The sequence below is a fragment of the Phyllobates terribilis genome, unplaced genomic scaffold (genome assembly GCF_046119375.1).
Source record: "Phyllobates terribilis strain yellow unplaced genomic scaffold, ASM4611937v1 Scaffold_11__3_contigs__length_659146591, whole genome shotgun sequence".
Lineage (NCBI taxonomy): Eukaryota > Metazoa > Chordata > Amphibia > Anura > Dendrobatidae > Phyllobates > Phyllobates terribilis.
In genome coordinates this window covers 506058284-506634999 of record NW_027362771.1, presented here as the reverse complement: position 1 = coordinate 506634999, position 576716 = coordinate 506058284, and the positions used below count along the sequence as shown (strand labels likewise).

General features: G+C 44.4%; 1 protein-coding gene across 2 annotated transcripts; it reads right to left on the bottom strand.

Moving 5' to 3' along the window:
• Window positions 1–241437: 241437 nt before the first annotated feature.
• Window positions 241438–561132, bottom strand: LOC141166669 (substance-P receptor). Of its 2 annotated transcripts, XM_073653583.1 has the most exons (6): window positions 560351–561132; window positions 391980–392177; window positions 278847–278997; window positions 276085–276275; window positions 271452–271504; window positions 241438–242138 (listed from the first exon to the last, which is right to left on the bottom strand). In XM_073653583.1, exons 1-6 carry the CDS (start codon window positions 560734–560736, stop codon window positions 242002–242004), a joined length of 1116 nt encoding a protein of 371 aa, XP_073509684.1. In that variant the 5' UTR covers window positions 560737–561132; the 3' UTR covers window positions 241438–242001. The 2 variants fall into 2 exon arrangements, with proteins under 2 accessions (XP_073509684.1, XP_073509683.1); XM_073653582.1 differs by lacking the exon at window positions 241438–242138 and having other exon boundaries at window positions 264365–271504; window positions 560351–561128.
• Window positions 561133–576716: the final 15584 nt, after the last annotated feature.

Genomic DNA, 576716 nt, shown 5'->3' with positions numbered 1-576716 from the left:
TGGGCTGTAGTACCTGAAAACAGCCACAAGATGCCACTGTTCTGGGTGCAGATGTCAGGTTGAGTCTGCCAGCAAAGTTGTAGACAGTGATGGGTTAAAGTTCTGTGATGACAGCTCACTGAGGGTGGGCATATTAGGAAAGTCTCTGTTTAGTTTCCAGAATCAGGAAGTGATTCTTCAGTACGAGTTGAGACCTCAAGTTGTTCAGACAGCCTGATTATAGTGGCTGCTAGGGTAGACGGGAGCTCCGTACCCTCAGACAGTGGGATCCCAGTGTGCAAGTCTCCCCACACAAGAGCACGAGTCCTGTCAGCCCGCCGGAGAAACTCATCAAAGCGTAGTGAGGACACGGGGCACTTCTAGTCTGCAGGAAGCAGAGGAAGCTAAATAGGACTCCAGGCTAAGACGTGGGGGAGAGGTATCGGATCCGGGTCACTGTCAATACAGAGGAGTCTCTTGGGCCAGGGATTATAGCCACAGAGATGCTCCGCTTAAAGAGGGAACCAGGGCTGAAGCAGTTAACAGCGCCTGTGAGAGAGATGATTGCCTGTCGGGCCTTATCCATTATATCTGACTGTAAATATTGTATATACTCCTCTTCCCCAAGTAAAGTCCAAGTTCTGGTTAAGAACCTCGTGTCCTCTGAAATTATTGCTGCCCTGGTCCCAGAAGAAAATTGCCTGGAGACAGCCGCGATCGGATGGCTTGAAGTAAGTGAAGAGCACTACATACACAACCACACTTCAGAGGGAGGACACGTATTGTCTGTAGGGTGCCATAGCGAGAGGGGGCTACAGCTCGCCCACGACTACCTTGCTGGGGCACCATACATTTGGCGTAGTCGGCAGGATGCGAGCTCCTCGCATGAAGAAAGCGGGGAAGAGCCGACGCAGAACACTGAGGAGAAAGTGTTGGAAGGCATGCGGCCCAAGATGGCGGCCCGAAGCATGGATTCCAAGATGGTGACGACGGCGGTAAAGCCTGGGAGAAGAACCGCCTATCATGGGAGTGGACGGCGCTGGAGAGCGCGAAAAGATGTCCAGCCCCTACGAATTCCGGCCCGAAGAGGGAGGGGCCCAGCGGTGAAGATGCGCGGCGCAGAGTGAAGCCCGGCCCCGTGAGTATCAGCGTGCACAGAGAGGGGGCACGGCTGAAGGCGGAGCGGCCGAGAGTGACGAGTGACGCGGCGGTCGCGTCAGAAGGCCGGCCTAGGAAGAGGCGGAGTTGGATGCGCAGGAAGCGCGTCACCAATAAGCGTCCGGCGCCATTTTCTGTCCGGTACGTGAGGAGAAGGAGGCGCTGCGGTGAACGCTCCGGAAGAATGGCAGACGGCGGCTCGGACGACCTGCTCGGAGTGCGGAGTGAGGAAGAAGTGTTGGAGCTGAGTACCCCAGGGGCTGCAGGCGAGAGTCGCTCACTTGCAGATGTCGCCCGTGAGTTTCTTCCCCCAGTGGCTGTGCAGTGGACTACTAGGCCCAAACCGGAGCTGGGCCTGCTCATCCATGAGCTCCGTGTGTGGACTTGGAGCCGGATGCCGGGAATCCCGTCCCCCTCGGCCGAGGGTGGAGAACATCCCAGTGGGGCTGGAGCAACAGCTGCGACGGAGACTGACGGAGGTGAGCAGCCTATACCCCAGCGGCCGGTTTCGCCTGCCGCGGCAGCTTCCACGGCGACAGGGGGTGGCGCGGAGGCAAGGCCTCCGAGGAAGAAGGCCCCGCAGGAGAACTTTTGGTCGCTGGCCTTGGAGGCCCTGCACTCCTCAGCAGGGCGGTGCACCAAGCCCGGCAGTCCACAGTGGGCTACCCGCGACCCCCCGATGACTCCGCGCGAGCAGCGACGGTGGACCGACACCTTCCTCAGAGGCTGGCTGGAAGGGTCCAACGCGGCGCGGAGAGAGTCAGTGGAGGCGTCCCAGACTCGGGGGCGAGTCCTCGAGTTCCACATTCGTGAGGGGTACGGGTTCCTGGAGGAGGAGTGGACCGGGGACGAGGTATTTGTCACCCGTGAGGTCATCAAGCGTGACTACCTGCCTGACCGTCTCCACAACCTACGCGTGGGGGACATTGTCCTCTTCGTAAAGTGTGAATGTACAAGGGGGTGGTACGCAGCTGCGGTCACCCGCCCATATCATAGAATCATAGAATCATAGAATCATAGAATGGTAGAGTTGGAAGGGACCTCCTGGGTCATCTGGTCCAACCCCCTGCTCAAAGCAGGATTCACTAAATCATCTCAGACAGATGTCTGTCCAGCCTCTGTTTGAAGACGTCCATTGAAGGGGAACTCACCACCTCTCGTGGCAGCCTGTTCCACTCATTAATCACCCTAACTGTCAAAAAGTTTTTTCTAATATCTAATCTGTGTCTCCTCCCATTTAGTTTCATCCCATTGCTTCTAGTCTTTCCTTGTGAAAATGAGAATAAAGATGATCCTTCTACAATGTGACAGCCCTTGACATATTTGTAGACAGCTATTAAGTCTCCTCTCAGTCTTCTTTTTTGCAAGCTAAACATTCCCAAATCCTGCAACCGTTCCTCATAGGACATGGTTTGCAGACCAGTCACCATTCTGGTCGCTCTTCTCTGAACTTGCTCCAGTTTGTCGATGTCTTTTTTAAAATGTGGTGCCCAAAACTGTACACAGTATTCCAGATGAGGTCTGACCAAAGAGGAGTAAAGACCGATAATGACTTCACGTGATCTAGACTGTATGCTTCTGTTAATACATCCCAGAATTGTATTTGCCTTTTTTGCTGCTGCATCACACTGTTGACTCATGTTCAGTCTATGATCTATTAGTATACCTAAGTCTTTTTCACATGTACTGTTGCTTAGCTCTATTCCTCCCATTCTGTATATGCTTTTTTCATTTTTATTGCCCAGATGTAGTACGTTGCATTTTAAATGGGAAGACGTCCTAGAGAAGGACCGACAGTTCTTCGAGAGGAGGGCCAAAAGAGAGGCTAAGCAGCGCTGGGCTAGGGAAGCCCCTAAAGGCTTTCTGTCCCCACCTAAGGCCAGTACTCCACCGACAGAGGAGCCTAGGAGACGGCAGTGGGAAGATATTGTGAGCGACGAGGAGGAGGATGTCACAAGCGGCAAGGAAGCCGATTTCCTTAGTGAGGTGCCGGAGAAGGAGTCGGCACCACAACACCCAGGAGGGGCTGAGGCAGTTGAGCAGGGGGCTGCCAGAGAGACTCAGGCTGGTGTTAGCCAGGAGGTCCATCATTTTTCTGTCACCAGCTACGGCCCTACCCAGGTCGGCTGTGGCAGTGCTACGTCCTCGGACGAGGACCCCGGGCCTAGCAGATACCCCGATCAGCCGTGGAAGAGGAGGAAGCTACCTTCATCTGCAGCATGGGCCGCCTTCATGAAGGAACGGGGGGAGGCCCGGAAGAAGTAAGCTAACTAGCTAAGGGTCCGTTGACTTTTCATCTCTTCCTTTATCAGGACCCACCAGCGGTGGTTCAGTTTCTGGGACTTGTACCCAATGGGGGCGGAGTGCCCCATGTTGAATTAAAATGGAGGACTGTTCCCCTACCTCCCAGGCCAGGAAGGCCTTAAGCAGCACCCAAAAGTTGCGTGCCCGGGAGAGCTGCTCTTTTTGTTTTTACTTTTGTTTTCTTTTTGTTGCGCTTGTTGCGCCTTTTTCTGCTGGAATTTAAAATGCTGAGGCACACCTTGAGGATGGATATCCTCCAAATCAAAAAGACTTGCGGCCTAGCGGGAAGAACCGGTGACCCCCGCTAGGGCCAAGAAGAAAGAGACTCACAGGGTGTTACCTGTGACTGTGTGCCTCAGAATGTAGCCCCAGGAGGGGATTGGGGGCTATTGAGGTGTTGACCTGACTTAAAACTGTGGACACTTTGTTTCCAGGGTCCTTACCAAGAAGGACCGGTGCCTCTGAGAAAGTTGATAATGGACTGTCCTGAATTGCTGTTCCAGGGCCCTTAACCGAGAAGGGCCGGTCTTCCATCCAAGAAGATGACCTCAGGACCAGTTGTTTACTAAAAATGTTTTAGTAAAATTTAGTTATGCAACATAATTTTATAGCTGTTGATTGATGTTTATTGCTTAGTGTGGTCAGGGACGACCAACATTAAAGTGTCGGGGAATGTAATAGTGGGGAAGGGCGTAGCCTTCCCTTGGTACTGGGATAGTTAAAGGAAGTGTCCATGAGGTCAGACCTCCCTCTCTGTGGTAGACCAAGCTAAGGGGGTTAGCTTTAGTGGTCCAGTTAGTAGAGTAGAGGGGGAACTTAGTGCCCTTATCAAGCCTAGAGAGATATAAAGCTTGTTCCTGGTATAATTCCTTCTGGGCTGTAGTACCTGAAAACAGTCACAAGATGCCACTGTTCTGGGTGCAGATGTCAGGTTGAGTCTGCCAGCAAAGTTGTAGACAGTGATGGGTTAAAGTTCTGTGATGACAGCTCACTGAGGGTGGGCATATTAGGAAAGTCTCTGTTTAGTTTCCAGAATCAGGAAGTGATTCTTCAGTACGAGTTGAGACCTCAAGTTGTTCAGACAGCCTGATTATAGTGGCTGCTAGGGTAGACGGGAGCTCCGTACCCTCAGACAGTGGGATCCCAGTGTGCAAGTCTCCCCACACAAGAGCACGAGTCCTGTCAGCCCGCCGGAGAAACTCATCAAAGCGTAGTGAGGACACGGGGCACTTCTAGTCTGCAGGAAGCAGAGGAAGCTAAATAGGACTCCAGGCTAAGACGTGGGGGAGAGGTATCGGATCCGGGTCACTGTCAATACAGAGGAGTCTCTTGGGCCAGGGATTATAGCCACAGAGATGATCTGCTTAAAGAGGGAACCAGGGCTGAAGCAGTTAACAGCGCCTGTGAGAGAGATGATTGCCTGTCGGGCCTTATCCATTATATCTGACTGTAAATATTGTATATACTCCTCTTCCCCAAGTAAAGTCCAAGTTCTGGTTAAGAACCTCGTGTCCTCTGAAATTATTGCTGCCCTGGTCCCAGAAGAAAATTGCCTGGAGACAGCCGTGATCGGATGGCTTGAAGTAAGTGAAGAGCACTACATACACAGCCACACTTCAGAGGGAGGACACGTATTGTCTGTAGGGTGCCATAGCGAGAGGGGGCTACAGCTCGCCCACGACTACTTCGCTGGGGCACCTTACATAGCCACCTTTCTTTGTGATGACACTCAACAGCCTTCCATCCATAGATTCTGTCAGTTGCTTGATCTGTTTTCGATCAACATTGTGTGCAGCAGCCACCACAGCCTCCCAGACACTGTTCCCAGAGGTGTACTGTTTTCCCTCCCTGTAGATCTCACATTTTATGATGGACCACAGGTTCTCTATGGGGTTCAGATCAGGTGAACAAGGGGGCCATGTCATTATTTTTTCTTCTTTTAGACCTTTACTGGCCAGCCACGCTGTGGAGTAGTTGGATGCATGTGATGGAGCATTGTCCTGCATGAAAATCATGTTTTTTTTGAACGATACCGACTTCTTCCTGTACCACTACTTGAAGAAGTTGTCTTCCAGAAACTGGAAGTAGGTCTGGTAGTTGAACTTCACTCCATCCTCAACCCGAAAAGGTCCCACAAGTTCATCTTTGATGATACCAGCCCATACCAGTACCCCACCTCCACCTTGCTGGCGTCTGAGTCGGAGTGGAGCTCTCTGCCCTTTACAGATCCAGCCTCTGGCCCATCCATCTGGCCCATCAAGGGTCACGCTCATTTCATCAGTCCATAAAACCTTTGAGAAATCAGTCTTAAGATATTTCTTGGCCCATTTTTGACGTTTTATCTTATGTTTCTTGAACAAAGGTGGTCGTTTTTCAGCCTTCCTTACCTTGGCCATGTCCCCGAGTATCGCACACCTTGTGCTTTTTGATACTCCAGTAACGTTGCAGCTCTGAAATATGGCAAAACTGGTGGCGAATGGCATCTTGGCAGCTTCACGCTTGATTTTCCTCAATTCATGGGCAGTTATTTTGCGCCTTTTTTGGCCAACACACTTCTTGCGACCCTGTTGGCTATTTGCCATGAAACACTTGATTGTTCGGTGATCATGCTTCAAAAGTTTGGAAATTTCAAGACTGCTGCATCCCTCTGCAAGACATCTCACAATTTTGGACTTTTCAGAGCCCTTCAAATCTCTCTTCTGACCCATTTTGCCAAAGGAAAGGAAGTTGCCTAATAATTAAGCACACCTTATATAGGGTGTTGATGTCATTAAACAACACCCCTCCTCATTACAGAGATGCACATCACCAGATTTACTTAATTGGTAGTTGGTTCTCAAGCCTATGCAGCTTGGAGTAGGACAACATGTATAAAAAGCATCATGTGATCAAAATATGCATTTGCCTAATAATTCTGCACACAGTGTACACGCTTTAACCTGTTCAGTATCAGGCCTCATCCCCATGACTATTAGCTCACGTGCACACGTTCAGTATTTGGTCAGTATTTTACCTTACTATTTGTAAGCCAAAACCTGGAGTGGAAGAAATACTGAGGTAAAATACTGACCAAATACTGAACGTGTGAATGTGGCCTTACAGTACGAGCACGCAATGGGGCAGATTTATCAAGTGTCTATAAGGAAAACTGTCGGTTACCCATAGCAACCAATCTCAGACCAGCTTTCATTTCATAACCTGCTGTGGTAAAATGAAAGCTGTGCTGTGATTGGTTGCTATGGGTAACAGACAGTTTTGCTTTTAGACCCCATAGTTTGTTAAAAAAAAAGACAAAAATGTCACATATTTGGTATCACCACGTTCATAACTACCCATACTATACAGCTATACTATAAAACTGTACTAAATTTCATCCCATACGGTTGCCGTAAAAAAAAATAAATGAAAAATTATCCATAATTGACATTTTTTAAAAAGTGATCAAAAAGTCATATGTATTCCAAAATGGTAACAATAAAAACTACAGCTCATTACGCAAAGAAACAGGCCCTAAAGCAGGTCTATAAAAAGAAAAATGAAAAAGTTAGGGCTCTTACACTATGACGACCAAAAAAAGTGATTTTTCTGATGGAAAAAGTGGTAAAATATAAAGTTATAAATTCCAAATCAATCTAATCGTGTTGACCCATAGAATAACATTATCATGTCAATTATACTGCACCGTGAAATCCGTACAAAATATCATTTAAATACAATTCCAGATTAAATTTTTTTTATTTTCATGAATACTAAAATAAACAGCGATCAAAAAGTAGATGTACTAATATGTGATGCCGGTAAAATCTATAGCTTGTCCCACAAAAAACAATACAGCCCTATCTAAAGAAAAATAAAAAAAGTTCTGGGTGTCAGAATATCGTGACCAAAAAAGAAAATTATTTATTTTTTTAAGTAATTTCATGAGCAAATGTTCCAAAAAAACAAAAAAACAAAACATATCGAACAGCAGAAAAGAAGATAAAATGTCAATTATCCCGCACAGCAAATGGCGTTTAAAAAATGAAATAAACGAAAATATAATTGCTGCTTTTTCTGTTCTTTCTGCTTCTGAGTTAATAAAAAGTGAACAAAAAGTCACATGTACCACAAAATGGCACCAATGAAGACAACTGCTTGTCCTGCAAAAATAAACCGTCAAACAGCTCCATGATGGAGAATTGTGACACTTTTTACTCTCAGAATATGGTGACGCTAAAACAAATTATTTTTTTTCAAAGAGTGTGTTTACTGTACAAAAGTAATATAAAATAAAACTATAGAAATTTGATGCCACCATATAAATACTGACCGATAGAATAAAGTTTTATTTATGCAGCACATCAAATAGCGTAACATTTAAAACGCAAAAAAAATGGCAGAACTGGTGTTTTATATTTCTTCCCATAAAGAGTTAATAAAATAAAATAAAATCATGGCCTCTGGAACGTGACAATAGAAAGTGAAATAAACATGGTGGTATGGCTTTTATTGATCAAAAGCAGTGTTTAATAAGTTTCCTATGTTATTTATATGCACTATTACATTTTACTTACAGCAGGGTATATGTTCATTTCGTTTCTATCTTAGGTTTTGTCTGTTTAACCCCTTCCCTACCTTGGGTTTTTCCATTTTTGCTTTTTCGTTTTTTCCTCCCCTTCTTCCCAGAGCCATAACTTTTTTATTTTTTTCGTCAATATGGCCATGTGAGGGCTTACTTTTTGCGGGATGAGTTGTACTTTTGAACGACACCATTGATTTTACTGGAAAACGGGAAAAAAATTCCAAGTGCCCTGAATTTGCAAAAAAAAAGCGATTCCAAAATGTTATTATTTTTTTTTACCATGTTCACTAAATGCTAAAACTGACCTGCCTTTATGATTCCGCAGGTCATTACGAGTATGTAGACAATAAACATGTATGGGTTCTTTTTTTATTAGGTGGTGAAAAAAATCCAGTTTATAAAAAAAAAATATGTTTCTATCTTGGGTTCTAAACATTTTATTTGTGCAGCACAGCAAATAGTGAAAATTTAAAAACGCAAAAAAGAAAAATACAAACAGTGTTAATAAAATAAAATGATGGCCTCTGGAACATGAAAAAAAACTGGCTATGATGCCAAGGAGTTAAACCAAAAAGCTCTATTTTGATCACAATCGTCAACAAAAATATTGTTCCAATATCCCTCTGGATTATCCTTGTGATCTATAGCAAATTGCAGATGAGCAGCAATGTTCTTTTTATAGTGAAGTGGCTTTATACTCGTAATCCTGCTATGCAAAACCTTGTCCTCCTGATGGTGGACTCATATACATAAATGTTAACTAATGTGAGATAGGCCTTAAGTTGCTTACAGGTTACCTTGGGTTCCTTTGTGACCTCTTGGACTCTTATAATAGAGTAATCTTTGTTGGTTGAATAGGATAATAGTGGTCTTAAATTTTCTCCATTTGTATACAATCTGTCTGACTGGATTGGTGGAGTTCAAACCCTTTCGAGATGGTAACTTTTTGCTCATGACATTTGATCATTAGGTGTCTTAATATCCACTATGTGAATGGAGAGATATTGTGCATGCATGACCACTACTTCCATGGACAGTGAATGAAGTAGTGGTCAAACATGTGCACTACCATTCCATTCACACAGTGGAATTTAAGACCCCCACTCTTGTCAAACCACTAGAAATCAAACATAATTTTTCTTGTGAAGAGGTGATAAATGTTTATGGGCAACCCCTTTAATAACAGGCATGGAGGACAGTGGAAGTACTGGAAGACCAAACACACATCAGCAAGAAAAAGACTGCAACTAGGCAGATATTCTGGGTTCACTTATTTTGGGGCACAGCAAACAGGAGGTCTTATTGTACTTCCCATTTTTTTCCCTTATGCCCATGAAAGAGTCCTCCTTATTTGGGCAGGTAACAGGAATTGACTTCCTCAAGGACCTCTTTAAATGGGGAATACCCTATGGCCACCTCAAGTCCATGGACAAATGCAGAGAAAGTTTGTTGTTTCTCTAGAATCCCACTTGGAGCTGCAGGGCCTTTATTTCCAGAGCATTTATGGGTTGAGATATCTAGACCGGCATAAGTCTCCTCTAGGAACTGCAGGAAGTCTGGTTGCTCCTTCTCTTTTTTTCTGATTAATTTCTGAGTTCCTTTCTGGTGCTGGAATTCTGTCTGGCTCTTGTAGGTTTCTGATGCCTTTCAGGTGTCCCATGGGCTACTGTTGTTGATTTCTCTTCTTCCACTCCTCTGTGCGAGCTGCATCCTTTGGACTTTTGGGAGGAGACAGTCCTTAATATCCCAATAGAAGTTCCTATTGAACAGTGTGGCTATCCTTATATGGACTGTTACACTGGAGGCAGAAATATGGATGAGGGGAGATGCCAGAAGGCACAAGCACTCCTTATTTAAAGAGAAGCTAGCCAGCTAACATTTGCTGTTGTGGAATGAAGTGTTCCTGTTCTTCTGTAACCAAGCAAAATGAGAGAGAGAGTTCTCAGCATGCTAAAATCCAGCCAGCTATGATGGCAGCTCGGTAGTCTGGTGAGGCATAAGGGGTTCTCCACAAAGTTCTTTTTTTACCCTGTTTTTGTCAATATAGTTTATTGTTGTTTATACAGTTCTGCTCATCGTTATTGGCACCCATGAAGTATCAGTACATAATGTGGAACATCTCCTGAAAAAAAATTAATCAAGTGAATCAGTTTTTTGTATAGAGACTCGTGTTAAATACAAAATAGCAAATGTTAAACAATAATTTAAAACAAAAAACAATGAGAGGGAAAATTAGAAAAACCTAAAGCTTGCTGTGACACTGGTATTGGCCCCCTTTACATTAATTTAGTATGGAAACACATTTTGACTAACCTGTGGTAAATCACAAAAGAGATTCACTTGTGATTAATTGTCGGTGCCCATGTGACATGAATTAGCCAATGAATGATGACTTCAGTGTTTTAAAAAGCCACATGATAGGCGCTGTTTCTTTTTCACAATGGTGAAGACAAAGGAGCTATCTGAGGACATCAGAACTGCTATTATTAGCAAACACAAGCCTTCCAAAGGGTATAAGGCTATCTCCAAAGACCTTGATATCCCAGTTTCAGCAGTGTGCAATGTTATTAAGAAGTTTGCCAAGCATGAAACTGTCAAGAACCTCCCTGGACGTGGGAGAAAGAGGAAATTGACAAGAGATGTCTTCGAAGGTTGGTGCAAATAGTGGAAAAAACACCACGTCAAACATCCAAAGACCTGAAGACCTAGCTGGAACAGTCTGGGGTCATGGTTTCAACAAGTACTATACGCCACACACTAAACCAAGCAGAGCTTTATGGACGATGGCCAAGGAAGAAACTATTACTGAAGTACAGACATAAAAAGGAATGACTGATCTTTGCCAAAGAGTACCTTGACAACCACAATCCTTCTGGGAAAATGTTCTGTGGACAGATGAAACAAAAATAGAACTTTTAGGCAATGCAAAGCAACAGTTTGTTTCCAGATAGCGCAATGAAGCTTATAAGGAAAAGAACACCTTACCAACAATTAAGCATGGTGGAGGATCCATAATGTTGTGGGGTTGCTTTTCTGCGTCTGGTACTGGAGGCCTTAACCGTATCACAGGAATCATGAAATCAGAGAATTATCAAGAGATTTTAGAGCAAAATGTCCTACCCAGTGTAAGAAAGCTTGGTTTCAGTCGAAGTTCATGGGTCCTACAGAGAGACAATGACGCAAAGCACGCATCCAAAAGTACACAGGAATGGTTGAAAAAGAAAGAATGGACTGTTCTAAAATGGGCAGCAATGACTCCTGACCTCAATCCTATTGAAAATCTTTGGGGTGAGCTGAAATCTGCCATTGGGAAAAAGAACCCTGCAAACATTCAAGAGCTGAGTAGTGCAAGAAGCTTATAGATGTCTAGAAGAAAAGTTGGAGGCTGTCAGCAATGCTAAAGGGCGTGCAACCAAGTATTAATTAGGGGTGCCTTTATTGCTGTACATGCTGTTTATTCTGTTTCTTCTTTGAAATTGCAACATGGAAGTTGAAAAACAAGGTTTTGTTGTTGTATTACTTTTTTTCTACTAATTAAAAAATCCTAAGGATATAACTTTGGTACATTTCCATTTATGTCTGAAGATATGAAGATATTGTACAGTCTATGAAAAGAATGAAGGGGTGCCAATAATGGTGAGCAGCACAGTAAGTTCATTAGGATACCTTTAGGAAAGCCACTCACGAATCTAAAAATAGGGAATATGTAGTATATGGAAAGAAGCTGCTTAACTCCTACACTAAACCATGTCAACTGTGTGTCGATAAGATCATAACGGAATAATCTCCCTTACTTAAGAATTTAAAGAAGATTCTCAAGGCTGAAATTCATGATTCTATGCAGGAACTGAAGAGGGCTCTTAAGACTCTCCTGGCACTCTGATTTACCTGTTTGATTCTTTGTGGAAAAGTGGTTCAGAAACTGATGAGGATGGTAAAGTAGTATCGGTGTCTGATTCATACTCAGGGGAGGTGCGTTTGGTGGGACCTTTATTCTAGGATAAAGATATTGATCCATTACTAATGGATAATGTTAATGGAAGAGAAAATGGAAAAGAAAAAAGAACCTAGGTTGGCCCAGGACCACATGTTTGAGAGCCTTCAGCTCTAAAATCTAGAGTTAAGGCTCTAATTAGAAGGGGGTGGATAAAGCCAAATATGAAGTTCTATATTCCTCGTTTTGCCAAGCATTAATATCCATTGATGCATCTGAGGTGGCATGTTTGGGAAAGTGCCCTAAAATTGATGCTACAACAGCTAAAATCTCCAAAAGATCAGCTCTTTCATTTGAGGTTATGGATTCCTTAAGACAACCAAGGCTGTATTTGGCATTCATGCTTCTCTAAGCACTTTAAATGGTCATGCCCTCTTCAAGTAAGTCAGACTTGTGGTATGTGCACTTGACACCTTTTTAAGGCACTAAACAAAGACTGCAATGTAAAAATGACTTGCTGTTCATATGTTCAGTCTTTTGATCTTCTTTTTACTTCTTCAGGTTTCCAAAGATGCAAAGCAGTTAAAAGAAGCGACTGATCCATTTTTTTGGCGGCCTCTCCTTAGAAGCCGTTCAGTAGTTTATTCGATTCAATTTAACGAAAAAGGGGTATTCTAAAGATGTTGAAAAAAAAAAAAGACGCTTCAGGACAAAAAAAGCTGGCATATCCTGATACGTCTTCCGCCTAAAATGCTTGCCGGGTTTGCAGAAATTGTGTGCACATACTCTAAAAGTGTGTATTCGATAGCCTAATATGTACAGGACATTAACTACTAATGTTAGCCAAACCCGCTGATATCATTTATAATGTTTATGGGTGCCTCTGACGGGAGATAAGGATTCGGCATGTCCCATTTCAGTCTGCAGATTCTTTTGTTCTCTAAGATATAAGCCGCAGCCAAAGATGTATAGTAGTAGCTCTCTCATAAAGAATACAGGAGCTCTTGGCAAAGTGAGCACTCCTGTATATGGCAGAGTTGGGCAAGATAGCTGCCAACCGAAAGATCGGACAGCTATTTAAAAGTGTATGGGCGATTTATTCAAACACTTGTTCACTCAACATATATGGCCTCGCTCTGATGTCTGTATTTTCATTCTTTGTGTTGTCTATGTATAGAACAGATAACACACTTAACATATAATGATTCTAGTATCAAGTTTAATAAATTAAAGAATACTACATCAATATAGGATTAGAACCAACATCAGTACATCAATACATCACCAAAATCACTAGTAGTACACAAATACAGCCCTAGAACCACCATCAGTACATGAATACTTCACCAGAACCACCGTCTGTACATGAATACATCACCAGAACCATAAAAAGCATAGTGTCACGGTGTAGGGGGAATGCTGGTGAGGAAAAAAGGCAGATACGGGCAGGGTGAGAAGAGAAAACTAGTCTGTCCCTAGACTGGGAACCCTGAATAGCCCTGACCCCGAAGGTATCTCTGATGGTGAGAAGGTTCGGGTCTCCACCCTAAGCCCTAACTCCTCCACAAGCCCTGTGCTTATCCCCCTCACCTCCCTCCACTGAAAAGGTACAGCACCTTCAAAGGAAAGGACTTCAGCGGCACAAACAAACAGGTCAGCACAGCACGGCTTCCAGGCATAGAGTGAAACTCTATCAGCAGCACTACCTGGTGGAAGGAGAGGCTACTTAAAGGCTAGGGGGAGGAGACTCACACATTAACTCACATCCACCAGAACACAATAGAACTGGCATTAACTCATGCAGTACTAGGGGAAATAACACAGTTAAAGTTACAGCAGCATCTAGAATAGACAGCGCGTGACACATAGTGGAGAGCCAAAAGCTTCAGATTTTTATTGTGACTGAACCCCCTACAATTTATGGGATGGAAAGTTAACTGGGAGAAATCGTGTTTCTCCCCAAGCTCTCATTGTACTTTTCTGAGTTTCTTCTTGGACTCAGACATGTTTCCTTCCAATTCCCAAACAAGAAGGTCTGATTCAGAAAATTCTGTCCCTTGTTATGTCCAGCAGTGTTTCTTTAAGGGTAGCAATGTAAGTTTTAGGACTAATGACCTCCTGTATCCCAGCAGTAAAATGTGCTCAGGTCAGAAGCAGAATACTTCAGGACTTCTTTCTCTAGAAGTCACTCTCTTTCCCTCCTCTTAGGCCAGAGATTCTCTATGATGGTGGGTTGATCCAAGGAATCTGTCAACGAGTGTCCCTTTAGTGAATTAATATAGTTAATACTAAGATTATCATTATAGACACAAGCGCTATATGTTGGAGAGACATGATTCAGGACATGTGGGATCATTCCCTGGTGATGGAATCTCAGAATGCCAAGGAGTAGAGATTAGGAAGTCAACAAGGGTACCGGGTGCTGCCGAGTAAGGTTTCTGATATTTGGTAAAAAAATTTCGGCTACGGACAGGAGCATTTGTCGGGTGATCACACAAAAGGTGTGCGAGGAGTTGTTTAAATGCCCATTTTGGTGGTAAATAAATTAGAAAAAGTTCTGCATTTATAAAAAACATAAAAGACAATTAGAAAAATATTTCTACAAAAGACAGTAAAGTCTTTTTTGTAGCAATGATCAAGAAATACAATGAACTCAATTCTTAATCTAATAGACTCTCAATTAATCCTAATTCTGATATTTATTATTAATTTATTAATGTATTTTTTAACTTTTTATTTTTAATTTGCATTTTTATATTCTAGCTTTATTTTTCTATTAAATAATTTTCTGAATCAATTAATGTTGATAGTCAACATTGAAGCTATTTCTCTATTTGACATTTATGTTTTTCTTAAATGTAAAAGCTTTTTTCCATGTTTTTACCAACAGATTGGGGATTTAAACAACTACCCGAGTGTCTTTTGTGTAATCACCTGACGAAGGCTCCCGTCAGGAGTCGAAAATCGGTTTGTGATCTATTAAACCGTGGATGCGAATAAAGGTAACAATTTTTTACCAAATATTGTTATCCGAATCCTTACTGAGCAGCGCACCGTAGCCTTGCTGAACTCCTAATTGTTGTTAACCTGCTCAAGTCCGGAGCGCGTTTTCTGGTGCTGTCTCCTAAATATAAGGAACAACTATCTATTACACCACCTGAGCACCACCGTTACCATATTCCTTCAAGGAGTCGAGATTGTTATGCTGTTCCTGTTCTAATTCCTCCCGTCCTTGGAAGGAAGAAATATGATAAGCCTATCATACAATGCCACAGCAGTAGCATGCATAAGCAGGCAAGATCCTCTTTCCTGATGTCCATTTCATCTCTTATTAAAGAGAATCTATGAGCAGGTTTTTGCTATGTAATCCGACAGCACCATGAGGTAAGGACAAAGACCCCGATTCCAGCAATGTGTCACTTACTGGGTGCAGCAGTTATAACAGAGTCACAATTTTCTCTCCTGCAGATCTAGCTGAGCTCAGTTGTTGATCTCTGTATAACTGAACCCACACCACTGCTTTCTGTGTACATTCTATAGTGACAGGATCAGTGGTGAGGTAATGGATGGACTACCCTGCATGGTTCCAAGTTGTCCTGTAATGATAATCTCCTGCTAATAGAACACTGATTGTATTGAAATAACAAAACACAGCCAAATAAGTGACACATCACTGGAAGCAGGGACTCTGCTCCAACATCTTGTTGCTCTCAGATTATATAACCAAAACCTGGTGACGGATTCCCTTTAAGCTCTCAGACTCTGAGTCAGGAGGAGTGGTCTCTCAATCAGGAGGTCTTCATGAACATATTGCAGTTATGAGGCAGGTCAGAGATTGACATATTCGCCACAAGAGTGAATAAAAAAAGCCTGAGATTTTTCTGCTGTTTTCCCAAACATCGGCACATGGAGTTGGATGCCCTTTCTCAGGTTTGCAAGGGATTCATGGGTTATGCTTTTTCTTCCCTTTGTCAGCCTTCAAGGGTGATTCAAAAGCCAAGAGAAGATCGGGCCCAAGTAATCCTAATAGCACACTTTTGGCAAAGAAGAGTTGGGATCACTTGACTCAAGAAACTGTCACGGGTGTGTCAGATGTGAAAGAGAGTCACCCTGCAGTTGGTTGCAGGAGATCCCTTTGTTTGACATTACAGACACCTTCTTAGATCTGGCTCACTCTAGGCCCCAGGGCTACCTCCCTCCTGCTGATTGTCATCTAGGCCTGGGTGTTTAAATACTTCCTGTTTGCTATAGGGTGGTGCCAGTGATATTCACATGACCCCTTGTGAAGGCTTGGAGCTGTTGCAGTCTGCTTACTTCCTCCTGTAGCTGAGGGGATGTGTTGCAATCTCTTTGAAGTCGGCTCAAGCTAAGTTGCTTTCCCCTGTTTTGTCCCCCTTGCTGTCTTTAGTTGTTTAGTGGGGACTGACTGGTTCTAATCCCCCATCCCCTTCCCTAGCCAGGGCCTAGCTCTAGGGAAATACAGGGTTTTAGGTTCCCATGCGGCAATTGGTTAGGAACCAATATAGGGATGGTAGGGGAGACAGGGTGATATCAGATCAGCCTAGGAGGTCTCCACTCCCCCTTTCCCTAGTGTCTGGGCTCCCTTCCCCTCATCCCTTTGTGTTGCACTCAGTCTTTCCTACACCTTGCGTGACAGAAACTCTCTCTATCATATCTGTGAGTTTTCCAGTAAGGAAAGACCTTCTATCTATCTTCTATCAGGGCTGAGGGTCTTTCATCCAGAAAACGAAATGCTCCACATTACAGCTTGTAACTTGAAGGGAAACTGTTAAAAAATAGGGGTTTATCTGCCCAGGTTATTTCTTACCTTCTAGCAAGCAGGACAAAGGTTACCTAGGATCTACATGAGAATTTGGAATGCCTTTTTTAAGTTTTTTTCTCAGCCTGTAAACATTCTTATGCTGATGCAGGTGCTGATTTTCCGACTTTTCTTGATTTTTCTTCAGGAAGGTCTTAATAGACAGACATGAATGCCGCTACGAATTGAGGTAGCTAGCGGGCTTTCCCCCTTTTAAAGATGTCCTGGAGGAAGTCAGTTCCTGTTTTCTCTCTGGATAAGGAGCCCTTCCTCACTGGTGCTGTCTGTGCTCATGTAAAAGCTTACAACTTAGTGTAATCTAAGTGTTTTATAGTCAGTAGGTTTAGTATAATCAGTGATACTGGTCCATCCCACATATGGGAGTGTTCCAGGTATGAGCGGTAACTGGAAATATAGCCAATGTAAAGGCAGATTCACTGGTAGCATATTTTTGTGCCAAGTATTTTACCATGCAATGCAAAAGGTGTAATCTGCACAGCAATTCCAAGGAAAATCCACATCCATTTCTGCACCATAATCTGCATGTAACATGTTGGCTGAGGCTAAATTCACGATGCTAAAATACTATATTTATGAATCGAACCATTGACGTCAAACTACCATGCTGAAAAAGGTACAGGAGTCTTAATATGGATAACAAACACCCACAGGGGGCATGACTTGTGCCCATTGATGCTGGCTGCTAAGGTGGCACCAAGGCAACAGTATACCTTGGCTAGGGTATGTAGATACAGGACAAGTCAGCAAACGTAAAACTTTGCCCTGGGTGTAAAACCGAGTTACTCCACTGTCCAAATGGCAGGTTATAATAAATGGGACAGCTGCTCTTTCGGGATATGAGTATGTGATCACCTAATATGACATTAATACTGAATCACAGATTGCGGAGTGCTGGGGACACATTGTATGATGGGAGACCTAGAATTCTATGCTATAATCACCTTGGGCTTTTCATGGAAGGTTTTTCCGAAAGAAGTCTAATAAGCGGCGAATATCCATTAATCTTCCATTTCTCGCTGACAATACGAATGTTAATAACACTTTGACTAATTGCGTATATTTAAGTACCCTGCATTCTGTATTTCAATTTATGTATTAAATATACAAAGGATTGGAAAGTAACTGGTATTAGTTCAGTCGACTGTGCAGATTGCCCCTGACTAGGAAGCATCATCGCATATCCCGAGTAATTACAGAGCTTGTGTAATTGGATTAATGGAAAAGAATTACCTTAATTATCATGCAATCAAACTCACATTCAGAACTCTCAGACTCTAAAGGCTGAAAGATGCGAGACGAGATGTAAAGAATTTAATGAAACCGCTTATATGATATTAACTAATTATTTGCTGGTGGGAACAGGTAAGCTAAGGCTCCGATTTATTAAGACTGGCATATTGTATGCCAGTCTTAATGAGGGGTGTGCAGGAATAAGACGTGCCGAATTCATTAAAAGGCGCACGCCACTTAAATGAATTTGGCACATCTTATTGGTAGTGTGCACCTCACCAGAAATGTTACTTCAGTTAAGGAGTACAGTAAAATTTTTGGCATAAGACACTCAACCAGTTTCTATAAATTTGACAAGTTTGGTTAGCCGTGCCCCGTCCCACCCGACTCCTCCCCAGCTCAACCCATTTTGACTGAGCTGCTTTAAACTGGGATGAAAGTCGCACATTTTTGTGCAACTCCGCATTGAGCAAAAATTTTGCAACTATTTAAAGATTTTTACACCAATTTTCTGGCATAAACACTGTGATGTATTGGCCTCAAGTTCACTGATTCAGGATTTTCTGCAGATTTGTGGTGCAGATTCCGCAATGAAAATATGGAACCATTTATAGTACAATACGAGTAAATGGAGTCTTTAAAGCCTCATTCAAATATTTTGGGAAAAAAAGATCTCGTGGTGTGGATTTCATATTTACTGTGTGCTCATTCTTGTGCAGATTTTCATTGCAGATTTCACCTAATTCAATGCTTTGTAGTGGATTAGGGTGAAATCTGCAGCCAAATCCACAATGAAATCTGTCACGGTTTTGTTGTGGATTTTGTGATCAAATCCTCAGTGGATATATTTCACAATGTGTGAACAAGGTCTTGTCCTATTTTATAGGATTAAATTGGTCCCAATTTTATATTGACTGCTACCATCTTCTCAGGGGTGTAGAATAGGGGTGAAAATGTTGCAGTCTCATGAAGGGCCTGGTGCCAGAGGGGGTACCAAAGGCCTCTTATTCGCCTGAGAAGACATTGGATAAGTGGGAGATCCCATTAAAGATTTTGCAGTCCGGCTCACAAGCTTCTCGTTAGGTCCTGTAACCACATTTGTCAACTCACCCTGAAAGTCAGGGGCTCACAGAAAAATTAGCAACTTTCAGGAGAGTATAGAAGACTTCAAAAGCTGCGTCACCTGATTTTTTTTGTGCACGGCACTGGGGTACAGCATGATCAGCCTCAGCTTGGTCTTCAAATGTACATTCAGATGGCAGAAATGATGCAAATAAGGAGGAATGACCTGCAAAAAGCATATTCATGGGATGGGACAAGCGTGAGAACAGGCATGACTTGCAAGAGGGGTGCAAGTATGATTGAAATATTTTAAGTAGCCAGATTTGTACATGCTCCCAATTTTCACAGAGGAGAATTTCTAAAAGTTGGCAAGTACGCCTGTAATCATTGATGTTGACTGGAACAATGTTTCACTAGGGAGCATGTGCGCTTCCCTACATCATGAAAACACCACTCCAGTGTTTTTTTTTCAGCACTGGAGTGGCGCTTTAAATGTAAGCCCCCTGCCCCGTTCTTATACTCACCTTCCGGCGGCTTGACCGTTTACCGGTGCCGCTTTGGTCCCGCGGCGCCATCTTGTGCTCATAACTTCTGACTGGCCGGAAGTCAAAAGTTACATCACAAGTGCTCAATGCAAGTCTATTAGAGCCAGAACGAGGCTCTTATAAAGATGTATTGAAGAGTGACCTCCGATGCGCTCCATGAAACACTGGAGCTGTAAGAAGGTCACTTTTCGCCGGAGACCGACGGGAGCGATGCTGGAAAATGATGAAGGCGGCAGCAAGTGAGTATGAGACGGGGAAGGAGCACTACATTTAAAGTACCACTCCAGTGGTACTGCAACAAAAAATGCTGGAAGTAAATTTTTAATAAAATCTTTTAGTTTATGTTTGTGCATGAAAAATTGCTCTCAAAACCTACACAGCATTCCCAAATATTCTTCTACTTCTTGAAAAGGCAATAATTCATAACAGGGGAATTAGACAGTGACAGTAATGTTGGTAATGTTATATATGTGTTGCGCCCCTGCGGGTTCAGTCGCCACAGAGGTACTGCATCTCACCCAGAGGTGTGGTATCTCACTCTCAGGTAAGGATAGAGTGCTGCCCGGGACCCTAACACCTGCATCCAACACTACACTACTCCAGACCAGCAGGAGGGGCAAGATGCGTCGCTTCCCTGCTGAGCCCTGTCTTTGGCTGGAGTGGGGGGAACCAAAGTAGGGGGAACCATGTAGTGGGTGTGGGTGGAGGAAGTAGAACAGGGGAGCACTTGTTAGCAACAGTATAAAGAGGGAAGCCATCTTGAGAGTTCAGTTCAGTCAGAGGAGGACAGTGAGAGGAGCAGGAGCTCTGCAGGAGCTCTGCTCAGGAGGAGGGCCTAGAGAGAGGCCCAGGACAGACTGAGAAGGAGAGGAGGAAGGAACGGGAGCAGAGAGAAGGCTCCAGGAACGAAGAAGGGATCCCAGGGGTACTGGCAGTGCTGGAGGCCACCTGTACGCCCGAATCTGCCAGGCGGTGGAGGGATCGAGCCGCAGAGGGGACCGGCCCCTAACTAGTGAGAATTACAAAGTTCAACTGGAAACTGGAAGTTTCTGTACTTTCAGGGTGCAGTTCCCACATCCGCACTCAAGTCACCAAAAAGGTAACCACATAGGATCCAGGGAACTCCAGGTTGCCCAGAAAGATCCGTGGATACTGGCTTGGGACATTGTTTGGTGAGGCGCAGGGCAAGAATGGTGAGGGCCAGCGCAGAAAGACGGCTGAGAAGGGTATATAGAACGGGGTCCTGTCAGGCACTCTTGAAACACCTGGGAGTTTGCTGAACCCCTACCTGGTGAACGCAGCACGATGTGGGAGGTCGTAATCCGGAAAGTGCAACCTGAGGAACTTAACAGCTGTGAGTAAACCCTGAAGACTGTGACGCACCCCCAGAGCCGTGGGGTACTCGGCAGCCGGGCCTATGGATGCTGGCGGGGGATATCACGGTGGCTGGCCCGGTCCGTGGCCCAGAGCGGTCAACAAAGAAAGGGGGAATTGGGTTTTTGGAATAGTTCGTGACGCCACCTGTGGTGCCTGGTAAGGATTACCAGCGCTGCGACAGTCCTCTGAGGCAGATGTTAGGGCAGCTTATCATGGAACGGCTCCCCACAGGTGGAGCAGGCCTCAGGGCAGCGTGGGGGAATGGATGGTGGAACAGGTGAGAGACGGCCAGGACGGTTCAGGGAGAAATGACGGACACTCACACGGGGGTTCGCTTCGGTACCTTTACTGATGTATGGTCCAGGGTACTCGGTACGAAGGGTGCACTTCTGGACTCTCCCCAGTGAGCGGGTATGGGGCCTCCTGATCCTTTGCTTTCACTTGCTAAGCTTCTGACCTGCCTGGAGCTAGGCCTGGCTTGATTACTGTCTCTCTCTCTCTTGCACCTGCTGACCTGGTGGTATGGCCTTCTATTGGAGATCACTCTCCCTGGACGCTGGGGCCTCCGTGACTCCTAACCCTGGTACTGTAGTCAGCGTTGGTCGACCTGGGACTTGTAGTCCTCCAGGTATCCGGTGGTCCCTACTGGGTATAAAGGGACCCTGTAGGCGCCGACCCGGTGTCCGGTGTATAGTTCGGGGTGAGCCTGATACGCTCCTCTACCCCTTCATTACCTCCTCTCGCCTTCCGCCACACTCGGGGCCCTCAGAGCTCAACTCGTGCTGTAGGCCTTGGCTCGCCTAAGCACAGCAGCCAGCGTGCTGCGTCTTCGCTGATCTCAGCGTCAGCACGCTCTCAGACTCTCTCTTTGTCTGAACACTCACTCTACTGCCTGGCTCCACCCTCCATATATATATGTCCCTAACGGGCTCCCTCTGCTGGTATGAGGTGGAAGGGTGGAGTTGTTTGTATGTAGTGAGGGCCTCTTGTGGAGAAGTCCATCCATGCACCCTGGGTCCTGTGGTACCTGTTGTAGCAGGGTGCCACAACTGCACCCCGCTGTCTCTGTGAAATTATTGCTGCGCCATCACCCCCTGCACTACACTGCACCACGAGTGCTACTTCCATAACAGCAACATCTACACTGCCCTGGAGCTAAGCTCTTCCTGTGGAGAGCTGAACCAACTCTGCTGCATTTACACCAGCTCCAGAGGACCGGCTCCGCAGCGGCGGCTCCATATAGCCGCATACCACAGGTGGCATCACGAACTGTATATAAGAACTTTAATTCCCCTGTAAATATCCCCTTTTTACTGACCGCCCTCTGGGTCACGGACCGGGTCACCGTCACTGTGACATCTCCCCTAGCAATGACCGGCCCGGCACCGAGTACCCCACGGCCCAGGGGGCGCGTCATATGCTATGCTATAAAAAAGGTATTTGCTTTTGGCAGGCAAGTCCTGCTAAAAGCATAGTCATGGGATGGGACAAGCATGAGAATAGAAAGCTTGAAAGAGGGGTGCGCTTGAAATATTCGGAGGCCAGCTTTGTACACACTCCCCATTCTCCCAGTGTAGAATTCCTAAATGTTGGTAAGTATGCCTGTAACCAGTGAAGTCGATGGCAAACCTGTTATTCCAGGGGCTGTGTGCGCCTATGCACATCATCAAGTAGCTTATTGATAAAATCTTTTAGCTTTTTTTGTACATGAAGAATTGCTCTTGAAACCTGCACAACATTCCTTAATATTCCTCTGCTCATATAAAAAGTAATAATTCATAAAAGGGGAATTAGACAGTGACAGTAATGTTGGTAATGTTATGTATGCTATGTTGTAAAAAAAGGTATTTGCTTATGTCCAGATGTCTTCTATTATTGCACATTTGCTGCACTGAATGCTGTCTGGCCTTTAAGCTAAATGTAATAGACAAAGCTACCTAAGTAATCACATAACTCGCAAGGTATACGTGATGCCATTTATACATATTCATAGCTAAACCATAAGAATTGCTGAAAAATTGTGATGTGTGATTGCAGCCTTGGAGTGAAAACGTTACCCATCGTTACCTTCACTCACGTCAAAAAGTGAAAAGCCACCTAATCCTAAAGGGATCTTCTGCCCACATGACAGTTTTTACAAAGAGTCAGTCATGGCATAAAATAACAGCGGGAGTAAGAGCTGCTGGACCGTTCTTGGATGAGAGGTTGCCTTTTTGTCTATTACGGATAATTTAAATATGGCTATGTCTTTTGGTAACTTGCTGCAATACTTAATGATAATTTTAAACATTACCAAGAGGTAGTTACAGCATTGTTAATAGTTTTAGAGGTAAATCCTGAAGACAGATTCCCTTAAAACTTTTATTCCAGGTCTTGGGATTGTTCAATGTGACAGTGTGGACCTCAGACACAGAAAAGATTATTCAGGCTTGTACTAGAGTAAAAGTTGTCCAGAGAAACCCACAATACCCCCGATCCTTATTAATAACAGTTGTAACATCCAGGCTCAGACTGGCCCATAGGAGAGCAGGCGAATTCCGTGGTGGGTCCCCCCAAGACCCTATATAGACTGTAGGTGACACTTTATTCACCATGTACATACAAAACTAGCATCTCAGCATTCATTTACCAAACTACCCAATTTGTAATTATATAGAAGCATAGGTGAACTTGGAAATGAGTGTAATGTAATATTTGCATATAGCTGAATAGTGGACCCCCAGAGTAAATGTTACTGGAGGGCCCCTGGTATCCAAGTCCGACACTGGTTACTAGTGCTGAGTGAGTATATTCTGTTAACCCTTTCGGTGAGCATGCTCGGGTGCTCGCCGAGTATCTTCAGCGTGCTTGGGTGTTATGTTTGAGTTGCGCTGTGTCCATGATCTGCGACTGTTTTACAGTTTTAAAACATGTGAGGAATGCCTAAGAAACAGGCATTCCTCACATGTATTAAAGCTGTCAAACAGTCGCAAATCATGGACACAGCTTGACTCAAACATAACACCCGAGCACGCTGAAGATACTCGGGAAACACCCGAGCATGCTCGCAAATCTTGCGTAACGAGCATGCTCGCTCATCACTACTGGTTACACATTGATATCATACTTTAGTTTGGAGAGCGATGCATTAAATCCAATAACGTTCACTCTCATTACTTTTCATCCGTGTCGTTATCTGAAGACTCTCCATAATGATATCCTATAATCAATATAATCATTGGCATGCTAATTATGAAGAGAGAAGCGCGGGATGAGAGGTGATCTCTGCCAGCGTCTGTCCTGTGAATCAGATGCTGATTGTAAGTATAGATCATTGACATTGGACTGAAAGCAGCTGACGATTCTCCACGTTGATAAACACCTGCATCGCTAAATACTATTATGTTTATTTCCAAACGAATGAGAAGGTCCCGTCTACCCGTCCACCCCCTCCATCAATCCCCACAGGGGTGGACAATGCATATTCAGTCTGTACTGCGTGTTTTCTGAGATTTTGAGAAGTTGGCATCAGTAGGTGCTCAGAGTAGAACAATGTGTTCCAGCTTTCTATGCAAGTAAGTGATTTACATGGCAGGGATGTGCAGAGAAATCATAGGGCCCTACAGCAAAGCTCAGAATTGAACACAATTGTGTGATGATTCATTTCATATCATATCACTTAGGGGAGCTTAGTTTTTCAAATGGTGAATTATATAATTGTTTTTGAAGTGGTGGCTGGGGTACCAGGTATAGAAATATTATAGCATGTACAGGTATTGGGTTAATTAGTTGTTGGAATTTGGTAGGTGTATTGGAGTGGAACCCTTTTATAAGACAACATGTAGGATGGAGTTGTCCTTTACATAAAATAGGATGTGGTGGCACTTGATGGTAGAGTGATTTCCCATTCATAGATGGCAGAAGGATGCAGGTGTACACTGTTTTCCACTGAATTTCACTCACAAGAAGCAACACTCATTATAGTTTCAGCAGTCTCACATGAGACTGTAACCTGGTGTAAGTGGACTCTAATCACCCTCTTACCAAATAGGTTGCCATAAAGTTGGGTGGGATTGACCCTTCTTTGTAATTTTAGGTAATTTTATATACTTCTCTTGTCCCACAGTAAGAAAATGGAAGTTGTGCACACGTTCCCCCTTGTTGATATGTGCTGTGATGTAATGCATTATAATGTTTTACATTGTTATTTGATAGATTTGTTTTCTGCCCAGCAACAGGTAGTGAGTAGGTATGGATATAGTTGGGACTAGCCCAGTGAGAGAGGGGCTATGTAGCAAGATCAGAGAGGACTTCCTGGTATTGAGTCGGGCAGGGCCTAGTTTGCAGGTAGAGCAGACCTTTAATCTGAGTACTCAGCAGAGCAGCATGAGCTGGGTGTTCCCAAAGTGAGTGGAGACTGAGGCAGTGGATAGTGTGATCCTGAGCAGAGAAAAGAGAAATGACAGAAAGACAGATGTGATGCACCGAAGACAGGTCCTAGGACAGGACTCCTAGCAGTACAGCCCAGAGTTTATAACTCAGAGAGGTAACGGGTCAGAATGGAACAGGGAACATGAGATGAAGAGAGTGCCCAGGGTGGGAGTTCCAAGTTGTCAGAAGCAGAGAAGGAAAGTACCGGCCATAGTGGCAAACTATAAACTGAATAATATTATACAGACTGTAGTATTGTGCTGGGTAGTGGTGAAGAGAGAGGAACTTAAGGAAGAAACAAGTAAGCTTGGAAGAAGTAGTCTCCCTCACTGAACTGCTCAACATCTGGTCCTGGCCAGCTGAAGTCACTGACATCATGCGGCCTGCAAGGGAGTAGCACCCCCATAGAAGGAGCTTGCACACCCAGCCAGAACCCCCATCTTCATGTAGCATGTTGGGGCATGTAAGACGGGTACCTCGTCCACGGCTACTGCCCCGTGCCACGTTACAACACCCTGTTGGTGTTATTCTTTTTTTGGACGTATTGGCTATGTATTATATATGTTGCTTTATACTTTTATTGCACTAACAAGATGTGTGTGGTGTATACAGATATACAGGGAAGTCTTGGGTGAGTGAGCTGAGAGTCAGAGCTCCAGTTTATCAGGCCATGTGATATTAGTGGTGCAGTGTGCATTGTGTAGCTGAGCAGAACATTTGCTCAGTGCACTTGTTTGCTGCATTGTATGTGCTGGGTGTCTGCGGAGAGTCCTCGGTTATGCCAACAGTGCAGCAGCCATGCCAGTTAGAGATTAGGTTTGTTGATGGCAGATGTGAGTCTATGCAGAGAGGGAATCTTGGTGATGTGGCTCTTTGACTGTCCCTACGGAGTAGACCGGCTTCCCCTAAGTGAAAGAAGATGTTCCCAGGGGGCGGTAGGAGCTCGGGGAATGAGGTACATGCCTCCTGAAGTTACTATAATAGCCAAAGACTGGGTGAGCAAAGTTCTAGAGAGACTAAGGGACCAGTGTTAGCCACCTGAAGTAACAGAGAGCCATAGCCAGGTGGGAAAGATTGCAGCCCATCACTTTTTGGCAGCTGTGGCCGAGGTGCGCATTCGCGCCCCTTCACACTACAGGAAAATGGGATGATTGTCGAATCGTCAACAGCGCTGTAACCAATATCTGAGCTCAGCTGCTCTGTCCGAGGTGATGGCATAAGCCGCTCAGAGCCGCTGAGCTACTGATTGGCTGCAACGTCAGCGCTGTAGACAATAACAGAAATCCTGTGAGACTCAATATTGAACCCAGGGAGGCTAAGTAAAGCCCAGTTTCCCGAAACCCAAAAACTTCTTCAAATCACCTTTGAATGTAGAGTTTCATTAAAATTAGTTTTTTTTTAAGTAATGTTTTCTTCAGTGACAGAACGTGATCTGGGGTCTCAGCTAGATGAATGGGCTCTGGTATTCTTCCAAGCCTTTTGCACCAATGACTTTTAGCTTAGTGATATTTGCATCATGAATTTCTAAAAACTAAAAGCTGATGATTCTCCCTCAGCTTCCTTCCCGCAAATTCCTGTTCTGAAGCAGTTCACTGAATGTCCACTAGATGTCCCCATAGCTCAATGAAAGCCTGAACTCTCCTCCACCTGCGCACAGAATCATTGTGTCTGCACATTGCAGATGGACGTATGGGTGACTTGCTGATGAATTACTGGAGGGGATTGTTTCCCTCTATTCACACTCTATCAATGATAGGGTTAGATGTTCCTTGGTCCTACATCCTCCCTGTCGCCCTGTACCAGCTCAATATTTGCCTCCTCACCCCATCCCTCGTCAACAGTGCCCGAGAATAAATGATAAGTTCCACTGTCAGGAGATGGGGTCAGCGCCTGCAGAGGACAGGCCGATGTTTTCAGCGATCAACCTCAACTTTTCTTATTAGTTGTAAATCTTTTGCCTCTGCGATACGACATGTTTCCGAATTATATCAATATCCTTAAAATGTCTGAAACCACTAACTGTACAATCAAGATTCTGACTGCAGACGGGAACTTTACACCTGTACTAAGTACATGTCACACAATGCAGCCATAATACCGCCATACAGTGTGGCAACCACACAATGCAGCCATAATACCGCCATACAGTGCGACAACCACACAATGCAGCCATAATACCGCCTTACAGTGTGACAACCACACAGTGCAGCCATAATACCGCCTTACAGTGCGACAACCACACAATGCAGCCATAATACCACATTACAGTGCGACAACCACACAATGCAGCCATAATACCGCATTACAGTGCGACAACCACACAATGCAGCCATAATACCGCATTACAGTGCGACAACCACACAATGCAGCCATAATCCCGCCATACAGTGCGACTACCACACAATGCAGCCATAATACCGCATTACAGTGCGACAACCACGCAATGCAGCCATAATACCGCCATACAGTGTGGCAACCACACAATGCAGCCATAATCCCGCCATACAGTGCGACAACCACACAATGCAGCCATAATACCGCCTTACAGTGCGACTACCACACAATGCAGCCATAATACCACCTTACAGTGTGGCAACCACACAATGCAGCCATAATACCACCTTACAGTGCGACAACCACGCAATGCAGCCATAATACCGCCATACAGTGTGGCAACCACACAATGCAGCCATAATACCACCTTACAGTGCGACAACCACGCAATGCAGCCATAATACCGCCATACAGTGTGGCAACCACACAATGCAGCCATAATCCCGCCATACAGTGCGACAACCACGCAATGCAGCCATAATACCGCCATACAGTGTGGCAACCACACAATGCCGCCATAATACCGCCTTACAGTGCGACAACCACGCAATGCAGCCATAATACCGCCATACAGTGTGGCAACCACACAATGCAGCCATAATACCGCCATACAGTGCGACAACCACACAATGCAGCCATAATACCGCCTTACAGTGTGACAACCACACAATGCAGCCATAATACCGCCTTACAGTGCGACAACCACACAATGCAGCCATAATACCACATTACAGTGCGACAACCACACAATGCAGCCATAATACCGCATTACAGTGCGACAACCACACAATGCAGCCATAATACCGCATTACAGTGCGACAACCACACAATGCAGCCATAATACCACATTACAGTGCGACAACCACACAATGCAGCCATAATACCGCATTACAGTGCGACAACCACACAATGCAGCCATAATACCGCATTACAGTGCGACAACCACACAATGCAGCCATAATCCCGCCATACAGTGTGGCAACCACACAATGCAGCCATAATCCGGCCATACAGTGCGACTACCACACAATGCAGCCATAATACCGCATTACAGTGCGACAACCACGCAATGCAGCCATAATACCGCCATACAGTGTGGCAACCACACAATGCAGCCATAATGCCGCCATACAGTGCGACAACCACACAATGCAGCCATAATACCGCCTTACAGTGCGACAACCACACAATGCAGCCATAATACCACCTTACAGTGCGACAACCACGCAATGCAGCCATAATACCGCCATACAGTGTGGCAACCACACAATGCAGCCATAATCCCGCCATACAGTGCGACAACCACGCAATGCAGCCATAATACCGCCATACAGTGTGGCAACCACACAATGCCGCCATAATACCGCCTTACAGTGCGACAACCACGCAATGCAGCCATAATACCGCCATACAGTGTGACAACCACACAATGCAGCCATAATACCGCCATACAGTGCGACAACCACACAATGCAGCCATAATACCGCCTTACAGTGTGACAACCACACAATGCAGTCATAATACCGCCTTACAGTGCGACAACCACACAATGCAGCCATAATACCACATTACAGTGCGACAACCACACAATGCAGCCATAATACCGCATTACAGTGCAACAACCACACAATGCAGCCATAATACCACTTTACAATGCGGCAACCACACAATGCAGTCATAATACTGCCTTACAATGTGGCAACTACACAATGCAGCCATAATACCGCCTTACAGTTCAATAATCACACAATGCAGCCATAATACTGCCATACAGTGTGGCAACCACACAATGCCGCCATAATACCGCCTTACAATGCGGCAACCGCACAATGCAGCCATAATACCGCCTTACAATGTGGCAACTACACAATGCAGCCATAATACCGCCTTACAGTTCAATAATCATACAATGCAGCCATAATACTGCCATACAGTGTGGCAACCACACAATGCCGCCATAATACCGCCATACAATGCGGCAACCGCACAATGCATATAGTTAACAACTGCACTCATAGATGATTTGCAAAGTGGAAAAAGTTTATTGTGCCATATACATTTTTCACCACACCGTAGATACAACAATAAGATGGAGTTTAAAGGGCCGTGACCTTTCGACCTATTATAGGTCTTTCTCAAACATCTCTATAAAGGCTCTTATAGGGGTATTGTAGAAATGGGATGAAGGGCAGGTACTTCCTTCAGGTGGTGTGGGATCATCAGTAGGAAAGTGCTTTCTTTGCAATGTAAGTATAATAGGTCGAAACGTCACAGCTTATCGCTTTAAACTCCATCTTATTGTTGTACCTACGGTGTGGTGAAATATGTATATAGCACAATGCTTTGCATTGAATTAATTGTCTGTATATGTCCCCGCTTAATTGTAAAGTGCTGCGGAATATGTTGGCCCTATATAAATAAAATTATTATTAATGCAGCCACATTACCGCCATACAGTGCAGCGACCATACAATGCTGCCATAAAACCACCTTACAGTGCAGCAACCATACAATGCTGCCCTAAAACCGCCTTAGGCTTTGTTCACACATCATGCTTTTTTTCAGCGTTTTTTGCTGCAGATTTTTATGCGAATTTTCAGCAGCCTTTTGCAGTACCAGCAAAGTCTGAGATTCCAGAATTCTTAGTTCACACATCTTATTTTTTTTTTGTTCAGGATTTTGTGCTTTGCATGTTTTTTTGGAAAATCGAGCATGTCACTTCTTTCAGTGTTTTTTCACCCAGTGGAAGTAACCAAAAACACAGTAACTTTTTTTCAGGGTTTTTTGTGCATTAACCAGAATGAGATTTTTTTTTCATTGAACTTTATGTACAGTACAGACCAAAAGTTTGGACACACCTTCTCATTTAAAGATTTGTCTGTATTTTCATGACTATGAAAATAGTACATTCACACTGAAGGCATCAAAACTATGAATGAACACATGTGGAATTACATACTTAACAAAAAAGTGTGAAACAACTGAAAATATGGCTTATATTCTAGATTCTTCAAAGTAGCCACCTTTTGCTTTGATGACTGCTTTGCACACTCTTGGCATTCTCTTGATGAGCTTCAAGAGGTAGTCACCGGAAATGGTCTTCCAACAATCTTGAAGGAGTTCCCAGAGATGCTTAGCACTTGTTGGCCCTTTTGCCTTCACTCTGCGGTCCAGCTCACCCAAACCATCTCGATTGGGTTCAGGTCTGGTGACTGTGGAGGCCAGGTCATCTGGCATAGCACCCGATCACTCTCCTACTTGGTCAACTAGCCCTTACACAGCCTGGAGGTGTGTTTGGGGTCATTGTCCTGTTGAAAAATAAATGATGGTCCAACTAAACGCAAACCGGATGCAATAGCATGCCGCTGCAAGATGCTGTGGTAGCCATGCTGGTTCAGTATGCCTTCAATTTTGAATAAATCCCCAACAGTGTCACCAGCAAAGCACCCCCACACCATCACACCTCCTCCTCCATGCTTCACGGTGGGAACCAGGCATGTAGAGTCCATCCGTTCACCTTTTCTGCATCGCACAAAGACACGGTGGTTGGAACCAAAGATCTCAAATTTGGACTCATCAGACCAAAGCACAGATTTCCACTGGTCTAATGTCCATTTCTTGTGTTCTTTAGCCAAAACAAGTCTCTTCTGCTTGTTGCCTGTCCTTATCAGTGGTTTCCTAGCAGCTATTTTACCATGAAGGCCTGCTGCACAAAGTCTCCTCTTAACAGTTGTTGAAGAGATGTGTCTGCTGCTAGAACTCTGTGTGGCATTGACCTGGTATCTAATCTGAGCTGCTGTTAACCTTCGATTTCTGAGGCTGGTGACTCGGATAAACTTATCCTCAGAAGCACAGGTGACTCTTGGTCTTCCTTTCCTGGGGCGGTCCTCATGTGAGCCAGTTTCTTTGTAGCACTTGATGGTTTTTGCAACTGCACTTGGGGACACTTTCAAAGTTTTTCCAATTTTTCACACTGACTGACCTTCATTTCTTAAAGTAATGATGGTCACTCGTTTTTCTTTACTTAGCTGCTTTTTTTCTTGACATAGTACAAATTCTAACAGTCTATTCAGTAGGACTATCAGCTGTGTATCCACCAGACTACTGCACAACACAACTGATGGTCCCAACCCCATTTATAAGGCAAGAAATCAAACTTATTAAACCTGACAGGGCACACCTGTGAAGTGAAAACCATTTCCGGTGACTACCTCTTGAAGCTCGTCAAGAGAATGTCAAGAGTGTGCAAAGCAGTCATCAAAGCAAAAGGTGGCTACTTTGAAGAACCTAGAATATAAGACATATTTTCAGTTGTTTCACACTTTTTTTTTAAGTATATAATTCCACATGTGTTAATTCATAGTTTTGATGCCTTCAGTGTGAATGTACAATTTTCATAGTCATGAAAATACAGAAAAATCTTTAAATGAGAAGGTGTGTCCAAACTTTTGGTCTGTACTGTACATGCATAACAGAGACAAAAGGACAGTGAAAAAAACGCTGCAAAAACGCACCTACAAAAAAAGTAAAAAAGCAAGAAAACTGCAACAAAAAACCCCCTGGCAAGAGATCCGGTTTTGCTGCAGAAAATGAACACAAAAAAACCCATGATGTGTGAACATAGCCTTACAGTGCGGCTAACACCATACACAGCTTTATAAATACCTGCGTAGTGCCTCAGTAGAATCATAGAATCATAGAATCATAGAATGGTAGAGTTGGAAGGGACCTCCTGGGTCATCTGGTCCAACCCCCTGCTCAAAGCAGGATTCACTAGATCATCTCAGACAGATGTCTGTCCAGCCTCTGTTTGAAGACGTCCATTGAAGGGGAACTCACCACCTCTCGTGGCAGCCTGTTCCACTCATTAATCACCCTAACTGTCAAAAAGTTTTTTCTAATATCTAATCTGTGTCTCCTCCCATTTAGTTTCATCCCATTGCTTCTAGTCTTTCCTTGTGCAAATGAGAATAAAGATGATCCTTCTACAATGTGACAGCCCTTGACATATTTGTAGACAGCTATTAAGTCTCCTCTCAGTCTTCTTTTTTGCAAGCTAAACATTCCCAAATCCTGCAACCGTTCCTCATAGGACATGGTTTGCAGACCAGTCACCATTCTGGTCGCTCTTCTCTGAACTTGCTCCAGTTTGTCTATGTCTTTTTTAAAATGTGGTGCCCAAAACTGTACACAGTATTCCAGATGAGGTCTGACCAAAGAGGAGTAAAGACCGATAATGACTTCACGTGATCTAGACTGTATGCTTCTGTTAATACATCCCAGAATTGTATTTGCCTTTTTTGCTGCTGCATCACACTGTTGACTCATGTTCAGTCTATGATCTATTAGTATACCTAAGTCTTTTTCACATGTACTGTTGCTTAGCTCTATTCCTCCCATTCTGTATATGCTTTTTTCATTTTTATTGCCCAGATGTAGTACTTTGCATTTTTCCCTGTTAAAAACCATTCTGTTGGTTGCTGCCCACTGCTCCAGTTTATTTAGGTCTTTTTGAATCCTCTCTCTCTCTTCTCTAGTATTAGCTATCCCTCCTAGCTTTGTGTCATCAGCAAATTTAATCAGTTTACCCTCAATTCCTTCATCTAAATCATTGATAAAGATGTTGAACAATACAGGTCCCAGGACGGAGCCCTGTGGTACCCCACTTGAGACATTCATCCCACTTGAGACATTGCATCTAGCCTCAGACGGCGGACTGAGGTGTCTCCTAGGGACGGCAGCCTATCTTCATCCAACACTTTTTCATCCAAAGTTTAAAGTAAGTGAACGGGTCTGACATCGGAAATCCTAGCTGTTGGGATTCCCCTCTGTTTCACTATGCTGGAAGTCGTCAAGTGACCGCACATATTTGCACACTCACGGTCACGGACTGACCACTCTCTCCCGCTTCTCTCAGTGACGTATTACATGCAGTTAGGAATCCATATGGTAAACCAGCTCGTTAATCTTAAACTTGGACCAGAATTAATTAATTCAATATCTTCCCCATCCTTGAATGTTGCGTGTTTCTCCCCCACCATCACCCTCATTGTAGGATATATATTTCTATATAAAGGGAATCTGTCAGAAGGTCTTTGCTATGTAATTTGATGACAGCATGAGGTAGGGGTTAAAACACTGAATTCAGGGATGTGTCACTTATCAGGCTGTGTGCTGTTGTTTACTTATAGTGAAGGATTTATCACCTTATCATTGCTCAGACTAGCTGGCAGGAGCTTACTAGTCCGACTCTGCCCTGTCATACATAGCCTGGTGGGTGCTGATTGTATCACAACTGCTGCACCCAGGACACTAAGTGATACATCATTGGATTCAGGGTCTCTTTTCCTACATTATGCTGCTTTCAGATGGGGTAGCAAAAACCTGGAGACAGCTTCCCTTTAATAAAGAAAGATCTCAAAGAGAGTGGTCCAGGGATAAAAAAAATGAGCACACCACTGCAGACCCTCTTGAAATTACAATACACTGCTGAAGAGCTGCTTGTAATGCCCATATGCTGGAGAAGAACCTCCTGTAATTCTCAAACACTGCTGCAGAACCTCTTATATTTCCCATTCGCTGTTGCAGAACCTCCTATATTTTCCATATTCTGCTGCAGTATTTCTTATATTTCCCATATTCTGCTGCAGAACATCTTATATCACTTATATGCAGCTGCAGAACCTCTTATATTTCCCATATGTTGCTGCAGAACCTCTTATATTTTCTATACTCTGCTGCAGAACATCTTATACTTGCTGCAGCACAACTTCTATTTTCTATATACAGCAGCAGTACCTCTTATATTGCCCATGCACTGTTCTAGAAGCTCTTATGATTTCCAGTCACTGCTGCAGAACTTCTTGCAATTGCAATACACTCGTGAAATGCTTCTTGTAATTCCCAATGGCTTTTCAAAGCAAGTACACCAGCCTCATCAGGTTTAATTGATCTACCTAATAATGTATGCAGTTTGTGTTGTGAGATCTGGTGATCGATTCACCCTAGTAAAAGCTTTATTTAGATCATCTAATTATAAAGTCTCCTTCTAGATCATTTAAAGGATTCATCTGACCAATTTGATAAACATCTACAACTTAAAAGGGGTTTCAATGATTAATTATTTTTTGTTCCCTGGCTTGCATACAAATGAAGGCATAGTCACCCGCCACAGGTCCAATGCTACCGCTCTGCTGCTGTCTCTTGTCTTTGTCTAGACCGAGGAAGTGGTGATGTCCTGTCTGCGGCAAGTGGCTGATGTTGCCAATCACAGGGCTCAGTTGTCTTGTTCCGACTACATCGGCATCTTTGCTGAGCCCAGTGATTGGCTGCAGCATACTGTGTTGTAGTTGTGACGTGTCAACATGGAGTGGCAGCTCTGAAGCTGCAGTAGATGAGTGAAGCTCATTTTGTTATTTTTACAGTGGACATGCCAAGGGAGTAAAATAATTAAAGGGGTTGTCCACTACTTGAACAACTCCTTCTCAATCCATATGCTTGCCCTCAGTAAAATAATAACACTCATACTCACCACTGGTGCCGGCGGCATTCCAGCGGTAACGGCACTGGCTCTCCTGGGGATTGCGTGACATTGGCCGCAGGGATTGCGTGACACAACAATGTCACGTGCACCTCGGGAGAGCCAATGCCATATAGGTGTTATTATTTTACTGAGGGCAAACATACAGATTGAGAAGGGGTTGTCTGAGTTGTGAACAACCCCTTTAATCCTGGAAAACCTATTTAACGTAGGCTTCAAAAGCAATAATAAATAATATAGCAATAACAATAATCATTCTTGTATAGTGCCAATATATTTTACAAATCAGAAGGTATATACACAAACTAATCAGACTTACTAAGTAATAAAGTAATCGACAATTCAAACAAGAGGAGTGAGGACATTGTCCTCAAGAACTTACTATCTATGAGTAAATATGGATGACAAGATATATATGCTTGTTTAGTACAATGTTCCAGCCATCGATTATCCATTAACCAGTCACCCAGCCATTATATCTATGTAAGATGAGAAATTTAGGCACAAGAAATGTCTTTCAAGAAGATGTGAGATTCTAAGAGCAGGGGTCATCTGGAGGAATTGTTTGATATGAGTGTGCGATGTAGGTAGTGAAGGAAATATCTAAATCAAACATAACCCTGAGACTGTGGACATGCTGACCAGGAGTTATGGTAGTGCCACAAGCTGAAATGAGAAAATTCAGCTTGAGTAAGCAACTAAAGTCTGAATTTTCTGCATTATTTATGTGTAGAAAGCCTAAATAGAGAATTAATCTCAAAAGAAACCTATAAATAGGAAACTGTTTTACCTATAAAGAAATGGTGACCCTTTAAGTTGCAAAGTACATGTAGTGGCACATTACCACCTTACTGCTTTTGGCAATAGTAGTAAAATATTAAAAGAAATACATTGAATCATTGGAACGTAACCGTGCATTTCATCTGCCACTGCTGTAGGATTGTGATGCATCTGCGTACGTCCTGTCACAACCCTGACAACATGTGTCATACTGGATGAGTTATCTACAAGAAATGCAATCTTTTATTTTTTAATGTATACGTTACATCTGTTTGTATCCATTTTTTTTTCAATTTTTAAATGGATCCTTTTTGCTAAAGGACACAGAGGGAGTGTCAGGAGATCGTGTGACTCACACTCTGGGAAAAAAATATAAACAAAAAAATATATTTGTAACACCCCTCACAGGGCCGCCATCAGGGCATTACTGCCCTTACTGCTGTATGGGGCCCGGTGAGAAGAAGCAAAGAGCAGCGGCCCGGGCTGATTTGGGCCCCCCCTCTTGTGCTGCTGCTAACCGGGCCCCAGGGTATCATGTTCACGTGCCGGGCCCCGGCGGCGTACATCTCCTTGCGCAGGGACCCTAGGAGTGCTCACAGCCTTCAAGACTGAATGACTGTGCAGCAGCACCAAGGGAGTTCCTCCTCATCCTTCAGTGACGCGCTGGTGAAGGCGCTTATGCGATGACTCATCGCGTACGCTCCTGCATAGAGCGCCAGGATACCAGTACAGCTGCAGGGATTGTATGAGAGGTAAGTATGAAAACTTTATTTTTTTTAATAGAATTAATTAAATGTTCTTGGGGAAGAGCACATGATGCATTGGGAGTGGGTGGGAACACATGGAGAATTGGGAGTGCGGGGATGAGCACATGGAGAATTGGGAGTGGAGGGTGGGAAGAGCACATGGAGAATTGGGAGCAGAGGGTAGGAAGAGCACATGGAGAATTGGGAGTGGAGGGTGGGAAGAGCACATGGAGAACTGGGAGTGGAGGGTGGGAAGAGCACATAGAGAATTGAGAGTGGAGGGTAGGAAGAGCACAAGGGGGATTGGGAGTGGAGGGTGGGAAGAGCACATGGAGAATTGGGAGTGGAGGGTGGGAAAAGAACATGGAGAATTGGGAGTGGAGGGTGGGAAGAGCACATGGAGAATTGGGAGTGGAGGGTGGGAAGAGCACATGGAGAATTGGGAGTGGAGGGTGGGGAGAGCACATGGAGAATTGGGAGTGGGGGTTGGGGAGAGCAAATGGTGAATTGGGAGATGCAGTGGGGAGAGAAAATGGTGAATTGGGAGATGGGGTGGGGAGAGCAAATGGTGAATTGGAAGATGGGGTGGGGAGAGCAAATGGTGAATTTTGAGATAGGGTGGGGAGAGCAAATGGTGAATTGGGAGGTGGGGATGGGGACAGCAAATGGTGAATTGGGAGTGGGGGTGGGAAGAGAAAATGGTGAATTGGGAGTGGGGGATGGGGAGAGCAAATGGTGAACTGGGAGTGGGGAATGGGGAGTGCAAATGGTGAATTGGGAGTAGAGGGTGGGGAGAGCAAATGGTGAATTGGGAGTGGGGGGTGGGGAGAGCACATGATGAATTAGGAGTGGGGGGTGGGCAGAACAAATGGTGAATTGGGACTGGGGTGTGGGGAGAGCAAATGATGAATTGCGAGTGGGGGGGTGGGGAGAGCAAATGATGAATTGGGAGTGGAGGGTGGGGAGAGCAAATGATGAATTGGGAGTGGAGGGTGGGGAGAGCAAATGATGAATTGGGAGTGGGGGAAAGTGATTATGAATAGAGGGTGGCGGTGGGGAGAGCACGGACATGACATAATGAATTAAGGGCAGAGGGTGCATGTAAATATAATGAATCAGGGGAGCAGGAGGTACAAAGTAGCGAGCATTAATGGTGCAGTAGTGTGACTGGTAATGAATTGTGGGAAAGAGTACAGATTCTAATTAATTTATATATTTATTAGGTGAGAAAGTGGCTATTTACAGTTTAGTGGGGGGGCGCAAGGGTGGATTACAATTTATATTTGGAATGGTGGGTTGCATAATAAATAATTATATATTAATGGTGGGTTCACGTCAGTATTCAGCTGTGTAGTGTAGAAGTTGGGGAATGTGCTCTAGGTAACTGTGTGTTATTTTATGCAGAGATGAGTCCTGCCCGGAAGAAGTGATGGCGGTCTGTGCTGGATGAAGGAGAAAAGCGAAGATGAAGGACTTCACCTAGAGACATCACTGGTGAGTCAGTGTGTTATCTGTACACTGACACTATACATTATGTACAGAGCTCCTGTGTATAATGTCACTGGTGATCACTGTATTACCTGTACACTATATACAGAGCTCCTGTGTATAATGTCACTGGTGATCACTGTATTACCTGTACACTGACACTATATACAGAGCTCCTGTGTATAATGTCACTGGAGATGACTGTATTACCTGTACACTTACACTATACACTGTATACCATGTACAGAGCTCCCGTGTATAATGGCACTTATGGTAATATTAGTATTGCGATTTTTTTATTAATGATCAGTATTGTAGTATTCAATCACTATGTTCTTTGGCATCTTTGGTGACCGATGCCAAAGACTCCTATGAGGAGATCAATTGGCTGGATGAACTCCAACGTTCTGCGGCTGCTGTAGCTGGACCTTCTGCTTGACAGGCAACAAATGCTAACGATGATAAGTCTTGACACTTCCACCTCCTTTCTCTGGCTTCACTCTGCAGACCGGGATACCAGGCAGCTTGTAAACCACTACATAGGGTTCTGAACACCATTGATCAGCAAGCTTGTGTTTTCCATGAAGGCCCAACCGATGGATGAGTACTCTCTGATAGACCAGAGGCCTGATCAGTCAGTCTGTAGGCCTCTTTCAATTCTTCCTTCAGCTGTGACACATACTTCAGTTCTTCCCAGATGAAAGATCAGTGGACACTCCAAAACTAACATCTACTGGTAGTCTGGCATACCTTCCAAACATGAGGAAGTAGGGGGGCATACCCAGTTGTCTCATTTTTGGTACAGTTGTAGGCATTAACTAATTGACATATGTGTCGGCTCCACCGCCCTTTCTGTTTCGAATCCAAGGTGCCTAATATGTTAAGGAGGTTACGGTTAAACCTCTCAGGTTGGGGATCTCCCTGAGGATGAAACAGTGTGGTTCTGGATTTCTTTATCCCCCAAATCTCACATAATTACTTAATTAGTCGACTCTCGAAGTCTCTTTCTTGATCAGAATGGATACGTGCCGGCAGCTCATAATGCCCAAAGAATTTCTCCCACAATGTTTTGGCCTCGGTAGTTACCCATCGAACAGTGGTCTAAGTTTGAGCATACCTTGTGAAATGATCAGTGACCACTAGAACATTGCTGATATTTCCCTCATCAGGCTCAATTGAAAGGAAGTCGATGCAAACTAAGGTCAAGGGGTTGCAGTAACTCTCAATGTCAGCTTACATTCTTGGCCAGTAAAACCGATCTGCTATGAGACTAGTAGTCTTCTCAACACCCAGATGCCCATGGTCGTCATGCAGCGCCTTCATAGCCACCTTCCAAAATAGAATGGGAAGCACCAGTTGCCTACGAACTTCCCAGTTCTGACACTTGACCTCTCGGTACAGCAATCCATTCTTCACCACAAGGGAGTCTAACTGTCGGGTCACCAAGACAGATTCCTTGGCCCTCAATGCATTCCTCTCAGGCTTTTGGTCCCTTTTCACCCACCATCGAACAACCCCCACCAAAGGATCTTCCTGTTGGGCCTTTTCAACCTGAGTCTGGGTCAGCTGAGGCATGGAGCTGGCATCCACCTTAGTCAATTGACAGCACAAAGGTGAAGTAGCTTGCTTTGGAACTCTTAAGAAGGTAGTGCAACCCCTGGATCGAACAGTCTTCCCTCGGTGTTGATGGCACATAGCTTTCACCTCTGGTGCCGGGACTTCAATCCAAGCTTCTTCTTCCTCCTATCCAACATCTGCCTGGGCAGGCGGGACAAAGCATCTGCATCAATGTTGGTAGCACCAGGCCAGTACTTCAGGCTAAAATTATATATTACTAGTGCAGTGAGCCATCGATGACCAGTAGCATCAAGGTTTGCTGTGTTCCTAACATAGGTCAGCGGATTGTTGTCAGTGTGAACTTCGAAAGGCACTCCATAGAGGTAGTCATTTAGCTTGTCCACCATGGCCCACTTCAATGCTAGGAACTGAAGTTTGTCTGCTGGGTAATTGCGCTCACTCAGATTCAATCCTCGGCTGATGTAGTAGACTGGTCGCAGGACTCCATCATGCTCCTGGTACAAGACTGCTCCAAGCCTCTTAAAAGAAGCATCCACATGAAGTACATATGGTTTGTTGGTCAACACTAGTGCCTGTGTCAAGTAGGATTTGAGTTTCCCAAAGACCTCATCACATGCTGGTGTCCATCTTGTTCCAAAGGGCTCATTTACCTTGAAGTAGGCCATGGTTGCGGGCTTCTTGGAGCGAGTTACCCCTTATGGAGGAGGGATACCCTTGGGTAAGAGCAGTTAAAGGCTTCGCTATTGTGGAATACTGTGGCACAAATATTCGGTAGTACCCACAGAATCCTAGAAAGGCCCTGGCACGCTTCATCATTCCACTTATCACGGACTGCTTCTCCTCCTCCTTCAAGTCACACCCTTCAAAGCAGGGGTCGAAATGTTCAGGTCGTAGTTCCCTCCTGTCCTCTTCCTCTTTCTTTTCATAAGCAGCCATACATACAGGATGAATAGTGAGAGTCTGCGAATATCTACCGTCTCCAACTTCTCTACACTACTGAGCCAGAGTGCTGAAAAGGTTCGCATTTATCACCACTATAACAGGTACTGTTCCCCGTTCTTCGTCCTCTTCTGGACGGACTAAGGCTTTGATGGGTAACTCTGTCTTCACTCCAGCAATAGTCTCTGGAAACCATAGCATACCAGATACATATCCTTTTTAGGGGTAACTGCTTTCTCAGTCCCCAAACAACGAGTCCAGATGGAGGTTGAAGGGGCACGTCCGACAAGTATTTTTTATACCACTTCTCAAAAATGATGAACACTTGAGATCCACTATCCAGCAACAGTGGATAGACCCCTTCTGGCTGCAATTTGGCAAACTGGGTGACTAACTTCCCCATGGCTGCCACGACCAAATCTACAATAGCGTCAGTTTCTTCAGGCTTGTCCTGAGAGTGGTTGGGAGGTAAACTTCCACTAGACCTTCTAGGCTGTGTGGTTGAATCTGGATGTGATGCCTCTGCTGCAGGCTTCTCAGGCCAGGTGATCTTACACCACTACCCGTGTTTTAAAGGCACAGAAATGACTGATTGAAAGTACTCCTGATCTAGGGCCCTTTCCGTAGTAATCAGGGCCACTGACAATTGCCCCCCTATTATTACATTGGTCAACCACTCGGGGGTTAACAATTTCCTCGAGTTGGTTCACGCTCTGTAGCACTTCTTCATCTGATGCATCATGGCGTTCACCACATACTGCAAAACTGTGTTCTGCTGCTATGCTCATCTCCCCACACCACATGGACACTTGTGCTTCAGTTAACGTTTCCATAATGGTGGTACCTGTTTTGATCGATCTCAGCGGTGCCTCCACTGTAACTCCCCTTTAAGCGGTGGGCAAGGTGTCCAGAAGTTCTCACCTCAAAATGGCACAGTGCCTCCACCCAATAATGGCTGCAGCAATGCCAGTAACAGAGTCCAATGCTGGGGCCCAGTTTCTGTTGTTGTTGACACGCTTTGCAGAAGCCTTTGATGCATGTAATGCAATATGAATAAAATCCCCTCAGCAACAGTTCTCTTATTAACACCACAACAGTGGAACCACAAGTCCCATAGTAGCTACTCTCTCCTTGATGTAGCAGGGCTGAGGTTGTAAGGGTGGTGAGGATGGCATCTCACTCCTCTGATATTTCTGTTGGTTGAATGTATTTTACATGCATGTTACTGCTATGTATTTAATGGTTATTTCTCTATAGGCTGCAGTGTTGACCGGAGGCCACAAGATGTCACTCTCTTTCTTTTCACTCTGGTATAGATTGTAGGTGAAATCTGCCCAGATACAGACATCAGATACACAGACAGTTTGAGGGTTAATTAGAAGTACAGCCCATAGTAGGAGGGAGCTTTGTGGCTTCTGGGAGAAGGGATCCATTTTAGTCAGTCTAGAAAAAGTAAGAGAAAGAGGAAAGACAGATTGTTCCTGGTGTGGAACTACAAGGCTCATGAGGACAAGGATCTAGTTACAGAGGCAGCAGGACGACACAGGCAAGTGGGGAAACCTGCAGGAGAAAAGCTTAGAAGTCCAGGAAACGTACTGTCCAGCGAGAAAGGGACCTTGGGACAAGGCATCGCCCTGCTGTGGGTACTGAAACAGGGAGCACGTCTCTACGAGCGGCCCCTGGTACTGATATTTAGCAAGGACACGGGATCAGGGCATAGCGACGGTGAGTGAGAGGCTGGTGCCATTTGCCCTGCAGCTTCTGGAGAGAGAGGAGCTGGGGAAAACAGTAGTCGTGATGGCACACAGTGACCGCGAGGCAAGAGCACAGTCTGCATGGCGAATGAGCATTGTTGGTGATGATGAAGAGGTAGAGGTCATGAACGGTGAGAGCCAATATGAGGACCCGTATGCAGTGGACGAGTACTGGCGTGGGTTTGGAGTCTTTTGCCTGCCTTGGGGCCCTGATTACCATGATCAAGAAGTTCCGCAGATGCCACCATCACCAATTATTGTGGTTCAGCCTGAAGGGAGACAGTCAATGTACATCGCTCGGGAGACCAGAGAGTATGTCGTGCCTCCAGAGTACCAAGAAGAAGCGGAGCCCGCTACAGAAGGTATGCAAGCCTCAGCTCCATCCCGTCCAGTAAGGCCGGACGCAAGCCAGCAACTATTGCATTGCGCTCAGTTGTCAACCCAAAGGAGCTGTGGTGAATTCCTCAGAAGCACTGAGCAGTGGTATGCCGAGGGGATGAAGATGATTGAAGAGCTCCGGGAAGGATTTTAGGCTTTGACTTCACTACGGGAACCTGATGCAGATGTACAGGTAGTTCCAGTGATGACTTCGTCTGGAAGTGGCTTGACTTTTCCTGAGAGAAGCCTGAAAGAAGATAGAGAAATTCCACGAGACACCTGAGCAGTGACCAAGGTGAACTCTGGGCAGTTGCAGTTACTCGATTTGTTCAGCATGCTATTTTGAGGGGTCGAGTTCCGAAGAACCCCTATTTAAATGCTGAAGACCAGTCGAGTGTCAGGAAACTAAGTTAAAGGCGCCTCGCCTTTGTTATCCTTGGAAGGACTGTTTATACCTTCATGGCCAGAAGGCCTGTGTGTGTTTTTTTCCCTAAAAGGAATCAGAGGGGCTGTTCGAGATACCCTCGAGGCCGGTTGGGCCTGTAGTAGTCGCGGACGGCTCACGTTGTTTGTTTTGCCCCCTTGCTGGATTGGAGGACATTGCAGCTGCGAGAGGGTAGCCCACCGTTTGCTGAGGACTGTGTCCAATCCCATAAAAGGACGTTGCCCCCCCAAGGGACTGTGTGTTTGCCACGTAGGAAGTTCTGTATGGTGAAAGGACTGAGACCCTGGTCCTAAGGACTGTTGTTGGGGGGAGGTCTGATGGACGACCTGATGCTCCAGCCAGGTCAGGAACTTTGAGGACTGTGCCCTTGGACAGGAAGGGCTGCTACTGTGTTGGCCCATGGGTCTCTGTATGGACATGGACACTTTGTTCCGGTGTCCTTACCAAGAAGCACCGAAGGTGCTGGTAAAGTTATGGACTGTGTCGGTTGTTCCGGGGCCCTTAACTGAGAAGGGCTGGATGTCCAGTGAGAAGACGTCTGAGGAAGACTTCAGTCTGAATGTGTTAAAATGTTTGATTTTGTATTAACCCTTGCTTTTAGGTCCTGTATGGTCGAGGACGACCATAATTAAAGTATGGGGGGATGTAGCACCGGTCACAGGCAAGAATGACCTCAGAAGGTATTTACAAAAACACTTGTTTCCACAGATTAAATCAATGGGGGCATTGTTAATAATAGTGGACAACCTCTTCAACGTCTGCTGCTGTGAATGTCTGTGTAATTCTAGCAGCTCCAGTCTCTGTACTCATAAGTCTCACTGCAGGTGTTACATATGGAAGAATGGATACAAATGCATTATGTATACATTCGTGTTCCATAGACTGCAATGTTATAAAAAAAACAATATTTTTTCTTCCCTTGTTTTGAGGAAAAAAGCAAAGCATTTCGTCCATCCAGTTAAAGGAAACATGATCGCTGACACATACTGCCCAATCAACAGGCGATATGTATCAGGCACAGGCTGCATGACTTCAGCCATATATATTTAGCTTTGAAACGCATGAGAAAATAATTGGACAGGCAGGTCCCTGGCAGCTTCTCCCTGCTCCCCTTGAGTGACAGGTCACTCGAGGGGAGTGGGCAAAGAAAGTCAAACATACATGGTTGATATCATACAGCCAGCGTCTAATACTTTTTTGCCTGATCCATGAGCAGCATGTATCAGCTGTCATGTTCCCTTTATGAAAGGATGAAAAAGCTCAAAATGGATATGTGCACAAACATGTCAAACAGATATCCATTTGACATACGTTTTTCCCATGATATTGTATGAAAATACACACATATCCATATTTTTACTGTATAAATGGAAATGTCAAATACAACCAAAAATGTGGTGTGAAAGCGGCCTTCAATTTGCTTCACACCACGTTCTTGTGGTGTACTTAAAGGGGTTGTCCAGCCCAAATCAATAAGTCTACAGTCACTCTGTTTGACTGCAGACTTATGAATCTACCCAGCGCACGCACGGGACTGGAGGGTGTGTATGCGTTATACATACTCCCTCCTAGAGCCTGTCTAGTGGACGAGGCTTTACTCCATACACTTGTATAGAGCGAGGCCGCGCCCACTGGACGGGCACTGTCATGATTTTGGTCTTCTTGATGATCAGGTAAAGTTCAATCTTCTCACTTTCTTCTTTCAACTTCAAGATCAGCTTCTTCAGGTTCTTCTTGCTCTCTGCCAGCAGGGCTGTATAATCTGCATATTTTAGATTGCTGATGGTCCTTTGCCTTTTTTTCACCCTAAGACTCGAGTCGTCTAAGTTCTTCATAATTACTTCTGCATAAAGGTTAAAAAGAAAAGGAGTGAGGCTTCGACTGGCTCGCTGGTGGAAACCGGTGAGTCTCTGATTCCTAGTGGGCCCCTGGGCCAGGGCAGAGCATCCACAGTCGCTTTATGTGTTTGACCCAGGAGGAAGGCACCACCACTAGTTTCAACTGGTTGTATTTCCTCGAATGCACATGCAGTTGAAAGATATTACAGAGCAGAGAACCACTGGCTCTCTGTCCCACAATACCAGACCTTCACACACCGCCAGCCTATCAGAGGCCAGCCGCAGTAGATGACATTGTATATGTCACTGCACTGCGCCACATGTCGCATGTGTATGATGGAACAAGAAAGAGCCACTCGTCGTGAGAGCAGGTAAACGTGAGTTGGATTGGGTTTATTTTTTTTTTCATTTCCATAAGTGCCAGAGAGGTGGATATTATACAATATGGGGGCTAGAGACGGGGACAGTTATATTACATGAGAGCCAGCTAGGGGGACATTATACAGTATATTGTCAAGAGAGTGGGACATTATATTACATGGGGGCCAGACACGGGGTCATTATACTATATGGGAGCCAGAGAGAGGAACATTATATTAAATGGGGACAAGAGAGGGGGACATTATACAGTATAGGGGCCAGAGAAAGTGAAATTATACTAACTGGGTGCTGAAGAGGATCATTATACTGTAGGGGGACCACAGAGAAGAATATTATACTATATAAGAGCCAAAGAGGGAAACAGTATACTGTTTGGAGACCACAGAAAGGTATATTACTATTATATTGGGGGCCAGAATGGGAGACATTATATACTATTTGAGAGTATCTTATTAATGTATGGGGCCACAATGGGGGTATTGTTAATTTGGCCCCATACATTAATAATTAATAATGACTCACGTGTGGCCTCATACATTAAGAATTCCCCATTGTGGCTTAATACATTAACAACGCCCTCGTTTTGGCCCCATACATTAAAAATGCCATCATTTTTGCCATTCATTACCAATGCCCACCTTGTGGCCTCATAGATTATTAATTTATGGCGTCACAATTTTTCGACATTTCAACTGTATCAAACAATAAAAATGAATGCTATTACTCTATCGGTGACACTAGACAGGGAGTCATTACTGTTGTATTTGAGAATAACGACAGACATTACTACCGTATTGGGGCACAAAGAGAAATTTTACTATTGTACGTAGCCCACAAAAGGGGACATATGCATTAATACTGTATTGAGGCCACCATGTGTATATTTGGGGGGCTTTTCTACTGTGAGAGGGTCATAAAGGGCAGCATTACAATAAAATATTTTTTTATGAGGACACTGTTAGATATGCAGGGCATTAGGGTGGCTATATGGCACTTTCTTCATCTAGCGCAGTGTAGAATTGGAGGAAAAAGTGGGTAAAGTGCTCTAGAAGTAATCAACTATAGATGCCCGTGTGTTTCATTCTGCAGAGACAAGTCATGAATGGAAGAAGTCATAGAGGTCTGTGCCAGTTGAAGAAAAAAAGCAAAGAAGAATCGCTTAAATTGTAGACATCATTGGATTTACCTGTATACTTATACTATTCCCTATATACTACTTACAGAGCTCCTGTGTAAAATGTCACCCATGATCACTGTATTACTTGTACAATTAAACTATTTACAGAGCTCCAGTATATAATGTCGCAGGTGATCACTGTGTTAACTGAACATTTGTGCTATAAATGACATAGTATCTGCAAAGCTCCTGTATATGATGTCACTGGGGATCATTGTATTATCAGTACACTTACACTATATACTATCTACAGAGCTCCTGAATATAATGGAACTGGTGATGATATTAGTGTTAGTACTGTGGTTTATGTGGTGTTATTTGGTCACTATGTGGTGGTAATATGTCATCTGGTCATGTTGTGGTGGAATTTATCTATTGTAAGTGGCATTATTTGGTTACAATGTTGTGGTAATATGTGGTCTGGTCATAGTGTAGCCATATTTGTCCCTTGTATGTGGTGATACTCGTGGACGACTACTCTAGAGAGCATTCTTCAACCCAACTAATTATTGCCACTAATCATGTCATCATGCCCCTGTGGGCACGAGTAGCATGATTTGCAAGAGCGCATACCAATGGTCAGATTCCCTTGTTCAATAAATTATCACCTATCCTGTAGATAGGTGATAACTAGTGTTGAGCATTCCGATACTGAAATATCGGGTATCGGCCGATATTCGCGGTATCGGAATTCCGATACTTAATTCCGATACTTTTGCAATATCGTATACCGGAATCGGAAGTTCCCATAATGCAATGAGCCATTTTCATTTTATTCAGCCAATGAGGATCCTAAGAAGTGTGGGCACATCCTGTTAGGCATGTAGGCATCTTAACTAATGGCATGGCTGTGATTGGCTGCTGAAATGATGTCATGATGCACTTTAAAAGCCGCCGCCGCCATTTTGAGCTCACTCTGCTGTGAATTCAGTTAGGGATAGGACGCTGTTGTTCTGAGGGACAGTTTTAGCTACCTATTTGGTCTATTCTGCTTTACCCAAGCTACTTTATAAATCGCTGTGCCTTGCAGTGCTAGTGCACAGTTCTCTGCTGTTTACCGCTTTCTGCAAGGTCTCTGTGTGTGAGTGCAGCTCACCCTGTAGTGTGTGCTTCAACCACGTCTGGTTGTAGTGCACTCAGTGTGTGTCACTGCCTCATACATTGTCCTTTTTTGCCAATTCACAATTTTCCTGATATTTCCTATTAGTGTGGTGGTTCCATCCGTATTCAGCTAAATTGGTTCCAAACACACTATATAGGAGTAGATAGAGAAATTTTTTTGGTCTTGCAGCGCTAGTGCACAGTGCTCTGCGTCTGTACTGTTCACCGCTGTCTGCAAGGTCTGGTGTGTGAGTGCAGCTCACCCTGTAGTGTGTGCTTCAACCACGTCTGGTTGTAGTGCACTCAGTGTGTGTCACTGCCTCATACATTGTCCTTTTTTGCCAATTCATAATTTTTCCTGATTTCTCCTATTAGTGTGGTGGTTCCATCCGTATTCAGCTAAATTGGTTCCAAACACACTATATAGGAGTAGTTAGAGGAGCCTTTCTGCAGCATTGGGCCCTGCAGCCCCAGCCAGATTAGTATTAGCCTATTTTTTGCAGCCTCATCTATTGCATTGTAGGTTACCTTCCTACATTGTAATAGCTACAAAAAGTTTGTGATACTATCGTTATTACATCTTTAGGCACATCCAGTGTCTTTTTGTGACAAAAAAAAACTAAATAAAGTTCACCAAACACTCCACTTTACAGTTGTGTAGGCCACATTAGCTCATATTAAAGTCTAGTCCACACTTTATAAAATTAGTGTTTCTTATACCTGTTAGCAGCTGTTCAGGAATAAGCACACTAAGCCCTTAGTACTTTTCTGCCTATCTTTATCAGTCTACCAAGATGAAGAAGGCAGGGAGTAAGGCATGTGGTCGTGGGCGTGGGCGTGGAGTTTCTGCAGGGAGAGGACGTGAGGATTCTGTGCCTGCAGGGAGAGGACGTGGGGATTCTGTGCCTGCTGCGGGCACCAGTGACTCAGCATCCCCCAGTTTTACCAGGGAACAGTCCTTTATGCGCAGCTTTGTAGGAGCTAGCCGTACCCCACTGCTGCGCGAGGACCAAATTGAAGCCGTTGTCGGATGGATGGCAGCTAACGCATCGACTTCAATTAGTTCCAGATCCTCTCAGGTCCTGAGCACTGAAGAGCACCCATCTGTCTCTTCACCACCTGCCAAATTGCCCAGGCAGTCAGAGAGCCCTGGACAGGAGCCATCTCTACTTCTGTTCTCTGAATCTCTTGGCTTGGAAAGAGGGGGCCAGCCAAGCAGAATTCGAGAATTTGAAGAAGAGGTAGTATGCAGTGATGCGCAACCGTTTTGTCTCTCTGAATCTGAAGAGGCGGGTGGGCCAGTGCCTATGGTCAGCAGCACACCTCAGTACGCATCTGATGATGAGACTCAGGTGCCACTTTCTGGTGCGTACTGTGCTGTCGAGACTACCCAGGAGAAGCAGTTGTTTGAAGAGGGTGGTGTAGATGATGAGGTCCTTGACCCATCATGGCGTGAGGGACAGGAAGGTGGTGGGAGCAGCTCTGAGGAAGAGATTCCCCGAACGGCCCAAAAAGGAGGGAGAGGGAGGGGGCAGACTTGGTTGCCTGTAGCCTCCACTTCGGCACCCATTAGGAGCATGGCTCTTCCAAAATCCAAAGCGGGCGCTTCCAAGACTTGCAGTGCCTGGTCCTTTTTTGACACAGTTGCAGATGACATTTGCTTTGTTAAATGCAAGCTGTGTAATCAGAAGGTGAAAAGAGGGAAAAGTGTCAGCAACCTCAATACCACAAATATGTGGAAACATGTGCGGACCAAGCACGTGGTGGAGTTACAAAAACACACTGAAGACCTAGGCCAACCTACAGCGCCACCTACCACCTCTTCAGCTCGTGTTGTAGCCTCTTCCTCCAGCTCACACACAGCTGGTTCGGCTTCCTCACAGGATCGCCATGGAAGAATCTCTGACACTGTTGTACAGAGACACAGTGTAATTCCACCCACAGCACCACTTTCCCAGTCATCCTCACACTCCCAGGTCAGTCTACAGCCATCGTTAGCACAGGTGACGCGCCCCTGGGCCTGTGTCGCGCTGCGTTGCGCACGCGGGAGCTTACCCGGAGCCGGATCTCTTGAGGGTTGTAGTCTCGTGGCGGTGACCCGGTCCGTGCCCAGGGAGTCAAACTGAGCGGCGATGTAAAAGCGGTAGATGTAGGACGACTACGCCACCCGTTGAATGCAGCTATGGAGCTGCCGCTGCAGGACAGTCCGCTGAGGCCGGTGGATGGATGGTGCAGCATAGATGGTATAACCCCCAACGGGAGGGGTATGGCCTCAGGGCAGCAGATGTGGATGATGGGGGTAGCAGGAACCACTCAGAGACGGTGCGGTGTAATTCAGGGTCTTTACTGGTAACAACGATAGACCCTCCCGGAGTACTTGCTAGTGAACGGGGCCTGGTCAGTCCTTGAGCAGATGGGATCTCCCCTGGCCAGGCGGAGTTGTAGGCCTCCCAAACTGACTGTACTCTTCTGGCTACCTTGCTAGAAGCGGATATAAGTAGCCCACGTCCCTGAGTGTACCGTGTGGTGCTCACCCGTATGGCCGGTGACTCGGGGCCTTCTAATGGCTTCCGCTCCACGATGGCGGTGCTGGTCCCACGCGTGTGACCGTGCCTTCGGGTTTCTGGGCCTGAGGACCTGAAATCCCCTGCCGGTCGGCTTCTGCTGCTGGGTAAGAGTTAGTCCCCACAGCCTCGGACGCCGGGTCCGGTAAGAAAGCTTCTCAGTCAGGGCGAGCTCTGCAGCTGCCAGCCCCTGACTCGTAGTAGTATTGCTTCTGCTGTTTCTTGTCTCTACTCTCCTTGACTGACTAACCCTGCCTCAGCCCAGGGTTTATACAGGGGAAGTCCTTCCCCTCCCAAGACTGGGCAGGAGGTGTGGCATGCACAGGATCCCTGACCAAAGGACCTCCCACCTGCTCTCAGACATAACATTACATTACTGTGGAAAACCAGACCCCTGGGGTGCCACATTCCCCCCTAGTGAAATTTAGTACTCCGGGACTAAACATATTTTAGAAAAAAAACATAACAAGATATAACAACAATAATAGTACAATAAGAAGAAACACATAAAGGTGGTCACGGCATGTCCGTAACCGGGTGTAGTCTTTGAAGAAAGCAAGGTGTCCATTTCACCAAAACAGGGAGACGTAACCAGGTAGGGGTCTGTCCTACCCCGAGTCCTTAACAGTCTCTAGTCCATCCTGGGTTACGCTCCAACTATGTACAAGGATTCCCGGTAAATCCACCAAGGATTCCTAAAAATAACTGGAAACACAAAATTATACACAAGCAACAATACACAGATAAACATAAATAAAACAATTTATACACTTCAAATCCTCCAGCGTGCGGGTAACTGGCCTCTAGTGGCCCTAGTGGACCTACGGAGCTGACTGTCTGGCCCTGAACTACAGGGTGTAGGAGCTGTCAAGGGTAAACTGGGCAGCTGTCTACCGGCTCTTTGTCTCACTAGGGGTACGGCAGGCTCACTATAAGCAGAGGGTTGATCCTCCTGTTCTGCTTGTGTGGAGTCTTCTGCCTCCTGGACCGGCTGTTCTTCCAGCTCTACCTGTTGCTCCGTAGGTGCTTGGGATGCTGGTTGGAGGAAGGTGAGTACGGGTACCACAACTGCACCATTGACTTGAGTCCAAGACTGAGGGAAGTCCCCGAGCACAGTACTAACCATATCTTCCCTTTCCTCTACGGGTCGATGGTCTTCTTGTTCCTCTTCAGGGTTCCTCAGTTGTTCGGGACACTTCTTCAGGTGGTCCCGGGATACAATGGCTGTGGTTTCCCCTCCGTCTTTACTGATGGTACAAACCTTCGGGTTCTCGTGGCTTGAGGGCAGTACGGTGTACGGGTCCTTCTCCCACTGGTCATCCAACTTGTGGAGACGTCTCTTCCTCTTCAAGACCTGCTCTCCGGGTACCAGGGGAACAGCGGGAGCATACTGGTTGTAAGTTTTCTCTTGTCTTTCCCTAGCCTGACAGAGACTTCGCTCCACGCTCTCCTGTACTTTCCGGTACTGCTGCTGCCTCTCTGTGTCCCAGTCTGTTTCTGGTGAAGTGTCCTCGGGTGTCAGGACTCCCATTTCCAGGTCAACAGGTAACTTACCAGGTCTTGCCCTCATTAGGTAAGCCGGGGTACAGTTGGTGGAACCTACCGGGATGTGGTTGTATAGGTCCACCAGATCGGGCAACTTCTCAGGCCACAGACTGCGTTCTTCCAGGGGCAACGTTTTTAGAAGATCCATTACCACCTGGTTCATTTTCTCACAAAGTCCATTAGTTTGCGGATGGTAGGGTGTCGTCCTTATCTTCCGGCAGCCATACAGATTGCAGAATTCCTGGAAGACCTCCGCTTCAAAGGCAGGTCCCTGGTCCGTCAGCACTTGGTCCGGGTACCCGTGTGGACGGCAAAAGTGCTGCTGGAAGGCTCTAGCTGCTGTTTGAGCCGTTAAGTCCTTGACGGGGACGACAACCAGAAACCGGGAGTAATGATCCACGATGGTTAACGCGTAGATGTAGCCACTTCTGCTTGGGGTCAGTTTTACATGATCCAAGGCTACCAGTTCCAACGGTTGCCGGGTGACGATGGACTGCAGGGGAGTCTTCTGGCTGGCACGGTCCTTCCTTCTCAGGTTGCACGGGCCACAGTCTCTGCACCACTTCTCGATGGTTCCCCTCATGCCTACCCAGTGGAACCGCTCGCGCAGCAGGAACTCCAGCTTCTTCCACCCGAAGTGTCCAGCTCCGTCGTGGTATGCCTCCATCACCATGGCTGCGTCTCTTCGTGGCACCACTACTTGCCAGAGTAATTCATGCGTCCGGGAGTTAACCATTCTGCGGCACAACTTCCCTTTGTAAAGGAACAGTCGACTCTTCTCTGCCCATAGTTGTTTGGCTTCTTCCGGAGCGTCTGGTTCAAGGCGAGCCTCCGGCCGAGTCAGCATCTCCTTCACCAGTCGGACGGCAGGGTCGCTGTCTTGCGTTTCCGCCCAGTTGTAGTGGGGTAAGGGGTTCAACGTAGCAGCCTGCTTACTCCTTACCCGGTGGGAATACTGGATAGTCCCATGACGGTGGAATGCAGGGAGTTCAACTTCTTCCAGTCCCTCCGGATCTTCTCCTCCGTCCGGCAGGTTGGGCATCCTGGACAGGGCGTCCGCGTTGGTATTGGAGCGTCCTGCCCGGTATTTGATTGTGAACTCGTAGTTGGACAGACGGGCCATCCACCTCTGCTCCAGGGCACCGAGTCTTGCCATGTCCAGGTGTGTCAATGGGTTGTTATCCGTGTACACGGTGAACCGGGAAGAAGCGAGGTAATGCTTAAAGCGCTCGGTGACTGCCCATACTACGGCCAGGAACTCTAACTTAAATGAGCTGTAATTCTCGGGGTTCCTTTCGGTGGGTCGCAGTTTTCGGCTGGCGTAGGCAATTACTCGTTCCTTCCCCTGCTGGATCTGGGACAGTACGGCTCCTAGCCCGATGTTACTGGCGTCGGTGTAGAGGATAAAGGGCTGGCTATAATCCGGGTACGCCAGGATTTCGTCCCCCGTGAGGGCCATCTTCAGCTGGCGGAAGGACTCTTCTTCCAGCTCCTCCCATTTGAAGGGCGGCTTCTGGTTCTTGGCCTTCCGGGACTGGCCTATCAGGAGGTCCTGCATAGGTGCTGCCTTTTTGGTGAAACCGGGAATAAACCTTCGGTAGTAGCCTACCAACCCGAGGAACTGCCGCACTTCTTTTACGCTGGAGGGGCTTGGCCATTCCTTAATTGCGGTGATCTTATCAGGGTCGGGAGCCACTCCGTCAGCGCTCACCACGTGTCCCAGGTACTGCACCTTTGGTTTCAGGAGGTGACACTTGGAGGGTTTCACCTTTAGGCCGTAACTTGCCAGAGCTTCGAACACTTCCGCCAGGTGTTTCAGGTGGTCCTCATACGTCTTGGAATATACGATGACATCGTCCAGGTACAACAGGACCGTCTCGAAGTTTCTGTGGCCCAGACAACACTCCATTAGTCGTTGGAAGGTTCCCGGTGCGTTGCAGAGTCCGAACGGCATGCAGGTGAACTCGCTAAGTCCCATCGGGGTGGTGAATGCGGTCTTCTCCCGGTCCGCCTCTGCTACAGGAACCTGCCAGTACCCGCTAGTGAGATCCAAGGTAGAGAAGAAGTTAGCAGATCTTAAAGCAGCCAATGACTCCTCTATCCTTGGTAAGGGGTACGCATCCTTGTGTGTGATACGATTGATTTTCCGGTAATCTACACACATCCTCATGGTGTTGTCTTTCTTTCGGACTAAGACTAGTGGAGCTGCCCAGGGGCTACAGCTATCCCTGATCACCCCAGCCTCCTTCATGTCTCTAAGCATCCCCTTGGCGTGTTGGTAGTGGGCAGGGGGTACGGGTCGATACCTCTCTTTTATAGGAGGATGGTCTCCCGTGGGGATGTGGTGTTCTACCCCCTTGACTCGCCCGAAGTCTAACGGGTGTTTACTGAACACTCTCTCGTACTCCTGAACCACCCGATAGACTCCTTGTTTCTGGTGTGCGGGAGTGGAGTCAGTACCCAGATGTAGTTGCTGACACCAGTCCTCCATGTTTTTCTTAGAGCCGTTACCTTCCTCCGGGTGAGATGGAGGCAAGGGTTCCACAGATTGTATAGAATTTTGGTTAATGGTATATAATTTGGCTAGCGTGGCATACCGGGGCAGGTACACTTCCCTCTCCCCGATATTTATTATGCGAACGGGCACCCTCCCATGGCGTACATCAACCACCCCCCGTGCTGTCAAAATGGTGGGCCTACTGTCCGAGTAAACTGGTTCTACCATTGCCTGGTAATCTCTACCTCTCAGACCAATAGCTGCCTGGCACCAAATCATCATTTCACTTTTTGGGGGCATGGCAATAGGAAAAGGGTCACACATTCTTACGCTACCAATCTCACCGCCGGAGAGTTCCCCCTGTTGCCGTCGCATCAGTGCCCGGATCTCTTTCTGGAGCACCCGCTGCTCGCCGGAGCTGGCGTTCTTGGCAACCTGCTGTAAAAGGAAAATCACCTCTGCAAGACAATTTTCAATTACATTAGTTCCTAGAGTTATTTTTGGGTGACTCTCATGTTTGTCAATATCTACAATGATCAGTCCCTGTGCTGCCAGTTCGACTCTACCGATTTTGATGGTCACCTCTTTAAATCCGATCTGTGGCACGGGCTGGCCATTGCTGGCGATGATACTCAAGTCGTCGTCAGGGTAGCGGGTAATATCCGAGTCATTCCAGTACTGCTTAAAGAGCACGTACGGGATGGTGGTGACCTGTGACCCGGTGTCCAGTAGGGCACTCATGGGAATGCCATCCAGTACCACAGGCAAGACTGGACGTCCTCCCACATATCTGTCGCGCCAGTTCGATGGGCCTGGTGATCTTTTTCCTGGGGGTTGGCCCTCTACCCCAGGTTGTGCCCGTTTAAAGAACAGTACCTTGCCATATGTCCAGGTTGATTGCAGCGGCGGCAGATGGGTCGTCCGTCCTCGCTGTATCGGTCACTGGGTCTTCCTCTGGCCGGTGGGGTCCTCCTTGGTCGACGCCACGGGATGTCCTCCGGTCCGGATGCCAGCTGGATCTTCCCTGGGGTGGAAGCCTGTAAAGACTGCACAGTTCGGGTTAGCGCAGCAACGCTCTTAGCTAGCTCTTGGACCTGATGGTGTAGGTCTGGAGCCGGGTCATTGTCCAAAGCCTGCGCATCAGCTCCCACAGGCCCTGCCGACAAGGGCGCCGCCTCCTGGTGGTAAGTGATAGCAGGGCGCTTGTGGGTGCCGGTTCTCGGAGCACCCGGATGGCTCTGTCCTTGAACTGTGCAAAGCCCAGATGGGGATCCTGTAAGGCCATTGCCCGCAACTGGGTTCGGTGGGTATTACAATACAGTCCCTCTATAAACTGTTCGGTCAACAGCCTGTCCTCGTTTCCCACTCCATCAGGGTCGGTCTGCTTAATGGCCCTCAGGGCCTCTTGTAGGTTTAGTGCATAGTCCCTTATACTCTCATGCGCTCGCTGCTTGCACCCGTAGAATCTAAGCTTAATCTCGGCTGAGGTGCGGGTATCAAAGGTGTCCTTCAGCCGGGTTAGTATCCCTGCGACAGTCTTCCTCCCAGGTGGCCAGGATTTTACTTCCCTTTTGGCTGCCCCGGTTAGTTGGGCCACCAGGATGCTCACTTTTTGCTCTTCTGTGAGGGGGGTACACCTGGAAGAGGCTATCCAGCTTTTCTCTAAAGTCATGCAGGGTATGTGACTCCCCTGAGTACTGGGGTAGCCAAGCTGCTCCCGGGATATAGGGCATGGTGAAGGGCATAACTGCAGCAGCGGTAGCGCTGGCGGGGGTTGAGGCAGTGAAGCTCTCCTCCGTATCCGACATCTTCCTCCCCCCTAGTGGACCGTGGCCTACCTTGCGATGATCCTGTTCCGTAGGCCGCGGCTCCGCAGTGGATCGTCAGGGTTGAGGACCTTCCGTCGCGCTCCTGTGACGTCGGCGTCTGCTGGGCTCCTTCCAGGACCTTACGCAACGTCCGGACGTGAGGCGGGGCTTCAGTTCTCGCGCGCTTTCGGAGTCCACGCCCCTCTTCTTCCCGCGCGGCGTCCTCAAGATGGCGTCCAATGGCGGGAAAACTCCACGGATGGCGGGAAGAAGGCAGAAGATGGCGCCGGATGGCGGGAAACTTCACCGATGGCGGGAAGAAGGCTGAAGATGGCGCCGGATGGCGGGAATCTTCACCACAGGTAAGTTTGAAAAGTCTCTTTTTCAGGCACGCAGTACCCGGTGGTTGCGGGCACGAAATCCTGCCGGCTACGCCAAAGTTGACGCGCCCCTGGGCCTGTGTCGCGCTGCGTTGCGCACGCGGGAGCTTACCCGGAGCCGGATCTCTTGAGGGTTGTAGTCTCGTGGCGGTGACCCGGTCCGTGCCCAGGGAGTCAAACTGAGCGGCGATGTAAAAGCGGTAGATGTAGGACGACTACGCCACCCGTTGAATGCAGCTATGGAGCTGCCGCTGCAGGACAGTCCGCTGAGGCCGGTGGATGGATGGTGCAGCATAGATGGTATAACCCCCAACGGGAGGGGTATGGCCTCAGGGCAGCAGATGTGGATGATGGGGGTAGCAGGAACCACTCAGAGACGGTGCGGTGTAATTCAGGGTCTTTACTGGTAACAACGATAGACCCTCCCGGAGTACTTGCTAGTGAACGGGGCCTGGTCAGTCCTTGAGCAGATGGGATCTCCCCTGGCCAGGCGGAGTTGTAGGCCTCCCAAACTGACTGTACTCTTCTGGCTACCTTGCTAGAAGCGGATATAAGTAGCCCACGTCCCTGAGTGTACCGTGTGGTGCTCACCCGTATGGCCGGTGACTCGGGGCCTTCTAATGGCTTCCGCTCCACGATGGCGGTGCTGGTCCCACGCGTGTGACCGTGCCTTCGGGTTTCTGGGCCTGAGGACCTGAAATCCCCTGCCGGTCGGCTTCTGCTGCTGGGTAAGAGTTAGTCCCCACAGCCTCGGACGCCGGGTCCGGTAAGAAAGCTTCTCAGTCAGGGCGAGCTCTGCAGCTGCCAGCCCCTGACTCGTAGTAGTATTGCTTCTGCTGTTTCTTGTCTCTACTCTCCTTGACTGACTAACCCTGCCTCAGCCCAGGGTTTATACAGGGGAAGTCCTTCCCCTCCCAAGACTGGGCAGGAGGTGTGGCATGCACAGGATCCCTGACCAAAGGACCTCCCACCTGCTCTCAGACATAACATTACATTACTGTGGAAAACCAGACCCCTGGGGTGCCACACAGGCATGGGAGAAAAGGCGCCCATACTCGGCAAACCACCCCCGAGCACAGGCTCTGAATGCTGGCATTGCTAAACTACTGGCCCTTGAAATGCTATCATTCAGGCTGGTGGAGACTGACACATTCTGTAACTTTATGGCATTGGCAGTCCCACAATACAACGTGCCCAGCCGCTTTTATTTCAGCAGGCAAGCCGTCCCTGCCCTGCAACATCATGTGGAGGGAAAAATTAAACATGCGCTACAAAACGCCGTCAGTAGCAAGGTCCACCTGACCACCGATGCATGGACCAGTAAGCATGGACAGGGACGATACCTTTCCCTCACTGCCCATTGGGTAAATGTTGTGGAGCCGGGTACAAATCTTGAGAGTGGCGCTGTGCGTGTTCTGCCAACTCCAAGGATTGCAGGAATCCAGTCTGTACACATTGACTCCTCCTCATACTCCAGTTCCTCTGAATCAGCGCTGCAGGAGCCGTCACGGTCTACCTCCACATCGACCCGTGAACGGTTACCTGTTATGGTGACCAATATGAGCACAGCCGTGGCCAAACGTCAACAGGCCGTATTAAAATTAATTTCTTTGGGGAATCGAAGCCACACAGCGCAGGAGCTCTGGAATGCCATCAAGCAGCAGAGCGACGTGTGGTTTGTGCCAGTGAATCTCCAGCCAGGCATGGTAGTGTGTGACAATGGCCGAAATCTGGTGGCAGCTCTGGGCCTAGGCAACCTCACTCACATCCCATGTCTGGCACATGTGCTCAACTTGGTCGTGCAGAGTTTTTTGAGGGACTATCCGGATCTTGATGCACTGCTTCACAAGGTCCGCATAGAGTGCGCTCACTTGCGGCGTTCCAGCAATGCAAGATCACGCATTGCAGCTCTGCAGCGCCGATTACGTCTTCCGGAACATCGCATCATATGTGACCTACCCACCAGGTGGAATTCAACGTTACATATGTTGGAGAGGTTGTGTGAGCAGCAGGCAGCAGTAATGGAGTACCAGCTGCAGCAGGCGGAAACAAGTCGCAGTGCGCGCCGTTCACACTTCACCACCACTGAGTGGGCCTCTATGAAGGACATTTGCCACGTTTTGCGTGCCTTCGATTATTCCACGCGGATGGCGAGTGCAGATGATGCACTAGTCAGCATGACTATCCCCCTTATCTGCCTGCTTGAAAAAACACTGCAAGCACTAAGGGACGAGGTTTTGGAAGAGGTGGAGGATGAGGAGTCACAAATGCCATCTGCTTCTCTACAGTCTGCGCAACGTGGTTCCTCACAAAGGCCTAGGCAGGGGACACTTTGTGAGGAGGATGAGGAGGAGTCAATGGATGAGGAAGACATCTGTCCAGAGGAGGGAGGTACACAATGCTCTAGTAGTCAGTATCTAGAGCGAGGGTGGGGTGATGCAGAGCAGGCAGAGATCACGCCTCAAGCAGGGGACAGCGTTTCTTGGCCAGTTGGCAGTCTGCAGCACATGGTTGATTTCATGCTGCAGTGCCTGAGAAACGACCGCCGCATCGCCCACATTCTCAACACGGCTGATTATTGGGTGTCCACCCTCCTAGATCCTCGCTACCGGGACAACTTACAAAGCCTCATAACACCGTTGAACCGGGAGCGTAAAATGCGGGAGTACCAAGACGCACTGGTGCATTCCATCATGTTCTCCATTCCAACCGAGAGCAGTGCTGCTAGTGCTTTACAAAGCAGCTCAGTGCGTCGAGGCAGTGGAGGAAGCTCTGCACAAAGAGGGAGCAGAAGCAGCGCCTCAGCACAAGGCAAAACCAGTATGGCCGAAATGTGGCAAAGTTTTGTGTCCCCGCCGCCACAAATGTCTACACCATCACAGACGGCTCCAGTCAGCAGGAGGCAACGTTTCCGTCAGATGGTGACAGACTACATGTCTTGCCCTCTTAGTGTACTCCCAGACGGCTCTTCTCCCTTCAAGTTTTGGGTCTGTAAGCTGGATACATGGCCAGAGCTTAGTCAGTATGCATTGGAGGTGCTAGCTTGCCCTGCTGCTAGTGTATTATCGGAACGCGTCTTTAGTGCCGCAGGTGGTGTACTAACAGACCGTCGCATGCGACTATCCTCCGATAACGTTGACCGGCTTACTTTTCTCAAAATGAACAAGGCCTGGATCTCTCATGAATTTGCCAGTCCTCTTCCAGAATAAATAATTGGTTGGCAACAGTATCCAGGTCTCCTGTTCTGTTCATGTTTCTACCACCTGAACTGTAATCCCTGAGCTCCAACACCGCCAGTTGGCGCTCGGAAGTGCCGTCTGCACAGTCAACACTTGCTGCCGTGTTATTGGGGTTCAGTAAGGTCAGCTGTTCCCCTGCTGTGCAGACGGCAATTTCTCCTGCTCTGTCCACATTCTCACTACTACAGATTTTAAAGTTGCTCCAATTACACCTCTGGCTCCTCTGTTTTCAGTATTATCCCTGAGCTCCAACACCGCCAGTTGGCGCTCGGAAGTGCCGTCTGCACAGTCAACACTTGCTGCCATGTTATTGGGGTTCAGTAACGTCAGCTGTTCCCCTGCTGTGCGGACGGCAATTTCTCCTGCTCTGTCCACATTCTCACTACTACAGATTTTAAAGTTGCTCCAATTACACCTCTGGCTCCTCTGTTTTCAGTATTATCCCTGAGCTCCAACACCGCCAGTTGGCGCTCGGAAGTGCCGTCTGCACAGTCAACACTTGCTGCCGTGTTATTGGGGTTCAGTAACGTCAGCTGTACCCCTGCTGTGCGGACGGCAATTTCTCCTGCTCTGTCCACATTCTCACTACTACAGATTTTAAAGTTGCTCCAATTACACCTCTGGCTCCTCTGTTTTCAGTATTATCCCTGAGCTCCAACACCGCCAGTTGGCGCTCGGAAGTGCCGTCTGCACAGTCAACACTTGCTGCCGTGTTATTGGGGTTCAGTAACGTCAGCTGTTCCCCTGCTGTGCGGACGGCAATTTCTCCTGCTCTGTCCACATTCTCACTACTACAGATTTTAAAGTTGCTCCAATTACACCTCTGGCTCCTCTGTTTTCAGTATTATCCCTGAGCTCCAACACCGCCAGTTGGCGCTCGGAAGTGCCGTCTGCACAGTCAACACTTGCTGCCGTGTTATTGGGGTTCAGTAACGTCAGCTGTTCCCCTGCTGTGCGGACGGCAATTTCTCCTGCTCTGTCCACATTCTCACTACTACAGATTTTAAAGTTGCTCCAATTACACCTCTGGCTCCTCTGTTTTCAGTATTATCCCTGAGCTCCAACACCGCCAGTTGGCGCTCGGAAGTGCCGTCTGCACAGTCAACACTTGCTGCCGTGTTATTGGGGTTCAGTAACGTCAGCTGTTCCCCTGCTGTGCGGACGGCAATTTCTCCTGCTCTGTCCACATTCTCACTACTACAGATTTTAAAGTTGCTCCAATTACACCTCTGGCTCCTCTGTTTTCAGTATTATCCCTGAGCTCCAACACCGCCAGTTGGCGCTCGGAAGTGCCGTCTGCACAGTCAACACTTGCTGCCATGTTATTGGGGTTCAGTAACGTCAGCTGTTCCCCTGCTGTGCGGACGGCAATTTCTCCTGCTCTGTCCACATTCTCACTACTACAGATTTTAAAGTTGCTCCAATTACACCTCTGGCTCCTCTGTTTTCAGTATTATCCCTGAGCTCCAACACCGCCAGTTGGCGCTCGGAAGTGCCGTCTGCACAGTCAACACTTGCTGCCGTGTTATTGGGGTTCAGTAACGTCAGCTGTACCCCTGCTGTGCGGACGGCAATTTCTCCTGCTCTGTCCACATTCTCACTACTAAAGATTTTAAAGTTGCTCCAATTACACCTCTGGCTCCTCTGTTTTCAGTATTATCCCTGAGCTCCAACACCGCCAGTTGGCGCTCGGAAGTGCCGTCTGCACAGTCAACACTTGCTGCCGTGTTATTGGGGTTCAGTAACGTCAGCTGTTCCCCTGCTGTGCGGACGGCAATTTCTCCTGCTCTGTCCACATTCTCACTACTACAGATTTTAAAGTTGCTCCAATTACACCTCTGGCTCCTCTGTTTTCAGTATTATCCCTGAGCTCCAACACCGCCAGTTGGCGCTCGGAAGTGCCGTCTGCACAGTCAACACTTGCTGCCGTGTTATTGGGGTTCAGTAACGTCAGCTGTTCCCCTGCTGTGCGGACGGCAATTTCTCCTGCTCTGTCCACATTCTCACTACTACAGATTTTAAAGTTGCTCCAATTACACCTCTGGCTCCTCTGTTTTCAGTATTATCCCTGAGCTCCAACACCGCCAGTTGGCGCTCGGAAGTGCCGTCTGCACAGTCAACACTTGCTGCCGTGTTATTGGGGTTCAGTAACGTCAGCTGTTCCCCTGCTGTGCGGACGGCAATTTCTCCTGCTCTGTCCACATTCTCACTACTACAGATTTTAAAGTTGCTCCAATTACACCTCTGGCTCCTCTGTTTTCAGTATTATCCCTGAGCTCCAACACCGCCAGTTGGCGCTCGGAAGTGCCGTCTGCACAGTCAACACTTGCTGCCGTGTTATTGGGGTTCAGTAACGTCAGCTGTTCCCCTGCTGTGCGGACGGCAATTTCTCCTGCTCTGTCCACATTCTCACTACTACAGATTTTAAAGTTGCTCCAATTACACCTCTGGCTCCTCTGTTTTCAGTATTATCCCTGAGCTCCAACACCGCCAGTTGGCGCTCGGAAGTGCCGTCTGCACAGTCAACACTTGCTGTCGTGTTATTGGGGTTCAGTAACGTCAGCTGTTCCCCTGCTGTGCTCACGGCAATTTCTCCTGCTCTGTCCACATTCTCACTACTACAGATTTTAAAGTTGCTCCAATTACACCTCTGGCTCCTCTGTTTTCAGTATTATCCCTGAGCTCCAACACCGCCAGTTGGCGCTCGGAAGTGCCGTCTGCACAGTCAACACTTGCTGCCATGTTATTGGGGTTCAGTAACGTCAGCTGTTCCCCTGCTGTGCGGACGGCAATTTCTCCTGCTCTGTCCACATTCTCACTACTACAGATTTTAAAGTTGCTCCAATTACACCTCTGGCTCCTTTGTTTTCAGTATTATCCCTGAGCTCCAACACCGCCAGTTGGCGCTCGGAAGTGCCGTCTGCACAGTCAACACTTGCTGCCGTGTTATTGGGGTTCAGTAACGTCAGCTGTACCCCTGCTGTGCGGACGGCAATTTCTCCTGCTCTGTCCACATTCTCACTACTAAAGATTTTAAAGTTGCTCCAATTACACCTCTGGCTCCTCTGTTTTCAGTATTATCCCTGAGCTCCAACACCGCCAGTTGGCGCTCGGAAGTGCCGTCTGCACAGTCAACACTTGCTGCCGTGTTATTGGGGTTCAGTAACATCAGCTGTTCCCCTGCTGTCTGCTGTGCGGACGGCAATTTCTCCTGCTCTGTCCACATTCTCACTACTACAGATTTTAAAGTTGCTCCAATTACACCTCTGGCTCCTCTGTTTTCAGTATTATCCCTGAGCTCCAACACCGCCAGTTGGCGCTCGGAAGTGCCGTCTGCACAGTCAACACTTGCTGTCGTGTTATTGGGGTTCAGTAACGTCAGCTGTTCCTCTGCTGTGCGGACGGCAATTTCTCCTGCTCTGTCCACATTCTCACTACTACAGATTTTAAAGTTGCTCCAATTACACCTCTGGCTCCTCTGTTTTCAGTATTATCCCTGAGCTCCAACACCGCCAGTTGGCGCTCGGAAGTGCCGTCTGCACAGTCAACACTTGCTGCCATGTTATTGGGGTTCAGTAACGTCAGCTGTTCCCCTGCTGTGCGGACGGCAATTTCTCCTGCTCTGTCCACATTCTCACTACTACAGATTTTAAAGTTGCTCCAATTACACCTCTGGCTCCTCTGTTTTCAGTATTATCCCTGAGCTCCAACACCGCCAGTTGGCGCTCGGAAGTGCCGTCTGCACAGTCAACACTTGCTGCCGTGTTATTGGGGTTCAGTAACGTCAGCTGTACCCCTGCTGTGCGGACGGCAATTTCTCCTGCTCTGTCCACATTCTCACTACTAAAGATTTTAAAGTTGCTCCAATTACACCTCTGGCTCCTCTGTTTTCAGTATTATCCCTGAGCTCCAACACCGCCAGTTGGCGCTCGGAAGTGCCGTCTGCACAGTCAACACTTGCTGCCGTGTTATTGGGGTTCAGTAACGTCAGCTGTTCCCCTGCTGTGCGGACGGTAATTTCTCCTGCTCTGTCCACATTCTCACTACTACAGATTTTAAAGTTGCTCCAATTACACCTCTGGCTCCTCTGTTTTCAGTATTATCCCTGAGCTCCAACACCGCCAGTTGGCGCTCGGAAGTGCCGTCTGCACAGTCAACACTTGCTGCCGTGTTATTGGGGTTCAGTAACATCAGCTGTTCCCCTGCTGTCTGCTGTGCGGACGGCAATTTCTCCTGCTCTGTCCACATTCTCACTACTACAGATTTTAAAGTTGCTCCAATTACACCTCTGGCTCCTCTGTTTTCAGTATTATCCCTGAGCTCCAACACCGCCAGTTGGCGCTCGGAAGTGCCGTCTGCACAGTCAACACTTGCTGCCGTGTTATTGGGGTTCAGTAACGTCAGCTGTTCCCATGCTGTGCGGACGGCAATTTCTCCTGCTCTGTCCACATTCTCACTACTACAGATTTTAAAGTTGCTCCAATTACACCTCTGACTCCTCTGTTTTCAGTATTATCCCTGAGCTCCAACAGCGCCAGTTGGCGCTCGGAAGTGCCGTCTGCACAGTCAACACTTGCTGCCGTGTTATTGGGGTTCAGTAACGTCAGCTGTTCCCCTGCTGTGCGGACGGCAATTTCTCCTGCTCTGTCCACATTCTCACTACTACAGATTTTAAAGTTGCTCCAATTACACCTCTGGCTCCTCTGTTTTCAGTATTATCCCTGAGCTCCAACACCGCCAGTTGGCGCTCGGAAGTGCCGTCTGCACAGTCAACACTTGCTGCCGTGTTATTGGGGTTCAGTAACGTCAGCTGTTCCCCTGCTGTGCGGACGGCAATTTCTCCTGCTCTGTCCACATTCTCACTACTACAGATTTTAAAGTTGCTCCAATTACACCTCTGGCTCCTCTGTTTTCAGTATTATCCCTGAGCTCCAACACCGCCAGTTGGCGCTCGGAAGTGCCGTCTGCACAGTCAACACTTGCTGCCGTGTTATTGGGGTTCAGTAACGTCAGCTGTTCCCCTGCTGTGCGGACGGCAATTTCTCCTGCTCTGTCCACATTCTCACTACTACAGATTTTAAAGTTGCTCCAATTACACCTCTGGCTCCTCTGTTTTCAGTATTATCCCTGAGCTCCAACACCGCCAGTTGGCACTCGGAAGTGCCGTCTGCACAGTCACCACTTGCTGCCGTGTTATTGGGGTTCAGTAACGTCAGCTGTTCCCCTGCTGTGCGGACGGCAATTTCTCCTGCTCTGTCCACATTCTCACTACTACAGATTTTAAAGTTGCTCCAATTACACCTCTGGCTCCTCTGTTTTCAGTATTATCCCTGAGCTCCAACACTGCCAGTTGGCGCTCGGAAGTGCCATCTGCACAGTCAACACTTGCTACCGTGTTATTGGGGTTCAGTAACGTCAGCTGTTCCCCTGCTGTGCGGACGGCAATTTCTCCTGCTCTGTTCACATTCTCACTACTACAGATTTTAAAGTTGCTCCAATTACACCTCTGGCTCCTCTGTTTTCAGTATTATCCCTGAGCTCCAACACCGCCAGTTGGCGCTCGGAAGTGCCGTCTGCACAGTCAACACTTGCTGCCGTGTTATTGGGGTTCAGTAACGTCAGCTGTTCCCCTGCTGTGCGGACGGCAATTTCTCCTGCTCTGTCCATATTCTCACTACTACAGATTTTAAAGTTGCTCCAATTACACCTCTGGCTCCTCTGTTTTCAGTATTATCCCTGAGCTCCAACACCGCCAGTTGGCGCTCGGAAGTGCCGTCTGCACAGTCAACACTTGCTGCCGTGTTATTGGGGTTCAGTAACGTCAGCTGTTCCCCTGCTGTGCGGACGGCAATTTCTCCTGCTCTGTCCACATTCTCACTACTACAGATTTTAAAGTTGCTCCAATTACACCTCTAGCTCCTCTGTTTTCAGTATTATCCCTGAGCTCCAACACAGCCAGTTGGCGCTCGGAAGTGCCGTCTGCACAGTCAACACTTGCTGCCGTGTTATTGGGGTTCAGTAACGTCAGCTGTTCCCCTGCTGTGCGGACGGCAATTTCTCCTGCTCTGTCCACATTCTCACTACTACAGATTTTAAAGTTGCTCCAATTACACCTCTGGCTCCTCTGTTTTCAGTATTATCCCTGAGCTCCAACACCGCCAGTTGGCGCTCGGAAGTGCCGTCTGCACAGTCAACACTTGCTGCCGTGTTATTGGGGTTCAGTAACGTCAGCTGTTCCCCTGCTGTGCGGACGGCAATTTCTCCTGCTCTGTCCACATTCTCACTACTACAGATTTTAAAGTTGCTCCAATTACACCTCTGGCTCCTCTGTTTTCAGTATTATCCCTGAGCTCCAACACCGCCAGTTGGCGCTCGGAAGTGCCGTCTGCACAGTCAACACTTGCTGCCGTGTTATTGGGGTTCAGTAAAGTCAGCTATTCCCCAGCTGTGTGTCCGGCAAATTCTCCTGCTTTGTCCACATCCACTGTACTACGGATTTAAAACCTCCTCCAAATACACCTCTGGCTCCTCCGTTTTTAGTATTTACCCTGGGCTCCAATACCGCTAGTTGCTGCTCAGAAGTGCCGTCTGCACAGTCAACGCTTGCTCCAGAGTTATTGGGGTTCAGTAACGTCAGCTGATCCCCAGCTGTGTGTCCGGCAAATTCTCCTGCTTTGTCCACATCCACTGTACTACGGATTTAAAACCTCCTCCAAATACACCTCTGGCTCCTCCGTTTTTAGTATTTACCCTGGGCTCCAATACCGCTAGTTGCTGCTCAGAAGTGCCGTCTGCACAGTCAACGCTTGCTCCAGTGTTATTGGGGTTCAGTAACGTCAGCTGATCCCCAGCTGGGTGTCCGGCAAATTCTCCTGCTTTGTCCACATCCACTGTACTACGGATTTAAAACCTCCTCCAAATACAACTCTGGCTCCTCCGTTTTTAGTATTTACCCTGGGCTCCAATACCGCTAGTTGCTGCTCAGAAGTGCCGTTTGCACAGTCAACGCTTGCTCCAGTGTTATTGGGGTTCAGTAACGTCAGCTGATCCCCAGCTGTGTGTCCAGCAAATTCTCCTGCTTTGTCCACATCCACTGTACTACGGATTTAAAACCTCCTCCAAATACATCTCTGGCTCCTCCGTTTTTAGTATTTACCCTGGGCTCCAATACCGCTAGTTGCCGCTCAGAAGTGCCGTCTGCACAGTCAACGCTTGCTCCAGTGTCATTGGGGTTCAGTAACGTCAGCTGATCCCCAGCTGTGTGTGCGGCAAATTCTCCTGCTTTGTCCACATCCACTGTACTACGGATTTAAAACTTGCTCCAATTACACCTCTGGCTCCACTCTGTTTTTAGTATTTACCCTGGGTTCCAGCACCGCCAGCTGGTTCTCGGTAGTTCCATTTGCTCTTGTACCTTCTACTACCCATCCGGGTTCCAGTACCGTCAGCTGGTTCTCGGCAGTGACTTTGGCACGGGTACTCCCTCCTGCCCAGCCTGGTTCCAGCACGCCAGCTGTTTCCGGGTAGTGTCAACGTCACTTTGCCTCCAATGCGTTGTCCTGTCGTGTTGCGGTCGGGTTAGCCGACTCTATGGTGCCTGCAGTTTAGGTGACTCCTATGTGGGCTGCGGGATCTGGCAATGAAGGCTGGTTCCATAGTGCCAATAGGACAAGCACCCCCTGTAGGACTGTGGGTTTTGGTAACTGCGGCCGGCTCGCGGCCTTGAACTTTTTTTTACATGGGTACCTTCTGCTACCCATCCGGGTTCCAGTACCGTCAGCTGGTTCTCGGCAGTGCCTTTGGATTAGGTGCCTCCTTCTCGGTATCCAAGTTCCACCAACGTCTGCTGGTCCTTGGTAGTGCTTTCTGGCACAGGTACCTCCTGCTTAGTAACCGAGTTCCAGTACCTTCAGCTGGTCTTCGGCAGTTCCATTGGCTCTTGTACCTTCTGCTACCCATCCGGGTTCCAGTACCGTCAGCTGGTCCTCGGCAGTGACTTTGGCACGGGTACTCCCTCCTGCCCAGCCTGGTTCCAGCACGCCAGCTGTTTCCGGGTAGTGTCAACGTCACTTTGCCTCCAATGCGTTGTCCTGTCGTGTTGCGGTCGGGTTAGCCGACTCTATGGTGCCTGCAGTTTAGGTGACTCCTATGTGGGCTGCGGGATCTGGCAATGAAGGCTGGTTCCATAGTGCCAATAGGACAAGCACCCCCTGTAGGACTGTGGGTTTTGGTAACTGCGGCCGGCTCGCGGCCTTGAACTTTTTTTTACATGGGTACCTTCTGCTACCCATCCGGGTTCCAGTGCCGTCAGCTGGTTCTCGGCAGTGCCTTTGGATTAGGTGCCTCCTTCTCGGTATCCAAGTTCCACCAACGTCTGCTGGTCCTTGGTAGTGCTTTCTGGCACAGGTACCTCCTGCTTAGTAACCGAGTTCCAGTACCGTCAGCTGGTCTTTGGCAGTTCCATTGGCTCTTGTACCTTCTGCTACCCATCCGGGTTCCAGTACCGTCAGCTGGTCCTCGGTAGTTCCTCAGCTTTCTTGTACCTTCTGCTACATTTCCAAGTTCAAGCTTTTTGAAATGGTTCTTGGTAATCACTCTAGATCTCCCTGACGAGGACCCTGAAGACGAGGACCCTGAAGACCAACCCTAAGAAGACGAGGACCCCGAAGACGACGACCCTGAAGACGAGGACCCTGAAGACCACCCCGAAGAAGACGAGGACTCTGAAGACCACCCCGAAGAAGACGAGGACCCTGAAGACCACCCCGAAGAAGACGAGGACCCCGAAGACGAGGACCCAGAAGACCAACCCGAAGAAGACGAGGACCCCGAAGACGAGGACCCCCGAAGACGACGACCCTGAAGACCACCCCGAAGAAGACCAAGAAGATGACCCTGAAGAAGTTGACCAAGAGGACAAAGAAGAGAAGACAAGCACCAAGATACAGAAGAACAAGAGACAGAAAACCAAGAAGCAGAAATACAAGAAGCTGCAGAACAAAAAGCGGAAGAACATTAAGTATAAGACTAAAAATCAGAGCAAAAGATAATATCTAAATTATAAGCAGAAGATGACTAAGCAGTGTATGGGGGTGAGTCCGTTCCTCCTCGTGGTGCCCCTGGAAAAGGCCTGCTGCTGCAGGCCAAACTGAACGCGGACAAATCCTGTTGTAAATCTTTTGTGACGGGCAGAACGAAAGGTGTAATGTCCAACCTTTTATAGATAACAACTACAGGAATGCCTGCCACAAATAAGAATATGATGAAGAAGAAGAAGATGAAGAAGATGAAGAAGTAGAATATGAAGAATGTAAAAAAAAAGAATAATACGAAGAAGGTGAAGAAGAAGAAGATGAAGAAGGTGAAGAAGAAGTGGATGAAAAAGATGCTGAAGATGATGAAGGAGAAAGTGTGGGAGAAGTAAAAAAGAAGGTGAAAAGCATGGAAGTAGTGAAACATAAATATCTGACAAAATATAAAAATACTTAACATAGTCAATATTTCCGTAACTCAGAACGTCTTAAAAAAATATATTAATTCCTGCTATTCCATTTGATTGGGCTAAACTTCTATGCCTTTAATGTCTCCCCCACCTCCCCCAATACATTCTACATTATTCTTAGTTGTTTTCCTTCATGTAGAATTAACCTACAAGGAAAGAAAGGGTATATTTTCATTCCGATATTTCTGTCCCATTGACTTGCATTGGTTTCCGGTATCGGAATCGGCGATATCCGATACTTTTTCGGTATCGGTCCGATCCAATCCGATCCGATATTTCCCGATATCGGAAGGTATCGCTCAACACTAGTGATACCTTATTTTCGCTGAATAACCCTTTTAATGTAAACCACCGTAATGCTGCATCAGTGCATCAAGCATTCAAGAAGATGTTCTTGCCTGGCTTCTCTTTGAAAGTCAACCTGTAGTTGCCTCACTTTATTCAAACTGTCCTTAGCCTTGACAATTCTCTTTTTACTAGCGTGCTAGCAGAGGGTTGTTGCGTTTAGCCAATTTCCACAATGTATTGGCTTCTTGTATGCAGTTTCAGTGATGGTTTCTTTGATTTCTGCCCACAATTCATCTTGGTCTCCTCCTGCCTGTCTGAACAGGTTGAACCTGTTACATCGATTTAAAACTGTGCAGAGATGTTACTGACATCAAACTTCCGCTACATGGCTGCATGCTTTATCTTGCATAGTCCGACCCTGACTTTGGCTACAAAGAGTTGGTGATCAGATCAACAGTACGTGCCTGGCAGGCTAGTAGATGCTGTCCATTTGGGGATGTCCAGGTGTAGATGTACCACTTCAGCTGGGTGAAAGTGCTTGTGATTATAAGCTAGCTCTCCCCTAGGCAATATCTGCTGACCACTCCTGCATCGTCTCCTTTTTCATATTTGGCATTAAAATCACCCATAATGTAGATGATGTCCTCACTTGGGGACCTGTTATGTGTGCATGGAAGTCCTCAATGTTCTGCTCTGACACGTCTGCTGTTGGTGCATAGACATGGTTGATGGTCACATTCAGAGGTTTTCCACAGATGCGGAAGGAAATGACCCTAATATTGATGTACTTGGCACTCTGTGCGTACCTTGTGTGGCACCCCGAGGGCTCGGTTGCTACAGAGGTATTGCATCTCACCTAGAGGTGTGATATCTCACTTCCAGGTAAGGATGGAGTGTGGATCAGTACCCCGACAGCTGCATGCACTACACCACATTTCCGGGGGGCAGGACGACTGATAAACCCCTAAGTTGGGCACGACAGTCCCTGTCCCTGGCTGGAGGTGGGGGAGGGAACACCTAGGAAGGGGGAACCCTGTAGTGCAGGGGCAGAGAAGAAGCAGTTCCTGGATGCACAGAGAGAGAGATATAAAAGGTGGGGGCCATCTTAGAAGGGACCCCAGGGGTGTGGACCGGCTGGTAGCCACCATACGCCCGTATCTACCTGCGTAGAGGGGTCAGGCCAAGGGGGGAGACCGGTCCCCGAAACTAGTGGAGGCGGGAAACTATCCTCAGCTAGAAACCAGAGGCTGTGACATTTTATGTGGTGCAGCCCCTCGCTACACCCGCTAGGAAGACACCACATAGGGTCAGGGAAACGGCGCCAAGTTTACCAAGAGGAGGCCCGAGGCAGCCGGACAGAAGCGTGGTCACTGGTGGGGTACGACAGGCCAGAGGAAGGACACATAAAGGGGGTCCTGTGAAACACTCTAGAGATACCTGGGAGTCGGCCGAGCCCCTCACCTGGTGAGCACAGTGCGACGTGGGCAGCCGTTACCTGCAGAAGTGGTCTGGATAATAAGAACTGTAAGTAAAGACCCTGGACTGCATCACTGACTCTGTGTCGTCACTGCTACTCCTGCACCATCACCCCTATCCTCCGCATACACTGCCCTGAGGCTACACTCCTCCCGTGGGGAGTTGTACTACACTCTGCTGCACCCACAACACCAGCCTCAGCGGTCTGCAGCGGCGGTTCATCCTGACCGCAATCCACGGGTGGCGTAGTCGGACATTTAAAATACAACAAACAGACTGCCATTCGGTTTCACCACCCTGAGCCACGGACCGGGTCACCGCCACGCGGAGACTACAACCCCCAGCATCCCACAAAAGGCCCGGTTCCGGGTTCCCCACACGGCCCAGGGGGCGCGTCACTTGCAATCCTTTTTTTTGGCCACAATGGTAAATCCCTTCCTCCATTTTGTTTCACTGCCTGATTAAAAATTGGTGTAGGCGTCTGAGCTGAAATTCCCAGATCCAGATCCAATGCAGTTCACTGATTACCATCAGGTCCACACTCATTCTTTCAATTTCCTTCTTGACAATGTCTGGCCTTCCAATGTTCATGACTCTCACTTTCCACATTCCGATGGTATATTAGTCTTTGCAGATGAGGTAACCCATTTCATAACAAACTACATCAACAATTGAGTACCTGTATTGGTTTCCGCCTTATGAATCATTGTTGTCCTTATTAATTCAGATCTGCCTTTGCTTTTCTCCAGTCAATTGAATGATGCTTTGCAGCTTGGGGGAAACCCACTATCAAGCACCATATTTGAATCATATTGATTCTGATTACATAGAGTTTCATGGTGAGTAGGTCACCAGGTCATTCCCCAACCCATATCACTTAGCCACACAACCGAAACAGTTGCTATATCATGTTGCCATTGTTAAAGCACAATGACCCAGTTATAGGAAGGGAGGGAAGTTTATCCCCTTCGCAACCCTGGGATTTTCCGCTTTTGCATTTTCGTTTTTTGCTCCCCTTGTTCCCAGAGCCATAGCGTTTTTATTTTTAGCCAATATGGCCGTGTCAGGGCTTATTTTTTGCGGGATGAGTTGTGCATTTGAACAATACTGGTTTTACCATATCGTGTACGTGAAAACAGGAAAAAAATTCCAAGTGCGGTGAAATTCCAAGAAAAGTGCAATACCACAGATGTTTTTTTAAATTTTTTTTTACCACATTCACTGAATGCTAAAACTGACCTGCCATTATTATTCTCCAGGTCATTATGAGTTCGTAGACACCAAACATGTATAGGTTATTTTTTATTTAAGTAGCGAAAAAAAATTCCAAAGTTTGCTAAAAAAAAAAAAAAAAAAAAGGTGCCATTTTCCAAGACCCGTAGCATCTCCATTTTTCGGGATCTGGGGCCGGGTGAGGGCTTATTTTTTGCTAGCCGAGCTGAAGTTTTTAGTGATATCATTTTGGGGTAGATCCGATGTTTTGATCGCCCGTTATTGCATTTTATTGCAATGTTTCAGCGACCAAAAAACGTAATTCTGGCTTCTAGAATTTTTTTTCTCGTTACGCCGTTTACCGATTGGATTAATTTTCTTTTATATTGATCGGGCGATTCTGAGCGCGGCGATACCAAATATGTGTATGTGGGTTTATTTATTATTATTTTACTTTGAATGGGGCGAAAGGGGGGTGATTTAAACTTTTATGTTTTTTTAATTTTTTTCATGTTTTTAAAAACATTTTTTTTCACTTTTTGCATGCTTCTATAGTCTCCATAGGAGACTAGAAGCAGCAACTGTCTGATCGCCTCTGCTACATAGAGATGATGAACAGATCACCTCTATGTAGCAGAAATGCTCCTGTGCTATGAGCGCCGACCACTAGGTGGTGCTCATAGCGAGCAGTACATGACAATCAGTGGAGTCTGCTGCAGACCCAGGGTTGTCATGCCCACCCATCAGTGACCCGCGATCACGTGACGGGGTCACTGATGGGCGGGGTAAGTGACGCGCTTCCGGCGTGGCAATGTTAAATGCCGCTGTCAGAGATTGACAGTGGCATTTAACATGTTAACAGCCTGGGGTGGATCACAATTCCACCCTCGGCTGTTGCGGGCACATGTCAGCTGTAATAATCAGCAGACATGTGCCCGGTTCAGTGTGGGCTCAGCACTGGAGCCCGCGCTGAACAGGGAGTGACAGCCTGGTGCGTACTAATACGCCACAGGCTGTAAAGTGGTAAAATTTACAAAGAATGTATTGGGAAAAATGTATGTCAAATGGCTATGTGTTTGACATACTGTATGTTTATTTACAGATCTGTTTTCATAATTTTTTTACAGGATGCAAAAAATGCAGTCTACTGCACTTTTACATCCTTAAACGGTTGAAAATGTATCCGTTTTTAATAACATTGCAGCCTATGGTAGAAAGATGCAAATGTATTGTTACACATTTGTATCCATTCTTTAAATATTTTTTTATGTTTTTTTTTGCCAGAAAACAAGTCACATGATTTGCTGATGCTGCCCTTATGTCATTTTTTTTAAAGAATCTGTATTTTTTTGTAAAAAACAAGCAAAATAAAAAAAAGATCCAAATGGATACAACACATATATTTAAAAAATGGATATACTTGATTTAAAATGCCTTTGCATCAGTTTTACTGTAAGGGTTAATCGCAGTTTATTTCATTGTTGGAGACTGGTTATGTAATATATGATCTGTCCAGTAGAGGGCAGCTCTGAGAGGCCGGAGTTAGAGCACGGGGGGTTTGACAGTTGGTTGGTGGTTGAAGTGAAGCTGTGGATCCTTGGAGAATAGTCTGGATAGAGTAGTGCGAAGCTGGATCTGTTTTTGATGAACCTTGGACGCGTTGTTCGGCTTGACATGAGCCGACTTGGTGAGGACAACCAAGGACACAGCATCTTGGGCTAGGCCATATGAGGCCCTATCTGTAAGGCATTAGGGAAGCTCTGCATTGGAGAGATCGGCATTCCCTAAGAGCTTCATGACAGCATTTCTGATTATACAGGACTCAGCCCAGCAAGGATTCTTCTACTTCAGTCTCAGGACGTAGTGGTACCATTTTACATCAGAATATATATGTGCATATGTAAATAGCCTTATAGAGGTCCAGTAAGTTAGGAGAAAAGGCCTTTTCTGTAAGAGACACTTTGAAAACTCTAATTTTATTGATTTATGCATAGGAAGGGTTAATTGCGTTGTATTTTCCTCCCATATAACTGTTAATTCTGTTTAAGTGTATCTGCGTATACTCTGTAGCTTTCAAAAGTTACAAAAATGTGATGTGAGAGAGCTCACTGATTAGCAGCTCCCTGCCCATATACAGTGTACACAGGAAGCCGTCAATTAGTGATGTGGGTGAGGCTACTCAGAGCTGCTAGATCTGCAGCAGAGAAAAAGTAATTTTATCAAAACTACACCAAGCTAACCAGTAAGTGTGGATCTGTAGAATCAGGGTCTCTGTCCCTACATCATGCTGTTCTCTGATTACATACAGTAGCCAAACTTGGCGACAGGTCCCCTTTACATGGTTGAATGCCTTGAAGAGATAAGAAAAATTTTAGATAGATAAAATAACAGTAAGAACACACAAAAAAACTAAAAGACTAAAACAGAAGATAAGACATTGCATACATGAAAGGTCATATGAAACAAACCTGAAGGAAAGGAATTTTCTGGTGGTAACCAACAATGATCATTGACAACTGCATGTATCCGGTGAAAAATTACATTGACCTGTGACTTAGCGCAAATGCTATGACTATGATGGTGACTATGAGATTGGTGATGCTAGGTAGTTTCCCTTCCTGTTCAGGGATTTGTGACTTTTTTTTCCCGAAAATATAAACTTCACTTAAAGTGCACATTACGTCAGGAGAACTTGCAGCCGAATCTCTGTGTCTACATCTAGTTCCTTCCTCCTCCCTCCATAGAATCTTGTGGGCAGCATCTGTCATCTCCTATCTCAGGAATGGGAAAATCTCTCTTCACTGTGTACAGACTTTACATGTGATATGAGAGTGAAAAATCAGTCCAGGAGGAGAGACATTTCTTGGATAATATAGATTACAAAGTTTCTTTCTTATCTTTACTTGTACTAATGATTTATGAAAAAAAATGATAATGACAGTTAAGTTATGTGATGTAGAATTAAGACCCCAGTGTTGAGGAATCTTTGGTTTGGATACTGCTTGTCTTTGATTTACAATTTTGGTCTTTATGTGCCTTGCTGTTATGTGCCTTGCTGTTTCTTTGTGTTGCAATGCCTTTAGGGTGTGAAAGTTTTTATTTTGATGTGTTGTTAAGTTTGAAATGTACAGAAACATACATGCTACAAGTGTATTGTTCCGTGTTCCTCCTCTGAGACTTGTGCGTTCTTTGTCTTTGAACTCCATTTTTAGCCCCATTGTGTAGTGTTCTTATAATCTCAAGTGGGTGGTAGAAGATAAAAACATTAAATAATATAATATTAACTAATGTGAGTAGGTTTTTGGAAAAATTTATGTCCGTTTTTATGTAATTAAATAAAGGTTTGTTTAACAAAAAAAACAAAACAAAAAACAAGCAGAATTGTATCAAAGACAACTTATCGAAGAAGCACATAAGACAGGTAGTGTAATGACAAAGTAGTTAAGGGATTGTGTAACTCCATAGTCCACTGAGTGTAGGTTATGAAGGTATCATCATATAATAATAATGAAGGCTTTATGTAGGATCTTTAAAGAGGTTGTCCATTACTTTATCTTTATCATTGATGACCTACTCGCCGATCAGCTGTTTTCGGTGTCGATGGCGGCAGCCACCTGCAGGAATTGTTCAATTGCGGAGTTGCTCCATGTTCTGATAGTGGCCGTGGCGGGGTACTGCACATCCACCTCCTATACAAATCAATCATCAAGAACAGCTGATCGGCGGAGGTGTTGGGTGACGGACCCCAACCGATCAGCCATTGATGATCTATCCTAAGGATAGTTCATCAATGATAAAGACCTCTTTAAAGGTAAGAGCAAAGAACATAAACTTTGTTATGTTACAGTAAAAAACCTTAGTGTAGAGGGTTCAATTAAAGGCAAAAGAAAAATTCCACAGATGCAAAGAGAGTAAAGCCACAGGCAATGGGGAATAGGGAGGCTCTAGAAATAGCCAAAAAAAGCTATTTCTAAAGTATAGAGATGGTTCTCAGTTGTAAAATTTGGGATACTGAGTCTGAGGAGAGAGACAGCTACAGTCCAAATGTGTTAATGGTATCAGAAAGATGTCCAATAAAAAGGTATGGAGGATTTTAGTGGCAAAAATCGGCTGTGTCAGGTCTTGGTGGTTACAGACAAGACATTAGCTTAGGGGTGATCTCAAGCACTTTTTGGCAGTTGAAAAGACAAGTCTGCTTTAGAAGATTGAGACCATAGCAATAAAAAGCCAACAGCCATGTTTTGGGTTAGGTTTCGAAGTTCATTGAGCGGGTAAGGCCAATCATTAAGATTCTTCTGAGGAAGAGTGGATCTAGAATGGTAACTTTCTTTTTTTAAAAAAAGCTTCTTTTACAAACTTTTACATTTCCTAATTGAATATTTAAAAAAGGCACTCTAAATCAGACAATGGCATTATGGGGTTAGGCCATGACAGGAGATATGGGGCATCTCTCTACTACTTAAGACTATTAATCTTCTTCTTTCAACAGCACACGCCGGGAATATCCTTGCATTTGGTTCAGGAGATACTGGGAACTTTCTTTGTGCACACTTTTGGAAACCACATAGATAAGAGAAATCTAAAAAAGTTCAGTTGATATGATCTTAACATTACTGGTAGTGATGAGCGAGTATGTTTTGTTAACCCTTTCGCCGAGTATGCTCGGGCGAGCACCGAGTAGTTACAGCTGTACAGCCTGTACCGAGCAGATGGGTTTTCACTTAGCTCCTTTCTGCTGAACTTAATCCATAGCAATCAACGTGAATCAGCGATACTGCCTGCCATATTACTGTCTGAGGAACATTTTAAAAGAGATCTACACTAAATACAAGTCTATCATTCCAGTTCTATGCACTCTTGTGTCGGAAGTCATGGCCTAAAAGTAGAGGTCTGCTCAGAAGCGACACACATCAGCCTAAAGCCACACCTCTACAATGTATCTCTTATCCCGGCCGATTCATCAGGTAGTTAGGTGGGCTCTCTGATGGTGGCATCAGACATCTGACCCTATTGTAGTAACAGTCCTCAGCCACCAATACCCTCAGCATGTGTCAGTCATCCCTGGTGTGTGCCTCCGTCTTCAGCTTGTGACTTGTCTACATGACAGATGGCATCTTACTGGTGCTCTCTACAATCTTCTGGACCCCTGAGGTGAGCGTAGCAAACACCGTCGCAATTGATTGCTAACTAAGGCTATGTGCGCACATTCAGGAATTGCTTGCAGAAATTACTGCAACGTTTCTGCACCTCTTGGCAGCACGTTTTCATGCGTTTTTGATGCGTTTTTTGTGCATTTTTGCCTGCGAATTTGCCATGTGTTTTTTCCAATGCATGATATAGGCAAAAACGCACAAAGAATGCTCATGCTGTGCTTTTTTTCCGCACAAGAAATCATGTCAGGAAAATTCCTGATCATGTGCACAGAACTTGTAAAATGTCATAGGAAGTCATGGGATAAGGTATGCAATGCATTTTTGGTGCAATTCTGAAAAACACACAAAAAGCGCACCAAAAACGCACTGTGTGCACATAGCCTAAGGAGGGACTCACTTGCTTCATACAAAACCAGTAAAGATGACCTAGTGGTGAGTAAGTGGCGCTGCTCACATTTCTTGAAGCTCAGACCATGGCAGAGCATAATGCTGTCATCATTACTGTGCACATCACATTACAGGAGATATGGTCTCAGCTATCTTCAGAAACCGCTGTGAGGGCCAGTAAATAATCTGCAATTTTGTGGTTTAGAGAGGACCTTTCACCAAATTTTTCACATTGAACTGGAACACAATGCAATTGTGACTGCAGAGAATTTTTTTTATTTTTTTTTATTTCGCCTCACCATTGCAGAGATATTAGCAATCAAATGTTTAGCACCTATTGAGGTTGACTTTAGTTAAATCCAAGTGGGTGTTATTAGATATTTTTCACCGTGGGCATGTACTTCTGCCTCCTTTATAACACTGACCAATCATAAGCAGGCAACAACAAAGAAGTACAGAAGGACATGTACGGTAATTATGTCAGCTTGTTCAAATGACCTGAGTCCACATATATATTGCACAATACAAAAGTTCTGGATATACTAATTGGAGTTAATAGCTCCATACATCTGTGCTGTGTAATATATCATCAGTGCTTATTTAGTCTGCACACTCCGGCTCGCAGGACTTGTGGTCTCAGGTCATGTGACCCTGACGACATCATCACAGGTCCTTCTGCACTTCTATGTTGCTATCTCCTTATGATTGGTCAGGGTCACAAAGGAAGTAGAAGTACACGCCCCCAGTGAGATATATCTAATAACACACACTTGAACTTAACCAGTTAACTCTTTAGATTCAAAATATTCCTAATATCGCCTCAACAGAGAGGCAATATATTTCTTATTTCGCCCAGCAGCCACAATTACATGGTGTGTCCAGTTCAACATGAAAAATTTGTTGAAAGGTCCTCTTTAGACCTCATTCCAATGATATCTGTCATTTCATCATTTCTCTTATTAGAATCTTACTACATAAAGAGCTTAATGTTGAGGCGAGTCCGAGAAAAGCATCAGCTGCAATTACTTCAGTAGGCCAGAGGGGCAGCATACAGAGAGATTTCCACACCATCTGCCCTGGGCAATTCACTTTTTGAATTGGCGAACATCTCTGTAATCTTCTAAATTTTATTTTTGTTTTCCGTAATGCCATTTAGCGTATATATTCGAGTATAAGCCGACTTTTTCAGCACATTTTTTTAGGCTGAAAAACCCCCCTCGGCTTATACACAGGTATATACTTTATATAGTATATACACTGCTCAAAAAATAAAGGGAACACTTAAGCAACAGAATATAACTCCAAGTAAATCAAACTTCTGTGAAATCAAACTGTCCACTTAGGAAGCAACACTGATTGACAATCAATTTCACATGCTGTTGAGCAAATGGAATAGACAATAGATGGAAATTATTGGCAATTATCAAGACACACTCAATAAAGGAGTGGTTCTGCAGGTGGGGACCACAGACCACATCTCAGTACCAATGCTTTCCAGCTGATGTTTTGGTCACTTTTGAATGTTGGTTGTGCTTTCACACTCGTGGTAGCATGAGACGGACTCTACAACCCACAGAAGTTGCTCAGGTAGTGCAGCTCATCCAGGATGGCATATCAATGCGAGCTGTGGCAAGAAGGTTTGCTGTATTTGTCAGCGTAGTGTCCAGAGGCAGGAGGCGCTACCAGGAGACAGGCCAGTACACCAGGAGATGAGAAGGGGGCCGTAGGAGGGCAACAACCCAGTAGCAGGACCGCTACCTCCACCTTTGTGCAAGGAGGAACAGGAGGAGAACAGCCAGAGCTGCAAAATGACCTCCAGCAGGCCACAAATGTGCATGTGTCTGCACAAATAGTTAGAAACCGACTCCATGAGGATGGTATGAGGGCCCGACGTCCACAGATGGGGGTTGTGCTCACAGCCCAACACCGTGCAGGACACTTGGCATTTGCCACAGAACACCAGGATTGGCAAAGTCGCCACTGGCGCCCTGTGCTTTTCACAGATGAAAGCAGGTTCACACTGAGCACATGTGACAGACGTGGCAGAGCCTGGAGATGCCGTGGAGAGAGATCTGCTGCCTGCAACATCCTTCAGCATGACCGGTTTGGCAGTGGGTCACTAATGGTGTGGGGTGGCATTTCTTTGGAGGGCCGCACAGTCCTCCATGTGCTTGCAAGAGGTAGCCTGACTGCCATTAGGTACCGAGATGAGATCCTCAGACCCCTTGTGAGACCATATGCTGGTGCGGTTTACCCTGGGTGTTATGATCTGCAACAAGAACTAAGGAAAGATAGGGGAAAGCTGTCCCTACAGTAAGACTAAGCTGAATCCCTACGATGTAGCGGGCTGCCTGTTCCTAGTGAACAGACCCACCTTAGTCCTCGGCTAGTCTGAACGAAGACCTATAGAATTAAGGGAGGGGTCCCTAAAAGGACTAATGACTGGGACAAAAATAGGACACCTCCTAAACAGAGAAGTTGTTGCAGAACACAAAAAGACAAACTGACAAAAGGTACTAGAGGTCCCAGAGGACCAAGCGAACTGACAGAGAAAGGCACCGAAGCACCAGGCTAGCAAAACAGTCAAACAACACTGAAGTCCAGCACAGCCTGAAGGGCGGAGCTGGAATATAAAGGCAGATACAAAACACAAGATAGAAAAAACTAACAGGAGGGTTCTAACAATTGCATCCGGTTTGCGTTTAGTTGGACCATCATTTATTTTTGAACAGGACAATGACCCCAAACACACCTCCAGGCTGTGTAAGGGCTATTTGACCAAGAGGGAGAGTGATGGGGTGCTGCGCCAGATGACCTGGCCTCCACAATCACCAGACCTGAACCCAATCGAGATGGTTTGGGGTGAGCTGGACCGCAGAATGAAGGCAAAAGGGCCAACAAGTGCTAAGCATCTCTGGGAACTCCTTCAAGATTGTTGGAAGACCATTTCCGGTGACTACCTCTTGAAGCTCATCAAGAGAATGCCAAGAGTGTGCAAAGCAGTCATCAAAGCAAAAGGTGGCTACTTTGAAGAACCTAGAATATAAGACATATTTTCAGTTGTTTCACACTTTTTTGTTAAGTATATAATTCCACATGTGTTAATTCATAGTTTTGATGCCTTCAGTGTGAATTAGTGTTGAGCCACCCCCGTAGTGTTCGAGTTCGGTTCGGTTCGTCGAACACCCGTGTGTTCGCCGAACTGTTCGTCGAACTGTTCGTCGAACACCTTCGAACACCGTTAAAACCAATGGCAGGCAAACAAAAACACATAGAAACACATAGAAAACACCTTCAAAGGTGTCCAAAAGCTGACAAACTGCTCAGAAGACACAACTAACACATGGAAAAGTGACAAGTACATATAGTCATGCGAAAAGAAAAGAGGTGGAGGAGTAAAAGGAGGGGGAGACACAGATATAGGCATGTCATGCCCTTCTAAAATCCAAAAAGTGAGAAGCCGAGACGGCCAGTCCGCTCCTGCCCGTGCCACCTCCGTGTCGCCGGGTTTGTGCCAGAGCCGCGGTGAACCCTGACGGCCAGCCCCCCTCTCCCAATACTGGTGCCTGTCCGCTGGTGGGTCGAGAGAGCCCCCCTGTGGTGGAGGCAGCTCTAAGCTTTTTAATTTAAATTGTCCCTCTAATTTGAATGAATACACTTTAAATCCATTTACAAGGATCTATTGGAGGGCAAGTCTCATGCCAGCAGCCGCGTAATTCCAGCTCCAGTAGCGTCCACTAAAGCTGCTGCAGTTAAAAAGCTTTTATAAGGATCGAGCTCGGCTGTCCACCGCAAGGCATCCTAGTGCCAGTCCCAGCCCCTATGCCTTGGGGTGCCTCCTGATGCTCTTCACTAAGTATCCCGTGGTCCCGAAGCATTTCCTTTGAAAAAATTAAGTGTCCAAACTACAGGTGGTGTAGCTTGCTTAACAGCCGGGATAATCCGCTGACTAGCAGACACTGCTACTAGGCACAAAGTATTTCCTGGGCTAGATGCAGTTAAAAATTTGTAAGTAGATACTCTCGTTGGATGCTGAGAAAGCATTCCATAGAGTCTCCTGGCACGCCATATATGATTCTCTTAAAAAGCTTGGGGTAGGGGTCTAGGGGACCCTTTTATAGCCAAAATCACGGCCCTGTATCACAATACGTCACCTAGGCTGAAGATAAATGGAACTGTAGCACCGAGGGCTCGGTTGCTACAGACGTATTGCACCTCACCCAGAGGTGTGATATCTCACTCTCAGATAAGGATGGAGTGTGGATCAGGACCCGACACCTGCATGCATTACACCACATTGCCGTGGGGGCAGGGCGACCAATATGCCCCTGAGATGGGCACGACAGTCCCTGTCCCTGGCTGGAGTGGGGGGAGGGAACACTGAGGAAGGGGAACCCTGCAGTGCAAGAGCAGGGAGGAAGCAGTTCCTGGGTGCATTGAGAAGGGAGTATAAAAGGTGGGCACCATCTTAGTTCAGTGCAGAGAAGTCTGAGCAGAAGTGGCAGGGAGCAGGGGCTCTGCATGAGCTCTGCTCCGGAGGCGGGCCTAGTAACAGAGGCCCAGGCCTGCAAGAGGGAGAAGGAAGGAAGAGGAGCGGAGAAGGCTCCAGGAACGAGGAATGAAGGGATCCCAGGGGTGCGGACGGGCGAGTCGCCACCGCACGCCCGAATCCACCTGCGTGGAGGGGTCAGGCCAAAGGGGGAGACCGGTCCCCGAACTAGTGGAGGCAGGAAACGACCCTCAGCTAGAAACCGGAGGCTCTGACATTTTATGTGGCGCAGCCCCTTGCTCCACCCGCTAGGAAGGCACCACATAGGGTCAGGGAAACTGGCGCCAAGTTTACCAAGAGGAGGCCCGAGGCAGCCGGACAGAAGTGTTGGTAAGAAAGGCCAGACAAAGGACACACAAAGGGGGTCATGTGAAGCGCTCCAAAGTTATCTGGGAGTTGTCTGAGCCCCTCACCTGGTGAGCACAGTACGACGTGGGCAGCCGTTACCTGCAGACGTGGTCTGGATAATAAGAACTGTGAGTAAAGGCCCTGAACTGCATCACTGACTCCGTGTCGTTACTGCTGCTGCCCTGCACCATCACCCCCATCCTCCGCATACACTGCCCTGAGGCTATACTCCTCCCGTGGGGAGTTATGCTACGCTCTGCTGCACCCACAACACCAGCCTTAGCGGTCTGCCCTGTAGCGGCGGTTCACTCTGACCGCAATCCACGGGTGGCGTAGTCGGACATTTAAACATCAAAACCACATAAATAGTTCCGCCACTGGTTTGACCGCCCTGAGCCACGGAACCGGATCGCCGCCACGAAGACTACAACCACCAGCATCCACCAAAAAGGGTCCGGCTCCGGGTGTCCCAAGGCCCAGGGGGTGCGTCAGAACATTTTCATCACCTTTCACAATCACCAATGGGACAAGGCAGGGATGTCCTCTGTCCCCTCTCTTATACATCCTAGTGACGGAGCACCTGCTCTCATCAATTCGCCATAACCCCAATATTAGGTGGATTGAGGTGGGAGGCCCCGAGTACAAGTGCTCTCTATTTGCTGATGATGTCCTAGTATATATCACTCAATCACATATATCCATCCCTGCTGTTATGGCTGAAATAGATCACTTTGTTACATGGTAAAATTTTAAAATCAATGCAGCGAAGTCTGAGGCCCTCGATGTCTCCCTCCCTAAATCCATATAGGATTCCATCCAGTCCAACTTTCCCTTTGCCTGGCCCTCACAGGGTATCAAATACTTAGGAATTCCTATTCATAGAGACCTCTCCCATCTATGTTATCTTAATTTTGGGCCCTTTATTGAACAATTCCATACAGACCACGGTTGGCAAGTTGGAACTGTGAGATTCACTACGTGCACCACTGGTATTTTGTGGAAAAGCACATGTAAGATTCTGCAACAGTCTCTGCTGATACTCCTGCATGCGTGCATCCCTTTCTATGGCAGAAATAATTTCTGCAAATTTACTTTTGTACCGGGGATCTAACAGTGTGGCAACCCAGTAGTCAGGATTATTTCTAATTCTCACAATTCGAGGGTCATGTTGCAGGTAGTGCAGCAAGAAGGCACTCATGTGTGTTGCGCATCCAGGAGCACCAAGTCCCTGTTGTGTTGGTGGCGAGGTAACAATCATGCTTCCTTCCTCTGTCCTCTCCCCCCAACCTCGCACAACAGAAATGTGATCAAGGTCTCCCTCATCTGATGAGTCTTCCATCAGTTCGTCCTCCACTTCTTCCTGGGCTCCTGCACCTTCCTCACTAGTTTGGCTGCTACCATGCGCCCTGGTAAAATCATCTCCCCCACCCTCACATGCCTGCCGCCCTGGTGCTGCCGACCGTCTGGACCTTGCAGATGTTAGCCCTTCCGCATACAACTCCTCCTCCTCTACTTCCTCCACCTCCTCTTGTGCCACCACCTGACTCCGAATTCTGTTTAACATGTGCTCCAGCATGTAAATCACCGGAATAGTCATGCTGATAATGGCATCGTCAGCACTAAACATCTTCGTCGCCATTTCAAAACTGTGCAGAAGGGTGCATAGGTCCCTGATCTGAGACCACTCCTCCAGCGTGATTTGCCCCACCTCTGAATCTCGTTGGCCCAGGCTATACGTCAGAACGTATTGCACCAGGGCTTGTCGGTGCTGCCACAGTCGCTGCAACATGTGCAGAGTTGAATTCCACCGGGTAGGCACATCGCATTTTAGCCGGTGAAGTGGCAGGCCCAACGACTTCTGTAGAGATGTAAGTCGCTGAGCTGCGGGATGCGAACGGCGGAAGTGAGCACACAGCGACCGTGCCCTCTGCAGAAGGCCATCTAGTCTGGGATAGTGGGCTAAAAATTGCTGGACAACCAGGTTCAACACGTGAGCCATACAAGGCACGTGTGTGACATTGCCCCGGCGAAGGGCCGCACCCAGGTTTGCAGCATTGTCGCACACGGCCTTCCCTGGTTTCAGGTCCAGTGGAGACAACCATTCATGAAATTGGTTCTCCAGAGCTGACCACAACTCCTCAGCTGTGTGACTCACATTTCCCAGACATTTCAATGTAAAAACCGCCTGATGACGTTGAGCCCTACTGCCAGCATAGTAAGGAGGTGTGCAGGATCCCTTCTGCGCAGTTAGAAAGCTTGTGGCATGACCAGACAGGCTTTGGGTGCAGGTGGAAGACCGAGAGGAGGTTGAGGAGGCAGAAGCAGTGGAGGAAAAATGACATAAAGAGGATTGACGCACAACTCGTGGGGACGGGAAGACTTGGACAGCAGCCCCTTGTCCTGCTGTCACCATAGTTACCCAGTGCCCAGTCAGCGACATGTAACGCCCCTGTCCATGCCTACTCGTCCAAGTGTCTGTGGTGAAATGCACCCTGTCACACACAGAGTTTCTCAAAGAAGCGGTGATGTTGTGTGCGACATGCTGGTGGAGCGCAGGCACACCTTTCTTTGAGAAGTAGTGCCGACTGGGCATCTGGTACTGGGGCACTGCGACGGACATAAGGTCTCGAAAATCCTCTGTGTCCACCAGGCGGAAAGGCAGCATTTCTGTAGCCAAGAGCTTGCAGATGGTGAAATTCAACCTCTTAGCTTTCTCATGGCTAGGAGGAAATGGTCTTTTACTTGTCCACATCTGAGGGACCGAGGGCTGGCTATTGTGCTTAGACGGGGTTGATAAGGGTGTCCCCGGCAAACTGCCGGTCTGTGAGGAAGATGCAGGCGGACATGTTAGGTTGCCTTGATCCAAAGGTGGTGCTATCGATGTCGGACAGCGCTCAAGACCAGCTGGTGTTACCACCTCCAAAGAAAATGATGACCTGCCAATCACGCTGGCTGTTGCGGGTAAAGAGGTGGCAGGTCTGCGCCCCAAAACAGGTGTGACTGCTGTCCCCCCAGTCACAGAGGATGAAGAGGCCGCGGATGCACAAGATATGGCAGACGGTGGTTGACCCGGCCGGCTAGACCGCATTGTAGCACACTGAGCTTCCCACTGCAACTTATGCTTCATGTCCATGTGCCGGTTCATGCATGAAGTACTCAAACTATGTATTTTTTGGCCTCTACTTAGCTTTTGCTGACAAATGTTACAGATAACACGAGTTGGGTCATCTTTATCGATCTGAAAAAATGCCCAGGCTATGCAAGGCTTAGCACCCATGCGACCTGAAGAGCCACCACGACTTGTGGTGAGAGGCAGAGTTGTGTTTGAGGATGCAGTTGTTGACGTGCTTCCAGTACTACGTCTCTGTCCAGGAAGGCGCAACCTGACCTCGTCGTCACTAGCATCTTCCTCCACCTCCTTTGCTGACCTCATCTCTTGGCTGACTGTGGGTTGACAGTAAGTGGGATCTCCGACCTCATCATCATCACCCTGTGCGTTATCACACCCGTCGTCCTCAGAGCCAACCTGTTCCTGCCCTGACAAAAAACTAAAGTTGTCGCTCCAATCAGGTATTTGAGTCTTATCATCGTCTTCCTCATTGTCTCCACCAACAGGAGTTACAGTTTGGGAATGAGGGTCTACATTATGGTCAGAACCTTCTGCGTCTGGTCCTGGATCCGACTCATAAAGATTCTGGGCATCAGTGCAGATCATTTCCTCGTCTGGATTCACAGAAGCGCTGGAGTCGACCTCTGATTCCCAGGCTATAGTATGAGTAAACAGCTCTGCAGACTCAACCATCTGTTCTACCTCATACTCAGACGGGCAGCTGGAGATTTGGGAGCTGTGAGGAAGCAAGTGCGATTTGGGTGACACCTTTGAGGACTGGAGTATTTGTGATGTTGAAGTTGATGTGGAGGAGAGCCCACTTAAAGGAGCACTTGATATCCGTTGAAGCACCTGCTGTTTTTGTGCCTCATCTGGAATTTGTAGCGATTGGCGTGGCCGTAAGAAAGGGATCTTATCACATTGTCCGCTAAAAGAAGTAGACATTTTAGTTTGGCTGGAAGATGGTCTTTCTTCTGCACCTACCCCACGGACACAACCTTTTTTCCCCTTCCCAACACGCCTATTCCCCTTTCCACCAGCAGCAGGCCTTTTTCCACTCATTTTGGTGGTTAACTAATTCACAACTCTGGAGTTGTTTGCACAAAAAAACAATGGATGGTAACCGAGCAGAGCTGAGTGGCCAAACTGTGGTATTAGGCCAAAACTATTGGCTGGGTTAGATGCAGAAAAAAATTATTTTTAATTTGCAACCTGATGGAGGTCAGTATAGATGGACTAATAGACCAAGTCCCACACACCGCTAGAAGCCCAAATATTTTTTCAGAGCTAGATGCAGAAATTTTTTTTATTCAATTTGCAACCTGATGGAGGTCAGTATAGATGGACTAATAGACCAAGTCCCACACACTGCTAGAAGCCCAAATATTTTTTCAGAGCTAGATGCAGAAAAAAATTATTTTTAATTTGCAACCTGATGGAGGTCAGTATAGATGGACTAATAGACCAAGTCCCACACACCGCTAGAAGCCCAAATATTTTTTCAGAGCTAGATGCAGAAAAAAATTATTTTTAATTTGCAACCTGATGGAGGTCAGTATAGATGGACTAATAGACCAAGTCCCACACACCGCTAGAAGCCCAAATATTTTTTCAGAGCTAGATGCAGAAAAAAATTATATTCAATTTGCAACCTGCTGGAGGTCAGTATAGAAGGACTAATAGAACAAGTCCCACACACTGCTAGAAGCCCAAATATTTTTTCAGAGCTAAATGAAGAAAAAAATTATTTTTAATTTGCAACCTGATGGAGGTCAGTATAGATGGACTAATAGACCAAGTCCCACACACTGCTAGAAGCCCAAATATTTTTTCAGAGCTAGATGCAGAAAAAAATTATTTTTAATTTGCAACCTGATGGAGGTCAGTATAGATGGACTAATAGAATGATGCTATGCCCAAAAGATTTTACTTCACTAGGTGCAGTAAAAAAATTGGTATTCTATACACAGGTGGTATATCTTGCAACACAGATAGGCTACTCCACTGACTAACACACTCTGCAATAGGCCAAAAAGGATTAGCTTTGCTAGATTCAGCCAAATGCTGTGAAAAAAACTTGCACAGCACTGGCACAGACCTGCCTGGCAAAAACTGATAGGAACTGATGTAACCTAGTCCTGAAAAGGACTCCAATTACAATTAGTCTTTACTCCCACAATCTATCTATTTAAGAGCACAGACCTCCCTGATAAAAGTCGTAGGAAATGCTGTAACCTAGTCCTTAAAAGGACTGCAATCACAACTATTCCCTACTCCCAAGCTATCTGTATATTTGTGCGAAAATTGGCTTGAAATTAACAAGGTATAGCGCACACAGCAACAGCGGTGCCGTCTAACACGCAGCTGCAGCAGTGAGAAAATGGTGGCGACGGGGAAAATGGCTTGGTCTTATAGGGCAAGGACATGTGACATACACTGCCAATCACACATGCCCTTGCTTGTGTGAAAAAAAGCACTTCGCTCCGTGTGTGCGCTGCTGATAGGCTGACAGATTGCACCTCCCCACTGCAAATGCGGGAAAGAGAAAAAAAAATGGAGATCTTCATTGTTCCTGCAGAGATCCATCCCCTGCCCCTCCCCCCGCCCCGCTGTACACTCAAACTGCGTATTAACATTAATTTTCATCATTACTGAGAAAAAATCCAGTTATGATTTTGGTGCACGAACAGTTATCGAACATAACCTCGAACAGCCGAATTTTTCTCAAATTGTTCGTGTTCGCCGACCGGCTCGAACACCGCCCAAAACAGCTCGAATTTGAGATTGGCGAACAGTTCGAGTAGAACAACGCTCATCTCTAGTGTGAATGTACAATTTTCAAAGTCATGAAAATGCAGAAAAATCTTTAAATGAGAAGGTGTGTCCAAACTTATGGTCTGTACTGTATATATGTACATACACACAGCGGGTGAAACAAATATTGAACACGTCGACAAATTTTTTAAGTAAATACATTTCTAAAGATGCTATTGGCTTGAAATTCTCATCAGATGTCGGTAACAACCCATCCAATGCTCACAGGCAAAGAAATCAAACCATAGATGTCCATAAATTAAGTTATTTGTAATATTGAGAAATGACACAGGGAAAAACTATTGAACACGCTGACTGAAATTTGTTTAATACTTTGTGCAAAAGCCTTTGTTGGTGATGACAGCATCAATACGCCTCCTGTGTGGAGAAATTAGTTGCATGCATTGCTCAGGTGTGATTTTGGCCCATTCTTCCACACAAACCTTCTTCAAATCCTGAAGCTTCCGTGGGTACCTTCTATGAATTCAGAACTTTAGTTCCTTCCATAAATTTTCTATTGGATTCAGGTCAGGTGATTGGCTGGGCCATTATAGCAGCTTTCTTTTCTTTCTCTGAAACTAATTGAGAGTTTCCTTGGCTGTGTGTTTGGGATCATTGTCTTGCTGAAATGTCCACCCTTGTTTCATCTTCATCATCCTGGTAGATGGCAGCAGATTTTTATCAAGAATGTTTCAGTACATTTGGCCATTCATCCTTCCTTCAATTATATGAAGCTTGCCAGTGCAGTATGCTGAACAACAGCCCCACACCATGATGTTCCCACCTCCAAACTTCACTGTTGATATGGTGTTTTGGGGGTGATATGCAGAGATTTTTGACCTCCAAACATGGTGAATATTATGGCATCCAAAGAATTTAATTTTAGTCTCATCTGACCATATACTGACTATATTCTCCCAGTATTTGACTTATCTAAATGTTGTTGAGCAAACTTTAAATGTGCTTGAACATGCTTTTTGTTCAGCAATGGAGTCTTCCGTGGTGAGTGTGCATACTGGACATGGAGGTTTGAGTGTATTATTTATTGTTTTCTTTGAAACAGTTGTACCTGCTGATTCCAGGACTTTTTGTGGCTCTCCACAGGTGGTCCTTGGCTCTTGGACTACACTTCTGATAACATTGGTGTAGCGCTGGCATACCTGCACGCTACTCTCCTCCCCCAGCAGAGACGCCGACTTACTCACTGCCGCGGTTCCTGTCCCTCATTCTCTCCTCCTTCCTCGTTGGCAGCTGCACAGGGTATGTGCACGGTGCGCAGATCCCTGGGCACTGTGCTTAGAGCATGCGCATGCTCCCTCCTTCTTAAAGGGGCCGTGAGCTGTCGTTCTAACGTGTCCCCAGCCAATGGCAATGTGCAATGTCATTAGTCTGTTTCCAAGCACGCGTGCTAGTTCTCAGATCCCCAGTGCTCATATCTCAGTATACCTGTCCTGTATTTCCATGTCTGCCATGCCTGTCTTTGTTACAGTTATAACTTACAGCTCACCTACCTGCCTGTATATCAACCATGCCCGCCTGCCTGTATACCAGCTGTGCTTGCCAGCACTTGCCTGCCTGTATACCAGCCATGCCTGCCAGTACTTGCCTGTCTGTATACCAGCAGTGCCTGCCAGCACCTGCCAGCCAGTGTATCAGTCGTGCCCGCCAGCACATGCCTGCCTGTATGTCAGCTGTGCCAGTCACTATAACTGCCTTGTCTGCCTGTTCTTGCCAAGTCAACCCATTCCTGGCTGTTCCAGCCTCCTGCTCCTTGGGGGTCAGTGGCCGTGCATCCGAGGTCAGTCCTGGTGTAGCACCTGGTTCCACCCTCCTCGACTCTCCTCAGATTGCGGTTTTGTCAGCTGCTGTGCATCCGAGGTCAGACTTGGTGTGGCACCTAGTCACACCCCTCCAGGCTCTCCTTGGGTCACGGCACAGTGGTTTCACCACCCAGTCCATAACAATTGGTATACAGTGATTTTGGCAACAATGTCTGAACTGTTTTATATTAAGTTTTTGGCGCTAAATAAGAATATGACTTTTGTTTTGCCAGATTGGCTGTAGTTTCTGAGATGTTTAATAGTTAATTAATTAATTACAGTATAATTCTGACTTCAGAAAGTCACTTTGATAGTATTGTAAGCCTACAAATTGAAATGCAAAATAATTATATGGGATATTTCATTACCTAAGACACTTAAAGAATCAAAAGGCAGACCAAAAGACCAAAAGCTATTGCATTTGTTATCACACACAAGTAACATTGGGGGAATGCATTATTTTCATGGATTAATTATCTCACTAGAACCAATTGAGCAAAAGTAATGGGATTTTTGAATTCACCACCTAAAAATACCCTAAATCCATTTAAAAAACCCTGGCACCTGATACAATTTTTTTTTTTGTAGACCTGTGTAATTTTTTTCACTCCTGTCTGAATTCTTGTAGGGAGCACCTTGGTAATGGCCGGTTTATGGTGAAATGGTGTTATTTTCACTTCCGGATTATGACCCCAACAATGCTCACTGGAATCTTCAGTAGTTTAGAAATTCTTCTGTAACCAATGCCATCAGTATGTTTTGCAACAATAAGGTTGTGACGGTCTTGAGACAGCTCACTGGTTTTACCCATCATGAGATGTTTCTTGTTTGGCACATTGGTTATGAGACACCTTCTTATAGGCCATTAATTGAACCAGCTGATATTATTTTTCATTTAGTGTCAGGATTGCTTTCCAATTACTGATAGATTCAATTGCATGGTTTCCTGGCAGTCAAACCCCACTTCTAAATTGTGGATAGATCTGGAGCAAGCTTTCTTGGAAAATAATTGTCAGGACTCGAACCTGGCAACTCCGGTGCACCAAGCAGAAACTCTTCCCCTTGAGCTATTCAGCTCTATGGACAGCTCCCTGCTAGTTCATATAGCAGTTCCTGTTGTTTTTGATCTGCTCCACCCTGTCTTTTAATTATTGTCTCATCCTGTGATTCCTTGATTGATCACCCATTCCATTCCATTAATTCCATTACTATTAACCTATCCCACTATATAGATTTATTTTTACAACCATGTGTGTTAGGATTATCCTCATATATTCGAGACTCACAACATTTAATTAAACCACTTAACTCTTCCATCGGAATATTTTTTCTTCACTCTAGATGTAAGTCCACTCTATTCCAACATCAAATATGAATTGGTCATTGCCTGTCAATCAGATGGAATTTTTATTATGTATCATTGCATTTGTATTGCAACATACAATATACCTGTTCTCCTTTGAAGGTTTGTCCTATCGGCAGTTGAGGGGCTGTGCTATGGGTACTCGTTTCGCCCCACGTTACGCTAACTTCTTCATGGTGAATTTCGAATCACTATATAGAGCTCAGTCCCCCCTGCTATTCGGTGACATCTTATTCTATGAAAGATTTATGATGATTTATTCTTCATGTGGACAGGAACACCCGAAGAGGCGGGATTATTCATAGATAAATTGAATTGCAATAAATGGGGTTTGGAGTTTTCCTTTTCATTTTCCATAACCCAGATTGAATTTCTAGATTTAGTAATTTCCAAAGGTGAAGAGGGTAATATCATCACCATTACTCATTTTTAAAACATTGACGTTAACGGCTATTTAGAGTTCTCCAGTGGTCATTGTCCCAAGTGGATTAAAAATAACCCCTAAAGACAATATTGGCACATCTAAGAGATATAGATTTTAAAAAAGAAGCTCATGTTTTACAAAAAAGGTTTAAGAAGAACAAATATACAAAAGGGATTTTGAATTATGCATATAAACTTATAAAAAAGTTCAATCACACAGATTGCCTACATGGGGTTAAGGACTAAGGACGACAAAATAAAAAAGAAGGGACCTGAATTAGATATGAAAATTAAATATATCTTCATCACCCATTTCAATCAATCTCATAAAAGTATGAAGGGTATTTTAACAAAATACTGACCAATAATTAAAAATGATCAGATTCTATCAGAAATCTTAGCGGAGAAACCCAACATTATTTTCCACAGGAGCATGGATTTAAAGAATTATGTTGTACCTACTAGGATTAAGTTGATTAAACCACCAAATATAACATCTATTAAGTCGCCAATGTTAATTCCCTCGGTGGATCCTTCCGTTGTGGGGGAGCCAAATGTCTTTGCTGCAACATCATAAAACAGAGATGCAACGAGTTTGAGTCTGGGGTTACGGGGGACAGTTTTCTCATAACCCAATTCTTGAATTGTAACTCAAGTTATTCGATCTATATGCTGCAATGTAATTGCAATCTGCAATACGTAGGTAAGACTATATGATCAGTACGTAATGGGATGAATAGACACAGGTATAACATTCACAATGGAGTCACTAATCATAGCTTATCAACACATTAATCTAAAATTAATATTAGTAGAGCAAATACCAGACAATATTCCCAACCACTATCAAAAACTCATCTATAGAGAATCTTTTGGATATTGAAATATAAGAAAGGGTTAAATTAATGGCTCCCACCAGTGTTTGGCCCGTAGTAACCCCGAAAGGGCATCTAAGTTTTTGTAATATAATGCATCGTTGCAGGTGGAAAATGTTTTTGATTTTATAATACATTACCTACATATTTAAAATATTTTTTTTTGTGATTACTCAATGTAAAATTAATTCATTACGTCATCAACAAGTTGTATAAAGGTTATAACCAATATCCTGTCATTATACACCCGATAAAGGGGCCAGACCCATTCCGAAACGCATGGTTTTAATAAAAGTTTTTATTCTCACCCTTTGGATCCTCCTTCTCCTCCTCCTCCTGGTAGAGCTTGACCAGCCCGTGATTTTTGTTCCACATTGCTTTAACAGAAATAGCTGGAACAGATGAGGATAATATAGTCTATAAAGCACTAATAGGTAAAACGAACATTAAAATAGCCGTCTCTGGATTCTGTAACTTTTTAATATCAAAATTTGAAACACCTAATTATATAAAGAAGTGGGAGGAAGAATTGATGAACCCCTTCAAAAATAAAAAAGAAGTCACTTATTCTTAAAAACGCTCACTCAATTTCTGTTTCGACTAGACTCCAAGAACTTAGTTATAAAGTGGCAACTTGATAGTAGAAAGCACCATGAAATAAAGAAATAGGCATCGTTTTACATATGTGGTATAACTGTGATAAAATCCAGCCCTGCTGGAATACAATTCAAACTATTATAAGCGATTATTCTGGAAAATGATACAACTTACTCTTGTTCTACTAAACCTAAACCTGGCACTCAAGGGGAGCAGATGGGCAAAAGCCATTGGGGATCTTCCTCTGCCACTAGTCTCCCGTGCCTCTTGGTCCCCGGTGGCTTCTAAAATATGTTTTTGTCTGAAATGCTGCAGCATCTCAGAGTCAATCATACCTGGCTGAGATCATACGGTCAGTGTCTGATACATGTTGCCCGTGGATCGGACACCATGAATCAGCTGTCCAGTTCCTTTAATGTGCCAGCAGACCCGAATAGGTTTTCCTAGGCAAAGCTGCTTTTTGAAAAAGCTGGATTGGCAGCATGTATAAGCTGTCAAGTTCTCCTTAAGTTTAGCCAAAGCTTGAATAGCTAGACATTGTGAACATGAAGCCCAGCCATTGATTCCTGATGGTTGGAAGAAATAAGTACCTTGATAAAATATGAAAAAATCAACTTAAATACCAAAATATGGAAGAACTGGCACATCTATCAAGAATCTGGCAAGATGGACTCTATGTTGCTCACTTGCAAGAACAAATTGCATTTTGGACAGGTGTCAGTAGACACAAATCTTCTTGTTACTGTAACCTGTTTCTGAAAAATCAAAATAAAGAATTTAAAATAAAAAATTGTATAATGATAATTTTTATGCTGATGGAACCAGTGTATAATAATCCTTCTCAGAGGCCACTTAAGTCACCAGCCTGTGGCAATTATTAAAAGGTTGATGAAGCGTCATCTTTTCTAATATGTAATAAAACAGCTGTGATACGACCATACGGAGAGCCGTGATACACAGCGCTCAGCACAGCCCGCAGCCCCAGCGTAACGATCTGAAGACTGCGCCTATAGAGTGAAATGACAAAAGTCTTAGAAGAAACGGAACAGGAATTTGTCTCTTTGCCGTTCTTTACTGCCTAGTAATGTTCTAGATCTTGCAGATTTGGAGTCAAGAGGGAACATGGGACACATCTAAAGTGTTTGCAGCTCAGATAAATGACACAACATATTTTTGGCTTTATTGAGTTTTAAATGAAAATCTTGGTGACGTCAAATGTGTGAAGGAGAATTACAATCCGCAAGGCCAAACTCTTTTACAATTATACCTTGCAGCACATGGAGATTATTTGGCACAGAATGTAGCTCTGAATTATAATACTGTCACAGTGAAGCCGTAAAGTCTTACTGTATTTCTCATCTTATTTTCCTGTCTAGATACATTGAAACTGTTTTTTATTTGCAACCAATAAGAAGTTTTTTATTGCTTTTTTTCCTGTTGAAAGTGGATATAAATAAGAGTGCCATATACCAGTCGACCAAGCAATCTGTAGAAGTTTACTATTAGTGATGAGCAAGCGTGTATTGTTAACCCTTTAAATGAGCACGCTCGGGTGCTCGCCGATTATTTTCAGCATGGTAGTGTCGCCGTGGCGGCATGTATCACGTCTGTTAGACATAGTCTCCGCAACAGAAAATTCCAAAATAGAATGTATAGGGTGTGGTAACTCTGCTTTGTTCAATGAACACATGCAGGTTTACCTGCGTGATCGGACACAGCGCTTTGAACGCAGCGAAAATACGCTGCGTCCAAAAATCTGCTGGTTCCTGATCATGGGCACATACCGTTACTCTCGGCAGAAATAGTGAACATTACCAGCTGTAACTCCACAGTATTGGTAACATGGCAGACAATATTAAAGGGAATCTGTCAGTAGGATCAACCCTCCTAAGCCGTCTATACGGGCACACTGCTCATAGGAAGCTGAATAAAATGACACCTTAATATCTGCAATCTGATGTCTTACTCCAGAGTTACCTAAGTTTTCTTAATATTTAAATGAGTTGTTAAGATCTATGGGATGGACATACATCTCACTGAGAATCTGCCCCAGGAGATTATTATAAATAAAATGAAATGGTGTTTTACCAGTGTGAGACATGTATTGACTGACAGCCCGCTTTCCTGATCAATATTTCTCACTAATTTAAAATAAGCCTTGCAGTCAGATACTGAGGGAAATCTATTTACATCCCATAGATCTTAACAGCTCATTTAAATATTAGGAAAACTTAGGTAACTCTGGAATAAGACATCAGATCGCAGATATTAAGATGTCATTTTATTCAGCTTCCTATGACCTTCATGCCCTTATAGATGACTTAGGAGGGTTGATCCTACTCACAGATTCCCTTTAACAACTCCATCTTAGTGAAGTAGGGGTCTCCAGCAAAAAATGGCAGGATCTAGAAGGACTCAGAACTGTGATATTTCTATGGCTTGTGAATAATAATTATTTTCCTACTATACTTGATGAAAAAATCTATGTGCCCACCAGGCACAACAAGGCATACCTTTTTAAGCCTGTTTGTAAAAAATGCTGGATCCTACTGACACTCTAAATTTGTAGTCCTCAGCCTATGAGCAATAAGTCTAATAACGTTAGTAACCCATCAAAAAGTATGCGTCGCCTTGTGGTGGCTGGTGGGCATGCATGAATAAATCAATTTGTGCGCTAAGTTCTTCATATTTCTAAGTACTGTTTGACAGTAATGCAGTTTTAAATTCATATAATCAATGTTTGCATTTATCTTGGTGCATGCAGTAAGCGGCTGGCAATATACCATCTAGCTGCTGCTGCATCAGGTGATGCTGTGAGTTCCTGCTAGGAGGGGTGGCAGAATTACTTCTTTTAATTTCAGTGTACTGATATGTTTACATGGCTGAGACACTACAACAAGTGAATTATTCACAAATTAATGGAAATGAGATGAAAGTATTTTTATAAATGTCATGTACATGGGGAGGTTTTTGCGCTTGCAACCTCTTTAACAGCTACTTCGACTATGATGAGACTCATTACACTAGAGTGCACAGGGCTCACTTTCTCTTGGCATTGTTAAGTCAGGTGTTAATTAATCCAGTAATTAATGCAAATTTGTGAATTAGCCGAACTAAAAGACTCTTTCTAATTTTAGAAACAAAAACAATCCTTCATTTTATGAGGCTCTTAAATACTTTTTGATAAGCCGCGTTTCATTGCTGGAGCCACTGTCTCATGTTGAGGTGATTAGGTAAATTTCTCCGTGTTTGATTAAAATTAATAATTAAATTCAATCAATGTAATTACATGTCACAGTAAATAACGGAATACATAGCTGGTTGTATGTTTACATGCTAGAAAATGCAAGAAGTGCAAAGTAACAAAGATGAATAATCAAAAATAATGTCTAGGGTTTTATTCCTGATTTCAAAATAGAGATTTTTGAACTTGGTGAAATAAAATCATAATAGAGTGTATAACCCATTTGCAGCAGCTTCTGCTTGTGCCTTACTGTCTCCAGCAATATGTGTAAAAATAATCCAACCCAATTCAAAAGTATAATGGTTCTTTTTGGCTCATCTGGTGAGGTGGATCCTCCAAACCCAAGGTCCGGGTGGACGCAACCTAGGAGTGATAGTCAAAATCATATAAAAGATATATATTTTATTGGTACAAATCAAGACATGTAAAAACAATTTAAAAAGGAGAATATCAGATACCCCTTGGAGGAAGAAGCCTGCGAAACGCGCATAGGGGTTCTCTCTTGGCCACCCTCAGGTTGTATACTTACCTAATATGCATTTGTCATCTTTCACCACTGGAATCCACCACTGATGAGTCACTTCTTGAAAATATGCTTAAGGATTTCCTTAAGATCTTTGATCTTATATTATATAATGGAACATTGTTTTACACCAGGCATAACTGTTTAGCACATATTGAGCACTGAATCCAATACTATTTATATGTATATGTAGGATTTATTTCCATCTATGGATTTTATAGCTTGCTGCATTTGATTGGTCTATTATTTATAGTGGGGTGTCTTTTTGGTTGGAGCCTGTATCTGATATTCTCCTTTTTAAATTGTTTTTACAATTCTTGATTTGTACCAATAAAATATATATCTTTTATATGATTTTGGCTATCACTGTTATAGGTTATTTTCATTGATGGGAGAGCCCATAATTCTTGGTCTTAATAGGTTTATCAAGGTCCGGGTGGGCACACGGGCCACCGGTATGGTGGGCACGCGGGATGTATAATACAAGCACTAGAGGCCGCAGGCAGACAGGAGACTGGGAAGCAGGTAGCAGGGGTAATGGAAGCCGCAGGCAGACAGTACACAGAGGCACAAAAAGTCTTAATACCAAGACTGCTGTGTGTCTTGGTGAGCCTTATATAGGCCCAGGCAGATGATCATATAGGAGCACGCAGGGCTACCTGCAAAACCCGACGTGGAGCACAGCAGAATTCAGCAGACCTGGTTGAGGGGAGCAAAGCCTGGATCCAGGACTGGTGTGTAACAGGATTGCAATAACACACTGGACCACCCAAAATTTTTTCGACAGCAAGAACATTTTTTGGACATTCTTATGCAGTGCAGAGCACAACCATAAATTTAGCCCAGGGTTATATGAAATAACTTCATGAGTGTTTTGCCCAGTAACTGGTGGTCTGCGATGTTTGGCGCCAGGAGTAAATTATTGACATGAATGCACTCCAAAAACGATCAACAAGCACAGTTCTTCTACTGAAACAAGTTGCAAAGGAAGAATATTATAACTTACAGTAAATCTTCACACGTTAATAGTTTAATATTTAAAACAGCACTATAATAAGTTGAATTAACAAGTCTAAGATGATAAATAGGTAAAATAGCTAGGGCGTCATTGGTGGTAAGGGCACAGTTTATTGATCTTTTTTATATTTAATTTTTAACGGTTTTCATTTTTTTTTTTATAAATCAATAGTACATGATGTTAGGAAAATTAGGATCATGATTTTCAATTCCAGACTTCTGATCCTTTAACTCTCAGCAAGATAAGCTGCCTCAGAGTGAGAGCCCCTGTGTATCGGGAAGTCAGGAGAGATAGCTGTTGGCTGAACGAATGGACAAACCATTGTTCACCTGACCAGAGGTGTATCTAGGTTTTCTGGCATCCGGGGCAAAAATTCAGTTTGGCGCCCCCTCCTCCTTCCCAAGCACATATGCGAGTTGCACACTTAGTCACATGCCGACAAGCTGCTCTGCCTAATTCTCTCTATGTTCAGTGAAAAATTGAGAGAAGCAGGAAGAAAATCTTGCTGTCACGTGACCGTAAGTATGAAAATCGCATATGAGTGAAGTGGCCATGTGATGACTGCTTGAACCTGCAAGCAGAGCTGAATCCTGACAGTGAGGATATTACATGGTGTTATGGTTGGCTACAAGGCTTCATTTTATAATTAAAGGGCTTGTCCAGGTTTGAGATTAAAGTCTGCAGTCACTCTATGTCTTCTGGCTACTGAATTCTCACAGCACATGCAGTGTACACTTTTAGGATTCTCCCTTGCCGGTGGCAAGAGTGGACAGTCATGTGAGCACAAGTGTGCGATTTGTATACTTCTGGCCACATTCCGACTAGACATGTCTGATCTCGCTCAATTCATTGTCATTGAGTGAGGCCACGCATGTCTAGTCAGCATGTGACCGCATATGTGCAAATCGCCGGTATGAGAAAATCCTGACAGCGTGCAGTGCGCACTGTGAGAATTCAGAAGTCTGCAGTCACATAGTATAATTGCTTGAGAATTAGAATTTGCTTGCAAAGTATAAACTTGAGAATTACTCAGTATCACAAAAAACATTGACATCCAGGTACCTGATAGATGACGCTGTCTCTGGAGTCGTTCTCTTTCTTTTCTTCTTCATCTTGTCCAGGCACCAGGATGACTTTTCTCATCCACACCTCATCTCTTCAGACTTCTATCTTTTCCGGTCTTCTGCAGCACATCCCCACACGATGCCCTTAAAGATAGCAGAGTCATTATAATGCTCCTGAATAAAAATATCTGCCCTACACTGAGCCCCTGAATATATAATTATATATATAATATATCACCATATTCCCTGCACAAAATATGGCCCCCACACTGTCCCTCTTATGGTACATGCCCTCCACACTTTCCTCTCCTTACTATACTAGGCTTCCTCTTCACACTGTCCTCTCACACTGTGTCCCCTCTATAGGACCCAGTCTCTATACTGTGACCCCTCATCACACTCCACCTCCTTGAGTTACTGTCCCCTCCTGGCTGCGAATTTACACTGTCCCAGCTGACTATCAGTCCGGGGGGCGACAGAGTTCAGCTGCCAGGGAGACACCTCGGACCTCCACATTTAGCGGCCCGACTGCGCCCCCCTGCTAGCTGCGCCCAAGGTCACATGCCCCGCCTGCTCCCCCTAGATACACCTCTGCACCTGACAGCTATCTATTGTCTGGGATACGTTTGTCATAAAATGATATTTTGAACTAGCTTAATCGTGGAAAACTGCAAAAGGAAAAAGTAACTTCCATGACTGACACTATTCTTGCGCTCCTCAGTGTCAGGCTGTGACGGCATAAAGATGAGCCGAGGTCATGTCCAATGAACTCAGCTCACCTCATGCACGTCACTGACAGCGTGGGAAAATTCTCACGCTGAAGCGCTGAGTGCAGGAGAATTTTCCCATGCTGTCAGTGACGTGCATGAGGTGAGCCGAGTTCATTGGACATGAACTCGGCTCATCTGGATGCCGTCACAGCGAGACACTGAGGAGCGCAAGCATGCCTGCGCTTCTCAGTGTCTGCGAGATGACAGGCTGGATGGCAGCTTTCTGCTGCAGTCCAGCCTGTCATCTCGATGTAGCAGAGCTGAAGCTGTCCTGGGGACCATGGAAAGGTAAGGATGATGTTGCTTTATTATTTTACTTTTATTGCAGGAGATCGTTGGCTTCAGCTGGAATGGGCGTGATGGTAAGTATGGTTTAATTTAGAACAATAAAGAATTGTGTCTTTATTTCAATTAAAGGACTTTATTCTCGGTGTTTGTGTTTTTTTTTTAACTTTGACTATGGGGTTAGTAATGGGGGTGTCTTATAGACGCCTCTCCATTACTAACCTGGGCTTGATGTCAGCTGGCATTATAAGCTGACATCAACCCCAGCCCTATTACCCCACTGCCACCGCTACAGGGCAGTGGGAAGAGCGAGGCTAAATGCCAGAATTGGCGCATCCTATGGATGCGCCATTTCTGGGGCGGCTGACGGCTGGTGTTTCTAGCCTGGGAGGGGGCCAATATTCATGGCACCCTTCCTGGGCTATTAATATCAGCCCCCAGCTGTCTGCCTAGCCTTTGCTAGCTATTAAAATAGGGGGTCATTTTTTGGGGGGGTCCCCCATTTTAATAGCTAGTAAAGGCTAGGTATTCAGCTGGGGGCTGATATTGGTAGCCTGGGAAGCTCCGTGGGTATTACCCCCTTCCCAGGCTTCAAACATCTGCCCCAGCAGTCTGCTTAAGCTCCGCTAGAGCCTAAAATTATGGGGAACCCCACGCCAATTTTTTTTAAAATAAATCCTTTATTTTAACACTAAATGACAAGTACAGTAATCAACACTGTCACTGTACTTCCTATATATGTGACTGACATGTTTCTATCTATCTAATCTATGTGTGATTCTCTATTCCTTCTATTCTAAATTGTCGGGTACCGCTGCTGAAATGCCGGCCGGCTTTTTTAAAGAGACGGTGCATGAAAACACTATTATTTTTTTTAATAAATCCTTTACACTAAATGACAAGTACAGTAAGCAACACTGTCACTGTACTTCATATATATGTGACTGACATGTTTCTATCTATCTAATCTATGTGTGATTCTCTATTCTTTCGGTTCTAAATTGTCAGGTACCGGTGAATGCTGCTGCTGAATTGCCGGCTTTTCATGTTTCACTGTGAGCACTGTTCCCATCGATTTGGGCAATCACTGTAATGCCACAACCACCATGGCTGTGGCATTACAGTGAGTGGCAGACAATCCCAACATGATTGGTGCTCTAAATAGCGCCAGACATGCAGGACACGCTTTTGGTGCACGAACAGTTATCGAACATAACCTCGAACAGCCGAATTTTTTGCAAATCGTTCGGGTTCGTCGAACAACTCGAACACCGCCCAAAACAGCTCGAATTTGAGATGGCGAACAGTTCTAGTCGAACACCGCTCATCTCTACAGACAATATGTGTCCTCCCTCTGCAGTGTGGCTGTGTATGTGGTGCTCTTCACTTACTTCAAGCCATCCGATCGCGGCTGTCTCCAGGCATTTCTCTTCTGGGACCAGGGCAGCAATAAATTCAGAGGACACGAGGTTCTTAACCAGAACTTGAACTTTACTTAGGGAAGAGGAATATGTACAGTATTTACAGGCAGATATAATGGATAAGGCCCGACAGGCTATCATCTCTCTCACAGGCGCTGGCCACATCTTCAGCCCTGGTTCCCTCTTTAAGTGAAGCATCTCTGTGACTCTAATCTCTGGCCCAAGAGACTCTTCTGAAACACTGACAGTGACCTGGATCCGATCTCTCCCCCACATCTTAGCCTGGAGTCCTTTTTATCTTCCTCTGCTTCCTGCAGACTAGAAGTGCCCCGGGTCCTCACTACCTTTGATGAGTTTCTCCGGCTAGCTCACAGGACTCGTGCTCTTGTGTGGGGAGACTTGCACACTGGTGATCCCACTGTCTGAGGGTATGGAGCTCCCGTCTACCCTAGCAGCCACTATAGACAGGCTGCCCGAACGATTCACTGTACTATCTCTTACTGACTGACTCCTCCTGCTTTCTGGAAACTTAAGCAGGAATTTTCCCAAAGTGCCCACCCTCGGTGAGCTGTCATCACACAGCATTAACTCATCACTGCCTGTAACCCTGCTAGCAGACTCAACCTGACATCTGCACCCAGGACAGTGGCATCTTGTGGCTGTTTACAGGTACTGCAGCCCACAATGAATTATGCCAGGAACAAGCTCTATATCACTCAAGGCTTGATCTGGGCACTAAGTTCCCCTTTTACTCTACTGACTGGACCACTAAAGCTAACCCCTTAGCTTGGTCTACCAACAGTTCAGAGAGGTCTGACTTCAGGAACACTTCCTTTAACTATCTCAGTACCAAGGGAAGGCTATGCCCTTCCCCACTATTACATTCCCCGACACTTTAATGTTGGTCGTCCCCGACCACACTAAACAATAAACACAAATCAGCAGCTATGACATTATATCACATTACTAAATTTTACTAAAACATTTTAGCAAACGACTGGTCCTGAGGTCATCTTCTTGGATGGAAGACCGGCCCTTCTCGGTTAAGGGCCCCGGAACAGCAATTAAGGACAGTGCATTATCAACTTTTCTGAGGTACCGGTCCTTCTTGGTAAGGACCCTGGAAACGCAGTGTCCATGTCCATATTTTTAAGGCAGGCCAACACCTCAATAGCCCCCAATCTCCTTCGAGGGCTGCATTCTGAGGCACACAGTCACAGGTAACACCCTGTGAGTCTCTTTCTTCTTGGCCCTAGCGGGGGTCACCGGTTCTTCCCGCTAGGCCGCAAGTCTCTTAGATTTGGAGGATATCCATCCTCAAGGTGTGCCTCAGCATTGTAAATTCCAGAAGAAAAAGGCGCAACAAAAAAGAAAAATAAAAGTAAACACAAAAAGAGCAGCTCTTTTGGCACACAACTTTTGGTGCTGCTTAAGGCCTTCCTGGCCTGGAAGGTAGGGGAACAGTCTTCCATTTTCCTTTCCAACTTAAATCAACACGGGGCACTCCGCCCCATTGGGAAACAGTCCCAAAATCAGGACCGCAGCTGGTGGGTCCTAGTAAACGAAAAAGTGAGAGGTCAACGGACCTTTTAGCCAGCTCACTTCTTCCGGGCCTTCTTCCTTTCCTTCATTAAGGCGCCCATTCTGCAGAGGAAGGTGGCTTCTTCCACCTCCAAGGCTGGTCAGGATATCGGCTACGCCCGGGGTCCTCATCCGAGGATGTAGTGCTGCCACAGCCGACTTGAGTAGGGCTGTAGCTAGTCACTGTGAAGCTGTGGACTTCCTGACTGACAGCAGCCTGAGCCCTCCCGACGGCTCCTTGCTTAACCGCCTAAGCCCCTTCTGGGTGTTTGTTTGCTGAATCGACATCAGGCGCCTCACTGGGAGAGTCGGCCCTGCTGCAACTCGGGAGATCTTTCTCTTCCTTACCGATGACATCTCCCCGCTGCTGGTTTCTAGATTCTTCCTCCTGCGGGACGCTGGCCTTGGGAGGGGGAAGGAATCCTCCAGGGGCTTCCCTAGCCCGACGCTGCCGAGCCTCCCTCTCAGCTCTTCACTGGAAGACCTGCCTGTCCTTCTCCAGGACGTCCTCCCACTTATATGGACGGGTGACCGCAGCCGCTTACCACCCCCTTGCACATTCACATTTTACAAAATAGACTATTTCCCCCTCATGCAGGTTGTGGAGGCAGTCGGGCCGGTACTCGCTTGACGGCTTCTCGGCTGACAAACACTTCATGCCCGGTCCATTCTTCCTCTAGAAACCCGTACCCCTCGCGGATACGGAACTCCATGACCCGCCCCCGGGTCTGGTAGTCCTCCACTGACTCCCTCCACGCCGCGTTGGACCCCTCCAGCCAGCCTCTCAGGAAGGTGTGGGTCCACCGCCGCTGCTCTCGCGAGGTCATCGGGGGGTCGCGGGTAGCCCATTTCGGACTCCCGGGCCCGGCGTACCGCTCTGCAGAGGGGGAATGCAGGGCCTCCAAGGCCAACGACCAAAAATTCTCCCGCGGGGCCTTTCTTTTAGGGGGCTTCCCTTCCACACCATCCCCTGAGGGCCTGGGGGCCTCTGTTGCCGCCGAGGCTGCTGTGGCCGATCCCGCAGGCGTGACCGGCCGCTGGGGCATGGACCGCTCACCTTCTTTAAGCTCCGCTGCTACTATTGCTCCGGCCCCACCGGGTTGTTCTCCTCCCTCAGCCGAGGGGGACGACTTCTCCGGCATCCGGCTCCAGCACCACACGCGAAGCTCGTGGACTAGCAGGCCCAGCTCCGGATCCGGCCTAGTGGCCCACTGGACAGCCACTGGGGGTAAGGGCAATGGTTCGCGGGCAGCGCCCGCCGGCGAACGTCTTCCAGCCGCGGCCCCTGGGGTGGTAATCTGCAGGGGCTCCTCCTCTCCACTTGTCTCACGCACGTTGTCAGGCTCTGGGGCTGCCATCCTCTCAGGACGTCCACTGCCGTACCTCCTTCTCCTTGCGTGCCGGGCAGAAAATGGCGCCGGTCGCTTACCGGTGACGCGCGTCCTGCGCGTCCAGCTCCGCCTCTTCCTAGGCCGGCCTTCTGACGCGACCGCCGCGTCACTCATCACTCTCGGCCCCTCCGCCTTCGGCCGCGCCCCCTTTCTGTGCGCGCTGATACTCACAAGGCCGGGCTTCACTTTACGCCCCGCCCTCTTCCTCACTGGACGTCCCATCCTGGGACGCATCTTCACTGCTGGGCCCATCCTTCTTCGGGCCGGAACTCGTAGGGGCGGGACATCTTTTCGCGCTCTCCGGCGCCGTCCACTCCCACGATAGGCGGTTCTTCTCCCAGACCTTACCGCCATTGTCACCATCTTGGAATCCATGGTTCGGGCCACCATCTTGGGCCGCATGCCTTCCAACACTTTCTCCTCAGTGTTCTGCGTCGGCTCTTCCCCGCTTTCTTCATGCGAGGAGCTCGCATCCTGCCGACTACGCCAAATGTAAGGTGCCCCAGCGAGGTAGTCGTGGGCGAGCTGTAGTCCCCACTCGCTATGGCACCCTACAGACAATACGTGTCCTCCCTCTGCAGTGTGGCTGTGTATGTGGTGCTCTTCACTTACTTCACTTACTTCAAGCCATCCGATCGCGGCTGTCTCCAGGCATTTCTCTTCTGGGACCAGGGCAGCAATAAATTCAGAGGACACAAGGTTCTTAACCAGAACTTGAACTTTACTTGGGGAAGAGGAATATATACAGTATTTACAAGCAGATATAATGGATAAGGCCCTGTGACTCTAATCTCTGGCCCAAGAGACTCTTCTGAAACACTGACAGTGACCTGGATCCGATCTCTCCCCCACATCTTAGCCTGGAGTCCTATTTATCTTTCTCTGCTTCCTGCAGACTAGAAGTGCCCCGGGTCCTCACTACCTTTGATGAGTTTCTCCGGCTAGCTCACAGGACTAGTGCTCTTGTGTGGGGAGACTTGCACACTGGTGATCCCACTGTCTGAGGGTATGGAGCTCCCGTCTACCCTAGCAGCCACTATAGACAGGCTGCCCGAACGATTCACTGTACTATCTCTTACTGAGTGACTCCTCCTGCTTTCTGGAAACTTAAGCAGGAATTTTCCCAAAGTGCCCACCCTCGGTGAGCTGTCATCACACAGCATTAACTCATCACTGCCTGTAACCCTGCTAGCAGACTCAACCTGACATCTGCACCCAGGACAGTGGCATCTTGTGGCTGTTTAAAGGTACTGCAGCCCACAATGAATTATGCCAGGAACAAGCTCTATATCACTCAAGGCTTGATCTGGGCACTAAGTTCCCCCTTTTCTCTACTGACTGGACCACTAAAGCTAACCCCTTAGCTTGGTCTACCAACAGTTCAGAGAGGTCTGACTTCAGGAACACTTCCTTTAACTATCTCAGTACCAAGGGAAGGCTATGCCCTTCCCCACTATTACAGTCCATCATCTTTGATGTAGCTGCAGATGTCTCCAGAGACGCTGTGCCATGAGTAGTACAGCGCTTTAAACTATGACTCGTTAAAGGGTTGATTGTGACTTGTAGGATTACTGCTTCCAATAGGTGGCGCTATAGAGTTCAAGTCCTCTTTTTCTCTGGAGAGGCAATTTGCAAACTATGGCCATTAAGATAAAAAAAACCTGAGTAAAAATACAAGGTGCTAGGGCTTCCAAAGAAGATAGGGTTAATCTATAAATATATACAGGGTCTAAAATAATGCCCTTTAGATGGAAACATCCTTCTTCTTCAGATTAAAGGACCATTATTTAAAAAAAAGATTTTCTTTTAAATTTGCTATTTTAATCTGAAGAAGAGGGATGATTCCATCAAAATGTGTTATTTCAGACCCTGTAGTTATTTATAGATTAGCCCTATCTTCTTTGGAAGGACTAGTGCCTGGTATTTTTCAGCTTTTTACCTACACTCCCATAGAACACCCAAAGTCATGACATCTTGCTGTGTAATTCACGATTTTCCTAAACATTTACATCATATATTAACATTGATCCTAGCATATGAGAACAAAATTCTGAACAGTGACAGACAGTATAGAATATCAGAAAACAGAACCCTAGATCATGATCTACGTATAACTAAATCAAGACTTTTGCTGACCTCCGTTTTTCAGTGTATGGTGTGTAGTGTGTTTGTGTTACAGGGTCTAATACAGGGATTGTCTTATTTTTTTTCCACAAATAACAATCCACATTTATTCTTGAACAAAAAAATCAATACTCATTCAAAAATAATCATGTCATCACACACACTGCACATAGAAGCCCAAAAGAAGGGAATCCTTATCAAATACCAAAATTATGGGTAATATAGTATTAATAAGTATGGCTGAGATGGGGAGACTCAGGCTGCGTTCACACATTGCGTATTTTTGCGCGCTTTTTTGCGCGCGCTTTTTCAAAATACGCAATGTGCCTTGCGTCTGCCAGCAAAGTGAATGGGAAATTCACTTTGCCGTTCAGACACTGTGTGATTTTACGCAGCGCGAAAGCGCAGCTGCGTAAAGAATTGACATGTCAATTCTTTACGCAGCTACGTCCTGCGCTTTCTCCCTATTGTGCCCATTATAAGCGATGGAATTACGCAGCGGTGTTCACACACTGCGTAATTCCAGCGCTTTTTTATGGAGGCGCAGGAGAAACTATGGATACTCACCTATCCGATGGATGGGAGAGGCGTCCGCTCCGGTCCCGCTGCTTCCAGCATCTGCCGGAGAACCGATCAGCTGACTGTTAGCTTACCGGCTTGTAAATCAGCTGACCGGCCAGCTGATTTACAAGCCGGGTCAGATGACAGTCAGCTGATCGCTTCACGGCAGATGCTGGAAGCCGCAGGACCGGACCGGACGCCTCTCCCATCCATCGGATAGGTGAGTATCCATAGGTTTTTTCTTTTAACTTAAGCAGTGTATGTACTGCAGCCAGAAGCTGTCTGTACATACACTGCTAGGGGGACACTCACACACACGACACATAGACACAGACAGGACACACAGACACATACATTACATTACATTACACATACAGACACATACATTACATTACATACAGGTGTCCATGCTCCTCACACTTCATTTCTCCTGCACCTCCGTAAAAAAACGCAGGAAAAAACGCAGTGTGTGAATGGAGGTGCTTTTTTTACTTGCGTAAAAAAACGCAGGTAAAAAAAGCAGGGAAATACACACGCGTAAAAAAACGCAGGAAAATACGCAATGTGTGAACGCAGCCTCAGACAAGAAAAAAGGTTTAGTAAATTTCTAAACCGTTTTTATTATACACCAATTACAGATATTATATAAACAGAGCAATGATAATAGGTAAAAGGGAGAAGTACCCACTAAAAACAGGGAAGATAGAGGAAATCCCTGTAAATAAAGAAAATAAAAAATAGTAGGGAGCTCCTGTAAAATGGAGGGCCCTCTATAATACTAGGCTAGAAAGGGCTAAACAAGTGTCACAGTCTGCTAAGCTAATATTTGACTATTAGCAAAAAAGCAGGAAAGAATAGAGGGTAATGGTGACTGCTAGACAAACATGCTTATAAGTTAAATGTGCCAAGAAATAATAATACATATACATGTATACACACACATTGCACATATACATGTACAGTATATACACACACTGCACATATACATGTATACACACTGCACATACACATGTATACACACACAATCACTGCACATACACATGTAGGAATTCATGCTCTCAGGTAGGCATTAGGTAACATTCACACAGGCAATGTGATTTGGTCCAAACGTGCAGTTTTATTGCTTTCATAAAACTTCAACGGATTCAAACATATGTTAGTCCGGGCTCCGCAGAATAGAATACAGTCATTTTTCCCAGAACAAACTTTACGCACAGAAGTATAGTCCTACCAGTCTCGCCTTCAGCCTGAGCTCCAGCAGCTTCCAGCGCCAAATAGAAGTGTTAAAATCCAGGTACAGTTCACAGTGAACAGGCTGCAGCTTTCTCAAATTACTCTGCAGCTCGAACACACAGACTACTCGGCATTCCTAACTGACCCATGCATCCTCCATTCATAGAGAGACTCTGTCTTGTCTCTCTCCCATCTACAGCTTACATTTTGGATGGTCACTCACCAGTTTCAACACACTCCACTCTGCTCAACATCTCTAGCATATTGAGAGCTTCCAAGTGAACACATGACCTGTTTTTTAGTCAAAGCTCGTAAGGTGCATCTAATCAAGACCTGCAGTGCTAGAAAGCCTACCTGGCTTTGCTACAATACAAACACGCAAACACACTGCACATCCACATGTATATACACACATACACTGCACATACAGTACATAACAGCCTAGTTCCCGTAATGTCAGCAAAGGTCCTTAAGCAGTCTTGACCTCAGAATAGAAATGATGGGGGCCCCTAAGAGAATGAGGGCCCTGAGAAGTTGCCAAGTTTGCTCCCCTCCTCCCCCTAATGCCGACCCTGCATACCAGCCTGTCTCCTCTTCCTTTCCTCTAGACTCCGATAGTTAAAGGACCTTTGGTGACATTATGGTCACATGACTGTTACATCACCAAAGGTCCTTAAGCAGTCTTAACCTCAGAATAGAAACGCTGGGGAGCCCTAAGAAAGTAGGACCCTGGGCAATTGCCCAAGTTGCTCCCCAATGTCGGCCCTGACTGTAAGTAGGGCTTATTTTTGGAGTAGGGCTTATATTCCAAGCATACTCCAACAATCCTGTAAAATCATGTTATAGCTTAATTTTGGGGAAGGTCTTATTTTTGGGGAAACTTGGAACATTCACCTTCCGCCACCTTCTCTTTTCTGCTTCTCTTCTCAGTGACGTCACTGCTATTTAGACTGGATCACTCTATGCTCTGTGCATGAGCTCGAAGACTCTTTTACATTTCATCCTATGGAGCCTCATTCTGACTCTCCATAGACTAACATTGTAAAAGCCACTCCTGGGTCACGCAGTGCGCAGTTTGACCCAGATATTCTGCAGAGTGGTGACGTCACTGAGAAGAGGAGCAGAACAGAGCTGGATCCCAGATAAAACGTAGGTAGGTGAGTATATTAATACACTCACATTACATTACATGCACATACACACAGATTTAATGAAGATAAATATTTATTGGAGGGTTTCTTTAGTAGTCCCCCTACATAAATAGAAAAGAACAAGGTAAGACTTGTGTTATGTAGTTTGCTTGACAGATTTTTTCAGATCACCTGCTAGAGAGAATGTAATCAAAGTGAGCCATTGAGCCCAGATATTGCTTGCAGCAGTCAAGTACCCCGTAGTTGTGGCATCACTGATGCAGCCTGTCAACAGAGACCAGGAGCAGCTGTGGAGAGATGGTGCTGGAGCAGGGGTTGGTGAATAGGAATGATTTTATTATTTTTATCTACAGTAAGCCAATGCAATGAAAAAATGTATACAATGAATAGACTATCCAAGCTGGCCATGCATATGAGATATTTATCTGGACACCATTCACAGATCCAACTATATTTGGTGAAATTTGCTGAGAATCTTATTTCTGTAGTGAGTCTAGTGACCATACTCTTGAAATTAAGCAAAGATATTGGTAAAATAAGCTGGAACTACAAATGATCTGCTGACATACAGGGTCCAGCTCATTAAGACTGGCGTTTCATAGTTCATTAAAGATGGAGTGCAGAAAGAAAATGTGTCTAATTCATTAAAAGATGTAAGTTATACCAGTAAATTAGGTTATCTTTTGAAGAATTTGTCGGATGGGCGTTGACACCCCCGTCTCGTTCATTCTGCGCCACTTCGGTAGATCTGGCCAAGACTGGCATGAAAATGCTAAAAGTCGCAACATTTTTGCAACTTTTCATAGTGTTTTACTACAGAAATCTGGCAAAAACATTTTGACACTTTGATGAATCGGGGTCATAATGTCTCAAATCGTTGTCAATAATCTTTAACCTAAAGGTCCCCATACACGTTACATCAAAGTCAACAAAATTCACAGGTATTAGTGGGGGCCTCTAACATGAACACCCTGGGAAAAAGTTAGACAATACTAGACTCTGAAGAGAGGTAGATCTGTAATATGGCTTGTCAACATCATTATTAGGCTCTTTTTATTCCAGATCACTCAGGTTAGAGGATACAATGCTCCCGACTTTTCTCTTACAGATAATATTAGGGTGGTCAGGCAGTCTGAATTTGAATGTGTATATTTTAGTTCTCTGGGAGATAAGCTGCTGCCAGAGATATATAGCAGCATCTTTTTTTTTACTTTCCCAATTGAGTGGCGTAACCTTTGGTGGCAGTTTATCTCCCATGAGAACAAAAGTATCAGGAGTGTTAAAATCCAAGTGTCTTATCCTTCTCTCCACTGACATCAGTTTTTGGGGAAGAGTTGGAAGGCCCTCATACACATAAAATTGTTGGTCAAACTTAACGAAATTGGCAGGTTCCACCAAAATGATTTTAATGTTTATGATCAGCTTTAGATTTTTTACAGTCTCAAGGGGAGTGTCAATTTCTGATGACTTGCTAATAATTCCATCACTTGTGCAATAATAATAATATGCGGTAATAAGCTGAGCTAACACTAGCAACACTTCGCTCATACTTGTGACAGTCTTCTGGCAATAACCTCAGCAGCACTTTCTTTACATAGTGTAAGGTAGCGCTATTCATCACGCTGAGGGGCACTCGCTTCACTGGATCAATTAAAGCACACATGCAACGTTTTCTGGTAATATGTAGTCCAGCAGTTTATTACACATCATAAACCGCACATAACATAGTCCATCTCAGTGGCTCGCAGGAATGTTACACATGTATCCTAGAGCCTTTTCAGTGGCAGCTATGCCCGCTTGGCTTCAAATACAGACTTCAGCAAGGTACAGCATCAATATTCACTTAAAGCGCCGATTTACCTTTGCCAGGTCTCAGCTGCTTCTATCAGCTCGGTTCTGCCACAGCTGTGGCTTTAAGGCTCCCCAGACGTAGTCTCCAAGCCACGTGCCTTCCAAGGCTACTGGTATCCCAGACACAGGGATCCAGCCTCTGCCTTCCAGGTTAGTGGAGTCCCAGACACAGGGACCAGGCCTCTTGCCTTCCAAGGCTACTGGTATCCCAGACACAGGGATCCAGCCTCTGCCTTCCAGGCTAGTGGAGTCCCAGACACAAGGACCAGGCTTCTTGCCTCACCAGGCCTCTCTCCAGGCCTCACCAGGCCTCTCTCCAACTGTTTCAAAACCACCAGGATTTATATATCCTTCTGTGCACACAGGACCTGTGATGATGTCACAGTCATGTGATCAGTCACCTGAGGGGGGATAAATGGTCAGCCAGAACACACCCCCTGGACATTCTAGCAATGCAGCAAGCCGCTGCATTACAATAGACATACTCTTTTGTTTTCCTTCACAGTGAATCACAGCACACATCTACAGTGCATGTCACTAGAGATGAGCGGATCCAAACTTTAGTGTTCGGGGTTCATACTGGACACTGTCCGGAGCTGAACTCCGAACACGGACTTCTCTCGGAAGACCGTTTTAATATTTGGTGTTCTGGAAAAAGTTCGGGAAGAGAGAGAGAGAGTTTTCCAGCTCCGAACTTTGGGTCCCCATACATTTCATTGGGGTTTGGGTTCATGTTCAGGTTTGGTTAAAGTTTTGGCACCTGGACCAAACTTTGGACATAATGTTCGGTCGGGTACCAGAACCCGAACTTCCACTTGTCCGCTCATCCGTCTTTCCTGCAATAGCTCTTGTCTGGTAAGTTGCACACTCTTGCTGCCCACTCAGTTACTGTGTTACAGTTCCTCACACACAGCCCTTTGTTTCTGGCTATCGGTGATGCAGTAATTCTCTTCACACATAGGCTTCAGGAATCAGATGCTTCTTGAGTGACAATTCTCAGTTAGGAATACGTCTCACAGCTCATGCTGTGTGTAATCTTCACTTTTATGGTGTCTAAACTTTGCCTTGTCAGATATACTCTTCACTCACAGGAAGAGTGGTGGCAATTGTCACATTTTCCCTGTAATGGCGGTTTTCAAGGAGGTTAGCAAGGAGGTCTAATCTGTTCCTCCTTAGACATACATAGTACCAATGTAGCGCAGGATGGAGCTTCTGTCATTCTCCTCTTTGACCTTTTCTAGATTCTTGGGGTGGCACACTGATTGGTAAGTATTATTCACTAGCCAGATCTCAGTTTCTTGTTTTGCTTTTGCATTGTCTAAAAATCCCTTCTGAGCTTAAACAAAACACTACACTTCGTAAAAATTTCTAGAGGGCAGGGTGCCACCATGACAGTTCTACAGGTAGCAATAGTTATTCAAACAGCAATTGTCTGTAATATTTGTAATGTCTTGGTGAACCAATTTTTAACCCTCCTGTATTGTCTCTGCCACATGTTTCTGGAAACAAACCTGACAAAATCATCAATGGATGATACTCCATAAACATCAATGTTGGTCCCAGTTGAGCTGCACCACTTGTTTTATCATTACACCAGTTCTGGTTTGGTTATTGCTATACTACATTTTTTCTGTAGCTGATAATTCAGGGAAAATGTAGTATAACATGCAGGAACAGAATGTCCTAAAACCATGAAAATTAAAGCAGTTTCTAGCAAGTGTCACTCCATTCTGGCTCATATTCCGAATGTTTCCCCCCTTTCTGATGTCTAAATTGCCTGAGTATGTTATTGCCTGAACATTGTAACAGACTATTACCAGTGTGAAGCCAATATGAGATGTGTGTCCATCCAACCGGGTGATATAGTTGTTTATACATGTATTCATACCAGTATAACACTGCACTTTCTGTAAATAGATTTTGCTTCTTTACAATGATGATATTATCTGGCCACAAGATGTCGCTGTTGCCTAAGTATTGTTGAAAGACTGTGTAATGCATATGAAGTGTCATAGAAGGGGTTACTGTCTGACTCATGAGACACAGGAAGAGGAAGTGTGACCATCTTGTGTCCAGAGATATCCTAAACAGTGAAAGGACCTGCTGGGAAAGGATCCAGCAGCATCTGCGACTGAGAGCATCCCAAAGACAGCAGAGAAGCGGCAGATTGGAGCTGAACTTGCTCTTAACCAGAACCTGTCCAGATTTAAGGAGATTCCTGTCAGAAACGCTGTTAAAAGACAATAAAGGCCAGGACCCACAGTGAGCGGTGAAGAACGTCGCTGAGGACTCAAGCCACAACCATCATTGGTTCTGCTCATCGGTTGGAGGGACCTCGTAGTGAGTAACTGTGGACACATCACATAACATTTTGGCGGCAAAATATCTAAGGCTGAAATATAGCCTGTAGTTAGATAGTTAGGCAAATTGACTGATGTAAAATACATTTATTGCTATCTTCAGCATCCAGGACTTGCGGATCTACTGCCACATTTTCTGTTTGTTTAATAGCTAAAAACCCAAATCCACTCTCAGGTGCCGACACGACACAAAACGGACTCCGGACCAAAAATTTAACTTCATTCTGTTACAGGAGAAAGTTTCTGCGGAGCATTATATTATTGGACAGTTAATTAACTGCGATAGACTTCACTCACGGCTAAACCACCATCACAGTAATTTTTGGGGTATTTTCTATGCATTTGAGGACCGACTATTCCTCCCAGTTCACTGAAGACATTACGGGAAGGGAAAGGGAGATTTGGTTGGTGAAAATATAGAAAAATGTTGTTAAGTTTGTAAACTCAGTGCTGTACCACAGGATACTGTATGTTGCACTCATACAATTAACCTAATTCTCAGGGTGTAAGCCGGTTATAACGGGCCTGTTTAGACAGGCACACCAATAGGCAAATTTATAGAGAAGAGAGTAAATACAGATCTCTGTAGTGCCTCGCTGTATAGCACAGAGGTTCCAGCCAATTGGCAAATGTAAAGTGGAATGTTATTAATGTTTTCTATTGTCTGATTAAAATAGTTTTCTTGAGAACGAACTGTGTAAGAGTCGGTTTCCTTCGTCCGTAACTCCGCCGTGTCCTGAAGAGCACCACTGGTACACGACTTACACCAAATTGCCATTTTTTAACCTCTGCCATCCCAATCATTCATTAACTGAAGACAACTGTCACTCCCTTAGTCAACAAATCTCTTACATATGCAGAATTTTCCTAGGAAGTCTTCCTTGAGTTCATTACTTGTTTAATCATGAGCTCTTCCATCAGCTACTGTTGAAAATGAAGGAATCCATCATTACCTGCTGAACAGAGCACTGAGCAGCCCTCTTCACTATGGGCTGACTATTCCTTTTACTATTTCCTTTTACCCTAAATAATTATTTGGGAACACATCAGGCAGAGTTATAGCATTAATTTAGTTGCAATTATCCGTGGAGACTGGGAACGATTTCTGATTAAGCGTTTTGCTTTCCTGTTTTTTCATTTTTGTTAGTTGAAAATTAGATTAAGTAATATAATAGAAGAGAGAATAGAGTTTTATTAAGCTCTCCACCACACGATGATGCTTCCTGTAAATGTGATACACAATAGAAAAGTAAACTCTAGTTTGCAAGATAGATTTGTTCTCCCATGCATTTCATTAGGTTTCTGTAGCACAAGAGACAAATATTTTGAGTACATTTATAACCCCAGAAAATCATGTGGTCTAAATTGGCATGGTCTAGATGTGACCTACTTTTTTATAGGTTTCATCTACCCGGAATTGTAGATTGATATAGTGGGTACGGAAAGTATTCAGACCCCTTTACATTTTTCACTCTTTGTTTCATTGCAGCCATTTGGTAAATTCTAAAAAGTTATTTTTTTTATCATTAAAGTACACTCTGCACCCCATCTTGACTGAAAAAAACAGAAATGTAGAATTTTTTGCAAATGTATTAAAAATGAAAAACTGTAATATCACATGGTCATAAGTATTCAGACCCTTGGCTCAGTATTGAGTAGAAGCAGCCTTTTGAACTAGTACAGCCATGAGTCTTCTTGGGAATGATGCAACAAGTTTTTCACACCTGGATTAGGGGATCCTCTGCCATTCTTCCTTGCAGATCCTCTCCAGTTCCGTCAGGTTGGATGGTGAACGTTGGTGGACAGCCATTTTCAGGTCTCTCCAGAGATGCTCAATTGGGTTTAAGTCAGGGCTCTGGCCGGGCCAGTCAAGAATGGTCACAGAGTTGTTCTGAAGCCACTCCTTTGTTATTTTAGCTGTGTGCTTAGGGTCATTGTCTTGTTGGAAGGTGAACCTTCGGCCAAGTTTGAGGTCCAGAGCACTCTGGAAGAGGTTTTCATCCAGGATATCTCTGTACTTGGCCGCATTCATGTTTCCTTCAATTGCAGCCAGTCGTCCTGTCCCTGCAGCTGAAAAACACCCCCATAGCATAATGCTACCACCACCATGTTTCACTGTTGGGATTGTATTGGGCAGGTGATGGGCAGTGCCTGGTTTTCTCCACACATACCGCTTAGAATTATCACCAAAAAGTTCTATCTTCATCTCATCAGACCAGAGAATCTTATTTCTCATAGTCTGGGAGTCCTTCATGTGTTTTTGAGCAAACTCTATGCGGGCTTTCATATGTCTTGCACTAAGGAGAGACTTCTGTCTGGCCACTCTGCCATAAAGGCCCGATTGGTGGAGGGCTGCAGTAATAGTTGACTTTGTGGAACTTTCTCCCATCTCCCTACTGCATCTCTGGAGCTCAGCCACAGTGATCTTGGGGTTCTTCTTTACCTCTCTCACCAAGACTCTTCTCCCATGATTGCACAGTTTGGCTGGACGGCCAGGTCTAGAAAGACTTCTGGTGGTCCCAAACTTCTTCCATTTAAGGATTATGGAGGCCACTGTGCTCTTAGGAACCTTGAGTACTGTAGAAATTCTTTTATACCCTTGACCAGATCTGTGCCTTGCCACAATTCTGTCTCTGAGCTCCTTGGACAGTCCCTTTGAGCTCATGATTCTCATTTGGTCTGACATGCACTGTGAGCTGTGAGGCCTTATATAGACAGGTGTGTGCCTTTCCAAATCAAGTCCTATCAGTTTAATTAAACACAGCTGGACTCCAATGAAGGAGTAGAATCATTTCAAGGAGGATCACAAGGAAATGGACTGCATGTGACTTAAATATGAGTGTCTGAGCAAAGGGTCTGAATACTTATGACCATGTGATATTCTATTTTTTTTTAATAAATTTGCAAAAATTTCAACATTTCTGTTTTTTCATTCAAGATGGGGTGCAGAGTGTACTTTAATGAGAAAAAAAATGAACTTTTTAGAATTTACCAAATGGCTGCAATGAAACAAAGAGTGAAAAATTTAAAGGGGTCTGAATACTTTCCGTGCCCACTGTAGCATAAATTACAAAGGCTGTCTGGTCCCCACAGACAGAACTAGTTCAGGAAAACATGCAAGATAAATAGTTTAGGAATACACACAACTGCTGTGGGTCCTTTGGGGTCAGTGGGCCCACTCAAGTCCACAAACATTATAATTTTTAGCTTAGAGACTACCAAGCTCAGTACATCAACATTGAGGTGCAACCAACAAGAACTGTGCCTACATTCTGCTGTCTAACCATTTAGCGTGTGTCCTCATTGAGAGTCTGTGACCTCCATGCTTGTCTGCCTTGTTTGGAGCATAGTTGTCACTATCCCATACTAGAATTAAGATCTGTTTTTAAAGTTAGAGGACCACACACAACTTTAACAATACATACAGACTTTCCCATTTTCTCATGTCTCTTTAAATACGATTTCATAAGGTGCTACAATCCGGTACTACCTTTTAAAGGCCTTATAACTCATTTTCCTCCCTCCCAGTAGATGTTCGTTGTTCTCCATTATGGAAAATTTCAGCAGAACCCTACGTCATACAGCTCATACTGTAGGTAGTGTTTCTAGGAGAACCTGGATCCAATCTTCGCGTCTTTGTTTGCACGCTTTATCGTAAATGATATAAACACACTGCCAACTACCATTTCAAACAAAGTAATCAACCACCGTTTTGATCACCTTCCAAAAGCTAACCAAGGCACTTAAGTCACACTCCACATTCTACAAGAAGGAGAAATGGAATGTGAATTATTAATTATCATTTATAGCTGATGATGTAGGGGTTCTGGTCTAACGCAGCAATAAATTGCTTCCTATTCATATTGGTTCATTTTGTCTTTAATGCACTTAACCACGTAGATTGAGGAGCAGGAGTCAGCGGAATATTTCTAAGCTGAGGGTTGCTTTAGTCAAACCAGAGATGCATTATATACTATATATATACAGTATATACACGCACCACTTCCATTAACGGGATGAAGTAGAAACAGTAAAATCCTATTTTGGCTTTGTCTGAATATATATTTTCACGTGAATTAACCCATTGGGACAGTGGGGCTATTAAAACTGTGCATTTTAAACCAATGTGATAGACACCAGCAACCCACTTAGCCATAATTGTCATTTCATCTGAAGGCTCTAATGAGGTTGCCTACTGCTATTTAATCTTATTGATTTGCTAAGGAGGAAGACCTAGGAAATTGACAGAAAAACAGGGAACTGAAAGGAGACTTGTACTATTAACTCTTTGTTGAAAGAAAAAAATAAGATGGTTGCATGTTGTGACAGAATTTGCTTTCTGTTATGCTCTAAATACATAGGAATATATTATTGTACAGCATGGAAAGATTCAAATAAAATATACATTTTAATGATAAACTAAAGAATAAATTGCAAGAAACCCTGGACATAATACCAAATGAATTCTAGGTCCACATAGAGGCTTTTTCTGGCCCTCAAAAATAATCAAGGGGACCTTAAATACAAGTTACAAAGGTACAGACTCTCCCAGTCCAAACTGCAACCAAGTTTTGCTTATAATGAGGTCACCTCAATAATATGTACCAAGAGCAAGTAGGACAAACAATAATTATAAAGTGATACAATGCATAAATAAGTACAAAAAGGTGTCGATCTCACCCATTTGAGCCTTGGTGGGTTGCCACGTCCAGCAGAATCTTCTGGATAGTTAGGAGCAGTTATTAGAATCTATCTGCCCTGTCGTGCCCTCTGCAGGTGCTCCTGCCCTTACAAGGGCAGTACCCAAGTATGGCCTTCAAGATATGTACCCCATAAAAAAAATCTCTCCCGACGCGTTTCTTTTCTCAATTTTGAGATGTCATCAGGGGAGTGTACTTGCTAGTGGAAATTCCAAACATGAGAATCATGAGGTCCACATTGCTCTCTATTCCATAGACAAAAAAGGTGCCTCAGTGCTTCAAAGTCCTTAGTGTCAATAGAAAAGCAAAAAACTAATCCCACAAGGGTGGGTATTCATTGGACGGGAACATAGTGCTGTCCTCTCCTTACAAAAGATGGGGAGAACATAGGGACTATAACATCAGAGAGCATATCCATTGCCGCAGGGGGTGGATGACAAGTAGGAATGATACATCTCTGGCTTCTTTTATCTCCTCGTCAAGGATAAGCCAAGTCTTTGTCCATTGGTTTCCACAAATTCCTCATTGATTAACAGGTGTTTCAACTGACTGATAATAGCACGTGTAAAGAACCTGCGTGTTTCATGGTCCGAATAGGAATTGCAATGCCCTGACTGACTGTCTCCAGAACTTATAGCCTCATAGACAGATATAAAGCTGTAAATTTAGGTCAGCAGACCCGCGGTCAAATTCGGGCATTGTGGTCCATATCCAGAAATGATATACGCTTGTGTGAGCCTGGCCTTATATACAGTCACATATTCTTATTAGTTTCAAAGAAATAGTAATTTTCAATAGTTAATATTTGGTTATGCAGAAACATCTGATGCCTTCCCAAAAGTGTTGGCCTGTGATTTCATACCAGTAATATATTCTGGTTTTAGTATGACTTTTGTATCTCAGCATATTTAAATAGCTGAAGGCGTTGCAAAAAATGTAGGATTTAATTTATATCAAGACCAATAATTAAGTCTTAATTATTTGCAAACTCAATGCGGAGCGCAAGTCCCACTGAGCCCAAATTAGACTCCAGAATTCAGGAGGGAAAGGAGCAGGGAGCTTGGGGCCAGAACGGGACATCCAGCCTTATAAATAAAGAACGAGGTACAAGGAGAATTCATTAGTGTGAGCAATGCCGCCGCACGCAGTGAACATACGCTTTTCATTAATAACTGCTAATTAACGGTGTCTATTAAATCATTAATGCAGTTTAAAAAAGACAGGAGCAAACATTGACTTTTCATCCACAAACTAGGAATTTAACTATTTCATTATGCAATTTTTTTGGTATTGGTCTTGTAGTAAAAAGTAGCATTGAAATTCAAGGGACGCTGTTGTGGCACCCTGCTACTACAGGTACCACAGGACCCAAAAGGGTGCATGGATGGACTTCTCCACAAGAGGCCCTCACTACAAACAGACACCTCCACCCTTACACCTCAGACCACCAGAGGGAGCCCTGTTAGGGATATATATATGGAGGGTGGAGTTAGGCAGAGAGTCTTTTTAGTCAGAGAGCAGTCTGAGAGCAGCACGTGAGCTGCTGTGTGTGTTGAGGGCCCCCGAGTGTGGCCGAGGCAAGAGGAGAGGAGAGAGGAGTTGAGGGGGCAGAGGAGCATCACAGGCTCACCCCAAGACACAATCTGGACACCGGGTCCACGCCTACAGGGTTCTCTACACCCAGTAGGGACAACCGGCATACCAGGAGGCTTCCAGACCCCTGGTCATCCTGAAGCTACCATCAGTAACAGGATTAGGAACCATGAAGGCCCCGGCGTCCAGGGATAGTGGTTGCCAAGGGAAAGTCCTACTACCAAGCGGTCAGATGAGAGAGCAACACAACATAGAAGCTAGGCCAAGTTCCAGGCGGGCCAGAAGCTTAGAGAGGGGAAGAAACAGATCAGGAGGCCTTATACCCGCTCACTGGGGAGAGTCCTGAAGTGCACCTTTCCTAGCAAGTACCCTGGACCATACCTGCCGTTACACCAGTAAAGGTACTGAAGTGAATCCCCTGTGTGCGCGTCCGTCATTCCCCCTGACCCGATCGGGCCATCTCTCACCTGCATCCCATCTATCAACTCTGCCCCGGGGGCCCGCTCCACCTGTGGGGAGCAGAAACATCCCAGCTGCCATCCCATCACCCCTGGAGGTCTGCAGCAGCGCTGGTAACTATTACCAGAAACCACAGGTGGCGTCACGAGACAAGCTGTTAACAAAAACACTAAAACCCCTTTTAAACAGTGACCCAGAGGAAGGGCCCAGGAGCCAACTGCCGCGACATCCCAAGGAGGTAAAGTCCTGGGTACCGAGTTTCCCCCATATATCCCCCCTGGGCGAGTCACACTCTTCCTGGCGTCACGAACAGGATTTCGTGACTGTTGCCACCGGGTACTGTATGCCGTATTTGAACTGTGTTTGAACTGTGGTGAACATCGCTGCCATTACCGCGTCGCTGCGCGAGAAGAAGAGGGGCGTAACCGTGGGAATCAGAGAGGCGTGACCGTTGGTAGCGCGCGAAGCTCAAGCCCCGCCTCGTGCTCTAACGCAGCACCAAGAAGCGTCAGGTCCTGGAAGGAGACCGTCGTCTGCGGAGCTGCGGCCTACCTGAAAAAGAAAGAGAAGGTAGGCTACAGTTTACTAGGGGGGCGCAACCATGGCCGATGACCAGCAAGATGCCGGAGCACCAGTTAACGCTCTCGATGTTCAACTCGCGCCCGGCGCTTCTCAGGCCGGAGTGGCAGCCCCACCAGCAGGGGTCGTGACTCCATAGATACTCATGGCCCTGCCGTATATCCCCGGAGCGAAATGGCTTCCCCAGTATGATGGCAAACCAGACACCCTGTCTGGATTCAAAAGGAAAATATGCGGTGTATTAGACATGTACTCAATGACTGGTAAACAGAGAGCCGCTGTTTTGCTGGGACAATTGACTGGTGCCGCAGAGCGGGAAGTTGAAACCTGGCCAGCCGCAGACCAGAAATCAGTATCCATTATATTTAAGAGACTGCAAACTGTCTTTGAAAACCGCACTGAGACAGATCTTCGGATGAGGTTCTACCACTGTACCCAGAAACCTGAGGACAGTATTCGGGACTATGCCTGGCATTTACAAGAGGCACTATGGACCCTGAAACAGGTTAGTCCGGCCAGCATACATGATGAGAACAAAATGCTGACAGAACAATTCATCCGGGGGTTGAGGTCCCAGGAGGAGAGCAGAACTGTACGGTGGTGGGCCTTAGATCATCCAAATCCCCACTTTGACACCCTGAAGGACATGGCTATTAAGGGCCTTCAGCCTCTGGAAACATCAGATACTGCTATCCAGCGTTACCAGGGTGGGGCCACCCCAATGGCCACAACGCTCACTGCCCCTTCATTAGCGGCTGAGACAAAAGTGCAAACAGCGCCCCCTAGCGAGCTGGACAGCCTGCGCTCTGACGTGCGTCAGCTAAGTTAAACCCTGACCACTGTCCTGAGCGCCCTGCAGCTACAGGCAGAGCCTGAGCCGGATGGAAGGATCCTACTCGCCGACAGTCCGGAGGCTGTCCCCTGGATGAGGAGAAGAAGGAGGACAATGCCACCCCGGGGGAGGACCAACGACCAACGTCGCCCTCCAGGAGAACTCATCTGCTACTGTTGCCACAAGACAGGCCACACCGCGTGGATCTGTCCTTTAAACGGGCAAACCCTGGGGCCAAGGGCCGACACCCAGGAGTAGATCAACCAGGCCCATCAAGCTGGTACGACCGGTTTGTAGGAGGAAGGCCTTTCCTGTCCATCGTGCTGTACGGCATAGCAGCACCTGCACTACTGGTCACCGGCTCACAGGTAACCATCATACCTGATGTCCTCTACAAAAGGTACTGGTCCATAGATGAACTCCACCCGCCAGCCCCAAATCTCTCTGTGTATGCCTCCAATGGTCTTCCTCTTAACCTGGTAGGGGTTAAAGACGTGACAGTGAAGGTGGGGAGAGTGGAACTAAAGGACCAAGGACTAATTGTCATAGAGTCTAACCCTGGTGATACAAACCCATATATGATACTTGGCACAAATGTTGTTGGTAACTGTTTGGGAGAAGTGTTGTTTTTACTCCAACAGATTGCTGACACTGCCAAACCGGGGCAGAGGAAGGTGCTCCAGAGAGAGATTCAAGCCCTCCTGTACCAGCAACAGGTAAAGCTAACAGGTGGTGAGATTGGTAATGTACGGGTGACAGACCCGATACCCATTGTGATTCCCCCAATGAGTGAAATGCTGATTTGGTGTAGGGCAGCAATAGGTGTCAAGGGACGGAACTACCAGGCAATAGTAGAGCCCATCAACTCAGAGCACAGACCTACACTCCTAACTGCTAGAGGGGCAGTTGATGTATGCAATGGAAGGGTACCCGTACGCCTCCTAAATTGTGGGGAGGAGGAAGTTAAATTGCCACGGTACGCCACTGTTGCCAGACTGTATACTGTGAATAATGATGCCATACACACAGTGGAGTCCTTGACCCCACCAGATACAGTGGAGGACAATGACTCCGAAGCTCAGCTGGAGGAATGGTGTCAACAGCTCCATGTTGGGACTGACGCCACTCTTGTCCATCAAAAACACGGTGTCTACAGAGTGGTTCAGGAATATAAGTAGGTGTTTAGTAAACACCCACTTGATTTTGGAAGGGTTAAAGGGGTACAACAACACATACCCACCGGTAACCGGGCTATCACCGAAAGATTCAAACATTACCTAGCCTCAACTAAATTTACAGCCTTTACCGACAATAACCCCTTGACACACCTGGAGACAGCCAGGTTGGGATCCATGGAACAGCGTTGGGTGGCCAGATTTGTAGAATTACCAGTTCACAATCAAGTACCGGGCAGGTCACAAGAACACCAATGCTGATGCCCTGTCAAGAATGCCCCACCAATCGGACACCAAGGATGAAGTGGATGACCTCGAAGAAATCGAATTACCTGCTTTCCACAGAAATGGAATGGTTCATGAGCAACACGCCTCCAGAAGACGTCATGGTAAGACGCTAAATCCTTTACCTCATCACAGTTGGAAGGAGACCCAGGACAGTGACCCGGTGGTCAGCCTCATGAAAGGACTGATAAGGTATCACCTGGAGAAGGATGCTCCTCCACAAGCCAAGCACCTGTGGAATGAGAGAAGCCGGCTGTTCATCTACAGAGAAAAGCTGTACAGAAGGTATGTCAACCCCAGAACCCATGAAATGGTGTAGCAGATTGTTGTACCCAGGACGGATATCCAGATGGTGTTAGAGGCCTACCACAACCAAGCAGGTCACTTTGGCTGGAAGAAGCTGGAAACCCTGCTCAAGGACCGATTCTATTGGGTTGGAATGCGGAGTTCCATAGAAAGGTGGTGCCGGAATTGTGGGCCCTGTAGCCTCAGAAGGAAAGACTACGGCAGCCAGAAAGTACCTTTGCAGTCCATCAAGACAACCCAACCCCTGGAGATTGTCGCTCTGGATCACGTCAAACTGTCGCCCAGCATATCAGGCTATACCTATGCCCTGACCATGGTGGATCACTATTCCCGGTTCCTGGGGGTATCCCCCGTCAAGGATCTGACAGCAGAGACTGCAACAAGGACATTTCAATCCTACTTCTGCAGACCCCATAGATATCCGGACAAGGTGCTAACAGATCAAGGCCCTGCTTTTGAAGCTGAGCTATTCAAGGAATTCTGTCACCTGTATGGATGCAAGAAGATCCAGACTACGCCATATCATCCGCAAACCAATGGTATGTGCGAGAAAACGAATAACATCATTATAGACCTGCTAAAAACCCTACCTGGAAGAGAGGAACCAGTGGCCAGAAAAACTACCCGACCTAGTGGACCTGTATAACCACATACCTGTGAGTTCTACTAATTGTACACCAGCATACCTCATGAGAGCAAGACCTGGAAAATTGCCCATGGACCTGGAGCTCGGAGTGGTAGAACCTGCTCCAGATACATCCACTGAAGATTGGGACACAAGTCGGCAAGAGCAGTACAGGAAAGTACAGGCCTGTGTCGAAGACAGTCTAAACAAGGTGAGGGAAAGACAAGAAGATCAATATAACAAGAACGCACCAGCAGAACCCTTGGCACCTGGAGAGATAGTGCTAAAGCGGAAAAGTAGAGGTCACAAGCTCGATGACCAGTGGGAAAGAGAACCCTACACAGTGTTAAATTCCAAATTCGACAACACCAAAACTTGCCTGATCAGCAAGGATGGAGGTAAGACAACCGAAACAGTCTCAAGAGACCACTTGAAATTGTGCCCAGGTCTACTGAAGACACAGGAGAAAGAAACACCTCTTGTAATACCGGAGAAACCCAAGGAAGACATAGTTCATACAGTTCTAGGACACTTCCCTGCGGACTGGCCTCAACTCGACGGAGCAGTTATCATACCAGTGATACACTTCTGTCAACCACCAGAAGAGCCTCCACCACAAGAAGAACCTGTGAGCGCCCTAGCAGAACCTGCTCAGGAACAGGAAGAGTCCCCAGTAAACAGTGTACTTGCCAGTCCCATAGAGAGATTGAGGCAGTTTTATAATCTACCCGCACGTAGACCTGATAGGTTAACAGAGAGTGCATGCACAGACACCAGTATCACCCCAGTGCTGCGAAGGTCAACACGCAGCACACAAGGCCAAATCCCTGCCAGGTATAGGGAATAAATACAAAATGCCTATATTGTAAATAGTTACCCAGTTGGGCATTGCCTACTGTTATTTATTGTGTGAACTGAAAATAATGTGTTCATTTAGTTACCCGTAAGGGTATAAAGACTTGTAGGTTACGGACAGTGAATAACCGAAAAACTTTCCATTGTAAATAGTTGCACTTATCAAAGTGCCCCCTTATTTGTTCCATAAAGAGACCACTGAACAAAAACCCGTTTGGCGTGGCCGAAGACGTGGTCAAAGACCTGGATCACTTATGCCCTGTAGCCACGCCCAGGGCCTACGTTGACTGTTTTCAGGCGGGTCCCTCATGCTACTCTTGTTACACCTTCATCCGTGAAATGGACACCTGGTGACGGGACTTACTGTAACATTGTTATTGTTATTACTATTGTTACTTTTTGTTACCTGTTTAAAATGCTTCAGTCCAGGAGTACTGAATTGTACTAAGGGGGAATGTGGCACCCTGCTACTACAGGTACCACAGGACCCAAAAGGGTGCATGGATGGACTTCTCCACAAGAGTCCCTCATTACAGACACCTGCACCCTTCCACCTCAGACCACCAGAGGGAGCCCTGTTAGGGATATATATATATGGAGGGTGGAGTTAGGCAGAGAGTCTTTTTAGTCAGAGAGCAGTCTGAGAGCAGCACGTGAGCTGCTGTGTGTGTTGAGGGCCCCGAGTGTGGCCGAGGCAAGAGGAGAGGAGAGAGGAGTTGAGGGGGCAGAGGAGCATCACAGGCTCACCCCAAGACACAATCCGGACACCGGGTCCGCGCCTACAGGGTTCTCTACACCCAGTAGGGACAACCGGCATACCAGGAGGCTTCCAGACCCCTGGTCATCCTGAAGCTACCATCAGTAACAGGACTAGGAACCACGAAGGCCCCGGCATCCAGGGATAGTGGTTGCCAAGGAAAAGTCCTACTACCAAGCGGTCAGGTGAGAGAGCAACACAACATAGAAGCTAGGCCAAGTTCCAAGCGGGCCAGAAGCTTAGAGAGGGGAAGAAACGGATCAGGAGGCCTTATACCTGCTCACTGGAGAGAGTCCTGAAGTGCACCTTTCCTAGCAAGTACCCTGGACCATACCTGCCGTTACACCAGTAAAGGTACTGAAGCGAATCCCCTGTGTGCGTGTCCGTCATTCCCCCTGACCCGATCGGGCAATCTCTCACCTGCATCCCATCTATCAACTCTGCCCCGGGGCCCCGCTCTGCCTGTGGGGAGCAGAAACATCCCAGCTGCCATCCCATCACCCCCGGAGGTCTGCAGCAGCGCTGGTAACTATTACCAGAAACCACAGGTGGCGTTACGAGACAAACTGTTAACAAAAACACTAAAACCCCTTTTAAAGAGTGACCCAGAGGACGGGCCTGGGAACCGACTGCCGCGACATCCCAAGGAGGTAAAGTCCTGGGTACCGAGTTTCCCCCATATATCCCCCCTGGGCGAGTCACTGTCAGCAAGTTAGGGCTCCAAACCACCTTCAATTAGGTATTCAGGATTGTGACCTTTACATTAACAAGGTAAAAAACTTTGCAGTGCTACAATGGGAAAAAGTCCCAGGGGTGGAGCCAAGTACCTGAACAGTCAAGCTGGTCCCCCTAATGACTCGATTGTCTCACAGACTGGGTATGTCTTCACAAGTTGCCCGCCGCAGCAACTTGTGCATGAGCAGTGAAGGGGGTTGTACTGGCCTCCAAAAGTGTGCATCCTCCAAATGATGCTGAAGGTGGCTTGTGATAGCATATCCAGCCTGTGCGAGATCAACCAAGACTGTGGCTCTACCTTTGTGCCTTCTTCTTGCCATTTCAATACAGCAAGACCAAGTTTTTTCTTCTATGTCAAATCTGTCAGAAGTTAAAAGAAACCCATAACTGTGCACTTGTATTTATCCTGGATTACAGATTGGAGGACGTTTAGGAGCTTAAATCCTGCTGACTGGTTCCCCTAATTTTGCTTCTGCTTTGTTATAAGTAATACTAATAAGATAAAGGAGTTGTTCCGCTCTGAGGTTGTGGATGGCATGACACAAGTGACTGCAGCGATTATGAACACTGTAGTCGTGTCGATACCAATGCAGCACTGGACCCGGCTGGAGAGAGTAATAGCTCTGTTTGTTATTTTAAACTTCTGCAACCCTATGGTGCAATAACATTTTAAAAGGGACAACCCCGTTAATAACTAATAAGCCTCTTCTAAAAGTTATATAGAGCTAACAGAGGTGGCATGAAAAACTGCAAGCTCCGACTTGGCTCTTGAGCCCAATGAATGTTTGGACACCATGGCATTCATTTACTGTTGGCAGTTGGGAGATTCTTCATTGGCCATAGGTGTTTTAGGGGATGCATCCACTTTAAAGCACCTTTGGGGTTAGTATATTTTTTTCTTTTTGCAGTAGGGTTTCAGTAAAGATTTTGGACAATTAAGCCTCTATGTATCACAGAGGATAGCAGACTGCAGAGATAACAGTAATTTTGTTAGCGATCTGACGGCTGGGTCTGTAACTCTTATCTCTATTCTCCTGAACCATCTTTGAAGCAGATTTATGACCAAATCAAAGTTCAATTCTCATCCGGTCATAAATTATGTTAGAATATTATTCAGTAGAAGATAGTTAACTGATACAGACCCCCGCGCACACCCAAAATCCCACCCACCTCTCGACACCGATGTCATTGATAGTAAAAATCTTCACTGTCATTTACTATCACTGAATATGGTGCCGAGAGGTGGGTGCTACTGATTGACTGCAGAGGTCACGTGACTAGTAGTGTTGAGCGATACCTTCCGATATCAGGAAATATCGTATCGGATTGGATCGGGCCGATACCCAAAAAGTATCGGATATCGCCGATTCCGATACCGGAAACCAATGCAAGTCAATGGGACACAAATATCGGAATGAAAATAAACCCTTTCTTTCCTTGTAGGTTAATTCTACATGAAGTAAAACAACTAAGAATAATGTAGAATGACATGAAAAGCCGGCAATTCAGCAGCGGCATTCACCGGTACCCGACAATTTACAACAGAAAGAATAGAGCATCACACATAGATTAGATAGATAGAAACATGTCAGTCACACATATATATGAAGTACTGTGACAGTGTTGCTTACTGTACTTGTCATTTAGTGTAAAGGATTTATTAAAAAAAATATTAGTGTTTTCGTGCACCGTCTCTTTAAAAAAGCCGGCCGGCAATTCAGCAGCGGTACCCGACAATTTATAACAGACAGAATAGAGCTTCACACATAGATTAGATAGATAGAAACATGTCAGCCACATATATAAGAAGTACAGTGACAGTGTTGCTTACTGTACTTGTCATTTAGTGTAAAGGATTTATTTAAAAAAATAATAGTGTTTTCATGCACCGTCTCTTTAAGAAAGCCGGCCGGCAATTCAGCATCTGTACCCGACAATTTATAACAGACAGAATAGAGCTTCACACATAGATTAGATATATAGAAACATGTCAGTCACATATATATGAAGTACAGTGATAGTGTTGATTACTGTACTTGTCATTTAGTGTTAAAATAAAGGATTTATTTAAAAAAAAATTGGCGTGGGGTTCCCCTTAATTTTAGGCTCTAGCGGAGGTTAAGCAGACAGCTGGGGCAAATGTTTGAAGCCTGGGAAGGGGGTAATACCCACGGAGCTTCCCAGGCTACTAATATCAGCCCCCAGCTGAATACCTAGCCTTTACTAGCTATTAAAATGGGGGAACCCCCCAAAAAAAATAACGTGGGGTCCCCCCTAATTTAATAGCTAGCACAGGCTAGGCAGACAGCTGGGGGCTGATATTAATAGCCCAGGAAGGGTGCCATGAATATTGGCCCCCTCCCAGGCTAGAAACACCAGCCGTCAGCCGCCCCAGAAATGGCGCATCCATAGGATGCGCCAATTCTGGCACTTAGCCTCGCTCTTCCACGCTGCCCTGGTGCGGTGGCAGGGGGTAATAGGGTTGGGGTTGATGTCAGCTTATAATGCCAGCTGACATCAAGCCCAGGTTAGTAATGGAGAGGCGTCTATAAGACACCCCCATTACTAACCCCATAGTCAAAGTTAAAGAAAAACACAAACACCCAGAATAAAGTCCTTTAATTGAAATAAAGACACAATCCTTTATTGTTCTAAATTAAACCATACTTACCATCACGCCCATTCCAGCTGAAGCCAACGATCTCCTGCAATAAAAGTAAAATAATAAAGCAACCTCATCCTTACCTTTCCATGGTTCCCACGACAGCTTCAGCTCTGCTACATCGAGATGACAGGCTGGACCGCAGCAGAACGCTGCCATCCAGCCTGTCATCCCGCAGACACTGAGAAGCGCAGGCATGCTTGCGCTCCTCAGTGTCTCTCTGTGACGTCATCCAGATGAGCCGAGTTCATGTCCAATGAACTCAGCTCACCTCATGCACGTCACTGACAGCGTGGGAAAATTCTCACGCTGAAGTGCTGAGTGCAGGAGAATTTTCCCACGCTGTCAGTGACGTACAGGAGGTGAGCTGAGTTCATTGGACATGACCTCCGCTCATCTGGATGCCGTCACAGCCAGACACTGAGGAGTGGAAGTATGCCTGCGCTTCTCAGTGTCTGCGGGATGACAGGATGGATGGCAGCGTTCTGCTGCGGTCCAGCCTGTCATCTCGATGTAGCAGAGCTGAAGCTGTCGTGGGAGCCATGGAAAGGTAAGGATGATGTTGCTTTATTATTTTACTTTTATTGCAGGAGATCGTTGGCTTCAGCTGGAATGGGCGTGACTGTAAGTATGGTTTAATTTAGAACAATAAAGAATTGTGTCTTTATTTCAATTAAAGGACTTTTTTCTGGGTGTTTGTGTTTTTTTTAAATACTTTACTAGAAATTCATGGTGGTCATGTCTAATATTGGCGTGACCCCATGAATTTCGGGCTTAGGGCCAGCTGATAATGCCAAGCTGGCCTTAACCCCTTTATTACCCAGTGAGCCACCGCACCAGGGCCCTGGATGAGTTGGGTACAGCGCCAGAAGATGGCGCTTCTATGAACGCGCCATTTTCCGGGGCGGCTGCGGACTGCAATTTGCAGCGGGTGGGGCCCAGAAAGCTTGGGCCTCCCTGCGCTGCGGATTCCAGCCCCCAGCTGCCTTGTTGTACCTGGCTGGACACAAAAATAGGGCGAAGCCCCACGTATTTTTTTTTTTAATTATTTCATGAAATTCATGGAATAATTAAGAAAAAAAGGGCTTCCCTATATTGTTGTGTCCGGCTAGGTACAAATAGGCAGCTGGTGGTTGGGGGCAGCCCGTTCCTGCCTGCTGTACCTGACTGGACACAAATATAGGGCGAAGCCCCACATAATTTTTTTTTAATTATTTCATGAATTTCCTGAAATAATTAAAAAAAAATTGACATGGGGCTTTGCACTATATTTGGGTCCAGCCAGGTACAGCAGGCAGGAACGGGCTGCCCCCAACCACCAGCTGCCTATTTGTACCTGGTTGGACACAACAATATAGGGAAGCCCTTTTTTTCTTAATTATTCCATGAATTTCATGAAATAATTAAAAAAAAAAAAACGTGGAGCTTCTCCCTATTTTTGTGTCCAGCCAGGTACAACTAGGCAGCTGGGGGATGGAATCTGCAGCGCAGGGAGGCCCAAGCTTTCTGCCCCCCGCTGAAAATTGCAGTCCGCAGCCGCCCCGGAAAATGGCGCGTTCATAGAAGCTGGATGCTGTACCTGGCTGGCATACAAAAATATGGCGAAGCCCACGTCAAAAGTTTTGGGAAAAATTAATTAAAAAATAAATAATAATTTAGGGACTGCATCTTTATTAACTCCTCAAATGTCATTTAGTGTTAAAATAATGGATTTATTTAAAAAAAAAATGGCATGGGATCCCCCATAATTTTAGTCTCTAGCGGAGGTTAAGCAGACGGCTGGGGCAGATGTTTGAAGCCTGGGAAGGGGGTAAAACCCACGGAGCTTCCCAGGCTACTAATATCAGCCCCCAGCTGAATACCTAGCCTTTACTAGCTATTAAAATGGGGGACCCCCCCCAAAAAAATGACGTGGGGTCCCCCCTATTTTAATAGCTAGCAAAGGCTAGGCAGACAGCTGGGGGCTGATATTAATAGCCCAGGAAGGGTGCCATGAATATTGGCCCCCTCCCAGGCTAGAAACACCAGTCGTCAGCCGCCCCAGAAATGGCGCATCCATAGGATGCGCCAACTCTGGCACTTAGCCTCGCTCTTCCACGCTGCCCTGGTGCGGTGGCAGGGGGTAATAGTGGTGGGGTTCATGTCAGCGCCAGCTGCCATGAAGCCCAGGTTAGTAATGATGGGCGTCTATAAGACACCCCCATTACTAACCTACAAAGTGTTAAAAAGAAAAAACACACACTACACCCAGAAAAAAATAATTTATTTGAAATAAAACACACAATTTTATTTAATTCTTAGTTTACTAAAAATAATAGTTACCTGTCCACGTTCCTGCGCTGATCTCCCATGCACAGCTGTCACATCTGGAGATGGTGACAGCTGTGCATGGCTGCTGTAAGCTCACGCTGCCGGGAACACGTCCGCTCCCGGCAGCGGGAGCCACTGACTGAGGTCACCGGAGTGCATTCAGTCAGCGCAGCTCCGGAGACCTCCTTTACGGCACTGCTGTACCGTGGGAATTTCTCACTATACAGCAGGGCCATAAAGCAGCTAACCGGAGCAGCGCTGCCTGAACTCCGGTGAACCCGCTTATGCTATCATTCTAGCGGCGGCAGCGGTTCAGAGCGGTCACATTCTATGTGGCTGCTCTGAACTGGAGATCTTCGTGGGACACTCGTGGACTACTACGGAGGGGTAAGGATAAGGTTGTGGTTTATTATTTTATATTTTATTACAGGAGATCGATGGCTTCGGGGAATTAGGTGTCTTGGTGAGTATAGGTGTAGTTTTTTATTTTTTACTTTATTTTAGGTGGCGATCGGCGGGGACAGGTAATGTATGAACTAATTTCTTTTAGGTAACCACTGGCCACCAATGACATGTATTTAACATTTATTGGGGACACAGTAGGGTAATTTAAATAGCAGGATCAGTCTGATGGGAACTACTGCTCCCATCGAGCTGATCCTGCTGGCAGGAGTGGACGGGGGACAGACATAGGCCGATGGGAGTAGTAGTGTCACATCGGCCTATGTCTGCCTGCACGCACACACACCGCACACACCCGCACACATCGCACAGACACCCCGCACACACACCCCGCACACACACCCCGCACACATCGCACAGACACCGCGCACACCCGCACAAACATCGCGCACACACCCCGCACACACACCCCGCACACACACTAATCATGACGGGTCTGGGAGGTGAGGCTGACCTGTGCGGCCGTGGGAAAGTTCATGTGAGTTCATGCAGTCAAGCATGAACTCACATGAACCCTCTGAGGGCAACGCGGCGACTTCAAATGAACAGCTGATCGGCATCACCTGATACCTCAGCTGTTCATTTGAAATAACCGGCGGGAAAGCGCAGCACAGAACGGGAAAGCCGGCGGTGAAGTCTTTTCACTGCCGGCTTCCCCGCCCGGGTCCTTCACTCCCCGCTCCTTGGAGCTGCGCTCCCCGCCCGGTCCTAACTTACGATCGGGATGGGAGGTGGCGAGGGGAGCGGAGGATCGGGGTGGGAGGCTGCGGGGAAGCAGTATGGGGCTGTGTGATTGTTTAAAAGCCGGCGGCTTTATACCGCCCGCCGGCTTTTAAACAATCAGGAGAATTCTCCCCCGCTGGGATGGCATTCTGATGACAGGCTGGATCGCGCTGCCATCCAACTTGTCATCCTTCACAGACACTACAGAGCGCAGGCATTATGGGAACTTCCGATTCCGGTATCCGATATTGTAAAAGTATCGGAATTAAGTATCGGAATTCCGATACCGCGAATATCGGCCGATACCCGATATTACAGTATCGGAATGCTCAACACTAGTGACTAGTGAATTCTCCTGATTGTTTAAAAGCCGGCGGGTGGTATAAAGCCGCCGGCTTTTAAACAATCACACAGCCCCATACTGCTTCCCCGCAGCCTCCCACCCCGATCCTCCGCTCCCCTCGCCACCTCCCATCCCGATCGTAAGTTAGGACCGGGCGGGGAGCGCAGCTCCAAGGAGCGGGGAGTGAAGGACCCGGGCGGGGAAGCCGGCAGTGAAAAGACTTCACCGCCGGCTTTCCCGTTCTGTGCTGCGCTTTCCCGCCCGTTATTTCAAATGAACAGCTGAGGTATCAGGTGATGCCGATCAGCTGTTCATTTGAAGTCGCCGCGTTGCCCTCAGAGGGTTCATGTGAGTTCATGCTTGACTGCATGAACTCACATGAACTTTCCCACGGCCGCACAGGTCAGCCTCACTTCCCAGACCCGTCATGATTAGTGTGTGTGCGGTGTGTGTGTGCGGGGTGTGTGCGCGATGTTTGTGCGGGTGTGCGCGGTGTCTGTGCGATGTGTGCGGGGTGTGTGTGCGGGGTGTCTGTGCGATGTGTGCGGGTGTGTGCGGTGTGTGTGCGTGCAGGCAGACATAGGCCGATGTGACACTACTACTCCCATCGGCCTATGTCTGTCCCCCGTCCACTCCTGCCAGCAGGATCAGCTCGATGGGAGCAGTAGTTCCCATCAGACTGATCCTGCTATTTAAATTGCCCTACTGTGTCCCCAATAAATGTTAAATACATGTCATTGGTGGCCAGTGGTTACCTAAAAGAAATTAGTTCATACATTACCTGTCCCCGCCGATCGCCACCTAAAATAAAGTAAAAAATAAAAAACTACACCTATACTCACCAAGACACCTAATTCCCCGAAGCCATCGATCTCCTGTAATAAAATATAAAATAATAAACCACAACCTTATCCTTACCCCTCCGTAGTAGTCCACGAGTGTCCCACGAAGATCTCCAGTTCAGAGCAGCCACATAGAATGTGACCGCTCTGAACCGCTGCCGCCGCTAGAATGACAGCATAAGCGGGTTCACCGGAGTTCAGGCAGCGCTGCTCCGGTTAGCTGCTTTACGGCCCTGCTGTATAGTGAGAAATTCCCACGGTACAGCAGTGCCGTAAAGGAGGTCTCCGGAGCTGCGCTGACTGAATGCACTCCGGTGACCTCAGTCAGTGGCTCCCGCTGCCGGGAGCGGACGTGTTCCCGGCAGCGTGAGCTTACAGCAGCCATGCACAGCTGTCACCATCTCCAGATGTGACAGCTGTGCATGGGAGATCAGCGCAGGAACGTGGACAGGTAACTATTATTTTTAGTAAACTAAGAATTAAATAAAATTGTGTGTTTTATTTCAAATAAATTATTTTTTTCTGGGTGTAGTGTGTGTTTTTTCTTTTTAACACTTTGTAGGTTAGTAATGGGGGTGTCTTATAGACGCCCATCATTACTAACCTGGGCTTCATGGCAGCTGGCGCTGACATGAACCCCACCACTATTACCCCCTGCCACCGCACCAGGGCAGCGTGGAAGAGCGAGGCTAAGTGCCAGAGTTGGCGCATCCTATGGATGCGCCATTTCTGGGGCGGCTGACGACTGGTGTTTCTAGCCTGGGAGGGGGCCAATATTCATGGCACCCTTCCTGGGCTATTAATATCAGCCCCCAGCTGTCTGCCTAGCCTTTGCTAGCTATTAAAATAGGGGGGACCCCACGTCATTTTTTTTGGGGGGGTCCCCCATTTTAATAGCTAGTAAAGGCTAGGTATTCAGCTGGGGGCTGATATTAGTAGCCTGGGAAGCTCCGTGGGTTTTACCCCCTTCCCAGGCTTCAAACATCTGCCCCAGCCGTCTGCTTAACCTCCGCTAGAGACTAAAATTATGGGGGATCCCATGCCATTTTTTTTTTAAATAAATCCATTATTTTAACACTAAATGACATTTGAGGAGTTAATAAAGATGCAGTCCCTAAATTATTATTTATTTTTTAATTAATTTTTCCCAAAACTTTTGACGTGGGCTTCGCCATATTTTTGTATGCCAGCCAGGTACAGCATCCAGCTTCTATGAACGCGCCATTTTCCGGGGCGGCTGCGGACTGCAATTTTCAGCGGGGGGCAGAAAGCTTGGGCCTCCCTGCGCTGCAGATTCCATCCCCCAGCTGCCTAGTTGTACCTGGCTGGACACAAAAATAGGGAGAAGCTCCACGTTTTTTTTTTTTAAATTATTTCATGAAATTCATGGAATAATTAAGAAAAAAAGGGCTTCCCTATATTGTTGTGTCCAACCAGGTACAAATAGGCAGCTGGTGGTTGGGGGCAGCCCGTTCCTGCCTGCTGTACCTGGCTGGACCCAAATATAGTGCAAAGCCCCACGTCAATTTTTTTTTAATTATTTCAGGAAATTCATGAAATAATTAAAAAAAAATTATGTGGGGCTTCGCCCTATATTTGTGTCCAGTCAGGTACAGCAGGCAGGAACGGGCTGCCCCCAACCACCAGCTGCCTATTTGTACCTAGCCGGACACAACAATATAGGGAAGCCCTTTTTTTCTTAATTATTCCATGAATTTCATGAAATAATTAAAAAAAAAAATACGTGGGGCTTCGCCCTATTTTTGTGTCCAGCCAGGTACAACAAGGCAGCTGGGGGCTGGAATCCGCAGCGCAGGGAGGCCCAAGCTTTCTGGGCCCAACCCGCTGCAAATTGCAGTCCGCAGCCGCCCCGGAAAATGGCGCGTTCATAGAAGCGCCATCTTCTGGCGCTGTACCCAACTCATCCAGGGCCCTGGTGCGGTGGCTCACTGGGTAATAAAGGGGTTAAGGCCAGCTTGGCATTATCAGCTGGCCCTAAGCCCGAAATTCATGGGGTCACGCCAATATTAGACATGACCACCATGAATTTCTAGTAAAGTATTTAAAAAAAACACAAACACCCAGAAAAAAGTCCTTTAATTGAAATAAACACACAATTCTTTATTGTTCTAAATTAAACCATACTTACAGTCACGCCCATTCCAGCTGAAGCCAACGATCTCCTGCAATAAAAGTAAAATAATAAAGCAACCTCATCCTTACCTTTCCATGGTTCCCAGGACAGCTTCAGCTCTGCTACATCGAGATGACAGGCTGGACCGCAGCAGAACGCTGCCATCCAGCCTGTCATCCCGCAGACACTGAGAAGCGCAGGCATGCTTGCGCTCCTCAATGTCTTGCTGTGACGGCATCCAGATGAGCGGAGGTCATGTCCAATGAACTCAGCTCACCTCATGCACGTCACTGACAGCGTGGGAAAATTCTCCTGCACTCAGCGCTTCAGCGTGAGAATTTTCCCACGCTGTCAGTGACGTGCATGAGGTGCGCCGAGTTCATTGGACATGACCTCACCTCATGCACGTCACTGACAGCGTGGGAAAATTCTCACGCTGAAGCGCTGAGTGCAGGAGAATTCTCCCACGCTGTCAGTGACGTACATGAGGTGAGCCGAGTTCATTGTCGGCTCATCTGGATGCCGTCACAGCCAGACACTGAGGAGTGGAAGTATGCCTGCGCTTCTCAGTGTCTGCGGGATGACAGGCTGGATGGCAGCGTTCTGCTGCGGTCCAGCCTGTCATCTCGATGTAGCAGAGCTGGAGCCGTCGTGGGAGCCATGGAAAGGTAAGGATGAGGTTGGTTTATTATTTTACTTTTATTGCAGGAGATCGTTGGCTTCAGCTGGAATGGGCGTGATGGTAAGTATGGTTTAATTTAGAACAATAAAGAATTGTGTGTTTATTTCAATTAAAGGACTTTTTTCTGGGTGTTTGTGTTTTTTTTAAATACTTTACTAGAAATTCATGGTGGTCATGTCTAATATTGGCGTGACCCCATGAATTTCGGGCTTAGGGCCAGCTGATAATGCCAAGCTGGCCTTAACCCCTTTATTACCCAGTGAGCCACCGCACCAGGGCCCTGGATGAGTTGGGTACAGCGCCAGAAGATGGCGCTTCTATGAACGCGCCATTTTCCGGGGCGGCTGCGGACTGCAATTTGCAGCGGGTGGGGCCCAGAAAGCTTGGGCCTCCCTGCGCTGCAGATTCCAGCCCCCAGCTGCCTAGTTGTACCTGGCTGGACACAAAAATAGGGCGAAGCTCCACGTTTTTTTTTTTAAATTCATGAAATTCATGGGATAATTAAGAAAAAAAGGGCTTCCCTATATTGTTGTGTCCGGCTAGGTACAAATAGGCAGCTGGTGGTTGGGGGCAGCCCGTTCCTGCCTGCTGTACCTGACTGGACACAAATATAGGGCGAAGCCCCACATCAATTTTTTTTAATTATTTCATGAATTTCCTGAAATGATTTAAAAAAAATTGACGTGGGGCTTCACACTATATTTGTGTCCAGCCAGGTACAGCAGGCAGGAACGGGCTGCCCCCAACCACCAGCTGCCTATTTGTACCTGGTTGGACACAACAATATAGGGAAGCCCTTTTTTTCTTAATTATTTCATGAATTTCATGAAATAATTAAAAAAAAAAAATACTTGAAGCTTCTCCCTATTTTTGTGTCCAGCCAGGTACAACTAGGCAGCTGGGGGATGGAATCTGCAGCGCAGGGAGGCCCAAGCTTTCTGCCCCCCCCCCCCCCCGCTGAAAATTGCAGTCCGCAGCCACCCCGGAAAATGGCGCATTCATAGACGCTGGATGCTGTACCTGGCTGGCATACAAAAATATGGCGAAGCCCACGTCAAAAGTTTTGGGAAAAATTAATTAAAAAATAAATAATAATTTAGGGACTGCATCTTTATTAACTCCTCAAATGTCATTTAGTGTTAAAATAAAGGATTTATTTTAAAAAAAATTGACGTGGGGCTTCGCCCTATATTTGTGTCCAGTCAGGTACAGCAGGCAGGAACAGGCTGCCCCCAACCACCAGCTGCCTATTTGTACCTGGCAGGACACAACAATATAGGGAAGCCCTTTTTTAAAAAAATTATTTCATGAAATAATTAAAAAAAAATTGACGTGGGGCTTCGCACTATATTTGTGTCCAGCCAGGTACAGCAGGCAGGAACGGGCTGCCCCCAACCACCAGCTGCCTATTTGTACCTGGTTGGACACAACAATATAGGGAAGCCCTTTTTTTCTTAATTATTCCATGAATTTCATGAAATAATTTAAAAAAAAAATGCGTGGGGCTTCGCCCTATTTTTGTGCCCAGCCAGATACAACTAGGCAGCTGGGGGCTGGAATCCGCAGCGCAGGGAGGCCCAAGCTTTCTGGGCCACCCCCGCTGCAAATTGCAGTCCGCAGCCGCCCCAGAAAATGGCGCGTTCATAGAAGCGCCATCTTCTGGCGCTGTACCCAACTCATCCAGGGCCCTGGTGCGGTGGCTCACTGGGTAATAAAGGGGTTAAGGCCAGCTTGGCATTATCAGCTGGCCCTAAGCCCGAAATTCATGGGGTCACGCCAATATTAGACATGACCACCATGAATTTCTAGTAAAGTATTTAAAAAAACACAACACCCAGAAAAAAGTCCTTTAATTGAAATAAACACACAATTCTTTATTGTTCTAAATTAAACCATACTTACCATCACGCCCATTCCAGCTGAAGCCAACGATCTCCTGCAATAAAAGTAAAATAATAAAGCAACATCATCCTTACCTTTCCATGGCTCCCACGACAGCTTCAGCTCTGCTACATCGAGATGACAGGCTGGACCGCAGCAGAACGCTGCCATCCATCCTGTCATCCCGCAGACACTGAGAAGCGCAGGCATACTTCCACTCCTCAGTGTCTGGCTGTGACGGCATCCAGATGAGCCGAGGTCATGTCCAATGAACTCAGCTCACCTCATGTACGTCACTGACAGCGTGGGAAAATTCTCCTGCACTCAGCACTTCAGCGTGAGAATTTTCCCACGCTGTCAGTGACGTGCATGAGGTGAGCTGAGTTCATTGGACATGAACTCGGCTCATCTGGATGACGTCACAGAGAGACACTGAGGAGCGCAAGCATGCCTGCGCTTCTCAGTGTCTGCGGGATGACAGGCTGGATGGCAGCGTTCTGCTGCGGTCCAGCCTGTCATCTCGATGTAGCAGAGCTGAAGCTGTCGTGGGAACCATGGAAAGGTAAGGATGAGGTTGCTTTATTATTTTACTTTTATTGCAGGAGATCGTTGGCTTCAGCTGGAATGGGCGTGATGGTAAGTATGGTTTAATTTAGAACAATAAAGGATTGTGTCTTTATTTCAATTAAAGGACTTTATTCTGGGTGTTTGTGTTTTTCTTTAACTTTGACTATGGGGTTAGTAATGGGGGTGTCTTATAGACGCCTCTCCATTACTAACCTGGGCTTGATGTCAGCTGGCATTATAAGCTGACATCAACCCCAACCCTATTACCCCCTGCCACCGCACCAGGGCAGCGTGGAAGAGCGAGGCTAAGTGCCAGAATTGGCGCATCCTATGGATGCGCCATTTCTGGGGCGGCTGACGGCTGGTGTTTCTAGCCTGGGAGGGGGCCAATATTCATGGCACCCTTCCTGGGCTATTAATATCAGCCCCCAGCTGTCTGCCTAGCCTGTGCTAGCTATTATATTAGGGAGGACCCCACGTTATTTTTTTTGGGGGGTTCCCCCATTTTAATAGCTAGTAAAGGCTAGGTATTCAGCTGGGGGCTGATATTAGTAGCCTGGGAAGCTCCGTGGGTATTACCCCCTTCCCAGGCTTCAAACATTTGCCCCAGCTGTCTGCTTAACCTCCGCTAGAGCCTAAAATTAAGGGGAACCCCACGCCAATTTTTTTTTAAATAAATCCTTTATTTTAACACTAAATGACAAGTACAGTAATCAACACTATCACTGTACTTCATATATATGTGACTGACATGTTTCTATATATCTAATCTATGTGTGAAGCTCTATTCTGTCTGTTATAAATTGTCGGGTACAGATGCTGAATTGCCGGCCGGCTTTCTTAAAGAGACGGTGCATGAAAACACTATTATTTTTTTAAATAAATCCTTTACACTAAATGACAAGTACAGTAAGCAACACTGTCACTGTACTTCGTATATATGTGGCTGACATGTTTCTATCTATCTAATCTATGTGTGAAGCTCTATTCTGTCTGTTATAAATTGTCGGGTACCGCTGCTGAATTACCGGCCGGCTTTTTTAAAGAGACGGTGCACGAAAACACTAATATTTTTTTTAATAAATCCTTTACACTAAATGACAAGTACAGTAAGCAGCACTGTCACTGTACTTCATATATATGTGACTGACATGTTTCTATCTATCTAATCTATGTGTGATGCTCTATTCTTTCTGTTGTAAATTGTCGGGTACCGATGAATGCCGCTGCTGAATTGCCGGCTTTTCATGTCATTCTACATTGTTCTTAGTTGTTTTACTTCATGTAGAATTAACCTACAAGGAAAGAAAGGGTTTATTTTCATTCCGATATTTGTGTCCCATTGACTTGCATTGGTTTCCGGTATCGGAATCGGCGATATCCGATACTTTTTGGGTATCGGCCCGATCCAATCCGATACGATATTTCCTGATATCGGAAGGTATCGCTCAACACTACACGTGACACAACAATGTCACATAACCAATTGGGAGAAGCAGCGCCATCATTGCTTTAAAGCTAGTCTGCAGTCCATCACAGCTGATTAGAAGAAGCCTGGAGACTCGTGGGGAACAAAAGCTGCTGTGTGGTGGAAGGGTACTGGTCTATTAGGTGACTATATGTGAGTTTATACCCCCATGAGCCTAACTTATTCTAAAAAATGAATCAGGCGACCCCTTTAATAATTGTTGGAGGGCCCTCTGAAAAAAAAAGAAGGAATTGTCCAAGGAGGACAACACCTTCAGTTTGTTGTTGTAACTATAAAAAATCCAATAAAATATGTAGTAGTATAGTGTAATTCAACCTACCCTGGGCCATCTAACATCCAACTCTTTATACCTTGCTTCTGGAAGTTGCAAAGTACAATTGTGAAAATTGGAAGAGTATGTTCCTACTCCATAAAATCCACTTTTTTTTAGAAATGACCTTGACAATAACATCTCATTTGCATGACATTTATACAATAAAATTCTTCAGGTTGTACCATTTAGATTGTTTCAAAGGAAGTTACAGTGGATGACATACAGCTAGCAGAGATATTGTACCTGTGTGAAGATAGAAGATGGGTGTGTTAGTCCAATTGGCAAGTGAAATAACTGCCCACACTTGGCACCGATGACTTGCACCCCACACCATGTGCACCCCTTAAGCAGCTTCTAAATTTATATGGTTGGTCACCATGGTATGGTATGCATTTGGCCATTTTTGCTAGTAACAGAATATGAGGTCAGATGATCTTGTCCTGCTGAATGAGTTCATTGCATTCAGCAGATGCTATCATAAATTATTTTTAATCAAAAGAACATTTCCTTTTGTGGCCACTGTGAATATGTTATTGGTTTTCCTGCAACTCATTAGGAACAATGAAGAATTTCTCTTTTGAGCACCAGGCAACCCAAAGTAGTTTCAACATTTATAAAGAGGGATTATAACCAGACCTTAATCTATTTTACCTCTTTATTTCCAAAATTTCCCATATGTCAGGTTTCTTGCCCATTTTCTCTTACATCAGGATCAGTTGTGGAGTCATTTTTCACCTGTAAATGCTGATTCCTTCATTTGATTGACAGTTATTAGGCTTCTGGGATCTGCAGTGTATTTTTTTTGCAGCACAGAGCATTTTACAGACTAAGTGCCCATAGTCCTCACAGAAATGTACATTATAACTTTGCTAGAAAAGTTTAGGTATTCTTCAAGAGCATAAATTTACATTTGTATAGATTCTCTTAAGTGCTGGATTAATAAATCATGAAGCCAGGTACATGGGACAAACATAATGTATGTAAGTTCCTTTACCATAATTTGTAATGAAATGTAACATTCTGATTTTACAGGCTGAATAATAGGCATAAATTAATAACAGTCCCTAAATATCAACACGTACAGTAGCAAATAACATAATTCTGGAATAATCTAATCACCGCTGTCATCTGATTACTTGCAGAATAAATAGCCGAGATGGAGGCAGAGAGAAGTGACTGCAGCGCTGGCATACAGCTTCCATCACTGATGCCACGCTTCTTCTGTTGCTGCCGCCTAACAGCTTCTGTTTACGTTTCCTCTTTCTCTGAAACAAGATGTCATCAGGGGCGGTTGTAGAAGCAAGGTGAGTGGCAGCACTGCCACCCCTGATGATGATTCATTACAAGTTGGTGACAGTAGCTGTGGGACGGTGCTGCTGTCACTCTCACTGTTTCTATCACCACCCACCGATGACGTATCTTTCAAATAAAACATCACAGTAAGTAAAGTATGAAAAAACAGATATACTGTGTGTAACTGGCTCTTGGGGAATCATGCTGTGTATGGGGTGCATCATACTTTGTTGGGATCTGGGGGAGCATTATATTGTGTGTGCGCGTGGAGGCAGTTGAAAAATCATACAATGTGTGTCGGGGCTGTGGAGACATTATACTGTGTGTGGTGGGCTGTGGGGGAATTGTACTGTATGGGGGCATCATACTGTGTGTGGGCTGTGTGGGCATCATATTATATGTGGGTGTGACATAAAACTGTGTGTGGGGGGATGTGGATGCATACTGTGCATTGGTTTGGGACAGTGGGGGCATCCTATTGTGTGTGGAGAACTATGGGGACATCATACAGTATGTGTGAGTCACTATATGGACATCATCCTATGTGTGGGAGGGCTGTGGGGACATCATACTGTGTATTGGTGGGAGACTGTGGGGCATCATATTGTGTAGGGAGGTGTGGGACATAATGTGCATAGGGGGTTGTGGAGACATCATATTGTGTGTATGGGTCTATGGGGGCATCATATTGTGTGCTAATGTGGCATCATAATGTATGTGGAGGGTTTGTGTGGGCATCATATTGTATAAGGGTGAGGGGCTGTGAGGGCATCATACTGTGTGGGTGGTGGGCTGTAGGGGCATCATATTGTGTGTTGGTGGGGGACTGTGGGGCATCATATTGTGTGGGAAGTTGTGGGAAATACTGTGTATAGGGGGTTTGTGGGGGCATCATATTGTATGTAGGTGGAGATCTATAAGGGCATCATACTGTGTCGGTGTTGGGTTGTGAGGGTATCATGCTGTGGGTGGTAAGAGCAGTGGGTACATATTGCGTTTGTGAGGGAGCTGTGGGTACATCATACTATGTGTGGTGGGCTATGTGGGCATCATACTGTGTGGAGGGCTGTGAGAAAATACTGTGTGTGTGGCGGTGTAGGGGCATAATACTGTGTGTGTGACTTCCTATTGTCTGTGGGGGCTGTGGACGCATAATACTGTATGTGGGTTGGGGACATCATACTGCATGTGGGAAAAGCTCTGGGTAGCTATTGCCTTTATGGGGGAGATGTGGCTGCATTTTACTATGTGTGGGAAAGGTGTGGGGTATCATACTGTGTGGGGTCACTCAGGAAATGTCATATTGTGTGTGGGGGAAGTGGTGGGGTATCATACTATTCTGCTCAATATTAAAAAGGTTGTCCCTTTGGGGACATTTTTTTTTACTTTAATGCATATACAGTATTTGGTGCTAAAACTCAATCTTGCAGTTGAGTTTGCATCATCTTAAATCTGCAGAGAGGAAGTCAGAAAAGGCATTTAAAAGAGTTATAAACTCGCCATCAGACTGTCATGTCGAGCTGATGGGTGGATTATTAGTTAAATAATACTGCAGCCAGCAATAGACAGTACAACACAGAGGCTATAGAAGGAAATAGTGCAAAACTTTAATGAAACCCAATTGCAAAAATGATTTTTAGCCCCAATTACATGCAGTTAGTTAAAAAATTGTCCTCAAAAGTGGACAACCCCTTTAAAGGAAACCTGTAACTTGATTCATGATGCCCAAACTGTTAGTTTATGTCTACTGAACTTGTTTGAATTTTACGTATGTTTTATACAGTATGTATATAAACTCTCATCACGTGTACAGTGTAGCACCCTGAGGATTCGGCTGCTACAGGAGTATTGCACCTCAACCCAGAGGTGTGATATTCCACTCCCGGGTAAGGATGGAGTGTGGAACTGAGCTCAGAAAGCTGCATGCACTACATACATCCCATTTCCGAGGAACAGACCGACGGTACTCCCACTTAGAAATGTGCAGGTACGACCGAGTCTGTTCCTGGCTGGAGTGGGAGGGGGGTGGAACATCCCATGTAGTGTAGGGGCAGATAGGGGGAGCAGTCTGGGTAGTGATAGGAGCTCATTGGGTGCTGGTCACCTGAGCTCACACATAGAGGGATATATAAGGTGGGCACCAACTAGAATCAGGGTCAGTTGTAGAGAACAAGTCAGTTGGAGAGGAGCCTGTCTGATGCAGAGAACAAATCAGCAGAGAGAAGGAAACAGCAGCCCTGGAGAGAGAGAGAGTGGAGCAGAGAAAGACCCAGAGGGGGAAGACTGAAGGGACCCAAGAACCCAAATTAGAGCACCGGGTGAGGAGTCAGCAAAAGGGTACCGGAACCCAAACTGGTGGGGGCAGAAAACACACCCCAGCCAGAGACCGGAGACCGTGGGCAGCGTCTGCCACGGTCACCCATCACATCCACCCCGAAGGCACACCACATGAAGGGTCAGGGAACCCAGGGCCAAGGGTGTCCCAACAGAAGGCCCGAGGGAGCTGGACCTAGGTGGATCACTGGTGGGGACGGCTGAAGAAAGGACAGAGGGAGAGCTCAGGGCCACGCTCCGGACTTGTTTGGGGGTTGGCTGGATCCAGGACCTGGTGGACGCAGCACGGCTCGGGTGGTCACTAGCAGCTGGAGTGACCAGTACAACATCTGCAGTAAGTAAACACCCTTAACTGCACTACCCGACTCTGTCTTCATTGCCGTCTGCACTGCACCACCACAACCCCCATCCTCTGCACCTGTCCCCCCTGAGGCTATACCCCTCCCGTTGGGGGTTATCTCATCAAGCTGCGCACCCACCATCAGCCTCAGCGGACCCTGCTGCAGCGGCGGCCACAGTGACCGCAACACAACGGGTGGCGTAGTCGACACAAAAGAACTTTAGTAACATCTGTAGAACTGCCACATCACACTGAGCTTGACGCCCTGGGCACGGGACCGGGTCACAGCCGCTCGGAGACTACAACCCCCCATCTGATCCGGTGCCGGGTATTCCCCTCAAAAAGGAATATGTCCCAGGGGGCGCGTCATACAGCACCTTAGAAATCATTATTATTATTATTTTGCAACACTATTCATCATCTTCATCATCATCATCATCATTATTATTATACTCTTTGTTATCTTGTATGTATTTTCTTATATTTTTTGCTTATTTTTCTTAAATATGCTTTTGTTTATCAACCAAAACTGCTTTATACCATTGTTTCCAATTTACAGATTAGTACATGAAAGAACAGATACTGTAGCTGGAAGATCCCCAGTAACTCTGTCATTAAAAGTACAATATTTTTTAATGAGATTGATGCAATCATTTTCCTTCCCTTTTTCTTCTTTGCTCTATGACATGACTGTAAAACACATGAAGGATGCATGTAGAGATTTTCACAATCTACAGATTTTTAATTTGTTTAACCCTACAACCCAGCAGTATAAGACAATGTGGCACTAATTGTTGGAGAAGGTTTGGAGAACAGAGGATTTCTCGCTGGATGGTAACATACATCTCACTTGAGATCCCACATTCCTCTGTCATGGTAAGATTCACCCATAGAAGTTTATTAAGCAAACACTGAGGACGCAGAATGCCTTGTATACAGTTCAGTGAACCAGCAGAGACAAACTGGTTGATTGATGCAGTAGGTTACATTTATTGCTACATGTTCTAATACATAACTTGGGAATTTCAGTTTTATCAATTTTATGATTTCCCTTTTCAAACTTTATTGCAGACATGCACAATTCACCAGGTTAGTACAAACCTCTGTTATCTTTGGAGGTTCCAGATCTCCAAACTGTCCTGAAACCAGTGTGACAATCCTGGATTTTGGAAAATCTCCCGCTGCATTGGTGATATATCATGGTTTCAAGTGTATCTTCCTCCTTAGGACATAGATACAGTTGAATTCAATGGTGGAGTAGGGAGCTGTCAGCTCCCTGCTCCACCATCCAGTTTGTGCATATTCTCTGCGCTGTCTGAGGCTCAGCTAAGGAGACATGTTGTCATCATTAGAAGGTGCCCGCATAACCTCATACAACATACAACATAGAGCAGTCTGCTCTGTTTGTGCCACTTATGGGGTGGCACTGTGAAGGAATCATCCTATCCGAAAGGGCATGAAGTGGGTATTGTAGTGGGAGGGAAGCCAAAGGAACTTCATTTAGGGGTCTATTTCTTTGTGGTACCACAAAAAGGACCAGGCATTCAAAGAGATGTGGCTTATTGAATGAAAAATGGGCAATGTGTATGTCGCATTGCTTGCGCCTCTTTGTGACTTTGGGAGATATGGTATTTAGGCTGCCATTAACCACTTCAATACTATGACAATGCTAACTAGTTGATCATAGGGGATTTGATTCTCAGTCTCTCTGCAAAGTTATTATCCATGACTAGTGATGAGCGAGCATACTCGCAAGTACTCGGTACTCGCCCGAGCATCTCAGTACTCAAGATGCTTGGAGCTCAGAGAGTACTTGCGAGATGCTCAGGCGGACGCTCGGGTCCCCCCCCTGCATGTTTGGCGCTCTTTAGAGCGCCAATCAACATGCAGGGATTGCCTGCCACTCACTGTAATGCCGCAGGCATGGTGGTTGTGGCATTACAGTGATTGGCTGGCCACACAGCGTCATCAGGTCTATATCAGACCTGGCGCCGCCATGCTCGTCACGGTCACTCCGGAATCAGACAGTGTAGGGAGAGGTGCTGCTGAGCTAGGGAGAGATTTGCTTGTTTCTAGATAGTGTAGGTATACCAAACTATATTAGAGACACATATCCATCTCAACAACAGTCCTTCTGAGGACTAATCCATCTGCAGAGATATCAGGCAGGCAGAGTATATAGGCAGGCAGGCAGGGTATATAGCAGACTGCAGTGCATATAGCACAAGAGGCTCCATTCCAATTCGGCGTTCTGCTGCTGTTAGATATTTCTATACATAGGACCAGGTCTCAGGGGCCAGGGATAATTTTTTTGGGATCTTAATCCTCGTTGTTTGCTTAAAAAGCAATCCAGAGAACACCGTTTTTTTGCACCATTTGCTTGTTGGCACTGCAGAATACAACCAGGTGCTTTCCATATTACAGCGCTAAAAATCCAGCTATTTAAAACTCTGTTTTCTCTGTCACACGATTCACATATACGTTTTCAGAAAATACTGCCATTTTTGGCCTCCATTCAAATTTTTTTCACTGTGTCAGCGAAGTTTTTGACATCGGTTTGCTGTTCAAAATAGTTACCTACAGGCCAGGTATTTAAAACTGTGGTTTGTCCATCACACGGATCACATATAAGTTCGCTCCAAATTCAGTCATTTGTAGTGAGCGTGGAAGATATTGTCCTCCATTTAAAATGGGCAATGCACGTGGCAAGGGACGGGGAACTGGACGTGATGGTGCATGCAGAGGCCGAGGCCAAGGCAGTGGGCAAGCTGAAATTGTGCCACAACAAACACCCACATCTTCTCGCCTGACCTTCCTGTCCCAATTCCTAGGGGACCGCAGCACACCACTATTGAACCCAGAGCAGTGTTAAAAGGTTGTTGGTTGCATAGCGGATAATGATTCCAGTCACTTAGCCACCACCACCACCACCACCCTGTCTTCCACACGGTCAAATCTCAGTAGCTGTGAGTCTGGACCACATATTCCTCACCCTGATCCTCCTTCCTCCCACCATGCCGAGTGCCCAGAGACAACTGATCCCACACTTGGACACTCTAAAGAGCTGTTCACTTTTCCATTTATAGATTCGAGCCTCTCGCCCGGTCCACTTGAAGCGAGGCAAGAGGAGATCGCATGTAGCGATGCCCAAATATTTGAGCAGCCACGGTCACACGAAGGCGATGGTGGGAAAGTGTCACAAGAGGTGAACAATGATGAGACACAATTGTCAGAAAGTCGGGAGGAGGACCAGAGTGCGGAAGTGGAAGACGAGGTGGTGGATGATATAGTAACTGACCCAACCTGGCAGGAGGACATGCAGAGCGAGGACAGCAGCACAAAGGGGGAGGGAGGCAAAGCACCCCAATAGGCAGTAAGAAGCAGTGTGGTGGCCGCAGACAGAAGGCAGGCATCCGTTCCCCCTAACACCAACACAAAAGAAGTTGCCAGTACAACTGTTAGGTCTTCTCGAGTCTTGTTTTTTTTTTAAAGACTCTGCCGATAACCCCAAAAAGGCCATTTGCACCACTTGCCAGGCCAGCATCAGCAGGGGTGGCAAAACTAGCAGCCTGACCACCACCAGCATGATCAGGCACAAGGCAGCAAAGCACCCGACTTTGTGGGCCGAACCCCAGGGTCCAGGAACAATGTCTGCCGGTGGCACCATTGCTTCTTCTGCTGTTGTGCATGCAAGCCAATCCCCTGTCCATGGTGCAAGCAAAGATGCCTCCTGCCCTGCACCTGTCATTGCACAGTCTCAAGTAGCAGCATCAGGAAGCATGTCCTTGTCCCAGCGGAGCGTTCAGTTGTCCATACCCCAGTCCTTGGAACGCAAGTGCGAAGACGCAGCCAAAGCCCCACAGGCCACATTACTAAATTCTCACATTTCACGACTGCTAGCGCTCGAAATGTTGCCTTTTAGGCTCGTGGAGACGAAAGTATTCCGCAACCTGATGGCGGCGGCCGTCCCTAGGTACTCGGTTCCCAGCCGCTACTATTTCTCCCGGTGTGCCGTCCCCGCATTACACAAGCACGTGTCTCAAACCATTATCCGTGCCTTAACAATGCAGTTACTGGGAAAGTCTACCTAACCACAGACACGTGGACAAGTGCTTGTGGGCAGGGATGGTACATCTCGCTGACGGCACACTGAGTTAACATAGTGGAAGCCGGGACCCAATCGGACCTTGGGACGGAACACGTCCTCCCAACGCCAAGGATCGCAGGCCCTAGGTCAATCAGGGTTGCCCCCATGGTTTACAGCTCCTGCACCTCATCATTCTCAGCCTCCTTCTCCTCTTCAGCCTCCATCTCCGAAATGACCACATCAGTCACAAGCTGGAAGCACTGCAGCACTGCCTCGGCCAAGTGGCAACAGGCTGTGCTGAAGCTAATATGCTTAGGTGACAAACCACACAATGCTGAAGAGTTGTGGACCGCTCTGATAGAGTAGGCAGATCTGTGGCTCAACCCGCTGAACCTACAGCCAGGCATGGTCGTGTGTGACAACAATGGCCGGAACCTGGTGGCGGCTCTGAGGCAAGGCGAGCTCACACACATACCATGCCTGGCCCATGTGCTTAATCTCGTGGTTCAGCGGTTTCTCAAATCCTACCCGGACCAGCCGGATCTGCTTGTTAAAGTACGCTGCCTGTGTGCCCATTTTAGAAAGTCACCTACAGTTTCCGCTGCCCTTGCCGTGTTTCAGCAGCATTTGCAGCTTCCGGCTCACAGACTGGTGTGTGATGTCCCCACGCGTTGGAACTCTACACTGCAGATATTGGGAAGGATTTGTGAGCAGAAGAGGGCAGTTGTGGAGTACCAGCATCAACAAGGCCGTCGGTATTCAGTTCAGACTCCACACATAAGACCTCAGGAGTGGACATGGATGTCAGACATATGTACCATCCTCCAAAACTTTGAGGACTCCACCAAGATGGTGAGCGGCGATGACGCCATAATTAGCGTCACCATCCCGCTTCTCTGTCTTCTGAAACGCTTTCTGCTCACAGTCAAAGAGGATGCATTGCAGGCGGAGCACGATGAGATGGAGCAAGGAATTATACAGGGTGATTACACACAGCCCAGCCTCATCTCATCCCAACGTGGATTGGGGGACAATGAGGAAGTGGAGGAGGAGGAAGAACAGGAGCTAGTTTCATGTGCTATAGATGGTACTACCTGCACAGCTGTCATACCGTTTGTTCAGCGTGGATGCCCAGAGGACAGAGAGGAGGAGGAGGAGAGCATGGTCAGTCATCCTCTTGTTGAGGACATGGAAGTCTTGCCTGTTAGTAGTCTGGCACTCAGGGCTGAGTTTATGTTATGCTGTCTTTCCCATGACCCTCGCATACTCAAAATTTTGGGTGACAGTCATTACTGGTTGGTGACACTTCTAGACCCACGCTACAAGGATAACTTTATATCTCTTATTCCTGAGGCGGACAGGTCTACAAAAATGGAGCTGTACCAGAAGGCCCCTTTTGCGGAACTATTAAAAAAATTCCCATCTGAAAATGCTGGCGGCAGAGGTTACACTTCGTTGGACAACCAAGAAGTGCAGGCGAGAGAGACACAACTTCAATCCAGCAGAGGCAGGGGAACACTGTCAAAGTTCTGGGAGAATTTTCTCAGCCCTTCCCATCGAACAAGCCCTGAGGCGCAGGGTACTCTCAAAGTGCAAAGTCTCAGAGTGCAAAGTTTGGGAAGATGCTGAGGTAGTACCTTGCCGATCGTACCAACATCCTCCGCGATTCCTCTGTGCCTTATAATTATTGGGTATCCAAGCTGGATACGTGGAATGAACTATGCCTTGGAGGTCCTGGCCTGCCCTGCCGCCAGCGTTTTATAACAGCGGGTTTTTAGTGCCGCTGGTGGAATTATAACTAATAAGCGGATTCGCCTGTCAACTAAAAATGCTGACAGGCTGACTCTTATAAAAATGAACAAGGGCTGGATTGGGCCAGACTTCTCAACACCACCGAATGATAGCAGCGTAACATAAACTCATATCCAGTGTCCTTTCTTGGGAGGTATATTGCACCTTTTCACACCCATACATGGGTATACGCTTCCTGATTTTGGCTATTTGCTCTTTTCCTCCTCCTTCTCCTCATCCTCCACCAACATTTCACCAGGGTGACCGTGGTCCGTGATGCAACACCCACATAATTTTTTTAAAGGGTGTTTATGATGCCCGTAAATTTTTTTTTTTATACATTATGTTCATGTATACCCCCCAGGGGAAAATGTTTGTCAGCCCATACACTTAGTGCATGGGCATTACAAGTATAGGGGGCCCACTCTTGTCTAATAGAAACATTTTTTTATGAGGCCCTCCTCCACGTCTATTCCAAAGGGCATTGGAGTGCCTCCAAATTTTTGGCAGCCCTTGCATTCACTGCACAGGCAAACACAATGGGAGACCCACTTTCTAATAATGGGAACATTGTTTTCAGGAGGCCCTCTGACCTCCACGTCTCTTCCAAGGGGCATTGGAGTGCCTCCAAATTTTTGGCAACCTTTGTATTCAATGCATAGGCAAGCATAATGGGAGACCCACTTCCTAATAATGGGAACATTGTTTTCAGGAGGCCCTCTGACATCCACGTCTTTTCCAAGGGGCATTGGAGTGCCTCCAAATTTTTGGAAAACCTTGCATTCACTGCATAGGCAAACACAATGGGAGACCCACTTCCTAATAATGGGAACATTGTTTTCAGGAGGCCCTCTGACCTCCACGTCTCTTCCAAGGGGCATTGGAGTGCCTCCAAATTTTGGCAACCCTTGCATTCACTGCATAGGCAAACACAGTTGGAGACCCACTTCCTAATAATGGGAACATTGTTTTCAGGAGGCCCTCTGACCTCCACGTCTCTTCCAAGGGGCATTGGAGTGCCTCCAAATTTTTGGCAACCCTTGCATTCACTGCATAGGGAAACATAATGGGAACATTGTTTTCAGGAGGCCCTCTGACCTCCACGTCTCTTCCAAGGGGCATTGGAGTGCCTCCAAATTTTTGGCAACCCTTGCATTCACTGCATAGGCAAACACAATGGGAGACCTACTTCCTAATAATGGGAACATTGTTTCCAGGAGGCCCTCCTCTAAGTCTCTTCAAAGGGGTATTGGGGTGCATCCAAATTTTCTAAGTGGTATTTGGGTGCGTCCAAATTTTGGGCAGCCCTGCCACTCATGGCATATGCAATAATAGTATAGGAGACCCACTCTTTAGTAATGGGAACAATAAAACATAGCTGGCTGATAGCGCTCTTAGAATAGTGAGTGCCGACTGCTGGTCCTTTAAGAATAGTAAAGGCCGCCTGATGGCCCTATAAAAATAGGCTTTGTGACTTTCAGAGTCCCTCCTTCATAAATGAAACATGATTGTGTCTGATGATGTATCACACACAACATGGCCAGATAAGGTTGTAAAATGTTAAAATGACATTTCCTGGTGAATGCATTTGTCACGGTTGAAAGAAATGCAAAAATGAAAAAAACGCATCAAAAACGCTAATTGTGAACATAGCCCAAGGTGTGGAGGAGCATTTTTGTTTTTGGTTATTTATTTTGCTTTATATACAAGTTATTACCCTGGAGAGGGTGTTCCTTAACATATTTCCCAGGAAAATCCATTTTGGTTTGGTTTTGGTATGTTTTATTGTGAGTCCGTAAAAGTGGCGTAATACCTCTGACAACGTTGTTGACAGAAGTGACCTGGCAGTCAGAAATGCTTCCAGGGGTCTTCCCCATGCTGTCCCCTTGTCATTTGAGCACTGTTCCCATCGATTTGGGCAATTTTTAGGCCCTCTGCAGACCACCGGGGGGAGCCGCCTGAAAAATGCTCAAGTTTCCCATAGACTTACATTGGGCTCGTTGCTCGGATAGAGCACCCGAGCATTACAATGTGCTCGACCTGAGCATCGAGCACCTGAGCATTTTAGTGCTCGCTCATCACTATCCATAACCATTAGAACACAAAAAATCTTTAATTTAATTCATATTCTTAAAATGGTAAATTAAATTTATCCGAGTAAATCTTGATTATTATTATTATATTATCTCAAATTACAAATATTATTAGTGATTTATCCACAATTCAATGAACTTAAAGTAATCCCAAACTTGTGACTCACGGTAAAAAGTCTAAGATATTGCAGGATGAATTGTTATGACTAAAGCTCATCGTAGTTGATTTCAGCTTATTAAGAACCCTAAATATATACAGTACATAGAAGTATAGTGGGTGGAGGAAGGGGGGAAGAGGGCGATTGTTCCAGGTTCCAAAGTTTTTGGGTTGCAAAAACTTCATCATCCGTCCTCATGCCACTTTCACTGTCAAATGATTGCCATTTTCAATCCCTGCTTCTTATTGAAGCAGCGCAGTGATTGCACATCCAGTGCTGCTTATGCAGAGCGCAGCAGACAATGAGTTTGTCATCAGCTACTGCGCCCTGCTTTGGTAGAGACTGAATTGGCAAAGCTCAGTATAATAAAGTGAGCTGCCTATACAGAGCACAGAAGCCAAAGACAAACTCATCTTAACTGCTGCGTTCATGGTGAGCAACCAAGATGACGGAAGATGAGCAGCTAAAGAATTAACATAGCGTTGAACCATGTACACTGTAGATGATTCCATAATCTCTTCATTCATTATTAAGAGCTGCTTTTATATTTTTGCATTTTTTTCTATCCTTAACTAGGATTAAGGCTAAGGATTGAGTCAGTGTTAGGTTTAGCAGTTGAGTTAGGCTTAGCAATAGATTTAGGATTAGATTTAGAGCTAGGTTTAAGGTTAGGAATATGTCTTAAAGCAAAAACAAAACTTATAATAGAAAACAAAAAGCAAAAAAAAAACCCAATCAATACCTTGATTTGAACATTTTTTAGCAAAAAGTAGAAGTAGAAAAAAATTTGTAGGTCAAAATGCAAAGTATAATAATAATAGCATCAGTATTTTCTTCAAATTACAATACATATACAGTGGTGGCCAAAAGTATTGGCACCCCTGCAATTCTGTCAGATAATACTCAGTTTCTTCCTGAAAATGATTGCAATCACAAATTCTTTGGTATTATTATCTTCATTTAATTTTTCTTCAATGAAAAAACACAAAAAGAATTGTCCTAAAGCCAAATTGGATATAATTCCTCACCAAACATAGAAAAGGGGGTGGACAAAAGTATTGGCACTGTTTGAAAAATCATGTGATGATTCTCTAATTCGTGTAATTAACAGCACCTGTAACTTACCTGTGGCACCTAACAGGTGTTGGCAATAACTAAATCACACTTGCAGCCAGTTAACATGGATTAAAGTTGACTCAACCTCTGTCCTGTGTCCTTGTGTGTACCACATTGAGCATGGAGAAAAGAAAGAAGACCAAAGAACTGTCTGAGTACTTGAGAAACCAAATTGTGAGGAAGCATGAGCAATCTCAAGGCTACAAGTCCATCTCCAAAGACCTGAATGTTCCTGTGTCTTCCGTGAGCAGTGTCATCAAGAAGTTTAAAGCCCATGGCACTGTGGCTAAACTCCCTAGATGTGGACGGAAAAGAAAAATTGACGAGAGATTTCAACGCAAGATTGTGCGCATGGTGGATAAAGAACCTCGACTAACATCCAAACAAGTTCAAGCTGCCCTGCAGTCCGAGGGTACAACAGTGTCAACCCGTACTATCCGTCGACGTCTGAATGAAAAGGGACTGTATGGTAGGATACCCAGGAAGACCCCACTTCTTACCCCGAGACATAAAAAAGCCAGGCTGGAGTTTGCCAAAACTTACCTGAGAAAGCCTAAAACGTTTTGTAAGAATGTTCTCTGGTCAGATGAGACAAAAGTAGAGCTTTTTGGGAAAAAGCATCAACATAGAGTGTACAGGAAAAAAAAAGAGGCATTGAAAGAAAAGAACACGGTCCCTACAGTCAAACATGGCGGAGGTTCCCTGATGTTTTGGGGTTGCTTTGCTGCCTCTGGCACTGGACTGCTTGACCGTGTGCATGGCATTATGAAGTCTGAAGACTACCAACAAATTTTGCAGCATAACGTAGGGCCCAGTGTGAGAAAGCTGGGTCTCCCTCAGAGGTCATGGGTCTTCCAGCAGGACAATGACCCAAAACACACTTCCAAAAGCACTATAAAATGGTTTGAGAGAAAGCACTGGAGACTTCTAAGGTAGCCAGCAATGAGTCCAGACCTGAATCCCATAGAACACCTGTGGAGAGATCTCAAAATGGCAGTTTGGAAAAGGCACCCTTCAAATATCAGGGACCTGGAGCAGTTTGCCAAAGAAGAATGGTCTACAATTCCAGCAGAGCATTGTAGGAAACTTATTGATGGTTACCGGAAGCGGTTGTTCGCAGTTATTTTGGCTAAAGGTTGTGCAACCAAGTATGAGGCTGAGGGTGCCAATACTTTTGTCTGGCCCATTTTTGGAGTTTTGTGTGAAATGATCAATGATTTGATTTTTGCTTCATTCTCTTTTATGTTTTTTCCTTGCAAGCAAATTAAATGAAGATAATAATACCAAAGAATTTGTGATTGCAATAATTTTCAGGAAGAAACTGAGTATTATCTGACAGAATTGCAGGGGTGCCAATACTTTTGGCCACCACTGTACAGTACAGACCAAAAATTTGGACACACCTTCTCATTTAAAGATTTTTCTGTATTTTCATGACTATGAAAATTGTACATTCACACTGAAGGCATCAAAACTATGAATTAACACATGTGAAATTATATACTTAACAAAAAAGTGTGAAACAACTGAAATATGTCTTATATTCTAGGTTCTTCAAAGTAGCCACCTTTTGCTTTGATGACTGCTTTGTATACTCTTGGCATTCTCTTGATGAGCTTCAAGAGGTAGTCACCGGAAATGGTCTTCCAACAATCTTGAAGGAGTTCCCAGAGATGCTTAGCACTTGTTGGCCCTTTTGCCTTCACTCTGCGGTCCAGCTCACCCCAAACCATCTCGATTGGGTTCAGGTCTGGTGACTGTGGAGGCCAGGTCATCTGGCGTAGCACCCCATCACTCTCCTTCTTGGTCAAATAGCCCTTACACAATCTGGAGATGTGTTTGGGGTCATTGTCCTGTTGAAAAATAAATGATGGTCCAACTAAACGCTAACTGGATGGAATAGCATGTCGCTGCAAGATGCTGTGGTAGCCATGCTGGTTCAGTATGCCTTCAATTTGGAATAAATCCCCAACAGTGTCACCAGCAAAGCACACCCACACCATCACACCTCCTCCTCCATGCTTCACGGTGGGAACCAGGCATGTAGAGTCCATCCGTTCACCTTTTCCTCGTAGCACAAAGACACGGTGGTTGGAACCAAAGATCTCAAATTTGGACTCATCAGACCAAAGCACAGATTTCCACTGGTCTAATGTCCATTCCTTGTGTTCTTTAGCCCAAATAAGTCTCTTCTGCTTGTTGCCTGTCCTTAGCAGTGGTTTCCTAGCAGCTATTTTACCATGAAGGCCTGCTGCACAAAGTCTCCTCTTAACAGTAGCTGAAGAGATGTGTCTGCTGCTAGAACTCTGTGTGGCATTGACCTGGTCTCTAATCTGAGCTGCTGGTAAGTTGCGATTTTTGAGACTGGTGACTCGGATAAACTTATCCTCAGAAGCAGAGGTGACTCTTGGTCTTCCTTTCCTGGGGCGGTCCTCATGTGAGCCAGTTTCTTTGTAGCACTTGATGGTTTTTGCAACTGCACTTGGGGACACTTTCAAAGTTTGCTCTATTTTTTGGACTGACTGACCTTAATTTCTTAAAGTAATGATGGACACTCATTTTTCTTTACTTAGCTGCTTTTTTCTTGCCATAATACAAATTCTAACAGTCTATTCAGTAGGACTATCAGCTGTGTATCCACCTGACTTCTGCACAACACAACTGATGGTCCCAACCCCATTTATAAGGCAAGAAATCCCATCTCACATCAAGAACTTCATCAGATAAATTAACTTTACTGCAGAGACATGTATGAAGATTCCAGAAGAAGATTATTCTCAGGCTGAATTCTTGTATTATGCACATAGTAACAGCAGTAGCTGCAGCAGGAAAAAAGACGATTCTGAACAAGAGATGTACAGGGATGAACCTAGAAAGATGGCTGACAAACACTAACTGGGGAAGAAGGGAAGGATTACTGACATCGGAGCTGCTAACAGGCAAACTGATTCCATGGCAGTGTAACAGCAACAAACTGTACTGCAAATGATGGTCAGAGGGGGGGATTGCAATTGATGAAGTGAGGGGGACAGGGGACTGCAAATGATGAAGTGAGGTTGGGGGATCGGGAACAGCAATTGAATTGAATGTGGGGGTGGGGAGAGCAAATGAATTGCAGGTGGGGGTGGGGAGAGCAAATGAATTGCAGGTGGGGGTAGGGAGAGCAAATGATGACCCAGCCTCTCCTCTCTCTCATTCCCTTCACTGGCTCCCCATTGCCCAGAGAATTCAGTTCAAAACCCTAACCATGGCATACAAAGCCATCCACAACCTGTCTCCCCCATACATCTGTGACCTAGTCTCCCGGTACTTACCTGCACGCAACCTCCGATCCTCACAAGATCTCCTTCTCTACTCCCCTCTTATCTCCTCCTCCCACAATCGTATACAAGATTTCTCCCGTGCTTCCCCCCTACTCTGGAACTCTCTACCCCAACATATCAGACTCTCGCCGACCGTGGAAACCTTCAAAAGGAACCTGAAGACCTACCTCTTCTGACAAGCCTACAACCTGCAGTAAACACCACTGCATGACCAGCTCTACCCTCACCTACTGTATCTTCACCCATCCCTTCTAGAATGTGAGCCCTCGCGGGCAGGGTCCTCGCTCCTCCTGTACCAGTCGCTGACTCGTCTTGTTAAGATTATGTAAATGCTTTTGTTATGTATATCCTTATCACATGTAAAGCGCCATGGAATAAATGGCGCTATAATAATAAATAATAATAATAATAATGACTTGGGAGGACTGGGGGAGTGCAAATAATGATGAATTTTGAGGGTGGGGGATGAAATGATGATATATTGAGACTGGGGGATGGAGGATAGTAAATGTTGATGAATTGAGGGTGGGTGAGAGCAAATGATGATTAATAGAGGGTGGGGGTGGGAGAGAGGACATGACATGAAATATAATTGGGGCAGAGGGAGGGCATGTAAATCTAATGAATCGGGGGAGCGGGAGGTACAGAATGAGGGGCGTTGAGGATGCAGTGACTGGTAATGAATTGGGGTAAAGAGTACAGGTGCTAATTAATTTATAATTTTATCAGGTGGGGAAAGTGGCTATTTATAGTTAGTGGAGTCACATTGGTGGATTACAATTTATATTTGGAATGGTGGGTTGCATAACAACTAATTATATATTAATGGTAAGTGCACGTCTGAATTCAGCTGCGTAGTATGGAAGTTGGGGAATGTGCTCTGGAAGCAGTGCTCTAAATAACTGTGTGTTATTTTATGCAGCGATGAGTCCTGGTTGGAAAAAAGTGCTGGCGGTCTGCACTGGATGAAAAGCGAAGATGAATATCTTCAAATTAGAGACGTCACCAGTGAGTCAATGTGTTACCTGTACACTGACACTGTACACTATATACTATGTACAGAGCTCCTGTGTATAATCTCACTGGTGATCCCTGTATTACCTGTACACTGACACTATACAGAAAGCTCCCATGTATAATGTCACTGGTGATCACTGTATAACCTGTATTCTGGCACTATATACAGAGCTCCTGTGTATAATGTCACTGGTGATCTCTTTATTACCTGTACACTATACTCTATATACAGAGCTCCTGTGTATAATATCAGTGGTGTTCACTGCATTACCTGTACACTGACACTATATAAAAAGCACTTGTGTATGTCACCAGTGATCACTGTATTACCTGTACACTATATACTATATACAGAGCTCCTGTGTATAATGTCACTGGGGATCAATGTATTACCTGTACACACTGACACTATATACAGAGCTCCTGTGTATAATGGCACGTATTGTGTTTTTTTTTATTAATGATCAGTATTGTAATATTCGGTCACTATGTGGTTGTAATATGTGGTTTGGTCATGGTGTGGCGGTATTTGTCCCTTGTATATGGTATTATTCGGTCACTATGTGGTGGTAATATGTGGTCCTGCCATGGTGTGACGGTATTTGTCTCTTGTCTGTGAGATTATTGGTAATTTTCAAATAAATGTGTGTGACACATTCCCTTAAAGAAGAAAAAAATATATACAGTTGTGCTCAAAAGTTTACATGCCCCGGCAGAATTTTTCCTTTCTTGTAAGATGAATGCAGCGCGTTATCAGTAAATACTGGAGGCAAATTTGCACTCATCAGCCCGGAAGCTGCGCATGGGACGTACTTGGACGTTCCAACATGACAATGATCCAAAACACAAGGCCAAGTCGACCTGTCATTGGCTACAGCAGAACAAAGTGAAGGTTCTGGAGTGGCCATCTCAGTCTCCTGTCCTCAATATCATTGAGCCACTCTGGGGAGATCTTAAGTGTGCAGTTCATGCTAGACAGCCCAGGAATTTACAGGAACTGGAGGCTTTTTGCCAAGAAGAATGGACAGCTTTACCATCTGAGAAATTAAAGAACATCATCCACAACTACCACAGGTCCCACTTTGGTTTGCTCCTGCCGTGTTCCCTGTCCCCCTTCTCTAGCGCCCCTTGGTGGCCTTTTTGGTGAGTGCATCCTGTATTATGGTCTTTATCTATTCTGCCCCCATTTGGGGGAAATATGGGACACATACCCACCATTATTTAATGCTTGACATCCTCCTATAGATGCCTCTCCTATCTTGCCACTTTGTGCACATGTTGCCTTGGGTCGCTCCTTCCCCCCTTCCCTTATTTTCTCTTATACCATTCTACCACATTGGCTAGCTGCGGTTAGCTGCTATGTGCCCCTGTGGTTCTGTACTGTCTCCCTCTTGTATTTATTCATTATATTGATAATATTGTGTATTTATACTTCTATTAATAAAGTCTCTTTTTATATGCTGTACACTCAGTTTTTCTTTGTGTTTTTACCACAAAAGACTTCAAGCTGTCATTGATGTTAGAGAGGGTAATACACGGTATTAAGAACTGGGGTATGTGAAGTTTTGATCAGGGTCATTTGGATGTTTTTGGTTGTCATTAAGATTTATAAAGAGAAAACACAGTAGTTTGACAATAAATAGTTTCACCCAACCAATAAGTGAGTGGAGAAAAAGTTTTTTTGTAATTATTCATATTCTCTGAAACAAGGCCAAGAAAGAAAAATTTTGCCCGGGATATGTAAACTTTTGAGCACAACTGTATTGGGTATTTTAAGAAATGTTTAACCCCTTAAGCCCCGGAGCATTTTCCGTTTTTGCATTTTCGTTTTTGCTCCCCTTGTTCCCAGAGCCATAGCGTTTTTATTTTTTGGTCAATATGGCCATGTGAGGGCTTATTTTTTGCGGTACGAGTTGTACTTTTCAACGCCATTACTAGTTTTACCATATCCTGTACGGGAAAACGGGAAAAAAATTCCAAGTGCGGTAAAATTGCAAAAAAAGTGCAATACCACAGTTGTTTTTTATTTATTTTTTTTACCACGTTCACTGAATGCTAAAACTGACCTGCCCTTCTTATTCTACAGGTCATTATGAGTTCATAGACACCAAACATGTATAGGTTCTTTTATATTTAAGTGGTGAAAAAAAATTCCAAAATTTGGTAAAAAAAAAAAAAAAAAAATAGCGCCATTTTCTAAGACCCGTAGCGTCTCCATTTTTCGTGATCTGGGGCTGGTTGATGGCTTGGTTTTTGCGCACCGGGCTGACGTTTTTATTGATAACATTTGGGGTAGATCTGATGTTTTGATCGCCCGTTATTGCATTTTATTGCAATTTTGCGGCGACCAAAAAACGTAATTCTGGCGTTTAGAATTTTTTTCTCGTTACGCCGTTTACCGATCGGATTAATTCTTTTTTTATATTGATAGATTGGGCGATTCTGAACGCGGCGATACCAAATATGTGTATGTAGGTTTTTTTTTATATATTTTATTTTGAATGGGGCGAAAGGGGGGTGATTTAAACTTTTAGATTTTTTTATTTTTTTTTATATTTTTAAAAACTTTTTTTTTTTACTTTTTGCATGCTTCAATAGTCTCCATAGGAGACTAGAAGCAGCAACTGTCCGATCGCCTCTGCTACATACAGGGGACGAGCAGGTCCCCTGCATGCAGCAGAAATGGTCCTGTGCTATGAGCGCCGACCACTAGGTGGCGCTCATAGCGACAAGATCATGACAACCACAGGCGTCTGCTGCTGGGTTGTCATGCCCACCCATCGGTGACCCGCAATCACGTGACGGGGTCGCTGGTGGGCGGGGCTTATGACGCGCTACCCGGAAGCGCGCGTTAAATGCCGCTGTCGGAGATTGACAGCGGCATTCAACATGTTAACAGCCGCGGGTGGATCGCGATTCCACCCGGGGCTGTTGCGGGCACATGTCAGCTGTAATAATCAGCTGACATGTGCTCGGTTCAGTGAGGGCTCAGCGCCGGAGCCCTCACTGAACGGGCAGTACGCAAATATGCGTACTAATACGGCACCGGTAGTTAAGGGGTTAATAGGTTAGAGTAGAGTAGGGCCCGGCCAGAAGAGTCTACCTTGTCGTGGTGGCGGCTTAAAAAATCTTTTGGCCAAAACAAAAGCTGCTGGCTATGTATGTGACATGGTGTTCGATGGGAACTGTTAATGTGTGATTGGTGAGGATGTGGTGCAGAAGTGGAGTTTTTCCAAGAGATGGGACTATGGAAGGTTCAAGAGGTGGAGGTGGACATGGGGTGGAGGCAGAGTTGGGGTGGAGCCTGGGCAGAGTCTCAAGGGGGCCCGAAAATTTTGCCAGTGTGGGGCCCTGAAATTCCTGGTGGTAGCCCTGACTGTATGATTCCTAAGTTGTGGGACATGACATCTTGACTGTCCCCTCCAAAAGTAAAAATGCAACTTTGTGCCACCACCCACAAAAAAATAAAGTTTATATTCATCTAATCAGCAAATTTGATCCCTCAAGTCACCTCTCCTGCAAACAAAAAGGACCAGCACAAGAGGCACAATTCAGTGACTTCATTGTACCACATGCACTGGGACGCTGATGTCTTTTAAGTCAAAGGCCTACAGCAGCCTGCGGCCCATGGACAGAGCAGTGGGACATAGGATCCAACTGTTGATCCAATATCAAATACAGGTCAAAGAGTCTCTCGCCCATAGATCATGTGCACTGCCCCAGATCTTCAGCACTGGCAATGCCATAGTTACTTTTTTATGTTTTTTTATAGTAGGTTTTGCTCCTTTCATTATTTTGTGCCCAAAACAGCCACATGTCTATTCCACCATGCTACTGTGAGTAGGTGGGCGAGCTGTCATGCCCCTCCCACAAAGACATCATTGAGTTAATGTTGAAATATGTCTTATTACGTGCTAAGTTATTATAAAAAGTATTTATCCCTATGACCTTAGTCTGGGTTAGGTTCCTGCAATGTTAACTGCAAGGCCAGCCCTTGATGGGAGGCGAATTCATAGGGGTCTAGTGGGGAGTTTTTAGGGATATAAGCAGGAAGTGGGAGTTAGTGTTGGAGAGGAGGTGAAAGGGCGAACACAGGTGGACCAGTGGTGAAATGTACAAGCTCAGCATGAAGAGGGACTAGTTACAGAGGCGGCAGTACTGCTCAGGCAAGTGAGAACCCCCCTGCAAGTAAAATGCTTACAAGTCTGGAAATCATACTATCCAGCAGAAAGGGGACCCTAAGGTAAAAAGTAGCACCCTGCTGTAGGTACTGATATGAGGAGCAACGACTGTTTGAGCGGCCCCTAGGGCTAAACTAAACAAAGAAACAGGGTAGGAGGGTCATAGCAACACATCTGGACCCGTATGACCCTACACAAAAGAAAATGCAGGCATTCCAAGTGTCTTCCTATTCCTTTGCTGTATCTGTTGTAGGGAACAAAATGCTAACTGTAACTCTGGGGAAGGAGCCGGTGTATTATATGGAAGGCAATGGAGAATGCATAACCTGTTACTCCCTGTTCACCAGTTTACCATTGCATAAAAAGGGCATTGTTTGTAAAATCTGGCTTAGCTTCCTGATTGAAAGGGTTAATGGGAATGGCGCTGCACCAAGTGTATCAGAATGGACGGTGGAAGTATCAGAATCTGAAGTAATGTTGCACATGCACACTCACAACACTCAACTTTCTGCAACTGACCCTGGTGTGGAAAAGGCGACCCACTCACACAACTACCGTCTTGGGCCCAGTTACACTACACCACTGGCTGAATAGTTTACATTCACTGCCATAATTGCTCCATCAGCCATTACTAACTATGTATCTAATTAGCGAGGAGAATCCACACACTGTGGAGAGAACGTGCTTCTATCAGAGAATAGTTTTAAATCCAAGAGATCAGAATGTAACCTCTAATAAATAATTTTACTAACATGAGGTTTTATGAATAATGTAGAAAACTCCTTTAATCTGCAATGTTCTCAAACATCAGATTTATAAAAAATATAAAAAGAAAACTATTAATAAAGTGGTCAGTTCTGACTTTGTTTGCCACTAAAATCTGCAAAATAAAGGTTCATAACTGCTGAGCAAAAGGATCATATTTTCCTCCAGTGCACGGAGGACAAAGCTAAAATACCTGTTATTACAGACATCTTTGCTTTCTATGGAACACTCTGCTTGTGCTCTCAGGGGCACCGGGAACACCAATTGTAATATGCATCATCTTCTGAGTACATTCTGTGAGAACATATGTCACACCTGCTCTAAGGATAAATTATATAATAGGAAATAAAGTGATTTATACATTAGATATCTGAGAGGGAATCACAACTGATTCACAAATAGCATGGCTTTCTGTGACCCCACCAGGGAAGAGGGGTTTATTGGGACCAAAGACTTTATCATATACCAAAGACCTTCCCTGTCCTTGTATTCTACTGTGATTGTACAACAGATATGCACGATTAAAGGGAACTTTTCACTAGTTTTATGTCATATAAACCCTGGGGTTCCTACAGCCCCTTTATATCATTATAGGTTCCCCTGCATACCTTCATAAAAGTGTTTTATAAATATGTCCTGCACTGTACATAAATTTTGTTGACCGATGGGCGAATCCAGATTGGGATCAGCGCCGCCCTGGTCTCTTCATCCGACACTTCTTCCATCTGGATGGAAGTGGATGACGTCTTCTACATCATCCAGACAGTGCTCAAAGTCTCGCACCTGCGCAGCGGAATCAGAGATCAGCGCAGTCGCACCTCACTCTGCCCTACTGAACAGCCAGGGAGCTGGGGACGTACAAGTGAAGCCAGTGTCTGCGCCTTACATGACTTCACTCTGCCGATCCCTGATTGCACTGCGCCGGAGGGAGATTTTGAACACTGTGTGGATGATGTAGAGACGTCATTAACTTCCATCCATATAGAAGAGGCAGCGTTTGAAAGAACCGGGGTGGCAATGATTGCTATCTGGATTTGCCCATCGGACCAGACCGCATGATTTACATGCTGTGGGGGACAAGTAAAAAAACACTTTTTCATGCAGGGGCACCTCTGAGGGTATAAAGGGGCCGAAGGAATCCCATTTACAGGTTTTTAAAGGTATGGGTTGGTTTATTAGCCAAAAAACTAGTGACAGGTTCCCTTCAACCCCTTCACCCCTGTCCGATTTTCCATTTTGGTATTTTTCTCCCCTTCTTCTAAGAACCATGACTTTTTTACTTTTCCGTTAATATAGCCGTATGAGGGCTCGTTCTTTGCCAGATGAATGACTTTTGAATGACCCTATTCATTTTACCAAAAAATGTACACGTTCATACTATGGTAAAACTGACCTGGCAATATGATTCTCCAGGTCAATATGAGTATGCAGATATCAAACATGTATAGTTCTTTCTTTATTTAAGTGGTGAAAAAATTTTGCTTTTTGTTGCCATTTTCCAAGACCCATATCGTTTTCATATTTCGGGATATATAGCTGGGTGATGGCTTATTTTTGCACCCTGAGCTGATGTTTTTACTGATAGCATTTTGGGGTAGACACAATGTTTTAATCACCTTTTATTGCAATATTGTGGTGGCCAAACAAAGTAAATCTGGAGTTTTGATTTTTTTTCTCGTTACGCCGCTTCAAATTTATTTATTTTATATTTTGATACATCGAACTATTATGAGCGCTGCGATACCAAATATGTGTATTTTTTTCAATTGTTTTATTTTCAATGGTGCAAAAAGGGGGTGATTTGAACTTTTTTGTATTTTTTCCATATTTTTTAAAACTTTTCTTTAAAACTTTTTATTGTATTTAATAGTTGCCTTAGGGGACTTGAAGCGACAATCGCCCGATTGCTTGTGCTATACAAAACAGTGCATCAGAACTGCTATGTATAGCAAAAATCACAATCTCCTGTGAATGCCAACCATGAGCCGACGTTCACAGGAGGATCGTAATGATAGGCACGGGGTCTTCAGCAGTCCCTCTGGCTGTCATGGCAACCCATCAGCACACCACGATCACATCACGGGCACGTTTATGGGTATGTGGAATGATCCACTCCTTGCCAGTGCACTCTAAATCCCGATGTCAGAGATATGTGGTGGGATTTAACAGATTAAGAGTCACCCACGGCTGTTAAAGGCACATGATGGCTGATTAAATCAGCCATAATGTGCAGGGAAAGATTTGGGCTCAGCATGCGAGCCGGCATCAAAGGCAGGGATACAAAATATGATGTAAATATACGTTATATAATTGTGCTCAAAAGTTTACATACCCCGGCAGAATTTTTGCTTTCTTGGCCTTGTTTCAGAGAATATGAATGATAACAAATAAACTTTTTCTCCACTCATTGTTATTGGTTGGGTGAAGCCATTTTTTGTCAAACTACTGTGTTTTCTCTTTTTAAATCTTAATGACAACCAAAAACATCCAAATGACCCTGATCAAAAGTTCACATACCTTGGTGATTTTGGCCTGATAACATGCACAGAATTTGACACAAATGGGTTTGAATGGCTACTAAAGGTAACATCCTCACCTGTGACCTGCTTGCTTGTATTCAGTGTGTGTGCATAAAAGCTGAGTGAGTTTCTGGGATCCAGACAGACTCTTGCATTTTTCATCCAGCCACTGACGTTTCTGGATTGTGAGTCATGGGGAAAGCAAAAGAATTGTCAACGGATCTACGGGAAAAGGTAGTTGAACTGTATAACACAGGAAAATAATACAAAAAAATATCCAAGGAATTGATAATGCCAGTCAGCAGCATTCAAACTGTGATTAACAAATGGAAAATCAGGGGCTATGTAAAAACAAACCATGGTCAGGTAGACCAACAAAAATTTCGGCCACAACTGCCAGGAAAATTGTTTGGGATGCAAAGAAAAATCCACAAATAACATCAGCAGAAATTCAGGACTCTCTGAAAACTAGCGGTGTGGCTGTTTCAAGATGCACAATAAGGAGGCACTTGAAGAAAAATGGGCTGCATGGTCGATTTGCCAGAAGAAAGCCATTACTGCGCAAATGCCACAAAGTATCTCACCTACAATACGCCAAACAGCACAGAGACAAGCCTGAAAACTTCTGGAACAAGGTAATTTGGAGTGATGAGACCAAAATTGAACTTTTTGGCCACAACCATAAACGTTACATTTGGAGAGAGGTCAACAAGGCCTATGATGAAAGGAACACCATTCCTACAATACAGCACGGAGCTGGATCGCTGATGTTTTGGGGATGTGGGAGCTACAAAGGCACAGGAAACTTGGTAAAAGTTGAAGGAAAGATGAATGCAGTACGTTATCAGCAAGTACTGCAGGCATATTTGCATTCATCAGCCCGGAAGCTGCGCATGGGACATACTTGGACGTTCCAACATGACAACGATCCAAAACACAAGGCCAAGTCGATCTGTCATTGGCTACAGCAGAACAAAGTGAAGGTTCTAGAGTGGCCATCTCAGTCTCCTGACCTCAATATCATTGAGCCACTCTGGGGAGATCTCAAGCGCACAGTTCATACTAGACAGTTCAGGAATTTACAGGAACTGGAGGCTTTTTGCCAAGAAGAATGGGCAGCTTTACCATCTGAGAAATAAAAGAACCTCATCCACAACTACCACAAAAGACTTCAAGCTTTCATTGATGTTAGAGGGGGCAATACATGGTATTAAGACCTGGGGTATGTGAAGTTTTGATCAGGGTCATTTGGATGTTTTTGGTTGTCATTAAGATTTAAAAAGAGAAAACACAGTAGTTTGACAATAAATGGCTTCACCCAACCAATAACCATGAGTGGAGAAAAAGTTTTTTGTTATCATTCACATTCTCTGAAACAAGGCCAAGAAAGGAAAAATTCTGCTGGGGTATGTAAACTTTTGAGCACAACTGTATGTAGTGAAGGGGTTAAAGATATGTATGGGTCTAAAATATGATCTGTGCATCCAAAAGAGTTTCCAGACTTCTCCTGCAAATGTCTTCCTTACTCCACTGACCCAATAATGACCATATTATTATGAGCCTGAATGTTTAAGGCATGATATGATAAACCTGCTTGATTTGTATTCATTGTAGGTTTCGATTCTCTCTTTGTCTGCAGGTTTCATGCTGATCATGTTTTACCCTGATTAGTGATGGCACAGTAATTTCTTAGAAATGCAAATATTGAGTTTCCTGCTTATTTGTAAACTAGAGCTTTTTAATCAAGCATAATAACCGAATATTGATTCCCCCCCTAAAACAAAAATAACAAAAAACCCAAAATGCCCTTATTCATCATAGTCTTTGCTACTTTTGTCTGGAATTAAATAGGTTCTAATGGTGACCTTTTTGTTTGTACCTTATTTGTGCCTTTTCTGAGTTAATCTATTTTTTTTCTTTTTTGACAATGTAGGTATGGTTTTTCTTATTCAGATGTTTAAGCCTAATTCATCATTTGCGAGTTTTTGAAATGTCGCAAAAGTTTTGCGTAATTGTACTCCAGTACCCTACTGGAATACAAAATTGATCTAATTTTATTTTTGCACTGTTGAAGGCTAACTTCCAACATTTTAAAGGATCTGTTCTAAAAAAGAAAAAAATTCATTAGGGCATTAGCAGTTGGTTTTACACTTATCACTTATAGCTTATGATCTTGGGTGTTGTGCGTGCTGTTTCCACCTAGACTTAGTCACTACACTCTTCAAATCCCGTTTCCACATTTTATGTAATACGGTGATACTTTTTCTAATCATCTAACAATTGTCCACCTCCAATTATAATCCTTTTTTTAAGTCACTTTAATTCACAGGATTGCGCTTATGCACACTGTTCCTACATAGACACACCGCTTTCATTATCTTACATACAGTTGAAACCAGAAGTTACATACACTATATAAAAAGACACATATGCATGTTTTTCTCAATATCTGACATGAAATCAGAATAAACATTTTCCATTTTTGGTCAATTAGGATTACCATAATTTTTAATATTTGCAAAATGCCAGAATAATGATAGAGAGAGAATGGTTTTGTTATGGATCCGGGTGGTGGAACCTCTGTGCTGCAGTGCAAGGAGGGACCAGAAGGGCGTAACTAGGTATCAACTCGGACTAACCAAGGTCGTACGGCGGCTCAATCGACTCCGTGACCAGGGAAGGACCGAGCAGAGGGACCAGGTGCTACTCTGGGCCAGACCTTGTTTGAGAGCAGGTGACTCCCACGGGTCAGAAGGCAGGGACTGACCGGTAAAGCAGATGAGCACGGCAGGCAGGCTGACGGGTGATCCGGGTAGACGGACTGACAGACACGGCAGGTAACAAGCAGGAGCCTCCAGGTGGGCTGGCTGGTAGGCAAGGCAGGTAACAGGCAGGTGCTTCCAGGTAAGCAGGCGGGCAGGGCCCATAGACAGACTGGCGGACTGGACTGTAGACAGACTGTCGGGCTGGAGAGTAGACAAGCTGGCGGACAGGACTGGTAGTCAGGCTGGCGGACAGGACTGGTAGTCAGGCTGGCAGACAGGACTGATAGTCAGGCTGGTGGACTGGACTGTTAGTCGGCTGGCGGACTGGACTGGTAGTCAGGCTGGCGGACTGGACTGGTAGTCAGGATGGCGGACTGGACTGGTAGTCAGGCTGGCGCACTGGACAGTTAGTCGGCTGGCGGACTGGACTGGTAGTCAGGCTGGCGGACTGGACTGGTAGTCAGGATGGCGGACTGGACTGGTAGTCAAGCTGGCGGACTGGATTGGTAGTCAGGCTAGCAGCGGGACCTGAGGGCTGAAGCAGAGTTTAGGACACAAAGCTACAACCTTGCACGGGCACCTCCATTTTGGAGGAGGCGCCTTTTACATGAGAGGTCCTCCGGCCATCGGCTGGGGACTCCTTAGGACGGCGTGCGCGGCCTTTCTAAGAGGGGGGGAGCGCACGCGCGCGCCCTAAGCACAGTGCCCGGGAAGCTGCGCACGCTGGCAGCAGCAGCAGGAGCGCCGGGGGACGCCGGGTGGGGAGCGTGGCGGTAAGAGGGATGGCGTCTCTGCCTGTCAGGGGCAGAGACGCCGATACTACAGTACCCCTCCCTTTACGCCCCCTCTTTTTTTTGACTGGAAAGAAATTTTTTAAGGAGAAGCGGGGCATGGATGTTCTCCCTGGGATCCCAAGTTCTCTCCTCTGGACCAAACCCCTTCCAATCCACCAGAAAAAAGTTTTTTCCTCTTACCCCTTTGGTGGCCAGAATGTTCTCTACCTCATAGACGTCCTCAGCGGAGACCGGAGCTGAGGAGGTACCTGGATTGTCGGAAAAAGAATTAAGCATAACTGGTTTGAGGAGAGATACATGGAAGGAGTTGGGAATCCATAAGGTGGTCGGGAGTTTTAACTTGTAGGCTACTGGGTTAATTTGCTTGAGGACTTCAAATGGACCGTGGACCCAACTTATTTTGAGGAGAACATGTTTGGAGGAGAGCCAAACTTTGTCCCCCGGATGGAATTGAGGCGGATCCAGACGTCTCTTATCAGCATGTTTCTTCATTCGCTCGTAGGACTGAAGAAGTGCGAACCTAGTGTCTTCCCAAATGGTGGAAAATTCGCTGACCAGAGACTCCGCGGCAGGATTGTCCACTGAAGCGGAGATGGGAAATGGAATCGGGGATGTTGACGGTAGACCACAAAGAACGGGGACTTGGAAGAAGATTCGCTCTCATGGTTGTTATAGGAGAACTCGGCCCATGGTAGGAGCTCCACCCAATCGGTATGGTGAGTGTTGGCGAAGTGCCAGAGGAAGCTGGTAAGGATCTGGTTGATACATTTCACTTGACCATTGGATTGCAGATGGTAAGCAGAGGAGAAATCCAGGGTGACATCCAGCAGTTTACACGTAGCTCTCCAGAAACGCGAAGTAAACTGGACCCCTCGATCAGACACAATGTGGAGGGGTAGGCCATGGAGACGAAAGATGTGATGGATGAAATACTTGGCCAGCACAGATGCAGACAGGAGACCAGGCAGAGGGATGAAGTGGGCCATTTTAGAAAAGCGGTCAGCGACCACCCAAATGACCGTACAACTGGCAGAAACAGGGAGATCAGTAATAAAGTGCATAGCTATGTATTGCCACGGGGCAGCAGGTACGGGAAGAGGCAGGAGGCGGCCGGCTGGAAGATGTCTGGGACCCTTATTGCGGGCACAGAACGAACAGGCCGTGACGAAGTCTACCGCATCCTTGCGCAGGGTAGGCCACCAGTAATGCCGGGTAATGAGCAGGAAGGTCTTTTTCTGGCCAGCATGGCCGGCTAGTTTAGATGAATGACCCCAGTGAAGAACCTTCTTACGATCCGGAACCGCTACAAACGTCTTACCGGGTGGGAGACGAGACAGGTCTAAGGGGGCCACATTCATCACTTTGGAGGGATCGATGATATGCATAGGCTCCTCCTCTTGATCAGAAGACAGGAAGGATCGGGACAAGGCGTCGGCTTTAACGTTCTTGTCCGCCGGGTGGTAATGTAGGGTAAAGTTGAAGCAGGCGAAGAACAAAGACCACCGGGTCTGACGCGGACTGAGTCTTTGGGCATTCTGTAGGTATGCCAGGTTTTTGTGGTCAGTATAGATGACCACCGGGTGCAGAGCCCCTTCAAGTAGGTAACGCCACTCCTCCAGCGCCAATTTGATGGCTAGCAGTTCTCGGTCTCCTATGGAGTAGTTGCGCTCAGACGAGGAGAAGAGTTTGGACGAGAAGCCACAGGTTACCATTCTCCCGGACGGAGATTTCTGGGTGAGCACCGCTCCGGCTCCGGAAGAGGAAGCATCAACCTCCAGAAAGAACTGTTTGTTGCTATCTGGACGGTGCAACACTGGGGCAGAAGAGAAGGCTTGTTTTAAGGAGAGGAAGGCCTTCTCCACTTCGGACGGCCATTCCTTAGGATTTACTCCCTTTCAGGTGAGTGCAGAGATGGGAGCAGTCCGGGAAGAGAAATGTGGGATGAAGAGACGGTAATAGTTGGCGAAGCACAGGAATCGCTGAATCGCCTTCAACCTCTCCAGACGGGGCCACTTTAAGATGGCAGAGACCTTCTCGGGGTCCATCTGTAGACCAGTCTTAGAGATAATATAGCCCAGGAACGGAAGAGAGGTCTGCTCGAAGAGGCATTTCTCAAATTTTGCATATAGGTGATTCTGCCTGAGCCTAAGCAGGACCTGACGAACATCCCTCCGGTGTGTGGGAAGATCCGGAGAGAAGACCAAGATGTCGTCCAGGTACACCAACACACAAGAATATAAGAGGTCACGGAAAATGTCGTTAACTAATTCTTGGAAGATGGCTGGAGCATTACAGAGACCGAAGGGCATCACACGGTTTTCATAGTGGCCGTCCCGGGTACTGAATGCCGTCTTCCACTCATCTCCTTGGCGGATCCGGACCAAGTTATACGCCCCACTAAGATCGAGCTTGGAGAAGATCTTCGCGCCTTTAAGGCGGTCGAACAGCTCAGAGATGAGCGGCAGGGGGTATTTGTTTTTGATAGTAATCTGGTTGAGTCCTCTATAATCGATACATGGGCGTAGTGAACCTTCTTTCTTCTTTACAAAGAAGAATCCGGCTCCAGCCGGGAGGTAGATTTCCAGATGAATCCCCTAGCCAGATTTTCTTTGATGTACTCCGACATGGCCGGGGTCTCGGGCAATGACAACGGGTAAATACGCCCACGGGGTGGAGTGGCACCGGGTACCAGGTCGATAGGGCAATCATATGGCCTATGAGGTGGCAGTGTCTCTGCTTCCTTTTTGTCGAAGATATCTGCATAGGACCAATAAGGTGCCGGTAGACCAGGTAAATTAGCCGAAGTAGACGGAGGTCGAACCGGGCGAACCGGGACCAGGCAGGTCTCGTGGCAATCCTGCCCCCAACGGAGCACCTCACCGGATTGCCAATTCAGAATGGGTTCATGTCTCTGTAGCCAGGGTAGACCAAGCAAAAGAGAGTGAGAGAGTCCGGAAAGCACATGGAAGGAGATCCTCTCTGAGTGCAGCATTCCCACATGCAGGATTACGGGCTCTGTGACGAGCAAGATGGTGACTGGAAGGAGTCTTCCATCCACGGAAGCGACTGCCAATGGTTCAGTCAGAGGTTTGGTAGGAATCTGATACTTCTCTACAAGAGACTGGGAAATGAGATTCCCAGCGGCTCCAGAATCCAGATGTGCAGTTTCAAAGAAGCGGTTCTCTCCACAGGAAATAGAGACGGATAAAGTCAAGAATGGAGAGGATTTACTCTTGCCTAGGACGACCTCTCCGAGTGGTCCTAGACACTGGATTTTCCAGGCTTCACCGGACAGGAACGGATCAGGTGCTCCTTACTACCACAGTAGAAACAGCTCCCATCGGCTTGGCGTGTCTCTTGGCGAGATTTGACCATCTTGGTCTGGTCAATCTGCATGGGTTCGGGCGAGCGTGCCCGGGGAGTTGCTGGTTGGGAGGCAGGTTTCTGTAAAACAGGAGCAAGACGAGGAAATCTTCTCTCTACTTAGCACGTTCTAGGAAACGGATGTCAATCCGGGAAGCTAGTGACACCAGGTCATCCAGGGTGATAAGAATGTCCCGGCCGGCTAACTCGTCCTTAATCCGACCGGAAAGACCCTCCCAGAAGGTGGACACCAGGGCCTCGTTGCCCCAAGCATGCTCAGAAGCGAGGGTAGGGAACTGTATGGCTTACTGGCCCACGGTGAGACTCCCTTGGCGGAGATGGAGCAATGAGGAGGCTGTGGAAATCCTTCGTCCGGGCTCATCGAAGACCCTCCGGAAAGTTTTAAGGAAGGCCGGAAGATCGGACACCAGGGGAACCCCTCTCTCCCATAGAGGGTTTAGCCATGCCAATGCTTCCCCGGTGAGGTGAGACATGATGAATGCCACCTTGGCCCAGTCAGAGGGAAATTGATGTGCCAGGAGTTCAAAGTGCAGCGTGCACTGGTTCAGAAAACCCCGACATAAGACGGGGTCACCTCCAAAACGAGGAGGTGCAGAAAGCCGGGGTCCTAAGCTGGGTGCCGTGGTATTGGTAGGCCGTGGTGCCACCGGAGCTTGTGTCACCCGGCACAGGTGGGACAGATAGCGTGTCCAGGCGAGAGTTGACAGACCGCAGGTAGGTCCGGATGGTTTCCTGTTGGGATCGCTGACGAGAAACCTCCTGGTATAGGTCAGCAAGCGAAGGAGCCTGGGGGCCACCGGGTTCCATGGCCCATGCAAACTGTTACGGATCCGGGGTGGTGGAACCTCTGTGCTGCGGTGCAAGGAGGGACCAGAGGGGCGTAACTAGGTATCAACTCGGACTGACCAAAGTCGTACGGCGGCTCAATCGACTCTGTGACCAGGAAAGGACTGAGCAGAGGGACCAGGTGCTACTGTAGGCCAGACCTTGTATGAGAGCAGGTGACTCCCATGGGTCAGAAGGCATGGACTGACCGGTACAGCAGATGAGCACGGCAGGCAGGCTGACGGGTGATCCGGGTAGATGGACTGGCAGACACGGCAGGTAACAAGCAGGAGCCTCCAGGTAGGCTGGCTGCAAGGCACGGCAGGTAACAAGCAGGAGCCTCCAGGTAGGCTGGCTGGTAGGCACGGCAGGTAACAGGCAGGTGCTTCCAGGTAAGCAGGCAGGCAGGGCCCATAGACAGACTGGCGGACTGGTCTGTAGACAGACTGTCGGGCTGGAGAGTAGACAAGCTGGCGGACAGGACTGGTAGTCAGGCTGGCAGACAGGACTGGTAGTCAGGCTGGCGGACTGGACTGGTAGTCAGGCTGGCGGACAGGACTGGTAGTCAAGCTGCCGGACTGGACTGGTAGTCAAGCTGGCGGACTGAACTGATAGTCAAGCTGGTAGACTGGGCTGGTTGTCAGGCTAGCAGCGGGACCTGAGGGCTGAAGCAGAGTTTAGGACACAAAGCTACAACCTTACACGGGCACCCCCATTTTGGAGGAGGTGCTTTTTATATGAGAGGTCCTCCGGCCATTGGCCAGGGACTCCTTAGGACAGCGCGCGCGGCCCCTTTAAGAGAGGGGAGCGCGCGCTCTAAGCACAGTGCCCGGGAAGCTGCGAGCGCCGACAGCAGCAGCAGCAGCAGGAGCACCGCGGGACGCCGGGCGGGGAGCGTGGCGGTAAGAGGGACGGCGTCTATGCCTGTCAGGGGGCAGAGACGCCGATACTACAGTTTTAAGGCATTTTTATTACTTACTGCAAAGTAAAAAGTTTACATACATTTCATTAGTATTTGGTACCATTGCCCTTAAACTGAATGATTTGGGTCAAACGTTTGGGATATCCTTCCACAAGCTTCTCACAATACTTGGTTGGAATTTGGGCCCATTCCTCCTGACAAAACTGGTGTAACTGAACCAAGTTTGTAGGTCGCCTTGCTTGCACCTGCCTTTTCAGCTTTGCCCATAAATTTTCAATAGGATTGAGATCAGGGCTTTGTGATGGCCACTCCAAAACATTGACTTTGTGATCCTTAAGCCACGTTACCATTTTGGCAGTATGCTTCAGGTCATTGTTCATTTGGAAGACCCATTTCTGCTCAAGCTTTAACTTCCTGGCTGATGTCTTGAGATGTTGCTTCAGTATTGCCACATAATCTTTTCTCATGATACCATCTATTTTGTGAAATGTTCCAATCCCTCCTGCAGCAAAACAACCCCACAACATGATGCTGCCACCCCCATGTTTCACAATTGGGATGGTGTTTTTAGGCTTCCAAGCATCTCCCTTTTCCCTCCAAATGTAACGATGGTAATTGTGCCCAAAAAGTTAAATTTAAGTTTCATCAGACCACATGACATGGCTCCAAACATTAAGTTCTTTGTTCCTGTGTGCATTTGCAAACATTAATCTGGCTTTTTTTATGTTTCTTTTGAAGTAATGGCTTCTTCCTGGCAGAGTGACCTTTCAGCTCATGTTGATACAGTACTCGTTTCACTGTGGATATTGACACAATCTTACCAGCTTCTGCCATCATCTTCACAAAGTCTTTTGTCCTTGGGTTGATATGCACATGTCGGACCAAAGCACCTTCGTCTCTGGGACACAGAACCTATCTCCTTCCTGAGCGGTATGATGGCTGGACATTCCCATCTTGTTTGTACTTGCATATAATTGTTTGTACAGATGAAATTCAGGTATCTTGAAATTGTACCCAATATGAGCCAGACTTGTGGAAGTCCACAATTCTCTTCCTGATATCTTGGCTGATTTCTTTAGGCTTTCCCATAATGCTACACAAAGAAGCAGTGTTTTTCAGGTTTGCATTAACATGCATCCACAGGTGTGTCTGTAATTAACTCAGATGTTGCCAAAAAAACAGAAGCTTCCAAACACATGACATCATTATATGGACAGTCCAGAATTGTTTAAAGGCATAGTAATCTTAGTGTATGTAAACTTTTGACTTTGCAATGAGTAATAAAAATGCCTTCAAATATTCTCTCTCTCATTATTCTTGCTTTTGGCAAATATTAAAAATTATGGTAATCCTAATTGACCTAAAACGGGAAAGGTTTATTCTGATTTCATGTCAGATATTGAGAAAAACATGCAAATGTGTCTTTATATATAGTGTATGCAAACTTCTGGTTTCAACAGTAGTTAATTCTCAGTCCCAAATTTTGCTCACACCCCTTTCCATTTATAAAAATAGTTTTCTTTCCCTTTTTTAATCCTCCTTTAGCACACCCATTTTATAACCTCAATATCCTAATCCTTTACCACCACTTGTTTTTTCTCTTGCTTTATTGAATACAACCAATGAACAATGAAAACTGTCTGGACACACTTCCAGGCATTTATGCTACTTGGCTCCAATTTTTTAATTATTTAAACCCCAGCATCTCTCTCTGTGTCCTCATTGTGTTTTTTTCCTGATGAAGGAGTTTGTTCAACTCTGAAATGCGTAGATTAATAAAACCGCTCTTTGTTCAACACCATCATCACCATTGGATCAGCAGATTTATCTGTATATCCCTCTCTTCTATTGCAATTTGAAGTATTTGGCCCAGAAAACGATAACAAAGACAGCAAAACACAAACAAAAGTTGCTTAAAAAAAGCAAAGGATGAATTGGGGCCATAAAATGTTGTATGTTATTGATTGACTACTCTATTGGTGACTCTAGTTATTGGCATTTATTGAAAGAAAAATGAATCTCAGACAAAATGCTTAATTGACGATGTGTTTTGCTTCATTGAACTATGAAAGGCTGAGCGGATTACATACAGTTATATGAAAAAGTTTGGGCACCCCTATTAATCTTAAGCTTAATGTTTTATAAAAATTGGTGTTTTTGCAACAGCTATTTCAGTTTGATATATGTAATAACTGTTGGACACAGTAATGTTTCTGCCTTGAAATGAGGTTTATTGTACTAACAGAAAATGTGCAATCTGCATTCAAACAAAATTTGACAGGTGCATAAGTATGGGCACCCTTATCATTTTCTTGTTTTAAATACTCCTACCTACTTTTTACTGACTTACTAAAGCACTTTTTTGGGTTTTGTAACCTCATTGAGCTTTGAACTTCATAGCCAGGTGTATGCAATCATGAGAAAAGCTACTTAAAGTGGCCACTTGCAAGTTGTTCTCCTGTTTGAATCTCCTCTGAAGAGTGGCATCATGGGCTCCTCAAAACAACTGTGAAATGATCTGAAAACAAAGATTATTCAACATAGTTGTTCAGGGGAAGGATACAAAAAGCTGTCTCAGAGATTTAACCTGTCAGTTTCCACTGTGAGGAACATAGTAAGGAAATGGAAGAACACAGGGACAGTTCTTGGTAAGGCCAGAAGTGGCAGGCCAAGAAAAACATCAGAAAGGCAGAGAAGAAGAATGGTGAGATCAGTCAAGGACAATCCTCAGACCACCTCCAGAGAGCTGCAGCATCAACTTGCTGCAGATGGTGTCACTGTGCATCGGTCAACTATACAACGCACTTTGCACAAGGAGATGCTGTATGGGAGAGTGATGCAAAAGAAGCCGTTTCTGCAAGCACGCCACAAACAGAGTCGGCTGAGGTATGCAAAAGCACATTTGGAGAAGCCAATTTCTTTTTGGAAGAAGGTCCTGTGGACTGATGAAACCAAGATTGAGTTGTTTGGTCATACAAAAAGGCGTTATGCATGGCGGCAAAAAAACACAGTATTCCAAGAAAAACACTTGCTACCCACAGTAAAATTTGGTGGAGGTTTCATCATGCTTTGGGGCTGTGTGGCCAATGCCGGCACCGGGAATCTTGTTAAAGTTGAGGGACGCATGGATTCCACTCAGTATCAGCAGATTCTTGACAATAATGTTCAAGATCAGTGATAAAGTTGAAGTTACGCAGGGGATGGATCTTTCAGCAAGACAATGATCCAAAACATCGCTCCAAATCAACTCAGGCATTCATGCAGAGGAACAATTACAATGTTCTGGAATGGCCATCCCAGTCCCCAGACCTGAATATCATTGAACATCTGTGGGATCATTTGAAGAGGGCTGTCCATGCTCGGCGACCATCAAACTTAACTGAACTGGAATTGTTTTGTAAAGAGGAATGGTCAAAAATACCTTCACCCAGGATCCAGGAAATCATTAAAAGCTACAGGAAGCGACTAGAGGCTGTTATTTTTGCAAAAGGAGGATCTACTAAATATTAATGTCACTTTTCTGGTGAGGTGCCCAAACTTATGCACCTGTCAAATTTTGTTTGAATGCAGTTTGCACATTTTCTGTTAGTACAATAAACCTCATTTCAAGGCAGAAACATTACTGTGTCCAACAGTTATTACATATATCAAACTGAAATAGCTGTTGCAAAAACACCAATTTTTATAAAACATTAAGCTTAAGATTAATAGGGGTGCCCAAACTTTTTCATATAACTGTATTGTGAATATTTAATGATCAAATTATTTTTTCAACCCTGCCCTATGATCCATTGATGCATTGTGCAATCGTGTCTGATTGAGGTGTATAGGATCTGTAGAAATCTAATATTCAAGTAATGCTGTCACATCTACTGTATAAGAAACTAAAGTTATAGACAGTCAGGGACAAAAGTGTTGGCACCCTTGAAATTGTTCCAGAAAAAGAAGCATTTTCCCTAGAAAATTATTGCAATTTCACATGTTTTGTTATACGCATTTTTATTTCCTTTGTTTGAATTGGAACAATACAAAAAAAACAGAAAAAATTGGAAATAATTTCACACAAATCCCCCAAAATGGGCCGGACAAAATTGTTGGTACCTTTACAATATTGTGGGTAAGCAACTTTGTTCCTAGCATGTGATGTTTGTTCAAACTCACCTGTGGGAAGTAACATGTGTGGACAACATGAAAATCATACCTGGATCCAGATAAAAAGGGGGGAAGTTGTCTCAATCTTTGCATTGTGGAAATAGGAAAAGAGAACTGTCTGAGGACTTGAGAACCAAAATTGTTGAACAACATCAACAATCTCAAGGTTACAAGTCCATCTCCAGATATTTTGATGTTCCTTTGTCCAAGGTTTACAACCCATGGCACTGTAGCTAATCTCCTTGGAGGTGGACGGCAGAGAAAATTTGATGAAAGGTTGCAACGCAGGACAGCTCAGATGGTGAATAAACAGCCCCAATCAAGTTCCAAAGAAATTCAAGCTGTCCTGCAGACTCAGGGTGCATCAGTCAACATTTGAATTAAATGAAACGCTATGGGAACGCGTCTTGTGGACAGATGAGGAGAAAGAGACTTGGCACTCAAATAATGAATAAAGTTCCATTTTTTATTTATGCCTTCAAGTGGTTAAACGTTTTTGGTCTAGAAAATAGACCTTCATCAGAACTAAAGTGGGGAAAAGGGTATACCGAAAAAAGAAGTCAAATAATGTGTTAGGGGAAATTTACATATATTACATTAAATGGTTATATTGCTGCATGTACAAGACGATTTGAAGTGATAACATACATAACACAATCCTCCAACAGTATATTCCGCATGTATAACAGCAAAAATGGACAAACAACATGAAATACATAAAGAAGGTCTCAGCATACAAGCTAGTGTGACCGTATTTTAGAGGAGGATACAAGAGTTTTCCCATATAGAAAGTAGAAGATGATCCTAGTAGTGCCTGCAGACAGCAAATAAAGGGAGTGTGGATTTGTAGCACCCTGAGGATTCGGCTGCTACAGGGGTATTGCACCTCAACCCAGAGGTGTGATATTCCACTCCCGAGTAAGGAAGGAGTGTGGAACTGAGCTCGGTAGGCTGCATGCACTACACACATCCCATTTCCGAGGAGCAGACCGACGGTACTCCCACTTAGAAATGTGCAGGTACGACCGAGTCTGTTCCTGGCTGGAGTGGGAGGGGGGTGGTACATCCCAAGTAGTGTAGGGGCAGATAGGGGGAGCAGCCTGGGTAAAGATAGGAGCTCATTGGGTGCTGGTCACCTGAGCTCACACATAGAGGGATATATAAGGTGGGCACCAACTAAGAACAGGGTCAGTTGCAGAGAGAAAGTCAGCGAGCAGAGGAGAAGAGAGACCCAGAGTGAGAGAGGAGAAAGAGAGACCCAGAGGGGGAAACAGAAGAGAGGACTCTAAGAATCCAAATTAAATCCCCGGGTGAAGAGTCGGCATCAGGGTACCGGAACCCAAGCTGGTGGGGGCAAAAACACACCCCAGCCAGAGACCGGAGGCCGTGGGCAGCGTCTGCCACGGCCACCCACCACATCCACCACGAAGGCATACCACGTGGAGGGTCAGGGAACCCAAGGCCAAGGGTCTCCCAACAGAAGGCCCGAGGGAGCTGGACCTGGGTGGATCAATAGTGGGGACGGCCAGAGAAAGGACAGAAGGAGAGCTCAGGGTCACGCTCCGGACTTATTTGGGGGTTGGCTGGATCCAGAACCTGGTGGACGCAGCACGGCTCGGGAGGTCACTCGAAGCTGGAGTGACCGGAACATCAGCAGTGAGTAAACATCCTAAACTGCATAACCCGACTCTGTCTCTGATTGCCGTCTACACTGCATCACCACAACCCCCATCCTCTGCACCTGATCCCCCTGAGGCTATACCCCACCCGTTGGGGGTTATATCACCAAAGCTGCACCTACACCATCAGCCTCAGCGGACCCTGCTGCAGCGGCGGCCGTAGTGACCGCAATACAACGGGTGGCGTAGTCGACATTAAGAACTTATTAACATCTGTAGGACTGCCACATACAACTGAGTTTGACACCCTGGGCACGGACCGGGTCACAGCCACTCGGAAGACTACAACCCCCATCTGATCCGGCTCCGGATATTCCCCCTAAAGAATATGGCCCAGGGGGCGCGTCAACTTTGGCGTAGTCGGCAGGATTACGTGCCCGCAACAACCGGGTACTGCGTGCCTGAAGAAAAGAATGAGTTTACCTCAAAAAGAAGTCTCCTGCCGGTTCCGGAGGGTCCCGCCATCGGACCCCATCACCAGTCGATTCCAGCCGGTTGTCCGCCATTAACCGCGTTTTCACGCCATCTGCAGAGTTTCCCGCCACTGGGAAGCGATTCCCGCCATTTCCAAAGGTTTCCCGCCTTGGAAGAGCGGACGCCATTATGGGCGTGCCAGAGGGTGGCGAGAGGCCACCTCCCATCGTGGGCCAGGACCGAAAATGGCGCCAAAAGTGGAAACCGCCCCCACCAACAGAGACTGTGATGCTAGAGGTGTCTGTCAGCGTGAAAGAACTCCCCCTGGAGCTGACAGTCACCAAGTTGCCCCGGGACCGCCCTCGAAGTGGGAGGAGACGAAAGGAGAGAACAAAGATGGGTGCCGCTTGGAGCAGTCTAGAGCGAGCGCACCCGGAGGCAAGAAGCCTGGAGAAGAGTATCGGAGGAGCTTACCCGGAGATGGCGAGAAAGCAGAGCAGCACCGGCCCGTTGGCCAGGAGCCTGCTAGAAACCGAGGAGGGAGAGCAGAGCAGCACCGGCCCGCTGGCCAGGAGCCTGCTGGAGACGACTGTAGGAGAGCAGAGCAGCACCGACCCGTTGGTCAGGAGCCTGCTGGAAACAACGACCCCACTAGGACTAGTGGAGGTCCTAGCACAGCTCCCCCGAGACCGGGAGTGTGCACAGACCGCTCTGGAGGGCCTCGCAAGGAGGATGGCCCGGGTGCAGCGAGAGACGTTGGCGGAGTGGAGCCGTGAGATGGCCCAGCAGACCGAGACCTGTCAGCGGAGCACGCCACCCGAGACGAGGAGACAGACCGCCTCTGAGGATGGCGCGGGAGGATTGAAGGCCGGAGACGGCGCCGAGAAGGGAGCCGAACGAGTGGAGGCAGGTAAAGGGGACGTCTATACCCCAAACCGGGAAACCGCATACCTGCCCCAGCTCCCCGTCGCAGAGCCCGAAGTCTATCCTGCCGTGCCCGTCGCTGCAACGTCACCGCCGCAGACTAGGCCTCAAACGGGAGCCGCGACCCCTGTGACGTCACACGCCTCGACCCCGAGCGTGACCAAGCAGGAAGTACCACCAGCCTGGTCGCAAGGCCTAGTACCCCCGGGCGCTGCAATACCAACAGCGCCCCCTACCTCCGCGGAGCCCCCGGCCTGGTCGCAGGGCCAAGTAGCCCAGGGCGCCGCCGTCCTTACGGTGCCCTTTACCTTCCAGATACCCCAGGCCTGGCCGCAAGGCCCGGGCAACCCGGGCGCTAACACCACCGCGCCCATAAGACCAAGAGTGCCGCATCTGGGAGAGGACCTGTACGCCCAGCATACGTGCCCGGATGGGCAGCCATTTATATGGCCACCGGAGTTTTACCATCCCCGACTCCGGAGAGAGAGACCCCTGGATGAACCCCTGATCCCGGCTCCAAAGCCCGTAAAGAGGATCTCGCCCCCGCTAGCGGAAGCACAGTTTGAGTGGGACCCCACCGGAGAAGATCTTATGGGGTTCACTCAAGAGACTCGGGCAGCTGCAGCGGAGCGTGCTGAGAGCTGCCGCCAACAGCTCGAGGACTTCGAGAGGGAGCGGAGAGAGAGGCGGGTCCGGGAACAGCTAGCTCAAGTAAAGAGCGCGGAGCAGAAGAGCCGGGCCAGGAGAGACCCCCGTGCAGCGCATAGTCCCCGCACCACCGGGACCGTGATAAAGTTTAACCTGCAGCATGGGTGGGGCTTCATCCGAGACCACCACACCCTAGGCGACGTCTTCGTAACCAGGAGAGACGTTGAGTCCCACCTACCGGAGGGACACAGAGGTCGTGACCTTTACATCGGGGACGAGGTCACCTTTACCTGGCACAAGTGTGCCAAAGGACCTTACGCCCTCCATGTGCATCGCCTGACAGAGGAAGAGCTGCGATGTGAGGAGGAAGAGCAAGAGGACCCGGACGGGTCTGAAGCTAAGATCCCCAAAGAAAGAGCAGGAGGAAGACGTCGTTAAGTACAGCGGAGCAGGTGCTGTAAATAGTTACCCGACCGGGGTACAAAGAAACTGTTACTGCAAATATAGTCCCCGTTGGGACCAGCTGATGTGAACTGTTCACCCGTTTACCCTTAATCCCACTGACCGAGGACTGAGAGCGGTCATTCCTCCCCAATACCTGGCCGAGGACTGAGAGCGGCCACACTGTCCCTTGTACATAGTTGCGCTTCCTAAAGCGCCCCCTACTGGTTTTACTGTAAAACCACCTTAAGGAAAGGAACTGTCGCACTTTGCCCGGTCAACAGTTGCCCAGTGACCGGAGGAGGAGCAAGAGACGACGAGAATGTTTATTATAAAAAGTTTTATTGATGCTGCTAATTTATATGATGTTTTATATGTTTTATATGTTTATGAAAAAAAAAAAAAAGTTGTATGTTCGGATGTTTTTGTCTTACAGCCCGAGGACGTGCTGTGATTTACCAGGGGGGAATGTAGCACCCTGAGGATTCGGCTGCTACAGGGGTATTGCACCTCAACCCAGAGGTGTGATATTCCACTCCCGAGTAAGGAAGGAGTGTGGAACTGAGCTCGGTAGGCTGCATGCACTACACACATCCCATTTCCGAGGAGCAGACCGACGGTACTCCCACTTAGAAATGTGCAGGTACGACCGAGTCTGTTCCTGGCTGGAGTGGGAGGGGGGTGGTACATCCCAAGTAGTGTAGGGGCAGATAGGGGGAGCAGCCTGGGTAAAGATAGGAGCTCATTGGGTGCTGGTCACCTGAGCTCACACATAGAGGGATATATAAGGTGGGCACCAACTAAGAACAGGGTCAGTTGCAGAGAGAAAGTCAGCGAGCAGAGGAGAAGAGAGACCCAGAGTGAGAGAGGAGAAAGAGAGACCCAGAGGGGGAAACAGAAGAGAGGACTCTAAGAATCCAAATTAAATCCCCGGGTGAAGAGTCGGCATCAGGGTACCGGAACCCAAGCTGGTGGGGGCAAAAACACACCCCAGCCAGAGACCGGAGGCCGTGGGCAGCGTCTGCCACGGCCACCCACCACATCCACCACGAAGGCATACCACGTGGAGGGTCAGGGAACCCAAGGCCAAGGGTCTCCCAACAGAAGGCCCGAGGGAGCTGGACCTGGGTGGATCAATAGTGGGGACGGCCAGAGAAAGGACAGAAGGAGAGCTCAGGGTCACGCTCCGGACTTATTTGGGGGTTGGCTGGATCCAGAACCTGGTGGACGCAGCACGGCTCGGGAGGTCACTCGAAGCTGGAGTGACCGGAACATCAGCAGTGAGTAAACATCCTAAACTGCATAACCCGACTCTGTCTCTGATTGCCGTCTACACTGCATCACCACAACCCCCATCCTCTGCACCTGATCCCCCTGAGGCTATACCCCACCCGTTGGGGGTTATATCACCAAAGCTGCACCTACACCATCAGCCTCAGCGGACCCTGCTGCAGCGGCGGCCGTAGTGACCGCAATACAACGGGTGGCGTAGTCGACATTAAGAACTTATTAACATCTGTAGGACTGCCACATACAACTGAGTTTGACACCCTGGGCACGGACCGGGTCACAGCCACTCGGAAGACTACAACCCCCATCTGATCCGGCTCCGGATATTCCCCCTAAAGAATATGGCCCAGGGGGCGCGTCAGATTCACAGAATTGTAAAAAGCCTCCAGGGAAAGGAGTGGTACCTGGCAAGGGGGAGGTTAAAAACAATCAATGGAGCAGTGGCACAGACATGTAAAACATTCAGCAAGACCAAGGGAGAGTATCTCTAGTAAACAGGATTAATAAGTGACCAGTCTTGTCATGTTACCTGAATGTTAAGGCAATGGAACCCTTGGAAAAAGCAGCGCATATGGATGTGGAGGCGCTATCAGCAGAGTGCGCCAGCGGGGTTTTTTGAGGTCCCCCAAACTGCCTCCATGTATTTATTGATCACTTTTACCTTTCCTAACATGCCCATTTAATTGTCTTATTTATAGAATGTTGCAGTTGAAAGGGACCTCCAGGGTCATCGTGTCTTATTTATTTCTGCATAAGCCTAAAATCAATTTTACAAATGTGATTGCGATATGTTAATTAGTGGGTGATTAGTCAGGGATTGTTTTCCCTGGACTAATCCTTCTACTAATCATATTATCACACCCTTGTGGATATGGGTGATATGATTTACAAGATGTGCATCACTGCTGACTCTTTGTAAATGTCTCAAATAGTAGAAAAATCGCTGCAATGCTGGACACTGGTGCTCGAGTAGGGGCCGAACCAGTACTATGCTAGAGAGTAACCTTGGCACTCAAAAGTTCATTAAAGAGGAATTTTAATGCAGTCCACAAATGAACATAAACGTTTCGGTCAATCAGACCTTCATCGGTAAACCCAATGTGTGGATATAGGATGATAAAGAAGGCAGCAGACGCGGTATCCACCGCTTGTCTTGTCAGAGGATATGGAAACTCACAAGACAAGCAGTGGATACCGCGTCTGCTGCCTTCTTTATCATCCTATATCTACACATTGGGTTTACTGATGAAGGTCTCATTGACCGAAACGTTTATGTTAATTTGTGGACTGCATTAAAATTCCTCTGTAATGAACTTTTGGAGTGCCGAGATTACTCTCTATCTTTGTAAATGTCTGCCTCCCTGGCAATGCACAGTGAAGTAAGTTGTACACTCTCCGGCTTCATCGGTGCACTGCGCATGCCCAAGTAGGCTGCCTCCCTCATCATGCGTAGTGTGCCGAGGAGGCAGAGAAGCATACCGCCCAACTTTCGAAGAACAGAAAGAGGGACAAATTATGCGGCGTGCGTGGCAACTTTTGGCCACGCCCCTGGCCACAACCCGATCCATTCCCATTTGCCCTTATCTTTCTCTCCTGGCAGGAGGAGTTGTCAAAGGAGCGCTGGTAGTGAGGGACATTCAGCAGACGCCCGAGACTGCAGGTTGTAGACCCAAATCCGGGACTGTCTGCTGTATCTGGGACAGTTGGGACTAGAGATGAGCGGATGGATTTCCGAGTCTCTGGTCCAGCGTCCAGATCAGTGCTACCTGGCGGCTAGACAGGAGGCCGTGAATATCTTATCTTCCGGGGCAGCGCGACGTCATCTGTGCATCCTGCTCAACTCTAGTCGTGGATTATTTTTTTACGTTTGTAAGGCCATGTTCATACATTGCAGAAATACTGTGTTTTCTTTTTTTTCAACAGATGTCCGCACCAAACTAGACAATAACAATCTCCTCCCCCGTATTTGATGCGTTTCTGATGCAGATGTGAAGCCGCGTCTTTAATGTGTTTTTATAGTACAGAAAAGCTTTGATTTTTCACTTAATGAAGTTTCTGTGTTTTTTTAGGCTCCACATAGAAGCGTCTTCACCATGACGGGACGGTTGTGAGCAGAGGTGGTATCATTTTTAGGGGGGAACAAAGCTTTCAATGAAAGCACCATCGTTCATAAGGAAGGCACCAGGTATATTGACCACAAGTTTTCATTTTCATCTAGAGGCTTTTTATAAGTAACAACGTCAATTGGGTTGGCAAATGCCAATTTGCAGTTACCACCCAGTATCTTGGATTGTTACTATACAATAGCCCAGACCTATTATATTCCATCAACCTACAGTAGGAGACAGTGTGACATTAAACATCAGATGACAAATATATGACTTTCACTTTACTGAAGAGATTCATTGCTGCTATTTCTGTAGTCTCTAGTAAACTGGCAATCTGTATCAAGTCTCCGGTGCTGATCAGTTCCTAGCAGCCAGGTTCTGGTGATGTAACAGTAATGACATTTTTTATATTTTCCATGAGATTAAAATCTATCTTTGTTTTTCTGTGTATTTAGTGTTATAGTGTATTGGCAGTTTGCAATGACTTTTTTTTATTGTTATGCTTTCTACATACAAAATTATGCAAGTTTCTCAATAGTCCTTATTTTCAATTTCCCAACATTTTGCTGCAGTAGAATCTATGCAACAAATTCACATAGTAAGTTGTCCTGCTATTTATAACATAGATACCACAGTACACCACTCTCCTGGCTGTGTTTTCTTTGCCTCCATCTCTGTTCACCAAGTACCAAATCACTTGAGTACCTAGGTATGACTGTACTGTGATACATCAGTATTGTAGTTGTAGTGTACAGTGCACATCATGGTCCCCTATGAAGCCCAGCCTGTGGCTGCACTTCACACTATCACCAAGATTTCAGTGATGAGGGCCTTCAGCAGGCCCCTGGCTGTCATGGCAATCCATTGGCACTCCATGTTTGATGCACCACTGTAACTGCTCCACTTAAATGCTGCTGTCTGAATGGAGTTAGCTTTGATCTATGCTATTAGTGGTAGGTGCCGGTTGTCAAACACCATCAACCCTGTGCTGTGTGGAGCGGCCTCAGCTCCTGAGCATGCATCAGAATCCCACACAGTTTCCATAATGGGTATACACATATTAGAGTGTGAAGGAATTAAAGAGGTTGCTCAGGTTTAGGAAAAAAAGGATAAGCTTTTGCTTGCAAAATCAACATCTTGCCTGTCTACTACCTGCTCCTGGTGTTGCAGCTCATACCAATTCAAACAAATGGAGCAGAGATAAAATATCTGACATAGCCCAAAAATTCTCATATTACTGCATGAATATAAGTAATATATCTCTAGGCTATCTAAGCAGATATGAGATCATTGATTACGATGCAAATTTTGGATCTGCATACCAGATATGAATATTGTTTTTATTGTTGTGGCAGGTGTAGATTTTATAGTTATGGGAGACATATTTTCGGCATTGTGGCATAGTGGCGAACACAACACATTTACTTGCTTTGCTGTGCAGTCTGCGCATCAGCCCACAATTAATATCAGACAGATGGATAAAGTTGTATATGCCATGTCTTATATCTATAGAAAGCTAAAATCATGATAGGAAAAATTACATTAATATCTTCCGCCTGGGATCTCCAGAGGGGAAGATATCCTTAAAACACACCTTGTCAGCAGGATTGTGCTTAGTACACCACATACACTGTCAGGTGGGTGCCATTACACTGAGTAAAATGATACCTTTGTTGATGAAATCCGTGTTGTCATTCTTTTATAATCTTTATTTTCATTCCTGAGATAATGATATGCCCGTGCTTCGGGGCGGCCTGTGGGGAAGGGCTTTATCTTGTGCTCTGCTTATGTATTCATATGTACAGCTTCTGACAGGTCACTGTGCTTTCAGTGACCTGCTTCCTATTTTAAATACTGCCTGTGCAATCGTGGTACACATCAAGAAATTTGCCGATGCTACTGCGCAAGTGCTGCTAGCGGCATCATTTTGCTGGAAAAAAAAAAATTTGCCTGCAGCAAAACAGCCCCGCCACCCATGCATGCTCAGTAGCATCTCTCGGTTGCTGAGAGATGTTACTGCGCAAGCGCGGCCGGCGGAGCCATATTGCTGCAGGCAAATTTCTTTTTCCTCCAGCAAAATGGTGCCGCTAGCAGCACTTGCGCAGTAGCACCGGCAAGCGATAGATTCTACTGTGCAGGCGTGGGTGCCATTTTGTAGAGGAAAAAGAATTTGGCTGCAGCAATATGGCGCCGCCGGCCGCGCATGCGCAGTAGCATCTCTCAGCAACCGAGAGATGCTACTGCACAAGCGCGACCAGTGACACCATTTTGCTGCAGGCAAATGTATTTTTCCTCCAGCAAAATGGAGCTGCTAGCAGCGCTTGCGCAGTAGCATCTATTGACAAGCAGTACTGGAAGATACAACTCACTGTAACACTACACCATTTCCTAATCTGAGTGCTCCCCTTTGCAAGATCTGCGCCATTCCTACGACAACAAATCTAGTAATTTTCTTTTGTTTATTCCTTTTATTTTTATGTAACTGTATATATTGTATTGTTTTATCCCCTGTATAACATATTTTGTATATTTTTAGAAACACTGCCTATTTGTTGGATTAAATCTAATCCAAGTTCTTCTTGTTTTATAAACTGCACCCCTGAAGCCTCATGAGGCCCCACGTTACCAGTAACGGGTGTCCAATCGGACTGTATAAATGATTGATGATGACAGCTAATTCTTCTGTGGTTATTGTGGAGCTTGGCAGTGACCGTATTGAAGGATATATAGACCCGTGTGTTGGAATCGGATGTGTATATACTTTACGTTCACTGGGAAGTGCCCAATAACCTGCCTAGTGCAAAAGCAGCCATTGCCTCGTCCATCAATCGTCAGTGAATTGTGTGTTTGTCCTGACAATTGTTGGAAAGTGGAGGGCTGTTCGTGACACTACTAGCATTATTTTATATTAGTAGTAGTAGCATTTATTATTAATAATAATAATAATAAATTATTATTATGTTGGTATTGTTATTATTTAGTATATAAAACATTAGGCAGGTGTTGCTAAATTCTGAAGTAATTGACTTTAAATAGAAAGCCCTCATTAAACCAGTCCTGTGGATCCCCACACATAAATAATTAAAAATAAAACCTGTAACAAAAAAAAAGTTAAAAAATTATGTTACCATTTGGGAAACAAGATGAGAAAATGAAGTACACGCTTCAAGCTGCTCAAAATAGGTTCTCAAGGTTGAAAAATATCCTATAAAATATTCAGTACTGTGATCAAACATGATGAGACTTCAGGCCCAGGATAGTTAGTGAGAAAGACACATTAAAGGGCCTCGGCATATGTGCTATGTGGAATCATGCTACTTTATAGCCTATATTTTATACCCATAAGAGCCGCACAATGATTCTAGAATCTAATGAATTACAGTAAATGGAAGCTAATTGTTTTTGGGTGTGTTTTTTTGTTTTAGATATTCCTAATACAGATTTTAGATAAAATGTGGTAAAGTTTAGTTGATAAACATAATTCTAATATTCAATAACTATGGATCACACATAAGTAGAAGTTAAAGAGGGCCTTTCACCAAATGTTTCATCTTGAACTGGACACACGATGTAATAGTGGCTGCAGTGCGGAATGAAACGTGTTTGCTTTTTTTTTTTAATAATTTCGTCTCTCTGTTACAGAGATATTAGCAATCAAAATAATCTAATGTGTTAACTTTTTTGTTTTTAAACAAAACCAGGTTAGAGCCATGGCCCAAAGATCCTGAGTGGGCCACTAGACCCATATTACCAATGGTCACATCCACCATATAGCTGAGCAAAGCTCTATACAGCAAAGGTGTCAGCTGGGTTATACCTGTTTAACCCCTTTTAGATGTCTCTGTCAATTGTGTCACTGGCATTAAAAAGTTTGAAAGTGGGGGTATGTGTCCTGGTGCCCATTGTTCTCCCTGCAACTTGATTATGGGGTGCCTATGGCTTTGTAATGGCAGCCAGGGGCCAAATAAAGGCTCCCAAGTTGCCATGTTTGTACATCTATGGAACCCAACTTGTGGCACAGCTTTATAGGAGATAGGTAACGTAACAATACACTGCAACATCACACTATGGCAATATACTGTAAGAGCAATCAAGGGATCACAGGTTGAGCAAACTAAGGCCACGTGCACACATTGAGTATTTGGTGAGTTTTTGTTTGACTGTATAACCACAATCACATCGGTTATGTATAAACCAGGGTAGATGATAAATCTGCACACCACAGGTACCTACTCTGACTAGGGAATCCCTAACCTGGCCCTGATTTGTCCCTGCCTGACCGCAGAGTTTGTTACCATAAGATTACACAATGGCGCCCCACTGAATGTCGCTGACCCTGAGTGTCCTTTAATGCACCCTCAACTACACACAGTGTTTACTCCAAAACAACAACAGAAAGTAGTGCACACAGGCAGAGGGTGAGAGGAAAGGCTAAGGACATGTTCACACAGCCACACAGGAAGGATGGAAGAAAATAAAAAGAACCAAACAGCAAACAGAATATGTGGAAAACCTCACAGAACCTAAAAGTAAAAGAAAGAAAAGGGAACTGGGGAGGAAGACACACAAACAAACCGTAAGAAAAGCAACAGAGATTAGTGAGGTAAGATAATCACTAGCTGGGTCTCCAAACACCATCAAACTTGGAATATTGCCAGCAAAGACTGCAAGTGCCAGGTGAGTATTAATAGCCTCTCCCAAGACGTGATAGGACAAACCAAATGAGAAAGTGAAAACAGCTGAATAGAAGAAACACAGCAAAGCAAATACAAGAGTATTATCAGCAGTTGGACAGAATAACACAGACTGTGGTCCAGCAAGAAAGGAAACAGCCCCACAAGCAAAGATCACCAGATTGAGTCCCAGAACCGAGTCATGATAGTTTTTACCTTAGCATTTGTAGGCCAAACCAGGAGTGGGTGAAAAATACAGAAGTGGTGACGTGTTTCTATTATACTTTTCCTCTCCTGATTTTGGCTTACAAATATTGAGGTAAATAATTCACCAAATACTCAACGTGGTCTAAGGGGGACATATAAAAATGTAAAAAAACAATGAAAAATATCATTTAAAACATCATAAATCTTCAAATCACCTTCTTTTTCCAAAAATGGTAATAAAATCCAAAATATAAAAACAATATCATGTTTGGTATCGTCACACAAAGAACTGTTAAAACTAATAAAATAGCACATTTATCCCATATGATAAAAAAAAAATTAAAGAATCACTGTTTATTGTAATTTTGTCTCCCCCCAAAAATGTAACAAAAAGTAGTCAGAAAGTCGTATGGATCACAAAATATAGACATTTTAAGTAAAACTTTATTTTATGATCCCACTGAGTTTGAAAATTGGTGTAACGATTGCACTGTCAGCATTTTTGTGTATAGTCACATCCATCTCATGTTACTACACCATGCAGTTTGTGTAATACACTGTACTGTCACTGTGCCAGGACAATGTTTCATAAAATTATATTATGTTGTTTTAAGTGTAGAAATTCTATTGAAAATCAGCTAGATAACAATCAGAGAGCCTTCCTATAAGAATCCTCTTGTATTTTTAGTGTATGATATTGCTCACTTAATTAAAATGCATGATCTAGACTAGTTATACTTTGTCCTAAACATAGAGACATATCGCCCAAATGACATTCTGTATGCCAGTGTTAATGATGAGCATGCTGGAGAAATATGCACCTAATTCATTAACGCCTTCACCCCACAGCCTGTTTGCACTTTCTTTGACCAGGACAATTTTTTCAATTCTGACCAGTTTCACTTTATGTGATAATAACTCTGGAACACTTCATCATATCCTAGTGATTCTGAGATTGTTTTTTCTGACACATTGTACTTCATGTTAATGGTAAATTGTGGTCAATATGATTTGCATTTATTTATGAAAATATAGAAAATTTGACAAAATTTGACAAAATTTTGCAATTTTCAAACTTTTCATTTTAATGCCCTTAAACCTGATAGTTATACCACCCAAAATAAGTAATAAATAACATTTCCCACATGTCTACTTTATATTAGCATAATTTTTTAAAGATATTTTTTTTTGTTAGGAAGTTAGAAGGGTTAAAAGTTTATCAGCAATTTCTCATTTATTCAACAAAATGTTACAAAACCAATTTTTTAGGGACTATATCATATTTTAAGTGACTTTGGTTGAGCCTACATTACAGAAAATATCCAAAAGTGACACCATTCTAAAAACTGCACCTCTCTAAGTGCTCAAAACCACATTCAGGAAGTTTATTAACTCTTTAGGGGCTTTAAGGCTTGCTCACACTTGCGTATAAAATGGACGAGTGCAATCTGACATAATATTGCATTGCACTTGGACCACTGTTATTCAATGAGGCAGCTCAGATCTGCATATTTTTTTTTAGATGTATTCGTCATGAAAAAAAAATTGCAGCATGCTGCGGCTTCACTCTGAAATCACAGAATGCGAGAAAAAAAATCACATGCCATACGGACCATCAGTATGGCATCCGATTTTTACGGATACATTAAAATTCTGTAGTATAGGAGACTGTAAATGGTCCTGTAAAAGATTAATAGCTGCTGAGTAAAAAAAACGATTGTATACTGACAGCACTCGGATGACAAGTGAGAAAAAATTGTCCCACTCTCCTGAATGAGAATGGGACCTATTTTATATGCTAGTGTGAGCAAACCCCAACAGGAATTAAACCAATGTGGAAGGAAAAAAATAAAATATTACTTTTCCCACAAAAATATTGCTTTAGCCATAAATTTTGCATTTTCAAAAGGGTAACAGGAGAAAATGGACCATACGATTTGTTGTGCAGTCTCTTCTGAGTACGCTGATACCCCATATGTGGTGGAAAATTACTGTTTGGCCGCACGGCAGGGCTCGGAGGGGAAGGAGTGCCATTTGACTTTTGGAGCCCAAAATTGTCTGGAATTTACAGGGTCCCGGAAGTGCCTGAATAGTGAAAACCTTCCACAAGTGACCCCATTTTGGAAACTACACCTCCTGAGGAATTCATCTAGGGGTGTAGTGAGCCTTTTTGACCCTCAGGTAATTCACAGAATTGTATAACATTGAGCTGAGTAAATGGAAATTTACCATTTTTTCCACTAAAATGTTGCTTTGGCTCCAAGTTTTACTTTTTGGGTTGATAAGAGAAGAAGAATGGCACAATTTTTCATCTAGGGGTGCAGGGAGCATGTTGACACCACATGACAGATTACGGACCTGAGTGGGGACTTTTTACATAACATTTATCCGGCACTCTATGCTGAGCACTTACATTGTGGTTTCCATCAAAATCTCCTAGTGTCGTGAATCAGATGAAACCCCCGAGGGATCCATTCACTATAATGAGGCAGCAGTTATTCTGGACTCCGTTTGGCTTCTGTTTAGCGGTGTCCTTCTTTTCAAGGACTCACAAAGCTGGGGGACCGGGCTTTTATGCACGCCTAAAAAGACTGACACCGCCAGACCAAAGGCCAGACAACGTTCATAGTGCCTCCTTCTGCCTCATTACAGGGAATCTTCCCCCGGGGGTTCTGTCTGAATCACGTATTTCAGAGATTTACATGGAAATCCCGGTGTAAGCGCTCAGCGCAGAGCGCAGCATATGAGCTGAGCCATACTGCGATCTTTCAGAGGCAGAATGAACAAATCAACAGCATGTGAAGAGTTAGTTTTATTTTATTTTACGTTCGTGCGGTATAATTGATTAGACGACTTTATTCTTCGGGTCGGTGCGATTACAGCGATACCAGATTAATATCGGGTTTTTCTTTTTGGCTGCTGTCACACGCTAAAAAACGTTTTTTTTGCAATTCATTTTTTGCATCATCATATTTTGAGAGCTATAATTTTTCCATATTTCTGTCGACAGAGTCATAGGGGAGCTTGTTTTTTGTGGAACAAGTTGATGTTTTTATTGGCATCATTTTCGGGCACATGATATTTTTTGATCATTTTCTATTCTGATTTTTTGGAGGCAGAATGAACAAAAATCAGAAATTCAGGAAGTTTTCTTTCTTTAATGCCATTCACCATGTGGTAAAATTGATAAGGCAGCTTTATTGTTTGGGTCAGTATGATTACAGCGATACCACATTTATATCATTTTTTTATGTTTTGCCGCTTTACACAATAAAAACTATTTTATAGAAAAAAGAATTGTTTTTGCTTCGCTATATTCTGAGAGCTATAACTATTTAATTTTCTGCTGATGGAGCTATATGGGGACTTGTTTTTTGAGAGACAATATGATGGTTTGAGTAATACCATCTTTATTTACAATCGACTTTTTGATCGCATTTTATTGCACTTTTTGTTCTGCGGTATGATGAACAACCATAGTCTTTTTGGCAAGTTTTTTTTTTTTTTTTTTACGATGTTCACTGAAGGGGTTAACTACTATAACAGTTTGATAGATCAGGTGAGTACAGACTTGATACCAAATAAGTTTACTTTTTTTGTTTATTTTTGTTTTACATAAATATATCTATTTATTGGTATAATATTTTTTCACTTTTATTTATTTTGTGATATTTTAAAAAAATATTTTTACAATTTTTTTTTTTACTTTTTTACTTAGTCCCTCCATGGAACTTTAACTTTTATTACTCTCATCATTGGTATAATGCATTGCAATGCACGAGGATTGCAATGCTTTATACCTGTCATTGTTACACTGACAGAAGCCTCTTAGATAGAGATAAGTGAACCTGAACTTAAAATTTCAGAGTTCATACCGGACAGTTAGTGTCCGGTGCTAAAAGACGAACGCGGACGCCGATATTCGGAGGTCTGAGGGACATCCGGGAGGAAAGAGAATTTTCTAGCTCAAAAGTTCGAGTTCCCATTGTTTTCAATGGGGTTTGGGTTCTAGTTCAAGTTTGAGTACAGTTCTGGTACGCGAACCGAACTTTGGAATAAAGTTCGGGTCGAGTACGAAAAACCAAACTTCCACAGGTCCGCTCATCCCTACTCTAGACCATGCTCCTAGCATGGTCTAAACAGGCCATCGTAGCTGGCCATGACAACTATCAGCAGCCCGTGATTGCAATGTATGTGGGAGCTATTGTGTGGGGCCACTTCATAAATTGCCTACTGTGGGGGGCCCTTATACAGCATGGGAGCTAATATGGGGGCCATTTTACAGCATGGGAGCTAATGCGGGGGCCATTATACTGCATGAAGGAAATGCGGTGGCCATTATACAGTATGGGAACTAATGTAAGGGCCAGTATACAGTGTGGGAGCTAATGCGGTGGCCATTATACAGCGTGGAAGGAAATGTGGTGGCCATTAAATAGCATGGGAGTTAATGCGGGGGCCATTATACAGTATGGGAGCTAATGTGGAGGTCATTATACAGGTGGGAGCTAATGTTGGGGCCATTATGCAGCATGGGAGCTAATGCGGTGGTCATTATGTAAGCTATGGACTGGGATGGGCTCCCCAGGATACAGTGAAGCCATGGACAAGGAAAGCAGTAAACACTATATTTGTCAAATGAAATTTTACTGTTAAACTCAGACTGATTACGCTTCCACAAACCAACAAAATGTAACAGGTTAATTCACACACACCTGGTCAGAACTGACCAAGACCACTGTGCTGCGGGACTCAGTAGGCATAGAAATGTTGACTATGTTACTATAATTTACCTAGTTGTGCACCCACTTAGTGCGGCTACCGAGCATTTATCTGGAAAACTGGAACAAGAAAATGAATGCCAGGGTTTGCCTATTGGTGGTGCAGCACAGAAGCTCACAAACTTAATAAAGTGACTCTAAACCCACTAGGTATAACCCAGTTATTGAATTATACACTGTCATGTTCACTTTAAGGACCATGTGAGTGAAATGGGCTGCTCCTCGGAACACCTCTGTATACTTTGGTTGATTCCTCTTTAATGCTGTAGTCTCTGTCAGTTACTAGACGTTCAGCAAGCTGAGTCTGATGGGCACTGACGCATTCAAGTGCCTGTATCTGCATGTCTGAGTTTGGTGCCAAACTAACTGTGCGCGCGTGCACGCTCCTATCGTAATCCTTGCGGTGGGCCTGAGCTCAGGACTTACCGACCTGTGTCTGGTCGCTGTGTCATTGAAGAGATGAGCCCGCCCAGATGACGGCTGTTTGACCAAGGAATGACGAGTTTCGACCGGTGCGTGGTACCACAGCTGACTTGCTCTGCACCAGAGCCCACATCAAAGGCAGGTACACAACAGATGACGTACCTATACGTTATCGGTCGTGAAGGGGTTTAAGTTTTAATTTCTAAAGAAAAAATTGATACTTATTTAGTACAATGGATTTCTATCTTCAAAAACCTTGAGTTTTGCACAATACAATTAATAAAAAGGCGTAAGGTCAATGGTGATGTGATTGGATACATTGGTGACCTCATGTGTAAGGTTACATGGCCACAGGCTTGCAAAGAGGTCACGCATCACTGCTTCCCCAGTGTTTGCACAAACTAAGATATTTTAAGTAGATGCCCTGAGCTACACTGGGCATTTCTTGTTTCTAAACATTTAGATGGTTGATGCTCATTTCGCACCATATGGGCAAAGACGGCACAGAACATTGTGCTCATTTTCCTGTTTACAACAGTCCAGATGGTTTTTGCATTCTTACATTTTGTAAAGACTAGTGATGAGCGAGCACTAAAATGCTCGGATGCTCGAAGCTCGGGTTGAGCAAATTGGAATACTCGGGTGCTCGACCCAAGCAACGAGCCCAATGTAAGTCTATGGGAAATGCGAGCATTTTTCATGCGGCTCCCACTGTAGAGGGCCTAAAAATTGCCAAAATAGATGGGAACAGTGCTTAAATGACATGGGAACAGCATGGGGAAGACCCCTGAAAGCATTTCTAACTCCTAGGTCACTGCTGTCAACAACATTGTCAGAGGTATTATGCCACTTTTACGGACTCACAATAAAACATACAAGAACAAATCCAAAATGGATTTTCCTGGGAAATATGTTAAGGAACATCCTTTCCAGGGTAATGACTTGTATATAAGGCAAAATAAATAACCAAAGCAAACAATACTCCTCCACACCTTGGGCTATGTTCACACGTAGCGTTTTTGATGCGTTTTAGCACTTTTGCTTTGCTTTCAACCAAGAAAAATGCATTCACTGGGAAATGTCATTTTAACATTTTACAACCTTATGTGGCCATGTGGTGTGTGACACATCATCAGACACATGCATACAGTGCTGAAAAGACCTCTAGAAGCATCTCTGACTCTCAGGTCATTGCCTAAAAGTGGGCCCATCATAAGTGATCCTTGGCGCATGCGAAGATGCCTCCCGCCATGCACCTATCGTTGCAGACTTGCAACAATCACCGTCCATGTCATTGTCCCAGTGCAGCGTTTAGCTGTCCCTACCCCATTCCTTGGAATGCAAGTGCAAGTATGCAGCCAGCCACCCACGCACCAACAGGCTGCAATACTATACTGCCAAATTTTTGACAGCTGCTTGCACTTGAAATATGGCCTTTTAGGATCGTGGAGGCAGAAGCTGTCCACTGTTATGTTCTGCTACCAAAGCTAAGGAAAGAGAGGAGATCTGTCCCTACTATAAGACTCAGCTGAATCCCTACGATGTAACAGGGAACCTGATCCTGCGATCAGACCTGCTAAAGTCCTAATCTAGTCTGTACGGAGACCTATAGATTTGGGGAGGGAATCCCTACAAGTACTAAGGACTGGGAGGAATATGGGACACCTCCTAACAGAAATAGTAGCAGACAGACGAACAAACAAAATAGATAGAACCTAGAGGTCCGTAGACCAAGCAAACTAACAGAGTTAGATACAGAGCACAGGCTAGCTAGAAAGTAGATATACAATGAAGTCCAGCAAAGCCAGAAGGGCGGAGCAGGATTAAATAGGCCAACAAGGTCATGTGACCAGCAAAGGAAAAAAAACCTAACAGCAAGGTTCTAACAGTACCCCCCCTTCTAAGAGGATCCTCCGGATCCCCTAGGACCAGGCTTATCAGGAAATCTCCTGTGAAACGCTCTGATAAGTCTGGACGCGGAAACATCATCTGACCTCACCCAAGAGTTATCCTCGGGTCCGAAACCTTTCCAGGCCACAAGATACTGCAAACTACCTCTATACCGTCTAGAGTCAAGGATGCGAGAAATTTCATATTCCCCGTCCTCCACCACCGGAGGAACAGAGGCAGAGGCGTCACCATCCGACACAACAGCTTTTTTTAACAGAGAGACATGAAAGACCGGATTAATTCTCCAGGAGGTAGGAACCTCCAACCTAACAGCAGATTGGTTGACAACCTGAAGCACCTTAAAGGGCCCTACAAACTTGGGACCCAATTTCTTAGAAGGAATCCTCAACCGCAGATTCCTAGAGGACAACCAAACCATGTCACCAACAGCGAACAAAACCTCCTGTCGTTTCCTATCAAAGTAGTCTTTAGATTTTCTGTTGGCCTCCTGAAGATTACCACGCACATCCGTCCAAACTCTTTCCAAATCACCGGAAAAATTCTCCTCCTCAGGCACGGCAGATCCCAACTTGGAGAACGACCCAAACGACGGATGTCTCCCAGAACAACAAAAAAAAGGCGAACAACCAGCAGAAGAAGATGTATGATTGTTCAGAGCAAATTCGGCAAGTGGCAGAAACTCAGACCACCGCTCTTGATTGTCTGCCACAAAACAACGCAAGAACTGCTCAACATCCTGGTTTTTCCTTTCTGTCTGGCCATTAGATTCAGGATGATATCCGGACGAAAACGACAAATGAATTCCCAACCTGTCACAAAAGGCACGCCAAAAACGAGCCACGAACTGAGGACCCCTATCAGAAACAATGTCAGTAGGAACGCCATGAAGTCTGACAATTTCCTTGACAAAGGCCTTAGCGAGAGTTTTAGCGCAGGGCAGTTTGACGAAGGGAACCAAGTGACACATCTTGCTAAAACGGTCCACGACCACCCAGATGACAGTAAAACCCTCAGAGGGGGGAAGGTCAGTTATAAAGTCCATAGCCAAATGTGTCCAAGGAGCACTGGGGACCTCCAAAGGACAAAGCAACCCCGCAGCAGGAGTATGTGAGGACTTAGATCTAGCACATATAGTACATTGGCGCACCCACTTAATGACTTCCTTCTGCCATCCAGGCCACCAAAAACTGCGACCCACCAGTCTCTTGGTCTCAGAGATTCCGGGATGACCTGCCAACCGAGATTCGTGACACTCAAACAAATCTCTCCTAAAGGTCCCAGGCACAAACAACCTCCCATGAGGAGTGTTAGATGGGGCATTCTCCTGAGCTTTAAGAATCTCATCTTCCAAAACGGAGTCTAAAGCAGCTATCACAACACCTTCTTGTAAAATGTTTTCCTCTTTCTCAGCACCGACTATGGGAGAAAAACTGCGAGACAAGGCATCCGCCTTAACATTCTTAGTACCAGGGATGTAAGTAACGGAGAAATTAAACCGCGAGAAAAACAGTGCCCACCTAGCCTGACGGGCATTCAGGCGCTTGGCAGCGTCAAGATATATCAGATTTTTATGATCCGTAAGAACCTGAACGGGAAATTCCGCACCTTCCAAGAAGTGGCGCCAGTGTTCAAATGCGAGTTTAATAGCCAATAATTCCCGATTACCAATATCGTAATTCAATTCAGTCTCCGAAAATTTTTTTGAAAAAAATGCACAGGGATGTAATCCATCCCCGTTATCCTGAGACAATACTGCGCCAACCCCCACAGAGGAAGCATCAACCTCAACCAAAAACGGCCTAGTAACATCAGGCTGCATAAGGATGGGAGCAGAGGTGAACCTCTCCTTGAGATACACAAAAGCTTCAATGGCCTCAGAAGACCACTGAACCGCATCAGCACCTTTCCTGGTGAGATCAGTCAGAGGTTTGACAATACTAGAAAAATTTTTTATGAATTTTCTATAGTAATTGGCGAAACCCAAAAACCTCTGTATTGATTTCAAACCAATAGGCCTAGGCCATTCCTGCACAGCCTGAACCTTAACCGGATCCATCTCAAAACCTTTGCTGGAGATAATGTAGCCCAAAAAACTAATTCTCTGTACAGCGAACTCACATTTCTCCAGCTTAGCAAAAAGCGAATTGTCCATTAATAACTGTAATACCTCACGCACGCTCCGCCAATGAGACTCCAGATCTGGCGAATAAATCAAAATGTCATCCAAATACACAACCACATTTTTACCGATCAAAGGTCTAAGGATGTCATTAATCAGATTCTGAAAAAATGCAGGAGCATTAGTAAGACCAAAAGGCATAACCAGATTCTCAAAATGACCCACAGGAGTGTTAAAAGCAGTCTTCCATTCATCACCCTCCTTCATGCGCAACAGATTGTATGCCCCCTTAAGGTCAATTTTAGAGAACCACTTGGCCCCCAATAACTGGTTAAACAGATCAGGAATCAATGGCAGTGGGTAAGGATTGCGTACCGTAATTTTGTTAATCTCACGAAAATCCAGACAAGGACGTAAACCGCCGTCCTTTTTTTTTACAAAAAAAAATCCAACCGCCACAGGAGACTTAGAGGGCCTAATGTGACCGGCGGCCAAACTTGTCTGTATGTATTCCTCCAAAGCCTTCCTCTCAGGAATAGTAAGGTTAAATAAACGACTTTTAGGAAGAGTCGCTCCAGGGACAAATTCAATAGAACAATCATAGTCTCTATGGGGAGGCAAAACCTGCGATTCTTTCTCAGAAAAAACTCTCCAAAAATCCTGAATAGGAACAGGCAATTCTCCCCTATCCAAAGCTGCAATACGCCCGTTACAACACTTGTCATAACATTTATGGCTCCAGGATTTAATTTCACTGGTAGACCAATCCAGTACAGGATTGTGAAATTTTAACCAGGGCAAACCCAATATTACTGGAGAAGGCAAGTTATTCAACACTACCAAATCCAATTTCTCATGGTGAACACCATTAATAGTGAGAGGAAATTCACTGACCTTGAGAGTAATATTCTTCAAAGGGGAACCATCCACTGAAACCACAGCAATGGGGGATGATAAAGGTTCAGGTTTTAAATTGAGTTTTTCCACGAATCCCCCATCAATAACATTCAGTGTAGACCCGCAATCAACAAACACCCGAAATTCCATTAATTTTTCCTGAGCAATCGTGGAAGCAGCTAAAAATATACCCTTGGAATTTAAACAGGCAATACGGGCATGACTGACCATTTTTTTTTCTTTCTTCATACGAAGCTCACAGCCTTTAATCAAATGACCAGATTTCCCGCAATAGAAACACAAGCCTTCTGAAAAACGACGGTGTTTTTCTTGAGAGCGAGGTGCCACCGATCCAATCTCCATCGGTTCACCACTGTTAGTACACACATTATCATAACCAGAAACTGACATAGCAGAGGATTTGCTCTCATTAACCCTTGCACGCAGTCTCCTATCCACCCGTATAGCTAATTGCATAGCCTGTTGCAAATCCTCAGGTGTAGGATAAGCAATTAGCAGGTCTTTAACCCTTTCACTGAGCCCAGCAAGAAATAGACTTTTCAGAGCAGAATCGTTCCACCCTGTTTGAGTGGACCAACGACGAAAATGTGTACAATATTTTTCCATATTACCTGATCCTTGTTTTAAACGTCTCAACTCAGTCTCAGCTGATGCCACACGGTCAGGATCATCATATAATAGTCCTAAAGCAGAAAAAAAACTATCCACTGATCTGAAGCATGTATCACTAGGTTGCAAAGAAAAGGCCCACTCCTGAGGCTCTTTGCGCAAAAGTGACATTATGAACCCTACGCGCTGGGATTCATCCCCAGAGGACTTGGGTCTCAAACGAAAATACAATAAGCAAGCATTTTTAAATGAAAAAAATTCTCGATGTTCACCAAAAAATAAATCCGGCAAACATACCTTAGGCTCCAAGAAATATGCTCCAGGACAGTTACTCACGTGCTGACGGAGCTCGGCCACTTCCAGAGAGAGTCCCTGCAGGTGTTTAGCCAAATCCTGAACCGACACCATGATGGAACAAAAAAAAAAATCTTTCCTTAGAGAATTTACAGGCTGGACTTACTGTTATGTTCTGCTACCAAAGCTAAGGAAAGAGAGGAGATCTGTCCCTACTATAAGACTCAGCTGAATCCCTACGATGTAACAGGGAACCTGATCCTGCGATCAGACCTGCTAAAGTCCTAATCTAGTCTGTACGGAGACCTATAGATTTGGGGAGGGAATCCCTACAAGTACTAAGGACTGGGAGGAATATGGGACACCTCCTAACAGAAATAGTAGCAGACAGACGAACAAACAAAATAGATAGAACCTAGAGGTCCGTAGACCAAGCAAACTAACAGAGTTAGATACAGAGCACAGGCTAGCTAGAAAGTAGATATACAATGAAGTCCAGCAAAGCCAGAAGGGCGGAGCAGGATTAAATAGGCCAACAAGGTCATGTGACCAGCAAAGGAAAAAAAACCTAACAGCAAGGTTCTAACATCCACAATCTTATGGCAGCGGCGACCGGGTATCCATACTCGGCCCCCAGCCGCCACTATTTGTCCCGGTGCCGTCTCCACCTCCACAAGCACGGGTCCCACAACATTACCCGTGCCCTCCGCAATGCACTTACTGGGAAGGACTGCCTACCCACAAATAAGTGGTCAAGTGAATGTGGCCAGGGGCGGTACGGAGCCAGTCCACTGCTTTTTTTGCTGAGTTGTATTTCACCACAGTTATATTGTTTACCTTGGTGAAAGGACTTGGGAAGCCATATCTACTCCAGCTGTCATTTCTCCCAGGAAGTCCTCTAAAGCTGCTTTCACTTGAAATGTGGCCTTTTAGGCTCGTGGAGGTGGAAGCTTTTCATAACCTCATGTCGGCGGCTGGGTGTCCATACTCGGTCCCCAGTCGCCACTATTTCTCCCGGTATTGTCTCCGCCTTCCACAAGCACGTGTCCCACAACATTACCTGTGCCCTCCCCAGTGCACTTACTGGGAAGGACTGCCGACCCACAAACAAGTGGTCAAGTGAATGTGGCCAGGGGCGGTACGGAGCCAGTCCACTGCTTTTTTTGCTGAGTTGTATTTCACCACAGTTATATTGTTTAGCTTGGTGAAAGGACTTGGGAAACCATATCTACTCCAGCTGTCATTTCTCCCAGGAAGTCCTCTAAAGCTGCTTTCACTTGAAATGTGGCCTTTTAGGCTGGTGAAGGCAGAAGCTTTTCATAACCTCATGCTGGCCGCTGCTTGGTGTCCATACTCGGTCCCCAGCTGCCACTGTTTTTCCCGGTATCATCTCCGCCTTCCACAAGCACGGGTCCAACAACATTACCCGTGCCCTCCCCAGTGCACTTACTGGGAAGGACCACCTAAGCACAAACACGTGGACAGGTGAATGTGGCCAGGGACAGTACGGAGCCAGTCCACAGCTTTTTTTGCTGAGAGTTGTATTTCACCACAGCCATATTCTTTAGCTCGGTGAAAGGACTGGCATAGAAGGAAACCGTATCTACTCTGGGTGTCATTTCTCCCAGGAAGTCCTCTAATGCAGCTTGTTGCAGAAGCAATGGCAGCCCGTCCAACATCAACTCGCACTTGTCGGTTGTGCTTTGACACACAAACATCTTTCTTTGCGCATTTAATTTCATGACTACAGAGTTGGGCAATGAGCAATATAGAAAATAAGGGAGTTGTGACCCAATAATCAGAGCCAATGTTGCATATAAAACATAATAACGTTTATTAAATCAATTAAAATACAAGATTAACTGCAGTCATGATAGCAAGAGATAAAAGACACAAATGTGTGACAGATTTGGCACTGCTATGTAATGATAGCATCTAGTATTGCACATAGGGTGTCTAAGCGTATTTAGAAAGGATAAAGGATATTCCATGTGAGGTAGGATAATCCAAGTGTTATATATAGTAATTTAACGCACAGTGTAGTGTAGCCCTAATTAGCCAAAAGAAGGCATATATGTCCGGGAGACACAGTGATATCCATAATAAATAGACTCACCCATAAAGTGCTGCAGTGCCAAATTAGCCAGAAGAACAGGAGCCCCTACGCGCGTTTCACGTGAGCTTCGTCGGGGGGCCTGTTTGTTCATGTGCCACATGAGTTTATATATGTCTCACTGGTATCGCCACATTGATGACCTGTTCATCATCTGGCAAGGCAATGCCGATGATCTACGGGCATTTATGGTTGAATTGAACAAAAACCATTATAATATCAAACTTACTCATAGGTCAAATAGACGAGAAATTGATTTCCTGGACATAAGAATTTCAGCACAGATGGATGATAATGTCCAGACTGATGTTTTCCGGAAGGAAACCTCAGTCAACACGCTTTTGCATGCCACCTCTGCCCATATGTCCTCTACAATTCAGGCTATTCCCATTGGCCAATTTTTGCGGGTAAAGAGGATTTGCTCTACACCTGAATTATTTGAAAAACAATCTCAAGATTTAAAAGAACGCTTTTTGACCAGAGGTTATAGCAAACGCAGCGTTAAGAAGGGATACAACAGGGCTAAAAATACTTGTCGGATCCAACTTTTGTCCAATCGTATGAGTGGACGGGGGCAGGACCCGACAAGTAGCCCACCAATCAGATTTATTTCCACATTTAACAGTAGATGGAAGGACATCCGTAGCATCTTGAGCAAACATTGGCCCATTCTAAAAACGGACCATAATATTTGTAAATTTCTACCAGAGAGACCCCTGCTCACAGCGAGGAGAAGTAAAAACATTAAAGACTTACTTGTGAGAAGTCATTATGTGTCAAATCCCTCTTTTCCTTTTCCCACGGGTAGGCAGAAACTTGGTTGCGGTTCATGCTTATCATGTCGCAATATCGTCCGCACGACAACTTTCTGCTCAGCAGGTGGCAGAGAATTTAATATTATGAAGTATACTTCATGTAGCACGACATATGTCGTATATCATGCCACCTGCCCATGTGGTCTCATTTACGTGGGCCTAACGTCTCGCGAATTGCATGTCCGTACACGGGAACACGTGAGAGACATATGGGCAGCGGCAAAAGTGAAGGACGTAACTCTATTAAAGACCATACCACGACATTTTAGGTCCCACCATGACTGCGATCCAGACGGTCTAAAAGTTAGGGGCATCGATCGCATTCATGGTGGTACCGGGGGTGGAGATATCAAAAAACGTTTAGCCCAACTTAAATGTCGATGGATAGTAAAATTAGACACTATGACTCCATCTGGCCTAAATGAAAAATTAAGTTTTTCATAATTTTTATGATTTGATTTCCATATACAGTTCCCCATTTTTCTTTTGGCTTTCTGACACTGTCAACTTGGTAATGTTTTTTAACTAATTGTATGTTCTGTGTTTATTGCATTTTTATTTAGAATATTTTCCATTTCATGTCGTCTGTCATCAACCTCATTCTCCTGTGTTGTGACTTCCTTGTATCTACTATGGAAAAGTAACCCCCATGTCATCAGCAAGAAATTACTCCAATTTTGATGTTTTGGACACCACGTATATCATATTCATTAATTCATGCTGACTATATGTTATATGTTTATTTAATTTTGCATCTGTGTATTATATTTCGTTTTGGATGTCCCTCAGTGCAAGGAAGTCTATATACTGTCTTGCAATATGTACCTTACAAATCCTGTCAGACACTCTGTATCTTCACATTGCGATATTCATCAGAAGTGCGCACGCGCGCGGTCTCTGCAGACGTCCCGCCCCCTATGGCATCAGTACGAGTCGATGCGTGTCACTGACGTCACAGGAAGTATTCTTCCTGACACGCACCACTCATGTGATGTGCCGGATGGGGCGGAAGTGACGTCTGTGGCCCCGCCCCCGTGCGCCGCGTTACCTTCTGATATCGCACATGTATTCCCGGTGGCATATATAAACTCATGTGGCACATGAACACACAGGCCCCCCGACGAAGCCCACGCGAAACGCGCGTAGGGGCTCCTGTTCTTCTGGCTAATTTGGCACTGCAGCACTTTATGGGTGAGTCTATTTATTATGGATATCACTGTGTCTCCCGGACATATATGCCTTCTTTTGGCTAATTAGGGCTACACTACACTGTGCGTTAAATGACTATATATAACACTTGGATTATCCTACCTCACATGGAATATCCTTTATCCTTTCTAAATACGCTTAGACACCCTATGTGCAATACTAGATGCTATCATTACATAGCAGTGCCAAATCTGTCACACATTTGTGTCTTTTATCTCTTACTATCATGACTGCAATTAATCTTGTATTTTAATTGATTTAATAAACGTTATTATGTTTTATATGCAACATTGGCTCTGATTATTGGGTCACAACTCCCTTATTTTCTATATTGCTCATTATATCTATTTTGGGAGGACCCCTCCTGCTACTATGGTCTTGACCTATTTTTGTAGTTCCATTCTATTTTGTAGAGTTGGGCAATGGCCTGAAATGTAATGCGGTTTGAGAAATAACATGCATAAGCACGTTCGATCCACATTAAAAAAAGCAGCCATAGAGTTCCTGGGAACCTTCCCAGACACTTTTCTTAGCCAGGGCTGCTTCTCGGCAGGGTTGGACGGGCCCACCAGAAAACCGGAGACTCCTCCGGTGGGCCCTGGCTTCTCCTTCAGGAGAGTTCATAGTGCCAAGGTGAGGCCATAATGATGATAGAGGCCACCATCTGCTTATTTTTCTGTTAGTTGGAATGCAAGCGCAAGTATGCAGCCAGCCACTTACCCACAGGCAGCAATACTAAACTGCCAGATTTCTGGGCAGCTGCTTGCACTTGAAATGTGGCCTTTTAGGCTCGTGGAGGCGGAAGCTTTTCACAACCTCATGCCTCATTCCTCATGTCCATACTCGGTCCCCAGCCGCCACTATTTCTCCCGGTGTTGTTTCTGCCTTCTACAAGCGAGGGTTCCTGAACATTACTGCTGGTACTTTTCTGTGGGAATCTGCTTGCCTCCTACCTGCCTGGAATATTTCCAGTAAACTATGGTACGATGCCATGGTATTAGCACTGCCCCCAGTACAAGTAGCGAAGCCATCCCCAATTTCCTTCTCAGGAATTTTATTTGGTAGACTGAGTGGCTGCCCAAATACATTTTCTCACAAAGGATCTGAAGATAGAGTGGCAGTAGGTGCAAGTTTCTCCAGCCTGTTAGATATCAGAGGGTGAATGGCAGCACATTGGATCAGTGGTAAGCACTGAAGCCTTGCAGCGTTGGGATCCTGGGTTCAAATCCCAGCAAGGACAACATCTGCAAGGATTTTGTATGTTCTCCCCGTGTTTGTGTGGGTTTCCACCTCAGTAAAAAAGCAGCCATAGAGTGTCTGGGAACCTTCCCACACACTTTTCTTAGCCAGGACTGCTTCTCGGCAGGGTTGGACAGTCCCACAAGAGAATCCTCTGGTGTGCCCCAGCTTCTACATCAGGAGAGTTCATAATAGTGTTAACTTTGCAGCTGCTATGGGGCTCTTGAGCAGGGGAGAAAGGTGAGCCCTCAGAATCAAATCCTCTGGTGGGCCCAATGTTTTTCAATCTGAAACAGCTTCTCAGTGGGAGTTGTATTTCACCACAGCCATATTCTTTAGCTCTGTGAAAGGACTGGCATAGAGGGAAATCGTATCTACTCCGACTGCCTTTTCTCCATTACCAGGTTTCACCCATTGTCACACACGACCATGCCTGGCTGTATGTTCAGCGGTGAGAGCCACAGATCAGGCTGCTGTGTTACAGCTTTCAACAACTCTGCAGCATTGGGCGGTTTGTCACCTAAGCATTAAGCATGTTATCTTCAGCACAGCCTGTTGCCGCTTGGCCAAGGCAGTGCTGTAGTGCTTTCAGCTTGTGACTGATGTGGTCATTTCGGAGATGGAGGAGGAGGTGCAGGAGCTGAACAATGTGATTACTTTGAGGTTACATTGGCAACTCTGTTTTTTATACTAAAGAAAGATCCTACTGTTTATGTTTTTACGTTATTTTTTAAGACAAATGCATTCACCGGGAAATGTCATTTTAACATTTTACAACTTTATCTGGCCATGTGGTGTGTGACACATCATCAGACACATGCTGTTTCATTTATGATGGAGGGACTTTGAAAGTCACAAGGCCTATTTTTATAGGGCCATCAGGCTGCCCTTACTATTCTTAAAAGGCCAGCAGTCGGCCCTCGCTATTGTTAGAGAACCATCAGCCGGCTATGCTTTGTTGTTCCATTATTAACAAGTGGGTCTCCTATACTGTTATTGCGTATGCAGTGACTGGAAGGGCTGCCAAAAATTCGGACGCAACCCAATACCCCTTTGAAGAGACATAGAGGAGGGTCTCAGTGAAAAAAAATGTTCCCATTATAAAGGAGCGGGTCTCCTATACAGGTAATGCCCATGCTGTGACTGCAAGGGCTGACCAAAATTTGGGAAAAACCCCACTAAGAAGTTAAAGACACATAGAGCAGGGCCACAGTAATGACATGTTTCCATTACAAAGGAGCGGGTGTGCTATACAGTTATAGGGTATGCAGTGAGTCCAACGGCTGACCAAATTTATGAAAAATCCCACTAAGTATTTAAAGACACATAGAGCAGGGCCACAGTAATAACAAATTCACATTAGAAAGGAGAGGGTCTCCAATAGTGTTGGCCTATGCAGTGAATGCAAGGGCTGCCAAAAATTGGGAGGCACTCCAATGCCGCATCGAAGCGACTTACAGGGCCTCATTAAAAAATGTTCCCATTATTAGGAAGTGGGTCTCCCATAGTGTTGGCCTATGCAGTGAATGCAAGGGCTGCCAAAAATTGGGAGGCACTCCAATGCCCCTTGGAAGAGACTTAGAGGGCCTCATAAAAAAATGTTCCCATTAGAAAGGAGAGGGTCTCCTATACTTGTAATGCACATGCACTAAGTATATGGGCTAACAAACATTTACCCCTTGGGGGTGTACATGAACATACTGTATACATTTTTTTTTTTACGGGCATCATAAACACCCTTTAAAAAATTATGTGGGTATTGCATCATGGACCACGGCCACCCTGGTGATATGGTGGTGGAGGATGAGGATGAGGAGAAGGAGGAGAAGAGCAAATAGCCAAAATCAGGAAGCGTATACCCATGTGTGGGTGTGAAGAGGTGCATGGAAATACTCCTCCCAAAAAAAGACCCTGGATATGAGTTTATGTTACACTGCTATCATTCCGTGGTGTTGAGAAGTCTGGCCCAATCCAGCCCTTGTTCACTTTTATAAGAGTCAGCCTGTCAACATTTTCAGTCGACAGGCGAATGCGCTTATCAGTTATAATTCCTGTAAAAACCCGCTCTGATAAAACACCAGCGTCAGGGCAGGCCAGGACCTCCAAGGCGTAGAGAGCCAGTTCATTCCACGTATCCAGCTTGGATACCCAATAATTTTAAGTCACAGAGGAATCAAGGAGGATGTTGGTACGGTCGGCAAGGTACTCCCTCAGCATCTTCCCAAACTTTGCTCTCCTTGTGAGAGTACCCCGCGCCTCAGGGACTGTGCGATGGTAGGGGCTGAGAAAATTCTCCCAGAACTTTAACATTGTTCCCCTGTCTCTGCTGGATTGAAGTTGTGTCTCTCTCGCCTGTACTCCTTGGTTGTCAAAAGAACTGTGACCTCTACCGCCAGCATTTTCAGATGGGAATTTTTTTAATAGTTCTGCAACAAAGGCCTTTTGGTACTGCCCCATTTTTGTAGACCTGTCCGACTCAGGAATAAGAGATATAAAGTTCTCCTTGTAGCATGGGTCTAGAAGTGTCACCAACCAGAAATGACTGTCACCCAAAATTTTGAGAACGCGAGGGTCATGGGAAAGGCAGCGTAACATAAACTAAGCCATGCCTGCCAGACTGCTAACAGGCAAGACTTCCGTGTCCTCACCAAGAGGATGACTGACCATGCTCTCCTCCTCCTCCTCTCTGTCCTCTGGCCATCCTCGCTGAACAGATGGTATGACAGTTGTGCAGGTAGTACCGTCTATAGAGCATGAAACTATCTCCTGTTCTTCCTCCTCCTCCTCTTCCTCATTGTCACCCAATCCACGTTGGGATGAGATGAGGCTGGGCTGTGTGTAATCACTCTGTATGGTTCCTTGCTCCATCTCATCGTGCTCTGCCTGCAATGCATCCTCTTTGATTGTGAGCAGAGAGCATTTCAGAAGACAGAGAAGCGGGATGGTGATGCTAATTATGGCGTCATCGCCGCTCACCATCTTGGTGGAGTCCTCAAAGTTTTGGAGGATGGTACATATGTCTGACATCCATGTCCACTCCTGAGGTCTTATGTGTGGAGTCTGAACTGAATACAGATGGCCTTGTTGATGCTGGTACTCAACGACTGCCCTCTTCAGCTCACAAATCCTTCCCAACATCTGCAGTGTAGAGTTCCAATGCGTGGGGACATCACATACCAATTTGTGAGCCGGAAGCTGCAAACGCTGCAGAAACTTGGCAAGGGCAGCGAAAGCTGTAGATGACTTTCTAAAATGGGCACACAGGCGGCGTACTTTAAGAAGCAGCTCCAGCAGCTCCGGGTAGGGTTTTAGAAGCCGCTGAACCACGAGGTTAAGCACATGGGCCAGGCATGGTACATGTGTGAGCTCGCCTCGCCTCAGAGCCGCCAACAGGTTCCGGCCATTGTCACACACGACCATGCCTGGCTGTAAGTTCAGCGGTGTGAGCCACAGATCTGACTGCTCTTTCAGAGCTGTCCACAACTCTTCAGCATTGTGCGGTTTGTCGCTTAAGCATATTAGCTTCAGCACAGCCTGTTGCTGCTTGGCCGAGGCAGTGCTGCAGTGCTTCCAGCTTGTGACTGATGTGGTCATTTCGGAGATGGAAGCTGAAGAGGAGGAGGAGGCTGAGGAGGATGAAGTGCAGGAGCTGTAGACTGTGGGGGTAACCTTGATTGACCTAGGGCCCGCAATCCTTGGCGTCGGGAGGACGAGTTCCATCCCAAGGTCCGACTGAGTCCCGGTTTCCACTATGTTAACCCAGTGTGCCATCAGCGAGATGTACCGTCCCTGCCCACAAGCACTTGTCCATGTGTCCGTGGTTAGGTGGACTTTCCCGGTAACTGCGTTGTTGAGGGCACGGTTAATGTTTTGGGACACGTGCTTGTGTATTGCGGGGACGGCACACCGGGAGAAATACTGGCGGATGGGGACCGAGTACCGAGGAACGGCCGCCGCCATCAGGTTGCGGAATGCTTCCATCTCCACGAGCCTAAAAGGCAACATTTCTAGCGCAAGTAGTCGCAAAATGTGGGAATTTAGTAGTGTGGCCTGTGGGGCATTGGCTGCGTATTTGCGCTTTCGTTCCAAGGACTGGGGTATGGACAAGTGAACGCTGCGCTGGGACAAGGACGTGCTTCCTGATGCTGCTACTTGAGAGTGTGCAACGACAGGTGCAAGGCAGGAGGCATCTTCGTATGCACCATGGACAGGGGATTCGCTTGCTTGCAGCGGAAGAAGCAGTGGTGCTACCCTCAGACACTGTTCCTGGACCCTTGGGTTCAGCCCACAAAATCGGGTGCTTTGCTGCCATGTGCCTGTTAATACTGGTGGTGGTCAGGCTGGTCATTTTGCCACCCCTGCTGATGCTGGCCTGGCAGATGGTGCAAATGGCCTTTTAGGGGTTATCGGCAGAGTCTTTAAAAAACAACCAGACTAACAGTTGTACTGGCAACTTCCTTCGCGCTGGTGTTACAGGAAACGGTGGCCTGCCTTCTTTCTGCGGCCACCACACTGCTTCTTCCTGCCTGTTGGGGTGCTTTGCCTTCCTCCCCCTGTGTGCTGCTGACCTCACTCTGCATGTCCTCCTGCCAGGTTGGGTCAGTTACTATATCATCCACCACCTCGTCTTCCACTTCCTCACTCTGGTCCTCCTCCTGACTTTCTGGCAATTGTGTCTCATCATTGTCCACCTCTTGTGACACTTTCCCACTGTTGCCTTCATGTGATAGTGGCTACTCAAATATTTGGGCATCGCTACATGCGATCTCCTCTTGCCCCGCTTCAAGTGGACCGGGTGAGAAGCCCGAATCTATAAATGGAAAATTGAACAGCTCTTCGGAGTGTCCAAGTCTGGGCACTCGGCATGGTGGGAGGAAGGAGGATCAGGGTGAGGAATATGCAGTCCAGACTCACAGCTACTGAGACTTGACCGTGTGGAAGACAAGGTGGTGGTGGTGGTGGCTAAGTGACTGGAAGCATTATCTGCTATCCAACCAATAACCTTTTCACACTGCTCTGTGTTCAATAGTGGTGTTCTGTGGTCTTCTATTAATTGGGACAGGCAGGTCGAGCGAGAAGATGTGTCTGTTTGTTGTGGCACAATTCCAGCTTGCCCACGGCCTCGGCCCCTGTATGCATCATCATCACCATCACGTCCAGTTCCCCGTCCCTTGTCACGTGCCTTGCATATTTTAAATGGAGGACAATATCTTGCACGCTCACTACAAATGACTGAATTTGGAGCGAACTTATATGTGATCCGTGTGACGGAGAAACCACAGTTTTAAATACCTGGCCTGTAGGTAACTATTTTGAACAGCAAACTGGTGTCAGTTGATTCACTGACACACTGAAACAAATTTCTAATGGAGGTCAGAAATAGCAGTATTGTCTGAAAACGTATATGTGATCCGCGTGACGGAGAAACCACAGATTTAAATACCTGGCCTGTAGGTCACTATTTTGCACAGCAAACTGGTGTCAATTGCATCACTGACACACTGAAACAAATTTTTAATGGAGGTCAGAAATGGCAGTATTTTCTGAAAACGTATATGTGATCCGTGTGACGGAGAAGCCACAGTTTTAAATACCTGGCCTGTAGGTCACTATTTTGAACAGCAAACTGGTGTCAATTGCTTCACTGCTTCACTGACACACTGAAACAAATTTTTAATGGAGGTCAGAAATGGCAGTTTTTTCTGAAAACGTATATGTGATCCGTGTGACGGAGAAAACACAGTTTTAAATGCCCGGCCTGTAGGTCACTATTTTGAACAGCAAACTGGTGTCAATTGCTTCACTGACACACTGAAACAAATTTTAATGAAGGTCAGAAATGGCAGTATTTTCTGAAAACGTATATGTGATCTGTGTGACGGAGAAACCACAGTTTTAAATACCTGGCCTGTAGGTAACTATTTTGAACAGCACACTGGTGTCAATTGCTTCACCGACACACTGAATCAAATTTTTAATGGAGGTCAGAAATGGCAGTATTTTCTGAAAACGTAAATGTGATCCGTGTGACGGAGAAACCACAGTTTTAAATACCTGGCCTGTAGGTAACTATTTCGAACAGCAAACTGGTGTCAATTGCATCACCGACACACTGAAACAAATTTTTAATGAAGGTCAGAAATGGCAGTATTTTCTGAAAACGTATATGTGATCCGTGTGACGGAGAAACCACAGTTTTAAATACCTGGCCTGTAGGTCACTATTTTGAACAGCAAACTGGTGTCAATTGCTTCACTGACACACTGTAATAAATTTTTAATGGAGGTCAGAAATGGCAGTTTTTTCTGAAAACGTATATGTGATCCGTGTGATGGAGAAAACACAGTTTTAAATACCTGGCCTGTAGCTAACTATTTTAAACAGCAAACTCATGTCAATTGCTTCACTGACACACTGAAACAAATTTTAATGAAGGTCAGAAATGGCAGTATTTTCTGAAAACGTATATGTGATCTGTGTGACGGAGAAACCACAGTTTTAAATACCTGGCCTGTAGGTAACTATTTTGAACAGCACACTGGTGTCAATTGCTTCACCGACACACTGAATCAAATTTTTAATGGAGGTCAGAAATGGCAGTATTTTCTGAAAACGTAAATGTGATCCGTGTGACGGAGAAACCATAGTTTTAAATACCTGGCCTGTAGGTAACTATTTCGAACAGCAAACTGGTGTCAATTGCATCACTGACACACTGAAACAAATTTTTAATGAAGGTCAGAAATGGCAGTATTTTCTGAAAACGTATATGTGATCCGTGTGACGGAGAAACCACAGTTTTAAATACCTGGCCTGTAGGTCACTATTTTGAACAGCAAACTGGTGTCAATTGCTTCACTGACACACTGTAACAAATGTTTAATGGAGGTCAGAAATGGCAGTTTTTTCTGAAAACGTATATGTGATCCGTGTGATGGAGAAAACACAGTTTTAAATACCTGGCCTGTAGCTAACTATTTTGAACAGCAAACTCGTGTCAATTGCTTCACTGACACACTGAAACAAATTTTAATGAAGGTCAGAAATGGCAGGATTTTCTGAAAACGTATATGTGATCCGTGTGACGGAGAAGCCACAGTTTTAAATACCTGGCCTGTAGGTAACTATTTTGAACAGCAAACTGGTGTCAATTGCTTCACTGACACACTGAAACAAATTTTTTAAATAGCTGGATTTTTAGCGCTGTAATAGCGCTGTAATATGGAAAGGATCTGGCTGTATTCTGCAATGCCAACAAGCAAATGGCGCAGAAAAACTGTGTTCTCTGAATTGGTTTTTAAGCAAATAATGAGGATTAAGATCCCCAAAAAAATTATTCCTGGCCCCTGAGGCCTATTTCTAGAAATATCTAACAGCAGCAGCAGACAGAACTGGAGTGGAGCCTCTTGTGCTATGTGCACTGCAGTCTGCTATATACCCTGCCTGCCTATATACACTGCCTGCCTGATATCTCTGCAGATGGATTAGTCCTCAGAAGGACTGTTGTTGAGATGGATATGTGTCTCTAATATAGTTTGGTATACCTACACTAACTAGAAACAAGCAAATCTCTCCCTAGCTCAACAGCAGCACCTCTCCCTACACTGTCTGATTCCGCAGTGACTGTGACGAGCATGACGTTGCTAGGTCTGATATAGACCTGATGACGTTATGCAGCCAGCCAATCACTGTAATGCCACAACCAACATGGCTATGGTATTACTGTGAGTGTCAGGCAATCCCTGCATGTTCTTTGGCTCTGTAAAGAGTGCCAAACATGCAGGGAGGAGACCCGAGCTCCCGCCGAACAACCCCGGAAATACACGGCGAGCGCCGAGCATCTTGAGCAGTGAGATGCTCAGGCGAGCACCGAGCAGTAGCAAACATGCTTGCTCATCACTAGTGTTGAGCGAGCATGCTTGACACTGCTCGGTACTCGCCCGAGCATCTCACAACTCGGGATGTTTGGGGAGCACCGAGCATTTTCGGGTTACTCGGGCGGGAGCTCGAGTCTCCGCCCTGCATGTTTGGCGCTCTTTACAGAGCCAAAGAACATGCAGGGATTGCCAGCCAGTCGCTGTAATGCTGCAGCCATGTTGATTGTGGGCATTACAGTGATTGGCTGGCCGCACAGCGTCACCTCGAGTATTTAAAACCGGGCGCCGCCATCTTGGACACAGTCGCTCTGGATCAGACAGTGTAGGGAGAGTGCTGATGAGCTAGGGAGAGATTTATACTGCGAAATAGGTAGTGTAGGGTCTCTAAAGCCTGCAAAATCAAACAAACAGTCCTTCTGAGGACTAATATCCATACCAGATATCAGGCAGGCAGGCAGGCTGTATAGGAGACGCAGTGGTTATACCAACAAACACTGCATTACAGTCCTGTGTGCTGCTGCTGCTCAAATTGCTAGACTTAGCCCCAGGTCTCAGGGGCCAGGAAAAATCCTTTTTTTTTCATCTAAATCCTCTTTTTTTTTTTCCCTCAGTCAGACTGTACAAATACCCATCTTATTAACCTTTTGGTATCCGCCCCCCCAAAAAAAATAATTGAGTGTGTCTATGAGTGTTCAGACACAAATATATCTGTTTAAAAGAGTCTGGTTTCGGCCAGATAACTAGAACTGTGGTTTTGCAGTTCCACGGTTCAAATATCTGTATTATCCACTTTTTTGCCTTTTTTACATTAAAAAAAACAGTTTGAGTGTCTCGTTGACTGTTCAGACACAAATATATCTATTTTAAAAAGTCTGGTATACGCCAGGAAATTAGAACTGTGGTTTTCCTCTTCCACGGTTCAAATCTGGGTGTTATCCACCTTTTTGCCTTAAAAAAAAACAGTTTGAAAGTTTTAGTGTCTCGGTGACTGTTCAGACACAAATATATCTATTTAAAAAAGTCTGGCATACGCCAGGAAATTAGAACTGTGGTTTTCCTCTTCCATGGTTCAAATCTGGGTGTTATCCATTTTTTTGCCTTTTTTCCATTAAAAAAAACAGTTTGAGTGTCTGGCTGACTGTTCAGACACAAATATATCTGTTTAAAAGATTATGGTGTAGGCCAGAGAACTAGAACTGTGGTTTTCCTCTTCCATGGTTTAAATCTGGGTGTAATCCACCTTTTTGCCTTTTTTACATAAAAAAAAACAGTTTGAGTGTCTCGCTGACTGTTCAGACACAAATATATCTGTTTAAAAGATTCTGGTGTAGGCCAGAGAACTAGAACTGTGGTTTTCCCCTTCCACGGTTCTAATCTCCTTTTTATTACCCTTTTGCCATTGATAGTGCGAGTGTAAGCTATTTTACTTAATTTACAATGGGCAAGGCGCGTGTCAAGGGACGTGGAACTGGACGTTCTGGTGATGGTGCGTGCAGAGGACGGGGCCGTGGCCAAGGTGAAAATGTGCCACAACCAACAGCCACATCTTCTCGCTCCCAGTTCTTGACCGAATTACTTGGAAAGCACACAGCAACACCACTATTGCAAACTGATCAGTGTGAACAGGTTATTAATTGGCTAGCAGATAATACTTCCAGTCACCTGGGCACCACCACCTCCGGTCTGTCTTCCACACGGTCAAGTCCTAGTAGCTGTGAGTCTCGACCGCATACTCCTCCTCACCCTGATGCTCCTTCCTCCCACCATACCGAGTGTCGTCAGACAGCAACTGATCCAACAGTTGGACACTCTGAAGAACTGTTCACTGGTCCATTTCCATATTTGGGCCCCTCGCCTGCTCCGCTTGAAGTGGTGGAACATGAGATCCCATGTAGCGATGGCCAAATATTTGAACAGCCATGGCCACAGGAAGGCGACGCTGGCAATTTGTCACAAGAGGTGGACGATGACGAGACACAAGTGCCATGAAGTGAGGAGGAGGACCGTGGTGCAGAAGTGGAAGAGGAGGAGGTGGTGGATGATCTAGTAACTGACACAACGTGGCAGGAGGACATGCAGAGCGAGGTCAGCAGCACACAGGGGGAGGGAGGCAGAGTACCCCAACAGGCAGGAAGAAGCAGTGTGGTGGCCGCAGACAGAAGGCGGGCAACCGTTCCCCGTAACACCAACACGAGGGACGTTGCCAGTACAACCGGTAGGTCTTCCAGAGTCTGGAATTTTTTTAAAGACTCTGCTGATAACCCCAAAAAGGCCATTTGTACCACCTGCCAGGCCAGCATCAGCAGGGGTGACAAAACTACCAGCCTGACCACCACCAGCATGATCAGGCACATGTCAGCAAAGCACCCGACTTTGTGGGGCGAACCCCAGGGTCCACGACCAGTGTCAGCGGGTGTCACCTCTGCTTCTTCCGCTGTTGTGCAAGTAAGAGAACCCCCTGTTGTGCATGCAAGGCAATCCCCTGTCCATACTGCATGCAAAGATGCCCCCTCCTCTCAGTCTTCACTTGTTATGGCAGTTTCTCAAGAAACAGCATCAACGTCCACGTCCACGTCCCACCGCAGCGTTCAATTGCCCATATCCCAGACCTTTGAACGAAAGCACAAATTCGCAGCCAACGCCCCACAGGCCACAGTCCTAAATTTGCACATTTCACGACTGCTTGCATTGGAAATGCTGCCTTTTAGGCTGGTGGAGACGGAATCCTTCCGCAACCTTATGGCGGTGGCCATCCCTCGGTACTTGGTCCCCAGCCGACACTATTTTGCCCGGTGTGCATCCCCGCATTACACAAGCAGTGTAGTGTCCCAAAACATCTGCTGTGCCCTCAACAACGCAGTTACTGGGAGAGTCCACCTGACAATGGACACGTGGACAAGTGCTTGTGGCCAGGGACGGTACATCTTCCTGACGGCACACTGGGTAAACACATTGGAAGCCGGCACCCAGTCGGACCTTGGGACGGAACACATCCTCCCCACACCTAAGATTGCGGGCCCTATGTCAGTCAGAGTTGCCCCCACAGTGTACAGCTCCTGCGCATCATCCTCCTCCTCCTCATGTTCAGCCTCCATCTCAGATATCACCACATCAGTTACAAGCTGGAAGCACTGCAGTATTGCCTCAGCCAAGTGGCAACAGGCTGTGCTGAAACTCATAAGCTTAGGTGATAAACCTCACACTGCTTGTGAGTTGTGGACAGCTGTGAAAGAGCAGGCAGATCTGAGTCTGAGACCGCTGAACCTACATCCAGGCATGGTCGTGTGTGACTATGGCCGTAACAATGTGTGACATTGCCTGCGCTCCGCAGTGTCTCTGAAGGATGGCATGCTGGATGGCAGCGTTCTGCTACCATCCAGCCTGCCATCTCAATGCCGTCCCAGCGTGGGAGAATTCTCCTGCTCAAGCAGTGACGTCATTTGCCGGCACCGCATGCGCAGAAGAATTTTCCCACGCTGTCAGTGACGTGCATGAGGTGAGCTGAGTTCATTGGACATGAACTCAGCTCATCTGGATGCCGTCACAGCCAGACACTGAGGAGCTTCACTGAGGAGCTTCTCAGTGTCTGCGGCATGGCAAGCTGGATGGCAGCGTTCTGCTGCGATCCAGCCTGTCATGTCAATGTAGCAGAGCTAAAGCCGTCCTGGGAACCATGGAAAGGTAAGGATGAGGTTGGTTTATTATTTTACTTTTATTGCAGGAGATCATTGGCTTCAGCTGGAATGGGCGATACTGTAAGTAGAGTTTAATTTAGAACATTAAAGAATTGTGTCTTTATTTCAATTATAGGACTTTATTCTGGGTGTTTGTGTTTTTTTTTAACTTTCACTATGGGGTTAGTAATAGGGGTGTCTTAGGGACGCCTCTCCATTACTAACCTGGGCTTGATGTCAGCTGGCATTGTAAGCTGACATTAACCCCAACCCTATTACCCCACTGCCACCGCTACAGAGCAGTGTGAAGAGCGAGGCTAAGTGCCAGAATTGGCGCATCCTATGGATGCGCCATTTCTGGGGGCGGCTGACGGATGGTGTTTCTATCCTGGGAGGGGGCCAATATTCATGGCACCCTTCCTGGGTTATTAAAATCAGCCCCCAGCTGTCTGCCTCGCCTTTGCTAGCTATTAAATAGGGGGGACCCCACATCATTTTTTTTGGGTCCCCCATTTTAATAGTTAGTAAAGGCTAGGTATTCAGCTGGGGGCTGATATTTGTAGCCTGGGAAGCTCTGTGGATATTACCCCCTTCCCAGGCTTCAAACATCTGCCCCAGCCGTCTGCTTAACCTCCGCTAGAGACTAAAATTATGGGGAACCCCACGCCAATTTTTTTTTTAATTAATCCTTTATTTTAACACTAAATGACAAGTACAGTAACCAAAACTGTCACTGTACTTATTATATATGTGACTGATATGTTTCTATTAGTGTTGAGCGAGCATGCTCGACACTGCTCGGTACTCGCCCGAGCATCTCACTACTCGGGATGTTCGGTGAGCACCGAGCATTTTTGGGTTACTCGGACGGGAGCTCGGGTCTCCACCCTGCATGTTTGGCGCTCTTTACAGAGCCAATGAACATGCAGGGATTGCCAGCCAATCGCTGTAATGCCACAGCCATGTTGGTTGTGGGCATTACAGTGATTGGCTGGCCGCACAGCATCACCTCGAGTATTTAAAACCGGGCGCCGACATCTTGGACATAGTCGCTCCGGATCAGACAGTGTAGGGAGAGTGCTGCTGAGCTAGGGAGAGATTTATACTGCGAAATATGTAGTGTAGGGTCTCTAAAGCCTGCAAAATCAAACAAACACTCCTTCTCAGGACTAATATCCATCCCAGATAGACAAGGACTTGCACGGGGATATTGCAAGTCTGCATCTTCTGATGCGGCCAGGATCACTTCTGATGGGCACACTTTTAGGCAGTGACCTGGGTGTCAGAGATGTTTCCAGGGGTCTTCCCCATGCTGTTCCCATGTCTTTTCAGCACTGTATGCATGTGTCACACAGCACATGGCCAGATAAGGTTGTAAAATGTTAAAATGACATTTCCCGGTGAATGCATTTGTCACGGTTGAAAGCAATACAAAAGTGCAAAAATGCATAAAAAATGCTACTTGCTACATAGCCCAAGGTGTGGAGGAGTATTTTTGTTTTTGGTTATTTATTTTACCTTATACACAAGTCTTTACCCTGGAAAGGAAGTTCCTTAACATATTTCACAGGAAAACAGTTTCAGTTTCGTTTTTGAACGTTTTATTGTGAGCCCGTAAAAGTGGTTTAATACCTCTGACCACGTTGTTGACAGCAGTGACCTTGGGGTCAGAAATGCTTCCTGGAGCGATCCCCATGCAGTCCCCATGTCATTTGAGCACTGTCACTATCGTTTTGGGCACTTTTTAGGCTTTCTACAGACTGCCGGGGACGCCACCGCAAAAATGCTCGGGTCTCCCGTAGACTAACATTGGGCTCGTTGCTCGGGTCGAGCACCCGAGTATCACGGTGAGCTTGGCCCGAGCTTCGAGCACCCGAGCATTTTAGTGCTCGCTCAACACTACTCATCACTAGTAAAAACTATTAATTTAGCTAGAATTGTAAACGTTATACAAACTAACCCCTTAGTGGCGGAGCCAATTTTGACTTTAATGACCAAGTCCTATTTTACAAATATGCCATGTGTCACTTTATGTGGTAATAACTTTTGAATGCTTCTACATATCCCAAGATACTGAGATTGAGTTTCATGACATTTTGTACTTTATGTTATTGATAAATTTAGGTCAACATGTTTTGCTTTCTTATGCCAATAGCTGAAATTTGCCAAATTTTGAAAATTAGAAATTTTCAAACTTAGAATGCTGTGACAAAGTCACTGTCAAAGTGCTGGAGGGGAGATATGTTTCACTGAGGCTGTTATCTTCAGTGATTTGATATCAAAAAGTATTCTCCAGCAGACTATTTGCTGAGAGGGCTTAATTGGCCATTTTAAAGGGCTGGATTTTTTCGAATGACCATATCTCCAACCCAGGGTGTGGTCTGGGATTTAAATAGTCGGCCTTCTGAGGCTTTCAGTGTGTATGGAGAGGATAGCTCCAGAGAGGTGCTAGTGTTCGTGCTAATCTGAACCGTGTGTTTTGCTAACATTGAGCGGGCGGATCTAAATATATATATATATGTATATGTATATTTATATATACCAGTTTGTTTTGTTTTTCCTGTTTTGCCCAAAAGGCTGTTTTAATCTTGCTTCATAATAATTTATGCCGCATATGCTGTATATAATAAACCAGTGAAGGACTTGAAGAGACAGTGTTCCTGTGTCTACCTCCGTGTGCAGCTGAGTGAGCCAATCTACCACAATGCTTACACCTTTAAACCAGATAATTGTACACACAAACTAGTTAACAAACAACATTTCCCATATATCTAGTTTACGTCAGCATCATTTTTAAAATGACCTTTTATTTTTGTTAGGATGTTAGAAGGGTTAAGATTTAGCGGCAACCTTTAATTTTTTCAAGAAAATTACAAACCCAATTTTTTTAAATAACCTATTCACATTTGAAGGGCCTATGCAGAGACATGTGTGTGTGTGTGGGGGGGACAGGCAGGGCATCTGCCTCAAACGCAGCCGGCAGGGGGACTCCATCAGGTTGCCTAATGAAGTGGTCCGAGGTGCCTCCCATGGTGGCTGCATTTTGCTGCCTCCCGGACTGGGAGTACGCCATTCTCTGAGCCGGCTCACAGAAGGTGCAGTGCTCTGGCACTGTCTTTCAGATGCAAGTACAATTGAAGTTCTGACCGCCGTGTTAGGGTGACGTCAGCAGCATGATTAGGTCATGTGATCATGCTGCTGACGCCACGCCAGCACTGCAGAGGCGTGAATTGGTGGTAAGTGCTCCTATGGAGCGGAAGACACTGAAGATTTAGTGTAACGGAGAGGAGATTTAGTGTGGGGGGAGATTTAGTGTGTGGGAGAGATTTATTATGTGGGTGGGGGGGTTTAGTGTGGGGGTTGGGTGAAAGATTTGAGGACACAATTTTGGGGAACAAGGAAGGGACAGGTGCAGGCATAATATGAGGAGTGAAACAAATTTGAAGTCACAGTATGAGGAGCAAGGGGAAAGATGAGGGGCATGTATGAGCAAACAGTATGGAGGAATGGGTGCAGACACAGTATGATGAGTGGGGGATTGGTGCAGACACAGAATGGGTGCGTACTCAGTATGGGAGCGAAGGAGGGCAATGTATGCAGAAACAGTATGGGGAGCGAGTAGGGGATAGGTGCAGCCACAGTATGGTGAGTGGGGAGATGGGTGCGGACACAGTATGAGATGTGAGAGGAAAAATGTATGCAGACACTATGGGGAGCGAGTGGAAGAATGTATGTAGACACGGTATCGGGAGCAAGGGTGATGTGATGACTGCGGACACAGTATAAGGAATTGGGGGGCAGTGTGTGAGGAGGCAGTATAGAGAGTAAATATAGAGTATAAGTATAGAGAGGGGTAAATAACAGTATGGTTAGCTGGGGGGATGTGAGAGGATACGATATGAGGAGGGAGGGGAAAATGTGTGAGGAGACAGTATGGGGGGAAAAGTGTGAGTGGGCACAGAATAGAGACTGAGTAGTGTGAGGAGTCAGCATGGGGTGACTGTGTAAGGTCACAGCCAGGAGTGAACAGTAAGCCAAGGAATGGGAGTGTGATGAGGGGGCACAGTATAGAGACTGGGCCCTATAGGGGGACACAGTGTGAGAGGAGAGTATGAGGAAGGGGCCCAATATGGAAAGGAGAGGGCAGTGTGGAGGGCATGTACCATAAAAGGGACAGTGTGTGGGTCATATTTTGTGCAGGGAATATAGTGAGGGGCAATTATCTATTCAAGGCCTCAGCGTAGGGCCGATCTTTTTCTTCAGGAGCATTATAATGGCACTGCTATTTTTAAGGACATCATGTGGGGATGTTCTGCAGAAGACCAGAGAAGATGGATTTAGCAGAGATGAACTGTGGATGAAAAAAAGTCATCATGACGTCTAAACAAGATGAAGAGAAGAAAGAGAACGACTCCAATCCAAGACAATGTTATCTATAAGGTACCTGGATGTAAATGACTGTTTGTGATACTGAGTAATTCTCATATTTTCATTTACGTTGGGAGTATTAACGATGTTTTCCAAGTTTGTGATGAGTCTGCAGTCATACTATGTGACTGCAGACTTCTGAATTCTCATAGTGCGCTCTGCACGCTGTCAGTATTCTCTAGTGTCGGCGATTTGCTTACATGCGGTCACATGCCGACTAGACATGCGTGGCCTTACTCAGTTAAAATGAATTGAGTAAGGCTGGACACGTCTAGTCAGAATGTGGCCAGAAGTATGCAAATTGCTTACTTGTCCTGACATGACTGTCCACTCTTGCCACCGGCAAGGGAGAACCCTAAAAGTGTACACTGCATGCGCTGTGAGAATTCAGAAGCCTGAAGACACAGAGTGACTGCAGACTTTCATGTCAAACCTGGACAAGCCCTTTAATTATAAAATGAAGCCTTGTAGCCAATCCTAACAGGAGGTAATATACTCACTGTCAGGATTCAGCTCTGCTTGCAGGTACAAGCAGTCATCACATGGCCACTTCACTCATATACGATTTTCATACTTACGGTCACGTGACAATGAGCTTTTCTTCCTGCTTCTCCCAGTTTTTCACTGAACATTGAATTAGGAAGAGCAGCTAGTCGGCATGTGACTAAGTGTGCAAATTGCACGTGCTTGAGGTGTAGGAAAACGTAATTCTTTCCCCAGGTGCCGGAAAACCTAGATACACCTCTGGGCCTATGCATAAGAAACCTCCCAAAAGTGATGCCATTATAAAAACGGCTTCCTTCAAATTTGTTAACCCTTCAAGTGCGTCACAGAAATTAATGCAAAGTGGAATGAAAAAATTAAAATGTACATTTTTCCACTGAAATATTGATGTAGCTACAAATTTGTCATTTTCGAAAGGGGTAGTAGGAGAAAATGGACCAAAAATTTGTTACGCAACTCCTCCCAAATGCGGTAATATCACATTTGTGCTCAAAAACGTTTGTGTTAGCAGATAGCAGAGTTCAAAAGGGAAGAAGCGTTATTTGTTTTTTGGGGTGCAAATTTGGCTGGAATAGATTGCAGATGCCATGGCTCATTTGCAGGGTGCCTGAGGTGCAAAAGCAGCTGAAATCCCCACTAGTAATGCTATTTTTAAAAATGGACCCGTCAAGAAATTTATCTAGAGGTGTAGTAAGCATTTTGAACCCACAGTTGTTTCATAGAACTTTATAAGATTGGGTCATGAAGATGAAAAATTATAAGTTATAATAGCCTCAAATTTTTCATTATCCCAAGAGGTAAAAGGAGGAAATGGAGACCACAATTTGTTACGTAATTTTTACAGAATGTGTAAAAACTAACGTAGAGGAAAAATGATTTATTTTATTCACTTATATAGCGCCAATAATTCTACAGTGCTTTACAGACATTATCGGCACTGTCCCCATTGGGGCTCACAATCTAATTTCCCTATCAGTATGTCAGTATGGAGCACTATTTGATTTTTGGAGCACAAATTTGGATTGAATAGATTGTGGATGAAATGTCACATTTGCAGAGCCCCTGAGGTGCCAAAACAACAACCCCTCCCACAAGTGACCTTATTTTGGAAACTAAACCCCTCAAGAAATGTATCTATGGGTGTGGTGAGAATTTTTAATCCACAAGAGCGTCACAGAATATTATAAGATTAGGTAGTTAAAGTGAAAAATGTATTTCCACTAAAATGTTAATTTATCTTCAAAGTTTTCATGCTCACAATGGGGCATAGGGAAACATAGATCCCACAGCTTATTACACAATTTCTCCCAAAAGCAGTTATACCCCATATATCATCAGAAACTACTGTTTTGCCACACGGCAGAGCTTGAAAGAAAGGAACTCCATTTGAGTTTTGGAATGCAGATAGAACCCATTTTGAAAACTAGACCCTTCGATTAATTAATTTACATGTGCTGTTACTATTTTGACCCCAAATTTGTTTTCCAGAAAAGAACACAGTGGATGTTTCAAATTGCAAGTATGCCAGTTTATTGCCCAATGTGTTCAACTTGTGCTTCTGGAGGCCCCCAACCCATAAATGGTTGAGTAGGCACTTCCTGCTACAGTAATGCCATACATGGAGATGCTAATTACAGGGCTCAGAAGAAAAGAGGCCATTTGGATTTGGGAGAGCAGATTTCACTGGATTTTATTTGGAGGGGAAGCCTTGTTGCTTTTTTAGAGCCTTTGCGCTACCAGTAATATGAAAACCCCTATATTTCCATTGATAGATGATGGATCTGAGTGGGGGCTAGTTATTTGGAGGATGAGTTGAAGGTTTTCATTAGTGCCATTTTGTGGTACATAACATTTTTTGATCTACTTTCATGCTAGATTCACATTTTGTGTTCTATTCTGAGCAGTTATGTCTGGGCTTCCATCTGAATCTCCAAAAAATAGGATTCAGACAAAACTGCTAATTGAACCATTCCCAATAATAAGGCATATGCAGTCATTTTTTACACTGTCTGACCTCTATTCTGGAGGTGTTTCATCTTTATGGGCATGCACAAATATGTGGTCAACACTTTTGTGCCCTAAAAAGATTTCTACAAAGAAGGGACACCGCCTGAACAGAGGGCAGACAGAGCCCAACGGGACTCCATTTGCTTTATTATAGTGAATGGATACGTTGGGAGTTTCATCTGAATCACAGTTTTTGGGGATGTAGAAACCTTGAGGTCAGTGCTCAGTGTGGAGCACAGGATAAATGTGAACCGAGCCGTATACTGATTTTTGGGATGCAGAATGAAAAAAAAACAGCACTACAAGAATTGTTTTTATTTTTATATAAGACAGTTTTATTCTTCGGAACAGTATAATTACAGCGATACCAGATGTATATATTTTTTATTTTTTTATGTTTTGCTACTTTTACAAAATACAAACACTTTTTAATGTTTCAATCAAAAATTGTTTTTTTTCATTGCCATATTCTCACATCTAAAGCTTTTTTAGTTGCTTTCTGACAGAGCTGTATGATGGCTTGTCTTTTTGGGGATGTGTTGTAGCTTTTCTTGATATCATTTTTTCATTGCTTTTTATTCAGAATTTTTTGACACAATGAACAAAAACCAGCAATTCTGGAATTGTTTTTAATTATTTGTTTTTATGCTGTTCACTGTGTAGTAAAAGGGGTAAGACAGATTTGTTCTTCATCTCAGTAGTTTTATAGCAAATAATAGATTTATATTGTTTTTTTTTTGCTCATTAAAACAATATCTTACAAAATATTTGTTTTTGCATTGCCATATTCTGAAAACTGTAACTTTTTTTTATTTTTGTGCCAGCAAAGCCTCATGAGAGCTTGAGTTTTGAAGAGAAAGTTGATGTTATTAGTGATATAATTTTTTACATACACGTTTGATCACTTTTTATTCCATTTTTTGTGTCAGTATGATGATATAGCTAGTAGCTACATTTTAGTTTTTGTTCATTTTCTTTCCGATGTTCACTGTATTGAATAAATAATGTGACAGTTTTATAGTTTGGGTGTGTAATACCAATCATGTGCACAGTTTTTTGCTTATTGTTGTTTGTACTGAAAAACTGCGTTTTCAGTGGCAAAACAATTTTTATCAGGTTTTTTTTTCATTTTTTTTTTACTTTGTCTTGAATATTTTTTACTTTGATTGCTGGTATGATACACTGCAATACTTCAGTAATGAAGTGCATGATAGCTGTCAGTCCTCCAAGGTATGTCATGGCAACTATCGGGACCTGCAATTGCAATCGCGGGTTTTCTAAGAGTGTTGAAGAGGGAACTCTCTGCCTCTGTCGACCATCTAGATGCTGCTGTAATAACTGATAGCGGCATTTGAAGGGTTAAATGAAGGGTTAAAACCAATCGTGACCAATGGGGCAGGCTCTCATCAATAATATACACTTTATATCCGCTGCATTTTGCTCTACAGGGGGAGGCGCTATTCGCTTAATACTTAGCGCTGTCAAAAAAAGTGCTGAGGGTTGGGGCCCTTAAATGAATGCTGTATTGGCAGTTGTAAAGGGGTTAAAATACAAGAACATAAAGAAGTAATTATGTTTATTCTTTAGGACACATTTAAAATTTCACTGGGCCACAACTTTTAAGTGTCTTGATTTTATAGTGTAAGAACTAATTTGCATACTTTGTCTTATGAAGCGTGCGCTGTCAACAAGTCTTCATAAACCAGCTGGGTCTCCTCGATAAAAGTCAGTACTCCGCTGAGCTGCGTCAAAGGCGTTTCATCCAGACAATCAGGTCACCAATTCAAACCGATGAGAGGAAGGAACTCTGAAACAACTATGTACAGATATGTGTCCCTTTCTTTGGGAGAAGTATCTGGTGTGGCTACAATGAGCTGGTTTCTACCTTCTGGAGGAGAGTTAATTTGTATATTGCACCTCTTAGTAATGTACGGTATGTCAATAATCTTCTTAGTCCTGCTTCACAGCTGGATATGTTTCATACAGGTGTACAAAATTCTGTGTAAACTCATGGATTGTTATTACAGTCAGGTTACCCTAAATGGTTATCTAGAAGGGCTGATTTTGACTCATTAATGAGAATTCATTGACCTGTTGATCGGCGCTCAAAACTGTATGGAGAATAATAATTTTATTATCAATTGTTTTGCCCCCATAACAATGTGCCAATGTCCCGCCACACCCTATTTAAGATTTTTATGATGACATAAATGATCACCTGACAAACAAATGTTTCGCTCATTGTTGGGTGGTTGACATCATGTTTACATAATTCTTAGGAACACTTGTGTGCCGATTACCAGCCTGTCTACATGGGCCAATGGAGTCCCCATCACACCTATTGCTCTCTCTAGTGATTGAACCTTCAGCTGATTCCTTTCTCAGATTTCACACAGCAGGCTCCAGTTACTGGGAAGAACATCAGCAGTGAAGAGAAAGGGAGGACTAAGGAGACATTACAGTCTAAAGAGGTGAAAGAGGTAGGTGAAGACGCCTCAGTATAAGAGGGAAGGATCTGACACAGGTGAAGAATGTGAACTATTTGCCATAGGACACAGGCAGAAGACGGCCCCTGTGCAAAAACAATATATGGTCCCTTTGCAGTCCAATAACTCCTCATATAGCACGATTCCACCTGCTTTGGAGGTGAAGGTGGGCCTCCTTACCTCTTGGGCCATCGTGGCTGCATCACTAGTATGTCTGCCCCTGATTTGCCACAATGTAGTCTGATGTATTTTACAGAGTAAATGTAGCACCCTGAGGATTCGGCTGCTACAGGGGTATTGCACCTCAACCCAGAGGTGTGATATTCCACTCCCGGGTAAGGATGGAGTGTGGAACTGAGCTCAGATAGACTGCATGCACTACATACATCCCATTTCCGGGGAGCAGGCCGACGGCACTCCCACTTAGAAATGTGCAGGTGCGACCGAGCCTGTTCCTGGCTGGAGTGGGAGGGGGGAGGAACATCCCATGTAGTGTAGGGGCAGATAGGGGGAGCAGTCTGGGTAGTGGTAGGAGCTCATTGGGTGCTGGTCACCTGAGCTCACACATAGAGGGATATATAAGGAGGGCACCAACTAGGATCAGGGTCAGACGCAGAGAGTAAGTCGGATGCAGAGGACAAGCCTGCAGAAAGAAACAACAGCCCTGGAGAGAGAGTGGAGTAAAGAAGGAGACCCAGAGGGGGACAAAGAAGGGACCCAAGAACCCAAATAAGAACACCGGGTGAGGAGTCAGCAGAAGGGTACCGGAACCCAAGCTGGTGGGGGTAAAGACATTCCCCAGCCAGAGACCGGAGACCATGGGCAGAGTCTGTCACGGTCACCCACTACATTCACCCTGAAGGCACACCACATGGAGGGTCAGGGAACCTGAGGCCAAAGGTTGCCCAACAGAAGGCCCGAGGGAGCTGGATTTAGGTGAATCACTGGTGGGGACGGCTGAAGGAAGGACAGAGGGAGAGCTCAGGGCCACGCTCCGGACTTGTTTGGGGGTTGGCCGGATCCAGGACCTGGTGGACGCAGCACGGCTCGGGAGGTCACTTGGAGCTAGAGTGACCAGGAACATCTGCAGTAAGTAAAGACCCTTAACTGCACTACCCGAGTCTGTCATCATTACCGGCTGCACCGCACCACCACAACCCCCATCCTCTGCGCCTGTCCCCTCTGAGGCTATACCCCTCCCGTTGGGGGTTATCCCACCAAGCTGCGCATCCACCATCAGCCTCAGCGGACCCTGCTGCAGCGGCGGCCACAGTGACCGCATCACAACGGGTGGCGTAGTCGACACAACGAACTTTAATAACATCAGTAAAGACTGCCACATAACCCTGAGCTTGACGCCCTGGGCACGGGACCGGGTCACAGCCGCTCGGAGACTACAACCCCCCATCTGATCCGGTGCCGGGTATTCCCCTCAAAAAGGAATATGTCCCAGGGGGCGCGTCAACTTTGGCGTAGTCGGCAGGATTACGTGCCCGCAACACCCGGGTACTGCGTGCCTGAAGAAAAGTGCAAGTTTACCTCAGAAAGAAGACTCCTGCCGGTTCCGGAGGGTCCACGCCATCGGACTCCATCACCAGTCGTTTCCCGCCGATTGTCCGCCATTTCCAGCTTGTTCCCGCCATCTGCAGAGTTTCCCGCCACTGGGAAGCGATTCCCGCCAAAACCGCAGATTTCCCGCCTTGGAAGAGCAGCGGACGCCATTATGGGCGTGCCAAAGGAGAGCAAGAGGCCACCTCCCATCGTGGGCCGGGACAGAAAATGGCGCCAAAAGTGGAAACCGCCCCCACCAACAGAGACTGTGATGTTGGAGGTGTCTGTCAGCGTGAAAGAACTACCCCTGGAGCTGACAGTCACCGAGTTGCCCCGGGACCGCCCTCGGAGTGGGAGGAGACGAGAGAGGAGAGCAAAGATGGGTGTCGCTTGGAGCAGTCTAGAACGAGCGCACCCGGAGGCGAGGTGTCCAGAGCAAGAGCACCCGGAGTCGAGGAGAGAAAGAGTAGACCCGGGAATGGAGCGGCAGCAGCGCAGCACCGGCCCGCTGGCCAGGAGCCTGCAAAAGGAGAGAAAGCAGAACAGCACCGGCCCGCTGGCCAGGAGTCTGCTAGAGACCGAGGAAGGAGGGCAGAGCAGCACCGGCCCGCTGGCCAGGAGCCTGCCGGAAGCAGAGCAGAGCAGCACCGACCCGATGGTCAGGAGCCTGCTGGAGTCCACAACCCCGCTAGGTCTAGCGGAGATCTTAGCGCAGCTCCCCCGAGACCGGGAGTGTGCACAAACTGCCCTGGAGGGCCTCGCAAGGAGGATGGCCCGGGTACAGCGTGAGATACTGGCGGAGTGGAGCCGGGAGATGGCCCAGCAAGCAGAGACCAGTCAACGGAGCACGCTACCCTGGAAGAGGAAGCAGACCGCCTCTGAGGATGGCGCGGGAGGACCCAAGGCCGGAGACGGCGCCGAGGAGGGAGCCGAGCGCATGGAGGCAGGTAAAGGGGACGCCTATACCCCAAGCCGTGACACCGCTTACCTGCCCCAGCTCCCCGTCGCAGAGCCCGAAAGTCCCCCTGCTGTGCCCGTAGCCGCCAGGTCACCGCCATGGACTAGGCCCCAACCGGAAGCCGCCGCCGCGACCCCTGTGACGTCACACGCCTCGACCCCGAGCGTGACCAAGCAGGAAGTACCACCAGCCTGGTCGCAGGGCCTAGAATTCCCGGGCGCCGCAATACCAACAGCGCCCCCTACCTCCGCGGAGCCCCCGGCCTGGTCGCAGGGCCAAGTAGCCCAGGGTGCCGCCGTCCTTACGGTGCCCTTCACCTTCCAGATACCCCAGGCCTGGCCGCAAGGCCCGGGCAACCCGGGCGCTAACACCACCGCGCCCCTAACAAGAGGACCCGGACGGGTCTGAAGCAACACCATATCACCAAGAAAAAGCAGGAGGGAGCCGTCGTTGAGGACGGGAGTAGAGACTGTATATAGTTGCCCGTCGGGGCACAGTGAACCGTTGCTGTTAAAATAGTCCCCGTAGGGACCAGTGAACTGTTTACCTGTTAACCCCTTCATCCTACAGGCTGAGGACTGTGAGCAGCCATCCCTTTCCCTTTACCTGGCCGGGGACTGAGAACGGCCAAAATTTCCCTGTACATAGTTGCGCTTCCTAAGGCGCCCCCTACTGGTTTTATGAGAAACTGCTTTTCAAAAGACTGTCGCACTTTACCTGGTCACGAGTTGCACGGTGACCAGAGGAGGAAGAAAGAAAAAGACGACGAGAAAGTTTTATATATATATGTTTTATGTGTTTTACATGTTTATAAAAATTTGTATGTTTGGTGTTTTTGTCTTTGCAGCCCGAGGACGTGCTGTGATTTACCAGGGGGGAATGTAGCACCCTGAGGATTCGGCTGCTACAGGGGTATTGCACCTCAACCCAGAGGTGTGATATTCCACTCCCGGGTAAGGATGGAGTGTGGAACTGAGCTCAGATAGACTGCATGCACTACATACATCCCATTTCCGGGGAGCAGGCCGACGGCACTCCCACTTAGAAATGTGCAGGTGCGACCGAGCCTGTTCCTGGCTGGAGTGGGAGGGGGGAGGAACATCCCATGTAGTGTAGGGGCAGATAGGGGGAGCAGTCTGGGTAGTGGTAGGAGCTCATTGGGTGCTGGTCACCTGAGCTCACACATAGAGGGATATATAAGGAGGGCACCAACTAGGATCAGGGTCAGACGCAGAGAGTAAGTCGGATGCAGAGGACAAGCCTGCAGAAAGAAACAACAGCCCTGGAGAGAGAGTGGAGTAAAGAAGGAGACCCAGAGGGGGACAAAGAAGGGACCCAAGAACCCAAATAAGAACACCGGGTGAGGAGTCAGCAGAAGGGTACCGGAACCCAAGCTGGTGGGGGTAAAGACATTCCCCAGCCAGAGACCGGAGACCGTGGGCAGAGTCTGTCACGGTCACCCACTACATTCACCCTGAAGGCACACCACATGGAGGGTCAGGGAACCTGAGGCCAAAGGTTGCCCAACAGAAGGCCCGAGGGAGCTGGATTTAGGTGAATCACTGGTGGGGACGGCTGAAGGAAGGACAGAGGGAGAGCTCAGGGCCACGCTCCGGACTTGTTTGGGGGTTGGCCGGATCCAGGACCTGGTGGACGCAGCACGGCTCGGGAGGTCACTTGGAGCTAGAGTGACCAGGAACATCTGCAGTAAGTAAAGACCCTTAACTGCACTACCCGAGTCTGTCATCATTACCGGCTGCACCGCACCACCACAACCCCCATCCTCTGCGCCTGTCCCCTCTGAGGCTATACCCCTCCCGTTGGGGGTTATCCCACCAAGCTGCGCATCCACCATCAGCCTCAGCGGACCCTGCTGCAGCGGCGGCCACAGTGACCGCATCACAACGGGTGGCGTAGTCGACACAACGAACTTTAATAACATCAGTAAAGACTGCCACATAACCCTGAGCTTGACGCCCTGGGCACGGGACCGGGTCACAGCCGCTCGGAGACTACAACCCCCCATCTGATCCGGTGCCGGGTATTCCCCTCAAAAAGGAATATGTCCCAGGGGGCGCGTCATAATCACTGAGCAGTAGGGATGGGTTCAGTCGCTGAAAGGGAATGGCTACTGGGCTCTGTTGCCCCAAACCCTTCTTTCCTTGCAGCATGATGGTGAAGATCTTCTTGTTGTACCAACATATGTTTTTACATTTTTATTTTACTTTTTAACTTTCTTATTTTACTTTTTAATTTCCATTGTGTGTTGGCTTTTCTTCTGTTTGCTTATACTTACTGGATCTTCAAATATGAACAGAGCAGTATAGCGACTAAAGTTTCTTTCTCATTCTTTAGGACCCTCTTCTGCAATGAACAATGTGATGTCACGTCTGATTGCCTAGACTCCATAATGACGGAGTGGTTAGCATTGTTGTGCAACACTGTCATCTTGGCTTTAAATCCAACCAATATATGCATTTATGTATTTGCCTGAAAGTGAGAAACTAGATCTATTGGCTCCCGGGACTAAGCAGCAATCTGGAATATGTTGCTGTTGTATAAGAAACAGAATGAAATTATTAAACTACTAGAAAGCCCTTTCGCTTGAGTAATCAATCCACTCCAGATAAAGTAAATTCAATGAATGCACATATTTTTGGTAACACCTTGTGAAGCTTCATGCATTTACGACGTTTCGATTTCTTCCCACTAACAGACAACACAAAATTGAAGGAGTCGTTGAAATAAATCACATTTACTTTTCACAAAATAAACCACACGATTGTCACTTAGCACAGAATACAAAAGAGTCACATCTTGGCACCCTGCAGAGAGTTCACTGGTCAGTACCTTCTTGTATATTCTGCTTCTGTAAACCCATCGATTTGTTAGGAAAGATGTTGACTTGTAAGAGGTAGATCCCATTTTACAGTAGAGGAAACAATCAAAGACAAGGTGATCATGTCAGCAGGACATCAGTTGTTTGTGTTTTCAAGCATAGTCAACATTAAAGGAGTTTTCAGGTGATCGTCGTTAATTTATGATGACGGGGATTGTACGCCCCCGAGCCCATAGTGATTAATAGAAAGAAGGCACGGTGTCAAATCAATGTCCACATGAGTGTGGCTATGCTTGGCACTGCAGCTCAGACCCCTCAAGTAAATAAGGGTGAGGCGCAGTACCAGGCATGGCCATCCTTAGATTGAGGTTACTCTTTCTGGTGTTGGAGTTGAAGAGGTTATCCACTACCTGGACAACCCCTTCTTAAATAAAGTCACCCTTATAACATAGAAACACCGTATATCCACCACTCATACAGAAGCATCCCACTGATGTTAGTGTAGCGCCCCGAGGGTTCGGCCGCTACAGGGGTATTGCACCTCAGACCAGAGGTGTGATATTCCACTCCCAGGTAAGGATGGAGTATGGACCAGGGCTCAGTTAGCTGCATGCAGCACACACACCCCATTTCCGAGGGACAGCTCAACGGTGCTCCCACTAGACAGAAGTGCAGGCACGACCGACCATGTCCCTGCTGGAGTGGGGAGGGAGAGGTGGAACACCCAGTGCTGTAGGGGCAGATAGGGGGCGGTTTCTGAGCGTAGGTAGGAGCCCATTGGTTGCTGGTCACCTGGGCTCATGGTCACAGGGAGGTATAAAAGGTGGGCAACATCTTAGATCTAGGTCAGTTCAGCCAGAGGAGAAGACAGGGAGTAGAGGCTCTGTAGGAGCTCTACTCCAGAAGGGCCTAGTGAGAGGCCGAGGAGGAGGAGAAGGGGAGCTGAGATTCTGGCTCATCTCAGCTCCAAGAGAAAGGAACAGAAAGGAACAGAACAGGAAAGAAAGAGAAGGAGAGACAGAGAAACAGAAGGGCTCAGGAACAAGAAGGTGGAAGGGACCCTAAGAACCCACGAGAATCCAGGGTGCAGGGTCAGGCAGATTAAGGGTACCGGATCCCAAGTTGGTGGAGGAGAAACAACCCTCAGCCAAAGACCGGTCGTCGTGATCATCTATTGGTGCGACACCTCATCAAACCTGCTAGGAAGGCACCATATAGGACAGCGGAGGACGGGGCCCACGTTTAACCGCACAAGTCCGCGGCAGCTGGACAAAAGTGGGTCACTGGTGAGGCAGGCCAGAGAAAGGATAAAAGGGGGTCCTGTGCCATGCTCCTGAACTGCCTGGGAGTTGACCGAGCCCCACACCTGGTGGACGCAGCGCGGCTCGGGCGGTCACTGCTGACAGAAGTGACCCGGAACAAATGAACTGTGAGTAAAGACCCTGGACTGTAACTTGTTGTCTGTGTGCTCCTTCGCGCCTCCAGCACTATCGGTACCGGGACTCTCACCACCATCACTCCCACCATCCACTACACTGCCCTGGGGCCGCACTCTTCCCGTGGGGAGTCACATCATCCCAGCTGCACACGTCATCGGCCCCAGCGGACTGCCTTGCAGCGGCGGTTCCTAATAACCGCAATCCACGGGTGGCGTAGTCGGACATTATCTGAAGCACGTAGCAGACTACCATTGGTCTGACCACCCTGAGCCGCGGGACCGGGCCGCCACTACTACTCCCAGCATCTCCCTATCGCCCGGATCCGCGTGCCCCACGGCCCAGGGGGCGAGTCATTAGCGCTGGGTCTCCTGGGGTACGTGCCCCAAAGTTATTCCACGAGAGCCCTGCAACCAATCAGCAGCCAATATTAGACCATGGCACTTGTTTGTCTGGGCTTTGTCCGAAGGCATGAACCTTGGACAAACAGAAGAAGTGAGAGCGCAGCAGCCATTAGCTGGGCTCACTTGGCATAACAAAGTCATGCAAACTCTAGGGGACCCAGCGCGTTTTTTTTTACCACCCACTACTTCTAATGGGTGAAAAAACGCTGAAAAAATGCTGAAAGAAGTGACATGCTCTACTTTGCAAAAAAACATGCAAAACAGAAAATCCTGGAAAAAAAACCATGATGTGTGAACATAGCCTTAAGGGACTTGAATGGTATGTATCATAAGAAAATGACATACTTTTTAAATCTGGTTTTTGCTATTGGTTTTTTTTCTCCATGTCATGTGCAAGAAAGAAATAGAAATTTTTTCACTGTCCACTGGGAGCAATCTAGATTCATACTTACTGTTTTTTTTCAGAAAATGCACAAGTACATTAGCAGCAATAAAGTGTCTCAGATCCTATCTTTTGTATTCAAGCATCAAAGGCCATTGTGAAGTGAGGGGAAGCAGGGTCAGCGGTGACGTCGCCTACTGTAATTGGGGGATACTGCATAATCAGCTGTGTATAGCCGTGTTACCTGACATTGAAATGCAGTCTGTGATAATAATGAGACAGGAAGTATGAGTTTAAAATAGCATCAGTGGTCACTGTGAACATTGAAAGATTTATATATTTTATTCTATATACATTGTAATATGAAAAAAAATTATATTTTTTTCAATATGTTTACAAAAACTTAATTTAAACAACAGATCATTTCTTGATGATACAATCTCATTAGGTGCCCTGCTATTAGGTAGTTATAAAGTTTAGAGCTACAGTAGTTTTAAGGGGTTGTCAAGTCTTAAACTACAAGTCTGCAGTCACTCTATGTGACTGCATACTTGTGAAACCTCACATCGCAGACACTGTGCACTGTAAGGATTCACCAGTGCCAGAGCTGGGAGAGGGAGGAGATGTGACTGTATGTGATTTTCATAAATGTGGTCATCTGCCGACTAGACTGTATCCGGCCTCGCTCAATGCAAGTGTATTGAGCGATCCCGGATACAGTCTAGTCGCAATGTGGCCCGGAAGTGTGCAAATCGCATACTTGACCACACGCTGCCGGTGCCGACACCGGAGAATCCTCACAGCACACAGTCCGCACAGTATGTGGATTCACGAGTCTGCAGTCACATAGAGTGGTGACTGCAGACTTGTTTTTTAAGATAATGCAACTCTTTTAAGTGCTCGGACATTGAATGATTTGCTTTTTTTGTGCATGACATTGTAGAAAGCTCTAGTTGTCATCAACATCCATAGCAAATAGGTGTGACTGTCACATTGGCTTTTGTACTATAGTGAAAGCTTTTAAAATTGAATGTCAGTAGTATCAACCCTTCTAAGACGTCTATATGGCATGTAGGTTATTTGAAGCTGAATAAAATGATACCTTGATATCTGTGATCTGGATGTCTTATTCCAGAAAAATCCATGTTTTTCTTATGTGCAAATGAGTTGTTCAGATCTATGGGCCAGACATAGATATCCCTGAGAATCTGACACCAGAGATTATTATAAATGAAATGGGGTGTTACCAGTGTGATATGTAACAAATATAGGACAGCAGAACTGGACTTTGTCTCATAACAAATATGTTAGCAGCTGCAGCTCTCACAGCTCTGTTGTATTGCAACCTGTCTGCCTGTGAGCTGGAAGCTGAGAGGAGACTGCAGATGTGTCAGGTATAATCACACACAGCTCTGCAGTGCGATCATAAGAGCAGAGAGCGACCATCACACATCACACTGGTAATGCCCCCTTTATGTAAAATAAGCTCTGGAGATTTTCAGGGAGATCTACAGTACAGACCAAAAGTTTGGGCACACCTTCTCATTTAAAGATTTTTCTGTATTTTCATGACTACCAAAATTGTACATTCACACTGAAGGCATCAAAACTATGAATTAACACATGTGGAATTATATACTTAACAAAAAAGTGTGAAACAACTGAAAATATGTCTTATATTCTAGGTTCTTCAAAGTAGCCACCTTTTGTTTTGATGACTGCTTTGCACACTCTTGGCATTCTCTTGATGAGCTTCAAGAGGTAGTCACCGGAAATGGTCTTCCAACAATCTTGAAGGAGTTCCCAGAGATGCTTAGCACTTGTTGGCCCTTTTGCCTTCACTCTGCAGTCCAGCTCACCCCAAACCATCTCGATTGGGTTCAGGTCTGGTGACTGTAGAGGCCAGGTCATCTGGCGTAGAAACCCATCACTCTCCTGCTTGGTCAAATAGCCCTTACACAGCCTGGAGGTGTGTTTGGGGTCATTGTCCTGTTGAAAAATAAATGATGGTCCAACTAAACGCAAACCGGATTGAATAGCATGCCGCGGCAAGATGCTGTGGTAGCCATGCTGGTTCAGTATGCCTTCAGTTTTGAATAAATCCCCAACAGTGTCACCAGCAAAGCACCCCCACACCATCACACCTCCTCCTCCATGCTTCACGGTGGGAACCAGGCATGTAGAGTCCATCCGTTCACCTTTTCTGCGTCGCACAAAGACACGGTGGTTGGAACCAAAGATCTCAAATTTGGACTCATCAGCCCAAAGCACAGATTTCCACTGGTCTAATGTCCATTCCTTGTGTTCTTTAGCCCAAACAAGTCTTTTCTGCTTGTTGCCTGTCCTTAGCAGTGGTTTCCTAGCAGCTACTTGGGGACACTTTCAAAGTTTACCCAATTTTTCAGACTGACTGACCTTCATTTCTTAAAGTAATGATGGCCACTCGTTTTTCTTTACTTAGCTGCTTTTTTCTTGCCATAATACAAGTTCTAACAGTCTATTCAGTAGGACTATCAGCTGTGTATCCACCAGACTTCTGCACAACACAACTGATGGTCCCAACCCCATTTATAAGGCAAGAAATCCCACTTATTAAACCTGACAGGGCACACCTGTGAAGTGAAGACCATTTCCGGTGACTACCTCTTGAAGCTCATCAATAGAATGCCAAGAGTGTGCAAAGCAGTCATCAAAGCAAAAGGTGGCTATTTTGAAGAACCTAGAATATATGACATATTTTCAGTTGTTTCACACTTTTTTGTTAAGTATATAATTCCACATGTGTTAATTCATAGTTTTGATGCCTTCAGTGTGAATGTACAATTTTCAAAGTCATGAAAATACAGAAAAATCTTTAAATGAGAAGGTGTGTCCAAACTTTTGGTCTGTACTGTATATCTAACAGCTCATTTACTTATAAGAAAAATGTGGATTTCTCTATGTTGTGCTCAAAAGTTTACATACCCCGGCAGAATTTTTCCTTTCTTGGCCTTGTTTCAGAGAATATGAATGATAACAAAAAAACTTTTTCTCCACTCATGGTTATTGGTTGGGTGAAGCCTTTTATTGTCAAACTACTGTGTTTCTCTTTTTAACTCTTAATGACAGCCAAAAACATCCAAATAAACCTGATCAAAAGTTCACATACCCTGGTGATTTTGGCCTGATAAAATGCACAGAATTTGACACAAATGGGTTTGAATGGCTACTAAAGGTAACATCCTCACCTGTGACCTGTTTGCTTGTAATCAGTGTTTGTGCATAAAAGCTGAGTGAGTTTTTGGGATCCAGACAGACTCTTGCATCTTTCATCCAGCCACTAACGTTTCTGGATTGTGAGTCATGGGGAAAGCAAAAGAATTGTCAACGGATCTACAGGAAAAGGTAGTTGAACTGTATAACACAGGAAAGGGATACAAAAAATATCCAAGGAATTGATAATGCCAGTCAGCAGCGTTCAAACTGTGATTAACAAATGGAAAATCAGGGGCTCTGCAAAAGCCAAACCACAGTCAGATAGACCAACAAAAATTTCAGCCACAACTGCCAGGAAAATTGTTCGGGATGCAAAGAAAAACCCACAAATAGCATCAGCTGAAATTCAGGACTCCCTGAAAACTAGCGGTGTGGCTGTTTCAAGATGCACAATAAGGAGGCACTTGAAGAAAAATGAGCTGCATGGTCGAGTCGCCAGAGGAAAGCCATTACTGCTCAAATGCTGCAAAGTATCTCTCCTACAATACGCCAAACAGCACAGAGACAAGCCTCAAAACTTCTGGAACAAGGTAATTTGGAGTGATGAGACCAAAATTGAACTTTTTGGCCACAACCATAAACAACATTACATTTGGAGAGAGGTCAACAAGGCCTATGATGAAAGGAACACCATTCCTACAGTAAAGCACGGAGGTGGATCGCTGATGTTTTGGGGATGTGTGAGCTACAAAGGCACAGGAAACTTGGCAAAAGTTGAAGGAAAGATGAATGCAGCATGTTATTAGCAAATACTGGAGGCAAATTTGAACTCATCAGCCCAGAAGCTGCGCAAGAGACGTACTTGGACGTTCCAACATGACAACGATCCAAAACACAAGGCCAAGTCGATCTGTCATTGGCTACAGCAGAACAAAGTGAAGGTTCTAGAGTGGCCATCTCAGTCTCCTGACCTCAATATCATTGAGCCACTCTGGGGAGATCTCAAGCGCGCAGTCCATGCTAGACAGCCCAGGAATTTACAGCAGCTTTACCATCTGAGAAATTAAAGAATCTCATTCACAACTACCACAAAAGACTTCAAGCTGTCATTGATGTTAGAGGGGGCAATACACGGTATTAAGACCTGGGGTATGTGAAGTTTTGATCAGGGTCATTTGGATGTTTTTGGTTGTCATTAAGATTAAAAAAAAGAAAACACAGTAGTTTGACAATAAATGGCTTCACCCAACCAATAACCATGAGTGGGGAAAAAGTTTTTTTGTTATCATTCATATTTTCTGAAACAAGGCCAAGAAAGGAAAAATTCTGGCGCGGTATGTAAACTTTTGAGCACAACTGTATATATAGAGTTCTAAGTCTAATAAAGTAGACATCATCTACAACTGTAGCATATTCTACAACTGAATTCTCCACTATTTTACCCCCAGAGGGTTATCATTATCTGAGTAAGGCTTTATAAAGCTAAATTTTTGACTTATATTACATTATTAAATATAAATGATGATAAAAGTGATAAATGAGGCTTTGCTACTAGTTGTACCGATAGTAATCCTGAATACATTTCACAGTGCTGCTTAAATCTATATTAGACTACAATTTCATAAAGTCCATATTTGTAAAATAGATTTGACCCTTTTCATTTTAGGTCTTGGGTAAAACTAATCCAACATATATTACATGGTCTTAATTTATAAAAAATAAAGTACACAAGTTTTCTATGCGGACTCTATCAAAACGACGGCTTTAAACAATTACAAAAAAAGTTTGCAAAACGTGAAATCTAAAGTCGTAGCATAGAAAAATAAAAAACAGATTGTGCTTTGGTTTTCCATTTATTCACATCCTCATTGCTCAGAGAGTCTCCTCGTTTGCTCCTTGTAGGGTGCCATTGTTTGCTGTGCTTTGCTGTTGACCATTCATGTTTTCATTTCTCCTAGACTCGGAGGGCTTTCTTGTTCTCATGTTATCAAGCTCTTTATGGTTCTCTCCTGTCAGGACAATATGAGGAGGTTGTCACTCTTTGCCCATAAATATTAATGCTAAGATTGGATGGATAAATACTGATTTTTTGCAAGAATAGGTTTAATAAAAAACTCCACACTAACCATAAATTACAGAATACACGCTCTAATAAAGTACTCCCAGCAAAAATGTCATCCCCTCTTTGTAAATCTTTTCTAAATATATAAGCATATAGTGTGGGTGCACAGTCTTACCTTGTGAAAGTGACTTACGATCTACCCATAAACCACTGTGTGATCCGGCTAGTCTGATTTGAGCTCACATGACCAAGAAGAGGACCGATGCGGCACTGGAAACTGGGGAAGACCGTGATCAGTAACTAATTTAATGCAGCTACACTACATCACATACATATTTAGAAGAGATTACAGTATACCATTTTAGTTGTAAATCATTTTAAAAAGAGGATGGTAACTACTTTTCTATTGATATTAATAGGAAAGACCATCAATATCAGATTGGTGATGGTGCGACACCAGATACCCCCACTGTGATGAAACAGCTTCTAATCTTAATCAGCCAGACTTAAAGGATTTATTAACCCAGGAGAAATACCCTATTATCTTTGTGTTGACCTTTGAATGTATGTGTTTCTTTGGCTGGTCAAGAAGGACAGTGACTCAGTGTTTGGGAACAATGATGTTTGTTAATATGCTAATTGCTTATTGTACTAAGCTAACTAGTTTATTTACAAGAACAAGGGGATTAGCTCAAACAATGAGATCTGAGTGAACCCTGCATCTTTACCTCTGACCTGTGACTGATGACCTTAGCCACATATGTAAATATAAAAAAGGGTTTTTCTATCCTGCTGCAAAGAGAATTGAAAGGGAGAATCTAAGATCAGACACTCTTCAGGAGAGTAGCTTGGTAGCATGGCTCGATCTAAAGAGACACAGGTTTGGATTCGACATGATTCCGGCCTAAGGGTATATGGCCCTGACTGGATCTGCTCCATTGACATCAGAGAACCCATTGATACATTTGGGGAGACCAGCTAAGGATGATGAAGTCACCCGGCCCCATGGATATGTTGTTTGGGGTTGCCAGGTGGGACCCTTCGGTCGCCTGGAACTCATGGTGACATTCGGAGAAGCCAGATTGGGACAAGATGGTCATCTGGCTCCACAGAAACTCTCGGAGAGTTTTCTGTAACTTTACACCACACATTGATTTATTTGCTTTGTGTCAATATTTTTTTTACCCATATTTTGGCACATGTTTTTGCATTTTAAGCCATGTCCCATGAGTGTTCTGTATTCTCTAGTAGACAAATGGCACAATATTTTCTTCCCAGAAGAAAGAATATTAGCACAAGGCATAGGTTTGTTTAGTAGATCATCACACGTTTGCAGAATATATGGAAGCTGATTAGGCAGGTGATTGTATGGGTTACAATGGATATGTATTACATAGTTCTAGAAGCCTAGTATTCATATGTAAGCCACCAGCTAGTGTTAGGTCAGGTTATATCACAATGTTGTTTAATTGTATTTTAAAGAAAAAAATGGATCATTTGGACCATTGTTAGCTGAGCTTACCTCCATGTGAGAAGTCACCAGCAACAAATGCTAGAAAATAATAAATGAAGGACTTTTACTCCAAATCTTGTTCCCTCACGTGACACTATATAATCTTTATTAGGTATAATGCATTCCTTGCTACTCCCAACTAATCGGTACACAAGGAGGATATTTCCAGAGGACCCTAATGATTTTTGGGACTGAACAAAAATAATGTATTTACTAATTTAAGATTGGGGTCTTTGGACACAATTTTTCCAATATTAGTTTACTTGTACTTTTAGCATATAGCCAGCTGTTATCCTAACATACATATTAGAAATGATAAAGAAATCGATTAAACAAATTGACCTAATTCTAAAATCATTATCTTAAGTTGAAGGAAGGCAGAGCAATATATTCCCCATCTAGCAGTCTACAACACTGAGCTTAACGGGAACCTTTCATGTAAAACAACACTATTAACCTGCAGATATGGGGTTAATCTGCAGGTTAATAGCGCCCTGACACCATGTGGTGCCGACACTGAGAGCCCCGCTGCCAGGAGGAAATTAACTTTATTCAACCAGGCAGTGTTTGGCTTCCAGTCATAGGGGTGGAGCCGACACAGTTTCAGTCACCGCTCTGTGTATAGAGATCGGCAGCTGTACCCGCGTCCGGCACTGACTGACAGCCGTCTCAGTATTAGGACCGGCTGTCAGTCAGTGTTGGGAGCATGCAAATGAGTCACAGGTAATGGTGCTTGGCCCTGCACTTACACCTCTCCAGCCTCTCTCCCACTTTCCCTGCCCACCTTCCCTTTCCTCCCTCTGACTTTCCCTTGCCACCGTCGGCTGACAGTTCACGCTTCTCTGTAACCTGCTCCCCACCTGAGATCTAGCGCATGTGCCATTATTCCTGGAGGTAGTGTATGCACAGTTCGATAGTCTGGCTTTCTCAATGACGGTACTTGCATGAGATTATGGGTAGAGGAGCAAGTCAAAGAGATCATATCCTATTAGTCACTGATTGGAGGCCGGTGGTGGTAGGGGAACGAGGAAGAGAGGCTGGAGAGGTGGATGTGCAGGAACAAGCCCCCTGCATTTGTGGCTCATTTGCATAAAATTTTGCAGATTGATTTCTATAAGACTAGGTGCAGACGACCGTATATTCTCTCATCTGAAAGAATCTGTCCGATTATACAAATCACACTCCGATCAAACTGTGATCAGAGTTTGATGAGTGTCAGCATAGTGTGATCCGATTCTCTTGGATAAGGAGAAGATGTAAAAAAATCAGAGTGCAGAGTGTCATCCGAGTGCAGTTCGATGGTTTCTAAGGACTCTCTGATTTGCATGGCCGAGTGCAATCTGAATATCAGGTCAAACTCAGGCATGCAACGATTTTTTTTCCCAGGATGGCTCTGGCCAAGGAAAAAAATCAGACATGTGCTCTGCCCTATAGAATAATATGTTTTGTCTGATCACACTCGGGCTGAAAATGCGGCCATGTGCACAAGCTCTAAAATTGAGACAAGGACTTCTAATACAATGGTGTGGATGTCATCAACATTACAGGGACTTTCCATAGATGACGTTAGTTTGGGGTCTAAAAACCTGCTCACAGAGCAAAGGTAAAAGCATCCTTTTTCATTCAGAAAAAAACTAACGATTCTCCATCTGTATTGTCCTCCATATGACATCCATATGTCAATTTTTTTACATCCATGTCAACTGTTTTTATACATTAACAATTTGAAAAATATTCCAAGTCCAACAATTTCCTATGTTAATTGAAATGAATCCATTAAAAACAGAAATCATGCGGATGGTGTCCATGTAGCTTCAGCTTCTTTTCACACATCCATTGAGATCAATGGGCATGTCAGATCCGAAACACAGAGCAGACAGGTGCATGATTAAAGTTTTTCAATGTGGACCATCTGTCTGTATGTAAAAATGGTCTAGGGCATGAAAAATCAGAACGAGCCCCAAAAAAGTACAAATCCAATCAAGACAATCAATCAATGGACTCCATTTTAATGTTAATGACATTTTCATCTATCTATCTATCTATCTATCTATCTATCTATCTATCTATCTATCTATCTATCTATCCTAATATCGATCTACTTTGCTACTTCTGTCTTTTATGACGTTCAGGGTAATTAATAAATCCCTTCCCATTGGATCTCCTGTGCTTGTAGTGGCACTCCTGATTGCAATTGCTTTTAATTATTTTTTAGGCACTTGTTAGATTATGTCTATACAGAATCTAGTGTGCAAGACATAATCCAACCAGACATCAAAACATTATCAAAATTATATTTGTTTGTTGTATGTTTTATCAATGCATATTAGAATCGGACCTGCTTTCAAAAGCAGCTTCCTGGCATTGAGTGCATTCAACACACAATCTGGTTATAAGGCCACGGCCCCACTATCAGTATTTGGTCAGTATTTTTTCTCAGGAGTGGGAGCCAAAACCAGGTGAGGAACAATCAGAGAAAAGGTATAATAGAAACAAGTCACCAATTCTGCATTTATCACCCACTCCTGGTTTTGGCTTCCACTCCTGAGAAAAAAAAAAAAACGAATACTGAAAGTGGGGCCGTGGCCTAAGACTCTAAAAGGTTTTCCTAACCCTTTTGATGCCCATTACTTTTGTTTATGAGCAAATCAGTGTATACTAGTTACACATACTATATATACCGAGCACGGTGTAAGCAGCATAATGATGAATTATACTATAAAAATACCAAGTAGTCTATGTAGGGTTATATAGGCCTGATATACAGTGTCTTAAAAAAGTATTCATAACCTGTGAAATTTTCCACATTTTTTCACGTTACACCCACAAACTTAAAGGGAATCTATCAGCAAGTTTTTGCTATGTAATCTGAAAACAGCGTGAAGTAGGGGTTAACCCCTTTACGACCTTGGGATTTTCCGTTTTTTGCTCCCCTTGTTCCCAGAGCCATAGCGTTTTTTTTTTTGGGCAATATGGCTTTCTGAGGACTTATTTTTTTGCGGGACGAGTTGTCCTTTTAAACGCCATCACTGGTTTTAACTTATTGTGTACTGGAAAATGGGAAAAAAATTCCAAATGCGGTGAAATTGCAAAAAAAATGCAATTCCACAGTTGTTTTTTTTTTTTTTTTCTTTCCACGTTCACTGGATGCTAAAACTGACCTGCCATCATTATGCTCCAGGTCATTACGAGTTCGTAGACACCAAACATGTATAGGTTCTTTTTTATTTAAGTGGTGGAAAAAAAATCCAAAGTTTGCTTAAAAAAAAAAGGTGCCATCTTCCAAGACCCGTAGCGTCTCCATTTGTCGGGATCTGGGGCCGGGTGAGGGCTTATTTTTTGCAGCTGACTTTTTTATTGATATCATTTTGGAGATATGATTTTTTGAGCTCCCGTTATTGCATTTTATTGCAATGTTGCGGCGACCAAAAAAAACGTAATTCTGGCGTTTGGAAAATTTTTCCCATTACACCGTTTACCGATTGGATTAATTCTTTTTTATTGATAGATCAGGCGATTCTGAACGCGGCGATACCAAATATGTGTATGTAGGGTTTATTTTTTATTATCTTATTTTGAATGGGGCAGAAGGGGTGGGGGATTTAAGGGCGGGGGGATTTAAACTTTTATATTTTTTTCATTTTTTTATATTTTTAAAAACATCTTTTTTTACACTTTTTGCTTGCTTTCATAGTCTCCATAGGAGACTAGAAGCAGCAGATGATGAGCAGATCACCTCTATGTAGCAGAAATGCTCCTGTACTATGAGCGCCGACCACTAGGTGGCGCTCATAGTGATCTTTACATGACAACCACTGGGGTCTGCTGCAGACCCAGTGTTGTCATGCCCACCCATCAGTGACCCGCGATGACATGACAGCGTCACCGATGGGCGGGGTAAGTGACGTGCTTCCAGCGCGGCGATGTTAAATTCTGCTGTCAGAGATTGACAGCAGCATTTTACTGGTTAACAGCCACAGGTGGATCGCGATTCCACCCGCGGCTGTTGCGGGTACATGTCAGCTGTAAGAATCAGTGCGGGCTCAGCGCCGGAGCCCTCACTTAACCGGGGGTGATGGCCTGGGGGTTACTAATACACCCCAGGCCAGTAAGGGGTTAAAATATAGATTTCAATGACGTGTCACTTATTAGGCTGGTAGCTGCTGTTTTCTTACAATGAAGTTTTTATCACCTGGTGATTATCATTACCTGGACTACAGCAGTTAGTGTGACTCCGCCCCCTCCTGTGATAAGCAGCTCACTGTCTATAGACTATGTACATACAGAGCCTGGTTTGGGCAGGGTTTTCTTTCTCAGCTCTGCTGCATGATACATCTAAGAACTCTAATTAAGTCACAATTGCGGCACCCAGTAAACTGATACATTGTTGGAATCAGGGTCTTTTCCTACATTATGCTGCTCTCAGATGAGGTAGCAAAAACCTGCTGACTTATTCCCTTTAAATTTATTTTATTTGGATGCGATATAGCACCACAAAGTAGCAAGAATTTGTGAAGTGTAAAGGAAATAATAGATGCTTTTCTAAATATTTTAAAAATATAAATCTGAAAATTGTGACGTGCATTTGTATTCTGCTCCCCTGAATCAATGCTTTGCAGGACCACTTTTCACTGCAATTACTGCTGCAAGTCTTTTGGGGTATGTCTCTACCAGCTTTGCACATCTAGAGGCTGAAATCTTCGCCCATTCTTCTTTTCACACTAACTGTAGCTCAGTGATATTGGATGGAGACGTCTGTGAACAACAATATTCAAGTCTTGCCACAGATTCTCAATGGAGTTTGGGTCTGGACTGTGACTGGACCATTCACACACATAAATATGCTTTGATCTAAACCATTACATTGTAGCTATGGCTGTATGTTTAGGGTTGTTGTCCTGCTGGAAGGTGAACCTATGTCTCAGTCTCAAGTCTTTTGCAGCCCCTAACATGTTTTCCTACATGATTGCCCTGTATTTAGTCCCATTCATCTGCCCATCAACTCTAACCAGCTTCTTTGTACCTGCTGAAGAAAAGCATCCCCTCAGCATGATGCTGCCACCACCATGTTTGATGGTGAGGATGGTGTTTATAGTGTTATGTGTAGTGTTAGTTTTCTGCAACACAGTGTTTTGCATTTATCCCCAAAAGTTCTACTTTAGTCTCATCTGACCAGAGTACCTTTTCACATATGCTAGCTGTGTCTCCTACATTGTTTTTTTTGAAAAGTGCAAACGTGACTTCTTATGGGTTGCTTTCAGAAATGGCTTTCCTCTTACCACTCTCCCATAAAGGCCATATTTGAGGAGTATATGACTAATAGTTGTCCTGTGGACAGATTCTCCCACCTGAGCAGTGAATCTCTGCCATTCCTCCAGAGTGATCATGGGACTCATGGCTGATTCTCTAATTAGTGCTCTCATTGCTTGGGATGTCAGTTTAGGTGGATGGCCATGTCTTGGTAGGTTTGCAGTTATGCCATACTCCTATTTTTGGATGATGGATGAACAGTGCTCTGAGAGATGTTCAAAGCTTGGGCTATTTTTTTCATAACCTAACCCTGCTTTACTCTTCTCCACAATTTTATCCCTGACCTGTCTGGTGTGTTCCTTGGTTTTCCTGATGATATTTGAGCCCTAATGTTCTCAAACAAACCTCTGAGGCCTTCACCGAACAGCTGTAGTTATACTGAGAATAAATTACACACAGGTGGACCCAAGATACTAATTATGTTATGTAATTTTATTTAAGGATATCAGACACTAAAGGTGGTTGAATACAAATGTACATCACAATCTTCAGATTTATGTTTTTAAAATATTTAGAAAACAATGTATCCTTTCCTTTACACTTCACAAATACTTGCTACTTTCTATTAGTATATCACATAAAATCCCAATAAAATTCATTTAATTTTGTGGATGTAACATAGAGAAATGTGGAAGAGTTCACAGGTATGAACACTTTTTCAACGCACTGTAAATTGCATTGCCTTTTCCCCCCAAAACAGTGCTACTCCTGCTTGTTAATACCCTCTATACTAGAATTGGATGCAAATTTTCCAACATATTCTACAACCAAAGTTTTGGGTACTTTTGGAAAACTGTTTTTGGATGGAATACCCCTTTACATAAGCTATACGTTGCTGTGCTTTGATTCCTTGCACCAGTTATATCAGTCACAATGTATGAAGCAGGCAGCGCTCGCAGCCTGTAATCCTGGCTCCTTTCTAGAAATATGACTTAGAAATACATTCGCTTCAGAGGGGTCACATTAATACACGTGTGTTAAACGCTATGTTAGACTGCATTGAGGAACTGAATGACTTTGGTTCGCCGCTCTGTGATGACACAGAGATTGCATGGCGGCTTACTTGACAGTATATTGTGACAGGATATATAAATTCCACGTCTCCTGAAATCTTTGCACCCACTTCATTACTGCTGTCGGATATCGTAGGTTTGTTTAAGCAGTTTCCTGCAGATTTCTGCAGTACAATTGGAAAATCTTCAATGTGTCCCTAGTGCATTGTCAGACTCTTATGCTCATAGGATAGCGGATTTATTTCACTTACGGCCCGCTATTTGAAAGAAGCAGATCAGATGATATATCTGCTCTGGTTTATCTTCAGGCGATGTTTAAGGGTAAGTACACATATCCCATATATAATTCATTACATTCTCATGGAGATAATGGTGCAGGCTGAGAAGGATCTGTGCTTTGTAGATAGATTCTTTCTTAAAACAGTTCAATGTCTTGGTCCAGATGAAAGAGTTTATAAGTACATATTTACTTTGACATTTTGTGTTGCCCGTAAGCATCAGTGTACATAGCAAACCATATTTTATCTTGCCTTCAAGGGCCTGTGCACATAGTGAAGCACGTTTTATGCTGCCTGTAAGAGCCCATGCACATAGCGAACCACATTTTGTGCTGCTCATAAGGGTCGATGCTCCTAGTGAACCACATTTTATGGTGCCCGTTTATGCACATAGTGAGCCACATTTTGTGCCTCCTGTAAGGGCCCATACACATAACGAACCAAATTTTGTGCCACCACCAAGGGTCCTTGAACATAGCAAACCATATTTTTTGGTGCCCGGAAATGCTTGTGCATATAGCGTACCACACTTTGTGGTGCCTGTAAGTCCCCGTGCACATAGTAACATGTTTGGACTTTTCAACTACGGTTCTATATCATGAAGACTTAGGGCTCGCTTGCATGAGCATATAACATGGATAGCACTCAGACCAATGTTTCATGGCGATGTGGCTCCAGTATTTGGATCAGGCGCACCCATACAAGTTTATTATGGGCTGTCATCCGAGTGCAGTCCGACATCTGCTGGCTCGGACAACGGAGAAGATGGAGAAATCAAGTTCTTGGTCTTCTCCACACCTGTGATACGATTCTCGTATGTGAGACAATCAGATCACCGTAAACTGACACTCTGATCAAACTCTGATCAAAGTTTGATCCGAGTGTCATTAACATCTCGCATGAGAAGATATATTCTCTTGTGACCCCGGCCTTAGGCACGCTTTGTGATTCCATAATTTTTTCCTCTGCTTGGTCTGAAAAAAATTACCCTTACTGAGTACCACATTTTTTTTCTTGATTTCTTTTAGTGTTTCTTAAAGCCATAAAGTTGCCTTTTGAAATGATTTTAGTTTTGTGCCATGTCTATGATCTGCTTTTTTTCAACAACAATAAACAACTGAATGAACATCCTCCGCGCCCGGTGATTCCATAATTTTTGCCAGGGGTTGTACATGTGTAATTTCCTTTATGTTCACACACGTTGTGTTTTTTTCTGCAGCTAAATCTTCTGCAAATCTGCTGACAACTTTTCTCTGGCAAGAAAACTGCTGCGTCAAAAACACAGGTTTTGCTGCGTTTTCTCATGCATTTTTGATGCATTTTTTCAGCCTTTTTTTTCACTGTCTCTCTGTCTCTATTCATGAATGTACATAAAGTTTTGTGAAAAAAAATATCATTCTGGATTTGGCATAATGGGGGAGGAGAAATGTTCAGGAATAGTGCAGACACTGGCAATGCATTGAGTTTGTATGACACTATTTGCTTTCACACTATGGGGTCTGCCATTCAGTTGTACAGGCATTGTTCAATTGCACACAGGTCAGGGGCCGCAGGTATTGTTCAATCTCACAAGTAGCTCAGCTAATGTTTACCCTCTACACATCACTAATTTATTTAAACTCTCGCAATACAAACAACCATCTCAGTGACCAAAACAAGATTGTTAAATCACAAAAGAGAACCCATATTTTGCCATCAAAAACGCTGAAAAAACGCTGAAAAAAAAATTAGCTGCATTTTTTATGCGTTTTTTTCACCACCCATTGGGTGAAAAAACACTGAAGGAAGTGACATGCTCTATTTTCCAAAAAACGCAAGCAAGGCAGAAAATACACAGCAAACAAAAAGCAACATGTGTGAACAGAGAATTCTGATTTCTCATAGACTTTGCTGGTACTGCAAGACGCAGCTGTAAATTTGCATAAAAATCTGCCTCAAAATACGCAGCAATTGCGCCTAAATGGTTAAACTGCTGCGATCTGAGCTTTGGTTTTTGCTCTTTGAGGCAGGTCCCAGCTGTATAGTACAGCCGGCACCTGCCTCATATGTTCCTGAGCCCACTCCATACAGACTCACCTCAGAGGTGACTTACATGCATGTCGTGATGCACGAGGTTAACAAGACCACTTGAAATGGAAGTTCAATTGCGACCTCAGTATGGAGATGTGTTGATGCCTTATGCCATCTTGCTGAGGCAAAGACCATGAGATGGTGGTCTTATCAGTGGCGTAAGAGGTAGCAGTGATGACATGACCCTAATGTTTAAGGAGTTTCAAGACCCCTCTGTCTCATAAGAAGACACCAGTGTTAAAAAGAGCTAAGGGAAGGGAGCAGGCAGTTACAGATTTTGCATTGGGGCCCAGGGTGGCCCTTCAAGGTTTGCCTATCCTCACTAAAGTCCTCACGTCAATGAGAAGTCAGTCAACTGTCCTGAAATACTCTGTGTTCAGTTAGTTTTTAATTTTCTATGGCTACTTCGGATGTCTTGTATTATAACAGTCCTTCTAAAAATGTAGAAAAAAGAGAAACACCAGGCGTCCTGAAGCACGGAAACTTGAGGGACCACTCGTGGCACAATTCCAAAATGAAGGAAGATTCCAGCTTCGTAAATTTGCAAAAGATTTATTCCATAAAAATAGATTCCATAATCACAGATGGGATAGGCAACGCATTTCGAACGCAAAAAATTAGCTCTGATAAAGGACGCAGGTTTTTTTTAGTTCGAAACGCGTTGCCTATCCCATCTGGGTTTATGGAATCTATTTTTATGGAATAAATCTTTTGCAAATTTAAGAAGCTGGAATCTTCCTTCCTTCTAAAAATGTGTCTATGACGCGCCCCTGGGCCTGTGTCGCGCTGCGGTGCGCACGCGGGAGCTTACCCGGAGCCGGATCCGTGGAGGGTTGTAATCTCGTGGCGGTGACCCGGTCCGTGCCCAGGGAGTCAAACTAGACGGCAGTCTATTAGTAGTAAATAGTTGATGACTACGCCACCCGTTGAGTGCAGCCAGGAAGCTGCTGCTGCAGGGCAGACCGCTGAGGCCGGTGGTAGGATTGTGCAGCGTGATAGTATAACCCCCAACGGGAGGGGTATGGCCTCAGGGCAGCCGACGTGGATGATGGGGGTAGCAGGAACCACTCAGAGACGGTACGGTGTAGTTCAGGGTCTTTACTGGTAACAACGACAGACCCTCCCGGAGTACTTGCTAGCAAACGGGGCCTGGTCAGTCTTTGAGCAGATGGGATCTCCCCTGGCCAGGCGTAGTTGTAGGCCTCCCAAACTGACTGTACTCTTCTGGCTACCTTGCTAGAAGCTGATGTAAGTAGCCCACGTCCCTGAGTGTACCGTGTGGTGCTCACCCGTATGGCCGGTTACTCGGGGCCTTCTAATGGCTTCCGCTCCACGATGGCGGTGCTGGTCCCACGCGTGTGACCGTGCCTTCGGGCTTCTGGGCCAGAGGACCTGAAATCCCCTGCCCGACGGATTCTGCTGCTGGGTAGGAGTTAGTCCCCACAGCCTCGGACTCCGGGTCCGGTAAAGAATCTTCTTAGTCAGGGCGAGCTCTGTAGCTGCCAGCCCCTGACTCCTAGTAACTCTGCTGTTTCCTATGCTGCTTCTCTTCTCCACTCTCCTTGTCTGACTCACCCTGCCTCAGCCCCGGGTTTATACAGGGGAAGTTCTTCCCCTCCCCAGACTGGGCAGGAGGTGTGGCATGCACAGGATCCCTGACCAAAGGACCTCCCACCTGCTCTCAGACATAACATTACATTACTGTGGAAAACCAGACCCCTGGGGTGCCACATTCCCCCCTAGTGAAATTTAGTACTCCGGGACTAAACACATTTAGAAAAACATAACAAAGTATAACAATAACAATACTATAAGAAAAACACATAAGATGGTTGCGGCGTGTCCGCAACCGGGTGCAGTCTTTGAAGAAAAGCAAAGGTGTCCATTTCACCAACACAGGGAGACGTAACCAGGTAGGGGTCTGTCCTACCCCGAGTCCTTAACAGTCTCTAGTCCATCCTGGGTTACGCTCCAACTATATACAAGGATTCCCGGTAAATCCACCAAGGTTTCCTAAAAACAACTGGAAACACAAAATTATTCACAAGCAACAATACACAGAAAAACATAAATAAAACAATTTATACACTTTAAATTCTCCAGCGTGCGGGTAACTGGCCTCTAGTGGCCCGAGTGGACCTACGGAGCTGACTGTCTGGCCCTGAACTACAGGGTGTAGGAGTTGTCAAGGGTAAACTGGGCAGCTGTCTACCGGCTCTTTGTCTCACTAGGGGTACGGCAGGCTCACTATAAGCAGAGGGTTGATTCTCCTGTTCTGCTTGTGTGGAGTCTTCTGCCTCCTGGACCGGCTGTTCTTCCAGCTCTACCCGTTGCTCCGTAGGTTCTTGGAATGATGGTTGGAGGAAGGTGAGTACGGGTACCACAACTGCACCATTGACTTGAGTCCAAGACCGAGGGAAGTCCCCGAGCACGGTACTAACCATATCTTCCCTTTCTCCCACGGGTCGATGGTCTTCTTGTTCCTCTTCAGGGTTCCTCAGTTGTTCGGGACACTTCTTCAGGTGGTCCCGGGATACAATGGCTGTGGTTTCCCCTCCGTCTTTACTGATGGTACAGACCTTCGGGTTCTCGTGGCATGAGGGCAGTACGGTGTACGGGTCCTCCTCCCACTGGTCATCCAACTTGTGGAGCCGTCTTTTCCTCTTCAAGACCTGATCTCCGGGTACCAGGGGAACAGCGGGAGCATACTGGTTGTAAGTCTTCTCTTGTCTTTCCCTAGCCTGACAGAGACTTCGCTCCACGCTCTCTTGTACTCTCCGGTACTGCTGCTGCCTCTCTGTGTCCCAGTCTGTTTCTGGTGAAGTGTCCTCAGGTGTCAGGACTCCCATTTCCAGGTCAACAGGTAACTTACCAGGTCTCGCCCTCATTAGGTAAGCCGGGGTACAGTTGGTGGAACCTACCGGGATGTGGTTGTATAGGTCCACCAGATCGGGCAACTTCTCAGGCCACAGACTGCGTTCTTCCAGGGGCAATGTTTTTAGCAGATCCATTACCACCTGGTTCATTTTTTCACAAAGTCCATTAGTTTGCGGATGGTAGGGTGTCGTCCTTATCTTCCGGCAGCCATACAGATTGCAGAATTCCTGGAAGACCTCCGCTTCAAAGGCAGGTCCCTGGTCCGTCAGCACTTGGTCCGGGTACCCGTGTGGACGGCAGAAGTGCTGCTGGAAGGCTCTAGCTGCTGTTTGAGCCGTTAAGTCCTTGACGGGGACGACAACCAAGAACCGGGAGTAATGATCCACGATGGTTAACGCGTAGACGTAGCCACTTCTGCTTGGGGTCAGTTTTACATGATCCAAGGCTACCAGTTCCAACGGTTGCCGGGTGACGATGGACTGCAGGGGAGTCTTCTGGCTGGCCCGGTCCTTCCTTCTCAGATTGCACGGGCCACAGTCTCTGCACCACTTCTCGATGGTTCCCCTCATGCCTACCCAGTGGAACCGCTCGCGCAGCAGGAACTCCAGCTTTTTCCACCCGAAGTGTCCAGCTCCGTCGTGGTATGCCTCCATCACCATGGCTGCGTCTCTTCGTGGCACCACTACTTGCCAGAGTAGTTCATGCGTCCGGGAGTTGACCATTCTGCGGCACAACTTCCCCTTGTAAAGGAATAGTCGACTCTTCTCCGCCCATAGTTGTTTGGCTTCCTCCGGAGCGTCTGGTTCAAGTCGAGCCTCCGGCCGAGTCAGCATCTCCTTCACCAGTCGGACGGCAGGGTCGCTGTCTTGCGTTTCCGCCCAGTTGTAGTGGGGTAAGGGGTTCAACGTAGCAGCCTGTTTACCCCTTACCCGGTGGGAATACTGGATAGTCCCATGACGGTGGAACGCAGGGAGTTCAACTTCTTCCAGTCCCTCCGGATCTTCTCCTTCGTCCGGCAGGTTGGGCATCCTGGACAGGGCATCCGCGTTAGTATTGGAGCGTCCTGCCCGGTATTTGATTGTGAACTCGTAGTTGGACAGACGGGCCATCCACCTCTGCTCCAGGGCACCGAGTCTTGCCGTGTCCAGGTGTATCAACGGGTTGTTATCCGTGTATACGGTGAACCGGGAAGAAGCGAGGTAATGCGTAAAGCGCTCGGTGACTGCCCATACCACGGCCAGGAACTCTAGCTTAAATGAGCTGTAATTCTCGGGGTTCCTTTCGGTGGGTCGCAGTTTTCGGCTGGCATAGGAGATCACTCGTTCTCTCCCCTGCTGAATCTGGGATAGTACGGCTCCTAGCCCGATGTTACTGGCGTCGGTGTAGAGGATGAAGGGCTGGCTATAGTCTGGGTACGCCAAGATTTCATCCCCCGTGAGGGCCATCTTCAGCTGGCGGAAGGACTCTTCTTCTAGCTCTTCCCATTTGAAGGGCGGCTTCTGGTTCTTGGCCTTCCGGGACTGGCCTATCAGGAGGTCCTGCATAGGCGCTGCCTTTTTGGTGAAACCGGGAATAAACCTTCGGTAGTAGCCTACCAACCCTAGGAACTGCCGCACTTCTTTTACGCTGGAGGGGCTTGGCCATCCCTTAATTGCGGTGATCTTATCGGGGTCGGGAGCCACTCCGTCAGCGCTCACCACGTGTCCCAGGTATTGCACCTTTGGTTTCAGGAGGTGACACTTGGAGGGTTTCACCTTTAGGCCGTAACTCGCCAGAGCTTCGAACACCTCCGCCAGGTGTTTCAGGTGGTCCTCATAAGTTTTGGAGTATACGATGACATCGTCCAGGTACAACAGGACCATCTCGAAGTTTCTGTGACCTAGACAGCACTCCATTAATCGTTGGAAGGTTCCTGGGGCGTTGCAGAGTCCGAACGGCATGCAGGTGAACTCACTAAGTCCCATCGGGGTGGTGAATGCGGTCTTCTCCCGGTCCGCCTCTGCTACAGGAACCTGCCAGTACCCGCTAGTGAGATCCAAGGTAGAGAAGAAGTTAGCAGATCTTAAAGCAGCCAATGACTCCTCTATCCTTGGTAAGGGGTACGCATCCTTGTGTGTGATACGGTTGATTTTCCGGTAATCTACACACATCCTCATGGTGTTGTCTTTCTTTTTGACTAAAACTAGTGGGGCTGCCCAGGGGCTACAGCTATCCCGGATTACCCCAGCCTCCTTCATGTCTCTAAGCATCCCCTTGGCGTGTTGGTAATGTGCAGGGGGTACGGGTCGATACCTCTCTTTTATGGGAGGATGATCTCCCGTGGGGATGCGGTGTTCTACCCCCTTGACTCGCCCGAAGTCTAACGGGTGTTTACTAAACACTCTCTCATACTCTTGAACCACCCGATAGACTCCTTGTTTCTGATGTGAGGGAGTGGAATCAGTACCCAAATGTAGTTGCTGACACCAGTCCTCCATGTCTTTCTTAGAGCCGTTACCTTCCTCCGGGTGAGATGGAGGCAAGGGTTCCACAGATTGTATAGAATTTTGATTAATGGTATATAATTTGGCTAGCGTGGCATACCGGGGCAGGTACACTTCCCTCTCCCCGATATTTATTATGCGAATGGGCACCCTCCCATGGCGTACATTGACCACCCCCCGTGCTGTCAAAATGGTGGGCCTACTGTCTGAGTAAACTGGTTCTACCATTGCCTGGTAATCTCTTCCTCTCAGACCAATAGCTGCCTGGCACCAAATCATCATTTCACTTTTTGGGGGCATGGCAATAGGAAAAGGGTCACACATTCTTACGCTACCAATCTCACCGCCGGAGAGTTCCACTTGTTGCCGTTGCATCAGTGCCCGGATCTCTTTCTGGAGCACCCGCTGCTCGCCGGAGCTGGCGTTCTTGGCAACCTGCTGTAAAAGGAAAATCACCTCTGCAAGACAATTTTCAATTACGTTAGTTCCTAGAGTTATTTTTGGGTGACTCTCATGTTTATCAATATCTACAATGATCAGTCCCTGTGCGGCCAGTTCGACTCTACCGATTTTGAGGGCCACCTCCTTAAATCCGATCTGTGGCACGGGCTGGCCATTGCTGGCGATGATACTCAAGTCGTCGTCAGGGTAGTGGGTAATATCCGAGTCATTCCAGTACTGCTTGAAGAGCACGTACGGGATGGTGGTGACCTGTGACCCGGTATCCAGTAGGGCACTCATGGGAATGCCATCCAGTACCACAGGCAAGACTGGACGTCCTCCCACATATCTGTCGCGCCAGTTCGATGGGCCTGGTGATCTTTTTCCTGGGGGTTGGCCCTCTACCCCAGGTTGTGCCCGTTTAAAGAACAGTACCTTTCCATATGTCCGGGTTGATTGCAGCGGCGGCAGATGGGTCGTCCGTCCTCGCTGTATCGGTCACTGGGTCTTCCTCTGGCCGGTGGGGTCCTCCTTGGTCGACGCCACGGGATGTCCTCCGGTCCGGATGCCAGCTGGATCTTCCCTGGGGTGGAAACCTGTAAAGACTGCACAGTTCGGGTTAGCGCAGCAACGCTCTTAGCTAGCTCTTGGACCTGATGGTGTAGGTCTGGAGCCGGGTCATTGTCCAAAGCCTGCGCATCAGCTCCCACAGGCCCTGCTGACAAGGGCGCCGCCTCCTGGTAGTAAGTGGTAGTGGGGCGTCTGTGGGTCACAACGCCACCTGGTGCCGGTTCTCGGAGCACCCGGATGGCTCTGTCCTTGAACTGTGCAAAGTCCAGATGGGGATCCTGTAAGGCCATTGCCCGCAACTGGGTTCGGTGGGCATTGCAATATAAACCCTCTATAAATTGTTCAGTCAACAGCCTGTCCTCGTTTCCCACCCCATCAGGGTCGGTCTGCTTTATGGCCCTCAGGGCCTCTTGTAGGTTTAGTGCATAGTCCCTTATACTCTCATGCGCTCGCTGCTTGCACCCGTAGAATCTAAGCTTAATCTCGGCTGAGGTGCGGGTATCAAAGGTGTCCTTCAGCCGGGTTAGTATCCCTGCGACAGTCTTCCTCCCAGGTGGCCAGGATTTTACTTCCCTTTTGGCTGCCCCTGTTAGTTGGGCCACCAGGATGCTCACTTTTTGCTCTTCTGTGAGGGGGTACACCTGGAAGAGGCTATCCAGCTTTTCTCTAAAGTCATGCAGGGTATGTGACTCCCCTGAGTACTGGGGTAGCCAAGCTGCTCCCGGGATATAGGGCATGGTGAAGGGCATAACTGCAGCAGCGGTAGCGCTGGCGGGGGTTGGGGCAGTGAAGCTCTCCTCCGTATCCGACATCTTCCTCCCCACTAGTGGACCGTGGCCTACCTTGCGATGATCCTCTTCCGTAGGCCGCGGCTCCGCAGTGGATCGTCAGGGTTGAGGACCTTCCGTCGCACTCCTGTGACGTCGGCGTCTGCTGGGCTCCTTCCAGGACCTTACGCAACGTCCGGACGTGAGGCGGGGCTTCAGTTCTCGCGCGCTTTCGGAGTCCACGCCCCTCTTCTTCCCGCGCGGCGTCCTCAAGATGGCGTCCAATGGCGGGAAAACTCCACGGATGGCGGGAAGAAGGTCGAAGATGGCGCCGGATGGCGGGAAAACTTCGCGGATGGCGGGAAGAAGGTAGAAGATGGCGCCGGATGGCGGGAAACCTCCACGGATAGCGGGAATCTTCACCACTGGTAAGTTTGAACAGTCTTTGCTTTTCAGGCACGCAGTACCCGGTGGTTGCGGGCACGAAATCCTGCCGACTACGCCAAAGTTGACGCGCCCCTGGGCCTGTGTCGCGCTGCGGTGCGCACGCGGGAGCTTACCCGGAGCCGGATCCGTGGAGGGTTGTAATCTCGTGGCGGTGACCCGGTCCGTGCCCAGGGAGTCAAACTAGACGGCAGTCTATTAGTAGTAAATAGTTGATGACTACGCCACCCGTTGAGTGCAGCCAGGAAGCTGCTGCTGCAGGGCAGACCGCTGAGGCCGGTGGTAGGATTGTGCAGCGTGATAGTATAACCCCCAACGGGAGGGGTATGGCCTCAGGGCAGCCGACGTGGATGATGGGGGTAGCAGGAACCACTCAGAGACGGTACGGTGTAGTTCAGGGTCTTTACTGGTAACAACGACAGACCCTCCCGGAGTACTTGCTAGCAAACGGGGCCTGGTCAGTCTTTGAGCAGATGGGATCTCCCCTGGCCAGGCGTAGTTGTAGGCCTCCCAAACTGACTGTACTCTTCTGGCTACCTTGCTAGAAGCTGATGTAAGTAGCCCACGTCCCTGAGTGTACCGTGTGGTGCTCACCCGTATGGCCGGTGACTCGGGGCCTTCTAATGGCTTCCGCTCCACGATGGCGGTGCTGGTCCCACGCGTGTGACCGTGCCTTCGGGCTTCTGGGCCAGAGGACCTGAAATCCCCTGCCCGACGGATTCTGCTGCTGGGTAGGAGTTAGTCCCCACAGCCTCGGACTCCGGGTCCGGTAAAGAATCTTCTTAGTCAGGGCGAGCTCTGTAGCTGCCAGCCCCTGACTCCTAGTAACTCTGCTGTTTCCTATGCTGCTTCTCTTCTCCACTCTCCTTGTCTGACTCACCCTGCCTCAGCCCCGGGTTTATACAGGGGAAGTTCTTCCCCTCCCCAGACTGGGCAGGAGGTGTGGCATGCACAGGATCCCTGACCAAAGGACCTCCCACCTGCTCTCAGACATAACATTACATTACTGTGGAAAACCAGACCCCTGGGGTGCCACATCTACGTTGCCTATAGCAACCAATTAGAATTTGGATTCCACTTTTCAAATAGTACATCATTATGGGCCAGGATGGCTCCTTTTTTAGTATGTCTTGCTTCACCAGGCCTATTAAATCCTATTTTGTTGACAGAATGAACCTCTAGACCAGACCGAAAGTGTCCAAGCCTCAGTCGTAAGTCTATTAACATTCTGCAGCGTCGGTCTCCGCTGACTGATGACTGCACTTGGAAGTGATTTCTGTGTGTAAATCCATCAGATCGCTGAGTGATGAGAAATAAAATCTAGATGAACGTGTATTGTGCTGACAGTTCGAGACATTCTAGGCAGAAAAACTTTACGAGTAGTTGGAAATAATGCTGGAGGGGTGTATGTCGATTAGGTGGGATCTCTGGAACCATGCACTCATTGTTCTTGTCATCGCCCCCAGGCCCCAGGCTGTACCATCAATGAGAACGAATGACTAGTAATAAATATTGTGGATCAACCCATAATAGACCCTGGTGGCAAGTGATTGGTTCTAATGTCAGCTCCGAATGGGAGCTTCTCCTACAAGACCACTGGGGTGTTAGGGACCCATTATTGTGTCAATAAGGGTCTCTAAATATGCCTGACTTTGGATCTCCTTGTGGTTATGCTTGTTGAAATACGATTTTGACAATTGTACACAATAGAATCAGATATAGATGATAAATATTTTCGGCTGGAATACCCCTTTAAATGTTTGGCTTTTTAGCCCTACAGAGCCACAGCATTGTTAATCTGATACGAGTGTTTAGTACGGTGATAAATGGAGTCATTTTATTATTATGCAGATAAATCCAATAATAAGTGGAATTATGGTGACTTAAAAAGGTTAGATAAAACTTTAAAGCATTTGGACACTTTCGAGGGTAATGTTTTTATACTTAACTACATGTATTTTTATCTAAACAATAATTTTTGCAATTGAGTTTCATTAATAATGTTGCATTGTTTGGCTGTTACAGGTTCTATTTTTCCCTGTACATTGCTTGCTGTAAATTGAGATGGAGGGCTTGTGCAGACGACAGCATTTTTTGTCCGGGTGCCAAAACATCAGATCGTGCTCGGACCAGTGTTAGTCTGTGGGCTTGTGCACGTCTGATTATTTTCCTCTGCAGCATGCCCGAGTTTGATCGGATATTTTGATCACATGCAAGTCAATGAGTGTGTGAACACCACTTGGCTGCACTCAGATGACATCTGAGTGCAGTCTGGTTTTCACAAACTGACACAATGGAGAAGATGGAGAAATGTTTTCTCCATCTTCTTCTCATCCAAGAGAATCCCATCACAGTATACTCACACTCCGATCAGAGTGTTATTTGCATAATTGACCCGATTCTCTTGGGTGCAAGAATACACGGTCGTCTGCATCTAGCTGAACTAAGAATCTATCAGTGAGATTGTTTTGATGAAGAGATTGTTTTTTATGTCTTTTAGTGAGCTTCTGATTTATAAACCACAAACCTCATCAAAGGAGAGCTGAACTTTAATGTGATCATCAATCAGTAAGGTGAATAAAACTCAAATATAAGCGTTACAAACTCTCTGTCAAAAGAAACTCCCGTACAGATTCTTAGTTTACTCATTCTGCAGCCATGAGTAGAAAAAAAAATAGTGCAAATTTGTTAGTGAAATCCAATAGCAAAAATCATTTTTAATACATGCATATGAGAAAAAAATGCTGCCCTTGGCAGTGTCTTCATTCTTTAAAACATTAAACCGACTGATGGAGCGATGGTGTACTAGGGGCGGACATTTCATTGGTGTAACCTATACAGCCGCACAAGGGATAAGGGGGCCCATTTCTACCCCCAAAACAGGTGGGATTATGTATTATGATGAGCTATTGGACTGCAAAGGGCCCATAGATTGTTCCTGCACAGGAACCCTCTTCTGTCTGTGTCCGTCAGTGTGGTGTACTGTACATGCATCTGACTTTTGCAGACAATCACTGGCCTCATCTGTGATGCCGGTATGTATGCAACATGACTGACATGACTGATAAGGCTATAACGCCTGTAACTGTGGCAATCATGTACCTGTATGGCACAGCATTACTCCAGGAAAGCAAGCAAAGAGTGGCTGTGACTACCAGAGCTGGAGGACCAAGGGGTTAACATATTAGTAAGTCATTATTGCTGCTCTTTTTAAATCTTAAAGGGGTTATCCACCTCTGGGGACTTTTTTTTTTACTTAAATACATGTATTTGGGTTAAAAATATTTTTGCTATTCGGTTTCATTAAACATTTGCACCGCTTGGCTTTTACATGCTCTTTGTTTCCTTGCATATTCCACTTTTGATGTGGCCTGTGGTCGTAAATCAACTGAGAGGAGCTCAAAAAAGGACAGATAAAAGAGTTAGAAACTCTCCATTTGGACCATCAGAATAAGCTCACTGACAGATTCTCATTTAACCCATTCTAAAGCCAGAAATGGAAGGTGCCAAATAGAGGCTATAAGAAAGCAAATTGTGGAATTTTGTTTTTTAATGAAACTCAATTAAAAAACAATTAAGCATACATGCATTGCTGTAAGAAAAAAAGAAACAAAAGTGGACAGCCCCTTTAAACTTTTAGACAACCACTTTAAAGGGAACCTGTCATGTGAAATATTGCTATTAACCTGCAGATATGGGATTAGTCTGCAGGTTATTAGCGTACTGACACTGTGCGACGCCGGCATTGAAAGCCCTGTTGCCAGGAGGAAATGAACCTTATTCCTCCCGGCAGTGTTTGGCTTCCAGTCATAGGGGCGGCACCGGCGCAGGTTCAGTCACTGCTCTGTGTATAGAGATCCGCAGCTGTAACTGCGCCCCCGGCCCTGACTGACAGCCGGCTCTGCATTACAGTGGTGACTGAAGCCGTGCTGGTGCTGGGGGGAATAAAGTTAATTTCCTCCTGGCAGTGGGGCTCTCAGTGGAGCAGCTGCACGGTGTAAGAACACTATTAACCTGCAGATTAACCCCATATCTGCAGGTTAATAATGTTATTTCCATGACGGATTTCCCTTTAAGGCAGTGTTAGTTAATTTACCCTTAGATTTTTCATATCCACAGCCAACTACCTGCCCTGCTTGCCTATTCAGAAAATGGAAAAATTATAAATTGACTAAACAGCAAAAAATGTTATTACACAAAACTGATGAAATCAAGTCTGTAAAAATAAAATTTGTTTCCAAAATGTTGACAAAATTCATTGTGCGTCATAAAGTGTCCTATGCGCAGATGTGGCGATATATGTAGGTGCAAAGTTCAGGTAAATCGCCCTTAGAGGATAGCCTTTAGGCACTCTTTCCACATTATTCCCCTTCAATGTAAGATTACGATTCTCCACTACAGACCACGTAATGAAACAACATGTTTATTTGTGAAAATACTGCTTTGTCTGAACAGTGAAAACATGTACAGCGTTTTACAGATATAACAAAGGCAGATCATACTCATATACAGCACATCTACATGACAGCTCATGGAGCACAACGTACAGAGTTATATACTGGGTTTATCAGAAAGGCTGCACAAAAACATCTTAAAGGGGTTGTCCAGGACTTTAACATTGACGGCTTATTCTTAGGATAGGTCATCAATGTCTGATCGGTGCGGGTGTGACAACCGGCACCCCCGCCGATCAGCTGTTACCAGTGTCTGCCGAAACTGCTAAGTTGTACAGCACAGCTCCATCAACGGAATAGTGGCTGCGTCTGGGTACTGCACATCCACCCCCTATTGATTTGAATAGGGGGCGGATGTGCAGTACCCAGCCGCGGCCACTATTCAGTCGACGGAGCTGTGCAACTCCGTAACTGAGCAGTTCCGGCCGCCACCAACATCGGGAACAGCTAATTGGTGGGAGTGACGGATGTCGCACCCCCACCGATCAGACATTGATGACCTAAGGATAGGCCATGAATGTTAAAGTCCCGAATAATCATTTTAAGCTTGAATCCTACATTGCAAGAAATACACCAAAAAATAAATTCCCTTTAGGTCTAAGCTATTATATACACTCGAATTTAAAGCAGTAACCATCTGATGGCTTCATTCTAGGCTATACTCTATATACATTCCCTCTAGAATGGAACGTTCCATCAGAGAACACCAGATCCATCATATCAACAATGGTCACCAACCCTCGCGAGAATGTTCCATTGCACTGTAATACGGAAGTACAGGTGGCTCAAGATATATTTTATTCACATATTTTTCACATTCATATTCAGTAGATACCCTGTTAGAATGTTTTGTTGAACACTATATTCATCTGAAGACATATAAGAAACATAGGTTTCACTTCTACCACATAATATAATGTTTTTGAAATAAAATAAAAAAATATATAGAACTACAATATGAACCACAGAGGCTATGATGGAGCATTTGCAAATAAGTGGAACAAAGGCAGTGTCCTTTCGAATGCAAAATATACATCTATGAAGAATATATTATATTTTGATCAACACTTGTGTTTTCTCCATGACGGAAGCAGCAGGAATGTGTGGAAAATACTGTTGTTCTTTTTTTTTTGTGGGTGTGTTTTCTTTGTAACGAAAAAAAAACATTTGGCCCTTAATAATAAGGTAGAGTAAAAAAAAAAAGAGAAATAAAGTAGAATTGCTAAATCCCATCACAATATACATGTCAAGTAACTAAATATACATAATAAAATCATGAAAGTAGCATTAATGCATATCACTACTAAAGCTAAATTCTGCCCCAAACCCAAAAATTCAGGTAATCCGAATATCTTTTATCAAACTCCCAGTGGTCCAAGAAATTGAGATTTGGGAAGCTGTTTTGCAAGGCTTTTTCCTAGCTCAAGAGGGTAAAAAATCATTTTTGAGTCCTTGAAGGGGTTATCCAGGACTATATTAATTTTTACTGGGGGCCTAAAGACTGGCAGGTTGGCGCAAATCTCTGCCAGCACAGAGTGATCACTGATCGCTCCTGCCGGTGATTCTGCTGCTTCCACTGACAGAGCAGCGGCTTCTCTTCCGCTCTGCTCAGTTGAAGGGGTGTGACTGCCGATGTCATACTGATTGACAGCAAGCTCCCCGTTGCATAACTGCAGGGAGCCGGCTGTCAACAGCATGATGTAAGAAGTCACGCTCTGTCGATAGAGAAGCCCAGAAGAGGAAGAGCTGCTCTCTTGACATGAATCAGCTGAATCACCGGCAGGATCGGTAATCACCGGCAGCATCGGTAAGTGACAGCTCTGAGTCGGTACTGAGTAGAACAGGCAGGAAATTGCCTACTAGCTTAAAAATGTACTGAATATTACTAGGACGTGCCATATTTTCATAATTTCTAGGAGCATCATTGACCCTGAGAATAAAGAAATTGTGAAAGGAAGGGAATACAGCGCTATTATCTCTGTGGCTCCTTCATTCCCAGGATCGGTTGAGGTCCCAGAGGTCGAATTACCACCGATTATAAAGACTAATATGAGACTTTACAAGTTGGGAATGCTCCTTTAACCTCAACTATTTTCTTGGACCATCAACTCTTATGTGAGGACCCTGTCAAATAATTCCCCAAATCCTAATTTCTTGGACCAACCCTGGACATCCTGGACCCTCGTCAGTGTTGACTGGACAGGATATCAGAATAGGGCTTTAACATATTAATATTGAATGTATACACTCGAATAGAATATATTCACACAGCATATTGCACGTTTTTTCAAATTTTTTTTTTTTTGCTCGAAAAGAGTAATTGCATTATCATTGTTAAAGAATTTTCTTTCTAAGAACACTATAGATATAAGGTACATTTGGGTAATTCTACTCACATAGAAATGACCCATAATCTCCTCCATGTCCCTTGGCCATGGATATTTTCGAAAGACGTAAATTGAACTCTTAATTGTTTTTTTTAGTTATTTTTGCTTAAATAGATAAAATGCCCTTAAAATACCAATATCGCATTGTTACCATATAGCGTGAAAAAGAGAAACCCCTTTTATTATACTTTAGGACAAGTCTGAACATAAATGGACAATTAGCATTAAAGAAGTATTTTTTGTGGCTTTGAATAAAATTAAATACAATTGAACTCTTTAATATTTATTAAAAACAACAACACACTAAATGTATTTTTGGGAATAACGACTATAGTAGCATAAGCCAGAGGGGGATTTTAGTTTTAGGTACTTATTAGGGGGTCTCCCCAATACTTAGTAACAGCTGACATGGTCATCAGGGGACAACCCTTGGACTTATCTCAGGGGAGTATTCCCAATGGGGTCCGGGCAATAGAGAGCCCTTACCAACTTTGCCAGACATAATACAGGGTTATAAACCTTTCCGGCACAAGGGCCCTTGACCACAGATCTAATGCCCTAATGGTCAGTTGACCCTTTTGTGCTGTTACTGTTTATAAAGTGGGGCCACCGTCACTTATGCTCCAAATCGTAAGGAAGAGGAAGACAGAGACTTGATTTTTTATTAAAATAAAACATATTAAAGTATGTAATTTGTTTCTTTGAAAATCATATTTTGTCATTTGCCAAACTTACTTTATTGCACAGGCTTATATTAGCTACCTTACCTTTATACAGGAGTGTATAAAGTCAGTTCATGATCCTTAATAATGGACAATAGTCTGTTCTTTTCCACTTCACTTAAGAAGTTTTGTTTTTAAGATCCACTATTACAAGTTATGAACAAATCGGGAAACATTTAATTCAAAGTATTGCAGTACCTCTTAGAGCCTGTAGGTGCCTCTGTATTCTGTATAGACAAAAAAGCCAGAAACTAAAGAAAACAGTAGAACAATCAAATCTAGTTCTGTAAAGAGTTCATTTATATTTAATTTTATGTTTCAAGCCAGATTCCTATTTTTGTGAGTTAACGTTGAGTTTCATAGGTATCTGGAAAATGAAGTGTTTTTATTTTCTTCCTTCATCTATGTGCTTAAAGGGGTTGTCCAACGCTAAAGTCCTTTTTTTCTAGGCATGGATAGTTTTAAAACTATAAATGACACTTATTGGCATTTCAGAAATTCCACGGATCCAGACGGTGCTAGAGGTCCTGCAACCACTCCACAAGAAATGTCTTTTCTGGAAGTCACCAAGACTCCTGCAGCCTGCGATTGGCTGCAGCGGTCAGATAAGTAGATGTGCAGATAAGTCAGATGTTTTTCTGATGACACCCTCTTCTGTTCACCTGACCGCTGCAGCCAGTCACAGGCTGGTGTGGTCCTGGTGACTTTTGAATGTAGCAGACATCATTTCTAGAGGTGACACAAGACCTCAGGAGTGACCTGTACTGGATCAGTGGGGGTGCCAAAGTTGAGTATGCCTCCAATTATTGTTTTAAAACCAATCACGCCTTAGAAAAAAAAATCTGTATCAGACAAGCCCAAGCAAGACAACAGCTTTGTCCTGAAAAATAGATTTACAGAGCGAGAAACAGGTCAGTGATTCAGAAAGGAGGCAGCGATTGGTATCCGGACTGAAGCTCTTGTTTAAACAGCGTGTAACATCCTTCACTAACCAGTGTTTATATGTGCCTGGTCCTGACCCCACGACTGTCACTGGAGACGAATGATCCCGACAGTTCATACAACAGGAATATTATTAGGATCTGCCTGGCACATAGGCGGCCTGTAATGATCTGCAGTTTAGTTCACACTTTTATCATTTTGGATCAAGGGTCTGATAATTAGAAGGAACCTCTAAAACATGTTTCCGATCCCAGGAAACCCAAACAATTTTCTTACTTCATAAAGGATTTTTTAAGGGAAGATAAAAAAATCATTTATTTTACATTATAGCTTTAAATTATTATTTGCCTGTCCAAAACTAAGAATCCTGCAAGAGGCCGAAAGCAAGTGGCGAAAGTTTGTTTTTCGTTTTCATATATGCAATAAGAAAACTATCTTTTATATGTCAAATCAGACAGCCATGGATACAGTTGGGGGTCTTATTTGGCTAATATGAGATAGATGTTTTCCCAGGGAGCTTTGCCTGTAGATTAAGCCTCCATTTGCCATCCTGGATGTTTTTTCTTATCTGAAAGCTCTAGATTAAATCCCATACAAGGACTGGAATTTCCATTTAAAAGGAATCTGTCAGCAGGTTTTTGCTATTTAATCTGAGGGCAGCAAGAGCTAGGAGCTGAGACACTGATTTCAGTGATGTATCACTTATTAGGCTGTGTGGTGTTGTTTCAATACAATGAGTGTTTTATCAGCAGGAGATTATTACTGCTGGACTGGTGCCCCTGTGCATCCTGGTGTGACCACGCCCCTTCCTTTGATAAGCAGCTCACTGTCACTATACAATGTACATAGAAAGCTGTGGTGGGGACAGGGGAAGCTTTCTGAGCTCTGTTGCATGCTACATCTAAGAACTCTGAATGTATCATAACTGTTGCACCCAGTAAACTAAGTGATAAATCACTGGAATCAGGGTCTCTTTCCCTATATTATGCTGCTCTTAGAAGATGAGGTAATGAAAACATGGAGGCAGATTTCCTTTAAGGCTGCGTGCCCACAAAGCATTTTCCAAGCGTTTATGCTGTGGAATTTACGCAGCGTAAACGCTTGGGAAACGCTTGGTAATCCGTCCCCTATGGTCCCCAATGACAAGCCGCACTGTCAATGCCCATGCTGCGAATTTTTCCGCAGCATTTAAGCTGCGCTCAAAAATCCGCAGCATGTCCATTAATTTTGCGGACACGCAGCGTAATCGCCGCCACTGACTTGCATTGGACCGCGTGACATCCGCATCACTGCATCTGCACAAGCGGATATCACACAGTTCAATGTGCGGATGGTACCCAGGTCTGGAGGAGAGGAGACTCTCATCCAGACCTGGGTACCATAGAAACTGTAAAAAAAAGAATTTAAAATAAAAAATAAAGATTATACTCACCTTCTGATGTCCTCCCGGTGTTTTCTTCCATCCGTCTGGTCTGCTCTATGGGTCGCGGTGTTGTGAAAGACCTGCCATGACGTCATTGAGTCATGTGACCTGTCACATGACTTAATGACGTCACCACAGGTCCTTCACACCACTGCGAGCCGCCCAAGACACCGGACGCAGCAGAGAAAACACCAGTAGGACACCGGAAGGTGAGTATAATCTTTATTTTTTATTTTTTACCATTCCTATTCTTTTTTTTTTAACTAACTTGGTCACACTATATATGCCGGCTGCATGGATTTATAAAGTGTGAACAAGTTGACAAGCACTTTTCCAAGTGATGCTAAAATCGCTTGGAAAAGTGCTTGATAACCCGCATGCGGAAATGCATGTGAAGAACGCTTGACAAACGCTTCTACCTAGCAGGAAAAATGCATGTAAAAACCGCATACGTTTTTCCTGCCAGGGAGAAGCGGAAAAAATATGCAGCATTTCTGCATCGTGGGCACATAGACTAAGTGTACCTGTGATTAGATTTGTGTACACTAAACCACTTGTATGTTGGTATACTGCTGGGAAATAGCATGTTACTTATAGGCTTTTATATAAAAATAACTTATAACACAGAATGATAAATGTAAATTACTGGAGAAGAGTCAAGGAGCATAAGGCGCATGATGAAGCAGAGGCCTATACACCTCCTTTCACTGGTGACATGAGTATGCTCACTAAGCTATATCTCAGTATTATACCGACATGGTGGTGGGTAATTGCACAAGAATCTAGTAATAGGTTCCCTTTTAAGGATGATATATGTTATATAAGTTTCCATTTTTAGGATTTTGCTTCATCATTATGATATCTGGATCATGTTTGAGAGGACTACAAAGTGGACTACTTGAAAAAAAAAACAACGTATGCCCAGCTATGACATTTGGAAATATTGTCTTTAAAGAACCCCCATCATTCCCTGAGGTGCAAAAATGAAAACTATTTAGATTTCATGTTGGAATTTTGTTAAATGTGTGGAGAATATAACCAGATTGCGACTGGGGTCAGTATCTCCTAGACCTTGACGTTCTTCATGTTTGGAGAAACCTAAATAAAATGTCTATAGATGGAAAATTGTCAGGATGTAAACATCTCTCAATCACAAAAGGAACAGAGAAGACCCTGACACTGTAAACAAAATCTATTTCACTTGTAGCCAGGGCAAAGATAGATAGAAAATGATAGCACCCCATAGTAAGGGTTAAGAAGCCTAGCGCAGGTTCGAACCACGGAATGAACACCTAGGGATATCCTGGTGTTGGTGGGACATAATTTATGATAAATTATTGGAGTAGAAGCTGGATGAGTCAGACATGGTCTTACAGACACTGCGAGAAGAACCATTGGAAGTGAGGTCCAATGACAGACGTTTGCTGCTCTTCCCATTCTCCTCGGCTTCTTCATCGTTGGCACTTAGGACAGACGATACGGTGGTCTCAATGCGACTGATTTTGTACATGCTGCTCTGGGTTTGAAGGTAGCGTGTAGATTTCATTTCCAGACCTTCATACTCACCCGCACGGATGAACGGGCACCATCGAAAGACATGCTTAAATCCTATACGGAACCTTGGGATAAACAAAGGTGAACTTTAGTTTTATGCCCACTTCTTAGTTCATAGGCAATGTCTGATCATTTGCAGAAATATTAATTACACAGGGGAAGCCTGGGAATGGAAAAAATATTTTACCTATTTTATATATTTTTTTAAATCATAAAAGGTGAAAATAAGCACTTAATTTTTCACTTTTCTACTGCCACCATAAGGCCTTGCCAAGGGTCACCGAGTAATTGGAGACAAGACTGGTTGCTCTGGCCTTTCTATGCCTTTTTATCAACCAGTCTGTAGTGGTTTACTTAGGTCTTCAGCTTAAGTCACCACTCCAGTGTTTTTTTTATTTCACAACTGGAGTGGTGTCACTAATGTAAGTTCCATATTTGTAGTAATATACTCCCCAGCCATTGTCTTATTCTGTTACCGGTCCAGATATCTTCTGCAGGTTGTGACCTGAGATCCAGAAGTCACAACTCAATGTAAGTCTATGAGAGCCAGAACGATACTCTTATAAACTTACACTGAGAGCTTGTGACCGTTACCTCTGACTTACGGTCAGTCAGGAGCTGTGGTCACAAGATGGCGGACCGGAACTGGAGTGGCACTGGGAAGAGCAGAAGACAGAATCAGGTAAGTATAATACTAGTGGCAGGAAACCTGCATTATTGACACTACTCCAATGCTGACATATGAAAAAACAAAATGCTGGAGTGGCGCTCTAAAGGGAACCTGTCATAAGGTTTCCAGTTATTAAATTACTGCAAGAAAATTATGCTCCTCCTAATTAGGATCATAACAATCGTTCCATGTTCCCCTGCATCCCGCCATACCTCTAAAAATGATCTTCATTTACGGCTCTCCTCATGGTATTCAGCACCGTGTGGTCAGATGGGCATGTATGTGTAATAGTGGGGAAGGACGTAGCCTTCCTTTTGGCACTGAAGTAGTTAAAGGGAGTGTTCCCGTAGTTAAACCTCTCAGAACTGTTGGTAGGCCAAGCTAAGAGGTTAGCATTAGTGGTCCAGTCAGTAGAGAAGAGGGGGAACTTAGTGCCCTGACCAAGCCTTGAGTGTTATAGAGCTTGGTTCTGGCATAATGCCTTGTGGGCTGCAGTACCTGTAATCAGCCACAAGATGCCACTGTCTTGGGTGCAGATGTTAGGTTGAGTCTGCTAGCAGTGTTACAGACAGTGATGGGGTTAATGCTGTGTGATGACAGTCCACAGAGGGTGGGCACATTAGGAAAATCTCTGCTTAGTTTCCAGAAGCAGGAAGTGATGGGTAGTAAGAGATAGGACAGTGAACTGTACGGGCAGCCTGACTATATGGTGGCTGCTAGGGTAGACGGGAGCTCCATACCCTCAGACAGTGGGATCACCAGTGTAAAAGTCTCCCTACGCAAGAGTCCTGTTAGCCGGCTGAGAAACTCAACAGAGGTATTGAGGACCCGTGGCTAAGACGTGGGGGAGATATTGGATCCGGAACACTGTTGGTATTGTAGAAGAGTCTCTTGGGCTAGAGATTAGAGTCACAGAGATGCTTCACTTAAAGAGGAAACCAGGGCTGAAGATGTTGCCAGCGCCTGTGAGGGAGATAATAACCTGTCGGGCCTTATCCATTATATCTGCCTGTAAATACTGTACATATTCTTCTTCCCCAAGTAACGTCCAAGTTATGGTTAAGAATCTCGTGTTCTCTGAATTTATTGCTGCCCTGGTCCCAGAAGAGAAATGCCTGGAGACAGCCGCGATTGGATGGTTTGAAGTAAGTGGAGAGCCCCACATACACAGCCACACATCAGAGGGAGGACACGAATTGTCTGTAGGGTGCCAGAGCGAGAGGGGGCTACAGCTCGCCCACTACTACCTCGCTGGGGCACCTTACATATGGACCAACCTTGGTGCTTACTGCTCGCTAACCTGGCACCATCAATCCAACTCAGAGGGGCCGGGTCAGTGAGCTCACTGCAGGCACTGAGGTTGGTCCGTACATGACCATCGCACTGCTCCGCTCCATGTACCATGCAGGAGATCAGTGAATAAAGAGCACTTATCGAGGTTTGCTGGGATGCAGGGCCAGATGGAACGGATCATTAGGATCCTAATTATGAGAGACATAATGTGCAGGCAGGAGTTTAGTAATGGGTAAATTGATGACAGGTTCCCTTTAAGCCAAACCATTAGACCTAAAAATGGATTTACTAGAATGAGTGGTGTAACTAGGTGTGAAAGCTGTATGAGACACCACCTACCTTGTGCCATGTATAAAGATGAAGTATTTTAGGTGTCAGAAGGGCCTTTGGGCCCCCCAGCTACCAGGGTCTAGGTGTGACTTTTACCCCCTTGGCTGTCACTAATACAGTAATGTCCTACAGTATAACAAAAATGCTTCTTACATAAAGGGAATATAACTATTTAGGGTTTTTCTTGGTTCAAAGATGTTTATACAGCCAGGTTGGAGAAATGATAATTTAATAACATTTTCTGTAACGAAAAACATCTTCATGGCCTGTAGTAATGGATGATACAACTCTAAATGGATTTTCTCTATGGCAGCAGATGGCCCGCAGCCCCAATTACATTTTTATATCACTATACTTAAAAATAAATTGTTTATATGGTGTATAAAATGCCCGTGTAATACTATTCTTTTTATCTATTAACTTGGAAGTGCTACCTGCTCCCACAAAAAACCCCTTTATTACAGTATAGAAATGTGCACTGATTGCTGATAAATTGGCTGACTAAAGGGAATTACTCATTTTCTGCTCTTAGCTTTATGTTCTATGCTTTATATTAGTTGCATTTCTTATATCGGCTTTATCATGCCTTAAAATATTGTAGGATTTGATGATATTAGAAAAAAGGTCTTTATGCAGAAATAATGCCACTGTTGCTTTTGGGGAGTGTCAAGTACAGCACATCATGACATAGAAGAACTTAAAGGGGTTGTAAAAATAAGCAACTTTGGAGTTTTATCTCTTATTAAAAATCATCTCTGTTTTTAAGAATGGGTAACATTTTTATTCTATAATTTACGGTTTATTGCCTATGTTACCGGCCGCCATACGGTCCCAGAGTGGCTGGTTGTCTAGGCAGTGAGCGACACTAGCAGGCTCAATGCTTTAGAGCGCGCTCATGCTGCTCTGAAGCCGGACAGATTGCTGGCCACCTTTAGTCCCTTTATGCTTCTCCGATGTTGCGGAGACATAGATACCTCTGCTAGCAGCATGGGAAAGCTCTCAGTTTGAGCTAGCGGCGCAGAGCACCCTGTCAACCAGGAAGCCACGGACCGGAAGTGGTGTGCCCCTGCTGATAGAAGAGTAGAACAAACCTTTAAAGGGTTGTTCCAACTGGGACATTTATGGCATACTAAACAGGATAAGCCGTAAAGGCCGGACAGCATGCGCGGGAATATCTCCATTCCAAAGGTTGCAAGTCATGGACCCTGTTTTCAAGATAGTTGCAGATCTCAGTCCTATATTCTACTGATATCCCATAACTGTCCCAAGGCAGCCTATATACGCTAAGCTCACTTCATATTGTTGCTTTATGTAAAGTCTATAGCCTGAAAAATTCTCTCTGCGTACTGTATATTTCTAACATTTGCCAAAAAAAAATTGTCAAAGAAGTGTCCTGTTAAAATATGTTTTACTACTACCGTAATAGTTTTCTCTTAACTAAATATGTTTAGCATGTACTGTAAACCAAAAAGACGTATAAAGGGCAGTATACTTTTTTTTCCAATGTGTGTCAATGGCAAAGAAATTCAACTATATATATAGGTAGGTAGAGAAAATAGAGCATATTCTGGACTGAGCGGAAAATATATACGTCCAACCATAAACAATATATGTGACAATTGTATAGTAAAGGATAATATAGACATATCTGAAAGTGAATGACTTACCATTCGGAAAAATTGAAAACCCAAATGCGAAAACACGGAACGTATAGTCATAAAGAAGGTCAGAACTTTCATGATTTCCTTCTGTTCTGACCTTCTTTAAGACCATACATTCGGTGTTTTCGCTTTTAGGTAGGTAGAGAAGTAGAAACATCTGGGCCACATGTTGGATTGAATATTTCTGTCTTGCCCAAAAAAAATTGCTCAAAAGAGATGTAAAAACTAAAGCTGTCATAAACATTAGATTATTGGTCGATAAACTCACCAATTTTGGTGTTACCGTCCCACCATCTAGTGTTTATAGGAGTGTCCTGCCTTTTCCAATGGCAGATACAGTGGGACTTGCCAAGTTAGGCATTCCCGATTAGGTATTTTTTTCTTCTGGGAGACAACCTGCTACCAAAGATGTCCGGCATCAACTTCCTTTCCTCTTCTGAGTCAGAAGAAATGCTATTGAGCTGAACATACCTGTGTATGGAGGGTTGCAAGGAATAGCAGCAGGCTGAACGCTGTCAGCTGCCATATAAAATGTATGGTCAGTCTTAGCCATAGTAAGTAACCATTGAGTGAAGCATTACGAATCTAGCACTTTCCCTTGTAACTAAAAAGTATTTTTCATTGTACATGAAGCAGAGAGTGACGCTCTGGTATAAGATAGGCTCAGGTCAATGCAGTGCGGTACACTCACCTGTCATTCAGACAACAATAGATGATGGGGTTGTACATGGTGGAGCTCATTGCAAGCCACATGATGGCCAGGTAAAGTTGCTGGTATAACTTCTGATTGCTGTAACTCAGGGTCTGCAGCAGAAAGTAGATATGATACGGCAGCCAACAAATCGCAAATGTGCAAACTACCACGATCATCATCTTCACAACCTAATGGATGCAGAAGAGAGCAGTTAGCCAGATATCGATTGGGTCAATAATTGGCCATAAGATTCAATGGTCAACAAGGCGCTATCATACTGTCATGGAGTTGGAGACTAAAGACCGACGCCATACAGTTTTGAAGCCATCAGTTTCCAAAAACATTTATCTGGTCTCATTATTCCAGAGTATAGAGTCCTAGTAGTCTTCATATTTTTCAGCTTGGACCCTGGCAAATACTAGGTGTTTTTAGTGTATTGGCTTTGGGAGATCCTTCCTTTGTGGACGACACTCATGCATGCCATTCCTCTGAAGTGTGAGCCGTATTATGTCACCCCTAGACGATTATCGGGAATGAGTGCTGCTACGAATGCTTGTATCTCGATAATTGTGCATTGTAAACAAGCTGCCATATGCTCAATCGTCGGGTGAAATGATTTTTGAACTTGCTTAAAATCATTGTTCTAGGAAGCACCTTGTCCTGTATAAAGGGATCATATGCTGTCGAGAACAATGGCAGCTTAGGCGCACAAAACGCTCTATTACTGATTGCTCTGTGTGCAGTGGAAGCACGATTGGCTTGTGTAAACAGGTTCCAAAATGATTGCCTGTCAGCAAACATGTAGCCAGTGGTCAGTCTCTTAATGACACATGTCGGCCAATGTAAACCCGCCCTTAGGATATTTTCACGCCTACTCATTTTCTGCTTACCGATTTTTGTTGCCGAAGTTTCGGTGAGGATTTTATTGCATATTTGCCAAAGATTGCACTCTGCATTGTGAAAGGTGATATCTTGCATTAAAATCGTAATTTGACATGTTGTGGAAATAAAATCGACACCGCAGGTCAGTGTCTGCAGCTGATATATTAGTTTTGTTAAAATTGTATCCCCTTTGTTTCTACTGTAATACACCATAGGCCAGAGGGGCAATGCATGGCGCAGAGAGGATCAGTTTTCTTTCCCTTAAATCCCTGTGTCATACCCCGTTCCCTCAGGCCGGTAACTTGGAATAATACAGTTTATGTATTTTGCTCGAAGTGTTCCTGTAAATGGAAATTGGTAAATTTGCAAATCATTCTAATATAAGAAGCTAAACAGTCCAGCAGGAGGTAGAAAATGATGCTACTGGACATATTTTTTTCCATTTTTAAAGGCCAAGGGGATAAAGGGATTGTCTGGTATTAACTAAATAAATCTGTTAAAAATATGCAATGGTAAAGGAAAGGGATGCTTAGCTTATTCTGTTCCTAAAACAGTGCCATGCTTGTTCATGGGTTTTGCCCAGTATCACGGCAGGGTTGGACATACCATTGAAGCAACATGTGCAGTTGCACAGGGGCCCGAGAGTTAAGGGGGCCACTATCACCTCCAAAGCAGGTGGAATTGTTTATTATGATGAACTGATGAACTGCAAAGGGCCCATATATCGTTCTTGCACAGCGGCCCTCTTCTGTCCATGTCCACCACAGCATCACAGCACGTGCATTCAAGTAGATGGAGCTGTACTGCAATATCAGACTCAGTATTTGGTCAGTATTTTACATCAGTATTTGCAAGCCAAAACCAGGAGTGGAACAATCAGAGGAAAAGTATAGTAGAAACAGGTCACCACTAGTGATGAGCGAGCACGCTGGTTTAACCCTTTAAACGAGCATGCTCGGGTACTCGCTGAGTAGTTTCGGCTTGCTCAGCATTTCAGTTGCAGCCGCCACAGCTGCATGTGTCGCGGCTGTTACACAGCTGTGACACATGTAGGGATTGCCTGTTTGTCAGACAATCGCTGCATGTGTCACAGCTGTGTTACAGCCGTGACACATGAAGCCGCGGCGGCTGCAACTGAAATGCCGAGCACTCCGAAACTACTCGGCGAGTACCCGAGCGTGCTCGCTTAATGGGTTAAACGAGCACGCTCGCTCATCACTAGTCACCACTTCTGCATTTCTCACCCACTACTGGTTTTTGCTTACAGATACTGATGTAAAATACTGACCAAATACTGAACATGGGAATGTGGCCTAAGGACAAGAGTGGGGCTGGTTTAGGAAAACAGAAACCACTCCTTTAATATTACCTCTTGCCTAAAAGTACTTGGGGTAAAACTATGTATGGTTTTGGCTGTAGGGCACACGGACTTGGTACACAGCCCCCTCTTCCTTTTAGCTTGACTTTGATTCTAAAATTTCGAATTAACCCTTCATTAGTTTAAAGCTTCGTGGTGTTTTTAGACATTGCCAATTAGATGTAGCTGATGAAGCTAACATATATATATTTACTATTGGTTTTACAATCCCATAGTTGGCAATTGTTCTAGATTTAATGGGCTAAAAGGGGTGTGGTTTCTGTAAGCACCTCCCAAAAGTAGACATTGTGGGGTGGGGTGGGCTAGGAGTGATTATTGTGAGGGGTGGCAGTGTTTATAAGAGGGGCAGTGTTGGGGGAGGGCTTAAGCTTCCCCACAAATTTGGGCAACTGAGTATCCACTTCTTGTGTGGATAGAAAAACATTATCATTTGTGAAAACACCCACAGGGGGCGCTGTTTTAAATAACCAGCCAATGATTAGATATCTATACCACTTACCTTACGTTTTGCAACCACCTGCTCGTGGTATCGGTCTGATGAGTCTCCAGGGATCTCACTGGCCCAAAGAGTCATCCCAATGAAGGTGTATGCACACCCTATTACCAGCAAAGGAAGGACGTAGATGAGGCAAAAAACAGAAACCTGGTACCTATAGGTATAAGATATTTCACCAAGTAAATAATCAGAAGTATAAATCTTGTAAGATGATTTCTATGCATGGTATTATGTGAGGTATTCAGTTATTCACATTGTATAGAAGTGTTTTTTTTTTAGTGATCGGGTTCGTGACTACCACTATGTATGGATAAAGCCTAGTGCTCCTGAGCAATAGGGGCTCATACTTAAAAAAATTCCACTACTTTGATATTAATAACCTACCGATGGGTCACCAATATCAGATAGAGGTGGATCCGACACCTTGCAACTCTACCCATCAGCTGTTTGCCACTTCCATTGCTTTTGGATGTACACAGTGTATGGAACCAGAACAGCACAGCTCCATGCACTATGACGTGGCCTTTCTCAAGTTCCGTAGCTCATCGCCTATTGAAGTAAATGGGATCTGAGATTCAGTACCCAAAAACAGCCACTACACGGTGTACAGAGCTGTGCGGTTCAGGCCTTGCACATTGTGCCCATCTGGCCTCAATGGGAGATGCAAACAACTGATGGCCGTCAGATCTCCACTGATCTGATATTGATGACCTATACTGAGATAAGAAATCAATTGATAGGTCCTGGACAACCTCTTTAAGCTTGATGGACGTATATATCTTTTTTCAACTATACTATGTAACTATGAGTTCAGTGCGGCACAACTGAGATTGCCTATTATTAGCTTTCCTTGTTGAGATCGGCGCTTGCTCATCTCTACTAGATTTATTTGTGAGATCAGTGGAAACCTTGGGACATGCACTTCACCGATCAAAACTTCTGACATGTCAGAAGTAGTGGGAAACAAGAGAGATCCTTTTTACCCTTGCGTAGACCTTGAGCAGTGATATACAGGCGGCAGTAACTCTTCTCGCGAAACCATCACAATTGAGTATAAATCCAGTTGTCCAGCACATGACTTGACTTGGCAAGCAACTTCAGAGACTGCTTGTGCGGCAACCTCTAAGAGCTCCTAATGACTGATTATGTTACTGGAAGAGGGACACACATCCAAACACGCTCTTCTGATAAATATACAGTTTAATTCCTTTGTTTAGCAGACACAAGGCAGGTTGCAATCTGCTGGATGTATTGACAGTATATTATTACGAGAAATAAACAGTTTAGACATTGATGTTGTTTCTTCGAAACAAGAAATGTGATTTAATATCCCCATTAGTGGTGTGCCCAAGTATGTGGAAATCGAGCCACAACACATTTGTGCTAGCAATCACCATGACGTAGTATGTCTTGCTACACTATAAAACAGACAGTTGTCATAGTATACTGCATAAATGGTCACTATCATTGTAACAAACTTTATGTAAATTTAGTTCAAGTAAATCTAAGAAACTTTATAACATATGTTACCAGAGTATAATATTACTTTCTCCACTTATTAGCCACTTCTCCTCCATCTATCGCCTGCATTCAGCATTCACTCTGAAAAACATCTTAAACCAGTCTTATAACAAGACCCCCATTGAGGTGTCAGATAACAGCTGCATTTTTAAGTTTACAGAGAGGGCTGAAGAGATTGTGCAATGTAGTTTGTTTTTGAAAAAGAGCTTGGTGCGAGCACGAAACGCGTGAATATAAAAACTATGAAATTGCTATTCCACTCTGGAACTGCTTCCTTCACACAGCAGAGTGGTCTACTCTGAAACGTCAAATCTCCTTTTTCTATTAACCAGAGCTGGATTCCCAGTTACACTGCTCAGTACTGTGGTATAATGTCCTCCATGATGCTGCTTCTGAACATATGCCACATCCCTCATGTTTCTAAGTGCTGTGTATGGAAATATCATAACAGCTAGTCTCCATCCACTAGCTGAGAGACTACTGAAAACTAAAGATAGAAAAAACTGGTGAGAAAAAACAAACTTAGTAATCTTGCAATTTTCTCACTGGCCATTGGAGCTTTTTTAGACTCATACTTCTTGTCCTTTCTGGAAAGGTTTACAGCAAGGCTTCATATTATCACAGACAGGGTTATAATGATAGGTAACACATCTATGTACAGCTGATAACACAGGATCCACCATTCACAATCACAATAGCTGATTTTAAATCCGGCCCCCGCTCCCCCTCTCTCCACAATGACATTTAACACAATGACATTAAACACTTCAATTCAAAATGTATGGTTAGGATCCCACCATTGTGGCTATGTACATGGGTTGTTTCCTGAAACAATGGGAAGTTAAGCCCTGGTTTATCATTGCTGTTTCTACACTTTTCTGCAGTAATTTGCTCATTTTTAGTGGCTTTACTATTGGCGCCTTCATTTTTATACATTTTGCTCCACTATTTAAGCAGTCTTTCATTTTTAAGACTTCTTTTATATTTTGCCTTGACTACTTTGCTTATCTAGATGTTTTTCTGACAGATTCATGAGATAGATGACTTTTATTAAATGCTGCTCTTATTTGCACATCTCCCTGCAATATTCCCTTTTTTTGATGGAGATTTCACTTTGGCGCATTTTTGTGACTTCTTGAAGGTTTTTGCAACTTTTAGTTCTAAATAGATGCAAAAAAGCGATTAAAGGCAAACATAAAGAGCCTTTTTTTTTATTTTGCGCCAAATTCACGAATCATAAACACTGTTTTGTAGAACTAGGCTAAAAAAAATGTCAGTGAATACCATAAGATATAATAAAAAAAGTGACTTTAAAATATCACATATGATGAATTTTAGGCTATGTGCCAACGATGCAGAAATGCTCCGGATTTTTCCTGAGCGTTTCTGCATCTCCCTGGCAGAAAAAACGCATGCGGATTGTACATGCGGATTGTACATGCGTTTTTCCTGCCAGGGACATGTGGATGTGAAGCGTTCTTCACTTGCATTTCCACATGCGGGTTGACAAGCGCTTTCCAAGCGATTTTAGCATCACTTAGAAAGGGCTTGACAACTTGGTCACACTATATAAATCCATGCAACCGGCATGGATTTATGTAGTGTGACCTCAAAGAATGGTTAAAAATAAAAAAATAAATCTATACTTACCTTCTGATGGCCCCCGGAGTATTGCTTCGCTCCGTCCTCCCTTGCTGGCAGATTGCGGTACACTGAAGGACCTGCCGTCACATGACTATGACATCAGCGTAGGTCCTTCAGTCCATCGTGAGCTGCCGGCATGGGAGGACGAGCGCACCGCGGGCCGTCAGAAGGTAAATATAATATTTATTTTTTATTTTATTCTTTTTTTCACAGGTTCTATGATACCCGGGTCCGGAGGAAAGTCTCCTGTCCTCCACACCCAGGTACCATCCGCACATTGAAATGCATGGAATGCGCATCTACATATACAGTGATGCGTAATCCATGCGTTCCAATGCAAGTCAATGGTGGCGAAAATGCAGAGCTTCCGCAAAATAATGGTAGTGCTGCGTTTTTTTCCACAATGATAATCCGCAGAGGAAATTTCCGCAGCATGTGCACATGCGGATTATCATTGGGGAACATGGCAGGTCTTCTACCATGCGTTTTCTAAGCATTTCTGCAGCGTTTTTGCCGCTGCAGAAACGCTTAAAAAACGCATCGTGGGCACACAGCCTAATAGTCTATAAAAACAGTAGTGGCAAGTGTGAAAATTGCAAGATTTGCAAGGCACAATGGACAATGTGCCGAAATCCTAATATTCTCACAAGGCACACATGTAAGGACTGTTACTACATTTCACAAACTATATAGTATGTTTAGACATTTTTTCAGTATTTTTTTTCTTAAAGAAGCCCTCCCATTAAAGTTATTAACTTAATATATTAAAATCACCACATTATGTGGCACTGTGTATGCTCATTTTGCCTTTCTACCCGGTTAATTCTTCTCTTTTCTCTGCTCTGTGTAAAAACAGGAAGTTTCTTTTCTCTGTTTAAATCATTCCTCTTTTCAAGTTCTGACCTAGATCCTCCTACCAGGGACTTTTGCAGTGACTTATGACTCATGCTGTTATGATCTGCAACAAGTACTAAGGAAAGAAGGGGAAAGTTTTCCCTACAGTAAGACTAAGCTGAATCCCTACGATGTAGCGGGCTACCTGTTCCTAGCGAACGGACCCGCCTTAGTCCTAGGCTAGTTTGAACGAAGACCTATAGAATAAAGGGAAGGGGTCCCTAAAAGAACTAAGGACTGGAACAAAAATGGGACACCTCCTGAACAGAGAAAGTTGTTGCAGAACGCAAAAAGATAAACTGACAAAAAGGTACTAGAGGTCCCAAAGGACCAAGCAAACTGACAGAGAAAGGCACAGAAGCACCTGTCTAGCAAAACAGTCAAACAACACTGAAGCCCAGCACAGCCAAAAAGGCGGAGCTGGAATATAAAGGCAGATGGTCACGTGACCGCAAAACACAAGATGGAAAAAACAAACAGGAGGGTTCTAACAGTATCCCCTCTTTTAAGAGGATCCTCCGGATCCTCCAGGCCCAGGCCTATCTGGAAACCTCTTGTGGAAAGCTCTAACAAGCCTAGGAGCAGAGACATCATCCGCCCTTACGCAGGAGTTATCTTCGGGACTGAAACCCTTCCAGGAGACAAGATACTGTAATCTCCCTCTATGCCATCTAGAATTCAAGATACGTGAAATTTCATATTTGCCGTCTTCCACCACAGGAGGAACTGTGACAGTGGAATCCCTATCAGATACATTCGCCTTTTTCAACAAGGAAGCATGAAACACAGGATTAATCTTCCAGGAAGTAGGGACATCCAACCTAACCGCAGATGGGTTAACAGCCTGAAGCACTTTAAATGGACCCACAAACTTAGGACCCACTTTTTTAGAGGGAATCCTCAACCGCATATTCCTTGAAGACAACCAAACCATGTCACCCACAGTAAACAAAACCTCCTTACGTTTCCTGTCGAAATACTTCTTGGATTTCTTGTTAGCCTCTAGAAGGTTGCAACATACATTAGTCCAAACTCTCTCCAAATCACCGAAAAAATTCTCCTCCTTCGGCACCGCCGACCCCAATTTGGAGAATGAACCAAAATACGGATGTCTCCCAGTATAACAAAAAAAAGGAGAACACCCAGCTGAGGAGGATGTATGATTGTTAAGAGCAAATTCTGCAAGAGGCAGAAACTCAGACCACACCTCTTGATTGTCCGCCACAAAACATCGCAAAAACTGTTCTACATCCTGGTTCTTTCTTTCAGTCTGTCCACTAGACTCAGGATGATAACCAGACGAAAATGACAAATGGACTCCCAACCTGTCACAAAACGCACTCCAAAAGCGAGCCACAAACTGAGGGCCTCTATCAGAAACAATATCCGTGGGAACGCCATGAAGCTTGACAATCTCCTTAACAAATGTCTTACCAAGTGTCTTGGCGCAGGGCAACTTAATGAATGGAACCAAATGACACATCTTACTAAAACGGTCCACGACCACCCAGATGACAGTAAAACCCTCGGACACAGGCAGATCAGTAATAAAATCCATTGTGAGATGCGTCCAAGGCGCACTAAGAACCTCCAGAGGGCAAAGCAACCCCGCAGCAGAAGTATGTGAAGCCTTTGACCTAGCACACACAGTACATTGACGCACCCACTTGATGACTTCTTTCTGCCATCCAGGCCACCAAAAACTGCGACTGATAAGTCTCTTAGTCTCAGAAATTCCTGGATGACCTGCCAACCGAGGCTCATGACACTCCACAAACAAGTCTCTCCTAAAGGTTCTAGGCACGGACAACCTCCCATGGGGAGTGTTAGATGGAGCATCATCTTGAGCTTTTAGAATCCCATTCTCCAAAACGGAGTCCAATGCCGCCACCACAACTCCTTTCTGTAAAATGCTCTCTTCCTCCTCGACACCGACCGCAGGAGAGAAGCTGCGAGATAAAGCATCGGCTTTAACATTCTTAGTACCAGGGATATAGGTAACAGGAAGATGAAACCGAGAAAAAAAAAGTGCCCACCTAGCTTGAAGGACATTAAAACGCTTGGCAGCATCCAGATAGATCAAATTCTAATGATCTGTGAAAACCAGAATAGGAAATCTAGCGCCTTCCAAGAAATGACGCCAATATTCAAAAGCGAGTTTAATAGCCAGCAACTCCCGATTTCCAACATCTTAATTCAATTCGGTTTCCGAAATTTTTTTCGAAAAGAAGGCACAAGGATGTACTCCATCCCTGTTCTCCTGAGACAAAACTGCTCCAACCCCCACCGACGAAGCATCAACCTCGACTAAAAAAGGCTTGGTCTCATCAGGTTGCATAAGGACAGGGGCTGAACTGAACCTCTCTTTGAGATACAGTACAGACCAAAAGTTTGGACACACCTTCTCATTTAAAGATTTTTCTGTATTTTCATGACTTTGAAAATTCTACAGTCACACTGATGGCATCAAAACTATGAATTAACACATGTGGAATTATATACTTAACAAAAAAGTGTGAAACAACTGGAAATATGTCTTATATTCTAGGTTCTTCAAAGTAGCCACCCTTTGCTTTGATGACTGCTTTGCACACTCTTGGCATTCTCTTGATGAGCTTCAAGAGGTAGTCACCGGAAATGGTCTTCCAACAATCTTGAAGGAGTTCCCAGAGATGCTTAGCACTTGTTGGCCCTTTTGCCTTCACTCTGCGGTCCAGCTTACCCCAAACCATCTTGATTGGGTTCAGGTCTGGTGACTGTGGAGGCCAGGTCATCTGGCATAGCACCCCATCACTCTCCTTCTTGGTCAAATAGCCCTTACACAGCCTGGAGGTCTCAGGATGTCATTAGAAGGTTCTGAAAAAATGCAGGTGCATTGGTAAGACCAAAAGGCATCACCAGATTCTCAAAATGACCTACCGGAGTGTTAAAAGCAGTTTTCCATTCATCACCCTCCTTCACTCATAACAAATTGTATGCCCCCCGGAGATCAATTTTAGAGAACCACTTGGCCCCCACCAACTGGATAAACAAGTCAGGAATTAACGGCAATGGGTAGGAATTGCGTACGGTAATCTTATTAATTTCACGAAAATCCAGATATGGACGCAAACCCCCGTCCTTCTTTTTAACAAAGAAAAATCCAACTGCCACAGGCGACTTAGAAGGTCTAATGTGACCAGCAGCCAGGCTAGTCTGTATGTACTCCTTCAAGGCCTTTCTTTCAGGGATAGTGAGATTAAACAAGCGACTCTTGGGAAGAGTGGCTCCCGGAATAAACTTAATGGCGCAATCATAGTCCTTATGAGGAGGTAAAATTTGCGACTCCTCCTCCGAAAAAACCCTCCAAAAATCTTGAATTGGTACAGGTAATTCCCCTTTTCCCACAGCCGCAATGCGACCATTACAACATTTATCATAGTATTTCGGACTCCAAGAATTTATCATATTAGTAGACCAGTCCAGCAAAGGATTGTGCAGTTTTAACAAAGGCAATACTAGAACAACCGGAGAGAGTAAATTATGTAATACAACCAAGTCCAAAATTTCTTGAAGTCCATTGGTAGTGAGGGGAAATGCAGCAACCTTGTGAGTAATACATTTCAAGGGAGTGTTATCAATTGCAATAACAGAAATAGGTGATGACAAAGGTTTGGATTTCAATTTAAGTTTTTACAAAAACCCTTTATCAATCGCATTAAGTCTTGAACCACAATCCACAAATACCTGAAATTCAATCAAATTATCCTGCAAAGTAGTACTCCCTGAATGAAATACTCCTGCAGAGCGTAAATAAGCTTTACTGGCGTACCTGACCTTTTTTTTTTTCTTTATTTAAACAAAGCTCACAATACTTAATCAAATGGTCAGCTTTACCACAATAAAGACACAATCTCTCGACGAACCTCCGGTCTCTTTACTGAGAGCGGAGTGACATCGCCCCAACCTCCATTGGCTCTCTGCCGTCTGAGCAGATTTTCTGGGGACTAGGACTTAGCATTACAGGAGCCTTTACCTCATTCTGCCTAGATCTCAGCCTCCTATCCACACGAACAGCTAACTGCATGGCATCCAGCAGAGTCTCAGGTGCAGGGAATGCAATTAACAAATCCTTAACCCTTTCACTCAGACCAGCAAGAAATAGACATTTCAGAGCAGGATCATTCCATCTGACTTCAGAAGCCCACCTTCTAAAGTGTGTGCAATAAGTCTCAGCATCATCTGACCCCTGATTCAAACGCCTGAGTTCTACCTCAGCAGATGAGATTCGATCAGGATCATCATATAATAGACCCATAGCAGAAAAAAACTGTTCTACCGACCTCAAGCATGGATCATTAGGTTGAAGAGAAAAGGCCCACCCCTGTGGTTCATTGCGCAAAAGTGACATAAAACCAATGCACTGTGATTCATTCCCAGAGTACCTTGGTCGCAAACGAAAATATAACAAACAAGCATTTTTAAAGGAAAAAAAATCTTGCTGTTTACCATAAAAATCATCCGGTAGTCCTACCTTGGGTTCCACAAAATGCGCTCCGGAACAGCTACTCATGTGTTGCTGGAGCTCGGCCACCTCCAGAGTTAACCCCTGCAAGCGTCGAGCCAAATCCTGGACGGAAGCCATACATATTTTTAAGGCTGGACTTACTGTTATGATCTGCAACAAGTACTAAGGAAAGAAGGGGAAAGCTTTCCCTACAGTAAGACTAAGCTGAATCCCTACGATGTAGCGAGCTGCCTGTTCCTAGCGAACAGACCCACCTTAGTCCTAGGTTAGTCTGAACGAAGACCTATAGAATAAAGGGAAGGGGTCCCTAAAAGAACTAAGGACTGGAACAAAAATGGGACACCATCTGAACAGAGAAAGTTGTTGCAGAACACAAAAAGATAAACTGACAAAAAGGTACTAGAGGTCCCAGAAGGACTAAGCGAATTGACAGAGATAGGGACCGAAGCACCTGGCTAGCAAAACAGTCAAACAACACTGAAGTTCAGCAAAGCCAAAAAGGCGGAGCTGGAATATAAAGGCAGATGGTCACGTAACCGCAAAACGCAAGATGGAAAAAACAAACAGGAGGATTCTAACACGTGCAGGGAAAATTGACTTTCTTTTTCGACATACAGCTTAGAAGGATTCAGCTAGTCAGTTTTTACTCATGTGACATCATAGATCTAATGGGAAAGAGAAGAATTAGCTGGGTAGAAAGGCAAAATGAGCAATTGTAAGTACACAGTGCTATATAATGATGACTGCAATATATTAGGAGGGTAAAGAATTTGATGGGAGTGCTTCTTTAACATTTATTCTTAGGACTGTAAGAACAATTTTTACATTTGCTCCCTATTGTGGAACTCTTTCCTTAGCTCTGTTCATTTACTCATTTTACTCGTTGTCAGAAAGTCATGAATCTTCACAATGATGTGCAGTGGACACTAAAGTTCCCAGTTAAGTAGACTTTAGTAAGAAATTGCATTTTCCTTGTGTACTAACTATAGTTGGTCGATATATTTTAAATCCATTTTGGAGTCCAAAAACACCATTGAGGATTGGATATGCTCAAGTTTGTAACAAGGTAGGCCAACATTTTTGCTATGTAAAAAAATGTTTTTTTCGGAAGATGTTGTTCAAAGATAAAGTGTAAATTGACTGACACAAGACATACAGTAGACTGGTGGTCCATGAATCTCTGTGTCATGCTGGTCCCCACAGGCCATGCACTAAGACATACAATATCTACAATATGTTGGGAGTGCTCCTTTACACATCGCTTGCAGGTTTCATATGAAGAATGACAACAAGGATGTAGTTGACTGAAGTCTTTTTCTTCAGTGTCGCCTTGAGGAAAAACACTAACCTGATATAATGAAGTAATGGTGGACAGAAAACATTATTTCTGAGCAGAGTAGTATTTCAGAGCCTCTGTTCCCTTACTTACAATATATCTATGTCCTATTTATGACCAAATTTGTTTTTATAACTGGATCTGATTTGATTAGTACGAATGTAGTTTTTAGTCCTCCATGGCAGAAGACCAAAAAGTCTTTACTCTTCACTTACGCAACTGGGGAGATCTTATGGGTCGTTTTTAACATTTTGAAGTACTTTAGAAATATATTGTAAAAGAAAGAGCATTTCTAGGTGAATAAATCACTGAAAATTGAGCTTAACTTTTTACCAGGGCCAAAAGGTCTTGGAGAGCTGCAGAACAATATTACAAGTTGAAATTTCAATGAAATTGGACTTTACTTTTTCATAAGATAGATCCTTAGCTTGATTTTGGATAGGACTTTTTTTATATTGTCAAATCCACCTGGAAAATTATCTTTACCTGTAACACAATTCCCATTGAAATCAAGAGGCTTGAAATGCATGGACTTGGCATGTGAGAAGTAGGTCAAGATCCAAAATGAGAAAAAAAGATGACTTTTTTTCATACATGGAGTCTAATTTGTTCCTGAAAGGAACAAATAAAATAGTGAAATTACATTTTTGAGCAACTTTGTAGCATATTTTAGTAATTTTTTGTGTAATATCACAATATACTGCTTTAATTTCATTTTATTTTTATTTGTCTTGGGAGCAGTTTGGAATAAATAAAGTGGGTTTTAGGGATTATATTTTCTTCTGGTTATCCTACAGGATCCCTCACTTTCCTAGTATAAGCTGTTCTTTTGTATATCATACTGCTATTTCAGTAGGTACTGTATACTTATATTCATTATTTTATCTAAATCAGGAAATCAATATGAATACTACTGATGCAGGGGGTCAAATACTTCCCAAAGATTGCAGAATCTAAAGGCTGTTTCACACATCAGTGTTTTCAGTACGTGTAGTGAGTGACCGTTTTCACATGCACCCGAGACACTTACACACATGCACATGTTAGCGTGTTTCCACTTACCGTATGTGCAAAACACACTGACATGTCCGTTTTTTATACACTGCATGGTCCGCAAAACGTCCAAAACTGATGACACACATCCGTGTGTCATCCGTGTGACACTTACCGGTGCCTGGGAATCAGCGGTACATTTAGCATTGTTCCTAAGCGATGGGTGCTGAAGACATCTGTTATCATTGTCCCCTGCTGGCACTGCAATCAGCGCCAGCAAGTGATCATAGAATCATAGAATCATAGAATGGTAGAGTTGGAAGGGACCTCCTGGGTTATCTGGTCCAACCCCCTGCTCAAAGCAGGATTCACTAAATCATCTCAGACAGATGTCTGTCCAGCCTCTGTTTGAAGACGTCCATTGAAGGGGAACTCACCACCTCTCGTGGCAGCCTGTTCCACTTATTAATCACCCTAACTGTCAAAAAGTTTTTTCTAATATCTAATCTGTGTCTCCTCCCATTTAGTTTCATCCCATTGCTTCTAGTCTTTCCTTGTGCAAATGAGAATAAAGATGATCCTTCTACAATGTGACAGCCCTTGACATATTTGTATACAGCTATTAAGTCTCCTCTCAGTCTTCTTTTTTGCAAGCTAAACATTCCCAAATCCTGCAAACGTTCCTCATAGGACACGGTTTGCAGACCAGTCACCATTCTGGTCGCTCTTCTCTGAACTTGCTCCAGCTTGTCTATGTCTTTTTTTAAAATGTGGTGCCCAAAACTGTACATAGTATTCCAGATGAGGTCTGACCAAAGAGGAGATAATGATGACAGTTGTATTATGCCCTCTCTGTGACCAGAGAGTGTAAAAATAAGAGTAGCTCACTGAGCGGTGTCCAGTCACTCACTGAGCTCAGCGCAGTTCAGGGGTCCACTCGCTGCAGCGAGTCATTCTGCCCTGCCCCTGAGCGTGTGCGGTTGCCTGTCGGTCAGATGGATTATAACGTGGGACACTCGATTTTTTCAACTTCAGACAGATGAGTATAAGGTTTTTTTAAATTTATTCTTATTTTTGCAATTTCTGGACACAGCGGGGGCACAATACAACTGTCAGTATTGTCCCCTGCTGGCGTTGATCACAGCACCAGCAGGGGACAATCATGAGAGATTCCTTCAGCACCCGGCACCTGAGAACAGCGCTAGTGGTACAGCTGATTCCCAGGTGAATGGTACGTGCGATCCTGATGCGGCACGCGGCCGGCATATGTTTGCCACACTTATGTCTCACAGGTAGACACGGACACTGATATCTCCGATACTGATTTTTCCAGTACCGGAAATATCCAGACTTGTGAAAGAGCCCTAAAACTTACAGTTGGAAATTCTTGAATAATTTCCTTCTGGAAAATTAAATTTGATATTATACCTGGTTATGGATTTGCTAAAAAAATCCTCCCTAGTTTTTATTTCCTTTTTAACCCCTTAGTGACGGAGCCAATTTTGACCTTAATGACCAAGCCAAATTTTACAATTCTGACCAGTGTCACTTTATACGGTAATAACTCTGGAACGCTTCAATGGATCCCACTGATTCTGAGATTTTTTTTCATGACATATTGTTCTTCATGATAGTGGTAAAATTTCTTTGATAACACTTGAATTTATTTGTGAAAAAAAATGGAAATCTGGCAAAAACTTTTAACATTTTGCAGTTTTCAAACTTTTATTATGCCATTAAATTAGAGAGTTATGTCACACAAAATAGTTAATGAAAAACACTTCCCAATTGTATACTTTACATCAGCACAATTACTGGAACATCATTCTTTTGTTTGGAACTTATAAGGATTAAAAGTTGACCAGCGATTTCTCATTTTTCCAACAAAATTTACAAAACCATTTTTTTAGGGAGCACATCACATTTGAAGTGACTTTGAGGGGTCTACTGTATATGACAGAAAATACCCCAAAGTGATACCATTCTAAAAACTGCACCCCTTACACCCCTTAAGGTGCTCAAAACCACATTCAAGAAGTTTATTAACCCTTCAGGTGCTTCACAGGAATTAATGGAATGTTGAAGGAAAAAAATGAACATTTAACTTTTTTCATAAAATTTTACTTTAGACCCAATTTTTTTAATTTTCACAAGTTTAACAAGAAAAAATAGACCACAAAATTTGTTGTGCAATTTATCCTGAGCATGCTGATACCCTATATGTGAGGTAAAATTACTGTTTGGGCGCACGGCATGGCTCGGAAGAGAATGAGCTCCGTTTGAACGCAAAATTGTCTGGCATCAAGAGCGGACGCCATGTAGCGTTTGGAGGGCCCTTGATGTGCCTAAACAGTAGAAAAACCCCCAAAGTGACCCAATTTTGGAAACTATGCCCCTCAAGGATTTTATCCAGGGGTAGAATGAGCATTTTGAACCTCCACACGTACAACGCAGAATTTGATAACATTAAGTCATCATATTGAAAAAGTTAATTTTTTTCAGAAAAATTTTGCTTTAGCCCAAAATGTATCACTTTTGCAAGAGGTGACACCAACAAGTGGACCCTACAGTTTGAGACCCACTTTCTTACGAGCGTGGCAATACACTACAGGTAGTCAAAAAGTTCTGTTTGAACAAACGGTAGGGTTCGGAGCGGAAGAAGCAATATTTGTATTTTGGAACACAAATTTGGCTGATAGAGATGGCAGGCACCATGTCTCATTTGCGCGGCCCCAAAGGTGTGTAAACAGCAGAAAGTCCCCACAACTGACCACATTTTGGATACTACACTCCTCAAGGATTTTATCCAGGGGTTTAATGAGAATATTGAACCCAAAGGTAGTACACATTTGATGACATTAGGTCGTCATATTGAATATGTCGTCATTAGTGTTGAGCGCAAGTGCTCGCTACTCAAGTTTGCATTGGGGGCTCAGGTATGTACCAAGTATCGCAGGTGCTCAAGCGACATGCTCACGTATCCACCCTAACCCCAACTCTAACACTACCCTAACCTCAACCCTAACACAGCCCTGACCCCAACCCTAACTGCAAAGAATGAAAAAAAATATATTTTTTTAATCAAAATTTTTTATATGACTGAGCGTATGACAGAGGGGGATTTTATTAACTAATTATTGGCTTTTGATCACTGTGATAGACCCTATCACAGTGATCAAAAGTAATCAATAGAAAAAATAATTTACTGTTACCGGGTAGTGGCCGACAGATATCGGTGCCCATCATTTTTTTTTAAAGAAGATGATGCAGAGGGCCGGGGGATGGAGCAGGAGCGTCCGGGGATGGAGGAGGTACCGGGTGTGGCTTGGGGGCATCATTTGCAGTTATTCTTTGAATAATCGCGATCACATGATCAGGGACCGGAAAAACTGGCACTAATTATGTTCTTCAGGGTCTCTGACATTTTACGACTCTGGGGGGCTCTATAGTCTTATTACCGATCGCCGTTTTAAAACGGCAAAAAGGGAATAAGGCCCCTTAGCGGCCGCCGTTTTAATGTGTATCGGCGGTTGTTAAGGGGTTAAAGAAGCACTCCTCCTATCAATGTCTTTATCCTCTTAATATATCGCAGTCATCATATTATATAGCACTGTGTACTTACAATTGCTCATTTTGCCTTTCTACCTAGTTAATTATTTTGTTTTCCATTAGGCCTATGACATCACGTCAACTGACTAGCTGAATTCTTCTAAGCTCTATGTAGAAACAGGAGGACAATTTTCCCTGTATGAGTCATAAGTCACTACAAAAGTCCCTTGCAGGGGGATGAGGAAGCAGCTGGGTCAGGAGTTTAAGAGGGGAATGATAAATGCAGGAATAAGAGACTTCCTGTTTCTACATAGAGCAGAGAAAAGAGAAGAATTAACTGGGTAGAAAGGCAAAATAAACAATTGTAAGTACACAGTGCTATATAATATGATGATTGAAATATATTATGAAGATAAAAACTTTGATAGAAGTGCTTCTTTAACCCCATGAACGAAGCTACTGGGCTCCAGTGTAAATTCTGGAACAAGCCACCCCACTGTCCATGTGACATTTATAATAATTTTGTCTTTGCCAGAGGAGTATGTGGGCGCCCTACGACGACAGGTCTGAAGTACGACTGATACCTTTGTACAGCCTGTGGTTATGCATGTGACATTTATCCTATATTACCTGTATATAGGAACCCATTGGACAAGTGACAAATCTGCTGTAATTTCTGTGTACTTCTTTAGGTTATTAAACTCGATTCTGTTCTGCTTGCAAAGCTATCAGCCAACAAACCCCTAACTCCATTATTGTGCGTCTGCTGATGTCCTGTATTGATTCTTGTCTACACAGGGAAAGTACATACTATTGCTTCCTTGAATGCTCAGAAACAATTGTTTTACTACACACCTGGATGTATGCCAGAGGAAATTTACAGGAGATACAAGCAAAAACTATGAGACCAGAATCTATTAGCCAAATCTATATAAATATCATGTGTAATGCATATAAAGGGTCGGACACTTGGTGACTTTCAGGATGACTTACCATATGCTGTTTGACACGATGACAAAATTTCACATAAATCACATAAAATAGGATCTGATGACATAATTTTAGTGTCATGTAACTGGGTCTTTTCTATTGACTTTTTGACTGCCACGGTGGACTATACAAGAGGGGCCTGTTGCATATCTGGATGCTGCAAAAAGTCAATGAGTAAGCTGTTTTGCAGAACAAGTATAGTTCATGGGGATGGAATAGTCAGTTATAATCAAAATTATTGAATCCTTATTTCAAATTAGGTTATTAGCAACCTTTACAAAACTGTTTGCTATAAACCGATCAAACAAGAACAATGGAAAATGCCACTTACACTAACAGAATTATTCAACTCCTTCTATACAAGCTTCGTTAGTACTAAGTAGAGCCCCTTTGGCTGTTATAACCTTCTGAAAACTTTATGCATAGCTAAACATCAGCTACTGATAGCGTTCCTGAGGAATCTTAGCCCATTCCTCAAGGGCAATGGCTTCCAGTTGACTAACATTCTTGGGTTTCCTTGCTGTAATCACAATCTTCAAATCCCACTAAAGATATTTCAAGGAGTTCAAGTCAGGCAACAATGACGGCCATCAAGACTTCAGAAGAAGTCCTGAAAGATTTTGAAGTATGCGCGGGATCATTGTCCTATTGGAAGGTCCAATGACACCCAAGCTTCAACTCCCTCACAGAAGGCATGAGGTTTTCTTCTGGGATTTTTCATCTTGCCCTTTACGTGCTGCAGGTTTCTAGTGCCAGAGCAAGCAAAGCCGCGGCAGTACATCACCGAGCCACCTCCACGCTGCACTATAGTGTTCCTTTCAGCATATGTGTTAGTCTTTCTCCTACAGACATATCGCTGATCTATAGATCAAAAAAATGTTCATCATTCCACAGAACAAAATCTCCAAACTTCTGTGGATTATTTATTTGGTTTTTAGCATATTGGAGCAGATTATTCTTTTTTTTGTCAGTGCACAACTTAGAGTTCTGACATGTAGAACTTCAGCAAGCAGAACTGTACCAACTGAACTCCAAATTTTGGAAAAAATGCAAAATGATCCAGCGGGAACAGCTAAATAATTAATAAAACTTAGCTTTTAATAAGCCATTAACAACATAATACTCCACCATATGTTGGCATTAGTGCACTATAAGAGTTACGACCTACGCGTTTCGACATTAGTCTTAATTATCATCAGACCATGATTAATAACGTCGAAACGCGTAGGTCGTAACTCTTATAGTGCACTAATGCCAACATATGGTGGAGTATTTTTTTTTAAAGGCTTAATAAAAGCTACGTTTTATTAATTATTCAGCAGTTCCCGCTGGATTGTTTTGCATTTTTTCCTAGTTCTCATCACTGCTCTGACTGGATCCGTGCGGGATTACACATACTCCACACCCCTCAAGGTGAGTGGACTTGTTCCTATTTTTTTTTTCTTATATACACCCCAGATCTTGTTGCATTTCTTTTCTAGTTACTTGAGGGTTTTTTATTACCTGCCTCTTCAGGAATCTGGTGGCAGTCAGTGATAGACTCCTCTTTCTGCCATGAACAGGTTGTTTGACCAGTGTTCCCCTAACACTGAACTTGTGAAATCCGCTTCCAGCTGTATCTCTTGGATCATACAATATTTTGAATACTTTTCATTATTTGTGCAAGACAATGGTCTCTTTTCTTAACTTTGTGGACCACTATCTTAATAAACACAAGAATATTAGTGAACAGGAGGCCATTGTCCTTGAGGAATGGGATACGATTCCTCAAGATTGCTGCCAGAAACTGGTATCTAGCTATGTATTACATTTGCAGCAGGTCATAACAGCCACAGGGGCACTACAAACTATTAAAGATGCTTGTAATAATTCTCCAAATGTTTGTTGAATAATTCTGAGACTTCGGTAGATTGGGATTTTGTATGAATTTGGAGAACTCACTTGCTATATTAGCTATATTGAGATATTTTCATTTTTCTTGTTTCATTGGTTTATTGCAAACAGAAAAAAGTTTATCAATTTTGCTAATAAACATAATATGCAATGGGGGAGGGGCGAATAATTTTGATTGCAGCTATATAATCAAGGAATCGGTTACACACATATTCACACTAGAGTACAAAGAGATGGGGGAGTCCAATAGAAAAAAGCAAAATAAGCTTCTTTTTGGTTTATGTTACTTTACATTATGCATCCTCTTTGATGAGACGAATGTGCCATAGGATAACAATACATGACTGGTGAGCTAATTTTTTGGCTTGCCATTGGTCCCATAATATGTGAAGGCTTAGTTTTTCATTGTCTTAGGATATTTGCACACAATGTCTTTTTCAGGCAGATTTCTCCAGGAACCCACCTGAAAAAGCTCTAAAAAATAGCGAAACCACTTGCTGTTCAATTATTCAGTCTCTTTTTTTTACTTCTTTTAACTTACTCAGGCTTCCATAGCCTCAAAGCTGTTAAAAGTAGTTACATGACCATTCTTCTGGTGGTTTTCCTATCGCTCACTATTAATGCATACTATTAAAAAAAATACCGCTGGCTCAAGATTCGACCCAAAAGACATCAAGAGAGCTGCTTCAGGAAAAACACTGCTGTCGTTTTCTTGAAAAGTCTTTTATCGGAAGTACTCAGCAGCTACACCGGTGTCTAAAACAGGTCGTAAGTACATATCCGAAAAGGGGATTCCCAGAAAGAGATGAAGGATTCTGTATTTTTTCAGCTCCTCACCTGTCTACAGGCTGTGTCCAGTACTGCAGTTTGGGCTCATTCCCTTGAATGTAATTAGGATTTTCATTTTACACAGCTGCCGTCTCGGGTACGTGAATAATAATTCTGATGTCACTTATGACAGACTGATTTTGGCTCCTTACAGTGTAAGGATTTGGGCTTTTTTGGATTTTGGCTGCTCTAGTGTAACTGCAACCTACGTACGCTATTAAAACGAAACCCTTGTTTGTCCTAAAACCTAGAGACCTTACGCCATGCCATTGACAATACTTGGTACTAGACGGCTTTTGTATATTAGAACAAATAAAACACATTCCTAGGAGCAAACGTGACCACTGAGACACAGATTGGACATAGATGCATTGGCAGTGAAGGTGCTCTATGTCAGTACTACTGTTATCAATATTCAGTAATTCCTCCTACTACCAGACTCACAGGATGAATGGACCTCCTGGGGCTATAAAGACAAGGACATAGCAACTATAGAGATTGCACACTACATCAACTGCTACAGCCAGCTGCGTCGCTTGCTCTTTGACTTATCCATCCTGCAAACCTTGTGCTACGTGACTGGAAGGACGGGAATCAGTGTCTAACTAGAATCTCATTACTCCCAGAATCCAGTAGATAGCAAAGCAACAGGGGAAAAATGGAAATTGAAGCTTGGTAAGTGAGGTATTAAAATTTTCAGTATCTGTCTTAATGGGGCCTAAAGATGAGGTTTAATCTTGTCCCATCTTTAAATGATGGGTCCAGAATTGAGACAAAGTACTGAATAAGGCTTGGAGCCCCTCTGAAAAGGACTCACCTATCACAGCTCTCATCATTCCTGTGCAGAATTGTCTGACCTCATATACAGTATTTCATATACCAATGTATGGTAATTAATTGCAAACTGTTAAATGGTAGATAGGATTTCTCTGACAGCTCAAATTAAATGGCGGGTAGGGATGAGCGGACCCATGAAAGTTAGGGTTTGTCGGGTTCGACCAAACTTTACTTCAAAATTCGGGTACTAGAACTGTAGCTGAACTTGAACTCCTTAGAAATCACTCTCTCCTTCCTGAACTGTAAAACGGACTTCCAGGAGAAGTCCGTGTTCGAAGTTCAGCACCGGACGCTAAATGTTCAGTACAAACCCCAAACTTTGCGGTTCGGGTTCGCTCATCTCTAGTGGTGGGGTGCCATTGGGGCATCTGTTCTGGCACCCATTGCCCCCCATGCGGAGAGATGGGCGGTTTTCACGTCAACCATCACCGCAATGCAACCCAGAATTGGAGTTTTTAAATTTTTGCAGCTGGCTCCCCCTAAATAATGCATGAAGAATCAATCAAAACATCTTATGGCCCCTGATAAATAATAAAATAAAAATTATAGCTTGTCACCACGTAAAATACAAGCCTTCACAAAGATCCATCCATAGAAAAATGAAAACAAAAACTTATGAATCTCAGAAAATGGTGACTCAAACCAAAGTTTACAAAGTTCTGATTTTTATTTTAACTTCTAAATTATAAAAAGAAAACTATACAAGTTTAATAATGCTATAATCATACTCACCTGATAAATCATATTGCCTTGTCACTTTATACCACAGAATGATTGCTTTAAAAGTGAAAATCCAAAAAAGAATAGCAGAGTTCCCTTTTTTGTTTGCACCACATTTGGATTTGGATTTGCTATTTTATGGTAAGTTATATAATAATAATAATAATTTTATTTAGTGCCGACATATTCCGCAGAGCTCTACAACTGAATATCGTAATATTAATGCTGTCATTCAAAACTACACATATAAAAGAAGTCCTAGACACTTGCAATAAAAATAGGGGAAAAAAGAAAGCGCAAAAAAAAAAAAAAATTAAATCGGGGCGGATAGAAGTTATTGTGCAAAACACATCAAATCAGATTAATCCATTAGTGGGCACATAAATTAGTTATTTTTCTCTTAATGCAAATAAATTCCATATTTTCTCAACTCTGACTGGGTTTGCAGCCGACTTTACTGCAGAATCCTCTACCTGCTTCGTCCTCATAATGTTAACATGTGGTCATGGAAGGTATTGAGGGCACTGAACTAATTTGCTTAAAATTACCCAGAATCCTTATCAGCAGCTTATGCGGCCGTCTTGAGAAGTGGAAAAAAAATTTTGGATTCTTCATGTAAATCCCAAACCCCCAGCTGTCTTTGCTTTATGGACGCAGCCACTGGGAATGGCTGTGAAGTTTTCATGGGTGATTTAAACATTTACTGATCTGCTTTCCTGCAGTTTTCTTTTGGAGGTCTCTGGCTTCCTGCACAATAGAGGGAACTTACACAGGAGGTTTAGAGGCAGGCCGAGCCCCGAGGCTCCTCTGTCTTCTCTCGTCATTAGCAGAGACTCTGTGCAAATGTATACGGAGCTGATAAATATTCCAGCTTTGCAGCAGCAACTCTCGGGAGGACAGATAGCTTTGCATTCCATTATCATCGATTAAAGGCCCCAAAATTTCTTATAAGGATGTAAGAAAAATCCCATCATTACCGTTAATTATCTGCAGTATTTCGTTTTTTCTCAAGATGCATAAATCAAACACTGATCGCATCAGTTGTCATGTTGGATCAAGAGAAAAACAGGTGATAGATGGAAATTTACTTCTGCCGTGTGTTATCAGGATCAGGTGTGCATTATAATAGCTAATGGCCCAAATGGAATTTAAATACTTACCAAAAATATGATAGTCGTCATGAAATGTGCAGTTTTTTCTCCAGACGGACAGGGATGCATGAAATGTCAGTTTGCGGAGGGGGCATCAGCTGTTCCTGATGAATGGGGAGCCTCATATGTCAAGTCACTTACGGCCTGTGATGGCCACAAATCCTATTTGTGCAGCAGTATTTTTGATAAATGTAATAACATTCTTATTAAATTACTTTACATGTGGGGTTCGTATTTGTTCACTATGTTGGTATCTTTTGAGTACTGTATGGTAGTACAAGTGCAGGGACCCTTTAATGGAAGAGCACAGTCACAGTATCAAAATGACTATCTAATTAAGAAATCAATATTCATAGAAACATAGAATGTTAGAGTTGGAAGGGACCTCCAGGGTCATCTGGTCCAACTCCCTGCTCAATGCAGGATTCACTAAACCATCTCAGACAGATGTCTGTCCAGCCTCTGTTTGAAGACTTCCATTGAAGGTGAACTCACCACCTCTCGTGGCCGCCTGTTCCACTCATTGATCACCTCACCCTAATATCTAACTCATGACCTGATTCTGCCTTTATTCTTTGCTGATTTCGTTAACCGGCAGCATTAGTACAGAATTGTGATCTTAGACTACATCTTAGCTACTGTGCCTATAGGGAGTCTGTGGTAGTCTGAGACACACCTCCTGCCTCATCATTGGTTTGGGAAGCTGCTCTACCCCTCTCACTGTAGCTAAGCCTCCTCTGATTGGCTGTGCTATATATATATATATATAATATATATATATATATATATATATACACTGCTCAAAAAAATAAAGGGAACACTCAAATAACACATCCTCGGTCTGAATGAATGAAATATTCTCATTGAATACTTTGTTCTGCACAAAGTTGAATGTGCTGACAACAAAAATCACACAAAAATCATCAATGGAAATCAAATTTATTAACCAATGAAGGCCTGGATTTGGAGTCACCCCCAAAATTAAAGTGGAAAAACAGACCACAGGCTCATCCAACTTTGATGTAATGTCCTTAACACAAGTCAAAATGAGGCTCAGTATTGTGTGTAGCCTCCACGTGCCTGTATGACCTCCCTACAATGCCTGGGCATGCTCCTCATCAGGTTGCGGATGGTCTCCTGTGGGACTAAAGCATCCGCCAACTCCTGGACAGTCTGTGGTGCAACATGACGTTGGTGGATGGAGCGAGACATGATGTCCCAGATGTGCTCAATCGGATTCAGGTCTGGGGAGCGGGCGGGCCAGTCTATAGCTTCAATGTCTTCATCTTGCAGGAACTGCTCACACACTCCAGCCACATGAGGTCTGGCATTGTCCTGCATTAGGAGGAATCCAGGGCCAACCGCACCAGCATATGGTCTCACAAGGGGTCTGAGGATCTCATCTCGGTACCTAATGGCAGTCAGGCTATCTCTGGCGAGCACATGGAGGGCTGTGCGGCCCTCCAAAGAAATGCCACCCCACACCATTACTGATCCACTGCCAAACCGGCATGCTGAAGGATGTTGCAGGCAGCAGATCGCTCTCCACAGGGTCTCCAGACTCTGTCACGTCTGTCACATGTGCTCAGTGTGAACCTGCTTTCATCTGTGAAGAGCATAGGGTGCCAGTGGCGACTTTGCCAATCCTGGTGTTCTGTGGCAAATGCCAAGCGTCCTGCACGGTGTTGGGCTGTGAGCACAACCATATCTGTGGACGTCGGGCCCTCATACCACCCTCATGGAGTCAGTTTCTAAAAGTTTGTTCAGACACATGCACATTTGTGGCCAGCTGGAGGTCATTTTGCAGGGCTCTGGCAGTGCTCCTCCTGTTCCTCTTTGCACAAAGGCGGAGGTAGCGGTCCAGCTGCTGGGTTGTTGCCCTCCTACGGCCCCCTCCACATCTCCTGGTGTACTGGCCTGTCTCTTGGTAGCGCCTCCAGCCTCTGGACACTACACTGACAGACACAGCAAACCGTTTTGCCACAGCTCGCATTGATGTGCCATCCTGGATGAGCTGCACTACCCGAGCAACTTCTGTGGGTTGTAGAGTCTGTCTCATGCTACCACGAGTGTGAAAGCACAACCAACATTAAAAAGTGACCAAAACATCAGCCAGAAAGCATTGGTACTGAGATGTGGTCTGTGGTCCCCACCTGCAGAACCACTCCTTTATTGAGGGTGTCTTGATAATTGCCAATAATCTCCAACTATTGTCTATTCCATTTGCACAACATTATGTGAAATTGATTGTCAATCAGTGTTGCTTCCTAAGTGGACAGTTTGATTTCACAGAAGTTTGATTCACTTGGAGTTATATTCTGTTGTTTAAGGGTTCCCTTTTTTTTTGAGCAGTGTATATATATATATATATATATATATATATATATATATATACAGTATATATATAGTATTATAGAAAACAGACATTAGAAAAGGGAAGTCTTAGTAAAGGGCAGCCTGGAATCCTGCTTCTACGGTAGGGTACCTACGAAAAGTGGTGCTTTCATATACTAATGATGTAATTTATTATATACTGTACATGACAAGTACATTGCATTAGACTTCTATACAGTCCGGCTTATCATTATTGGCACTCATGAAGTTTAAGTACATAATGTGGAATATCTCCTGAACAAAATTAATTAAGTGGAACAGTTTTTTTGTATAGAGCACTCGTGTTAAATACAAAAGAGCAAATGATAAACAATAATTTAAAACCAAAAACAATGGGAGAGAAAAATATAAAAACCTAAAGCTTACTGTGACACTGGTATTGGCTCCCTTTGCATTAATTTAGTATGGACACACATTTTGACTCGCCTGTGGTAAATCACAAAAGAGATTCTCCTGTGATTAATTGTCGGTGCCCATGTGACATGAATTAGCCAATGAACGATGACTTCAGTGTTTTAAAAAGCCACATGGTAGGCCCGGTACCTTTGTCACAATGGTGAAGACAACAGAGCTGTCTGAGGACATCAGAACTGCTATTATTAGCAAACATAGGACTTCCAAAGGGTATAAGGCCATATCCAAAGACCTTGGTATCACAGTTTCAACAGTGTGCAATGATATTAAGAAGTCTGCCTGCATGGAACCATCAAGAACCTCCCTGGAAGTGGGAGAAGAGGAAAATTGACAAGAGATGTTTTCAAAGGTTGGTGCAAATGGTGGAAAAAACACCATGTCAAACATCCAAAGTCTTGAAAGTCAACCTGGAACAGTCTGGAGTCCTGGTTTCAACAAGTACCATACGCCACACACCAAACCAAAAAGAGCTTTATGGCGAAGGCAAAGGAAGAAACCATTGCTGAAGAAGTTACATAAAAAGGAACGATCTTTGACAAAGAGTACCTTGACAAACTGTCTGTGGACAGATGAAACAAAAATAGAGCTTTTTGGCAATGCAAAGCAACAGTTTGTTTACAGGCGGCGCAATGAAGCATATAAGGAAAAGAACACCTTAACAGTTAACATGGTGGAGGATCCATAATGTTGGGGGGTTGCTTTGTTGCATCTGGTACTGGAGGCCTTGAACATACCACAGAAACCATGAAATTAGAGAATTATCAAGAGATTTTAGAGCGAAATGTCCTACCCAGTGTAAGAAAACTTGGTTTGAGTCGAAGATCATGGGCAAGACAATAACCCAAAGCACACATCCAAAAGTACACAGGAATGGTTGAAGAAGAAAAAATGAACTGTTTTAAAATGGTCAGCAATGAGTCCTGACCTCAATCCCATTGAAAATCTTTGGGGCAAGCTGAAATCTGCCATTGGGAAAAGAACCTGCAAACATTCAAGAGCTTGAACAAACTGCAAAGGAAGAGTGGGAGAAAATTCCAGCTGAGAAGAGCAAGAAGCTTACAAATGGCTACAAGAAACGCTTGGAGGCTGTCATCAATGCCAGAGGGTGTGCAACCAAGTATTAATTAGGGGTGCCTTTATTGCTGCACATGCTGTTTATTCTGTTTTTTCTTCGAAATTGCAACATGGAAGTTGAAAAACAATGTTTTATTGTTGTATTACTTTGGATCACTTATTAAAAATCCTGAGGATATACCTTTGGTACAGTTCCATTTATTTCTGAAGATATTGTACAGTTTATGAAAAAAAATGAAGCAGCACTGTATCACTTTCTTACCCTCTTTTTACAACTAGTAATGTTTTAAAAGAGTATGTGTTACTTTCTGTATATATGCAATTTCTTTTGTACCTGGTGTAAATGCCACTGTTCTAAATCTGAGGGATGTTGTGGATATCCAGGGCTGTGGTGCTGCGCTGCTTGGTAGAGCAGTCTGGACATGGATAGAGATTCATAAGAAGACAGTAGTTTATTCAGTCCATGTGTTTTGGAGCCATTCTGGCTCCTTTCATAAGACAAAAACCACTGTTAAAAACTGTTCTAAATCTGACATTGTTCCTGTACCTCTGTTCCTAAAGATCCCCAGCTCTTCCATGTATATAATTAAGGGGAGAGATTCATCAAAGCTTTGAAAAGTCTATATTTTTGCACAGCATGAAGTTGAGTAAAGAAATGTGTCTTTCAGTGTTTGCACGCCATTCACTGAGGCGTGATGGCACGTGGTGACCCCCCCATTCGTCAAATTTATGGTCAGCGGCATTGTTTGCGATGCCATAAATCTTACTCCAGTAGAGGCTGACACAACTTCATAATTACAGATAAGTAAATCAGCTGAACTACTGTTGAATCCACCATTACAATAATCCAATGTCTTTTTTCAATATATTGTAATAAAAAATAGATTTTTATTTATCTTTGGGAGCATCATAGAAAAGAATAAAACTGGAGACATCATGGAATAGTGGCTTCAGAGGAATGCAGTTTTTATTTTTGATATCACATTAGATTGCAAAGTTTAGGTTATAAATTATAATTCATCATAAAGCCAAACTGAGCGTTACCAGAGATTCTTCTATATGTGTGTGTACTTTTACTCCTACATGATGTTGACCAATCGACAAGAAGCAACATGCAGTGGAAAAAAGAACACGCCCTCTGAAGGTCAGAAGAGCAGGCTTTCTCTTGTGAGACATGTAATGACAGACTGCCCTGGTCTCCTCTGTTATCTCTGTAGCTAATGTGTCCTACAGATCAGAGCTGAAAGTGATTTACAAACACTTCCAGCTTTCATTTCACAGCAGTCAATGATGATGGAAGGAGGATTACAGCAAAGCTTACAGCACTGTGAGAGGAAAGGTGCAGCTGTAAAGGTGTTTGTAATCACAGTCAGCTTAGCTCTACTCTCACTCCCCATGCTGCCTGCTGTGATATAAAAACTGGAGGTGTTTGTAATCACTCTCAGGTGCAGAGATAGAGGAGCGCAGGGCTGTGTGTCATTACATGTCTTACAGGAGAAGGTATATTCTTCTGACCTTCTTGGAGAGTGTTCTGTTTTCCCGTGACATGTCCTGCTTGTGACTGGTCAACATCATGCAGGGGAAGAAGTATACTCCCCCAGGTAAGAACCTTTGCTAATGCCCAATTTGGCTTATTATTAATTATAACTTATGCAATCGAGATATTTTATTCAGCTCTGCAGTCACTATTCCATGATGTGGCTAGTTTAACTTGCTCAAACTGATGAAAGATCCTCTTTAATAAAGTGAATGATCATAGAGGTACAGTAGCTCACATGACTGCTATAGTGCAAGGGGTTTGGATAGATTAATTCGATTGATCTTATTTATTTCAGAGAACTTGAAATGGATAAGAGTTAAACTACAAACCTTCTAAACAACTGAGGAAGAAGCCAGCCCAAAGGTCATGCTGCCCTTCTCCTCTACGAGAAATCAGTAGGAGTATGAGCAGCTACTATCCTCCATAACAACTGAATTTGTGTACGATTAGAAGCTTATTGTTATCATACTCACCCTGTCACCCCACCATTTTTTACCAACTGAACCGTGCTAGTCGCCCTAACCAGAAGTGCCACGTGCCTGATGCTGCAATCATGAGGAGGGCAATTCAGCATCAGAAATGTGGTACTTCTGGAAATGACGTTCCTGATATTATACCGGCTACCAGTATGACATCATGACCTGATACACTGAACCCTACATTTCCTGTGAAATAAAATAGCAGCACTCCACCATATGAAAATGGTAACGTAAGAGATATGTATGTTGTGGTATATGGAACTATGGATGAATTTTACAGATTAACGAATCTTTTGAAATTAAAAATCAACAGATTTGCCAAATTTTTCTAGGAAATTCAATTTGCAGTGAATTGATTAGGCACAAATGAGGCTTCTAATTACCCTGAAAAGACTTTTATGACAGAGTGATTCTCATATCTCTTTTTTTCTATTAAATAAATCTATATTCTTTTAACCTCATATACTTCTTGCTTATGTGCTGTCACACACCGTCTGTACAGTTTCTACAGTATTTTATGACTTTCTCACCCTATCTCAATGACTACACAGTGATATGAGACATCCTCTCACTATCCTGATTCACCCCTAAATGGCTGCTGCATTTCTTACTTCTGCTTTTATACAGGCTGTGATACTCCCTTCAGATAGTCTGTGCAGAACAGGTAAGGTATAATAATGTCGCCCACCTAGCTGCGCCTGAGGTCATGTGATCATTCTTTAGTTGATCCAATATTCTGCAATATGTAAAATGACGACAGCAATTTTAGGTGATTCACGTGAAACAAATCGCATATTGTTCGAATTCGCTGGGTCCATCGAATTCCTAAATATTCCACACAAATTCAATTTGCATTAATTCTATACACTCATCTCTAATGAATTTACTGTCCATTCGGGGGCGACAGAATGATGGGGAAATGGCATACAAACTATAATTTATAAGGGTAGACAAATACTGTCAGTTATGATTGCTTAATAGTTAGGAAATCTAGTAAAAAATGTCCAAAATGTCTCAAAGGCAATTTTTGGCCCATATTAGGAGGTCAGTTTCCTTTTTGATGTGAGATAGTAACACATTTTGCATGAGGAGGATAGGATACTCAAGTTATCCTGCTATTCTTGTGATGATATTTTTACATTTTTGCTGATAATAATTATATATATATAGATATAAATTTTTTATGGCAGTGGCAGGGAAAAGCAAGAAAGTAACCTCTAGACAAAAAAATGACTGACAGGTACGTGTCCTGTACAGAACCTTGGGCCCTGCAGGTGGGCAGAAAAAGGAAGCGAGATTTAGAGCATTGTAGAAACAGGATTTTCCAAGGTCTGTGGAACAGAATAAGACGTCCTCACAGCTTTTCGAAGACGGCGTGCTGTGTAGCACACACACTAAGTCTAGCGCACATTATCGGATTAGCAGAAGATTACAGTAATTAACAGAAGGACCAAATTAACCACGCTTCCAGCTGTTTTTGAAAGGGATTGGGGTATTGAAGAGAGAAATGTGTCACCAGGATAGTAGAATTTACAGACTAGTACTCTGCTGGAATAAATGGGGCAGGTTAAGTTTACAGGCACTCTACATAATAATTGTGAATTGGTGAATCTGGAGCCGAGCTGGTACAGTGAATGGCATAATGCATTGAATTCAGCTGCCTTACAAGCAGAATTTTGGTTATCACTATGTGGCAGAAATAGGTATGATCACTTTAAGGGGTTGTCCACTACCTGGACAGCTCCTTTTAAAATTAAGTAGCCCCCCTTGTAAAAGAAACCCAAAACAAACAAAGATATTCTCACTACCCAGATCAGTGCCGTCCCAGAGATGTCGGCACCAGCTTTCCCGGGATTCGCTTGGCATTGTTATGCCACGTAAGCCTTGCAGCCAGTAAGAGGTCGCTAGTGGATAACTGCGCTTTTACTTTCCTTACACAAATGTCAGACAAGCGGAAAAATTGAGAACATAGCAGCCCAACAGTGGCTGCTGTTTGGCTGCAGGGCCCACAAGTCATAAGAATCTCACGCAAATCCTGGCACCGCCATCACTGAAACAGTGCCAGTATAAGATAAGACGTGAGTATATGTTTTCTAATACAAAGTGGACTATTTAGTCTAAAAAGGGGTTGTCCAAGTGGAGGACAATGCCTACAAAGCAATTGCACCTTTGTTGAAGCAGTTTTGCTTGTTTGATCATAAGTATTCCTCTGATTGACGGCCATAGTTACATACATAGTTACATAGTTTATAAGGCCGAAAAAAGACAAGCGTCCATCCAGTTCAGCCTAATTCTTGTGCACTGCAGCTATTCCGCAGCGTTGATCCAGGGGAAGGCAACAAAAAACCATGCGGTATAGGCCAATTTACATCATTGAGGAAAAATTCACTTCCCGACACTAATCTGGCAGTCAGATTAAATCCCTGGATTAATTAACTAAGCATAAGATGTAATTTTATTGTTCTCAATAAAGGCGTCCAGGCCTCTCTTGAACTCATTAAGTGAGTTGGACATCACCACTTCCTCTTCCAGAGAATTCCAGAGTCTCACGGCTCTGACCGTAAAGAATCCCCTTCTATGCTGGTGCAGGAACCTCCTTTCCTCCAGACGCATAGTGTGCCCCCTCGTCTTTGTCACCATCCTTGGTATAAACAGGTCATGGGAGAGATCTCTGTACTGCCCCCTGATGTATTTATACATGTTTATGAGGTCTCCCCTAAGCCTTCTCTTTTCCAATGTAAATAGGCCTAATTTTGACAACCTCTCTGGGTATTCTAGTCCCTCCATTCCCTTTATTACCTTAGTCGCCCTCCTTTGTACCCTCTCTAGCTCCAATATGTCTTTCCTGAGCACCGGAGCCCAGAACTGTGCACAATATTCTAAGTGCGGCCTTACCAACGCTTTATACAGAGGAAGAACAATGTTCTCATCATATGCCCCTATTCCTCTTCTGATGCATGCCATGACTCTATTTGCCTTCGCAGCTGCTGCCTGACACTGGGCACTCCAATTTAATTTGCTATTAACCAAGACGCCCAGGTCCTTCTCCATGTCAGATTTCCCCAACGGTTTCCCATTTAATATGTATGGGTGACTGCTGTTTTTCTTTCCCATGTGCATGACCTTACATTTATCGGCATTGAACCCCATTTGCCATTTTTTGGCCCAACTTCCCAATTTATCTAAATCCTCCTGTAGCTGTGCCCTATCCTCATCTGTATTAACTACTTTACAAAGTTTAGTATCATCTGCAAATATTGCTATTTTACTATGCAACCCTTCCACTAGATCATTAATAAATATATTAAATAATATAGGGCCCAAGACAGACCCTTGAGGCACCCTGCTAGTAACCCTGACACACCCTGAGCTTACTCCATTGATAACCACCCTCTGCTTTCTATCACTCAGCCAGCTATTTACCCACTTGCACACATTATCCCCCAGACCAAGCATTCTCATTTTATATACCAACCTTTTGTGTGGCACGGTATCAAACGCTTTGGAGAAGTCAAGGTATACAACATCCACTGACTCTCCCCGGTCCAGCTGTGAGCTCACCTCCTCGTAGAAGGCGATCAGGTTTGTTTGGCAGGAGCGATCCCTCATGAATCCATGTTGATATGGAGTTAGACAGTTATTATCATTAAGATATTCTACAATAGCATCTCTAAGAAATCCTTCAAACAATTTACCCACAACAGACGTTAAGCTGACTGGTCTATAGTTCCCAGGGTCACTCTCGGCCTTGGTCAGACTTACTAATATCGTATCACGTGAGAATATTATTCTCAATAGGGAAATAACGTTTTGTTTTATCATTATATTCCTACTGTAGTAGAATTCTAGAATCATAGAAAGGTAAAGTTGGAAGGGACCTCCAGGGTCATCTGGTCCAACCCCCTGCTCAATGCAGGTTTAGTGAATCTTGTATTGAGCAGGGGGTTGGACTAGATGACCCTGGAAGTCCCTTCCAACTCTGTGAACTACTGTGAATTTATAATAGTAAAGCAGAGAGTATAGGAATAGTTGTTCGGTGCTCAATCCACTGAACTGATCTCCAGGTACAAAAATAACTTTATTGAAGGTGCAGAACAGCAATGTGTTTTGGAGAAGCACTATCTCATTTGCCAGATACTTTACAATAGGGTATTAGTTAACATGTGACGTCAGGGTGTTACATAGCTGACGAAGGAGATGGTTTATTGCCGAAACGCGTTGTTGTCTTCCACCTTCAATACAGTTCTTCTTGTAGCTGGAGGTCGGTTCAGTGGATTCACCCTGATCACTCCCATCTTCTCTGCTTTACTATTATTAGTGTTTACCAAATCCACAGATGAGGATTTGGCAAAGACAGGTCTGGCAGCCACCCATTTACTTACAGGCTACTCGGGATGTTATGCTACCACCACAACTAAACAATGACTCTATTGCCACACATTATTGACCCACATATTGGTGTCCTATGAATCAGGTTCTCTCTTTTTTTCCTTTTCAGAAATTAATACTGTGAATTTCAAAACTAATAGATTGAAACTATTGATGCCAAATTAATTGTACATTCTGTGGAATGGATTGCTTTAGGTTCGCATTGGTATCCATAAAAATCAGATGCTATATGGATGATCTGTATGCGATCTAAATATTTTTGGCGTGTCCATATACTTGAATGGGCAAGTCTCATTCAAAAATATGGAGTAGCCTAGCGCATATCACGACTTTTTCACATGGACATTCAGTCTGAAAATAGATCTTCTAAACAGCCCTATTGAATAACTTTGTTCTTAGTGCTATCAGTTTTTTCCACTGACCGCACTCAGACCGAAAATAATGTCATGTGAATGTAGCCTACTGTATACGTGAAACCGAGGAAGAGATCCCGTTGCAGCTTCCCCTTCTCTCTTTCTAGTAAGTACTCAATATAAAATTCAATTCTTTATTTCTTACACTAACTTTTAGCTCCTATTAGTATTTATCAATTGTTTTGCTTTAGCTATGTGAATGGATAATATAAAGCATATAATAATGTCAAATATAATGTAATTCTTCAACCAATACCCAGTTGTTGAAAAAAAATGCCTATTTTTTTCTAGCCAAGTATTTTCAAAGACTCTTTTAAAGTATCAAAAAATGAAGTGGCTCAGTCATTGAATTGTTCTAATCCAACATCTCTCTGACTGGATAAAAAGAGACATCTTCTTGACCAGCAATTAGACTTTAAGTGTACTCAAGTATTCTATCTATATCTGGAAAGGGATGAAGGAAAAAGCTAGTTGGATTGTCTTACAACTCTCATCATTTCTACCTCCAAGTTCTTTAAACCCATCTATAACTGTTAAGTATAACTTCTGCATACAGTGTATGGCAGCATAGGTTCATTTGGTTTATTGTTGACCAGTATGGACTGATAATAACCTTGTATTTGCCATGTAAAAGTAATTTATCATTGATGAGCAAGATCTACTCAATGTTGACTTTAAAACATTTGTTCACCAACATGTTCTGTCTTTTGTTTAGCATTTCTTTGTGCCAATTCGATGATTTCCGTAATTGCTTCCAGCCATCTTTTGGTCGAAGGGTATAGATTTCTAGTCATATTTATAGAGCATTCACACTGATTGATTATGGTGGATAAGTGTTCTTTATTTCTATTGGTGTTTCTAAACAGCCTTCCCGCTTATTTGTGTGAAATGATTTTTAAGCTTGAATAAAAACCATCTTTCTCGGCAGCACAGTGTACTGTGTAAACTGGGAATGTGCTGCTGAGAACAATGATAATCTATTTGCACAGATTGATCATATTAACAATCATCTGTGCACATGGAAGTGTGGTAAGCCTATCTAACCATGCTATTAAACAACCACCGATCACCCTCTGTGTAGCTGATTGGAGTTTGGTTAATGAACACTGGTCGGCCAGTGTCAATGTACTCTAAGTCAGCCATATGATCTAATGTGTATGGGGAATCTTGAATATTAAGAGAAGGAAGATTGGGTAGTTTGACACTTTTTAGGAGATAATCCAATCCAAAGGTTGTTGTCAATGGTCTATTGCCCTCTTCCTATTAAAATTAATATTGGTGGTTTGGGGAATTTGGGCTCACAACTATCTCACGTTGGCCATTGGGCTTGATTTAGTTAAAGATCCATCCATTAACCTGCATTCCAAGATCCATTAACCTGCATTCCTTACCATCCAAGTTAGTCCATTATAACAGAGGAGCTGGAATGATTGTATTCATTTTAGAAACTGGAATGTATGATTTTGGGAAAACAAAATCATCATAGTTGATGTTTTATTGCTATTATATCACTCATTTGTGCTGTCAGTGTGCTTCCTATTTTTGTAGAGCGATGTACACTCTATTTATATACTTTGGTCCCCGTCCCACTGATGTTTCCAATTTTATCCCACATTTTTGTCACACTATCAGTTTATAGACCATGCACAGTCAGCTTTTGTAACTCTGAAATAGCTAAAAAAAAAGATTAATCATATTTTATTTAAGTAAGGATTGCAGGTTATATCTCAATAAAAAAATCTAAGGTTAGAGAAAAAAATACTTGTGTGAAATTATCTGTTTCTTGAGCTCCTGTTTTATATCGTTCACACTAGTCTCCGGATATGGTCCTAAACCAGCTTTTCAAACTAAGTTTTCTCTGAATCACTGAAGTGTTACAGAGAGAAACAAACATTTCTACAATCATGCAGCCAGGCTCTGATTCATGCTGCCTTTGTATTGGGTTCCCTTTAAAATGATTTTTTCCATTTTAGAAATGTTGTCATATCCAAAAATAATCCACATATCCAATATCTCCCACTCCCAGGGGAGTGTGGTAGCTATTGGAAATCAGGGCTGCGGCTGCGCTCTCACTCCATCTTCATGTTCAGTTCATACGAAGGCGGAGACAGTGACGTCAGCCCTAATTGGGTGCAGGGCTCAAGTGTCATAAGGACCGCACGAGAACCCCAGGACTGCGAGTGTCGACACCGCTGGAACGGCGCCGGAACCTGAGGTGAGTATAAGCTTTTTTAGCTTATCGGGCCAAACATTTAGATCAAGAAGGAGTTGTCCTAGTAGTGGACAACCCCTTTAAGATTTGACGCAGCATCCTCTTATTTCCAAAAACCAAGGAAGATGGCAGCACCCCACACAAAATAAACCACATTTGTCTTATAGGTTGGACTCCCAACTAGAAGATGACTACCTACTGGGGAAATGAGGTCACCTGTTTTTAGCTGCTTCTGTTTGCAGATAAGGGAATCAATGGAGATCAATCTAACCTCCATAACCTGTGAATATACCATATACTGTATGTTGAATGTGTGAAACCCTCTGTAAGTCACATAAACTATACAAAAGTGCGGTTACACAACCAGCGGTGATACCATGATAGGACCAAGAATCAAATAAAATATGGGTGGTAGGTAAACTGGATCATCACAGAGAAATATTGTACCACAATAAAATCGTAATCGGTGACTTGCATGTACTTGCCCATGTCAATCTACTATTGAGGTAACAAAGAGGTTAATCTCATTATACATCAGGCTTGCTTACTTCATTGCTCTCCCTGGGCTGCACTGAAGCGTAATTTGTCTCCAGACCTTACAGATATTGTGCGGGAAACAATAAAAAAGGAAAATAGAAAAAGACAATTTAAACCTAATGTGTGAGGATCTCCGCTGCGCGCTGCCTGGTTTATCAGCCACAAGAAGGAAATTGTAATAGTCTGGAAGGGTCGCAATAGTCTGGAAACCTTCCTCTTCTATGCTACAGCGATGAACAGTTCTACTAAGACAATGAGCTACAAATAAAAGTCAGACCTGAGGTTCACATATAAGACAAGGGTATCATCAAATATACCTAACACAAAAATAATGACAATCAACAACTTCCCAGCCCCAACAACTTTATACGATTTTATGTTAATTTAATACTTACTGTAGCATCATGTCATATTAAAACTATAGAAACTATCGAAATGGTTGATGGACAGTTTTGTGATTCCTAAACTTTTCCCCCAAAAAATAAACAAAAAACAAACAAAAAACTTTGGAAACCTGGAGGAAACTTGCTGGATTTGTCTCAGCTATTCCTCAGTGGCTACAGCTCGTTTATCATATCCAAGGATGTATAATTTCTACAAGGTGAACATCTTGGTGGATATTTCTGGATAAAGTAGCATATATGAAGATATACAGTAGGACAGGAAAAAGACTCATTTTGGTTTGTTTTGCTCAAAATAAGAGCTTTTTACATTTTTTTACTGCTCTTTCCACTTTTCTTTTTCAAAAATGTGGACGAGGCTTAGAGAGGTAGAATATGACCTGCTGTGGTCCAACAAACTTACTATATTTTACTCCTGAAATAGGCATAACTTATAGTGCTACACCAGTCCATTCTGTAGCTCGTCTGATGCATGGACTGGCAAAGATGCAACAAACCATGACCGTGTACTGCCAACCCGGGTTCCATGGTTCAACATACCCCCCATCTTCCAGCACTCACCTTTCCCCCACCAAATAAAAACACTGCACCTGTATTTCTTTGGATAAATTTGGCCACAGCGGCCATTTTATTAACAAACAACATTAACATATTAACAGTGTTATAAAATAAATAAGAAGGGAGGGTTCTTGGAGTTAAAATTAGATCTGGAATAAATTAAACCGAACTCGAACCACCATATTACCCTCAGCCGTCCATCACCAGCTCAAGGGCACCAAAAGCTCCCAGGGTAAAACCCCGTCCAGAGCCCAAAACCAAATGCCAGATCACCCCGCTTAATCAAGGCACTGCCTGTGATTATCCAATATTCTTTCCACCGACACTTCTGTGCCAACTCCAAGAACCCCACCCCCCGCCAAGCCACTCCGAAAAACCCTCATAAAAACTTTACATGTCCTTTTTAATATAACCCATCGATAATACACAATAGCAATAACTCCTTTATCTCCTCCTCAGTAAAACCACCCTTTCACCATTAACTGCCCAGGATACCAACAGAAAGAAGGGGTGGGCGGGTGGGAACTTTCCCCGCTGACTTCCTTCCTGGACTGACCGTTTTCCCGCACTTTTCCCTATTATATCTCCCCCCCCCTTTCCCAATGCCCCGCCCCTCCAGGCTTATAACCAATCCCGATATTGGGATTTAAAATTACACCCTCCTGGCCCATCCCGGTCATGTGGGGCTTCCTTCTAGTTACACTTGCTTCCAGCCCCTTTCTTGACCGTGTACTGCCAACCCGAGTTCCATGGTTCAACATGCCCCCCATCTTCCAGCACTCACCTTTCCCCCACCAAATAAAAACATTGCACCTGTATTTCTTTGGATAAATTTGGCCACAGCGGCCATTTTATTAACAAACAACATTAACATATTAACAGTGTTATAAAATAAATAAGAAGGGAGGGTTCTTGGAGTTAAAATTAGATCTGGCATAAATTAAACCGAACTCGAACCACCATATTACCCTCAGCCGTCCATCACCAGCTCAAGGGCACCAAAAGCTCCCAGGGTAAAACCCCATCCAGAGCCCAAAACCAAATGCCAGATCACCCCGCTTAATCAAGGCACTGCCTGTGATTATCCAATATTCTTTCCACCGACACTTCTGTGCCAACTCCAAGAACCCCACGCCCCGCCACCAACGAACAGCCCTGACCACCTCAGGTTCGTGAGCGCCCCAACACCGCAAAAGCCCTTTCGATCCCCTCCTGTATGGCCAATGCCCATAAATCAATGCCAATATCATTCAAATGTACGCCGTCCTTTGCCCAAAAATCTCCAACTCCCGCTTCCAGATCAAGATGTCGCACGCTTACTCCCCCGTTCCTGGTAACAAAAGCTGATATAGCTCTGTTCAACTTTATACGTGCCCTATTAATTCCCTTCAATGATGTGGCCTCCCTCCATTTTTTCTGGGCACAATGTCAGACCACACTGTCAACACCTCAGGAAAGGATGTCCATAACCTTAACAGATCGATTCGAATGTCCCTCATCAATTCCCTAACCGGCCGAGCCCCCAAATCATTCCCCCCCATATGCACCACCAAGATATCCGGCGCCCGATCCAAACGAGCTGCTTTATGGAATTCTGGCAGCACCCTTCTCCAAACCATCCCTCAAAAACCCAACCACCGAACCACCGCTTGCTCCCTGCTAAAACCCAATTGCCTACCGTCCGGCCTCACGTCCGCCCTCAGCGCCCCCCAATGGACGAAAGAGTGTCCTAGAATCCAAACTAACAACGGGACGCCACCTGCAACAAGACAACCAAAAGGTATTCGAATCTCAAAAGACAAATTACATAAGACCGCATACATAATGCCTTACATAAGACAGGTAACGATCAGACTCCAGCTCCCAATGCGTTTTATCACATCCTTGCCTAACCCTAAGCCATCCGCTTCTGATGCCGCACCAATTCTGAATGAATGTGACCCGTATATCTCAGGGCTAAGACCCAGCTCAGCAATCCCTTTTTTAAACACCGCTATGAATTGAAAACGTGACAAAAAGTCTCCATTTTCATGACACAATAATGGGCCCTTCCGCCCTGGCCAAACCTGCCAATAAGCCAATAAACATCTCTTAGGACAAAGAAAAGATCCAATAACCTCACCCAATATTACTCATTTACCTTTGCCCAATTGATCCGTCTTTCCCCGCCTAATCCAAAATTCAGTGCCCCCATCTCGACCGCTCATATCCTCAGCAAACAAACCCCCAACCTTATTCCTGCTTGGTGCTACCAATTCACCTAATCTTAGCGTGCCAAAAAACGCCAATGAAAAAGCCAACCTAAACAGTGTGGCTTCAAAAACTGAACAACAAATCTTATCCAATACAAAACTCAAACGTTCCAAAATACTAAAGGTTACTGGCCTCCGTTTATCCAACTCTTTACCTCCTCTCCTAAAGCCCTTGAGAGCTTGCTTCACTAAAAAGGACTTCGTAATATCCTTTATCCCCTGCAATTTAAAACCAAACGCTAAACCTGCAACAAACTTGCCAACTTTTGAAACCGACCATCCGCTCTCAGCTGCTCTTCCCACGAGAAACAACACCGCCATCTCTCTATCTCCATCACTCTCCATCACACCCCACTGCATAATCCAACTTTGCCATACTCGCCACGATGCCTCGGATGATGCCCAGGTCTGCCTTGTGATGGACTCCCGTATTAACCGTCCCGCTCCTCCATAACCAGCTGCCACAAACGCAAAGGTCAGTCCTGTCCCACGTCCTCTGCCTCTGGAGCTAGAGTCCGAAAACGATCCCACTGAAAACGAGACAAGGCATCTGCTATGGAATTTTGTACACCTGGAACATGGACTGCATGTTATCGCAGTGAAACCGAATTCTCCTGTTGGCAAAACACTCTCCCCAAATAGTAACCGCAACAACAATAGGAAACAATTCCAAAAATGCCAAGTTCCTCGTAAGTCCCCTCTCTTTCCACATCTTCGGCCACTCGCCAACGCTCCACCGCCCCTTCCAGTAGGCCCCGTAACCTACACCTCCTGCCGCATCCGTAAATATCTCACAATCAAAACTGTTCAAAAACTCCTGTTGGATTAACGACCTACCGTTATAACTTTCCAAAAACAATTTCCAAACTTTCAGATCCTCCTTGTGGTCCTTATTAAGGTGAATGAAATGATGCGGCGCACGCACTCCTGCTGTCGCTCCTGACAACCTGCGACAAAATATTCTGCCCATTGGCATAATCCTGCAAGCAAAATTCAAACGCCCTAACAGCGACTGTAGCTCCCTCAGGGTCACCTTGCGCAACTTCCCGATCCTATCGACCTCCTGCTTAAGCAAACTCAATTTATCATCAGGTAACCGACACTCCATTCTTTCGGTATCAATTACAATGCCCAAAAAACTTAAAATGGTGCAAGGTCCTTCCGTTTTTTCTTCTGCTAACGGTATGCCAAAATGCTCCGCTACCCACACCATAGTACCTAACAAATTCCTACACAACAATGATTGCGGGGGGCCTATAAACAAGAAGTCATCCAAATAATGAATGACCGACTTAAAGCCAGGTCCTTCACTACCCATTCCAAAAAGGAGCTAAACGTTTCAAACAAAGAACACGAAATCGCACAACCCATTGGCAAACACCTATCCACATAGTACTCCCCTTCCCAAAAACAACCTAACAACGGGATGCTATCCGGGTGAACTGGCAACAACCTAAAGGCTGACTCGATATCAGTCTTAGCTAGCAACGAGCCTGGCCTGTATCTCCGTACCCAATGCACCGCCGCGTCGAATGATGTATATTCAACCGAACACAACTCCTGCGCAATGCCATCATTAACCGAAAGCCCCTTCGGTACGACAAATGCTGAATTAAACGAAACATATTCAGCTCTTTCTTGGGCACAACCCCCAACGGCGAGATAATCACTTTGCTACTAGGCAATTCCTGAAACGGTCCAGCCATCCTGCCCAATTCCACCTCCTTAGCCAACTTCACACTAGCCACTTCCGGATGAAGGGAAGCCGACGTCAAATTTTTAACTGAAAAGGGGACCTCATGATCAGGAGGAGGGATTCTAAACCCTTCCAAAAAAACATCCGCAATGACCTTAGCCTTCAACTGATCCGGATACCTACTTAGAAAGGGGGCCATTGCATGAACCCTCACCGGAGTCACCCCCTTGACCGGTACCCACTGTCGGCTTTCCCTTACCCTTCTTAAAGCATTTTGATGCTCCGTGCGAACTTCCGTTACAATGGGAGCACACATGTTTAAATTTACAGGAGGTCCCGTACTTGCATTGGCCATCATTAAATTGCCAGCAAGTTCCCGCTTCCTTTTTAGTGCTGTGTGCCCCTTGACTACTTCCCCCGTGTCCCGCTGACTGATTCCCGCTACTGTTGCTCCCGTGAAAGGACTGCCCATACCTCATTGGGGCCATAACCTTCAACCACAAACCAATGTCCTTTTGATCCCATCTGATCTCCGGGCGGACAGCTTTTCTCTGCCGAAATTGCTCATCATATCGTAACCACGCCTGACCCCCATAAGTATGATGAGCCTCCCCAATAGAATCAAGGTAGCAAAATAAACCTGAGCAATTATCCGGAGCTTTTTCCCCAATAACGCTAGCCAATATTGCAAAAGCCTGTAACCAATTAACAAACGTCTGAGGAATCAACCTCCACCTACGCTTCTCATCTTCCTCTTTTTTACTATCGTCCTTTTTACCCTTATCCAGATTAAACTTTTCCAGCGGAAGAAGGGAAAAAATTTCAACATAGTCATCCCGCCAAATTTTTTCCTTTACCTCTTTTTTTAAGTGTGCCCCCAACGGCCCCTCAAAGCACACATATACCTCCCCTTTTGCCCTATCATCCAGTTTTACGGTATCCGCTTTGTCCTTCTCTGTCTGTACACAAACCGATACCCCAGAAGGTGTCCTGGCTGCATTCACCGCCAACATGGCCGACTCGCTCCCCACCTGCGACAACACCGATTGACTAGGTACCCGCGCCGCCGCAGGTAACAAACCTCCTTGATTAACTCCACCACCGTCTATTCTAGCCAAAATTTGCGACATGCTAAACAAAATGTCCCTAAGACCCACTATGTCTGACCCACGACCTCCCCTAGCATTTTCCCCGCTGGGCCCAGCCAACTGCCTATCACCTCCCCCATCCACTAATGACCCAGAGGGCGACAAACAATACATGGACGCATACTCACCAAGCTGCGCAGGTGCTGTGTCCCCGCCAGCCGAACGTCCCGAGTCCTGATGAATCCTGGATTCACCTTGATCCTCGCCACACTCCGATTCACCAAACTCCTGCTGCTGCTCAAGGTCCGCGCCCCTGGCCTCCTCGTCACCAGGGGGGACCTGAGCACGTGCCGCTGTCCCCACCAATCGTCTCCCGCCAGTCCCGGCTCCAGTCCTCCCCGCCATCCGCCGCACTCCTCGAATTCCAGACCCGGACTCCCTAGCCCGATCCGTGGTGGTCCGTGGGTGACTGCCAGGCAGCCCTGTGCTGCTGCCCGCCACTCCACTGGCATGAATTTGCTGACCCGAGCCAGGCAGCAGGTCCCCGAATTGCTGCTGCCTGCCCGTGCACCTGGGCTGCTGTCTCCTTCTGCTGATGTTCCTGGCAGGCACCCCGACTGGTACATCGCCAGGTGTGCCTGCCGTGCTGGTGGTCCCTCTGGTCCGCTCATCTGCTCTGGGGCTCCGATTTCTGATGGGCAAGAGGTGCCGTGCATCGGCGCCGACTCCTGCAGCGGGGGGAGTGTCCAGGCACCCTCTGCTCGCTTCCTGAGCGCCCCTGTCACATGACGCCGGTTCCGGAAGTGACGTTTGACGCACTTCCGGTAAGGTCCCGCCCACCGGAAGGTGACGCGGCTGCAGCGAGGGCCTTGCTTCCGGTGCAGCCCGGGCTCTAGTATTGCGGCGCGGTGCCGGAGCAGGCCGCACTACAGCTGAGCGGGGCACTTCGGTCGCGGACCGCGACCCGATGCTGGAGGAGCCCGCAGGCCGGCTGGGCAGATTCCTGCCGCGGCGGGCGCGCTGGCGGGGGGTTCTGCCGGCTCGCTCACCGGACGCAGGGTCCCCTGAGGGGCTCCGCAGCCTGCGCCTGCTGCCCGTGCTAACCATCTCCGGGGAGAGCCTCTCGGGGGGCCCCGTCCTTCTGCCGCTTCTTCCAGATCCCGACGGAGGTTCTTCTGCCCTGGAGTTCCCCAGCAATCCCGACAGCTGGGACTCGAGCCACCCTCCACGCCTGGATCTGGTAGCCTCCCTCAGCTTGGTGATCAGGGAATCAACGGTCTCCATAGTCCTGGTAAGTGTACCAAACAATGGGAAAGTGGCAGTTTTTTTTTTTTTTTTTTGAGTTCAGCAACTTTCCCCGCTGACTTCCTTCCTGGACTGACCGTTTTCCCACACTTTTCCCTATTATATCTCCCCCCCCCCCTTTCCCAATGCCCCGCCCCTCCAGGCTTATAACCAATCCCGATATTGAGATTTAAAATTACACCCTCCTGGCCCATCCCGATCATGTGGGGCTTCCTTCTAGCTACACTTGCTTCCAGACCCCTTCTTAGTAAATTTTGTTGCATTTTACTCCAGTTCATTTTTTATTAAGACTGTATTAGAAATGATGGTCTTAAAGGGTAACTGTATTTTTAAGTAACTTTTCAAAATAAGGTGTCCTCTGTGTCTATATGAGGAATAACACTATTTCTGCCAATTATATGACTTGTATTCTGCATTTGCATCAGTTTTCCCATTTGTGGGCTCTATTTCTTAATTTGCAATAATTTGACATTGACTTTGAGTTAGTGTGAGACTGGTTGCTATGATGTCTACTATACACATTACAGCACACAAGGGTAGATTCTTGCTCTTCATTCTTTAGTTAGCACATAGATGGAAGCAGCAGCATAGAAATAATGATACAACAGTTCTCAGCTGAGTAGATGTGAATCCAATTCTGGAATGAGGAAAAAAGACTTGTTAGAAAGCTCAGCATCTGTTTTCTCACTCTGTTCTTCACTCTTCTTCCCCTTCCCTTTTTCATAGAGTATATTAGACTGTGTAGTCTGACACATCACTGTGTTAGGTGTACATTTTGTCATGAGCAAGATTGAGTTGAGCTACTTATTTCAGAGTCGATGACAAATTCAGGAGGTAGGAGAGAGGGGAAGAAGTGGCTCATAAGTGGTGAAAGAAACAGGATTGTCTGAGAAGATATGTTACAAAGTTTCTTATATCCACCTGTACAATTGATTTATGCAATGTTTGGTGAACTACAAGTTTTGAGGTGAGCTACAAGAGTTAGGGACTGTCCTGATTGGGTACACCTTGTCGCGGTTGGACCATTACGCTTTTTTGATCAAAACAGTGTCAACGAAGTACCCTATGTTGTTATTTACATGTACTATTACTATTTATTTATTTACTTACTACAGGGTATTTTCTCATTTTGTTTTTTATCCTAGCTTCTGTCTGTTAAATGGCCACAGTGTGAATGTGCACCTACACATTGCACTTATACCAACATATGTTCCGGCTCATATTTTTGCCTGTTTGTTAAAAGTACAGTTCACGTTTTAGTTATTGTGACCCATTGTGTCCATATAGTAGACAGCAAAGACATGTCCATCAAGTTTAATATTATCTCTCCCTCAAAAATTTACCCTGTGATTAGCTTGAAAAGTAGACTATACATTACAGTTTTATTGCAGGTATTTCCTATTATTTTATACTTACCACAATAAAAATGCAAACATGTAATATTCCACAAATACAAAACAAAGTTCTGAAATAATAATGGTAGCAAATAATACTGTAACTGCCCCCTTAAAGTTTCCAAAACCCTTTCTGATTTCAGTGGAAAGGGGCCATGCAGACGCCTCAAAGAAGAAATTTGATCTTGATAGCGAGAAGGCTTACAGAACCAATGATTCCCAGCTGACTATGGACCAACATGGAGTGCATTATACCCTGCTGCTGATTATTTGTTCCAGCCTAGCTCTGACAGTATTTCTTCATTAAACCACCCCACCCAAGGCATTTAAAGCTGACTTCATGAAAAAAAAGGCAGGAACTATGTCATAAATCCCTCCAATTAAAGTAGCATCTACCAACTCTCCCTACTGTCAGTAAAATTTCATCACTAGGTTCTCAGGCAGCAAGGAAAACGTGACCATTTTTTATTTTACAGAAAGGTGGCAGTACAACACGACCATGATGACTCTTTCTGCCGAAAGGAAGATTTCTACCTGCGTACAATAAACTTCCAATATAAATGTATCCATCAGATATCAGATACAATAACAGGAAAGAGATAAAAATTATTTTCTTTTTTATTATACTTTTTTTTTTCATTTTCAACTAAATCTGATTAGGATTTGACACTCAAGAGACATTAGATTTCGAGCTTCCTACAATGTGAGACAGATGAAGGAAAGAAGGAAGTCTCATCTGATTCAAAGATTGTTTTTGTATTGTTTAAGAATTGGTAAATGGATACTTTGTAGCAATGTGTAATGTGGAGTTCTGAGTGTGCATAATGTACATGAATTACACTTTTGTTGCATATTATACCCCCCCACTACAAATTAACCAAGTAAAAAAATGACTCAATACTGAAAGAAAAAAATGTATTATCACCTTGGATGCTTAGGCTAGTATTTGTGTATATGAAAATTATTATTGTTACGATAGTAAACAATAAAAAAATAAGTAACACACTAAAAACTGCAACTGACCCTGCCGGTTCCTGTACAGTACAGAGATCCTGACCCCAAAGTCCCTTGTGGTTCCTGTGTGAGCTGAGATAGCCCTATCCACAGACTAGACAATGGCAATTCGGACCTATGCTGCCTGAAAGGCCTTTGAGCGCTTCACGTTCCTCCTAAAGAACCTGAGGGCAGAGCAGAGTGTGAATTACCTACAGAAGGGAAAATGTGCTGAAATAGGAAGATATCCCGGAGTGAGTAAAACAAACTAAGAAATACAAAATAAAGGATTAAGTACGTACTGTTGGAGTATATGCCGCCTTATTCCTAAAATGAAACAGTAGATAGATGCAGGGTAAAGAACATAAACAGCAGAGAGATAAACCCTAGCTGGTCTTTCACTGACTGGCTTAAACTACAGTAGTATGGCTGGACATCCAAATGAGACTATCACCAGCAGGAAAAACCAGCAGGGGGAAAGTATATAAAGCCGCACCTGAAAAGTGATAGGTCAGACAAATGAGTAAATGAAAACACCTGTTACCGTAAAATGACTGAAGTAAGGATAACAGAAGCTAAACACCCAGAGAAAAGGTGTATCTGCTGTTGCTCGGTGAACAGAGAAGCTGACCACAAAGCACAGACTCAAGAGTTTGAACACAGACACATGACAATTGTACAGTAGTTGTAAGTTTGATTAAGAATGCCTGTTACAACTAGGTTTGCTGGTCTTGTATGGTGCATTTTGAGCCAGAACTGAATTCAGTATTCTGCTGTTTTTTACTGGAAGCAGACAACAGTTACTTCTTTAGACCTCATCCAGATGTTCGTGATTTTCTCGGCTAGAACATGTATCCATCAAAGTCTATGGTTCTATTCACATGTCTGTGTTTTTATGGACTGCGCGTCTCCCTGAGAGCAAAATCACCCATGCAAATCTATGGGTTCATGAAGATCACAGACAGTACATGAATGCCATCCATGTGTAATTTGTGTGCTGTCTATTTTTAACATTGCAGTGGATAGGAGAAACTTTGCCATTTTTATTCTAAAGCAAACGACAAAATCACTTACGTACAGACACTGAGAGCAAACTGTCCATGTGTGAGAATTATCTTTGGTCCCCCCTCTTTTAAAGGGTTTTCCATTTTAATAGTCCGAATATGTTAATTGTCCGTATATGCGCATATGCTTGCGTTAGGGAAAAATATCTATCAGCGTTAATCATCCTTTCCGAGTTAAAGGGGTTTTCCCATGAATGAAAGTTGATTTTAATTGATATATCAATAGATCTTGGAATAATAATCATTTCCACAATTGGATGTGTTTAAATAAAATGTTCCTGTGCTGAGATAATCTTATAAATGTGCCCCTGCTGTGTACTGTGTAATGGCCGTGTCTGACAGGCAATCCCTGCATGTGTCACAGCTGTCTAACAGCCATGACACTTGCAGCCACGGCGACAGTAAAAGAAATGCCGAGCACCCGAGCATGATCGCCGTAGGGGTTAAAGAGACATACTCGCTCAACACTACTCTCCATTCTTTGTAGGTGGAAAAACTTGCAAAATCGGCAGTGTATCAAATACTTATTTTCCCACTGTATAAGTACACCGCACATTTCATATAACCACAGCGCAGACATCATACATGTTACACAAACACAGCACACACATCCGAAACATAACATAAGCCCAGCATATACATCATACATGTTATACAAGCTCAGCACACACATCAGACACATCACACAAGAAAAGTACACACATAAGCACTGCATACAGAGCACACGTCACACAAGCACAGCACACACATCGGACACATTACACAAGCAATGCAGACACATCAAATATGTCACACAAGCACAGTGCACACATGAAAAACATCACACAAGCACTGCATACACATCAGACACATCAACTGCACACAAGTCCATTTGCTTCCTAAGTAACATTCTAATTGGTCTTCATTATAGTACACTGTATTTCTATGAATTTGCTGCAGTAGAGTGTTTGCGAGTCCTTTATTTACCTCCATCTCCATTTACTCAGTGTTAGAGAATGCAGCAGTTAGGGGAATTGTAAAGATATCTCCAGTGCTGTAAAAGGAGACAGTTTCCACAGTCTCAGAGAGGGCAGAAACAACATGCTGCAGAAAAGGAGGAAAGCACATATGCAGAATAGAAGCTGGGTTAATATATGTGCTAATGAAAACAGCAGCAACCTGAGTACACACAAATATAACATCATGCCTATATTACTAGAAGGGACACTCCCACAAGAGAAAATCTGAATCATGCAAACTGCACTTCAGTGAGCCTGAAAATGAATGAAGGAATAAAGAGTGCAATTTTTTTTTTAACTAGGGGATGGAGAGAATTTTTTTTTTTAACTAGGGTGTAGGGAGCAGTGAATAATAATTTTCCTTAATAGTGCGCACAGTGTAGCTGCAGAGCGGATCCTGCAGCTGCTCGGCGGTCACGTGTGCCTGCTATTAAAGACCAGAATATTCACTACAACCCATTACCATGAGCGTGGGTTGTAGTGAATATTCATGTTCTTTGATAGTGGGCACACGCGACCGCCGAGCTGCAGCAGGAGCTGCGCTGTGGTTACACTGTGTGCGCTATCAAGGCGAGTGAATAGTCACTGCTCCCCATGCCCGTTGTCCCGGCGTGGGAAACAGTGACTATTCCGGCAGACCATCTCACAGTGTGAGGGCGCATGGCAGTGACGTCATGCGCTGCTCACACTGTGAGATCAGTGCTGGCAGCAGAGCAGGACACAGCGCTGGAGCAAAGGGAAGGAAGGTGAGTATAATTGTTTATTTTTTTGTGTGCAGCATAATGGGGAAGGAGGTGCCATGCATACCAGGATGGGGGGTCGTGCCAAGCATACCAGGAAGAGGGATGAGGGGGCTATGCATACCAGGAAGAGGGATGAGGGGTGCCAAGCATACCAGGATTGAGGGTTGCCATGCATACCAGGATTGAGAGGTGCCATGCATACCAGGATGAGGGGGGCCATGCATACCAAGATGAGGGATGCCATGCATACCAGTATAAGGGGGGCCATGCATACCAGGATGGGGATCAGGGGTGCCATGCATACCAGGATGGGGATGAGGGGTGCCATGCATACCAGTATGGAGCTCATGGGGTGCCATGCATACTAGGATGGAGGGGTGCCATGCATACCAGGATGGGGATGAGGGGTGCCATGCATACCAGGATGGGGATGATGGGTGCCATGCATACCAGGATGGGTATGACGGGGCCATGCATACCAGGATGGGAAAGAGGGGTGCTATGCATATTGCAGCATCGGCGTCTCTGCCGGGCAGAGAAGCCGTTCTCCTCACCGCCAAGGCCCTGGTCCGGCGTCTTCCGGCTCCCGTCCTGTAGCTACTGTGGCGTGCACTGCGCGCAGCTTCCCGGGCACTGTGCTTAGGGCGCGCGCCTGCGCGCTCCCTCCCTCTTAAAGGGGCAACACGCGCTGTCCTAAAAAGTCCCTGGCCAATAGACGGAGGACTTCTCCTATTTAAAGCACCTCCTCCAATATGGAGGTGCCTGTGCAAGGTTGATGTTCCGTGTGCTAACACTTGCTTCAGCCCTCAGGTTCCGCTGCCTGTCAGTCCTGTCCGCCAGTCTGTCTACAGTCCTGCCCGCCAGTCTGTCTGCAGTCCAGCCCGCCAGTCTGTCTGCAGTCCAGCCCGCCAGTCTGTCTGCAGTCCAGCCCGCCAGTCTGCCTGCAGTCCAGCCTGCCAGTCTGTCTATAGTTGTGCCCGCCAGACTGCTTACCTAGAAGCACCTGCCAGTTACCTGCCGTGTCCACCAGCCTGCTTACCTGGAAGCACCTGTCTGTTACCTGCTGTGCTCACCAGCCTGCCTACCCGGAGCACCCGTCTGGCTATCTGCCGAACCAGTCTGCTTAACTACACGGACCACCCGTCAGCCTTCCTGCCGTGCTCATCCGCTGTACCGGTCAGTTCCTGCCATCTGACCCGTGGGAGTCACCTGCTCTCACAAGGTCGGTCCCAGAGTGGCACCTGGTCCTCCTGCTCGGTCCCTTCACGGAGTCGATTGAGCCGCCGTGCGACCTTGGTCAGGCCGAGTAGGCACTTAGTCACGCCCCTCTGGTCCCTCATTGCACCGAAGCACAGAGATTCCAGCACCCGGACTGGTAACACATATCAGGATGGGGGATTGGGGTGCCAAGCATACCAGGATGGGGATGAGGGGACCATGCATACCAGGATAAGGATAAGGGATGCCATGCATACCAGGAAAAGGATAAGGGATGCCATGCATACCAGGATGGAGATAAGGGGTGCCATGCATACCAGGATGGAGGGGTGCCATGCATACCAGGATGAGGGGTGCCATGCATACCAGGATGAGGGGTGCCATGCATACCAGGATGGAAGGGTGCCATGCATACCAGGATGGAGGGGTGCCATGCATTCAAGGATGAGGGGTCCCATGCATACGAGGATGGAGATCAGGGGTGCCATGCATACCAGGATGGAAGGGTGCCATGCATACCAGGATGGAGATCAGGGGAGCCATGCATACCAGGATGGAGGGATGCCATGCATACCAGGATGGGGATAAGGGGTGACAGGCATACCATGATGGGGGATTGGGGTGCCATGCATGCCAGGATGGGGATGAGGGGTGCCATACATACCAGGATGGGGGCCATGTATAATAGGAAGGGAGGGCATATACAGTGAAGGAAATAATTATTTGATCCCTTGCTGTTTTTGTAAGTTTGCCCATTGACAAAGACATGAACAGTCTATAATTTTAAGGGTAGGTTAATTTTAACATTGACAGATAGAATATAAAAAAAAATCAAGAAAATCACATTGTATAAATTAGATACATTTATTTGCATTTTGCAGTGAGAAATAAGTATTTGATCCCCTACAAACCGTCATGAGTTCTGACTCCTACAGATCAGTTAGACGCTCCTAATCAACTTGTTACCTGCATTAAAGACAGATGTCTTACATAGTCACCTGTATAAAAGACTCCTGTCCACAGATTCAATTAATCAGTCAAACTCTAACCTCTACAACATGGGCAAGACAAAAGATCTTTCTAAGGATGTCATGGACAAAATCATAGACCTGCACAAAGCTGGAATGGGCTAGAAAAACCATAAGTAAGATGCTGAGTGAGAAGGAGACAACTATTGGTGCAATAGTAAGAAAATGGAAGAAATACAAAATGACTGTCAATCGACATCGATCTGGGGCACCATGCAAAATCTCACCTCGTGGGGTATCCTTGATCATGAGGAAGGTGAGAGATCAGCCTAAAACTACACAGGGGGAACTTGTTAATGATCTCAAGGCAGCTGGGACCACAGTCACCAAGAAAACCATTGATAACACATTACGCCGCAAAGGTTTAAAATCCTGCAGTGCCCGCGAGGTCCCCCTGCTCAAGAAGGCACATGTGCAGGCCCCTCTGAAGTTTGCCAATGAACAACTGGATGATTCTGTGAGTTATTGGGAGAAGGTGCTGTGGTCAGATGAGACAAAAATTTAGCTCTTTGGCATTAACTCAACTCATCGTGTTTGGAGGAAGAGAAATGCTGCCTATGACCCAAAGAACACCGTCCCCACTGTCAAGCATGGAGGTGGAAACATTATGTTTTGGGGGTGTTTCTCTGCTAAGGGCACATGACTACTTCATCACATCAATGGGAGAATGGATGGCGCCATGTACCGTAAAATCCTGAGTGACAACCTCCTTCCCTCCACCAGGACATTAAAAATGGGTCGTGGCTGGGTCTTCCAGCAAGACAATGACCCAAGACATACAGGCAAAGCAACAAAGGAGTGGCTCAAAAAGAAGCACATGAAGGTCATGGAGTGGCCTAGCCAGTCTCCAGACCTTAATCTCATAGAAAACTTATGGAGGGAATTGAAGCTCCATATTACCTAGAGACAGCCTCAAAACCTTAATGATTTAGAGATGATCTGCAAAGAGGAGTGGACCAAAATTCCTCCTGACATGTGCGCAACCCTCATCATCAACTACAAAAAACGTCTGACTGCTGTGCTTGCCAACAAGGGTTTTGCCACCAAGTATTAAGTGTTGTTTGCCAGAGGAATCAAATACTTATTTCTCACTGCAAAATGCAAATAAATTTATCTAATTTATGTGATTTTCTTGATTTTTTTTTGGAAATTAACTTACCCTTAAAATTATAGACTGTCCATGTCTTTGTCAGTGGGCAAACTTACAAAAACAGCAAGGGATCAAATAATTATTTCCTTCACAGTACATGGGTGATATTAACAGAATTGGGGGACATTACCCCTATACCAGTGTTAGCAGCTGGCCCCCCTCCCCCTTTAGAGTGTATCATGACCACATTTTTTGCTTACATTTTTTTTCTATTTTCCTCCTCTAAAACCTAGGTGAATCTTATGGTCCGGTGTGTCTTTTAGTCTGAAAAATACGGTATATATAAAATTATTTTTGCAATGTTAAATGAGTCTCAAGTCTTTAAAGGGATCCTGACAGCTGACATATGTTGCCCAAACAATGGGCAACATGTATCAGGCGCTAGCTGTATGATTTCAGCCATGTATGTCTGATTCTGAAATGCTGCAGCGTTTCAAAGAAAAACATACTTTAAAAGCCGCCAGGGACCAAGCCATACAGGAGACTAAATGGAATGGTGAGGCCCCACTAGCTGTATTTCCATTACTGTGTGTTAGAGATAAAAGTGAATATGAAGCATTTTAATCTGGTTTCCAGATCAAAAATTAAGGGAGTTGTACAGAAAAAACATGTGTGATAAAAAGTCAGATCCATTTTTCAGCAGGATAAGCTGTTATGACATGTATACAAAGTTACACCGCAGACAATTATACTGGAAGCTAGGGTACTACTGAATGTATATAGCCATTATCCTCCCGTATGATATACATTCCTAGACAGACTAAACACTTTTAGACTAAATGACTAGCTAAGATTATAAAACCCTTGAAACAAAATCGAACGAGACATGAATGGAGCCACATTCAAATGCTTGTTAAATAATCCATAATAATGTAGACTTCAGGAAATTAAATGGAGGAGGAGAAGACAAGCTGATTTCTTGGATGCACAAAACCTTATTATGCATGGCCATACAGATTAGAGAGGGGCACTTGGCTACAGGGAGTTCTCCAGACCACCAATATACATATGCATGCTTGGCTTGTCATGTGTTCTCCATTAGGAGAAGTACAAAGCCGCTGGCACACACCTCTGGCGGCGACTTAACCTCTTGAAAACAAAAGGATTAGGTAGGAGAAATCTAATAAGTGAAATCCTTCTTCCGCTGACATCTGCAGTCATGGAAAAGCTGTGAAGCCCCATACAAGCCAGATAGCTGTTTCTGATGAGATTTGTGAGTTCAGTCAATTTTCTGATTCAATGAAGAACTATGGATGCCTGTCTACGGTATATAGCATCATGTGCTTTTAAATATCCATATGCATTACTTATGTGTTTCTATAGATTTACCTGTATTATCTTTTATAAACTAGTTTACTTTATCCATTTGTTGTCTACAACTGTCCAGCAGTTATGAGAATAGCCTGAGTACATGTTTTAAATGGATCATATAGGAATTAGGTAACTTTAAAAGATAAATCCATTTTAATCATTTTTCTTACTCCTGCAAATATTTTTTTTTATTAAAAATATTCTATTGTTGGGTGTCCACAGTTCCTATGCAGACATAGGCATCTCCATTATACGAGTCAACAAAGAAGGCTGTAAGCTATGAGAAGGATGAAAAGAGAAAGGAATTTGAAGGCTGCATCAGCCTTCAAAGGGTTTGTTGTCTGCTACTATAAAGTCACATAAGCTTTAATAAAGACTATATGTAAAAATACTTAATTTTTACAGATGTGTCCTTCCTTATTATTCCTCTTCGCTTGAAATACTCCAAGATGAGATGCACAAGATGACCAGCATTTATTCTGACTCCATAACTGGCCTGCAAGAGTGAGGCTCCTGAGATAGCACCTCTATGAATGTCTGTGTTTAAGGCTGTGTGCCCACGATGCGGATTTAATGTGGAAATACTGCCGCGGAAATGCATTAAAATCGCTTGTTAAGATATCTGCCATGTTTCCCAATGATAATCCGCATGTGCTATGCACATGCTGCGGAATTTTCCGCTGCGGATTATCATTGCGGAAAAATCTGCAGCACAACCATTAATTGTGTGATTTAGCGGCGACTTGCCATTGACTTGCATTGAACCGCATAACATCCGCGTGTAGTATACATGCGGATGTTATGCGGTTCAATGCGCGGATGGTACCCGGGTCTGGAGAAGAGGAGACTCTCCTCCAACCCGGGTACCATCGTACCTGCAAATTAAAAAAGAATTATAAAGTAAAAAATAAAAATTAAAATATTCATGCGTACCTCTCCGGCGGCCCCCGGTCTGCTCCCGGTGGCGTCCTCTCTCCTCGGCGGCCCGCGGTGTTCTGCCAGAACCTGCAGTGACGTTATTTAGTCAGCTGATGGTCACGCAACCGCTGATGTCAGGGGTCAGTTGATGGTCGCGTGACAATCAGCGGACTAAATGACCTCACCACAGGTCCTGGCAGAACACCGCGGGCCGCAAGGAGAGAGGACGCCGCCGGGAGCAGACCGGGAGCCGCCGGAGAGGTACGTATGAATATTTTTTTTTATTTTTTACTTTATAATTCTTTTTTTTCACTATACAGTGCCTACAAGTAGTATTTACCCACTGCAGATTTAGCTGGTTTGATAAGAAGCAAATAAGTTAGAGCCTTCAAACTGCAAACGAGAGTAGGTTTTATGAACAGAAGCATAAATCTTACAAACCAAAAAGTTATGTTGCTCCGTTGAATTTTATTAAATTTTAAACATAAAAGTGTGGGTCAATTATTATACAACCCCTATGTTTAATATTTTGTGGAATAACCCTTGTTTGCAATTACAGCTAAGAATCGTCTTTTATAAGACCTGATCAGGCCGGCACAGGTCTGTGGAGTTATCTTGGCCCACTCATCCATGCAGATCTTCTCCAAGTTATCTAGGTTCTTTGGGTGTCTCATGTGGACTTTATTCTTGAGCTCCTTCCACAAGTTTTCAATTGGGTTAAGGTCAGGAGACTGACTAGGCCACTCCAACACCTTAACGTTTTCCCTCTTGAACCAGGCCTTGGTTTTCTTGGCTGTGTGCTTTGGGTCGTTGTCTTGTTGGAAGATGAAATTACGACCCATCTTAAGATCCTTGATGGAGGAGCGGAGGTTCTTGGCCAAAATCTCCAGGTAGGCCGTGCTATCCATCTTCCCATGGATGCGGACCAGATGGCCAGGCCCCTTGGCAGAGAAACAGCCCCACAGCATGATGCTGCCACCACCATGCTTGACTGTAGGGATGGTATTCTTGGGGTCGTATGCAGTGCCATCCAGTCTCCAAACGTCACGTGTGTGGTTGGCACCAAAGATCTCGATCTTGGTCTCATCAAACCATAGAACCTTGAACCAGTCTGTCTCAGAGTCCTCCAAGTGATCATGAGCAAACTGTAGACGAGCCTTGACATGACGCTTTGAAAGTAAAGGTACCTTACGGGCTCGTCTGGAACGGAGACCATTGCGGTGGAGTACGTTACTTATGGTATTGACTGAAACCAATGTCCCCACTGCCATGAGATCTTCCCGGAGCTCCTTCCTTGTTGTCCTTGGGTTAGCCTTGACTCTTCGGACAAGCCTGGCCTCGGCACGGGAGGACACTTTCAAAGGCTGTCCTGGCCGTGGAAGGCTAACAGTAGTTCCATAAGCCTTCCACTTACGGATGATGCTCCCAACAGTGGAGACAGGTAGGCCCAACTCCTTGGAAAGGGTTTTGTACCCCTTGCCAGCCTTGTGACCCTCCACGATCTTGTCTCTGATGGCCTTGGAATGCTCCTTTGTCTTTCCCATGTTGACCATGTCTGAGTGCTGTTCACAAGTTTGGGGAGGGTCTTAAATAGTCAGAAAAGGCTGGCAAAAGAGATCTTTAATCCACACATGTGAAGCTCATTATTCTTGGTGCCTGAAGTACTTCTTAATACTTTTGGGGGACCAAACAGAATTCTTGTGGTTTGAGGGGTTGAATAATAAATGACACTCTGAATTAACTTTTAACGTTTTTAAAAAAAACAACAAAAAAAAAACAAAAACAAAATTTGCTGCAGTGCATTTCCCACTTCCAGGCTGATCTACAGTACAAATGTCACAATGCCAAGTTAATTCCGCATGTGTCAACCAGCTAAATCTGCAGGGGGTTGAATACTACTTGTAGGCACTGTAGGTGCAGTATTTTAAGCATAAATCTCATGCCAGTTGCATGGATTTATATTGTGTGACCAACTTGTCAAGCCCTTTTCCAAGTGATGCTCAAAATCGCTTGGAAAAGCGCTTGAAAAAATGCATGCATAAATGCATGTAAAAACGCTTAAAAAACACTTCTCCCTGGCAGAAAAAACTCATGTAAAATCTGCATGCGTTTTTTCTGCCAGGGAGAGGAAAAAACGCTCAGGAAATTTCTGCTTAAAATCTGCATCGAGGGCACATACCCTTACCAGTACTCACACCAAGAACTTTATCAGATAGTGTCAACTCAGCTGTAGAGGCACGTATGAAGATTTCATAATTACAAAGGTTGAAAAAAGACCTTGGTCCATCAAGTTCAACCTTTCTTCATCAATTATACATTTTGTCACTAAATTAACTATAACACACAATGTTATGAGAATTGTCTTCTTGGGCTGAATTATTGTACTATGCACAATAGTAACAGATGAAAAAATAATTCTTAACAAGGGATGTACGGAGGATGAACATGAGACAATGATTTCTGACTCAATTTTAACTAAATACAAGAAGACGGAAAAAGTTACCGGCATCAGTGCTAGACTACAGGGAGACAGACAGGACAAACTTCAAAAGGCAAACTGATTGCATAGCATTATAACAGCAACTATAAAATCATAACACAATACAGAATAGTTCCCAAGTGTCAAGGAAGGTGAGGGAAAGACTAAGTGTAACACGAAGGGAAGAGCAGAAGGAAGCCCAAACACTAGGGAAAGGGGGAGTGGAGACCCCTAGACAGATCTAATATCACCCTGCCTTCCCTATCATTCCTGTATAGGTTCCGCATGTATTGTCGAGCAGGAACCTAAGCCCTGAATATCTCTAGAGCTTGGCCTTAGATAGGGAGGGAGAGGGGTGAGCACTAGTCAAGCCCCACTGCAAACTAAAGATAACAAGGTAGACAAACAAAAGGGATACACTTAGCTTGAGCAGACACCAGAGAGATAATGCCAACTGTCCTCCAAGGGCACCAGAGAAGAAACTGCTAGTGCTCCAAGCCTGCACAAAAGTACATAGAACTATCACCAACACCTCTCTGGAGAAACTGAGAGTTTTTAACTACCAAGCAAGGGTGTGTCAATCAGCAGCAGAAGGTGGAGGTAGCTGCTGGGTCCTAAAGTAAGAAGGATATAATCATACTAAAGAGATGAGAGGATGAAGAAGGTGTCTGCAATGCCAAGGCAGTGACCTTCTGCAGCCGGCTCCAGCGCGACTGTCTGTCACACCTGACACACCCGTGACACCAAGTCATGGGACATGATATATTAAAAAATAACAAGATTTTGCGATACTCTGTTGAGTGAAGTTTATACTGTATCTGTCTCATGGTCATCTAATGATCTTGATGTGTAATTATTCCAGCCTGTCAAGGGTTTTGCTAGAATGTACACACCTACAAACTAAGTGCAAAAAATGCCAACATACAAAAGTTTAAAAAATGTATATACTTTGTTGAATTTTGCTGAAAAAAGTTTAAAAATTAGTACAAACAAAAATAGCGATATCATCAAAGGGAGAAAAATTACATAGGTATAGTAGAAAATCCAATAAATGGCCAACATTATAAAATTAAGGACAAATGGATAGCAAAATAGGTGTAAACAGTAATAGTGTGATCAAATAGAAAGATGTCTACATGAAAACCATGATGGTGACTGTCATAGTAAAGTGTCAGGGGCTTAACGCCAATAAATAAGAATCCATAGTAATAAAAAATGTCTACAAATGAACTGAGGGCACAGATAGTCAAAGACTATTAAAATTAAACATGTAATACAATGTCACAGTCTCGTTACAAAATAGAACTGAACACACACCACCAAAAATAAAAAGTACAATAACAATGCATATCCATAATGGGAGTAGAAAGTGAGCCCTACAGGATGGTGCCAGCCCTGACGCCCAGTTTGGTTGAACCTTTAACAGGGGGTCATGATAATATATTTAATTTGGAAGGAATTGAAGTATTTAATGAAATTTGTGGAAAGTTAAGGATGGGCACATCTGTACTTCTTTAGAAGCATTGGAAAATTAAATAATAGTCAGTTTTACAAATATGTAATCATTATAAAAAAATCTAGGTGGAAAAAAAACTAGATTTTTTCAATTTGTAGAATTTAATGCCATTGGCAGATAATATAAAAATGTCTTGCATTTTATTAAAAGTGCCATATCGTGGTGCTGGATTTCAAAATTGCTTGCCAGGTGTCAGACCAGGACCAGGACCATTTGTTTTGAAGCTAAGACCAAAGTTATGAAACTGTCAGAACCTTCTTATGTTTAGAACTGATAATCTGTGCCTGTTATAATAATAGATAGTTTGTTACTTGCTCAAATAAATCTTTCAGGATATGGAATAAGAGTTTACCCTGCTAGCAATTTTAGCACTGCTCTTAACAAGAGAAAAAGAAACATAGGAAGATTGGTGCTCAGTCTACATCCTGAAGCCATGCTACACCCAAGGCTCCTCCTGATCCCTCATCCTGATCCTAATTGATTTTGAGATAACATGATTTTTTTCTAATATAAACACAGCATAATGTATTTTCGACTTGATGGCCTCTGGATTTTGTTGAAATTGTTGATCTTTCATTGGCAACGTGCTAGTACTATAGTGAAGGAGCCAACCGAAGTACATGGAAATTCTTAGGACTTACTTTGTGAATGTTGAGGACCTACAACCTGTTATTACTCTGACCTTTTATAAGACAGGCACGAGGACCATCACAAGCAAGTTGCAAGAAATCCAAATGATTCTAACTTTTTGTGTCTTGCTTCTCATGGAATCAGTCACCAGCATTTTGTTGGGATGTAGCAGTGCTATAGTCATGAGGCTGTGTTGCGGTCAAAGTCGTCAAGTAGTCTAAGCAGTAAAGCAATCTGTTACTACTATATTTAAAAATAAAAATGGCATATATTGTAAAATAGATCTCTTAGATCCAATGGCATACATAGAAATCACGAGGCCCCGCCATACAGAATGTTGTCTCCCATTGGCAGTATAAAGGCCTCCACACACCATATGATGGTCCCCACAGCCTCCACAGCCAGTATGAGGTCCACCAGCTCCCAAACACAGTATAATATCCCTCACAGACCCTCAGACAATGTGAGGGCCCCCACAACCCCCAACACAGTATGATGTCCCCCACAGCATCCTACGCAGTATGATTGTCACCCGTAGTTCAAACAGGCAGTACTAGGGCACAACACACAATATACAGTGGTGGCCAAAAGTATTGGCACCCCTGCAATTCTGTCAGATAATACTCAGTTTCTTCCTGAAAATTATTGCAATCACAAATTCTTTGGTCTTATTATCTTCATTTAATTTGCTTGCAAGGAAAAAACACAAAAGAGAATGAAGCAAAAATCAAATCATTGATCATTTCACACAAAACTCCAAAAATGGGCAAAGACAAAAGTATTGGCACCCTCAGCCTAATACTTGGTTGTACAACCTTTAGCCAAAATAACTGCGAACAACCACTTCCGGTAACCATCAATGAGTTTCTTACAATGCTCTGCTGGAATTGTAGACCATTCTTCTTTGGCAAACTGCTCCAGGTCCCTGATATTTGAAGGGTGCCTTCTCCAAACTGCCATTTTGAGATCTCTCCACAGGTGTTCTATGGGATTCAGGTCTGGACTCATTGCTGGCCACCTTAGAAGTCTCCAGTGCTTTCTCTCAAACCATTTTATAGTGCTTTTGGAAGTGTGTTTTGGGTCATTGTCCTGCTGGAAGACCCATGAGCTCTGAGGGAGACCCAGCTTTCTCACACTGGGCCCTACATTATGCTGCAAAATTTGTTGGTAGTCTTCAGACTTCATAATGCCATGCACACGGTCAAGAAGTCCAGTGCCAGAGGCAGCAAAGCAACCCCAAAACATCAGGGAACCTCCGCCATGTTTGACTGTAGGGACCGTGTTCTTTTCTTTGAATGCCTCTTTTTTTTTCCTGTACACTCTATGTTGATGCTTTTTCCCAAAAAGCTCTACTTTTGTCTCATCTGACCAGAGAACATTCTTCCAAAACGTTTTAGGCTTTCTCAGGTAAGTTTTGGCAAACTCCAGCCTGGCTTTTTTATGTCTCGGGGTAAGAAGTGGGGTCTTCCTGGGTATCCTACCATACAGTCCTTTTTCATTCAGACGCCGACGCATAGTACGGGTTGACACTGTTGTACCCTCGGACTGCGGGGCAGCTTGAACTTGTTTGGATGTTAGTCGAGGTTCTTTATCCACCATCCACACAATCTTGCGTTGAAATCTCTCGTCAATTTTTCTTTTCCGTCCACATCTAGGGAGGTTAGCCACAGTGCCATGGGCTTTAAACTTCTTGATGACACTGCGCATGGAAGACACAGGAACATTCAGGTCTTTGGAGATGGACTTGTAGCCTTAAGATTGCTCATGCTTCCTCACAATATGGTTTCTCAAGTCCTCAGACAGTTCTTTGGTCTTCTTTCTTTTCTCCATGCTCAATGTGGTACACACAAGGACACAGGACAGAGGTTGAGTCAACTTTAATCCATGTTAACTGGCTGCAAGTGTGATTTAGTTATTGCCAACACCTGTTAGATGCCACAGGTAAGTTACAGGTGCTGTTAATTACACGAATTAGAGAAGCATCACATGATTTTTCAAACAGTGCCAATACTTTTGTCCACCCCCTTTTTTAGGTTTGGTGTGGAATTATATCCAATTTGGCTTTAGGACAATTCTTTTTGTGTTTTTTCATTGAAGACAAATTAAATGAAGATAATACCAAAGAATTTGTGATTGCAATCATTTTCAGGAAGAAACTGAGTATTATCTGACAGAATTGCAGGGGTGCCAATACTTTTGGCCACCACTGTATGTCCCTACACAGTATTCTGGCTCTCCCACACAATATGATGTCCTCACAGCCCCAATAGGTAGAATAAGGGCCTGCAGACACAATATAAGGTCTACTGACAGCCCCCACAGACAGTATGACAGCCTTCACAGCCCCTCACACAGTATGAGGGCCCTCACACACAATATGATGCTCCTCATAGCCTCCACGAAGACACCTGCCACACACAATGTGATATCCCCCCACAGCCCAAATGAGGGTTCTCACAGCCCCCCACACAATATGAGGACCTCCGCACACAATATGATGTCCTCTACAGGCAATACGAGGGGATCTGTAGCCCCACACTCAGTATGAAGGCTCCTGCTGCCCCATCATAGTGTGAGGACCTCTACACAAAGTTTGATGGGACTGCAGCCCCCATCCCACATACATACAGTATGATGCTCCCACAATGCATCATGTCCCCAAAAATTATTGACAATTAAAAAAAATATAAACTACTCACCTTCCGCTGTTCTCTTGATGTCTATTCCAGTCAGTGCACAGCGCAAAATCCACACAGGAGGCGCAAAATAATAATCTCATTGCGTCTGCTGTGCCGAGTTACTATAAGACGCACAAGCAGAGTGGTGAGAAGGGAGCTGATGGCTCCTTGCTGCACCATTCTATTCAATTCATTCTATTCAATGGTATCTGCATCCATAGGATGAAATTGTGATGACAGGCGAGAGGAGTTGGGGGGGAGGGTGGTGACACTCAGCACTGGGCCCCCTCAGCTCACCGTCTCCATAGCATCCACGTGGTTTGCCTCTATGAATGCTACATCCCTTGCTGATGAGGTGTACTTACTTTGAAAATTAATGTTACAATGGCTATATAATCCTGATATTAAAATGTGGATTTAATGAGTCCAGGTAAATAGTGAAAGAACTTAGGAATCCAAGAGTAATCAGTCTTCACCCACCCAGCCTGACTGACAGCTGTAGATTGTACCAAGCAGTCTGAGATTTCAGTAGCAGCAGGCTGGGAATACACTGAGGAGCTGCCAATCATATTAGTTGGGCTGATATTCAGCAGGGAAGAGGGAAACTGAGCAGCCATCAACCTGTATAGGTGGGTGAAGATTGACAGTAAACTTTTTAAAAGAATTATACAGCCATTCTTGCTTGGCTACTTGTAATGCAGGTGTCAGAAATGCAACGCGCAGAGACACGAAGTGAGGGCAGTCAGAGATGTGTAAAAACATATATATATATATATATATATATATATATATATAAAACCAGGCTTTAAACAAGAGGTTAGTAACAAGAATAAACAGGTAATTTACAATGACAATGAACAATCTCCCAAAATAATGTGATGCGCCCTGGTGTGGGAGTCACCACGGCAGTTCTTTAACTCTGTGAATGCCCCTAGCGGGGGTCACCGGTTATTCCCGCTAGGCCGCAAGTCTTTTTCTAACAAAGTCAATTAAATCCAGTTTGGCTTATTCCACTTCGCCCGTCCCCCTCCCAACCTGACATCCTAAACCCCACTGTCCCCGGTACTCATTTGAAGTGGCGGCCCTGTTCAGCGCTGCAGCTCCTCTGTTTCTGCTGGCGTGACTCCTCTGACGCAGTTCTCTCTTATCTCCTCTTTGCTCGGCTGTTGGAGGCGGTCTCTCGTGCCTTGGATAGCGGGGTCTGGACCTTGCTGGTTGACAGGCAATGTCGGGTACTGTGAAGTCACTCAGTACCACAAACAGATCCCGGCTCTCCTCAGCGGCCGCAGTACTCGGGGGACCTCTGCGGTGAATCCGGAATTTGTTCACCGGCGTCCGCCTGTCCTACCTCGTACGTCTCTGACTCTGACCTGTCAGGCTGGTTTCCTCAGCGCATCCTGTGTGTGTCTCCTTCTCTCTGCAGCTTGGCGCCGAAATCGACCGTTTTATTTAAAAACTCCTCACTGGACGTCACCTGACCAGGTCTCAAGTTCAAATCTGTTCCCCCTTCAACATTCCTAATGCATCTTGGTTCCGTTTGATTGCGGTCAACCAGCAGATGACAATAAGGCTTTTTGACTTCTATTACATACTTATTATGGAGATTGACACACCAGCTCTGGCACGTCAAGGTAAGGAGGCTTATTCGCCATGCAATGCTCCTCTGGGAAATTTAATATGCAGATTGCCTCTTCAGAGAAAAAGAGGACTTGTACTCTATAGCGCCACCTATTGGAAGTAGCAATCCTCTTGGAGATGTCTGTGGCCTCTCTATGTCCTACAAAGATGGAGCAGCTAATCTCAGTACATGACACTAGTGCATTCAGCCAGCTGTTAATGCTTTTACTGTATGTAAGGGAGGAATTTCTACACGGTGCTCTTCTTCACCCAGCAAGTAAAACCCTGTATTTTTCAGTGTGATGCCCATGCATATATGTGTGGCCAAAATTTTTGAGGCTGACACACATTTTAAATTTCATAAAGTTTCCTGCCTCTGTGTTTTTAGATCTTTTAGTTAGATATTTCTATGGTATACTGAAGTACAATTATAAGCAGTTCACGAGTTTTTAAAGGGAATCTGTCACCAGGTTTTTGCTACCTAATCTGAGAGCAGCATAATGTAGGGGCAGAGACTCTAATTCCAGAGATGTATCACTTATTGGTCTGCTTATTACAGTTTTAATAGAATAAGTGTTTTATCAGCAGGAGATTATCACTAGAGTACTATTTGGTCTGCTGCTAGGCCTCACTAATGATTGGAAGCTTTCTGCCTATGTACATGTAGCACCCTGAGGATTCGGCTGCTACAGGGGTATTGCACCTCAACCCAGAGGTGTGGTAAGGATGGAGTATGGAACTGAGCTTAGTAGGCTGCATGCACTACATACATCCCATTTCCGGGGGACAGAACAACGGTACTCCCACCAGTATATGTGCAGGTACGACAGCGTCTGTCCCTGGCTGGAGTGGGAGGGGGGTGGAACATCCCAGTAGTGTAGGGGCAGATAGGGGGAGTAGTCTGGGTAAATGTAGGAGCTCATTGGGTGCTGGTCACCTGCGCTCACACATAGAGGGAGTATATAAGGTGGGCACCATCTTAGGACAGGGTCAGTCAGTCAGTCAGTCAGTCAGTGAGTCAACAGTAACTCCAGGAGAGGAGAAGGAAGAGGGACCCAGAGGCGCAGGACGAGAGGGGACCCCAAGAGCCCGTATGAGAACTGATAAGGGTGAAGGGTCGGCAAAAGGGTACCGGATCCCAAGCTGGCGAGGCCAAAGCAAACCTTAGCCAGGAACCGGAGGTCGTGGGCAAGATTTGCCACGACCCTCACCAAATCCACCAGAATGGCACACCGAGCATAGGGTCAGGGAAGCCAGAGAAGGTTCAACCACCAAGAGACCCGAGGGAGCCGGACACAGGTGGATCCCTGGTGGGAACGGCCAGAGAGAGAGAAGAAGGGAGCTCAGGACCATACTCAGGAATTGCCCGGGAGTTGACCGAGTCCCGCACCTGGTGGACGCAGCACGGCTTGGGTGGTCACTGCTGTACAGAGTGACCCGAGCAACACCAGTGAGTAAAAACCCTGAAACTGCATTTCATGCCTCTGAGTCTCCTTGCTGCACCTTCACAACCACCATCCTCCACGTCTGACCCCCTGAGGCTATACCCCTCCCGTTGGGGGTTATACTACCACAGCTGCACACACACCACCAGCCTCAGCGGACCATTCTGCAGCGGCGGCCTTTTGACCGCAAATCAACGGGTGGCGTAGTCGACACTAAGAACATCTGCAAGGACTGCCGCACACTGAGTTTGACACCCTGGGCACGGACCGGGTCACAGCCACTCGGAGACTACAACCCCCATCTGATCCGGCTCCGGGTATCCCTAACAACATGGCCCAGGGGGCGCGTCAACTTTGGCGTAGTCGGCAGGATAACGTGCCCGCAACCACCGGGTACTGCGTGCCTGAAGAAAAGTTCATATTTACCGTAAAAAGAAGTCTCCCGCCAATTCCGGAGGGTCCCCGCCATCGGACGCCATCTCGGATCAGTTCCCGCCATTTGCCCGTCATCTGCAGTCTTTTCCCGCCATCTGCAGTGTTTCCCGCCACTGGGAGACGATTCCCGCCATCAGAGAAGATTTCCCGCCTTGGCAGAGCGGACGCCATTATGGGCGTGCCAAAGGATGGCAAGAGGCCACCTCCCATCGTGGGCCAGGACCGAAAATGGCGCCAAAAGTGGAAACCGCCCCCACCAGCAGAGACTGTGATGATTGATATGTCCATCAGCGTGAGGGAACTGCCCCTGGAACTGGTAATCACAAAGTTGCCCCAGGACGACCCCCAATGTGGGCGGATACAGAACAAAAGAAAGAAGATGGGAGCAGCTTGGAAGAGTCTAGAGAGAACACACCCGGAGATGGAGGGAGAGTCAGGCAGCACCGACCCAGTGGTCAGGAGCCTGTTGCAGGCCGCCACTCCAGAAGGCCTGCTGGAGATCCTGGCGCAGCTCCCCGGAGATCGGGAGCGTGCACAGACCGCGCTGGAGGGCCTAGCACGAAGGATGGCCCGGGTGCAGCAGGAAACACTGGCGGAGTGGACCCGAGAGATGGCCCAGCAGGCTGGAGCCCGCCAGCGAAGCATGCCACCCGCAGCGAGGAGCAAGTCCACCTCTGAGGACGGCGAAGGATGGACGACGGCCGGAGACGACGCCGCGGAGGGAGCCGAAGAGATGAAGGCAGGTAATGGGGACGACAACATCCCGTGCCCAGAAGCCGTAAACCTGCCCCAGTCCCCGTCCCCCGTCGCAGAGCCCGAAGCCCCACTCACCGTTCCCGTAGCCGCTGCATCATCGCTCCAAGCTAGGCCTCAAGCGGCCGGAGCCGCGGCCACGCCCCCTGTGATGTCGCGGGCCTCAATTCTGAGCGCGGCCAAGCAGGAAGCGCCACCGGCCTGGTCGCAGGGCCGAGTACCCCCGGGCGCCGCCGTCTTCACAGCGCCCTCTACCACCATCATGCCACCGGCCTGGTCGCTGGGCCAAGTAACCCCGGGCGCCGCCGTCTTCACGGTGCCCTTCACCTTCAGGGTGCCCCAGGCCTGGTCGCAAGGCCTGGTAAACCCGGGCGCCGCTACCACCACCGCGCCCTCAACGTCCACAGCGCCACACCTGGGTGAAGACCTATTTGCCCAGCACACTTGCCCGGATGGGCAGCCCCCTGTGTGGCCACCGGAGTACCACCATCCCTGACTCCGGAAAGAAAGACCCCTGGATGAGCCCCTGATCCCGGCTCCGGCGCCCGCCAAGATCACCCCACTCTCGTTGGAGGAAGCGCAGTTTGCGTGGGACCCCACAGGAGAAGACCTCATTGGGTTCACCCAAGAGACCCGGGCGGCCGCAGCTGAGCGTGCGGAGTGCTGCCGGCAGCAGCTAGAGGTCTTTGACAGAGAAAGGAGAGAGAGGCGGGTCCGTGAGCAGTGGCTGCAAATCCGGAGTGCAGAGCAGAAAAGCCGGACCCGACGTAACCCCCGTGCAGCCCACGGTCCCTGTGCCACCGGGACTGTAATTAAATTCCAACTGCAGCACGGTTGGGGCTTCATCAGAGACCATCACACCCCCGGCGATGTCTTCGTGACCAGAAGAGATGTCGAGTCCCACCTACCGGAGGGACACAGAGGACGTGATCTTTACCTGGGTGATGAGGTCACCTTCACCCGGCATCAATGTGCCAAAGGTCCATATGCTCTCCATGTGCACAGATTGACTGAGGAAGAGCTGCGGTTCGAGGAAGGTCAAGAGGACCCGGACGGGTCTGAAGCCTACCCTCAGGAAGGAGCAGGAGGGCATCGTCACCATTAAGAGGTGAACTGAAACTGTATATAGTTACCCGTAAGGGTATATGCCATGCTGCTAATTTAAATATGTTCCTTCTTCCCACTGACCGAGGACTGAGAGCGGTCATTCTTTCCTTAATCCCACTGGTCGAGGACTGAGAGCGGCCACCTCCCCTTGTATATAGTTGCGCTTTTTAAGGCGCCCCCTACTGGTTTTATAGGAAACTGTGTTTTTTTTCAGAAGAGACTGTTGCACTTTACCCGGTCACAATTTGCACCGTGGCCGGAGGAACAAGAATGTTTACTATGAAAAGTTTTATATGAAAAGTTTTATGCTGATGATATATATAATGTTTTATATGTTTATAATGTTTTTGAAAAAATTTGTATATTTGTGGATGTTTTTATTCTTTTACAGCCCGAGGACGTGCTGTGATTTACCAGGGGGGAATGTAGCACCCTGAGGATTCGGCTGCTACAGGGGTATTGCACCTCAACCCAGAGGTGTGGTATTCCACTCCCGGGTAAGGATGGAGTATGGAACTGAGCTTAGTAGGCTGCATGCACTACATACATCCCATTTCCGGGGGACAGAACAACGGTACTCCCACCAGTATATGTGCAGGTACGACAGCGTCTGTCCCTGGCTGGAGTGGGAGGGGGGGTGGAACATCCCAGTAGTGTAGGGGCAGATAGGGGGAGTAGTCTGGGTAAATGTAGGAGCTCATTGGGTGCTGGTCACCTGAGCTCACACATAGAGGGAGTATATAAGGTGGGCACCATCTTAGGACAGGGTCAGTCAGTCAGTCAGTGAGTCAACAGTAACTCCAGGAGAGGAGAAGGAAGAGGGACCCAGAGGCGCAGGACGAGAGGGGACCCCAAGAGCCCGTATGAGAACTGATAAGGGTGAAGGGTCGGCAAAAGGGTACCGGATCCCAAGCTGGCGGAGGCCAAAGCAAACCTTAGCCAGGAACCGGAGGTCGTGGGCAAGATTTGCCACGACCCTCACCAAATCCACCAGAATGGCACACCGAGCATAGGGTCAGGGAAGCCAGAGAAGGTTCAACCACCAAGAGACCCGAGGGAGCCGGACACAGGTGGATCCCTGGTGGGAACGGCCAGAGAGAGAGAAGAAGGGAGCTCAGGACCATACTCAGGAATTGCCCGGGAGTTGACCGAGTCCCGCACCTGGTGGACGCAGCACGGCTTGGGTGGTCACTGCTGTACAGAGTGACCCGAGCAACACCAGTGAGTAAAAACCCTGAAACTGCATTTCATGCCTCTGAGTCTCCTTGCTGCACCTTCACAACCACCATCCTCCACGTCTGACCCCCTGAGGCTATACCCCTCCCGTTGGGGGTTATACTACCACAGCTGCACACACACCACCAGCCTCAGCGGACCATTCTGCAGCGGTGGCCTTTTGACCGCAAATCAACGGGTGGCGTAGTCGACACTAAGAACATCTGCAAGGACTGCCGCACACTGAGTTTGACACCCTGGGCACGGACCGGGTCACAGCCACTCGGAGACTACAACCCCCATCTGATCCGGCTCCGGGTATCCCTAACAACATGGCCCAGGGGGCGCGTCATACACAGAAAGCTACCAATCAATGGTGTGGGCAGGGTTATACAGGGCTCATGCTCCTGCGTTAGAATCATTGAGCCTGTGTTTGTGGTCGGCTTCTCTGTCCACCGAGCTACAACAGGCATACCTTTTCTCTGGGTGTTTCGTTTCTGTTATTCTGGCTGCAGTCTGTTTAGCATAACACGGGTGTTTTCATTTGCCAGCCCTATCACCTTTCAGGTGTGGCTTTATATTCTGTCCCACTGCTGGCATTTCCTGCTGGTGATATTCTCATTTGGATGTTCAGCCATTCTTCTGTAGTTTAAAGCCAGTCCATGTATTTCCAGCTAGGGTTTATCTCTTTGCTTCTGTTTCTGTTCTTTGCTCTGCACCTAGCTTCTGTTTCTTTTTAGGAAGTAGGCAGCATATTTTCTAAAACTACATATTTTATACTATATTTTGCATTTTGTGGTTTAATTTACTCACTCTGGGATCTTTCCTTTTTTCAGCACAGTTTCCCTGTTACAGGTAATTCACACTTTGCTCTGCCCTCTTGTTCTTTAGGAGGAACGTGAAACGCTTGACAGCCATTTAGGATACATAAGATAAGATAAGATATACTTTATTTTATCCCGGAGGAAATTGCGGTATCACAGCAGCAGAACACATAGGTCCGAGTTGCCATCTTCTAGTCTGTGGTTAGGGCGATCTCCGCTCATGCAGGAACCACTAGGGACTGCAGGGTGAGGATCTCTAGTCTGTACAGGAACCGGCAAGGTCAGTTGCAGTATCTAGATTTCATGGCAACCCTTTCTTGCCTAATTAGTACTTGCAGTTTATCACAATTTCTGTGATTTTGTTTGTCTGCATGTATCTTGAGGACTGACTACAAGTTCTCAATGGAATTGAGATTTGAGGAGTTTCCTGTTCATGGACACAAAATTTCAATGTTTTGTTCACTGAGCCACTTAGCTATCACTTTTGCCTTGTGGCATGGTCTCCAGCATGCTGAAAAAAATCATTGTTAATCACCAAATTGAACCTAGATCATTGTCAGAAGTTGCTCTTGGAACATGTTTAGACACCATTCTTTTTTCACGGTAGTGTTCTCATGCAAAATTGTGAGTGAGCCCCCTCCATGGATGAAAAGCAACCCCACAGATGAATGGTCTCAGGAGGCTTTACTGTTGGCATGACACAAGATTTATGTTAGTGCTCACCTTTTATTTTCTGGACAATCACTTTTACAGATGTCCCAAACAGTATTAGGGGGCTTCATCAGAGAAAATAACTTTGAAGGAAGTACAGAGATTGGACTGCAGATGTTATGATCTTCTACAAGCACTAAGGAAAGACAGGAGAACTGTCCCTACAATAGAACTAAACTGGATCTCTACGATGTAACGGGGAACCTGATCCTGCAATCAGACCCGCTAAAGTCCTCGGCTAGTCTGTACGAAGACCTATAGATGCAAGGGAGGGATCCCTACAAGAACTAGGGACTGGGATAAAGTTGGACACCTCCTAGCAGAAATTGTAGCAGTAAAAGACAAACACACAACATAGAACACAGAGGTCAGAAGACCTAGCAAAACTAACAGAGAAAGGTAACAGAGTACCAAGCTAGCTCAAGAGTAGAAAATACAATGAAGTCCAGGAGGGCGGAACCGGATTAAATAGGCAAAAATGGTCATGTGACCAGCAAACTAGAAAAAACCTAACAGGAGAGTTCTAACAGTACCCCCTCTTCTAAGAGGATCCTCCAGATCCCCTAGGACCGGGCTTATCAGGAAACCTCCTGTGAAACGCTCTGACAAGTCTGGAAGCAGAAACATCATCCGCCCTCACCCATGAGTTATCCTCGGGTCCGAAACCCTTCCAAGCGACGAGATTCTGCAAACTCCCTCTATACCGTCTAGAATTTAGGATGCGGGAAATTTCATATTCCCCATCCTCCACCACCGGAGGAACAGTGGCAGAGGCGTCTCCAACCGACACATCAGCTTTTTTCAACAGAGAAACATGAAACACCGGATTAATCTTCCAGGAGGAAGGAACCTCCAACCTAACAGCAGATTGGTTAACTATCTGAAGCACCTTAAAGGGCCCTACAAACTTGGGACCCAATTTTTTAGAAGGAATCCTCAATCGCAGATTCTTAGAGGACAACCAAACCATGTCACCAATAGCAAACGAAACCTCTTGCCGTTTCCTATCAAAGTACCTCTTAGATTTTTTGTTAGCCTCCTGAAGATTATCACGCACATCCGTCCAAACTCTCTCTAAATCACCGGAAAAACTCTCCTCAGGCACAGCCGATACCAATTTGGAGAATGACCCAAAAGACGGATGTCTCCCAGAACAACAAAAAAAAGGCGAACACCCAGCAGAAGAGGATGTATGGTTGTTAAGAGCAAATTCAGCAAGTGGCAGAAACTCAGACCACCCCTCTTGATTGTCTGCCACAAAGCAACGCAAGAACTGCTCAACATCCTGGTTCTTTCTTTCTGTCTGGCCATTAGACTCAGGATGATATCCGGATGAAAACAACAAATGAACTCCCAACCTGTCACAAAAGGCACGCCAAAAACGAGCCACGAACTGAGGTCCCCTATCAGAAACAATGTCAGTAGGAATGCCATGTAGTCTGACAATTTCCTTGACAAAGGCCTTAGCGAGTGTCTTAGCGCAAGGCAGTTTGATGAAGGGAACCAAGTGACACATCTTGCTAAAACGGTCCACGACCACCCAGATGACCGTGAAACCTTCAGACGGGGGAAGGTCAGTAATAAAGTCCATAGCCAGATGTGTCCAAGGTGCACTAGGAACCTCCAGAGGGCAAAGCAACCCCGCAGCAGGAGCATGCGAAGACTTAGATCTAGCACACACAGTACATTGACGCACCCACTTAATGACTTCCTTCTGCCATCCAGGCCACCAAAAACTGCGACCCACAAGTCTCTTGGTCTCAGAAATTCCTGGATGACCTGCCAACCGAGACTCATGACACTCAACAAACAAATCTCTCCTAAAGGTCCTAGGCACAAACAGCCTCCCATGGGGAGTGTTAGATGGGGCATTCTCCTGAGCTTTAAGAATCTCATCCTCCAAAACGGAGTCCAAAGCAGCAATCACAACACCTTCTTGTAAAATGCTCTCCTCCTCCTCCTCAGCACCGACCATGGGAGAAAAGCTGCGAGACAAAGCATCCGCTTTAACATTCTTGGTACCCGGGATGTAAGTAACGGAAAAATTAAACCGCGAGAAAAAAAGTGCCCACCTAGCCTGACGGGCATTCAAGCGCTTGGCAGCATCAAGATAGATCAGATTTTTATGATCAGTGAAAACCTGAATGGGAAATTCAGCACCTTCCAAGAGATGACGCCAGTGTTCAAATGCGAGTTTAATAGCCAGCAATTCCCGATTACCAATATCGTAATTAAGTTCAGTCTCAGAAATTTTTTTTGAAAAAAAGGCACAGGGATGTACTCCATCCTTGTTTTCCTGAGACAACATCGCACCGACCCCCACAGAAGAAGCATCAACCTCAACCAAAAATGGCTTAGTCACATCAGGCTGCATAAGGATGGGGGCAGAGCTGAACCTCTCCTTTAGAAACACAAAAGCTTCAATGGCCTCAGAAGTCCACTGAACCGCATTAGCACCTTTCCTGGTGAGATCGGTCAGCGGTTTGACAATAATAGAATTTTTTTTTATGAATTTTCTGTAATAATTGGCGAAACCCAAAAACCTCTGTATCGATTTCAAACCAATAGGCCTAGGCCATTCCTGCACAGCTTGAACTTTAACCGGGTCCATCTCAAAACCTTCACTGGAGATAATGTAACCCAAAAAACTAATTCTCTGTACAGCGAACTCACATTTCTCTAGCTTAGCTAAAAGCGAATTGTCCATTAATAACTGTAAAACCTCACGTACGCTCCGCCAATGAGACTCCAGATCAGGCGAATAAATCAGAATGTCATCCAAATACACAACCACATTTTTGCCGATCAAAGGTCTCAGGATGTCGTTAATAAGATTCTGAAAAAATGCTGGAGCATTGGTAAGACCAAAAGGCATCACCAGATTCTCAAAATGACCCACAGGAGTGTTAAAAGCAGTCTTCCATTCATCACCCTCCTTCATGCGCAACAAATTGTATGCCCCCCGGAGATCAATTTTAGAGAACCACTTGGCCCCCACTAACTGGTTAAACAAATCAGGAATCAATGGCAGTGGGTAAGGATTGCGTACAGTAATTTTATTAATCTCACGAAAGTCCAAAGAAGGACGTAAACCGCCATCTTTTTTTTAACAAAAAAAAATCCAACAGCCACAGGAGACTTGGAAGGCCTAATGTGACCGGTGGCCAAGCTTGTCTGTATGTATTCCTCCAAAGCCTTTCTCTCAGGAATAGTAAGATTAAATAAACGACTTTTAGGAAGAGTCGCTCCAGGGACAAATTCAATGGTACAATCATAGTCTCTATGGGGAGGCAAAATTTGTGACTCCTCCTCAGAAAAAACTCTCCAAAAATCCTGAATAGGTACAGGTAATTCCCCTTTTTCCACCGCAGCAATACGTCCGTTACAACACTTGTCATAACATTTAGGGCTCCAGGACTTAATTTCATTGGTAGACCAATCCAGTACAGGATTATGCAATTTTAACCAGGGCAACCCCAATATTACTGGAGAAGGCAAATTATTCAATACTACCAAATCCAAATTCTCTTGATGAACACCATTAATAGTGAGGGGAAACTCACAGACCTTGTGAGTAACACTCTTCAAGGGAGAGCCATCAACAGAAACCACAGCAATAGGGGATGACAAAGGTTTAGGTTTTAATGTAAGTTTTTCCAAGAATCCCCCATCAATCACATTCAGAGTAGAACCACAATCCACAAATACCCGAAATTCAATTAATTCTTCCTGAGCAGCGGTAGTAGCAGATAGGAATACTCCCTTAGTATTTAAACAGGCTATACGTGCATGACTGACCATTTTTTTTTCTTTGTTCATACGAAGCACACAGTTCTTAATAAAATGACCAGAATTTCCGCAATAGAAGCACAAACCTTCAGAAAGCCTGCGGTCTTTTTCCTGAGAGCGGGGTGTCATCGCCCCAATCTCCATCGGCTCTCCTTTGTCAGCACAGACCCTCTCAAGACTCGGAGCTCACATAGCAGAGGATTTGCTCTCATTAACCCTTGCACGCAGTCTCCTGTCCACCCATATAGCTAATTGCATAGCCTCCTGCAAGTTTCCAGGTGTGGGATAAGCAATCAGCAAATCTTTAACCCTTTCACCTAGCCCCGCAAGAAACAAACTTTTCAAAGCTGAATCGTTCCACCCCACCTGGGCAGACCACCGATGGAAGTGAGAACAATATTTTTCCACATTACCTGATCCCTGCCTCAAATGTCTCAATTCAGACTCAGCAGATGAGACACGATCAGGATCATCGTACAACAAACCCAAAGCAGAAAAAAAACTATCCACTGATCTAAAGCACGGATCACTAGGTTGGAGAGAGAAGGCCCATCCCTGAGGATCCTTGCGCAAAAGTGACATTATGAACCCTATGCGCTGTGATTCATCACCAGAGGATCTGGGTCTTAAACGAAAATGCAATAAACAAGCATTTTTAAAAGAAAAAAAATCTTGTTGTTCACCAACAAATAGATCAGGCAGACGTACCTTTGGCTCCACAAAATGTGCTCCAGAACAGCTACTCACGTGTTGTTGGAGCTCGGCCACCTCCAGAGAGAGTCCCTGCAAGCGTTGAGCCAAATCTTGAACCGAGACCATGATGGAAACTGGAGGTCTTTCCTTAGAGAAATTTTTTGGGCTGGATTTACTGTTATGATCTGCTACAAGCACTAAGGAAAGACAGGAGAACTGTCCCTACAATAGAACTAAACTGGATCCCTACGATGTAACGGGGAACCTGATCCTGCGATCAGACCCGCTAAAGTCCTCGGCTAGTCTGTACGAAGACCTATAGATGCAAGGGAGGGATCCCTACAAGAACTAGGGACTGGGATAAAGTTGGACACCTCCTAGCAGAAATTGTAGCAGTAAAAGACAAACACACAACATAGAACATAGAGGTCAGAAGACCTAGCAAAACTAACAGAGAAAGGTAACAGAGTACCAAGCTAGCTCAAGAGTAGAAAATACAATGAAGTCCAGCAAGGCCAGGAGGGCGGAGCCGGATTCAATAGGCAAAAATGGTCATGTGACCAGCAAACTAGAAAAAACCTAACAGGAGAGTTCTAACAGCAGAAAACTCGAGTAAAGTTATTTTCTCTGATGTAGCCCCCTAAGACTGTTTGGGATATATGAAAAAATGATTGTCCAGAGAAGAAAAGATGAGCGCTACCATGATGTTATAGACACGAGCATAAAGGTTCTAAGAAAAAACAGCACAAACCCCACCTGGTTCATGTACAGAGTATAGTATCCAATAATGAGGCAAAAGTGATAGCTAAGCAGCTCGGTGAACAAAGCATTGATATTTTGGGCAAGCGACCACTAAAGTTCACAGATCTCATTCCGATTGAAAATCTGTGGTCAATCCTCAAAAGGCAGGTAAAGAAAGAAAAACACAGAAATTCTAATAAACTCCAATCACTGATTCAACAAGAATTGGTTACCATCAGTCAGAATTTAGCCCAGAAGCTGATATTAAGCTGCCAGGCAGAATTGTAGGATTCTTGAAAAAAAGGGGTCTACATTGTAAATATTGAATCTGCATAAACTTGATGTAGTTTTCAATAAAAGTTTAAAAACTCATGAAATGCTTATAATTGTACTTCAGTAAACATAGAAATATCTGACTAAAAGATCTAAAAACACTGAGGCACCAAAACCAAATTTTGTGTCAGTCTCAAAACTTTACATACAATGCAATAGGATACAAAGCACCAAGTAGAGATGAGCGGATCTTATGAAATTTGAATTCACCGACTTCACCGAATTTTCCTTAGAAATTTGATTCACGGCGAATAAATTTGTGTGAATTTCATTACTGGAAAGCTTCTACTTTCTTGGAAAATACACATGGGGGAAGATGAGAGAGGTCATAACATTGTATAGGCGAGAGATAGAACCCGCTGATCATCAGAGCTTACACTCCACAGAAGAGAGAAAGAGAGAGAACCCCGCTGACCATAAGAACTTACACTCTACAGGAGAGAGAGAGAACCTCGATAATCATAAAAGCTTAAACTTTACAGAAGAGAGAGAGGATCCTGCTAATAATAAGAGCTTACACTCTACAGTAGAGATAGACATGCCCCAGGGTCACATGAAGGTTGATTCTCTCATGCAAGAGACTCGGCTCGATTATGCTAATGATACTCAGCTCAAACTCTGTTCTAAGTTTCATCCGAGTGTCAGCTTACTGTGATCCAGTTCTCTAGGATGAGAGAAATGTAGCACAGGTACAATGAAGATGGAGAGCTTAATTTCTCCATCTTCTCCATTGTCTTAGTCCGCAGATATCTGACTTCACTCAAAGGACATCCAAGTGCAGTCCGATGTTTTACATGCACCCATATACTTGAATGGGCGCATATCATCCGATTTGCAGAGCAAATAGCAGCATGCTGCAATTTTTTCCACAGACAGATTCGGTTTGTGGAAAAAAAACGCAGATCTGAGCTGTCCCATTGGTCCGAGTGCTACACGATAAGGCCACGCTCTCACTATCAGTATTCGGTCAGTATTTTTTCTCAGGAGTGGGTGATAAATGCAGAATTGGTGTCTTGTTTCTATTATACCTTTTTTTCTGATTGGTCCTCACCTGGTTTTGGCTCCCACTCCTGAGAAAAAATACTGACAGAATACTGATAGTGGGGCCGTGGCCTAAGACATCGGATAGCACTCGTCCGATGTACACGCTCTTGTGAATGAGCCCTTACCCAGTGACTCTGGAGATGGAATTAACTCTGCCGTACAAACTGAGCTCCACTGGGAACAGCTGATCTGTGATGTCCCGGGTACTGAGCACCGCTATACAAGGTGTGATATTCCATAAGATGTCATTTCTGCAGGGCATTCTGTGGAGGTCCACGCGGCCATGCAAAATGACCTTAGTCTGCTTTCTGATGCCTCAGCTGTGTGGGAAATGGTGCCACGCAAGTTTTTTTTTCTTTTTGAACCGCAAATCTAAAATTGGCTTGAAACTGCGAATTTCAGGAAACTGGACTCGAACTTGATCCTCCACAGATCAATATGCTCCTTTCTAGTACTAAGCCCATGCTGCATTTATTGTTCATGACCATCTGTATAGTATAAATATTACATGTGCATGAAGGCAGTTAAACCAGTCCAGGAGTTTTTTTTTTTTTTATTGCCAACAAAGTGATCTATAATAGTTTTTAATGGAAAAAAAAACAAAAACCATAGGCACCAGGACAATTTCAAAGGGCATTGGAAATATGCAACTATTTCTGCTCTGGTGAACAATCCGATAACACTAAGAAATTACAGAAATATGTCATATGGACATTTAGGGTCCACATTTTCACAACAAGTTAACTGCTTTTGTTTTGCATACTATTCTGATTTTCACTCTTTGTAATTTGCTAACCACTCTCTGAGTGGCTATTTAGAATCATTAAAATCATAGAATGTTAGAGTTGGAAGGGACCTCCAGGGTCATCTGATCCAACCCCCTGCTCAATGCAGGATTCACTAAACCATCTCAGACAGATGTCTGTCCAGCCTCTGTTTGAAGACTTCCATTTCTTCATCATAAGCATTCTATCAGCATAAGTGCAGGAAACTTCCTTAGCTTTTCACCATGCGTTGCGCCTACCTGTATTCAATGGAATGCCTGCCTCAAACTAAAAGCTTGCCTCTCTGTTTTGCCTGCATGAAGTTTGGCAGACTATACGTAAGAGAGTAGAGCTAGAGTCCCTCTGTACTTCTTGTTATACATCTCGGAGTCTCTGCGGCTAGATACAGATTACACTTGATACTAGGCTGTGGAGGGCACTGTTACCTACACAATTTTAAGGGGTAAAACAACGTTACTTTGACGACTAAAGTGTTTTGCAGATTATCTACCAATTAAGATCAAGTTTTCCGAAAGTAGAGAGACCATTTGACTTTAATATCAATATTCTAATATAAGGCACTTGAGTAACACAGGTAGGTAATATAAGGTTATGTAACTTCCCACAGTCAGATTATATAAGATTGCATTGCACAGCAGAGGAGCTTCAGGACTATATATTCTTGCCAAGTAGAATCTCAGCTGTTGCATCACGTCTGTGTATCTGATTCAAGGTCTCAAGCTATCTATTTCTGACAATGCCACCTGCCCAATAACCCAAGGGTTTGGCCATGGTGGTGAGAACATTCCCTTCTCTCCCTCGTATTCACTGTTCTAACATTTCACTACTTTCATTCTTCTTCGCTCCCAGCAGCAGTCTGTGCTCTTGGCACCCTACATTTCTTTCCTGCTGAGGCCACATGTAAATTCTTGATGCTCAGGATAAAACAGATTGAATTAAGGAAAGTGACACTTTCTTTTAGGAGAGAACACTTATAGCATTCTGTATAGTTCACACAGGCATCTTGGAAAAAGCTACCTAAAGGGGTTGGTCACTTTATTGCAATTTAAAAAAATGTGTCGGTAACATTATTTTATGGCACTTACTAATACATAAGTATTACACGTTCTGCTCCCGCTTATTAGTACAGTCTCCTCACAGTCTGCACAGCTCTCCTCTCCTCAAAATGCCTGATGATGAGGGAGCATGTGACCTGACCAGTCCATCAGCCTCCACCAATCAAGTGGAGGAAGATGATGGTCATTTCTGGTCACATGATCCTCCATCATCATCTATTTTGAGAACAGGAGAGCTTTGAGGTTGGTAAAGAGGGTGGCACCAACGTATACTATTTAGTGTCACAAAATCATGTCCCCAACACACTTGTTAAGAGTAATGTGGACAATCCCTTTAAGCAGCAAGTAAATTACTGGCTTTAGTCATATGAATTTTTTATATTGCAAAAATAATCAGTTGACATCATGGCAGGGAGATTTCTTCCTGATGAGGTGGAAATGTTACTTTTGTTTATATTAGATGAATGTAATTGGATTGTCCAGGTATTGAAATAACGTGGTTCCCTTTCAATAGTTATTTCAGGTTTTGCAGCTCATCTTCATTAACCCCTTCAGGACCCAGCCTATTTTGACCCTAAAGACCTTGGCATTTTTGTCAATTCTGACCAGTGTCCCTTTACGAAGTAAAAACTCTGGAACACTTCAACGGATCCTAGCGATTCTGAGATTGTTTTTTCGTGACATATTGGGCTTCATGTTAGTATTAAATTTAGGTCGATAATATTTGCGTTTATTTGTGAAAAAATCAAAAATATGGGAAAAATTTTGAAAATTTTGCAATTTTCAAATTTTGAATTTTTATTCTGCTAAACTAGAGAGTGATGTGACACAAAATAGTTAATAAATAACATTTCCCACATGTCTACTTTACATCAGCACAATTTTTGAAAAAAAAAAAATTTTTGGTAGGAAGTTAGAAGGGTTCAAAGTTCATCAGCAAATTTTCTTTTTTCCAGCAAAATTTGCAAAGCCATTTTTTTTAGTGACCACATCACATTTGAAGTCCCTTTGAGGGGTGTACATGACAGAAAACACCCAAAAGTGACACCATTCCAAAAACTGCACCCCTCAAGCTACTCAAAACTACATTCAAGAAGATTATTAACCCTTCAGGTGCATCACAGGAACTAAAGCCACATGGAAGAAAAAAATGAACATTTTTATTTTTCTAACAAAAATTTTCTTTTAGCCTAAATTTTTTAATTTTCACATGGGTAACAGGATAAAATGCATCCTAAAATTTGTTGGTCAATTTCTCCTTAGTACACTGATACCTAATATGTGGTCATAAACCACTGTTTGGGCACACGGCAGGGCTCAGAAGGGAAGGAGCGCCATTTTACTTTTTGAATGGAAAATTAGCTCCAAAAGTCAAATTGCGCTCCTTCTCTTCTGAGCCCTGTCATGTGCCCAAACAGTGGTTTACGACCACATATGAGGTATCAGTGTACTCAGGAGAAATTGACCAATACATTTTAGGATGCATTTTATCCTGTTACCCATGTGAAAATTAAAAAATTTAGGCTAAAAGAAAATTTTTGTGAAAAAAAAAGTACTTTTTTGTTTTCACAGATCATTTTGTGAAGCACCTGGGGGTTCCAAGTGCTCACTATGCATCTAGATAGGTGCCTTGGGGGGTCTAGTTTCCAAAATGGGGTCACTTGTTGGGGAGCTCCAATGTTTGGGCACACAGCGGCTCTCCAAAAGCAACATGGTGTCCGCTAACAAATTGTCGGCTCAAATTGTTAGAAGACACCATGTTGCGTTTGGAGAGCCGCTGTGTGGCCAAACATTGGAGCTCCCCCACAAGTGACCCCATTTTGGAAACTAGACCCCCCAAGGCACCTATCTAGATGCATAGTGAGCACTTGGAACCCCCAGGTCCTTCACAAATTAATCCGTAAAAATAAAAAAGTGTTTTTTTTTCCACTTTTTCATTTTTATGAATCAATTTGTGAAGCACCTGGGGGTTTCAAGTGCTCACTATGCATCTAGATAGGTGCCTTGGGGGGTCTAGTTTCCAAAATGGGGTCACTTGTTGGGGAGCTCCAATGTTTGGGCACAAAGGGACTCTCCAAACGCAACATGGTTCCAATTTGTTAGTGGACACCATTGTGTAGTGTATGTCAGGTTGGTGTGCGGTGTGGTATATTGTAGTGTATACACCACACACACACACACACACTACAACACACACACCAACCTGACATAGCCTACTAAGCTGAGTACGCCCTAGACTGGGATGAGTGGGACGGGCGGGACATTTTGTGTGCTGTGTGCGTGTGTAAAAAAAAAAAAAAAAAAAAAAAAAAATCGAAACTTTATTATAGTGTGAGTGTACGTGTGTGTATGTGTGTGCTTGGTGTAACCTTCTGCAGTCACGTGTGGGGGCTGTCAGGCGTAGGGGGCTGTCAGGCGTAGGGGGCTGTCAGGCGTAGGGGGGCTGTCAGGCGTAGGGGGGCTGTCAGGCGTACGGGGCTGTCAGGCGTAGGGGGGGGCTGAAGAGATGGAGGAGCCAGCAGCTGCAGCAAGGGGGGTGATCACTGGGGCAGGAGCCGGCAGTAGCAAGGGGGGTGATCACTGGGGCAGGAGCCGGCAGCAGCAAGGGGGGTGATCACTGGGGCAGGAGCCGGCAGCAGCAAGGGGGGTGATCACTGGGTTTGCGGGGGGGGGGGATGATCACTGGGATGGGGGGGTGCACACTGGGGATGGGGAGTGAACACTGGAGACAGGGGGGGTGAACACTGGGGACAGGGGGGGTGAACACTGGGGGGGTGAACACTGGGGTCAGGGGGGGTGAACACTGGGGTCAGGGGGGGTGAACACTGGGGACAGGGGGGTGAACACTGGGGACAGGGGGGGTGAACACTGGGGACAGGGGGGGTGAACACTGGGGACAGGGGGGGTGAACACTGGGGGAGGGGTGATTATTGGGAGGTGGGGGGTGATATCACTGGGACTGGGGGATGGTGGGTTTGATCACAGGAGCAGGGCATTTACACTGAGCCTGCTGCTGCTGTGATCACAGTCCACCGGCTGTCAGAAGGAGAGCAGCAGCCGGTGGATGAAGACGTGGGAGAGGGAGCAGAGGGAGCGGAGGTCGGGGTGCAGGTATGAAAGTGGAGGGGGGGTCGGGGGTGGAGGGGGGGGCAGGGTGGAGTGGAGGGGGGGTCGGGGGGGAGCGGGGGCAATACTACCTGATGCAGATCAGCGGCGGCAGCAGGCGATCAGCGGCGGCAGCAGGCGATCCACGGGGGGGCAGCTGCAGAGGGTCCACGGGGGGGCAGCAGCAGAGGGTCCACAGGAGGCAGCAGCAGAGGGTCCACAACGGCCGGCACCCGATCCATGGACGGGCAGTTGCGGCCATCATTAAAAACTCCCTCCACATCTGATTGGGGCTAGTATCCATGTGACGCTAGCCCCCCAATCAGATCTGGGGGGAGGGGGGGACAGAGGTGACACTCCCCCCAGCCAATGGCTGATGCTGTAAGCATCAGGCCATGCCCAGATTTAAATATTACACCAATTTTCATTGGTGAAATATTTAATTCATACCGATTGACAGTTTCATTAAAAGTGAAAATGAAACAGCCAATCGGAGGGGTCCCAGGCACGGGGGGGTTAATCCACCCCCCGGGGGGTCGACTTCAGGATGTCCAGTTGCAGTAGCAACTGTGACACCTGAGCGACCCCGCTCGCAGGCGCTGCAGGGGGTCTTTCCCTCCATGTCACAGACGCTGTGACATGGGTCGGGAACGAACTGTTTTCCATGTCACAAACGGTGTGACACGGGTCGGGAAGGGGTTAAAAAATATAAAACGGAAACTTTGAAGCAATGCTGTTTTATGAAAGAAGGCAGCCATGTTTTACTAATACTGAATAACCCTGGTAACAGAAAACGTAAAGTAGCATCAGACATGATGCTCGTATAGTCACAGGACTACAGGATTCAGTGCCCCATAGGGTCTAGCCATAATGCTCTATAGTGGTGCCATTTACAATAGTCATGACAATTTAGGCCTCAATTCTCCCACACATGCTGCTCCGTACTGACTATTAGGAAATAAAGCAAACACCCAATCCGCCATTGCTTCTATAACGTTCTATTCGGCCTTGTACAAGAGATCCCGGGCAGATTCTTTCCGCTGGGGCATAATAGATATAGTAAAAGTATTGGTCATTAATCAACCCTGTCGCTTATTTTTCAGCAGTGAACAAGGGCATCACCTGAAGTGAGGGGTCCAACATCCCTTATGGACATTGTACCATTGCATGAAGAACAAGCAACTTTATCAAAATTGTCCAAAATGGTCTTTGTTGCCCATAGCAACCAATTAAAGCCAAGCGCTACTGATGAAAAGAAAACTGTGATTTTCATGGTTGTGTGGCGCCTTTGCGGGTTCAGTCGCCACAGAGGTACTGCATCTCACCCAGAGGTGTGGTATCTCAAGCTCAGGTAAGGAAGGAGTACTGCCCGGGACCCTAACACCTGCATCCAACACTACACTACTCCAGACCAGCAGGAGGAGCAAGATGTGTCGCTTCCTGCTGAGCCCTGTCCCTGGCTGGAGTGGGGGGAACCAAAGTAGGGGGAACCATGTAGTGGGTGTGGGTGAAGGAAGAAGGTCATGGGAGCATTGAAAGAAGTGATATAAAAAGAGGGTGGAACATTGTAGAGGAAGTCCAGTCAGAGAGTCCAGTCAGAGGAGTACAGTGAGAGGAGCAGGAGCTCTGTAGGAGCTCTGCTCAGGAGGAGGGCCTAGCCAGAGAGGCCCAAGACTGAAGAGAGAGAGAGGAGCAGGAGAAAGGCTCCAGGAACGTGGAAGGGATCCCAGGGGTACGGGCAGTGCTGGAGGCCACCCGTACGCCCGAATCTGCCAGTTGGTGGAGGGATCAAGCCGCAGAGGGGACCGGCCCCTAACTAGTGAGAATTACAAAGTTCAACTAGAAACCGGAGGCTTCTGTACTTTCAGGGTGCAGTTGCCACATCCGCACTCAAGTCGCCAAAAAGGTAACCACATAGGATCCAGGGAACTCCAGGTTGCCCAGAAAGATCAGAGGATACCGGTTTGGGACACTGTTTGCGAGGCGCAGGGCAAGAAGGATGAGAGCCAGCGCAGAAAGACGGCTGAGAAGGTCATATAGAACGGGGTCCTGTCAGGCACTCTTGAAACACCTGGGAGTTTGCTGAACCCTTGCCTGGTATACGCAGCGCAACGTGGGAGGTCGTAATCCGGAAAGTGCAACCTGAGGAACTTATCAACTGTGAGTAAAACCTGAAGACTGCACCCCACTGTCTCTGCGAAATTATTGCTGCCCCATCACCCCCTGCACTACACTGCACCACAACTGCAACAGCAACATCCATAACATCTCAGCACAGCCCTGGAGCTAAGCTCTGCCTGTGGAGAGATGAACCAGTTCCAGAGGATCTGCTCCGCAGTGGCGGCTCCATATAGCCGCATACCACAGGTGGCGTCACGAACTGTATAAAAAAACTATAAATACCCTGTAAATATCCCCCTGTTGATTGACCGCCCTGGGTCACAGACCGGGTCACCGCCACTGTGACATCCCCCCTAGCAACGACTGGCCCGGCACCGAGTACCCCACGGCCCAGGGGGCGCGTCAGTTGCTATAGGCAACAAAGAGTTTTTATTTTAGACAGTTTTGATAAATGAAGCCCAAATTATTCATGATGCTACTTCCGCCCTGTAGAAGCTACTTTAAAGCAAGAAAACAACCTCCATTAATATAACATTTCGCTGATACTGTACATTTCAGGTGTGGTAAAAATTACTATTTCATGAGGAAGGGAAGAAAGTACAGTATGCACCATAATGGACCCTTGGTGATTGAAGGTCCAGCCTAAGTAATTAATACATTGGAGAATTATAATAATTTTATTGTCTCTATCTTCATGTCACTTTGCTTGAGCCTATTTGTGTATGTAGTCCTCCTATGATGGCCAGTAAATGACTGGCTCAGTTAGTTTTTATACTTGGAGGAGGGTAAATGTAAAATATTTTTACCGCCAATAACAAGTGTCTGTATTTTTCCTTATAACATGATCATAATGTGCTAGTAGGCAGCGAGGTAGAGACAGCACCCTGCCTGTGCTGCCCTGGGAATAGGGAGAAGAGTAGTATACCCACATAGGAACTTTGCAGCGTCCATTTGCTGCCATGCTCCAAAGCCCAGTTCTCAGGATCATGGAGATTCCCAAAGGTTAAACCACCAACGATCAGTAAATATTCCCTATCCAATGTACAAGGGATAGCTTCATACTTTTGGAATAACAGTTTATGTAGTTATACTAGTGGTACAAGGTGCACATATAGTATTTTAGTAACAGGTAATCACTGATAGGATCATTTATCTGTAAAGTAATAGGAAAATTTATGTTCTTCATTTTACAGTAAAGTGGGTGAAGCAGATATGTCGTCTGCTTTTGGAAGAGTAAAGGTTAAGTGGCAAAGGCACATTGAATTCTATTCTAGTCTCCACTGTCAGAGGCCACCTGTCCTTTATCTGCTATTTCTGGACTTCAAAGAACAACCATGTCCTGCGTGAAATAAGTTAAGCTTAGATGAAAGTGCTAGATGCCTTTAACCAAGTTGTGAATGAACTTGCCTTAAAGGGGTTGTCCCTTTTCCGAATTACCTAGTTGGGCATAGGGACATCATAGATGAGACTTTTGAACTATTGCAAAGAGTTATTCCTCTTTGTTGCTACAGTAGTCCACTGCTGATTCTCCATCTGCAGGTCAATGTGTAAGAGGAGGTGACAAAACCCTGGAGCTGTGTGCGACGAGATAATGTGGAACTAACCAGAAGAAGAAGAGTTGCAGGGTGGTCGAGCTTGGATGTAACATCTAGTCAGGTGCCATTGATGACGGAGTTCCTCAGTATAAAAGGTCTGCATGCCAAACCTGGCGCCATAGGAGAGAACGGTCCATACGTGCACAGGAGTAGACGCTGTAGTCGGAGTGACAGGCCTCAGTAGGAAGCGTGTGTCAGCGAGCTGCTGCCCGCTTGCAAACAGGACACAAGCGGCACCAGGTCAGACTCAGAGTCCAAGCTACACCGGTCAAGGCCCTTGCACCAGATCTGTGCCGGTTGGACCCAGAGCCCAGGCCATGCGAGTCAACACCAAGTTCCAGCCATGTGCCAGTCAAGATTTCGAGTCCAGACAATACCAGTGAGGAGCCAAAGCCCAGCCCTCTTTTCCCCAGACCTGGGAGACACCCACCGTCGGTCAAGCACCAAAGATCCATGAGGTGACTCTGCCCGGAAGAGGACGCCTGCAGGGGTTAACGGGAGACACGAGTGAGCCGGCTGTTGCTTCCAGCACTGACTTACTGTACAGGGGTTGGGCTGGGCTAGGACAACAGACAGGATGGGGGTCGATTGAAGTGAAGGAGGCCTAACATGCCCTGGTAGACTTTATCAGGAGGACTTGCGGCCTAGCAGGAAGAACCGGCGACCCCCCACTAGGGCCATTACCAGAGGAGAAGTCAGCATGTTAGCTCCCATGTCAACAGGTGTATGACCCCTGTTAGAGGGTTAAGAGAGAATAATCAACCATAGACTTCCATAACGTTTAAAAGTGAATTCTAGAACTCTTGATATATTCTATATTATATAATTCACTTTTGATTGTTCCATTTCACATTGTTTAACTGCTGCTAAAGCTACCACAATTTGCCACCATATGAATATTTGAATGTCTTGTAACCATTTTAGATTTCTAGAAACGCCAAACGGTTAAAAAAAAAGTGACCTGACCATTCTCCTGTTTTTTTCCACTCAAAACACTTTGTACTTTATAATACATGTCAATGGGACACCTCAAAAGATGACTGGATGTTTTTTGGAGCCATAATTTTTGCTTTAAAAATCGCTAGTGATTTCTACATTATTCAATGGAGTGAAAAAAAGACAGGCAAAATGACAGGAAAAACGGCTGGATTAAAATACTTCTCAAAAACCATGGGAAAACCTTCCAAAAAACACTAGTGGCTCAAACCATCAGAAAAGACTCAAAATGACTGAAAAAAACCCAGAGAAAAGATGCTTTACAAAAGAAAAACTGAAACGTCTTTGGCTTCAAAAACTCATTGGGTTCACCTAAATTTAAAAGATATTGTGTGCACAGAGGCTTAAGTAGTTTTGAAGAGGTTTGAAGAATTTTTGAAGCATTTTTTTCTTCCACACAGTGTTTTGCAGCCTTTTGACTTCACAGTGCCAAGTTTGGACATTCTGCAAGGAATCTGGTTTAAGGAAATGACATATCAAAGCAGTTTTTGAAGCAGATTCTCTCCATCAAACTTTGTGTGAACCTACAGTACATCTGCCCTTTGCTGAAATGTTATATATTCTCTGTCTTAGCAAGTTCACACCAATATATAATACTTGTTTAATATATACCATAGTTCTTTAGAAAATATGGTCAATATTTCATTGAATTTGCAAACAAAGGACTACAACATTTTATATAAAAGGTTCCTTATACGTCTAGGTAATATTTACAATAACCAAAAATAAGTGAGGCGGTAAGGTCAAATAATGTATTGTAATAACTGCAAATATGAAATAAACAAATCTGAGTCTGACATTTCTAATGCAAACAATAAAGTAGCACAAGAATTTAATGAAATAAAAATGTACAGAACGGGAAAATGGCAAATGAAGGGCTGCAAGATGGAAGATAAACAAGGGGAATGGATGGTGGGATTTATTAAACTCCGGAAGGGAGGGACCTTCCTTGCTGCAGAAGTGTTTGGAGAAGAAACTGATATAAACCATGCGATATAATAAGCGTGAGGAGGAAATCATTACTCAGTATGGGAAACTTGGCCTCGCTGTATATAAAAATGGCTCCTTATAAACTCAGTGCATCCTATTTACACAATGCCTTGATAGATAACACCAGCTATAGTAGTCATGGCACAGTAACTGTATGGGGTTACAATCTGATTGCGCTGCTTTTCCAAGCCATTTATCATTTAAGACTTCTCGGAATTACAACTTTACATTTAAAATTATACTTTTTTTCAAGTTTTTGTGACTTTTTTTAACAATTTTTTTATTTAGTTTCAGCAAAGAAGTTCTTATTATCTCTTCTTAATGTTGATGGTCACAATTCCAAGTTATTATCACATTTACTCAATCAGAAAATAGCAAGAAGAATCCGGGAGAAGACGTTTTCTTAACCATCTTCCATTATTTACTAAGATATAAAGGAAATATTTTATTTTATTTTAATTGTCCAAAGAAAAAAACAGTTGGACTGGGGTGGCAAGGGTAATTCTGGGGACCCCCTGTTCTGCTAAATGCAAATATTCCATTACCCTCATTCACAAATTTACCTTGGCTTCTATATAGCAGTTTTTGGATGAATGATTAGATTCTGCTTCTGTCCGTACATATTGAATCAAATGTATTGGGCCAACTATGTCTATGTCATGTTGGGGGGGTAAATGGCTTACTCCTGCATAGTGGCCCACCAGGGAATTCACCAGTTCTCCTGTCGGCCAGTCCGAGCCTGGTCCCAGTCAATAACAGTTTCACATAATTTTACTTGTAAGGTCAAACAACCCATTAAAATATATGAGTGAATTTTCCTCCCTCTTTTTTTTCTCCTTTCTCCTTTTCTTTACTCTCTCTCTTTCTATACTATCCTATCCTGCTGAAAGACCTTAGTTTCTTACATGGTATGAGTAACCTTGGCTGGGGTCATATAATCTGTTGCCAAATGCTGACTCTGTGACGTTTTATTCTAGGTGGTTCTCTAATATTTGCCTGTTCTGACATCTCATGTTTAAATGCATCTCGATTTGACCCCGTCACTTGTTTCTACTTTCATGAGACATAAAATGATTAAACATAAAATGCTAAATGCATATGTAGTCAGAGTTGGTAGGAAATATTCCAACCTCCTAATCAAAATTTGATTTAGTCATAAATCAGGTTAAGGCTACGTGTATATAGAATTTTTGAAGAGTTTTTGAGCCGAAACTGATAAGAAACTCTCAGAATCTACCTCAAACACAAAAATCTCCTCATAAACTTGGAATTTTTGTTCAGTTTCCACTCCAATCCTGAGGCTATGTGCACACTGAATTTTTTAGGAGGTTTTACAGCAGAGACTAGGTATGCTCACACTGATTTTTTTGTGCAAAAACTTGGAGGTTCTCAGTTTTTGCTCTGAAAACTATAAAAAGTCTTTGTGTGCCATACCCACTGAGTGGAAACTGAGCATAAACTCTCCAAATCCTCCTCCAAATCTCAAAATTCCTCAAGTCCGATGCATCAAGACTTGTGTGAACAATCTTCATGAGGGGGCGTGCTGGGGTCCAATTGTCTTGATTCATGCAGAGGCACACACCTCATCGTAAATCAGGAAGTGAAGACGCCAATTGTTGCAAAATTTAGGGGCAATTCTAAGTTGCCCCTAAATTTTGCGACTTTTCAAAGCTTTTACCCCAGAATTCTGTCATGAAAGCTTTGATGAATCAGGTCCTAAATTTCCACTCAATGACTATATGCTCATCGTGTCTTTTCAGGTGAAGCCACTTTTGGTCTTTTTTCTAGAGGTGGCTCCACCAGAAGTTTTGCTGTTGTTTTCACAGTGGCTCCACCTACAGCGTCTTATTCCTTATATCTTCTTTAAGAGAATGTACAGTTTCCGAAGAATGAGCATGTTACTTCTTTGAACCGCTCCAGGTTTTCTGAACCCTAGAGCAGTTATAACTATTCTCTATGTTCATATGAAGAACTTTTAGAGCTTTTTTGCCCTGAAGAGGTTTTGAAAAAATTCCTAGGGGCGAAAAAGCTAAGTGCATACCAGGATTCTGAAGGAAACTTCTGCAAATGAGGCACTGTCCAATCAAAAGTCTGCAAAATTCTTTTCAGTTACAGAACTTTAAAAAACTCTACAGTAATAGAAGAACTCCTCCAAAACCTTGACCATAAAAGGAGTTTACTGAATTGCTTTCTGCTTGAAAATTAATGGTTTTTGAACTCCTGAAAAAGCTAAGTGTGTACATAGCCTAAAAATTTGTTCAGGTAGCGACAGAAAAGACTCTGCTGTCAGGACAAGCTCAAGATTTGTGATCACATTCTGGAGCTTGATACGTACTGTGATACCGTAGGTTGTAGAAGCAAAGCAGTCCAACATTTTTAATGTAACTCAAATATTAATTACAATTTGGTAAAAAATTAATGTATTTAAAGAGGTTTTCAACTACTATGATACTGATGATCTATTGTTAGTATAAATCATCAATATCAGATTGGTGGGGGTCTGGCACCAGGCATCTCTCAGCTACTACCAGCTGCGACAGCGGCTAGATGTAAACACTGTATGAAGAAGACCACCGCTCTGTGCTATGTGTTTAGTGGTCATTCCTGCATACAGTAGATCAGCTCCTTTTCATTTAGCTCCTTACACTGATTACATCTGTCCATTGCCAGAGCAGGTAACAGCTGATTAGAAGAGGTGTCAGATGTCAGACACCCACCAATCTGATACTGATGAGCTATCCTAAGGGCGCAGTCAAACAGCCGTATAAATCAGACCGAGATCGAAATGCAGCACACGGACTGGCTGGCAGCTCTCCCAACCCGAACATGAGAGCCTCTATCTATTTCTTTACAGCTGTCACAGTTGGGTTGGAATAGCCGCCGGCCAGTCAGTGCACTGCATTCCAATCTCGGTCCGATGTTTACGACCGTCTGCGGGCGCCCTAAGGATAGATCATCAATATCAACATAGTGGAAACCGCTAGAAATATATATTTTTTGTTATTCCTCCTAAAAACAAATATTAATATATACATAACTTATCATTACCATTCAATTGACAAAGAGGTGTGTGACTTCAGTTTGACTCTGGCAGCACTGATTGGCCAATATCAAAGTGTGTAAGGAAACACCCCTAAGAAGTAACACCTAGTTGTCATTTATTCATGAACATCTGGGAGGAGTAACAGAGGGACAGCACTATGCAGAGCTTTAAGAAAAAGTGCTGCAGAATTTTTATACCATGGTAAATACAATGACCTACTTCAATAGACATGCCATGAGAGCAGGACTAAAACTTTTTTAATTAATTTTCTTTTCTGGGGAAAAAAAAAACCTTGTGAAATTCATTAAGAAAAGCAAAATATATTTTTTGTCAAAACTGTCCCCTTAAGTAGTAGAGTAAGATACATTGAACGCATTGATACTGTTGCAGGGATGGACTTTATTGCTGTAGCAAAACCTGTCATTAGCTTAGGGGATGATATATTTTTTAAAATGTCACACGGCTTATGATAAATGTTTTTAAGGCCGTGTTCAGACAGCTGTAATAGGGCTCTGTGCAAACCAAGCCTTTAGGTTAGGTTTCTCTGCTTTGTCCTGATAGGAATCAATCCCATTCTAGGCACAAAATATATGGTTCCCGTTCGGAGCTGTATTACAGCTGCCTAAATGTATCCTGATACTAATGAATGGTCTGATCGAGGCACAAGCTGTCCTCCATGTCTGGAGACAGGTCTGACATTGACAAATGTACTCACAGCTGTGCATAACCAGCCAGTCCCCAGCCGCCCCAAAGAATGCCCATTTTGAAAGACAAAATTAGGTGTAAATTGTGCCGCGGCCTCATAGATACGGTGCACATGACCTGTTGCAATGTTTCATCATTATGTCTCCACTTTACCAGAAGTTTAAACTCCTTTCTGTCTTTGTTCTGCATCAGTATCCGTCTCCTCCTTTACGCAGCCTGGCATTTCACACCTGGTAAGCGTCGTGTCATTTGATTTGCTCGCCGGTGCCGATGCCTTGAAAAATGATTGTTGTTCTGTGACTACGTGTAATGAGCTTAGTTTGCAGCACATCACAGGCTATTTATGAGGTCCAGACCGCAAGAATTTCTTCAAAAATAAGCTCTCGGCACCGCTACGGTACAACTTACCGCCTATAAAATGCTGGCACCTTATGTGCAAATTACCCACAACTAGAAATGTTTGACCGAGGTATCTAAAATAATCCAAAAATTAATCGAAAAATCACCTCACAATATCATAATATTTATTAGATATGCCTTAAAAAGCACAATTTAATAATGGTTCAGCCACGCAAAAACATGTGAAAAAGACCAGGATGGGTAGGACTATCGAAGTATCATAGACATATGCTTATAATAAGCTATTTGTGATGGGGGATCAGAAGGTGAGGAAAATGGTTGTGGCCTTTGAACACTATCAAGGCTCACTAGACATGTATTCAGTTATCAGAATTTCTCCAGTTAGGATGAATCAGTACCAGAAATGTCACACAGGACTTTTAGGAGAAAAGATCAATCTGTGTCTACGTTGGTTAGTTGGTTATACATAAGCCATGCGATGACCTGTACGGTCTGAATACATGTCAGTTATACACAGGTAAAGCCTTCATCCTTCTCACTGAAGATGGAGACAGATTCTCTCATAGTGCAAAATGGTCGCCAGCGCTCTGCTGACTCCATAACTGCAGAGCTCCAAACTCTCTCAGTATTCAGTCAGCATTTTTTCTCAGGAGTGGGTGATAAATGCAGAATTGGTGACTTGTTTCTATTATACCTTTTCTCTGATTGTTCCTCACCTGGTTTTGGCTCCCACTCCTGAGAAAAATACTGACCGAATACTGACCAAATACTGATAGTGGGGCTGTGGCCTAACCTTAGCATTGTGCACAGAAAACGTCATGACAGGGGTTTTCATAGTAAAGCAGTTGAAAACAAGCGTCACATTACCAAGCACAATGCTAAATGGTGTAAACCAGAAAACCACTGGACACTGGAAATGTGTCCTGTGGAGTGAAGAATCACACTTCTCCACCTGGCATCTGATGGACGAGTTTGGGTTTAGTGAATGCTAGGAGAGCGTTATCTGACTGATTGCATTTTGCCCCTTTAAAGTTTGGTGGAGGTGGGATAATGCTATGGGCTTGTTTTTTAGGGATAAACCTAGGGCACTTAGTTTCAGTGAAGGGATATCTTAATGCTTCAGCATACCAAGACAACTGTAGCTTTCAGGTTTGTGGGACCATTATAGGGAAGGCAGTTTTCTTTTTCCCAATAACTGTGTTCCATGTGCACATGGTTCATAAAGATTCTTTGAGTTTGATGTGAAAGAAGTGGTGGTGTGGCAGTGCCCTGACCTCAACCCCATCAAACACCTTTGGGATGAAGCGGAATGGAGATTGTGAGCCTCGTCAAACACCAGTATCAAATAACAGTTCCATACAGCTGCCTGAACAGTACAACCCCTAGCAAAAATTTTGGAATCACCGGGCTCGGAGGATGTTCATTCAGTTGTTTAATGTTGTTGAAAAAAAGCAGATCACAGACATGGCACAAAGCTAAAGTCATTTCAAATGGCAACTTTAGGGCTTTAAGAAACACTAAAAGAAATCAAGATAAAAAATGTGGTACTCAGTAAGGGTAATTTTTTTCAGACCAAGCAGAGGGAAAAAATTATGGAATCATGAAAAACAAACACACAAAAGAACACTCCAATACATCACTAATATTTTGTTGCACCACCTCTGGCTTTAATAACAGCTTGCAGTCTCTGAGGCAAGGACTTAATGAGTGACAAACAGTACTCTTCATCAATCTGGCTCCAACTATCTCTGATTGCTGTTGCCAGATCAGCTTTGCAGGTTGGAGCCTTGTCATAGACCATTTTCTTCAACTTCCACCAAAGATTTTCAATTGGATTGAGATCCGGACTATTTGCAGGCCATGACATTGACCTTATGTGTCTCCTTTCAAGGAATGTTTTCACAGTTTTTGCTCTATGGCAGGATGCATTATCATCTTGAAAAATGATGTCATCATCCCCAAACATCCTTTCAATTGATGGGATAAGAAAACTGTCCAGAATATCAATGTAAACTTGGGCATTTATTGAAGATGTAATGACAGCCATCTCCCCAGTGCCTTTACCTGACATGCAGCCCCATATCATCAATGACTGTGGAAATTTGCATGTTCTCTTCATGCTGTCATCTTTATAAATCTCATTGGAACGGCACCAAACAAAAGTTCCAGCATCATCACCTTGCCCAATGCAGATTCGCGATTCATCACTGAATATGACTTTCATCCAGTCATCCACAGTCCACGATTGCTTTTCCTTAGCCCATTGTAACCTTGTTTTTTTCTGTTTAGGTGTTAATGATGGCTCATGTTTAGCTTTTCTGTATGTAAATCCCATTTCCTTTAGGCGGTTTCTTACAGTTCGGTCACAGACATTGACTCCAGTTTCCTCCCGTTCGTTCCTCATTTGTTTTGTTGTGCATTTCCTGTTTTGGAGACATATTGCTTTAAGTTTCCGGTCTTGAAGCTTTGATGTCTTCCTTGGTCTATCAGTATGTTTGCCTTTAACAACCTTCCCATGTTGTTTGTATTTGGTCCAGATTTTAGAAACAGCTGACTGTGAACAACCAACATCTTTTGCAACATTGCGTGATGATTTACCTTATTTTAAGAGTTTGATAATCCTCTCCTTTGTTTCAATTGACATCTCTCGTGTTGGAGACATAATTCATGTCAGTCCACTTGGTGCAAAAGCTCTCCAAGGTGTGATCACTCCTTTTTAGATGCAGACTAATGAGCACATTTCATTTGATGCAGGTGTTTGTTTTGGAAATTAAAATTTATAGCGTGATTCCATAATTTTTTCCTCAAAATTGAGTGATTCCATAATTTTTTCCCTCTGCTTGGTCTGAAAAAAATTACCCTTACTGTAAGCTAAAAACCTGTTCACTCCCAGAACCCCCTTCAAAGCATCCAGTTCCTTCTCAAGTTCTGCATTTCGAGTCTGGTTCATATACTGTATCACCATAACCTGTCGATTTGGATACAGACAGAAGAGAGCCCCCGTGCAAGAACAGTATATGGGCCCATTGGAGTCCAATAGCTTATCAGAATTCACCCATGTATGTGTCTGTAACAGAAGCTGCTTTGCAGGGAGAAGTGGCCCCCTAGCCTCTTGGGCCCCTGCAAAGCCGAACAGGTTGCACCAATGGCATATCTGCCCCTGGTAACCTGTATTTCTCTAGCAATTAGTATCACATTCTGTGAACATATTAATCTACTGAATGATGCCCTATAGAATATAGTGCAATTTGCTTTCCCAAACTGCAGTCAGTCTAGCCTCTAAATAGCCAATAAATATGCAGCTCATACACTCTGTAAATTAGCTATTTCCTTTCTTCTCCAGCATAGTTGCTGTTCCTGTCTGCATAATAACCGTTCTGTAATTAGTTCGATAACAAATCTCTCAATCAGCCGTAACCCACCTGCAACATGACACAATTCTGGTTTTCAGACTTAGGAATACATTTCCTTTTAAAGTTTCATTATATGTCACAGATGGTCCACGGAGAAGCACCACGTGAGCCTAAATGAATCATTTCTGAATGTGAGATACTGTGCCAATGCGACCCAGTGTGCACTGCGGTGTGCACTGCTGTGTAAAAATGCTCTTATTTGGACTGGACTGTAGTTCTGATCAACCGTTTTTTCTGATCCATCAAAAATCCCAATAACTGTCCAGCAAGCTAAGAATATTACCCCAAAATGTGATAGAAATGAAGTAAAATGCTGATAGATACAGCACACAGCAGAGGTGTGCTGGTGTTGGATAGTTTATCACATACATACTGCAGTTAGTACTAGTAGATATTTCCCTGTTATGTGATTTCTAAAATGGATACAGAACTGCCAAAATCCTTTTAACCCTTTCTTTCGGCTCAGCAAACAACTGACCCAGCCCCAGTTTGGATGATGACTAGTGATTAGCGAGCACTAAAATGCTCAGATACTCGTTGCTCGGGTCGAGCACATTGGAATGCTTGAGTGCTTGATCCAAGCAACGATCCCAATGTAAGTCTATGGGAAAATCAAGCATTTTTCCGGTGTCCCCCACCCCGCCTGGCGGTCTGCAGAGGGCCTAAAAATTGCCCAAATCGATGAGAACAGTGCTCAATTGACATGGGAACATCATGGGGGAGACCCCTGGAAGCATCTCTGACTCCCAGGTCACTGCTGTAAACAATGTTGTCGGACTCACAATAAAACATACAAAAACGAAACCAAAATCGATTTTCCTGGGAAAAATGTTAAGGAACATCCTTTCCAGGGTAATGATTTGTATATAAGTCAAAATAAATAACCAAAAACAAAAATGCTCCTCCCCACTTTGGGCTATGTTCACACGTAGCATTTTGATGCGTTTTTGCACTTTTGTATTGCTTTCAACGGTGAAAAATGCATTCACCAGTAATTGTCATTTTAACATTTTACTACCTTATCTGGCCATGTGGTGTGTGAGACATGATCAGACACATCCTGTTTCATTTATGAAGGAGGGACTCTGAAAGTCACAAAGCCTATTTTTATAGGGCCATCAGGCGGCCTTTACTATTCTTAAAGGGCCAGCATTCGGCCCTTGCTATTGTTAAAGGGCCATCAGCCAGCTATGCTTTGTTGTGCCCATTATTAAAGAGTGGGTCTCCTATACTGTTATTGCGTATGCAGTGACTGCAACGGCTTCCAAAATTTGGGAAAAACCCCAATACCAATTTAAAGACACATAGAGGTGGGCCACAGTAACGACATGTTCCCATTAGAAAGAAGCGGTTCTGCTATCCAGTTATAGGGTATGCAGTGAGCACAAGGGCTACCAAAATTTGGGAAAAACCCCAATAACAATTTAAAGATACATAGAGGTAGGCCTCAGTAACGAGTATGACATGTTCCCATTAGAAAGGAGTGGGTCTCCCATACTGTTATTGTGTATGCAGTGACTCCAATGGCTGACAAAAATTTGGAGGCACTCCAATGGCCCTTGCAAGAGACATAGAGGAGGGCCTCCTGCAAAAATTTTTCCCAATATTAGGAAGTGGGTCTCCCATACTGTTTGCCTATGCAGTGAATGCAACGGCTGCCAAAAATTTGGAGGCACTCCAATGCCCCTTGCAAGAGGCATGGATATGGTGGTGAAAGATGAGGATGTGAAGAAAGAGGAGGACAAGAGCAAATAGACAAAATCAGGAAGCATATACCCATGTCTGGGTGTGAAGACAGAGGTGCATGGGAATAGAGTTAGACCTTCCAAAAAAAGACACTGTATTTGAGTTTATGTTACGCAATTTCACCGCACTTGGAATTATTTTCCTGTTTTCCCGTACACAATATGGTAAAACCAGTAATATCGCTCAAAAGTACAACTCATCCCACAAAAAAATAAGCTCTCACATGGCCATATTGACCAAAAAATAAAAACGCTATGGCGCTGGGAACAAGGGGAGCAAAAAACGAAGATGCAAAAACAGAAAATCCCAAGGTTGCGAAGGGGTTAAAAAGCAGGCCTGTAGTTTACTAATATAATTGCTTACAGCGACCTCATGTGAATTGCTTCACTGACACACTGCAACAAAATGGAAATGGAGGACAATATTTTCCACGTTCAGTTCAAAGCTCACTTGTTTCACCATTGCAAATAATTCCCTTGTGTTGCCCTTCTCATAGGCTTCTTTGAGGTTGATGCATCGGGCACTCTGGAAGTTGATCTTGTCTTTCCAGGCTTCTATTTGTCGACCATTCAGATGTCTCACCTCATTCAACATGTCTTTAGTCTTAGCCTCTCTCCTCTTACTAAAAACCTGGAGGGAGGATGCAAGTAATAAAATCGCAGCACTGGAGATGAGGAAATCTTTTGAAATTCAAATTCTCTGAATTTTCCTCAAATATTCAATTTGCGGGAAATAAATATGTGCGAATCTCAATACTTAAAGTTTGTAATTTGTCAGAAAATACATGTGGCAGAGAGGAGAGAGAAAAAAAGAGAGGACCCTGCTGATTATAAGAGCTTACACTCTACAGGAGAGAGAGAGAAGACCACGCTGACCATAAGCGCTTACACTCTACAGGTTAGAGATTGAGGACCTTGCTGACAGTAAGAGCTTACACTCTACAGGAGAGAGAGAGGACCCTGCTGACCATAAGAGCTTACACTCTACAGGAGAGTGAGAGAAGACCACACTGACCTTAAAAGCTAACACTCTACAGGAGAAAGAGATAGAGGATCCCGCTGACCATAAGAACTTATACTCTACAGGAGAGAGAGAGGAACCTGTTAACCAAAAGAGCTTACACTCTACAGGAGAGAGAGGACTCTATTGACCATAGGAGCTTACACTCCACAGGAGAGAGAGGACCCTATTGACCATAAGAGCTTACACTCTACAGGAGAGAGAGGACCCTATTGACCATAAGAGCTTGCACTCTATAGAAGAGAGGATCCCACTGATCATAAGAGTTTACACTGTACAGAATATGCAAATTACCTCTTTAGAGAAATAGAGGACTTGAACTCTATAGCGCCACCTATTGGAAGCAGCAATCCTACAAGTCACAATCAACCCTTTAATGAGTCGTGCAATATGACTTAGGATAAAAGCCAAACCAGAACCTCAATTTGCAGACATGGTGTTTCTGGCTGTTGGCCCTCGTCAGTGCAAAGTATGTGAACTGATTTGGCTAGGTGATAGGCTCTGGACTGAGGTCTAAGGGGTAACGTTTCTCCTTGCGAAGAGTGACATACCAGCTCTGGTATGCCAAGGTAAAGAGGCTTATTCGCCGTGCAATGCTCCTCTGGGAAATTTAATATGCAAATTGCCTCTTCAGAGTAGCCAATACTTTGCACTGACGAGGGTCATCAGCCGGAAACACCGTGTCTGCAAATTGAGATTCTGATTTGGCTTTTATCCTAAGTTATATTACACGACTCGTTAAAGGGTTGATTGTGACTTGTAGGATTGCTGCTTCCAATAGGTGGCGCTATAGAGTTCAAGTCCTCTTTTAAATGCAAATAAATTTATCTAATTTATACAATGTGATTTTCTTGATTTTTTGGGGGGATATTCCATCTCTCAATGTTAAAATGAACCTACCCTTAAAATTATAGTCTATTCATGTCTTTGTCAGTGGGCAAACTTACAAGAACAGCAAGGGATCAAATAATTATTTCCTTCACTGTATATATATATATATATATATATATATATATATATATATATATATATATATACTGCTCAAAAAAAAAGGGAACACTTAAACAACAGAATATAACTCCAAGTAAATCAAACTTCTGTGAAATCAAACTGTCCACTTAGGAAGCAACACTGATTGACAATCAATTTCACATGCTGTTGTGCAAATGGAATAGACAATAGATGGAAATTATTGGCAATTATCAAGACACCCTCAATAAAGGAGTGGTTCTGCAGGTGGGGACCACAGACCACATCTCAGTACCAATGCTTTCTGGCTGATGTTTTGGTCACTTTTGTATGTTGGTTGTGCTTTAACACTAGTGGTAGCATGAGACAGACTCTACAACCCACAGAAGTTGCTCAGGTAGTGCAGCTCATCCAGGATGGCACATCAATGCAAGCTGTAGCAAGAAGGTTTGCTGTGTCTGTCAGCGTAGTGTCCAGAGGCTGGAGGCGCTACCAGGAGACAGGCCAGTACACCAGAAGACGTGGAGGGGGCCGTAGGAGGGCAACAACCCAGCAGCAGGACCGCTACCTCCGCCTTTGTGCAAAGAGGAACAGGAGGAGCACTGCCAGAGCCCTGCAAAATGACCTCCAGCAGGCCACAAATGTGCATGTGTCTGCACAAACGGTTAGAAACCAGATCCATGAGGGTGGTATGAGGTCCCGACATCCACAGATGGGGGTTGTGCTCACAGCCCAACACCGTGCAGGACACTTGGCATTTGCCACAGAACACCAGGATTGGCAAAGTCGCCACTGGTGCCCTGTGCTCTTCACAGATGAAAGCAGGTTCACACTGAGCACGTGACAGAAGTGACAGAGTCTGGAGACGCCATGGAGAGCGATCTGCTGCCTGCAACATCCTTCAGCATGACCAGTTTGGCAGTGGGTCAGTAATGGTGTGGGGTGGCATTTCTTTGGAGGGCCGCACAGCCCTCCATGTGCTCGCCAGAGGTAGCCTGACTGCCATTAGGTACCGAGATGAGATCCTCAGACCCCTTGTGAGACCATATGCTGGTGCGGTTGGCCCTGGGTTCCTCCTAATGCAGGACAATGCCAGGCCTCATGTGGCTGGAGTGTGTCAGCAGTTCCTGCAAGATGAAAGCATTGAAGCTATGGACTGGCCCGCCCGTTCCCCAGACCTGAATCCGATTGAGCACATCTGGCACATCATGTCTCGCTCCATCCACCAACGTCACGTTGCACCACAGACTGTCCAGGAGTTGGCGGATGCTTTAGTCCAGGTCTGGGAGGAGATCCCACAGGAGACCATCTGCAACCTCATCAGGAGCATGCCCAGGCGTTGTAGGGAGGTCATACAGGCACGTGGAGGCCACACACAATACTGAGCCTCATTTTTACTTGTTTTAAGGACATTACATCAAAGTTGGATCAGCCTGTAGTGTGTTTTTCCACTTTAATTTTGGGGGTGACTCCAAATCCAGGCCTCCATTGGTTAATAAATTTGATTTCCATTGATGATTTTTGTGTGATTTTGTTGTCAGCACATTCAACTTTGTACAGAACAAAGTATTCAATGAGAATATTTCATTCATTCAGATCTAGGATGTGTTATTTTAGTGTTCCCTTTATTTTTTTGAGCAGTGTATATGTGTATATATATGTATCTATCTATCTATCTATCTATCTATATATATATATATATATATATATATATATATATATATATATATAAAGGTGCACTTTCCCTTTTCTTTCTTTTCCAGTTAACCAGACTGAGCCACAGCAACGCGTGGCTGGGTACAGCTAGTATATATATATATATATATATATATATACTGTATATATATATTTATATATATATATAATATGTAATATATAGGTATATACAGCATATATAAAAATATACATATACAGAGAGATACACACACATACTGTATATATATATATATATATATATATATATATATATGCTGTGCTCACGCACATTTTTTACATCTAGTCTGTGATATTATTCTGTTTCTCCTTGAAGACATTGATCTATCTGCGCCTTCTTCTGCACTCTCGCTGTGTGGGATCCGATCCAAATCTAAATAGAGACGATCACAACTTATCACATGGGGACAGAGCTGTTTTATATCTCAGAGTATTGTAATGGAACAAATGTCATCCAAATGAATTGTAATTGTTCCTCTGGTGTTCTGCTCCACATCTTCCATAAGTATTCTCCTGATCTATGTACTTGGCGGTAGATTTGTATTCACGGTGCGCCCATGATGCCCGATTCAAATTGATTTAATATGAAGAGAATTAAGGCCTGAATTTATATATTACTTTAATGGTATTTTACATGTCGTGTGTGATATTACAGAATGTGACTTATTTGATTTTTACAGTGGATAAAGCTGCTTATTATTCTTGTCTTTTTTTATATAGAATGAAGGTCACTGATGGCTTTTTTGCTGCCCATGGGCTGCGTATTAGTGCTGATGGGAGTGGGGGGTAGAAAAATAGAGATCGGTAATGTCTGTGGGAATGGGTGGGAATGGGGAAATGCTGCTATGAGTAATGAGTAAGGGACTTGTGTAAAGGGGGAAAATGCTGTTGTGAATCAGGAAGGGGTGAGAAGGTGGAGAATACCTCCGTCAATGGCTGTAAACTGGGCTGCTTGTATTGGAGGAAATAAGAAGTTCCATAAGGAAGTAGGTTATGAAGACAGGTCAATTGTGAATGGACTTGACTTAATGGCTGTTTACATACTCTATAGTGGTGTTATTTGGGTAAATTGTGGAAGGCGTGTATAAATTCAGTTGTTGGAATAACGCTTCGATGGACAAATTTGACATCAGTAAAAATAACTTTTCCAGTCTCATGCAAACTCTTTTTGGGTATGGGCATTGGCAGTGCAGTACAATAGCCAGAGTAGTCAGAGTGAACCTCTCCTGTGCTGCCAGTGCATAAGGAGCCAGAAAGAAGCGGATCTATTTGTGTAACTACATGCCCAGACTGTCCAGTGGTCATATGCTGGTGGCACAGTGGGAGAGTTGAAATAATTAAGGAGATGACAAGAACCCTCATGCCCCCCTGAATTTTTCTGTCCTTACCAGCATCAGAGGGCCTATTCTGGCTAATGGAGATACCACCAAATAGCATGGGTATTCCACTAGTAAAACACTTGTATTACTGAATTGCGTGCATTGACAAGCTTGTAAGAGGGCTGAAAAAGGATCTACTACAAAGCTGTAACTATATATGGACCCCACTGGACAACTTAATGGTTATTATGAGTTATTGTTGACCCTTTTTATGGTGAAAAGGGGGACTCCAAGTGCCCGGCCAACCCAACGAAAGTTTCACACAGAGTCCTTCATTAGAGGTTATATCTTTGGACACGGCCCCACTATCAGTATTTGGTCAGTATTCGGTCAGTATTTTTTCTCAGGAGTGGGAGCCAAAACCAGGTGAGGAACAATCAGAGAAAAGGTATAATAGAAACAAGTGCACCGATTTTGCATTTATCACCCACTCCTGGTTTTGTCTCTCACTCCTGAGATAAAATACTGACCGAATACTGATAGTGGGGCCGTGGTCTTTATGTGTGAATGACTAATGAGTGATGACATTATAGCCTGAATGTGTACATACTCTCTCTTATCAAAAAACACCTCTTACAGGGCGTCGCTGTACAATGAGTTAAAAGTTGAGCGAGAGGGTTTGGACTGTCACCTAAAACTTGTGTATTTACTATGTTTTTTGTATAAATTGCTGGGTAATAGAACAGCGCATCCTCATTCCTCCTGTAGCACCTGAGAAAGCAAAAAAGGAAGGTCTTCTCTATTAGGAGCAGTCAGGGAAACAAATATCACAGACAAACATAGGAGGAGAACGCCTGTGAATAAGCACTCACTATTAAAGGAAATGTCCACTACTTGCCTCTCTAGCAATCCAGGCTGAGATATGGCCACAAGTACTCAGGACATATTTTATACATTATGTGCTATTAAGTTGACACCCTGCAAGGACGTATGAGATACGTCCTTGGCAGGGAAAGGGATAACAGCAATTACTTGAAGTAATTGTTTTCTGTATGACTCTCAGTCTCTCATAATGCTGGAGGAATTTTAACCTACTCGACTTTACAACGTTGCTTAAGATCATTGAGGTTTGTTGAGGTTCATTTATGCACAACTCTGCTTAGGTCTCACATCAACATTTTAATTGAGTTGAGTTGAGGTCTGCACCTTGACTGGGCCATTGTAACACATTCATTCTCTTCTTTTTCAGCCATTTTGTTGTAGATTAGCTGGTATTCTTGAGATTATTGTCCTGTTTAATGACCGTTTCGCTCTGTTGCATGACCCAGTTTCACTCTTTTGCATGACCTAATTTTGGCCAAGCTTAAGCTTTTGGATAGTCTCACATTTGTCTCTGGAATACTTAGGTATACAGAGGTCGACTTAATGACAATAGGTTTCCCTGAGAAGCAGACCTTTATGGCTGAGAACTACTGAGGTCTGAAAACAAGAAGAGACTTGTTTGTGCCAAGCAACACAAGGACTGGACATTAGTTCAGTGGAAAAATGTACTGTGGTCGGATATGTCAAAATGGAAGATTTTTGGTATCAATCGTCATGTCAGAAGAAGAATGGAATTCTGCATCAGATGACATGATCTCCACAATCACCTGACCTTAATCCAGTTGAGATAGTTTAGGATAAGCTGAACCTCAGAGTGAAAGAAAAGCAGCCAACAAGTGCTCAAGCCTCTGTTAACTCCTTCATGGCTGAGACTATCTGAAGAAGCTACTTCAGAGAATGCCAAGGGGGTGTAAAGCTGTCATCAGAGTTAGGGCTCATTCAGATGTCAAAATTTAAAATCATTGTTTGTATGCCAAAACCAGAAGTAGAACATACAGAGAAAAACTATAATTGAAAGATTGACACCTGTTCTATGTTTTGGAGACACTCCTGGTTTTGGCATAGAAATACTGATGAAAAATCACTGACGTCTGAATGAGCCCTTAAATAGGGTACCTTAATGAATCTACAGTTTTACACATATTCTTTTTTATTTCACATGTGTTTTGTTTCCATATGTGTTCCTTTGTGGTTTTGTTGCCTTCAGTCTAAATCTACAATGTGCACATTACATTAAGAAGAAATAAATCCATTGTCTGGGCACGTGTGTCCAAACTTTTGACAGAAACGCTATATAAAACATATAATATATTGGCAGACTATATAATATATATACAATATAATGTATTGGCAGACTAAAGGGGCTAGAGCTAAGTGAAAATGATTAATAGAGCATGGTAACGTGTCTGGTGTTTGAGAGTAGCGTCAGGTCAATGTTACACGCACGCTGCTAGGTTCAGATAGGGGCGAGACAGGTTACATGAATTCTTTGGAATCCTGGGGGAACCGTTACTCAGGGCGACCACAGACCATGTGCTGCAGCTTCTCTCAGGCACACAGGGGTATTGACCCTCAGGCACAGACACATAGGTTATTTCACTTGCTGACTAGACACACTTGACAAGAGTCCTCATAAATGATAGAACAGTAGCATTTAATAAGAAGCCACACAGCCAGTGCAAGTTAAGTCTTATGAGCAACAGGCTCCAGTGACAAACAGCACAGTTTTCTTAGCAGCACAGCAGTTCACAGTCTTCCCAGTAGTACAGGACAGCACAGTTCTAATGCAAAGGCACATTAATGAACACAGCATTCTTTACAGCACAGTGAGATGGAAGAGGGGGGGAGCGTTGCTGAGGGAGATGATCCCTGTGACACCATTTCTTACAGTCCTTATCTTTCTGCCTGACAATGCTCTGCACTGCTAGTTCAGGAGCTCTACCTGACCTGTGCTTAGCTTCGCTCCTGACTTGAATCCTTTTCACTTGCAGGGGGCTTCTGTGAGATGCAGAACACACACCACCTTTCTCTTTGGCTCCAGCCAGACAGTAAACAACTTCCTCACAATCCCCCTGGGGCTCTGCTAAAACACTCCCCTTGTCCTGTGACTGTGTCAACCCCTCCAGTTGCTGGATGCTTTTAAAGCACCAACACTACTTCTGCATGTCACACTCTTTCCTCCTTTTTGAATGCCGTCCTTGACATTCGTCTTCATTGGTCAATCTGACCAGTTCTGAGACAGTGGTGAAAGTTGGATAACTTTATATACAAATTGGCATTGTGAAATTGGTATAACGTTCATAAACATTGATAACAACTTAATCTTACGACCTTTTTCTTGTAGGATGCCTGTAAGAAATAAACAATTAACACAATTAAAACAATCAGCATCTCTTCAGCTGGAGCTTATCGTACGTCTTCAACCAGGTCCCTCTCTCTATACTTTAACAGTTCTTTGTTTCTACAAAGTCTTTTAAGGAAAATCAAAGCATGAAAACAAGTCTTTCCAGTATGCAACATCTTCCATACTGCCTCTCAGTGGTGAATACCACTCAAGTGGGCTTACCTGGTCCGCAGGCAGAGATACCTGTTTCCAGTCGACAGTCCTTGGCACTTGACTCGGTTCACCAAGTGTCTCATACGTCAGCATCACAGGCCTCCTCACTTCTCGAGTCAACATCCTCCTGGTGGGTTGTTCCTCAGAGACCACGGGTTCTTCGGTCACAGAAGTTTCTTCCGCCGCACTCATTTCCCGTGCTTCTGCAGATACTCTTGGAGCTGCCTCTGTAAGTTCCTGTACTCCTGAGTCACTTGTTTACGCATGGTCTGGTAATTCGGCTCCTCTTATGTGTCGATCGGTCTCTTCAGGGACCCATGTTCGATCATCAGATCTGAATGGGACTTCACCTGTACTCCTTGGTACAAACTCTGGAGCCTCAGGACTTAGTTCACTCTCCTGAGGATGGTACATCCCTCTCCTTGCCGATCCGTGAAATACGATGGTGTGCTCTTCCTCATCAGAACTTTCAAGGTCACTATCTACCTCCGGAGCTTCAGTCTGTGGTGGTCCCTTAGTCGATCTCGGACGATGTCGGTCTACTTCTGGGAAGTCTTGTTGATGTGTTGGGACGTTTATCTTTCAGACACCCACACTCCCTGGTCACGTACCTCTCAATATCTCTCTGCATGTATGACCAGAAGAAACGTTCATGGATCAAATTTGTTGTCCTTTCCACTCCCAGGTGTCCCATGTTTTCATGGAGTTCTTTGAAGACCAACCTACGGAATACTCTGGGTAGTACCAATTGCCGGTTTTGTCCTCCTTTATGATACAGGATACAGTCTTCAATGAGGTAGAGCTTGGTCCATTCTTCATTTAAAAGGCTCGCTTGGGCTCATGTGTCCCACAGTGCTTTTACAAGGAGTCCATCTAGCTGGCACTGTATAAAGCACCTTTCACTGATTAGGCTGATGAGGCTATCTTTACTGACTGAGGAATCCTCCTCCCAGGAGTACATCGTTTGACCTCCGCACTGGGCATTAAGTAACTGATGCCCCTGTCTCCCTTGCAGCTGTTCTAGATGGAAACACACTTGGGGATAGTACTGACACAGCCGTTTTACCTCATGTGCCGTTCTGGGGTTTGGTGATATTTGGATTTGCTTCTGGGGCCTCCTCCGTGTCGCGGTTACCAGTCACCCCGCACTGGCAGCTTCCTGTCTTTTAACCCAAACGACCGTGACCATTGGCACTCCTTCTCATAATGTCCTTCCTCACCACATCTTAGACAGCGGACACATACCATACTCGGATTTGATGAACAGCACACTTCCCAAGCCGGGTATCTTCTGTTCTATAACCCACTCCTGGGTCTGAGGGATACAGGTTCTGGCCTGGAACGAATCAACTTTTTCACCTCAATCGACTCGGCTCGCAGTTCTTCTATTACATCCTCCCAGTCAGCGCTGGCAGGCCTCTCTTTTGTTGGTGATTTAAGATTCCCTCTTGGAGGTGGCACTGGAGGGTCTCTATGATGATCTTCGGACTGCTCACTGGGGGTCTCCAACATCAGCTGACTCATTTTGGTGATTTTAGGAGCAGAGTCTTTCTTTAATTTCTGTTCGCTTTCTGACTCCAAACTGGTGGCCTCATTCATTTTTTCAATTAGGACTTCGTCCAAAATGCTAGGATCTCAAGAACTTCTTCTGGACTAGTCCAGCATCAAACTTCTCTTCCGCTTCTACATCTCTGGGTGCAAACAACAGTTCAGTTCAATTTCTCTGAACAAGAAACTTTGGGGTGATTCATTATTTTTCATTGACAGGTTAATGAGTCAGTGGAACAATTCTGAAGTACTCTCTTCTTTATAGTGCCCTTTTAAAATCATCTTCAGCTGTGGTAAGGTCAATTGACTTCTCATTTCTAGCATTCAGAGGTTCAGTCCTGGGCTGATCGCTTTCATCACCCCCTCAATGATCTTATCTAGCTCGTAGCCTTTCTGTAATCCTGCATCGATCTGGTGCAACAAGTTCTTATAAGACAGTTTCTCTTTCTGTTCACACTCTGCAATCTGTCCCAGGATCTTGAATTCTTTCCTTATGGTGATTTGTGGTGTTAGAGAGGACTGTCTTCCTGATTTATCTAACCCGAGCAGGCTAAAGGTCCTGTCTGAGTCTATCACTCGTTCAGAGGTTTTGGTCGATTCCTGCAGGGCTCTTTTTAGAGCTTTGAATTGTTCTTTCAATTCCTGTAGTTCAGTCTGTGGACAGAGATTCTCACTTTTGGTAATTTGTGCTGCCCCTCCATCCTCCATCTTCAACCTGATTAGAAACTGTGTTAGTTCCTGGAGGAATGTCCCCATGACGTCTTCAGCTTCTTTCTCCCCCAGCTCATCCATTTTTGCATTAATGGCAGCTAACAGTTGACTGTGGTTGTGTGCTTTGGAAATCTGTTCTACTGACATCTTTATATGTTCTGCTACTGTTCTCAATTCTTCACAGGTTAACTGAAGAAGTAGCTCACTAATTCTGTCCATTTGTATTTCCACATCCATTGTTGTCAGTGAATTTTTCTTTAGGGCTGGTCCCCTTTAACTGATGTAGTTGAGTTGAGGTGCTGTACTGCTGTGTTTTTCCAGACACTTTTCCTCTTCACGCTAATTCCTGCTCAGGATTCCCCGTACGGGCCACCAATGTTACGCCGCTAGGTTCAGATAGGAGCGAGACAGGTTACATGAATTCTTTGGAATCCTGGGGGAACCGTTAATCATGACGACCATAGACCATGTGCTGCAGTTTCTCTCAGGAACACAGAGGTATTGACCCTCAGGCACAGACACGTAGGTTATTTCACTTGCTGACCAGACACACTAGACAAGAGTCCTCATAAATGGTAGAACAGTAGCATTTAATAAGAAGCCACACAGCCAGTGCAAGTTAAGTCTTATGAGCAACAGGCTCCAGTGACAAACAGCACAGTTTTCTTAGCAGCACAGCAGTTCACAGTCTTCCCAGTAGTACAGGACAGCACAGTTCTAATGCAAAGGCACATTAATGAACACAGCATTCTTTACAGCACAGTGAGATGGAGGAGAGGGGGAGGATTTGCTGAGGGAGATGATCCCTGTGACACCATTTCTTACAGTTCTTATCTTTCTGCCTGACAATACTCTGCACTGCTAGTTCAGGAACTCTACCTGACCTGTGCTTAGCTTCACTCCTGACTTGAATCCTATTCACTTGCAGGGGTGCTTCTGTGAGATGCAGATCACACACAGCACCTTTCTCATTGGCTCCAGCCAGACAGTAAACAACTTCCCCACAATCCCCCTGGGGCTCTGCTAAAACACTCCCCTTGTCCTGTGACTGTGTTAACCCCTCTAGTTGCAGGATGCTTGTAAAGCACCAGCACTAGTTCTGCTTGTCACATAAATACACAAAAATGCTTCATGACTCACTTTGCATCCAGATTAAGGTGCAGCTATCTGGACAATATATGAGCCGCTCACAATACCAGTATAAATCTCTGTTGGTATGACATTGAGACCGAATGACACAGGTCACTGAGAATTTACAGTCTTGTTTTTATCAATGGTAAAGTTGAGAAATACGAGGCACTGTGAAGATATAGGTGGAAATGTGACTGAAGATCATTTATGCAAATAGAAGAATCACTTGTCTGGTGAATACCGATATTAATCAGGAAAACTGTTGGTAAAGTGACATAAAGTAAAAGTACAATGCAACAAAGGCTAAGTTCGCCTTCATGTTGGAGCCTGTGTCACAGATTTTTCAAATTTTGTAAAGCCAGAATAAATACAGCAGTTGCCCTTATATTTTCTGAAAAATGACTAAATGTACAACTTATGATGGAAAAGACGCTCGCTGACTTGTTTTTTTAAAATCTGTAATATTTCTTGTCTGTTTCAATCAAATACACAGAAACGTGAAAGTGTCTAAACTGAGACTACTTCACTTTACAATTAAATCACTTTTATTTTTATAGGAGGAAAGTAAAGTACAAACACAAAACTACTCAATGGCAAATTATCACTAGTGAAAGTGATTGGGAGCACAATGACAATAAGATGGCAGTACATATGACTGGTACAGACAGCCCTGCTGAGCAGTAGAGGTCTCTGAAATTCCATAAAAAGGTCTTTGCTTATTGCAGTAACACTTGAATTGTGCCAGCTGTCCATCACAATGTACAGGGACCCTGCATGCTGGCATAGCATCTGGTGATCTCTTTTACACGCTACTTCTTCTTATGAGTTTGCAAATTTCAAAAAACAGTAGATATTTTAACATCCTATGAGATCTTATTCTCTATAATTTATTGCATGTAGAGGAACATTGCAATTTTTTTTACTTGGCCATATTTTCTTTCCAGTATTGTGGAACATGGATTACACAGGCAGCAAGTGAGGGAGTGCCTGATGGAAACCCAAAAATGTTGTGAATGGGGGCTATGAAGTTATTGATATTGTCTGAACTCTCCATGCTCTGAAAGTGTGGTTGGATGCTAAGTCTTTAATTCATGACAGAGCATACCAGTATCACATAAATGAAAACGTCTGGAAATGCTGCTTTCTAGGAGGTTTGGGGACAGTTTGGAGGCCCCTGGTAGATTTTCCATTTCTTTTCTGAGCCCAGCAGGCATTTCCTTTTTTTCCCGAAGCTTCCTAGATGGTATGTATGGTATAAAGGACAATTATACAGCTGGATGATTTGTCCTCAGATTCTAGGTGTATAGGGGAACTTAACCTGCAAACTTCTGAGCATGTCTTTGTGTGAAGATGCTAACACAGTAGAAAGACTCCTCTGTCTGGTCTTGTCTCTTCAACACACCCTTCTCACCTATTTCTCAACCCCTCATCACCTCTTCCATAGTTTCCATCAAGCTCAACCGTTCTCCACCAGTTAGACATTCTCTAGCGCTAGATCATTTATGACCCACAATGCCATCTGCTGTGAGAAAAGCATCCAGCCTTTTTTTTAAAAGCTGTTATAGTGTCTGCCATTACTACCTCTTGCCATAGGGCATTCCACAGTTTGACTGCTCTAACCGTAAGGGCCCAGGCTCTTCTAACCTCAGCGTGACAACTTCATATATTTTTATGAGGTTGTCACGCTCAGGTCGGGAGAGCCATAGCCAATCCGTGCATTAGCGGTCTGTGCTCGGACCGATCTGCACGGACATCTGCATGAGCCCTAAACACACTTTTCCTATTTAGCTGCCAGAAATGCCTTTCCTCCACAAGTAATGAATGTTCCCTGGTACTTGGTAAAGTCTTTGGAAGGAGTAAGTCATGTGCTGGTCCTTTATATTGACCACACATGTAATTATACATATAAATGAATATATAATTCTCCTCTGAGATATTTTTCTAAGCAAAACAAGCCCCACTTTTCCAACCTGTCATTGTAGGAGAGACCTTCCAACCCTTGTAATAATTTAGTTGCCTGATTGGAATAAACCTTCCAGACACTCTGCATTTCGGAGATTTGCCAGCTCTTCCTGGAGTCTGCAAGCTCACCTGTTTTCTGGGAGCATCTCCAACATTTGGAAGAGTTGGCAAGTATAGCTTGAAGCACCACTCCAGAGTTTTTTTTATTCCACTGCTGGAAAGGTGGATTAAATGTAAGTCCCCTACCCCCTGTCTCATACTCACTTTTCATCCCCTTCATTCTTTTCCAGCATCACTCTGGTCTGTCTCCAGCGAAAAAGTGCTCCATTGTCTGCTGGAGCGCGTCGGAGGTAATTTTTCAATACAAGTCTATGGGAGCCTCATTCTGGCCTCGGTCTGGCTTCGTTCTGGCTCTCATAGACTTGTATTGAGAGGTTGTGACATAGCTTTTGACTTCCTGCCATCCAGAAGCTACTGTCACAGGATAGTGCCGCAGGACCAAAGCGGCGTCAGTAAAAGGTGAAGACGCTGGAGGATAAGTGTGACGATACAGCCTATAATCTTAATCAGCCAGACGATTTGATTTGTTAATCCAAGAAAAATACACTATTATCTTTGTGTTGACTTGTAAATGTATGTGTATTTCTGTGGCTGGTCAAGAAGGACACACTATTATTTGGATAAAACTGAATGTTGACTTCTCTTCATTTGGAAACAATGATGTTTGTTAACATGCTAATGACATATTGTACTAAAAGCCAGCTAGATGTTGATTTAAAGAGCCCTGTCCTATACCAATTATGTAAATTGATTAAATGAACAAAAAATGAGACCAGAACCCTGTGGAATGATATCATCCCTAACCCTTGACCTGTGGAAGTGTGCTTAAAAAGGAGATATGCTTCTGTAGCAATCGGACTTGAAACAGAGAATCAGACAGACTTTAAAAGATCTGACTCTCTTCACACCATCAGCTTGATAGCAGGCTTTACCCAAAGAGACACAGATTTTCATTCTACATGATTTTAGCCTAAGGGTATCTATCCTGACTGGAAAGACACGGATCTGCTCCATTGACAATCAGAGAGCTCGTGGATACATTTGGGGAGACCAGGTTGGGACAATGAAGTCACCTGGCCCCATGGATATGTTGTTTTGGGTTGCCAGTTGGGACCTTCTAGTTGCCTGGAAACCATGGAGACATTTGAAGAAGCAAGATTGTGACCAGCCAGTCATCTGGCCCCATGGAAACTTTCAGAGAGACCAGAGTTGGCCCCTCAGGTCTCCTGGCCTTGTACCTCTATAGACTGCTAGATTCCTAAACTTGCCGTTACCTTCTCTCTGTGGGGGCCCACCAGAAGCGAGGGGCCACTCGTTGAGGTAGCTGGCCCTGGAAGTCCCTAAGTCGCAGCTGTTCTATCCCAGGTGGGCGGAGCGGAAGGGTGAGACTGTGTAATGTTGTAACATCTTGTGTATTAATTGGGACTGTTCTATCTGTTTATTGTCTATTTTGTGGTTCAGTAAAGTATTGCCGTGCAGTTGTACCCTCACTCTGTGTTGTCTGAGTAGTATTACATCCACGGAAGACCCTGTGTCTTCACAGTAAGTATAAGAGCAGGGTCAGGGGGCTTACACTGAAAACACCATTTCAGCGCTGAAAAAAATAACCACTGGAGTGGTGCTTTAAAGTACCTTAGTCAGACACTAGCTTGCTAATGGCTCATTTACCAAGATAACATCCATACAGCAATATGGATTTCACTGAACTGTATGCAGCTTTTAACATTAAAAATCCTGAGAGCCATAAACATCTACTTTTGTGCTTTAAAATCAATTCCCAGCTCCGCAGCCATATTTATTGGCCTGTGTAATGTATTACAGTTATTCTCTGGAAATAGAGCTGTAGATGGTGGGTGACAAACAGATGGGAAGGAAACTTAATTTATTGCTTTAATATCTCAATGCAATAAGCAAACCTGCCTTTCAATGAGACATTAGTAAAGATGCATGCTTGGACAAGTTTCTTCTTTGAACAGTCATAGACGGAGAGGCAAGTCGATAATAGCAGATAAGGATATGGTGGCAGACTTAATAAAACTCACAAATGTGAACTGATCTGAGCAGCCATTTTATTCTCATACCTGCAGTATAGAATAGCGGGGCTCACTTAATATAGTCAATATGTGCAGCGATTAGAAATGCATTAAAAATTAATTGATGCGCATGTTCCTCTGAACCAATAGGGAAATTGCATGTGATATTTACTAGTCACATCCCTCTCTAGTCACATTCATTCCAAGTAAATGTCTGCCTTTTAGCCCAATTTTGGCATTGGGTCCACTAGGAGGAGCATAGGAGCTTCTTGCATACTGTTTAATTATAGACTTCAATTTGTAAACAGTACTCAGTAAGCTCCTAAGCTCTCCCTAGTGGTGGCTGCGGGTAGCCAGAATGTTACCATTTAAAGGAGATATCCGGGACTATTTTTTATTTTTACAAGTGCCTAAGAAATATCTGCCTGCTGCGCGCACAGTTCCATCACAGACCGCTACTGCAGGCGACTCAGTGGCTTCCACTGACGTCACGTCAACAGAACAGCGACTTCTCTTCCAGAGTTCCGATGTCATGCTTGACAGCCAGGTCCCCACTGCCTAACTGCGGGAAGCCAGCAGTCAATCAGCATGACGTCGGAAGTCCCGTCAACAGAGCAGCCTGGAAGAAGAAGAACTGCTCTGTTGATGTGGAGAAGCTGAATCGCTGGCAGTAGCGGTCTGTGACCACTCTGAGCTGGCACTTCGCAGAACAGGTAGATAGTTAGCAAAAATCCTGACCAAAACATCTTTAATTTTGTAGGCGATTTTGAATGACTGTATCCAAAAAACAAACCTCTGACTCTCTATAAACATACATAAAAATGAATTAATGTAGAATTGTTCACATATTGACGCTAAGAAAACAACAAACATTTTTTTGCCTTCATTAACATCATGCATTGGGCAAAAAAAAACATTTCTCTGGCAGAAATTAACACTAAGCAGCAATGGCAAAACAATACGGGGTGCAGAGACTGCAGTTATTCACTGGCCTCGGTACTGGAGAGGGTTTTCAAAGCTTTACACAGATGAATCCTTCCTTCATTTTTTTTCTAGCTCAACAAACCCTGAGATTACCGACACAAGATGGTCAGCTTTTTAAAAAACAAACAAAACAAGAAAAAAAAACAAAAAAAAAACAACAACCCTTTCTCCCCAAAACCAAACATAATTTCTTAATACTCTGTCAGGAGATGTTTTTGCTCTAAGTAGCCAGCCAGTGGCTGGGATGCAGATTTCAGGCTGTCACGAGTTTTTCTAGCATCTCATGATGTTGTATTGAATTTAATTATAAAAAAATATTTATTAGTCCTTAACCAAATTAAAGGAAAGGTAAGAGAGGACACTTCTGTACATTGCAATGTATTGCAAGGGGATATTGTCATTACCTCCCCTAATATGGCAAGGGTCTTCACATTGATTAATATAAAATGTTCAATAAATTTAAGTTAGTTCCTGTATCTTTTAAAAAACATTTACTACAATATATGTATAATCTATCTTCTCACGTCTACTTATTAATGAGTAAATGCTACCTTCTGCTCTGCCACAACTCATCTCTAGAATACGGTACTTTGGGTTGGCTACCATTGATCTAGATTCCTTTTTCTAGCGATATACTATATATTCGAATACACAGTTAATCCCAATCCCCATGTTCTGTCAATCAAAGCCAACAATTTCCAGCCATTCTCTGCTGTTTATAATAAGCAACAAAATAGATGAATCAATAAGAATAATAAGCTGGTAGCAATGTATTGAGTCTTACATACTTTGTACAACCATACTCTATTAGACCGGGGGAGCACTCTTATGATGGTTGTGTGTATTTAAAAGGGAACCGGTCAGATACAAAATAAATGCTATTTCCCAGCAGGTAATAATCTGCAGGTGAAAGCACTTAAATCAAATTAGATTGGTTTATTGGAAGACTTACATAATATAAGCAACATTTACACACATTGACTGACATCATGCATGGCAGTGTGTGTGCAGGACTGGCTGTCAGTCAAAGTGCAGGGGAAGTGATCACAGCACACTGACAATGTAGTAAGTGGTGACAGTTAGGGCTCGTGTAGACGATCCATCGTTTTAATGGATAGCACTCGTCCCCATATTATTCTATGGGACTGTTCACATTTCCTTGGACTGAAAATATCGAGGCATGAACGAGTTGCCTCCGATAATCTGAACACACTCGGCCTTAAAAGAGAAGATAGATATTCTTATTTTTTAGGGTCATACAACAGATTTTCTCTCATATGAGAAAAGCGGTCCGATTATGCTAATCACGCTCTGATCAGCATCCGATCAGAGTGATCATAGTGTGAGACAACTTTCTTGGATGTGGAGAATGAAAAAAAAAATCTCCATCTTTTCCCTTCACTGTGTCCGTGAAAATGAGATACTCAGAAGACATCAGAGTGCGTTCCGATATTTTCAATGGAACCATAGACTTGAATGTCCGAGTGTTTTCCGATCGGAGGCAAATCATGCATGCTGCATAAAAATCGGACATATGAGCAGCCCCATAGAATAATATGGGGACAAGTGCTATCCGTCAAAACGATAGATTGCACTCGTCCAAGTTATATGGTTGTCTGCACGAGCCCTTAGAGCGACTGCATCGCTGAGATGACTGGAAGTGAGCAGCTGCAGGGAGAATAAAACTTAATTTTCTCCCTGTTGCCCATGTTCCAGTAAAGCAGCTTTATGTTACTTAAATGATGTTTTTCTGCAGATTATCACTATATCTGCAGGTAAGTAGTATTGTTGTAGATGACAGGTTTCCTTTTTTGTGTATTATTCTGGAGAACAGTAACGTTTAAAAAATACATTTGGTGATAAAACATTTTTTAAAAAGTTTCACACTTACATTTTTTCATACTTCCGATCCAGTTCATAGCCTGGCCAGTCCAAGTAGCAGACATCTCGGCCCGGAATATTGTCCACATCTGCATAATAGCCCAGTGGAAAGGCCATGCAGAAGGAGAAGCCCCAGATGACACAGATGACAATTTTAGTGGCGGTAGCAGAAAGTCTTGGCTTTAGCGGATGGATAATAGCCATATACCTGGGAAAGAATACAGATATAGGTAAGATGAAGTAACCCTGAACATGATCATTGCATTATGTATTGCTGGCAGGTGCTGGATTAATAAAAGCAGATTGCTCGGCTTGGCTGGACATATGGAGCTTCCATAATTCACAGCATGTGAGTTCATGTGCACTTTATTGGTTACGCATTGCTTCTTGCTTTGAACAGGTGTGCAGTTTTCTATCTTCTCTACTCTCTCATACACCATTAAAAAAAATGTTTTCATTTCAAAATAGTAGGAAACATATTTTCATTTTTCAGCATTCAGTGAAGACAATTGTGCATATAAACCCCTTGCAGAACATTGAGTTTGATGATAGGTCATAATCCTTTATCTGAATATTATACAATATTAAATATGGCATGTTCTGGTTTCATTTAGTAATTTAAATAGTAGTTTACCAACAACTAATATGGATCTAACACCCATCTCAAAATCTGCCCAAATCATCACAGATTTGGCCAATTGCTACTGTACTGGCTCCATAGAGATCATAAATTGTAACCGTCAGGCAAAATTTGAATTCTCCTTTTTGTGCGGATTTTGATTTGCAGAGAAGTTATTCTCCAGAAATGCAATGTCCCTTATTATGCTTTGTTGTCCTTGCAGACCTCAGAGCATAAGAAACGTAAGATGTAAAAATAAAACAAATACTTGTACTCACCTCATGGCTAACCTCTCTGGCAGCTCCCGCTGCTCCTTGCTCATTGTCCAGTCCTTTGTGCCTTCGTTGTGTCATATCTCTGTCCTGGTGTTCACTCTAGGCCAGGGCTTTTGGCCGCCAGCAGGCCCCAAAGTTAACTACGCATGTGCAGTGAACTCTGGCTGGAAGTTGGGGATCGGTGTTCATTCTAGGCTGGGGCTTCTGGCTGTGAGTACGCCCCTTAGTATGTGCAGTGAAGTCCGTGGCCTGCTAGCAGTTGTAAGCCTAGGGTGAAAGCCATTTTGGAGAAGCGGTGCAGGCAGGAAGTAGTGGGGGAAAAGTAAGCGGTCAGTAAAAGGTAAAAAAAGAGAAAAAAAATACTCATCTCGCCGCTCACCTTTCCTGCTATCTCCATTGCAAATAACCCACTGTCTGATCCTGTGTGCCTCCGTCACATCTCCAGACATCTGGCCAGGGATGTGACGTGACAGACATATGATGCAACTAAAATGTGGAGGACGAGACAGTGGGTAGGGAGCAACAGGGGTGGCCAGAGAGGTGAATGATGAGGTGAGTTTGTTTTTTTTCTAACCTTTTGCTGGCCCTCTACTGTTCATTAAGATGACGGTCGCCATTTTTCTGAATTTGGGCAAAGTGAATTACAAAAATTCTGTATTCTCCAGAAAGCAAATTTTTGTAACATTCAATTCTACTGAAATAAATTTGCCATTCTCTAGTTGGAGTTCACCACCTAACTAAGAAATTATTTGTCTTTGATGTTTTTTAATTTATCAATTAATTCATTCTCAAGTTATCTTTTAAAAAAACATGGAAAATTTTACTTTAAAATCTCAGATACTGGCATAAAACACAATGGCGTTCTGCTAATTTCCGGAAACAAACTATTTGTGTGTCAGAGATATAAATAAAGCCCATAAACCTTTACATAATGATATAAATGACACATTCCTTTGTTATTTCATATGACTGTTGTAACCAAGTGATTATGGGACAAAACATTCATTAAAATTCATGACACGGCTTTCATACCCATCATCTCAATTAATGGTCGGTAATTATGTAAATTGGATTAAATAGAAAATCTTTCAGAAAACTTGGAACACAACATCCATAAAAATACAACCGACAAAGCTAGGCTAACACTATACTCTATGGACTCATGTGTTGAATGAAAGAGCGGTGACTTAACTGTTTTGGGAATAGAGGACGTTACACCTTAGAGCTTACATTGAAATAATGGTGAATAGACTGGGAATCGAAAAAGGAGAAAGAGGACTTTGATGACAAAAGACTGATGATAACTAAAAAGAAAAAAGCAAATGCCCTTCTTCAGCTAATGTAACAACGAATTATCTCCACAGGAGGTAAAAATACATTGCAGCCTGCAAAATGTCTAAAACACAACATAGATGTATATTAACATGTGTGTGTAATTTAATAAAACTGCAGAAAAAAATGAAAATAAAATCCCAAATTATTTTTACTTCTGCATTTGTAGTAGAAGACATTACTAATCATAGTTTATTGGAAGTCACAATGAGATCTTTCAAAATATATAGAATACACTAAAAAATATAAACCAGGGAGAATGTGAACAATCGTAGTGCCTTAATGGGATCCACAGTTACGTGATACCTGTATGGTGCTTGTATATCCTTTGGCCACATAGTTGCCATGGACATTTTTTAGTGCCAAAGGCAGATGTGGTGGTATCGAATGTAAAGGGACTTCTACTTTGCATTTCTAGTGGAACCATTTTTAACTTTGGTTGCATCAAAAACTGATTAACTGCTTTAGCAACAGTTGGTTATTAGATTGCTAAGGGTCTGACCACTAAGACCTCTAAAACGAGAGACTTGTGTGCCAGATTTTAAAAGACTGGCTGTCACACATCTGCACTGCTGTTCCATTGGACCTCTATCGGACTGTCTCCGAAAGTTTCATAAAGATTGGATGAAGGAGCAGCGCACATTGGCGTTCAGCACTCTATTCAAACGGGGGACAGAAATTCCCATTTCTGGTGATCAATGGTGGTCTCTGCAGTCAGAACCCCACTGATCTAGTAGTTAGACCATATCTTGTGGAATATCATTTTAATGATATTTAATGTCATATTTAGAAAGTGGCTAATTCCATTTAATTAAAACCACCTAAAACTCAGAAACACCCCCGCAAAAAGATTATTTTACAAAAATATTTAATAGCAAATACTAAACTGTTAATCAGTTGTCTTGTCATGAATTGTACTGACCATTACTTTCTCTTAGAACACAACAGCGGGTGATCTAAAGGGCATATAGAGCGCCTAACTGTTGGCCTTAAGTTAAGAGGTATTTTACAACAAGCGTTGTTAAAAACACTGGTTTCATGATTAACTTGCCTTGTAATCAGGCTTGTCAACCGGTGAATGAGCAAAACGCTCGAGTGAAATGATCCTCTGTGCAGCATAAAAGATCATTGTTGATGGTGGTGCATCTGATTGTTCCATTCCTGGTTTTGGCTTACAAATACTGATGTAAAATACTGACCAAATACTGAACGTGTGAATGTGGGCTATAATGCACTATTGTCCTAACGGAATCTACGGGGAAACAAGAGCAAGAAACGATTGCTGGAAGATGGTTCCAACCAGTCGATTTAATAACCCACCTCTAGCAACCTACTAACTCAAGAACAAATCCTCTTAGTTCTTTTTTAACCTTATAATTTTTTTATTTTCTGGCGATCGCCTCTTGAATCTGAAACCTTCAATTGCAGCAAGACAGCGATGACATGAAAAGACATTTAAAGTCATACGCCTGATAGCTATCATTAAGGGGATGAGTTTAGCTTTTGTGTTTAATCGAGGACAGGGCAGAAAAACAAGGGGAGAAATCTGAAGCTGTCAACAAGCTCTTGACTTTGCTTGAAAAATGAATCCTTTTAGGGTCAGAATGCATTGTCCACTGGCACGCTCTCTCAATTGTAAAGTCACAATATCATCAGCTGAAGATTGTGTAACTGATTGTAAGTCGTACGGACACAGTCATCATCAGATTGCACATAATCGCATAGCGAATGCCATAAAGGGTTGATAGCTTTTGAGTAATACAGAATTCACACAGCTATAATAAGTGGAAAAATATGATTGAAACATGAGACCCCTAAATTTCATCAATTACGGATAGGTTGCCCATTGCATCATTATTGCCTTGATAATAAATCAACTTTTCTATCACAAAGAATAAAAGCTCTTCCCAATGATGGAACTGTTAGGATGCTTTGTTCCTGATCTGTAGAAGGACATATATTATTTAGGGGGTAGTTGGGAGGAAAAACCAGGGTAAGTGTCCTGGGCGCTATGTCATTGCGTTGACCAGGATATTTAGAATCAGAGCTAGAAAGAAGTAATCTGAAGCATTGCTCTGGGTGAAAGAAAGCTTTGCAGCGGTTCTTATACCATTTTCCTTAAGTTAAATCATTCCCATTTTTCAGGATTTTCCAACATAGTTGACAATCTCTAATGCACAAAAGGCTCAAACTTCCCACAATACATTCTCACACAGACACATATAGCATAAACAACGCATGACAAAGTAACATGCTTTTTAATTATTCTTAATATTTTTAAAGTTGATTCACTCTCATTTCTGGAGCTATAATGTTAGGAAGGACACATCTGTATATATGGTGAATGAACGTTTCTACCCAATTTAAAAATTTGTTCTTTGTGGTCTATACCCAAAGTTCTCAACGTGAGGAATATGCACCCTATTAGGAACATGCTAGGACTGGAAGGACTTTCTGAGAGCACAGTGAATGGTCATATCCTTGAGGGTCCTCTGATATAATTTGTTTCAATAGAAGGTATATTATTATGGATAGTAGCAGGTTATCATCGACAGTATCATGAGCTTTCAACCACTCAGGCTCTCAAAGTCTAGGTGTAAAACCTACTCAGGGGTTATAGTCCTTATCTGACTATGACCAGGGTGATATATTCAAAATCCTCTTGCCACTCATGTAAAAATACCTTAAGGATAAATTTGCCCTTTGGATACAACAGAGGAACATCTGCTGACTAACTTTAAAGAGAACCTGACAACTGATACATGGTGTCCAATGCATGGCCATGTATCAGACCCTGGCTGTACGATCTCAGCCAGGTATGTTGCAGCATTTCAGAGAAAAACAGGTTTTAAAAGCCGACGGGTACCGAGCCGTGCTGGAGACTAGTTGAACAATTGGGTCACAGCTGTGGCTTTTCCTCACCCGCTGTCCTGGATTGACAGGTCTCTGTCTACGATCCGCCTGTCCGACTAGTCTTCAGTGTTGCTCGGTACACATCGGCCTTTACAGTATGTTTTTCTCTGAAACGCTGCAGTGTTTCAGAGTCAAACATACTCGGCTGAGTTCATACAGCCAGTGGCTGATACATGCTGCCCCTGGAACGCGCAGCATGTATCAGCTGTCTGGTTCACTTTAAACACGTCTATCAACATTTAGCAGCCATAAAAGAGTCCTTCCTGCAATAAGTATTGAAAAAGATCATCTGCTTTGGTGCACATCACTAAGTGGAATTGACACTTCTGTGACAATTAAAGTCATTGTTTGAAACAAACCCAGTTGGAATCTAAAGAGCATATGTGACATTTGGGAGCTGAGTCTTACTACTGTTACTATCGGGTACCTTATATTTAGCACAGAATGACATTCATTCCAAGAATGAGAGAATTCTCAAATAGAATTAGAACTTCTCAGGAGAGGAAGGGTCACCAGAGACCGTAGACTCACTTTGCATTTCACAAAGAGCTGCTTGAAAAGTTCCGGGAGCTGGGAAATCTTGACATATCTAAATTTATAAAAATAATCCCAAGGTGGTCTACCAGAAATTGTAATCACATTTAAAGGATTGCTTCTTGTATAAACATATAATTGGGCTGCAGCACATCCTCCCGCATAAAGAGGGAATATGTTGCTGAAAATAATCACAATAGGGGGAACAAATTGCTAAGTGAAAATGGACTTTAACGAGTGCCAATCAACTTCCTACATTATTATAGGCAATTTATCTGCCCTTGAAACTGTCATATAATAGTTATAACTACAGTTTAGAGATGAGGTTTCCAAGATTCCACAGAAATAAGACAAACTGTATAATTTAAAAAATGAGTAATCTAAATTCTCATGCCGAAGCAGCTCAAATATAACAATGTGAACTTTAACAAGGGTTTTAAAGTCTTTGCTGCAATAAAAATACTCACCTTGCCTATTCACACCTTAATTAGCTATGACAATATTTGGCAAAGCCTGAAGATGCAGATACCTCTATTTATAGCTTTATTCTGTAAGTCTGCAATGATATGAACACTGGCACTGTCTTTGCAATTGTAATTTGCTGCAATGTAATGCACCACATAGATCTGAACAGTCAGCAAAGCCTAAACGTAGCACAGTAAATCCTAAAGATGTAAAGTCTCAATTGTCTCTTTCAGCACTTCCAAAGTGTTCTAGGAGGTGAAGGTTGATTGTAGTTTATGGTGTTACTCAGAGAACAGAGAGTCACAGTGATCAGCCCTAGAAACGTTACTGTCTCTTATTAATCAGTGGTAATTGTATTCCTTAGCATAATGAATATCGAAAAGCTTTGATCCAAGCTGGGCATCAGTCCAGCCCCATTCAAAATAAGACCCTTTTTTTCTATACTCAGATAACTCCTTTTAATACTATTTCTACATTTAAGACATTGGCAGCAATTATCTCTTGAACTGTGGTATAAATATATGACATTATGATGCAGTATTAAGACGGTCATCAACATTTGCTAAAAGTAGGTTGATGGTTGAATAACTGTTAATTGAATTATGTTTTAGTCTACGGTCGTTACATTGCCACAGTCATGCGTATTTTCCTAAATGGGTGGATAGCTAACAAGTAAGGGTTAAGTAACTCTTGCCAATTGGTAATTACCCCTTCTCAATGAGAGAGCCAACTTTACAGAGCAGTGTACTTCTACCAATATAGGTAACTGTGTATCTGTGTGGAGAAAGTGCTGCTGAGCTGTTTGCAAGCAGACTGTAGCAAGTATGTGCAAAGTGTCAGCAGTGTTAGCTCATTACTCTATACTAACAGTCTTAATCTTTTCAATCCTGTTGTCTCTTAAAAGACTTGGTAATTTTTAATGTCTGTTAGCTGTCAACTAAAACAATAGCCTGTTGTTAAATATCACCTTATTATAATTGCTTTCTTTAAAATTACCTTTAGTCTAGGGTTTATGGCCACAGGATCTGTGCCTGTGTCCTCACTCATGATCGCAATATACAACTAACATCTCATGGTCACAATTGGGTTCAGAGTTAGAAAAAAAAAGAATGAAAACCACAATGGATATTTGCTATTGCTGCAATTGTGATGAGTCATGACACATAGAATAAAGGTACCATTTTATTTCACACAATGAACTTTGCAGGAAAAAAAAGAGATAATGAGACTAATGTCAATTTTTTCCAACTTAGTCCAAACCTTAACAACTTTCTTCATTCTGAGAAAGGGTTATATGAATGGAACAACCAATTTAGCCCACTGTAGCACATGAATACACATTACTCCTATTCATATAACATTTCTTAATGTGTTTTAGTATTAAATGCTTTTGAAAGATCAAGATATACAGTACAACATTTAAAACTGGTCAAATATATGAGATATATGTCAGCCAAAGACTCTTGGATCAGATGTGCCTGTTAACGTTATAAGTAAGATGGAGATACGCTGATGCCAGACACACTGGTTGCTACGTATCCCCTTCGAAAACAAAGAAACAAGACATGCTGAAATCCAAAAAGGCCCATTGTTTTTTTTTTAAACATTGGGGTTTTCCAAATAAACCCCACTCTTTCCAAAGTCAGTGTGTTTGAATTTTTTTCCCTCAAGTTCATGACTATCTTTACCAAGGTCCACTTTAAAGAGATCGTCCACTACTGTAACATTGATGACCTACCCTTAGGATAGTTCACGAATATCTTATCGGTGGGGAATGTGACGTTAGGCACCCCAGCCGATCAGCTATTATTGGTACCGGCAGCGGCCGGAAGTGCTCAGTTACAGAGCTGCACCATCTACTGATAGTGACCACAGCCGGGCACATCCACCTCCTATTGATTTGAATAGGGGGCGTATGTCCAGTACTAAGGTAGACGGAACAGCTCCATAACTGAGTACATGTCATGGGTGTTTCAGGTTTGACAGACAGTCATACGGGGTCCGGCTGTAGCAGGTCACTGCATTTGGCCTTGCAAACATCTTCCTGATCCATTCATTATCCCTCTCTCTCTAGGACCCAGCAGTGATTCTCACCTTGCTTGGGGATTATACCTTTAGGACCAAGCAGTGATCCTCACCGTCTGCTGCTAATTACCACACCCTTGCTGTATCCTTAAATATGCTAAGATTTTCTAGAGAGTTGCTAGTGATAGAGAGTTTCTTATCTATTCAGGCCTAGAATTCTAGTAGTCGACTAGAATTTTCTTGGAGTTCCTTCGTGGATTGTTGCCTTGTTTTCCCTGGTGTCATCTTTAAGCTAAGTGTATTCCCTTGTTTGTCTCCTTTGTGTGTACTTTAGTTTGCAGTGGGGCTGACTAGTGCTCACCCCTCCCCCTCCCTACCTAGGGCCTAGTTTTAGGGTTAGCTAGGGCCATGTATCCTGCTTGGTGATAGGTTCAGAACCTATAAAGTGTCCATAAGAGAGTCAGAGTTTGTTGTTTGAGCTGTTTAGGGGTCTCCACTCCCCCTTTCCCCATTTGTAGGGCACCCTTCCGTTTTCCTGTCATTATGGGTTCTCCCCATACCCAGCATGACAGTACAATGTTAAAGTAGTGGACAACCTCTTTAATATATCCGAAAAAATGTTTTTGTTAAAATGTAGAGAATCCAAACCCTCAGTCGAGTGGAGACCAAACCTTCTATGACAAATCACCGCTGTGAAAAATTAATGACTTACTTGGTAAAGATAACAAGCATGTGAAATACCTGGCATAATCTTCCTCTGCAGGCTTAAGGATGAAGAAATAAAAAATTAAATTAAAATATGTACCCTGGCAAGAGATCTTTGTAAATATAGAGCCCTACATATTAGAATCTGTAGCAATTATATAGACATAGGAAGGTACTGCTGCCTGCTTCTGCTTTGATGTGCTTAACATCTTTGAGATGTCTGGAGCTTGTTCCACACTTCACTTATCTGTTAGAAATGTTCAATTCCTTTTAAATCATTAATTTTCCCCATGCAATTCTCTTTTACTTGTCAATAATATCCTTTGCCTGTGCACTCCTAGTATCTCCCTTCTGTATAGTAGAACGTTTTGATCATGTAGCTTTTTGTACTCACTTATAGTTCATGCTCCTTTCAGTTCCAACCAGGGACTTCTGACCACCTCTAGACGGCACATGTCATATTTTCTCACTCTTTTTAAACACTAATTCAAAGCATCCTCAATACATTGAGCTTATTAAGCTTTTTAGAGCACATCCAGTACATGGCAGGTGAATAATATTGCCGACAACTCTACATTTTTTATTAGAAGACTGACTGTTTTGGCTGAAAAATTACTTTGAAAAACTTTTCCTCCAAAAATTAAATAAGAATTAAGTTTTTGTTCTTATTTCTTTTGCCTTTAGCTAAATCACATTTGGATTTACATATGTCTTAGTAAAAATGTTGGATTGCCGCATCCTCGATGTCTCCCTATGGAAAACAAAATCCAGTCATCACGGACATAGACGTTTTGTGAATATTTATGAGATTTCCCAAGAACTTGTTTCCCAAAAGTGAATATTGAGGCTACCTAACAATCATTGTAGATAGTGATGAGCGAGCACTAAAATGCTCGGGTACTTGTTGCTCGGGTCGAGCAAATTGGAATACTCGGGTGCTCGACCCGAGCAATGAGCCCAATGTAAGTCTACGGGAAACTCGAGCATTTTTCAGGCGGCTCCCCCTGGCGGTCTGCAGAGGGCCTAAAAATTGCCCAAATCGATGGGAACAGTGCTCAGATGACATGGGAACAGCATGGGGAAGACCCCTGGAAGAATCTCTGATTCCCAGATCACTGTTGTCAACAACGTTGTCAGAGTATTACGCCACTTTTACGGACTCACAATAAAACATACAACAACGAAACCAAAATGGATTTTCCTGGGAAATATGTTAAGGAACATCCTTTCCAGGGTAATGACTTGTATATAAGGCAAAATAAATAACCAAAAACAAAAATACTCCTCCACACCTTGGGCTATGTTCACACGTAGCGATTTTGATGCGTTTTTGCACTTTTGCATTGCTTTCAACAAAGACAAATGCATTCACCAGGAAATGTCATTTTAACATTTTACAACCTTATCTGGCCATGTGGTGTGTGACACATCATCAAACACATGCATACAGTGCTGAAAACACATGGGAACAGCGTGGGGAAGACATCTGGAAGCATCTCTGATTCCCAGGTCACTGCCTAAAAGTGTGCCCATCATAAGTGATCCTTGGCGCATGCGAAGATGCCTCCCGCCATGCACCTGTCATTGCAGACTCGCTACAATCACCGTCCACGTCCTTGTCCCAGTGCAGCGTTCAGTTGTCTCTACCCCATTCCTCGGAATGCAAGCGCAAGTATGCAGCCAGCCACCCACCCACCCACAGGCTGCAATACGATATTGTCAAATTTTTGACAGCTGCTTGAACTTGAAATTTGGCCTTTTAGGCTCGTGGAGGCGGAAGCTTTTCATAACCTCATGCCGGCGGCGGCCAGGTGTCCATACTCGGTCCCCAGCCGCCACTGTTTCTCCCGTTGTCGTCTCCGCCTTCCACAAGCACGGATTCCACAACATTACCCATGCCCTCCCCAGTGCACTTACTGGAAAGGACCACCTAACCACAAACACGTAGACAAGTGAATGTGGCCAGGGACAGTACGGAGCCAGTCCACAGCTTTTTTTGCTGAGTTGTATTTCACCACAGCCATATTCCTTAGCTTGGTGAAAGGACTTGGGAAACCATATCTACCCAGCTGTCATTTCTCCAAGGAAGTCCTCTAAAGCTGCTTTCACTTGAAATGTGGCTTTTTAGGCTCGTGGAGGCGGAAGCTTTTTATAACCTCATGCCGGTGGCGGCCGGGTGTTCATACTCGGTCCCCAGTCGCCACTGTTTCTCCCGGTGTCGTCTCCGCCTTCCACAAGCACGGATTCCACAACATTACCCATGCCCTCCCCAGTGCACTTACTGGAATGAACCACCTAACCACAAACACGTGGACAAGTGAATGTGGCCAGGGACAGTACGGAACCAGTCCACAGCTTTTTTTGCTGAGTTGTATTTCACCACAGCCATATTCCTTAGCTTGGTGAAAGGACTTGGGAAACCATATCTACCCAGCTGTCATTTCTCCCAGGAAGTCCTCTAAAGCTGCTTTCACTTGAAATGTGGCTTTTTAGGCTCGTGGAGGCGGAAGCTTTTTATAACCTCATGCCGGCGGCGGCCGGGTGTCCATACTCGGTCCCCAGTCGCCACTGTTTCTCCCGGTGTCGTCTCCGCCTTCCACAAGCACTGGTCCCACAACATTACCCTTGCCCTTCCCAGTGCATTTACTGGGAAGGACCACCTAACCACAAACACGTGGACAGGTGAATGTGGCCAGGGACGGTACGGAGCCAGTCCACAGCTTTTTTTGCTGAGTTGTATTTCACCACAGCCTTATTCTTTAGCTTGGTGAAAGGACTTGGGAAACCATATCTACCCAGCTGTCATTTCTCTCAGGAAGTCCTCTAAAGCTGCTTTCACTTGAAATGTGGCCTTTTAGACTCGTGGAGACGGAAGCTTTTCACAACCTCATGCCTCGTGTCCATACTCGGTCCACAGCCGCCACTATTTCTCCCGGTGTTGTCTCCATCTTCTACAAGCGCGGGTCCCTGAACATTACTGCTGGTACTTTTCTGTGGGAATCTGCTTGCCTCCTAACAGCCTGGAATATTTCCAGTAAACTATGGTATGACGCCATGGTATTAGCACTGCCCCCAGTACCAGAAGCAAAGACTTCCCCAATTTCCTTCTCAGGAATTTTATTTGGTAGACTGAGTGGCTGCAAAAATACATTAGTTTCTCACAAAGGAGCTGAAGATAGAGTGACAGTAGGTGCAAGTTTTTTCTAGCCTTTTAGATATCAGAGGGTGAATGGCAGCACATTGGATCAGTGGTTAGCAGTGAAGCCTTGCAGCGCTGGGATCCTGGGTTCAAATCCCAGCAAGGACAACATCTGCAAGGATTTTGTATGTTTTCCCCGTGTTTGCGTGGGTTTCCACCTCAGTAAAAAAGCAGCCATAGAGTGTCCGGGAACCTTCCCACACACTTTTCTTAGCCAGGACTGCTTCTCGGCAGGGTTGGATGGTCCTACCAGAGAATCCTTTGGTGTGCCCTGGCTTCTACATCAGGAGAGCTCATGATAGCGCTAACTTTGCAGCAGCTATGGGGCTCTTGAGCGGAAGAGAAAGGTGAGCCCTCAGAATCAAATCCTCTGGTGGGCCCAATGTTTTTCAATCTGAAACAGCGTCTCAGTGGGAGTTGTATTTCACCACAGCCATATTCTTTAGCTCGGTGAAAGGACTGGCATAGAGGGAAACCGTATATACTCCGGCTGTCATTTCTCCATCACCAGGTTCCACCCATTGTCACACACGACCATGCCTGGCTGTATGTTCAGCGGTGAGAGCCACAGATCAAGCTGCTGTGTTACAGCTTTCAACAGCTCTGCTGCGCTGGGCGATTTGTCACCTATGCATTAAGCATGTTATCTTCAGCACAGCCTGTTGCCGCTTGGCCAAGGCAGTGCTGCAGTGCTTTCAGCTTGCAACTGATGTGGTCATTTTGGAGATGGAGGAGGAGGTGCAGGAGCTGAACAATGTGATTACATTGAGGTTACATTGGCAACTCTGTTTTTATACTAAAGAAAGATCCTACTGTTTTTTTTTTTTGCGTTATTTTTTAAGGCAAATGCATTCACCGGGAAATGTCATTTTACATTTTACAACCTTATCTGGCAATGTGGTGTGTGACACATCATCAGACACATCCTGTTTCATTGATGATGGAGGGACTCTGAAAGACATATAGAGCAGGGCCACAGTAACGAGTACGACATGTTCCCATTAGAAAGGAGAGAGTCTACTATACAGTTATATAGTATGCAGTGGGTCCAACGGCTGACCAAATTTAGGAAAAACCCCACTAAGAAATTAAAGACACATAGAGCAGGGCCACAGTAACGACAAATTCCCATTAGAAAGGAAAGAGTCTGCTATACAGTTATAGGGTATGCAGTGAGTCCAACGGCTGACCAAATTTAGGAAAAGCCCCACTAAGAATTTAAAGTGACAAAGAGCAGGGCCACAGTAACAAGTACGACATGTTCCCATTAGAAAAGAAAGGGTCTGCTATAAAGTTATAGGATATGCAGTGAGTCCAACGGCTGACAAAATTTAGGAAAAACCCCACTAACAATTTAAAGAGACATAGAGCAGGGCCACAGTAATGACAAATTCCCATTAGAAAGGAGAGAGTCTCTCATAGTGTTGGCCTATGCAGTGAATGCAAGGGCTGCCAAAAATTTGGAGGCACTTCAATGCCCCTTGGAAGAGACGTGGAGGAGGGCCTCATAAAAATTGTTCCCATTAGACAGGAGCGGGCCTTCAATACTTGTAATGCCCATGCACTAAGTGTATGGGCTGGCAAACATTTACCCCTGGGGGGGTGTACATGAACATACTGTATAAAAATTTTTTTTTACGGGCATCATAAACACCCTTTAAAAAAATTATGTGGGTGTTGCATCATGGACCACGGTCACCCTGGTGATATGATGATGGAGGATGAGGAGAAGGAGGAGGACAAGAGCAAATATCCAAAATCAGGAAGCGTATACCCATGTGTGGGTGTGAAAAGGTGCATGGGAATACACCTCCCAAGAAAAGACACTGGATTTGAGTTTATGTTACGCTGCTATCATTTGGTGGTGTTGAGTAGTCTGGCCCAATCCAGTCCTTGTTCATTTTTATAAGAGTCAGCCTGTCAGCATTTTCAGTTGACAGACGGATGCGCTTATCAGTTATAATTCCACCAGCGACACTAAAAACCCGCTGTGATAAAACGCTGGTGGCAGGGCAGGCCAGGACCTCCAAGGCATAGAGAGCCAGTTCATCCAGCTTGGATACCCAATAATTATAAGGCACAGAGGAATCACGGAGGACTTTGGTACGGTCGGCAAGGTACTCCCTCAGCATCTTCCAAAACTTTGCACTCCTTGTGCGAGTACCCCGCGCCTCAGGGCCTGTGCGATGGGAGGATCTGAGAAAACTCTCCCAGAACTTTTACAGTGTTCCACTGCCTCTGCTGGATTGAAGTTGTGTCTCTCTCGCCTGTACTCCTTGGTTGTCCAAGTGTGCCCTCTGCCGCCAGCGTTTTCAGATGGGAATTTTTTTAATAGTTACGCAACAAGGGCCTTCTGGTACAGCCCCATTTTTGTAGACCTGTCTGCCTCAGGAATAAGAGATATAAAGTTCTCCTTGTAGCATGGGTCTAGAAGTGTCACCAACCCGTGTCACCCAAAATTTTGAGAACGCAAGGGTCATGGGAAAGGCAGCGTAACATAAACTCAGCCATGCGTGCCAGACTACTAACAGGCAAGACTTCCGTGTCCTCACCAAGAGGATGACTGACCATGCTCTCCTCCTCCTTCTCTCTGTCCTCTGGCCATCCACGCTGAACAGACGGTATGACAGCTGTGCAGGTAGTACCATCTATAGTGCATGAAACTAGCTCCTGTCCTTCCTCCTCCTCCTTTTCCTCATTGTGATAAGATGAGGCTTGACTATGTGTAATCACCCTGTATGGTTCCTTGCTCCATCTCATCGTGCTCCGCCTGCAATGCATCCTCTTTGATTGTGAGCAGAGAGCGTTTCAGAAGACAGAGAAGCAGGGTGGTGACACTAAATATGGCATCATCGCCGCTCACCATCTTGGTGGAGTCCTCAAAATTTTGGAGGATGGTACATATGTCTGATATCCATGTCCACTCCTGAGGTCTTATGTATGGAGTCTGAACTGAATACCGACGGCCTTGTTGATGCTGGTACTCAACAACTGCCCTCTTCAGCTCACAAATCCTTCCCAACATCTGCAGTGTAGAGTTCCAACATGTGGGGACATCACACACCACTCTGTGAGCCGGAAGCTGCAAACGCTGCTGAAAAACGGCAAGGGCGGAAGCTGTAGCTGACTTTCTAAAATGGGCACACAGGCGGCGTACTTTAACAAGCAGATCCGGCAGATCCGGGTAGGATTTGAGAAACCGCTGAACCACGAGGTTAAGCACATGGGCCAGGCATGGTACGTGTGTGAGCTCGCCTCGCCTCAGAGCCGCCACCAAGTTCCGGCCATTGTCACACACGACCATGCCTGGCTGTAGGTTCAGCAGTGTGAGCCACAGATCTGCCTGCTCTTTCAGAGCTGTCCACAACTGTTCAGCATTGTGCGGTTTGTCACCTAAGCATATTAGCTTCAGCACAGCCTGTTGCCACTTGGCCGAGGCAGTGCTGCAGTGCTTCCAGCTTGTGACTGATGTGGTCATTTCGGAGATGGAGGCTGAAGAAGAGGAGGAGGCTGAGGAGGATGAGGTGCAGGAGCTGTAGACTGTGGGGGCAACCTTGATTGACCTAGGTCCCGCAATCCTTGGCATCAGGAGGACGTGTTCTGTCCCAAGGTCCGACTGGGTCCTGGCTTCCACTGTTAACCCAGTGTGCCGTCAGCGAGATGTACCGTCCCTGCCCACAAGCACTTGTCCACATGTCCGTGGTTCAGTGGACTTTCCCGGTAACTGTGTTGTTAAGGGCACGGCTAATGTTTTGGGACACGTGCTTGTGTAATGCGGGGACGGCACACCGAGAGAAATAGTGGCGGCTGGGGACCGAGTACCGAGGGACGGCCGTCGCCATCAGGTTGCAGAATGCTACCGTCTCCACGAGCCTAAAAGGCAACATTTCGAGCGCAAGTAGTCGTGAAATTTGAGAATTTAGTAGTGTGGCTTGTGGAGCGTTGGCTGCATATTTGCGCTTGCATTCCAAGGACTGGGGTATGGACAACTGAACGCTGCGCTGGGACAAGGACATGGACGTGCTTCCTGATGCTGCTACTTGAGAGTGCACAACGACAGGTGCAGGGCAGGAGGCATCTTCGCATGCACCTTGGACATGGGATTGGCTTGCATGCACAACAGCGGAAGAAGCAATGGTGCCACCCGCTGACACTGTTCCTGGACCCGGGGGTTCAGCCCACAAAGTCGGGTGCTTTGATGCCATGTGCCTGATCATGCTGGTGGTGGTCAGGCTGGTCGTTTTGCTACCCCTGCTGATGCTGGCCTGGCAGGTGGTGCAAATGGCCTTTTTGGGGTTATCAGCAGAGTCTTTAAAAAACAACCAGACTCGGGAAGACCTAACAGTTGTACTGGCAACTTCCTTCGTGTTGGTGTTACGGGGAATGGTTGCCTGCCTTCTGTCTGCGGCCACCACACTGCTTCTTCCTGCCTGTTGGGGTGCTCTGCCTCCCTCCCCCTGTGTGCTGCTGTCCTCGCTCTGCATGTCCTGCTGCCAGGTTGGGTCAGTTACTATATCATCCACCACCTCGTCTCCCACTTCCGCACCCTGGTCCTCCTCCTGACTTTCTGGCAATTGTGTCTCATCATCGTCCATCTCTTGTGACACTTTCCCACCGTCGCCTTTGTGTGACCGTTGCTGCTCAAATATTTGGGCATTGCTACATGCGATCTCCTCTTGCCCCGCTTCAAGTGGACCGGGCGAAAGGCCCGAATCTATAAATGGAAAAGTGAACAGCTCTTCAGAGTGTCCAAGTGTGGGATCAGTTGTCTCTGGGCACTCGGCATGGTGGGAGGAAGGAGGATCAGGGTGAGGAATATGAGGTCCAGGCTCACGGCTACTGAGACTTGGACCCCCGTCCCTTGCCACGTGCCTTGCCCATTTTAAATGGAGGACAGTATCTTCCACGCTCACTACAAATGACTGAGTTTGGAGCGAACGTATATGTGATCCGTGTGATGGAGAAAACAGAGTTTTAAATACCTGGCCTATAGGTAAGTAGTTAGAACAGCAAACTGGTGTGAATTGCTTCACTGACACACTGAAAGAAATTTTTAATGGAGGCCAAAAATGGCAGTATTTTCTGACAACATATATGTGATCCGTGTGACGGAGAAAACAATAGCTGTATTTCTAGCGCTGTAATATGGAAAGGACCTGGCTGTATTCTGCAGTGCCAACAAGCAAATGGCGCAGAAAAACTGTGTTCTCTGGATTGTTTTTTAAGCAAATAATGAGGATTAAGATACAAAAAAAAGTATTCCTGGCCCCTGAGACCTGGGCCTTTGTATAGAAATATCTAACAGCAGCAGAAGGCAGAATTGGATTGGAGCCTCTTGTGCTATATGCACTGCAGTCTGCTATATACCCTGCCTGCCTATACACCCAGCCTGCCTGATATCTCTGCAGATGGATTAGTTAGTCCTCAAAAGGACTGCTTGTTAAGATGGATATGTGTAATATATGGTTTTTCTCCCTACACTACCTAATACACAAGCAAATCTCTCCCTGACGCAGCAGCAGCTCTCCCTACACTGTCTGATACGGAGTGACTGTGACGAGCACAGCGGTGCCAGGTCTGATATAGACCTGATGACACTGTGCGGCCAGCCAATCACTGTAATGCCACAACCACCATGGCTGTGGCATTACAGTGAGTGGTAGGCAATCCCTGCATGTTCATTGGCTCTTTTAAGAGCGCCAAACATGCAGGGAGGGGAGCTGAGCTCCCGCCGAGCAACCCCGAAAATACTCCGCGAGCGCCGAGCATCTTGAGCAGTGAGATGCTCGGGCGAGCACCGAGCAGTAACGAGCATGCTCACTCATCACTAATTGTAGATCATTGTAATCCGAACAACCAAATGTTGCTGAACATCCCCAACTTTTAAAGGGAATTTGTCAGCAGGCTTTTGCTATTTAATCTGAGAGCAGCATAATATTGAACAGGTAAGCCTGATTACAAGGATGTGTCACTTATTAGGCTATATGTTGTAGTTTCAATACAACCAGTGTTTTATCAGCATGAGATTATCACTACAGGACTAGGTCTCGAGTGCAGAGCAGTCTGGCTAATCCATGTAATCCCGCCCCCACTACTGATTGGCAGCTTGCTGTCAATGTACACAGGAATCTGCCAATCAGTGGTGTGGGCGGTGTTATATACAGCTCAGGATTCTGACCACTGTTACATCTACAGCAGAGAAAATAGGGTTTTTATCAAAACTGCACCAAGCAGCCCAGTAAGTGACACATCGATGGAATCAGGCTTACTTGCACTATATTATGATGCTCTCAGATTACATAGCAAATATCTGCTGACAGATTCCCTTTAATGTAAACTTGGATGCATGTCATTTTAGTTTCTAATTTTATCCAAATCTGTAAATATTCACCTTCACACAGTATATACAGCACGTTTAGCTTTTGATACATTAAGATATTGCATTGTTCTCTTTACTTATTTGAACTATTAGATGATCTTTCTAATCTAAAACTAGTTATTAGTTTATCATTACCAATTAAGTATCTGATATTGGAAATAAGTTGTCAGAGTCATGTAACCAACTGCAACACTTGGCACAGACTGTGGCCTCTAGTTGGCTCTTTTATCTGCTTGTAACATTTTATGTTCTGCCGCTACGACTTCCTGGGCAGCCCTGTGGTCTTGATATACACTTCCAGTGCCTAAATTATATATATATATATATATATATATATATATATATATATATATATATATATACATACATATGTATATGTATACAGTGAGGGAAATAAGTATATAAGTATTTGATCCCTTGCTGTTTTGTAAGTTTGCCCACTGACAAAGACATGAACAGTGTATAATTTTAAGGGTAGGTTAACTTTAACATTGAGTGATAGAATATCCCCAAAAAATCAAGAAAATCACACTGTATAAATAAGATAGCTTTGTTTGCATTTTGCGGTGAGAAATAAGTATGTGATTCCTCTGGCAAAAAACACTTAATACCTGGTGGCAAAACCCTTGTTGGCAAGCACAGCAGTCAGACGTTTTTTGTAGTTGATAATAAGGGTTGCCCACATGTCAGGAGGAATTTTGGTCCACTTCTCTTTGCAGATCATCTCTAAATCATTAAGATTTTGAGGCTGTCGCTTGGCAACTCTGAGTTTCAACTCCCTCCATAAGTTTTCTATGGGATTAAGGTCTGGAGACTAGTTAGGCCATGATGTTTTTGAGCCACTCCCTTGTTGCCTTGGCTGAATATTTTGGGTCATTGTCTTGCTGGAAGACCAAGCCACAACCCATCTTCAATGCTCTTACTGAGGGAAGGAGGCTGTTGGCCAAAATATCATGATACATGACCCCATCCATCTTCCCTTCAGTACGGTGCAGTCGTCATGTCCCCTTTGCAGAAAAGCACCCCCAAAGTATAATGTTTCCCCCACCATGATTCACGGTTGGGACGATGTTCTTAGGGTTTTGCTCATCCTTCTTCTTCCTCCAAACACGGCGAATTGAGTTAATGCCAAAGAGCTCAATTTTTGTCTCATCTGACCACAGCATCTTCTCCCAATAACTCACAAAAATCATCCAGGTGTTCATTGGCGAACTTCAGACGAGCCTGCACATGTGCCTTCTTGAGCAGGGGGACCTTGCGGGCACTGCAGGATTTTAAACCTTTACGGCGTAATGTGTTACGAATGGTTTCCTTGGTGACTGTGGTCCCAGCTACCTGGAGATTATTAACAAGTTCCCCCCGTGTAGTTTTAGACTGATTTCTTACCTTCCTCATGATCAAGGATACCCCATGAGGTGAGATTTTACATGGTGCCCCAGATCGATGTCGATTGACAGTCATTTTGTATTTCTTCCATTTTCTTACTATTGTACCAACAGTTGTCTCCTTCTCACCCAGCGTCTTACTTATGCTTTTGTAGCCCATTCCAGCTTTGTGCAGGTCTATGATCTTGTCCCTGACATCCTTAGAAAGCTCTTTGAATCTGTGGACAGGAGTCTTTTATACAGGTGACTATGTAAGATAGCTGTCTTTAATGCAGGTAACGAGTTGATTAGGAGCGTCTAACTGGTCTGTAGGAGCCAGAACTCATAAAAATATATCTAATTTATACAATGTGATTTTCTTGATTCTTTTTGGATATTCTATCTCTCAATGTTAAAATTAACCTACCCTTAAAATTCTAGACTGTCCATGGCTTTATCAGTGGGCAAACTTACAAAAACAGCAAGGGATCAAATACATATTTCCCCCACTATATATATATATATATATATATATATATATATATATATATACATACAGTACACACCTGTGAAGTGAAAGCCATTTCTGGTGACTACCTCTTGAAGCTCATCAAGAAAATGCCCAAAGTGTGCAAAGCAGTCATCAAAGCAAAAGGTGGCTACTTTGAAGAACCTAGAATATAAGACATATTTTCAGTTGTTTCACACTTTTTTGTTAAGTATATAATTCCACATGTGTTAATTCATAGTTTTGATGCCTTCAGTGTGAATGTACAATTTTCATAGTCATGAAAATACAGAAAAATCTTTAAATGAGGTGTGTCCAAACTTTTGGTCTGTACTGTATATATATAAAAGGGTCATGCTTCGGAAGACATAAGAATAACTTCATCCATCTATGTTAAAAAACAAATCTGCAAATGCCAAGAAGCAGCCTACAGAAGGAAATCTTCCTGTATATCCTGCTGCTGGTATTTGTTTTGGAATATAACAGATCACCTAGAGGCCCAACAAGTTTGTAACATTGTCAATGAAACTTCAAGTGACACAAAATAAATGACAAAACCTGCTGTAGCTTAGAGAATCAAAAGGGAAAAGAAGGAAACAGCAGAACAGATCCTTGGAGGCATTTTCATATTTTCACTAGGGAACATTATATAATTTCCATTGACTCTTATGCAATAAAATTGTGGGATTGCTCAAAATGTATCTCGGTATTCTTCTTCTTGTTTTAGAGGCTGCCCGGTCGTGCTTCATATCTGGTGAACATGCCCTAAGGTAACCAGATTTTGTTCCAGAATCTATGGTATTATCTCGTACAAACTCTTTTTAATATAATATTATGCCGTGATCCTTGAGTTTCCCCTCTTCACTTCACTCGTTCACAATTTGGACTCCTTACTTTCTTGCTTCTGGCTACCTGACTATTGCAAATTAAGAAGTCTAGAAATGATGGATTTGTGACAAAAAATTATCCAGCATTTTATTTGATAAGCATGATAATTTTTTTCAGATTTGGCATTGTGGATCGAATAAGCTACCCACGTTCACCTGGTTATATGAATTTTCGCCCCCAGCAGTTCGCCCCCAGCAGTTTGCCCCCCAGCAATTCGCCCCCATCAGTTCGCCCCCAGGTACATTTCGCCCCCGCACATTTCGCCCCTATCATTTCTCCCCCAGGAAGATTCGCCCCCGCACATTTCGCCCCCCGCATGTTTTGCCCCTGCACCGGGGTGAACTGGGGACGATATGTGCGGGGGTGAAATGTGCGTGGGAAAAACATCCTGGGGGCCAAACGCTGGGGACGAAACGTGCGGGGGCGAAATGTACCTGGGGGCGAACTGCTGGGGGCGATCTGCTGGCGGCGAAAAATCCAATTCCCCGTTCACCTATCCTCCAAGTTGCCCTAATACGACAGGCCATTCATTCACTTTCTTCTTAAAATATATTTTTTCCACGTTCTTCTTTTTTTTTCTTTTGCTTTTTGATCTCTGAGATGAACTAACACTTCCTTCTTTCCTTCTTTCCTTCCTTCCTTCTTTCCTTCCTTCCTTCTTTCCTTCCTTCCTTCCTCCTTTATAACCATTACATTTCATTATATCTTACTTCACTCATATGCATGTGAAGACCATTCAAAAGCTTGACTATAGCCTATTTTGGCTTTATCACATTGTATAAAGTAATATTCTTGGTTTAATTAAGGGATGTCAAACTCAAACACACAGTGCGCCAAAATGAAAAACTCAGACAAAGTCACGGGCCAAACAAAATACAGAATAATGGGCCCACATAGTCCTCCATACAGAATAACGGCCCCACATAGTCCTCCATACAGAATAATGGCCCCAAGTAGTCCCCCATACAGAATAATGAACCCCATATAGTCCTCCGTACAGTATAATGGGCCCCACATAGTCCTCCATACAGAATAATGGCACCACATAGTCCTCCATACAGAATAATGGTCCCCACATAGTCCTCCATACATAATAATGGGAACCACATAAGGATGGCAATTCTGGTGTAGCGGGCCAAATATACTCACCCTGAGGGCCAGATTTGGCCTATGGGCCAGTTTGACATGAGTGTACTAATTCATTTCTCGTACTTATTGGTGCTTGAGTGACATCAGATATCAATCTATACATGCGATCTGCTATGATTTCCAACTATTGCCGATGTTATGCTATTGGTTATATGATCGTTTTATAAAAATCAATTCACATTTTAGAATAGAAAATTGTGGGATTTCCACAACACAATTATTTCCCCATAATGACAAGGTCGTTGCACTGCAGTCCAATCGATTCAACGAGTGATCTAACGTTGCTGTATAGCTCCAAGATTTTATGGAAACTTGGATGTTTCTCATTTTCAGATATGACCAAAGACCCAAAGAATATCTAAAAATATGTTAATATTTATGGGGTGATACAATTAGGACACATGCACCCACCCTTACTATGCATCCATAAAATAGCACCTACATTCTGCAGTGGCCTCATAATGTATCTTCATGACAAATAACTGTATGTCAATCTCATGATATATTACACAAATGTTATCCCAAGCATTTCCACTACAGGAGAATATGGTGTCTCTAGGAGTGCTTAGGGCTGATAATATGGACTCACAGACGCTGTGTGCCACTGTACAGTGTCCATGCATTGGTCATTGCTCTACACATGAGTCCAAAACAAAAAAAATGTCCATGTCATTACAGATCATAAAAGAGAAAAACCCTAGTTTTTGAACAATAAGGAGTGAAGACCCAATGTCTTCCGTGGGCATAACGCTACTCAGACAACACAGGGAGAAGGTAAAACAGCGTGGCAATACTTTATTGAACCATAAAGTGGACAATAAACACGTAGAACAGTCCCAGCAACTACCCAAGATGGTGCAACATTACACAGGCTCACCCTTCCTTTTCCGCCCGCCTGGGATAGAACAGCCGCAACTTTGGAGACTTCCAGGGCCGGCTACCTCAACCAGTGCTCCCCGCTTCTGGAGGTCCCCCACAGAGAGAAGGTAGCGGCAAGCTTAGGAAGATAGCAGTCCATCGAGGTACAAGACCAGGAGACCCGAGGGTCCAAATCTGACCTCTCTGAGAGTTTCCCTGGGGCCAGGCAACCGGTGGGTCCCTCCTGGCAACTCCAAATGTCTCTATGGATTCTAGGTGACCGGTGGGTCCCTCCTAGCAACCCCAAAACAACATATCCATGGGGCCAGGTGACTTCTTCGTCCTCTCCTGGACTCCTCAAAATGTATCCATGTCTCGCTGATGGTTAATGGAGCAGATTAGAATCTTTCCAGTCAGGGACAGTACCCTTAGGCTAGAATAATGTGGAATACAAATCTGTGTCTCTTTGGATGCCATGCAATCCATCTGCTGCCCTGAAGGATGTCTCTCATTATCCCTCTAAAGTCTTTCTGATGTTCCTTGATTCTCTGTCCCAAGACTGACTCCTACCGAAGCATATCTCCTTTTTAACTACACATCCACAGGTCAAGGTTTTTTTTAGAGAGCAGCCTCACATGGCTCAGCTATCATTGTTTTTACTAATACATTTACATAGTTGGCATCACAGGGGCTATTGCAAATAAACCTCTAGCTGACTTTTAGTACAATTTGTCATTAGCATAGTAAACATGATTGTTTCCAAATGAATAGAATTCAGCATTGAGGGTTATACAAATATACAAATACTGGTCTGTCCGTAGCCACAGAGATACACATATATTTACAAGTGAATTTAAACACAAGAGTGTACTTCTCTTGGCTTAACAAATCTAAACATCTGGCTTATTAAGATTTTACTCTGTATGGTCACATTGCTCCCCCAATCTTAATTAGCCAGATGTGTCAGTTATAGTCACACAAAGCTCTGCAGTGAGATCAGGAGAGCAGAGAGCGGCCATTACACATCATACTGGTAACCATTACATATCTCACACTTGTAGCTCCTCCTTTTATTTGAAGAAATCCCTGGAGGCCAATTCTCATGCAAATCAGTCCTGAACAGCTCATTTACATATAAGAAAAATGTGGATTTCCCTGGAATAAGACATTGGATCACATATATCAAGGTATCATCTTATTCCGCTTCCTATGACCCTCATGCCCATATAGACAGCGTAGGAGAGTTGATCCTACTGACAGATTCCCTTTAATTATTACTTGAACCCCATTCTGTAAAAAGTAACATACAGTATATTTAGCTTTTGATTTGTAAAGAAACAAGTGAATCAAATTTGATGCAAACCAAATTCATGTTGACTCTTAGCAAATTCATTGGATCCAGTTGATTCAAACAATATTCTATTCAAGTTAATCACCAAAAATATGGCTGCCATTTTACATAATGCAGAAGATTGCATCAGCCAGAGAAGGCTAAGGTGATCTCAGGTGCGGCTAAGTGGGCTTCCACATAATGCCTTAGAGCCATCACATCACGTGGTATAGCACAGCCAATCAGGAGGGACTGTCATAGCCTGTTTAAAAGTTTAGGCAAGGAATGCAGCAGCATTTTGTGATAAATCAGGATAATAAAAAGATGTAACAGTTTAGCAATATGCAAATATCCTCTTCAAAGAGAAAGATGACAGGATTGCTAGTGCCACCTATTAGAGGTAGCAATCCTAAAGGTCAATATCGACCGCTTAAAGGGTCTTGACATATGACTTAGGAAAAGAAGCCAAACCAGAAATTCCATTTGCGGACATGTGTTTTGAGTTGTTGGCCCTTCATCAGTGCAAAGCAGGAGAACCGGTTTGTCTGGGTGACAGGACTCTGACATGCTCATTTTTGTTGCACTACTTTATGTGCAGTTCAGCTCTTGTTGAGCGGCCATGTGGTGTTCACATCTACATCCAGTGCCCAAGGAGTTTATATACAAGTCATGCTCTGGAAGACCTAAGAATAGACTTCATCCATCTATGTAAAAAAAAGACATCTGTGAGTGGAAAGAAGCAGCCTACAGAAGGAAATCTTCCTGCCTATCCTGCTGCTCGTATTTGTTTTGGATCATAACAGATCACCTTGAATCCAAATAAAACTGTATCACAGTCATCTAAACCTCGAGGACAAATGACAAAACATAGACGGGGAAGGCAGAAATATTAGACCTTATTGAACAAAAAGGAGCAAAATGTATCTAAAGCACATAATAAATATGTCTAAAACACAAATTTTTTTGCCAAAATTGGCAAATTTTAGCATAGACGTAGTATAAATGGCACAGCGCTTAGTGGGCAGTAACGCTCATTGTGACTAATCTTATAGTGCCCTATATCCCTAGGTTTTCATGCATTGAATTTAGTTATTCTTTCATGTTCAAATTGTTTCTGTAAAAGTATAAAAAGGTAGTCTATGGAAAACCCGCAATCATAAGGAATACTCACTGTACTGTAGTGTATTGCTGGGCAAGAATATTGCAAATTTAGGTATATACGTGACCCATTATGTGGATTCTTATCATCACTCTGCCACAGTTAAGATGTTATTATTCTGATCTTTTTCATATATAATGCAAAGAAATATATGAGCATCATGCTGTTAAAGCAAATCTGCAAATCCCTAAGAGGAAACGTTACGCCACAATTGTTCTACATGTAATTGACGCTTATTATATGTGCAATTTGGTGGTATGATAAACCTATCTGCAAGAAAAGATAACATCAGAGGAGCCGACTGAACAGCCACATGCTGATTTCTGAGCACAAACATAACCATAGTTACACATCTTCACGCCTTATGTATTTACTTCCAACTTGCGCTATCAGAGACAGCACAAGTTTTACTCTCTGATGATTTTCTTATTGAGATCAACCTTATTAGTTACTATCAATGAAATCACTTTAGTACCATTTTATTCATCATGTCTGACATTTGATAAATTGAAAGTGTTGTCCGGTTTTATTTTTTCAGGAGCGCACTGCTCCCCACCCAGCGACTTCCTGATCGCTGGGAAACAGGTGCTCCTGCTCGATTGACCGTTTAGACCAGCAGCATTTTTACTAACCCAAACAGTGCGCTCCCGATGCTGCTTAGTGTTGTTGAAGTGGAAATACCATTGTTGGGCATTGTTGAAATTATTGATGATGATCATAGAAATAACTTGAAACTCTTGGTCCCAATGTAAAATCTTTAATATGCCCCCACCTGCCATGTGCTTTTTATTATACCAGAAGGCTTTAGGCATCTTTAAGCACAATGTAGTTAATTCATCAAAACTTTTACGCCACAGAAGTGTCTAAAAGGTGTTGAAAAGTTGCAAATATTTTTGACATTTTAAAGCCAGTTTGAGTCACCTCTGCCGAAATGGGCTGGGCTGGGTGACTGCAGACGTATGAATTCCCCCAGCGCACTGTTCTCTGCAGGGATTCATCTGTTTCAAACCCAGAACCGGAGGGTATGTATGTGTTATACTTACTCCCGGCCAGTAGGCGTTGCCTTGCACCATACACCTGTATTGAGCGAGGCTGCGCCCCGTCTAGTGACCCGGCCGACGAGTGGGCATGGCCAACTAGAGGGCGCGGTCTCACTTCTTACAAGTGTAAGGAAGTGAGGCCGCACCCACTGCCTGGGAGTATGTATAACTCATACATAATGTGTCCCCGGGTGGGCTGGGGGGATTTATAAGTCTGCAGTCAAACAGAGTGACTGCAGACTTATCGATTTGGACCGGACAACCCCTTTAATCAATCAGGAACATCAGTGAGAACATCGCCAGACTTCATGAATCAATGAAAAATGCATGCTGCGACTTTTTCCTTGGACCGACTCGTTCTGAGAAAAAAAATGGATATTTGCACAGCCACATAGAATAACATGGGGATGAGTGCCATCTGTCAAAACGACGGATAACACTTGCCCAATTTTTACGGTTGTGTGCTCGAGCCCTTGCTACGAAAAAATGCTCAAGATGTAATTCCTTGCAATCATAACTTGCTCTCAAGAGTCAGTAGAGTGGAGCTTCCTCCTTACTTTTAATCCAGCTGTGATGCATGCTAGGGGATTACAGACGCATTCATCTAAATGTTTTAAAACGTAGTGTGATCCAGATGTAAGAACACTGAACGGTAATGGTTAAGGAAACCAGCCAGCAGCTTTCAAGGAACGAGACAAATATTGGTCCATCCCCAAAGGGTTAACTCTGCCAGGCAAAAAGATTAGAGGGAGAACATTCCATCTGATTGTTAACCAATATAAGCATTTCTCCTAATTGCTCTGACACTCCATCAGACACATCCACGAATTAGGCTCAGATCTGGGCTCTGTAAAGTGACATGTTTTATTACTCCAAAAATTAATAATTACTGCTCCGAGTCATTCTAATTCACTGCCGAGCACCACCAGAGCGGGGAGAGATATTTTTAGAAGAAACAAAGTTATCTTTTTTCTTTCAACTTGGAAAACGGCAGACGGAAGGTTTGTTATGACTTGTGAGATAACTGATAAAGTGTTTTATTACTCACTATCAGTGTGGGTTTTTATTTGCTAAATTCAATATGTGATAACTATGGAAAAGGAAATATGGCTGGTCTGCTGGCTGATCCTATCAAAGAAGAGGGTAATTGAAGTACTGGACTTGTAAGAAAAATCAGTTTATTGCAGGGAAGACTTTCTCAAACCAAGACAACCATACTATATAATTTTTAAAGGCCTTCAGCTCGATCTCAAGCCATGACAACTTGGTGGATGAATGATCTGTAGGAAGATCAATCTTGTGCTAGCCTAGATAGGTCCACCAGGGTTTTATCCGCCATTATCTTAATAGTATCAAGTCATTGGGTTGCTGGTCTTCCTCTTCGCCTTGTTCCTTTGGTGTCATTGGCGTCAGTGGCTGCCAGCTGGAACTGCTCGATTGTGGAGCTGCTCCATCTTCTAATAGTGGCCACGGCAGGGTACTACACATCCACCTCCTATTCAAATCAATAGGAAATGGATGTGCAGTACCCTGCCGCAGCAACTATCAGAAGTTGGAGCAGCTCCGCAATTGAGTAGTTCTGGCCAGTGGCCGCCACCAACTTCGAGAACAGTTGATCGGCTGAGGTGTAGGTTGTCAGACCCTGACCGATCAGACATTGATGACCTATCATAAGGGCATGTTTAGACTGCTCTGCATAATTATCTGTGAGCAACACCTCCTTGTAAAGACCATAAAATATATTTATGAGATAGGAGCTGTTCTGCAGTACCCGGCCAGAGCCCCCTTTAATGATCGGTGAGGAATTGACTTATGGGATTCCCACCAATTCTGAGGGCTGTAGTGCTGATTTAGGGCTCAGTCCCCATAAACATTTTTAAGGTGCTTCAGACCTCCCAGCTGTGCAGAGGACTATAACAGGCCACAATTACTTCAAGTCTCCAGGAAACTGCTCTTCAGGAAATAACTGTAGAGGGGCCTCAGGCAATAGTGATGCTGCAACTTCACATCTTGTGGGTTTTTTCAGGCCCTGCTTTTTACATTTTAATGTGTTGGACTTGGCAGCTGTGGGTCATGTCTGTTCATGAGCCCTTACACACTGCCCATGTGGTCAGTCTACCCTTGCATGTAATTTGCAGGGTACTAGAAAATGTCTTCTATGAAGTCAGCAACACTAGCAATGCAGTTATGTGCACATGTACACATCATATCTTAAAATCAAAACTAAATTGGTAAGTTTAGCACATTTCCAGTTATCCAACCATTCTTAGGTAAACTATGGCCAGTTTTAAATAGCCTAATACAGTCACATTTGGATCTCCGATACTGTTAGATCAGGTCATTAGATCCATTATGGAGCAGGAATTTATGGGCCTCATACAGGCACCTTTTATTATATACACGAATAGTCTTGCATACATTAAGAATTAACATTAGAAATAACACTATTTCTGCCCCATTTTTGGATCTTCATTAATCATTAGCTTTTCATTTTGCATGCTCTATCTCTAATTTTCAATTGTCTCTGAGTTAGTAGGTGGAGATAGCACACACAGTCTTGAGTTATTCCTGCTCTCTTTTCTCTTTGTAGTACACAGAAATAAAACCAACTTTATACAGCAGTACTAAGCAGTGTAGCTCTGAATCCAGCCCTAAGATGAGATACAAAGCTTACTAGAAGGCAGCATGGGCCAATATGTGTCTCCCTGCCTCTGCTATTACTCTTCCCTTTTCCTTTTCTCCTTTCCTCAACATGGACTTTTATAGACATCTATAATCTAAGCAGGCAGTAGGTCTTGTTTTAATGAAGATGGATTTTAGCTGTGTTTCTGAGTGAATGATGAGTTCAGGATGCAGTGGGTGGTAAAATGTTTCATGAGTGGAGAAAGAAGCATATTTCTCCTTTAAGATATTTTACAAAGTTTCTTAAGTTCACTTTGACTTATGCAAAATTTGCTGAAACGACAGTGACCATATAAAACGAGAGATACAAGATGATTTGATTATATATTAATATCATAAATTTATTTATAGATGATCTTGAATATTAATTTGCATATACAATGTTACAAAATAAAATTGCTTTTAAATTTCTTTCATGGTGCTTATATAATGTGGAAGAGCATGTTAGACCAGCCCAATAATGTGGAGACATGCCAAGACTCCAGCTGAACAATACAAGGAGGAAGCTCACTTAGGTCACCTGTGTTTACAGAACGTATTATGTTTATCTGTCACTAGATTGTTTGATTGTTTTGTATATAAGTGAATCCAACAACACGGTTTTCCTTTACTCGTCTGTGAAAGGATATTACATTATTAATGTCTTGGGCAAAATCAGAACACTCATCCCCTGCTGCTGCAAACAGATGATCAGGAATAAGTCAGGCGAGTGTTTTAGATGAAAAATTGAAAATTTGGATCAAGATTCCCAGGTGACCCACTGGTCTCTACTTCCTTGCTCCCCCTAACACACAGGAAATGTGTGGGGGACTAGTGGGGGACCAGGCAGTGTCTGAACCGAAGTGGCAGGGGATTGGTGAGTATTGTTTCTTTTATTTTTTTTTAACATATTCGGAAATATATACAGGCAATTCCAGGTTAAAAGGTTCTGTAGGTTTGTTCGTAACCTGAATGTGTATGTTGGAACAGGGCCAGCAAAACCCCCAAACTAATGCTCACTTCATCGCTGACCTCTCCAGCCACCCCGTTGCTCGCTGCCCGCTATGTCCTTTTCTTTCTGCCGCATTTCCGACCTCTTAACGCTAGGACTTCCGACCGCATCCAGGCCTAAGAAGCCACTGTGTGTTGTAAGGTTGTGACGTCAAGACTTGCGCCACGACCTTATGACGCGCAGTGATTCCTAGGCTTGGACGCGACTGGAAGTCCTGGCCTATGGTGAAGAGTTTATGTGCATGTCAACGGAAAGAAGAGGAGAGGACAGAGAGCAGCGGAGCGGCTGGAGAGGTGCATGATAAAGTAAGTATTTTTTATTTTTTTTACAAATCGTATGTAAGTTGGATGTTCATAAATCAAGGACTGCCTGTATATAAAAGAAAATTGTTGACAACCCCATTAAGTAAGAATTTGAAGAGTCCTACAGCCTCTTCATTGATGGTATTCTCAACCCACATTGTACCAATTGACAGTATCTTTGAAGATGTTTGAGGATATACAAACTCTTTTAAGATTACATATACATGGCTTTGATAAAGTTTTCATACTTTTAGAACTTTTCCACATTTTTTCATTTAACACTCATTAACTTAAATGCATTTTATTGGGATTTTATGTGATATATCATCACAAAGTAGCAAGTATTTGTAAAGTGTAAAGGAAATGATACATGGTTTTCTAAATTTTTTAAAAATATAAATCTGAAATTTGTGCTGTGCATTTGTATTCTGCCCCCTGAAGTCTGGTACCCCTAAATTAAATCCTGAGTGATTAATTTGCCTTCAGAAATCACATAATTAGTGAATTGAGTCCACCTGGGTGTAATGTATTCTCAGTATAAATACAGCTGTTCGGTGAAACCCTCAGAGGTTTGTTTGAGAACATCAAATTGCATCATAAAAACCAAGGAACACACCAGACAGGTTAGAGATAAGGTTGTGGTGAAGAGTAAAGCAGGGTTAGGTTTTAAAATAATAGCCGAAGCTCTGAACATCTCATGGAGCTCTGTTAAATCCAACATCCAATAATGATATCCACCTAAACTGACATCCCAAGCTAGAAGAGCACTAACTAGAGAATCAGCCAAGAGGCCCAAGGTCACTCTGGAGGAGCTGCATAGATCCACAGCTCAGGTGGGAGAATCTGGCCACAGGCAACTATTATTCATATACTCCACAAATCTGGCCTTCAGACGGTGGCAAGCAGAAAACCATTTTTGAAAGCAATCCATAAGAAGTCCCATTTGAAGTTTTCAAAAAGCCATGTAGGGGGCACAGCTAGGACTAAATACAGGACAATCCTGAATAAAAATCTGTTAGGCGGCAAAATACTTGAGACTGGGGTGTAGGCTCACCTTCCAGCAGGACACTAACCCTAAGCATACTGCCAGAGCTATAATGAAATGGTTTATATCAAAGCATATTCATGTGTGTGAATGGCCCAGTCACAGTCCAGAACTAAATCCAATTGAGAATCTGTGGCAAGACTTGAACATTGCTGCTCACAGACGCCTCTATGCAATCTCCGGATCTAGAACTCGTTTGCAAAGAAGAATGGGCATAAATGTCAGCCTTTAGATGTCCAAAGCTGGTAGAGACAGACCCCAAAAGACTTTCAGCAGTAATTGCAGGGATAGGTGGTCCTACAAAGTATTGACTCAGCTCAGGGGGTATGGAGTAGAAAACCATGTATCATTTCCTTTACAAACACTTGCTACTTTGTGTTGGTATATCAGGTAAAATCCCAATAAAATACATTTAAGTTTGAGGGTGTAACATACACACATATAATTATCTTCTCTTTAATTGTTTGGTTCTTTGGTGGTCGCATATTTAAGAATCAGATGGTATGAACACTTATTTCTAATACAGTATGTATTGATATCTGTGGGCAGCACTGCAGCCTTGCAGCGCTGGGGTCCTGGGTTCAAATCCCACCAAGGACAACATCTGCAAGGATTTTGTATGTTCTCCCCGTGTTTGCGTGGGTTTCCTCCAGGTACTCTGGCTTCCTCTAATACTTCTAAGACATACTGATAGGGAATCTAGATTGTGAGTCCCAAAAGGGACAGTGATGACAGTGTCTGTAAAGCGCTGTGGAATTAATGGCGCTATATTATGAGTAAAATCAATAAAATATAAATAAATATCTATTTAACTAATTGGCCAGTCTTCTTCATTATGGACACAGCTGCTTTTTCTCTTCGATACTCTATTTGGGATTTACAATGTAAGCAGTGTATTTGCAGCTCTATCTATATACTGAGGGTGTCTGCTTGGATGCAGATATATCACGGAGCTATTTACTGGGACTTCTTGCAGTTTATCTATAGTTTTTCCTTTAGTACATTACCTGATAAAGACAGCAGAACTGATCTGACAGAAGCACGCTGTGATGATAAACAATAGGGAAACCTCTGAGATCAGATATAAGGTTGGAAAAGTGAAATAGCTTTTCAGATACAAGGTATAATTTGAGTGTTGTCAGATTCTTCTAATTTCCTGCATTTTTCACAGATATTTCAGTTTTAATCTTATGGCCTTCAAATTCTTGAAGTTTTATAAAGTAAAATATAGAGGTAAATAAAATATATAACTTGTTTATTAAAGGAGTTATCTGGGTCCATTTTATATAATTTTTTCATTGGCCTAATAATTTATAGGCAGTTGCTAACTATCTGCATGTTGTCCCCGGCACCAATGTCCGCCGGCTCAGAGTGGTCACAGATCGCTCCTGCGGCCTCCAGTGACATCATGTCGACAGAGCAGCTGTTTATTTTCCGTTATGCTCTGTTAATGGGGTGTTACTACCGATGTCATGCGGATTGACAGCCGGCTCCCCGCTGCATAACTGTGGAGATCCAGCTGTCAATCAGCATGACACAGGCAGTGACACCCATCTACAGAGTAGGCTGGAAGAAAAAGAGCTGCTCTGTTGACATGAAGCAGCAGAATCGTCTGCAGGAATGGTCAATGATCACTCTGAGCTGTCGCCAGCCAGAACAGGCAAAAAATTAGCAACTACCTGCCTATTAGTTTTTAGCCCCAATTAAAAAAAGTGCCAGATAACCCCTTTAAGTGTATGACAACCTGCTTTGTGAGAAGACCTTGAGGCTAGGGCTACACAGCGTCTTTGGCCACAGCACAGGTCGGGCTGCCTAAGTTCACTATAATGTTACTGCTACATCGCAGTACAAGTGAATGGGGTCACATTATGACTACAGGGGTACTGCGATAACGAAAAACAAGTCTCCAAAGGTCAAACGCGGTCGAAGTACCATTGGAGTCACAATGTGACACCTTTCACTGGTATTAAACTGAGATGTAGAAGAAACACATAGCAAACTTTGGCCGTGAAACCCGTGTTGTGGCCAAAGTCGCAGTGTAGCCCTAGCATGAATCTTACATGGAACCGTCTTGAGACTAATTTCAAACTCATATCCATACAGTCAGCTAATATTATATTCTGGGCTGATATAGGAGGGTTAATGAACCTCCATTCATCAGCTATATAGGCCACATAGCACGCCTCTCCAAGGAGAAAACCACCCGTTGATTTTAATGGGCGTCATGGAACTCTATTTTCCTTTTCGTTGTGGAACACTCAATTATGCGATAGGAGCAAACCTCACATGATTGTTTGCAAATATCTTTCCACAAGAAGATACAGCACTTAAAGGGACCTCCTGGGACTTTTCAGACCTCTAATATGGCCATACAGGTGATATAAATGTAAATCTATACATACCTGTATGCCTCATATTAGAGGTTTGCTTGCTTTGAAATTGCTTTTTATTAAATTAGTTTTGACATGCTTCCCGTTCGGGGGACGCAAAGAAACCTCCGCCTATTAACCTAATTTCTATCTCCACCCCCCTCCCTTGCACGTCACAGGGTAGTTCCCGGCCGGAACGCAATTTACCTTGTACGCAAGGCACAGTAGTCCCTGCCGTCTGTGTAGGGAACTTGTGTGCAGGCGCCGGTGAGTCACTCTGCCTTCCTGGCACCTGCGCACAAGTTTCCATATCAATGCAGCTCTAGTTAGTATGGTACACACATGGTTGGCTGTGGTGGCCTCTCTCTGTGCAGCTCTACCCTCTTCTTGCGCCTACACAATGTTCTGGCCACTCTAGTCCACTGATTTTATTATTATTTATTATTATAGCGCCATTTATTCCATTACATAGCACAAACAATTACAATAAATTTTGAACAATACAAGTCGGCGACTGGTACAGGAGGAGCGAGGACCCTGCCTGCGAGGGCTCACAATCTGCAGGGGATGGGTGAGGATACAGTAGGTGAGGGTAGAGCTGGTCGTGCAGCGGTATGGTGGAGTGAGGTTTACTGCAGGTTGTACGCTTGTCAGAAGACGTGGGTCTTCAGGTTTCTTTTGAAGGCTTCTATGGTAGGCGAGAGTCTGATGTGTTGGGGTAGAGAGTTCCAGAGTAGGGGGGATGCACGAAAGAAATCTTGTATACGATTGTGGGAAGAGGAGATAAGAGGGGAGTAGAGAAGGACATCTTGTGAGGATCGTAGGTTGCGTGTAGGTAAGTATCGGGAGACTAGGTCACAGATATATGGAGAGACAGGTTGTGGATGGCTTTGTATGCCATGATTAGAGTTTTGAACTGGAGTCTCTGGGCAATGGGGAGCCAGTGAAGGGATTGACAGAGAGGAGAGGCCAGGGAATAGCGGGGGGACAGGTGGATTAGTCGGGCAGCAGAGTTTAGGATAGATTGGAGGAGTTCGAGAGTGGTAGAAGGGAGGCCACAGAGCAGGAGGTTGCAGGAGGTTGCAGTAGTCAAGGCGGGAGATGATGAGGGCGTGCACTAGTGTTTTGCATATTCGTGGTTGAGGAATGTGCGGATCCGGGAGATATTTTTGAGTTGGAATCAGCAGAAAGTGGAGAGGGCTTGGATATGTGGTTTGAAGGAGAGATGAGAGTCCATGGTTACCCCGAGGCAGCGAGCTTGCGCGACTCGGGAGAGTGGGCAGCCATTGACTTTGATGGATAGGTCAGTTGGGGGGATTGAGTGAGACGGTGGAAAGATGATGAATTCAGTTTTATCCATGTTAATTTTCAGAAATCTGTCAGAGAAGAAGGATGAAATAGCAGACAGACATTGTGGGATTCTGGTTAGTAAGGAGGAGATATCGTGTCCAGAGAGGTAGATCTGTGTGTCATCAGCATAGAGGTGATACTGAAAGCCGTGAGACTCTATGAGCTGTCCCAGGCCAAAAGTGTAGATGGAGAAGAGCAGGGTCCTAGGACTGAACCTTGGGGGACACCGACAGATAGGGGGCGAGATGAGGAGGTGGTGTATGAGTGGGAGACACTGAAAGTCCTGTCTGTTAAATATGAGGAGATCCAAGATAGGGCCAAGTGTTTGATGCCAAGAGATGAGAGAGTCTGTAGTAAGAGGGAATGGTCCACTGTATCAAAGGCAGATGACAGGTTCAGAAGGAGGAGGACAGAGTAGTGTCGCTTGGATTTGATGGATTGTAGGTCATTGATGACTTTAGTCAGGGCAGTTTCAGTGGAGTGGTGCGGTGCGGTCACAACCAAGAATGTAAACAGTCAAAGAGGAAGCAGGAGGAGAGGTGGGAGGACAGTTCAGAATGGATGTGTTGTTCCAGTAGTTTTGAGGCGAAGTAATATGGGGCGATAACTAGATAGAAAGGATGGGTTTTGGGATGATTTAAGCAGTCTATCACTTGCAGACTGCAACCTAAAGTAGTTGGCCACCCTTAGGGACAATTTTTTTTTTCACATATTAGGTTTCATTCCAAACTTTGCAGCTTTTTCTTCTATAGCTTCTGTGTTTCACTGTCTATTGCTGACTGCAGAATGAGTTATATGAGAATCTGTCAGTAAGCTTGTTTTGATGGTCCGATGGTAGAGCTTGTAACTTAATCTGCTTTTTTTTTATCTGAGCTCCTCTCTGCTAATATGTAACTGCATACCACATCAGAGATGAATGTGCAGGGAAGCAAAAAGACTTTAAAAGCCAAAAGGTACAAAATTTTTAATGAAATCCAAATGCAAAAATTATTTTATTCCCAAATACATGCATTTAACTAAAAAAATAAGTCTCAAAACCCCTTAAAGGATCAGAGAGACTTGAGATCAGAGGAAAAGCACATAGAATCTATTTGAGCCTTCTCTAGGGGCTACGTTAATGGCTCTAGCTCTTGGCTGCTACAGTAGTTTTTCTCAGAAACTGTGTCACATTATCTATTTCAACATTTCAGGATTTCCCCTCGTCATCAGATCAACATTTATCTCCAAGTGGAACAGTATATTTTCCATTTTGACTGCACCTCTGGTAACATTAGCGTATGCGATCCCCACTAGTTCTCACATAGGCCAGGAGGGCCCCCTTATGGAGGACAGGACTACCTGCTATACTCAGCCTTGGACAAGGTGGTCGAGCAGCATTTTACTAATCATCATTCAGCTCAGCATCCCACGGAAACTCAACTAATGCTGAGCCACACGAAAGAAAACCACCACTGCCAGCAGTCAAAATCCAGAACAAATCTTCTCTGGGTGTTCAGCCCAACAACACAAAGATCAATGACTCTGAGCATATATATTTTACATTTATTGCAAAGAATTATGGTTTGTCTGGGCTGAAATGAAAAGTCTGCAGCCACTCTTCTGTTAGGGCTCTTTCACACATCCTGATATTTCCGTGTCCGTGTGATACATACGTGTGGCATTCATGTGGCATCTGTGTGCCGCATCAGTATGACACATGCCGTTGCCTGAGAAAAGCTGGCACAGTTCGCACTGTTCCCAGATGCTGGGTGCTGAAGGCAGCTCAAATCATTGTCGCTTGTTCTCCCTGAGATCAGTGTGACCAGGCGACAATGATGGCAGTTGTATTCAGCACCCACAGTATACATTGTAAAATAAAGAATTTATTTAAAAAACTGCGTGGGCTCTCACGTATTTTTCATTACCAGCAGAGGGAAAGCCGTCGGCTGGGGGCTGATATTAATAGCCAGGGAAAGGGGCCATTAACCCTAAATGTTCCCAAGCTATTAATATCAACTCACAGCTGTTTGGTTAGCCTTTACATGTTACTTTACAGGGGGACCACAGAAAAAAAATGATGTAGGGTCCCCCTATAAATTGTAACCAGCAAAGGCTAAACAAACAGCTTTTGGCTGATATTAATAGCCAGGGAAGGGGCCATGGATCTTGGCCCTCCTCCCAGACTAATAACATCAGCACTCAGCAGCTCCATCACCTCCCACTCTGTATTCCGTATGCGGGTGGGAGGTCAGGTGACCACATGTATGCAATTTTCATATTTGCAATCATATGCCGACTAAACTCACCTAAGATCTCTCAATAGAAATGAATTGAGAGAAGTGCAAAATCTAGTAGGCATGTGACAGTAAGTGCGAAACTCACATACATGGGGTGAGGTGACCGCTCATCCGCTAAGGGAGTACAGGGGAATTGCATACTGGCACAATTCGGCACTTTAAAGTCACATACAGTGACTGCAGACTTTTTATTTTAGCCTGGACAATGCCTTTAAGGCAGACACATAATACCAACATCCTACATACTTTGAAGTTAAATTGGTATTGCAAGAACATTATGCCCCTAACGCTAATGAATCTCCGGCAAGTCCCAGCAAGTCTCTTAAAGAGTCAGTACATATTCTAATTTATATTGACCTTAAACATGATGGCAACCTGTCATTAGTGTAAAACAAGTCAAACATACCACTTTACAAAATCAACAAATACGACTAAGAAATCGCCTTCAGGAAAAGTTCTATACCCAGTGGCTCTGCAATTTACTTAAATGTCTGTTGTCCTTTCTCTCAGTAGAATATAGGTTAATGCAGATTATGGGATCAACAAAAAATAGGCCCAGGGGTAAAATGCTATAAAATAATAAAAGAAGCATTACTTACCTGTTAAATGCCCCACTGTCCAGCGCCACTGCTCGGACGCTCTCCGCTGGTCTTTGATAACTCGTAGTGGTCATGTGTATCAGTGTTATGTCATCGCCACAGCGGAGTAAGCGATAACTGGTGAGGAGCACCAAACTATGGAGCAGGAGCAATGGGGATATTATCAGGTAAGTAATGCTTCTTTTATTATTTTATAGCGTTTCCTTTCCCCGGGTCCGTTTTCTGTTGATACAGTAAAACCCCTTGGAACAAAGGGATATGTAATAGAAATTTTCTTAGTGTTGTGTCAGATTTAGTAAGTAATGAGAAGATGGCATGGGTGATATCTATGATTTAGAACCACCACAAGGTCTTTAATCACTCTCCGGAATCCTCTAAGTATGGACATCATTTCTGGTCAGGGGCCATCAACTTTTCCAATGTGATCTTTGATTTATGATATGACATAACAAAGTGTCTTTACTCATCTTAAAACCTCTTTCCCATGAAATTGGGCATGGATAGTAGGATCTCCCCTTGATGCACATCCAAGGAGGATTGTGATCTAATTTATTATCTGGATGCTGTTAACAAAATTCTGAATGTGGCCATACACAATAATTCCCACTGAAACCACCAATTTTGGTGGCACTGGATGACCGTTTAAAGAGGACTTGTCACCGAGACAAAAGTGGACAGTTTTTTATCTTATTTATTCCCGCTGCTCTCCTGAGTATTGTGTTTTTTTTCTTTTAATCCTCAATATGGTTCCAGAAAATGGGCCTTTTTATTTAGTGCTAATTTGTATTGTCTTTACCAAGTGGGCGATTATCACAGGGTAAAAATACAAAGAAGCCTAAAGACATGACACTGAGAGAATCCTCTGTGCCATGCCCCATAGGTAGAGACTAGTGATGAGCGAGTATGTTCTGTTAACCCTTTCGGCGAGCATGCTCGGGTGCTCGCCAAGTATCTTTGGTGTGCACGGGTGTTATGTTAGAGTCACTTTGTGCGCATGATTTGCGAATATTTGACAGCTTTAATAGATGTGAAGAATGCCTAAGAAAGAGGCATTCCCCACATGTATTAAAGCCGTCAAACAGTCACAAATCATGTGCATAGAGTGACTCTAACATAACACCTGAGCACGCTGAAGATACTCGTGAAACACCCGAGCATGCTCATAAATCTTGAGTAACGAGCATGCTCGCTCATCACTAGTAGAGACCAATAAAAATGGCTCTAGCTCAAAAGGATCATATTTTTAGAACCATATGGCAAATTTAAAAAAAACAACAAAAAAAAACGCCATACTCAGGAGAGCTAAAATTGGCCACTTTTGACCTGGTGACAGGTTCTCTTTATTGTATAAGGTGGTGTCTTGACTCTCCACTGAAGCCCCTCATACACTTTAGTTGCCAAAAAAAACAATGATTTGCTTGACTCTCTCAAACACATGAGTTCTTGCTCTGTCAAGCGATATCTCTGCTGTGCTCTTTTGTGTTTCTATGAGAATGCAGCTCAAGGACTCCTTTGATGGTGGCTTGAAGATCTCTTGGAGAAAAAAGAGACTGACAACTAGAAATTAGACATGTTGGATCCTTATCTCCCCCGACATCATTTGTTTTATCTCCCCAGTGCACATTAAACTATTAGCCAAACACATCGATATTGGTGGGCCTGGCCAATGTTAGTCTAATATGTATGGGGACCTTAAGGATAGGTAGATGGATTTTGAACATTCCTGCTTTGTTCTCAAGGGCTATAAGCTGCTAAAACTGTATAAAGTCCTTGGCTACTTAATGTACATGTCTATTAGAACATTTCCATTCCTGGCCTCACTTGTAGGATCCCATACTTGATTTATACAAAGCAATAATAGCTTTATTAACCACTAATGGGCAAGAAATTGTAGCAGGTCCAACTAAAAGGCTTAGATATCCAATGATTAAAAAAAAATTATCATAATTACTGTTTGTTGTGACCAGTTTCCTGCAGAGGTGAGAAGTACAACACTGCGTTTTGTGCTTTCTCCCTGTACCAGTATTATGCTTCTATGTTTCTCCCCATCCCGTGGGTATGTAGCTATTGAATTTAGAATACACCGTGTTCTTTTCTCCTTCTTAATACAAAGTGTCAGTGCAGCAATGTTGTCCCTACACTGCGTTTCCTTGTCTGTTCGTACCTGAAATTTGGTTTCTTACATGCCCCAGGCAAGTCTATGATCCTGTTTAGAGTTTATCCTATCTTATAAAGAAGGAAGCTGGATTTAGAATACAAAACAATGCTCTAAAACAAAGAATAATCCACAAGTATATGTGGCGCCCCTGAGGGTTCAGTCGCCAGAGGGGTACTGCACCTCAGTTTAAGGTGTGGTATCTCCTCTTCCAGGTAAGGATGGAGCATCTCTCAGGACACCACTTCACCATTCAACACTACACCACTCCTGTCCTGTAGGGGGCCTAAATGCACCAGGGTGCTGCCCTGGCCCAGGATAGAGAAGATGGGGGGAACCGAAGGTAGGGGGAAACATGTAGTGGGTGAGGGTAGAGGACACACTTTTAGGAAACACCTATTCATTCATATTTAATCTACGGCCATCTTAAGTTCAAGGTCTTTGATTGTGATCTTCGTCCAAGATTGTGGTCTTCGTCTCTGATTGTGGTCACCCCGCCAGAGTCCAGCATAAGGCCGCAGCCGACTGAAGATACACAGTCCTCGCTCTCTGGCCTTGAGACGAGGAGCGGGTCAGAGTTAACCACTGTCTCTACCCGGTCAAGGTCCTTACCTAAGAAGGCCTGGAGGGGAGCAGAGGAGACAGGCTCCACAGGCAAAAGGATCCCAGGGCGATACGGACGGAGCGGCCTACGCCACCTGTATTCTTTATTCTGGCCTAGTCAGAGGGATTCCTGCTGCATAAGGGGTAACCGGCCCCCGATATCTGACTTTGTTACTTCACTTCTCAGTCAGAAAAGCCCGGAGGCTTAGTGGATCCCGGAGGGATACGGATGGAGCGGCTTACGCCACCTGTATCTCTTACACTGCGTTTATCCAGTGGGACCCGGCCTTACACCTCGTTCGTACCACACACAGTCAGGAGAAGACTTAGTGGGAGAACAACTTAACAAGGAGAGGAACACACACCAGAGGGGTCTCGACAAGTGCTCCTGATCTACCTGGAAAGTGCTGAACCCCCTTCCCGGTGGCCGCAGTACACCGTGAGTAGCAGAGGGAAGCTTTGCGGCTAAAGTTCATCTGAATGTGAGTAAAAACCCTGGATGACTTCACACACCGCCTCAGCCTGTTATTTCCTGCGCGGCACTGCACCCACCTTCCTTTCTCACACTGCCCTGAAGCCTGCTCCGCCTGTGGGGAGCCGTCCCATCTTAGCTGCCTGTAACACCGGCCTCAGTGGACTGAAGCAGCGCCGGTGCCCATCACCGGAAACCGCAGGTGGCGTAGTCGAAAAATACCACTCTTATTTGAAAGCCCATTACATCCTTTTATGTGACTGTCCTGGGCACGGAACGGGTCCAGGCCACGACTGCATCCCCTGTAACGCCTACACTGACCCTGCTCCGAGTAACCCCATTTCCCAGGGAGGGCGTGAGGTGTCACATATACACCAAAAACTTCTTTACATATCAGTATATGCTATAGTACCCAGAACGTGTAACTGTAGGCCACCGGCCTCCTTAGAATATCTACAAGCTTTTGCCAAAGAACCTCTAGGAATGTAGACTTCTGCTCGCAATCTTCATTTTTGGAAATTCTGTACCCACAGTAAAGTAAGAATTGTTATTTGCATCACAATGGGAGCAATTTATGGTTAAGAACCTGAGGGTAACAAAGGCCGACTGCATTATACAGTATATAGCCCATGTTATCCAGAACATTTTGGTCAGCTCCTGAAATCTCTTGAATTATTAGATTTTGGTCGAATTTTCACTGATGCTAAGTTTTGTTCAACAGAAGGCAAAATAATTTCATTTCCATGAATACTGCACTATTCCAAAGCCACCCCTGCTCAGACGAGACCTGAAACAGCAGGTCATCCACAAATAGTGAAATGAGCATATGTTATTCCAGCGCCGGTAATGGTACCTAACTGATAGACTGAACAGCATACCTACTGGCACTAATACCAATGAGGCTAACTACTAGATGATTGTCAGCAGTTTCCAGCTATTTCGTTATATAAAAGTCATATTAGTCAAGGAAATATTATTACAAAACAGTTCCAGCTACAATAGTGAGGTCAATAGTACAATAACTATACGTAATATAAAGAGGAAATATGCTCTACTTGTTATAATCAGAAAAAAAGCTGTAAATTCGTGTTTCGTTACTCAATAATGCATGCTGTATCAGGAAAGGGAAATGTCACAACTGAATAAAACACATATCTGGCTCAGAAAAGTTGTCAAGACCATTCATATGTTCACCTGACCGTTTTTGTCATGGACATAAGTAAGCAAGATGCAGAAAAAGCAGTCACATCCACATCCGGGCCTTGGTGCTTGTCGGGGGCTAAAAGGTCCCTCTGTTACACAATAAGACACAAATGGAATTAATGGCACTACGGACCACGGTTAGACCATGTTTGCCAACGGTGCTGATTTTCTGAGACAGTCCCACAAAATGGACTACAAAAGGGTTGACAAAACCAAGCCTAAAAGCGAGTGGTTGGGGGACGTCCCTGGATATTTGGGAGCATCCCTTGGTGTGGTGCTTAAATGTCCTAAATTTAGCATTGTAAATATTGGTTATTACAATAACCTCCTGCTTATGACATCGTAAAATCAAAATGGGTAATGAGTAAACCCATGTGTAAAGGAATGTTCTGATTAACCTACTCAGAGCTACAGGATTACTAAAATGGTTTCCTTTAATATGTAGGCAGGAGGTTAGGAACAGGAAATTTTGCATTGGGCTACATACTGTAAGTGATATTTTAGAGGGAGTTATCTGGTACCAATTACTTCTGCAGTAGAGGACCCCACACACGTAGCGAGATGCGTACATGATCAGCAGGCATCATTCACGTGTCCTATTCTGATGAACATGTGCACACATCTCAGCAGCTATAAGTGGTTATAACTAGAGATGCGCGGATCTGCTGAGATTTAAATTCAGCAAATTACATGGATTTACTGGAAAATTCGATTTGCTGTGAAGTTATTGTATAAGAATTAAATGTTCATTATTATGCTATGGGTTCTCTCTAGACCCCAGAGTGTAATAAATGTTGGACGTAAAAAAAAGAGATTAATACTCACCTCACCGCTCACCTGTCCCATGGTCCGATCCTCTGCACTTCTTTTTTTGCCCTTCACCCATCATGCACAAAGCTCTTCGCTCTCTTCACTCCACGCCAGGACTTCTGGTGCGTCTAGGCCCCAGAAGTCCCTCTGTGCCATCAGTCAGGCGACATGTCATAACACAATGTGCTCCACGATGGCGCCCAGGAACAGCAGTTGTTCTGGAAGTCCTGATGGTGACCTAGAGTGAAGAGTTGCGTACGACGGGAAAAGAGGAAAAGAAGCATTGTGGAGGACCAGATGGCAGGTTGCTGGGCTAGCAGGACAGGTGAGCTGTGAGGTGGGTATTATTTTTTTTTTTTAAATGTTTGCCTGGGCCTTTACGGTTCAGCAAAATGGCAGCAGCTGGCCCTAATTTTACTAAAATTTCATGGAGCAAATTACAAAAAAATTGCATGATGGAGAAGTCAAATGTTTGTAAAATTAGAGTAGAATAAATTTGCCCTTCTCTAGTCAAAACATCATTGGCACCTGTCACCTCCAATGCAGAAGTACATTTTCCATTTCTTAACATACAAGGGAATTCATATATATTATAAGGACACTTCATTCAGATACTGTTTCGGACCCTCATTTGTTTGACATCTCAGTGTCACCCAGACAATATTCCTAGATGTAACAGCTTCAATGAGAAAAAAATGGTGTTTACTCAAATTTACCTTTTCCTTTTTTTTTTTCAATCAATTGGGTTTGCATCCAGCTTTTACACCTCTTTGGCAATCTCCGTACATAGCATTATAGGCATTTGAAGCTGACAGTGACGTTGACTGAGCTGATAGTAAGGACGTGGTCTACAATTACATTCATGACCAAATCCTACTGAAGAATAGAATCCACAATTCATGCATGACCACGCTGACTGCCGGCTCCAATACATCTCCGCTTGTTATAAATTCACCACCTTTGCAATAAAGCACTGTAATACTTTTCCCAGTTTTCCCCAGAGCCTGACACTTGTCAGCCATGACCTCTTGTTCTAGCACTTTCTCCTGTACATTTCTTTAATCCCTTAATGTATGTGAAGATCTCTCTTACAAGCGTCTATCTCTCTTTTACTACTCATTTCTATAATCCTTCAATCACCTCTTTGGAGATGAGAATTACGGGAGGAAGTGACCTTGAGAGGGACCCAGCTCTGCATAACTTTAATATTGCAAAGGCATTCCTATTTTATAGCAATTATGCTAAGTGGATCTGTATTTAGGTTACATAGCTCTATTTCATGCACATGTACTGGGAGTCGTTTTTGTCAGTACCCATGACGGACCAGCTTTGGAAATGGAGTCTGGATATGGTATATAGGCAAAAAAGTGAAATCATAAACAAACATACATCCAATGTGGTTAATATAGTGATTAACTCCATTTCATTTCAGTGCAGTTCTCCTAGAGGTGTTGGTAACTGCTGAGTTTGCAAAAAATTGTAATCTTCTCCACCAGCAAAAAAAAAGCACCACTGCTCCCCTCCCCAATCCCCAGTCGTCCAACCTTGCACACATGATCCATGGCAGTAACAACAATATTGGACACATTTTGGGTTTTTGCAGTGGTCATCCATTTTTTAATGATGTTTATTTTTTGCACCATATTACACGCATGCAGCCTAAGTTCAGATAGGGGCGAGACCGGTTACATGAATTCTCTCAGGCAAACGATAGATTCAGTTGCTGACCAGACACATCTGACAAGAGTCTTCATAAACTGTAGAACAGTAACATTTAATGAGGCATGGCCAGTGCAATGCAAATGTCTCTTTGAGCAACAGGCAGTATAGTCTCCTTTGCAGCACAGCAGTACACAGTCTATTATCCTGTAGCACAGTACAGCACAGTTTTAATGCATACACAACCACAGGCTTTTCCTTCACAAGGACTCAATTGTACACAGCCTTCTTTATCCTGCATGGAGATGGAGGGGGGGGGGGGTTGATGAGGGTGATAATCCCGATGACAGGATTCCTTCTAGTCCTTATCTCCCTGGCCGACAATACTCCACACTTTTAGCTCAGGGAGTCTAACTGACCTTCGTTTAGCTTCCCATCTGGCCTGAATTCTGTTCCCTTGCCTTCTGTGATATACAGATCATACACACACCACCTTTCTCTATGGCTCCAGACAGACAGTAAACAACTTCCCCACAATCCCCCTGGGGCTCTGCTAAAACACTCCCCTTCTCCTGTGACTGTGTTAACCCCTCTAGTTTCTGGATGCTTCTGGAGCACAACATTTCCTGTCTCCTGGGCTTGTGTTACTTCTAATAGGTGCTGAATGCTTTTAAAGAAACAGCACTACTTCTGCATGTCACAACTACATCATCCAAGGACAGCATGTAATGTCCATGGATGTCCCAAGTGGAAATTGCTAGCCTTTTGATGCTAAAAATAAACAAACCTCTAGTTCTTGATCATCAGAGATAGAAACAAAGATGATGATTATTATTTAAAGCATTATTCCAGCATTTTGTTTTTTTTAATTTAGTGCTGTAGTACCACTAATGTAAGGTACTACATTATACTTATCAGCTGCCGTCTTCAGCTCTTCCCGGCACTGCTCCGGTCCTGTACCAACTTGTGACGGCAACTTCTGACTGGCTGGAAGTCAGAGGTAACCTTCACAAGCTCTCAATGTAAGTTTATGAGATCCTTATTCTGGTTCTCATAGACTTACATTGAGTTGTCACTTCTAGATTGGCCAGCAAACACTGGAGCCACCCAGCAGGTCACAAATTGCTAGAGACTGACCAGAGCGGTGCTGAGAACAGATGAAGATGGTGGCAGTATGAGACTGGGGGCAGGGAATTTAGGTTATAAGCACCACTCTAACATTGCAATAAAAAAACGCTTTCGTTGAGCTTCAAAAGAGTTGTCTGATCTAAATTGATAAGTCTGTAGTCACTCTGTGTGACCACAGACCTCTGAATACCCCCAGCGCAGGCACTGTGTGCTGCGTGGATTTGCCGGTTTCTGAGCCGGGACTGGCAGGTACATGTGCATTATACATACTCCCGGCCAGGGCCCGTCTAGTGGGCATGGATTCGCACCATAAACTTGTATTGAGCGAATCCGCACCCCGTCTAGAGACGTGGCCGTCTAATGGGCGAGGCTTCGCGCAATACAAGTGTATGGAGTGAGGCCATGCCCACTAGACGGGTGGTGGCTGCGAGTATGTATAGCGCATCTGTACCCGCCAGTCCCTGCTCTGAAACCAGCGAAACCTCACAGGGCACAGTGACTGCAGATTTATCAATTTAGTCTGGATAACCCCTTTAATTGTTGCATTATTGATGGTCACCTTGCTCTCCAATGGATCAATATCGGAGTGTTTGTAAAAACCCAAAGAAACCCTTTGGAGCATCTCATTGTGTGATGCACATTGCTGAACATTTAGACCAAGAATTGCTATGAAAAATTTTGTTCACTCATTAGATTATACAAAAAGTTGCTAATTCTCACTCCACTCTTAATGCAATCATGCTAAGTTATCATGAACTCCACACAGACAGTAATATTATATCCTTGAATAACATACTGTATATTTAGAAGTTTTTTTTTAATAGTGATAAATTATTTTTCAAATCTATATTTCTTACCAAATGCACTTACATATCCCCAATTCTGTCAAATAATACAGAAAGGTCAATGACTTTTGACAATTATATGACAGCGTTCCCATGAAGTTGTGAGTGACCTCGATTTCTAGACCCCTGGCATTAAAGGGAATTTGTGGCGCCCCTGAGGGTTTGACCGCCACAGGGATGCTGCACTTCTTTAATGGAGTGTAGTGTTCCTCCTCTGAGGTAAGAACAGTGTGATAGTCGTGACCCAACCTTTGCATCCAACACCACATTTCTCCACCAGAGGGGGCTAGTATGCATTAGGTGCTGCTCCCCTGGTTACAGGGAGACTGGGGAACTAAGAGTTAGGGGAACCAGTTAGTGGGTGAGGGTGGAGGACCTACAAGTTAGTTACACTTTAAAATTTCATATTTAATAAAGAACCATTTTGGTTCTTGGTTCTTTGACTGCCTTCAATCACTCTTTGACTGTCTCTATGCTGTCAATTGCTGAGTGGACTGTGATCTCCCACCCTAACGCGGATCCTATGTGGGCCCGCAACGGATGGAGACACAGCCCTCGTGCCCCGGCCTTGGGACGAGGGGCAGGTTGTAGACAAGGAATGTCTCGACCCGGTCAAGGACCAGGACCAAGAAAGCCCGGAGCTTAAGAGTGTGGCTCCACAGCAAATGGATCCCAGGCAGGATGGAGACGGAGCGGTGTACACCACCTGTCCTCGCCATGCTGATATATTCAAAGGGAGTCCGGCTGCAAGAGGGGTACCGGCCCCCGACACCCGACCTTGCTACTCCATGTCCTGGTCGGGAAAGCCCGGTAGGCCCTGAGGATCCCAGCGGGTATCGGACGGAGCGGAGCTGCCACCCGTACCCTTGTTCTGAGAGGAGCTCAGAGGGAGACCCGGCCTATTCGCACACACACGGACAGGAAAGGATTCGGTCTGTAGTTCAGGAACACTCTGGTGTAGGGTCCCGACTGAATGCTGGACTTACTCGGAGGTTGTCGGACCCCCGTCCCTGGTGACCGCAGGACTCCGCGGGGAGCAGGGAGTCGCCTTCCTTCTGCCATCTCTAACGTGAGTAAAGCCTTGGAAGTTCACCCCTATGGCCTCCGGACTGTTTATTCTGCGCCACACCGTGCGACGCGGCATCCATTCTCCTCTACTACTACCCCCTCCATCCTGTCCCTCTGCCCTGAGGCCTTGCTCCGCCTGTGGGGAGTAGTAATAACTTTGGCCGCCATAACATCATGCCTCAGCGGACTGCAGCGGCGCTGGTGGCCTTCACCAGGTGCCACAGGTGGCGCAGTCGTAAATCAGCCACTCAACCCTGATAAGCCCACATCATCCTTTTTAATGTGACGGCCCTGAGCACGGGTCGGGTCTGGGCCACGGCTGCACCCCATCTCTCCATCACAGGACCCGACTCCGAGTCCTCCATCTCCCAGGGTAAACTAAAGGGCTTTTCGAGTAGAGGCGTCACAAATTCATCTCCCAAATTTTTTTATATGCACATGTAGCCCTTTCAAAGACAAGTCCAGCAATATCATTACAAGACCAGTCTGTTCCTTCATTACTGAGAAATCAACATTTGAATAGATGTGCAAATGAGGCTGAAGAGCTATGGTAGATCTGAAACCTTTGTCACCCCAGCTCTATTCCCCACCCAACACAACCTCCTCCTGCTTGACTGACAGCCTCTATTTTGTGTGACTTCAGGCAAATGAGCTATCAGTCAAGCAGGAGGAAGCGGTGCTGGGCAGGGAACAGAGCTGGAGTGACAGAGGCTTCAGATCTACTATAGCACTTCAGCCTCATTTACATATCAATTCAGATTTCTCAGTAATGGAGGAACGGACCAGCCATGTAAAGGCATTTCTGCACATGTCTTTGAAAGAGCTACACATGCATATAAATAGTTTGGGGTGTGAAATCCTGCTGACAGTTTCCCTTTAAACATCACAGACATTTCTAAATTACTATGATCAACAGGCACTGCCCTAATGCCCATACTTTCTTCTCTATGCTGTATTATTTTGTTAGATAAAACTTTGAAGTCTCTTTATGGTGAACAGTCTGATATTGGCATACTCCCAGTCTGTGACCAGAAAGGCACAATATTGAGAGACAATTGATGGATGATTTATACAATGCAAATGCTGGGCAAGGATCTGTGTTTACTCTGTATAACCCTGCTGGCATGTGCAATGTCACTCACAGAGAATGTGAGAAGGATAACAAAATGGCACAATCATGTACTTGGGTGGAGCTGTCCTCTGGCCACTGTCCATTGTTAGAATCGCACTCTGTTCTAAACATCCATAAACACGGGATAATCCCAGAATCTCAATGTTTGGGTAAATAATAATTCCATTTGATTTTTCTTTCTAAAAGTGCAGATTTACACTAATCCAAGCAAAACCAGATGAATCACAAAAAAGGTTGCATATAACATTTTAAAAATAGCTCTCTCAGACCTATTGTGTTCCCATTACCAAAATGCAATTTCACTATATTGTTTTATGCTTCCAAAAGCTAAGAAAACATCATAAACTCAAAATATAAACCAAACCAGACTCGATATTACACATAATATGAAAGAATGTAGGAAAAGTATTATTGAGTCCGAGGGGTGCCAGTAAACTACATTGTCTTTACCCAAGTTTTGTTTTTATGTACTCTGGCTGAGTATTTTAAATCCAAGTCTCCATTTCTAAAGACGTAACTGGTTGACCATCCTTTTTGTAACGGGGTCTAATGACTCTCCACTGAGAAAAATTGGGCAGTTAGACTTCAACAAGCCCAATACTTTTGTTTACAAGGAAGATAATTGTCTGCCAGTGGTTTCTGGCAGTAACTTTGTCCCATCTCACTATACAGAACACACAGCTAAATCAAAGGGTGGAGTGAGGTAAGTACAGACCTATGAGTGTTTGGCCAACAAGTATTTTATATGTATGGCTGGACATAAAAAAAAATTACAGTTAGTATTAAGATGACCAAATGCAGCTTAAAAGGGTTGTCTACTTTGGTGACAATTTTTACTTTTCCTAAATGCTGGCTGCCGAATGAGTGAACTGAAAATGACAATCTGATGGGGAAATTTTCATACACGAAAAATGTTCCATATGATGCTCATTGTAATTCTTAGGGCTCGCGCACACAAGTGTATACATCGGACAAGTGCTATCTGATGTTTTATCAGATAAAACTCAATCCAATGTAATTCTATGCGACAGTGCAGATCTGCGATTATTTTCTAATACCCAATCGGCTTGAGAAAAAATATCACAGCATGCTGCGATTTGTAGCGCAAATCCGTTCACACTCAACTATTCAAGTATATAGGTGCGTGGAAAACATCGGAATGCACTCGGATGACATCTGATTTTAGTACGATTTCTGCAGATTCACAGAATGGAGAAGATGGAGAAATTTTGCTCTCCATCTTCTCCTCACCTGTGCTACGGATCACACAAAACTTACACTTGGACCTTTACATAATTGATCTGATTTTCCCAGAAGAGAGAATCTACGCTCGTGTGACCTTGGTCTTACAATATAATTCTTCTTCTAGGATCTGTGTAATGACTGCAATGGTCAGGATTAGCTAGTGCCAATTTTATACAAGAAGATTGCAGGTTTTAAAATTTAAAATTGAAAAAATAAAATCATACCAATTCCAATTTCTACACACACTGAAGTGATTTCATACAGCAACGTTAAGTTTCCTTCAATAATCTTGCTGGATATACAACTTGTATGAGACAGCTGAAAAAGATCTGAAAACAGAGGAACATTTTAGAAATCAGCCAGGCAGAAAGTAAAAAGGCAGCTGAGAGTTCTCGCCAGAACGGACAGCTCCAAACTAAACAACATGTACTTGTAAAATAAAAAGTTCTGATATAAAAAAACAAAACAAGGTCTGGTGGCTATGGATTTGATCTGTATGTTTACTGTTAGATGGAAGTCCTGGCTCTACAAAGATGTAGATTAGCCCAAGGACAGAACTGGAGGTGCCAGCTCCATTGTGTTGGGCCCGGTCAGGCTGACATTGTTCAGGGCTACTGAACACTTTGCTTGTAATGGTGATAAGAAATATCTGGGCAGCGTGAAGTTTGGCACTCTGACAGCCCAGAAAGTGAGATGAAGGAAGTAATCGGTAAGGCTTGATGTCCATATCATGTACAGCAGGGCTTCTCAGTCTTCTTCTACCAGGTCTTCACTAGAGAGAACATGGAATCTCACCATTCGCTTGTAGTAGATCCCAAAATTTATAAAAAAAATTGCCTCAGTTTGTCTTAAAATACATCTCCCAAATAAACACAACTTGACTCACTTAACCAAAGATTGCTGCACCCAAAAGAAGGACCGTTAAGCATATCAATTCTACAATACCGATTTTCTAGCTGCATCTCTACAGCAGCTGGGAAGGGTGGTGGTGGCGGGTGTTTCATCTTGGTAGTCTGCCTCACAGTTTGAGAAGTACTGATCTACAGTGTAGACAGGAAAATTCTTACAAAAACACCGACGATTGAAAGTAGTAGAGTACTGCAACTATTGAATTGCACTTGAAGAAGCACAGGAAGATGAAATATAAATAGCTGTTTTCACTAAGGTCTTATTTACTTGTATATGAGCTTCCTGAGAGATGTGGTCCCTGGAATGAAGCTGTGCTGATACATGGATAGTAGAGAAGATAGCAAAATTATGAATTCACAGACCTCACATCCACCATGTATTACTGGGAGTGATTTATACACACGAGAATCATATGAAACTAGGTGCAGGTTACAAACTGAATATCAGAGGGTTGGAAAAAAGTGAAGGAATGGAGTCTGAAACTGAGTGCAACACTTTTTAAATCCAGGTCATAGGTGTCTATAACCTTTAATTATCAGCATGTGAAAGACTCGAGCTTAAAGCATCACTCTGGAGCTTTTTTTATTTTACCGCCGGAGTGATATCACTAATGTATGCTACATACCCATAGGAAAATACTTACCAGTTGCCATCTTCTTCTGTTCTCAGTGCCACTCCCATTGGTCTCCAGCAGTTTGTGACCTGGAGGATCGTTCCAGTGTTTGCTAGGTGAGACGAAAATCACTTTTCAATGTAACCTATAAGAGCCAGAATAAGACCAGAACGAGGCCTTATACACTTATATTGAGAGCTTGTGACCGTTACCTCTGACTTCCGACCAGTTAGGAGCTAAGACCACAAGATGGTGGAACAGGATTCGGAAGAGGAGAAGAAGACAGTGGCAGGTTAGTATAATGATAGGGTCAGGGAATTTACATTAATGATTCCACTCCTATGGTAAACTAAAATACAAAAAAACCCAGAGTGGTACTTTAATTTGCATGCTGATAATAAAGTTTCTATTGTGGTATTTATGGTAGTTTTCTATGGCTTAGATACTGAAATTGGTATCTCAATATTAAGGAGCCCTAAGTAAACATAAAAATTATTTTTATAACGTGTATGGTCATCTTAAGGTTCTAGAGATGAAAAGTTGCCCATTAGGAAATTTAGATCTACTTTTTGTACAAACCAATCAACTATTTTGTCATTATCACAGGATCAATCTGTAATAAAGAGCCATTGACGCGCCCAGGGGATGGGGACGACTCGGTACCCGGGCCTTTTACCTGGTTTGGGGGATGTCGCGGTGGTTGGCTCCCGGGCCTGTACCCTGGGGTCACTCTTGAAAAAGGGGATTGGAACTTGGATAAAAATAAAAATAGAATAAAGAGTTTGTGACGCCACCTGTGGTACCTGGTAAGGATTACCAGCGCTGCTGCAGACCTCCGGGGGTGATGGGATGGCAGCTGGGATGTCTCTGCTCCCTACAGGTGGAGCGGGCCCCCGGGGTAGTGTAGGTGCAGATGGTGGTGATGCTGAGCGTTGTAGCGCAGAGGGAGAGATGGAACAGCTGAAATAATTGACGGAGGCAGTGCAGTGCAGTCATCCGAGTTTTTACTCACAGTTCTTATGTAAGTTCCACAGGTACACTGTACGGGTGTCTGCCTCCGCGTCGCACTGCGTCTACCAGAACAGTGGTTCAGCTCTTCCTCAGATTAATCAGGAGTGCTTGACGGAACCCCGCTTTCTTTATGTTCCTTGCTAGACCGACTTCTCACGCTGGGTCTTCTCCCTCCTGCCCTGCGCTTCCCCACACTCAGTCCCGCTCGGGTGCTCTGAAGTCCCTCTGAGCAACCTGGAGTTCCCGGACCTACTTGACCCTCACGGTGACTAGGGTGAGGCTGTGGCAACTGCACTATAAAAGTCAGAAGCCTCCGGTTTTTCCAGCAGAGACCTGGAGTAACACGGCTGGTCCAGGGACCGGTCCCTTCTTGCGGCCTGATCCCTCTGACGCCTGGCAGATTCGAGGCGTACGGGTGCCCTCCTGCACTCGCCGTACCCCCTGGGATCCCTTCAGTATAATGGAGCCTTTCTCCTCTGCTCCCCTCCTTGGCCTCTACCACTAGGCCCCACTTGTGGAGCGGAGCTCCTGAAGAGACTCTGCTCCCCTCCTTACTGCTCACTCACTCCTTCACTGACTGCTCTGCCACCCTAAGATGGCTTCCCTTTATATACCTCCTATGATGGTGCTCCCCTACTCTACTTCCTCCACCCACTCCCACTACTGGTTCCCCCTACCTTTGGTTCCCCCCACTCCAGCCAGGGACAGGGTTCAGCTCGAACACATTGCATCTTGCCCTTCCAGCCGGCCTGGAGTAGTGTAGTGTTGAATGCGGGTGTTGGGGTTCCGGGCAGCACTCCCTCCTTACCTGAGAGAAGGAGATACCACACCTCTGGGTGAGGTGCAGTACCTCTGTGGTGACTGAACCTTCAGGGGCACCACACCATCAGTTTCTCATACTTCACTGTCTGTGAGAAAAAGTACAACATAAATCAGGGGTAGTCTTGGGTGTTGACCAGAAAATTAAAACAGGATTTAATTTCCCTGAAAAAAAATATTTAGATATTTTTGCCCATAACCAGAGATGGACAAATCGCAATGCCAGGTAGCTAATATGTCTGGAAATCTTCTGCCAATGGCTAAGGCTAAGTTCCCATATTCCGAATTTGGATAATCTTTTTCTTCGTAACGCAAAAAACACAACGTATTACAGTTCCAGGAGGGGGGATGAGATTTATGTAAACCTAATGCCCACTCTGCTGTTTTTTAATGTTGCGGACATTTTTTAAAATCCGTAATACGTCAATTGCTCTTGTGGTAAATGAGCATTTTATTTGCAGTTTTTTCCTATAGACTTCAATAAGATGTGGAAAATCCACAGATGAAAACTGCATATGCATTGTTTCATGTATTTCCACAGTTAAACTGCATATAATCCACACGTGACTTTATCAAAAAGGTGTTATATCAAAGCTAAATAACTTGGCAAAAGGAAGTTTCCAAAACAGTTTGTTTTATTTAAAACTTGACCAAGCACGCAGCTGAAAAAAATGTGATAAAAATGCATAAAAATAAATTCACTAAAAAAACTGCCTAAATGAGCTAATTGGTGCAGAAATACTGCAGAAAATCAAAAACACACCAAATACTCATTATGGGAACCTAATGTTTCACATCTTATTGATACACTCCTTTTAGATGGCCACTAGTCCAATAAATGGAATGGTGTAGATGGCTCTATGGTATGTTGACTGTACAGACCAGTATTCTGCTTTTTTTTATGGTACAGGGTACGGCACAGATAAAGTCAGGGCAGCTCTGTGCCTTACCACTTGGAAGTAGTAGTAGTCTTGATGACATAGAGCTGTTCCCCCAGAAGGTAAAACCCATCAAGTCATAACATTTTTGGATCTTGCAGTGTGAAAGATTGTAACTTCCATACTACATGATAGGCAATTCCTGGTTGAGCAGAATACTTTATTTGCTTACATCCTAGTATTGAATGGATTTTCAACTAAAACTTGCGATAGATAAATGAATGATCTTTGAGGGCCCAACTTGTGGGACTACTGCAATCGCCAAAATAGGAAGCCCAAAGTAAAGTGTGTGTGAGAAAAGCACTAGTGAGCATGTGTGACCACCACTGTGAATATAGCAGTGGTCGCACATGCTCACTTACAGCTCCATTCACACAGTGGACTTTGTCTGGATCATGGATTCTTAGTGGTTAAATTCCCAGTGATTAGACATTTATCACCATCCAGTGGATAGGTGGTATATGTTATTTATGGGTAAATCGCTTATCATTATCTAAGAAAAGGTCAACTTTGAAGAATGATTGTCATTTCCCAAAAAAACAATCAATATTAGGAGTAATTATAGAATATTTTTGACCTTTTTCTGAGTTCTTCATAATCATGTTTTACTCGATATCAATGCTTAGGAAGTGCCAATTACTGGTAGAATATATGTTTTAATTTGAGAGGAAAGCTTTCTACAATCCGCTCATGCACCTATTAAAATATATTCTCGTTACACGCTAGTGGCCCTTTGCTTGGAAGACATTAGTAGAGATTTCTGCATAGCAAAGAAAGAATAATTTGTGTAAGTCTTTAGGGTTTTTGCTGCGTAATAAGACTTTTATCTTAGAACTGTCGTACACTAGATCCTTTCATATTTACAACCAGTCCACATTGTCAGCACCACTAATGAATGAATCCTAATTTGGCAGATGGTCGAAGCAAATATAGGATTACGTCTACGGTCAAATGAGTGTTGCCTAAAGTGTATTGATTTCTTCCGCTGCTTAAAATTCAGTTCAATGCATGGTTAGCCATCATATCGGTAATCACTTATAGCAATCAGGTTGGAGACTTCCGACAACGTTATATTTTTGCATGATATTTGTCTAATTAATAAAAGTTCTCCACCTAAATAGCTTTGTAGACAATTCTGTTTGATATCTCAGACTGAGAAAGGGATTGCATGGTATAACCGCTGCCAAGCTGTTAGCCCCCTCTCTACAGTCAGCACAGTGCCAGTCTAGCTTCAAGCTGAACAGTTCAGTTAAGTGCGCCAGTCTGCACACTTCAGATAAAAAGCTTACCAGCCTTTTATATAGAGTTGTTAGACAAGGAGCCTCTAGCAACTAGTCTGTTTTAGATAACTCAGATCTTTAACTTAGAAGTATGTTGGCACTGAGCTGGGGAAAGACATGGACGGATTGAGAAACTCATTGTGAAAACATTTTTCTATTCTTATGTATTAGTCAGCATTAAGCTGCCCATATACCTTAGATAACACGCTGACAAATTCCCTTTTGCAGACAGTTTTCTCTCTTGACCTCCCATACACATGCATGATCTGTTCAGTTCCACGTGCAAGTGTTTTGTATAATTCCTTAAAAAATCCTTTAAAGGGGTTTTCTTGAAATAGGAAAAAAATTAATTACAAAATTAAATGCCATTATCAATACATTTCTGCACACTTTCAATTACTATAGAATTAAAATGGCTGCTGTCTTGTAACCCTAAGAGAAACCTGTGCTAGAATGTTACTTAAACTGGCCACTGGGAGCATGTGCAGTAGGAAGCTCTACCACCTCCCGTCTTGTAAAGGAAGATGTGCTCCGACTGGATATTTTAATCAAATACTGGAAATGTCAGGGGTGCTGAGGTAAGAGGAGGCTGCTCACACTGCTGTCCACCATGTCTATCTGATATAACCCTAGAGATACCAGGGGTGCTGAGGGATGAATAGGCTGCTCACACTGCTGTCCATCATATCTTTCTAATCTAAAACTGTAGATGTCAGGATTAGTGAGGTAAGAGGAGGCTGCTCACACTGTTGTCCACCATGTCTATCTGATCTAACCCTGGAGATACCAGGGGTGCTGAGGGATGAATAGGCTGCTCACTCTGCTGTCCACCATGTCTTTCTAATCTAATACTGGAGATGTCAGGGATAGTAAGGTAAAAGTAGGCTGCTCACACTGCTGTTCACCATGTCTATCTGATATAACCCTAGAGATACCAGGGGTGCTGAGGGATCAATAGGCTGCTCACACTGCTGTCCATCATGTCTTTCTAATCTAAAACTGGAGATGTCAGGATTAGTGAGGTAAGAGGAGGCTGCTCACACTGTTGTCCACCATGTCTATCTGATCTAACCCTGGAGATTCCAGGGGTGCTGAGGGATGAATAGGCTGCTCACATTGCTGTCCACCATGTCTTTCTAATCTAAAACTGGAGACGTCAGGGATAGTGAGGTAAGAAGAGGCTGCTCACAGTGCTGTCCACCCTGTCTTTTTGATCTAATACTGGAGGTATCAGGATTCTGAGGTTAGAAGAAGCTGGCCACACTGCTGACCACATTGTCTTTCTGATCTAATACTGGACATATCAGATGTGCTGAGATAAGAAGAAGTTGCTCACACTGCTGTCCACCCTGTCTATCTAATTATAATACTGAAGATACAAGATGTACTGAGGCATGAAGAGTCGTCTATTCACACTGCTGAATACTGAGCAGCAGTTGTGATCTGGATATAGGTGACAGTAGGTGATAAAGATTATCTCCAGATCAAGGCATCTGGGCCTAATAAAGTACATGCTCACAGACACCTGTTCTATTAACATTCTAGGACAGGTTTCCATATCAAGAAGGCAGACATTTTTATATACTATATTGATTTCCTTGCTTCCAAAAAGAGTGTGATTCAAGATATTAAAGATTTGTTTTCATAATGACACTTTCTTTAGCTATTTTTTTTATTTCCCCTTTAAGGGTCTCAAACAAGTCATTTTCACCACATAAAGTGCTCAGCATAAATAAGCACCCTCTTTTGAAAAATAAGATTTTAATCAATATCTCACTGAACAAAAGAACAATTTCCAAAGTTTGACAAGATTGAGTTCATAGAACATGTCTTTAACCCATAATATAAAAGGTTAATAATATAACAAAAAATAATATACAAAATGAATACACCCCACACCAAAAACTACTAAAACTAGTATTTTGTATGACCTCCATGATTTTTAAGAACAGCACAAAGTCTTCTAGGCATGGAATGAACAAGGTGGCGACATATTGCAACCTCTATCTTTTTCCATTTGTCAAGGACGACCTCTTTTTAGAGCATGGATGCTGGATGGAGAGTGATGCTCAACTTGTCTCTCCAGATCTCCCCATAGGTGTTTGATTGGGTTCAGATCAGGAGACATACATGCAATAGTGGCCTTAGATGTGTGATTTCGAATCATTGTCATGTTGGAAAAGAGCTCATCTACCAAGGGCATGGAGTGATGACAGCATCTTCTCTTTCAACACAGAGCAGTTTGTCAGTGAATTCATGATACCATCAATGAAATGTAGCTCCCGGACACAAGCAGGACTCATGCAGCCCCACATAAGGACACTGACACCACCATGTGTCACTGTAGGCACCATTCACTTTTCTTTGTTCTCTTCACTTTTGCGACACCATACAGTTTTGCAGCCATCAATTTTCAAAATATTTATCTTGGACTTGTTACGCTCACGCCCGGACTGACTGGCGTGAGCGTGGTTAGTGGTCCCACTGGGCCACGAACCGAGGAATGCCTGGAGGGGCGTGACTAGGGGCCTCACCAGATCCGACCACGAACACACGGTGGCTTAATTGACTCTGTGGTCTGAGGAGGGACGTGGGAGGTGGCCCAGGTGCTACTCCAGGTCAGACCCCGGTCACAGCTGTTGACCCACACCGGGGAATGCAGGAACGGGCAGGCACGGCAGGTATGCAGACAGGTGGGTACTGGCAGGCACGACTGGTATGCAGACACGGCTGGTATGCAGACAGGCGGGTACTGGCAGGCACGGCTGGTATGCAGACAAGCAGGTACTGGCAGGCACGGCTGGTATGCAGACAGGCGGGTACTGGCAGGTAGGAACGCAGGCTGCATAGGGACTAGTACAGGAACAGAGCTGCAGCTGCGGTGGACAAGCAGAGCAAAGCAAAACCGCAGGTGCGGTGGACAAGCAGAGCAGAGCGAAACCGCAGGTGCGGTGGACAAGCAGAGCAGAGCGGAAGGTACAGGCAGACAGGACAGGGCACTGTTTATATGGAACAGACTGGGAAACATAGGAAGATAGCTAGAACACAGGAGGTAGATACGGAGGCAGGGAAACGGGACAAGCAGAACCAGATACACACAAAGTACTTGCAATGAAGTAACGAGTGGACACAAAACTCACAAACAGAAGTACAGAGACAACGAGTTGGAGTTAGGTGCAGGTTCAGACACTGCAGGAAAAGGGAAGGTTCAGACATAGAGACAAACAGGTAATGGGCTAGGACACAGTTCAGACAGGAACTGAACCAGGAACAAGATACAGGAACGAGCCTGGGAACTCAGCCCACTGGGTGGCGGAAACAGACTAGAAGTCACAGATACAGGTAATGGGCCTGGGTATACAGCCCCCAGGGTGGCGGAAACAAACAAGATACAGGACAGGACCTGGCAACTCAGTTGCACAGAACACACTGAAAGAAGGTGTTGCTCAGGCACCTCCTACTGGGTGGAGGGGGTTTAAGTATCCAGTGACTCACATAAATAGGCTGGGGATTCATTAGGAGTGCGCACACTGTAACTTTAAGAATCAGGCAGTAACCGCGCCGCCGCCCTAAGCAATCAGACAAGAGACATGCACACAGCAAGTACTGGAGCAAAGTGTGCAGCCCGAACTGATAGGTAAGTTGGTGGTCTTGCATGGTGGGAGGTGGTAAGCCATGCCAGCACGCCGCCAGGGATGTTACAGTACCCCCTCCTTTACGCCCCCTCTTCTTCAAGCCTGCAAGGATTTTCTGCAGAGAATTTGGAGGCCGATCCTTCTCTTCAAGAAGATTACCTCTTCTGTCCACTAGAGGGAACGAAACTGGTCTCCCCATCTTGGTGACTAGGATGCTTCCTCCCATCGAGCCATCCTCAGCAACAGATGAAGTGAGTGAAGTACCAGGAACAGGACACAGGAAAGTCTCCCTCCATTTGTTAATATTGGGTAGCACCCCAAAGGATTCACGGGACAACTGGAGATCCTCTACCGGGTTGGAGGGGTGCAGAGACTCGGAGGTAACCACCACCTTGACGTACACGTTGCCAAGCTTACTGGATGAAGTGGGCGAAGTACCAGGTACAGGGTGTAGGAAAGTCTCTCTCCATTTGTTATCAGGTAGCACCCCGGAGGATTCAGGAGACAACTGGAGGTCCTCCGCCTGGTTGGAGGGGTGCAGAGACTTGGAGGTAGCCACCGCCTTGATGGACTTATTGCCAGATTTATTAGAGATGGAGGATCCTTGCTTTGTGACCAACTTCAGTCTGGTTTCTGAGATGACACGTCTGCGAGGCGGGGCGGTACCTGAAGCCAGATCATTGGTACAATCGTCGAGACTGTGTGGGGACATTGCCTCCGCTTCCATTCCTTCGGAGACTTCAGCGCACAGCGAGCCAGCGACTAGCAGATCTGGTGAAGAAGAAGAAGACACTGCTGACTGTCCTGAAGATATGGGGACTGGATACCCCTTGTACCTCAGCAGTCCCCCAGGAAACACCATGCAGGATCTCCAGACCTGAGCGGGCACTAGATCTCTTGGCTCTGGACGACCTGTGGATAAACCAGACAGCACCTGGAATGTGAACTTCTTCATGTGCAATGCTCCAATCTGGAGCATAATTTGTACAGACATATTTTGACTGTTTCTAAGTAGGGCTCGTCCTTCCACTGACAATGCCCAAACCGGATTCTGGAGTTGTCGGTCGGGAATCAGACACCAATTCTTCAAGGCTTTAAGCCCGAAACTTCCGGTTAATCCGAGGCCTTCACTTGCCACGGAGACAGTCATGGTCATCTGTGGAGAGGAAACACTAACGGCAAGGGCAGCCTCTGCTACAGGCCTAATGTCTTGGGATTCTCCAACCTTCGCTGGACAAAGAATGTCAGGGTGTCCCAAACAAAAGCAGAGGGACCGCAATCCGATGTTGTGACTGAGTTTCAGCCTCTGCTTTGCCTGACAAACATGGTCTTCCTTCATGGATTCTGTGCGGATAGCTGCCTCTACAGGCTGGGGAACAGGAGGTCTTTGGGAGGACAGAACCTGGCGTGACGGTTTACCTCTACGCCTAGCATGTCTGGACTGCCTCTTGAGGTTGGGAAGAGAGGTATTCTGTGGAGCATTGTCATCCTGTGTGGATTCTGCGTGGGCAGCGGCCTCTTCAGGCTGGGAAACTGGTGGGCTACCTACACGCATCACCCATCGGGACTGCTCCAGGATATTGGAAAGGGAAGCTTTAGCAGTTGCACAGAACACACTGAAGGAAAGTGTTGTTCAGGCACCTCCTACTGGGTGGAGGTGGTTTAAGTATCCAGTGACTCACAGCAATAGGCTGGGGACGTATTAGGAGAGCGCACACTGTAACTTTAAGAATCAGGCAGTAACCGCGCCGCCGTCCTAAGCAATCAGACAAGAGACATGCACACAGCAAGTACTGGAGCAAAGTGTGCAGCCTGGACTGATAGGTAAGTTGGTGGTCTTGCATGGTGGGAGGTGGTAAGCCATGCCAGCACGCCGCAAGGGATGTTACAGTACCCCCTCCTTTACGCCCCCTCTTCTTCAAGCCTGCAAGGATTTTCTGCAGAGAATTTGGAGGCCGATCCTTCTCTTCAAGAAGATTACCTCTTCTGTCCACTAGAGGGAACGAAACTGGTCTCCCCATCTTGGTGACTAGGATGCTTCCTCCCATCGAGCCATCCTCAGCAACAGATGAAGTGAGTGAAATACCAGGAACAGGACACAGGAAAGTCTCCCTCCATTTGTTAATATCGGGTAGCACCCCAAAGGATTCACGGGACAACTGGAGATCCTCTACCGGGTTGGAGGGGTGCAGAGACTCGGAGGTAACCACCGCCTTGACGTACACTTTGCCAAGCTTACTGGATGAAGTGGGCGAAGTACAAGGTACAGGGTGTAGGAAAGTCTCTCTCCATTTGTTATCAGGTAGCACCCCGGAGGATTCAGGAGACAACTGGAGGTCCTCCGCCTGGTTGGAGGGGTGCAGAGACTTGGAGGTAGCCACCGCCTTGATGGACTTATTGCCAGATTTATTAGAGATGTGCTGGTTGCACTTCTATCTTTTTGTATTACTTTCGCTACAGTATTCTGACTAATAAGTAAAGTTTAGTTGATGTTCTTGTAGCCTTCAGCTTTCTTGTTTAAACAAATTATTTTCTTTCGCAGGTCTTGTGACATTTCTCTTCCATTGTGGTGCCATTGCAGACAGCATGAAATGGGAAGGGGTTTTCTTTGTTAAGTAATGCAATTTTATATTACACTGTCTACTGGACAACACTTGTTTAATGAATAATTAGTCTTGCCTGTTGTTGAATTCTAGTTAATTAGAATTTTGTAGTCTAAATGTAAGCTTTGCTCCTAAGACTTTCCTTGGGGTGTACTCATTTTTGCAACAAGATCTTGAATGAATTTGTTAGGAAAATTACTTTTTTGGCTGTGCAAAATTACAAATCTCGTTTGCAATCAGTGGCCCGCATTTGTGGGAGTATTTTGTAGTATAGAAAATGTTGATTTTGAAAGGAAACTAAAGGTTTCCTGACAAATCTGTTGGGGTGTACTCATTTTTGCTGATCATTTTCTATTTCTACAAAGCTTGGACAATATTTAGTGGCGTTTATTGATTTTTTTTTAGAATTTTAGATTAGATTTTTCCAATTATACGGATATCTTTTGTGAAAATGTTCATTGTCAAGTTAGACAACACAATGTCATCACTTGCAGTAGAGCCTGTGGATATGCAAAGCTTCTCAACTAAGGTGGTAAAGGAAGCATCATTCTTCTGAACACAGGATGGAAAAAATACCTCTATGAGTAAGATTAATGACTATTCAGCCATAATGTACATTGCTGCCTAAACACAGAGATCACTTCCCTTTTTTCACTAATGGGGGCAAGAACACAATGAAGTGCAAGTGTTTAACACAGCCCAATTTAAACAGCATTATGTGAAAAGAAATATTTAATGTAAAGGTATCTTTTATATACAGAACTAAAAGCATATTTGAAATTGAGATCTCTGAACAGTTTCCCTGTCTTGTTGGATGAGCAAGACTGTATGCATCCCATGGTGGTCTGCATTCACTAGCTATAAGAAGAGAAAGACCACTACATGTTGCCTCCGGTATGAATTATGATATGAGGGAGATTTTCCTTCCGTTCTTTATATAAACCAGCACCATGATGCATGGTCCAATCATGACAAAATATGGACCAGCCATGTAAAACATGTGTATAGTCTAAAATTTGAAGTTGGTCTCAACTCTCCAGCGATAGGCAACCATCTCTAATGAAGGAAAAGTGAAATTTGAAACAGAAATTCAAGATGAAAGAGAATGAACAAGGGACTGTTCACATTTGTGCTATGGCTTTTATTTATAATAAAAGTCTAAACGCTTTGCTGGTGCTGCCTGGTGCAAATCATCTTCGCCCAATGGTTCCCATCAGGTTTCGCTAAAGTTTCTGCCATTTTGAAAAGAAAATGTAGTTCTGCACAAAACACTTTTTGCTACCAAATCTGTGGAATTACAAAATAAACCATAAATGTAATAGTCCCACCGATATCTACAACATAGGGAGATATCACTTGTATCTATAGCCAAAGGAGAAGAGGTGGTACGAGAAACCAGCTAATTCAACACTGACATTCCACGATAGCACCGGAACGAAAATGTAGAAAAGTACAGGAACAGTAGATAGCACTGAAAGACCCCATAAAGGGAATTTGTCAGCAGGTTTTTGCTATGAAATCTTAGGGCAGCATGAGGTAGGGGCTTAGACACAGATTTCAGGGATGTGTCACTTATTAGGCTGTGTGCTGCTGTTTCAATATAATGAATGTTTTATCAGCAGGAGATTATCATTGCCTGGACTAGTGCCCACGTGACTCCTGGTCCAACCACACCCCTAGCTCTGATTAGCAGGTCACTGTCATTAGACAATGTACACAGAAAGCTGTGTTGTGGGCGGGGCTAGCTATGATGTGGGTGTGGTTAGCTGTGTTGTGGGTAGGGGCAGCCTTCTGAGATCTGCTACATGCTACATCTAAAAACTCTGATTGTATCACAACTGCTATATCCAGTAAACTAAGTGATACATCGCTGGAATCAAGGTTTCTTTCCTATATTATGTTGCTCTCCGATGAGGTAGCAAAAACCTGGTGACAGATTCCCTTTAAAGTGTTAGCAAATCTTTGCAGAAGCCTCGCAAAACCTCTCGGTATTGGTCCCTGTAGGTTCTCTTGTGCATATTGCTGGGATTTTTCATCTTCAGACAGAGCTCTGGGATCCAGAACCATAATTCATTGGAAGGCAATGGGGTGTAGAAAGGGGTGATCTCTGTAAAAGGACACAGATCCTCATAGAGGTGCATTGGGAAGATTTGACAAGTATGCAATAATGTCACCCTCAGACTTTATAAAATAGGTAACACCTCACTAAGTAGGTAGCGGCAGTGGTTGCTAATATCACAAACCCATGTACAAAAAATGATTAAAAAATTGCCAATTCAGGAGCCATGGAGGATAACCTGGTCAGATGACTTGTACATATTTACTTTACAAACTAAACTTTATTACTGGCTCAACCCTTCTTGGGGTAATGAGTGACAGATTATTCCCCTTCTAAAAGGCTTTCACTGTTCTGAAAAAAAAACAGCACCAGCAAAAGCTCCTACATTATCATCAGGGATATTATTAAGTCAGCCTGCAAACTCATCCAGCTCAAGATGCTTGGCATGGCTACAGGCAAAGCATACAACAAATCACAGCCAAATAATGAAATTACAGAATGACTTGCACTCTCCTACAGCGAGTTTTATTGAAGAAGAAATGGAAGTAGGATTTTCTTTGTGTGAACAACCCCCTCTACCAAGGTGTATGTAAATATATATGTATAAATTGTGCGTGTGTATATATATATATATATATATATATATCTATATAATTGTCTTATCCCGTCTGTCTGTCTGTCTTTCTGTCCGTCTGTCTGTCCAGGAAATTGCGGGTCGCTGATTGGTCCAGCCGCGGCCAATCAGCGACGCGGCATTTCAGAAAAACATGGCGGCCATTAGCGGCTCATGTGCGGCACGGAGGTCAGCGGCGATGCAGCCGGGAGATGCAGCCGGCTGTTCGCAGCATAAGTCCCCCGACCGCAGGCGCCGCTGACCTACATGCGGCTATCGTCGGAAGATCAGCGGCTACGGCCGCTTATCTCCCGAGGACAAGTGTGACGCCTCTCCCCTCCTCTCCCCTCCTCTCTCCTCTCCTCCCATTCCTCCCCCCGCTCGATCAGGACCCCGGCACCTGGCGTCATACTTACCCCTCCCCGTGCCTGCGCAGCAGCTCCTGTGTCTTCCGCTGATGCTCTGTGATGTCTCAGGTCAGAGGGCGCGGTGACTTCTTTACACCGCGCTCTCTCCTGAGCGGTCACAGTGCACAGCGGGAAGATGCCGGCTATGCTGGAGTCCAGAGAAGCAGTGAGGTGAGTATTGGATTTTTATTTTTTGTATGGGGCCATAGGGGACCTGCATGGGGCACTATGGGGGGATGTGACATCCTGCATGGGGTATTATATAGGGGGGATGTGACAGCCTGCATGGGGCACTATGGAGAGATGTGACATCCTGCATGGGGTATTATATAGGGGGGATGTGACATCCTGCATGGGGCACTATGGAGAGATGTGACATCCTGCATGGGGCACTATGGAGAGATGTGACAGCCTGCATGGGGCACTATGGAGAGATGTGACATCCTGCATGGGGTATTATATAGGGGGGATGTGACATCCTGCATGGGGCACTATAGGGGGATGTGACATCCTGCATGGGGTATTATATAGGGGGGATGTGACATCCTGCATGGGGCATTATATAGTGGGGATGTGACATCCTGCATGGGGTATTATATATGGGGGATGTGACATCCTGCATGGGGTATTATATAGGGGGGATGTGACAGCCTGCATGGGGCACTATGGAGAGATGTGACATCCTGCATGGGGTATTATATAGGGGGATGTGACATCCTGAATGGGGCACTATAGTGGGATGTGACTTCCTGCATGGGGCATTATATAGGGGGGATGTGACATCCTGCATGGGGTATTATATACAGGGGATGTGACATCCTGCACGGGGTATTATATGCATGGGGTATTATATACGGGGGATGTGACATCCTGCATGGGGTATTATATACGGGGGATGTGACAGCCTGCATGGGGCACTATGGAGAGATGTGACAGCCTGCATGGGGCACTATGGAGAGATGTGACATCCTGCATGGGGTATTATATAGGGGGGATGTGACATCCTGCATGGGGCACTATAGGGGGATGTGACATCCTGCATGGGGTATTATATAGGGGGGATGTGACTTCCTGCATGGGGCATTATATAGATGGGATGTGACATCCTGCATGGGGTATTATATAGGGGGGATGTGACATCCTGCATGGGGTATTATATAGGGGGGATGTGACATCCTGCATGGGGTATTATATAGGGGGGATGTGACAGCCTGCATAGGGCACTATGGAGAGATGTGACATCCTGCATGGGGTATTATATAGGGGGGATGTGACATCCTGCATGGGGCACTATAGGGGGATGTGACATCCTGCATGGGGTATTATATAGGGGGATGTGACTTCCTGCATGGGGCATTATATAGGGGGGATGTGACATCCTGCATGGGGTATTATATACGGGGGATGTGACATCCTGCACGGGGTATTATATGCATGGGGTATTATATACTGGGGATGTGACATCCTGCATGGGGTATTATATAAAGGGGATGTGACAGCCTGCATGGGGCATTATAAGGGAGGGGGGGATGTGACATCCTGCATGGGGCATTATAAAGGAGGGTCGGGAGGCATATGCTAGAATACCCAATGCTTTAGAATTGGGCCACCATCTAGTATATTTATATATATGTATATACACACATACACATACATACTGTTTGTACAGTACAGACCAAAAGTTTGGACACACCTTCTCATTTAAAGATTTTTCTGTATTTTCATGACTATGAAAATTGTACATTCACACTGAAGGCATCAAAACTATGAATTAACACATGTGGAATTATATACTTAACAAAAAAGTGTGAAACAACTGAAAATATGTCTTATATTCTAGGTTCTTCAAAGTAGCCACCTTTTGCTTTGATATTTTCATATTTTCAGTTGTTTCAAACTTTTTTGTTAAGTATATAATTCCACATGTGTTAATTCATAGTTTTGATGCCTTCAATATGAATGTACAATTTTCAAAGTCATGAAAATACAGAAAAATCTTTAAATGAGGAGGTGTGTCCAAACTTTTGGTCTGTACTGTATGCATGTATATATACAGGGTGGGCCATTTATATGGATACACCTAAATTAAATGGGAATGGTTGGTGATGCAGCCAAACTGATTGGTTGTCGTTTCATACTACAGATGGACAATGACCCAAAACATAAAGCCAAAGCAACCCAGGAGTTTATTAAAGCAAAGAAGTGGAATATTCTTGAATCGCCAAGTCAGACACCTGATCTCAACCCAGTTGAGCATGCATTTCATTTGTTAAAGACTAAACTTCAGACAGAAAGGCCCACAAACAAACAGAAACTGAAAACCACCGCAGTGAAGGCCTGGCAGAGCATCAAAAGGGAGGAAACACAGCGTCTGGTGATGTCCATGTGTGGAGCCCCTGAGGGTTCAACCGCCACAGGGATGCTGCACTTCTCTAATGGAGTGTAGTGTTCCTCCTCTGAGGTAAGAACAGTGTGATAGTCGTGACCCAACCTTTGCATCCAACACCACACTTCTCCACCAGAGGGAGCTAGTATGCACTAGGTACTGTTCCCCTGGTTACAGGGATACTGGGGAACCAAGAGTTAGGGGAATCATAGAATCATAGAATGGTTGAGTTGGAAGGGACCTCCTGGGTCGTCTGGTCCAACCCCCTGCTCAAAGCAGGATTCACTAGATCATCTCAGACAGATGTCTGTCCAGCCTCTGTTTGAAGACGTCCATTGAAGGGGAACTCACCACCTCTCGTGGCAGCCTGTTCCACTCATTAATCACCCTAACTGTCAAAAAGTTCTTTCTAATATCGAATCTGTGTCTCCTCCCATTTAGTTTCATCCCATTGCTTCGAGTCTTTCCTTGTGCAAATGAGAATAAAGATGATCCTTCTACAATGTGACAGCCCTTGACATATTTGTAGACAGCTATTAAGTCTCCTCTCAGTCTTCTTTTTTGCAAGCTAAACATTCCCAAATCCTGCAACCGTTCCTCATAGGACATGGTTTGCAGACCAGTCACCATTCTGGTCGCTCTTCTCTGAACTTGCTCCAGTTTGTCTATGTCTTTTTTAAAATGTGGTGCCCAAAACTGTACACAGTATTCCAGATGAGGTCTGACCAAAGAGGAGTAAAGACCGATAATGACTTCACGTGATCTAGACTGTATGCTTCTGTTAATACATCCCAGAATTGTATTTGCCTTTTTTGCTGCTGCATCACACTGTTGACTCATGTTTAGTCTATGATCTATTAGTATACCTAAGTCTTTTGCACATGTACTGTTGCTTAGCTCTATTCCTCCCATTCTGTATATGCTTTTTTCATTTTTATTGCCCAGATGTAGTACTTTGCATTTTTCCCTGTTAAAAACCATTCTGTTGGTTGCTGCCCACTGCTCCAGTTTATTTAGGTCTTTTTGAATCCTCTCTCTCTCTTCTCTAGTATTAGCTATCCCTCCTAGCTTTGTGTCATCAGCAAATTTAATCAGTTTACCCTCAATTCCTTCATCTAAATCATTGATAAAGATGTTGAACAATACAGGTCCCAGGACGGAGCCCTGTGGTACCCCACTTGAGACATTCATCCAGCTGGATGTGAAGCCATTTACAACCACCCTTTGAGTCCGATCACTAAGCCAGTTATGAATCCACCTAACAGTTGCCTGGTCCATTGCATACTTGGTCATTTTTTCAATAAGGATGGTGTGAGATACTTTGTCAAATGCTTTGCTGAAGTCAAGATATACTATATCTACAGCATTTCCCTGATCCACCCAGTCAGTGATTCTGTCATAGAAGGAAATTAAGTTAGTCTGACATGACTTGTTAGTTACAAACCCATGCTGACTCTGGTTAATCACTTCATTCTTATCCATGTACTTACATACATGTTGTTTAATAATTTGTTCAAAGATCTTTCCTGGTATAGAAGTCAGACTCACCGGCCTATAGTTCCCTGGGTCCACCTTCTTCCCCTTTTTGAAGATAGGAACAACATTTGCTCTTCTCCAGTCTTCTGGGACTTCTCCTGTTCTCCAAGAATTTTCAAAGATTATGGAGAGTGGTTCTAAAATTTCTTCTACGATCTCCTTCAGTACTCTGGGGTGTAATTCATCTGGACCTGGAGACTTGAACTCATTTATGTTAGCTAAATATTCCCTCACAATCTTTCTGTTTACAGATAACTTTGATTCCTCTATTCCTTTAAAAGGACAGTGAAGATCAGTTGATGTTACATTTTCTTTCTGAGAGAAAATAGATGCAAAATAGGAATTAAAAAGTTCGGCCTTCTCAACATCCTCTCTTACCATTTCTCCATTTTCATCCTGTAAAAATCCTATAGCATCTTTGACTTTTCTTTTACTTTTGACATACCCCCAAAATCCTTTTTTATTGCTTTTGACATCTCTTGCAAGCCTTAATTCATTGTCAGCTTTAGCTAACCTGATACGTGCCCTGCAGGATCTGCAGACTGCATTATAATCTTCTTTAGATATGCCTCCCTCTTTCCATTTAATAAACATTTCTTTCTTTCTTTTTAGCATGTGTTTAAGTTCTGTGTTCATCCATCCTGGTTTCCTTAAATGCTTCCCATTCTTCCTACTTTTCGGGATTGTTAACGATTGTGCTTTGAGAATCTCATTTTTAAAAATTTCCCATCCTTCCTGGACATTTTTGTCCTTAAGGACATCCAGCCATTGGATCCCTCCTATTCTCTTTCTGAGTCTCTTAAAATCTGCCTTTCTAAAATCTAACCTTGAAGTTTGAGTCTTCACATGTCTTCCTCCTCTAGTTATCCAAAATTCTATAATAGCATGATCGCTGCCTCCTAGGGTCCCAGCCACCTTTACCTCCTCAACCATTTCCTCCCTGTTTATAAGGATTAGATCCAAAGTAGCAGATCCCCTTGTTTTCTCCCCTACCTTTTGGAAGATAAAGTTGTCAGCAAGAGAGGATAAGAATTTGCTTGACCTGTTAGTTTTACTTGAGAGAGATTCCCAACAAATGTCTGGATAGTTGAAATCTCCCATGACCACTACGTCATATTTTTTGGAGAACTTGGTCATTTGATACATAAAAAGTTCATCCATATCTTCAGCTTGCCCAGGTGGCCTGTAGTAAATGCCTACAATGGTGTCCTTTCCGTTGTTCTCTCCTTGTATTCTTACCCAAACAGTTTCCACAGAACTCCCAGTCTCTGAAGCTTCAATCTCTGTGCAGATATACGCTTTTCTAACATACAATGCAACACCTCCTCCTCGTTTATCAAGTCTGTATCTTGCAAATAAGTTGTATCCTTTTAGCCTTTTATTCCAATCATGTGTATCGTCCCACCAAGTTTCAGTGATTCCAATGACATCATATTCCTTTTCCTGCATTAGTAGTTCCAATTCTCCTTGTTTGTTGCCCATGCTTTGTGCATTTGTATAAAAACATTTTAGTTTGTGATTGGTTTCTCTTCCTCCCATATTTTTATTATTTAAATTGTTTTGTCTTTGTTCTTCCTTTCCACTTCCAGTAGCAGAGATCTCAATAGTATTTGTCAGCTGTATGGCTTTTTCTGGCCTTTTGCTTCCCTTCCCACATGGTTCTAGTTTAAAGCTCTTCTGATGAGTGTAGCAAGGCGACTTCCAAATACATGTTTTCCAGTCTTCGTAAGGTGAACCCCATCTCTAGCAAGTAGTCCATCGTATAGGTAATTCATTCCGTGATCCAGAAATCCAAATCCTTGTTGACGGCACCATCGACGTAGCCAGTTGTTCACCTGTAGAATCTTATTCCACCTCATTGTTCCATGGCCATCCACTGGGAGGATGGATGAGAAGACCACCTGCGCTCCCAATTCTTTCACTTTCTTGCCTAAGTCTTCAAAGTCACTGCAGATGGTTTCCAGGTCCTTTCTTGCGGTGTCATTTGTCCCCACATGTATTAGCAGGAATGGGTAGTGATCTGTAGGTCTGAAGAGTCTTGATATCCTGTCAGACACATCTTTAATTTTTGCTCCTGGAAGACAGCACATTTCTCTTGAGGTTATGTCTGGTCTGCAGATAGCGGCCTCTGTTCCTCTTAACAGGGAATCCCCCATGACCACCACTCTCCGTTTTTTCTTCACAACATTCTTCTGTCTCCATCCAGGAGGATTCTGAGGGCTTACAAGGTTATTCATTGCTGGCAAAGTCTTATTTTGCTGTATTTCTTCATGGTTCTCCTGCGTGAGAGCCTGGTACTGGTTCCTGAGCAGTATGGGTGCTGACTGCCTCTCGATCCTCCTGCTTCTGTGGGTCACATGCTTCCATTCCTCTGTTTCGTCAGGTGCAGTTCGAATTTCTTCTCTTTCTGAATCATGAAGAGATAATTCTGCTCTGTCTAAGAACTCTTCACCTTCCTTAATGATTTTCAAGGTAGTTAACCTCTCTTCTAGATTTCGCAACTTTTCCTCCAACAGGGACACAAGCTTGCATTTCTGGCATGTGAAGTTTGGCTTTTCCACTGGCAAGTCTGTGAACATGTAGCAGGATATGCAGCTCACCAAATGGCTCCTGGACTCTTCCATGTTCTTACTGTTAATGTTCTGAAAACAGTGAAAAAAGCTTAAAAAAAAAACTTAAAAATGCGCGCGCCAGTAGGCGCGCGGTTTACCGATGTCCTCTTTTCAGCTCCAACAGCCAAAATCCAGTGTTCTTTGAGCTCGCGGAGACTCTTCACTTACCCCAAAATGCAGTGGGAATATGCAAATTATCTCCTCAGGACTCCTCCCCTGGTTTACCGATGTCCTCTTTTCAGCTCCAACAGCCAAAATCCAGTGTTCTTTGAGCTCGCGGAGACTCTTCACTTACCCCAAAATGCAGTGGGAATATGCAAATTATCTCCTCAGGACTCCTCCCCTGGTTTACCGATGTCCTCTTTTCAGCTCCAACAGCCAAAATCCAGTGTTCTTTGAGCTCGCGGAGACTCTTCACTTACCCCAAAATGCAGTGGGAATATGCAAATTATCTCCTCAGGACTCCTCCCCTGGTTTACCGATGTCCTCTTTTCAGCTCCAACAGCCAAAATCCAGTGTTCTTTGAGCTCGCGGAGACTCTTCACTTACCCCAAAATGCAGTGGGAATATGCAAATTATCTCCTCAGGACTCCTCCCCTGGTTTACCGATGTCCTCTTTTCAGCTCCAACAGCCAAAATCCAGTGTTCTTTGAGCTCGCGGAGACTCTTCACTTACCCCAAAATGCAGTGGGAATATGCAAATTATCTCCTCAGGACTCCTCCCCTGGGGAACCAGTTAGTGGGTGAGGGTGGAGGACTTACAAGTTAGTTACACTTTAAATTTCATATTTAATAAAAAGCCATCTTTGGTTTTGGTCTTTTGGGCTGTCAAATACTGTGTGTTACTGTGATCTCCCACCCTGAGCGTGGATCCTGTGTGGACCTGCAGGGGAGGGAGACATGGCCCTCGTACCCCGGCCTTGGGACGAGGGGCAGGTTGTAGACTAGGAATGTCTCAACCCGGCCAATGACCAGGACCAAGAAGGCCCGGAGCTCAAGAGTGTGGCTGCACAGCAAATGGATCCCAGGCAGGATGCAGACAGAGCGGTGTACGCCACCTGTCCTCGCCATGCTGATATATTCAGAGGGAGTCCGGCTGCAAAAGGGGTACCGGCACCTGACCTTGCTACTCCATGTCCTGGTCGGGAAAGCCCGGTAGGCCCTGAGGATCCCAGCGGGTATCAGACGGAGCGGAGCTGCCCCCCCGTGCCCTTGTTCTGAGAGGAGCTCAGAGGGAGACCTGGCCTATTCACACACACACGGACAGGAAAGGATTGGGTCTGTAGTTCAGGAACACTCTGGTGTAGTGTCCCGACTGAATGCTGGACTTACTCGGAGGTTGTCGGACCCCCGTCCCTGGTGACCGCAGGACTCCGCGGGGAGCAGGGAGTCGCCTTCCTTCTGCCATCTCTAAAGTGAGTAAAGCCTTGGAAGTTCACCCCTATGGCCTCCGAACTGTTTATTCTGCGCTACACCGGACGACGCGGCACCCGTCTTCCTCTACTACTACCCCCTCCATCCTGTCCCTCTGCCCTGAGGCCTTGCTCCGCCTGTGGGGAGTAGTAATAACTTTGGCCGCCATAACACCATGCCTCAGCGGACTGCAGCGGCGCTGGTGGCCCTTCACCAGGCACCACAGGAGGTGCAGTCGTTAATCAGCCACTCAACCCGGATGAGCCCACACCATCTCTTTTTAATGTGATGGCCCAGAGCACGGGTTGGGTCCGGGCCACGGCTGCACCCCATCTCTCCATCAAAGGACCCGACTCCGAGTCCCCCATCACCCAGGGTAAACTAAAGAGCTTTTTCGAGCATGAGGCGTCACCAACCTGGCGTAGTCGGCAGGATCGCGCGCCCGCAGCAAAGGAAGGAAGTACCCATTGCTACTGGGTACGGTGTGCCTTACACCTTGAACTGTCGTTTTACACTTAAAATGGCGCCCGCCCAAGAAGAACAGACGCCATAATGCTGTGAAAAGACTGTCTTTGAACACCTCCCATCTTGGGCTGGGCTCCCGCTTGGCGCCAAAAATGTGAACTGCCCCTTCCATCAGAGACTGTCCGCGGGGTAATGCCCGTCAAACCGGATGGGCTGAACGAAGGCGGGCCTGTCAGCATTCCACCCAGGAACCGCCCCGAAAGAGAAGGAAGAAGAAAAGAAACAAGGTGCGGCCATTTCAGTCGGAGTTTGGCAATCAACAGAGGCAGACATGGACGCTTCTGGTGCGCAACCTTCTGAACCAACTGAACCCGGTTCAGGCCCTTCACCCGGCAGCGTGTTAACATCGGGAGATTTTGAATTTCTCCGGCAGGAAGCTCCGGGACTCTTGAGAAGGCAGAGAGAGGCCCAGGAGGCGGCGACGGCTGCGTGGCGGGAGGAGATGCTGCTGCGTGTCCGGGACCGCAGCCAAGGAGTTGAGGTCCCAGGACAAGGCGACGCGGTGACAGAGGTCGAGGGCGGCCCAGCGGCGGGTGAGTGCGCAACCCCTGCCCCGGCTGCAGAGTGTACCGAGACAATCCTGGACCTCATGACGGAGTATTTAATTCCCCACGTGGCCACCTGGGAGCAAGCATTGGCTCCGGAGCTGCAAGCGGCAGCTATGAGTGGGGACCTGCGATGCCGCCCAAACCCTGAATCGGAGGTGCCTGAAACTGTGGAAGAGACTACCGGCTCCAACCCGGACTGGTCCGCGCCTGTAGAGGACCCGCAGCAACCCGTCATGGCCCCGCTACCCGCACCAGTAGTAACCTGGCCCGAGGCTGAGGAGTGGGCCTGGGAAAACCAGGGGGGCGACCTGATGGGCTTCCCCCGGGAGACCCGGGCTGAAGCGCGGAGGAGGAGCCAGTGGTGCAGCGACCAGATTTTCCAGTTGTCTCGGGAGCAGCGTCAACGGGAGCAGCGCTGCGAGCGCCTCGAGGTACGGGTCAAAGCTGCCAAATCCCGGGCTTGGCAGGATGAGGCCACCCGTCCCAGTCCCCGAGTGGAAGGCCAAGTCGTCCGCTTCCACCATGAGGTGGGGTGGGGGTTTATTAGAAGTCCCCAGTATCAGGACGACGTGTTCGTCAGCCGGCGGGAAGTCGAGCCGCGCCTAAAGAAGGGACACCCTGGCTGGAACCTCTTCCCGGGCGATACAGTAACCTTTTCCCGGCTCCAGGGGGTGCGAGGGTGGTACGCCCTGGACGTGCACAAAGTGTCTGGGAGCAACGCCACCCCGCGCTCAGCCTCAGGGGACCGGTTAGCCTCCGTCGGGAGGAACGAGCCTTTTCCCAGGTGGGAACCCGAGGTTTAAGGCAGCCTCGGCTGTTGCAGTTTTCGTTTACCAGTTTTATGAGTGTTGACTTTTCTAATTTTGATTTTCTTTGAATCCCCGGTTTCTAGAGACATGTGTCCCTGCGGACTGGCAGCAGACAGACTCCTTCTATTGTATATAGTTTGCATCTTTTTAGGTGCTCCATATTGGTTTTATACAAAAACCGCGGACATTCTCTACCTCAAAACCTCAGAAGAAAAACCTGTCAGGGTGGCTCTCCGGGAGGTCCAACTCTGGATCTTCATGCCCTGCAGCCACCCCAGGGCCTACATTGAGGGTTTAGGGCAGGTCCCTTGCACTTCTGAACTGACTCTGCGTCCTTTGCACCTTAACCCGTCTATTTGCACATAATGTCTCTGGAAAAATGCTAGCACTTTTATACTTTTGTACTTTTATACTGTATACCTTGTTATGCAACGTTCAAGAAGATGTGCCTCCCATAAAGGGAAGATAGTTCATGTTATATTAAAAAGAAAATTTCCTGGGTGTTACTTCTTTTGCAGCCCGCGGACGTGCTGTGTTTTACCAGGGGGGAATGTGGCGCCCCTGAGGGTTCGACCGCCACAGGGATGCTGCACTTCTCTAATGGAGTGTAGTGTTCCTCCTCTGAGGTAAGAACAGTGTGATAGTCATGACCCAACCTTTGCATCCAACACCACACTTCTCCACCAGAGGGAGCTAGTATGCACTAGGTGCTGCTCCCCTGGTTACAGGGAGACTGGGGAACCAAGAGTTAGAGGAACCAGTTAGTGGGTGAGGGTGAAGGACTTACAAGTTAGTTACACTTTAAATTTCATATTTAATAAAAATCCATCTTTTGTTTTGGTCTTTTGTGCTGTCAAATACTGTGTGTTACTGTGATCTCCCACCCTGAGCGTGGATCCTGTGTGGACCTGCAGGGGAGGGAGACACGGCCCTCGTACCCTGGCCTTGGGACGAGGGGCAGGTTGTAGACTAGCAATGTCTCAACCCGGCCAATGACCAGGACCAAGAAGGCCCGGAGCTCAAGAGTGTGGCTCCACAGCAAATGGATCCCAGGCAGGATGCAGACGGAGCGTTGTACGCCACCTGTCCTCGCCATGCTGATATATTCAGAGGGAGTCCGGCTGCAAAAGGGGTACCGGCCCCCGGCACTGCTACTCCATGTCCTGGTCGGGAAAGCCCGGTAGGCCCTGAGGATCCCAGCGGGTATCGGATGGAGCGGAGCTGTCCCCCCGTGCCCTTGCTCTGAGAGGAGCTCAGAGGGAGACCCGGCCAATTCGCACACACACGGACAGTTTCCTAGAAAGTGGATTGGTCGTCGTGAGCCAGTTGAATGGCCACCAAGGTCTCCCGAACTGACCCCCTTAGACTTTTATCTTTGGGGTCATGTGAAGGCAATTGTCTATGCTGTGAAGATACGAGATGTGCAACATCTGAAACAACGGGTACTGGAAGCCTGCGCTAGCATTTCTTCTGCGGTGTTGCTATCAGTGTGTCAAGAGTGGGAAAAGAGGGTTGCATTGACAATCCAACACAATGGGCAGCCCTTTGAACACATTTTATAAATGGTCATAAACTTGTAAAAAACTCATGAAAGAATAAAGTTACGTTAAAACCAAGCACACCATTGTCTTTCTTATGAGATTCTCAATAAGTTTGATGTGTCACATGATCCTCTTCCCATTGAAAAAAATAAAGTTGGATCCAAAATGGCTGACTTCAAAATGGCCGCCATGGTCACCACCCATCTGAAAAAGTTTTCCCCCTCCCATATACTAATGTGCCACAAACAGGAAGTTGATATCACCAACCATTCCCATTTAATTTAGGTGTATCCATATCAATGGCCCACCCTGTATATACAGTATATACAGTTAGGTCCATATATATTTGGACAGAGACAACATTTTTCAAATTTTGGTTCTAGACATTACCACAATGAATTTTAAACAAAACAATTCAGATGCAGTTGAAGTTCAGACTTTCAGCTTTCATTTGAGGGTATCCACATTAAAATTGGATGAAGGGTTTAGGAGTTTCAGCTCCTTAACATGTGCCACCCTGTTTTTAAAGGGGCCAAAAGTAATTGGACAGATTAAATAATTGTAAATAAAATGTTCATTTCTAGTACTTGGTTGAAAACCCTTTGTTGGCAATGACTGCCTGAAGTCTTGAACTCATGGACATCACCAGATGCTGTGTTTCCTCCTTTTTCATGCTCTGCCAGGCCTTCACTGTGGTGGTTTTCAGTTTCTGTTTGTTTGTGGGCCTTTCTGTCTGAAGTTTAGTCTTTAACAAATGAAATGCATGCTCAGTTGGGTTGAGATCAGGTGACTGACTTGGCCATTCAAGAATATTCCACTTCTTTGCTTTAATAAACTCCTGGATTGCTTTGGCTTTATGTTTTGGGTCATTGTCCATCTGTAGTATGAAACGACAATCAGTTTGGCTGCATTTGGCTGTATCTGAGCACACAGTATGGCTCTGAATACATCAGAATTCATTCGGCTGCTTCTGTCCTGTGTCAGATCATCAATAAACACTAGTGACCCAGAGCCACTGGCAGCCATGCATGCCCAAGCCATCACACTGCCTCCGCCGTGTTTTACAGATGATGTGGTATGCTTTGGATCATGAGCTGTACCACTCCTTCGCCTTACTTTTCTCTTTCCATCATTCTGGTACAGGTTGATCTTGGTTTCATCTGTCCAAAGAATGCTCTTCCAGAACTGTGCTGGCTTTTTTAGATGTTTTTTAGCAAAATCCAGTCTAGCCTTTTTATTCTTGATGCTTATGAGTGGCTTGCACCGTGCAGTGAACCCTCTGTATTTACTTACATGCAGTCTTCTCTTTATGGTAGATTTGGATATTGATACGCCTACCTCCTGGAGAGTGTTGTTCACTTGGTTGGCTGTTGTGAAGGGGTTTCTCTTCACCATGGAGATTATTCTGCGATCATCCACCACTGTTGTCTTCCGTGGGTGCCCAGGTCTTTTTGCATTGATGAGTTCACCAGTGCTTTCTTTCTTTCTCAGGATGTACCAAACTGTAGATTTTGCCACTCCTAATATTGTAGCAATTTCTCGGATGGGTTTTTTCTGTTTTTGCAGCTTAAGGATGGCTTGTTTCACCTGCATGGAGAGCTCCTTTGACCGCATGTTTACTTCACAGCAAAACCTTCCAGATACAAGCACCACTCCTCAGATCAACTCCAGGTCTTTTATCTGCTTCATTGAGAATGACATAACAATGGGATTGCCCACACCTGTCCATGAAATAGCCTTGGAGTCAATTGTCCAATTACTTTTGGTGCCTTTAAAAACAGGGTGGCACATGTTAAGGAGCTGAAACTCCTAAACCCTTCATCCAATTTTAATGTGGATACCCTCAAATGAAAGCTGAAAGTCTGAACTTCAACTGCATCTGAATTGTTTTGTTTAAAATTCATTGTGGTAATGTCTAGAACAAACATTTGAAAAATGTTGTCTCTGTTCAAATATATATGGACCTAACTGTATGCTGTATATATATATATATATACATAGAGCAGCACGGTGGCTCAGTGGTTAGCACTGTTGCTTTGCAGCGCTGGGGTCCTGGGTTCAAATCCCTCCAAGGACAACATCTGCAAGGAGTTTGTATGTTCTCCCCATGTTTTTTTCGTGGGTTTCCTCCCCGATGGGGACAGTGATGATAATGTATGTAAAGTGCTGCGGAATATGTTGGCACTATATACAAAAAAAGATTATTATTATTATATATCAGGATAAAAGCTGGGCAAGGTATAAGGAATCCAGGGAAGCTGCATATTTCTTGCAAAATATGGTTTGTTAAAGGGAATCTGTCAGAAGATTTTACTAGGCTGTGTGCTGCAGTTTCAAAGCAATCAATGTTTTGTCAGCAGGAGATTATCACTACAGGACTATGTCTAATGTGCATAGCAGTCCAACTAATCTGTGTAACCCCGCCCCCACCACTGATCAGCAGCTTTCTGCCTATGCACAGTGTACACAGGAAGCTGCCAAACAGTGATGTGGGCGGGGTTAAACACATCTCAGCATTCTGACCTTCTGGGTTATACAGAGCTCATAAATATGGAGGACTACATGGCAGCATGTCTACTAGTCCTCTAGTGATGATCTCTCCTGCTGATTAAATAGTAATTTTTATCAAAACAACAGCAAGCAGCCCAATAAGTGACACATTGCTGAAATCAGTGTCTCTGTCTCTACATTTTGCTGCTATCAGATAAGGTGGAAACAACTTGTTAACAGTTTCTTTTCAACCTCAACTGTGCTGAGTGATAGAAACAAGTACATTTTTCCAACTTAATTCATAATATCTTTGTAGCTTTGTCCCCACTGTATCATGCGTTGAGTGATAATACCAGCATTTTGGCTCTAGTAGACACCTGTATGACTTTTACAAGTAGGAAAATGTTAATATTAACTGTCTTGGGCTATGTGCCCATGTAGTAGATTTGATGCAGAGCGTTTTTGCCTCTCTCTGGCAGAAAAAAACGCATGCAGACTTACATGCATTTTTTCTGCCAGAGAGAAGCGTTTTTTCAGCGTTTTTACATGCGTTTCCTTTTGCATAATCGCGGTAGAAATGGTCATGCTGCGTTTTGCAACGCAATGCGAATTCGGCGCGCAAATTAGCGCATCATGTGCACAGCACATCCAAATTCACATTGCTTTGCATGGCAGACTATTTTACAAGCGTTTTCGCAGCCGTAAAAACGCTACGTGGGCACATGTCCTTAGACACTTTTTATTGGCTGCTCTCGTAATATATGGGTTTAATTGGAAAAATGCTTTTGCTGAAGGGATGAATGGATCTCTGGGGATATGACAATTCATAGGAATGCAGAGATTCCTACATACATAACAGTGAAGGCTATTATAGACAGACACACGACACAGCAAAAATTAACTTTAGAAATCCCCAGTGGTAAAATGGCCTCATCCGCTGTTATTCATAAGCGTCTATATGATTAAATTGTTTAATCAATCTGTCTGCTTGATAAATCACTTCCTTAGCACTGTCTCAGAAGTGAGGAGGCTTTCTGTGTTGCTGAATGTAGAATGCTCATGGTGATATTTGTGGTGTTGGGATATTGAAGTTTATTGACCAAACAGAAACTAAGGGTACGTCCAAAGGTACTTGATTTTGGGAGAAAGCCACAGGGAGATCTGCACAATAAATCAACACTAAAATCAAATGGATCTTAATGTGAATTTTTTTTGTGATTTCCCTGTGGAAAACAGTGGAGCATTTAAAATAAAATGAACACTATGGGCCCAATGCATTAAGACTTCTCCACATGGCAGTCTTAATGAAGGGTTCTAACTACCTGCCTGTCGTGCCCAGCGCTGATCTCTGCTGGCACAGATCTGTCACAGACTACTTCTGCCCGCAATTCAGCTGCTTCCGCTGACTTCACATCGACAGAGCTGCGGCTTCTCTTCCATACTGCCCTTTTGTCGGGGCGTGACTGCCAACGTCATGCTTATTGACAGCCGGCTCCCCACTGCCTAACTGCGGGGAGCCAGTTATCAGTCAACATGACATCGGCAGTCACACCCTGTCGACAGAGCAGCCCGAAAGAAGAAGAGCTGCTCTGTTGAGCAAGTTCAGAGAAGAGCGACCAGAATGGTGACCGGTCTGCAAGCAATATCCTATGAGGAACAGTTAGAGGATTTGGGAATGTTTAGCTTGGAAAAGAGAAGACTGAGAGGAGACTGAATAGCTGTCTACAAATATCTCAAGGGCTGTCACACTTAGAGGGATCATCGTTATTCTCATTTGTACATGGAAACATTAGAAGCAATGGGATGAAACTGAAAGGGAGAAGATACAGATTAGATATTAGAAAAAACTTTTTGACAGTGAGGGTGATCAATGAGTGGAACAGGCTGCCACGAGAGGTGGTGAGTTCTCCTTCAATAGAAGTCTTCAAACAGAGGCTGGACAGACATCTGTCTCAGATGGTTTAGTGAATCCTGCATTGAGCCGGGGGTTGAACACGATAACCCTGGAGGTCCCTTCCAACGCTACCTTTCTATGTCTCTATGTTGATGTTGAGCAGTTGAATCGCCGGCAGGATCGTTTAATGACCACTCTGTGCCGGCGCTGGGTAGAACAGGCACATAGTTAGCAACTATCTGACTGTTAGTTTTTAGACACATAGTAAAAAATAAAAATAGTCCTGTATGAATCCTTAAATAATTTAGGCGCAGCTTATAACTGCTTGAAATGTACTCCAATCAGGAACAAGAGTATATTTCTGGCATAAGGTACACAACTAAGGTGTATGGTTATGGGAAGGTCTGGGGAGATAATTGTTGAAACATAGATGAAAGTGGATACTTGACTATATCACGTCCTGCCTTTTATATGTAGAATATGAATGATCGTAAGATACAGTCCACTGGACAAAACAAATTTGAGGATGACCATTAATAAGTATTCTTTTACATGGGCAGAATTCTTCCCATAATGAGTGCTGATCAACAATATGGTGATCAATTAAAGGGACTTTAAACTAGGCTGATGTAAGCTGCGGGGACAAAACGATTGTTAATTTGATCTTAGGCCCCATTCATTTTTTACATGTCATCGGCAACAGATCACTTATTTACATGGCACAATATATTGCTGAAAATTATTTTTTGTTGCATGCAAGTTATAGCTACCAAATAAGTTGCCATGTTTTCACTGGCCAATGATCTTAAAGCACCAGTCCAGCATTTTTTACTTTATTTCAGTGCTGGAGTGGTGCCACTAATGTAAGTTCTCTGCCCCTAGTAATACACTCACCAGCTGCCGTTTTCTTCTGTTCTCAGCACCACTTCGGTCTTCTTCTGCAGTTTGTCACTGGCCGGATAGCTCCGGTGTTTGCTGAGTCATTCGGAAGTCACAACTCAATGTAAGTCTATGAGAGCCAGAACGAGTCCAGAATCAGGGTCTCAGACTTACACAGAGCTTGTGACTGTTACCTCTGACTTCTGGCCAGTCAGAAGTTGTGGTCATTAGATGGCAGATCAAGACCGGAGCAGCACCAGGGAGAGCAGAAGACAGTGGCTGTTAAGTTTCTTACTAGTGGCAGGCAACTTACATTATCAATACCACTCCAGTGGTCAAATAAAAGAACCTGGAGTGGTGCTTTAAGAACGCTTTGTAGGGTCTTAATACAGATGTGGTATACCACCTGTGGTATGCGGCTAAAGGGAGCCGTCACTGCGGAGCAGGTCCTCTGGAGCTGATGTTAGTGCAGCAGAGTTGGTTTAGATCTCCACAGGTAGAGCTTAGCTCCAGGGCAGTGAATGGTGATGTTATAGATGTTGCTGTGCAGTATAGTGCAGGGGATGATGGCGCAGCAGTAATAATTCACAGAGACAGTGGGGTGCAGTCTTCCGGATTTACTCACAGTTCTCACTTTGCTCCTGGTTACAACTGCAGATCATAACTTCCCACGCCGTCCTGTGCTTACTCAGTGAGGGGTTCAGTCAACCCTCAGGTGCCTTTGGAGTACATAACGGGACCCCCTTCTGTGTGTTCCTTCTGGTCGTCTCCCTGCACCTCACACCCAGTGTCCCAATCCAGTGACCGCGGACCTTGTCGGGCGACGTCTTCTCTGTCCCCTGGGTCCTCTATGGCAACCTTTTCGGTGAGTTAGATGTGGTCTTTGGGCTGTAACACCTGAAATGCTGCACCCTCTGGTTACCTAGTTGAATACTGCAATTCTCACTAGTTAGGGGCCGGTCCCCTCTGCGACCCGATCTCTCCACCGCCTGGTAGCCTTGAGCGTACGGGTGGCCTCCAGCACTGCACGTACCCCTGGGATCTCCTCTTCACTCCTGGAGCCTTCTGTCTGCTCCCGTTCCTTCCTCCTCTCCTTCTCCTGGGTCTCCTCACTCGGGCCCACGCTTTCCTGAGCAGAGCTCCTGCTCTCAACTCTTCCTCTGACAGGAACTGAACTCGAACCCCTCTAGAATGTTCCACCCTCTCTTTTATATCGCTTCTTACTGAGCTCCTCTGAACTTCTTCCTCCACCCACACCCACAACATGGTCCCCCCTACTTTGGTTCCCCCCACTCCAGCCAGGGACAGGGCTCAGCAGAGGAGCAGCGCATCTTGACCCTCCTGCCGGTCTGGAGTAGTGTAGTGTTGGATGCAGGTGTTAGGGTCTCAGGCAGTACTCCTTCCTTACCTGAGAGTGAGATACCACACCTCTGGGTGAGATGCAGTACCTCTGTGGCGACTGAACCCTCAGGGGCGCCACAATAGTATGTTGGCAGCAAACTAACTTTGCTTTGTAGAAGCAATCATGAGCAGCAGAATCGTAGCTATGAGGGAGGAATCAAGGCCCAGTAATTTGAATTAGGGCCTAAAGCCTCAAGTATTTGGGAGGCAAACAAGGCTGATGACTGACTAATCTATGTGTCCAAAGAGACTTGCATATATTACTTTGATTGTAAAGGCACCTGAGTGGATATTTTCCATTTACTTTTATTTCTGATGAAATTCAAGGTAATCTGTGTAATAAGCCACGTTCGGCAAGTTTCCAACTATCTGTAGTTGGCTTCCACCTGAAATGTTATAATCATTATATGTAAAATTAAGAACCACAATGGACAAAGAAACCTTTATACCGGAATATACAACTATTTCTAGAAGAGCTGCAATTCCAATCTAAACACATAAAGATAATTATCCAAAAATGACAGATGGGAAGCCTGGAAGGTTGGAGCTGTTATCAGCTAATGATGTGTCTGCTGTAACGTGGAGGAGTCCTTAATGAAATGACAGTAAGATTCCCAGACACCATGTAGACTCTGAACAAACATATAGATAACACATTCATTTCCTTAATAGTACATTGGTTAAGGTAGTTATCTATGGTGGTATCCCGATTTACCACCAACAGCAGAAGTCAGGGGAGATGAGGATTGGGCTGTTTATTTTTAACATGCCCAATCGTTTTTTTCTTAGAGAAATAAGCATAGGGAGTGGGACGTAAGCATCTTACACCACTCTCACCATTAAGAATAACTGTATGTTTAACTGAAGCAAACAACCATGTATATGGGGGCGTGAAGGGCAGAAGACAAGTAGGTTCAGCTTTAGGCACTGCGGTTTATAGTTCTATCTATTATTATTAGAGAAAGTCAAAATTAGAATAAAAAAAAAGATATTTAGGGTTTCATGGTTGCACACATCAACCCTGAAGTCTATATCTGTCCAGACACATTGCTTAAAAGGGTTAAAAGGGTCCATGTTATCTTTTAGAAATGTGTTGGGGTCATGATTTTTTGTCACTTACGGATATATAAGTATTACAGGTTCTCCTCCTGCTCTTGATAATACAGTCTTCCTCACACACAGCTCTCATGCTCTCAAAATGGCCACCGATGAAGGAACATGTGACCAGACCTGTCCATTAGGCTCCTCCAATAATAAAAAAACACTTAATATGGCAAGTATTTTTCAATTGGTGGAGCCTGACCGACAGGTCTTTTCACTTGCTCCTCCATTATCTGTGAGGACTGTGGCACTGACAAGAGCAGGAAGAGAACCTGTAATTAGGGATAAGAGGACTAGAGATGAGCGTTGTTCTACTCGAACTGTTCGCCAATCTCAAATTCGAGCTGTTTTGGGCGATGTTCGAGCCGTTCGGCGAACACGAACGATTTGAGAAAAATTCGGCTGTTCGAGGTTATGTTCGATAACTGTTCGTGCACCAAAATCATAACTGGATTTTTTCTCAGTAATGATGAAAATTAATGTTAATACGCAGTTTGAGTGTACAGCGGGGCGGGGGGAGGGGCAGGGGATGGATCTCTGCAGGAACAATGAAGATCTCCATTTTTTTTTCTCTTTCCCGCATTTACAGTGGGGAGGTGCAATCTGTCAGCCTATCAGCAGCGCACACACGGAGCGAAGTGCTTTTTTTCACACAAGCAAGGGCATGTGTCATTGGCAGTGTATGTCACATGTCCTTGCCCTATAAGACCAAGCCATTTTCCCCATCGCCACCATTTTCTCACTGCTGCAGCTGCGTGTTAGACGGCACCGCTGTTGCTGTGTGCGCTATACCTTGTTAATTTCAAGCCAATTTTCGCACAAATCTACAGATAGCTTGGGAGTAGGGAATAGTTGTGATTGCAGTCCTTTTAAGGACTAGGTTACAGCATTTCCTACGACTTTTATCAGGCAGGTCTGTGCTCTTAAATAGATAGATTGTGGGAGTAAAGACTAATTGTAATTGCAGTCCTTTTCAGGACTAGGTTACATCAGTTCCTATCAGTTTTTGCCAGGCAGGTCTGTGCCAGTGCTGTGCAAGTTATTTTCACAGCATTTGGCTGAATCTAGCAAAGCTAATCCTTTTTGGCCTATTGCAGAGTGTGTTAGTCAGTGGAGTAGCCTATCTGTGTTGCAAGATATACTACCTGTGTATAGAATACCAATTTTTTTACTGCACCTAGTGAAGTAAAATCTTTTGGGCATAGCATCATTCTATTAGTCCATCTATACTGACCTCCATCAGGTTGCAAATTGAATATATTTTTTTCTGCATCTAGCTCTGAAAAAATATTTGGGCTTCTAGCAGTGTGTGGGACTTGTTCTATTAGTCCATCTATACTGACCTCCATCAGGTTGCAAACTGAGTATAATTTTTTTCTGCATCTAGCTCTGAAAAAATATTTGGCCTTCTAGCAGTGTGTGGGACTTGTTCTATTAGTCCATCTATACTGACCTCCATCACGCTGCAAATTCAAAATAATTTTTTTCTGCATCTAGCTCTGAAAAAATATTTGGCCTTCTAGCAGTGTGTGGGACTTTCTCTATTAGTCCATCTATACTGACCTCCATCAGGTTGCAAATTAAAAATAATTTTTATCTGCATCTACCTCTGAAAAAATATTTGGGCTTCTAGCTGTGTGTGGGACATGTTCTATTAGTCCATCTATACTGACCTCCATCAGGTTGCAAACTGAATATAATTTTTTTCTGCATCTAGCTCTGAAAAAATATTTGGCCTTCTAGCAGTGTGTGGGACTTTCTCTATTAGTCCATCTATGCTGACCTCCATCAGGTTGCAAATTAAAAATATTTTTTATCTGCATCTAGCTCTGAAAAAATATTTGGCCTTCTAGCAGTGTGTGGGACTTTCTCTATTAGTCCATCTATACTGACCTCCATCAGGTTGCAAATTCAAAATAATTTTTTGTCTGCATCTAGCTCTGAAAAAATATTTGGCCTTCTAGCAGTGTGTGGGACTTTCTCTATTAGTCCATCTATACTGACCTCCATCAGGCTGCAAATTAAAAATAATTTTTATCTGCATCTACCTCTGAAAAAATATTTGGCCTTCTAGCTGTGTGTGGGACTTGTTCTATTAATCCATCTATACTGACCTCCATCAGGTTGCAAACTGAATATAATTTTTTTCTGCATCTAGCTCTGAAAAAATATTTGGCCTTCTAGCAGTGTGTGGGACTTTCTCTATTAGTCCATCTATACTGACCTCCATCAGGTTGCAAATTAAAAATAATTTATATCTGCATCTAGCTCTGAAAAAATATTTGGCCTTCTAGCAGTGTGTGGGACTTTCTCTATTAGTCCATCTATACTGACCTCCATCAGGTTGCAAATTAAAAATAATTTATATCTGCATCTAGCTCTGAAAAAATATTTGGCCTTCTAGCAGTGTGTGGGACTTTCTCTATTAGTCCATCTATACTGACCTCCATCAGGTTGCAAATTAAAAATAATTTTTTGTCTGCATCTAGCTCTGAAAAAATATTTGGCCTTCTAGCAGTGTGTGGGACTTTCTCTATTAGTCCATCTATACTGACCTCCATCAGGTTGCAAATTCAAAATAATTTTTTGTCTGCATCTAGCTCTGAAAAAATATTTGGCCTTCTAGCAGTGTGTGGGACTTTCTCTATTAGTCCATCTATACTGACCTCCATCAGGCTGCAAATTAAAAATAATTTTTATCTGCATCTACCTCTGAAAAAATATTTGGCCTTCTAGCTGTGTGTGGGACTTGTTCTATTAGTCCATCTATACTGACCTCCATCAGGTTGCAAACTGAATATAATTTTTTTCTGCATCTAGCTCTGAAAAAATATTTGGCCTTCTAGCAGTGTGTGGGACTTTCTCTATTAGTCCATCTATACTGACCTCCATCAGGTTGCAAATTAAAAATAATTTTTTGTCTGCATCTAGCTCTGAAAAAATATTTGGCCTTCTAGCAGTGTGTGGGACTTTCTCTATTAGTCCATCTATACTGACCTCCATCAGGTTGCAAATTAAAAATAATTTTTATCTGCATCTAGCTCTGAAAAAATATTTGGCCTTCTAGCAGTGTGTGGGACTTTCTCTATTAGTCCATCTATACTGACCTCCATCAGGTTGCAAATTAAAAATAATTTTTTGTCTGCATCTAGCTCTGAAAAAATATTTGGCCTTCTAGCAGTGTGTGGGACTTTCTCTATTAGTCCATCTATACTGACCTCCATCAGGTTGCAAATTCAAAATAATTTTTTGTCTGCATCTAGCTCTGAAAAAATATTTGGCCTTCTAGCAGTGTGTGGGACTTTCTCTATTAGTCCATCTATACTGACCTCCATCAGGCTGCAAATTAAAAATAATTTTTATCTGCATCTACCTCTGAAAAAATATTTGGCCTTCTAGCTGTGTGTGGGACTTGTTCTATTAGTCCATCTATACTGACCTCCATCAGGTTGCAAATTGAATATAATTTTTTTCTGCATATAACCCAGCCAATAGTTTTGGCCTAATACCACAGTTTGGCCACTCAGCTCTGCTCGGTTCCCATCCATTGTTTTTTTGTGCAAACAACTCCAGAGTTGTGAATTAGTTAACCACCAAAATGAGTGGAAAAAGGCCTGCTGCTGGTGGAAAGGGGAATAGGCGTGTTGGGAAGGGGAAAAAAGGTTGTGTCCGTGGGGTAGGTGTTAAAGCAACAGTAACATCTGCAGAAGAAAGACCATCTTCCAGCCAAACTAAAATGTCTACTTCTTTTAGCGGACAATGTGATAAGATCCCTTTCTTACGGCCACGCCAATCGCTACAAATTCCAGATGAGGCACAAAAACAGCAGGTGCTTCAACGGATATCAAGTGCTCCTTTAAGTGGGCTCTCCTCCACATCAACTTCAACATCACAAATACTCCAGTCCTCAAAGGTGTCACCCCAATCGCACTTGCTTCCTCACAGCTCCCAAATCTCCAGCTGCCCGTCTGAGTATGAGGTAGAATAGATGGTTGAGTCTGCAGAGCTGTTTACTCATACTATAGCCTGGGAATCAGAGGTCGACTCCAGCGCTTCTGTGAATCCAGACGAGGAAATGATCTGCACTGATGCCCAGAATCTTTATGAGTCGGATCCAGGACCAGACGCAGAAGGTTCTGACCATAATGTAGACCCTCATTCCCAAACTGTAACTCCTGTTGGTGGAGACAATGAGGAAGACGATGATGAGACTCAAATACCTGATTGGAGCGACAACTTTAGTTTTTTGTCAGGGCAGGAACAGGTTGGCTCTGAGGACGACGGGTGTGATAACGCACAGGGTGATGATGATGAGGTTGGAGATCCCACTTACTGTCAACCCACAGTCAACCAAGAGATGAGGTCAGCAGAGGAGGTGGAGGAAGATGCTAGTGACGACGAGGTCAGGTTGCGCCTTCCTGGACAGAGACGTAGTACTGGAAGCACGTCAACAACTGCATCCTCAAACACAACTCTGCCTCTCACCACAAGTCGTGGTGGCTCTTCAGGTCGCATGGGTGCTAAGCCTTGCATAGCCTGGGCATTTTTTCAGATCGATAAAGATGACCCAACTCGTGTTATCTGTAACATTTGTCAGCAAAAGCTAAGTAGAGGCCAAAAAATACATAGTTTGAGTACTTCATGCATGAACCGGCACATGGACATGAAGCATAAGTTGCAGTGGGAAGCTCAGTGTTCTACAATGCGGCCTAGCTGGCCGGGCCAACCACCGTCTGCCATATCTTGTGCATCCGCGGCCTCTTCATCCTCTGTGACTGGGGGGACAGCAGTCACACCTGTTTTGGGACGCAGACCTGCCACCTCTTTACCCGCAACAGCCAGCGTGATTGACAGGTCATCATTTTATTTGGAGGTGGTAAAACCAGCTGGTGTTGAGCGCTGTCCGACATCGATAGCACCACCTTTGGATCAAGGCAACCTAACATGTCCGCCTGCATCTTCCTCACAGACCGGCAGTTTGCCGGGGACACCCTTATCAACCCCGTCTAAGCACAATAGCCAGCCCTCGGTCCCTCAGATGTGGACAAGTAAAAGACCATTTCCTCTTAGCCATGAGAAAGCTAAGAGGTTGAATTTCACCATCTGCAAGCTCTTGGCTACAGAAATGCTGCCTTTCCGCCTGGTGGACACAGAGGATTTTCGAGACCTTATGTCCGTCGCAGTGCCCCAGTACCAGATGCCCAGTCGGCACTACTTCTCAAAGAAAGGTGTGCCTGCGCTCCACCAGCATGTCGCACACAACATCACCGCTTCTTTGAGAAACTCTGTGTGTGACAGGGTGCATTTCACCACAGACACTTGGACGAGTAGGCATGGACAGGGGCGTTACATGTCCCTGACTGGGCACTGGGTAACTATGGTGACAGCAGGACAAGGGGCTGCTGTCCAAGTCTTGCCGTCCCCACGAGTTGTGCGTCAATCCTCTTTATGGCAAAGTTCCTCCACTGCTTCTGACTCCTCAACCTCCTCTCGGTCTTCCACCTGCACCCAAAGCCTGTCTGGTCATGCCACAAGCTTTCTAACTGCGCAGAAGGGATCCTGCACACCTCCTTACTATGCTGGCAGTAGGGCTCAACGTCATCAGGCGGTTTTTACTTTGAAATGTCTGGGAAATGTGAGTCACACAGCTGAGGAGTTGTGGTCAGCTCTGGAGAACCAATTTCATGAATGGTTGTCTCCACTGGACCTGAAACCAGGGAAGGCCGTGTGCGACAATGCTGCAAACCTGGGTGCGGCCCTTCGCCGGGGCAATGTCACACACGTGCCTTGTATGGCTCACGTGTTGAACCTGGTTGTCCAGCAATTTTTAGCCCACTATCCCAGACTAGATGGCCTTCTGCAGAGGGCACGGTCGCTGTGTGCTCACTTCCGCCGTTCGCATCCCGCAGCTCAGCGACTTACATCTCTACAGAAGTCGTTGGGCCTGCCACTTCACCGGCTAAAATGCGATGTGCCTACCCGGTGGAATTCAACTCTGCACATGTTGCAGCAACTGTGGCAGCACCGACAAGCCCTGGTGCAATACGTTCTGACGTATAGCCTGGGCCAACGAGATCCAGAGGTGGGGCAAATCACGCTGGAGGAGTGGTCTCAGATCAGGGACCTATGCACCCTTCTGCACAGTTTTGAAATGGCGACGAAGATGTTTAGTGCTGACGATGCCATTATCAACATGACTATTCCGGTGATTTACATGCTGGAGCACATGTTAAACAGAATTCGGAGTCAGGTGGTGGCACAAGAGGAGGTGGAGGAAGTAGAGGAGGAGGAGTTGTATGCGGAAGGGCTAACATCTGCAAGGTCCAGACGGTCGGCAGCACCAAGGCGGCAGGCATGTGAGGGTGGGGGAGATGGTTTTACCAGGGCACATGGTAGCAGCCAAACTAGTGAGGAAGGTGCAGGAGCCCAGGAAGAAGTGGAGGAAGAACTGATGGAAGACTCATCAGATGAGGGAGACCTTGATCACATTTCTGTTGTGCGAGGTTGGGGGGAGAGGACAGAGGAAGGAAGCATGATTGTTACCTCGCCACCAACACAACAGGGACTTGGTGCTCCTGGATGCGCAACACACATGAGTGCCTTCTTGCTGCACTACCTGCAACATGACCCTCGAATTGTGAGAATTAGAAATAATCCTGACTACTGGGTTGCCACACTGTTAGATCCCCGGTACAAAAGTAAATTTGCAGAAATTATTCCTGCCATAGAAAGGGATGCACGCATGCAGGAGTATCAGCAGAGACTGTTGCAGAATCTTACATGTGCTTTTCCACAAAACACCAGTGGTGCACGTAGTGAATCTCACAGTTCCAACTTGCCAACCGTGGGACCGTCAAGTGTTCAGCACTCAAACCGTAACAGAACCACAGTATCTGCTGGTAACATCAATTTTGCGGAATCATTTCACCACTTTTTTAGCCCATCCTTTGCAAGGCCACAGGAGACAAGAAGTCTGACACATAGTCAACGCCTAGAGACGATGGTACAGGAGTATCTCCAAGTAAACATTGAAGCCATGACTGTGTCACTGGACCCTTGCTCTTTTTGGGCTTCCAATCTGGATAAATGGCCGGAGCTAGCCACTTACGCCTTGGAGATCTTGTCATGCCCCGCAGCCAGCGTTCTGTCTGAACGTGTGTTCAGCGCTGCTGGTGGTGTGCTGACAGATAAGCGCACGCGGCTCTCCACTGATAATGTAGACAGACTCACGTTCATAAAGATGAACAAATCATGGATCCGAAACGACTTTTCTACCCCTGTGTCATCCTGGGGAGAGTAAAAGCTTGATGATTGGTTAAAATCACCTCACCAACCGTTTTAAGCTTTCAAATTACTAATCATGTTTATCTGTATCTTGGCTGGAAAATAATTTGGGCTTTGTAGCAGTGTGCAGCACTCATTCTATTAGGCCATCTATAATAAGCTCCACCAGATTTAAAATTACTAATCATGTTTATCTGTATCTTGGCTAGAAAATAATTTGGGCTTTGTAGCAGTGTGCAGCACTGATCCTATTAGGCCATCTATACTAAGCTCCACCAGATTTAAAATTAATAATAATTTTTAGCTGCATCTAGCCCGGAAAATAATTTTGGGGCTCCGAGATGCGCAAGACACATAAGTGCCTTCTTGCTGCACTACCTGCAACATGACCCTCATATTGTCAGAATTCGGAGTAATCAAGACTACAGGGTTGCCACACTCTTAGATCCCCCAAACTTTTCGATCAACCTTTTCATTTTAATAAAGACCAAAAAAATGGTCATTTTTGAAATTATAAGCATTAGCAGGTTATTAGAAACTGAAATCAAACAGTTTTCAACTCAAAACTTTATTCTAGGTGATGTTACATTTTCACATAGGACCACTTGTTCGAAAGGAGCTTCTGAACTCTCTCGTCCATTGAATTTGTCAGGTTTTGGATGGTTTCTGCTTCAATTGTTTTGCATGAGGACAGAATACCCTCCCAGAGCTGTTGCTTAGATGTGAACTGCCTCCCGCCATCATAGACACTCCTTTTGATGATGCTCCAGAGGTTCTGAATGGGGTAGAGGTCAGGGGAGCATGGGGGTCACACCATAAGTTTGTCCCCTTTTATGCCCATATCAGCCAGAGATGAAGATGTGTTATGTGCAGCATGAGATGGTGCATTATCATGCATAAAAATGATCTTGCTGTGGAATACACGGTTCTTCTTCTTGAACCATGGCAGGAAGTGCTGTTTGAGAAAATCCACATACATTATGGAGTTCATCTTTACCCCTTCAGGGATCCTAAAGTGGCTGACAATCTCTCTCCCCATGATTCTAGCCCAAAACATTACTCCACCTCCTCCTTGTTGGCGCTGTAGCCGTGTTTGCGTGGGGTGTCCATCAACCAGCCATCCTCCACTCCATCCATCTGGACCATCGAGCGCTGCACGGCACTCATCCGTGAACAAAACAGTTTTGAAATCAGTCTTCATGTAATGTTTGGCCCACTGGAGCCGTTTCTGCTTGTGTGAAGTGGATAGAGGAGGTCGATAGGATGGCGTATGCACAGCTGCAAACCTCTGAAGGACCCTGCATCTTGTTGTTCGGGGGACGTTGGAGGCACCAGCAGCTTCAAAAACTTGTCTGCTGCTATGACAAGCCTTTTTTGCCACTGCTCTTTTAACCTGACGTAATTGCCTGTAGGAAAGAGTCCTCAATTTGCCCTTATCAGCACGCACACGTGTGTACTGTGAATCAGCTACATACTTCTTGATTGCCAAGACACTTCATCCTGATCATCGCACAATGTTGATTGTAGTCATGCCTTGACCTAAACACTCCACAATTTGTTGCTTCTCAGCAGCCGACACATCTTTTTCTTTCCCATTTTGGCAGAAAATGTAGGCTGCTTAATAATGTGAGACAGCCTTCTTAAGTAGTCTTGCCTTTCATTGGACACACCTGCCAAACTAATTAGCACAGGTGTCTGCAATTGCTTACAGTGATATAAAGAGCCCTGACACACATCACCATCAATGAGTTTAACTGACAAACAAACAAATTCTTCCCTTATCACTCCTAAACACTTTTTGCATAATAATTTGGAACACAGTGTACATGTGCTTTTCCACAAAACACCAGTGGTTCACGTAGTGAATCTTACAGTTCTAACTTGCCATCCGTGGTCTGTATGGAGTTGTTCAATAAAGGGCAAAAAATTAAGATAACATAGATGGGAGGGGTCTCTATGAATAGGAATTCCTAAGTATTTGATACCCTGTGAGGGCCAGACAAAGGGAAAGTTGGACTGGATGGAATCCTGTATGGATTTGGGGAGGGAGACATCGAGGGCCTCAGACTTCGCTGCATTGATTTTAAAATTTGACCATGTAACAAAGTGATCTATTTCAGCCATAACAGAATGGATGGATATATGTGACTGAGTGATATATACTAGGACATCATCAGCAAATAGAGAGCACTTGTACTCGGTGCCTCCCACCTCAATCCACCTAATATTGGGGTTATGGCGAATTGATGAGAGCAGGTGCTCCATCACTAGGATGTATAAGAGAGGGGACAGAGGACATCCCTGCCTTGTCCCATTGGTGATTGTGAAAGGTGATGAAAATGTTCTGATGCACCCCCTGGGCCTTGGGACACCCGGAGCCGGACCCTTTTTGGTGGATGCTGGTGGTTGTAGTCTCCATGGTGGCGACCCGGTTCCGTGGCTCAGGGCGGTCAAACCAGTGGCGGAACTATTTATGTGGTTTTGATGTTTAAATGTCCGACTACGCCACTCGTGGATTGCGGTCAGAGTGAACCGCCGCTGCAGGGCAGACCGCTGAGGCTGGTGTTGTGGGTGCAGCAGAGCGTAGCATAACTCCCCACGGGAGGAGTATAGCCTCAGGGCAGTGTATGCGGAGGATGGGGGTGATGGTGCAGGGCAGCAGCAGTAACGACACGGAGTCAGTGATGCAGTCCAGGGCCTTTACTCACAGTTCTTATTATCCAGACCACGTCTGCAGGTAACGGCTGCCCACGTCGTACTGTGCTCACCAGGTGAGGGGCTCAGACAACTCCCAGATAACTTTGGAGCGCTTCACAGGACCCCCTTTGTGTGTCCTTTGTCTTGCCTTTCTTACCAACCCTTCTGTCCGACTGCCTCGGGCCTCCTCTTGGTAAACTTGGCACCAATTTCCCTGACCCTATGTGGTGCCTTCCTAGCGGGTGTAGCGAGGGGCTGCGCCACATAAAATGTCACAGCCTCCGGTTTCTAGCTGAGGGTCATCTCCTGCCTCCACTAGTTTCGGGGACCGGTCTCCCCCTTTGGCCTGACCCCTCCACGCAGGTGGATTCGGGCGTGCGATGGCGACTCGCCCGTCCGCACCCCTGGGATCCCTTCGTTCCTCGTTCCTGGAGCCTTCTCCGCTCCTCTTCCTTCCTTCTCCCTCTTCCAGGCCTGGGCCTCTGTTACTAGGCCCGCCTCCGGAGCAGAGCTCATGCAGAGCTCCTGCTCCCTGCCACTTCTGCTCAGACTTCTCTGCACTGAACTAAGATGGTGCCCACCTTTTATACTCCCTTCTCAATGCACCCAGGAACTGCTTCCTCCCTGCTCCTGCACTACAGGGTTCCCTTTCCTCAGTGTTCCCTCCCCCCACTCCAGCCAGAGACAGGGACTGTCGTGCCCATCTCAGGGGCATATTGGTCGCCCTGCCCCACGGCAATGTGGTGTAATGCATGCAGGTGTCGGGTCCTGATCCACACTCCATCCTTACCTGAGAGTGAGATATCACACCTCTGGGTGAGGTGCAATACCTCTGTAGCAACCGAGCCCTCAGGGTGCTACAGTTCCATTTATCTTCAGCCTAGATAACGTATTGCGATACAGGGCCGTGATTTTGGCTATAAAAGGGACCCCTAGACCCCTACCCCAAACTTTTTAAGAGAATAATATATGGCGTGCCAGGAGACTCTATGGAATGCTTTCTCAGCATCCAACGAGAGTATCTAATTACAAATTTTTAACTGCATCTAGCCCAGGAAATACTTTGTGCCTAGTAGCAGTGTCTGCTAGTCAGCAGATTATCCCGGCTGTTAAGCAAGCTACACCACCTGTAGTTTGGACACTTAATTTTTTCAAAGGAAATGCTTCGGGACCACGGGATACTCAGTGAAGAGCATCAGGAGGCACCCCAAGGCATAGGGGCTGGGACTGGCAGTAGGATGCCTTGCGGTGGACAGCCGAGTTCGATCCTTATAAAAGCTTTTTAACTGCAGCAGCTTTAGTGGACGCTACTGGAGCTGGAATTACGCGGCTGCTGGCATGAGACTTGCCCTCCAATAGATCCTTGTAAATGGATTTAAAGTGTATTCATTCAAATTAGAGAGACAATTTAAATTAAAAAGCTTAGAGCTGCCTCCACCACAGGGGGGCTCGCTCGACCCACCAGCGGACAGGCAGCAGTATTGGGAGAGGGGGGCTGGCCGTCAGGGTTCACCGCGGCTCTGGCACAAACCCGGCGACACGGAGGTGGCACGGGCAGGAGCGGACTGAACGTGTCGGCTTCTCACTTTTTGGATTTTAGAAGGGCATGACATGCCTATATCTGTGTCTCCCCCTCCTTTTACTCCTCCACCTCTTTTCTTTTCGCATGACTATATGTACTTGTCACTTTTCCATGTGTTAGTTGTGTCTTCTGAGCAGTTTGTCAGCTTTTGGACACCTTTGAAGGTGTTTTCTATGTGTTTCTATGTGTTTTTGTTTGCCTGCCATTGGTTTTAACGGTGTTCGAAGGGGTTCGACGAACAGTTCGACGAACAGTTCGGCGAACACACGGGTGTACGACGAACCGAACCGAACTCGAACACTACGGGGGTGGCTCAACACTAGAGAGGACCCATGGATATTCCGGTCTGTCGGGTTCGACTGAACTTTAGTCCAAAGTTTGTTTCGGGTACCAGAGCTCTAACCGAACTGGAAACTGAACCATAGAAGTCAATTGGGACCTGAACTTTGGTGCCGTAAAATGGTCATAGTAAGGGCGAGGGGGCTGCCAAAGGAAGCAGATTAACCCCACGGAGTCTCTCCATCCGAACTCCGAACACTAAAATGGACTTCCGAGAGAAGTCCGTGTTCGGAGATCAGCACCGGACGCCTACACCAGACATTAGGTGTCCATTATGAACCCCAGTACTTTACAGTTTGGGTTCGCTCATCTCTACTTGTAATACTGATATATTAGTAAGTGGCACAAAATTATGTCCACAACACGTCTGTTGTAATAAAAATAAAGTGAACAGCCTTTTTAACGAACACATTAAACTTTGGCATATATGTTCAGTAAATTTGTCCAGTAAATGAAACGTGTACTTACTGGACAAATAAACGTCAATTTATAATCTCTGTGCAAAGATTCCTATATAAACCAGACAGACAGGATCCTGGTCATCAGTATCACTATGCGGCAGGAGGCATGTTTAATTATGACTTGCTAGTTTCCTGCTAGATTCAGAGAAAAGACAAGTGCGTCTGCCATCATATCGACTTACACCGTTAATATGATGAAAGCTAGATACCTACTGACTCAATCTTAAAAGATCTACAGTATAATTCTACAGTACTTCTTTACATCTTGCCATGAATGTGTCATTTGACTGTACTATAGGTTTATTCTAGTGCATACATGTCAAACTCTGGCCTGTGGGTCAAATCTGGCCCACAGTGTAATTATATTTGACCCGCGACACCAGAACCACCACCCCTATGTGCGGCCATTATTCTGTATGGAGGACTATATGGGGCGCATTATTCTGTATAGAGGACTATATGGGGCCCATTATTCTGTATGGTGGACTATATGAGGCGCATTATTCTGTATGGAGGACTATGTGGGGTCCATTATTCTGTATGGAGGACTTTGTGGGGCCCATTATTCTGTATGGAGGATTATGTGAGGCCCATTATACTGTATGGAGGACTATTTGGGCCCAGTATTCTGTATGGAGGACTATGTGGGCCCAGTATTCTGTATGGAGGACTATGTGGGCCCAGTATTCTGTATGGAGGACTTTGTGGGGCCCATTGTACTGTATGGAGGACTATGTGGGGCCCACTATACTGTATGGAGGACTATGTGGGGCCCATTATTCTGTATGTAGGACTATGAGATACAACATCAGATGAAGCAGGCATCATATGGAGTAGCAATTTCATAATATAGAAGTTAAATCAGAGTCAAACGGAGGTAGAGTGGGAGCCCACAGACTTGCAGACTTGCACAGAGATGCAATAATGAGGGCTGGTACCACTAGCATGACACAGAGAATGGAAATATGGTCATGTGCATGAGGTCTTACCAAACAATTAATGCTATTAGGAGTAATAATTCCAATAAGTGCAACTAATGACAGTGTAAATATTCAATCCGTCTGCCACGTCAAGACACATACAAATCTAGGTCCTGGTTGATGAAGGTTACTGCGTGTGCCACTGCCTTATTACTCAATGTAGGGTAGAAAATGATATATTTTTTATTTCTTCACCATTTTCAAGCTTTTGGTTTCCTGTCTGTGAATGAAATCATAAATTGCAACCAGAGGTTTAAAATCTGTCCTACAAAGTAGCTTTGACAGACTTTCAGACGGGTTCACATCATGTTTAGATCACACATTTGTGTCTTCTTCTAGACTTCCATCTGAAGCCCTGAAAAACAAGAATCGCATGTGACCCATTCACTATAATGAGGCGGACCGGGTCACTTGTTGCTCTATTTGGGATCCATTCTGGTAGTATCTGTGTTTTTTTTTCTTGCACAAAAGTGTGGTCTTCCACGCTTTTGAACCCACCTAATAAAGGTAGACACTGTCAGTACAGTACAGAAGTCAGATGGAGTACAATGTGACTTAGTCCCTCTCGTTATCAAAGATGGATCTGTCAAGGGGCACATCCCAATCCCGTTTCTCAGGGCTCCAGACAGAACTGCCAACGGAACCACAAATGTGTGGCCCATATATGATTTAAACATGGCCAAACAAGTTACGCCTATAAGAGCGGGATAGGTTTTAAACTTTTGGCCCAATTTACATAAACGTGTGACTTCAGACCAGTTACATCTGCAAATTATAGAAGTTGCTGAATCTGGTTGCACCTCTGCGAACTCATTGGACTATTTGCCATGTGGCATATTTGAAAGTAGCCATGTCTTATGTGCAAAACAGACAAGACTAGTGCATGCAAATTATGCCAAAGTAAGAAAACACATAAAATGTTCTGCAGTTTTAAATAACAAGGCTTTATATATCACATACATTTCATTGGCCTAAGCTTGGATGCCTCCAAATATCAATCGATTTATGGCTGGTATAATCATTCTATTATCTCTACCAATTCATGTGTGACGTGGATTCGGGATACCCTTGAGATTCTTCTACCCTTATGTTAAAAAAAATCATTTAGAAGACATCTGACAACTATTTTTCCCAGGCCACCACTGAAGGCTGATAGACCCATTAAAACTGTAAAGAATAAAAGTCAGGGTTGATTGAATCTTTGGAAATTCAAAATTGTCAGCTTTTACAAATATTTTTTTTAAATGTTGATCTGAAACAGAACTTGGAATTGCAAAACCTTTAATTGCCCTTAAGAAGACGCATATAACACTCTGATGTCTCCTTGGACTGTATCCAACCAATTTCAAGCTCCTTAAAACAAACACAGCCTTAGCAATGCCAAAGTGACCTCAACACAGAGGCTATGTGCCCGCGATGCAGAAATGTTCCAGATTTTTCCTGAGCGTTTCTGCATCTCCCTGGCAGAAAAAGCACATGCGGATTTTACATGCGTTTTTCTGCCAGGGACAAGCATATGTCCCGCGTTTTTCACATGCGATTTTTCATGCGGGTTGTCAAGCGTTTTCCAAACGATTTTAGCATCACTTGAAAAAGTGCTTGACAACTTGGTCACACTATATAAATCCATGCAACCGGCATGGATTTATATAGTGTGACCAAGTTAATAGTTAAAAAGAATGGTAAAAAAAATAAAAAATAAACATTATACTCACCTACTGATGGCCCCCGGTCTCCTTCTACACTGCGTCCGGTGTCTTGGGTGGCTCGCGGTGGTCTAAAAGGACCTTCCATGATGTAATTTAGTCATGTGACAGGTCACGTGACCGCCGACGTCAGTGGTCGTGTGACGTCATGGAAGGTCCTTTTAGACCATCGCGAGCCGCCGGGGAGCCAGGACGCATCACTGAGGAGACCGGGGGCCATCGGAAGGTGAGTATAATGTTTATTTTTTATTTTAAATTCTTTTTTTTTACAGGTACTATGGTACCCGGGTCTGGAGGATAGTCTCCTCTTCTCCAGACCCGGGTACCATCCGCACATAGAATCGCTTAATATCCGCATGTGCACATGTAGTGATGCGGATATTATGCGATTCAATGCAAGTCAATGGTGGTGATTTCGTCACGATTTCGTCACGATTCCGCAAAATTAATGGTAGTGCTGCGGATTTTTCCGCAATGATAATCCGCAGCGGAAATTTCCGCAACATGTGTACAGCACATGTGGATTATCATTGGGGAACATTGCAGATCTTCTACCAAGCGGTTTTTAAGCATTTCCGCGGCGGAATTGCCACTGCGGAAACGCTTAAAAAACGCATCTTGAGCACACAGCCAGAGACAGACTATAAATTATCAATTTAAGTCATTTGCGATCAGGCAGATTCTTCTGTGCAGAACACTTGTGACGCTCGCAAGCCCTGCCCTGGGAAGATGGGGTACTCGGAGCCGGGTCCGACGTTGAGAACGGGGATGCAGTCGTGGCCTGGACCCGCTCCGTGCCCAGGGCCGTCACATTGAAAATGATGTTAGGGCTTTCCGGGTTGAGTGGTAATTGTCGACTACGCCACCTGTGGTGTCTGGTGATGCGCCACCAGCGCCGCTACAGTCCGCTGAGGCCCGATGTCATGGCGGCTAAAGTTCTCGCTGCTCCCCACAGGGGGAGCGCGGCCTCAGGGCAGGCAAGGCAGGATGAAGGGGGGGTAGTAGTGCGGGAGTAGGGACGCGGCGTCGCACGGTATGGCGCGTAATGAACAGTCCGGAGGGCATAGGGATGAATTTCCAAGGCTTTACTCACAGTTCTCATAAGCAGCGCAAGGCTTCTCTCTGCTCCTCGCGGAGTCCTGCGGCCACCAGGGACGTGGGTCCGACTACCTCCGAGGAAGTCCAGTGTGAGGTAGCATCCCTGCACCAGAGTGTTCCTGCACTACAGACTTTACCCCTTCCCGTCTGTGCGTGTGTAGATAGGCCGGGTCTCCCTCTGAGCTCCTCTCAGGTGTAGGGCTCGGGTGGCAATTCCTCTCCATCCGAAGCCCGCCGGGATCCTCAGGGCCTAACCGGGCTTTCCCGTCCTGGACATAGAGTACGAGGTCGGGTGTCGGGGGCCGGTACCCCTCTTGCAGCCGGAATCCCTCTGAATAGATCAGGTAGGCGAGGACAGGTGGCGTACTCCGCTCCGTCTGCATCCTCCCCGGGACCCATTTGCTGGGGAGCCACACTCTAAAGCTCCCAGGCCTCCTTGATCCTGGTCCTTGGCAGGGTTGAGACATTCCTTGTCTGCAACCTACCTCTCGTCCCAAGGCCAGGGTACGAGGGCTGTGTCCCTTCTCGGTGCAGGCCCACACAGGTCTGCACTCCCAGGTGGGAGTCACATTACACACAGTAGTTTTACAGCAACCAAAAAGACCAAGATCAAAGATGGCATTCTATTAAATATGAAATTAGAAGTGTCACTAACTAACTGTTCCTCCACCCACACCCACTAACTGGTTCCTACCACTTTGTGTTCCCAAGTCTCCCTGTAACCAGGGGAGCCGCACCTAGTGCATACTAGCTCCCTCTGGTGGAAATGTGGTGTTGGATGCAAAAGGCGAGGTAACTACCATCGCACCGGACTTACCTCAGAGGAGGAACACCACACTCCATTAAAGAAGTGCAGCATTCCTGTGGCGGTCGAACCCTCAGAGGCGCCACATTCTGACTCAAACTGTTGTTGTCGCTGCCAGAGGTAACATCATCCTCCTCTGACAGAGATGAGTAATATGCTATATATTCCATAAAGTTCTCCACTTTCTCCCCTTTCTCTCCAGTAATTCACTTGCTGGAGGCAAAGGAGGCCAAATGTGACCTGTGTTTGTTAGTGCTACTGCCCGGACTACTGGTGCTATTTGTGTTGGTGCTTCTGCTGTTGCTAGCAGCTCCCACATTCTTAGCCATGATATGTTTTATTTTTTGTTTTAATTTTACACTACCCCGTCCATTGTCATTGCCGCTTTTTCTCTTACCGTACATTTTGTACAAAACTATAATTAACTTTTGAAATCTTGTCAACCCCAATTATTTAACCATTGCCAAAAAGGACAAGAAATGCTAAACAGGTACATGTAGGTACGTACTGAAAGCAAAATGTGTCAGCAAACCGCATTATAGGTTTGATGCGTATGGTTGTCAAGTTGGACTAGTAAAAAAGGTGGGCAAAAGAAGACATGCACAGTAAAATGTCTACATTTTTTTCCTATTTAATAAAATTCAAATCCCTTCCCAAAACTGAAGACGAAGGTAGATAGCCATCCAAAAAGTCAGCACCTGCACCAGGGCATTGTGTTGGTGTGGCATGTACAGTACAGACCAAAAGTTTGGACACACCTTCTCATTTAAAGATTTTTCTGTATTTACTTGACTATGAAAATTGTACATTCACACCGAAGGCATCAAAACTATGAATTAACACGTGGAATTATATACTTAACAAAAAAAGTGTGAAACAACTGAAAATATGTCTTATATTCTAGGTTCTTCAAAATAGCCACCTTTTGCTTTGATGACTGCTTTGCACACTCTTGGCATTCTCTAGATGAGCTTCAAGAGGTAGTCACCGGAAATGGTCTTCCAACAATCTTGAAGGAGTTCCCAGAGATGCTTAGCACTTGTTGGCCCTTTTGCCTTCACTCTGCAGTCCTCCTCACCCCAAACCATCTCGATTGGGTTCAGGTCTGGTGACTGTGGAGGCCAGGTCATCTGGCGTAGCACCCCATCACTCTCCTTCTTGGTCAAATAGCCCTTACACAGCCTGGAGGTGTGTTTGGGATCATTGTCCTGTTGAAAACTAAATGATGGTCCAACTAAACGCAAACCGGATGGAATAGCATGCCGCTGCAAGATGCTGTGGTAGCCATGCTGGTTCAGTATGCCTTCAATTTTGAATAAATCCCCAACAGTGTCACCAGCAAAGCACCCCCACACCATCATACCTCCTCCTCTATACTTCACGGTGGGAACTAGGCATGTAGAGTCCATCCGTTCACCTTTTCTGCGTCGCACAAAGACATGGTGGTTGGAACCAAAGATCTCAAATTTGGACTCATCAGACCAAAGCACAGATTTCCACTGGTCTAATGTCCATTGCTTGTGTTCTTTAGCCCAAACAAGTCTCCTCTGCTTGTTGCCTGTCCTTAACAGTGGTTTCCTAGCAGCTATTTTACCATGAAGGCCTGCTGCACAAAGTCTCCTCTTAACAGTTGTTGTAGAGATGTGTCTGCTGCTACAACTCTGTGTGGCATTGACCTGGTCTCTAATCTGAGCTGCTGTTAACCTGCGATTTCTGAGACTGGTGACTCGGATAAACTTATCCTCAGAAGCAGAGGTGACTCTTGGTCTTCCTTTCCTGGGGCGGTCCTCATGTGAGCCAGTTTCTTTGTAGTGTAGCACCCTGAGGATTCGGCTGCTACAGGGGTATTGCACCTCAACCCAGAGGTGTGATATTCCACTCCCGGGTAAGGAAGGAGTGTGGAACTGAGCTCGGTAGGCTGCATGCACTACACACATCCCATTTCCGAGGAGCAGACCGACGGTACTCCCACTTAGAAATGTGCAGGTACGACCGAGTCTGTTCCTGGCTGGAGTGGGAGGGGGGGTGGTACATCCCAAGTAGTGTAGGGGCAGATAGGGGGAGCAGCCTGGGTAAAGATAGGAGCTCATTGGGTGCTGGTCACCTGAGCTCACACATAGAGGGTGTATATAAGGTGGGCACCAACTAAGAACAGGGTCAGTTGCAGAGAGAAAGTCAGCGAGCGGAGGAGAAGAGAGACCCAGAGTGAGAGAGGAGAAAGAGAGACCCAGAGGGGTAAACAGAAGAAAGGACTCTAAGACCCCAAATTAAATCCCCAGGTGAAGAGTCGGCATCAGGGTACCGGAACCCAAGCTGGTGGGGGCAAAAACACACCCCAGCCAGAGACCGGAGACCGTGGGCAGCATTTGCCACGGTCACCCACCACATCCACCACGAAGGCATACCACGTGGAGGGTCAGGGAACCCGAGGCCAAGGGTCTCCCAACAGAAGGCCCGAGGGAGCTGGACCTGGGTGGATCAATAGTGGGGACGGCCAGAGAAAGGACAGAAGGAGAGCTCAGGGTCACGCTCCGGACTTATTTGGGGGTTGGCTGGATCCAGAACCTGGTGGACGCAGCACGGCTCGGGAGGTCACTCGAAGCTGGAGTGACCAGAACATCAGCAGTGAGTAAACATCCTAAACTGCATAACCCGACTCTGTCTCTGATTGCCGTCTACACTGCATCACCGCAACTCCCATCCTCTGCACCTGATCCCCCTGAGGCTATACCCCTCCCGTTGGGGGTTATCCTATCAAGCTGCACCAACACCACCAGCCTCAGCGGACCCTGCTGCAGCGGCGGCCACAGTGACCGCAACACAACGGGTGGCGTAGTCGACATTAAGAACTTGATAACATCTGTAGGACTGCCACATACAACTGAGTTTGACACCCTGGGCACGGACCGGGTCACAGCCACTCGGAAGACTACAACCCCCATCTGATCCGGCTCCGGATATTCCCCCTAAAGAATATGGCCCAGGGGGCGCGTCAACTTTGGCGTAGTTGGCAGGATTACGTGCCCGCAACACCCGGGTACTGCGTGCCTGAAGAAAAGTGCAAGTTTACCTCAAAAAGAAGTCTCCTGCCGGTTCTGGAGGGTCCCCGCCATCGGACCCCATCACCAGTCGATTCCCGCCGGTTGTCCGCCATTAACAGCTTTTTCCCGCCATCTGCAGAGTTTCCCGCCACTGGGAAGCGATTCCCGCCATTTCCAAAGGTTTCCCGCCTTGGAAGAGCGGACGCCATTATGGGCGTGCCAGAGGGTGGCGAGAGGCCACCTCCCATCGTGGGCCAGGACCGAAAATGGCGCCAAAAGTGGAAACCGCCCCCACCAACAGAGACTGTGATGCTGGAGGTGTCTGTCAGCGTGAAAGAACCGCCCCTGGAGCTGACAGTCACCAAGTGGCCCCGGGACCGCCCTCGAAGTGGGAGGAGACGAAAGAAAAGAACAAAGATGGGTGCCGCCTGGAGCAGTCTAGAGAGAGCGCACCCGGAGGCAAGAAGCCTGGAGAAGAGTAACGGAGGAGCTCACCCGGAGATGGCGAGAGAGCAGAGCAGCACCGGCCCGCTGGCCAGGAGCCTGCTGGAAGAGGAGCAGAGCAGCACCGACCCGTTGGTCAGGAGCCTGCTGGAAACCACGACCCCACTAGGCCTAGTGGAGGTCCTAGCACAGCTCCCCCGAGACCGGGAGTGTGCACAGACCGCTCTGGAGGGCCTCGCACGGAGGACGGCCCGGGTACAGCGAGAGACATTGGCGGAGTGGAGCCGAGAGATGGCCCAGCAAACCAAGACCCGGGCACGCCAGCCAAGATGAGGAGACAGACCGCCTCTGAGGATGGCGCGGGAGGACCCAAGGCCGGAGACGGCGCCGAGAAGGGAGCCGAACGCATGGAGGCAGGTAAAGGGGACGTCTATACCCCAAACCGGGACACCGCTTACCTGCCCCAGCTCCCCGTCGCAGAGCCCGAAAGTCCCCCTGCTGTGCCCGAAGACGCCATGTCACCGACGCAGACTAGGCCCCAACCGGAAGCCGCCGCCGCGACCCCTGTGACGCCATGCGCACCGACCCCGAGCGTGGCAAAACAGGAAGCAACACCAGCCTGGTCGCAGGGCCTAGAATTCCCGGGCGTCGCATCACCAACAGCGCCCCCTACCTCCGCGGAGCCTCCGGCCTGGCCGCAAGGCCAGGTAGCCCAGGGCGCCGCCGTCCTAACGGTGCCCTTCACCTTCCAGGTGCCCCAGGCCTGGCCGCAAGGCCTGGGCAACCCGGGCGCCACCACCACCGCGCCCGCACCCGTAAAACCAAGGGTGCCGCGTCTGGGAGAGGACTTGTTTGCCCAGCACACGTGGCCGGACGGGCAGCCTTTCATCTGGCCCCAGAAATATTATGAACTGGAGCACCAGAGGAGAGTTGGGGCCATGTGTGCACCCCTGATTCCGGCTCCGAAGCCCGTGATAAGGATCTCGCCCCCGCTTGAAGAGACCCAATTTGAGTGGGACCCCACCGGAGAAGACCTAATGGGGTTCACTCAAGAAACCAGGGCAGCTGCAGCGGAGCGTGCTGAGTGCTGCCGACAGCAGCTCGAGGAGTTTGCGAGGGAGCGGAGAGAGAGGCGGGTCCGGGAACAACAGGCCCAAATAAGGAGCGCCGAGCAGAAGAGCCGAACCAGGAGGGACCCCCGTGCAGCGCACAGTCCCCGCACCACCGGGACTGTAATTAAGTTCAACATGCAGCATGGGTGGGGCTTCATCAGAGACCACAACACCCCCGGCGACGTCTTTGTCACGCGCAGAGATGTGGAGTCCCATCTGCCGGAGGGGCACAGAGGTCGTGACCTTTATATCGGGGACGAGGTCACCTTTACCCGGCACAAGTGTGCCAAAGGACCTTACGCCCTCCATGTGCATCGCCTGACAGAGGAGGAGCTGCGATGTGAGGAGGAAGAGCAAGAGGATCCGGACGGGTCTGAAGCTGAGATCCCCAAAGAAGGAGCAGGAGGAAGACGCTGTTGAGTACAGCGGAGCAGGTGCTGTAAATAGTTACCCGATCGGGGTATAAAGAAACTGTTATTGCTAATATAGTCCCCGTTGGGACCAGCTGATGTGAACTGTTCACCCGTTTACCCTTAATCCCACAGGCTGAGGACTGTGAGCAGCCATTCCCTTTCCCTCCTTAACTGGCCGAGGACTGAGAGCGGCCATATCCTTGTATATAGTTGCGCGTCCCAAAGCGCCCCCTACTGGTTTTACTGTTAAATCATCTTAAAGAAAGGAACTGTCGCACTTTGCCCGGTCAACAGTTGCCCAGTGACCGGAGGAGGAACAAGAGACGACGAGAATGTTTAATGCTGCTAATTTATATAAAGTTTTATATGTTTTATATGTTTATATGAAAATTTTTGTATGTTTTGTGATGTTTTTGTCTTACAGCCCGAGGACGTGCTGTGATTTACCAGGGGGGAATGTAGCACCCTGAGGATTCGGCTGCTACAGGGGTATTGCACCTCAACCCAGAGGTGTGATATTCCACTCCCGGGTAAGGAAGGAGTGTGGAACTGAGCTCGGTAGGCTGCATGCACTACACACATCCCATTTCCGAGGAGCAGACCGACGGTACTCCCACTTAGAAATGTGCAGGTACGACCGAGTCTGTTCCTGGCTGGAGTGGGAGGGGGGGTGGTACATCCCAAGTAGTGTAGGGGCAGATAGGGGGAGCAGCCTGGGTAAAGATAGGAGCTCATTGGGTGCTGGTCACCTGAGTTCACACATAGAGGGTGTATATAAGGTGGGCACCAACTAAGAACAGGGTCAGTTGCAGAGAGAAAGTCAGCGAGCGGAGGAGAAGAGAGACCCAGAGTGAGAGAGGAGAAAGAGAGACCCAGAGGGGGAAACAGAAGAAAGGACTCTAAGACCCCAAATTAAATCCCCGGGTGAAGAGTCGGCATCAGGGTACCGGAACCCAAGCTGGTGGGGGCAAAAACACACCCCAGCCAGAGACCGGAGACCGTGGGCAGCGTTTGCCACGGTCACCCACCACATCCACCATGAAGGCATACCACGTGGAGGGTCAGGGAACCCGAGGCCAAGGGTCTCCCAACAGAAGGCCCGAGGGAGCTGGACCTGGGTGGATCAATAGTGGGGACGGCCAGAGAAAGGACAGAAGGAGAGCTCAGGGTCACGCTCCGGACTTATTTGGGGGTTGGCTGGATCCAGAACCTGGTGGACGCAGCACGGCTCGGGAGGTCACTCGAAGCTGGAGTGACCAGAACATCAGCAGTGAGTAAACATCCTAAACTGCATAACCCGACTCTGTCTCTGATTGCCGTCTACACTGCATCACCGCAACTCCCATCCTCTGCACCTGATCCCCCTGAGGCTATACCCCTCCCGTTGGGGGTTATCCTATCAAGCTGCACCAACACCACCAGCCTCAGCGGACCCTGCTGCAGCGGCGGCCACAGTGACCGCAACACAACGGGTGGCGTAGTCGACATTAAGAACTTGATAACATCTGTAGGACTGCCACATACAACTGAGTTTGACACCCTGGGCACGGACCGGGTCACAGCCACTCGGAAGACTACAACCCCCATCTGATCCGGCTCCGGATATTCCCCCTAAAGAATATGGCCCAGGGGGCGCGTCAGTAGCGCTTGATGGTTTTTGCAGCTGCACTTGGGGACACTTTCAAAGTTTTCCAAATTTTTCGGACTGACTAACCTTCATTTCTTAAAGTAATGATGAACACTTGTTTTTCTTTACTTAGAATTTGTATTATGGCAAGAAAAAAGCAGCTAACCGTCTATTCAGTAGGACTATCAGCTGTGTATCCACCAGACTTCTGCACAACACAACTGATGATCCCAACCCCATTTATAAGGCAAGAAATCCCACTTATTAAACCTGACAGGGCACACCTGTGAAGTGAAAACCATTTCTGGTGACTACCTCTTGAAGCTCATCAAGAGAATACCAAGAGTGTGCAAAGCAGTCATCAAAGCAAAAGGTGGCTACTTTGAAGAACCTAGAATATAAGACATATTTTCAGTTGTTTCACACTTTTTTGTTAAGTATATAATTCCACATGTGTTAATTCATAGTTTCGATGCCTTCAGTGTGAATGTACAATTTTCAAAGTCATGAAAATACAGAAAAATCTTTAAATGAGAAGGTGTGTCCAAACTTTTGGTCTGTACTGTACATATGTAAAATTTGGCTCATAAACAGATGTGCTAAAGAAAAATAATTTCATAACATGTACATTTTGTGAGGTGTACAGTCACAGTCAAATCCTTGAATTTTGATGAAGATGCCAGTCCAGCATTGAAATGTGTTACATGAACTCTCTAACTCCCATTTCATGCACTTTTGTTGTTTTTTTAACTCTACATCCTTTTGGATCCACTTTTCATTCCATCTGGACGGCCTCAACCAGTAGTGTCCAAGCCTTAGTATTTTCCACAAGACTTTATTTTAAGTATTTGCAAGGATACCCAGACATCACAAGTGCTCCTGAGCAACTGCTCCAGCTGGTTCCTCGGGCATTCGAATCTACAGCATATGCTGACCCCCAGTGTTGTGCCTGCTTCCTACACAACTTCCTAAGGTGAACAGTTTTGCGGTGAGTTTCCACTAGCCTGTGGTTACAAACACATCTTGAAGATATTGTGCCAGGATGTGCCATGTTTTCTCCCTTTTTCTTTGCAGCACATCTCAATGTCTCTGACTGACACTGATTTCAGGGTTGCTTTTTTCTGAAAAAAAATATTGCGTTGGCATGCTGCTGCTTTTTTAGTGCATTAAGAATGAAGATAAATATATGTATTATGTATATATTGTGCATACATATGTGTATATGTAATTTAAATGCAGCAGGACAGATGGCAGTTACACCATATAACTTATCAATCACATTAAATCTGGCCCTACTGTTATCTCTCTGTCCCTGTCAAATTAAATCTCTGTATTATTTGCAGACTTCATTCATCTTCCTCACTGCTGCAGTTGTACAACACATTACTGCCTGAAGTATTTTTCCAATGTCTGAGGGTTTTTTGTTCCTATCTTTATTGCTGAGTTGGAGTACTGACATCCTCTCATTATTCTAAAATCACTCTAAAATGGCAGCTGCATTTCCTGCTTTGGCTTTTATATAGGCTATCATAGTCCTTCCTGATTAACTGCACTATACCATGTAATGAGATATCTACAAGGCATTATGGAGTTGTTCTTGAGATCGAATCAGCTTTCTGTGACAGATGCAATCTTCTGCAATTTGTAAAATGGAAGTGCTTTTTTTTGGGGCATTTCATGCGAATTGAATCACAAGTTGTTCCAATTTGTCGGATTTGTGAATTTTATAAACTTCGGCTCCAATAAGAAGTTAGTTCCAAATGCGCACTTTCTCATGGCATGTGTTGTGGATTTTTTTCTGCAATCTATAAGGGATAGCTGCAGGGCTTATCAAAGAAAAATAGAAAGTTGTGTTCCTCCATGATAAAGGGGTTAGCAATACCTGTTCTAGAATATTAAATATAAAGTATGACTTGTTCAAAACTAGAAAAGTCAATTACACCATAATAACAAAGCCAGACCTATAACTCTTACCTAAAAATAAAATACCTTCACTTGGGCTTCAGTGAAAGAAAATAGTGAAATAACTATTGCTTTTGACCTTATGACCTGCTGCGATAAAATCTACAATATAACAGAATGTGTTTCTGGCTTTCATTCAGTAAAAAATAAGAGAAAATCAGCTGTGAACATCTTTGAAGACAATCTTCGGTATATTGGAGATAGAAGGTGCTTATAAATAACTTGTCGCACTGGAGGGGTGGTAATGAAGATGCAGTCTGGTACCATTCATATAAAATGCTATCCTTCATTCATACCCAAACTAAAATATGAGCATTGTAACAGTAACATGATCTCACTTATTACTTTCTTTTATTCTGTCACTTGAACTTTAAAAGAACATAGCATGAGTATAAATCTGCCCAAAAATATTATGTGGATTGAATTGCTACTGATTTAGCTTTTTCTGGGTACTGTAAAACCTCACATTTTTCTCACCTTGGGCCTTCCAGCTTTGGTCTTATTTTGGGTAAAGCTGATTCTCTTCCTCATATGTACATAGGGAGAGACCTGTCAATCAATTGCAGCAGTGCTGGGAAGAGGCAGCAAGGGGAGGAGCTGAACTAGTCTCATCTGTGGTCCTTGGCTCAAGCTTGATCCTTAAAGCAAAACCTCTCTTAAATGCTGGAACGTTTTATAGAAAACATGTGCAGCAAGGCACTGATTCATGCTGGCTGGGGTTTGGGCAGTATGAATAAGATGACATGTTCCTTTTAAACAGATACTCCAAATTAAACTGATAGACTCTGAAGCCTTGTGCACATCATAAAGATTTACAGAGGAATTCTCATAAATTATTGACTAAATACTGAAAGTCTGAATGTGGCCTAAGAAGGAATCAAATGAACACCAAACCGTGTATGTAACAATATCTTGACACAGAAGAATAAAAAAAAAAAAAAATAATTAATAAGAAAATTAATATTTATTTGTTGGACAACCTCTTTAGGAAACACCAAAGAAAGATCACTGTCATGCAATTTCTACTAAGCCCCTGTAGTAGGCAGTATTTCAATTTGACCAGTCTTTAAAAAACATTATTAACTTTGGATGTTTGGCTCCTATAATTCAGTATACTGTTTTTAAAAAGGACCTGGCACTTGTACTTTTTTACCTGATATAACAGAATGTTTTTTCTTTTTTTCCTGATCCAATTTGTTTCTAAGATATGGCCAATTTTTCCCTGTATGTAAATTAGTCTTTTTTAGCCAAGTGGGTGTGGTATTAAACTCATATTTATGGGCTTGTTCTTGATGACTACACCCAGTTGTCAAAAAGACTAACTTTATTTACATATTCATATTTCAGGAACAGAGAGATGCAGATGCAGAAACAAATATACAATGTCAAAATAAGGAGAACAGTGTTTTAAAACAAAATAAATTAAAATTTATGGCAAGTGACGGATCCCAAGTCAATAGCGGATACATGCAACTAATATGCGCATACACTGAACGTAATCTCAAATCGACTGTATGAAAAGTAAATAGAAATTTTGACAGAAACGCCACAAAAAAAAGAAGCACGAAAACAACACTTTTTGAAAATGTTGTCAAGTGGGGCAAGCTGGACCCGCATGCATCAATATATAAAGGCCAATTCATCATTTAAACTAAAAGTATGGACCTAGTGGCGCTGTCATACTGATTTAAAGCACTCCTCCTCCCATCAAAATTTTTACCCTCTTAATATAGTGCAGTCATCATATTATATAGCACTTACTTACAATTGCTCATTTGCCTTTCTACCCAGATAATTATTCTCTATTCTCTTATCTATGGAGAAACAGGAAGTCTCTTGTCCCTGCAAAAATCATTCCCCTCTTAACCTCCTGACCCAGCTGCTTCTTCCTCTCCCTTGTGGGACTGTGGGTAGAGTTTTTTGCTCTGCCATGGCCCCTCTGCAGCCTCTGGTGTCTTTATTTTCTTCCTCATTCAAATTTTGCGCTGGAGCTTTCCTAGCTCCGGGCTGTGGTTTTGCAGATTGATTTGGTGGTGGGCTTCAGGAAAATGGCTCCGGTGGAGGCGCATGTGCAGATTTAGAGTACAGCTCAATTAAGAGCTGAAATCTCATTCTGCGCATGCACTGCCACCGGCGCCACTTTCCTGAAGATCACTGGAGGTTGATCTGCGCATGCTCCGCCACCGGCGCCATTTTTCCTGAAGCCTACCAGCAGATTATTCTGTACAAGCGCCACCCACAGCTAGGACAACGACAGCCTGAAATTTACATGAGGAAGAAGATAAAGACACCAGAGAGAACGGAGGGACTGTGGCACAGCCGAAGATCCTACCCACAGTCCTGCCCCACAGTCCAGCCCCGATGCACGAAGAGTTTAAGACTCCAAAACTTCTATTGATGATTTTATAAAAACCAGGCTGCAGATTTCTATACTATTCTATTACATCAGTATGACCATACCTTTAGTTTAACATCGATAATCTTGACGACAGGTTCTCTTTAACCTTTTTTTGTCAAGTTGTGTATTTTTCACTGATTTTCATTTGTAATATTTTCATCTTTTCACTTGCTCCTTTTTTAAAGTCACTATTTTAACTGTATTTTTTGTCACAATTTTGGGTGGGTTTTAAGCTCTCCAGGTGTTTTTAAACCTTTTTTAAAAAGTCACACAATTTTTGCACCAATGTACTCCAGTTCCCCCTGGAGTGAATGTATTTATGCCAGTATTTTTTACGAGCAAACTGCAAATTTTTGCACTAAAAAGTTGCAAAAAATGTTAAAGAAGAAAAAAAAAGATGATTTTTGATTACAGGTATATCGTGAACCATTTGCTTGCTCCACTTTAAAGAGTTAGGCACGAAAAAACAGCAACGGAATCTGCAAGTAAAAAAAAAAGTGACTTAAAAAGAACTGCAAATGATCAGGTAGTGCAGGTACTTTTTACATGACTTATGTTATATTCATATATACATTAGGTAATTGCAATATCGCCACTAAACAATATTCTGCAATTACATCTCGACCTGGGAGAAATTAAGATTCTGTCTTTTCAAGCTCAAAATCTCTCTTATCCACAACATTTGCTGCAACATTTCATTACAGCACCGGCCTCCTGTGTAATTCTACACATTGATCACTCTTTGTTTTTCTTTATTAATAAAAATCTAGCAAATTAATCATCTACATTGTAATAGATATACATCTGTGTAAAAAATAATACATCTTTCTCTCATGGCAAACAGTGATTGTTGAAAACTAAAATCCTCTGAAGGTTACTGCAATCTTTAGAAATAAAGATTAAAAATCCTGGCATGAGTCTGAGAAGGCAATGAAATGAAAATCTGAATTATATTCATGCGAATGGCGCTAAGGTGCAGTACCAGACATGGCCTGTGGGCAGGTATGGCGCTGGTTATAGAACAAAATAACCTTTTTTTCTGTTCCGGGTGTAATAGATGCACTGATCAAAACAGTATCCAACACCCCAAAGCAAGTGAAAATGAATCTCCTAAGTACTCATACAGATGTCCGTTTTTCTTCCATCGTATCCATTATAATCTATGGGGCTGTTCACTTGTCCGTGTTTTTTTGCGGATCGTGTGTCTGCAAAAAAAATCATGGAGACATGTCCGTTTTTCATCCTCATCATGGATCAAAATTACCTATACAAGTCTACGGGTTAGAGAAAATCACTGACAGTACCTGGGTGGCGAATGGAAGGAAGGAACTGCACACTTAAAGGCGATGGAGTTGCTTGATTAGGATTTATTCAGAATATCTCAAATCCATAGATTATATAGCTGTCAGTATAGAAAAAATGAAACTTTTCGGATAAATACCCTTCATCAGACTGTGAAAAAATATACAAGAGTATATAGTGTGAAAGAGTTACTGGTGTTATATGTGAGGGGAGGTATGTGTCACTACGGTTGCTAGATTGTGTGAACTTAACCTACAACTTTTCCCCAGCATGTTATGTGTTGGGGGTGTAATCACCATTGTGAAGGGAGTGGTTTTGTGTGAATGGCATAGAGATCGGGTGGGAAGTCATTCACTCTACCTCCCCTCAGGGTGTGGCTGAGCTAGGTTAAATGCTCAGTCACTATTTTTTTTTCTGTTGTTGTGTGTTAGGAGAGGCAAGGTCACCAGACTGTAAAGCTGTAGCTCAGGAGAAGCTGAAGGCTGTGCTACAACCTGTGTGGGTGAACCCCACACTCCTATGGAATATGCTATCGTTTACTTTTTGTTTTGCCGTTATGCCAGGAAGGCCGTGTTTATTTTGCTGAATCTGCAGAGCTTTATGCCATACAATAAACCTGCAGAGGAAACCTGTGTCCTGAGTCTACTTCTGAAAGCAGCCGAATGAGTCATCTTACCACAAAAGACATGTTGGAATTCTGGCAATAATTATCAAAATCTCAAGACACGGGTGACGTCAGTTTGCAGTCCATTAGTAATACTGTAATACAATTTATGTATTTATTTTATGTTAAAATCACTCATGAAAAACTGACACTGAGTAAATACTGATGAAACACTGATTGTTTTTTGAGTATGTTAAAAAACACCGATGTCTGAATGAGGCTAAGTATGTGTAAAGTCTTCTGCTGGTGACAGTTCCCCAAGTAGCCGTGTATCTAGATAATGCAAATCTTGGAAATCCTTAGATACTGCAAGTCAAGGGAGAATCTAGATTGCAAAAGTAAACTTTTCTTTACTGTAGACCTTGAATAACAATATATAAGGAGGATGGGAGGCACAGTTAATAATGGTTACAGCTTCTGTCACTAAAGAACCACTACCATCAATTTTTTTTCCTCTTAATATATTGCAGTCATCATATTATATAGCACTGTGTACTTACAATTGCTCATTTTGCCTTTCTAGCCAGTTAATTCTTCTCTTTCCATTAGGTCTATGACATCACGTGATTAAAAACTGACTAGCTGAATCCTTCTAAGCGCTAGGTAGAAACAGGAGCACAATTTTCTCTGTCATCACAGCAAAAGTCCCTGGCAGGGGCAGGAGGAGGAGCTGCATCAGGAGTTGAACAGGGAATGACTCATGCAGGGAAAATAGACTTCCTGTTTCTACATAGAGCAGAGAAAAGAGAAGAATTAACGGGGACAAAGGCAAAATTGTAAGTACACAGTGCTATGTAATATGATGACTGCAATATCTTAGGAGAATAAAAACTTTGATAGGAGGAGGAGTGCTACTTTAATGGAGATTCCCACTTAGCATTTACCAGTGGCACTCAACACATAAAGGGTTTGTCTGGCCTTAGGTTACAAGTCTGCAGTCACTCTATGTGACTGCAGACTTGTGAATCCTCACATCGCACGCATTGTAAGGAACACAAACTGTGAGGATCCTCCAGTACCGACGCTGGGAACAGACCACAAATGACCACAATTTGCATACTTGGGCCATATTCCGACTAGACATGTCTGGCCTTGCTCAATACGTGCTGGTATCGGAAACTCCTCACAGCGTGCCGTGCATGTGATGTGAGGATTCACAAGTCTGCAATCCCATACAGTAGAATGACTGCAGACTTGTAGCCTAAGGCCGGACAACCCCTTTAAGAATAGCAATATAATTTTTTGACACATCGGGTTTGATCCCCCAAAGTTCCTGTATCTATCTTCACTACTATGGCTAAGCTTCAGCGGAGTACCTTAGGCTGTGTGCCCATGATGCGTTTTTTAAGCATTTCCGCAGCGGCAAAAAAGCTGCAGAAATGCTTAAAAAACGCTTGGTATAAGGTCTGCCATGTTCCCCAATGATAATCCGCATGTGCTATGCACATGCTGCGGAAATTTCCGCTGCGGATTATCATTGCGGAAAAAAACGCAGCACTACCAATTATTTTGCGGAAGCACTGCGTTTTCGCAGCCATTGACTTGCATTAGATCGCATGTATTCCGCTTCACTAGATAAGCACATGCGGAATACATGCGTTCAATGTGCGGATGGTACCCAGGTCTAGAGGACAGGAGACTGTCCTTCGGACCCGGGTACCATAGAAAACTGTAAAAAAAAAGAATAAAATAAAAAATAAATGTTATACTTACCTTCTGATGGCCGGCGGTGCGCTTGTCCTACCTTGCCGGCAGATCGCGATGGACTAGAGGACCTGCGCTGACGTCATAGTCATGTGACGGGTCACGCGACGCTGACGTCGGCAGGTCCTTCAGTGTACCGCGATCAGCCGGCATCCAGGAAGGAGTGAAGCAAGACACCGGGGGCCATCGGAAGGTAAGTATAGATTTATTTTTTATTTTTAAACATTCTTTAAGGTCACAGTATATAAATCCATGACGTTTGCATGGATTTATATAGTGTGACCAAGTTGTCAAGCACTTGCCAAGTGATGCTAAAATCGCTTGGAAAGCGCTTGTCAACCCGCATGCGGAAATGCATGTGAAGAACGCTTCGCATCCGCATGTCCCTGGCAGGAAAAACGCATGTACAATCCGCATGTACAATCCGCATGCGTTTTTTCTGCCAGGGAGATGCAGAAAAGCTCAGGAAAAATCCGAAGCATTTCTGCATCGTGGGCACATAGCCTTACAGTTCCTGTCCAGTTAACCCAATATTCCTTCTCTTGACTTCCAAAACTGGTCTACACTGGCCCAGTCCGACTAAGGCTATGTTCATACTGTGTTTTAAGCCTCTGTTAGTCTTCCTGTCAGGACTTATGTCTGATGCCCTAGAAAGCGGGATTCAGACGTTTGCTCTGACAGGACCATTGACTTTAATGATGCACACGGAGACACTGTGTGCTCTGACGGGCATCATTTTCGGCACCACCCACCTATATGAAGCAGGCACCAGGTCGACTGCACTTTGGTGCCTGCTTCAAATAAACAGATACTACACAGAGATGTACTCCATATACAGTGCCTACAAGTAGTATTCAACCCCCTGCAGATTTTGCTGGTTGACACATGCGGAATTAACTTGGCATTGTGACATTTGTACTGTAGATCAGCCTGGAAGTGGGAAATGCACTGCAGCAACTTTTGTTTTTGTTTTTTTTTTTGTTTTTTTTTAAAACGTTAAAAGTTAATTCAGAGTGTCATTTATTATTCAACCCCTCAAACCACAAGAATTCTGTTTGGTCCCCCTAAAGTATTAAGAAGTAGTTCAGGCACCAAGAATATTGAGCTTCACATGTGTGGATTAAAGATCTCTTTTGCCAGCCTTTTCTGACTATTTAAGACCCTCCCCAAACTTGTGAACAGCACTCAGACATGGTCAACATGGGAAAGACAAAGAAGCATTCCAAGGCCATCAGAGACAAGATAGTGGAGGGTCACAAGGCTGGCAAGGGGTACAAAACCCTTTCCAAGGAGTTGGGCCTACCTGTCTCCACTGTTGGGAGCATCATCTGTAAGTGGAAGGCTTATGGAACTACTGTTAGCCTTCCACGGCCTGGACAGCCTTTGAAAGTGTCCTCCCGTGCCGAGGCCAGGCTTGTCCGAAGAGTCAAGGCTAACCCAAGGACAACAAGGAAGGAGCTCCGGGAAGATCTCATGGCAGTGGGGACATTGGTTTCAGTCAATACCATAAGTAACGTACTCCACCGCAATGGTCTCCGTTCCAGACGAGCCCGTAAGGTACCTTTACTTTCAAAGCGTCATGTCAAGGCTCGTCTACAGTTTGCTCATGATCACTTGGAGGACTCTGAGACAGACTGGTTCAAGGTTCTATGGTCTGATGAGACCAAGATCGAGATCTTTGGTGCCAACCACACACGTGACGTTTGGAGACTGGATGGCACTGCATACGACCCCAAGAATACCATCCCTACAGTCAAGCATGGTGGTGGCAGCATCATGCTGTGGGTCTGTTTCTCTGCCAAGGGTCCTGGCCATCTGGTCCGCATCCATGGGAAGATGGATAGCACGGCCTACCTGGAGATTTTGGCCAAGAACCTCCGCTCCTCCATCAAGGATCTTAAGATGGGTCGTAATTTCATCTTCCAACAAGACAACGACCCAAAGCACACAGCCAAGAAAACCAAGGCCTGGTTCAAGAGGGAAAAAGTCAAGGTGTTGGAGTGGCCTAGTCAGTCTCCTGACCTTAACCCAATTGAAAACTTGTGGAAGGAGCTCAAGAATAAAGTCCACATGCGACACCCAAAGAACCTAGATAACTTGGAGAAGATCTGCATGGAGGAGTGGGCCAAGATAACTCCACAGACCTATGCCGGCCTGATCAGGTCTTATAAAAGACGATTCTTAGCTGTAATTGCAAACAAGGGTTATTCCACAAAATATTAAACATAGGGGTTGAATAATAATTGACCCACACTTTTATGTTTAAAATTTAATAAAATTCAACTGAGCAACATAACTTTTTGGTTTGTAAGATTTATGCTTCTGTTCATAAAACCTACTCTCGTTTTCAGTTTGAAGGCTCTAACTTATTTGCATCTTATCAAACCAGCTAAATCTGCAGGGGGTTGAATACTACTTGTAGGCACTGTATGTATCACACAGGGCATTAATATAGGAATATGACGATTTATGGGGCATAGATACGAGGGTTTAATAGTCACGCTGCCATTTGTTTTTGCCAATTCCCACCATAAATGTCCTCTGGCATACATCAGAATGTATCAAGGTGTTAAGAAAAAAATAGGACACAAGTTTTCTGTGTAGAAGGGAATCAATACAGAACATCAGCAGACGCACAGTAATGGAATTAGGGGGCTTTGTTGGTCGACAGCTTTGTAAGCAGAACCGAATGAAGTTTAATTACCCAGAGAAGTAGAGAGAAATTGCAGCAGATTGGTCATTTGTCCTATGCTGCCCTATTTGCTTGGCTTATAGCTGTCGGATGTGCAGTCACACTCAATTCCTGGGGTGAGAAAGTGCCCACAAGCCCCTCAACCACAAGAACTTATCTTATACATGACAGATCGTAGGTAAGGGCTTGTTATATATTTTACATTGGAGCCCAGATGCCTTTAATTTACACCTCTGATATATAATAGATCTAAAAAGTCTACACGTCCTTGTTAAAATATCAGGTTTTTATCATGTAAAAAAAATCACAAGAAGAAGAATACTTTCAGAACTAAGTAAATCCTTTATTGTTAACCATAATCTGTATAATTCAACTGAAAAACAAACTGAAATATTTTCAGGTGGAAGAACTACTGTACTAAGCCTGCGAGCCCTGCATATGCCAGCCATATAAAAAACACAGAGACAGCTCATCCTCACACACTATGGGTGGAAGAAGCTGGACTCACAGACTTATCTCGTGTCCATAAAAGATTTGTCCAATTTATTATCATAAATTATAGCCCATTACAGGCCCCCAACTAATCATCGCAGACATGAGGGTCCACTTCTGTAGTCTTGTCTACATAGGACTACTGCTACTGTACCATAGTTATAATGAATACCATCAGTCAACCAACAACTGTTACACGTTGGTTTTATTTGCTGAGCTTCAGGGGCTGAAATTCTTCAACTCTCTAATCAAAACGTAAGATTTTTTTTAACTCTTTGGACTTTTTGAAGAGTTTTAGCTCCAGAAACTCCGCAAATAAAAAAACCCTTTAAGGCTACATGCACACGTTGGGTATTTGGTCAGTATTTTACCTCAGTATTTGTAAGCCAAAACCAGGAGTGGGTGATAAATACAGAAGTGGTGACGTGTTTCTATTATACTTTCCCTCTGACCGTTCCACTCCTGGTTTTGGCTTACAAATACTGAGGTAAAATACTGACCAAATACTCAACATGTGCACATGGGCTGGACTTTGAACACTACTTATTGCCCAAGTCCTGTGTTAATGCCTTCTGAAGAAATCAGGGTGACGAGCCCCATTGGAACTGTAATGTACATGATTTATTATTGTCACCAAGTATTTTAGACCCATGTTGGGGGCAATGAACTCTCACAATGAGGCCACGGCCCCACTATCAGTATTCTGTCAGTATTTTTTTTCAGGAGTGGGAGACAAAACCAGGTGAGGAACAATCATAGAAAAGGTATAATAGAAACAAGTCACCAATTCTGCATTTATCTCCCACTCCTGGTTTTGGCTCCCACTCCTGAGAATAAATACTGACCAAATACTGATAGTGGGGCCATGGCCTTAAGGATCGAAAAATATACTATAAACTGTAAAAATAATACTCAATCACCTCACTCCACAGTTTGGTGCATGGCAATATATGTGTGAATAACAACCTTTCCAGCTATGTACAAGGAAACATTCTGTCACAGAGGGCTGAGGACATGTGAAGAAGGCCGACAATCCTATAGCGCTCCTGTAAAATGCGCACAGCTGTTTCTCGCAACGTACCTGCCAAATGTGGGCTAATCAGGCACTTTGTCTAGCGCAATCGGTTGCTTTTATTCTCTAAACAGTTGCATTCCCAATCCCAGACTGATTACAGCCATAGGAGCCAATTAGCACCTTGAGTGAGAATACATATTTATCTCGATGACTCCGGCATGAACTGTGCACACTTTTCATCCACAGCTTCAATGAAGTATTAGAAAAAATAGAAAAATAATATTTTTATTGACAAAACCATTACTGAGATTTTTTTACAATTCTAATCTAAGGCCTGAAGCTCATAAGCGTCATCCTACTCATCATACATCACAGCAAAACCAGATCTGCACACTCTCAAATCCGAGAGGTAATTGTCTGGTTTTGGACAGTTCCAGAGTAAATGAGATGTAACATCTGCAAGCCAGATGAAATATTCAAGAATATCCTGTGTGGTGAAATTTTGTCTGGATATATTCCTATGTGTCCATGTGAGCTATGGCACATCAATAACACATGGAGCTAGCAGTGACTTTACCTCTCGCAGCGAGCAATCAGAGCAAAAGTGGTTTCTGCCCACTTAGAAATCACACCGCATCTACGTTTCATGGTCAACAAAATCAAATTTCTTGATTTTGTTAAAATGGAACATTAAAGAACAAAGCTAAAGCAGTCCGAAATTATAAGGGTGGTAATATGATGCTATGGTACCAATATGTTCTGGATGTCCAGGAACACATTTTTTAATAACTCTTTGAGCTCCTTTGATTTAGAAATACAGTACTTTCTAGGCCTGTAACCTCAACACTTACCCTGAGCCAAGAACTCTCCACATACTATCCCCAAGTTATTACCATAAACTGTACTACACTTATTTACCCCTTCCTGACAGAGCAATTTTTCATTTTTGTACTTTAGTTTTTTTCCCTCTTGTTCGTCCAAGAGCCATGATTTTTTCATTCTCCCATCTATAACCATATGAGAGTTTGTATTTTTGCGGGATGAACTGTAGTTTGGACTGATGCTATTCAGTAGGGACTATTATACGGATTCACGCTCTCAGGTAGGCATTAGGTAGTGTTCACACAGACAATGCGGTTTGATTCAAACAAGTGCAGTTTTATTGCTTCTATAAAACTCAAAGGGATTCAAAACCAAAAAGACCCTCTTCTGGGCTCAAATTTATCACAGCAAATAAACAGTTCATTCAGCAGGCACATATGTCAGTGTGGCTCACCCGACCTGAACAGATTACAGTCCTTTCTCCTAGAGCTAATTTTACACACAGAAGAGGCACAGTCCTATGAGTCTCTGTATCACCTTTAGCCTGAGCTTCAGCAACTTCCAGTGCCAAACAGAAGTGTTCATAGCCATGAACAATTCACACTGAATAGGCTGCAACTTACACACGTTAACATACTCTGCAGTTCAGACACATAGACTGCTTAGCTTTGCTAGCTGACCCATGCAGTCTCCATTCAGAGAGAGCCCCTGGCTTGTCTCTCTCCCAGCTACAGCTCACATTTTGGCTGGCCACTCACCAGTTTCAACACACTGCACGCTGCTCAACAATCAGCAGACTGACACAAGATAAACAAATTTCCTGGCTCTTAGTCAAAGCTCGCCAGGTGCATCTAAATTAAGACGTGCAGTGCTAGGATTTAATCCAGTCCTACCTCACTTTGCTACACCATATAATGTACCGAAAGATGGGAAAATTTGATGTGAAGTAAAATATATACAGTACAGACCAAAAGTTTGGACACACCTTCTCATTTAAAGATTTTTCTGTATTTTCATGACTATGAAAATTGTACATTCACACTGAAGGCATCAAAACTATGAATTAACACATGTGGAATTATATACTTAACAAAAAATTGTGAAACAACTGAAAATATGTCTTATATTCTAGTTTCTTCAAAGTAGCCACCTTTTGCTTTGATGACTGCTTTGCACACTCTTGGCATTTTCTTGATGAGCTTCAAGAGGTAGTCACCAGAAATGGTTTTCCAACAATCTTGAAGGAGTTCCCAGAGATGCATAGCACTTGTTGGCCCTTTTGCCTTCACTATGTGGTCCAGCTCACCCCAAACCATCTCGATTGGGTTCAGGTCTGGTGACTGTGGAGGCCAGGTCATCTGGTGTAGCACCCCATCACTCTCCCCCTTGGTCAAATAGCCCTTACACAGCCTGGAGGTGTGTTTGGAGTCATCGTCCTGTTGAAAAATAAATGATGGTCCAGCTAAACGCAAACCGGATGGAATAGCATGCCGCTGCAAGATGCTGTGGTAGCCATGCTGGTTCAGCATGCTTTCAATTTTGAATAAATTCCCAACAGTGTCACCAGCAAAGCACCCCCACACCATCACACCTCCTCAATGCTTCACGGTGGGAACCAGGCATGTAGAGTCCATCCGTTCACCTTTTCTGCGTCGCACAAAGACACGGTGGATGGAAACAAAGATCTCAAATTTGGACTCATCAGACCAAAGCACAGATTTCCACTGGTCTAATGTCCATTCCTTGTGTTCTTTAGCCCAAACAAGTCTCTTGTGCTTGTTGCCTGTCCTTAGCAGTGATTTCCTAGCAGCTATTTTACCATGAAGGCCTGCTGCACAAAGTCTCCTCTTAACAGTTGTTGTAGAGATGTATCTGCTGCTAGAACTCTGTGTGGCATTGACCTGGTCTCTAATCTGAGCCACTGTTAACCTGCGATTTCTGAGGCTGGTGACTTGGATAAACTTATCCTCAGAAGCAGAGGTGACTCTTGGTTTTCCTTTCCTGGGGCGGTCCTCATGTGAGCCAGTTTCTTTGTAGCGCTTGATGGTTTTTGCAACTGCACTTAGGGACACTTTTCAAAGTTTGCCCAATTTTTTGCACTGACTGACCTTCATTTCTTAAAGTAATGATGGCCACTCGTTTTTCTTTACTTAGCTGCTTTTTTCTTGCCATAATACAAATTCTAACAGTCTATTCAGTAGGACTATCAGCTGTGTATCTACCTGACTTCTGCACAACAATACTGATGGTCCCAACCCCATTTATAAGGCAAGAAATCGCACTTATTAAACCTGACAGGGCACACCTGTGAAGTCAAAACCATTTCCGGTGACTACCTCTTGAATCTCATCAAGAGAATGCCAAAAGTGTGCAAAGCAGTCATCAAAGCAAAAGGTGGCTACTTTGAAGAACCTAGAATATAAGACATATTTTCAGTTGTTTCACACTTTTTTTGTTAAGTATATAATTCCACATGTGTTAATTCATAGTTTTGATACCTTCAGTCTGAATCTATAATTTTCTAAGTCATGAAAATACAGAAAAATCTTTAAATGAGAAGGTGTGTCCAAACTTTTGGTCTGTACTGTACAATTCTGCTAATGTTTTTTGAGTTTTATTTTGACAGTATTCAGTGTGCAGAGAAAAGGACCTGGCAGCTTAGTTATTCAGGTCAGTATGATTATAGGGTTACAAAACTTTTAGTGACTAAAAAACTCAATACTTTGTAAAAAATTTTTTGGGTTTTGGTCACTATTTTTTGAGATCTGTAACTTTTTTCTCTTGATGGACCTATATTAAGATTTGTTTCTTGTGTGATGAGCTGACATTTTTATTGACAGCATTTGAGGTACATATAAAGTTTTGAACACTTTTTATTGCATTTTTTAGGCAGGTAAGAAGACGAAGAACAGCTATTCATTTTTTTTTTATTTCTTTATTTTTAAACTGGGAACAACAGTGTTATTTAAACTTTTATATATTTTTATATTTTTTAATGCAAACTCTTTATGTTTTAGTCCCAATAGGGAACTTAAACCTGCTATCAATCAACCCCTTGCAATATATACTACAATACTATAGAACATAGTAAAATTACTGATCTCTTATTGCTGACCTGCTTCAGCGGGCCCTCAACTGCCATGACAATCTACAAATTTGCACCATTTAAATGACACTTTGAGAGATAGAGAGTGGCATTTAAGTGGCATTTAAGTTATAAAGCCATTTTAGAGGCAGATGCCGGCTATATAACTGTAAGTATAATCATTTTTAATTATTACAATTAAAATAATTTAAATTGTTTTATTTTCTGATTTTAGATTTTTTAATCTATTTTTTTTTTGTATTTGATGATTGTTATAATAATGATAATGAGTGCTACCATCTTGCCTATACTGCCTGTAGCCCATAGGACACAGTGGAGGTGATACATTGAATTCTATGGAAGGATTTTCTAGGCATGCTCTGTGACCTGTGTAGAGATCATTGTGCAGGGACGGGGAGGAAGTGAGCTGTGACCATCACCTATTGTAAATGCTGGATCCTGTGTTATCTACTGTATGTAGAGATTATCTGTCATTGTAATCCTGCCTGTAATGATAAGAAGATGATGACTGCCGAATAGTGATCTCTATACAACAGGAAATATCAGTCTATACAAGACAGAACAACCAATGTGAAAATGAAAAAGATTTCAGGATTTCTTAAACATAGAATTGATTTGGACTTTTTTTTAAAAAATCAACATTTTTTTAAGAAAATGTTTAACATAAAAAACCTTTCATTTTGTAAATAGTGAAAACTTTACAGTCACAGTATGAGGAAAGTGCAAGCGCCCCTTAGAAACATGGTGTTTACACATTCAAGAAAACACACACAAAAGTTTTGTTTTGCCCGCTTCTAGATTTGTGTCTCCCAAACCTCCACAAGGAATCTTATCAGACCATGTTTAAGGATTTTCCATAGATAAAATATGCTAATTAGAATTATTGATTGAGAAATACTAATAAACTACCTGTGAAATTCTTAAGGCAAGGCCTGTAGGATCCTTTTCTGAGAAAATTCGAAAGCACTGTAAAATGCTACCACACGAGAGTAGATAGAACGTGATGGACTTTATTTAACTCTAAAGGCTCATTCAGACAAAATAATCGGTCCGTGTGTGCCAAGGACTACACGTGTGTGCAATGGAGCACGCACACACACCTATTATAGCCAATATGCCAGTGCACAAGGCCGATGTTCCTCCTGGACCAAAAGTCTGCGGGGAAAAAAATAGTAGCATGTGCTACTTTGGCAAATTTTAAGGACCAGAATAATGCATTCAAGATAAAGGCAGCTCTTGTACCCATCTGCAATATGGACAAGCACAGGGAGTCACACACGGAGCCTGTCACATCCAGAGTTGGCGCATAAGACTGGCCCCATTTCCAATACGGCCTACTGAATCCAATCTTACTATTAGTGAAATATGTAAACTGATATTTCCTAGTTTACTGCAATTAAATGAAATAGTTAATAACAGCAAATTAGGACCACTAAAAATTAAAGCAAAGCAGTCAATTAGATTTCATATTCCCAGTCGGTTTCCTTCCAACCCATAAGCGGACTGTAGATTAATTTATGAGTCTATAGCTAGAGTGCTAATTGCAGTGTCTAAGCCGCAGTAAATGACTAAAGCTTGGCAATGAGATAAACGAGGAAAATGGTCTTCACACATTTTTTTAACAATACATTACTATATTTATAAACACCACAACTGCTGCAGGTTATGTATAATGGTGATCAAACAAGGTCAACTGGTTGTTTATTGCTTTGCCGTTCATGGCCAACTTTAAATAGATTACTAGGGTCAATGGCATTTATCAGTCTCTTGACCCGACCAAGCCTCAAAATCACATTATACAGTTGTGCTCAAAAGTTTACATACCCCAGCAGAATTTTTCCTTTCTTGGCCTTGTTTCAGAGAATATGAATGATAACAAAAACACTTTTTCTCCACTCATCGTTATTGGTTGGGTGAAGCCATTAATTGTCAAACTACTGTGTTTTCTCTTTTTAAATCTTGACAACCAAAAACATCCAAATGACCCTGATCAAAAGTTCACCTACCCTGGTGTTTTTGGCCTGATAACATGCACAGAATTTGGCACAAATGGGATTGAAAGGCTACTAAAGGTAACATCCTCACCCTTGACCTGTTTGCTTGTAATCAGTGTGTGTGCATAAAAGCTGAGTGAGTTTCTGGGATCCAGAAAGACTCTTGCATCTTTCATCCAGCCACTGACATTTCTAGATTGTGAATCATGGGGAAACAAAATAATTTTCAATAGATCTATGGGAAAAGGTAGTTGAACTGTATAACACAGGAAAGGGATACAAAAAAATATCCAAGGAATTGATAATGCCAGTCAGCAGCATTCAAACTGTGATTAACAAATGGAAAATCAGGGGCTCTGTAAAAACCAAACCACGGTCAGGTAGACCAACAAAAATTTCGGCCACAACTGCCAGGAAAATTGTTCGGGATGCAAAGAAAAACCCACAAATAACATCAGCTGAAATTGAAAACTCTCTGAAAACTAGCGGTGTGGCTGTTTCAAGATGCACACACTTGAAGAAAAATGGGCTGCATGGTCAAGTCGCCAGAAGAAACCATTACTGCGCAAATGCCACAGAGTATCTTGCCTACAATACGCCAAACAGCACAGATACAAGTCTCAAAAGTTCTGGAACAAGGTAATTTGGAGTGACGAGACCAAAATTTAACTTTTTGGCCACAACCACAAACGTTACATTTGGAGAGAGGTCAACAAGGCCTACGATGAAAGGAACACCATTCCCACAGTAAAGCATGGAGGTGGATCGCTGATGTTTTGGGGATGTGTGAGCTACAAAGGCACAAGAAATTGGTAAAAGTTGAAGGAAAGATGAATGCAGCACGTTATCAGCAAATACTGGAGGTAAATTTGCACTCATCAGCCCGGAAGCTGCGCATCGGACGTACTTGGACATTCCAACATGACAACGATCCAAAACACAAGGCCAAGTCAACCTGTCATTGGTTACAGCAGAACAAAGTGAAGGTTCTGGAGTGGCCATCTCAGTCTCCTGACCTCAATATCATTGAGCCACTCTGGGGAGATCTCAAGGGCGCAGTTCATGCTAGACAGCCCAGGAATTTACAGGAACTGGAGGCTTTTTGCCAAGAAGAATGGACCGCTTTACCATTTGAGAAAATAAAGAACCTCATCCACAACTACCACAAAAGACTTCAAGCTGTCATTGATGGGGCAATACACGGTATTAAGAACTGGGGTATGTGAACTTTTGATCAGGGTCATTTGGATGTTTTTGGTTGTCATTAAGATTTAAAAAGAGAAAACATATGTGCTGGCCTATGTTTTTGGTTTAGCTTTTATGCTTTGTAAATGTAGGGGTAGGTCCCTGTCCCTTGGACTTTCCACCTTGTCTATTTAGCTTTCCACAGACAGGTGTGAAACACAATCAGATCCAGGTCCTATTCTGACCCCGTCTATTTTGAGTTCATTGACACATAGCGAGGAGAGATACTAGCGTTAGGAACCATCTTGATTGGGTTCACCTTGTCGCGGTAAGATGGCTTTTATACTTTTTTGATCAATAATATGTCATCTATGTACCCTATATTTTTTACATGTTTTACTACTGATTAATTCCTTAGTGCAGGGGACACACTCATTGTTTTTATTCTAGGTTATATTACTCAACAAATAGTAGTTTAAATGGGAAAACATGAAATTGAGATGGAGGTATGTGCTGCCAAACCCTCATTCATCTAGCAATTATCATCTATCTACTGGCCATTTTTTGCTTTAATAACCCTTTTGGTCCGCTGCCAAAAACACATCGGGACAATGATGGTGCTGATCACAGTGCCATGAAAATCATCAGATGTGGCGAGAATTATTTAAGTTTAGCCAAAGTTTTATGAATGTGGCCCATAATATTTACCCTAGCAGAAAAAGTCAACTTATCTGCAACAAAAGTCCAATATGTGAAGAAGTCAAGTGAGGAAAACCACCAATAGTCGTTACTTTTAAACAATCCAGATCCTGACATTGTTATGTAAAAGGATAACATTATTTTTTAAAATTGCCAGTTTGCATATCTACAGAGAGAGGCTTTTATCTTCCTCAATACTTTCCGTGCTCTTCTAATGAATGAACAGTCACACTATATTCAGCATGCTATAAAAATTCTTAAGAGACAGGATGGCTTTTGTCAGTAGCCCAGTTTATTTTTTCAATGAACTGTACAACCCAAGACTGATTAAACATTTCGTTTATTAGCCAAAATCCACTGTAATGAACGTCTTGCTTTTGTATAGTCACTTAGACAAAAGTACACTGCAGGAAATTGAAAATATTCAGCACTTAACTCTCCTACTGTCTGGTCTTAGCTAGAAAGCCAAGAAAGAAGAGGATATACAATGATACTGAGATTACAACACTTCCATGGCTGTACCTCTAAGTAAAGAAGGTTACGGATAATAAAGTTGACGCGCCCCCTGGGCCGTGGGTTACTCAGTAGCCGGGCCGGTCGATGCTAGGGGATGTCACAGTGGCAGTAACCCGGTCTGTGACCCAGGGCGGTCAATAAAAGAAGAAAAGTAAAAGGGAATGAAGTTTTTATAGAGATAATGTTCGTGACGCCACCTGTGGTATGCGGCTATATGGGGCCGCCTCTGCGGTGCAGATTCTCTGGAGCTGGTGGTGACGCAGCAGAGTTGGTTCAGCTCTCCACAGGCAGAGCTTTGCTCCAGGGCAGTAGATGGTGATTTATGGAGGTAGATGTTGTTGGTGCGGTGTAGTGCAGGTGATGGCGCAGATAATGACCAGTCCACAACTTAATGGCGGTTTCCTCTTATCTTTACTTGCGGTTGTTAAGCAGACCGGGGCACGAGTACTAGCTGGAAGTAGAGGTCCGGGCAACCTGGGAGCAAGTTGGGGATCCACCTCGCCAGGTGAAGTTGTAGGCCTTCCCTCTGCGCTAATCTCTTTTGGCCCTGCTGCTTATAGCTGTGCTGCGGCCCTCGTCCCTGAGTAAAATGTCTGTTCCTCACCCGTATGGCAGGCAGCTCAGGCCTTCCTTATGTGTCGCTCCTACGTGGCGGTGCTGGGCCCTATTTTCTGCTGAGCCTCCGGGCGTCTGATGGGGCTAGGAGACCTGCAGTCTCCTGCCCTCCAGTTTCTGCTGCTGGGCCTTCAGTGCCCCACAACCTCGGACTCCGGTGTCCGGTTCTTCTGCGCTTCTCTCCTCTGGGTTGAGCTAGTACACAGCTCCACTCCCCAAGTCTTTCCTCGTCGCTGTCCTATCTTCAACTCCTCTCTACTACTCTTACTAACCCCGCCTCCAGATTCCAGTTGCTAAGGGGAGGAGCTCCCCTTTCTGGTCTGGAGCCAAGAAAGTGTTGTATGCTGGTATACGTGAATAGGGGACTCCTCCTTGCTTCCAGGCATGGCATCACCCCTTGTGAGGGAGGCAATGCCACTGTGGCAACCGGACCCCTGGGGTGCCACAATATCATTAGAGACCTAACAATAGAATTGGAGACCATACTGTCACCAAGAACAAACAGCAAAGATGGCAACACATTCTCCGTCATATCTTTTAATGAAACCTCCGACAGGACCCACATGTTCTTGAAACTGGTGAAGTCCCATATGCCAGACCCCCACAATGACTTTTATGCCAAGTCTGATTCACAATTTGTATGTAATGGTCATCACATCGTAAGCAACTCTCAAAGTGTAATCTTAGAGATGGCATTTGACACTGTTGTAAGAAAAGTGATGAGCGGATCAGGAAAAATTTGAAATCACCTGTTTGTATGATTTTCTTGGGAAATTCAATTCATGGAGAAGTTATTCTCCAAAAATTTAATGTCCCTTATTATACTATGGGGTCTCTCTAGACCCCAGGGCATAATAAACATAAGATTTAAAAAATCAAGAAAACTTCTTATACTCACCTTAGCGTTCAGCTTTCTGAACCCTCCTCTCTTCAAGGTCAAATGTTTGGTCCTTGCCGCATCTTTAGATCGCTGTCCCTCAACCCCTGGCACTTTGACAGCCGGCTCAGCAGTGCCTCAGTATATAGCCAGCAGTCAGTCAAAGTGCGGTGGCACGCTCACAGCCATTACTCACAGTGCAGTGAGCGGTGACTGGCGCTGCCTTCATCCAGGAATGGTAACAACAAGGAAAGTACGCAAGATATGCATCCAAATGTAGGTATGGGGAAAAAACGACCCCACACATATCACTGTCGCGCCCAGGGGATGGGGATGACTCGGCGCCCGGGCCTTGTTGCCTGGTTTTAGGGGATGTCACGGTAGTCGGCTCCCGGGGCCGTACCCTGGGCCTCTCTTTTAAAAGGGTGGATAATTAATGATATAAAAGTTCATGACGCCACCTGTGGTGTCTGGTGAGGTTCACCAGCGCTGCGGCAGCCCACTGAGGCCGGTGTTAATGCAGCTTGTGCGGTATAGCTCCCCGCAGGTGGAGCTAGGCCTCAGGGCAGCGGGGATGTAAGGATGCAGGACAGATATGACCCAGCCGGGTCAGAGCAAGAACAGGGACAGACACGATAGTCACTTCAGTACCTTTTACTGATGGAATTTCAGGCACATCCCGGAGCACTGTAGGGTGAAGGGTGCATATCAGGATCCTCCTCAGTGAGCAGGTATAGGGCCTCCTGTTTCTTGCCTTTGTGTAGACAGTTTCTGACCTGCCTGGAGCTAGGTCTAACTTTGTCTCTGTCCGGCACCGGCTGACTTTGTGGTAGGGCCTTCTCTTGGAGTACGCACTCCCAGCTTGCGGGGCCTCCGTGACTCCTGGCTCTGTTACATATCAGCTCTTAGGTGATCCTGGGACTTGAAGTCTTCCAGGAGTCTCCGGTTGTCTCTACAGGGGGATATACGGCCCTGTAGACGCGGACCCGGTGTCCGGTATATGGTTTCTGGGGTGAGCTTGTACAGCTCCTCTGCCCCGAATGCTACTCACTCCTCTAGCCTTCAGCCTACTCGGGGTCCTCACCAGGCTATACACACTGGTAGCTAGCTGGCTGCTTCTTCTGCCGCTCTCTGAGCGTCGGCAACGCTCCTGGCTCACTAACCTGAGCTGCTTGAGTCTAGACTAGCAAACAAACTAGACTGAGCTCCACTGCAGACTGACCTGTTTCTGTGTCTCACTCTGCATGAACTGAACTGCCTAACTCCACCCTCCGTATTTATATCCCTATCCGGGCTCCCTCTGGTGGTCTGAGGTAGGGTGGAAGTGTGTGTATGCTGTGAGCGGCCTCTTGTGGAGAAATCCTTTAATGCACCCCTCTAGGATCTGTGGTACCAAGTGCAGCTGGGCGCCACATCACCATACCATGATTGCTTCAAGCTTACATTTGGATGCATATCTTGCGTACGTTCCTTATTTTTACGGTTCCTGGATTGGCATAACTTATCATGGTTATAGTAAAAACTTTTTTCTGCTTACTCACTTTGTACTACTTTTTTGTGGTACTGCTCTATTATTGTATGTTCTTTTTGCATCAGTATAGGGCAGAAGTGGGCAATTAATATTCCCGAGGAGCCACATGAGACCGTGACTTGTGGAGGGCCGAACCAATAGGCTGAAATTAATTCTGCTCAATATTAAGTGATACAATTAATATTAAGTATGCTGACATCCCCTATATACCATCCTGAAGATGCAGATAGCGGTGACAGCGAGCGACAGATGGACGGAGGGCGGGGAAGAGCATGGAGCAACCCGTGGGCCACTGTTTGAGCCCTTCGTTGTCTCGGTCTGGACTGGAAGAGCCAGAGGGCCGGATATGGCCCGTAGGCCACAATTTGCCCAGGTCTGGCATAGGGAAGTGCATCTAACCAACTCATTATTGGTATTGTAGTGGGGAAAGACCTCAGTTATATTTTTGTGCTGGGATCATGTCTCTCGTCTTTTGCTGCTTTTACTTGATTTTAAATGTCGTATTTGTGACAAATGTATAGTATTTGTTAATTATTATTATTATTGAAGATATTGGATGTGCGGCCATTCATGTCCGTGAATCCTGACCCGTCAGTGTGCTCCAGTGATCACAGCGACAGCACCTTACATATCGGTATCCGGACCATCTTCATTATTATCAGCCCTGGAAATACCTTGAGGCTAGGATCACACAACTGTATTTACTCTCATCCGAGAGAATTGGAATAATTATGCTAATTACTCTCTGATCAGACTGATCAGAGTGTGATGCGATTTTCTTGGATGTGGAGAAGATGGAAAAAAAAATGTCACCATCTTCTCCATTCTGTCAGTCCGTGAAAATCGGACTGTACTCAGATGTCATCCGAGTACGGCCCAAGGTTTTCCACAGACCCGTAGACTTGCATGGCCGAGTGCGATCCAATTTACGGATGCAAATCGTGCAGGCTGCAATTTTTTCCTGGGACAGACTCGGTCTAAAGAAAAAATTGGACATGTGCATGTCCCCTGTCAGGCAAAATGTATTTTTGTCCAAGTTTTAAAAATAAGAGATCGGTGGTGGCAGTATACCAGTATTTATGTGATATTGTGGTTTGAGGGTGGCTGGTCGGAGGTATATATACGTTCCTGGAAGGAACTGGTGGTATATATACGTCCTGTCACATCACGTGCCGCAATAGTCGACATAAATTAGAGCAGCTGCACCCGTGCTTATCCTCGGTCAATACCGTGTTTGACCAGCAGGATAAGGGGGCGCCAGAGAGCTGCAAGGTCTGACCCAAAAGTGGATGTTGTTTCGTGACAGCCCCATAGAATAAAATTGGTCCGAGTGTTAACCGTTGTTTTGGTACATCGCACTTGGACCAGAAATACGGTCGTCTACGCAAGCCCTAAAAGTACAAGAGCGGTAGGGAAAGTCTGCACAGCTTGGTCTAATCTCATTCCTCTCTCATACTTATCAACATTTGATGTCATCTGAGTGCAGTCCCATTTTTCACGGACCCATAGACTTGCATTGCCAATTGCTTGACAGACTTCCAATATTTTCTGCTGACCACTTGACTCCATAGACTATCACAGGTAGGATTGCTATCCATGTAAAGGATGCAACATAAGCTTAATCCTCTTTTGGTGATATAGATATCTAGCTGTTATAGGTGACATGCTTGGCTTTGCTCACACAAATTAATTTTCTGCCATGTTCACATATTACATAAGAACTGAAATTGTATTTTTTATTTCTAAACTTTCCACTTCTAAATGTAATATTTGCAGGGGCGACTTTAATACACAATTTCTAATAAAACTTCCTCTATAAAATATTATTCCCTAAACTATATCCCTTTGCTTTCTCAGCTGTAGAAATGCATCAGAACAGCAGATGGTAAAGGCAGAGATACAATCTTGGTTTGTGTACTGCGGGTTTCGGCAGCAGACAGCATGCTTTTACCCCCACTGGGTACACACTTAACTTTCAGTATATATTACACTGTTGGTTTCGTGCTGCTCCTGAACGATAGAAAATAATAATAATAATCTCGCTTAGCTTTCACAATAACACAGCGGAGAAGACGGGACATTTTCCAGGTGCTGCAGCAGAGGCTGGGAATTGTTAAGTTATAGAGTAATGTCTATATCCATATATAATCTACGCAGTGTAATAACCCTGTGTATGCAGCGCCCACACCAATAATGGCAAGGGGGTTTATAGCCACCCTGCTGGAACCAGCCTAATTTCTACTATTATTTTTAATAGATAAGGCAATAGTTAGTAGGAAAGGATGGGTTAGTTTGTGGGTAGACACTGCTGAAACAGGATAGATGTCTCATTCTATAGAGATGCTTGATGCAAAATGTAGAATTTATGGTAAAGTTGTAAATTAGTGATAAATGCATACATATATGTATATACAGTGCATTGTGAAAGTATTTGGCCCCCTTGAACTTTTCTACCTTTTGGCTATGTGCCCACGATGCAGAAATGCTGCATATTTTTTTCAGCTTCTCCCTGACAGGAAAAACGTATGCGGTTTTTACATGCGTATTTTCCGCAAGGTAGAAGCATTTGTCGAGCGTTTTTACATGCGGGTTGACAAGCGATTTTAGCATCACTTGGAAAAGTGCTTGACATCTTGGTCACACTATATAAATCCATGCAACCGGCATGGATTTATAGTAGTGTGACCAAGTTAGTTAAAAAAAAAAGAATAAGAATGGTAAAAAATAAAAAAAAAAGATTATACTCACCTTCGGTGACGTCATTCAGTCATGTGTCAGGTCACATGACTCAATGACGTCATGGCAGGTCCTTCACAACAGCGCGAGCAATGCAAGAGACCGGACGCGGCGGAGATAACACCGGGAGGACATCAGAAGGTGAGTATAATCTTTATTTTATTTTTTATTTTAAATTCTTTTTTTTACAGGTACTATGGTACCCAGGTCTGGATGAGAGTCTTCCAGATCCGCACATTGAACCGTGTGATATCCGCTTGTGCAGATGTAGTGATGCGGATGTCACGCGGTCCAATGTAAGTCAATGGCGGCGATTACGCTGCGTGTCCGCAAAATTAATGGACATGCTGCGGATTTTTGAGCGCAGCATAAATGCTGTGGAAAAATCTGCAGCATGGGCATTGACATTGCGGCTTGTCATTGGGGACCATGGGGGACAGATTACCAAGCGTTTACGCTGCGTAAATTCCGCAGCATAAACCTTAGAAAATGCTTTGTGGGGCACGCAGCCTTAGCCACATTTCTGGCTGCAAACATAAAGATATAAAATTACATTTTTGGGGGGAATCAAAAAAGGGGAAAGAGAAAGGGGGGAAAAAGTTGTGAATAAAAATTAACTTTTATTGATTTATTATAAAATATCCTTAAAAGTGACATAAACCCTACATCCTGTGAGGATGTATATAGGGTCACTGCTGGGTATAATAAATTGAATAGCTGTGACCCTGTAAATCCTGGAATATATAGGACAGCACTGAAATTATGTAGTTCCACAACCAGGGTCCCTTGAATTAAATGGTTGGGTAATATATCCAACTAGGATTCTAAATTGTGCCTATCCCAAGAATATATATACTCTAAATAGTGACATCTACCATATTTACTGCAGGAGGCTATATATATTCCAGGATTTACAGGGTCACAGGTATTCAATTCATTATACCCAGCAGTGACCCTATATACATCCTCACAGGATGTAGGATTTATGTCACTTTTAAGGATATTTTATAATAAATCAATAAAAGTTAATTTTTATTCACAACCCCCCCCCCCCTTTCCCTTTCCCCTTTTTTGATTAGTAGTACAATTGGTGGTGTCCACCTGTGTGAATACTAAATCGGACTTTACTCATTTTAATTTTTTTGGGAAGAATCAACAACCAGTGGGACACAATCGTGAAGTGGAATGAAATTTATTGGATATTTTAAACTTTTTAAAAAAAATAAAGAATGAAAAGTGGGGCGTGCAATATTATTCGGCCCCTTTACTTTCAGTGCAGCAAACTCATGATCTCTGAATGATCCAATGTTGTCCTAAATGACTGGTAATGATAAATAGAATCCACCTGTGTGTAATCAAGTCTCCGTATAAATGCACCTGCTCCGTTGTTTCAGATGCTGCACATCTGCATATCTTGATGGTATGGTGTGGTATATGGGGTACAAAGATAGTGGGGCCATTCTTCATCAATGGAAACCTCAATGCCACTGGATATCTGAAATTGCTACATGATGATGTGTTGCCCTCTTTATGCACTGAAGGTGGCACGTTCCCTGAGTTTTTCCAAGAAGATGGTGCACCACCACATTATGGGTGTCAGGTCCGAGCATTCCTACATGAACAGTTTCCTGGAAAGTGGATTGGTCGTCGTGGGCCAGTTGAATTGCCACCAAGGTCTCCCGATCTGACCCCCTTAGACTTTTATATTTGGGGTCATCTGAAGGCAATTGTCTATGCTGTGAAGATACGAGATGTGCAGCATCTGAAACAACGGATACTGGAAGCCTACTGGTTAGCATTTCTTCTGCGGTGTTGCTATCACTGTGTCAAGAGTGGGAGAAGAGGGTTGCATTGACAATCCAACACAATGGGCAGCACTTTGAACACATTTTATAAATGGTCTTAAACTTGTAAAAAACTCATGAAAGAATAAAGTTACGTTAAAACCAAGCACATCATTGTTTTTCTTATGAAATTTTCAATAAGTCTGTGTCACATGACCCTCTTCCCATTGAAAAAAATAAAGTTGGATCCAAAATGGCCAACTTCAAAATGGCCGCCATGGTCACCACCCATCTGGAAAAGTTTTCCCCCTCCCATATACTAATGTGCCACACACAGGAAGTTGATATCACTAACCATTCCCATTTAATTTAGGTGTATCCATATAAATGGCCCACCCTGTAGATTGTAAGCTTGCGAGCAGGACCTTCACTCCTAATGTAACTGTTTAAACTGTCTTAACCACTTCGCACCAGAGCCTGTTTTTGCCTTCGTGACCGGGCCAATTTTTTCAATTCTGACCACTGTCACTTTATGAAGTAATTACTCTGGAACGCTTCAACGTATTCCCCTGATTCTGAGACTGTTTTTTCATGACATATTGTACTTCATGATAGTGGTAACATTTCTTCGATATAACTTGCGTTTATTTGTGAAAAAATCGGAAATGTGGTGAAAATTTTTAAAATTTTGCAATTTTCAAACTTTGAATTTTCATGCCCTTAAATCAGAGAGACATGTCACACAAAGTAGTTAATAAATAACATTTCCCACATGTCTACTTTACATCAGCACAATTTTGGAACCCAAATTTTTTTTTGTTAGGAAGCTATAAGGGTTAAAAGTTGACCAGCGATTTCTCATTTTTCCAACAAAATTTACAAAAACATTTTTTTAGGGACCACATCTTATTTGAAGTGACTTTGAGGGGCCTTTATGACAGAAAATACCCAAAAATGACACCATTCTAAAAACTGCACCCCTCGAGGTGCTCAAAACCACATTCAAGAAGTTTATTAACCCTTCAGGTGTTACACAGGAATTTTTGGAATGTGGAAGAAAACAATGAACATTTAACTTTTTTTCACAAAAATGTTACTTTAGACCCAATTTTTTTATTTTCACAAGGGTAACAGGAAAAAATGGAATATAGAATTTGTAGTACAATTTCTCATGTGCGCGTTGATACCCCATATGTGAGGGAAAACCACTGTTTGGGCGCACTGCAGGGTTCGGAAGGGAAGGAGCGCCATTAGACTTTTTGAATGTAAAATTTGTTTGAATAATTAGCAGACGCCATGTTGCATTTGGGGAGCCCCTGATGTGCCTAAACAGTGGAAACCCCCCACAAGTGACACCATTTTGGAAACTAGACCCCTTAGGGAACTTATCTAGATGTGTGGTGAGCACCTTCAACCCCAAGGTGCTTTACAGAAGTTTATAATATTGAGCTGTAAAAATGAAATTTTCAAATTTTTCCCACAAAAACGTTTTTCATCCCTTAATTTTGCATTATCATAAGGGTAATAGGATAAATTGCACCATGAAATTTGTTGTACAATTTCTCCTGAACACGCCGATACCCCATATGTGGGGGCAAACCACTGTTTGGGCGCACGGCAGGGTTTGAAAGGGAAGGAGTGCCATTTGACTTTTTGAATGTAAAATTTGTTTGAATAATTAGCGGACGCCATGTCGCATTTGGGGAGCCCCTAATGTACCTAAACAGTGGAAACCCCCCACAAGTGCCACCATTTTGGAAACTAGACCCCTTAGGGAACTTATCTAGATGTGTGGTGAGCACTTTGCACCCCCAGGTGCTTCAGAGAAGTTTATAATATTGAGCCGTAAAAATAAAATTTTCACATTTTTCCCACAAAAAATGTTTTTCATTCCCTAATTTTGCATTATCATAAGGGTAACAGGATAAATTGCACCATGAAATTTGTTGTGCAATTTCTCCTGAGAATGCTGATACCCCATATGTGGGGGAAAATCACTGCTTTGGTGTACGGTAGGGTTCGGAAGAGAAAGGAGCGCTATGTTGGCTGGGATAGGTTGCAGACACCATGTCACATTTGAAGAGTCGCTGACATGCCGAAACAGCAGAAACCCCCACAAGTGACCCCATTTTGTAAACTACACCTCTCAAGGAATTCATCTAGGGAAGTAGTGAGTATTTTTTAAGTTTTAAATTTATACCATTGGGCAGTGAAAAAAACATAATTATATTTTTAGCACAAAAAAATGTTTTACCCTCAGATTTTACATTTTCACACAGGGCAATGGGTAAAAATGGTGCCGAAATGTGTCACACAATTTCTTCTAAAAGTGGCAATACCCCATATGTGGCTGTATCGTACCGCTTAGCCATACGGCGAGATCTGGGAGGGACGGAGCGCTATTAGACAATTGGAGAACAAATTATTGTAGAATAGGCATTTGGATTTGGGAGCACAAAATTTTCTGAATTTCTTTTGGGGAGCAAAGGCCATTTCGCTTTTCCAGAGCCTTTCTGCTACCAGTAACTTGGAATATTTTTAACAGATGACGGACCTGAGTGGGGACTAGCTTTTTTTGAGGACTGAGTTGAAGCTTTTATTGGGAACATTTTACGTAACATTTATCCGGCGCTCGAGGCTGAGCACTTACATCGGGGTTTCCATCTAAATTTCCAAGTGATGTAATTCAGATGAAACCCTGCGGGATCCAATCACTGTAATGAGGCAGCAGAGTTACTCTGGACTCCGTCTGGCCTCTGTTTAGCGGTGTCCTTTTTTTCAGAAGTGCACAAAACTGTGGCCAACCACACTTTTATGCATGCCTAAAAAAACTGACACTGTGGGATCACAGGCCAGATGGCATCCACAGTGGCCTATATCTGCCTCATTACAGGGAATCTTCCATCATGAGTTCCGTCTGAATCACGTATTTCAGAGATTTACACGGAAACTCTGGTGTAAGTGCTCAGCGCAGAGTGCAGGATAAATGTGAGCAGAGCCTTACTGCGATCTTTGGGAGACATAATAAACAAATCAGTAGCAGGTGAAGAATTGGTTTTATTTATTTTTTACGCCGTTCCTCGTGCGGTATAAGTGATGAGATTACTTTACTCTTTGGGTCGGTGCGATTACAGAGATACCAGATTTATATTGGGTTTTTATGACTGACGCTTTTTTTTGAGGCTTGTTTTTTGCGGAACGAGTTGACATTTTTATTGTTACCATTTTTGGGTACGTGACTTTTTTTTATCTCTTTCTATTCCGTTTTTTGGGAGGTAAAATTAACAAAAACCAACAATTCAGGAATTGTTTTTTGAGGTTTTTTTTTATGCCGTTCTGCGTGTGGTAAAAGTGATAAGGCAGCATTATTCTTCAGGTCAGTATGTTTATAGCAATACTACACTTACTGTATATTTTTTTTTATGTTTTGGCGCTTTTACACAATAAAACAATTTTATATAAAAAATATTTTTTTTGCAACACTTTATTTTGAGCGCTATAATTTTTTTATTTTTCGGCTGATGGAGCTGTATGGTGGCTTTTTTTTTGCGGAACAAGATGATGTTTTCAGCGGTACCATTTTTATTTCCATTTTGCTTTTTGATCGCATTTTTTTCCACTTTTTGTTTGGCGATATGATGAAAAAGTATAGTTTTTTGCTCCGTTTTTTATTTATTTTTATTACGGTGTACACAGAAGGAGTTAATTAGTGTGACAGTTTTATAGATCGGGTTGTTTTGGACGCGGCGATACCAAATATGTGTACTCTTTTTGTTTTTGCATAAATATACGGATTTATTGGTTTAATATTTTATTTATTTATTTTTATTTATTTTGTGATTTTTTTTTAAGATAGTTTGAAAACATTTTTTTGACTTTTTTTTTACATTTTTACTTAGTCCCAGTATGGGACATTAATTTTTATTTTTCTAATCACTGATGTCATGCAATGTAATAGACATGTATTACATTGCATGACATCTTTGCTGACTGTTTCACATTCAGTGTCTCCTGCCAGGCTTCAGCTGCAGGCTGAGCCTAGCAGGACACCATATATGGCAGATCTGGAGGCGGTCATGTGACCTCCAGCTGCCATAACAACGGCAGGTCCTGGAAGATATCAGGGGGCCGTCGGAGAGGTAAGTTGACGACCCCCTCTCCTCTCACTATCTTCTATATGCCGCGATCACTATAGATCGCAGCACATAGAAGATAGCAAAGGGTTAACATCATTGGGACCTGATCCAATCAGGTCCCAATGATGTCCCCTGTCAGAGCTATCGCTCAGCACCGGAAACGCAGCACTTGCAGGACCCTGGGGGTCCTGAGCGCTGCGGGACCACACACCGTTTTTAAACGTCGGCGCTGCACAGAGCCCAGGCAGCGCTGACGTTTATGTAGAGTGGGCGGTCCTGAACCGGTTAAACTGTATTAAATTAATTGTCTGCACATGTCCCCGCTTAATTGTAAAGTGCTGCGGAATATGTTGACACTATATAAATAAAAATTATTATTATTATTATTACTTACGTACAGTATATACAGTTAGGTCCATATATATTTGGACAGAGATAACATTTTTCTAATTTTGGTTCTAGACATTACCACAATGAATTTTAAACAAAACAATTCAGATGCAGTTGAAGTTCAGACTTTCAGCTTTCATTTGAGGGTATTGACATTAAAATTGGATGAAGGGTTTAGGAGTTTCAGCTCCTTAACACGTGCCACCCTGTTTTTAAAGGGACCAAAAGTAATTGGACAATATATCCAAGACTATTTCATGGACAGGTGTGGGCAATCCCTTCGTATGTCTTTCTCAATTAAGCAGATAAAAGGCCTGTGTATATATATACACTGCTCAAAAAATAAAAGGAACACTCAAATAACACATCCTAGATCTGAATGAATGAAATATTCTCATTGAATACTTTATTCTGTACAAAGTTGAATGTGCTGACAACAAAATCACACAAAAATCATCAATGGAAATCAAATTTATTAACCAATGGAGACCTGGATTTGGAGTCACCCACAAAATTAAAGTGGAAAAACACACTACAGGCTGATCCAACTTTGATGTAATGTCCTTAAAACAAGTCAAAATGAGGCTCAGTATTGTGTGTGGCCTCCACGTGCCTGTATCGTCTCCTATGGGATCTCCTCCCAGACCTGGACTGAAGCATGATGTCTCAGATGTGCTCAATCGGATTCAGGTCTGGGGAACGGGCATTCCAGTCCATAGCTTCAATGGCTTCATCTTGCAGGAACTGCTGACACACTCCAGCCACATGAGGTCTGGCATTTTCCTGCTTTGGAAGGAACCCAAGTCCAACCGCACCAGCTAATGGTCTCACAAGGGGTATGAAGATCTCATCTCGGTACCTAATGGCATTCAGGCTACCTCTGGCGAGCACATTGAGGGCTGTGCGGCCCTCCAAAGAAATGCCACCCCACACCATTACTGACCCACTGCCAAACCGGTCATGCTGAAGGATGTTGCAGGCAGCAGATCGCTCTCCATGGTGTCTCCAGACTCTGTCACGTCTGACACATGTGCTCAGTGTGAACCGGCTTTCATCTGTGAAGAGCACAGGGCACCAGTGGCGACTTTGCCAATACTGGTGTTCTGGGGCAAATGCCAAACGTCCTGCACGGTGTTGGGCTGTGAGCACAACCCCCATCTGTGGACGTCGGGCCCTCATACCACCCTCATGGAGTCGGTTTCTAACCATTTGTGTAGACACATGCACATTTGTGGCCTGCTGGAGGTCATTTTGCAGGGCTCTGGCAGTGCTCCTCCTGTTCCTCCTTGCACAAAGGCAAAGGTAGCAGTCCTGCTGCTGGGTTTGTTGCTCTCCTACGGCCATGTCTCCTGGTGTACTGGCCTGTCTCTTTGTAGTGCCTCCAGCCCCTGGACACTACGCTGACAGACACAGCAAACCTTCTTGCCACAGCTCGCATTTATGTGCCATCCTGGACGAGCTGCACTACCTGAGCAACTTCTGTGGGTTGTAGAGTCCGTCTCATGCTACCACGAGTGTGAAAGCACAACCAACATTCAAAAGTGACCAAAACATCAGCCAGAAAGCATTGGTACTGAGATGTGGTCCGTGGTCCCCACCTGCAGAACCACTCCTTTATTGAGGGTGTCTTGATAATTGCTAATAATTTCCATCTATTGTCTATTCCATTTGCACAACAGCATGTGAAATTGATAGTCAATCAGTGTTGCTCCCTAAGTGGACAGTTTGATTTCACAGAAGTTTGATTTACTTGGAGTTATATTCTGTTGTTTAAGTGTTCCCTTTATTTTTTTGAGCAGTGTATATATATATATATATATATATATATATATATATATATATATATATATATACAAAGCTAAAATATTTGAACAGTTTACTTACATTTTTTGGACAAATGAATGCAGGGGAACATAGGCGAGAGTAAACGCCATAGTGGATAAGTCATATTGTATATTTAGATGGATATGCATTAGGGATAAGAAGGAATAGGCTCCACCATTCCACCATTCTAGGAGCCAGAAATAGAAGTCCATCATATTTTGCACTATTTTTTTTGAGCACTGCCCACCAAGGACAACATCTGCAAGTAGTTTGTATGTTCTCCCCGTGTTTGCGTGGGTTTCCTCCGAGTTCTCCAGTTTCCTCCCACACTCCAAAGACATAGTGATAGGGAATTTAGATTGTGAGCCCCAATGGGGACAGTGCTGCTAATATCTGTAAAGCGCTGTGGAATTAATGGCGCTATATAAGTGAGTAAAATAAATAAATAAATAAATATATTTTATTTTATGTATCTAAATAACTGGGACTTCATTTACATGTGTCCAATGGAAAACTTCTCTCCTGCATTTTGACATCTCACATCTAGAATCTGTCTTGGTAATCTTGCGCCTTCCCTGCAAAAACTGATTACATATTTAGGTTTGCAATGTACAGCAGGGCACTAAGCAATGTGAGCAGGATAGACTTGAAGACACTTTTAACAATAGCCATAGGCCACTGAAATAGAAATCTACAATTGAGACTGATTGGTGAGGCTTTAACAAGAAAACCAAACCGGTAACTGCCTCAGGGTTTCCAAACACGATGCTGCAGCATGGCTCAGTGATTAAGTGACAAGGACATGTCACTGTTAACCCTTGTTTGGACTACAAAGCCAGGGTAGAGATAATTGCTGTACAAGGAAAAGTTTCAAATGTTACACAAAAACACTATATTACTTTACAGTAAATGAAAGGTCGATACAATTCTTGGCACAGTTAGAAAATTTAGAGCCTCTTCACACAAACTTTTAACGCTTGCAAAAGTGGAATACATTTCAAGGTTTTTTATAGCCCTTTTATAAGCATTTTTGGACCAGTTTTTTTTTTTTATTTTGTTCCCTTTTTTTTTTGCACATGCATTTTTTTCAGTCATATTTCAAATTCTTTTGAAAAGAGTATAGGGAGCACAACGGAGAAAAAAAAACACGCCATACCCAATTTTTTTTAAATTTTACTAAAGTTATAAAGTAACATCTGGTTGCAGAGATTTTGTGTAATAAAAATGCACACAAAAAATGCAATGAAAAATGCTGCGAAAAGGAAGGTGCTACCCAAAATGATGGCTGGTACAAAAAAAGATGTAGAACATGGTGCTTTCACCCAGCTCAAAATAAAAAGTTCTACTTTTCTGTGGGCTACGTTAGTATTTAGTAGTATAGATTGTCTTGTCAAACTATGCTAAGAGGGCTAAGAGTTGAAAAACTGTTGGGATCCAAGTGGAAAGTCCCCTTTATACATCATACTAGAGTTGGCCGCCCTGATATCAGTAATCTAATATGTATTGGGCCTCCTTTTTCCTGACAGATGATGTCAGGTAGAAAAAATCTGTCCGGTTGGATTTAAACTGATAATCCTTTATTCTGGGAGCTAAGCCATCGTCAGGGATATCTGGCAGTGGCTCTCTCATAGAGAACACAGAAGGGCCAAGCCAAGCATTCCCTTGTATAGAGAAGTCGGAGGAAATAGCTGTTGGTCGACAGCTGTCTATTGTGTATGGGGTCTTAAAAGAGGAGCAAACTCTATAAACAAGTTTTCGACAATCACTTCTACCATTCTGTTATGATAATGCAATTGAATACACTATTGAAAATTGAACACACTATTAAATAGATCTCTTAGATCCAAAAAGGCAATCTTTCAGCAGGATTTCACACTCCCAAACTATTTATATGAGCAGTTAGTCCTTTCAAAGACAAGTCCAGAAAGCCTCTGTCACTCCAGTTCTATTCGCCATCCAGTCAGCACCACCTCCTCCTGCTTAACTGATGGCTCATTTGCCTGAAGTCACAGCATAGGGGATGTCAGCCAAGTAGCAGGAGGTGGTGTTGAGTGGAGAATAGAGCTGGAGTGACAGAGGCCTCACATCTACCATAGGCATTTGCATATAAATCCCAATGCTGATTGGACTGGCCATGTAAATGTTTTGCTGGACTAGTCTTTGAAAGAGTTACAGGCACATATAAATAGTTTGGATTGTGATCCTGCTGACAGACTCCCTTTAAGAGGCTAGTACACTTACTTTGTAAACCCATGTCAGAATTTCTGTACATTAATTTATCCTGTCTGATCTTTGGTTATTAACTCAAAACTTTCAGAAAATATTATAAGGAGAATATATTACCCTACTCTAGTGTTCTGGCTTAATAAAGTCACAAATGATAGCACACGCCATCTTTGTGATCTCTTTTCCTTTTCTACCACCCACACCACTTTTCTAAAACTTCAAAACTTTTTCTATCACTGTTCAGCAAATGTACTAAAATGTACATCAGAAAACTGGTGTACATTATAACAGAAATGAAGCTTTGGACAGCCCAAGGATGAGCCATATTTAATTATAGGCATGTATGTGCCTCTTAAAGGGGTTGTCCACTACTTTATATTACCCCCCCAATGTATCTCCCCGGGGCCCCTAAGACTATTTGTAAATACCTTCTGTTGCAGATAATGTCTGTGAGCGGCGCTATCACTGGCCACTTACCGGCATCACGGGACCCAAGTGCTGGCAGCAGCCGGGGGTCTTTGTCTTCCGTGTTCCAGGTGGATGCCAGACTGTGGGCGGGGTTAACCCCCCACGTCACACCCGGCATCCACCGCGCGCTCTTTCTCTCCCCATTCATTGGGAAAGCGTGACACAGGGGAATAACCCCGCCCACAACCCGGCAGCCACCGCGGGGATCCCGGTGATGAGTCACGCCTCACTTGTTGTGACGTCAGCGTGGGGTCACGTGATGCTTGTGAGCGGCCACCGATAGTTCCGCTCACAGGCAGTATCAGCAGCAGAAGGTATTTACAAGAAGTCTTAGGGCCCCCGGGGGGATACATTAGGGGGTAGTATAAAGTAGTGCAAAACTTCTTTAATAAATTTGCCTCACCTAATTTCACTGGGCTATAGATTCAAGACTGGCATATTGAATGCCAGCCTTGATAAATCTGGTGCCAGTGGTTTTTTGTTATGGGAGATGACTAGAATTGTGTTCAATTTATTAAAATTCCCATGCTGCCTAAAAAACATGGCACATATTTTTAGCAGTATTTTTCCAATATCCTCATTTGGTAAATGTAGTGTAAACTAACCCTCCAGTAAGACCATGCCCACTTATCAGGTCTCTTTTCAAATTTGGCAAAACTGAAGACAAGTTGCAAATTATTTGGCCAATTGTGATCCATTTTTAATGTGTTTTTAAAAAGTTGCACAATATAAACCAACAATGTGCGAACAAAGGTATGTTGTCCAATATGTCGACTTCATCTTCTCTCCACAGATACTGATGGCATATATTGTTTTCTATAGAAGAATTTCTGAAAACATATTCCTCTCGCCCACGACACACTGTGATCCAAGATCTAATTAAAGACTTAATTTCATCTATGTTTACATTGCCAGTATTCTAATTAGTCACTTATCTCAATTAAAATAGAAAACTGTGGATAACTTCATTTGTAAACTGCTATCAATTCTACACAGCATCCATTAGCGATTGGTTTTCTAAAAAAAAACCAAGCAAGATAAATGCCTGAATCTCAATTCAGCATTAAGGCCAGAACTACGTGGGGTCATATAAGATCATTCACAGGGCAACTTTCATGCGATTTCAAAGTCTTGACCTTAGGAAGAAAGTTCAATCGAATTTCAGCGAAACTTGTGAACAACTCAACATTGACATTCAATGCCAAAGACTTCAATGCCGTATTGGCGAAAATGCAATGCAGATGACAGCAAACGTATCCTGAAATCTTGCCATTTTTGCTCTGACCGTCGGACTCTGTAGAGGTCATTTCTTGGTGGTCATTTTTTTATAACCACATGTAGGATTACAATAAAAGATTACATTATACATAGATAAAACAGGTTCACACTATTCAAAATGGGGGATGGTCACAGTTCACCACATCGTCCTCCTCCTCGGACAATCATAAAGACCTCTGCATAGGTCACAAGGCATGTCTAGAAAATTCCCTCATAGAAGTCAATGAGTCATCACAATGGTTGCTGCTATAAAGCATATCTCTGACCGGTGTTATCATGGACCACCAATAATGAACATTTTTCTTGTGAAATACCTCTTTACACTTTGACACAGTCCAGTGCTTAAAGGGGTATTCCCATCTCCAAGATCCTATCCCAATATGTAGTAGGTGTAATAATAGCAATATTAGCAAATACCTACAATTAGAAATGTAGTATAGTATTTTTGATTCACCATGTCTCTTTCCTCATGTGCAGGCATTGCAGAACCTTAGGTATCCACAGTTACGACCACTAGCAGCTAGCTGTCTCTTTATCAGTGGACGTAACCATGGATACCCAAGGTCCTGCAATGCCGGCACATGAGGAAAGAGACATGGCGAAACAAAAATACTATGCTACATTTCTAATTGTAGGTATTTGATAATATTATTATTATTATTACACCTACTACATATTGGGATAGGATCTTGGAGATGGGACTACCCCTTTAACTGCCATGGATAATTCTAAGCAGAAGTAATAAGATACTTAACCGGTTCCCGACCGCCCACTGTAGATAAACGTCGGCGCTTGCCGGGCTCTGTGCAGCGCCGACGTTTAAAAACGGTGGGTGGTCTCGCAGCGCTCAGGACCCCCAGGGTCCTGCAAGCGCTGCGATTCCGGTGCAGAGCGTTAGCTCTGACAGGGAACATCATCGGGACCTGATTAGATCAGGTCCCAGTGATGTTAACCCTTAGCTGTCTTCTATATGCTGTGATCTATAGTGATCGCGGCATATAGGAGACAGCAGGAGGAGAGGGGGTCGTCAACTTACCTCTCCGAAGACCTCCGAGTCCTTCCAGGACCTGGGGTTGCTATGGCAGCTGGAGGTCACATGACCGCCTCCAGCTCTGCCATATATGGTGTCCTGTCTGGCTCAGCTGCAGCTGTAGCCAGACAGGAGACTCTGACTGAAACAGTCAGGGAAGATCTCATGTAATGTAATATATGTCTATTACATTACATGAGATCAGAGATCAGAAAAATAAAAATTAATGTCCCATACAGGGACTAAGAAAAAATGTGAAAAAAAGTAAAAAAAAAGTTTTTAAACTATTAATAAAAAAATCACAAAATAAATAAAAATAAATAAATAAAATATTAAACCAATAAATCCGTATATTTTTACAAAACCAAAAAAAGTATACATATTTGGTATCGCCGCGTCCGAAACAACCCGAGCTATAAAACTGTCACACTAATTAACTCCTTCTGTGCACACCGTAATAAAAATAAATAAAAAACGGAGCAAAAAAATATGCTTTTTCATCATATTGCCAAACAAAAAGTGGAAAAAAATGCGATAAAAAAACAAAATAGAAATAAAAATGGTACCACTGAAAACGTCATCTTGTTACGCAAAAAAAAAGCCGCCATACAGCTCCATCAGCCGAAAAATAAAAAAGTTATAGCGCTCAGAATAAAGCAATGCAAAAAAAATATTTTTTTCTATAAAATAGTTTTATTGTGTAAAAGCGCCAAAACATAAAAAAAATACAGTAAGTGTAGTATCGCTGTAAACGTACTGACCCGAAGAATAACGCTGCCTGATCACTTTTACCACACGCAGAACGGCATAAAAAAAAAACTCAAAAAACAATTCCTGAATTGTTTGTTTTTGTTAATTTTACCTCCCAAAAAACGGAATAGAAAGCGATCAAAAAATGTCACGTCCCCAAAAATGGTACCAATAAAAATGTCAACTCGTCCCGCAAAAAACAAGCCGTCACATGACTCTGTCGGCCGAAATATGGAAAAATTATAGCTCTCAAAATATGGTGATGCAAAAACTAGATTTTGCAAAAAAAGCGTCTTTTAGTGTGTGACAGCTGTCAGTCATAAAAACCCGATATCAATCTGGTATCTCTGTAATCACACCGACCCGAAGAATAAAGTAATCTAATCAGTTATATCACACTAGGAACGGCGTAAAAAATAAATAAAACCAATTCTTCACCTGCTACTGATTTGTTTATTATGTCCCCAAAGATCCCAGTAAGGCTCTGCCCACATTTATCCTGTGCTCTGCGCTGAGCACTTACACCAGAGTTTCCGTGTAAATCTCTGAAATACATGATTCAGCCGGAACCCATGACGGAAGATTCCCTGTAATGAGACAGATATAGGCCACTGTGGACGCCGTCTAGCCTGGGATCCCACGGTGTCATTTGTTTTAGGCGTGCATAAAAGTGCGGTTGGCCACAGTTTTGTGCACTTCTGAAAAAAAGGACACCGCTACACAGAGGCCAGACGGTGTCCAGAGTAACTCTGCTGCCTCATTACAGTGAATGGATCCTGCAGGGGTTTCATCTGAATTACATCACTTGGAAATTTAGATGGAAACCCCGATGTAAGTGCTCAGCCTAGAGCGCCGGATAAATGTTACGTAAAATGTTCCCAATAAAAGCTTCAACTCAGTCCTCAAAAAAAGCTAGTCCCCACTCAGGTCCGTCATCTGTTAAAAATATAAGGGACTTCCAAGTTACTGGTAGCAGAAAGGCTCTGGAAAAGCAAAATGACCCTTGCCCCCAAAAGAAATTCAGAAAATTTTGTGCTCCCAAATCCAAATGCCTATTCTACAATAATTTGTTCTCCAATTGTCAAATAGCACTCCGTCCCCCCCAGATCTCACCGTATGGCTAAGCGGTACGATACAGCCACATATGGGGTATTGACACTTTTAGAAGAAATTGTGTGACACATTTCGGCACCATTTTTACCCATTGCCCTGTGTGAAAATGTAAAATCTGAGGGTAAAACATTTTTTTGTGGTAAAAATATAATTATGATTTTTTCACTGCCCAATGGTATAAATTTAAAAATTAAAAAATGCTCACTACTTCCCTAGATGAATTCCTTGAGAGGTGTAGTTTACAAAATGGGGTCATTTGTGGAGGTTTCTGCTGTTTTGGCATGTCAGCGACTCTTCAAATGTGACATGGTGTCTGCTGCCTATCCCAGCCAACATAGCGCTCCTTTCTCTTCCGAACCCTGCCGTACACCAAAGCAGTGGTTTTCCCCCACATATGGGGTATCGGCGTACTCAGGAGAAATTGTACAACAAATTTCATGGTGCAATTTCTCCGGTTATCCTTATGATAATGCAAAATTAAGGGATGAAAAACATTTTTTATGGCAAAAATGTGAAAATTTTATTTTCACGGCTCAATATTATAAACTTCTGTGAAGCAGCTGGGGGTGCAAGGTGCTCACCACACATCTAGATAAGTTCCCTAAGGGGTCTAGTTTCCAAAATGGTGGCACTTGTGGGGGGTTTCCGCTGTTTAGACACATTAGGGGCTCCACAAATGTGACATGGCGTCCGCTAATTATTCAAACAAATTTTACATTCAAAAAGTCAAGTGGCGCTCCTTCCCTTTCAAACCCTACCGTGCGCCCAAACAGTGGTTTTCCCTCACATATGGGGTATCGGCGTGTTCAGGAGAAATTGCACAACAAACTTCATGGTGCAATTTATCCTGTTACCCTTATGATAATACAAAATTAGAGAATGAAAAAGATTTTTTGTGGGAAAAATGTGAAAATTTTATTTTCACGGCTCAATATTATAAACTTCTGTGAAGCAGCTGGGGGTGCGAGGTGCTCACCACACATCTAGATAAGTTCCCTAAGGGGTCTAGTTTCCAAAATGGTGGCACTTGCGGGGGGTTTCCACTGTTTAGTCACATTAGGGGCTCCCCAAATGCGACATGGCGTCTGCTAATTATTCAAACAAATTTTACATTCAAAAAGTCAAATGGCGCTCCTTCCCTTTCAAACCCTGCCATGCGCCCAAACAGTAATTTGCCTCCACATATGGGGTATCAGCGTGTTCAGGAGAAATTGCACAACAAATTTCATGGTGCAATTTATCCTATTACCCTTATGATAATGCAAAATTAAGGGATGAAGAACGGTTTTGTGGGAAAAATGTGAAAATTTTATTTTTACAGCTCAATATTATAAACTTCTGTGAAGCACCATGGGGTTCAAGGTGCTCACCACACATCTAGATAAGTTCCCTAAGGGGTCTAGTTTCCAAAATGGTGTCACTTGTGGGGGGTTTCCACTGTTTAGGCACATCAGGAGCTCTCCAAACGCAACATGGCGTCTGCTAATTATTCAGACAAATTTTACATTCAAAAAGTCTAATGGCGCTCCTTCCCTTCCGAACCCTGCAGTGCGCCCAAACAGTGGTTTTCCACCACATATGGGGTATCAGCACGCTCAAGAGAAATTGCACAAAAAAATTTGGGGTCCATTTTTTCCTGTTACCCCTGTGAAAATAAAAAAAATTGGGTCTAAAGTAACATTTTTGTGAAAAAAGTTAAATGTTAATTTTTTTTTTCCACATTCCAAAAATTCCTGTGAAGCACCTGAAGGGTTAATAAAGTTCTTGAATGTGGTTTTGAGCACCTTGAGGGGTGCAGTTTTTAGAATGGTGTCACTTTTGGGTATTTTCTGTCATAAAGACCCCTCAAAGTGACTTCAAATATGATGTGGTCCCTAAAAAAATGTTTTTGTAAATTTTGTTGGAAAAATGAGAAATCGCTGGTCAACTTTTAACCCTTATAGCTCCCTAACAAAAAAAAATTTTGGTTCCAAAATTGTGCTGATGTAAAGTAGACATGTGGGAAATGTTATTTATTAACTATTTTGTGTGACATATCTCTCTGATTTAAGGGCATGAAAATTCAAAGTTTGAAAATTGCAAAATTTTCTAAATTTTCGCCAAATTTCCGATTTTTTCACAAATAAACGCAAGTTATATGGAAGAAATTTTACCACTATCATGAAGTACAATATGTCATGAAAAAACAGTCTCAGAATCAGGGGAATACGTTGAAGCGTTCCAGAGTAATTACTTCATAAAGTGACAGTGGTCAGAATTGAAAAAATTGGCCCGGTCACGAAGGCAAAAACAGGCTCTGGCGCGAAGTGGTTAAAGAAGCACTCCCATTAAGTTTTTTTTCACTAAAACATGTGTATGTGTGTACTTAATTTCATGTCAGTGTATTAATATACTCACCTACTGCTGTCTTCTCCCTTATTCCAGTATGATGGGGCACCATGGCCCAGGGCAAAAGTGATAACTAAGTGGTTTGGTGAACAAAACATTGACATTTTGGGTCCATGGCCAAGAAACTCACTACAAAATAAATTCAATTTTATAGTCTAATTTGATGTAATATATATATATATATATATATATATATATATATATATATATATATATATATTTGGTAGCAGGTTCAAAGCTTAGTGGTTGCATCTTCTGTATTCTACAAAGGCACAAGTTTAATGGTTACAAGTGGCAGCACATCACTTGAGTAACATTTCAATTACACAGCATTGCTGATCTGAGCCCTCCAAACTTTCAGACATCCGTCTCCTCTTCTGTCTACAGCCCTCTTCTGTGCAGCAACCATGCCCCAACCTGGAAATCCTAGTGTTCTTTTACCTCTGCCTCTGGTGACAAAGGATCCTAATTCTGGATCATGGTAAAATATTTATTTTCTACTTGACCTTTATCAATTCGGATTTTTATAAAAAAATTCACAAAATAACTCCAGTACAGGTGCACAAAACTCTATAACTTTGAACTTATAGATACTGTACATAAATATATAAGGTCGATAGATAGATAGATAGATAGATAGATAGATAGATATGTGATAGAGAGATAGATAAAGAGATAGATAGATAGATAAAGTAGATAGATGGATGGATAGAGTAGATATAGAAAACCAAATAAACAAATGATTAAAAAATATCAGCTTTTGTCATTTTTTAAATGATGAAAATCATCCAACATCACATATTGTATCTGCGAGTGGCAAAAGTATGTGAACCTTCAGATAATTTGAACATGAAATTAGAGTCTGGTGTTTTAAATCAATGGGACGACAATTAGGTGTGAGTGGGCGACCTGTTTTATTTAAAGAACAGGGATCTATCAAAGTCTGATCTTCACAACACATGTGGAAGTGTATTTTGGCACAAACAAAGATGATTTCTAAGGACCTCAGAAGAAGAGTTGTTGGGGGTTCATCAGGCTGAAAAAGGTTACCAAGTCATCTTTAAAGTGTTTAATCTTCACCCATTCACAGTCAGACAGATTGTGTACAAATGGAGGGAAAACAAGACTAGTTTCATCTGAAACCTTTCTAAACCAGTCATATGGTGTAACCTTGTGAATATAATGCTTGGGTGACTTTGGCTGTGACAAATCTCATGCGGCCAAAGTTCGCTAGGTGTCGCTGCTACATCGAATCAATAGGCCTGGATCTCAAGTATCCTGCTACCGCCATTATACAGTGCAGTTCCGCTCCACAAATGATCACTTCTGGCCACCGCAGACAAAGAGAACAGTTGATCAGCGGGGTCCTGGGTGTCGCACCCACACCAATCTGATATTGATGACCTATCCTAAGGATAGAGCATTGATGGGCTCACATATCATTGGTGCAACCTGTGTAGCCGCACAGGGACCCAAGACGAAAGGGGCCCACTACCACCTCCATAGCAGGTAGAATTGAGCATGATGATGAGGTATTGGACTGCAAAGGGCCCATATATTGTTCTTGCACAGGGGCTTTATTTTGTCTTTGGACATTAATATAAAGTACTTGACAACCCCTTTAAGTCACAGCCTGGGGGTAACATATCCCAATTTACTGACTGAACTACTACTGCTATGTGACACTGGCAAGCTACTAAGAGTAGATAAATAAATGTAAATGAGGTAGGCAGAGATGGATGAATAGATAGATAGATGGATACATAGATATAGATAGATAGATAGATAGATAGATAGATAATGATAGTACAGATATATGAATAAATTTGTAGGATCCTGTTTCAGCGACCATGACAATATTTTGTGGCCACTCGATGGGAGCCCTGTGAACCCCCCCTACATTATGGAATCCGCGACTCCATCCGTGGCTCCATCCGCGGTTGTGACATGAAGTCATGTGTATGTGATGTCACAATGATGACATCAGGCCAGGCTGGCTATTTAAAAGAGGAGCAGGTAGAAGGTGATTTGTAGTGCTCCCGTCCAGCAGCCACAGAATCTTGACCTGGCCGCTGGATCAGGTCCCTTCAAATCATATCGCTCATCTCTAATAGACAGATAACCAGAAAGATTTATATATAGATATGAGGGAAATGTATAGATATAGCTTTTGTGATAGACCAACAGAAATACAAGAGACAGGCCGACAGATAGATCTGTCCTCAGAATTTAAGCCTTTTGATCCCGACTAATATTTTTTATGGCCCCCTTAATACTGTACACTAACTGCACACACTATCGATTGGTAACTAACAGAGGGGGCAATTATAAAAATCCCCAAAAACACCTGAGCTTTTTCAAAAACTATGAAGAAAACCATTTGGCTCCTGCATAAAAATATAAAATACCCTTTGGATCCTTTCATCCGTGGTTGCTCTCCAGAGCAGAAGTGGGTCTCCCCCCACCAATGTACTGCTGACAGAACGGCGGCAACAGTAATAAAGTCAGAGCATGTTAAAGCGGCTTTCATTATGGCTGACTGCTTATGAAAATTAAATATTAATAGACCCTATTGCTATACATACATTATTAGGCAGAACAAACAGACAAAAACACAGCGTCAAATATCCTAAGCAGCAACAGATTATAAGTCTCCTGCTAACAGGGAACAGATGTGCACATTTTTATACGTAGAGCTTATCAATGTGCCCCCTTGTATTCCATGGTGCCCCCATAAATGCAGGAATTCCTGACATTAAGTATGATAGATCCCAGGGATGTTCTACGTTCCTCTCTATCACACTAATAAATGAGGCGTGGGATAATTATATATTGATGTGACAAACCGTTTTAAAGATTTGTTTTCTGCTCCGTTGCCCGGTGGACTAGCAGTTCCCCTGTGTCTAAGGGTTAAACAAGCCTTCCTCCGGAGACTGGTTCGTGTAAAAAGACCAATTTCATTAGTTAAAGAGATTAACGGAGACATAGAACGGCAGAGAATATTGTATCAAACAGCCTGTCCTCTCCGTTAATAGAGATGTGCTTCTGTGTCTGTGCATACATTGCATCTATGAGTATACAAGGGACGGAAAATGATCTTTTATTGTTCTCATGACTTAACTGTATTCTTACCTGTCTCCATTCATAACATATATCAGTAGCCAGTGCAGCTTTAGACAACCCCTCCTTACTAAAAGGGTCCCTCAACTATAATACGAGGGAAAAAAGGAAAATGGGGTGTTTGCGGGAGCGGCCAGGTCCGGGGGAAACAGGGTGACCAGGATACTAGAAAGAGGAGAATTTTATTTTATTTTATTAATGCGTTTTGAAGTTTTTAGAACTCCTTTATCAGGTACAAAATATGGAGACATACAGACACATTACATAGTGCATCTATATGCCTCTCTATTTTGCACCTGATGAAGGAGTTAGAACAAATCCGAAATGCGTTGTCAATAAAATTCTCCACTTGATAATCTCCTTGTCACCGTTTTCTCTGGACCTAGCAGCACCCTCAAACACAGTATTTTCCATTTATTCCCCATCAAGTTCTGTGACTGACGTAGTCAGGATCAGTAGGTGGTGTGGCGCCCCTGCGGGTTCAGTCGCCACAGAGGTACTGCATCTCACCCAGAGGTGTGGTATCCCACTCTCAGGTAAGGATGGAGTACAGCCCGGGACCCAAACACCTGAACCCAACACTACACTACTCCAGACCAGCAGGAGGGGAAAGATGCATTGCTGCGCTGCTGAGCCCTGACCCTGACTGGAGTGGGGGGAACCAAGAGAGGGAGAACCATGTAGTGGGTGTGGGTGGAGGAAGGAGATCAGGGGAGCACTTGAGAAGGAGGATATAAAAAGGGAAGCCATCTTGGGTGTATAGTCAGTCAGTCAGAGTGTTCAGTCAGAGGTGGAGCAGGAGCTCTGCAGGAGCTCTGCTCAGGGAAGAGGGCCTAGTGAGAGAGGCCCAGGACAGACTGAAGAGAAGAGAGGAGCAGAAAGGAAGGCTCCAGAACAGAAAGGATTCCAGGGGCACGGGCAGTGAGGATGCCACCCGTGCGCCCGAACGCACCAGGAGTGGAAGGATCAGGCCACAGAGAGGGGACCGGCCCCTAAACTAGCAGAGTTCTTCAAGTCTCAACTAGATAACCGGAGAGTGCATTTCAGCTGCTGCAGCCGGCAAACACATCTAATCGCTAAAAAGGTGACCATAGAGGACCCAGGGGACAGAGAAGACGTCGCCCGACAAGGTCCGCGGTCACTGGCTTGGGACACTGGGTGTGAGGCGAAGGGCAGGAGGGTAAGAGCCAGCGCAGGAAGACGGCCAGGGGGAACACACAGAATGGGGTCCCGCTAAGTACGCTGGAATTGCCTGAGGGTTCGCTGAACGCCTCCCTGAGTAGACACAGGACGACGTGGGAGGTTATACACCGGTAACTGTAACCTGGAATCTTGGCAAACTGTGAGTAAAACCCTGAAGACTGCACCCCACTGTCTCTGTGAATAAGTGCTGCGCCATCACCTGCCTGCGCTACACAGCACCGGTCACATCTACCTCATGCAACATCTACACTACCCTGGAGCTAAGCTCTACCTGTGGAGAGCTGAACCAACTCTGCTGCATTAACAACAGCTCCAGAGGACCTGCTACACAGCGGCGGCTCCCTTTAGCCACATACCACAGGTGGCGTCACAAACATTTCATAAAAACTATAATCCTTTTCTTTAAAACCCCTTTTATTGACTGCCCTGGGTCACGGACCGGATCACCGCCACTGTGACATCTCCCCTAGCAATGACAGGCCCGGCTACCGAGTACCCCACAGCCCAGGGGGTGCGTCAGTGGTACTGCAGCCAGTCCTACCATTATGAATTATTATGAAGGTGCCAGGCTGCTGTACTGAAATTGCGGCACTCGGGAGAAAATGAACTGTATTCCTTCCAAGAGCTTTCAGTCATAGAGGCGTGTCAGCGCAGCTTCAGTCACTGCTCATATATTTTGGGTGGCGGTTGTAAGCATTACCTTTAATTCTGACTGACAGCTAGCTCTACAGTGCATCAGTGCAGAGCTGGCTGTCCGTGAAAGTGCCGGGGCATGCCTACAGTCACCACTCATGGCTTCTCTGTTGGCTAGAGGCACTTCACTAAGGATGGGCTGCACCTCAATGGGGAAGGTACAGTTGCGCTGTAGGAAAGAAAGGTTAAAAATGTGGGTGAGTGTTTAATATAGGAACTGGGGAGAAGAGCAATTACTTTACTGGAGAGAAAGATAGGGTAGAAAGTGACCTTAGCCGAAGTAATGATATTGGGGGTGGCATGGGGTAAGGAGTTAGAACAGGTAGTACACAGAGGAGGAACAGAAGTATAGCAAAATACATAAAGTGCATCTATACTAGTGCCAGAAACCTCATCAACAGATGGAGGAATTAGAATTATTAATGTTGGAGCAGATTTATGATATAGTGGGGATACAGAGATATGGTTGGATGACAGCTATTACAAGGTTGTTAGAGTATGGGGGGTTTGCTGATATGTAAAATGATCCCTAAAATCCCTCTTATGTGATAATATATGTGAAGCCAATGAAAATAGAATCCCTGTGGAATGGAGGTAAGGGGAGGAAGCAAGAATAATAAAATACTGATATGGGTCTGTTTCAAGTCTCCAAGTATAATGGCACCAACAAAAAATATCCTCATAAAGCAAATAGATGAAGCAGTGAATCAGTGAGACGTCATTATTATGGGGGATTGGGGTACTTCAACTACTCTGATTTAAATTTGAGAGCAGAAACCTGAAGATCCAACAAAGCAAACAGGTATTTGACATTAATAAAAGACAATTCACAACTGATTCAGGACCCAGCAAGAGGGGGGGACATGTGGCGCCCCTGATGGTTCAGTCGCCACAGGGGTACTGCACCTCAGATAGAGGTGTGGTATCTCCTCTTCCAGGTAAGGATGGAGCATTTCTCGGGACCCTACTTTACCACTCAACACTACACCACTCCTGTCCTGTAGGGGGCCTAAATGCACCAGGGTGCTGCCCCGGCCCGGGATAGAGGAGATGGGGGGAACCAAAGCTAGGGGGAACCATGTAGTGGGTGAGGGTGGAGGACACACTTACAGGAGGCACTTATAGCAACATATAAAACCAACGGCCATCTTTAGTTCAACGTCCTTTGATTGTGGTCTTCTGTCAGGGTCCAGCAAGAGTCTGTAGCTGGCGGAAGGTTCGCGGTCCTCGTACTCTGGCCTTGAGACGAGGAGCGGGTCAGAGTTAACCACTGTCTCTACCCAGTCAAGGTCCTGACCTAAGAAGGCCTCGGAGGGGAGCAGAGGAGATAGGCTCCCCAGGCAAAAGGATCCCAGGGGATACGGACGGAGCGCAGTCGCCACCTGTATACCTCACTCTGACCTAGTCAGAGGGATTACTGCTGCAAGAGGAGTGACCGGCCCCCGATATCTGACTTTGTTACTTTACGTCTCAGTCAAAAAAGCCCGGAGGCTTAGTGGATCCCAGGGGGATACGGACGGAGCGGCCTATTTCGTGCCCCCGGGACCGTGGTGTACTCGGCAGCCGGGCCCTCAGATGCTTGGGGGATATCACGGTGGCTGGCCCGGTCCATGGCCCAGGGCGGACAAATGAAAAGAGGGGAATGTATATTGGGATAATAGGTTTGTAAATGTTCGTGACGCCACCTGTGGTTTCTGGTGAGAATCACCAGCGCTGCGGCAGTCCGCTGAGGCCGGTGATAAGGCAGCTCGATGGTATAGCTCCCCACAGGTGGAGCTAGGCCTCAGGGCAGTGTATGGAGAGGGGGATGCAGGACAGGCGAGACCCAGCCAGGTGAGAGCAAGAACGGGGGCAGACACGATAGTCACTTCAGTACCTTTTACTGATGGAAATTCAGGCACGACCCGGAGCACTGTAGGGTGAAGGGTGCATTTCAGGATCCTCCCCAGTGAGCGGGTGTAGGGCCTCCTGTTTCTTGCCTTTGTGTAGTAAGTTTCTCACCTGCCTGAAGCTAGGCCTAACTTTGTCTCTGTCCTGCACCGGCTGACTTGGTGATAGGGCCTTCTGTTGGAGATCACTCTCTCTATTCTTTGGGGTCTCTGTGATTCCTGACCCTGGTACGTATCAGCTTTTGGTTATCCTGGGACATGTAGTTCACTAGGGGTTCCGGTTGTTTTCTACTGGTCATGAAGATCCACGTAGACTCGGACCCGGTGTCCGGTATATGCTTCTGGGGTGAGCTTGTAAAGCTCCTCTGCCCCCAATGCTACTTTCTTCCACTTGCCTTCGGTCCCGCTCGGGCCCTCACTAGGCTACACACACTGCAGCCGGGACGCTGCTCTTCTTCGCCGCTCTCAGAGTGTCGGCACACTCCTAGCTCTCTATCCTGAGCTCTGTGAGTTCTAGTCTGGACTCACTCTACAGACTGTACTGAACTCTTTCTGCAGGAACTGCTAGGCTCTGGCTCAACTGCACTGACTCCTTCTGTGTCTGAGCAGGAACTCCCTAGCTGCTCTGTACTCTAGCAGGCTAGGAACTGAACTGCCTAGCTCCACCTTCCCTATTTATATCCCTATCCGGGCTCCCTCTGGTGGTCTGAGGTGGAAGGTGGAGGTGTGTGTATGCTGTGGGGGCCTCTTGTGGAGGAATCCCTTAATGCACCCCCCTAGGATCTGTGGCTCCAAGCGCAGCTGGGCGCCACATTCCCCCCTAGCAAAGCTCAGCACTCCCGGGCTGAAGTACATTTTATAACAATAATAAATAGTAACAATCTTCCCTTTATGGGAGGCACCTTCTTAAACGTTACATAACAAAAACATTATAAACATTTTCAGCAGTTCAATAATGGTGCTCCTTCCGAGGAAGCACCTGTCCATGATAGGCTGGCCCAGCCGGGTCATCAGTTGTAGATCGCGGGGGTTTGCTCTCCTCCCCCACCTTGTGGACATTCAGGGCCATGGGTATGACAGGGGTTACAGGCGCTGCTGGTGGAGCGGCTGCTTCGGCTTGCTCGGCGTCGGGCGCGGGTTGAACATCGGGGCTGTTCACCGGGGCTCCGGCGTTGGGCTGCCCTTCCGACATCCTGGCGCCCCCCCTAGCGAACCGTGGCCTACCTTCTTTTCTTTCTTCTTGGTAGGCCGCAGCTCCGCAGGTGACGGTCTTGCTGTAGGACCTGGCGTCGCTCACGTCCGACGTCAGAGCGTTCCAGGACCTGATGCTGCGTCCGTGCGTGGGGCGTGTCTTGGGTTTCGCGCGGTTACGCCCTTCTTCTTCTCCCGAGACGACAGGGAAAATGGCGGAAATGGCGGGAAACCTCCGGAATGGCGGGAAACTTCACAACAGTACGTTTACAGTCTTTTAAGGCGCACACTACCCGGTGGCGACGGGCAAGCAATCCTGTTCGTGACGCCAGAAGTTGTCGCCCCCCCGGGCCCGTGGGGTACTCGGCAGCCGGGCCTTTTGATGCTTGGGGGATATCACGGTGGCTGGCCCGGTCCGTGGCCCAGGGCGTACAACTGAAAAGAGGGGACTGTATATTGGGATAATAGGTTTGTAAATGTTCGCGACGCCACCTGTGGTTTCTGGTGAGAATCACCAGCGCTGCGGCAGTCCGCTGAGGCCGGTGATAAGGCAGCTCGATGGCATAGCTCCCCACAGGTGGAGCTAGGCCTCAGGGCAGTGTATGGAGAGGGGGATGCAGGACAGGCGAGACCCAGCCGGGTCAGAGCAAGAACGGGGCAAGACACGATAGTCACTTCAGTACCTTTTACTGATGGAAATTCAGGCACGACCCAGAGCACTGTAGGGTGAAGGGTGCATTTCAGGATCCTCCCCAGTGAGCAGGTGTAGGGCCTCCTGTTTCTTGCCTTTGTGTAGTAAGTTTCTCACCTGCCTGAAGCTAGGCCTAACTTTGTCTCTGTCCTGCACCGGCTGACTTGGTGATAGGGCCTTCTGTTGGAGATCACTCTCTCTATTCTTTGGGGTCTCCGTGATTCCTGACCCTGGCACGTATCAGCTTTTGGTGATCCTGGGACATGTAGTTCGCCAGGGGTTCCGGTTGTTTTCTACTGGTCATGAAGATCCACGTAAACTCGGACCCGGTGTTCGGTATATGCTTCTGGGGTGAGCTTGTAAAGCTCCTCTGCCCCCAATGCTACTTTCTTCCACTTGCCTTCAGTCCCGCTCGGGCCCTCACTAGGCTACACACTGCAGCCGGGACGCTGCTCTTCTTCGCCGCTCTCAGAGTGTCGGCACCCTCCTAGCTCTCTATCCTGAGCTCTGTGAGTTCTAGTCTGGACTCACTCTACAGACTGTACTGAACTCTTTCTGCAGGAACTGCTAGGCTCTGGCTTGACTGCACTGACTCCTTCTGTGTCTGAGCAGGAACTCCCTAGCTGCTCTGTACTCTAGCAGGCTAGGAACTGAACTGTCTAGCTCCACCTTCCCTATTTATATCCCTATTCGGGCTCCCTCTGGTGGTCTGAGGTGGAAGGTGGAGGTGTGTGTATGCTGTGGGGGCCTCTTGTGGAGGAATCCCTTAATGCACCCCCCTAGGATCTGTGGCTCCAAGCGCAGCTGGGCGACACACCTACGCCACCTGTATCTCTTACACTGCGTTTATCCAGTGGGACCCGGCCTTACACCATGCTCATTCCACACACAGTCAGGAGAAGGCTCAGTGGGAGAAGTTACCAAGGAGAGGAACATACACCAGAGGAGAAAAACATACTTTAAAAGCCGCCTGCCAACAAGCCGCGTTGTTGACTAGTTGGACAGATGGATCTCTGCCTTTGGGCCCTGAGACCCCGTAGGGGAATCATACTGGGTGAAGTGAACTGTGGGGGTATCACACTGTGTGTGTAAATTGTGGTTGGCATGATCTTGTCTGGGGAAATGTACTGTTAAGAATTATACTTTGTGTGGGGGCATGATACAGTGTGAGAGTGAGTTGTGGAGGCATTATACTGAGCGAGGAAGACTGTGGGGGCATCACACTATGTGTGTGCAGACTTTCGGGCATTATACTTTGTTGTGGAACTGTAAGAGCATCATAATGTGTATGCAGAACTGTGGGGGTATCACACTGTGTGTAGGTTGCATTGTACCATGTGTGGGGGATGTGAGGGAATCAAGTTGTGTGAGGGACTTGAGAGGTCCGTACTGTATGTGCGGGACTGTGGAGGGTATCATATTGGTTTAGGGTGTGTATGGGTGAATTACTGTGTGACATTATACTATGTGTGGAGGCATCATAATGTGTGCGTGGGGTCTGTGGGGACATCATACTGTGGGAGAAGGGATGTGGGGCATCATACTGAATGAAAGGAGCTGTGAGGGGATCATACTATGTGGGAGTGGACTATGGTGGGCATGATTCTATGTAAGGTGGCTTGGGGGGCCTCTGAAGGTGTCATCATACTATGTAGAGGAAAGTGCTGTGGGGAAATTGTACTACATATTGGGGTACTGTGGGGGCATCATAATGTGTGTGAGAAAATGAAGTTTGTGTGGAATATTACACTATGTGCATAAGAATATACAGCCAGGGCATCATACTGTATGTGGGGGCTTGTACTATTGGAACATCATACTGTGTTCAGGGAAATGTAATGTGGGGAAATCATTCTGTGGGGGGAAATGTAATATGGAGAGCATTATACTGTGTGTGGGGGATTGTACTCAGGGAGACATTATATTGTGTGTGGGGAAATGTACTGTGGGGACATTATCCTGTGTGTAAGAGAATGTATTGTGGGGGCATCATACTCTGTGTGGGGGAATGTACTATAGCGACATTATACTGTGTGTGAGAAATGTATTGTGAAATTCATCATACTGTGTGTGGGGGAATGTACTGTGGGGGAATCATACTATGTGTGTGTAGGAATGTACTGTGGGGGGCATTATACAGTGTGTGTGTGTGTGTGTGTGGGAGGGGGAGCCTGTGGAGGCCAAGGAATTGGTACCATATTATATTGGAATACTAAATGGCCTCACAAGGACCAATATTTCTATGTGGGCACATATAAAGGACAGGGCGAGGTTAGGGAATAGACTTAGAATAAAATAATAATTGTCATGCTGTGCATGCCACAGTATGTGTACCTTTTCTTACTTTTAAAGTTGGGAGTTATACCTGTTGTAGTTTAGTTTTAATAAGCCAATGACAGAATTCCAGGAAGCGTACATTATATAGCAGCCCTGTAAGATTAAATGTACCGTAGATCTACAACATACAAGATGAAGCTTATCTTCCACGGACACACTCGGTGTTCGGGCATGTGTTCGGTGATATTGCTTATATTTCTCATATCAGGGTAGGTTTCGTGGAAACTAAAGCTGGCCATGCACACGAGATAACATATTTAATTAGGTGCCTCTCTGGTGTCATTTATTTATGAGAACAGACATCCCTCATCTCTTGAAAATGTTAAAGTTACCTTCACACATTGGAATAAAGGAAGTTTATTAGCAGAAAATGAAGATTCAAACCGAGCACAGGCGTCTCATGAACCCTTGGCAAAGGAGAGTAGCTTCTCGCCTATTGTTTGCCATCTATCTCTGTCCTCCCCTGGCTCCAGTAAAGCCAGAGCTGTCAATCAATGAAGGGGGGGGCTGAGATCAATGGAATGCAAGTAGGTGGGAAGGAGCACTGAACTGTTTGGCCACAACAAGAGTGCATTAGGAGCCTGTACTTGATACGAACAGTTATTTTGTGCTGACAGAGTCCCTTTAAAATCAGCAGATATTTCTGAAATTAGACATCATTAATCTCATATCTTTTACAAATGTCTCCAAATATCAGAAGTCTGAGGAAGTGAAAATTGTAGTTCTGTCAGTCAATGAGATGCAACCAGATTTGTTTCCACCTCCCTATTGAAATAATTGTCTATGCTCAGTCTACAAGTTTGTGGGGTTGTCTGGGAGGATAGCTGTCTGCTGACGATATACAGGTGCATCTCACTTAATTAGAATATCATGAAAAAGTTAATTTATTTCAGTTCTTCAATACAAAATTGAAACTCCTATATTATATAGAGTCATTACAAACAGAGTGATCTATTTCAAGTGTTTATTTCTGTTAATGTTGATGATTATGGCTTACAGCCAATGAAAACACAAAATTCATTATCTCAGTAAATTAGAATACTTTATAACAACAGCTTAAAAAATGTTTTTAAAATCCGAAATAATGGCCTACTGAAATGTATGTGCAGTAAATGCCCTCAATACTTGGTCGGGGCTCCTTTTGCATCAATTACTGCATCAATGCCGCGTGGCATGGAGGCGATCAGCCTGTGGTCCTGCTGAGCACACTCCTTGGACTGACTCAGTCCGTGGAAAAAGTGGGATATGTGCATGGCCCCATAGAATAACGTTGGTCGAGTGCGATCCAATGTTTTGTCGGATCGCAATCGAACTGAAAATGCGATCGTCTGCAACTGCCCTAGGATTGTAAATTTCAGAAGAGCCATCAAGGTGCCATACAGGGCTTATCGCATCATTTCACACTCTGCACATATACATACCCAAATCGTCTTGCATGTGGGGGACTTAAAAATGAATAACTGCACCTTAATTACTTTCTGGTTATTTAGAGTATGTGGATGTCCCTATAATTTCCTCCTATACTGTTAGAGGGTTTAATAGATGCCATGAAATGTTGACATATGGACATAAATACTGGATGTGTAGAAAAGAAGAGTTTAGGAGCTGCACATATTTAAGGCACAAGTGTATACCTGCTGTTGGTTAACCAGCATAATGTTTTAGGAAACTTAAGTTGTATTATCCTAAAAAAGTCAATTATTTTGATTATATAGACACATTAATACATAGTCCACAGGATGGGTCATGAATGTAGGATAGATGCAGGTTTCATCCTTAGGACTAATACCTGTCTGGAGAACGGGGAACATCTTACGCTAATGTAAAATGGAGAGATGACCGCGAATCTCTACATTCAGTTATATGATAATTTAATAAAAAATAAGCCAACATCTCTCCATTCAAGGTGATGCCAGGAAAGTACAGGTGGAACACACATCTATCAGCTCACCTTACAGTGAGGACAATTCAGCATGAAAAGCACTTGAATTCATATAGGAACCCTGGTAGACCTTGCTTGGTCAGGGTGTGGTGCAGGGACTGTAGTAACACACCAGGCTGGTATCCAGAGCAGAAATTATAGAGAAAATACACGAGAACTGGGCTCCAACACCAATAAGAAATGTTAAAACATAACTTTTACTGTGAAATTAAAAACATGGCAAGAAAAAAAAAAGATTACAGCTCTTCATACACAGAGTGGTGACTGAACCCCGCCAGCGACACCCCCATGACTGAAATCCAAAGCTGCTGGGAGGAATAAAGTGCAGGCCCCGGGCTGATTCAGATTGCTATTAACCTGAAGTTTAACCCCTTATCTGCAGTTTATTAACATTTTTTCAAGTGACAGGTTCCCTTTAACAGTTCCCTTTAACATTTTCCCATTGGTGCTGGAGCCCAGTCCTCATGGACTCTTCTTCTACAGTAAAAGTTATATTTTAACATTTTTTCATTGGTGCTGGAGCAAGTCACCTTGGACCTTCTCTTCCATAAATGTCGGAGATGGGAACACTCCACCCCATAAGACATTACTATTTATGCAATTGACTATTATATTAGTGCAGTTTCAGCAATAACTAGATTAATGGCTTTTGTAGGTGGATTACACTCAGCTAATAAGTGCTGTGGACGCCGGTGCTGACACTCACAGACTGCGACTGTGGATTTCTGCTGTATACGTCTCACAGCATGAACCACACATTAGTGAGATCCTAAGGTGGTAGCTCAAAGATCTGATGAGTGTTACTGTGATAATTGCAAGTGGATGAAGTTACAATGCCCGCAAGTCTCCATGTCTAAGGCTGGCTTCACATGTCCTCACGAGGCTCTTGAGTTCGGATCAGTAGATGCGCATCCAGTCCAGAAAACCCGGTCCTAAAACTTGGACACGTGAAACTGGCCTTAGGTTATTTAGACACTGGGCAATGGCAGCACTCTGGTTCATTGCTCTGGGTGCAGAGATTGATAATAGAACTTTATGGCGATGTTGACTAAATGCAGGTACTGCTCACAGCATCTACATTGTGAATGGAAGGAGCAGAGGTGCAGTCACTACGCACAGGAGACTTTTACAACAGCCTTCCTCCTCCCCATTCACAGAATACAGGCTCTGGAAACAGCATCTGCCTTCTGTTGGCAGTAATGTGAAATTCACCACCAGTTCTTTCATGGCGCACGTCTGGCTATGGATCTGCAACAAATCCGCAGCAAAATGAACTGCAAAGAGTCAAATGTTTTCAGCATGAACAGACATGCTATTAAAATCCGCAACTTCAATTCATTTCTCCTACAATTTTTTTCCCATATCTTGTAGATGAGATTTGGTAAAATCTCACCCACCTTCCTGGCCATGTAAGGGTACGTTCACATGGAGTTTCTTGATTTGGATTGTGGATCCACTTCAAAAGCCATGATAAAAATCTCAGTGTGAACATACCCTAATACCCTGCGGATTTTCTGCCTGCAGATGGAAAACCTACAAGCTATCCTCCGTTTGTGAACATTGCCTTACACTGACAGTGCATTCATGCTTTGGTATTTCTGTTTCTTAACGCACCCAGGTACAAGTCACCTGTACAATCAATATAACGTCTTTACTATAGGAATCTTGTCAAAGCGGTCATAAGACGGTCTAGAGAAGGGATCAATGTTCCTTTATTAGTAAAAATGCCAAAAATGTAGAGCAGCACATAACTGTCACAAGAGCCTCATGTGTGATGTAGATCTCTCCGATCACATCATCCACCACTCTCAGTGCAGATATAGCAGAGCCGAACTTGTCATTTTTCAAATGCTTTAGTGTATTAAGATAGATCGTACCATTACGATGTCTCAATACATTTACATGCAGTCCTATGTAAAACCACAGAGAACACACTCTGCTATGCCAAAAAACAAGCTCAGCTCTGCTTTTAGGTAGAAACTAGTTTCATCACATCTTCTGTACATACTTTACCTCCTGACATATATTTTATTTTTAACAAGCTATAGGACGCATATGTCACATACGGATATCATGATACACATGTTTAATGCCTGGGAACAGCTGGAGTCACAGACTGACAGCTTGTTACCTGATATAAACCCCCAGACCCGGCGCAGTCCTTCTAGTCTGAAAGGCATATGTCTGACTGTGCCCAATTCCCCTACATGCTCTTCTCATGAGCCAAAATAATGAATCTCCAAACAATCTATCCCAACTGTGGCGCCCCCGACTGGCAGTGAGCTTAGATGGCATACAATGTACGTATTAGTATTACAAAACTTCTATGCATAGAAATATAGATGGATGTTGCCTGGCTAATTCCATCTGATAGAGAGGGGACCATGTCATTAGACATAATTCCTGGTGAAAACATCAAAGTGCATTATCTATGGTGTTACATAGGACTGCGGGTAAACAGTATCCATTATCCTAACACAGTTAGTTATTAGCATGTGCAAATAATTCAGCTCCGAAGAGTAAAATTCAGGTCTGCGACACTGGTCAGGATATATATGTATAGAATGTTGTATATGTGTGTATATATCTATATATATGTGTGTATGCATATAAGCATATAAATGTGTGTATATACACACACACAAACACATATATATATACACACACAAACACATATATATATACACACACAAACACATATATATATACACACACTCACACATATATATATACACATACACACACATATATATGTACACACACTCACATATAACATATATATAATATATACACACACAAACATACACGCGCACACACACATATATATACACACACATACACACCCATATATATATATACACACATACATATATATGTACACACACATATACACACGCACATATGTATATATACACACACAAACATACACGCGCACACACACATATATATACACACACACATACACACCCATATATATATATATATATACACACACATATACACACGCACATATATATACACATATATATATATATATACACACATATACATATACACATATATATACATACAAACACATATATAAATATATACACACATACATATATATACACACACACATATATGGACACACACGCAAAGACACACATATATATATATATATATATATATAACAGTGAAGAAGATTATAGCTTTTATATGCATTGTAATTACATTTAACTATTCCTCTGCCAGATTTTGATTATTGCATACTGATTACACACCATTCCTATTTTCTGAATCATTTCCTTTTCAGTCCCAGGTAAAGCAATGCTCAGCAGAGAGGTCTCACCTGTCCAGGGCGATTGCTGTCATGGAGTATATGCTGGTGAACACAGCAGATATGGGGAAGAAGTTGTGGAATTTGCAGTAGATCAGTCCATAGTACCAGTGGTTGTGGATGGCATAGGTGAAGTTCACCACAGTGTTGAAGGCTGACATAGAAGCTTCAGCAAAAGCTAAGTTTACCAAGAAATAGTTGGTGACAGTCCTCATCCTTTTGTGGGCTAAGATGATCCACATGACAATGATGTTTCCAACTACAGAGATAATCACTATGATGGAATATGCTACAGCCCAGAGGGCTATCTGCCAAGGTGGCTGGAGGAAGGGGTTGATGGCGATTTCTGTGCCATTTGTGGAATTAAAGTCAGAATCATTCTGTATTGAGATATTCATGCTTAAAGTCTTTCAGCAATCCCCAAGAGAGAAAAAATGACAAAAATGTCTGTCCAGGTGCAATCAGCTGGAGGTGGTCATTACACTAGGCAGGACACCTTCCATGGACAAGCTGTGGAGCTCCTCATACATCCAGGGGCATTCCTGCAGAAGACACTGATATCACAGTGCAATATAGGGAATAGTCTGCTGCAGCTGCTGAAAAGACAGAACTCAGGTCTGTAATGTGCAGGAGCTGATGCCAAGCAATGCTGCAGGGTCCTCCAGCTCACACAGCACTGGTGGTGATGCCCCTTCTTCTGCTTGTGCCTTCTCTGTAATTCATGTTTCCAGAGTTCTACTACTATGAGAGGCTGAGAGGGGATTTAAAGTCAGTGTCACTGAGAGGGGAAGGCACTAGTGACAGTGGGCATGGCTGTAGGAGGCTGCTGCTAAGCTGGGAGGTAAGTCCTGGCTCTACAGAAGTAGACATATGGTGAGGACTCTCCATGGGATACTGGGGTACAGAGGGAAGAACTGCTACACAGTCTCATGGGAGTGCACCCCTTGTTCCCTCATATGGAAGAGGGATTCTACACAGCTTGGATGTGTTAACCATTTCATCACTGAGAAACTAGCTCTTGCGTATATATTATATGCATCTGCACGCTTTTTAGTTTATTATTTATTTTACTGAGTTATTAGGTGTGTAGTATACATACTGTGTTTGCTATACAATGTTTCATTATGTTTATTATACAGTGTTGCACTAGATGTGTATGATACAATGTTTTATTAGAAGTGTATTATACCATGTTGCATTCGATGTGTATGATACAATGTTTTATTAGAAGTGTATTATACAATGTTGCATTCGATGTGTATGATACCATGTTTTATTAGATGTGTATTATACAATGTTTTATTATACAATGTGTCATTAATAATGACACATTGTATAATAAAACATTATTATATGTATATTATACATTGTTGCAGTAGATGTGTATGATACAATGTTTTCTTAGATGTGTATTTTACTATGTTTCATTTTATGTTTTTTTATATAATGCTGCACTAGACGTGCGTGATAGGGTGTTTTCTTATACGAGTATTATACATTGTTTTCTGAGATGTTTATTCACTTTATTTGTGCACCCTATTTCTCTGCATCATACGGCTCTGTGGTATATGTTTGCGCTGCATAAATAAAGGTTAATATGAACACATCATAAACAGCTACTAAATGTGTGTTCACAAACGTAAATTCTGTTTAGTTTATTTGGAAAACGGTCCAATTTTTGTGCCATTTTATGCATCTTATGCGACAAGCAGGTGTGGTCTCACTGAAAAGGGGCAGGGTTTTCTGGAAAAGGTAGGTGGAGCCTAATGGGCTACGTTGTGCGCCACACATGTGCAGCAGAATTCCGTCAGAAAGACAACTAAGGCTATGTGCACACGTAAATTATTTGGACAGTTTCTATTGTGATGTTTTTTGAATTTATGTCCTTTTCTGTGAGCTGTTTTTAATTTTAGAGTAGGGACTCGCAAGTATGAGGACCCTTGGCGTGGGTTGCAAGCTTGCCTATTTTGGCCAAAATATTGACCAGTACCTCATGTGGTGTATTTATATTATACATTATTTTTTATTTTTTTATTGCACATTTTTCATCAGTATTTGCAGAACATTTTTCACCATTAAAAACCAGAGTGTTGGCAAAAAAAAATTGTGTAAAGTCCGCACATTTTTGACGTGTTTTTTTCTGACTGTTTTTGATTTGTTTCTACTTCATTCATTTGACTGGAAGAAAAACGCTGAAAGAATTGATATTCTGCAGATTTGAAAGAAGAAACACTCGGTTCAAATCTACAAGGTAAAAAAAAACAAAACAGCATGTGCATAAAATTTCAGAAATGTAATTCTCTGGGCTGTTAAGAAAAATGCTGCGAAGACGCACAGAAAAAATGCGGAAAAAAAAGCAATATGTGAACAAGCCCTAAAAGGTGGTGTAAACTTAGACTAGTCAGTTCTAAATTAGATAGAACAGCATGAATCTCAACGCATTTTCTGACAGTTTGCATTGTCTAAGAATTAGACCGTATTGATAAATCTGCCCCACGGTATTTCTTTACATCATACTTTTTCATACTGGATCATTTTATAATTTTACATACCGATACTTAAAGTGACTGTTTTATGCAATGCTCCAATTTGTACAAGTGACGGAAGTGTCAGCGGCTCCAGGGGTCATTAAGGGGGGCATAGTTTGCATGAGTAAGAGCCAATTATAACTACAGACACTATACACTGGCAGCTGCACCTGGTGCTATTAAATCACTGGGCACAAGCAGCAGTTTGCTCCCGGCAGGCACACAATGCTGCACACGCAGAAGACATGTAGAAACATCCTGCACATCATGTCTATAGAGGGGCAGCCATATCTGATGGGGCTGGAAAGGGTTTTCAATAGCGCTTGCACATAGGCAGCATTATCTCCGTGAGTGCACTTTGCAATGATTCCCATCTTTCTCAGATATAACAGATGCCGCTCCTTACTGTCGCAGGCTTTTTAGGAACAGGACATGGATAGGAAGAGAATGTGTGTCTGCGGTTGGAATATTAGATTGTGCACTGTCCTGGGTCCGGCGATGATGTGATGGAGAATAATCTCCGTGTTCTGCTGCAGATTATATTACTGCTGTGTAAATGCTGAGGCTGAAATAACATAATTAAATGGCTGTATGATATTAGGGTCTGTTTTTTCTTCTGGGAACAGCACCACAGGTGTCCATAGTCTGTGTCTGGTATTGCAGCTCAAGTGCATAGGTCTCTTGGGAGATGTCAAGCAACCGATGAAAAGTCAGAACTGATTTTTTTTTCTCCTTGCAACAATTACCGTATTTTTCGGACTATAAGACGCACTGGACCATAAGACGCACCTAGGTTTTAGAAGAGGAAAATAGGAAAAAAAATGTAAGCAAAAAATGTGGGCATGATGCACTGTTATGGGAGAGTAGGTCTGCTGCTGACACCGGTATAGGGGTAATGTCCCCAATTCTGTTAATATCCTGCATCCTGGTATGTATGGCCCCTCCTTCCTGGTATGCATGGCCCTCATCCCCATCCTGGAATGCATGGCACCCCTTGATCCCCCATCCTAGCATTCATGGCACCCCTTGATACCCCATCCTGGCATGCATGGCACCCATTGAGCCCCCATCCTGGTATGCATGGCACCCCTTGAGCCCCCATCCTGGTATGCATGGCACCCCTTGAGCCCCCATCCTGGTATGCATGGCACCCCTTGAGCCCCCATCCTGGTATGCATGGCACCCCTTGAGCCCCCATCCTGGTATGCATGGCACCCCTTGAGCCCCCATCCTGGTATGCATGGTTCCCCTTGAGCTCCCATCCTGGTATGCATGACACCCCTTGAGCCCCCATCCTGGTATGCATGGCACCCCTTGATCCCCCATCCTGGTATGCATGGCACCCCTTGAGCCCCTATCCTGGTATGCATGGCATCCCTTGAGCACCCATCCTGGTATGCATGGCACCCCTTGAGCCCCCATCCTGGTATGCATGGCACTCCTTGACCCCCCATCTTGGTATGCATGGCACCCCTTGAGCCCCCATCCTGGTAGGCATGGCACCCCTTGAGCCCCCATCCTGGTATGCATGGCACCCCTTGAGCTCCCATCCTGGTATGTATGGCAGCCCTTGAGCCCCCATCCTGGTATGTATGACAACCCTTAAGCCGCCATCCTGGTATGCATGGCACCCCTTGAGCCCCCATCACGCTGCCCACGAAAAAAATAATCATACTCATATCCTCTCTTTTCCAAAGCTGTCCCGCTTTGCTGCCGACACTCTCACTGTGTGAACCGTGCATGGCAGGGCGCGCATGGCATCCCTGCCATGCGCTCTCACACAGTGAAGTGCTGTGCCAGAATAGTCAATGCTCCCCGCGCTGGGACTGTGTGCGTGGGGAACAGTGACCATTCAGTCTCTTCAATAGCGCGCACACTGTAGCCGCAGCGCGGCTCCTGCTGCGCTCTGCGGTCAGTGTGCCTGCTATTAAAGTCCATGGATATTCACTACAACCCATGGGAGTGAGTTGTAGGGAATATTCATGAGCTTTAATAGCGGGCACACTGACTGTAGAGCGCAGCAAAAGCCGCGCTGTGGCTACAGTGTGCCGGCTATTAAGAAAAATTAATATTAATTGCTCTCCTCGCCCATAGGTGTGGGGAGCAGGGAATATTCATTTTCTTTAGTAGCGGGTACAGCGAAGGCTGCAGTGGGCGGCTGGTGCATCCTGTGCCACGCTGATCCCCCGCTGCCCCACCATGCACAGCCATAGTATATAGTATTCGGACTATAAGACTCAAACCCCACTTTCCTCCAAAATTTTGGAGGAAAAAAGTGCGTCTTATAGTCCGAAAAATACGGTAATGCTTTTGTACATTATTTGTAAGACATTTCTTGGCAGTTGCAATCTTTTGCATAATGCTGGTTTATTACTTTAACATCTGTCTGCCATTTTTTTAGTGCATATCACGTAATTTCTCCATTTCACACTGTGAGAAAAATGTTGGCAAAATGACACTCAGGTTAAAGTGAGACACTTATGTGCACATGTTAAGTATTTGCTGAACAGATTTCTGCATCAAAATGTGTCTTTTGGCAGGAAAAACACTGCATAAAAACGCGCTTTTTGCAGCATTTTTAGTGCATTTTTTATGTTGTTTTCTAATACATTTTTTCCCATTCATTAGAATGGATGAAAAACACCGTAAGAATTGTCATGTTGCAGATTTTAAACTGCTTCAAATTTGCAACGAAAAAATGAGCAGGATGAGATTTTAGAACCCCAATCACTTTGCTAAGACAATAAAATGCTCCATTTTTCACAGTAAAAACGTGCAGAAAAAACACAGCAAAAACATGACGTGTGAACAGATTCTTAAAAAGGATTTCCCAGATTTACTAACATTGACCTACCAAGCCGTCCATAATCTGTCTCCTCCATGTATCCCCGAACTAATCTCCCGATATCTTCCCACACCTGATCTCATGTCTTCCCAGGACCTCCTTCCTTTCTCCACTCACGTATGTTCCTTATCCAGTCACCTCTAAGACTTTTGCCGAGTGTCCCCCGTCCTCTGGAAATCTGTGCCACAACATGTCCCATTATCCACCACATTCAGAACTTTTAGATGGAAGTTGAAACCCATCTTTTCAAAAAAGCTTACAGTCTACAAGAACCCTCTGCCACCTCACCACCACTGAAGCTACCAACCTACTGTCTCCCTCCCCATCATCCTGTAGAGTGTAAGCCCGCAAGGGCAGGGTCCTCTCCCCTCTGTACCTGTCTGTCATTGTTAGTTTGTTCATGTAATCTATATTTGTGCTTTGTATGTAACCCTCTCTCATGTACCATGGAATCAACGGTGCTTTAAAAAAAATATAATAATAAACAATAATCTGGTGACTCTTAGTAAAAAGTCTGCATTCCACATGAAATTCTGCATTGGGCCGTTCCTCTGTTATTCTTGATGGTAATGTATAGTCTGCCCTAATGCTTTCTGACATAGTCAGAAGTGATGAGGTGCTCAAACGATGAGGGAAATGGAAACACCAAGTTACCAATATATTAAAAGTGTTTTCCAGGACCAAAGTATTGAAAGTCCGATACATGGGCTCTCCACCAATCGGCTGTTACCAGATTCCCTAACCATTGGAAGTTCACCATATTTAGAGCCAGAACACCGCACTGTTCAGATCTCATTCACTTCAATTAAAACTTTTTGAATAGTGAGTATTAGGAATTATTAGATACTGCTGTTTCTCATGAACCCTGAGAGCTAATTGTAGGAACTACAGTCATGGCCGAAAGTGTTGACACCCTTGAAATTGTTCCAGAAAATTATGTATTTTTTCCAGAAAATTATTGCAATTACATGTTTTGTTATACACATGATTATTTCCTTTGTGTGTATTGGAATGATACAATAAAACTGAGAAAAATAGGCAAATTGGACATAATGTCACACAAAACCCCGAAAATGGGCTGGACAAAATTGTTGGCACCCTCAACTAAATATTTTGTTGCACACTCTTTAGAATAAATAACTGCAATCAATCGCTTCCTATAACCATCAACAAGCTTCTTACAACTCTCAACTGGAATTTTGGACCACTCTTCTTTTGCAAACTGCTCCAGGTCTCTCATATTTGAAGGCACCTTCTACCAACAGCAATTTTAATATCTCTCCACAGGTACTCAATGGGATTTAGATCCGGACTCATTGCTGGCCACTTTAGAACTCTCTGGCACTTTGTTTCCATCCATTTCTGTGCGTTTCTTGAAGTAAGTTTGGGATCATTGTCCTGCTGGAAGATGCATGACCTAGGACGCAAACTCCGCTTTCTGACACTGGGCTCTACATTGCAACCCAAAATCCTTTGGTTGGTAATCTTCAGATTTTATGATGCATAGCACACAGTCAAGGCACCTAGTGCCAGAGGCAGCAAAACAACCCTAAAACATCTTTGAACCACCACCATATTTGACTGTAGGTATTGTGTTCTTTTCTTTGTAGGCCTCATTCGATTTTTGGTAAATAGTAGAATGATGTGCTTTAGAAGAAAGCTCTACCTTCATCTCATCTGTCCACAAGACGCTTTCCCAGAAGGATTCAGGCTTACTCACGTACATTTTGGCAAACCGCAGTCTAGTTTTTTTATGTCAGCAGTGGGATCCTCCTGGGATTGTTTGCGCTGACAGTGATGCCTGAGCCTACAAGACAGCTTGAATTTCTTAGGAACTTGATAGGCGCTGCTTTACCACCATCCAAACTATCCTGCGTTGTAACCTTTCATAAATTTTTCACTGTGTCCACGTCTAAGGAGATTACCTACAATGCTATGGGTTGTCTTGAGTATGTTATGGACAAAGGAGCATCAAGATGACTGGAGATAGACCTGCAACCTTGAGATTGTTGATATTTTTCAACTATTTTGGTTCTCAAGTCCTCAGACAGTTCTTTTTTTCTGTTTCTGTTCTCCATGTTTAGTGTGTCACACACAGACACACAATGCAAAGATTGAGTCAACTTCTCCCCTTTTTATATGGTTTCAGGTGTGATTTTCACTTTGCCCAAACCTGTTACTTGAACGAGCATCACATGCTTGAAACAAAGTGGTTTACCCTCAATTTTGGAAAGGTGCCAATAATTTTGACTGCCCCATTTTTAGGGTTTTGTGGCTTTTACTTTTTTAATATGTTGTAGGTGAGAGAGAGAGAGAATTTTTCAGCTCAAAAGTCTGGATCTCCGTTCTTTTGAATGATGTTCGGGTTCTGGTTCAAGTTCAGGTACAGTTCTGGAATAAAATTTGGGTCGAGTACCGAAACCCGAACTTCCACAGATCTGCTCATCCTTAGTCCTGAGCTCAAATCCTACCAAGGAGAACACCTGCAAGGAGATTGTATGTTCTCCCCGTGTTTGTGTGGGTTTCCTTTGGGTTCTCCAGTTTTCTTCTATACTGTAAAAACATACTGATAGGGAATGTAGATTGTGAGCCCCAATTGGGACAATGATTATGATGTATTTAAAATACTGCAGAATATGATGGCGCTATATAAGTAGTTTAAATAAATAAATTACATTATATATTATAAGTGCTAACTGAGGCTGGGTTTACTCATCCTATTTTTTATACGATCAATGCAACAATTTCCTGCATATCCAGATACTTTCTTGCATTGTTCATTTACTTTGTAGTTCCCACGGTTTTTAAAAATTCCATTTTTACAATGCATCTGTGTTGTTGTTAATGCTTTTGAGTATAATAAACCAAAAAGGTTCCAATACAAAGAAAAAGCAACAAAACAAACAAGAACCATCTAACTACATAAAAAAATCACATTACTACAATTGAGGCTTGCTACAACTGCTCCATTCAGAAAATTCAACCTTATCTGGTACAATGCACAACCACCAACAGCAGATTAAAAATGTAAAAACATCTTTCAATTTTTCTCATTTGTAGTAAAAACAAATGTTATATACATTTAAGGGATTTGCAATCTTTTGGGGGTATTTATAAGCCATATTTAGGATTTTGGGAGTGTTCGGCATGTAAGGGTAACCAGAAGGCACGTAGTGATAACAGTTGCAAACATTCGAGTGAGACATCTTGTGGGCAGACCTGATATGGGAATGTCATTATCAATACAAGATTTTGGTGTGACCCCGTGGGACCCACTGCAAATTTGTTGTCAATAATCTTGTGAGTTTATCTTCAGTGTTGTCCAGAGGTAAAGTAAAAGCGGCGGTACAGTAATATCTATACAGTAGACCAGTTTTATAGATATGTCTCATTATGGCACATGAAATATGCAAATCCAACAAGAGACATGTTGAATTTGCATATTGCAGATCTGACACATAATAATTACTACTTGATCCAAGGAGGAAATCTAAGGCTGATCCTTGGATTTCTACTGCAGATTCATCATGGATGTGTGTCTCGTTGTTATTGAAAAGGGTTAATCCTCGGATTTTCCATGAGGAATCCATGGAAATATATTGCATGCTATAATAATCTCCTAAACAAAACGTTTGCCATGACATCTCAAAAAGTGATTGTGGAAGCTTTCCATAGGATCCATAGGAATCCATGGGCAGTATAGTGGCCCTGAAGTTAGATTTCCTCCTTGTTCTCCGGTTTCCTTTCACATTCCAAAGACGTACTGAGGGAATTTAGATTGTGAGCCCCAATGGGCACAATGATGATGATATGACTGAAGTGCTAGAGAATATTTTGGTGCTGTTGTAGTGACCCAATCACATGCAGATTGTTTGCCTATTTTATGTAATATTTTGTCTCCAAACCCTTATAAAATCTGGGCTCTGTGTATATTGCCTAATGGTGTGTTTTCTTGGTCTTAGCACCCTCAAATGATCAATGAGTGGAAAATAAGCTTTGAGACACTGGACTGAATAAATCAATCCAATTTCTAGTCTGCACTAGTATCAATGGTGCCCTGTAGTAGAGGACGTCCCTCCAAACAATAGTGCAACATATCACAGTACTCACTTAAAGGAAATCGGTCACCAGGCTTTTGCTATGTAATTTGAGAGCATATAGGGCAAGAGAGCCTGATTCCAGCGATGTATCACTTACTGGACTGCTTGCTGTAGTTTTGATAGAATCCCTGTTTTCTCTGCTGTAGATATATCTGTGGTCAGAATGCTGAGCTGTGTATAACCCCGACCACACCACTGATTGGCAGATTTCTGTATATACTACTACCAGTCAGTAGTGGGGCAGGGTTACACAGATTAGACTGACTGGCCTGCACATGAGAACTAGTCAGGCTATGATAATATCCTGCTGATAAAACACTGATTTTATTGAAACTACAACACACAGCCTAGTAAGTGACACATCGCTGGAATCAGGCATCTTTTTCCTATATTATACTACCCTCAGATTAAATAGCAAATACCTGCTGACAGATTCCCTTTAAATATGCTTTTAAAGTTGTATTCATATGTCATACCACCACATAGTGTGTGATGTTTTGGCTAAGCAATAGCATGTCTCAAGCACTTTACAAAATGCCCATATACAGATACAAATATATAAATATTTCCTTCATATAGGGTAAGATGAGGCACTGTGTTTCCTTATAGGGTAAGATGATGCACTCAGCTTCCTATATAGGGTGAGTTGATGCACTCTCTTTCATTTTAGGGGGAAATGATACACTCTGTTTCGTTACCATCCTTTGTGGTCTATGGGAACCCTGGATGAACCCCACTTTTTAGGAGAGAGATTCCAGCTCCATACAGCTTGTGTAGCAATTGAGAATTGTAGACGCGGTCATGTATCATGTGATCAGGAGGCAGCACTATCAGTCAGGTGGCGGCGTTACTAATGACACTCCCTTTTGGTTGCTCCAGTTGTTTCCTTGTTTCCTGATATGAGCTGTTATGATGCATGCACTGATCCTGACTGGACACTGAGACATACTCGTCAGGCCTTTATGTGTAAGAGGGTGGACATTGAGTAATGTTCCCCCCCAGAAGATATCGAGGCAAGATGCTAATAGTTATTGTGTGAAATTCTTTGATTCTATGAAATATGTTTTCTTGTGGTAACAAGTGTTAATTTCCCTGTGGGCTGCAGTACTATCCAATGGCCACAAGATGTCACTGTCTTCCTATTGCTTTCCTCTTATGCAGAACTGGGTGAAAGGCTAAATTTTGCCCAGCAACAGTAGAACAGAGACAGTAGTATAGATTTTGCAAAAAAAGTTCAGTCAGTCAGTTTAAGTTCAGTCAGTCAGTTTAAGTTCAGTCAGTTTAAGTTGAGCAGGAAGTGAGTGTGCAGAGTTTTGGAGAGGAGCAGAACTAGTGTGGAGTTGGAAGGCACAAGGCAACAAGAACCTTTACAGAACTTTAGAGGCGACTGAGATCCAGTTAAGCAGGCAAGTGGCTGAAACCCATTAGTGGGAGAAGTAAAGGAAGAAATGAGTCCAGTTCTAGCCAGACATAGGGGGCCCTGTGAAGGAAGGGGTGCTGCCAACTTGATGACACAGAAGAGGTAAGCGGCTCTAGGAACGGCCTTTGTGAGGGATCACAGACAGCTGTCTGGGTGCAGGGAATACAGCATAACATATCGACCCGTGTGTCCCTGCATCGGGAAGATTGAGGTTTAATTTCCTCAGCTTGTCTACCGTCCACATGTAAAGTGCCATCACCCGAAACCGATAAGAACATACCTCTGTATGAGACAGACGTTGTAAAGTGTACTGCCTGCTGCCTTGTGTGCTTAAGTGTGTTGACAAGTAAAGAGTGCCTTGTTTTTAAGAACGTGCCTGGTATCCTTGTCTTGAAGTCTAATGGACCTGGTGAGGATTGGAATGGGACCGTCCTGAAGGTGAAGTTACCAAGAGCAACACTGCCAGCATACACAGACACATCCAGAGCTCTTTTCTGTAAGAACATGCCGGGTGTTGGATACATGACACTCGCCTACGGCTACCGCCCCGGACACAGTTTCATATGCACTTCATCTGCTGTGACGTGGCCTCTGGACACCTGGTGAATGATTTTTTCATGGTAATTGATTGTTAATCATTTTTATGATATCATGGATGAGCTGTTTTTTTTCCAATGTATTGATATCAATCATGTTTTTTGTATATTATGAATCATTCTGCACTTTAATGCACTTTTTTTCTGAATGATGACATGTATTTATTATTGATGGGCGAGCGTAGCGTACTCGGCACTGCTCGATACCCGATCGAGCATTGGGGTGCTCGATCAAATATCGAGCAGTGCCGAGTATTGCGTGGTGCTCCAGTGCTTGGGTCCCTGTAATAAGCTCATTTGATTCAGAATCAGCTGTGCTGTGATCTGCACTGAAGCCGGGAGTTCCCCTGCTGGGAGATCTCCTCTGTCAGCCGGACTCTTTGTGAGTTGAAGAGCTCTGGGGGTCTGATCTCTCTCTCTGCCTCAAGAAGATCATTTGAATGATCTGAGCCGAGCGTCGCACTGAAGCCATGTGTATACATCTATGTCCATCTATCTATCTCCATATCTATCTCTTGCTGATGGATATGGATGGATGGACATGTATAGATGGATGGAGATGGAAGGATATGGATGGATATGGATACGGATGGATGGATATGGATGGATGAAATGATGGATGGAGATGGATGGATGGATATACCTGGCTTCAGTGGGGTGCACGGCTCAGATGATTCAAGGGAGCTTCTTACCCGGAGAGAGAGTCCACTCCCCAAGAGTTCTTCAACCCACAAAGAGTCTAGCTAACAGAGGAGTCCTTGCTTTCCCAGCAGGGGAATTCCCGACTTCAGTGCAGAGTGGTTCAACTGAGTCAGAGTTAATTGAGCTCCCTCTTTACTAATAGAGATCTCTCCCTCTCTTTCATCATCCGCCTACCCGGACGTTGAGTGCAGGTCTCCCGGAAAAAATGCTCGAGTCCTTCATTGACTTACATTATCCTGTTTGATTCGTGTACTAAGCACTCAAGCAGTCTACTGCTCGCTCATCACTAGTATTTATAGCTCTATATGGTCACTTTGTAAACTGCTTGACAAAGGCTCATTTCGAAGACAAAATGTTGCATACTATTTGGTTGTAATAAATCCACACTACCAGTTTTTCAAAGACCCTGGTGCTGTTGTCTTTTTCATATTTTTTGCTAAGCTTTACAGATACAGGGGCATCTAGTCATAAGACTGAGAACCATAGGATATAAGCCATGATCAATGTTTGGGACAAACCAAAACAATGGCCGTCCTTTCTATTTATGCTGACTTATCAATAAAACTCTAACTACACCAAAGAATTGAATTTTCTCAAACTCATGACTGTGGTTTGATGTTTAAATGGCCTCTGTCATTTCAACAAACTTTTCATCATAAGCTGTTATGTGTGTACATGAGGAATAAAACTATTTCTGTTCATTATTTGAGTTGTTTCCTGCCTTTTTAACAGTTTTCCCATCTGCAGATTCTGTTGCTAATTTCAGTTCTCTTTGAGCTTGTGGGTGAAAATTAGTTGCTATGGCGTCTCCCATACGCAGCACATAGAGAAAAATGAAATCCTGGCCTTTTTTCTCTATAGCACACAGGTAGAAGTATCAGCAGTGGCAGCATGTAGGATATTACTGAGCAGTGTGGCTATGAATCCAGAACGTAAGTGAAATACATTTGTTAACAGCTGCAACTTTATTTGACTGTGTCTGCATGGTTTCTCACTGTGTGGAGTTCTCTCCAATCCTCTACATAGCATTTAAAGAGAATCTTTCAGTAGGATCCACCTTACTAAGCCGTCTATATGGACATGTAGATTATAGGAAGCTGAATAAAATGATACCTTGATATTTGTGATCTGATGTCTTATTCCCCCAAAATCTCCATTTGTCTTAGTATGTAAATGAGCTGTTAAGATCTATGGGCTGGACATAGATCTCTCTGAGGATTTGCTTCCAGAGCTTATTTTAGAAGAAAGGGGGTGAGTTAGCAGTGTGAGATATGTAGAGCAGGATAGAAGACTGTCAGTCATTACATGTCTCACACTGGTAATGCCCCTTTCATTTAAAATAAGATCTGGAGGAAGATTCTCAGGGAGATCTATGTCCGGCCCATAGATCTTAACAACTCATTTACATATTAAGAAGAATGTGGATTTCTCTGGAATAATTCATCGGATCGCAGATATCAAGGTGGCATTTCATTCAGCTTCCCATGACCTACATGTCCATATACTGTAGATGACTTGGGAAGTTTTAGCCTACTTACAGACTCCCTTTAATAGAAGGTGTAACGTGATACTTCTTTGAGCTGGAAGTCCATATTGCTTTCACCAATACATATTTGAGCTGTTTTTTTCAGAGTGGATGATGTGTTGGCCAGGCAGGGGAAGCAGTGCCTGATAAAAGGGGAAGGAAGCAGAATTCTCTGATAAGATATACTACAACATTTCTTACAGTCACTTGAACTATTGATTTAAAACAAAGTTTGTTGAACCGACAGTGACCATTTAACCCCTTTACCCCCGAAGGTGGTTTGCACGTTATTGACCAGGCCAATTTTTACAATTCTGACCACTGTCACTTTATGAGGTAATTACTCTGGAATGCTTCAACGGATCCCCCTGATTCTGAGATTGTTTTTTCGTGACATATTTTACTTCATGATAGTGGTAAAAATGTTACTTTAGACCCCAATTTTTTTATTTTCGCAAGGGTAACAGTAAAAGGGAGAAATGGACCCCAAAATTTGTTGTGCAATTCTCCTGAGTAAGCCGATACCCCATATATGGGGGAAAACCACTGTTTGGGCGCACGGCAGGGCTCGGAAGGGAAGGAGCGCCATTTGACTTTTTGAATGTAAAATTTGCTTGAATAATTAGCGGACACCAAGGCGCGTTTGGAGAGCCCCTGATGTGCCTAAACAGTGGAAACCCCCCCACAAGTGACTCTATTTTGGAAACTAAACCCTTCAAGGATTTTATCAGGGGGTATAGCGAACATTTTGAACCCAGAGGTACGACACAGAATTTAATAACATTAGGTAATCATATTGAATAAGTTGTCATTAGTCTTGAGCACAAGTGCTCGCTACTTGAGTTTGCATCGGGTACTCAGGTATGCACCATGTATCACGGGTGCTTGAGTGACATGCTCGAGTCTCCACCCCGCATGTTTCATGGTTATTAGACACCTAAAAAAACCATATGGGGAATGCTTGTGATCACAGACAATCCCAGTGAGGTTTTTTTGGTCGTGAAGCATATGGGGCGGAGACTCGAGCATGTCACTCGAGCACCCGTGACACTCGGTGCATAGCTGAGCACCCAATGCAAACTCAAGTAGCGAGCACTTGCGCTCAACACTAGTCGCCATATCGTCATTTTTATTTCTTTACTTTTGAAAAAATCCCAACCCCATCACAACCCTAACCCCAACCCTAACTGAACCCTAGCATAGCCCCAACCCTAACCCCAACCCTAACCCTAGCACAACCCTAACTCTAACCCAACCCTAACCCTAGCACAACCCTAACCCTAGAGTTTATTTTTTACGCTGTTGCTCATGTGGTATAAGTGATTAGACGACTTTATTCTTTGGATCGGTGCGATTTGAGCGATGCCAGATTCATATGGGGTTTTATGTTTGGCAGCTGTCACACACTAAAAGACGCTTTTTATTTGCAAAGACTAGTTTTTGCAATATTTTTTCCATATTTCGCCCGACAGAGTCATGTAAGGGCTTGTTTTTTGAGGGATAAGTTGATGTTTTTATTGTTACCATATTTGGGCACGTGACATTTTTTGATCAATTTCTATTCCGATTTTTGGGAGGCAGAATAAACAAAAACCAACAATTCAGGAATTGTTTGTTTTTTGTTGTTTTTTTTTTTATGCCGTTTCGCGTGTGGTAAAATTGATAAGGCAGCTTTATTCTTCGGGTCAGTACGTTTACAGCAGTACCACATTTATATCATTTTTTATGTTTTTGGCACTTATACACAATAATAACTATTTTATAGAAAAAAATATTTTTTTTGTATCACTTTATTCTGAGAGCTATTACTTTTTTATTTTTCGGCTCATGGAGCTGTATAGTGGCTTGTTTTTTGTGGGACAAGATGACATTTTCAGCGGTACCATTTTTATTTACATTTGTCTTTTTTATTGCGTTTTATTCCATTTTTTGTTTGGCTGTATAATGATAAAGCATTGTTTTCTTTTTTTTTGCTTTTTTTTACTGTGTTTACTAAAGGTGGGACAGTTTTATAGGTCAGGTTGTTCCGGACGCGGCGATACCAAATATGTGTACTTTTATTTATTTATTTATTTTTAATTCATAATAATATTTATTTATGGGTACAGTATTTTTTTATTTTTTCATTTTTTTCATATTTTTACAATTTTTTTTTTTTTTTTCACTTTCTGATACTGTTTTTTACTTTTACACTTTGTCCCACTATGGGACTTTCATATTTTGCAGGGTGATCACTTGCATAGCATAGAGATGCAGGAGCATCTCTATGCTATGCTGCTTGTCAGCGCTGCACTGGCAGAAGTTACTTTGATCATGTACTACGCATGATCAAAGTAACTTACTGATGCCTGGTGACCCGGATATCGTCATGACGACATCGGGTCACCATGGCAACTACCGAGACCTAGCACAGACAGCGCTGGGCGCCGGAAACAAGGTAAGAGGCTCGCGCTTACCTTGTTTGCAGCATTTTGGGGGTTAAAGTGCCAGAAGTGGTGCGAGAAGGCTCCTGGCTCCTGGCACATAGCTGTGAGAATCAGCTGACACCCGGTGGCGATCGCCCCGCAGAGCTTCTATGCAGGCGCGATGGCATTGTGCATAATAGTATGTACCTGGTCCATAAGGCCTAGGGCGCAGAGACGTATTATTACTGACAATGTCA

Bases quoted from the DNA above. Each gene is read 5' to 3' on its own strand.
- LOC141166669 (XM_073653582.1), bottom strand. From the start codon at position 560,736: ATGAATATCTCAATACAGAATGATTCTGACTTTAATTCCACAAATGGC. The intron at 392,178-560,350 runs GTGAGACCTCTC...ATTCTTTCCCAG, and splicing joins ACAGCAATCGCCCTGGACAG to GTATATGGCTATTATCCATC. The intron at 278,998-391,979 runs GTAAGTGTGAAA...TTATACCTATAG, and splicing joins GATCGGAAGTATGAAAAAAT to GTACCAGGTTTCTGTTTTTT.